This window comes from Megascapheus bottae, chromosome 12 (genome assembly GCF_031878675.1).
Source record: "Megascapheus bottae isolate mThoBot1 chromosome 12, mThoBot2.hap1, whole genome shotgun sequence".
In the NCBI taxonomy this organism is placed as follows: Eukaryota; Metazoa; Chordata; class Mammalia; order Rodentia; family Geomyidae; genus Megascapheus; species Megascapheus bottae.
The window spans coordinates 11,704,983-12,281,698 of record NC_143520.1 but is presented as its reverse complement, the minus strand read 5'-3'; the positions used below and the strand labels follow the sequence as shown (position 1 = coordinate 12,281,698).

Genomic DNA, 576,716 nt, shown 5'->3' with positions numbered 1-576,716 from the left:
TTCATAAGGAGATATTAAGGGTCTTGACTTCAAAGTATTAATTAAGGAGGAAACACAATTCAGTCACCACGGGGGTGGGTGAGGTGGTAGGGGTGTTTAATCAGTTATTTTCTAATGATGATTTGAAGAGGTATATGTATGCCTCTGCAAGATTCTGGACAATGGTGACACATTGTCCTTGTTTTCCCTATTCTGAGAGCTTTGCCAGGCTGCAGGACTTTCTGCATGAATATGAAGGAAGTCCCAGCATCCTGGGGTGACTGATTTCCTTATGGAGTCTCCACAGGTCCCTGTGTCTTCTCAGCCAGAGCCAAACTGTTTCCTTCAGAATTTCCATCAGCATGATAAGTGAGATGAATTTAACAGTGTTTCATAGCCCAAGCCGTTGGAAAGCCACTTGGTTCAATGCCCCTGTGGCCTTCTCCTGCTGCCACATTCTCTGATGCAATGTCTTCTACACACATGGAATTCCAGCTGTCTATCTGAAACTAATAACTATTGGAACTGATTTAGTTTGTGTCTGGAAGTGAACTAAAACAGAAGGGCAGTGTTTGCTAAAACTGACCTGTTCTGAGGCTGTTCTTGGCACCATGCTCTTGTGATGCTGGCTAGACAATCCTTGTTTTCTGTTACTCTTATCTGAGCAGCTCTATGAAGTTGTGAAGTAGATAGCTTGACCTATAGGAGCTACCAACATGCTGATTCAGGTAGAGAGACTGAGGCAGGGAGTCTGTCTCCTAGCTGGTTAGAAAAGGGTCTCCTAGTTCTCATAATTTAGCTAGAACACTTCTGTGTCCAGTGCCCAGCGCTGAGCTCAGATGCAGTGTTAAAACAGGGCAAGCCTAAACTGGTAATGTCTGCTGATGGGATTTCATCTCAGCACCCTCTGCCAGGACATTCTTTAGAAGTCTAGACTTTGAAGATGTCAAAGTATAACTTTGGTAGGTGCCACTGATTCATGCCCATAAGTCTAGCTACTCAGAAGGCTGAGATCTGAGGATCAGATCATGGTTTGAAGCCAGACTGAGCAGGAAACTTGGAGGGCATGGCTCAGGTAGTAGAGTGCCTGCCTAGCAAATCCTAGTACTGCAAGAAGAAAGAAAAAAGGTAACAGAAGATAAGTAACAAAATTCTGACATTTCCCTACAACACAATTCTACAAGTAGAGATTATATATGGTACAAGAGGGAGGATACCTTAAAGGAGGGGTGCTGGCCATGGCTCAAGTTTGGGAGAGGTAGCTGAAAAATCAAAAGCCTTTTTTTCTTCTTGCAGTACTTGGATTTGCTAGGCGTTTTCTCTACTGCCTGCACCATCCCTCCAAGCTAACATCTTCTTTTAGATGGTTTTAATTCTTAAAAAAAAACTTATTTTAAGTAGAGGAAGAAAAGAAAAAAGAAAAAGTAACATGAGGTTACTGGTTAAGAAATGTAACAATCTTTATTGTCTCTAATCCTGTGATTGATTATATGTGACCAAATTTCTCCCATCAGCAAGCATCTCTATGGATTATTCCACTACAATCCCATGATGCTTGGACTTGAATCACTTCCAGACCCTGTGGATACCTGGGAGATTATAGAGACCATTGGCAAAGGCACATATGGCAAGGTCTACAAAGTGACGAACAAGAAAGATGGGAGCCTGGCTGCAGTGAAGATTCTGGATCCTATCAGTGTAAGTCTCAGTAGTAAATTACAGCCATACTTGAATGTTTCCCAAACCTTGAGCTTTCAATTTCCTTTCTAGCTCCTTTGATGGCAGGGATCTCATTTGGACTCAAAACTTCTTTTAACTTTTGCTTCTTGCTTGTTTTTACTGTTATTTTGATTTTGACCCTCTAGGCTTTTCAAAAATTACTCTTTTAGAAAGAGTGATACATTTTCTTCCCTGCCCTCCCTGTGAGTTACAAAGTGAACTGGACTTCTGATAGTCTGCCATCTGAGGCAAACATCTTATTTCAGGTTATTGAGGTTACAATGTTGTATATTGGTTTGCACAATGAAGTTTTATATGATTAATCCTGTCTAAGGTACTTTCAAGACGCTTATCCTTAATTGTTTAGAAATGTTAGACTTTTTTCAACTAAAAGATATAATAATGATATTTAAGGTAAAGAAAATATTACAAAACTCATAACTAAAAGATATAAATTGCAATTAGAATGTCCTTGGTTAGGTATTTTGAAGCTATGGTAAAACTGACATTAAAAATATATAGTAAGTGGCTTATGCCTATAATCGTAGGTAGAAGTATGGGAGGCAGGAGGCAGGAGGAATGTGATTCAAGGCCAACCTGCACAAGACCTTCATCTTAACCAAAAAATAAAAAATAAAAAGAGCTAAGCACAGCTGCATGCACTTGTTATTTCAAACTATAGTAGGAAGCTTAATAAGAGGATCACAGTCCAGGCCAGCCCAAATGGACTACAAGGTCCTATTTGGAAAACAAAAAACAAAAAACAAAAAAAACCCAACAAACTTCTAGAGTAAAAAGGGTTGGGCACATGGTTCAAATGGTAGAGGGCTTGCTTAAGGGCAAGCCCTTGAGTTTAAACCCAAGTACTGCCAAACAATCCACAGTAAATGGGTATTATTAATCAAGTCCTTGAACATGATGCCATATTTGGATAACAAGTCATAATCCACATGTATTTCTTAAATGTGTTTAGGATATGGATGAAGAAATCGAGGCTGAATACAACATTTTACAGATTCTTCCTAACCATCCCAATGTGGTCAAGTTTTACGGGATGTATTACAAAGTGGGTCCCGGTGTGGGAGGACAGCTGTGGCTGGTCCTGGAGGTAAGTGGATGTTGAGTAATCATCAGCTGAACAGAGTGCCAGGGGCAAGCAGACGTGATGTTCCCCAGTGAGTGTTTTAAGGTGTACACTTGTAGAATCGGCCTCTCTCTCACACATGACAGATACCTTGCTGGAAAGGTCCGCAGTTCTTACAGGTAGGCTGTGTGTTGAAAATATTTTTGTTTTCTCTGTTTCAAAAAGTAGGACCCTCTTTTCTTCTACTAGAGTGAACACACGAGTACATTTAGAAGAGGGTATTGTGTTCCTTACACTGGGAATGCTTCATAGCATTCATGTTCCAGGGGATTGAAACTCATTTTCAAAGCTGGCTAATTCCAAATGCCATTGGCTAGCCATATTGCCCACTAGTGTCCAGTGTGCCTAGCCCCACATTTTTTTTGTTGTTGTTGTTGCAACTAAGAGTTGTGTAGGGAAGGCTCATTGGAGAGTTCTTGTAGGAGGTGATAAGGCCTGGAAGAAAGAGAGGAAGGCAGAGTGGGCAAGGGAGACATCAAGCAGCCATGTGGATGTAACCAAGGCCTTGGCCAATCTTGAAAAAATAGAGCTAGGAGGCCTCTTCAGAGCTTTCCTCAGTTGTACCTGAGCATCCATCTGTTTGTCATTGTGTGTGGTCCTGAGAAGAGAGCATGGTCCTGGGGGAGGCACTTCCCTGTTGTGGGGCAATTCCTAGTGAAGAATGCCGCTGGAGCTGGAGCAGTGGACCACCAGCCTTCTAAGCAGCACCTGATCTGGAAAGGGAATCTGAAGAGACCACCTCTGGGTCCTCTATAGTCTACCATTTTGTCCCTGTTGTGAATTTGCCTCTGAGTCTTAAAAGCCAGTTCCCCAAATGACAATGTATGTGTCCTTGCACTAAAGCAATAAGGACAATAAGACAGACCTATTGCCTTGAATGTAGATGGACTCTGTCTCTCTGAACCAGCTCCTGCTCCCTACTGAAGACCATGTGGGTGGACCACGTAGGTACCTTAAGAGAGAGAGACATCAAAGGCGAGGTCCACCCCCGTCACTGTCTGGTGCCTCTTGACCCAGTCTTTCTGGTTCTGGGAGGGCCTGACTGAGGGACAGAATGTACTGGCTGCCATGGCAACCATGTGTGGGAAATTCATTGTTATATTCAAGTGGGATAATCTACAAGGAAACTTTTTTTTTTAATATTTCTGTCACATAAATTGCCTTCCTCAGACTATAAAGATACAAGTGATTTGGGTGTTAGGGCACCATTGTTTTCTCATACTTGGTTGCTTGAGTCATATAACACATTGTTATTAGCATCTTTTGGGCTTCTTATCTGTCCCTCATCCCCACTGAAGCTTTTTTGTTAGGAAATAGCTTTATTTCTGGATCTCTGGCTCCATTTATGTTTAACTCTGTTCAGAACAGGCACTTACCTGCCAACATTTGTCTTTCCATGGTGACTGAGATGTAATCACTTTGAGACACTGAATTCCTTATACCTGAGCAATACAGTGAGTGTGCTTACATTGTAACTTTTGCTGGTTACTTTGGCTAATATTAAAGCTGGCTGCATGAAATACTGAATGTTGCCCATTTTTATCCTAGGATGACTTGTCTTTACAATGCTGGTGGGTGATGGGGTGTGCCTAGTGCCTCTAAAAGGCTCTGAAAATACAGGGATTCCTGAATTTCTTACCATTTCACTGGTATTTGTTGAAGGTCAAGGGCCGGAGAGAGTAGCAACATGTCTATGGTCACATAACTAGCTACATGGCAGAAATGGAAGAAAAACCACATGAGACAGTCAGCTTCCCATCACTGTCACAAAATACCTCAGTTAAATCAACTTAGAAGAGAAAAGACTTATTTTGGCTCATAGCTCAGGAGCTTTCAGTCTTGAGTCCATTAAGCTTTGGGGTCTTTGCAGTGGCAACATGTCACAGAGGGAGTATAGGGTGAAGGAAGCTGCCTACCTCATGTGAATGGAGAGCAAATCAGTGGAAAAGGGTCAGGGACCCACTGTTCCCTGTAAAGACATAGCCCCTGGGACTTAACTTCCTCTCATGAGGTCCTCCATCCTAAAGGTCCCTAAAGATTAAGTCTTTAGCACATAGTCTATAGAGGACTCTGTCTAAGTTATAGTGTCAGGCTTCAGCCCTGTTCTGTCTTGGCATGCTGCTGCCACGGGACCTGGGAACACAGGCACAGGGCCTCCGGATAGGATCACAGCATGTCCTGTCTACACACAGAGCTGGGTGATGATGGCAGGCCTCAGAGTACCTTCACTGCTGCTCTAACTGCAATTGTCTGTTTTGTTTGTTTTTGTTTGTGTGATGGTTTTGGGGCTTGCTCTCAGGGCTTCACATTTTTCTTAGGGCTTTTCTCTCCTGGCTGGTGCTCTACCTCTTGAACCATACTTCCAATCTGGCATTTTGCTGGCTAATTGTAGAGAAGAGTCTCAAAGACTTTTCTACCTGGGCTGACTCTGAACTGGGGGCCTCAGACCTCAGCCTTCTGAGTAGCTAGGATTCCAGAAGTGAGCACTCATGTACCTGGCTTGCCCGCAGATTTTTAAGGTGTACCTTCAAAAGAATCATACAATTAAAATTATGGACTTGTACATTGAAATTAAATTTATATTGCTCTTGCTCTTTTCTTGCTGAATACAATAAAAGGACTAGTGTGTGAGAAGCCATTTCACAGAGCAATTTCAGATGATAAAAATGTTGTTAATAACTTCCTTAAATCACTAATTCTGAAAACAAAACAAATAAAAATGGCACCTCTGAAATTCATTACTAATTTGCTAGTAGAAAGCCAACAAAAACTCTATTTTATGACAGACATTATATTAGGAAGGTATAGAAAGAAAATACAATGTTTTAGAAATTTTTTAAATATGTTTTAAGTGAGCATTAAATTTTTCTAAATTTGTAAGTCCTATTATCCCTCACCTAAATAAAATTTAATAAGAAATAAAACTCAAAGTAAAATAGTAGTGTATAAACTATATTTTTTCTTTCTCTTTTTAAAGCAAAATTTTGACAAGTGGGAACTATTGATTTCAGAGTGAATCAGGTGTTCAATTTAACTTGTTTATAGAGTTCTATAAATAAAGTTATAAAGAAAAAAATAAAATAAAAACTTCTATTTTCTAAACCGGGTAAAAGAACAGGGTTTAGAAAATTAGTCTTCCCACCTTGCCCAGAGATCTAAGTTTGGTGTCTAGTATGTGGAGTCAAAGAGGGGAAAGAGGGAGGTGTGCCATCTCTTTCCACTTTATGTTTAGAGTTGATGCTTTTTCAAGTCTTAAAAAGCCAGTCTAGGTGTGACCATCATTGGAAGTGTTGTCTTAGCAGGCCTGCAGGTTTTTGCTTTTTTTTTTTTTCCTTTCTGCCAGTACTGGGGTTGAACTCAGGACCTGGGCATTGGCCTTTAGCTTTTTTGTCCAAGGCTAGCACCCTACCACTGGAGCCATAGTTCCACTTCTGTTGTTTTGGTGGTTAACTGGAGATAAGAGTATCATGGACTCTACTGCTTGAGCTGGCTTCAAACTGTGATCTCAAATAGGTTTTGACTAACTAGAGGTAAGTTTAGGAAGCACTGAACACTGACTCTGACAGATTTAGAATGAGAGTCTCTGGAATGCTGATAGTCAGGATGAGAAAAGAAAATGCTTGAGACAGGAGAAGGGAAGAGCTTTGAAATCTGATAGAACATCACCCTACGTGCATATGCGAGCATGTGTGCCTGGCATAAGAGGCTCAGAAGCTGAGGACTGGGATGGATTGTGGCCAGAGTTTTATTCAATATGTGCCATGTAGTGAATCTCATTCTGATCCAAGTTCTAGGGTTTCAGGGCATGACTTTTGTCTAGTTGCGGACTAATTAATGAGTTGGCCTGGTATTCAGTGAGATAAGTCTGATCTGTCCTAAAACTAGAGGAAAAATAGGCTGTTTGGATTTACTGAGAAGTGGCCATTGTTGGCTCTGATTTCTGCTTTATGTTCTCTATAAAATCCTAACACCCTTGAAAGACCTTGACGGTCTACTGAACAAAAAGGCACTACAAAGAAATTCCTTTTAATTCTGCCATCTGACCAGGTCAAATCAACACTGTAGTGCAGAATACTTAAGAAAGACAGCCTCTTCAGCAAGTGGTGCTGGCAGAACTGGTTAAGCACCTGCAGAAAACTAAAGTTGGATTCTTCTTTGTCACCCTGCATTAGAATCAACTCCAAATGCATCAAAGACCTCAAGGTAAAAGCCAACACACTGAAAACTTTACAAGAAGGAATAGGAGACACACTAGGCCTCCTTGGCACAGGTCGAAACTTTCTCAAGGACCAAGAAACACAACAAATCAGAGAAAGGCTGGATAAGTAGGACTGCATTAAACTGCAGAGCTTCTGTATGGCAAAGGACATAGCTAGTAAATTAATTAGGAAGCCTACAGAATGGGAGAAGATCTTCACCAACCATACAACAGACAAAGGCCTCATATCTAAAATATATCAACAGCCCAAAAAATTGAATCACTCCAAAACTAATCTCCAAAGAAACAACCATCCCATTAAAAGATGGGCCAAAGACTTACAGAGAGTCTTCTCTGAAGAAGAAACAAAAATGGCCTATAGACACATGAAGAAATGCTCGACGTCTCTGGTCATAAAAGAAATACAAATCAAAACAACTCTGAGATTCCACCTCACTCCAGTTAGAATGGCCAGGATCAAGAAATCTGATAACAACAGCTGCTGGAGGGAATGTGGCCAAGAGGGATCACTACTACACTGTTGGTGGGAGTGCAAACTCATTCAACCACTATGGAAAGCAGTGTGGCAGTGCCTCAAAAGGCTAAACATAGAGCTCCTCTATGACCCAGCAATTCCACTACTTGGCATTTACCCAATTGTCCAGAAACAAGGGCGTACTAAATCCATTAGCACAATGATGTTCATTGCAGCACTATTTACCATAGCAAAGATATGGAACAAACCTAGATGTCCCTCAGTTGATGAGCGGATCAACAAGATGTGGTATTTATACACAATAGAATTCTATGCTGCTGTCAGAAAGAATGACATCGCCCCATTTGTAAGAAAAATGGAAAGACTTAGAAAAAATCATAGTAAGTGAAGTAAGCCAGACTCAAAGGAACATAGGCCCAATAGTCTCCCTCATTTGTCATAATCAGTAGAAACCTTGGGCTCTCCTAGCAGAGATTTACAATAGAACAAAATTTAGAGACATTAGGCCAAATCGTATGACACCAGGATATAGAAACAAAAGCCATATAATGAGTGATTGTTATCCTTAATGTACTATGTTAACTCTCATCTTTTTTGCTGTCCCTTGGTTATCTCATATTGTTACAGTATTTCACCTTGTTATCTGATATATTTTACATGTTTAATTGGTTATTTGAAATTGAATAGGGAAGGGGGAAATCAAGGTGAGAGGGGTGGGGGGGAGGGAAATGGGGACCATGTCATGAGGAAGGGTATCAATATTTGTGAAGTAATGCACCTTCTATTTGGTGAATATAATGTATCCCTTCTATTAATCACAATAAAAATTATAAATAAAAGAAAAACAAAACAAAAAAGAATTGTCCTAGCCTAGAACAAAGGTTTGGGAGAACATGTTGCACTGAGCAATTCTTTCATACTGCAGAGGAAAATTGGTGGCTTACTGAGCAAAGAGCATTTTATTGTTTGAAGTTGCAACCATTCTACCAATATACATCCTGTGGTTGTGTCAATATTCAATGATATTTTAAAAAATAGATGTGGAATGAAAATGATTGTTCTATTTTTCCTGGTTTGGAACAAAATGCTCTTTTATTTAATCCTCTATGAATCCAGCTGAGGGGTAGGGAGGGATGGGGGTGGAGGCACACCTCTGCATTTGAGTTTGATTGCTGAGAGTGGGCGGGAAGGAAGGGCTGATGTGTCAGACCCTCAGGGGTTGGGCAGGAGGCTGTGGTTGTGTTCTCATAATTCTAAAGGGATTATTTTATTTGGTACCTTTAAATATGATTCCTTGTCAGGCTTTAAGAAATGTTCCACCCATTTCACTGAACATTACTCTGTTAGACAATTGTCAATGTATACTTGCATTTTTTATATGAAGTGTCCAAAGTCTTTTTTTTTTTTTCTATAAGCTATAGCTGCCCTTTTAAAACCTTGCTGATGGCTTGTCAACTTCTCAGGGCAGCTTCCTTTACAGATGCCCTGAGCAGTTTAATTACATGTTTCTGTGAATTCTGGGAAGCCAGACAGCTCTTAAACGCTAACATTTACTGAACAAAAGGCACCAACTGAGTAAGATCCCTTTGTTGTGTTTAAATCTGCAGCTGAGTTTTGAGCCCGCTGACAAATAACTGCTCTCAACCCCTTAGGTTCCAGAGTTAGAAGTTTCCAAGTTGGCTGCCTGTATAAAGTACTACTGAAGAGATCCTTGTGGCAAATCTGGATACACTTTATGAGTAGGGGACAAAAGAGACTTAAAGGAAGTTTCAGGAGAACATTCTGAGATTCTGTTAGCTCAGATCATCACTCAGTATTTAATTTAAATTTCTCTAACTAGAATTTTGTTAGTGCACTTGTGGTTCGAGAATGATGTGCCAGTCCAGGCACCAATGGCTGATTCTTATACTTCTAGCTACTCAGGAAACTTGAGATCTGAAAATTGTGGTTCAAAGCCAGCTTGGCAAGAAAGTCTGTGAGACTATTATCTCCAATGAACTTCCAAAATGTTCGAAGTAGAGCATGGCTAAAGTGGTACAGCATTAGCCTTGAGCAAAATGCTCAGGGACCAGGCCCTGCTTTGAATTAAAGCTCCAGGACTGGCACAATAAAAAGGAAGAAAGGGAGAGAGGGAAGGAAAGAAAGAAAGAAGAAGTAGAAGAAAGAAAATAAAGCATGTAACTCTCTGTGATGCATGCCTGCTGGGAAATGATCCAGTGAGGTAGCTACTGTTCTTGCGTTCCTATTACCCGCTTTACTGTAGAGGAGCAAAGGACTTCATTGATACTTCCGTCAGTCTCACAGGATCCGTAGGCTATTTACCTTCTATCTCCACTTGCTCAGATGTCCCTATCAGGTCTATTTTCTAACAGTCTGACAAACTGGCCCCTTGATTTCATTGCTATGGCTTAACTTTTGACTGACTCCTTTGATTGCTTCAGTATCTCACATGATAACTGGTGTCTCAGATGCCTCTTCTGGCCATCCTCCAATCTGCTGGCTGAGTCATCTTTGCAGAATTCAGAACTGAACTTCCAGACCATCTGCCTAAAATCTACAGCTTTCTTTCTGTATGATATGTCATGGCATTGTAATAGAAATAAAGTAGACTATTAGCTCATAGCCCTTCCTCGTCTCTCTGCCCTAGGATCTTGACCCCTTTTGCCCCAAAAATATCAGAGCATTTAGAATTCACTTGCACATGCATGTACTCACACACCTCAGTTCATGCTTCTTTTCTTTGCACACAGTATCTCTGTGCTTATTTTCCCAGAATGTTCTTTTCCTTCATATCTACCTGCCCAAACCCACTTATCTCTCTAACTCATAAATGTTATGCCTTGGGGCTGGGAACATGACCTAATGATAGAGTACTTGCGTAGCATGCATGGGTTCAATGCCGCAGTATCACATATACAGAAAAAGCCAGAAGTATGCTGTAGCTCAAGTGGTAGAGTACTTTCTCTTGAGAAAGCCCAAGGACAGTGCCCAGGCCTTGAGTTCTAGCTTCAGAACTGGCCAAAAAAAATGTTACCCTTGTAGGAGAATTTCCGAAGCTGTTCCTTCTGGGCTGTCCTCAGCAGATTCACCCTTCCTTCTTTAGTACTACCATGCTCCCTGGTTACATACTACCTCCACAGTTCATACCCAGCCACTCTCGTGTCTAGGTATGAGTGGTGAATGATAGGTAACAAATTAGCCAATCCCAGACCACTGAGAATAAAGGCGGAATGTTGGAGACTGTGGTTGTTGGTCCTTTTGTTACCAGAAATTTAGGCCAGCTACATTGACTTCAGATTCTTGTGTCTGGAAAGAGAATTCAGACAGATGCAAGCATAGTAAAGGTGATAGGAAAGTTTATTAGAAAAGAATTATAGCAGAGAAAGAGAGCAGCACGTGGCATAGACTTATCTTGGGACGATGACACTTCAGTCCATCTCAGCCATCTTGTCCCCTCTTCGTGGTTGTAGACATTGGCTTTGAATTGACTAGGGAGACTTGGGCCTCTTGAAGATGGCTTTCTGATTGCAGATCTCCTTTCTATTCCATATAAGGTTATGACTCCAAAGATTTATGCCCCTTCCAATTTCTTCATCCTTTTGCTCTTACTACCCCCATTCTCGTCAGGCTGGTTTTGATCTACCAGCTTCTCCTGCCATCTTCAAGTTGAATAGGCCACAATGCCAGAGACACGTAACACACAGCTAGAATCCAAAGAATTTAGAGCTCTTTAGGAAGGCTGTTAATATTTTCAGTTTTTTGCAAAACGCCTGAGAAAATCAATTTATCAAGATAAAAGGTTTGTGTTAGCTTATAGTTTTAAGGTTCTGTCCATAAGTAGGCAGCTCATTACTAGTCGGCCACTGATGGGGTGCAGGATGTGATAGAATGAACCTGCATGGCTATGGGGCCAAAGGGAAAGAGGAGGAAGCTATAGACTGAGAGTCACATAAACTCATTTGAGGGTGCATCTTCAGTAATTTAAGGACTTCTCTTTAAGGCCCCTCCTTAAAAGCAACCCAAACAGCACCATCTTGGGGACCAAGCCCTTTGGGGGACATTAACCTATGAACTAAAGCAAAGACATAATGCTGCCACTCAGCCTGGAGGACACGAGAGCCACTGGATTGAGTTGTCAACTCAGCAGGTCACTTAATACGATCCCAAATTCATGGGACCATTAAAAATTATTTTTTATAGTGATGTATAGAAGAGTTACAGTTATATTCATAAGATATTGAATGTATTGCTTCTTGCAAATTGTTACTCCTTCCCATGTTTTCCTCCCATCCCAAGTTGCAAAGTTCATTTTCAACATATTGTTACACTGGTTCATCCTTTGACCTTTGTCTAGTTGTCTTATTTTCTTCATTCCCTTCCCTGATTCAAATAAACAAATGAATATATATTCAATACATCAGGTAACAAAGTCAGATACAGAAACAACAGGGGATAAACCATGAGGGAAAAAAAAGAAAAAGAGAAAACAAAACAAAAACAGAAAACAAAAAGAAGTGGGTAAAGAACTAACTTCACATAGCATATTCAAAAGAACGACCTCAAGGTTAAATCTCTTGTTTCCCTATCCTTGAGTTCATTTCAGTTAGCCTCATCCTATCTGGCCATATGCACCTGGTTTTTGAACTGTTGCACTCCTCTGCTAGGAGAATTCTACATACATACTAATTATTACAAATGTGGGAAACCATGGAGCTTATGTGCCTTTGGGACTGGCTTACTCCAAGGCTTTTCATTTCCTTATGAATGGGGCAATGTCATTCTTTCTGATGACAGCATAGAATTCCATTGTGGATACATACCACATCTTCTTGATCCATTCATCCACTGAGGGGCATCTGGGTTGGTTCCATATCTTAGCTAGGGTAAATCATGCTGTAATGAACATGATTGTGCTGGTAGGTTTAGTATGGCCTTGATATGGAAATTTGGGTAAATGCCAAGTAGTGGAATTGCTGGGTCATAGGGGAGCTCTATGTTTAGTCTTTTGAGGAACCACTACATGGCTTTCCAGCGTGGCTGAATGAGTTTACACTCTTACCAACAGTGTAGTAGTGATCTCTCCTGGCCACATCCCCTCCAGCATCTGTTGTTATTAGATTTCTTGATCATGGCCATTCTAACTAGGGTAGGGCGGAATCTCAAATATGTTTTGATTTTGTATTTCTTTTACTGCCAGAGATGTTGAGCATTTCTTCATGTGTCTATTGGCCATTCTTATTTCCTCTTCAGAGCAATCTCTCTTTAAGTCTTTTTCTCACTTTTTAGTGGGATGGTTCTATCTTTGCAGAGTTGGTTTTTTTTTTTTTGTTTTTTTTTTGAGAAGTTTAGTTTTTTGAGCTGTGGGTTTTATTTTGGATATGAGGCCTTTGTCTATTGTATGGCTAGTAAAGATCTTCTCTGACTCTGTGGGCTTTCTATTTAACTTGCTAGCTATGTTCTTTGCCATACAGAAGCCTTGCAGTTTAATGCAGTCCCATTTGTCCAACCTTTCTTTGATTTATGTTTCTGGGTCATTATTAAGAAAGTTTCAACATGTGCCAACGAGTCCTTAGTGTGTCCTCTATTCCTTCCTGTAATATTTTCAGGATATCTGCTTTTTACCTCAAAGTCTTTGACCCATTTGGAGTGATTCTGGTTCAGGATGAGATATAAGGATCTAACTTTAGTTTTCTACAGGTATTTTAACCAATTCTGCCAGCACCATTTGTTGAAGAGGCTGTCTTTCTTGAATCTTTTTTTTTTTTTTTTTGCTCTCTTATCAAAGATTAGGTGGCCATAGGTCTGCAGGTTAATTTCTGGATCTTCAGTTCTATTCCATTTGTCCTGAGGCCTGTTTTTGTGCCAGTACTAAGCTGTTTTGATTATTATTGTTTTGTAGTAGAGTTTGAAGTTTGGTATTTGATATCCCTCCATCATTGTTAAAGGTTGTTTTTGCTAATGGGGTCTTTTATTATTCCATATAAATTTTTGGACTGCTTCCTCTAGTTCATTAAAGAATGCTGATGGAAGCTGGGTGCAGTCTCTCACGCCTGTAACCCTAGCTACTCAGGAGGCTGAGATCTGAGGATCATGGTTCAAAGCCAGCCCAGGCACTAAAATGTCTGTGAGATTCTTATCTCCAATTAACCACTAGAAAACCGGAAGTGGTGCAGTGGCTCCAGGGGTAGGGTGGTAACCTTGAGCTGAAGAGCTCAGAGACGGTGACCAGGCCCATAGTTCAAGCCCACAACTGACAAAAGAAAAAGAAATGACGTTAGGATATTGACGGGTATTGCATTGGACTTGTAGATAGCCTTTGGCAGTGTTGTCGTGGGAACATTATTGTATTCAGCATTCCACTGCTGAGGGTCCCTCCACAAGATTTCCTGCATAATAGTAATTTTATGCTAGCTTCAAAGACTTCCTAATTTTATATTAGATATTTTCAGTTACATACTGTCAGTGGGAGCATCTTAAGTGGCAAACATGTGCTAGTTGAATTCCAGGTTATCTCAACTGTTGTCGAGCAAGGCATATGCTAAATATATGCAGGGAAGGGCAGTGATACCCACGCCAAATCAAAAAACTCTGCTCACCCTTTATGAAAATGTTGCAGGTGTCCATAATTAGAGTTAAATTGATTCTAATGCATTATTATCTTGATAAAGAGGTGCCTCTTTTAGGAAAGCTATAATCTGTGCTCCCTCAGGCTCGTGTAAGTCAGAAAAGCCAGTTGACTCAACAGGAGCCCACCCACTGCTCGCTGGTTAACTCTGCTCAGATTTCAGATAAAGCCTTAGGGGAGAACCTAAGTCTTTAAAGCAGACGTTTAAATCATTTCAAGGTCAAGTGTGGCTCTGAGTTTTCAGAAAAATACAAAATGCATGCAATTTCAGGGTATTACCATACCTTGCTTAAAACAGTTACAAACCCCTTGTTTTAAGAGACCTGGTAGCAAACCCACACATGGTCATGTGGACTTCTGCAGCTAGTGAAAATTGTCATTGGAAACCCTTCAGTTGCTGAGAGTAGAGCATGCCTTCTTTGTGTACTCATTGTTCCATCCTATGCAATATACAAGACAGAGCAACATGCAGATGATAGTCTTCTAGTATTTTTAAAATGTGCATGTGTAAGTGCATGTGCATGAAAGAGCGAGATATGGAGAGAGACAGAAAGAGAGACAGAGCGTGAGTTAGGAAGCTTCAAGTTGCCAAGAACCTGAAGTTATGATATGAGAACACCAAGAGCACTTTTGGCACAGGTCCACCCCATAAACCTGCCACGCTTTGGTTTTGGCAGCTCTGGAAGAGCTACTGGTTGGGCTTTAGATGCCTAAGTACTGGCCTAGAGTCAGGAATGTTGGAAATCACTGAAATTTATTTCCTGTCAGGTATCAAGGACATCCATCTTGCTCTTACAGTCTTATCTCATCCTCAAAATGCACATTTGGAAAAAAAAAAGACAATAGTCATATAAAGTGAAAAATATCCAGTAAGTCACCATGATTACTAATAAGCTTTTTGTTTCAGATTGCTAAATGATAACTTGGGCTTTTAGATTTTATTTGGCAGTGAAAAAGTCAGATTTTTGGTGCTATGCTTTTACTCATAAATCATTAGCTAAAATGAAGAATATGCACTCTCTCTCTCTCTCTCTCTCTCCTCTCTCTCTCTCTCTCACACACACACACACACACACACACACACACACACACACACACACACACACACACACACACAAAGAGCTGCATGTGACTGGCTTATGAAAACCTGAAGTCTGATTATTCCAGGCTAAGATTTTCGCTTTATAAATTTACTGCTTTAAGTCAGTCATTGGTAGGCTTTTCTTTTAAATTTATTTTGTCTTTTCTTTTGCTTGGGTTCTGCTGTTGTCACTCTCTGTATGGCCCTTCTCTTACAGCTGTGTAATGGAGGCTCAGTCACCGAACTTGTCAAAGGTCTCCTCAGATGCAGCCAGAGGTTGGATGAAGCCCTGATCTCCTACATCTTGTATGGAGCCCTCTTGGTAAGAATATCCACCGAGCTGGGAGTGACCAGAAAAGGGACAATCTGTCCACTTGTCAGATCCCCATCACACACGAATGGGGAAACTGTTCTATAACATGCAAGGATTATTCATAGCAGAAAGGGGGTGTTTAGATTAGACTATGTAGCCATAGGGTAATTGCCTTAAAATAAGTGTGTAACTCTTCCCTTTCTCTTTCCTGTCCTGTGATGGTGGTGACACACCATGCAGGGCCTCCAGCATTTGCACAACCACCGCGTCATCCACCGGGATGTGAAGGGAAATAACATTCTCCTGACAACAGAAGGAGGAGTTAAGCTCGTTGACTTTGGTAATGACTGTATGTCATTTGTTTTCTTGATGTGTGCAGTTTAGCCAAAGGGGACAATTTATTGCGATCTCAGAAGACTAGGGTCTGTCCCACTACACCACAGGCGGAGGGACTTTTTCAGGCAAATGAATGTTGGTGGGTAACCAGATGGGCCACCCTAGGAGATGCTGTTTGTTCATTTATTTCTAGCTTTAAAAGCAATTTTACGAAAGAAAGAAAAGTGTTGTAAAAGAACCTGATAGGAAAAGAAAAAACAACTTTGTAGGTTTCTAGTGAGATTTTTCTTGTTTGGGGGGGGGCAATGATTTACATTTTGTCTTCTTTTGCATATGAAAAGAGAACGCAGTTTGGTTTTTCAAATGACTTTCACTAGCCTTAGGCATCTCAATTCCCAGTGAGCAGAAGGTAAAATAGTCCTTTGGGTCTAGCAGCTAACATCTCGTTAAATGGTGATGATTGCTGTCACGTGTGAGGCTGGTTGAGCTGGAAACATGAACAGGACTTAGAAAGATACAGGCATGTCTCCTGAGGTCAGAGAATATTAAACATCTTCTAGACACATTCATAGGATGATAGGTGCAAACCAAGAAACATTTGCCTTTGTTTTCTGGTATAAAGGGTGGTTTAATCTGCTTAATGAGTTCAGAACTAGTTTGTATAGCAGGCTTATAGTTACAAGTAATGAAACACATAAAAACACTTTTCAAAGGGTTATCAGTATATTATAGTGAAAACAAGATTGTTGATTTTGAATGAGCATTATTTTATTGATAAGGAAGAATTCAGTATGAAAATGTGTCACTAAATCATGTGTACAGGAGAAATGATTTAAAAATAAATGAAGATCGAGCTGTATTGGTCTATAAGGGGGAAAGCAAAAAGAAAATGGCAGAGAAGTCAGTGAGTTTAAGGCTTATACTCGTCTCTCAGCAGGAGTAATATGGCTTTAATAACCTGTGACGTGGAGGGTGATAATATGTTTTCTACTTGATCCTAAAGGCACTGAACATGAGGTTGGGAAGGAAATAGTGTAGAGGGATAAGGATAGGGATTAATAATGGGTCATCCACTTACCAGTTTTGTAAATGACCTGCCTGACCTGCAAAAGAAATTTCTAGAAATTAAAAAGAGAAAGGTGGAGTTGTTTTAATGAAAAATGGAGTGGGGACTTGGTAGCATGAGCAATTATGTGTGCAGATAGAGTGGAAAGAGCTGTCTTACCCTGTGCTGTGGTGAAGGTTTGCAATCCCAGTTTCTTGGGAGGCGAAGGCTGGAGAATCTCTCTCTCTCTTTTTTATTATTTAGAAAATACTTTATTAGTTTCTGTAATCAAACCCACATAGATAAGACCTTACATATTTAATACAGAGTGTTTACCCCTGTACAAATGGAAAAAATTAACTTTAATGTTTCTAGACCAATATGACTATTAATTTCTGTACAATGCCAACTCAACATGGTAAATGGGGATACTTTTTTCCAAAGCTCTTTTTTTTGGCCACTCCTGGGGCTTGAACTCAGGGCCTGGGCATTGTCTTTGGACACTTTTTGCTCAAGGCTAGCACTCTGCCACTTGAGCTACAACACCACTTCTGGCTTCTTTTTTTTTTTTTTTTTTTTTTTTTTTTAATGTATGTGGTACCAAAGAATTGAATCCAGGGCTTTGTGCGTGCTAGGCAAGCACTCCACCACTGGGCCAAACTCCCTGCCTCCTGGAGAATCTTTTGAACCCAGGAGTTTGAGGTCAGCTTTGTCCACATAGCAGCACTGTGTTTCAAGACAGTTCTTGGCATATCCAAGTCTGATCCTTTGCTAACAAACTCAAGGTTCAGGCCTCTGAGTTCTTGTTATCAATAGTATTTGTGGCAACCTTGTCTGTATCTAAGAGGCAATGGTGTAGTTCTGCTTAGAATAAAATAATGCCTTAGGTTTATAAAGGTCTTTCCATTATTGTTCTCTTATTTGGAGTTGGCAAGAATCCTCTCTGCTAAGTGTGACTACTGTCCTTAATCTAAGCTTGGCAACCGGAAAACTGAGGCTCAAAGTTCAGACAGTCACTCCATTAGTAAAAGGCATAATTGGAAAGGAAAAAAAGTCTTCTTATTCCTAATAGGTACAACTTTACTTCCACTCCATTCCCTCACCATGTGGAGAAGACAGCTAGCTAGATGACATTGGAATCACATTAAAATTCAAGTCCTTAATGTTAAGCTTTAGATAATAATGTTACTGTCGATTTCTTTTTTGCATTTGACAAACAATGCCTTCTTGCCAACTTTTTGAGCTCCTAGGCAAGATAAGCCTCTGCAATCTTTTACTGTCTACACCGATGCTCCATTATAGATAATACATGCCAATCATCTTCCCTTACCAGCTGGGATGCCTGCACTAAGAAACCACATGAAATGATAGGGGAATAATGAGAGGGAGATAGTCCAGGTTGATCCTAATTGTTGATATTTTTCTTCTGATTCCAAATTCTCAGTGATATGTGTAGAAATATTCATTATGGGAAAGCATTCTAATAGAATGATAAATGCTCCAGTATAGGGGTTGGCAAACTATTGCTCATGGGCTAAATATGCCCTGTTTTCTATTTTTGTGTAGCACTTTAGCTGATATATATATTTATATAATAATGTGTATATAGTATATGTATACATATGTATATTTTATATAGTATATTTATATATGTATAAGCTTATATATACATATATGCAATGTTTATAATGTATATATGGTATATATTATTAATATTTATATTATTGTTATCTTCAAGTTGTCATACAAATGGGTTTCAATTCAATATGAGTACAAAACAGTTTGACCAATGTCACTCATATTTGAATTTTTTTGAGATGAGGTCATATTAGTTCAGACTGGCCTTGAACCATTCATGTACTCCAGGTTGATTTCAAATTTGCAGTCCTCCTACCTCAGGCTTCCAAATGCTAGGATTACCACCATCACCATATATATATATATATATATATATCGATATATATTTCTTTTTGTGGGTCATAGGGCTTGAACTAGGTCTGTGCGCTGTCCTTGAGCTCTTCAGTTCAAGGCTACTGCCCTACTTCTGGGGCTGGGCATTGTCCCTGACCTCTTCAGCTCAAGGCTACCATCCTACCTTTGAGCCAAGCCCCACTTCCTGCTTTCTAGAGGTTAATTGGAGATAAGAGTCTCAAGTCCTTTTGTACCTGGGCTGGCTTTGAACCTTAACCCTCAGATCTCAGCCTCTTGAGTAGCTAGGATTACTGGCATGAGCCACTGTGCCCCGGCAATATATATATATATATATATATATATATATATATATATATATATATATATACATATATATATATATTTTTTTGCCAGTCCTGGGCTTGAGCTCAGGGCCTGAGCACTGTCCTTGGACTTTCTCAAGGCTAGAGCTCTACCACTTGAGCCTCAGCACCATTTCTGGCTTTTTTCTCTGTATATGGTACCGAGGAATTGAACCCGGGTCTTCGTGCATGCTAGGCAAGCACTCTACCACTAGGCCAAACTCCTGGGCCCAACAATATATATTTTTAATTATTGGGAAAAGTCTGAAAAATATATCAAGACATGTGAAAGTTATATGAAATTGATAATTTAGCACCTATAAAGTTTAATTTGAATATAGTTGTATTCATTCTTCTACCTGGTTTTATGACTGCTTTAGCTCATAAGAACCTTATAAAGGCAGGGACTACAACGTACATGAAACCCAAATAATCCTATGTGTTCTTTTATTGAGAAAATTGCCAACCTCTGGCCTAGCATCATCCCCTGCTTTCTGCTGAGTTCTGATGCTCTTTTTAATTCAGGTGTCTCAGCACAGCTCAGCAGCACCCGTCTCCGGAGGAATACGTCAGTGGGTACCCCATTCTGGATGGCTCCTGAGGTGAGCAGGAATCATGTGGTTCTTGGTATTTGCTGAATGTCTTGTTACTATGCCATTGTGTAGGTAAAGCTTATGTTGTTTGAACTTTTCAGGCAAATTTTATATATATATATATATATGTATATATATATATATATATAGTATATATTCTAGTCCTGTGGCTTGAACTCAGGGCCTGGCCACTGTATTTGGGGTTTCTCAAGTCTAACATTCTACCACTTGAGCCACAGTTCCCATACCAGTTTTTTCTATGTATGTGATTCCAAGAAATCAAACTCAGGGCTTTGTTCATGCTAGACAAGCATTCTACCCCTAGGCCATGCTCCCAGCCCTGGATAAAATATTTTTATCCTCGTAGATAGTGAAATGTTCTCATTTGGCTAATGATAATAAGACCTTACACTCCAAAAAGTGGGATTAGGTTACAGCTAGCCCATAGCCTACCATCATGCAAGTAGAAAAAAAGTGCCTTTTTCAGGAGAGGCAGCCCTCTCCAAGGATCATTGCTTGGCAAGTCCAGCCAGCCTTTGTCTAAATTAGAAAGAGTCACCTTCCTTGAAAAATGCAGCCTCAGTGACACATGGCTTGGTGAGGTGCCTCATTTCCTTCCAGCTGTCCTGCAGAGTTATATGCAGTGGCCCTGGCTGGTTTTGTTACCATGTACATAGCAACTTCTCTTGTGTACTTTGCTGGCTTAGTTCTTGGCAGTAAAATGGGATTTGATCCTGATTTAGTTCTGGCCTCATCACAGAGGTCTCTGGGAGATGATGGATGTAGAGATTTGGGGAGCTTTCCAGTTTGATGAGCCATACCCTCACATACCATTCTACTTCTGCTTGTCAAGTTACCATTTGGTTATACAGTACCCCAACCTTTTCCTAGAAACAGTTTTTTTTGTTTTTTTTGTTTTTTTTGTTTTTTTTTTTTTTTTTTTTTTTGCCAGTCCTGGGGCTTCAACTCAGGGCCTGACACTGTCCTTGGACTTTCTCATTGCTAGAGTTCTACCGCTTGAGCCTCAGCACCACTTCCGGCTTTTTTCTATGTGTGTGGTACCGAGGAATTGAACCTGGGTCTTCGTGCATGCTAGGCAAGCACTCTACCACTAGGCCAAACCCTCGGCCCCTAGAAACAGTTTTATTAGGAGAAAGAAGCTATGTTATTTAAATAAGAGACCGAAGATGCTCAGCTTCCTAGCTGTCTTTACATTCTGATTGTTCACATGGATGGTCTTTTGTGTGGCAGCCAAGATGACCCCTTATCACAGTCATTTGTTCTCATGAGTCTCTACTCCGATGTCTTCAGTGGCTTCCCATAGTCCATAGCCCCACTCTTTGAGTCATGGGCAATGACTACACCCATTTGAAAGAGGAAACAAACCCAATTGAAGTGACTACTTAAATCTCAAATGTTTCTTAGTTAGGTTTAAAAAGCATGACATATAAAAATGTTGTTTGTATTATAGAAACCAGCAGAAATACAGGCATTATGTAAAAAAATCAACAACCCTACAAAACCAGAAGTGTAATGAGATGAATGACATTGTCTTGTGAGTCTTAGTTGTCCTCTGCAAGTGGATCATGTTCCACAACATGCCAGCATGGGATATTTTGAGTCTGGCATTCTTACTGCCATGTTCCATATCGTGATGCAGTCTTCCTCTGACTTGGCTATTTCAGCTAGCACCGTCTTGTTCAAATATCATCTCCTCTCACCTCTGGTGCCATTGTCTGTTGGCTCAATCCAGCTTCAGAACATATAGTATGTGGGCACTAATACAGATGGCAAATGGTCATCCAGATGTAGAATCTGTGTTCATTCCTCTTCCTCTAATCCTTCCATCTCTAGGGATTGTGTCATTCTTTAAGCCCTGGTATACTTGTGCATCATCTGGAATAGTAGTCAGAGCTCTGGAAATTATTCCTTAATCTTTTAAGTTTGGCTCAAAGGTCAGATGCCCTCAGAAATCTACTCTGATCTCTAGCCAGCACTAAGGATCCTGCGTCTAAGTTTCCACTGCAGCTTTGCACCTTCTACCAGTGCCCTGTCCCCTCAGCACCATCAGTGTTGTGGGCACGTCTTCCATGAACTTGGAACACTGGTGGGACTGGCATTCCCAACTGGATGCACAGTGCTTTGTGTGGAGTGAGTGCTCAAATATTATCTGTGAGATGGATAAATGTATTGTTAAACAAGCCAGAGGGCTAAGGGGCATTTGGAGAGTACTGTGAGTTTGGAGCCAGAACCAGAGCCACCAACAGTACATTTTTGTGTGGGTCTTGAGTGGTCTGTTCTGAAAGGAAAACAGAGGAGGTGGTGCTTCTATTAGTTACTTTTCTCTAACATTCCTGAGGGAATAGCCAAGAAGGAAAGACTTATTTGGGCCTATGGCTTCAGGAGGTTCAATATATCGTCCTTTGGGCCCATGTGTCTGGGATGAATGTCTATCATGGTGGTGGGAATGTGTGGAGGAAGTTTGCACCACGTGGCAGACAGGAAGCAGAAAAAAAAAGAGATAGGAAGGGGAAGGGACAAGATATCACCCCTCCCCACACCCAACCAACTTCTGGGTAGACCCAACTTTCTAAAGTTTCAGGACGTCTCTAAACAGTGTCACCAGTTGAGGAACAAACATATAGCATAGAAGCCTGTGAGGAATGTTTCACAACCAGATTGTAACAGTATTCTTGTTCTAGTCTCAGCAAAACTGATTTTCAGAATCAGTTTTCTCAGGAGCTATGCTCCTGTCTACCTTGTTCTGGGATCTAGGTTACAGTTCTTGGCCTGAACCAGTCTCACAATTTAGCCAACTGAAGAATCACTTAAACCCTCTTTTTTGGTTCATAATCCTGCAGGAAAGCCAGGTGCTGGTGGCTCATGCCTGTAGCTACTCAAGATCACAGTTTGATATGGAGAGCTTATGAGACTTGTATCTCTAATTAATAATCAAAAAGCCAGAAGTAGAGATGGAGAGACAGAGAGAGAGACAGAGAGAGAGAGAGACACAGAGAGAGACAGAGAGAGAGAGAGACACAGAGAGAGACAGAGATGGAAAGATTCTGATCCTATTTTATTTTTAAGAAATGAGACCACATTATTTTTCCCATTATTATTTTATAAGCTTGAATAACTAGATGTTCAATTCAAATAGCCTGTTCTACAAACCAGGTAGCTAATGGAATATGAATGTAGCACCATTGTGTGTAGAAAACAGTCAAGACTTACAATTCACCAGGGCAGCTCAAAGCTACAGCACAAATGGACCATCATAATGTCAGCATTGTCTGCATATTTCCTCTGCCTGCCTCATCTGGGCACTGCTGAAGCTGAAAATGCTACACCAGTAGAGGATTCTATAGAGTGCTCTCACGCTCTACTCATACTTTGAAACAATACTACTGGGAAAAGAAATTGCCTGGTAGAGCGGAAGATTAATCTAAAAGTCATGATTAGTATAATTCTTCTTATAACCTAAATATATTTGCAGCATACTGTGACCACAGGAAGATTGTCTTGAGGGGGAAAGGAAAAAGTACAATACAGAAACTATGTATTTAGCAGATTAGCATAAGCAAAATAATTTTAGTAACAGAAACTTGTTTTATATAATAAAAGCAGGTAGGTGGTTCCATAGTTTAATTCTGTGGCTCATAAAGTCATCAAAGATGCAGAATTTTTTTTTCAGTGTTAAACTCATGTATGCTAGGCAAGCCTTCTATCATTTAGCTAAAACCCCAGCTCTGAAGGCCAGATTCTGTTTTTCAATACCATATGTTAATGTGCAAAGTAATATACAAGTAACATAATCATATATTAATAATATAATAGCAACTAGTTTGACCGGCAACAACCTTAGTTCCAGATACGTTTATATCCTCAGTTCCTGGAAATGAATACTTCAATTTAGTCTCTTAATTTACCATGCAATTCAACAAATCACAGCATCCTCCCCCACCCCCAAACACTTAGTGTCCTTCCTTTGTAGTAAATCATTCAAGTGTCCAAGGTAATCAGCCAGCCATTTGGAACCACCAGGGCTGCCTATTACCTTGTATGCTACCGTAGAGAGCATGGTTTTGTCAGTCTTTACACACATACACACACACACACACACTCCATGTTGAGTGTTTGGAGCAAACATGACTTACTCTGATTACAAAAAGCATGCCAGTTTATCTTCCCATATGGGTCTCAATACTTTGTTCTGTCTTATTCTCTGGCCTAACACATATGTTCATTCATTCATTCATTTGTTTATTTCTGTTCTTCTGTGATATTTGATCAGATCATAAGCACTTCCTGTAACATTTTGTTCACATGTTTAAGGTTCTCTGGGCTACATTGTAGTGTACTTTACCTAGCAAGCAGAAAACTCTGGGCTCCATTCTCAGTATAAGAGAAAAAGTGGGGGAAAAGCCTCTTTTGGTGATATTAGTCTGTATCTGAGGTATTTAAACATATTAATATACATTTCCATGTATATTGGTTTGTAATCAGTTTTGTTATCTTACAGATACCTTGACTTTTTATGGTATTGGGGATTGAACTCAGAGCCTTCTGAATGCTAGGCAAGCTATATTCCCAGCTCCCTTAAAAAATCACCACAATCTATTAGTTGTGTTTATTGTTCTTCCTCACCTCCAATACTTCTTTTTTTTTTTTTTTTTTTTTTTTTTGCCAGTCCTGGGCTTGAGCTCAGGGCCTGAGCACTGTCCTTGGATTTTCTCAAGGCTAGATCTCTACCACTTGAGCCTCAGCACCACTTCCGGCTTTTTTCTATATATGTGGTACCAAGGAATCGAACCCGGGTCTTCATGCATGGTAGGCAAGCACTTTAACCACTAGGCCAAACTCCTGGCCCCCTCCAATACTTCTTGACAGCTGATTTCTTTAAATAAACCACAGAAATAATAGTATTCTACATTAGCATAGAAGTTTTACAAATATTATTTTGTAAATACATTCATCGTTGAGGACGCCAGTTAGTATGATTCCACGGTGATTCTCGCTGAGGAAACCAACTCACGTGCCCATGGATTTGGAGTGGACAGGTGGGTAATGGTGAATAAAATGGTCCATGACTCCATGAAGAGAGAGATTTCTAATATAGTCATGCCTGCGGTCAATATGAGTATTTTTCAGCTAATATTTCCAGCAACTGCCAGCTAATGCCCTGTTGGATAGTGAAAGGGGCACAGCCTATGCGCTTGTTGGTGGTGATGGTAAGAGCTTAGGGAATCATGGATATTTACCCTCAGCTTTCCCAAGGCCACAGTTTGCAAATAACTGAAATCTAAGAAAATGAATTCTGTTGTTATGATTGTTTTTACTGAGGATACTGTAGATGGCTTACAATAATGCCTTGTATTTAGCTACTGTGTGCTGGATGGCCATGCTGGCTATTAAAATGTTAACTAATTCCCACTCTGAATAGCAGATGGCTGTGGTCCAGAGTGTTTGTGCTTAAATCACCAGAGGAGTCCCATGTCTTTGCCTGGGACTTTTCCCTGACCCCCTAGTGGTCCAGCAACTACAGGGACAAAATCTTTCTGGAAAGGGGAGAGCCTCAGATCAGCTCCTGAATCTTCCTCGTCCTCCCCCCAGGTCCAGCCAGTGTAACATGCCAGCTGAATGGGAGATATTTTGAATACGGTGTGTGTTAAGCAAGGGTAGAGGAAAGAAACTTTCATCTACTGGTGAACGACTGACAACCTAGAACTGTGAGGAGTGTGAGAGGTGATTTTTCATGTTGTTCTTTTGTATCATCCTTACAATATCTTTCCATAGGAGATACTGTATTCTCCATTTAACCAAGGAGAAATGTAGGGCTTAAAGAAGTTAGGAAGAAGCCGGGTGCTGATAAGCCAATAATCTTAGCTACCCAAGAAGCTAAGATCTGAGGATTAAGGTTCAAAGCCAGCCAAAAAGCCAGAAAAGCCAGAAGCAGAGCTGTGTTTCATTTAGTAGAGCACAGTCTTGAGCAAAACAGTTAAGTGACAGTGCCTAGGTTCTGAGTTCAAGCCTCAGTAATGGCACCCATAAATCAGAGTGAAAGATACCATTCTCAAATCCACTTACCTACTAACTGTTGGGCTGTTTGCTTTTCATACAGCACGGGACTGCATGCTCCATTTTACAGATGCATAAACGTAAGAGAAGGCAGGGAAAGAATTCTCATGCTTCTTCGATTTAATTTGCAATTGTCATAAGGGTTTGTGGTGAGGAAGATGAGTGCCATGTGAATGGGTAGATGACTCAGGAAGACACCAAGATCTATGGAGGAGGGATGTTAAGCTGGAGTTTGAGGCACATCATTATAAAAGATGCAGGTGAAGGACCCTGCACACATCATTTACAGCTTCACTACCCTTTGCAATCCCACCAGTGCAAGAAGCAGCCATGTGGTCAGGACCCGATCGACTCACCATCTTTGGAAAACAGCTAGCAGTCTGTTTTTGTACCGGAAAACAGACTTATGGATAAAATAAACATTTGCTTCTTTTTTAGAAAATTTGTTCCTTTTTTTTCTTCTTCCATCTGCTCGTTGTTGCAAACAAGAGCTAATCAGCTGAGCAGGGAACAGATGTGCTGTGACGGCTCCCAAAATGGGTGTCTCTCCCTGGCAAAGGGTCGTTGACAGGGGATAGTTGCCATGACAACCTGCTTACACCAGTGCAGAAATATCGCAGGCTTTTTGCAACTACTCTTGACTCCATTAATTATACCATTCCTAGCTAAGTGATACAATAATGCTCTTTACTTTGGCACTGCCAGAAATAGAATTGACAAATGAGATATTTTGTGTTTGAAGGTTGAGAAAGCCACAAAATACTAGAGTGTTGAAATGCTGCTATAGTTGTTATTGCTATTTTATTCCCTTTGCTGTAGCCAATGAGTTTGGGCTCCAAATAAGAGTTAGCATTTACTACATGCTTACTATGTGTCAAGTGCTAAGTACTTTATATGTATTAGCTGATTTATAATCAACACAACCAACCCTAAAGAAATAAAGCTATAGACCAATTTTTTAGATAAAAAGGGTAAGTTACACAGTGTAACCATTCTTGTCAGTGGACAAGTTATTGGGCAATGTCACTAGAATCCGGGTATTTGGTGCAAAACTCCTTCCTCATTATTAACTACTATATGAACAATACTATAGTGAATTCTTTCTCTTTTGGGCTGGTCCTGGGGCTTGAACTCAGGCCCTAGACACTGTTCCTAAGCTTTTGTGCTGGGTGTTTAATTGGTGACATGAGTCTCACAAGCCTTCCTGCCCACACTGATTTTGCAGTATGATCCTCAGATCTCAGCCTCCTGAGTAGCTAGAATTACAAGCATGAGCTACTGACACCGGGCTGAATTGTTTGATTTGGCCACCAGTATATAAATTATGGATTCTGATGAATCTTGGTAGGTATGTTTTTCTTTTTCATTTATTTTTTTAAAAATGTATCCTCTTTGATGTTATCTTAAAATGAACAATGTAAGAAGCAATTCTAACAAAAAATTTATTCTGAATGAATTGAGAACCTCAGTTGTAGATATTCATGTTACAGCAGCCTGTAGGCACATCTAAAGGCATGAGGACTAAGGAAAGATTTTAAAGACAAAAGAAAGAAATATACAAAGAGCTGGGATATAGCTCAGTGGTAGCACATTAGCCTAGTATGTTCAAGGCCCAGGGTGTGATCCCTAGGAAGACAGAGACAGAGAGTAGTTCTAGAGGCTTGAAGTTCATTCATTAGGACAGAAACTTTGGTTCAGCAATCGACTAGCTTTCCTTGTGTTGTTAGCCATCCTCTGTGAACCATGTGACAAGCAGAAGTCGGAAAGAGCTTCCTGTGGGAGTGGAGCATCACTATAATCCTGACTTCCTCTTCTTCACAGTCTCCCACTGTATCAGCCTTAGACACAAGTAATTTCATTTCAGTATCGATAACTTCTATACTCATATGTTGAGGAGAGCATTTCAGCACAGCATAACTAATGCCCAAGGGAAGAATCTGGAAGAGTAAAATTCTTCATGGTTAAATTTAGCAGATTCGAACCTTGCTCTTAGATCATTTATTGTTTAAAAATAATTGTGGCTCAGTTATTTTAATATAGCTTCAGTTCTGGGCACAAGGAGTACAAATTTTGAAGTCAAATAAATCTGGACTACTGACCTCAGGAAAATCTGATTATTTCTGACCAGTAAAACAGGGAGAACTTAAACTACAAGATAGGGAAAAGAAGAAAAGAACTGCCTCTAAAGTAAAAATAAATTACTGTAGTGTCAGTGTGTGGGCTGGTACTCAAGATAGTAAGTGACCTACAGATGGCAACAGCCAAGAGAAAGGTTCTATCTAGGGCAACTGGACCCTCAATAGATGTTGAATATATTAGCTGTTGAGTTTTGACTTCTCAACCTTCAGAAGAGTGGGAAATTAGAGATTAAATAAATAAATTAGGCAATAGTACTACCCAAGTTTCCACCTATGTACTACCAGTCTATCCTCATGATAAAGGGAAGAAGCTAGCCTCTAAGATCCCTTCTGTTTTTTAAGTTTTGTGAGGATATCTCCCTGCTCTTATACTCCATGGCTCTGGTGCTCCTCAAATAATAAGGACACACACACACACACACACACACACACACACACACACACACACACATATCCCATCACACACAGGCATTCTTGGGATGCAAGCTGCTCACTTGGGAGGGGCTTAGGATCCTCACTCTTGGGCAGAAGGAACTGCCATTCTTCAACTCTGGCCTCTGCTATTTAAAGCCTCAGACACCTTGTGTCAGCTGCTGAGAGACAGAGGTCTCTATTTCCTGGCTCTTGGCCAGCCCTGCTTTACTTTTACAGAGTGTTTCTGCCTTGTAAGGCCTAAGGCAGGTCCCAGGCCTGGTGTGGAGGGAAGTGATGATCCCCAGACCTCCACCCTTCCCTCAGCTCCAGTGCCACTTCCCTCAGCTGGAGCTCTGTGGGGAAGTTGAGTCATGTGCCATCTGTCAGGGAGTGAGTTGGGAGGTGGCCCTATAGGCAGTGCTGACATTCCTCCAATTTCCATTTGGCTAAGTGTATATGACTCCTTCTGAGAGCTGAGGTCCTGGATGTAGAAGTATGCAAAGTCAGAGCAGAGGCCTCACATGGTCTCTGCACACCATTACGCATACTGTCAAAGCAATGGCGTCTAGGAACCTGGGAGAACTTTTCAGACTGGGCTCCCAACTTAGTTGCATGGGAGGTGAGACAAGTCAGAGCATCTGGTGTCCTCTTTATCTTATTCCAGTAGAGTCAGTCCCAGCTCTGCCTGGGCTCTTGGTGCTAGTGACCCCATGGTTGCCTGACCAAGGGGCAGGGGCTCAATGCAAGGAAGGATCTCACATCCAAGTCCCTCAGCACTGAGCAATCAGCAGAAAGCCAAGGCGGGGGGGGTGGGGGTGGTGGCAGTCAACGTGAGGAGGTGACTCTGGAGCAGATGAGATGGGGAGACTGCAGTTTAAGGTCCTTGTTTCTGACCCAGGGATTTTCCACTGCTTTTTAGTTTTGAAAATTAAACAGAGCCACTCTGCTAGGAGGATGTCACTTCTTCAAGGGCACTTATGATTTGCATGAGGCTAGTATCCTGGCCCAGGACTGAAACCAGAGACTTCCTTGCAGCTAGCTGTAGGGGTACCCCAGCAGGACTGTGGGGGTGTTCTGTGTGATTGGCTTCCTTTCCTGTTTCTCAGATGATTCATGGAAAAAAAAAAACATACTTTTTTCCTAATTGGTTTCCTAGGCTAGATTCATGCTTCAGGTTCAATTGCCTGTTTTCTGTGTGACCTTGGGCAACTGTCTTAACCTTTCTCAATCTGTGTCTTCATCTTGGTGTCCTGGTACTAGACCTAACAGGTTGTAGAATGGCCTCAGTTGTCCTTAATAGTGCTTTGGTGGAGGGAGACTTTGCCTGGTAGTGGGAAGGGGCAGCAGGAAGGGGGAGAGGTAGAGGGGAGCCCCAGCAGGAAACCCATCTTCTTAATGCTTGTATCACCAGCTCACAGTAGCAAGTTCTTATGATTGCCTCTTGATGAAATGAGTCCCACCCATAGCGGCCTCTTCTGTTGCAAGAATCCCCAGGAAGAGCCTCATTCTGTGGAGAGTGCTAGGGAGCCATGGGCCCAAACCATTTGAACTTTGAACCTGTTGTCACTTTGCACAGGTCAGCCAGCTCCCCACTTGGGACCTCACTTTTCTCTTCTGTGGGATGAACTGCCCCCAAGTCACAGAGATTGCTTTAGATTCCAGAGAAATGTACCCAATCAGAGGTCCTTTGAGTCGCAGACATCATTTGGCACGCTGGTCTGCCTCTCTTGCAGGAGTATGTAGATATCAGATCTGTTTCTTAGAAGGGATTTGTCCCATAGTAAAGAAAGGGATCACAAGATGATTGGGAGGGGGTGAGGAGAGGAAAATGAGGACAAAAACATGAGAAAGGGGTATCGATGTATGAGAAGTAATGCATCTACTGGTGAATGTAACTGTAACCCCTCTATATATTACCCTGACAATAAAAAATAAAAAAATAAAGGCATTTGGAATCACTATGAAAAAAAAGAAAGGGGTCATTTCCCAGAGTTTTTAGTGATTTTGATATAAGCACGATGATGATGAGGATGACTATTGTTAGATATAAACATTAGTGTGTATGGCCTCCACCTCTAAATGATTCCTGCTTCACTTCCACTGGCTATGGTGGGTAGCTGAGGTTCAGCAAGCTTTCTCTGCTTTCAGTTTGACCCTGAATTAGTATGTCTCTGAAGGCATAAGCTGAGGATAACAATTCTGGGGAAAAAATAGACTTGTATCATGTTTTAATTAGAATCCTTTCTGAAGTTCCTAGGAATGGTCAAAATTATTTCTGGCAATTTCTCAGTGTACAAAATATAGATTAAGTCCTGTGTTTTATGAAAAGAACATATAAAAATCAATTCTGGTTCATCTGGATTGCATTCTTTTTATTCACAAAACCTCAAAGAACTTAAATATTCTCCCTTAAAGTTATGTTTCATCCTAGGGCGGAGGCTTCATTCATCTATTCAGTATCTCAGCTTGTAACAATGTAAGATATTGGAGTGTAAAAGTGACAGAAAGCATTTGCCAAATGCAATAGTTGTCACTGAAAATTCTGACTCCAGAGCAGTTCTGTTTAGAAATCTTTCCAATCAATACCACTTTCAATTATTCTGCATGAGTTGTGTAAGCAAAATTAAGATCCTGTTTGCCTTCTTACCTCTCAGCCCATCTTATTTGCCAGTCTATTGCTTGCACTTTGGGGCTCAAGGTCAGCCAAGGATTAATAGCTTTAGGTCTGTTTGCCTTGCCTCTTATTTAGCTGAATTTAGCTCTGGAGATAACAGTATTTGCCTATGTACTTGAATGAAATTTTAATCTCAACCTTTGGTTATAATTTAGGACTGCATGATCAATTCTAAGGTGAAAAGTCAGACTAGAGAAGGCAAATCTAATTATATTTTTAATAACATTTAGAAATATTAGCGAAGAAATAATAGTTTGAAAAAGACCTATTAAATTTTAAGTTTGATAAATTATTTTTAGGATAGCAAAGCATTTTGAAATACTATTTGCTTGAAGACATTGGTTAAGATTACATTGTTATAAGAGATTTCAGCCTAGCAGTTCTTGGATATATGTTTGACAAAAGGTTTGGATTAAATATCCTCTTGGGGTGGAGGAGGACTCTAGGTTTTCCAAGCCAAGGAGCTGTGAATGTGAACAGGTTCTGTTCTTGGTCATCAGCCTAATCCAGATGTTCTTCTGAGATAATGAAGACTTGAGGTGAGGACAGGCTGCTCCCTCGGGCCCTTACTGCCTGCTTCTCTTCTCTTCTCTTCTCTTCTCTTCTCTTCTCTTCTCTTCTCTTCTCTTCTCTTCTCTTCTCTTCGCTTCGCTTCGCTTCGCTTCGCTTCTCTTCTCTTCGCTTCTCTTCGCTTCTCTTCGCTTCTCTTTTCCTCTCTCTCTCTCCCTCTCTCTCCCACCCCCTTCTTTCTCTCTCTCTCTTGCTCCCCCTTCCTTCCTTCCTTCCTTCCTTCCTTCCTTCCTTCCTTCCTTCCTTCCTTCCTTCCTTCACTCCTTCCTTCCTTCCTTCCTTCCTTCCTTTCTTCCTTCCTTCCTTCCTTCTTTCCTTCCTTCCTGTCATGGGGCTTGAACTCTGGGCCAATACTGGGGCTTGAACTCAGTATCAGGTTGCTTTCCCTTAGTTTTTTCACTCAAGGCCAGCACTCTACCACCTGAGCCATATCTCCACTTCTGGAGTTCGTTGACCCATTAGAAATAAGGATCTTATGGACTTTCCTGCCTGGACTGGCTGAGAACTGGGGTCCTGGAATCTCGGCCTCCTGAGTAGCTAAGATTACAGGCATGAGCCTGCTGCCTAGTTAGTACCTCGTTTTCTCTAAAAGGCAGTGATGGCCTGAGGAGAGAAAAATGCTCACAGTAGAAAGGGGTATGGTTGGGAAGGGGAGTCATGCCTTCTTATATTAATGTCCTGTGAATCTAGTTTTAGAAACATGACACTTCCACCTTCCACCTAGGGATAAAGAATCCTAACAGATCCTTTGGAAGAAGGAAATTTAAGGCAACATTTAACTCAGGGCCTGAGCACTGTCCTTGGGCTTTTTTTTCTCAGGGCTAGAGCTCTGCTACTTGAGCCACAGCACCACTTCCAACTTTTTTTTCTATGTGGTACCAAGGAAGCGAACCTGGGTCTTCGTGCATGCTAGGTAAGCACTCTTACTACTAAGCCAAACTCCCAGTCCCTAACTGGCTGTTTTTAATGTCAGAAATAATGCATACTCCCTGGAAACGGTTTAGAAAATGCAAAAGACTTTAAAGAAAAGTAAAAGAACATGAGAAAGGGTATCAATGTTCAAGAAGTAATGTACTCACTACTTGATGAATGTAACTGTAACCCCTTTACACATTACCCCAACAATAAAATATAATGAAAAAAGAAAGTCAAACGATATATTACTCATCTATCAATGACTCTCTGGCACCTGTGGTTGACATTTGGTGCCACAGAAAAAGCTGGATAGCCAGCATTCGCCTAGTCAATACACTGAATGAGAAGCAGAAGGGATTGAAGTATTTTGTTGAAATCTCTCTGTAAGGGGGCAGGAAAGTCAAAACAAAGTTTCTGGGCTCTGGGTTCCTGCTCTAGCAGAAAGCCCTGGTCCTTCCTCATGTGTCTACTTCTTTTCCATTCCCCAGTGGTTGGCGGGGCAGGTGGGGGGGGGCAGGTGGGAAACCAGGGAAGCTGAGGAAATGGTGTCTTGTCCTGAGCAGTTCTTAGCTAGCCGTGCCTGAGTGTGGACACATGGTCTCTGGAGATGGTGTGTGTGAAGCACCTGGCTTATCCAGCTCCAAGTCCCCCAGGAACACTATAAGCTGACGTGGAGGCGGAAGGAAGGGACTGTAGAGGTGTTAGGAATTGGAACCATTGCCCTGCAACCAGGAAAATGGACTATCAGCCTTGAGGCCAGCCAATGGCCAGTTGATCTTTAGCCTCCCCGCTCCACACACACACACTCTGAAAGGACAAGGGTTCAGAAGTCAAGGTGCTTAGGACTGGCATTTGGGAAACTCATGCCCACCTCTGGGTAAATAAAACAACTCCTAATAGTGGGCACTGAGGCTGGCTGTGCATAGATTCTGCTACAAAGCCCAGCATTTGTGGTTTTCCTTTTTCAAAAACAAGCAGTTCTGTGGTCTAAGCACTCCAGAAGAGTCATAAATTCACATTGCAAGGTAGCAGCCTGGACCTGGACCTGCTCCATTAAGCAGCATCCCAACAACTGCTGTGTGGCTGAAGCTCTTCTTCCTTAATGGGGGTGTTAGCACAGCAACCCCCATCTTCTCCTAGACCCTAAGCCCTGCTGCACAATATTGGCAACAACATCTCCTCACGGTTCCAGCCAGAACTTTCTGTTCATGCTCCAGAAGAATCTACCTACCGTTTGCTCTAGCTAATTTGCATAGGAATGCTACCCTCTTTGTGTGATAGTGTACTCAAGATGCTTCCTTGAAAATTATAAAGCTTTGTATAAATCAGGAAAGATCCTGAAACATGAGTTCAAGGCTAGTCTGAGCTGCATGGTGAGACTTGGATCTCAAAACCAAAGGCTTGGTACTTCACTCAGTAGTAAAATGCAAAGCATGAGCACATGCCCATACTGCAAAAGAAAAGGTAAGTTCCTGGGAACATGAGTGATAGTTTAAACCTGTTTAACTATAGGCTAAGACCCACTTTTTATAAATGACAGCACCATTCCTTGTTTTCCCATGCTGAAAACAGTCTCACTTGGTGTGCCCCTTCCTCTATATCCCTCCAAATCCTGGACTCTCTCCTGTTTTCTCCTCCTGTCCCACTGCCTCTCCCTCCATTACTCCATGGATAGAGGCAAAGGCTGGAGTGGTGGACAGTGCACCCATGTCATAAATACAGCTCCCCCATGGAATGCTGAGGTGAGATGAGGCAGAGGGTGTGAGAGGCAAGTTGTACAGAGTCCTGGGGCCACCATCATTGTAACCTGGCATAAGGCTGTGAGCAGACAAGCCGTTATAACTCTCCTTGCACCTTTTCTTCTCAGTGGAGTGTCCTACAATTGACTCAGAAAGCCTTGCAGGGACCCTCCTCTTGGGGGAAAAGGCCATTTGACCATCCCAGCATCCTTAGGTCAGCTTTTCTTTACCTAGATACAAGCAGAAGGCTGTGCTAAGGAGAATCATTGTGCACATTTTTATCTTAAAGAGGTGCTTGCTCACTCTGGTGTTCGATTGATAAGAGGATCCACTCCTTGGATCCACTTCAAGTGGGATGCATCCTCAGAGGGTGTGTGTGTGTGTGTGTGTGTGTGTGTGTGTGTGTGTGTGTGTGTGTGAGAGAGAGAGAGAGAGAGAGAGAGAGAGAGAGAGAGAGAGAGAGAGAGAGAGAGAGAGAGAGAGAGAGAGAGAGAGAGAGCATACTGGGATTTCAATTTGAAGTCTCTCACTAGCTAGGTACTCTACCACTTGAACCACTCCTTAAGGCTTTTAATATTATTGTTTGACATAGGATCTTGCTTTATGCTTGAGTGTGCCTGGACCATGATCCTTCTACCTTCACTTCTCTGCGTCTCACAGGTGCCTACCATGATACCCAGCCATTAGTTGAGATAGACTTTCATGAATTTTTGCCTAGGCTGGCCTTGAACCATGATTTTCCAACCTCTGCCTCCCAAGTAGACAGGATTACAGGCATGAGTCACTGCACCAAGCCTCAGAGAAGATGGAATTGGGGGGGGGCAGAAAACTAGTCAAAATACAAGTGCAGAAACGGATCGTTTTAACCAAATATTTCTGATATGTAGTGTGTAGCATATGACAGTGACTTGTTTGCTTGTTCTTCTCTCTGCCCATGTTCTACTTCTGTCCTTGACAATTACTACCTGTGACCCTGAATAGAGGAATGGACTTTGCCTGCCTCAGTTTCCACAGCCACAAAAGGCAAAAGTAGCATCTCCACAGAATCATGATAAAGACTGAATTGTGCATTTGACTTTTCCTTCTCAGGACCTAATATTATGCCTGGCTGATGGTTGCAAAAATAAGTACTTAAGAAGTTTTAGATTAGCATAATTTTCTATAAATTATCAAGGCTTGGTTTGAAGAATTTCTTTGTCACCTGTTAAGCTGAGTGGTTTTCTTTTGGGGGGCGGATGGGGGGATGCTGTTCTCTTATGCACGTTGAACTCGAAGACAATGTGTGTTTGTGAAGAGAACTAGGACCCAGACAGGTGCTTTCAATATTCTGTAAGAACACTGGAGGAATGTTAGGATGTTGGGGTGTTTCTCAGTTCTACACTTGGATTTGCTCTGGGAGTTGTCTTGTGTGTTCCATCCAAAACATCTGCAAGCTGATTTGAATCTTTCCCTGGGAATTGTAGATGACCAAGTCTGTAGCTTTCATTGTCTCCATCAGCCAGCAGCGTCTCTCTCTAGTACCTCCAGTGTTTGGAGTTTACATCCTTTGTTAGCTATGTTAGGACTCTGTCTGAAGACACTTTTAGTTGTCACCACCTGGCATTAATTACAGAGTCTCACTTCAACTGGCCCTCACTCCAGCTGGGAATGGGTAGAACCTATTTCTTTCTCTCACATGTCATGTACAAGAGCAGTGACTTATCTGCTGATTGATAGGTCTAAAATTATATTTCTCCCACACTTTTGAAAATGTCATTTCTGAAAGCAAAGGTGTCTAATAGTCTTCTCTGGAGATCTTTATAAATAGTGTAGGTCCTCACTTGATTGGGATGAGGAAAGTGAGGCCTCTCAGGCCAATGGGATAGCTTTGGGTTCCAATATTGGAATAACTTGAACTTTTGTTTGAAAAGTATGAAAGTATGGCAGAATATTCTATGACAAGACTTTTTATTGGAACCAAGGTGTTGGGAGCTGGCCAGTGATGCAGGCCATACAGAAGCCAAAAGAAAAGGGTATGAGACCAATGCTCAGAGTCTAGGACAAGAGGGCTGACACATTTCACGAGGCTATGCAAGTTCAAGGAATGTGTGGAAGTGAACGGGTGAGTGAGTTTTCAACCAGTGCCACATAGTAGCAAAACTCTAGTAGCTTAGGATAGCATACATTTTCTAGCAACATGTACCATTTTGTGCTGACTAACTGAGGGTGGCTGATCTACAAAGAACAAAAATATTCCTTTCCCATTCTACAGGCTGGGAAGTTCAAGATACAGGTGCTCCTCTGGTGACTGTCTTCTGACTATATCTTTGCAAGGGTGCGATGGAAGAGAGCCTTCCCCTCTCACAAGCCCTTTTTATAGGGGCATTAATGCTTTCGTGAAGGTCAAGCTTTATGACCTAACATCCTAAAGTGCAGTGGCATTGGGAATTAAGTTTCTAACATAGAATTGGGGGTGAAGGGGAGACAGACATTCAGATCCCAGCCATTCTACAGGGCTAGAGGTCAGAAGCCTAGTAGAAACCTCATGGATTGGGTATCTCCCGGCATCTGAGACTTAAACATGGTTCTTTTGCACCCAGTCCTGCCTGCTTTTCCTCTGGCCTCTGCATCTCAGTACATACCAGTGCCAAGCCTTTGAACTCTTCCTTACACGCCTCCCCTAACGTTTGCAGTTGGCTTTACCTTCAAACTTACATCTCAAATCTGATGACTTGTCATTGGTAGTTCCCTAGATTCGTGCGGAAGAATGTCACCAACTGGTGTCACCTCCTCCAGTCATGGCACACTTTAGTCTACCCTCATCATGGCAGCCAGGTACTGTTGCTGAAGTAGGCTGTGCTTGCCACCATGCTCTGTTATCCTGTCTCCTTTAGAGTAAAAGTCAAAGACATTCCAGAGGCCTGAGAGCACAGCCTGCCACCCTGGTGTCCTTGTGTTCTCCAGGACAGTGCATGGTCCCCCTTCCCCCCCCCCCCCGCCAAGACTCATGGCCAGGGGTTATTCTGAGAGATAGACTGCAGGTCAGGTTGAGACATCCTGTTCTCCACAGCCTTTACACTCTCCTTCCTTCTATCCCCATGTGCTAGTCATGAGTGTGAGTTTTCCTGTTGGATTCAAAGAGTTCAAAGAGACACAGATTTTTTGTACAGGGGCTCTTCTTCCACATCCCAATGACAAGTGGAGGGCCAGTGCCTATTTATGCTGCCTCTATACACAATTGTGCCAGGAGATGTGCAGGCATCTGAAAACCAGTTGCATATTTTTTTTATTAAACTAATATATATATATATATGGTAATCTATATAGTTCTGCTATATATATTTCTCAATATATAATAATTCTACTATATATACATAGTAAATATATGCTCTATGTAGTATATATGTATGCATATACAAGCATTATATATATATATATATATATATTGGGAGGTGATTGTACTAGGGCTTGAACTGGTGACCTAGGGACTGTTCTTTTGTGTTTTCACTCACGACTCTTATCACTTGAACCACAGCACCACGTCTGGCATTTTGCTGGTTAATTGGAGATAAGAGTCTCATAGACTTTACTGCCCTGGCTGGCTTAAAATCACAATCCTTAGATCTCAGCTTCCTGAGTAGCTAGGATGACAGACGTGAGTCATTGGCACTACTCAAATTGAACAGATACATTTTTTGACAATTCTGGGGCTTGGACTCAGGGCTTGAGCACTGTCCTTGAGCTTTCTCAAGGCAAACGCTCTACCACTTGAGTCACAGCACCACTTCTGGCTTTTTCTGTGTATATGGTACGAAGGAATTGAACCCAGGGGTTCCTACATGCTAGATAAGCACTCTACCACTAGGCTAACCTCCTGGCTCTGAATAGATGCATTTTTAAAGTTCATGAACATGTCTTTAATCCTAGCGCTCAGCAGGAGGATTGTGAATCTGAGACCAGCCTGAACCATATAGTGAGATTCTGGCTCAGAAACCCAAAAGGGAGGAGGAGTAATAATTGTACCAAATGATAAATCATTCCCAAAGAAATAAAGTTGAGAACACCTCCATCTTTTTGCTACTGAATTTAACAGAGCCAGGGGAGCCGAGAAAGGAGCTGGGTAAGGCAGGCAACATTTTAGGACATCAGGGGTGACAGTAGATTGATGTATTGTGTCCTGCTTTTGTCTGATAGGTCATTGCCTGTGAGCAGCAGTATGACTCTTCCTATGACGCTCGATGTGACGTCTGGTCCTTGGGGATCACAGCTATTGAACTGGGTGATGGAGACCCTCCCTTATTCGACATGCATCCTGTGAAAACACTGTTTAAGATTCCGAGGTAGGACACAAGATGGCGCTCTTGACCCGTTAGTGCGTTGTGAACATATTGTTTGCGGGGATAATAAATAGCTGGTGCACAATGTCTCTCCAAATCTGAGAAAGGCTGATTGCAAAATATATTTCTTTTTAAAAAGGGAAGAAAAAGGGGGAGGGTCTAAGAGTGTACCACACAGGGGATGAATGCTCCTAAAAGATAACATACCCCAAGGAATAATAAGACCATGTGACAATTGCTTGTTTTGCCTGAGAAGAATACAAATGCAATTTAGGATTAAGTAATCTATCTAAACACTGGTGTCTTCTTTTTAATTGTATTTTTTAAATTGCATACTTTTTCTACTATTTGAATTGGTGTGGGGGGGCGGGAAGATGAGGGCATAGTCATCCAGTAAGATCATCCCTGAAATTATCCTTGACTCTAGAGGAAATCTTGTTAAAAGAGGTCTGTCTGTCTGTCTGGAAGATAGTTAAATGCACGTATGATTTCCTTGTATTTGCTAGGTATCTGTACAAGAGGCTTGAATATCTTTCCAAGGGATTGGGCAGATGTACAGCTCAAGGCTCTACTTAGGGAAAGCCAAGTTATCCTGGGCTTTATCTGGTCAAGGCACAGATTAATAATTTGTGCTTTTCAAACATATTTTTCAAAGAGAGGCTCTGGACAGGCTGTGAGCCATTAACTGCCAGTAACAATACAAGTGTTGACCTTTCCTTATCTGCACAATCACACAGCTATTTCATCCTTTAAAAATTTCTTTTGATTGCAATTTGCATTTCTGATTAGTTCTATTTATATGCAGATGAGGCTCTCTGGTGTTCATCATCATAATGTTATCATTTTATACCTAATCCAGATGTAAGCAACCACCAAACATGATTCCAAAAATGATTCCTCCCCAGTGCTGGTTTAGTCTTTTTTTGCCTTTTCCAAAATACAAAAGCAGATCGTGGTGTTGTGAGCTGCAGACGCAGCTTCCGGCTTTTAAATTAATAGTCTGGCGAGCTGTTCAAAGGGATGTATGAATGCAACAGCTCAAAACAGCACTGGGCACCGTGATCATCAGGAAATGAGAAACAAGGCTGAGTGATTCTGTGTGTCACAAAAGGGTCACTCTTACTTGTTTTCCGAGGCCACCTAATTTCCCAAATAGCATGATTAAGTTGTGATTTCTGAGTAGCAAGACATAAATACTTTCTTCAGCAAGAGATCGTTTTCTTAGGGATAATTGTACCTTTTTTTAGTATATGTTTATATACAGATCAATTGTTCAGATATTTCATAAGGTGAAATATCTGACAGCTAAAGTATATATGTAGTGTGGTACATGTATATGTGTGTGTATGTGTATATGTAGTATGTGCATGTGTGTTTGTGTGTAATGTATGGATGGGTGGTATGTATATATATATATTATGTGGGTATATGCATTCATGTATCTGCCATGTTTACAATATTTCTCTAGACCCTTTATCTCCAAATAACTCCAAGCTTGTTGGGCCAACTCTCTTATCTTGTCTCTGTTCTCTCTCTCCTCTCACCATCTTGGAAGAAACCTTCCGTCCTGGCCATACATAACTGAGCCCCCAAGGTAGAATGAGTCCCTGCAGCCAGGCAATTGGAAGCAAAGGGTCTTTATGCCTGACTCTGTCCTCCTCAACCACAAGCCCTTTGCTCCCTCTTAGTTTGTTCTGTTCCAAGTGATGGATCGGATGGAACTAGCTGGCAAATGCCAACAGCTATCGGTCAGCAGATTCTCACTGCGATTACTTGTGCTCAGCATTTGCCATTGTCACAACCCTAATGACTGCCTCAACGTTCCAGGGCAGGAAGGAGAGGCTAAAAAACAAGATCTCATTGATCTATTTTATATACTGTGTAGGTTTTCATTCATGAAGCCAAGGGCAAGTATGTTTGGCTTATATTTTATATTTACCACGTAGAAATTTGCTTTAAAATATCCTTCAGTTTGAATTTTCATAGTTCTCTTTGAGAAGGTATGGGTGTAAAAACTTTGATGGAGAATAGAAAAATGAACCATTTTCATAGTTTATAAAGGTATTCCAATTATTTACATATGTTTCATGGGGGTTGGGTTCTCTGTCCCTGTCTGTCTTTCTCCCTTTTCTTTCTTTTTTCCAATAGAGAAAAGCAAATTACAATGAATGACAGCACTTATTTGAATCCATTTGGTTTCAGAATTGTTTTTACAATTTTTGTGTGTGCACAGTGGTGGTGTGAATGTACACATTGTGATGGTGCATAGATGTGTGCAGTGGACTACTATGACTATATGGCCATAACCATTTTCTCTCCTCTCAGTTTTCATATTTTTTGTCTGATTTCTACAGATTTTCAGTGTTCTAGATTTCTCGCCTTTTACATCAAAGTCCATTTTAGGATATTCCAGCATGCAGAAGAAACTGCTTGGCTTCTTTCCCTGGATTCCCTTGTTGATTTCTTCCCTGTTTATTGTTGGAAACTGAATTGGAAATGAAATTAGTAACGTTAAATAAGGGAGAAACAAAATCCTTGAGTGAATCAGGGAAAGAGTGACTTTTGTTTACATGAAGGATGAGCACCTCAGATACAGGCAAGGCAGTAATTCCTGGGCTAGGATTGCTCTGGAAGCAGTCTGCTGGCTCTTCCCTGTCTGCTCCTCCCACCCTCTCCTCCCTCTTGACCTTCACCTTAGAAGATGACACCCACAGCAATCGTGACCTGTCTTTGAAATAACGTGTGACTCAAAATCCTTCTGACAATGCGAGCACATCGAAATTATCTGCTGATTGGCAGAACATCCACTATTTGCTGAACCTGTCAGCATGTGTCATCTTGTCTAATGCCTTGCTCCAAAAAAGTCACCTCTGTGACTGCCAATGCTTGCTCTGCTGCTGTTTTTCTCAAGGAGTTACAAGAGGGGAGGGGAAGAAAAGCTGTTTCTTTGCACACAGTACATTGGTATGTTTACTTCTCCTACGTATTCTTTCTTGAGGAGTCCATTAAAATTCCAAAGGCTTGGAAGGATCCTGCAGGGGACCTCAATTTATTTTTTTTTCTCCTTAAAGAATCAGCTTCATAGCTAGAATTTTAAGAATCAGTAGAGTAATGAGAAATAAAGCATTACGTTGGTCTCTTGGGAGCCAGGAAATTTTTCTTTAGCTTAGAGTCTTTGGATACTGACCCATTTGGCTTCTACAGAAGATTTGGAAAAAATAGGAACCTGGGTGTGGTTATTGGACAAGTCCTGAGAACCACATTGTTGCCGTTTATCTAAGGGCCATGTGATAGCTGCCAGCTCATTGTTTTATGGCACATGGATCGCTTCCATTTTATTCCTGGTGGGAAAAGATAGGCTGTTTGCCAGATTCTTAGCCTGAATGGCCTTAGTGGGAAGTGGATGAGACTGACCAGCCTGGTCAACCCGACCCTGGGAGCTGGTGGTTGCCATTCCCAAGGAGAATAGCACGCTGCTATGAGGAGAAGGGCTTATCATGTCATTGTGATTGATCAGAGTCACCTGTCTCAACTGTGGGTTTGCTAGAGATGCCCCAGGGCCCTCACACAGCAGGAAAAACAAGACATGTATTCTTTCTCAGTTCTGGAGACCAGAAGTCTAGGTATTGGAGTAGCAGGGCCACTCCTCTTCCGAGGCCCTAAGGAAGGAGATTTTTTTTCCCTCCTACTTCTTGTGGCTCTTGGTGGTCTTGGGTTTGTGGTACAATGATTCCCATCTCTGTCTTCATCGTCCATGGAAGCTATTTATGGACAAGAGATTCATCACTAGAGATATATTCCATGGATATATAGATGTATATGACATATATGGTATCTATCCATCAGATTCATTATACATATACACACATGTATGATGAATCTTTTATGATCTTATCTGTTTTCATGAGAAAAACTGCATTCCAACTTGGGATGTGAGAAACAGACTTCTACTACTCCCATACCTGGGAACAAGCTTTGTATCCTTTTTTCTCTCTCCTATAAAGACTTTGGATTTAGAGCCTATCTCAGTCCAGAATTAATTCATCTCTAGAGCACTGCCTTAATTAATTACATCTGCAATGACCCGTATTCCAAATTAAAAAAAATTCACATGCTCAGGTTTTCTTTTGGGAGCCACAATTCCACCCAAGAATGCCAACCAACTGCCACGTTTTCCAAATTGCCTGAGAAACCATCTTAGGGGCTAACATCTAAGAAAATGATGTTAGCTAAGACCTTTTGAGTAGATGTCACCCTTGGAGATGCAGTACAGAGACTTGCATGAAGCCGGGCATGTAAGGGCTGGCTCTGCCCTTTTCCCAGGTTAAAAAAGGAAGCCCAAAGACTCATCCACTGGGCCCTGGGCCCTGCCCCTAAATGATTTGTGTCGGGGGGATTTGATGCTGTAGCTACTACACAGAAAAGTTAAAGTCCTGACTTTAGTCCCATTTGTCAGTTGGGAGCTATGAGCTGGGCACCAAGGGAACTGAAATACACAGAAAGGAATAGGACAAGGTCCCAGCCTTGAAGAGGCTTAGCATTCAGCATCTTTCCTGCACTCCCAGTTTTAAATGGACATTGTTATCACAAAAGCTAGAGATCCTATTAGCATCATTGATTGTGTCCTTCAAGGAACTGAGGAATGTTACTTCAAGTGACTGTGGGACATCCCTAGTGACTCATTGATTTATGATCCTAAACCCAGAAATCCTTCTCTTTGCCAAACTCTCCTTTAAAAGCAGCTGTCTTCTGGTTCCTAATTTTGAATACTGAAGAGAAGTATTTGAATGGAAGATTTGCAGAATGTGTCAGGTAAAGCAGAGATGTCCTTCGGAGTAGCACTGATGCTGTGCCTGGGTTTTAGTCCATCTCACGATCCTTTCGAACCTGTAGCTGCCAGTTCAGGACTACGTCTGGAATAGCCAGCATTTCCGCTCTGCCTTCCTTTCCCTTTTCTTTTTCCTCTTGTTTTTTTTTTTTTTTTTTTTTTTTTTCAGTAGGAAAGCTTGCTCTTGGTTCTGGGGGAAATAGAAGTCTGTTTCTGGCATCCTGAGCTAGGATGCATTTTCTCATGAAAACAGCATTTTAAGTGGCTATTTAAGAAGATGGGATATAATAGCCAGCATTCCCTACCTTGGGCACATTATTGCTTTTTTGTAGATAAGTAAAGGTTTTCAACCTAGTTTGCCCGAAGTAAGCTTAGGGAAAAATGTTTTCCAAGCTTTAAGCGACTAATTTGCAAAACTGCTTTGGAATTCAGTCCACCAGGAATTCAAAAATGTCTGTATTATCTATCCAAGGGCACCAGTCATACTGTTTATCTAAACTCAGGCTTGGGCTGGGGATGTGGGAGGTAAAGCTGAATGAGACCAGGGTTTTGAACTTAAGAACAAGTGGGACCACAGACTGTCCTCTCCCTACTCCATATTCAGTAAATGGGCAGAATTTGAGTAGGAAAAGAATATGAAGGAGAAGTAGACTTTGGGAATCTAGGGTCTGGAAGCTCCTGGATTACCTAAAGGCTATAAGTGATAGGACTCAGATAGGCAAGTCAGCCCTTGAAATGCTTTTGAATGTTTGAAAGTTCTTCTTTGAACTTAGCTCTTACTTGGAGGGAAGATATCTGGACTAGATTTGAGTTCAATGGAGGCTATAAATTCTATTTATTTATTTATTTATCTGGACAGATTCTTTTTGGTTCTGACTTTCCTAATGCACACATCAAATCATTCTGACTTGGGCAGCTCTGCACAGTCCCTGCCTGCCCTTTGCAGAGAGAAGACAAGGCAGCAGGGAGTCCTGAGTCACCAGTAATTGTCTTACTATTACAGAATTGTCACAGGACGTTCTCCCTTAGGGCTGTGAAGTACAAGAAAAAGAAATTAACACTACACTATTGTTAAAGTGTAATGAGTGAGGGGTGGGATGTTTAATAGCATAGCAAGGCTGGATTCGCCCTGGGGAGTTTTGGTTTTCCTTCACCAGCCTAGGTCATGTAGCTATTGGCCTTTTAAGCAATGAACCTTCTCAACTTCTGCTTTTCTCAGAAAGCAAGAAGTGCTGGGAGAATTAGTATCATTTAGCATTTATGGAGTGCCTAATAGCAGAAAAAGTTTTGAAATACTCCAAATGAAAACAATTATGTTTAATGGGTCTTTTTTCTTTTGGGGGAAATTTCTAATCTCATTTTTAGTGGACTGTGGTCCATATTCTTCAGGATCCTTGAACACAATCCCTCTCTTTTTTTCCCTCGGGGATACCTTCTATGCCGAGGGTTTGATACTCCATTTCCTTGGGAACCCAGGGGCTGGAAGCTCCTGGCAGAGGATTACCCCCGCAGAAAGGTTTCCATTCTGTGGAACGTGCTTCCAAATTTCTTTTGAATCTGAGTGCAGCCAGGGCTCTTAGTTCCTGTGGAGGTACAGCTTGCCACCCCTCTGAGTTCTGGCAGGCAGGGGGAGTTGAGTCTTGCAAGTTTTATTTGGGGATCAGGTGGTAAATCAAGAACATGCCTTCAGGGACTGCTGATCTCCACTGATGCTGAGCCAGAAGCCTGCCTTGCAAGTAGGAAAGGCTAGAGATGCAAAGTATGGTCATACAGTACTAGTTGTGCTTTCTCCCTCATTACCCATCTTTCATTACATTGGCACCATTCACTTGGGCTAATTCCAACTTAATTCCTAAATGATGGAGAGATGGGTGGAAAGGATCAGCAAGGAAACAGAGCTCAAAACAGTACTGATGGGTTGAGATATCCTGGCTTGCTCTGAACTCCAGATAAAGCAAGGGAGAATAATGGTTATAACTTAGGGACTAGCATAGTGGCAGGGCAGGGGCAAGGCAGGAATGAAGAGATATGGTAGCCTGGAGGAAGGGTCTTCAAGCTGGAGCTGTCCATTCCTGGGGAATAGTAGTCAGGTGAAGCTGTGTTAGAAGGATCTCCTTTCCTTCTGCCCTTGTCCCCTAGCACCTCTCCCCTCATACTGTCCTGGTGGCTAAGTGTGTTTGTATCAGTTATCTAAGCATGCATAACAAACAGCCCCAAGCTTAATTATTTGAGACAAGAATCATTTGATTTTTCACTTTACTCCCCCAACCCATGAGTGTGTTTGTATTCTCTGGGTGGTTCTACAGATCTTTACTGGGCTTGCTTATGCATCTGTAATCTACTGGGAATTTAGCTGGGGTTGGTTGTTCTGGTGTAGCTTTGGCTAGGGTTCCTGGCTACATTCTGAGGGGGTATCTCATCTTCTATCACACTAACAAGGGATTTCTCACATTGGTGACAGAGTTCTGACGCTAGATACAGGAATGGGTGGAAAAATCAGTCTGGTTTCATAATTAAGTTACTTATGTGCTCTACAGTCAATCTGCCAGGTCTCAGCCAGCAGCTCTGTCATCTCTCAGCTGTGTGAACTTGCTTAAGTTACATCAAGTCCCTACCTATCCTAGCGTTCTCTCCTAACCTAGCCCCATGGAGGGAGCTGTGAGGAGGTAATAAATATCAAATGTTCAGACTAACATATAGTAAATGTTGATTTATGCTAGGTGCTGCCAAAGAAAGGATCTCAAGGGTGTATTTATATTGGAAGGAAATTTATTTTTCTTATAGCTGCAGAATTGAGAGCTTTCATTCAAAAGGGCCATTCATGAGATCAATCATTTGGAAGTTCAGCTAACTAACTGATTGATGATTGTAGGTGGGGAGGAGGGAATTATGGAGAATAAAAACTAATTTCTAATAAATTTTTCCTACTTATATGGCATCTGTCAGAAGGGCTCTGCCATTAATACCCACTATCATAACTCCTTTGTTAATAGACACCCCTCCCAGTCACATACTTGAATGTTGTGACAGAAACTGTCCAATCTATTCATGCTGCCATTATGTCTACAATTAGTAAGGACGCTGTCTTCCTCTGAAGGGAATGTCCTGTCAATTCTGTCTTTTCCTTCTTTCTTTTACTCCTGTCCTAGGGACTAAACTCAGGGTCTTAAACTCCTGCTTGGTATTCTTATTCTTGACTGGTACGCTACTACTTACAACATGCCTCTACCCTGGATTTTTGATGGGTATTATTTGATTATGGACTCATAGGGACTTTTCTACACAGGACCGGCTTGAACTGCAATTCTCCATGTTTCAACCTCCTGAATAGCTAGGATTATAGGTGTGTATAGGATTATAGCTCCCAGCTGATTCTATTCTTTGTTTGGTCAATGGGTTGTATGATGGGGGTCTGTCTGTCTCCATCTCTAAGGGTGTTTCTATTCCTTAGTAGGTTCAACTTTCACCATGGTTCTAGAAATTTCTTGACTCCAGGTAAAAGGATCATCATTCCAAGACAGTGTCACTGACTTAAAATTAGGACATTGGCTCCTATTATCTCTACCAAAGTGAATTATAGTTTTTCTAGCTGAACCCGAATGGCCAAAGCATTGGCCACAGAGAGACAGAAATCAAAAGCAGTAGAGAAGACCACAAGAAAATCATGTTTGTTGTTCCTAAAGAGTTTGTTTCATGACTTAGAGGAGCACTCTCCGGTACTGAGGAGTAAGCAGGGGAGATGGCTCACAGTGCAGTGATCCTAAAAGAATAAGGCCAATGTTAGAGCAGTGGAGAAGGGAGAATGTGTTTCAGGTCTTCAATGAGAGGGAGAAAGCAGAGTCCTTAAGCCTACATCTGGTGAGTTGACTTTCATCTTCTGAGGAGAAAGTCCTATGATTGTTAGGAATTAGCATGGGCTTGCCCAAAACAAGCTAAGTCAGATTCGTTTGCTTGCTTGTATGGCTAATATGAGGACCACTTTAGCCATGGGTTTAGATTTGGCCTTGGGTAACTTCTGCTGTGATGTCTTAGTGGCTGAGATGGAAAAACATAGACTGGAGAACGTGGATGGGATTAGTACCCTGGGAAAGACTGTGTCATGGAGAGCTGGATCATGGGGTTAGTATATTAGATGGGGGACATCTCAGGGCTTGGAGCCCTGAAGAGTCAATCGATGTCTTGCCTGCTGAATGCTTCCAAATGCTTAATGAGTTGGAAGATATTGTCACATTCATGGAGTCAGATGGGAGTTGGTACACTGGATAACAGACTTGGAATCCCAGCAGATGTTAGCTGTGAAAGAAATGGGTGTTTGAAATCAGCAAGTAGAACCTCCAGACACCCCGAGAACTGTGCATACTGAGAGAACCACAGCTTAACGGCCAGCAGGAGGAATCATGAATTTGTTTGTGACTGTTAGATCAATAGGGACCAACCAATATGACAACATTTCATGGTTAACCTGGGGATTGAAGGAACAAAAAAATCCCGCCTCGACACTGGTTGTCTTCGCCACATGGAGGGATGTTTCATTCTGGGTCACATTCAAGCGGCAACACAAAGCCTTATCCAGCAGAACTCCGACTTCAAAATGGGATTCAGATGCAGCATGTTGGCTCTGTTTTGTTGTCCCCATTCCATCTTGATCTCTCAGGGGGCCAGAAATGGCCATCGTCCATGAGCAAGACTATTTTCCAGTCAGATGATAAAAAGGCCATGTAAGTAGTTTTCTTCTAGTGTCCTCTCTGTGCTCTACACATATCCAGCATGGAAGAATGAGAATAGCCACCAACTCAGTTACTGGAGCCATTCACTGAGGGGCAGCAAGTCTCACTCAGGGCAGAGTCCTCAGTTCTGAGGGTGGTTAGAAGGCTCAGAGAAATTAAGAAATATCAGGGCCTAGGCACCTCCCTTTCTATGGCTTTCCATTTTGGGGCCAAGTTCAGCATTTATATAAATATATAACTTTGTGAGTGTGTATGTGTATTTGTGAGTGTGTATGTGTGTGTATGTGTATGTGCGCGTGTACCAGTGCCAGTTGTAAAGCTTGACCCTGAGGTCTGGACTGAACTTTTTACTTAAGGCTGATTCTCTGCTGCTTAAGTCACAACTCCATTTTTGGCTTTTTTGGTGCTTTCCTGCTCAGGCTGACTTCAAACCACAACCCTCAGCTTCATGAGTAGCTAGGATTATGAGCATGAGCCACTGGTGCGTGGCAATATATAACTTATTTTGCAAATATATATTCATAAATTTGTATATTTGTAAAAATGCATTTGCAAATATATATATATTTGTAAAAGCATAGTGTTGCTTCCTGTTTTCAAGTTCCCCAGATGTTTCTAAGTTGTTCACCTTGCCCTGCAACAACCATCAGGCCATTGCTTGTTAATGTATTTTTTTCCCAGTCCTGGGCTTGAGCTCAGGGCCTGAGCACTGTCCTTGGACTTTCTCAAGGCTAGAACTCTACCACTTGAGCCTCAGCACCACTTCTGGAAATCAAACCCGGGTCTTCGTCATGCTAGGCAAGCACTCTACCACTAGGCCAAACTCCTGGCCTGCTTGTTAATATTTTGAACCTAGGGTTGCCCCTGAAAATGCTTGTTTTTGCCTTCTTCACCATCATGCCATGGCTGGAATTGAGAGATGACAGACGATTCTATGGGAGCATGTTGCGTGTCATGCAAAGGTGGTCAAAGGATGCCAGCCGAAACGTCAACTGTGACTGGTAGGGGCTAAATTGTGGGTCATGTCCCACAAAGAGATGCACTGAGATTCTACCCTTGGACTATGTTGGAATGAGACCTTGTTTGAAAATAAACCCTTTAAAAGGAATCGAGATAAAAGGAGGTCATAGACTGGACCCTAATTCAACGTGACTGGTATCCTTATTTTAAAAAAGGGGGGGTGGGGGCTGGGAGTTTGGCCTAGTGGTTAAAGTGCTTGCCTAGCATGCATGAAGACCCGGGTTCGATTCCTCGGTACCACATACATAGAAAAAAGCCGGAAGTGGTGCTGAGGCTCAAGTGGGAGAGCTCTAGCCTTGAGAAAGTCCAAGGACAGTGCTCAGGCCCTGAGCTCAAGCCCAGGACTGGCAAAAAAAAAAAAGGGGGGGGTGGTTAATTTGGAAAATGGATAATCACATACAGAGGGCAAAGAAGACCCCACACACCAAGAAAAACCTGTGCTACCAGAGGCTGCAAGAGGCAAAGAAGCACCCTTTCCCTGAAAGATGTACAAGGTAAATGGCCATGCTCACACCTTGATTTCTGGCTTCTGGAGCTAGAGACCACATATTTGTGTGCTCTAAACCCTCCTGTTTGTGTAGCTTTGCAGTGATAGCCCTAGGAAACAAAACGTTTTAAACCACTCATGCATAGAACCCATTGTAGCAATGGATAGAGAAGACCAGAGACTGGGAGTTGTTTATCATCCTTACACATTCTGAATCCCAAATTCATCTTCAAGTCCAGGAGAAGTGGATATGGGGAAACTGACTTGTCTCTCTCATCCTCCCCCCACTTTTGGTGTTAGTCCTGCCTTAGCGGCCCTCTGTGATCTGGCAGAGCTCTTCACTCTTTTAGTGACTCCTAAGGAACAGATGGTAGATTTGTTACGTCTTTGCCTTGATGTTGACATGTGTATGTACTTAAAGATCAGACCCCTCCCAGCTCTATCCTTTGTGTGTTTTTTCCAAACATCACAGGGGTGTACTTCAGCACCTATTACAAAAAAAAAGGAAAAATAAACAGTAAACATGTCTCTCAACAAAGAAATAGCTTATTGGCTTGGTAATAATAGTTCTGTAACTGGAAAAGGAGTTAAGAAAAATAAATGCAGTGGCATAAAATTACAAGCAAAGAAAGAATGACCTCAGGGAGAATAAGTTTGCCAAATGAATTTGGCAAAAGGCAAGAGCTTCCTAAATAAAATGATTCCAGTTCTCCAGGAGAATGTGTATAGATGATGACCTACTTGCAACCGGACTGTAAGTTGATGCTGGGAGCTAATTTATTTAATCATTTGATAAATATTTGTTGAGTATTTATTACGGTTGGACACCTTATCAGGCACATAGTATATAAAACAAAGCCTCTGACATCATTTTAGAGGGAGAGATAAATATAAACAAATATACAAAATAGATAATAAATATATAATAGTTTAAAAAGTGCCTGCTGTGGTTTAGATAGAAAATGTTCCAATCTAAAGATACACATGTGAATGAAGGCTTGATCCCAGATGGTGATAAGAGGTGATTGGTCCATAAGGGCGCTAACTTACCAATGAGCTCTTAGGAGGTAGGGCCTATTTGACAGAAGTAAGTCTTTTGGGGGTCATGCCTTTGAAATAGACTTTATCCTGTGCCCTTCTCTGTCCTTCTCTGTTGCTTCCTGGTGCTGGGAGATAAGCAGACATTCCTTCCCTCACACCCTTTGGCCATGAACTGAAACCTCTGAAACTGTGGGCCAGTAAGCCAGACCCAGAGAATCATAGGCTGCATGATTTCTCTCATTTGTAACTACTAGAATATGTCTAGGATAGACTTAGCAGAGGATCACAATGGCTCAAACCTATATGCATATGCTTCTTGACATGAATCCCAAGAAATGGAAAGAACAGGTTCTTTTTACATTTGTTTATTTTTCTTTCTTTTTTCCCATTGGTTTAGTCCCTGTTGAGCTTGTTTTGATTTCTGTACTCATTGTTTTGTATGTAAGTTTATCTGTTTTGGGGAAGGGAGGGGAATCACATAAACTGTGGGACAGAGGGTAAAACCAATGCAACTGTGATGCTCCTAGACACTATGTCAGAAATGAATTTGATAACTTTGGGGGAAGGGATTCTGGGTTGGGAATAGGGCAACACTGTTCAAAAAGAAATGCCTTACTATGTAACTGCAATTCCTCTTTACATCTCCTTTACAATATTTTTTTGCCAGTTGTTAGGCTTGAACTCGGGGGGGGGGGGGCACTGTCCCTGAGCTTCTTTGTGCTCAAATCTAGCACTCCACCACTTGAGCCACAGCACTACATCCACCTTTTTCTGTTTATATGGTGCGGAGAAATCAAATCCAGAGTTTCATGCATGCTAGGCAAGCACTCTACCACTAAATCATATTCCCAGTCCACAATACTTTTAAAGTCCTTAAAAATACCATGATGTGTGCATGATATGTACATATAATACAGCCTTTCCTTAGGAAGTAGATATGGTATAACAACATGTTCTGGGAAAACATGGTTGGCTGTAGTGAGATGCTATGTGTCATCATTTCACTCCATGATCAAGGATGATTTGCTACTGTCAGGAGTTAGTCTGCTGCCTTTAGGCTGCAAGTTGAAGAAGGGCTGAGATTAGACGTGCTTCATCACAGGTTGAAGTCAACCTGTCTCAGCTGGGAAAGTCCCCCTGGGATATGGATACATGAGCACCTGCAGTCGATGAAGGATTCCTCGGAGCTGGGGAGGTGTGGAGATTAGTCATCTAGAGCCTCTACCCTCTGGACTTGGCATTCTGAAACTCATATAACCAACCAGGCTGGATGGAGTGAACAGTAAAGAAAGGGCTGTGGGAAGGAAATGGACTCCTAATTAATTTTGATCAAGGAAATCCAGGAAGATCTTGTACCTCATCTAAGCAGAACATACAAGATGTAGAATTTCAGTAAGGATGGGGACAGGTGAACACTCAGGAGAGAAGTGAGCACAGGAGTAAAGGAAAATCTATGCCCAGAGGAGTCCAGGCCTGGAGTTGCTACAGTGAGGGGCTAGAAAGTTAACCTGCAAGGAGGAGGCACATAAATAGAGGGACAAAGGGTGAACCAATGCAGTAGTGCCACTAACTGGACACTGTGGACACTGAACTATATAGATGGGGGTGAGAGGGAAAACCTGGGAGACAGTGAGGGAAGGGCTAACATTGTCTAAGAGGAAATATATCCCTTAATATGATTTACGTAACTGTAACCCCTCTGTATATCACCTTTATGATAATGATTCTTTCTTAAATACACTAAGCACAAGAAAATTGAGCTGCAGAATAGAATGCCAGGGTGGTGCACTGACCACGAGGAGCCTTGGTTGAGATTCTAGGGAATTGGAAGCCATTTGTTGCTTTTGAGAACAGTGACAAGAGTTCTACCTGTGCTCTGGGAAGATTCTTCCAGAAAAGGATCTGGAGAAAGTAGGAGGAAGGAGGCAAGGTCACTGTGGAAAGACTGAAAGGAGCTCTCATGAGTGAATGAGTTAGTACAGGGAAGAGGGGAGGGATGAAGCAGAGCAGGGAGAGGTGGCCTTGTGGACCCGGCTGCTTGCACAGCATGGGCTGGAGGGTGCTGATGGGCTTGGCTGTGAAAGAGGAAACTTGCTATTCTGTGGGAAAGTGGGGTTAAGCAAATGCTGCAACTGAAAAAGGACAACTTAGACCTGCTAGAGGAGCACTGACGAGAGCAGGTTGGGCTTTTTTTAAAAGACTTCCTAATATTTTCTGTATTTTGAATATGTTGATGAATCAGAAGGCCCTTTGGGCTGGATTTCATTAACAGTCTTCACCTCTTGGTTTGACTTTCTTGCTTCTTGATCAAGGGCTTGGTTGTCTTCATTTCCCAGTCTCTGGTTAGAGATGAACATTTAAAGACTATGGAGTTCTTTTTAGCTTCAATCTTAGAGCACCAAGAATGCTTAGCTTATAAATCACACAACTGTAGGTTCCAAGACTCTGAAAAGGATCAGGAATTAAAAAGTTCTAAAGGAAACACTTTTCTGTACAACTTGGAAGGTAAGATGCTTCAGCTGAGAGTTTGGGAGTATTTATAAAAAAAAAAATCGGGCCTAAATCAGCACATTCCAGTTATCAGTAACACAGCCAGAAGGAAGCCGGTGCTGGAGGCAAGGTGTAGCAGGCAGACACTGTGAAGTGAGGAGGCACACTCGGGCCTGGGCCTGGAGGAAGGAGCTGTCTTGTCAGAGGGAGGTCAAAACCAGGGATTCTGTCTGGGACAGGTAGACATATTGAAAGGTAAATGACATGAGGGGCAGGTAAGGTTACAGGACAAGTAATGCCAGATTTGATGCTTGACTTTTCTATCTAGGTAAGCATATATCTCTTCATTACTTGGCTCCTACCCAAAAATACTTAAACCGGTTTACAAATGTATGGACTATACAACAAGGTGAACACACACAAGGAAAGGAATTTGCTTAAAAAGAAAACAAAAACAGAAAAAAGATTAAGCCAAGGAGATTGGTAAACAAAATGTATACTATTCTTTCCTGTTTATTTGTGAAATATGCATTGGCTTCCAAGCTTCCTAGCTACCAAGGCAAGAAGAAAAATAACAGTAACACTGATTTATTGTTATATACTAATTTTTATTTTATTTTTTTCCATTGTGGGTCTTGAACTCTGGGCCTGGGTGCTGTTCCTGAGCTGTTCAGCTCAAGGCTACCACCCTACCCCTTGAGCCAAGCACCACTTCTAGTTTTCTAGTGGTTAATTGGAAATAAGAGTCTCATGGTCTTTAGTGCCAGAGCTGGCTTTGAACCTCAATTCCCAGATCTCAGCCTCCTGTGTAGCTAGGGTTACAGTCATGAGCCACCATGCCTGGCTACACGAATTTTTATTTATTTAGTTTTCCCAGTTATTTTTTATTAAATATTTTATTAACATTGATTTTTACATCATATTTCAAATGTCATGTTTAACAAACAAGTATTCAAGAAGGGAATCTATATACAATCACTGGTACAAAGATTTTAGAACATAATTAATATTAAACTGAGGGTTTGTATGTCATAGATATATATTAATATATGTAATAAAGCATTATGTCTATAGAGTATATAGCCCATCATAGATTTTTATGTCTATGTGGTTATGTTTATATCTCCAAGACCATGTCCATAACCTTGGATACCCAAATATTGAGTCATTGCTCTTGTACTGTTTTGATCTAATATCCACATATTAAGGAGACTATGCGCCTTTTGTTCCTTTGGTCTTATCTCACTCAACATGATTTGCTCTAATTTTATCCATTTCCCTGCAAATGCCATTATTTTACCTTGTCTGTTGGCTATGTAGAATTCCATCGTATATATACATATGTCTATGTCTATGTCTATATCTATCTATCTGTCTACCACATTTTTTGGTATCCATTCATTTGTAGTAGGGCATCTGGATTGTTTCCATCACTTGGCTTTTGTGAATAGTGCAGAGATGAACATAGCTGAGCAGGTGTCCTTATCAAATCCTGGGTTATGATGCTCAAGGTAGATGCCCAGGAGAGGTATGGTGGGATTGTAGGGAGGGTCTATTTTCAGTTCTTTAAGAAACCTCCATGGGCTGGGAGTTTGGCCTAGTGGTTAAAGTGCTTGCCTAGCATGCATGAAGACCCGGGTTCGATTCATCGGTACCACATGCATAGAAAAAAGCCAGAAGTGGTGCTGAGGCTCAAGTGGTAGAGCTCTAGCCTTGAGAAAGTCCAAGAACAGTGCTCAGGCCCTGAGCTCAAGCCCAGGACTGGCAAAAAAAAAAAAAAAGAAACCTCCAAATTGCCTTCCAGAGTGGCTGAACTAGTTTAAATTCCTACCAGCAGTGCAGTAGGCTTCCTCTTCCTCCACAACCCCGCCAGCATTTGTCGTTGTCTAGTAATGATAGCTGAATGTTCAGGATGCATAACCTGGGTTGCTCCTACACACATTCTTTCTGGTGGCTGTGGAGCTGTGGCTCAAGTGGTAGAGTGCTGGTCTTCAGCAAGAAAGCTCAGGGACAGTGCCCAGGCCCTGAATTCAAGCTCCAGTACTGGAAAAAGAAGAGGAAGGAAGGAAGGAAGAAAGGAAGGAAGGAAGGAAGGGAAAGAAAGAAAGAGAGAGAAAGAAAGAGGGAGGGAGAGAGGGAAGATGGGAGGCAGGAAGGAAGGAAGGAAAGAAGGAAGGAAAAGGAAGAAAGAGGAAGGGAAATGGGAGGGAGGAAGGAAGGAAGGAAGGAAAGTGTTGTATTTGTGCTTCTTATCTGGTCTTGAGGAAGAAAAGCAGAACAACAACAAAAAAGCCAGAAGTCTTGCTCTTTGCCAAACAAATATACTAGGAGGCTCTGTTCCAAGTGGCTGTGTAGGCTCAGATGGTGAGTAATCCCCATTTCTGAGCACCAACTAATGCTTGGCACTCCTTTCACGTTATTATCTACTCTTTGACCTGAGAGCTACAACAAGTATTAAGTATGCTAGTCTTAGCAGCCATCTCCTAGACTAAAATGATTGTTTCTAGGATATTTAAGCAGCCTAGTGGAAAACACCAATGACATCTTTGGAAAGCTGATGGATCAAAAGTTTTGGGAAATCCTAGTAGAAGCCCAGTAAATAGCCTCGATTTCAGGACTTGCTTGCGTCTTGGAGTATGAGTTAACTTTCATCCACAAATTTCAGCCTTACCATTCTTTTCTGCACCATTGCTTGGAAACTTCATTTCATGGAGTCATTTCTGTCACAATGACATTTTCGTATGTGCTGTGTGCCTCCTAAACTGTGTGGTTGTGATCATTTATGTTGCTGTGTTTTAGAATCGGATTTCTTATTTGTGTTTATGCCAAATAACACAGACATTCACAGCATCCTTAATTTAAAATATGCTGCTGGTACCTGTAAAGAAGACTGGTTATCAGTGCATTGGATTTTCTGCCTTTTGTTTTAACTTTTAAGGCATGTCTCTTTAATAAGAAATTGGTTTCTACTTCCTAAAGGATTCATAATACCACAAAGCCAGTCTGTGTAGGAGAAATACAAAACAACAAGAAGAATGTAAAGTGAATGGTGTAAGCCAGTTGCTTGGTAAAGAAAGAAAATTTCATCTTAAACAATAATGGTTTTATTTTGTTTTTGCAGAGAAAAAGTAAAAAATGAGTGTCTCTAAGTGCCCTGCATGGAGGTTCTTTGGATGTGGATCCACTTAAGCCTTTTTTTTAAATTTTAGATTTTTAAAAATCGCAAATGATTTTACGTAGGGCTTCCCACTTGACATGTTCACTTTTAAGCACAGAGCATGCTGCTCGTTCATCCCTTCACTATTCCCTCCACGCCCAACACATCATTTCCCAGTTCCTTTTCTGTGCCTGTACATAGAGTATTATGACCACAATCACCCACTTTTCCTTTTCAATTCATCATCCCCCTTCCACTAGCCACTAACCCTCTTCAGTCAAGACTTTTGTTTTCAGCTTCCTGTTATTCATTTGATTAAACTATCATCTGTGAGTTGTTCAAAGGATTTACACCACAGTTTCTTTCTTTTATTTTTTCTTCCTGTTTCTGAGTTTTGAACTCAAGGCCTGGGCGCCGTCCTTGAGCTTTTGTTCTCAAGGCCGGTGCTCTACCACTTGAGCCACAGTTTCACATCCAAATTTTTGGCAGTTAATTGTAAATAAGAGTCTTGTGGGCTTTTCTGTCTAGCCTGGCTTTGAACTTTGATCCTCAGAGCTAAGCCTTCTGAGTAGCTAGGATTACAGGCATGAGTCACTGGTCCCTGGCACATTCTTAGGTTTTAAGGGTAGAAGAATCTGAGTTTACATCCTCTGAAGGTCCATCTGTTTTTGTATCAGCCAGTGCCATGTCTTGAAGGATTCATTCACAGGTTGCTTATGAAGAGTGACAGCCCTAGCAGACAAACTGGCTAGATGCCCCACTATTCACACCGCCCCTGAAAGGGACTTTTACCCCATCAGGAGTGGATCCTGTCACTTCTAGGATCACACATTGAAATAGCTTTTTGTGATATGAGTGGTTTCTCTGTTATTTATAGCCCACTTAGTGTAAAATCCATAATGTCAACTTTGGTCTCATGATGTACTAGAGAGATTTCTAGTAAAAAACAAAACAAAACACCTCGTGTGTGTTTACAGGTTATCCATGAGCTTCTCATTCCACCTTGTAAAACCAGGAAACGTCATTCATAGCATGGAGATCCTTGACTTGACCGTCCTGCCATCTTCATTGTATACTTTGCGACTAAAATTGGGTGGTAAATGTGTGGTTAGATACACCTGACCAATTATTATTATACAAAAATAAATCATGAAACCATTATTAGAGCCTAAAATGACGAGCATCATAAAGACAGGAGGGAATATTAGCACTCAGCCCTTCACAGGCAGGTAATGTACTGCCTGTCAAATATAACCAACTACCTTTGTTGTAAACAGAATTTGTTGGTCCAATTTCCTATGTCAATAATTTTCCATGTAAATTTTGCCAGCAGAAAAAGCATGAAAACTCCAGGGAAGGAGGCATGTTCATAGTTCATTTACTTATTTAGATCATTATATTCATCTCTGGTTTCTATAAGTTTTAGTTTAAAAGGAAAGCATTATTCCATGACATAGCCTTCCTACGAGATGCGGGTCATTCTATGACCTCTTGATGGTAAGTGGACTCTGAAGGTGAATTGTTATGAGTCAGAAATGAGCTGCTCAGGCAGGCAAAGTGACTGAGCTGAGAGAGCAGAGCCAGCTCTATCCTGCTATAGTGGGAAGGGCAGTGTTAGAGCCACTTCTGCAAGCTGCATTGGCAGCGTGTGGGAGGGCTCGGGGGCCCCACCTCCCTGTTGCCAATGGAGCAGGGTTCCTACTGCACCTTTAAGGCCAGTTTTCGTTGCAGTAGGTTGGAGCACTCTGTTCTAAGGGCTGATACTGTGAGTCACACCGTGACTACTGTGTTATAAATAGGATTTCCCAAGAAGCTGGAACGTAATGGTGGTTTTCACTGACCACAGCTGTCTTGGCATTCTCTTGGGCAGTCAACATCTGTGGGCTGATACAGAAAGTCACAAATGTTGGTCAAAATAGATCAATGGCTGATTTTCCAAAAGACTCTTGATTTCTGCATAATGAAACTTACATAAGGGCAATTGTACCATGGCTGAGTGTGATTGCACAAACGACTCACTGAGCACTGCTTTTGGGAATGAAAGCAGGTCAGGGGGAATATGTCCTTCATAAATGTTGTCACTGATTCATTTTAATTTAGGAAACCATTTCTTTGAGGCTGGTAATTTAAGGACTAGGAATCTGATGTTCTCTGTGCAATTGATGGTCAGAGTAATGTGTGAGCTACAAAAAAAAATAACAAGAAGCTGATAAAAAAGAATAACAAGAAGAAAAACCAACTATTGCAGAAGTATACATCTTACTCAGATTGAAAGCTAGAGTGAACCTTCATTCCTCAGAGAGAGCTACTATCAACAGTGTACTCCACATTTATCAGCTATTTTCCATGCAGAATACATACACAGGCATTTCTGCAATTTGCTTTTCCCCTCTAGCATTTAGGGCAAAATGCGTTTTAGAAAGAAATTTTCTGATGTAGCATAATAGAAACCAACTTAAAAGAAATATATTAGCTTTTGGAAATTATGGTTGTGTGACTCGAATAGGTTAAAATAGAAAAGCATTTCAAATGCCTATTTATCTTTGTAATTATACAAAGTCCCCAAAAGGCCCTAGATGCTTTATTAGATAGATTTAGAAAGAATAACTGCAGCACTAAGCTTTCTGCTCCAAGAGTGGGCTTCCAATAAAGCATTACAATGATTTGGAGACAATCTGTAGCCTTGGAAACAATATGGCAGCGGTGACATCAGCAGCAATTATGTATAATTTTTATCCCTAGTTTATCACCAAGGTAACAGGAGCAGGCTTCCCTGTTTGAAATTTTAAGAATGTCATAGGCCTTAATACATCAAGGACAGAGGAAAAGATTAAACTCTGAGTTCCTTCTGCTTTTCCCTCATTTTCTTCATAAACCAGCCCTGTGGAATTCCAGTAGCAGAGATCTATTTTGGGCAACAGCGGCAAGATTTTAAAGCTATTAAAAATGATCCCAAAGATCCTAAAAGACAAGGAAGAGTTTTTCTCCTCATCTTGCTTTAGGCAGCAGTTTGAGAACTAGAAACATCCTGTTCTAGGCACAAAAGGGAGACAGTGGAACATCCCTCTGCTCTTCCTAAAACTCACACTGACCTGCTCATTCCTGAGACCTATTGCCCTAAGGCTTCAAGCCACTAACATGGATGGATCATTTCACTAGAGGATTCCTGTGCTAGGGAGCCAACTTGGGCCCTGGAGGTTCTAGGCAAATGATCTACCATGGAGTTGTACTTTTGGTCCTTCCCTCCAAACAATCCTAATGACCTTTAGCTTTCTTTCTTTCTTTCTCTTTCTTTCTTTCTTTCTTTCTTTCTTTCTTTCTTTCTTTCTTTCTTTCCTTCTTTCTTTCTCTATTAAATAATTTTGAGGTGTAGCAATACTGGGGTTCGAACTCAGCTCCTTCTTTTAAAGTTTTTGTTTTTGAAATAGAATCCAGCTTTCTGCATGGGTACCCATCCAGACTACCATCCTTCTATTGTTTCTCTTCCAGCCCTAGCTGAGCTGCCAGGCATGGTCCACCCTGTCTCTTCCATTGAGAGCCTCTCAGGACTTTCTCAGCCTGAGCTGGCCTAGCTCAGCAGTTCTTCCAATCTTACCTCCAAGTAGCAGGGAAAACAGACATGAGCCACTGGCATTTGGCTTAAATAATTTTTTATTATCAGCACCAATATTGTTATGATGATGAACAATATGGAGAGGAAGTTTTTTGAACAGGTATATCTGATTGTTGAAAAGTACCACTGTTTTTTTACAGTGTAGATGGCCTTTCTAAGCATCAGAGGGGCACAGAGAATTCTCTGATGAGAAACAAAATGGCAGCAGAGAGAACAGAAGAAGGGGCAAGATCTTTTTTTCTTCTGCTCCTGTGATTTCCTGTGAGTTAAACCCTCACATGTGTGTGGATGGCCCAGAGGAAGCCTCCTTCTGGGGAAGAAAGGGTGAGATGGGGTTGTGGCATTTTCATTGAGGCAGTTGAATGGTTTCCTTGGCTTGACCCAGCACCTGGCAGGTAGCTTTCAGGCCCGTTGAGGTTAGCAATGCAAAGACCATAGAACACCAACAGCAATTTTCATTTCACAGTTGCTACTGGAATTGCCAAGCTCACAGAATAGGGCAGCTGCATTTTGTTTAAGAGAATATAATTTCCCTGTTTCCTTATCTATCTGTCTCACGTTAGTTCCTTGCAGATCTAAACTGGGGAATGGCTGTCCATCTATCCTTTCCTTAAATCCAAAGGGCTAGAATGAAGGAGTGGCAGCTGGACTCTCCCTCCTTATGGGAGGAACACTGGGAAAGCAGCCCTGATAAAGCTGTCACTCACGGGGACATTCATGGACACACATGTGTATATATGTGTGTATATCCGTATATACACAAGCATATATGTATGTTTTGAATATATATTCACATGTTATATTCATATGTATGAATATATAATCATATTTTGTGTATATTCATGTTTTGAATACTTAACATATTAATGGTATTCAAAACATACCTAAAAGCTCAACAACTACAATAACCCCCCACATATACAAAATGATATTTGAACCCCTAGCCCTCATTTAAATTCCTTTTTTTTCCCAAATAAAATTCAGTAAAGGTGCATCTCATTTGTGTCTCTCCATTCCTAGAGATGACAGACAGACTGAAATTGAGGAGTATCTTTCCAGTGCATTTCAAAAAGCTTTTATTGTCTCGGCATGTGTTCATAAGCTAGACACAATTCATTGTTTTTCAGTGTTACAGAAATGGCTCCATATGGCTCCATATCCAGTTGAAGCCTGCTCTTGTGCTGCTAAGTGTTAAATTTGGAAGGTTTATCTAGGATGATGTTATGATAATCAGCAGTATACTTGTCCTCTCAGCTACATGTCTGAGGATTTCTTTGTAGCATATATTTAGAAGTAAAGCTTAGGTATCTTATCAACTTAATCTGACATTACCAACTTACATTCCAAAGAGGTTTTTATTTTTAGGAGTATGGATGGGAAGGGCTTTATTAATTTATAGGAATATCTTATGTATGTTCTAGATACTAATATTCTATTTCTTACTGTGTTGCAAATATATTGTGTTCTGTCTTTTGACTTCATGGTGTTTATTGCTACACAGAAGCCTTTAATTTTAGTGTAGTCAAATTTCCCAATCTTTGGAATTTGGTTATGTTTTTGCATTATAGACATTAAGGTTATAAAATGATTCTTTACATTTTTTAGAGGTATTAAAGTTTTACTTTTTTATTTGGGGCCTTTAATGTCATCTACAATTTAAGATTTCTATATAGGCTCTAACAGAAAAATATATGTAAAAACAATTGATCCAGTAACATGTATTGATTAGTATTCTATTCATTGGTTTATGATGTCACATATACTATATATAGTCAAAATCTTATCCAGATATACATCTATTTTTGGATTCTGTATTTTATTCCATTGAACTATTTAAGAGTCTTCATGTAAATACTACACAATTTGAGCCATTATACTTTGTAAATAATCTTGGTGCTAAAACGAAGTCTCCCTTAATCAGGTAAAACACAGATTTGTGGACCACATTGGTCCAGGATAAATGAACAGGACTTACAGGGACTAGACAATGCAAAGGACCTAACTATGTAGCTGAGTAGCTGTCGTCTACCTCACTGAACTATACTTGAGGGTCAGAGTTCCTGGTAGCCTCTTCAGAGTAAGATGCGCATAGATTTGGTGTACATAATTGTCAATAATTCTCTGCTGGCATGGTTTCTTACTGGGTCAGTACTGGGGCAGTGGGGCTCTGTGCTGTGTGGTTAGGGTGTTTATTTATGTATGTGCAGAGTCTTTCCTAGACAAATCTAGTCGTGATCACTACATTATTTCTCTTTTTCCCCTTCCTCTTCCAAAATAGAGCTGTGCTTGTTCTTTTCCTCTTTCCTATGAACTTTAGGAACAACGTGTCAGTTCTATCCTGTTGAGAGTCTGTTTGCATTTGTGCAAGGGTGACTGGGAAGAATGAGTTTCTTTAATTTGTGAGTCAGAATGACAGGGCCTTCCTTTAGCTTAGACCTTTTTGTGTCCTCCAGCTAAAATGATCATTTTTTCCATAACAGTTTCACATGTCAGAAAGAAGGACCTGCATTTTAGATTCATATTTTTCATAGCTACTATTATAAATGGCATTTTTGCTCATTCTGATGCATATTCTGTGTTCTGTGTGGAGCGTATTGTGGCGGCAGGCCTCTGTCTTGTTCCCCATTTTGCCAGAGCAATGCTTTGTTTTCTTGACAGTAGTACTCTGTCATGTTAGAAATCTTTGTAGGGCACTGTTCATGGGCTCCTGTCCCCATGTCCAGGCTGTATCTTGGCTCTTGAAATTCCCTCTTTCAGATGGCAATATGGGTCTCATTCACTCTGCTTTGCTGCATACCCCTGGGACTGCCTTTGCATCTGGGACATGGGGTGCTGGAGGAAAGAAAAGAAAAGCCTGTGTGTGAATGCGCACTCGTGTGTGTGTGTGTGTGTGTGTGTGTGTGTGTGTGTGTGTGTGTGTGTGTATGTGTGTATCCTACCCTTGGGACACAGCTTCTCTCACTGGCACCCACAGAGTTTTAGGTGCCGGTGGCTATCCTAGCTTCTTGTCTGAATAGGAACTAGCTTCCTGGAACTTTGTCTGTCCAACTTTGTCTTCTGTGTTCATGCTACCTTGAGACCAAGTTGGAAGATATGGAAGGGAAAACAGCTATACTAATGCATGATAGCTATACTATTGAATGATACTTATCCTGCAGTCCACCTGTATCCACTAACTTTTTGGTCTTTAAACAGTTATATGCACATTTTCAGTATGCATTCAGTGGAAAGACAGGCAGATTGTGTCTGATTTATTATATTAATTAAATGTATTTATTTATTGTGGGCCATGGGGCTTGAACACAGGGCTTGGATGCTGTCCCTGAGCAATTTTGCTCAAGGCTAACAGTCTACCACTTTAAGCCACAGTGCTTCCAGTTTTCTGGTGGTTAATTGGAGATGAGAGTCTCATGGACTTTCCTGCCCTAGCTGGCTTTGAAATGCAATTCTCAGATCTCAGTCTCCTGAGTAGCTAGGATTACAGACATGAACCACCAGTGCCCAGCTTCTGATTCATCTTACTTGGAACCAGAACCTACTTTTGGTTTGATCAGTCCTATTATTTTGCTGTCCTATTTTGTTGTTTCCCATGTTTAAAATAAAAATTTCCTACATACTACTTTCTTTGAGTTTATTTTGTTACTCCTTTACTTTCTATCACCAACCTTAATTGAAGACAGTCCAATCTTTCTCTCCTGCCTCCTATATAGACTTAATATGTTACATTTCTTCTAAAACTTTATTTGGAAATATATTTATTTTAATATGTCTGTTCTAAATAACTCCTAGTTTACCAATGCTAGTTTTATTGCACTCACAAATTGTTTCATTCTTTCAAACCAGTAGTTTGCTATATTTGTTGAAAATGATATTTAGTTGTATTTTGCTATGGTCATGCATTATTCTTTGTGTGAGTTCAGTTTCATATTATTTGTTGAAAAGTTGTGACCCAATTTATGCTCATGGATGCTTGAAAGGAATGTGCTCCCTTTAATTATGAGTGAAAGCTCCTACATATCGCCATCAAATTAATCTTGTTAAAATTTCACAGAGAAACTATCCCACAGGATGTCATAATGGTAGATTCATGTCATTGTAAATTCACCCATACCCACAGAATGTAAGCCATCAAACATAAGCCCTAATGTAAAATATGTTTTTGAATAATAATAGTAGAAGGCTGAATTATACACTCTAGCAGGAGATGGATGGCGGAGGAGATTGGGCATGTGTGGGGAAGGCACTATATAAGAAATCTCTGGGGAAAAAATTCTATGAGTGGCCAGGAGTTTTGGCTAGTGGTAGAATGCTTGCCTAGCATGCACAAGACCTGGTTTTTATTCCTCGGTACCACATACATAGAAAAAGGCTAGAAGTGGTGCTAAGGCTCAAAATGGTAGAGCTCTAGCCTTGAGAAAGTCCAAGGACAGTGCTCAAGCCCTGAGCTCAAGCCCAGGAATGGCAAAAAAAAAAAAAAAAGAAAAGAAAGAAAAAAAAAGAAAGAAAAAAATTCTGTGACTTGGGGCTCAAGTTTCCTATGGACCTAAACTGCCCTATACATAAAACAGAACAAAACTAAGTCTAGCTGGGTGCTGGTGGCTCATGCCTATAGTCTCTGTTTCTCAGGAGGCTGAGAACTGAGGATCAAGGTTTGAAGGCAGCTTGGTCAGAAAAGTCCATGGGGCTCTTATCTCCAATTAAGCACAAGATAAAGTGGCTTAAGTGGTCGAGTGCTAGCTTTGAGAACAAGTGCTCAGGGACAGTGTTCAGGCCCTGAGTTCAAGCTCCAGGATTGTCAAGCAAAAACAAAACAAAACAAACAAACTAGCAGAAAAAATTGTCTATTAAGAATAATTTCACTGGGGGTGGGGTGGGGGGAAGGAAATGGGCACAAAAACATGAGAAAGGGTAGCAATGTGTGTGAAGTAATGCACCTTCTATCTGGCGATTATAATGTAACCCTTCTATTAATTACAATGAAAAATATTTTAAAAGAGATTAATTTCAGGAAATGGAGATGCAGTTCAAGTTGTAGAATAGTAGCCAAAGCAAAAATGCCAAGAACTAAGTGAGAGCATGAGGCCATGAGTTCAAGCTCTAGTACTAGCATTTTAAATAAGACCTCTGTGTAAATTATGATTGATCAATTCTCCTTGTAATTCTTTGCATTTATAAGTATATAGCTATTATTTATCACTGATGAATACATTTCTTTATCACTATGCAATCTTAAATTAATTTTTTATTCTATTTTCACTAGTGTCATCCTAGCTTACTAAATCCCTTCCTTCCAGATTTTTGATCATTTTGCTTCATTTATGCCTTGTGAATAACATCTAGTTAGAAGTTTTTTTAAGTTTAATCTGAAACTTGAATTGTCTGGTTTATTCTGCTATACTCATTATTTTTTATATCTTTGGAATTCTACCATTTGATTTTATTTGCTGTTTATATTTTATTTGCCTATCATTTTTGTAAGGTCTGCCGAAAGGAAACTCCACGCAGTTCAGGAGAAGAGGGTTTATTGCGTGAGGAAAGAGCAAACTCCTGTCGCCCAAGATGGAGTTGGGCGAGCAAGAGGGCTTAGGCGGGAAGTGAGAGATTATATAGGGGGAGAGGAATAGACACAGCAGAAGTGGATGTGACCTCAGAGGATGGGGAAATACCTCAGTGGGGACCTCCCACTGCCCCCAGGCATGCCGGTTGCCAGGGTTACAGGTGCTAGGGATTTCCAGGGTGCAGGGGGAGAGACCCAAGGGAAGAAGTCATTTCTTCCAGGCAGACTAAACAATTTTATGTATATTCTGTTTTGATTGAGTTCCTTTACTGCTTCATTTCCCCTCCTTTCTCTATCATTTGGAATTTTTATATTAGATTTACATTATTTAGTGAATACTCAAATTCTTTTTTTATTGCTATTGTTAAGGTGAATTTCAGAGGGGTTACATTTAAGGTATTCTTTAATTCTTAGTAATTTCTAAATATAATCTACATCTTTATATATTTGTTAAGAAAGAATAAAAATCTTTAAAAAGCTTGATCTCTGTACAACCCCCAATTTTTATTTATTTGTTTATTTTTTTGGCCAATCCTGGGGCTTGAACTTGGTGCCTGAGCATTGTCCTTGGGCTTTCCTCAAGATTAGAGCTCTACCACTTGAGCCACAGCACCACTTCCAGCTTTTTCTATGTATGTGGTACCAAGGAATCAAACCCATGTCTTCATGCATGCTAGGCAAGCACTCTATCACTAGACCAAACTCCTGGCCCAACTCTCAATTTTTAATGACTTCTATTTTATATATTTTTTTGGGGGTGGGCAGGGGTCATGGGACTTAAACTTTGGGCTTTGGCATTGTTCCTGAGCCCTTCAGCTCAAGGCTACCACCCTACCCCTGGAGCCACAGCCCCACTTCCCATTTTGTAGTAATTAATTGGAGATAAGAGTGTCACGTTCTTTGATGCCACAGCTGGCTTTGAACTGCCATCCTCAGATCTCAGCCTCTTGAGTAGTTAGGATTATAGGCATGAGCCACTGCGCCCAGCTTATACCTTAGCATTTTTAATACTTTTAATACTCCCTGGCCCCAAATTTGTTATCACTGCTACCATTTTTAAAGAGCTTTTCTAAGTTGATCAACTATCTTTGGTAATATAGTATTCTTGCATTCTATTTTTCCATTTGAGAGGAAAGTACAATCTTTATATTTCTTTCAGAATCTTGGAAGGACAAATTCTCTGACTTTGGCTTTCTGAAAGCATTTTTATTTCTTCTTTATATGAAGACATCTTCACTTTTGACAAAAAGCTCAGTGGGGCATCGAATGGCATGCTGGGTGTTGGTGACAGTGATATGTTGATCTGCGTGTTGATCACCCCATGGCCTGTTGCTCATCTGTTCCATATCTTCTCTCTCAGAAGCCCACTCTGTACTTCACCTTTTGCAGGGGTCCTGAACCTATGGGACCCTACCTGAAAATCAGATCACCTTCTGCCTGGAAATGTGGATAAAACGTATCTAACTCGCTGACAAGTTTTGGATCCTCTGAAAGTCAGCCATGGCTCCAGGCTGAGGAAGAACATGTACTAGGACTTCCAAAGTGAGGAAATGTGTGCAATGGGAATCTGGCCCTTCATCTGGTCACACCCACGTTTGAGGAGCTCCTTGGAACTCCTACCCTGATGAGCCACGCCCTGGACTATGCATGCGCTGACAATTCTGCGTCTCTCTAACTTAATGATGAGTTGAAAAATATATTAGTAGAGAAGAGAATCTGATTTCAGGGAATGGATTACTAAAGGCTCTCCAGGTAAGACAGAGGTGAAATAAGAATTGCTATGAGGCTACTGGTCTCCTCGTGTAGACCTTGTGGACTCATGGAACAACTAGCTACACCAATGGTGTTTGGGCGAACTCTCCAGTAGGGTTCTTCAGCTGTCTTCATGCCAAGGCTATCAAAAGAAGAGTCTGCTTCTCTAGGAACTGGAAACTATAAAATGGCATGATGTGGGGTTAGAAGGGAGCTAAGAACTGGACAGAGTCCTATGCCAGAGTAGTCTTTATGGGCTATAAGCTCACTAAGAGAGAAAAACCATTTTACCAACTGACCCCTTCAGGCACTGGATACGTTTGCTGTCAGAAGGGAGAGATGGAGAGAACAAGAAGGTGCACAATTTCTTCTTTATCTTCATCTGCAACAACTTTGTGTAACACTGCCATTGTGGACACGTGTCATTTGGTGCTAGAATGTAAAAATCCACCTCAGAACACAATTCTTTTCCTGCTCCTCCTCCCATAGTTTATAGACCTGAGAAACAGAAACTCGCGGTGCCAGGCACAGATCACATTGTTGCTTAGAGAGAGTGTATGTGAGTGTGGGTGTTCTCTTTATACCTTCTTAAATTAATTGAGCTAAATTATAGCTTCCCAGTTATAAAACAGTGGTCTGTCTTCTAACACCGTGGAGTGAAAAATTCAGACATTGCCATAGAAACTCTCCTTTTCCCAGGAAGTCATTGAAAAAAAAGGCAAAACACTTTTTACAAAAATAGAATATTGACGTTCATATCTCTAAAGGAATTAATTTACTGACTGATGGAGGGGAAAAAAGAAAGACGAGCCACGAGCTGCATGTTAATGTGATGGGGATTATCCCCAGGGGAGCAGCCTCAGCTCCTTCTTTCATTTTTGCAGCAAAGAATACTTTCCAGCTTGGTTTGTATATAAAATAGTTTCCAGAAATATGAGAGGTAATAAAGAAGTAGAGAGTACATTTGGTAAAACATTAAAAGGCTCCAATTTGTTTCTTGCCATTATCAATTTGATGAATGTTAAAATTGCTTTCAGGATATTTAATCTCTATTCATGATTAGTATAGTTCTATAGGAATAAATGTGAATGTACCATTAGCTATCAGGGAATGCTAGCCTATCACAGGTGCCATGGTGAGACCAAAGACAACAAGTGTATGAAACAAAATGATTAGCACAGAACATAATAATAATAATAATGATAATAATCAGAATCTACAAATACTATTTAGAGGAGTACTAGAATGTGTTTATTTATATATATGTGAATATAAATATGCACATATTGAGTGTTTTCCTGGTCTGACACTTTGCAAATGTTCTTCTAGAGAATGAGAATTGTCTTCAAGTTTCTTGGTTTTATTTCCAAATCAGGTCCCAGCAAGCTAAAGAATGGTCCAAATGGACCTTTCCTTTTTCCTTTCTTTTTGTTTCCTTCTGTCTTTCTCGTTTCTCTCTCTTTCCTTCCCTCCCTCCCTCCCTCCTTCCTTTCTTCTTCCCTTCCCTCTTTTCTTCCTTCCATTTTTCTTTCTTTCTTTCTTGTCTTTGATTTTGTTTTTCGGTCTTGGGACTTGAACTTGGAATCTGGGTACTGTCTTTGAGCTATTTTGTTCAGGGCTAGGGTTCTGCCAGTTGAGCCACAGCTATACTTCTGGCTTTTTCTTTTTTAGGGGGATGTAGTTTATTGGAGATAAGAGTATTATGGAGTTTCCTGCCAGGCTGGCTTTGAACCCTGATCCTCTGATCTCAGCCTCCTAAGTAGTTAAGATTAGAGACATAAGCCCCTGCTGCCTGTACATATCTCAGTTTTTACAGGTGTCTTTCTTCTTGAGATATTGCCACAGGCTTTGCTGTCATTATAGTTTTATTTTCTTCTACTGTAAGAATTTACCAATAAATTTATTTTCCCCTCATGTTCCCAGAATATTGAGTAGGAAAAAGTCCAATTCTTGGAATGCAGACATTGGGGGCAAAGATCTTTGAATTATGAGGAAGGGCAGTAAGAAAAAAGTGCACTACAAGGTAACAAGGAGAACTATGTAGGATCTATGATACATCAAAAGAACAAGAGAACATAAGCTGGGTGCCAGTGGCTCGTACCTGTAATCTTAGTTTTATAAAGAATGTTCATAACTTACTTTATTTGATTCTCACATCTACTCTGAGGTAGACAATGTGAATATGCAAATCATTAGAACTAGTCAATATTCTGATTCCTTTCTGTGCCCACTGGGAAGATTGTTCTTGCACATTTCTTTGACTAGGTCTGACCACATGACCTGTTTTGATCAAGGAAGTATGAGTGGACATTTCTAGTGACATTTCTAGGTAACAATATTTGAAAAGTGATTCACCATGCTGTGTTGATGGATGCATTTCAGTAATGTATGCTTAGCAGATATGGGGAGGGCCTGTATTAAAATAATGGAGCTAAAATTTGCATATCAGCACCTCCCATTTTCTATTCTATGGATGCCAAAGAACTATGGAAAAGGCCCATCTTTAGTCCTCAAACTAAGGATATGTCATTTTCTAAGTCCTTCTTAATGTATTTTATCCCAGTCTCTTCTCCCAAATATGTCACTCTGAGGACTAATGTGGACAGCAGTGGTCTACATTGTTTTTGTTTTGCCCTGTCTCAAAATTAGCTAAGCATGAGGATAAAATGTTTCTTGTACCAGATCTCTTGGAGAATACAGGCAAATCTCAGGAAAGAGGCACTGAGCTATAAAAAAGAGAATTTGTTTAGTTAGATGAAGGGACTCTGGGTGCTTGCATGAGTTTCATGGGTTCCACTGCCCGTGGAGAAGACATCTTAGCCTGGGAAAGATCCTACAGTAGGAAGGAGTGATAAGCTCTGGCTCCAGGGTGGCATGGCCTTTTCCTTAACCCAGTGTGTCTGTGAATGTGTGACAAGAGCCCAGGGTACCATAGGCCCATTCCTTATCTGTACAGACAGCTCAGCCAGGTTTCATCTTGGTAATCAAAATCCTAGCTAACGTTCTGCTGTTTGATTGATGAAAATATTCTTTTTTTGTTGTTTATTTGGTAACATTTTATGAAAGACAAGTCTTTTTATGCTGCTAAATGACATACAAATACATGTTAACCACCATTTATTGAGCATCTTGCCTTTTCTTGATTGACACTATACCAAAATTGACCATTGAGTATGTGACCTCTGTACTATCCTTGTATTTTCTTCTTTTTAATTGTAAAGGTGATGCCCAGAAGGGGTTTTAGTTCCCTAAGTTAGGTAATGAGTACATTTCCTTTTGAACAGTGTCATCCCCTTATTTTCTCTCAATTTTCCCTGCCAACTCCCCTCCATTCGAGTTGTACAGTTCATGATGAAAATATTCTTGACAGAAGAATGTTGATATATGTGTAATATATCTATAATTTTTCTTGTCAGTCGTGGGACTTGAACTTGGGGCCTGGACACTGTCCCTGAACTCTTCACCTCAAGGCTAGCACTCTACCACATTGAGCCACAGTACCACTTCTGGTTTTCTGGTGGTTAATTGGAGATAAGAGTCTCATGGACTTTTGTGCCTGGGCTGGCTTTGAACTCAGCCTCCTGAGTAGCTACAGGCATGAGCCACCAGCAGTCAGCTTCATATATATATATGTATATATATACACATATATATATACATATATATATGTATACATATGTATATGTATACATGTGTATGTACATATTTTTGTCCACTGTCAATAAGTGAATGTCTAGTGACCAGGAAGGGAAGATGGACTATGGAGTCCCTCTACAGAATGTGGGGTGAGACAAAAGGGGATATGCTCATGGGCCAGGCTGCTGTAGGCTTCACTGGCACCAGATGGGGTGCTGCCTGCACAGCTGCATCCCTGGGGCATGGATACCTGTTCCTCCTACCTAGCTGGAATTTGCTCTTCACCACTCACTCACTCACTCGCATGATCAATGCTGACCAAAAGAGATTGTGTCCTTGAATCAAGGACCTATCCTGCCCCTAGAATGGTGCAGTTACATGCTTCTTCTGCTGGCTCTCCAGTGGTACAGAGACCCAGGGAAGGAGATGTTGGTGTTTGGGGTTAGTTCATACCTCAAATGAAACAGCTACTTAGAATTCTGATACCTCAAAGTAATGATTGAGAATCATTCTAAATTTACGTATGTATATTCTAATCATTCTAGTTAATGGTTATAAATAACCAGTAATTAATCATGGTTATGAATCATTCTGTGTGTACACACACACACACACACACACACACACACAAACACACATATATGTATGTATTCTCACCACATAATGTAATCAAAAGAAGGTGGGATGATACAAAAAGATTTCTATGCATTCAAACTTTTCTCCTAAATTCAATTTATGTCTCAAAGTGCTGGAAGGGGACTGAAGTAGAATCCTTTAAGGAGAATGCCATTAGCCAGAATGCCAGCAGGGGAAACAAAGCAATGGTTGGAAGTTGCTGGGGTGGCTTCATGACTAACCTTCAGTAGTACATTTGCAGTACAGATGGTCATCCTCATGAGTAGTTGCTTCTGGATTGTGTGCATGCAGTCACGCAGCAGCGGGGAGCTGGCCCAGTAGCTAGGGCCCTTTTGTCTGTAAGTATCTGTGCGAGATGGCCATCGGACACCGCCATCAGAGTTGCCACAGAGGCAAAGAGAGGCCGGAGGCTGGATTTCCCCTGGCAGCCACTGGCTACATAGATAATTAGAGCCAGCAGCAGGAGGCAAATGAAAGCCTTCCTGGGAAGTTCTAAATAGATAGTTTGTGGGTTTTGGAGACTTCTCCAAAGCCATGAAGCAACACTGAAGTGCCTGAGTAGGCTTCAGTAAGTCTTCCCACCAACCTAGATGCTAAGTGTCCCTTTGCAGCTCTCAAAGTCCCTGAGAGTCATAATGCCACCAGTGGGAATGGGAGCTATGCGACTTCCAAAAGAAATAGGACGATCTAACCTCACAGTGGAAAAGGAATTTACATGTCTAAGATTCTTTTCTTATGGGTGGTCTTGTATTTTTTTTTGACAGTTACAAGGCAAAATGCTCTTAGAATGAATACATAAATACAAATGAGTTTCTCTAGTTAATATAATTAATAAGAGCTTAATAACAGAAACAAACCCGAATATTGAAATACTTCCCTTTAACCAGAATATTGAAATACTTCCCTTTAACCAGTGAATTCTCTTTCTTCCCCAGTGTGCCTTTGATAAACTGAGAGTGCAACTTTATAAACCAGATGAGTATGACTGCCTACCTAGTGAGAGAGGCCTCCATGTGAGACCAGGCTCTGGAGGAACTAACTCCCCAGCCTTACACCAGCAAGTCCCAGCCTCTCCCTGCCTTTAACCTCCTGATGCCTGTAACATTTTCCCATCAAACAAAGAGACTTCCCAATATTATGTGTTTATTCTAGTTGTTTCTAGAAAAACAAAACAAAACTTTCCTATACCTTGGAGAGGTAAGAGGAAGGATATTTATTACTTGGAGAGGATAAGACACAGGATTTGAAAAGTTTCACTTTCCTACATTGAAATCACTGCAAAGTTTCACTTTCTTACATTGAAATCACAGCAAAAACAAATAAGCTGGGTACTCTTGGCCTGTAATCCTAGTTCCTCAGGAGGCTGAGATCTGAGGATCTCAGTTCAAAGCCAGCCAGGGCAGGGAAGTCCATGAGAATCTTAACTTCAGTTAGCCATCAGAGAAGCCCAAAACGGATCTGTGGGCTCAAGTAGTCAAGTGCTATCCTTGAGCTCAGAGACAGCACCCAGGCCCCGAGTTCCAGCCCCAGGATCCAGACACACAGACACACACACACAGACAACAAAACAAAAACTGCATCCTGTGAATAGATATCTAAGGTATGGAGTGAGCTTTAGGAGGAAGGGCTGATACATGGAGGTCCACCCATGAGGTGAGGGTGGTTTTGGTGTGATGTTCAAGAATAACACAGAATGGGGTTTGGCCTTCATGCCACCTTATTCTTTGACCAGTTTTCCTATTGCAAAAGAATGGTGAATGTCCTTGCTAAAGAGAGGGCACAATCAAATACTGCTAATCTGTTTATTAGAGAAAGTCATGGAAGCTTGGTTTCTATTTCCCTGGACATCTTCACATATATATATATATATATATATATATATATATGACTTTATGTGTTTATACACATACTAGTATGTCTTTTTTATGCACATACTAATATGTGTTAATACATATACATACTCAGTTGTGAACATGTCTTTATTATCAAACCCCAAACCATTCATGTTTTACTAATTTTTTTTGTGTGGGTCCAGGTGGCTTAAACTCTGGGCCTGAGCGCTGTCCTTGAGCTCTTCAGCTCAAGGCTCCCACCCTACTCCTGGGCCTGGTTGCTGTCTCTGAGCTCTTCAGCTCAAAGTTACTGCCCGAGCACTTGAGCCACAGGCCCACTGCCCTGTTTTCTAGTGATTAATTGGAGATAAGAGTCTCACGTTCTTTAGGTTCTTTAAGTGTCTGGGCTGGCTTTGAACTGCGATCCTCAGATCTCAGCCTCCTGAGTAGCTTAGGATTATTGGCATTTGCGACTGTACCCAGCTAATTCTTTTTAACTTAGCCATTTTATCAAAGGTATCTTTCTTGACTCATACTTACACAAGTTTTCCTTATTCTCTTAAAATTACTGACAGTTCTTGCATAGTATAGAATTTTTAATAATATATTTAAATGCTCATACATATGCATTTTGGTAGCTGCCTTTTCCAATAATTAAAAAACAAAGCTTAATTTTGAATATATTTGTAATATATGTATGCTTCTAAAGGGGAGCTAATAAAAGTAGAAATTATGAGTCCAAGTATATACTATTTTTTTTTTTTTTGAGATAGAGTCTTGCTAGGTAGCCCATGCTGGATCTTCTTGCTTCAGCCTCCCAGTGTAAGATTATAGAAGTGCACCCCATGCTCAGCCAGGTTTCAACATTGTCATATTCTTCAAAAAATGGCCACACTGGGAGTTTGGCCTAGTGGTAGAGTGCTTGCCTAGCATGCATGAAGACCCGGGTTCGGTTCCTCAGTACCAAATACATAGAAAAAGGCAGAAGTGGTGCTATGGCTCAAGTAGTAGAGCTGTAGCCTTGAGAAAAAAGCCCAAGGACAGTGCTCAGGCCCTGAGTTCAAGCCCCAGGACTGGCAAAAAAAAAATAGTCACAGTAACTTCTATTTTCCTTCAAAAGTTCCATATATAAATGATTGTTTTTGGCATTAGATGTTAGTTATTTCCCAAGATGTTCTCAGTGTGATGAGTTAAATTCTATTTTAGTTCCATTACTTTGGTTACTGATGCAACTGGGCACGGTTCTGTACACCTTGGGCTATTTGTATCCAACAAGGGTACTGCTCGTTCATCCATGTGTTCTCACCTGCTTTTCTCTTAGTAATATATTAAATGACTCTGAAGGCTTTGACTGATGTATGTTATATGTTCCCCTAGATTTCTTCTAAATTTCAGGATGTTATTATCTATCTAGAGTTTCAAACACGTCACCTTTTCCCTTTGTGGCTCTTTATTTTTTATATCAGTTCATGAATCTTTTTCCTGTCTCCTGGAAGTATTCTTTATTTTATTGTTATCATTTGAAACTTTATATTTATTTTTTTTATTTTTTGCCAGTCCTGGGCTTGAGCTCAGGGCCTGAGCACTGTCCTTGGACTTTCTCAAGGCTAGAGCTCTACCACTTGAGCCTCAGCACCACTTCTGGCTTTTTTCTATGTATGTGGTACCGAGGAATCGAACCCGGGTCTTCATACATGCTAGGCAAGCACTTTAACCACTAGGCCAAACTCCCAGCCTGAAACTTTATATTTAGATAACACAAATATGAGAAGACTCTACATGTATCTAGATATGTATTTAGATTTTTCATACATCTGGATCTTATTTTTATAATTGATTCAAGGGACTTAATTTAGACTTATTAAAATATGAATAAACGGGGGTGGGAGTACTAGCCTTGAGAAAGTCCAAGGACAGTACTCAGGCCCTGAGCCCAAGGCCAGGACTGGCAAAAAAAATATGAATAAACTAGAAATGGCATTGTGGCTCAGAGTGGATAGAGCATTATCCTTGAACACCAAAGCTCAGGGACAATGCCCAGGACCTGAGTTCAAGCCCCACGACCAGTACAAAAATAAAATATGAGTATACTAGTATCCCAGTATCAAAGGATAATCTGTTTTCCCCTCTGTTACAATGAGGAACAATTTATCCTTGACCCACCACTGGAAATATCTGTGAACTCTACACTGTACTATCACACATGCATGGATCTTTTCCTGTACTTTTTCTTCTATTCTCTGATTAAAACTGTTTCCTCTACATTGGGGTATATCTTTTCTTTGTGGGGAGGTTGGTCATGGGACTCGAATTCTGGGCCTGGGCACTGTCCCTGAGTTCTTCAGCTCAGTGCTAACACTCTACCATATTGAGCCACAGCACCGTTTCTGGCTTTTTGGTGGTTAATTGGAGGTAAGAGTTTCACAGACTTTAGTGCCCGGACTAGCTTTGAACCGTGATCTTCAAACCTCAGCCTCCTGAATAACTAGGATTACAGGAATGAGCCCCCAGCACCTGGGTAAGATGTTTCTTCTTTTTGGAGAGGTTGAATCTTCATTTGTTTTAAATGTCTTAGCCTATGCCCTCGATTTACTCCTACAGAGGCTATTAATTTTAGGATAATTCCAGAGGCAGAAATCTTTATATTTCTAGGCTCCTACCCTATTCCTAAGCATTATTAGGTCTTGAATAATAATGAAGAATGGATACAAACTCTCATTATCTGTTCATTGAGACTTTCCCAGGACACTTTTTCCTACAGCCGTCATTCAAGTAGTCTTGGACCTGAGGTTCCAAGATGGATTCCATGTGTGTAATTCTTTAATGTCCATGAATCAAATCTGTAGTGGGTTATCATTTTATTATATTCCATGATTTGGAGCACAGTTCAGCTGGATGAATATTTTTATCTTACCTGATAAGACCTAGGGTCATTCAGTACTAATCAGCTGACACCTCGTCCAGGCTATGGCATCCAAGGTGGCTTCCCTCACATTCCTGGGCCCTGGTGGGAAGAGCTGGAAACCTGGGCTCAGCTGACCTTCTCTGCATGATGTGGTCTCTCCAGCAGAGAGAAGATCTGAACTTGGATTTGTATGTCTGTACAGGACTCTTAAGGACAGGCATTTAAATACATGGCAAGTGGGGCCTGCCATTCTCTTTAAATCTGAGTTTTGGCTCTGGCATCACATCACCTGTGCAAGACTCTTAGTTCAAGAAGTTGAAGAACCTACCTGCGATCCGGGAGAGAGGATCTAGACCTATTTCTTAATGGGAGTGTGGCAAAGAGTTTGCTTGTGGCAGTTTGTAATCACTGTGTTGGGTATACTTGAACAGCATGTGAAAAGAGAGAACAATGTGAAGGCTTTATTGTTTTATGAAATAAAAACATACAATATAATACACAACAGGGAGTATGGATGGTGATAGGGGGCACTTTGAATTTAATGAACTTAGTCCTTGAAAAATAACTGGTTATCATATAATGCTTAGCCATTACCTTGAAGGTTTCAATGTGTCCTTGTTAAATGGAGTTGAGTTGGCTGGAGCAATGTATGTGTTAGTCCCATAGCCAGGCTCGTTTGTATGTGAGGCAGGAGAAACCAATAGTTGTGAAACCTATAGGTGGCTATCTGCTATTATTCTACGTGTGAGTAAACAGAGCAACAAGGACATGTGACCATATGGGGAAAATCAAACTGAGTTCCTTCCAAAGCTGGGTCACAGATAAAGCTTAGTACATAAATATCATCATGTACTGATGGTAGTGAGTGCTTTGTTCATTTCAATACTCAAGTAGAAAACCATATTTTCTCTTAGTCTCATAATATTATTATTAAATAATAATATATATATGTTTTCTATCATTTTTTCTTTTTCTTTTTCTGTATAAAGGGGTTACAGTTACACTTGTCAGGTAGTAGGTGCATTACTTCTCACACACTGATACCCCTTCTCATGGTTTTTTTTTCATATTTTTTATTGTAATTAATAGAAGGGTTACATGATATCTGCACCTCCTATCTGGCAAATATCATGTAACCCTTCTCATGTTTTTATCCCCATTTCCCTCTCCCCAATTTTTGTTCTTATTCATCTAAAAATGATAAAATCTTTTTTTACTTTCAAAACTTCAGTGACTCATCGGTTTTCGGCTTTAAATTCTTATTTTTGTCTCTGTATTAGGGCTTGAACTCAGAGTCTCATGTTGTCACTGGCTTTTTCCTCTCAAGGCTGGTGCACTTGAACTATATCTCTGGGGCTTATTTACTGGTTAATTTGAGATTATACATATATATGTATACACACACACATATATATAATATATATATATATATATATATATATATCTCAAGAGAATGGCCAGGGCAATGATTTGAATTACCAGCTTTCCAGCCCCGGCCTTTGCTGGCCCTATTGAAGCTCATCATCTCAGAACACACTGTGCTAATCGACTGTTCTTTGCTTTTGAGTGAACGTGAATGTTCAGTTCCAGTAACCTTGTGAGCAGCTGTTATAATTGCTGTAGGCAGTGCCCTTTGGAGGCCTTTCTGCACTCAGAAGGCTGAACACGAAAATCAAAGACACCACTGCCTCCTGTAATTATTTCTGTAGCCGTGTTGCTGAGAGAGTGTGACCCACACGCTTCCCTTTTCTTGCTGGGAAAGGCCTGGTGAGTACATTGTAACATCGCCACTAAAGAATTGTGACACTGGGTGTGCAAATATCACCACTCATCTAACAGTGGGACATCCTTCGTTTCAGGTAGTTTCTGTATGCTGGGTACATGGAACTGGGTGCGTGGAAATCTCTGTGTTTTCAAGTCTAAGGGGTTGGGATTTTGTGGATTAATTCCTCACCTTTCTCTCAGGTATGTTTTATTTCTTGTCATATTAAAAAATGCCCAGTCTTGGGCTGGGAGTTTGGCCTAATAGTAAAGTGCCTGCCTACTATGCACGAAGACCCGGGTTCAGTTCCTTGGTACCACATACGTAGAAAAAGCCAGAAGTGGTGCTGTGGTTCAAGTGGTAGAGCTCTAGCTTTGAGAAAGTCCAAAGACAGCGCTCAGTCCCTGAGTTCAGGACCCTGGACTGGCAAAAAAAAAAAAAAAAAAAAGAAGCCAGTCTTATTTTGTTATTACAATTAAAGGTCCCTTCTCACAATCTTATGGACCTGCATAAAGAAAGCCAGTGCCCCAGAGGCCAGGAAAAAAAACGAAAAGGAAGAAAGTATCTAGCGCACAGGCAATGGGGAAATAAGGGACCTACGGCTACACTGAGGGCTTTCTTCTCTGTTCAGTGCTGTCCAGTGGTCTCAAAGAGGATGTGTGCGCTGTCATGGCTTTCTTCTCAATCTGTTATTAGATCTTTGTAGATGTTGTTTCTATTGAATTGTATCTTCTCACCGCTGCCCCACGCCTTCTTTGTCCTATTCAGTTATTAATTCTTGCTTCTCTTTGCTGTTTTGGTTTATTGTGACGCGTGCTGTGATTCTGTCTAGAGTCATATGCCTTTTACCCATGGTGCTTGTACTTTCAGAGGCTGCTTATAGATTCAGGTTTGTCTTGGCCCCTAGGTCTGGTACATGGATGCCGTCTCGGCATCCTACCACAGACAATGCCTGATCTTGCACAGCACCACCCCCGGCATGGAGGGATGAATGAGTTTTCTGTAGGCGTCTTCTTTTTTCAAACTTGAAGTTACTGGCTTCTTTTTTGTTTGGTTAGGTTTTTTTTGTTTTTAGGTGAGAGTTATATAACATAAAATTAACTCGTGTGTGTGTGTGTGTGTGTGTGTGTGTATACACTAGTACTCAGCCTTTACACTCATGGCTGGCACTCTACTGTTTGAGCCATGCCTCCACTGCTGGCTTTTTGCTGTTGTTTGGAGATAAGGGTTTTATAGATTTATCTACCTGGGCTGGCTTTAAACCATGACCCTTTGATGTCACCTTCTAGAGCTGGATTAGTGATGTGAGCCATTGGTGCTTAACTCAAAATTAAACATTTTGAAGCAAGTGGCATTTGTTATATTTAGTGTTAGATACCACTGTAGCTTGTCATTTCAAAAAATTTTCACTGCCCATAAAGAAACTTTGACCAGTAAGCATTTGCTCCCTACTCTGCACTATTCTCAGATGCTGTCCTCTGCCAGTCTGCATCTATCTCTCTGAATTTACTATCATAGGCATTTCCTAGAAATTTGCATGGATTTATAGCCTTTTGTGCATGGTTCTTTCTGTCTTGAGGTTCAGCCACATCACAGAATGAATTACAATACTTTAATCTTTTTATAACTGAACAAACATTTCTTTGTATTTATAAGACACAATTGGCTTATCCACCCATCTCCTGGTGGATATGTCATTTCTGTCTTCTGGCTCTTGTGTCTCATGCCAATGTAAACATGTAAACCCGTGTTTGCCCTGGTTTTTGTTTTAATTCTTGTTTAAAAAAATCTAGTAGTGAAATTGCTGGGTAATTCTATATAACTTTTTTTGAGAAACTACCCAACTATTTTCTACTATAGCCACATCATTTTCTTCAACATTTCCACACACATTTCTGCCTATAATGTGTAAGGCTCTACTTTCTCCACATTCTTTCTAGTACTTGCTAGTTTCTATTTTAAAAAAATATAGCCATCCTAGTGGATGTGATTTGTACCTCATTGTGGATTAGTGGATGTGATTTGCACCTCATTGTGGATTTGATTTGTATTTCTCTAATGAATAATGATGAATACTTTTTCCTTCCTCCTCCTCCTCCTCCTCCTCCTCCTCCTCCTCCTCCTCCTCCTCCTCCTCCTCCTTCTTCTTCTTCTTCTTCTTCTTCTTCTTCTTCTTCTTCTGTAGCGGGACTTGAACTCTGGGCCTGGGTGGACAACCTGAGCTCTTCAGCTCAGGGCTACTGTACTCCCCCTTGAGCCATTGCACCATTTCCAGTTTTCTGGTGGTTAATTGGAGACAAGAGTCTCAGGGGCTTCAGTTCCCAGGCTGGCTTTGAAGCACGATCCTCAGATCTCAGCCTCCTGAGTAGCTAGGATTACAGGCGTGAGCCACCACGCCTGGCCTTTCTTCATGTACTTCTTGGCCACCGGTATATCCTCTTTGGAGAAATGTTTATTCAAGTCCTTTGTTCATTTTCAGACGTAGCTATTTGTATTTTTATTGTTGAGTTGTAAAGTTTACTATCTATCTTCTGAATGCTTGACCCTTACTAGATAAATGATTTCAAATATTTTCTCTTATTCTGTGGTTATCTATTTTCTTTCTTGATGATGTTCTTTAAGATACAAAAACTTGTAAGTTTGATGATATCCTATTTATTTATCATTCTCTTTTTGTACTTTTGGCAATATACCTAAGAATCAATTGGCAAATTCAAGGTCAGAAGATTTAATTGTATAGTTCTTATATTTAAGCTGTTGTTGAATTTGGTATTAAAATTTTATATGAGATATAAATCTAACTTTTATATGTGATGTAATTACATAAGTCCAACTTTATCTTTTGCATGAGAACATCCACTTTTCATAACTATTTGGAGACCATTTTCTCAAATGAATAGTCTTGGCATTCTTGTTGAAAATCAGTCAGACATAGATGCATGGGATTATTTATAGATTTTCAATTTTGTTCCACTGATGTCTGTTTCTATGCCAGTACCATACTGCTTTGATTGTCTTTGCTTTGGGGTAAGTTTTGGAACTGGGAAATGCAAGTCTCAGTTGTTATTTTCTAATGTTATTTTGACACTTAGTAATTTTTACTTGGCAGATGAAAATATCTTATTCCTTCGGATACCCTTTCCTTTGTCCTTGCTACCACTCTCATGCCAAGTGTTCTCAGATATGCATTTTTTTCAAATATTTATTTTTTTTCACAGTCACAAATGTTTTTGGAGAATAGTCTAGATGTGCTGAAATTTGTGTACCTCTAAGCCTGTTCTGGCGTAGTATTTCGGTTTGGATATGAAATGTCCCTTGAGCGTTCATATGCTTAGATACTTTGCTATTTTGAAAGGCTCCGAAAGCTTTAGGAGGTGAGCAGGAGGTGCAGGTTGCCAGAGGAGGATCCTAGGGCATATATTGGCCCAGATACCTTCCTTCCCCACTGTCCACCATGCGATGGGCGGCGTCTTCTTCCATATTTATTCACTGTCCTGAGGTTCTATCTGAGTGCATGGGCCAAAAGAAATCCTTCCTAAGCTTTCTGTCAGGTATTTGGTCTTAGCGATGGGAAGTCAAATACAAATAGGCTGGACTAAAGGCAGGGATGAACATCTGACACCAGTATCCTCCTTTGCTCCATCCAGGTAGGACTCCTAGACAGCATTTTTTAAAAAGTGGGCCAGATATTTATGTCCATGAGAATTAAGTGTGTAAAGATGAAATCCTGACTATTTAATATAGCCCTGGAATTCAACAGGATCTTACTCTATATAGTTAGCTTATTACTGCACAAAACAAATCCCTGATCAGATGTAGATAGTCTCTTACATCTCGAGAAGATAGACAACCATATTGATGAAGGATTTTCTGGCGATTTTTTTCATATTTTTTATTGTAACTAATAGGGGGTTACAGTTATATTCACCAGATAGAAGGACCATTACTTAATACACATTGATACCCAGTCTCATGTTTTTGTCCCCACTTCCCTCCCCCCACACCCTCCCCTCATCTTGTTTTTCCCCCCTTTCTTTTTCTATTTCAAATTTCTGGGGATTTTTTTTTGCCAGTCCTAGGCTTGAGCTCAGGGTCTGAGCACTGTCCTTGGATTTTCTCAAGGCTAGAGCTCTACCACTTGAGCCTCAGCACCACTTCCGGCTTTTTTCTCTGAATGAGGTATGGAGGAATCAAACCTGAGTCTTTGTGCATGCTAGGCAAGCACTCTACCACTAGGCCAAACTTCCAGCCTCTGGGGATTTTTAATAAACAAGTTCTAAAATTAATCAAAATCAATACACAAATTCCATTAAAGTGAGGGTTGTATGAAAGCCTGGGAGGAAGAAGTGAACATGTTCACTATGTAATTAGTTAAGGATAAGGGGGGTTTGTCTGAATATTTGGCTTGGGCTCTAAGCAACCCACAACACACTAACCACCTCTCCTGAGGACAGAGGTCTATTAAAATCACTTCCGTCTGTTTGCCAGGAAAATCACACCCACCTGCAATTTGGGAGTGTGTTCACCATTGTGCTCTGGGTTCTGGTTGTACTTCAGGCTGGTGAGTTTCTAAATGCATTATGTGGAATGAGGCTTTTCTACACACATTGCTGCAGATATTTCTAAGTTACACAGTAAGGTGCTCTCTGTAATTTACTCACAATATAAACATTGTGTTTTCTTTTCTTAACTCAAGTGGTATTGCATGAGAGTTGGATACCCAAGCAGGTATCATTTTAGGTAAGAGTAATAAATATATTAGTATTCCTGCCTATAAGGTAGGAATAGTTGGTATTCTTGCTTTTTTTTTTTTACAGTTTCTTGGTTGCAGTAGAAAGCAAAATATTTCAGACTGTTTTGAAAGTCAAAAAAAATATTTCATTGTACTTGAGCATCTTTGATGCCTAATTTGTTCCACTTCTTTTGCTTTAGTATAGCATTACAAAAAGATAAATGATTAGAGAAGATGTCCTAGACATACTACATACCATTGGCAAGGGAAAGGTTTGTCTTTCCTTTCTGCTGGAGTTGGCATAGAGAATGTTTCCCAGGGCCGTATATTCAAGCATTGGTACTCCGTGTAGCACTGTTGGAAAGTGGTAGAGCCATCTGGACAGAAGGCCTAGTTGGAAGATTCTTAGGTTATTAGGGGCATGCTCTTGAAGATGTTCTGGGGAGCCTGCCTTTTCCTCTTTCCTTTTGCTCCATAGCACATCATGTAAGTGGTTTGGTTCCAGCGCACTGTCTTAGGAACCAAGACGCCCTGCTGTGCCCAAGCCCAATGCCATGGAACCCATCCATTGAAGCCTCCAAAGCTGGAGGCCAAACTAACCTTTTTTCTCTTTGTAAGTGAATTGTCCCAGGTATTTCATTACAGTGATAGAAAACTGGGTGACATGCCCTTCTTTCATGTTACCAGTACGTTTATGACAATCCAAATTGATCTGGATTGCCTAAGGGAAGCCAGAAGCAAAAGAGGAATAAATAGTTCTTAGGCCTGGAGGAAATCTCACACCTGTCACTTAAGCCAGCAGCCCATAACCAGCCCACACGCCAGTGGGTTCAAGAAAAGACAAGACAGACCAGCTGCTCCAAAGCAGGTATTGGTTTTGTTTTAATCATTTTGTTACCTGTTTGCATGAGGAAAAGGCTGAGATGTAAGTGTATTAGGACATATTTGGCAATGAGAGAAGGCAGATTTGGGAGGTCTTCCATAGTCTTAAAATGTGTGACAATTCTCAGTTTTCTGTTCTTTGGTGTGGGCTGACCCATCGAACAAGCCACGTCTAAGGATCTACCTCAGGTACTGGTGTGTTTTTAGAAGGAACGCCTGGCAATGACCTTGTGGAGAAGGTCAGGAAGGATGCCTGCAGTGCAATTTTGAAAGATCTTTAAGCTGGCGGGGCAGAATTGCTGGTGTCTAGATGAATATGCTCGGGCACAGGAATGCAGCCCAGTCAGGGCAGTCTGAAGCTGCTGGGGAAGTAGGCTGGTTTGCCTTTGTAGCTCAGCATCACCCTTGTTTCTGGAGATCTGCCTCATTTGTGACTGCCCCTGTCCCCTGATCTCATCCAACCCTGAGGCACCCAGATCATTCCCTAGAGCCATGCCTGGTGGACAGGCTTTTCTTCTTCTCTCCTAGTGCTAGGCAGGGGCTTGACTTTGCGTACGTTTGTTTATTTATTTATTTTTGGTGCTGGCTGGCTCTGGGGCTTGAACTCAGGACCTGAACTCTGTTCCAGAGATTTTCTTTTTTGCTTAAAGCTAGAGCTCTACCACTTGAGCCATCGCTCCATTTCGAGCTTTTTGGTGGCATTTGGTGATAAGCATTTCATAGACTTTCTAGCCCTGGCTGGCTTTGAGCCTCAGTCCTCATATCTCAGCCTCCTGAGTAGCTAGGATTACAGACAAGAGCCACTGGTTCTGGGCTAGGCTAACTAATTCTTAATAATGAGATAACACATCAGCAATGGTTTTCAGTGGCCAGTGGGGATAATGATTCAGAAAACCCTGAGCCCAGATAAGGTTCAGCATGGCACTGTGGCAGAAGACTGTGGAGTCAGTCTGCTTGGCCTGCTCACCCTGCCACTGAGCTTTAGCCAGTCTCTTCATCTCTCTAGAACGAGTGCTCAGACTTTTCCTCTCAAGACTGACTTGGATGACATGGGATGTGTATGTGGCATGTGTGGCCTTGGGTCATGTGGGAGTGCCCTGGAAGTGAATGAGAACCCTCCTCCCCACCACCATCACTGAACAAAGAACGGGGAGGGTTGGGAGGGAATCTAGAAACTGGCTTCCTTCACTTCAGTGAAAACTGCTTTGCTTTAATCTGGAAAAGGGATTCCATCTGAAGGAAGAGGACACCTGCAGCTGAGCCTTTTGATTCAAAGCTGTGGGCTGTCAGTTCCTCAGGGCCAGCCCTGCTTCAAGTCTGATCTTGCTGCTAGCTGAGCTAGCAACTACATCTTTGAGCTTGAATGTTCCTAAAAGAAACCTACTTTGCAAAGATAAGCAGCCAACTGCCTGGGCCCAGTGCAATGTTAATGTTAGCAGCCCAGTTTTTTCTAAAAGAATACTTATTTAAGAATATATGGAATCCATTTGGATGGTTTTCCTCTCCCAACAACATCTCTCTTCTTCTCTCCATGCCCACCCCTTGGCCATTCTCTCTTCCTGGCAGCTGTGGAAAGATTTCTTTACAGCTGTCCATCAAGTCTTCAAAAGCCAGCCGGGATGTAATTGCAATCTATTTTCTATCCCTCAATAGTAGTGGGACACACACACACACACACACACACACACACACACACACACACACACACACACACACACACACACAGAGCTCATAATTACAAAGAGATGGAGCTAGAGCTGCTTTGTGACTCACACAGAGACTGCATGGATAATTATTGTCATTTATTACTGGCCCAGGAAGGAAAACAAGGGTCTGGTCAGATTTTAGTGAACCAGAAGCCTGCTGGGGGATAAAGGGAACTGGGCTCCCTCCTTACTGTGTCTCCCCCCAATGCCAGTTTCAGAAAAATAACATCCTGCTGGCCATTCTCCTCCCAGCCCCCAGCTTTTTTTTCTTGGTTAGCATGCAGTTTAGAGTCAGAACTATCCCCCAATTCTGCCAAGCACCTCTCTCCAGAAGCCATCCCTGACCTGCAGCCAGCAACTGACTTGCCTGTTTTCCTGGATGAGGATTTAATCGGCTGGGTTTTATAAACTCCAGTTTGCATTCAACCAATTGTCATGGTGTCATAGCACAGAGCTTGCAGAACTAGCAGAGCTAACGTCTGTGGGGAATGTAGCAGAGCTAACGTCTGTGGGGAATGTTGGAACCGGATCCACCCACTGGAGGCATACCTGCTTCCTTCCATGCTGACCCCTTTGGCAGCCAGTCTAAGGGGCCACTTTACGCCTCATCCCACTCAAAAGATCCCCTCCCTTAGTTGCAGTTCCTTCTATTGTGCTCTGCCTTACCACCTTGAACTTGGGGACAGAGAACAAGGAAGGAGGGAACTATATACAAAGATATATCAATAATGACATATATAATAAAATGTAGCAATAATTCAACAGAGCTGAATAGATTGTAGGCAATTCAAATAAGCATGAATGAATGAGGGAAGACTATTCAAGTGAGGAGGTCTGCATTGAACCTAAATCATATGGTGGGGCTTGCTTTGTCCTCATTAAATAAGATCTGGAGGAGTTGACAAGGTGTGCAGTCTACACTTCTGGGGTGGGAAGGGTTGGAAGGAAAGCCTCGGGTGCTAGGGCTGAGAATGTTTAAGAAAACCCGCAAAGGCTGTGTCACTCAAACATTGCATTACTCAGAATCACTCAACCTTGTCCCCACTGCACTCTTCAAGGAGGGACTGTCTGCTTGTATCATCTACTTCATGTGATATCCGCCCTTCTCTGCTGCTCCCTAACCCCAGAGAATTAGTATTGGGTGGTAAAGACCCTTCTGATACTTTTGAGACTGCCCATTTTTGCTTCAGATCACATCCTGTTGTTTGATTTTGTTGTAGTTTTGGTTCTCAAAAAGCAGCACACAGTTGCATGCCTGCCCCCCCCCCAGTCACTTTTTTTAAAAACTTCTGAAAGACTAAAATTTCAATCATTAGAAGCAGTGTATAACCTGTAAATGCTGGAGTTTGCTTCATTTTGCACACTGATTCTTCACACATTTATCATGCAGTGTCACAGAGAACTTGGAAACAAAATAAATGGGAAGAGACTACTTACAGTTCTAAATAGTAGGGGAAATTTATCAAATGTTTATTTCATGCTTGAGGTTGTGTTTAATGTTTTACATGAATCATTTTATCTAGCACTTGGTTTCTATAAAGGATGTACCATTGTAGTTCCATTTCACATTTAACAAAACTTCCCAGGTTCATGCAGACAGCTAACAGTGTGCCTGGGCACTGAGCCCAAGCAATCTGACTTCTGCCCCTTCCCCCAGCCATGGCTTCTTTCTGTGACTGGAACACTGGTCCTGATACATATCTGGAAAGATCTCATCCTTTGTCATCTAGGATCTAAGCAGATCAGTACAAAGGTGATCTCAGAAATGGCAGATATCCGTGCTACTTCAAAAATGATTGTAAAGCTGATGTTATATGTCATTTATTATTGGACATTGTATTTCTAGCTGAAAGAATTTGCCAGGTATTCCATACTCATTATTGCCAAAATACTATGATCTTCAAAACTTCAACTATGTGTGTAAATGTGTATATATATAAATATATGTGTGTGTATGTGTGTATATACATATGCACATAGAGATACACATATGTGGGCATGCATGATCTATTTTGTTTGAATAGCTAATTAATTGTTGCAGATGCATTAATCTACTGAACTCTCTCCAAGTTATTGTGAAAGCAGAGCTTTCCTAGGAAAAATCAACTGAAGTTCTTCAAATGGTCTCTAATGGATCATTGCTCTTCCAAAGAGCTTCTGTTGCTGTTGTTCCCAAGAACAGTCTCCTCTAACTACATCTTCTGAATATCCTTAAAATGAGCCTTCTAAAATCTGTAAAGGTCAGCTTGTCTACCCTCCTGTGCTTGAGCCTGAATCGTAAAAGATCGTGATTTTGTTCTTCGTGACCCACAAGGGATGCCATACTTGTCGAATGTGATGGCCTTTTGCCATTCCTAATACTCTTGGCAAGTCAGCAGCTACTTCCCGATGTGCAGCCCACAGCTCTTCACTGTCTTGGATCATTCCATTTGATTGTCATGATACTGAGGTTATCTTGTTCACGATGCTTTCCCCAAAGCTAGGAAATCACATTTATTACAGAGTCAGTAGTTATGGTCACATTCCAGTTTCCTTAAGTGCCTCCATCTTGAAGAGTCCTCTGAGTCTCAGCTTTTGTAATGTGGCTGAGGAGCTGTGACAATGCCATCTGTTTGTGAGGATGGGGCCATTGATGGCTGCACATTTGACTCACTACTTGCCCAAATTGAGATCTGAAACCTAAAAGAGCTGGCTGTAAACACCTAGCTTGACTTCCCTTTGCAGGGAGCTGTGACCATTTGGGGTAATTGGATAGAAACATGAGCCTGGAGTGGCATGTATACCACAGTGTTGCTTATTGAGTATAACTGCTGTACTCAGCTTTGTATAAAGCATGGGAGTTATAGGACCAAATTAAGAAAAGCTACTTAGATAGAATAGCAGGGAAGTTTCCCTAATGAAGAGACCTGATAGACCATGGAATAATCTCCCCAAGGAAGGCTGGTCTCATTGAGATGTGGTTATTTACCAAGGAGCCAAATAGTCCCCCACTGGATGCATGTTGGGCCATTTTCATTTCAGTTTGTGACTTTGATTTAATTGGAAAAGTATCTCACATCTGTTGTTGGCTACCTTAGCCTGTGTTTCTTAGAGTCTAGTTGTGTCAGAAATCCTTAGTGAGCTCATTAGAATTCAGAGTCCCTGGTCCTGGCTCCAGAGATTCCTTTTTGTGAGATCTGGTCATTGCCTGGGTACCCTCATGTTACCCCTGCTTTCTAGATGATTCTGATACAGATGTGTCCTAAAGTTTGTGTTCAGGAAGGTTCTGGGCCTTAGAGTGGGAATAGCTATGGTTTTGATTTGTCTTTTACCTTCATCATATTTTATTCCACCACTATAGTCCTCTTTGCTTTTAGAGAGGAGGAAATGTTTGGTGATAGGCTAGAGGCTGGTGAGAGAGGGTGGCTCCTCCAAGGAACCCTGTTTTTATACCATCTGGGTTCCAGTGCTTCCTAGAAAGTGGGTTGATGTAGTTCAGAAGTATTGCCCAAAATTCAATGTTGTGAACCATCATAAGAGAGAGAAAAGGGAATTGTTAGAAAGGGATAAAAAGCCGGACACCAATGGCTCACGCCTGTAATCCTGGCTATCCAGGAGGCTGAGATCTGAGGATTGCAGTTCAAAGCCAGCCTGGCAAGAAAGTCTGTGAGACTCTTATCTCCAATCAACGACCAGAAAACCAGAAGTGGTACTGTGGCTCAAGGGGTAGAATGCTAGCCTTGAGCTGAAGAGCTCAGGGACAGCATCCAGGTCCAGAGTTCACACCCCATGACTGACAAAAAAAGAAAAGCAGAAAGGTATAAAAAGTGGCAGACATAATCCACAGTTGATAACATGTGTCTCATCATGGTGTTTGCTGTTCCCATAGTGCCTGCTCAAATGCTTCTTTCCACTCATTTGCTTCTTCCCATAATTCCCTTGTGTCCACTTAACCAATAAATAGAGTTGGGGCAGCATACGCATGAATCATCAACCAATCGGCAAAAAGCCAAGGGAGGCCAGCTGTGAGTGGCTCACACCTCTAATCCTAGCTACTCAAGAGGTTGTGATCTTAGTTCAAAACCAGCCAAAGCAGGAAAAGTCCAAGAAACTCTTACCTCCAACTGAACACACACACACACACACACACACACACACACACACACACACACACACACACACACACACATGCTGGAAGTCATACAAGCCAGAAGTGAAGCTATGGCATCCCACATAGCTGGGACCACAAATAGTTAAAGCAAGGATTAGAGGCAAATTCATTGCTCCCAAATACTTGTAAAACTAGTCAAGAATGAATGAAAAGAAGTAAAATTTTCAACCCAAGAAATTACATTTTAAAAAAACCAAGCAACATGGTATTTAACACAATGAATGTGGAAATTAATAAAGCAAATTATAAATTGTGAACTTTGTGGATAAAAAACTAGATTAATAGTTAACTTTAATCAAATAACTACAGACACAGAAAGAAAAGAAAAGAACTGTGGGAGGCTATTTGCTCGATTCCTTGCAAACAAACTTGGACATCTGAGGGAAATGGATGCTCTCTGTAATAACATACAATTTTGGGACAATAAGGATGTCTGCAATAAGACTGCAGGATCATCTACGAGTCACTCACGACTCAGATGAAGTTAGAGATTTCAGGGTTCCCTTGTGGCTGGTTTTCGACCTTGTCTATAGAGGAGCTGAAATGAACACTCCACCTTCCCACGATGTTTCCCATGGCTTGATGCTGAGGTACTAGAGGTTTTGTGTGTTTGTTTGTAAGTCTTCATTTGAATGCAATGCCATTGGAAGCCTCTCTCGTTTGAATTTGCCTGTGTACATACACTGACATCTTGTGGTCCTGCTACAAGCATTAGCCAAATTTTCTGTGACTGTGGCAAAATATCTGACATAAATAATTTCAAAGTGCTGGCTTCAGTCCATCATGGCAGGAAGATGTGGAAGACCAGAGCAGCTCACCTCATAGCAGCCAGGAAGCAGAGGGGGGGGGGGACGGGGAGGAGGGTACCAGGGCAAGATATTGCTTCCCCCAAACAGCTCCACCAGTTGAGGACCCAACCTTTAACACAAGAGCCTATAGGGAGCATTTCATATTCAAAAAATAATAAGTAATCATACTACAATATTTTGACACAGCTCTTGCTCCTGTTCTCCTACTCTACTCCTGCCTCAGGAAGAGAAAAAACAGATTGGTTTTTGAAACGGCATCTGTGCAATAAATACAAATTCACTCATCTGTATGTCTCCACCATTCCTCTCCCATTTTGCTGTCCTGTCCAATGGTTGCTAGGCAACCAGGTAGAAAAATGGCTGAAGCCCTAGTAAGGAGAAAAGACACGCTTGTAAAGTCAGAAAAAATAAAAGCAGACTCCCTCAGTTAGAGCGCAGACCCTCTTTACAAACAGCCAGGAGGTGGGGTATAATTTGCTCAATAGAAATGATTGACTGTGTGGCTGGTGAAAGTAATTGGCCGAGTGGAGTGACAACCTGAGCCACCACGGTATGTGTGAAGGGTACTGCCCTGGTGTCTTTTGCCCTTGAAACAGAACAAATGTTCAGTGGTTCCAGCTAGGGCAATGTTTCAGCCCGAGTCTGTGTAATTCCATTCTCACGGTTAGCACAGTCTCTAGGAAGCCTTTTTAGAGCTCACTCTTGTTAATACCCAGTCTTCCTTAAGAAATGCCCTGACACTTCATACCTCCCCCTGGTTCACATGGAACCTGCCTGCCTGTGCTTCTGTGGGCACTGGCACGTGTCTTGAGCTTGAAGGAACTGCACAGCCTTCCTACCTGGTGTGTGTGCCAGGGTCTGCTTGTGGTGACAGGTGTTGGTGCTCAGCTGCTAATTTGCCCTATTAGAGACAATGTGGTCGAATCTGATGATACAATCTGTTCATTTGAGATCTGCCCTGATTTTTCCTGTCTACAGTATATTGCTAACTTTATTGACACAATAAAAAAGATTTAAAAAAAAAAAGACCTAGACCTACAATCTGCCCTTTAAAGGGTTGCTGGGGAGAAAAATCCAAAAGTCAATTCCTTTTTTTTGATCTGTTATAAATTTATTAACAGAGTGTTATAATTAGGGGCATGGCTTTGCCTTAGAGGACAAATGGTGCTTGGTGAACTGTGACACTGGTCTGATTGTGGTAAAATGATCCATTTGGTTTTACCAGCTGTGACTTTGGAGGGAGCTGAATGACAGAAAACAACTCAACAGATGAAAATATTCTGATCTCTTAGTCCTTGCCTGATCAAACAAAGCGTTCTTCGGATGTGCTGGGTAATGCCTTGGTGAACTAGGCAGTGCTAAGGTCAGATCAGTAGGGCGCCAGGAGGCCAAATGGCTCGTACACTCCATTCATGTTCTCTCTTAGAATGACCTAAATTGCTCTGGCAGAATCTAAAGGTGTTATGATGCCTCATGAATCAAGAGGAATTCCCATATGGGGAGCAAGCTGGTGCGGTGAAGGCCAGCGTGGCGTTGCAGTTGAGTTGCCTGTGTTTGATGCCTGGTCATACCACCCCCAAAGCCTGGCCTTCCCTAAGCCTCCATTTGCTTTACTATACAATGAGGAAGTGAATGCTGGCTTTGAAGGGAGATTTGAGGGTTCAATGAGTAGATTCTTGGTACGAGGATTACAGTGAGTAAGTTCTCAACAAATGGTGGTTATTTGTCATTATAATCATTCATACCCCAGGCATAACACCGAAGTCTGCAGAAAAGTCATTCAGCTTATGGGAATTCAGAAAAATGATTCAGCTTGGGTTCCTGACTAGCCTAAGAGAGTAGGGGTCATTGTTGAAACCCCTTCCACCTTCCCCTTGGCAGCCATTCATAACTGAATGGCAAATGGGGGATGGGGACAGTAAAAGGTATTCCCTTTTGTGGGCCTGATCCTGGCCCACAAGCTCTGAGCCACAATGGCTGTCACTGATTCCTTCCTCTTCAGGGAGAAATCTTAGAGGCAGGCGGCAGGAACAGTGAGAAGAGGTGCCCCTTCCTCACACTCTGTGTCTCTTCAGTTCCACACAGTAGATCTATAGAGCTGGAATCCATGGAGAGGAAGGTCTGTGCATAGCTCTGATGCCTTTCTCACCCCTGTGTTTTTATTTTTTTAATCACTTAAAATGGTTTTTTAATTCAAACAATTATCTTTAGTTGTACAAAGGGATTACAAATTTATGTTATTTATTTATTTATTTTGGCCAGTCCTGGGGCTTGAACTCAGGCCTAAGCACTGACCTTTTTTCAAGGTTAGTACTCTACCACTTGAGCCACCACACCACTTCCAGCTTTTTCTATGTATGTGGTACCGAGGAATCGAACCCAGGGATTTGTGCATGCACTCTACCACTAGGCTAAACTCCTGGCCCCTGTATTGTATTCTTGACTATCATTTATCCCAAGAAAAGCTTTTGGCTAATAAAGATATGCAATGAGATGCCTCCTAGAATGATGGAGTTTCAGTATAGATTCTACAGCCCAGCCACCATATGTGTAAGTGGGGGAAATTGGTATATGTGATTTTTTTTTTTTTTTGGTGCCAGTCCTGGGGCTTCAACTCAGGGCCTTGAGCTTTCTCAAGGCTAGTCCCTCTACCTCTTGAGCCACAGTACCACTTCTGGATTTTTCTGTGTATGTGGTACCAAGATATTGAACACAGGGTTTCATGCATGCTAGGCAAGCACTCTACCACTAGGCCAAACTCCCAGCCAGTATATATCATTTCTTTGCTATCTTTCAAATATATCCAGCAAAGCTGGACTCTCCCCTAATAGCCAGAAGTTATCTATTGTAAGACTGATACTAGAATATTTTAAAAAATGGTATTTTCCTTATTTAAAAAAGAGCATTGTAGCCTTCACGGTGTCTCTCTGGTCTCTCAGCATCTGCATAGTCTCTTCCAGACACCAAGTGATCTTCTTTAAGCTCCTTTGCTTGTGGCAGGGGTTATGTTTTGTCAGTAGAGGGCGCTAGAGGGCCACTGCAGAAGTAAGGAGGCTGGTTCCCAGTGACTTTTTCTTGTCTCTAGCTTTTGGCCCTGAGTGGCATTTTAGATACCCTGTGGCATATGGGGTTCATCATGCATCAGGTTCTAGCCCCCAACAGGGTCATTTCCCAGTGGGCCTCAAAGGCACCCTGGAAGATGGCCTGCCTGCCTGCTAGCTCTGCTTGTTTTACCTCAGGAAATTTCACCACTGAACACCATCTCTGAATCAGATCTCTCTGGATCAGATATCAGCCTTGGGCTTGAACAAATTTTTTTTTTGTTCTTGGGTACTGTGTCTCAGCCAAACAAACCAATTGCTTCCGGTATGCGCTATTTCCACACTCTTTAAAATAGAGTCTGCTCCATTCCTCAGTCTCTAATTCCCATTCCAAGTGAATAGTTATTTACTTCAAATTCTCTGTAGTGAAATGATTTCAAAGTGAGTTAGTCAGGTGGTGAATTTGGGCAGGAGGCAGGCAGACACAGCCCAGCTTCTTCCTTTCTTCTTGCTGACTTGATTGCTCTCAGTGTAGCAAGGTCAGTGGTCTACTCTCTGTCCTGAGTGAGGGGTCTGTGATTGGTTCAGTCCATCCCTAAGCCTGCTCAGATAAGATGCTCTAACTCTACCTTCCTGTCTCGAAAAGTCCCCACTTCAGGGTGAGTTCAAGGTCCGATCCATCAATAACGAATATGCTACTAGAAACTTTATGGGTTATTTCATCTTCCTCGAGTACAGGTAGTAATGGTTGGATTGGATGATGTTGGAGTCTTGTTGAGAGGAGAAATTAAGGAACAGAGGCCAGCAAATGAGCACGAGCTCAGGCAGTGAGCCAGCCACACACCCACTTGTCCCTCTATCATCTTTCTGCCCTTGCCCTTGACTTCACCCTGCCCTCTACAGGCATGGCAGAGCTGTTTCTGCATCTTGTAAGGAGAGCTCTGGGCAGGGAAGGGTCCCAGTGCACTTTAGAGAGAATGGGGAGATGCATGGTATTGGGGTGCTGCTCAGGACTAATGGTGTGCCATGACTCCAGCACAGACCTGGGGCAGTGATAATACCCAGTATAAAACTTTGAGTCTGGGGATCCTGAGATGGCATTTGAAGCTGACTCCCACTGAGCTAGAAGCCAGAGGAATGAAACAGCTTGCCTCTTCCTGACTAGAAATGAGACAGTGAAGAGAAGGTTTATTATGGGTCATGTGATTTAATACAGTAACTTCATATTTTAATGAGTAGAGTCTAACATTGTAGAAGGTATTGTCTAGGGAACAGTATCATTTATTTGGGCAGAGTACTTGGAGTTTGAAGTTAGGACCTCATATTTACGTGGTTGGCACTCTACCACTTGAGCCACTCTTTCAGCCTGGATTTTGTTTTTCTGGTTAATTGGTCTCACAGTCTTTTTCTGCTCTGGCTGTCTTTAAACTGTGATCTTCTAGATCTTTGTCTCCTGAGTAGCTAGGATTAAAGCCTTGAGCCATTAATGCCCATTTCAAATAGGTTATTATGATTTAGAATCGAAACAGTCAACAAGCATGGGATTTAAGAAGAAATTCTTGTTTTTCTCCTTATTTCTTCAGTGATTATGGGATAAAGTATCGAAGTTACACAACACCTCTACTTCATTAGGGCATGGTGATCCTGACTGGAATTTAGCATGTGGTCTCCATATCTTTCCCAGTCTGCCCATCTTCTGCCTTTCATGAGGGTGCAGTGTGGAGTCTTGTGATACCAAGTCTATGTCATTTTCATATCATCTATTTTCTAATTGTAACCACTTCTTTGATTTCTTCTCAAGCAGAAATACAGTTTAGCCACCATTGCTCCCTACAACCCCCAACCACCATCTGCAGCTGAAGGGCTCAAAGCTGTGACAAGTCTTCTATGGCTGTGGCCAAGTGTCACCATTAGCATCCCCCGCCCCTCCCCATGGTGCCCGTGGCTGGTTGTCATTTCCTCCTTGGCTTTTAGCTCTTTCCCCTCTGCCCTGGAAGTGCTTCCTGATCCCCTGGAACATGATGCCCTCCCTATGTGCCCTTTGGATACTGAAGGTCCTTGGTGGGCTGTGCAGTGCTCAGCAGCAAGAGCTGCCGGCACCACGTGTATTTCCCGTGGCCATGTCAACCTCCTTCTCCTAGTGAGAAAAATCGAAGCAGCCCACTATCCTCCAACAGAAAAATGGCAAAATAAAGTATAGCCTGCCCATGTTATGGAATGTCACTTAGGAATGAAGGAGACATAAGACAATCTTTAAGCTGAATGGGAAAAGTAGATAGTGAGATGCTGATGTGAAGCATATAATGTCATTTTACTCTTCTCAACTACAAATACATTATAAAATCTATATTGCATCATACACACACACACACACACACACACACACACACACACACACACTCCTGAGGCTTGAACTCAGGGCCTAGGCACTGTCATTGGGCTTTCTCAAGGTTATCCCTGTAACCTTGAGCCACAGTACCACTTGCGGCTTTTTCTGTGTGTATGGTACCAAGATATTGAACCCAGGGTTTTATGCATGCTAGGCAAACATATTCTACCACTAGGCCACATTCCTGGCCTGAATTATATTCTTACAGCATAGAAAAGCAATGCTGTATATAATATGCATTATGTGATATGTAGCATATATCATGTCATATATTGCACAGTATATTATTAGATATATGTCACATGCATTACACAGCTTATATATTATATACTATATAAATTTTAACATATTGATCATTGAATGTGTCAATTTAGCATTTAATATAAAATATTTTGTATATTATATATTAATAGCAAATGTAACCAATGAAAGAATACAGCCATGGTGTTATGACATTAGGGCCTGAGATTAGGTGTTGGGTTGATGGTAAAGCTTGGTTTTTACTTTCTGTGTATCTATAGTGGGGAATGATTTTTTCTTAACCCTGCACTGAAGTCATGTGTTACAAATAAGTGTAAACATTTGGAAATCATTGGCTTTGAACATGTAAGATGCAGCTTAGGGAGATAAAGCCACTTTGCTGGGGCATGCCAGTGAGGACAGGGTCCCATTGTTCAATTTCATTAGTGGCATCCACTAATTGCAGTGAGAATGGCAGCTCTGTGGTGTAGTTAATACTCTCCCAACAGTTCATTATGCTCACGTGTCTTGCTTTATTGCTTGTATGAGTAAATAAGTAGAACTGTTTCTGAACACATTACAAAGTGTTTCATGTTAGCAGTTACTAGAGATTATATGTTAGCCTTTCTGGCTTTCCTTCTTATCCCCTCCACACTCCGGCCCTCTTCCCTGCACCACTTACTCTGTGTCTCCACTCAACTCACAGCTTAAACTCCTTGCCTTAAACTCCCGGTTTCCAGAAATCCCCCTTAATGAACTAGGCCTTATGGAGAAATCGTTTTCACATTGCTTCGCTGAGTGTTTGTGGGCTCAAGGACTTCATTTTGTATCTTCTTGAGATATTGCTTGCTAATTGGTTTCTGTCATTTTTTTTTTTTGCATGAATGTTCTCTTAATTCCTCTTCCAGAGAAACAGGCTCTTGGTGAGATAAATACAGCAAACTGAAATGTGTGGATTTAGGAGAAAGAAATACCTTAATTTGAAACCTTACTCTTCCACATTTTGCTGGATAGTTTTGAGGGGAGGGCGTGTTTTGATACAAAGCCTTATATGTAAACCAGACTAGACTTGAACTTGAGGTCCTCCTGCCTCAGCCTGCCAAGTGCTGGGATTACAGGCTGGCACCATCATGCCCAGCTGAAAATTTCTTTTTTAACGATGCATTTTCCTCTACCAATAACCATAGGATAATGGTTCTCATTTCAAAGGACTGGGGTGGGGTTTATGGGACTTACCTGTGATGCTCTAAGCTGGATCTCTGCCCTAGTGAGTGCTCAAAGGGACAATTACTGTATTTACTTCATTCATTCCAATTCACCACTCATGTAGATACAATGTCCTGACAGGAAGTAATATTTATAATCAGACTTAAACAATTTACTTAATTTGATTAGATATGCCCAGGGACTGAGGATATTTGGGCTTCAAAAGTTGGGATAGGTTGGGGCCACTAGGTTGGCCTAGTGGTAGAGTGCTTGCCTAGCATGCATGAAGACACAGATTCGATTCCTCGGTACCACATATATAGAAAAATCAAGGAGTGGTGCTGTGGCTCAAGTGGTAGAGCTCTAGCCTCAAGAAAGTCCAAGGACAGTGCTCAGGCCCTGAGCTCAAAGCCCAGGACTGGCAAAAACAAAAGTTGAGGAGTAGACTGGGGTATTGGTTCCATGGTAAAAGCATTCAAGAGGACCTGGGTTCAATCCCCAGCACGCGCGCGCACACACACACACACACACACACACACACACACACACACACACAGAGTCAAGGATGAGGGTTATGGTGTCAAATCCAGCTTAAGTCACCATCCTCTGTGACCTGGCATGATGGTACTTGCCCGTTATTCCAGCTACTCTGGAGGCAAACGTAGGAGGATTGCAGCCTGAGGCTAGTCTGAGCAAACTACAAGGCCCTCTCTGAACAACAACAACTACCACCCTAAAAGTAAAAGGGCTAGAGGAATCCAGATATCTGACTTGGACAAGCAGGTGAAATGCAGTTGTCAGGAAGGAAATCAAGATTGGATTTGAAAAAGGGGTCCCAGGGAGCCACCTAATAAGTAAGTTGTTAGATGACCCAGCCAAAAGGCAGAAGAGAAACCAAGATGGAAGATACAGGTGAGGAAGTTGTAGTATGTGTGAACCCTCAGTCAACAGGGAAAAACTGGGAGAAAATGGCGCGAAGGGCAGAGTCACTGAGAAAGATCCTGGCTAGCGATCAGGACAAAGGCCTCGGCACCCCTCACCATGGCCTAGCACAGTTTTATACACGGCCCTAGACATCACAACCCCATGGCCTTGAGCAGTTGCACGTGTGTGTGAGACCCCAGGCATCACGTCATGGACTACTGCCCCTGAATGACTTGCATGTGGCTAGCAGACTGATTGGGCCTCAAAGATGTGCTTTGAAGCAGGCATCCAGCCAGAGGGCTGTGGAGAGGAGTGCACGGTCCTTTTGTCCTTTTGTGTAAGGACTGTTGGAGAGTACAGGGTGAGCGTCAAGTCCAGGCAGGTGAAGGATGGTGGTTTTCCTGAGGACTGACCTGCACAAGGCATGGCTTGGGTGTGGGCAGGAACATGGCCAGCTGGGGAACGGCACCCCAGGCCTTCCTGCCACACACCATGACACCATGCTCGTCTATCACTGCGCAAACACAGCTGGGCTTCTTAAAAGAATGATAAAAAAAAAAAAAGACCTCCCCTCCTCCAGCTTGTAGCTGGAGGGCAGATGAAGCAGCAGGACCCACTACTTTTGGGGGTTCTCCCTGAATAGAGAACTATTGTCTACACTGCCAGTTCACTAGACCACTCAGTCTCCAGATCCACACTGGTTTGTGTTCTATTCAGATTAGACACCTTCAAAAGATGTCCCCTTGCTGTACCAAGCTAAGATGGACTCCAGGAAAGTCTGGACATCCTGGATTCAGACAAGCATCTCTGAATCTATGTCAAACTTCAGGGAAGACGTGTCCTTGTCTGGACTTCGTGAGAGGCTATGAAGGTGGCAGCGGTGTATGGTGACCCCACTCCCCAGGCCAGCCTGAAGGCCTGTCCTGACAACATTGCCTCGCTAGACTGAGGGCAGCAAGGCCCCGAGCGCTCCATTCCATGGCACGTACTTGCCAAGGGCTTGTCTAGTCATGACAGAAGCAGGGCCTCTGTGCTTACCTGGAGAGAGCAAAACAGCCAGAGCATGAGACCCTGAGTGGATCCTGGGTGAACGGGGAGACAGACATGTTCTGAGTCCTTCAGGACTCACAGCAGGCCAGTGTGGATGCCCCTTAGAGTTGTTGGAACCAAATCTCCTCAGTTGTGTCATGGACAGCAGCTTTGGGGGTGAAATAAGTGCTTTAGGAAATGGATTACATAAGCTGCCGTCCCCTGTGAGAAGAGAATGAGCTGAAAACCCAAGGAAGGCCAGGTGCTGGTGGTTCACGCCTGTAATCCTAGCTACTCAGGAGGCTGAGATCTGAGGATCACAGTTCCAAGCCAGCCTGGGCAGGACAGTCCATGAGATTCTTAGCTCCAAAAACTACTCAGAAAAATCCAGCAGAAGCACCGTGGCTCAAGTGATAGAGTGCTAAGCTTGAGCACAAATTGGCTCAAGGAGAGCTGCTAGGCTCTGAGTTCAAGCTCCAGTACTGACAAACGAACAAACAACAAACAAACCAAGAATGCAAGAGCAAATGCAAGCCCTGCTCTGAACTCCCGTTGTCTAGGAGAATGGCTAAAAGAGATGCAGCTCTGAGGCCCACAAAGGCAAGCCAGGAGGCAGGTGGTGAGCGGCTGCACCTGTGGCTACAGGAGCTCATGAGGACCAGCAGAGCCTGTCGTGAAGCTGACATTCTGTGATCAGCCTGCGGTGAAAAGAATGAGACAGAGGTGGCCTCCTCCGCCAATTCTGCACTTCCCAACTGGGTACTCAGATAATCTTGTTGCTGTTTGTTTTTTGTGCCTCCACTGCTGCCTGTGTTCCAGCTCTTGCTTTCATGCTCCAGTGTCGGGGTTTTTAGCCTTTTTGCCTCCTGACCCACAGGAGGGGCAAGGAGAACACGCCCCGACTAAGACGAGGCCGGGAAAGGTTAGGGCCGCCTGGCCGCCTTCACCCAGCCCTCCCTCTCCAGAGGGAAGACACAGACACAGGGAGACCGTCACAGCAAGACTCGTTTATTGGGAAAGTAAAAGGAGCTAAAGTAGGATGCAGGCGTCTATCAGCATACAGGTGGGCAGGGCAAGGGGAGGTAAGTGCAGTCAGAGAGGGCGGTGGGGCCAATCCCAGGGTTCGAGGTAGCCTTATTTTACATCACAAACCACAGCCAAACCTCCCAACGAGGTGATGGGCAGGTGGGCCTATTTTCCTAATGTGACGTTCCCCACACTCCAGGAGGCAAGAAGGAGGCAGAAAAAAGATAGCTTATCTTTTATGTTTAAAAGAGACTTTCTGAGAATATACAACACAGTAATTCTACTTAAATAATCATTAACCTGAATTCAGTTATCTAGTGGCTAGGAACACAGGAAATTGTAGACTTTTAATTGTGGTAGCAATGTGTTAAAATTTTTTACCATTGGAAATGAGAAGAAAATGGATGTTGAGGGGCAAATTGCAATCACATTATTTAGCACATATTTTACTTATGGCAGTTTTTGCTGCTTTCAATTCTCTGCCTGTTGAAACTGAGCAATTGATGCTTGACCTGTCCACCAGCCCCTATTTCAGTGAATGACTCGGAAAAAAAAAAAATCTTAAAGGTAATGTAGACACCTCTGCTTTCTAGATTGAATCTTGAGATAATTCAGAGAAAGTCCAGCCAAGGCCCTTCCGCCCTACTTGCCTTCTCGCAAGCCCCTCCCCCACCACTCATTCTCTTAACCTCTAAGAAGAGGCACCGGACATTTCTGAATTCCTCTTCCCCTCCTCCCCCTCCCCCCACCCCACCCCAGACCTCTTAGATCTGGGGCACTGTTCTGCAGATTGCAAGCAGTTGGCATACAGGAAATGGTTAAACTGTGACAGATGCATTGATGAGTGTCTTAAGACGCAGCACATAATTAATTCAAATGGTACCATAATGATCTGAAAATCCTGTGCAATTAAAAGTCTATTTCGCCAAAGCATTTATGGCTTTCTTACAACCGGAGGGCTCAGTCACCCAGCTGTGTGTTCCCCCTCCCCCACTAGTGTGTGGACTCCTGAAGGAGGGGCTTCTGACTCCCAAGGTGCTGACAGTAGGAGCCGGAACCCCTTCAGTCACCGGAGTGGCAGGTTGGCTCTACCACTAACTTCACTAACTTACCACTAATAGTGGCTTAAAAAATGGTTTTAAAGGCTGGGTGGGATGGCTCACGCCTTTAATCTCAGGAGGCTGAGATTTGAGGATCAAGGTTCAAAGCCACTCTGGGCACAAAAGGACCTGAGACTTTTTTTTTTTTTTTTTTTTTGCCAGTCCTGGGCTTGAGCTCAGGGCCTGAGCACTGTCCTTGGGCTTTCTCAAGGCTAGAGCTCTACCACTTGAGCCTCAGCACCACTTCTGGCTTTTTTCTATGTATGTGGTACCGAGGAATTGAACCCAGGTCTTCGTGCATACTAGGCAAGCACTTTAACCACTAGGCCAAATTCCCGGCCTGGACTTGAGACTCTTATCTCCAATGAACCTCTAGAAAATGGGAAGTGGGGCTTGGCTCAAGGATAGGGTGGTAGCCTTGAGCCAAAGAACTCAGGGACAAAGCCCAGGCCAAGTTCAAGCCCCATGATCCACCAAAAAAATTGGTTTTTATCTATGTGGTACTATAGAATCGAACCCAGGACCTCATGCATGCTAAGCTAGTACTCTACCACTAAGCTACATTCCCAGCCCCCCAACCCCCTAGAGTGGTTCTTACTATTAATGACTCTCACCTGAGAGGAAACAGTAAGTTTCTTCTTCCTATTTTAGAGGGTAATTTGCTGAACTTTTTCATTCATTTATATGTGTGTGTGTGTGTGTGTGTGTGTTCTTTGTTTTTATTGTTTGTGCCAATCCTGGGGCTTGAACTCAGGGCCTGGGTGCTGTCCCTGAGTTTTTTCTGTTCAAGGCTAACACTCTACCACTTCTGGCTTTTTATTGGGGGTAGAAGGTGGTTGTCATGTGGAAATGTGAGTCTCACAGGCTTTTCTGTTCAGGTTGGCTTTCAGATCTCAGCCCACTGAATAGGAGGGATTATAGACGTGAGCTACCAGTGTCTGCCCTTTCATTTTATTTTTTTAAGAAAAAAAAAGGATGCTTTTTGTTTTTCAGAAACCCTCCACCTACTTTACTGCATCCAGACGAATGGTGTGAGGAATTCAATAACTTCATCTCACAGTGAGTATGTCTGCTTCTGGAAAACATTTGTGTAGCTGGGCTGAGACAAGTCAGGAGAAGTCAGGGCTGTGGCATTGACTCAGCCTATGCAACACAGGATTCCTCCTAGAAAATGAGAGATGTGGAAGGAAAGCATCCCCTTTGACTGGGCAATCACTAATCTCCTGCTCACGCTGGATACGGCCAACTTGTGTTTAGTGATGGAAGAAGCTAACACCTAAAACTCTCCATAGCAGGCAGAAGCCGATCCTTACAGCCCCCATCCTCCAGGGGTCTGAGCTCTGCTGGAAGTTTATAGGTGGAAATGGCTCTAGTCTCCAAGATGATGGAGGACCAAAGAAGTCTTGGGCATGGGATTCTATGAGAGACACCAGGGTTCAATGGAAGGAAGAGCAAGATGAAAATCCAGCTGATGGCTGAAACTCCTGGCTGCAGACATGTGAGCAGGCAACACTTGTGTGTCTAAGACAGTAGAGCCAACAGCACCAGGGACAAGTTAGCTCAGAGCTGGGGCCTTGCACTCGGGTCCCAACTTGCAGAAGAGGCTCTCTGAGGGAGGGGGCCATGGGTCCCAGGCTGGGACCATGGGGACTGTGAGAAGAGGGAAGAGATGTCTCCTGGCCTACTATGGCAGCAGGTTCTGAGCTCATGGAAAGAGAGAACCTGATTCATGAAGTGGAAAAGAGGTCAGCACAGATTTTTCTCTTTTATGCCTGTGAATGATCTTCAACAAAAGAAACAGATTGTCAGAGCTGGGCGCTGGTGGTTCACACCTGTAATCTTAAGGTACTTAGGAGGCTGAGGTCTGCAGATTACAGCCCAGGTAAGGAAAGTCTTATCTCCAATTAAACCACCAAAAAGCAGGAAGTGGAGCTATGGCCCAAATGGTAGAGCACCAGCCTTAAGAAATAAAAGCATAGGGACAGCACCCAAGCGCTGAGTTCAAGCCCTAGGACACACACACACACACACACACACACACACACACACACACACACACACACACACACGAAACAGTCTAGATCATTTTCCTTCACCACAGCCTAGCCCTCTAACACTTTATCCACAATCGTCATATCAAATAGTTCTAAGAAGTGGAAGCGCTTTTGTAGCCGGATCCGAGAGCAGCAAAGCCTCACCATACATGAACTGATCTGGAGGCAATGTGTGACCTGAACTGCTAGGACTCTGTAATCATTACCTGTCTTGCCTGGTGTGAATATTCATGTGTTCAGATGTGGATCTCTTCTCTTTGATTACAGTGTGCTGTCCTAGCTCCTGCTGGGATGTTAGATAATGTACCATAAACGGACTGGTTTTCCTATCTAAAATTGGATGATATTTGGACTTCTGAGAGCTGTGAAATTGTCATTTTCCTATCAAGTACAACATAACTCAGGGTCATTGAACTTGCTTACTCATCCTTGTTCTGAGCTTTTTTTGGTGGGGGGAACATGAAATGGAAAAGAGCTTTTCTAGAGAACTCTATCAAGAGAGGCTATATTGGAGTTTGTGTGTGAAGTTCAAGGCCATGATTGGACAACTAGATCTTTGCCCACCACCCCAGTCTAGTAGTTTGTCCTAACTGCAGAATAAACCAGGGGTGGCTCCAAGAGCAATGGAGAAATGTCCAGCCACCTGAGAGGAGCAACAGATTCCGACAGGAGGGATGATGGTCACAGGCCAGATCCTGAGGATCAGGAAACATGGGAAGAGGTAAAAGGAACCTCGTGGCTCAGGACTGCATCTCAGCCCATCCTAGAGAGAGGGAAGTCTGGGAGCCAAGCTTCCATGGCAAAGGTGGATCCAAAGAATTCTCCATTGCGTTGCATTGCAGCACATAGATGCCCTTGACCGACCTTCTCAAAGAGTTGACCTAGAAAAATCCATTACATATTCACCAATCCACCTTCTTCCAAGCTCTCCCGGTGCCTCAAAGATGTGAGGTGACTCACAAGCTTGGTTTGGGTGTTTTTCCCCCATTATGTTTGTATTCTATAGCCAGCACAGTATTGCTTGAATGGATCAGAGAATAAAAGTACATAATTGGTGACAGAGCTGGGACAGTTAAAGTTATATACAATAAAGATGCTTTCCTTATGGAAAATTCTGTCATGTGCCAGTCCCAATCTGCTTATGCATCCCCAACTTTGATCATTCTAGATATGCCCAATCTGCATTGCTTTAGAGCTAGGAAGGTCTGGAACACTGGAAATCCATGCAAAACAGTCTTTGTTGGTGGTGGAGAAAGCAAAAAGCATATTGATAAACTGAGAGGAATGAGAGTCTGAAAAGTCTTAATGAGCCAGGGAGGCAAATAGAAATTAAGTGATTATTTGCTTTATTGCTATTAATTATATTTCATACTTTTAGATAGAAAACTGCTCACTATTTCTTTTTTATACTTTATATTCTTTATTATTATGGTTTTGAACCCAGTTGTAGCAAAAAGATATTATCAGGAATATCCTCGTATTTTGTTACTGTTGTAGTGGCAAAGTAAGAATACAGTCTTTATCTGATAAAACATGCAAATAAGTTTTTGTCTTACCCAGTGGAATAATATCAATTCTCTCCAGTGTATTCTAACAGATTAATATTTGTTTATCTAAAAAAGTCGTAAAGCAGACTATTTTCTGTATACATAGATTTTTTCATATATTTTTTGTAATTAATAGAAGGGTTACATTGTATTCACCAGATAGAAGGTGCATTACTTCACAAACATTGATACCCTTTCTCATGTCTTGGTCCCCATTTCCCTCCCCCTTCCCCTACCCCTCATCTTGTTCTCCCCCCTTCCCTATCCGATTTCAAATAACCAAATAAGCATATATACAATATATCAGATAACAAGGTGAAATACTGTAACAATATGAGATAACCAAGGGACAGCAAAAAAAGGTGAGGGATAACATAGTACATTAAGGACAACAATCACTCATTATATGGCTTTTATTTCTATATCCTGGAGGTCCTTTCATTTAGTGTCATACTATATGGCCTTATGTATCTAGGTTTTGTTCTATTGTAAATCTCTGCTAGGAGAGCCCAACGTTTCTACTGATTATGACAAATGAGGGAAACCCCTGAGCCTACGTTCCTTTCTGCTCACTATTTCTAAATAAGATCCTTAGGTTTTCTTTTTCTTTCCTTCTTTCTTTCTTTTTTTCCTTCCATTCCTTTCCTCCCTCTCTCCCTTCTCTCCCTCTCTCCCTTCTCTCCCTCCCTCCCTCCCTCCTTTCCTTCCTTCCTTCCTTCTTTCCTTTCTCTGTTCTTCCTCCTCATCCTCTTCCTTCCTCTTACTTCTGAGCAGCCATATCCAATTTGAGTCATGGTTCCAAAATATATAACCTTTTCATGAGTCCAAGTCAGAAGAAGATATACTTAATCCCAACTTGTCAGCTAGCTCACCAAAAGTTGTCAGAAAGTTTAGGGGAGCTAAACAAGCTTAGTTCTTGTATCTGGCAAAAGAAGAATTCAGATAAGACAGAAACATAAGTAAAGATGACAAAAAAGTTTCATAGGAAAGAAGTATGAATGATATGCTACACAGATATGCCACGGAAAGACAGCACTGCATTCTCAGCCATTCTACTTCTTGTTCCTCATTATAGAGCTTGGCCTTGGGTTAAATAGTGAAAATTGAATGGCTTTCTGATTGGTAGATCTTTCTGTTTCCTGTGAAGTTGTGACACCAAAGATTTACTGTCTTGTCTTTATTTCCTCATCCATTTTCTTTAGTTTCTCATTCTTTTGTAGCCCCCTGCTTCCATTTCATTCACATTTTGGTTTATCGGCCATATGTAAGTTGTGTAGGCCATAATTCTTTGCCAACTACTCTACTAACATATACTATCAAAATTTGAACTCAGTACTTTTCATTTCGCTTTATTACTCATGAATGGTGTTCTACTATTTTTGAATCATCCCCCCCACTCAACTATTTTTATTGATTAATTGGAGATGGAGTCTCTCATTTCTCCCCAGGCTAGCTTCAAACCGAGATCCTGTCCAGGTCTCAGTCTCTTGAATAGCTAAGATTACAGATGTGAGCCACCAACACCTGGCACAAGTTTGGGTTTCTAAATGAGTATGCCTCCCCATACCTCACTCAGCTTACTAAATGCAACTTGGCTACATGCAATTTTATTATAAATTTTCAGATCTCTAATTAACTGTATACTCTAGCTTTAAAATAGCTATTTAAAGAGAGAGCCTTGGTTTGCTTGTATACTTACTTTGCTCATATTGGAAATGAAGGGTAGGGGATTAACTCATTGTAACCCACAGTGGGCTGAATCTTCCTCTTCTGTCTTCTGCCTTAGTCCTTGCTGGAGCCCTGGCTGAAAGCACATTGTGTGATATCAGGCTATGGCTATAGCCCTGTGGATATAACAGGATGAAATGAGTGGGGTTACAGGGAGATTTTTTAAAAGCCTATCAGCTGGGCACCAGTGGCTACTCAGAAGGCTGAGATCTGAGGATCGAGGTCCAGCCTAGGCTGTAAAGTCTGTGAGACTCTTATCTCCAATTAACCACCAGAAAACCAGAGTGGTGCTGTGGCTCAGCATGGTAGAGGGGTAGCCTTGAGCTAAAGAGTGCAGGGACAGTGCCCAGGCCCAGAGTTCAAGCCCCATGACCAACAAAAAGAAAAAGGAAAAAAAACCCTAACAGTCTGAAATCCTGTTAGTAAACTTGTCTTGCTTGGGGAGGGAGGGTTCAGGGAGAAGGAAGGAAGGAAGGAAGGAAGGAAGGAAGGAAGGAAGGAAGGAAGGAAGGAAGGAAGGAAGGGGTTAAAAAATCCTTTTTGTTTGGTTCTGAACCTTTGGTTGTTAGTGATAATTGACTCATTTATATGTGTTAGTTATGCATTTGTCAAGGCATGACTGCTGACAACTTAGTTATGATAAATTAAACACCATGCTCACATAAATTCTGCTCTGCTCTTTATCCTCATGCTAGGACCCCAGTTTTTCTTTTTGTCACGTCTCTAATGTGTGTTTGGCTTTGTAGCAATTTCATTATCAGCCCTTTCCCCTCTGGCTAAAGCTATTTGCATAACAAGTTTATCTGGTTCAAGTACCCAGCAGGCCTCTGCTTTCACAAGTAGCCTTTTGAAAAGACAACACTAATATTCATTTGGCTAACACCTTGGTCCCAGAGGATGTTCACGTTTTAAGCATAAAGTAATTTAAGGTCCTTAGGCTGAACTCCAAAAGTACTTTCTCACCCACCAGACCAAAAAAAAAAAAAAAAAAAAGATTTACCTGTGGGTGATACTCTTTGATTTTTGCCTCTAAAACTTTGGGGGTTTTACAAGAGACTAGGATTAAGATTTCACCCTCATTGATAAATTGGTTAGTGAGACAATAAAAGTGGATTTCTTTTGATCAAGGGAAGATCCACCAAAAGACTCCTAGCTTCTCACATTTGGATTTATTATGTGTGGGTCATTCACACATCAACTGCTTACTCAGGTTGGCTGGCTTGGGAAGAATAGGAGAGAAAAAAGTGAGACATGTGGCTGACACTCCATATAATAAAGGACATGTTAGCAAGAGAAAAGCACAATAAATGTATTTAACATAAATTTTATGTGACTGAGATGCCTCAGAAATGAGGATATAAAGACCCAGGAAAACTTTTTTTTTAATTTTTTTTATGTTTTTTATTGTCAGGAAAATGAATAGAGGGGTTATGGTAATATTCTCCAGGTAGTAGGTGCATTACTACTCACACATTAATACCCCTTTGCATGTTTTTGTCCCCATTTCCCCAATCATCTTGTTTCCCCCTTCCCTTTCCTATTTCAAATACACAAATAAACATATATACAATATACCAGATAATAAAGTCAGATACAGTAACAATATGAGATTAACCAAAGGGCAACAAAAGAGAAGAGAAATAACATAGTACATTAAGAGCAACAACCATACAAGATGAAGCTCATTTCCATATCCTAGAGATCCTTTCATTTAGCCTTATCCTATATGACCTTATGCACCTAGGTTTTGAGCTATTGCAATCCTCTGCTAGGAGAGTCCTAGATGTGTACTAATTATTACAAATGAGGGAAACCATTGAGCCTATGAGGAAAACTTTTTCTGCTTAGATTTGATGAGAATGGATAGTCGTGCAGAAGTATGATTAACAGCAGGGGGTGTGGTGTAGTGGGAGTAAACCGCAGGACTATGGTCTCAGATTTTTCTTGATCTTACAGTAGAGAATTTCTTCCTCTAGGGATAGGGCAGGACACCTGTCATATAAAGGTCTTCCATAGAGAAGGGTGGGGGAAGGTCCTAAGGCCCTTCCAGGCTTTCAGCCTGAAATCTCTGTATGCAGAGAGGCTGATGTAGTTTTTTGTGTCCACGACCAGCAACTAGTGAGGAGTGTCCAGTTCTCAGTGTGAGCATGGCGGCGGAGCCTTGCCCTCTAGTCATGAAATGCTGTCCCTCAATTGAACATTTGTACCCAAATGGGTTGGAGCAGTTGTGCTGAGTGTGGCAAGAGGAGAGCACTCAGAGTTAAGGAAATGGGCATTTGCATATGTTTATGCAAATTCCCCTTAAAAAGTGACATTCAGACCCAGAACACTCACTTTCTCTGCAGGCCTAAGCAATGCTAAAGATGATAAAGCTAACCATTTTGGGGTGCTTGTTTTCTTGATGTTGATTATATTTCCCTCAATGGAACAATTGTCAGCTCTTCCACTTTTTCCATTTTGTGTTTCAAGGTTATTTAATTCCTCTGGCTTTATAAAGTCAATAAGCAATCCACTTGCAATAATATAACCCCATAATTTATTAAGGTCCAGGAATATTCTCAGTCTTTTTCTTGGATTCTCAGGCGACATGGCAAAGGGTTAATACCTCCCTTCTGGAGTGGAAGGATACAATAACCTTTATTTACATTACTTCACAAATTGGCAATCTTAATTAAAATGAGCAGCAGCATCTCCAGTGACACGGTCTCCATTTTAGATTTATGTAGCCAATGATTAGCTATTAAGGCTTCTTGAATTAATTAGCATCTCTTGAGATACAGGGAATTAGTGAATTAATAAAAACTCAGGAAGAAGCTCAAAATAAAATAAATTAACCCCTCCCCCCAATTCTCCTTTCCTTTCTTAACAAATACCAATCAATATACATTTAAAAATGCAGTTTAATTCCTTTCTCATTTTGAAAGATTAGGATTTTGTTTCCCTTCATGAGAATAATAAATAAAGTTATGAATTTCAAGGTTATAGTTCCTGAGTCAAATTCACATTTTCTAATAGCTCCTCTGCCTTCAGCAGATGCTATGTGATCTTCTCAAGGTGTGAACCAGGAAGGGGTTCAAGTGTGACCTGCAAGCTTCAGTGTCCACATCTCTGGAAGAGTTTCTTTCTAGGAACCTCACAAATGCAAGAGTGAGGGATGTGATCTCACTCTGAATAACCCCACATAGTGAGATGGCCAGGCCAGATGTTCTGTTCACTGCCTGGCTGGTGCTGGGCTCAGCTCTTGTGAGAAGCCAGACCTAGGGCAGGTGCTGTAAATTACACATTCTTGCTCTGCTAGTTTTGTTAGCTGACTTCTGTGGCTGTGCTGTGAACTTATTGTAAAAATGCTCTGGACATTTTCCCATACTAACCTTTCATCTATGTATCTATGTATCTATGTATCTATCTATGTATCTATCTATGTATCTATCTATGTATCTATGTATGTATGTATGTATGTATGTATGTATGTATGTATGTATGTATGTATCTATCTATCTATCTATCTATCTATCTATCTATCTATCTATCTATCTATCTATCTGTCAGCCCTGGGCTTGAGCTCAGGGCCTGAGCACTGTCCTTGGACTTTCTCAAGGCTAAAGCTCTGCCATTTGAACCACAGCATCACTTCAGGCTTTTTCTATGTATGTGGTACCAAGGAATTGAACCCGTGTTTTTGTGCATGCAAGGCAAGCACTCTACCACTGGGCCAAACTCCAAGCCCCTTTCTTCTTTTTAAAGTCATGCTTTCTTCCTCCCTTCTTTCTTTTTTTCTTGTAAATGCATACCCTATATGAGAGATTAATGTTAAATTCTTTTTCTCACCCATCATGCACAATAGTAAAAATAGGGAAATTCTGTAGCTATCAAAGAGTTACTGGCCTTTACAGAGGCATCGAGGCATCAGGGACTACATACAGAGTCAGCATTAGGATTTTGTGGTCACATGGACATCTCTAAGAGGAGAGCTAGAGAGCCAGCAGATACTGAGGTGTTTAGCATAGGAGGTGATGTGGAGGAAGCAGGATAGGGAAACAGGGTCCTCTCCTCCAAGGGAGATTGCTACTGGAATTCCAAGGCACATGCATAAAGCTAAAGCTAAAAAAGACTAACAGGATACCAAATGAGGCATAAGTCCAGTTGAAATGAACTTAATTTCACAGAACAGAAATTAAAATATAGACATATGAAAATGAAATGAAAACAACTATTAACTATTAAAATAACTATGAAGGGAACAATGTGGGATAAAATATGGAAAAGCTAATTCTAATCATGCTCTTGGGAAAGGGTTTGTGCTTAAGATGGAGGTTAGGCACACACAGGTTTTGTGATTAGAAGAAGACAGAAAGCCTAGATAGAAGGGATGACATTGGTCAAGATATCTTGTGCTGATCAAGTGACAAGTTGAATTGAAACCACTTTGTACAACTACTTAAAGGTAATTTAAAAGAAAGAAAAACAAGAACAGAAATTTTGGAACATTTTAGTAATTCACTAGAAGGTAGAAGAAGGGGGAACTGAAGTAGAAGAAAAGTGTGGCATAAAGGACATGTCCACCCATCAGGGCTTTCAAATTATCATGTGCTGACACTGCTGCTCAGAGGTGTTTTTTGATTTCTTTGGTGTAAACAGTTCATCATGTCCAGATTAGGTGACCAATGTAATAGCAATAGTTTGCAAAACTCCTAAAAACATAATACTAATAGCTGGGAGGTTTGTGTCTGTTGGTGCAAGAGTATCATATATATATATATATATATATATATATTTTTTAAGAACAAAGACATTTTTCCCATTGTTTTTATTTTTATATGATGATTTCCTCAGCATTTACTTATTTAGACCCAATGTGCTTCAGTTACTTATTTATTTTGGGATAGCATCACACTTCATGCCAAAGCTTGTGTAGATTACAGTCTTATTTATGCTTCTCACATAGCTGGGGTGACAAGTTCATGCTGTGATGTTTAGAGTTTTTTTGTTTGTTTTTTTAATTTGATGTGATAGAAGTCTTATAAATTGTGCTTGGGCTGGCCTTGAGTTGTGATCCTCCCATTCTCTATCCCCCAAGTAACTAGAATTACAAGCCTGAGTTCCTACCACATAACTTGAAATTTTTTTTTACTGTTATTACAAAGATGTTGGTCTCAGGGAGATGACAGTTATGTAAGTCAGATAGAGTACACTTCTCTTCTGGACAATGTCACCCTTCTTATGTAACTTTTCTTATTAAAGAATTTATTAACGTTGATTTTTACATCATATTTTAAATGACAAGTTTAACAAACAAGTGTTCAAAAAGGGAACACTTATGTAACTTTTGATAATTAAGCTAAAATTAAAACCGAACTTCATCAACACTGCCAGAAAATGACCAAATTCTTAGACATCGACAATACCAAATGCTGGTGAGGATGTGGAGCAAAGGGACAGCCATCTTTACTGGGGAGAATGCAAAGTAGTATAGCTAGCCACTGTACAGCTAGGACATTTCTGACACAACTAAGCATACTCTTACCACTGGATCTGGCAATCACAGTTTTGACTGCAATCGATGAATAGACAAACTGTGGTGTGTCCAAGTAATGGCACATTGTTTAGTGCTACAAAGAAATGAGCTATCAGGCCATGAGAAGACATGGCAGGACTAAAATGGTCATTATTCAGTGAAAGAGCCTCATGTAAAAAAACTACCTGTGATAAGGGCTGTATAATGTTCTGGAAGGGGCAAACCTAAGGGGATAGCAAAAAGGTCTGTGCTTGTCAGGAGGAAGGGGTGGGGGAGGATGTTCAGGCAGAATAGGGAGGATATTTTAAGACAATGAAGCCACTCATTATGGTACTGTTAGAGCAGATACATGCTGGGCCATCCGTTGTAATGGATACACCACTCTGGTGGGGAATGGAGATAATGTCAAGATTGCACCTGTATGAACCTAAACAAAATCTCAACTTTCTCCTCAGTTTGGCTATCAACCCCAAACTGCGACGAAAGATTGTCTTTAGTTAAAAATGAAAATAAGCCCAAACCAAAACAAAACTAAATACACGTTACTTTTCAGACTGAAATCATAAAGGAATTTATTGAGAAAACAGGAGCTGGTGGCATTCTGTTATAAGAGTATTTATCAAAGCTTATGAAACACTATAATTTATGGTCCTTGCTAGAAAAGCCAGATCAATACAGAGATAAATGTCCCCAGCACAATAGAATTTATATCATCCACATGATAATTGACCACTGGGTCATACGTTCAATCATTCATCTCATTATCTGATATAACTAGCACAAGGCTAATATGTATATGATTTATGAATGCACACCCATGTGAAACCCTCCACCCAGCTCACCAACTTACCTGACCTTGGCAAGTAGCACACCCTTGTCAGCCTCCAGCAGCTGGAGTCCACACAAGACAACCAAGTAGCTGTCTTCCGTCTGGTGAATTAGAAGTGATCTGGGAAGTAGCAGGCTAGCATTACCCCTAGCTTCCTGTTTGTGCTCATCCCTTTCTTGCAGGTGTAGATTTTGCCTCCTTTTCTTCCAGCCCTAAAGAACAAGTTTCCTCTAGAGCAGAGGTGGGCCTCGGAAGAGCCTTTACGGTGACTGGTTTGCAGCCATACTTTGAGGCACGGTCCCTCTACATTATCCGTGCATGTAACTGACACACAGCTGTTTCAATGAGTTAAACTACAGTACTGGAAGGGAATTTGCCAGTCCTCTGGGAAGAGACAACTGGGGTGGAGGAGGGGGAAATAAGAAAGGAAAGCAAGCCCGTTGCCCAGTGGCCCATTGGCTCATGCCTGTAATCCTCGCTACTCAGAAGGCTGAGAGCTGAGGATCAATGTTCAAAGTCAGCTTGGGTAGGAAAACTGTGAGACTCTTGTCTCCAAAAACTACTCAGAAAAAGCCAGAAGCGGTGCTGTAGCTCAGTGGTCACCTTGAACAAAAAGAAAAGAAGCTCAAGGACAATGCCCAGGCCTTGAATTCAGGCCCCCGGACCTGTCCATGTACACATAGAAATAAAAATCAAAATAAAAGAAAAGCAGAAAGCCAGTCATTTAGAAACCCAGCACAGAGTTAGTTGCTTATCAGTAAGAGGAAACAATTTCAGATGCTCACCCTGCCCCTCCTTTCCCCCCAGCCTTTCTGGGAACATTTATTGCCTGTAATATTTGTGCTTTCCTTTTCAAGGATTAATCAGATGGCTTATTATTCAGCAAATTAGAGGCTTGGCTGCCTGAGAGTTCTTTTCAAAAAGGATTAGGGTCTCTGTTGAGGCTTTGATGAAATAGAGGAGCTGCTCTGCACTATCATGCTAATGGAGGGTTGGTTTGGTTTTTTTTTTTTTTTGACTCTCTAGTCTATCTTTGGCACTCAGTGTCTTTATCTGTTCCCTTGCCTAAAACAGAAAAAAATAGTTTCTTTTACAAAAATGTACTGCTGGCAAAGGCTGGGGGAGTGTTCACTTCTGATGGGAATGCACATAGGAGCAGCTTTCCAGACTTCCTGGGTGCCGCTTCCTCAGGAGGAACCATCTCTCCACAGAATGGCATCAGGACCTGCATGGCAGCTTGGTCTGGTGGGCAGTGCCTTTGGAAGCTTCTTGGCTGAGTGGGGCAGAGGGGAGGCAGGCATGGGGATGGTTTACCTCTTCAGAACCATAAACCAAGGCAGGCTCTAGCTGTACAAATCCCCCAAAACATTTACAAGTGCCTATTATCTGACAAGATTTTTTTTTCCCAGGCATGTTCAGCGGGGTTAGATGGTTTTGAAAATTTGGCTTAGTTCATTATTCCCAATTTGATGTTCAGACCATCAATAATAGTCATGAAACTTGGCAGGCAGCCAGGAAAGTGTTTAGTGCATTTACAACTTCACTAGGAGAACACACGTGGCTGGGGGGTGGTGAAGGGGTTGTGGAGGACACAGCATGTGGAGTGACCTGCACAGGGACCATTGCAGCTGTGGGTCACTGCTGCTCCTCTTCATCAAGCCCGCCACCCTCACTGTAAATGGGGCCTGAAGTCTGATGTCATCGCACTTGTCATGGCTGAGAGGCGTCCATGCCACCGGGCTGTGTGCGCATTCTCCTCCCCTCCCACGGTTTAAAATGTCGTAAAATTATCATTGAGGTGATGTACAGAGGGAGTACTCTTTCATAAGTCAGGTAATAAATAGATTGCTTTCTGGACCAGATTTTCCCTCTAGTCCTCACTAACAGCAGTCTAGTTTATTTTAATTTTATTTTTGCCAGTCCTGGGCTTGAGCTCAGGCCTGAGCACTGTCCTTGGACTTTCTCAAGGCTAGAGCTCTACCACTTGAGCCTCAGCACCACTTCCGGCTTTTTTTCTATGTATGTGGTACCCAGGAATTGAACCCGGGTCTTCGTGCATACTAGGCAAGCACTTTAACCACTAGGCCAAACTCCCGGGCCCAGTCTAGTTCATTTTTAACACAGTGTGTAATGATTGCCACTGGCACGCTTGGCCACCCTTCCCTCTTCCCTTTTGGGCTGCTTGTGCTATCGGTCTTCCTTTCTATCTTGACAATGATTGGCAAATGGTTTCCTGGCAGCTGCCTTTCCTTAAAGTGATTGATGACTGATGCAGTGTCTGGACATTGTATTCCATAGGTTAGGAATCAAGGAGCCAGAGCCTGTAAAAGTCCACCACCTTTCTGATAGACTTAGTTCTGAGTTATTCCAGAGGGCCTTGGTATATTGGCCTAGCAGGAGCTTTTGCCACATGCTTTTTTGACATAAGGCATTAACTAGGTTGAAGAGCATTATAAAAAACATTGCTATGACACTTGCGTCATATCCTGTTTCTTGGAAGGTGACCATGTTCATGACATTACATGTGATTATTTCTGTGAAAACCCAGCAAAACTGTATCTTTACTCTTACTATTAATTATCATCACTACATGGCAGCTCTGAAAACAGCTGCTCTGTTTTTATGTCAAGAACACTTTCCCCTTTCTATGGTCTGATAGGAAGTCTAGAATCAAGTTTGTGGGCCCCATAACAAATCTGACACTATAATTACTGGCTTCCTTTCTCAAAGTCCTTTTGTTTTCATTGGCCTTGAACTCTGGGCCTGAGCACTGTTCCTGAGCTCTTCAGCTCAAGGCTACTGCTCTACCCCTGGAGCCACAGTGCCACTAGTGGTTTTGTAATGGTTAATTAGAGATAAGAGTCTTTAGTGCCTAGGCTGGCTTTGAACCAGATCTCAGTCTCCTAAGTAGCTAGGATTACAGGAATGAGCCACCATGCCTGGACCCTTTTGCTTTATTTTCCTTTCTGCTTATATTTTTTATCATTGCACACATTTCTTTGGGCATATGCACAATTGTAATATACTTTAAAACATTTCTGGAAAAAGATGAAGAAAAATCAATTACATCAGCTGATTGTGGTTTACGCCTGTAATCCTACCTACATAGGAGGCTGAGATCTGAGGACTGTAGTTTGAAGCCAGCCCAGGTAAGAAAATCTGCATCACTCTTATTTCCAGTTAACCACCAGAAAACTGGAAGTGGAGCTATAGTTCAAGTGTCTAGCCTTGAGCAAAAGAGCTCAAGGACAGTGCCCAGGCCCTGAGTTTAAGCCCCACAACCAACAAAAAGAAAAAAATATTCATAACAACATTGATTTACAATCACTTAAAAGTAGAAATAATTCAAAGGTCTATTAGTTGGTGAATGAATAAACAAAACTAGACTATCCAGATGGTGGAAGACTTTTTTTGAGTGTGTTTGATGTCTCGCTTTTTTTCATATATTTTTTTATTGTAAAGAGGTTACAGTTATATTCGCCACACACATTGATACCCCCTCCCATGTTTTTGTCCTCATTTCCTCCCTTCACCCCTCCCCTCATCTTGTTTTCCCCTTCCCTTTCCTATTTCAAATAAATGTATATACAATATACCAAATTACAAGGTAAGATACTGTAACAATATGAGAATAATGAAGGGACAACAAAAGAGAAGAGAAATAACATAGTACATTAAGAACAACAATCACATATTATATAGCTCTTGTTTCCATATCTTGGAGGTCCTTTCATTTAGCCTCATTCTATATGGCCTTAGGTACCTAGGTTTTTGAACTATTGTAATCCTCTGCTAGGAATGTCCTAATTATTACAAATGAGGGAAACCATTGAGTCTATGTTCCTTTGGGTCTGGCTTATTTCACTTAATATGATTTTTTCCAAGTCTTTCCATTCCCTTACAAATGGGGCGATGCCATTCTTTCTGATGGAAGCATAAAATTCCATTGTGTATAAATACTTAATCATCTACTGAGGGGCATCTGAGTTGGTTCCATATCTTTGCTATGGTAAATAGTGCTGCAATGAACATTGTTGTGCTAGTGGCTTTAGTATGTCCTTGTTTCTGAATAATTGGATAAATAATTTTTTTTGCAATGAAAAGGAATTAACAGTTAATATAAATGTTATGACATAGAAGAGCCTTGAAAGCATGCTAAATGAAAGAAGCCAGTCACACAAAGTTCAGATCCAGTGCATCGTCCACAGAGACAGAAAGCAAGTTGCTCAGGATTCAGGAGGTCAGTGGAAAGTGGAGCCATGACTGCCAATGGATACTGAGTGACCACTGTCAATATTGGGGTAGGGAAATATTCTAGGATGGATTATGGTAATACAACTGCAAGGACATATTAAAAAGCTTTGAATTATACTTTTTTGAATGGGCAAACTGTTTGGCATGCAAATTATTCTTCATGAAAACTATTGTAAAAATCATTTGTAATAATTAATAGATGTAAAATTTATGGGGTAGTTTTTTGGTTTTCTTTTCTTTTTTTGCCAGTCCTGGGCCTTGAACTCAGGCCTGAGCAATATCCTTGGGCTTTCTCAAGGCTAGAGCTCTACCACTTGAGCCACAGCAGCATTTCCACCTTTTTTCTATGTATGTGGTACCATGGAATGGAACCCAGACCTTTGTGCATGCTAGGCAAGCACTCTACCACTAGGCCAAACTCCAGTTTTTTGTTTTCTTATACAATGGAATCTTGTGCAGTGCCTAGTACAATAGGCATGTTATAGTTAAATCCACTTGTTATCAGCAAAATCTATAGGACTTTAGGTTGGGTTGCCTTACCCAAGTGTGAAAACTCATGCATCTTACGTGGTCTGGTGGATTAGATCCACTAGACAGTCTCAGCTGTGGTTCAGAAATAGTTTTTTGAGCCTGTGCAGTAAACAGGACCAGTGCTCTTCATTGCTCCTGGCCTTTGAGTATGTGACTCTGTCTGCCTTTGCCATGGTACTCTACCTGGAAATGAGAACAAAGGAGCAAGAGTATCAAGAAGTGAGAGAGTGCTAAGAGGAGTCAGGGAATGTCAGGGCAGGTCAATGGTGGTATTGAAGAACTCTTGAGCACAATGAGAACTAAAACAAAGCCAAGAAAGCCAGATGCTGGTGGCTCTCACCTGTACTTGGAGCTGTTCAGGAGGCTGAGATCTTAGATCTAGGTTCAAAACCTACATGGGCAAGAAAGCCCATGAGACTCTTATTTCCATTTAATCACCAAAACACCAAAAGTAGAGCTGTGGCTCAAATGGTAGAATGCCTCTGGTACACCATTTCAAATGGTATAGAATGGCTGCGTGAAAAAAAAACCCTGAAGGATAACGCCCTGGCCCTGAGTTCAAGCCCCAATACCAGCACAAAAATAAAACATAAAACAAAATGAAAACAAAAAGACCAGAAAATCAACAAACAAATAGAAGTCAATCAAGGTCTTTGGGGAGAAGTTTTAATCAGTGAAGGCAAAAGATGTTTGTTTGTTTTTTCCAGTTCCATGTATAAAATCCGAGTTTATCCAATCTCCCTATGGACAGTTCTTTCCATTAATGTCCTGTAAACTAGACCTACAACCACTCCCTCCCTTCCTTCCTTCCTTCCTTCCTTCCTTCCTTCCTTCCTTCCTTCCTTCCTTCCTTCCTTCCTTCCGACTGTGCTTCCAACAAGGATTTCTCTGCCTCTTTAATGATGTTCCCAGCAAGCTTGTATTCTCACTTCCTTCTGAATTGTTTCTTTTACTCCACTTTGTTACCCACAATTTTCCACCAGGAACCCTCCCCAAGGGTCTCCTGCAGTTCCTTTCATGCCTCCCGGGGATCCAAGAGTCACCTCAGATGACACACCAACTAAAACTGCTTGCTTCATCTGAGTTACTATTCTGTAGTCTCTCACAATAGGTACCTGGTGTAGGGGCTACCGCTCTTTTGGATGAATCCATGGATCCTATTGCACTCGCTTCTTTAACTACTTCCTTGTGTGGAAGTTCAGTATACTCCAGAGGATAATATATTTCTTTTTTTTTTTTTTTTTGCCAATCCTGGGCTTGAGCTCAGGGCCTGAGCACTGTCCTTGGACTTTCTCAAGGCTAGAGCTCTACCACTTGAGCCTCAGCACCATTTCTAGCTTTCTTTTTTCTATGCAAGCACTCTACCACTAGGCCAAACTCCCGGCCCCAGGATAATATATTTCTTGTGGACAATTTTTTTTTTTTTTGGTACTCTTTAGTCTCCATCCCAGTTTGGGTGATAATGGTTATTTATACTGGAACATTGTGTGTGTTTCGTTTAGAGGTCTGGGTCCTGGCCATTCCTTGCCCTTGTAGGACGAAGATGCATACAAATGTGGATCATGGATTTAATTTAGGCCTGGGTAGCAAGAAGGATCAAGGGAAAGAATACAATTCATGTGTCCCCAGGCACTGAAGCCTGGACTAAGAAGCAGAACATGACTGTCAAAATGGAAATTGATTTTTGAATCAAAGAAATTGGCTAGACACTCCAAACTAAGAGTACAGTAAGGCTTGCATTTGAAACATGTCAGAAAGTCTTTTTTGTTTTTTTACTGTTACTGAATTGTCAGACCCTGAAAGTCCACGGGACTATGGAGATTGTGATTAGGATACCATTCCTGGCCTTGCACTGTTGGCTCATGCTTATAATGCCCTAGCTACTCACAGGACTGAAATATGAGGAGCAAAACTAGGGGGCTGGGAGTTGGGCCTAGTGGTAGAGTGTTTGCCTAACATGCATGAAGACCCGGATTTGATTCCTTGGTACCACATACATAGAAAAAAAGTCAGAAGTAGGGCTGTGGCACAAGTGGTAGAGCTCTAGCCTTGAGAAAAAAGCCCACAGACAGTGCTCAGGCCCTGAATTTAAACCCCAGGACTGGCAAATTTGTTTTTTCAAAGCTAGGCCAAAGAAGAAAATTTGTGAGACTCTTGTCTCTAATTAACCACCAAAAACCTGGAATTGGCAGAGCATGTGTCTGCACGCGCGCGTGCCCGCGTGGCGCACACATACACACATGCACACACACAGATTGAGAGAGAGAGCTTTCTTTAATGGGAGGAATCACATCAAAGTTAACTTTAGGAGCCATGGCATGTTAACGCTTCCTGCTATAATAGTTTCTCTCCTCCCAGGTTCAAGTACTGCAAATGTGATCATATTAGTGGTGGGGCTCGTTGAGAGACGAATACAACAAGAGGGCTCCTCTCCGGAAGGGATCAGATGTTTTCATGGTATGGCTTGATGGAAGAAGGCAATGGACTTCATGATTAAATATGTTACTTAAAGGGGGCCAGGAGTTTGGCCTAGTGTAGAGTGCTTGCCTAGCATGTACAAAGACCCAGTTCAATTCCTTGGTACCACATACATAGAAAAAGTCAGGTGGTGCTGTAGCTCAAGTGGTAGGGCACTAGTCTTGAGAAAGCCCAAGGACAGTGCTCAGGCTCTAAGTTCAAGCCTAGGACTGGAAAAAAAATTTTAAAAAATATTACTTAAATACATTAACAGATATTTCAAGGTTGATATGCCTATAAAACAAAAATTGTGTGTGTGTGTGTGTGTGTGTGTGTGTGTGTGTGTGTGTGTTGGTACTAGGCATTGCCCTGGAGCTTTTTTGCTCAAGGCAAGCACTCTTTCTCTTGAACCACAGCACCTTTTCCAGCTCTAATCCTCAGCTCTGAGGATCCTGTGTAGCTAGGATTACAGGTGTGCGCCCAGAAATAGATCAAATGGATTGTTTTGATGTGACTCACCCATGTCTTCCATCACCTCTGTCTTCTTGATGAATGCAGGTGTCCTCCCATCTCCCTTCCATCTGTGTGCCACATCATCTTCCTGGCTGCTTCCATGCAAGGAAGCCCAGGCTAACCTCTGCCTGGCTTGGTGGTGTAGGGGCATCCTGTGCTACCTAGCCCTTGCAAAGCCAAAATCCAGTGGCTAGAGTACTACGAGATGCTCAGCTGCATTCTCAGTGACGGTGAATACCAGCTCTGGGAAGCTGCCACACTGTCACCTGAGATATGGAGCAATCACATGACTCAGCTGCTGAGACCAAACTTGGCCAGTTCTTGAAAGCAGAGAGCATGTTTGACCACAGACACACGATCCCACAAGCTAGCTGTTGAGTCTGAAAGATGAAGTAATGGCTCCTGTTTCCTGGTGACTTAGATACTATATATGACTGGTGTAGCCTGGAGAAACTTTTTTTTTTGGTGATGCTGGCAGCCACACCTTCGGTTCTTTTTGTATTGTTTATTTTTGAAGTAAGATCTCATGATTTTATTCCCTGTCTGACTTAGTGATCCTCCCTCTTGTGCTTTTCCTGTGTTTCTGGGAATGATAAATATATGCCATCATGCCGAGACATTGATTGAGATGAAGTCTTCAAACTTCTTTTTGCCCAGGGCTTGCCTTAAACTTTGATCCTCTGATTTCTGCTAGCTAAGATTATAGGCTTGAGCCACATGCCAGGCTGGAGGTGGTGGTTAAATGAATCGTTTGCTTGTTTGTTTGAGACAAGGTGTCACTGTGTAGCACAAATAATCTCAAACTCACCATTCTCCTGCCTCAACTCATCAAGTAGTGGATTATAGACATGCATCACCAGACCATACAAAATGTCTGTAATTGTAAAAGGTGGTAATGACTACTTTAGACCTATGTTACAAAAATTGAGATCAGCCAGCTCACACCTGTAATCCTAGCTACTCAGGAGGTAGAGATCTGAGGATTGCAGTTCAAAGCCAGTGCCGGCACTAAAGTCCATGAGACTCTTATCTCCAATTAACCACTAGGAAACTGGAAGTGGCGCTGAGGCTCCAGGGGTAAGGTGGTAGCCTTGAGCTGAAGAGCTCAGGGATAGCACCCAGGCCCAGAGTTCAAGACCCATGACCCACATTAAATAAATAAATAAATAGATAGATAAATAAATAAAATTGAGATCAAAACGTCCACTGCCACCATGTCCAGCAGGGGGTGTAGGACGTGGAGAGCCCAGCATCCACAGAAGAGGGATATGCCAAGGACCATCACAGAGCAGGCATCCTCTCAGCATGCTTTCTGTTGACTTTCCCACCCTGCTCTGGGCTGTTCCAAAGAAACTCATCACGTTTGATTAACATTTCCACAGTGCTCCTTCTTCCTACCTCCCCAGACCAATTCTGCATTCACCCATGATATATTCTCTCTGCTCCTTCCATCTGTTGCCCCCCAGCCTGTCCCCAGAATCAGTACTGGAGAATCTAGAGGTTTGTTTTTTTTTTATCGTATTTCTTTCTCTAAGAACATAACCAGTTAGTTTGGGCTTGTATAATTAGTTAATATTGACCAAACTCTCAGGACAGAGTAGGGAGAAGAGGTAATTACTTTGGCAAGTTTCACTACAGTTGCAATGCTGGGCATAATTGTATATTGGAGCTGTCTGTCTGAGCAGAGCCTCTTGTCCAGGGCTTGGGTTTTGTGTGGGAACTCTCTCCAGCTACGTTGGTGTGTGTTCTTGACCTTTGGAGGTCCACTCTGTTCTATCTGCTCTTAGCTTCATTGGGTTGATTTCAGGCCACCCTAAATGTTTTCTCTTATCACATTCTTTACTGCTTGGAGAAACCTCAGGGTGAGAAAAATTGCTCAGTTTCTTACCAAGTGCATGGCCACGTGATGCATGTCTGTACTCCCAGCACTTGACAAATATAGCCAGTTTCTGGCTTGAAGGAACATAATGTTCTTTTTCTATCTCCCAGTTGGGTTCACCTGAGCTCAGTGTGGACCCTCAAAACACAAAGCTTTTCCCAAAAGTTAGGCTCAGTTAAGCTTCTCTTTCCCAGAGATCTTAGGCAAGCTGATGGCTGGCTGACCTGTTGACCCTTCCTTCTCCCCTGAGTTGGTCACAATCTATTCTCATTAGCACCTCAGAAGCTCATTGAACTTTCCGTTCTGGACCTGGTGTCTTACCTTCTCAGTGTTCTTTTTCCTATCACAAATACACGCTGTTCTCTGATGACTGTAGAATTGCCTTGCTGAGCACATGATCTGATCTTCCTGCTTCAGGTGAGCACCCATCCAGCATCACAGGTATGAACTTAGCATGAATTTCAGGTCTCACCAGGCAGACTTAACTCACCACTGAATGTCATATAGAAATAGAAATGCCATTATGTATTCTACTAAACGAGAGGTGGTGGGCTTCTAAAAGAACGTAAGCAGGGCTGGAAGCATGGCTTAGTGGTAGAGAGTTTACTTAGCATGCGTGAATCCCTGGGTTCAAATCTTTGGTACCACATACACAGAAAAAGCCAGAAGTGGTGCTGTGGCTCAAGTGGGAGAGGGCTAGCCTTGAGGAAATCCCAAGGACAGTGCCAAGGCCCCGAGTTCAAGTGACTGGCAACACAAAACAGAGCATAAGCAATATCAAGTGTTTTAACTTACTTTTTATTGGGAGGGAGTTATTAGTCATCAGTTGTGAAAACGCCTCAGTTTGTCACAGCCTTCCCTTCCAGAATGGAAATTTTCATCCAAGGTAAGCACCACAGGCTCTGCTATTTAGCCTATAATTAGCATAATCTCTGGAGGATTTTCTCCCCTTGCCATGGAGGGTCTTTGTCAGTCAGGCTGCCTTCTGATGATGAGAGGAGTGGAGGGGAGGGGACACCACAAATCACAGGGGCAGCAAAATGTTTGCTCGGATCAAGAATGTTTAGCTATCCTGAACCAACAGGGACACTTAGCTATCTCCGTGGAAGTTAGTCTATTGATAAAGAAATGAAGAGAGGCCTAAATCCTCAGTTTGCATCTCACTTTGTCCAGTACTCTCCTTGCAGCTTCACTCCCCAAATTCCCCAATATTTTTAGGTTTTGCTTTTTCAGCTGCTCTATTTTGGAGTGTGTCCATTCATGGGTAGTCTACGACACTTGAAACATGACTTCCCTTGCAGGCAAATGGGGACACAGCCATAACATGGGAGGGCCGAGCCCAGCACTGCTGCTTTGTGTCTCTGCTGCACTGTTGTCTTGGAGAGGTGTGCTCCCAGCTCCAGAGCTCAATCTTGCTTTAGGCTTTGTCTGTTTCTGGCATAAGTCAGGCTGGCTGCAAATGGCTACTTAATGTGGTGACACTGATGAATTCCGAGAATTAATCTTCAGACATGAATGCATGATGAAAAGTACTAGAATTTCAAATGAGGTGTTAGATTGATTTCCTTCAAGGCTGAAACTTACCCTATTTTTCTGCTGGTGGATTTCTCTACCATAGTCAAAGCACCTACCATGCCCTTGAAATTCAAGGACCCTGACACACATCTCTTGGTAGAAATAAATCTTTGTTGTTGTTTTGTTCTTTAGCACAGAGAAAAACCTCTTTTAAACTGTGTGTGTGTGTGTGTGTGTGTGTGTGTGTGTGTGTGTGTGTGTGTGAAGAGAGAGAGAGAGAGGGGGGGGAGGGAGGGAGAGGGAGGGAGAGAAGTATGTTTTTTTCTCTTTTTATATATATATATTTATTTATTGTAATTAATAAAAGGGTTACATGATATTTGCCAGATAGAAGGTGCATTAATTCACATGAGAAGTATGTTTATAGAAGGGCTTGAATTCGTCTTATGCTTCCTTGGCTTGCTCTCTTATGACTGGTGACCTGTTGCTTGAGTCACACCTTCAGCTCTGCTTTTTTCTTTTTGGACATGGAATCTAGTGAACTTTTGTGCTTAGGCTCACCTTTGAACTGCATACTCCAGATCTCAACCTCCAGAGTAGTAAGATGACAGGCTTTAGCAACTGCCATCATAGCTGAAACCCCAAATTTTAAAAAAGAGAAAAGGAGATTAAAATATTTGGGAATGAAAGGCTTATTTATTATACAGTTTTCACAAAGCTAATATGCTTAATTTTTTTCTGGAGTAAAGGATTTTGGGAAGAATCAGACTGAGACATTGTCTTCCATAGAAACAAAAGCCCACAGATGTCTGCATGTGGATCTGTGGACACGAGGATTCATCTCTCCCCGCAATTCCAAAAGCCCAGTACTGATTCTTGTGGAACAGTATCCATGGATGCCATTTGTGGGACTTATTTAAAAAAAGAGAAAAGATGAAAAGATCTGTAACCAAGTATATCTGGAAATAATGACAAAATTAAGCAGTTTTCTTTTTCTTTTTTTTGCCAGTCCTGGGCTTGAGCTCAGGGCCTGAGCACTGTCCTTGGACTTTCTCAAGGCTGGAGCTCTACCACTTGAGCCTCAGCACCACTTCTGGCTTTTTTCTATGTATGTGGGGTACCGAGCAATTGAACCTGGGTCTTCGTGCATGCTAGGCAAACACTTTAACCACTAGGCCAAACTCCTGGCCCCTTAAGCAGTTTTCTTAACTCTAGCATTTTTTTTTTTTTTTTTTTTTTTTTTTTTTTTGCCAAGACTGGGGCTTGGACTCAGGACCTGAGCACTGTCCTTGGGATTTCTTCAAGGCTAGCACTCATTTCAGGCACAGCACCACTTCTTGCTTTTTCTATGTATGTGGTACCGAGGAATTGAAACCGGGTCTTTATGCATGCAAGGCAAGCACTCTATCACTAGTCCAAACCCTCGGCCCCTTAACTCTAGTATTTAAAAAATGTTTAATAATACATGCATTTTTGAAACTGAAACTTACTTGGCTTAAAGAATCATCAACATTTTCCAAATGTCTTTCCTTAGGAAACTAGCTTCTTCTCTTTTTTTCCCTTCCTCCTCCAACTTTACTTTCCTTCACGTCCATCCATCCATCCTTTCATCCATCCACCTGCCCAGTCATGGAATACCTTCATGTCTAGAATGTTCTCCAACTCACTTCACACTAGTAGACCCCCATTCCCACACAAGAGTTCAGCTAAAGTTGGAAAACAATATATATCACCTTTAATTGCAAGCTTGAACCTACTCCCTGATGAATGTAACTGTGGCCCCTCTATATATTACCTCAACAATTAAAAAAAAGAAAAGTGCCAAGAAAGAAAGAATGAAAGAAAGAAAGAAAATAATTGCGAGCTCCGTTTCAAATTCCTCTTCTCCTAAGGCTTGTGTTCCAGATCACTGCCCCCTTCACATACTGTGCACTTTTTTAGTTTTTGGTCTTGGGGTTGAGCACCACTTCCAACATTTTATTTTTAAATTGCCATTTGTCCCTCCCGTCAGTCTTGCTCTCCTGAGTTGGTGCGTGTGAAACACCAGCACTGGTCCCTGGGTGCCCCCTCCCACCTCGTCCTCTTGTTTTACTCTCTTACAACAAGCTCTGACAAACCTCAAAGTGTGTGTGTGTGTGTGTGTGTGTGTGTGTGTGTGTGTGTGTGTTATGTGGGGAAAATGAGAGATTTTTCTTTCTAGATTTGGGGAACACTTCAGCCCAGGTATCTGGGCTGAAGACATAGATGAGAAAGATGTAATATGACTGACCCACTGTCCTGGGGAGGTGTTGGCCGTGGCTCTCATATATCCCAGATCCCTATCCCACTCTGTTCCCCCTGAGGCTCCGGGGGTCCTATATAACCCCGCATCTGTCTCCAGCAGAAATTCTCAGAAGGCCTTCGATGGTTTTATTTTAGGAATTTTCACTCATGATCCCTCAGGCTAGGAGTGCACCGTCTGCTGGGTTATTGTCTGTGGTCTACCCCTCTGCGCTCCTTCTTGTCCTAGGGAGTAGGAGGATTTCCTTTTGGCAGTCACATAGACAGATGAGCACGCATGAAAACAAGGGAAGACAGCTGATGTACAGGCAGAACACAGTCTTTTGTAAGCCTGTGCACTGATTTTGTGTTGTTGATAGGAAAAATAATAGCATATACAAAAGGCCCTGAACCTATAAAAGTCAAGTGATTGATTTCTTCCCATGGCAAGGAGGAGGTGGGATTTCTAGTCCTGTGGGCAGAGGAGAGGGAAGGACTAGGTGCCATTAGCTTGTCTAGCAACTAACTCCAGCTCTGAGGCACAAAGGACCCCTGAGCAGATCTTCACATGGATGGACAGACTGACGGACCTGGAAAGCTACCCATTATCCTTCAGCATTAAAGGTAAAGGGTGTACATGTTTTATAGTGAAAACTGCTAAGGTTAAAACTCTTACTAAATCTAACAGTTGAAAATTGCTTTAAGAATTATGCCATTTGGGTCTGGCTTACTTCACTTAAGAAGATTTTTCCAAGTCTTTCCATTTCCTTACAAATGGGGCGATGTCATTCTTTCTGATGGCAGCTTAGAATTCCAAGGAGCTGTCTCACCTCCTCTCTTAGCAGGGTATTGAAGACTGTACTTTGGATTGTTTGTTGATTTTTCCAACAGGTGTCTTATTAAAGATTTTGAACAGCGGCCTTCTGTTACACATCTCCTCGACCATCCATTTATTAAGGGAGCTCATGGAAAGGTCTTGCTGCTGCAAAATCAGCTGGCCAACATACTCCAGGACCAGAAGCAGCTAAATCCCACCGCGAAGACCAGGTAGGTCTTGACTCTCCTGTCTTTCACTTCTTCCTCAGGCTTGTGTTTTGTCAGCTTGCTGCTATGTGGGTAATGATCACATCCTTGTATCACATGTCACGTAAGCCCCCTTCCCCTGGAAAGGCTTCCAAAACAAACTGCCCCTTGTGGCTAATTTGTCTCAAGTGGCTGACATCTTCATGCTCTGTTTCCTCTAGTTAAAAACCAACATATATATGTTCTATCCTTCTGTCCATTTATCTATCTGATATTTTTTAACCAGTGGAAGTGATTGTAAAGTGGCCATGCGCTGAATATGTGCAAAGATTTTTACCTAGTTATTGCCAAATATCAGGCTAAAGCTGGTTTTAGAAAGATAAGGCGTTCGGAGATTGCTTCTTCTTTAATTAAAAACTTCTGGGTGAGGAGTTTGGCCTACTGGTAGTGTGCTTGCCTAGCTTGCACGAAGAACTGGGTTTGATTCCTTGGTATCATATACATAGAAAAAGCCAGAAATGGAGCCATTGCTCAAGGAATAAAGCCTTGAGAAAACCCAAGGACAGTGCTCAGACCCTGAGCTCAAGCCCCAAACTGGCAAATAAATAAATAAATTTGGCCTTTAAAAAAATTTCCTTAGACATTGTCTGACATGTTGTAGACATGTCCTCGCTTTCTTCAGCAGCTATGTGTTCTGTCTCCTGATGGAGTCCCTTGAGGGGTTCTGTAGAAGAGGGTTTTGCTATAGAAGATGGTGGCTTTGGCCTCTTCCTTTGCACAGGTGTGTGCACCTGAGACACAGCTTAGGAGAAATTCCCACTTAAGGAGCTAAAAAGATGATCTGGTTTACATCTTTTGATGCATTCAATGGTATTTTTCAGTTAAAAACATTTTATATTTAATTTTTACTTCCATATAATGTCATTGTAAATCCTTGTCAGGCTTTAAATTATTATATGAAGGATGTCATTGTTTCAGGACATGGGAATCTGGGTTCTAATCCTTGAGTTTTGAGTATCATCTTTATTGTGTGGACTGGTGCCGTATTACTTGCCTGACAAGATTTTTGTCTCTGTGCAGATTAACATAGGTGGCACAATTGTTTTTTTTTTTTTTTTTTTTTTTTTGCCAGTCCTGGTCTTGAGCTCAGGGTCTGAGCACTATCCTTGGACATTTCTCAAGGCCAGAGCTCTGCCACTTGAGCCACAGCAACACTTCTGGCTTTTTTTCTAGGTATGTGGTACCGAGGAATCGAACCCGGGTCTTCATGCATGCTAGGCAAGCACTCAACCACTAGGCCAAACTCCTGCCCCCCACAGTTGTTTTTTTTTAGTGCAGTACCAGAGGGTTTCCACAGCTGAGTGGTTTTGATGCACCATTCAGGAGTGTGGCATGCTTTTCCTTCCTCAAGCACATGTGTGGGGAGAGAGGATTGTTATTCACCAGACCTTAATTGTATTAGAAATCTCTTCTCTACCAAATGAATGACTTCACCACAACTCTAAGAGGACTCTTATGATATATGTTTTTTTTATGAATTGGAATATATAAATAGAATTTTTATGTTGCAAAAAATTATATACATTGTATATATGTATAGTTGTATGAATAGTCTACCAAATTGTATCATAAAGTTAATTTTTCTTTTATACATAAATAATTAAAATAATCACCTATTTTTTTCTTAAAAAATGTAAATATTTTTAAATATTTTGAAAGGGTCAATGTTTTCCCCCCAAGAATGTTTGTCTTCAGAACAGATGTTTAAATTTGAGTTCCATCCTGCATGTCTAAGAAATAAATCTTTGGTTTCTGTCCAGAGGATGGCAGAATTTCTCTTTAAGAAAAAGAATTATATGCAAATAAACTTACTTCCTCTGCTGAGCAATGATTTGGTTTTCTAAAGTGGCCAGAATGCAGATAAGCTCTAGTCCAATATTAGTAAAAGAACATTTGACATCCTGGAGGTGAACATCAAATCTCCTAAGTCACAAGTGCTGGAAATATTCATGAATTCTGCAGAAAACTGTTTACAAATCAAAAAGAACCAAACACTGACATTTGAACTAAAAGAATTTGGAGGCAGAGCTTCAAGGTGACTCAATTTTGCTGTTTCTTTTCATTACTGCCAGCTTCAAGACAGAATCCCTTTCCTAAAACCTCTTCCCCCCACCATGGCATCTTAGTGGTCTTTGGGGCAGGGAGGTGCAGAGAAATGCTTGTCACTTGTGTATCATTTTGAAGCTGTAGGAACTTATGTTTAAGCCCCTGGGGAACTGGAATTCCTTTGATCCTTTGCCATTGTTTCTGTCACCAGACCCAGCCATATACTTGCACATCGTCAGGCCAACAGTACCCACTATTCAAAATGAAGATGCAATCCAGCAAAGCCTAAACTAAGCCAAAGACAAATCTGGTACTTAAATGCCAAAGTTCAGCCTAGAGACATCTCTTATCTCCTGGTCCTGAGAGCTAAGACTTAGTTTGAAGTATTACCAGTTTTTTTCTGTCTGCTGGACTCCAGGTATCCAGATCTATGTTCTCCATTTCATTTATTCATTCATTTATCATGGTTGTAATAGGGCTTAAATTCAGGACCTAGGCTCTGTTCCTGAGCTTTTATGTAAAGGCTAGCACTCTACCTCTTGAGCTATAGCTTCAGATCTGGATTTGGGGTGGTTAGTTGGAAATAAGAGTCTTGCAAACTTTCTTGCGTGGGCTGCCTTTGAATTGAGATTCCCAGATCTCAGCCTTCTGAGTAGCTAGGATTATCGGTCTGAGCCACACCTTGAATTTTGCTTCCACTCTAGAGAACGCTGACTGCATGCTCTCTCATGCCCTTGTTGTGATTTTCCTTCCCTGAGTGAACTCCTTTGATGTCAGAAGCCTCATGGATGGCAAAGGCAATCACAGTCCTCATGGGGTTTTTGTAGTCTTGTGCTTCCTGGGAACTTATGCTTTTTGAACAATCATTAGGAAAAAAAACCTTGCAAATAAGCATGAAAATGTTAAGAATCCTTTATTTAGGAGGCCCAGAAAGTAATTCCAAAGGGAACACAATGTGTATGGAACTGATGTTTATCCTGCCACCTGCCTTACGGTTACTTGCAAATGTAAGGCATTGGCCTCACAGATGTTTTCCAGCACAGCAGGAAAAACTCTCAACCATCAGTTGCACTAAACATTGAAACTTGAAAGGCGCTAGTTAAGGTGGAGAAAACAAAGTGTAATTAAGGAGGAGAATGTATGAGGCAGAAATCTGCTTAGCATTCTGCATGACAGTGGCCACCCAGCCAGCAGGCAGGGCAGTGAGGTACTTCAAACCACTGGCTTGGCCAGGCTTGGATCCCAGCTTAGCTGCTAACTAGATGAAGTCCATTTTTCTCTTGTCTTGTCATGCTTGTCTTCTATAAAGGATTGAATCTACATGTAAAATGCCTTGAATAGTGCTCACTGCAGCTGGAATTTTCAGTAAAGGTCACTAGTAGTGGAAGTAGTATTCATAGAGCTAGGTATAGTGGTACCTGCACTATAATCCCAGCTACTTAGGAGGTAGAGGCAGGAGGAGGATTGTGGTCTGAGGCCTACCCAAATAAATGTGGAAGACTCTATATTTAAAAATTCACTAAGCCATAAAAGGAGGTACCCAGATCGAACTGTCTCTGTGTGCTGGTCATACTGCAATCAGATAGAAATCACATGACAGTGAGAGACAGAGACCAGTTAAAGTACTGCCCCTTCTTATCCTGTCAAGTACTAGAATATCTAAAGTTCTGAGTTCAAACCTTAGTACCGCTGACTGAAGAGAGGGTGGTGGTATTAATAGCCTGTTTTCATTTCTTTTCTGCTTTCTTTCCTTCTTTCCTTCTTTTCTTTCTTTCTTTCTTCCTTCCTTCCTTCCTTCCTTCCTTCCTTCCTTCCTTCCTTCCTTCCTTCCTTTCTTCCTTCCTTCCCTTCCCTTCCCTTCCCTTCCCCTTCCTTCTTTCCTTCCTTCCTTCCTTCCTTCCTTCCTTCCTTCCTTCCTTCCTTCCTTCCTTCCTTCCTTCCTTCCTTCCTTGGGCTTGAACTCAGGGTCTGGGCACTGTCCTTGAGCTTTCTCAAGGCTAGGATTCTACCACTTAAGCCACAACACCACTTCCAGTTTTTCCTGTGTGTATGTAGCACCAAGGAATTGAACCCAGAGGCTTCATGCGTGCTAGGCAAGCACTCTACCACTAGGCCACACTCCTGGGCTTTTTTTCATTTCTTTTTATTTATACTGCCTTTTCACCTTGATTTGTGAAAAATGCATGTCCTTACTCACTGTAGAAGATTATATAAAAATAAATAGTATGGAGGTAAAATGTTAAAAATGTCAATTTCTATCTCTTCCTCAAATTCTAATTTATTCATTTATTCTTTAGGTAGACATTTACGTGTGTGTAGGTGTCAGGCCTTATGCTGAACAAAGGCAAACCAGATACAGCTCCTGATAAAGTGCTAATAGTCTGGCTGTGGTACAGATACAATCAGATAGAGCAGTTCACATGAAAAGGATAAAGACTGTCTGGGGTGTCCCCCAGAATACCTGGGAAAGGGCACAGAAGCCAACCAGGGATTGTGATGCTTGGGGAAGACATTAATGTGAAAATGGAAGGACTTAGTAAGTGTCTGAGCTGAGATGCAAGCCTGGCAGAGTTGGCGGCATGCTGCACCACCACCTCATGCATTTGCTTCATGTGTCTGTGCTCTCCCCTCAAGAGCATTTCTTCTTCTTAACTAGAGCATCACACTGGTGGAAAGATCATCCTTGGACCATCCTGGGGAACAAATTAGAGATGGTGGGGGAGGAGGCTATTCCAGGGAGAGAAGCCCAGGGCTGGAGGGAGCTTGGGGAAGTCTGGTAAACAGTTAGCATCTTTGGAGTAGGTGGAGAGGCAGGTAGGAGGAAGGAACAGACACACAGAGGTTAGGTCATCCAACATCTTTGCCTTTAGGCTGTAGGCAGTTATTTAAAGAGTTTCAGAAATACTGTGTTCTAGAAGGTCCTTCTAATTTCAGCCTGGAGGATGGATTAGAACACGGCAAGGCTGGAGCCATGGGGAGGACAACTGTAGATGGCTGATGATGTTAAGGTCATGGCATTGCCAGGCTGCAATGATTTTTGGGATCTACGCAGATTGAAGTACCTCTTTGCGCTGGTCATACTGCAATCAAATAGAAATCACATGACAGTGAGAGACAGAGACTAGTCAAAATACTGCCCTATCGAATGCCTTGCTAAGCACTGGCAGATCACACACACACACACACACACACACACACACACACACACACACACACACACACACACACAGCTTTCCCAGTGGTCTGAATGGTCCTAGGCTTTCCCGTAGAGTAACTTATTTGGGTTTGAGAGCTGATCCACAGGCGAGAGGCCTCTAGTCCCAAGGGACAGGGACAGTTTCTGCTGGGGGTCTGGGGGGAGTTCTGGCCCCTCTTAGCACTTTGCCTGGGAGAGAGAGAGAAGCTTGTGGTTGCAGGCTGTAAGGAAGATGGCAGGGTTTCCAAGGGTGAATGAGACTTGAAAGGATGAGGGGACAGTCATGAAGACAGAAGAGAGGAGTTAATAGAAGAACCAAGAGAAAGTGGATCAAAGGTCTAAGAGAAGGTTGGCTGGCCCTAGAGAGAAAGGATGGCTAAGCTGGGAAAGGCACATGGAGAGCAGATGAAAGTACTCAGAATGGCAGAGAGGTACAGGAGTTGGGAAGTGGGAGCTAACGTTGAAAGGTCTCTATCTTTCCAAAAAAACTGAGCAAGGTGGCCTTGAGTTAGGAGTGCGCGTTGTCCTCCAGCCTTTGGAAGAGTCTATTAAATATAGCCACAGTGATGGTTCAGAAGTATAGAAAGTCAGGTGGAAGGTCACTGCCCAATCTGGTGAAGCTAATCAGCATGTAAGATAATGCAGGTAAAGCACTCAGGACAGCACTTAGTGCCACTGTCCTTTCCACCCATCACCTAGGGTTGCTCTTAGGAACAGGATGTAGGTGAAAGAAAGCAGAGGCTGGAGCTTGGCTTTGGTGGCCATGATAGCTGGATTAGGGCAAGGTGGTCTCAGACAGGACAGTCCTAGGGGTTTCTACAGGACACGGGAAAGGTGAAGACAAAGTGGCTTAATGACTTTGAGACTGAGTCAATCAGGGGACTGACAGTCACCATGACTAAATAACTGATTTGGTGAAGGATGATTAGAAAAAGGATTGTGGGTCAAGTGTGGTGGCAGATGCCTATAATCCCAGCTATTCAACTGTAGGTGGGTATGATTGCAACCGTGGACAAAACCTCTCAAGCTGGAGCTCCTGAATTCAGGCTCTCATTACCTGTTGATAACATTGTTGAAATTCAACTTTTTTCTGATAATTGTGCTACAGGGCATATTTCATTTAGCTATAGTAGAACAGTATGAATCCAAGGTGGTCCACACCTGTCTCTTTCTGTCTGTTTCGTGCCACTCATAGGACTTGAACTAAGGGCCTGGGGATTGTCCTTGAGCTTTTTCTTTTCTTTTCTTTTTTTTTTTGGTAAGGGTACCATTCTACCCTCCTGAGGGACAGCTCCACTTTAGGCTTTCTGGTGGTTACTTGTAGAGATAAGAATATCATGGGCTTCCCTGCCCAGGCTAACTTTGTGCTGTGACCCCCAGATCTCTGCCTCTTGAATAGGTAGGATTACAGGCACAAACCACAGTATTTGGGATTGAATGCAAGTCATCACCATCCTAGCTTGTTTTTTGAGTCTCAAGCTAACTTTTGCTAGGACCAATCTTGAACCTTGATTCTCCTATCTCTGCTTCTCAAATAGCTGGGATTACAGGTGTTTGCTACCATTTCCAGCTAGAAGTTTTTAAACAAATTGTTTGCAGGCATATTGTTACTTAATCTGTCAAAGATGCTTGTAAACATTTTGGTTATTTCTTTGACCTTCAAAAGTGATTCCTTTCCCAAACCAATTTTGCAGATCTCTGAATTCTTTCATATCACTGGCTGTGTGATCTCACTTAGTTCAGAGAAATAAGCCTGAAAAACATGTTTTTTTTTTCCCCCTTCACATAAAACATTAGAGAAAGAAATCACTTCTGGAAATGAGAATGGGAGGCAGAAAAGCTCTGGCTGGCTACTGTGGCCATGAACTTAACTGTGAACTTCAGTTAAATGACAAGTTCCAGCGTGTTCTGCCCCTGCAGGTGGCATGGGGCTTGCAGAGATGGCAAATGTTAAGTCCTCATATGTCAAGGGTCTACTCAACTGTTAGCTGGTAGAAAAATTAAATTGCTGGGCTTTTTTTTCTGCTCTGTTTAATGGATATTTGATTCTGCCCTTGTAATTTGCCTGAGGCTGATTGGAACAATGGCTTCCATTTTTCTAATTTCTTCTCAACCTGCTGCAGTGACCTTTAAAAACAGATTGCTCACCTGCCAGGCTTTCCCCACTCAGCCCTGCTCTCTCCTTCCATCTTCAATCTTCAAACATGCACATGCACAGACAGACAGACAGACAGACACACACACACACACGCATACACACACACATACACTGTAGTTTACAAGCTGATGGGTTTCTGAGTTCCGGATGTGATTAGAATCTGTAGTCCCTATCTGTCCATATATGACAGAGTCGATATGGGATATTTTGGCTGCTCTCACTGACTCTGGCTGCCTAGAGAAGGTGGATCTATTTCCACATGCTGTTTAATAGGATTGCTGATGAAAAGAAGCTAATTAATTGGGATTCTAGTCCAAAGTGTTCCCAGGTGAAAACCAAGCAACTACCATAAAAATTTCCACCCAAACATTTTCTTGAAAAAATCTCTGTATTGCAATGTTTGTTTGGCAGATGTAATCTTAAGTTGGGGTCCAGATGTGGCTCATGTAGGCAGATGTATCCATGTCATCCATGTCTATCCATAGTTGATTCACAGTTGGTCAGTACATGTCACACCTAGTTCATGGTTATGTAAGGACAGTCAAAAGTTCTATTCTCATTCAGTCTGTACAAGGAGTCTACTACATGGGAATAATGGCTTGGAGGTATCTTCAGCTTTATAGTGTCATAACAGTGCTCTAGCTTCAGTTTTGGAGTCATTGACTGTAATGATAAGGGGCCAATGGCTGGCTCTGCGCATGACCACAGAGGCCTTTGTCTCAGAGCCTGGAGGACCACTGTCTTTGAGCCTGAGTGGTCACCCTCATTTCCTCTCTTCCTTTCCTTCCAGCTCCAAGGGTTATCTCTTCCTTCTGTATCTGCAATCTTGTGAGAACATTAGTCATTCTCTAATCACTCTGGGAGGGGAGGGCTCTGATCTGCTTGTAAAGGAACATTCGTAGCTCTGTCCTACCCACAATTCAGATCCTGTTTTTGCTCTTTACCTATTTTTTTGAACTTGATATACCAGACTTAACTTCATTGCCACCTCCCTTGAGCCAGGGGATCAGATCCAAGCTCTCTCTTCACCCCCCCCCATTTCCTGATTCTTGAAACCTAAGGCCCAACCCTACTCTGTACCCTACCCACATACCTCACTTAATCCAAATTCTGAGTCCCAGTCCACACCAGAGTTTTCCTTCTGAGTTCCAAACTCCCACATTCCGTTTGCCTGAGAAGTCACTCTTAGTAACCAATATGGTTAGAGCCTCAAGAACGCCAACAGGAAATCTAACGAAAGAAGGCAGACTTTCCTAGAAACTGAAAATACCTTCCGAGCCATTTGAACTAAATAGTCTCTTACCAGATACCCTTTCCCAGATTACTTTCTTAGTCTTCTGTCATTGAGCTATGGCCCAGCTGGCTTTTTGCTGATCACTTTGGAACTAGAATCTCTCAGATTTTATGCCCTGGGCTGACTCTGAACCTTGATTCTCTAGATCCCAGCTTTCGGACTAGTTAATATTATAGGCATGAGCTCGGCTACTAGATGCTCTTGATTTAACAGAATACATATCTATCTATGTAAGCTTTGGAATACTCAAAAGTACTTTTCAGTTGGAGATGTGTAGTAGTCACATTACACAAGAATTTGTCAGCGAAAATCACTAATAGTGCTATTCTTAAGTAAGGCACTAGGTGGAGCATGTGAATTTAAAGAAAACCTTAAGTTTATAGGTCCTAGAGATATTTATTTATTTAGTTAGCTATTTAGTTATCTTATCTTTTCATTTTTGGTACTGGAGATTGAATCCAGGACTCTGCACTTGCTAGACAAGCATTTGCCACTGAGCTACATCCTAGCCCTAGAGACACATCTTTAACTCAGGAAAATTGGGAAAGAATAAACTAAACTTATCTTCACTAATTTCAACTAAAAACAGGGAAATATAAAACAACAAAAGACTTTTATTAGTTAAAAATTTGTGTTTCTTTTTTGTGTCTATTCAGTGGCTTGAATTTAGGGCCTACGAGTTGTTCCCTGAGTTTTGTTTTGTTTTGTTTTTTTCTTTCTTAAGGCTACTTCCCTACCACTTGAGCCACATCTCTACTTCTGGCTCTTTTTGAGTAGTTTATTAGAGATAAGAGTCTCACTGACTTTCCTGCTCAGGTTGACTTTGAACTGTGAGCCTCAGACCTCAGCCACCTGAGTAGCTAGGATTGCAGGGGTGATCCACCGGGGCCCCATTAATATTTATCTTTTAATTGGCCCCCTCCATCCTCTATGGTCAAAGCAGGAAAATAGAGCAGATAGAAGTTTTACAGGAATACTACTTGGAGCATAAAAATAGTGCCACATTTTCAGACACATAGCTATACACAAAGACATGCATGTACAGATGCATACGTATAACAGGAAATTAATATGTAGTGGGTACATATGTAGATATACTTACTCATACACAGAGAGATTAAAATATAGTGTGGGGAGCCTGGTTGAGGAAAGTGAAATTGCCTAAATTGTCTTTATCAAGAGGAAGTATCTTGCACATATACGAGCTTCAGTTTAGGGAGCAAATAAACAACTTGAAAGGATCTAACTCCCCATGGCAAGGAAAGAGGTTATCCACTGCCAATGACAGCAGATAAAATCTATCAAAAGCTGTACTTGGTTTAAATAATATCATTGGCGAAGATTTTTTTTTTATGAGAATCAAGTTCACATTTTACAAACATCCTCTGCATGATTCTTGGAGGTTAAATTTGTGAGGCAGGTAGACAGAGATGATTGTAGCTGACAGGCAATCAGCAGTAGGCTCAGATGATACCAATTTGGATCCTGGTGATATCGAACTGTGTACATTTACTCTGAAAATCAACTTTCTGCTAGAGTCTATTTATTTATGAAATTACAAGCAAGTTTTTTTTTGTCAGTGCCTTTAGTTTTAGTTGACTATAAAAATGGCATTCAGTGAAGCTTGAACTCCCTTGTGTGAGCTGCCTTTGAGTCCAAGCAAAGAACACCTGAGAAAAACACATCTGGAAAACCCACAGTTGGTTCCATGGTATTTTTAGATTCTAATTTCCTTCCTCCATCTGTCTGTCGCCACTGTCTGTCCAGGGCAATTCATTGTTTTCAGTGCATAGGCAGAGGATGAACAGTGTTTATTCCATCTTGACTGCAACCAGAGCTATGGGCCACCCTTTAACTGTTAAATTTCTTTGTCAAATCATGTTGTAGAATAAAATCTAACAGCTTATTTCGCATGGTTACAAGATGACTTTAGGAAGGAGATAAACTAGCTAAATTTTAATATGATGGTTATTTTATTATTTCATTTCAAAGTATTGCATTATTTTTTCCATATATTTTTATTGTAATTAATAGAAGGGTTACATGATATTTGCCAGATAGAAGGTGCATTAATTCACATACATTGATACCCTTTCACATGTCTTGGTCCCCATTTCCCCCACCCCCACCCCCATCCCTCATCTTGTTTCCCCCCGTTCCCTATCCAATTTCAAATAACCAAATACAAATATATCTGATATATCAGATAACAAAGTGAGATATTTTGCTTTATGTTGAACATCAAGCAAAAAAACACCTAAAGTTATATGGAGAGGATTTTTGGGCCATTAATATCCCCTCCTCCTACTGTTTGATTTAGTGAAATGGTATGCTAGAAGCATGCAGTAGCTCCTAGTTACAGCAAAAGTCTGTTTTTCAAATTAATTTTATTTCTTTGTGTGTGTGTGTGTGTGTGTGTGTGTGTGTGTGTGTGTGTGTGTGTGTGTATGTATGCTTGTATGAAGGCTTGAATTCAGGGCCTAGGTGCTGTGCCTTAGCTTTTTCACTCAAGGCTGGCACTCTACCCCTTGAGCCACATCTCCACTTTTGGCTTTTTGGTGGCTCATGTACTTTCCTTCCCTGGGCTTTGAACCAGCACCCTCAGATCCCAGCCTCTTAACTTGGCTTACAGGTGTGAGCCATGATCTGCCAACTTGATTTCTCTTTGACATCATCAAATGTGCAGTGTGCAAGGTACACGTGGATTGTTCTGATTAACACGTTTTTAACTGCTTAGGTTATAAACTTGATTTTGTTAAAGAAAATGAGCCAACATTTGATTTTGGATCTTTATGTGAATTAGCAGCAAAACTGGAGATGTATGCTTTAAATATCTGTTATTCAAGTTTATTAGTGATGGAGACTGATAGATAGATTTGACAGAAAAAAATGTAGGAGATGTATATTCCTGGAAATACTGTGGTTAGAATTTAAGAAAAGCAAATGTGATAGGGCAGTTTATGAGGCAATCCTCCTTTCTGTGGCAGAAGAGAGACTTGATATGTGGTCACCTGGACTGGACTTGGTTTTTCTCACTCTCCGCAGCCTAGGAATGTCAGGTGAGTGGATGGCCAGAGAGCCAGCTGTTCTCAGAGCCCACCTCTGTGTGCTAGTTCCCTCTCCATCTATCTGTAGGCACGAGAGGATGCATACCAGGAGACCCTATCGTGTAGAAGATGCTGAGAAGTACTGCCGTGAGGATGATCTGGTCAACCTTGAGGTTCTGAATGAGGTACTGAATTCTTAGTAGACAATTCTCATTGATGATTTTGGTTTCACACAAATGGTCTGACCTTTCAAGTCATTTGCAAGTTTAACTCTTTGGCTGTGGGGTAAAGGGTAAGGAAAATTCGGTCGCTATGATCCTACGTTATGCTTGTTTATGGTCTTTGGAATAATGTAGAGAAAGGATTTGGATTTTTTCCAATAAAACTCTCAGTATCATGGCTTTAAATGATGGATTCTACCAGTTCAAATGATTTTCCGCTTAATAAAAAAATTCAATTTAGCCTTCAGATAGTTGTTTATTGTTCATAAAAATGAGCTTTGCTCATAGAAATAGTGAAGTTAATGTAGTTTACATTCTAAATCTAAAACCCAGTCCCCCCATCCCATATTTCCACCTTCCTAAGGGTGTGTGTGTGTGTGTGTGTGTGTGTGTGTGTGTGTGTGTGTGTATGCATGTGTGCATGCGTGTGCTCATAGTGAGGCTTGAACTCAGAGCCTGGGCACTATCCCTGGTCCTTTGTGCTCAAGGCTAGTGCTCTATCACTTGGATCTGGCTTTTTGATATTTAATTGAAGATAAGAGTCTCATGGACTTTGCTGCCTTAGATGGCTTTGAACTGTGATCCTCAGAACTTAGCTTCCTGAGTAGCTAAAACTATAGGCCTGAGCCACTATGCCTGGTTTCCTTTCTAGATTTTTAAATGCAGTGTTTTAAGAAATGAGATGACTATTTTTGTCTTTAGCATTGGAATGCCTGCTGAATTCAATCAAACATTTTAAATGGGTGAGGCCCCTCCTTGAAACAAGAAAAATCTTCATGAGAGATTTCAATATTTTTTAGAAAAATTCTAATTACATCGTATACTTCTATATTTTTTTTCTTCCAAAGCAAATATCTCATTTTAGTGATTGAGAATATTAGGGTCTGTGGATGATTTAAAGGATATTAGTCTTTTACTGAAAAATGTTCTTATAAGAATGAATCTAAGCTGGGCACAGTGGTTGTAATCCTAGCTACTCAGGAGGCTGAGATCTGAGGATCAAGGTTCAAAGCCAGCCTGGGCACAAAAGGACCTGAGACTCTTATCTCCAATTAACCTCTAGAAAACGGAAGTGGGGCTTGCTCAAGGGTAGGGCTACTACCCTGAAGAGCTGAAGGACAACGTCCAGGCCCAAGGATAGATTGGTAACCTTGAGCTGAAGAGATATGAGACAGCACCCAAGCCCAGAGTTCAAGCCCCTTAACCCCCACCCACAAAAAAAAAAAAAAGAATGAATCTGTTGCTAATGAATTGAAACCAACTGAACCTAACATTTGTTCTCAATGTTGGTTTTCTCCTCTTAGGATACAATTGTTCATCAGCTGCAAAAACGTTATACAGACTCATTGATTTACACCTATATTGGAGACATTCTAATTGCCTTGAACCCCTTCCAGAGTCTAAGCATATATTCTCCACAGGTGAGGAGTATTCTGAGAACATGTTATTCTTTGCTGGGAAACTAAAATCACAAGGACTGGATCGGGGGTATAATTTGATGTGGAGCACTTGCCTAGCATGTACAGGGCCCTGGATTTGATTTCCAGTTCTGGAGGGAAAATCATGTGCAAATAAAAAGAAGAAAGAAATGGTAGTTGAATCATGCTACCCTAGGGACTCTACTAGAAACAATCAGATCATAATTAAACACAAATGGAGTATTTATCTTTTAGGGGTAATGTTTTAAAGCAACTTGTCTTAATGATTCTTGAGTACTTTCTATTGCCAGGCACTGGATTAGTCCCTTTACAGAACCTTGGGAACCAGGAAGATACTAGTGTATCTGCTGTAGCAGATGATTTAGTAAATTCGTATCTCGGAACAAGCTTGCAAAGACACTAATGCAGAACTAGGATTAGAACTGAGGCCTGCAGACTCCTGAATTTTCTTGAGGTCACAAGTCTCCTGCTGAATGACAAAGCCTTGGTAAAAATATTCGATGGTCCTGTGGAATTTTGGAAGACTCCTTTAAATTAGCTAATTCTTTTCCCTCTTCAGTTCTCCAGGCTTTATCATGGGGTGAAACGTGCCTCCAACCCACCCCACATATTTGCCTCGGCAGATGCCGCTTACCAGTGCTTGGTGACTTTCAGCAAAGACCAGGTAGGGACTCGCTTTCTTTTCCTAGCAAGTCTCACAACAAGCTGCGCTTCATCTTCTTCAGTTTCTAAGTCTTTCTACTGGTGGCTAAGCCTGGCCCAGGGAAAGGGGAACTGAAATGCAGGGCCATCATAGCAGGAGGAGAAAACTGCTTTTCAAGAAATGTGATTTTTTCAATCCTCATTTTCCCTCATAAAATACCATAAAGATATTCCTAATATGAGCACAATGAGAAGATAGAGCAAACATGACCTGATTAGATCATAATGGCTGTATTAAAAACAAGCTATAGAATGGCATAAATGAAATTCCTTCCTATTAACAGCTCAGAATTGACAATTTTTATATGTATTGCACTGGGGTTACAATGGATTCTGCATCACACAGTTTAGCTGCGAAGAATTTGTAGGTTAGGTTAGGGTCAATGCTAATTAAACACAAATTTAACTCATACATTTCCCTGGACTTCCAATTCACAGTGATGACATACCTACCTTTGGCCCCTCCTTTACTTTCAGTAGTTACATTCTTTTTTTCTTTTTATTTAAAAAATTCTTTTGCAATAGAGATAATCTAATTTGGCAGGCCAGTTTTGTAGAAAAATCACTGTGTATGTATTATCTGAGTCCTATGAAGTCCAAACTTTTATGGAAGAATAAATCAAAATTAAATACAGAGACTCACTGTAGAACTACTTATGGAAACTTGTGAAATGTCCATAAATATCCAGAGAAAAAGTAAATGGAGAAAGATAGTATAGTTTTCAAGGTATCAATTTACCCTACTGTCTTGTCTTTTCTCCTCTTCTCTTCTCTTTCTTTTTTTCTGTTCCTAAATATACTTTCCAACACTAACCTCAATTCTGACACTTCACTGGGCATCCATCCCATTGTTCAATCCCATCTCTATGTGTAATTAGCACAGACTCACACAGGTTAAGGGTTCACATAATGCTCACAATTCAGATCCAGGTTTCCTCTTCCACTTCTGCCAAGACCAGTACAAACTCAAAGGTTCTCTTGTTGCCTGGAAGCTTGGCTAATTCACTACATCAATTCATAGAACTGAGGCAAGCAATGACCTTACCAGCAGCTGTACAATGTACAACCTAGGATCCACCTAGAACCATCTGCAAGGGTAATGCATAGGGCAGGTAAATGGGAGGAGCACAGAAGCTGCCCAGGCCTTTTCTGGACTGTGCCCAGCACTATGTTGTACTTGTCACCTTATTCAGTTTTGTGAATGAAATCTCATCAGGGATTATATATTTTTAAATTTAATCGCCAACCTCTTTCCCTTCCCTGGAGATAGGACTGAAAGTTCCTCACCTCAGTCCACCTATTTGATCAGCTCTCCATCTTGAAGTTGTCCAGGGCTTCATCTTGAAGCATCTCAGTGGCAGTGCACTGAGGAGCCGTGACAGGGGCTTCCGTGGACCACAGTGGATGCTGCTGTCACTCCATCACTCAGAAAACCACAAGGGTTTTAGGAGTTTTATGCCAGGATTCAGGGATAAAGACCAAGTAGACAATTTGGATTATACCACATCTAGTTTCTTTTCATCAAGAGCTCCATTATGCATAAGATTAAAAAGGTCGACAATAAATTAAATAGCAGGCTAAGAATTAGGCCACTAAAAAGAAAATATGAATGACTTAAAGTGTGTGGAACATTCTCAACCTCATTCATAACAAGCGTGTAGACGAAAACTGTAGTGAAATGTCATTTTTGTTTTTGCCAGGCCTGGGCTTGAGCTCAGGGCCTGAGCACTGTCCTTGGACTTTCTCAAGGCTAGAGCTCTACCACTTGAGCCTCAGCACCACTTCTGGCTTCTTTCTATGTATGTGGTATCGAGGAATTGAACCTGGGTCTTCGTGCATGCTTTTAGGCCAAACTCCCAGCCCTGAGATGCCATTTTTTAAGCAAGAGACTGGCAAACTTAACACACTGTGTGATAAAGCTATAGGAGAGTGGGCACATACTGCTGTAGTCCTAGCCAAGGAAGAGTATCTATGAATTTTATAATAGCTTTTACCTTTCTATATCCACATCCCTTCTCAAAATGCATCTCCACAGACAACAACTCTGCCTGTGACCAGCGTGACCAATGTACAGCGTTGTTCACTGTTTGTGATGCCAAAATCCCCACCAGACAATAATGAATCATTTAGTTACACATGGGAATACTAAGCAGCTCTCCGTGTCTTGAGGTGGCATAGAGTTACTGCTCAGTGACAAACTAAGGGTACATTGGGGGATGCTGTATGAAAAGCCATTGCTATTTTACATCCTAAATTCTTGCCTTGACACCCTATTTCTTGTGTCAGTGTATAGTCATCAGTGGAGAAAGTGGCTCGGGGAAGACAGAAAGTGCCCACCTGATCGTTCAACATCTGACTTTCTTGGGAAAGGTATTGACCAATCCTCTTTTGGTATTGTGGCAAAAATTTCCTACAGAAGAGTCTCTGCATAGATTAAAAATGAAAGGAAGACTGTGTTCATGTCAGGGACTCTGCAAAGCCCTTCCATCTTTCTTATGTTTGCCTCCTGATAGTGGGACCTCTTAAGATAGCAGCATGCCACCCTTGCTTCATGTAGTGAGGGAAATAATGCCAGCACGAATTTACTAGATTATCAGCAATTAATTTTTCATGTTTTCAATATAATAGAAACATTTAGCCATTAAAAAGTAAAAGTGGTTAAACACGGAGCATAACACCAGGGAGAGCCACTGTGATGATTAAGGAGATGGAAAATGAAAAGCTTTGAGCAAAAGTTAAGCGAAATGGAAATTTTCAGCTTGGTAAAATGATTGTTGATGAAATGATTGCAAATCTTGCCTGGAAATTGCTTCTACTTGGAATCAGTTTATGGTGTGACCAAGGAAGAATTTAAGGAATGTTTTCCTATTATAATGCATGCTTAAGAAAAATGTTAGAGAAATTGTTTCAAATGCTTGCCTTTTAGTGTGTGTGTGTGTGTGTGTGTGTGTGTGTGTGTGTGTGTGTGTGTGTGTCTATACTGGGGTTTGAACTAAGGGTCTCACAATCTTGCTTAGATATTTTGCTCCATTCTGTCTGTTCGGGCTGCTTTGAACTGGGGTTCTCGGGTCTCAGCTCCTGAGTAGCTGGGGTTACAGCATGGGCCCCCAGCGTCCAGCTGTGAACATTAGCGTTTAACCTGTTATGGGTTATAAAGGATGTGGATCAAGTTTTAGTCATTGCTGTCTAGCATAGTCTGGCCTGTTTCAAGTGTACCTGGTGAATTGCTCATTTGGGAAAAAGATGGCAATGACTGATGCACATTTCCCGAATGGAGCTCCTTGGGAAAGGATCATATGAGTTTAGGTGAGCAAGAGCTAATCACTTTTCGGAATCTCCTGACTTTTCTCTGATTGACCCAGGCAGACAATCAGACATTGCGAGAGAAGATTCTTCAAGTGAACTCTCTGGTGGAAGCCTTCGGGAATGCACGCACTGCCATCAATGACAACTCCAGCCGGTTTGGGAAGTATCTGGAAATGATGTTTACACCAACCGGAGCCGTGATGGGAGCGAGAATCTCGGAGTATCTCCTGGAAAAGTCCAGAGTTATAAAACAGGCAGTGTAGGTGTACCAATTTAACATTCTGTCTTTGTTCTCCAATACAAACTTGGAGGCTTTGGAAGTTTCAGCCATTCCATTTTCATTTTTGTTTTGTAGCTTTTTTCCCCTAGCCTGCTCCCCACTGAGAGCAAGTAATTATTTAAGTTAAATTTCTTTGGTAGTTTTCAATCTATCAAACATATGTGAAAGGGAAGAATACAAAGGGCTAGGGACTGGGATGCTTTCATATAAGGTAAAGTCTAGAAGTATTAGGACACATGCTTTTTTTTTTTTTTTTTTTGCCAGTCCTGGGCTTGAGCTTAGGGCCTAAGCACTGTCCTTGGACTTTCTCAAGGCTAGAGCTCTACCACTTGAGCCTCAGCACCATTTCCGGCTTTTTTCTATGTATGTGGTACCGAGGAATCGAACCCGGGTCTTCATGCATGTTAGGCAAGCACTTTAACCACTAGGCCAAACTCCCAGCCCAGGACACATGCTTTTGAAAAAATAAATATTAGAAGCTGGTGCTGGTGGCTCACACCTATAATCTTAGCTACTCAAGAGGCTGACATCTCAGGATTTCAGTCCAAAGTTAGCCTGGACAGGAAAGTCTATGAGATTCTTGCCTCCAAGTAAAGGTGGAATAAAATAAAAGGTGGAAGTGGAGCCATGGTTTAAATAGTAAAGTGCTGAGAATATTCCATGTGTTCACTTTTCAGAGACAGAGAGAAAGGGAGAGAGAAAGAGAGAGAGAGAGAGAGAGAGAGAGAGAGAGAGAGAGAGAGAGAGAGAGAGAGAGAGAGAGAGAGAGAATATGAGAATTCTTTTAAATTGAGTATAGGCTAAATGTTAGCAGGAAAATCTTGGAGGAGAGAGATCTGCAATAAAATATGGGAAAGTAATAAGGTAACAGTGCCTCACATCTGTAGTCAAAGCTACTCAGGAGGCTAAGGTATTATGATTATGGCTCAAGACCAGCCTACGTAGAAAAATCTGTTATAGTTTTATTTCTAATTAATCAGAAGTGGACCTGTGGCTCAAGAGGTAGAACACAAGCCTTGATTTAAAAAAAAATGAGCTAAGAGACAGTGTCTATCCACCCTATCCAGAGTCTAAGCCCCAGTATGGCGTGCATGCATGCATGCACACATGCATTCACGCACATGTGAGCACACACACACACACACACACACACACACACAGTCAAGATAAGATCAGTTAATGCTTGCTCACTGAGTAGAATGTTAGAGAACAAGCCATGTTTTTACCCAGGGTACCGCGTGCTTCTTCTGCGAATGGCACCATCATCCCTCGATACTGACACTGGGATCCTAGCAGGCAGATTCCATCTTCCATCCTCTTTCTGTCCACTGGGATATTCCTTAGGTTATTTCCTTTTCTTTTTTTTCTTTTTGCCAGTCCTGGGTCTTGAACTCAGGACCTGGGCACTGTCCTTAGACACTTTTTGCTTAAGGCTAGCCCTCTGCCACTTGAGCCACAGTGCCACTTCTGGCTTTTTTTGTGTATGTGGTCCTGGGGAATTGAACCCAGGGTTTCATTGCTTACCACTAGGCCACCCTCCTGGCCTTTAGGTCACTTCTCTAATATATATATATACATACATACATACATACATACATACATACATACATGCATGCATATATACATACATGCCTGGTCTAGTCTGTTTCCCTAAGTCCTAGGAGTGTGCAATGCTATGTCTTTGCATCATCACCGTGTCTCATATTAATTCATAGCAAGCATAGGAAACAAAGCAAACTTGGAAATGGAAGGAAGAAGCTTATGACTTATCCCTGACCCTTTCTTGCTCTTCATTACCACTGCCAATCCACTGTTCAGGTCTACTTGCTCCTCACCTGGACCTCCTACCAGATCCCTTGAATCTATGTTACTTTTCCCTTCTGTCTTATGCTGCAACTGGACAGTCTGTATTTTTCTCACCATAATCTGTTTATGTCACACTTTCAGTGCACTTAACTCCTGTTTCAAACATTTTAGAGAATTCTAATTGCTTCATCAACTCATTTTTGTTCTGGCCTTCCAAGGCCTGCATGGGTTGCCCTGGCTGCTTGCCCACCTCTTCACACTGGCTTTCTTTCCACCCACGTGGCTGATGGCTATGTACTGCTTTCATTGCTAGCAGTGTTGATTTTAACTTCTATTTGTAGCTCTTTTCAGCTCCTATCTGAAATAACAGTGGCCAGGATGGTACCTGCATGCATATAAAACTGGGAGAGGTCAGCTATGGGAGCAGTGGGAGGTCATTCTGAAGTAGCAGGGGCTTTCAACAGAGGCCATATGCACAGATACAGTCTCCATTCTCTAACACCCCTGCTTACAGTGAAGACAATTGTTTAAGAATACAGGATTATGACAGTTACTCCACTAATTCTATCACTTTTTTTTTTTTTTGCCAGTCCTGGGCTTGACCTTGGGGCCTGAGCACTGTCCTTGGACTTTCTCAAGGCTGGAGCTCTACCACTTGAGCCTCAGCACCATTTCCGGCTTTTTTCTATGTATGTGCTACTGAGGAATTGAACCCCAGTGTTCATGCATGCTAGGCAAGCACTCCATAGTAAATCTGCTATGGAATCATTTCTTAGCCCAGAAAAGAAATGATGTAACTTACTTAGGCAATTTCTAGGGAAACTCAGAACATGGTATTAATAAAGCTTCATTCTCTTTTTTTTTTCCAGGGGAGAGAAAAATTTTCACATATTTTACTATATTTATGCTGGTCTTTATCACCAGAAGAAGCTCTCAGAGTTGAAACTTCCTGAGGAAAAGCCTCCTAAGTAAGTTTTGTGTTAAAGCCACTTGCTCAGGGGTTTTGCTTGTTAATTGTGAATGAATGTGCAATTAGCAATTGACACATTTGGGAGTAAATGGAGCTGTTTTCCTATCAGAAAACTCACAGTCTGTTTAATTTAAGTATGCAAGATAAGGTGCTAGAAACTATATCTAGACCATTTGCATTTTCTAGGAGGATATTTCTGCTGCAGCTGGATACAATAGCTCACGGTTGTGCACTCCTCAGGAGGCTGAAATCTGAGGACCCAGGTTCAAAGCCAATGCAGGCAGAAAAGTCCATGAAACTCTTATTTCCAATTACACAGCAAATAACCAAAAGTGGAGGTGTGGCTTCAGTGATAGAGCTTGAGTGGAAAAAGCCAAGCTAGAGCTCTAGGCTCTGAGTTCAAGTATTGGCGCGCATGCATGCACGCACGCACGCACGCACGCACGCACACACACACACATACACACTCATCTGTAACCCTTTTCTTCTTCCATGTATACCTCCATTCCAGTCCCACCCCTGTATTAGACTGTAAAAAATGTCCTTGCAAAGAGAGAACCCAAGTGCTACCTGCTCTGGCGTCTTACGGGCTGAGTTCCACGTGAGCACTCACTGTGCTTGGTCCTTTCCATTTCACTTAGGTACATAGCTGGTGAAACGGGGAGAGTCATGCTCGACATAACTTCCAAGGAGTCTTACAGAAGACAGTTTGAAGCAATTCATCATTGCTTCAGGATTATTGGGTTCACAGATAAGGTAAGTGACTGCCAAGAGACAAAGAGAAACTCAAGTAAGTTAGATGAACGTGAGTAAAGACTCACCTGTTCTAACTTAGGGCAATGTATGAACTTTTCAGTGCCATGTTGGTCATGAGATAAAGTCTTGCTACTCAAAATGTGGGTCAAAGGTCAAGAGGCTTTGTCATCACCTGAGTGATGGTTCAAACACACTTTCTCCTTCATCCATGAATGGCCCAATAGAACTGGCATTGTAAATGTGAAAGGGTATCAATGTATGTGAATTAATGCACCTTCTATCTGGCAAATATCATGTAACCCTTCTATTAATTACAATAAAAATATATGAAAAAAAACTGGCATTGTAACAAGATGCCCAAGAAAAGCATGGATATAAGAATCATGAGCCTAGGAACTGTCATTAATTCACCATTTTAATCACAAAATACCAAAACAGACCTGTCCTTTTCTGATTTGAGGTCATCTTAATCATTAAACAGTTGTGCTGGGCACCAGTAGCTTATTCCTGTAATCCTAGCTTTGCAAGAGAGCAGAGAGGATCCCAGTTGAAAGCCACCGTTGGCAGACTCTAACCAGCAAAAACCCAGAAGTGGAGTTATGATTTAAGTGATAGAGCACCAGGCTTGAGAGGATAAAGCCAAACAAGAGTGGAAGGACCCTGAATTCAAGCCCCAGTATTGACACAAATAAACAAACAAACACACAAACAAACAAACAAGGGCTGGGAGGATGGCCTAGTGGTAGAGTGCTTGCCTAGCATGCACGGAGACCAGCTTGATTCTTCGGTACCACATGTATTGAAAAAGCTAGAAGTGGGGCTATGGCTCAAGTGGTTGAGCTCTAATCTTGAGAATGCCCAAGGACAGTGCTCAGGCACTGAGTTCAAGCACCAGGGCTGGTAAAAACAAACAAACATTATTAAACAAAAACAAATTGTGAACACTAGTACAGGCATGTGGAGATTACATTCAAACCGCAGGATTATGTTTGTGCAATTTGTGCAAGTATTGTTTTGGGTACGAAGACCCATCACTTAAAACTCTCTTAACTTTCCTGTATACCTTTGTGCCACTTTTTTTGGTGCAGTTCCACTTTATTAACTATGACTCTTAAGCCTTGTACTACTTTTTTTGGGGGGGTGGTCCATCCTGGGGCTTGAACTCAGGGCCTGAGCACTGTCCTTGGACTTTCTCAAGGCTAGAGCTTTACCACTTGAGCCTCAGCACCATTTCTGCCTTTTTTCTATGTATGTGGTACCAAGGAATCGAACCCGGGTCTTCATGCATGCTAGGCAACCACTCTACCACTAGGCCAACTCCCGGCCCCTGAGCTTCTTTACTCAGGGCCCGCCTCTACTACTTTGAGCAACAGCTCTACTTCTGTCTTTTTGGTGGTTAACTGGAGATAAGAGTCTCACAATCCTAGCTACTCAGGAGGCTGAGATCTGAGGATCAAGGTTCAAAGCCAGCCCAGGCACAAAAGGACCTGAGACTCTTATCTCCAATTAACCTCTAGAAAATGGGAAGTGGGGCTTGGCTCAAGGGTAGGGCAGTAGCCTTGAGTTGTAAAGCTCAAGGACAGTGTCCAGGCCAAGTTCAAGCCCCATGACCCTCCCTCCCTCCCAGACTCTCCTGCTTGGGCTGGCTTTAAACCTCAATCCTTAGCTCTTAGCCTCCTGAGTAACTACAATTACAGTTGTGAGGCACCAGTACTGGCTACCTTGTACTACTTTTATCATTCTCAATACAGCTGTCTCTATTAAATATAGGCTAGTAGTGTCAGACAATATTTATGACCCTAGGCTGAGATATTATACTGTGATACATTATATCACAGTCTCTGGGCTTAAGCCAGAAGTGTTATCAATTTTGTGTAAAAGCTATAGATATTTTTGGTGTGTTTTTTCCTAAAATAAGGTGTGAATGATTAGGAAGTAGGTATGAGGGTTTAATCTTACAGAATTAGATTACAAAACATTCTAGTTACCTTGAGACAGCCTCTGTGGATAAAGGATTGCTTCTGTAACCCAATGAGTTTGGCTAGTCCTTTCTTCCCTAGCATAGTTAATTTTAGCCATAATAATACCTTTCTTTTTCTAGCTAACTGTTAATTTTCTCTGTTGGCTTCCCTCAGACTTTAAACTGACAGACAGTAGAAAATCCCAAAGGTCAGATAAAAATAGAAGTACATTTTCTTTGGTTACTTAGAAGAGAGGAGTTAAACAGGTTACAATGCTGTTAAAGGACATTTAAAAGGTTAAGAAGCCACAGGGAAGTCAGCAAGGTTGATGATATTTCACTTTCAGTGAATACAGTGAGTTACTGAATGCTGGGGAGAGATTGGTCCTCACTCTAGATGCAAGTCTAATGCTGCTATTCTAATAATGGAAATGAGATGCCAATAATAACACAGATGCTATCTGCTTCAAAATCATATACTTCAGAGCAGAAGAAATGAAGTGTTCTACATAAATATCCTTGAAATAAGACATTCCTAACTCCTATGGAGAAAGTTCAATTGAAGGAAATGAAAAAGTAACTATGTAAATGAATAATGAAAGAAATGAAAAATATCATGGGGATTCTTCATTTGTGCCTGGTCTAGAGTGTTTCCCTAAGTCATGGAAAAGTGATGCTATGTCTTCGTGAGTATCTTCACCATCAATCATCTTAATTCATAATGGAAACAAACCAAACTTGGAAATGAAAGGAAGAAGCTTATGCCTTATTCCCCTGACCCTAACTTTTGTGGTTAAATCTCTGCAGACAACCTGTTTGGAGGAACTAACTTAGTTCATTTTGTGTTCGTAAAGTCACATAATGCAACTAATTTCAGAAAAATCCAATGGACTGAATGAAGTGAGGCAGCAAATGCCAAATAGCTGATGGGACAGAAGTTTCTCTTAGGTTTTTCTGGGCAGAAATTTCTATACACAGCTTGAAAGAACTTGTCAGTTCAATCAATATTTGATTTCCTGTCTTTTCTTAGAAGGTCATTAGTTCCCTGTAGCAATTCCTTAAGTTTTTCCCAAATCCTTGCAGTAAACTTTTGAGTAGCAAGTATTATCCAGGACTCTGGGATGAATTCTGGTTTTTGGACAGCAGCCAAAAGAAATGGAAGGAGCATTTGAACCTGAGTTGATCGCAAAGAAATTCCCCTAGTGGAGGGAGCCTCTTCCACTGGCAGTGATGGCTTCTTGCAAGGGGCCTAGAGAATTTATGCTTTGAGCTAGTTGTAAATGTCAGTGCATTTCTACTTCTACGCCTGAAAGGAAGCCATAGTGTTTTCTTTTGTTGAGTGTGATGCTTGTTGCTGGTGTAGGAATTCTCATAACACGTTGTGTACATTGACTTGTAACTATGGAGAATGGTCATAATTGGACACCCATTGTAGATCTTTGGGGGCAAAAAGAAGTCTTTAAATTCAAGATAAAACCTCTCTCTCTTCAAAATAGACTATGAATCAAAAGAATAGTGCTGGACAGAGGAAGAATGATCTGTCGAGATATAATATGGGGTCTTAAGGTTTCAAATGTCTTCATGACAGAAAGTGGATTACTGTTGGATTTTAAGATGGCAAATGCCATGAGTCTAGGCAATGGAGAAAGCATATTGAAATCTTCAGCTAATCTAAGTGCAGTGCTGAGGGAAGTACTGATGAGCCCACAGAAGTCACTTACAGCAAAGAGTGAGTAGGTACTGGGGTGGGCAGTCAATTCCTGGGAAGGCACAAGAAAGACAAGGGTCTGACATGCCTTGCAGCCAGGCCAGGCTGATTCTGCAGAAACAGTACTAGGTCCTACTTAATCTTCACCTCAGCCTCCACATGGTTTAGGAGCCACTTACATCAGTAAAGAAATGCCTTCTGGGAAAGAGGAGCAAAGGCCATCCATCCTGCAGTGGGCCTTCAATGGAAACATTCTCCCCACGTTTGCTGATAGGTGGCCAGACTGAGTTCATGTTCATCAACAGCACACTGAGATAACTTGGAGGCCTTGTTAAGTCTTTTTGATCACATATCGCATTCACAGTGAGATTATTCCATTTTGTCATATTAAAGTTGAAGGGCTGGGGGAATGGCTGAAGCAGCAGAATGCCTTCCTAGCAAGCCATGAGTTCAAACCATAGTACCTTCAACAACAATAATGGGGAGAAAGTTAGAATATAGTAGGAAATAGATAACTTTTCTATAGGACAGGTAGAGATTTCAGAGACTCCATAGCTAGAGATGAGAGAGATAAAGAAGGTGAGAATTTTCTAAGGGTGTTTATGGGAAGAATTAAAGACAAATCTGATCAAGAAGTTTGGGGAATGTGGAAGTAATCTTAAAGAAGAACATATGATTACATGTATGCCACAGACCTAGTCATCATGACGGGATGTAAGTTCCTACATCAGGGAAGAATTAACCCAAAGGTAGGGAGACAAATGGGGGATAGCCCAGGAATGTACTTGTGAAGCTGGGGTCCTTATCTCCCTTCAGTGAAGCAGGAGAGGGTACTGAAGCCACCATCAACTTTAGTGATGCATGTGTTTAAACTGAAAAGTTTTCACTGAAGTCCGCAGGTAGTTTTCCATTTTCATTGCCTATCTGGGCATCACCTCAGTTGGCAGAAAAGCAATGGCAAGATGCTGGTCCTAAGGACAGGGTTTGACCACCATTTTTGGAAGAGTTCATGGTCCTAGTGCTGAAATGTTGCACAGTCTTTATTGAGAGGTTCCTTGTCTTTTATGGGAACATCTGAAAAGCCTTGGCATGTTTTTGTTGTTGTTGTTGAGGGGCTTGAACTTGAAGTGTGGGCTGCGTGTCTGAACTCTACCACATTTGACCCATAGTGTTAGCTTCTGGTTTTCTGGTGGTAATTGGAGATAATAGTCTCATAAACTTCCTTACCTGCGCTAACTTCAAACTGTGATTCTCAGATCTCAGCCTCCTGAGTAGCTGGGATTACAGATGAGAGCTTCCAGCACCTGGCTCTGTACATAATTTAATTAGAGGAAATTCCTGGTCCCCCTAAGTACAGAGGCTGATATTATTATTATTATTGTTATTCCCTCTGGAGTTAACTGGATATAGAGATAGCAGATGCAGAGCTTGCTATAGTCTGTTCCCCCTCTCCGCTCAGTGGGAATGCTTGATGTATTCAGCCTGCCTCACACTGTATTGATCAAGGTAATGAGCAGCTGTCATGTTACATCCAGGCGAGTCCCAGAAAACCCATTTGGTAGGTGTTCTCCATAGCCACTTTAAAGTTGTGTGATTAAACAGTGATTCTTGAAGTCAGAAACATGACATCTTGCCCTTGATTTAGAAGCTGGAAGAACAATATTTATCTATACTAGAAGGCCAGCTTAGAATCCTCATTTGTCTTGGTAACATTATCAGGTATCCAGCAGGTGTCACTGTCGCCAGGCTTTTAGTTTTACTGAGCTCCGTTGTATGTGTGTGTGTGGGGGGGGGGAGGAGGAATGCTTTATCGGTGATTAAATGATACTTCCTATTAGACTGCTGCTCTCTGTAACACTAGACCAAGTAACCTGCTTGAGTATTTTTGTGTGCAAATATTTTTCTCCATCTATAAGCAAAAATAATGTGGAGGTTTCTTGGTTAGATATTTTGCTGTTTCATTTATAGAAAACAAAAATTTTAAACAAATATACATTTTTGTGTGTGATAGTACTAGGGTTTGAACTCAAAACCTCCAGCTTGCTAGGCAGGTACTCTTCCACTTTAGTGAAACCCCATGCATGCCCTTTTGTTGTAGGGTCTTGCATTTTTGTCCAGGACTTAACTGATTTGAAACACCCTTCCCCTTCCTATCTCCTACACTGAAACAGCAAATGTACCACCACATCCACACACAAATTATTGATTGAGTTGGGAGTCTGAGTAACTTTTTGTCTAGGCTGACCTTGAACAACAATCTTCTCAATGTAACCAGGATAATAAGCATGAGCTACAGTGGTCAGCCTAAAATTTAAAAACCATTAGTGAAACATATTCCACTTTCAATTAAAAAAACAGGTCTTAGATAATCTGAAATAATTTCACTCACATTTCTGACATCCAATATGGCTCCCCTCCACCAATTAATTCTCTGGCAGCAAATGAATGACCTACAATTCACTTTTTATTCTATTTATCCAGCATCAATATTAGATTTCATGATTTAAGGACTCAGTCTTCTCTACTTTGGACACTATCCCCAAGTCTAAAGTCACAACTATCTCCTCTTCCTTTCCCTCCTTTTCTTCTTCCTCCTCTCCTCCTCTTCTCCTCTTCCTCCTCCTCCTCCTCCTCCTCCTTCTCCTCCTCCTCTCTTCCTTCTCCTCTTCCCTTTCTTCTTTCTCCTTGTCCTTCTTCTTCCTCCATCCTCCTTCCTCCTTCCTCCTCCTCCTCTTCCATCTCCTTCCTCCTCCTCTTCTTTTCTTCTTTGTGTGTGTGGGGTTTGAACTCAAGGCCTAGCAGTTATTTGGCTCTCTCCAGCCAGGCTTTTGGGGCATTGTTTTGGAGACTTTTCTACCCTGGCTGGCTTGGCACCTTCATTGTCCAGGTCTCAATTTCCTTTGGCATGAACCCTTGGTGCCTGGTCCTTTTGTGCTTCCGACCTCTCCCATACTTGATAATTGCATACAACTCACAGAAAAAGACTTCACTTATGGTTACAGATTCCTTATGAAGAATAATGGAAAATGGCACAGGGCATTGGTGGGAAGGAGCTCAAAGCTTCCACACACTCTGGGCACCACACCTCCCAGCACTTTCATTTATTCACTAATTCCATTGCTTAAGGGTTTTCCATTGCATACACATGATCGATTAATTGCTGGCCTTTGATGATTGCCTCCATTTCTAGCACATCTCTCCTCTCCAGAGTTGGGCAAGATGGAGAGCTGAAAGGTCCAATCCCTCAGTTACATGATTGGCTCCTCCTTAACCAACCAGCTCAATTCAGTCTAGAGGCTCACAGTGTTTATTAGCATAAATTCAGAAATGATTGAAAGGTACCAATAACAACACTTTAATCATCCAAATGATTGCATGGATTTTCAGAAGCTTTTGGTTCAGGAAGTAGAGACAAGGGCCAAATGTATGTTTTACTGTGTACAACATCACATGTGATTTCTAATGACTTCATTTATCACTGTGTACTATATCATCTATACCTCAGATGTCCTAGCAAGCCATCAGTTCAGAAAAATTACATCTGTAGAAGTGAAGAGTACATCTATTTTTTTTATTGCAAAGAATAGGCCATATCTCAACTTAGGGGTTAACACAGCTGGGTTCTGGAAGTAATCCTAGCTATTTAATGGGCTGAAATCTGAGAATCATGGTTCAAAGCTAGCGCAGGGATGAAAGTCAATGAGACTCTTAGCTCCAGTTAGCCAAAAAGCTGGAGATGGTGTTGTGGCTCAAGTGGTAAGGCACTAGGTTTGAGGGGAAATAAAGCTCATGGATAATACCCAGGATCTGAGTTTGAGCCCTAGGACTCCCCTGCAAAAAAACCAAACAAATAAAAAACAAAGAATATCAGCCCCTTCTTACATCGTGTTTCCAAGGAATGAGGTTCGGGTTACAGAACGGTTCCATGCAATCCATCATTGGTTTCTAGCATCCTCATCAATGACATGTTTAAGGTCAGATTGCTGGGAGTTCCAGCTGGCAAAAATGATCAGAAAGGTGTGGAGATGGCTTACTCACGCCCATGGAGCCTGGGACCTCAGGAAGCCCACCTCCTTCCACCCTTGCTCCACTGTTAAAACATACTCATGTCACCACCCCTAACTGCAAAGGAGGTTGGGAGTTCTGAGAATAGACTGATGGAAAACGAATACTTCCCACCACAGGGCTGGTGACTCATTGGTTCATTTGGCAATGACCTTCAAACATGGCTTCTAATTTGCCTTTCAGGAGGTGAACTCGGTGTACAGAATTCTGGCTGGGATTTTGAATATTGGGAACATTGAGTTTGCAGCTATTTCCTCTCAACACCAAATCGACAGGAGTCAGGTGCCCAATGAGGAAGCTTTGGAGAATGGTAATGATTTGCTTCCTTGTGCTCTGTGCTGTCATAGTACATATTTCTTTCACTCTGGTAATTTTCCAAGAATCTGTAGAATACAATGCAGCCGTGGCCATTCATTTTACTGCTCTGGATGTTTTCACTAACTATTTTAACTATCCCAAAAGATGTCCTGTGAAGTGGCAGTTCTTTTGAAAGCTGCAAATAGGTGTTCTTGTACATAAGATAATATGGCAGAACAACTGTGGGCAGTAGCTCTCCCACCAATTGCTTCTGAAACTAATTGGAGAAAGATAATCACATAACCAACTTAAAGTGCTAGAGACTTGCTTCAAGAGGTGAAGTAGCTCCCCCCACCCCCTGCCCCAAGCCAGATAGCCAAGCAAGCAGCGGACCTGAGTTCAAACTCCAATAGCTACACATAAAGAAAAAGACTAAAAGCAGTAGAGGTCAACCCCAAAAAGGTTTTACTATAATTAAATCATTTGGGGTCCATTTTTTTTGTGTGTGACTGAGCTCTACTCCCTTACCTTTTTCATTCATCACTGGTGTTCTACCACTACTAGCTCCATTTCTCTCCGTTTTGGTGGGTAATTGGAGATAAGCATCTTAGTGACTTTCCTGCCTGTGGTTTGAACTATGACTCAGATCTCAGCCTCTTGAGTAGTTAGGATTGTAGGCTCGAGCCACTGACTACCACCCCCTACTTAAAAAAAAAGGCCACCACTTGTGAAGAACTCTCAGAGCACAATGGGACCTTTTTTCCCTCCAGCAGGCTGCAAGTGTCTTGGGGTGAAAGGACTGGTTTTGCTTATCTTGACTTTGAAGTCCTAGCTCCAGGACTGACTGACTGAGGGAAAGGCCTCGTTCCCAGTATCATCCTCACTCTGTGTTACAGCTGCCTCAGTTCTCTGCATCAGCCCTGGGGAGCTGCGGGAGGCCCTCACATCCCACTGTGTGGTCGCCAGAGGGGAGACCATTGTTCGGGCCAACACGGTGGACAGGGCTGCGGATGTCCGAGATGCCATGTCCAAAGCCCTGTACGGCCGACTCTTCAGCTGGATGGTCAATCGCATCAATACTCTCCTGCAGCCAGACAAAAACATATGGCAAGTGCCTGGGAGAGCAGAGGCCTCGGAGGGCTGTCCTCCACCCGTGTCTTCTACAGCCTGCAAGAGGAAGGACTTGTACTTAGCTAGGGTTTTCTTTAGCAAAGTTCTCAGGCTCTCACCTTGAAAAGTGGCAGGAGGATTGGGAGTACGGAAGTGCTGTCTCTGAGCCGAGAATGATGGGTGGAGCCAGTCAAGTGGTGTATTTAAGAGAGGAACCAGCCAGAGCGGAATAAACCAGATCCACATCCAAACTAACAGCTTAATCAGCCACATGTTCTAAGCCACAGAATAGATCCTTCACATGACACTTTAGAATTAAATGGGACAGGCCATGACAAGTGCTAACACATACGTTTTCTTTCCTGATCACTGATTTCCTTTGCTGTGAAAGAATGGACACATTAGACTCCGAAGAGTGGCCTCGCTAGTTAGGTAGATGGAAGGATGTGTAGGCAAAAGCCAAGGCCCCTTCATTCATGCATGGAGCTTCTGACTTTGTTTCTTTTTGAGGCAGGCCTCTAACTCATGATCCCTCTGTCTCAGCTCCCTAAGTACTGGAATGACAAGTGTACACTAGTATATCTGTCTGGCTCTAAGTAAGATTTTAAAGGATTATGCTTTTTTTTTTTTTTAAAGTATACTGTTGAAGGATACAAGGCAAAAAAGGCATAAGATAAACACTTCCTCTTGCCTTGGAGGTGACAAGAAGCAGCACTTCCTGGAGGGAGGGGGAGGTAAGCCCGGGCGGTGAGGGATGCTCAGGAGCCTGTCCGCTTGAGATGGCTGTTGCATCTCCTAAAGACTAAGTCATCTAATCCCTCTCACGCAGTAGTGCTGAAGATGGAATGAATGTGGGGATCTTGGATATATTCGGGTTTGAGAACTTTCAGAGAAATTCCTTTGAGCAGCTCTGCATAAACATCGCCAACGAACAAATCCAGTACTACTTCAATCAGCACGTGTTTGCACTTGAGCAGGTAATGGGAGCTCTGCAGGTGACTGAAGCCGGTGGGGGAATGGGTCTCTGAGGGACCCACGGTGGGAGGTAAAAACTCTCCTAGGCTGACAAGGTGTAACCACTGGTGGTTTAGTCCTGTCAGAATGAACCATCTAAATTTAGTCTGGAAAAAAAAAAAGTCCTGATTTTTTTTCCACTTGAGTGGAGCTGGTGATAAGCCAGTTATTGAAATCTTACTTTGAAATTTTTCTATGTGAATTGCCCAGAGTGCTTTCTTTCTTTCCATGTTCATTCATAATATGAGTGACGGGGTCCATAATGACACAAGGTAAGCTTGAATTGAGGACATAGGCTCTTAGCACCTACCAAAGCCATGTCTTATTCCTATCTCTACACCAGACATCTCAGTAACTGGAGAGGAATCCGTAAGATGTCTAGGATATGTTCTTGGATTTCTAGCAGTGAAAATCTTGCCTTCTGAGCCTCATGCTCAGGAGGTGGTGGAGACACAGATGAGGGCTCCCTCTCTGTCACATCCACCTAAGCAGCAGAGTCAGATGGGAGCAGGCAGTACCCTGGGAACACATAAACACAAAGTTGCCTCCAGTTTCCACAGGATCTGGGCTCTTCTCCTTTCTCAGCTGTGTAAAACCTAGCTTTCCTTCAGTCTGGTAGCCTTTTATTTTCCTCCCTGGCAAAGCTGAGCTCTCTCTCTCTCTCTCTTTTTCTCTCTCTCTCTCTCTCACTCCAGTTTTCTAAATTTTAATGATTCTTTTACAGAACAAGGATAAAATACAAAATTGCTTGCCTTCCTTTCTTTCAAAAATTCTGGCTTATGAATTTCCATGTCTTTGGGAGATTGCTTTAGCTAGTTCAAGCTGCCTCAGACCATCTGTAAGTCACACTAAAGTACACGTAAAAGTCAGGCACTGGTGGCTCACATCTGTAATCCTAGCTACTCAGGAGACTGAGAGCTGTGGTTCAAAGCTAGCCTGGGCAAACTCTTATTTCTAAGTCACCATCAAAAAGCCAGAAGTGGAGGTATGGCTCCAGTAGTAGACACAGGCTTTGAATAAAAAATCCAAGCAAGTCGGGATCCAGTGGCTCATGCTCATAATCCTAGCTAGTCAGGCGATCTGAGGATCGCTATGCAAAGCCAGCCTGGGCACAAAAGTCCGTGAGACTCTCATCTCCAGTTAGCCACCAGAAAACCAGAAGTGGAGCTGTGGCTCAAGTGGTAGAGCACTAACCTTGAGCTGAAGGGCTTAGGAACAGTGCCCAGACCCAGCGTTCAAGCCCCATGACTAACCAAAAGATAAATCCAAGTAAAAGTGCCAAGCACTGAGTTCAAGCTCCAGTACATATACTTTCTCTTTCTCTCTCTTACACACACACACACACACACACACACACACACACACACACACACACACATCAATAAAACACATCCTGTCCCTTGCACATGTTCAAGGTTGCTGGGCCCAGGAAATCCAGGCCCAACTATCCTGGTAGTACCCAGGCCAGTTTGGGGATGGAGAGACTGACCTTCAGTTTCCCTCCAGATGGAGTACCAGAATGAGGGCATTGACGCCATTCTTGTGGAGTATGAGGACAACCGTCCGCTCCTGGACATGTTCCTCCAGAAGCCCCTGGGCCTGCTCGCACTCTTAGATGAGGAGAGTCGATTTCCCCAGGCAACGGACCAGACCCTGGTTGGTAGGTACCATCTGGAAGAAGACAACATGTGCCCATGTCCCCAGAGGGACTGCTTTCATGAGTTCACCCTGTGTGCTCTGGCTATGTGATGACCGGAAAAGTCTACACCCTGGTTTTCACATTTTTAATTAATTGTAATATTTTCATAGAATTTGTGGCTTAAAGTAATCCCATTGCCATTCTCCAACCCTCCTCTCCTCCCTATTCCTGCTGGCACAACAACTCTTACTCTATGTTGACAATTTTTCAGTATTTTCTCCCTTAGTTCTCACAACCAATACTTTGCTTCCCTTCCTCTGTGTGCTTCCATTTCATATCTTCACCTGCACCTGCATGTGCCTCTCATTCCTTCTGGTCCCCTGGTTTCCAGTCTCCCACTGTTTGGACAACTTCTCCAGGCCCCCCTTTCCTATCACTATGTGATAGTGATGGGACACCTTTGAGTATCCAAAGCCCTCTGTTCTTTCTCTGATGGCTTCTTCCATCTTGCCTGGTATTCACTTCTCACCTAGACTATAAGATACTTGGGGCTGGGGGGGGAGTGTCCCCATGCAAATGTCTCTTTAAGGCCTCACACCCTGCCGGCTCTCCAGTCTGACCTGTGGCAATGCAAAAGTTGCTTTCAAGGGAGAAGCAGACAGCTTCAAACCTTTGCCCTGGAAGGAAAGTTGACTAATGGGAGCAATTCATTACTAGGATTCACAGTGGTTTTCTTTGATTTGTAATGATGTCACCATTTGCCCAAATGAGGAGCAATCAGGGTCATCTGCTTCCCCTAGGAATAGTCATAGCTCCGTAACTACTCAACAGGGCCTAAGCTGCATGGAGTCCATGCTCTTATAGTTTTTAGAGATAGACAGAGAACATGCCAACTTAAGGCACAACCTATGAAGGTAAGTTCAGGCCTGCCCTTGAGCAAGTGATCTTTCCCCATCCTGGTAAGTTAGCAATAATTCAGGCTAGCATATAAGCCCTTCTTCTGGATCTCTCGTGGTACAAGGTAGGGAGGTGAGGTTTCTTTACTTATTTTTTTTTTTTTGCCAGTCCTGGGCTTGAGCTCAGGGCCTGAGCACTGTCCTTGGACTTTCTCAAGGCTAGAGCTCTACCACTTGAGCCTCAGCACCACTTCTGGCTTTTTTCTATGTATGTGGTACCAAGGAATCGAACCCGGGTCTTCGTGCATGCTAGGCAAGCACTTTAACCACTAGGCCAAACTCCCAGCCCCTCTTTACTTATTTTTATCTAGACAGTACTGGGATTTGAGTTCAGGGTCTTGTTAGGCGTGAACTCTACCACTTACTTGAACCATGCTTTTAGCCCCTTTCTGCTTTTGTTATTCTTCATATAGGCTCTTACTTTTTCCCCAGACCTCCTATTTACATTTGCTGCATAGCTCGGACAAAAAGCATGTGCCACCATGCTGAGAATATTTTTTTTAAAGATTTTATTACCATTGATTTTTACATCATATTTCAAATGTCAAATATTCAAGAAGGGAATCTCTATATACAATCACTTGGCACATAGATTTTAGAACATAATTAAAATTAAGCTTTTTATATGTCACAGATACATATTAATCTATGTAATAAAACAATATGTCTATAGAGTATATAGCCCATCATAGATTTTTATTTCTATGTAGTTATGTTTTTATCTCTAAGACCATGTCCATAACTTTGGGTACCCAAATATTGAGTCATCACTCTTGTACTGTTTGGATCTAATATCCACATATTATGGATACCATTCTTGGCTTATCTCACTGAACATGATTTGCTCTAATTTCATACACTTCTCTGCAAATGCCATCATTTTATCTTGGCTATGTAGAATTCCAAGACTATTTTTATTGGCTGAGCTGAGCTCTTACAAACTTTTTGCCCAGCTACCATTGGGCCATAATCCTCTGGGTTTTAGTCTCCCCAGTGGCTCAGATTACCTATGTGAGCTACTGTCCTTGGCCTGGATATTTTTGTTTGAGAGAACCAAAAATTCACATTCTAACTCTCCAACATGAAAATTGACAGATAAATTTGAAGACAATCTGCGCTGCAAATTCTTCTGGAGACCCAAAGGAGTGGAACTGTGCTTTGGCATCGAGCACTACGCTGGAAAAGTGAGTTGGGGGTGGGGAGCTCTCAGGCCTAAGTGTCCACCTTACTGTAAAGTGCTGCCCACAGGATTGCTTGTACATTTCCTTAAAACAAATTCTTCCTGATCCAAATCCTAACTCCCAAACTTTGTCACTGCTGCTGCTCCTGGCATAGAAGCAATTTCTCACTGGGGTAGCCCACAGAGATGGCGTCTGCTTGTCACCTGAAGGTGGGCCTAGAGCTGACAGCTCTCCAGAGAGAAAACACATTATGCCTTTCTCAGTGTGCTGCTGTGAATATCCATAGACTAAAGTCATTTGGAGATGGGAGGTGAGGCAGGAGGGCTATCTTTTAGCACTTTAAACATGCCTGCAGGTCACCAAAGATGGCCATATGGAAAAGGAACCCTTTCTGTAGTCCAGGGGCTATAGCTTTGCACTGCTAATGGGCACCTCCAGTTTTCAAGCAGCCAGTTCTAGTGTCAATTTCATGTTCCTGAAGTGAATTCATGTGGATCCAGGAAATTCTCTAGTCTTCTAGACACAGCTTGATGTTCTTGTATCTCCTATGAGAACCAAGTGGTTCCTGTGGGATTTTTTTGAGGCCCTGAATTCAGAAAATAGACAAGAGTTCAATGAAATGCATTTGAGACTATTTTCTTGATCCAGGATGTGTCCACATTATCAATCATATCTATATTATGACATTGAAGGTATTTTTTCCTGACTGGGTATTGAACAGAAATCCATTCCAATACAAGGAGGGGACTGCGTTTCTCTCTACCTAGTACTTGATGCAGTCTACTTTGGATCTTGGTTGAAACTGCAGACTAGTCTGTGTTTAACTGCTTTACTAATCTTAGCGCCAGTGTCTGGCTAGGTATTAATGTCCTTTGAGTCTGTGATACCAATGCCTACCTTGATCCCTATTCTCTCTGCCCTCTTCCTGTTCCATCTCTTTCCATCTTGTTCTTTCATACACTCCATGTATATTTACATACCTCTCTTCATCCCTTCTCTTTCTTGCTCTGTGTCCTTTGCTGAATTCATCAGCCATTCAAAAGTATTTTTAGACAAGAGATTTTTTTTTGTTCTATTACTTGTATTTGAACTCAGGGCATTATGCTCTTGCTTAGCCTTTTTTTTTTTTTTTTTTAAAATGAAGCCTGACAACTCTACCACTTGAGCCATAGCTCCAATTTCTGGTGGTTAGTTGGAGACAAAAGCTTCATGGACTATTCTGCCTGAGCTGACTTCAAATTGCAGTTTTCAGATCTCCTTCTCCTTAATAGATTGGGTTATAGGAGTGACTCTTTAGAACAGTCTTTAAAGTTTTTCTGAGCTGGATCTTCAGTGTTGTGAGAATTAAAAAGTGCTCAGCATCATTGAGTGAATACTCAGATCCTGTGAGTACCTAGGGTGAAGAGTCAGTGCAGCTGGGGTGAGCACGGAGCCTGTCTGCCAGGTGTGAGGCCCACCCACCCCCACTCAGCCTCTTTCGAGTCCTCTGCTGTCCTCTCCTCCTCCCCAGGATGGAGATAGTAATACTGGTTGCATAGGATGAATGCTTTGCATGTAGTGAACATATATTTGAACCATTATTCTAATATGATATGTCTCTGACAGAATTGTTTTCTTCAAAGACAAATGGACAAGAAGCCAAGATAAACTGAATTGTCAAAAATGACTCCTCTTAGCACTTACCTGGTGCTCTGGATTTAGATGTATCAAGATGATGGCTGACTAGATGATTCACTGATCAGTGTCTCAGGTGACAGAGTTTGTCTTGGCTAATTTGCTGCTTGTGGTCTGTGTTACAGGTGTTATATGATGCCTCTGGAGTTCTTGAGAAAAACAGAGACACACTCCCTGCTGACGTGGTTGTAATCCTAAGAACATCTGAAAACAAGCTTCTCCAGCAACTTTTCTCAATCCCTTTAACCAAAACAGGTACCTGGGAATCAGACTCCCTGGGACTTGTGCAAACCAGGAGTGCTTCACGGTCTGTGGCTCAGTCAATATCAGCCTCAGCTCACTTGGAATTATTGGGGAAAATATTTCAATTCCTGTGTGGCATTAAGTAAGGGAGCACAGCCAATCAAAGGTTATCTGACTGTGGCTCCTCAGAGATTATTTGGTTCAATTTCCCACCTAGTCAGCAACCCTGGCCCACCATCTAACCAACTTCCCTCCTGTCAGCTCCTGTGGAGTTGCTGTCAGTCCTCATGCCAGGAGACAAAACCGAGGCCAAGCATAGGAACTCACAGATTTTTGCTGTTTTGCCAAATGGATTCTAAATGGGACAAGCACCTTTGATTTACCTGGGATCCGGCTGCCTTTGCCTGGTCAGCAAATTCTCACAGCTTTAGTAGCCAGGATTTATGATTTTGAAACAATGTTTGGAAGAGACGTGTGTATGCTTCTTAGAAAAAGTGGGAGGACATTCTGCAGCAAGGAGAGTATTAGTAAGCAAATGCAGTATTAAAAGCTTGACATGAAGAATCCTATTTTTGCCCATGTGAATTATCAAGACTGAATGATTGATTTACCACAGGGTTTCAAAAACTGGTGTCATAGTGTATATATGTTTATTTGAAATAGGATAGGGAAGGGGGAAAAGCAAGATGAGGGGAGGAGGTGGAGGGAGGGAAATGGGGACAAAAATATGAGAAAGGGTAGCAATGTTTGTGAAGTAATGCACCTTCTATCTGCTGGATATAATGTAACCCTTCTATTAATTACAATAAAATATATTAAAAATAAATAAATAAAAAGATAAAAGATAAAATTAAAAAAAGAAGTGGGAAGAATCTACTATCTATATTCTGTCTGTCTGTCTATGTATGTATGCATGTATGTATGTATGTATGTATCTACTATCTATCTGTCTGTCTGTCTCTGTGCAGTCCTGGGTCTTGACCTCAGGGCCTGGGTGCTGTCTCTGAGGTATTTTGCTCAAAGCTAGAGTTCTACCTCTTGAGCTACAGGTCCACTTAGCTAGAAATAGGAATCTCACAGACTTGTCTGCCCTGGCTGGCTTTGAGATCTTAGCCTCCTGAGTAACTAGGATTACAGGTGTGGCCACTAATGCCCAGCTAAAAAAAGAATCTCTTTATCATCATTCATTGTTTCTCTTCTTCTCCTTATATCCCTCTTTAAATCCTTGTCATGGATACAGGGCCTTTGTGTTCCAGAAAAGAGTGACTACAGCTCTGACTTTCAGCACTCTGGAGTGTAATGCAAAGCCTAAGAAAAATAAAGCTACTGGATATAAACCTTGGGAGAGAGGGTGAAGCCAGGAGCTTAGCTTTCTTCAAGGTACTTCTGTAAACAAAGTTAGTAGCAGGGTGCCCACGGGAAAGCTTCCCTCCTGCTTCCTCTCCACATCCTTGTTGGGAACTCAAGGGACCTCCTGGGCAGGCTGGGCAGGGTTGGCCTGTGGTGACTCAGGAGCCTAGGCTCTTCCTCAGGGCATCTGCATGCTCAGGCATGGCCATTACTTAGGGACATACTAAAATCTAGTCAAATAACTCTTCCTCTGGTACTTACACTCTCACATTAACATAGATAATGACTTGTCTAATCCATTATACCTGAAATCTCCAAATTTTCAACCTTTGGCAAGATAGAAACAATTTCATAGTGAAGGCCACTAGGTGGCACTATGCAGAAAGCAAGGCTTTGCAAGGGGCAGTCTCTTCCAGGGTTGCCAGAATTCCAGAGTTGTGGAACAAAGAGGGATTTTGCTTTGCTTTGCCTTTCCTTTCCCTTTCCTTTTCCCTTTCCCTTTCCCTTCCCTTTTCCCTTTTCCCTTCCCTTTTCCCTTTTCCCTTTTTCCCTTTTTCCCTTTTCCCTTTTTGCCTTTTTCCCTTTCCCTTTTCCCCTTTCCCCTTTCCTCTTTCCCCTTTTCCCTTTTTCCCTTTTTCACTTTTTTTCCCCTTTCCCTTCCTTCACCTCTTTTATTCCGCATTATTTTTTTTCCCCCTTGAGCTCAGGGCCTGAACACTGTCCTTAGACTTTCTCAAGGCTAGAGCTCTACCACTTGAGCCTCAGCAGCACTTCTGGCTTTTTTCTATGGATGTGGTACCGAGGAATCAAATGCGGGTCTTCATGCATGCTAGGCAAGCACTCTACCAGTAGGCCAAACTCCCAGCCCTTTATGTTCTTTTATGTGTATTTTTTTTTCTATTTTTCTTTTCTATCTTCTTTATTTTCTTCCAAAAAGATGAGAACATTTACTTTCCTTTCTCTACTCTACTCAGGAGAACAAGGATTTAAAAAATTGGGAACAAGTAGATATCTTGACAAGCTCCTTTGTATTCCTAGAGTTAGATGCATGTTGTGCAGAATAATTGATTTTGAAATCCTAAGTTTTCTTTCTCTCTACCTTTTCAATATAACTAAGGAGCCACACAGAAACATCAAGACTAACAACACAATTCTGTTTTCTTTTTCTGGAAGTACTCGTGTAAAATGCATTTGATTAACAAATACAGAACAGCTTCTGGTGAGAAAGCATTAGTCAGGCTCTAAGGAACTACAGTGGTAACAACTGTCCCATAAAGCAGCAAGAACTTTCTTCGCCTTCACTTTCTGTCTAGAACAGGGCAGGTATTAATTTATCTCTGTATAATGATAGTTGTCCACAAACTTGTTTCAAAGGGATTGCATACCCTGTGCTGGAATGTCAAAACATTAATTTTCTAAAATTTAAAATTTTCCATATCTATATTTTTGTTTGTTTTCTTTTGTTATAGATTTCATAGATCACCAATATAGACTGTTTTTATTTCGGTTCATTGGGCTTGAATTCAGGGCCTGTCTCTGAGCTTTTTAGCTTAAGACTTTGAACCACAGCTCCACTTCAGTTTTCTGATGGTTAATTAGATAACTTTCCTGCCCAGGGTAGCTTCAAGCTGTGGTCCTCAGATCTCAGCCTCCTGAGTAGCTAGGATCCAGGTGTGAGCCACCAGCGCCCAGTGATTATGCTGCTTTTTGTTTGTTTTGGTTTGATGTGTGTGGTGTGTGCACGTGTGTGTGTACTAGGGCTTGAACATAATGGCTGGGTCCTTTCCTGTTGCTTTTTTATCTCCAGGCTGGTGCTCTATCACTTGAACCATGATACCACTTCTGACTTTTTGGTGGTTAATTGGAGAGAGTCTCATGGACTTTTCTGCCTAGGCTAGCATTGAAACTTCAACCCTTGACATGGGTTTGAACTTGGCCTGGGTGCTGTCCCTGAGCTCTTCAGCTCAAGGCATGGCCCACTCTAGAGGTTAATTGGAGATAAGAGTCTCATGTCCTTTTGTGCCCAGGCTGGCTTTGAACCTTGATCCTCAGATCTCAGCCTCCTGAGTAGCTAGGAGGTGTGAGCCACCATGCCCCCCCCACCAGCCTGTGAGATTCTTATCTCCGATTAGCCACCAAAAAAGCCAGAAATCCTGTATTAGCATCAATGGAGACATGGTGCTATACGTAGGTGTCTTCTAAATGGAATAGAAGAAATTCTAAGCCAGAACAGAGACAAATGAGTTCCATATCCAAAAATACATCAAGAATGATAAAATGTCCATTTGAAATAGGTTTTTAAATTAATATGTGGAACAATAAAGGCATTATGTCTATATAAGTGAAAGCAGAAGAAAAAGTCAAGGAAATCTCATTGTTCAGTATGACAGAAGATAGGCTTCTGGGAAGAAAATGGCCCCATGGAGAAAACTGGTCAGTGTGGTAAAGAGGCAGGCTAACCCTGGGTGAATAGAACTGGAAGGCAGAGGGAGGTGAAGGGGGTGATTACATGGATAGGGCACAGAGGAAGGACTCTCAAAGCAGGAGGAGGGGCATCTAAGAAGAAAGCAAGAGGGGAGAGGGGTGGCTGGCTACTGAGTAGGGGGGTGATCTGAGCTGCCAGAGGCAGTCAGGGTGGGCTCGCTCTAGGATGAAAGGGAAATTTGAGTAAGGGTGGTAAAGACTGACTCGTGAGAGCTAGGGTGTAGCCAGGGAGTCTGTGTGTGGAGATGTGCATGTAAACAGATGCTGAACAAATATTTTCATATTATTGCTCTAGAGCTACAGTCCTGTTTGAATTGGTGTTTGTTTTTAAATAAGGGTTGAAGTTGCAGTTTATTTTCCCCCAAAGTGTGTTCAAAAACCACTTCCTAAAGTAACTATTCCTTCTCCATTGAATTGTTTTTGTACCTTTATGACGAATCAGTTGATTCTTATATGCAAGCCTGGTCCCTCGATTCATGAAACCACCATTTACTCACCAACTGGTATAGCTTTACAGTAAGCCTTGCATTCAAGTACTGTTCTTCCTTCCTCTTTAATCTTTTCCTTGGTGATTACATATACATTGTAAGTTTAAAATTTCAATTTATCTGTATCTTTAAAAAATTCCATGAGATGATGATGATGATGATGGATTCTGGTGTTGGTCCTACACTTTGAACTTGGGACCTCACACTAGTAAGACTACCACTTGGGCTATTCTACTTGGTCTTTGCTGGAATTTGAAATATATAGATCAGTAAGAATTGGTATGTTGGGCCAGGAGCTTGGCCTAGTGGTAGCGTACTCGCCTAGCATGCACGAAGCCCTGGGTTTGATCCCCAGGACCACATATGCAGAAAAAGCCGGAAGTGGTGCTGTGGCTCAAGTGGTAGAGCACTAGCTTTCAGCAAAACATGTCCAAGGACAGTGCCCAAGCCCTGAGTTCAAGCCCCAGGACTGGGAATAAAAAACTGGCTATGTTGAGTTTTCCAATCAATGAGCATGGTGTCTTCAGTCTTCTTTAATTTCATCATTCAGTGTTTTTTCAGCATTGCAGATTCTATCTTTTGTTAGAATCATGCCTAAGTATTCCAATTTTTGAGACTTGGATATATTTATATCTTCAATTGTTCTTTGCTAATATGTAGAAAGATAGTGTGTGTGTGTGTGTGTGTGTGTGTATCTTCTGGGACTTGAACTCAGGGCCTGGACACTGTACCTGAGATTTTTTTTGGTCGAGGATAACTATCACTTGAACCATTGCTATCCTTTGGCTTTTATTTTCAGTAGTTTAGTAAAGATAAGAGTCTCACAGACCTTCCTGACTGGGTTGAGTTTGACCTGTGATCCCCAGATCTCAGCCTCTGGAGTAACTAGGAGTACAGTCATAACATACCACCAGGGCCTGGCTTAGAAACATTATTTTGTATATTGACCTGATCCTATATCCTTGATAAACATTCCATTTTTTGTTTTTGTAGATTCCTTGGGGTTTTATTCTCTAATGACAATTATTATTTCTAAGTCTGGTAATGAGTCACCATTTTTGTTTTGTTTTGAAGTGACTAAATGTGTTATTGTCACCAGCAGCGTTATTGTATTAATATTGTCACATGGACAGTCTGGGTGTGTCCAACAAAGAACACCAACTAGTTTGAGGAGCCAGCTGATTATTGTCTTTCAGCAGCTGTACAGGGGACTTTCAAATCAACAGGTCAGTTTTTGAGTCCAGTGCCATCTTGATCAATGTCTCCTTTTCCATGGAGGAATCGAGTTTCAGCCTTCTACAGATGGATGTCCAAGTTTCTTAGGGTAACCCAAACTCTTCATGATCATGACTACACTGTAATGAAAGAAAACACACTCCATTATTGTGGAAGGCAAAGGTCGGTTGAGGTCTACAGACCTTATGTTGGAAGTGGAGGATGGTGACAGGTTCTTGTCTTAGGAAAAGGACAGTGACACCAAGGAGAACTCACTCTCTCTCTCTCTCTCTCTCTCTCTCTCTCTCTCTCTCTCTCTCTCTCTCTCTCTCTCTCTCTCTCTTCTCTCACCCTCCCTCCCTTCCTCTCTCCCTCCCTCCCTCCTTCCCTCTCCCCTTCTTTCCCTCCCTGCCCCCTTTTCTCTTCATTTTGCCAGTCCTCAGGGCCTGGACACTGTCCTTGGACATTTTTTGGTCAAGGTCAGTACTCTGCTGTCGGGATCTTTCATCCCTGGTCCCTCTCAATCAGCAGGAGGGATAGGGAGAACATGCCCCAACCAGGACTAGCCCAGCGAGGAAAGGGCCCACTGACCACCGGCACCCAGCCCTCCTCCTGAGCACAAACAGATGCGTCAGGCAGGTTCGTCAAGGCAGGAATCTCTCTCCCCCCAAAACCCCCTATTCAGGAAGTCCCTCGAGCTAATATACCCCCACTGTAGGTCTCAGCCGAGAGTGATGAAGCAATAACACATTTGTAACCAATGGTAATCAAGTCTTGCACCGTGCCCCTTGCCTTTTGCGTGTTGCCTTGCCTCTCAGCAGAAAGTTATTCCCCACACCGATGATATAGCTCAAAGTTAGACATGGCATTACTCGGCTTCCAGCACTCTGCCACTTAAGCCACAGCGCCATGTCCAGCCTTTACTGTGTATGTGGCACCAAGAAATCAAAACCAGAGCTTCATGCATGCTGGGCAAGCACTCTACCACTATGCTATGCTCCCAGCTCCCCAAGGATCTCCTAATTACATGGGTTCCTCATCTCCATCAACCTAACACCTGGAGCTATACAAGACAGTGGTTGTATATCCCACTGAACAGTTAGTTGTGTTTACTGAGAAGGATCAGTCTGCCTATATAATAAGCTCCATGAGAGCAGGGAGTCTGCCTTGTATTTTATTTATATGTGAAGCACATAATCATACCCCACTGCTAGCTCTTGGTTTCATGCCAGTTCTGCTTTCTAGAATGACTTCCCACCACCACCACCACCTTTCTATTCCCCACCCCTGCTCTCTTCAAAACTCAGCCATAGTTTCACCTTCTCTATTCTGGGTTGGGTGTAGTTTCTAGAGACCCAGACATGAGTCCCTGTGAAGAGAGGTTCCATCCATTTGCTTGATTCTTCTTTCTAACTTTCGGAAAGGAGCTGGCACACTGGTGCTCATTTGAGCCCAAGAGCAATCTGTGAATGACATTTCCTGATGGGAACACTTGAAACCTATCAAAAATGTAGGTTGCCTGTGATTTATGGTGCTGGCCTCAAGCCCAGCAGAGCCAAAGTCTATTTTAACAAGCCATGAATTTCAGAAGGAGTTCTATTCTGAACTCCATAGACTTAGTCTGCAGAGCCTGATATATGGGGGGAGTAGAGAAGAGACTGCAGTTACACCTCTGGAATCTGAGTGATCTTTACCCTGAGGCCCCATGCTGATGGGCAGTAGTGAACAGCCTACCACCTCCTTGTTCAGAGGTCTGGCTAGAGATTCAACTCAGGAGCCAATGGCTTCCAACCCATTAGAGCAAGATGCAGAGTCCAGCAACAGAAAGGCACCTCCAGGAGAAACTCCACATTCTCCTGGCTTGTCCTTAGCTTGTCAATGGTTTCTAGTCCTTTTGAAGAAGCATCTGATTTTCTTTGTGAGGAGGCTTCCTGAGGAAAATGTGGACAGTGGTTGAACAGTGGAGAGAATATCTTTTGAAATTCTCATTGCTCCCTTTCTATTGCAAAAGACCTTGATAGTCTCCACCTGGAGAATATCTTTTTTTTTTTCTGTTCAACTATAAGTAGCTTGCATATTTCCTTTCTTTTAAAATTATAGTTTTTCTTAGTCTGTGAGGTAGTGGAATAAAGAGATCTCAACAGGAAGTCTGTGTCGGGGGTCTTTCATCCCCAGCCCCTCTCGATCAGCAGGAGGGATAGGGAGAACAAGCCCCGACCAGGAGTAGCAGAGCGAGGAAAGGGCCCACTGACCGCCCGCACCCACCCAGCCCTCCTTCTCCGGAGGACAAACAGATGCATCAGGCAGGTTTGTCAAGGCAGGAATCTCCCTTTCATTCCTGAAGTCCCTCCTCCTAATAGCCGGTGCCGGAGCCTATCAGCACAAAGGTGGACAGGACAGGGAGGTCCACGTGTTTACGCCCACTACAGGTCTCAGCAGAGAATGATAAAGCAACAACACATTCCTAACCAATGGTAATCAAGTCTTGCACCTCGCCTCATGTGCCTCGCCTCTTGTGCCTTGCCTTGTTGCCCCCTGCCTCAAAGCAGTAACCCTTGCATGTTGCCTTGCCTCTCAGCAGAAAGTAATTACCGACGATATGGCTCAAAGTTAGGGTGTTACTCGGCCCCCAGCAAGTCTGGAAGAAGGCTAGGGTCTATCTTAGCAGGTATTTGGCAGGTTTGGTTTATACTGTTGGCCAGTTTCCACATGTGCAAGGTGGGTTTGCCTTAGGAAAGGCCTCCAGATTAGACAGAATCACTGACAATCTTTAGCTCAAATGTCCTGGGCATGATGGTTTGATATTTCTCAGTTGCTTTCTCTAGAGAATCTTAGAGAATTTCACTCTTCAGCATGCCTATAAGCTTCTTTGAAATAAATGGAAAGAAGTGAACTTATTTAATATTATAGCCTTGACTCATGTATTAGAATATGATCCTTTAGAATGTATGAAAATTTGAAGTATTTTACTTTTTTGGTACTTTTTAAAGAATCTGGTGTGTGCTTTACACTTTAAGACATCCCCAGATATGGAAAAATTTTTTTCAGGTCAGACTAGCCATATCTCATGTGTTTGCAAACTGTTGTATGATTACTATGGCACCAAAAAGTGCCTTTCCTCTTCTTTTTAATGCATGGACTGGTGCTGTAGCACCAGTGGTAGAGCTCTTACCTAACACATTTGAGGTCCTAAGTTCAAACCATGGGACTACCAATAAAAGAAGGAAAGAAAGAAATGCAGAAGTATAAGGTGCCCCTCTTAATGGTCATCCTGAAGAAAATAAGCCAGATAATAAGGAAGACTGCTAGTGTAAATTCATTTCTTAATAAAGTAATTATTTGTTATGTAGTGAGAACTTCAAACCTTTGCTCAGTGCATGAGAGAGGTTGTTCTGAATTTATAGGGTTCCAGTTTTTACCAATCCCCATGAGAGTCCTGTATTTTCTACATGGAACATTTTTTTTTTTCCTCTCCAAAGTGTTTCATGGAGTACTAGGATGTGAGATGACTAGAGATTTTTTTCATGGCTAGAACTGAGGCAGATACTGACTATGAAAGTCCAGTAGAAGTCTTTACTGTAGAAATACCAAGACAGCTCTCATATACTCACAAGGCCTTAAAATCTCGAAGATTCATTTTGAAAACAACCTGTCAGCCAAGATTCGATGGCCTCTGCTGATCTAGCACAAGAATTAGGTACTGCAGAGCCTGTGGTTTCCATCCAGAGTGTTTCCTATCTAGAACTTCTGTCCAGGACTGGTCATGAATCTGTTCTCACAAGCTCCTCTCTTTCCCTAGCCTCGATCTAGTGCCTGGCATTGCTCTGCTCCTTGAGACAAAGAAAACTTAAAATAGGCTTTAATAACGAGTTGTGATTATGACTATAATACTGGGAAAGGTAGTTACCTACTGCAAAACAAAGTCATGGTCTTTCCCCAACACACTTGATTAGTTCCTGCGTAGCTCCTACATATGAAAGTGAACAGGCTGCCTGTCTGTGTATCATCTGTCTACCTATACATCCATGTATGTATGTATGTATGTATGTATGTATGTATGTATGTATGTATGTATGTATGTATCTATCTATCTATCTATCTATCTATCTATCTATCTATCTATCTATCTATCTCTTATGTATTGTGAACTGCAGTTTGAGCTCTAGGCTTTATGTCACCTGGCTTTCTTGTTCACAGCTGGCATTCTATCACTTGAATCATTCCCCTAGCTTGGCTTTTAGGTGATTGTTTTAGAGATGAGTCTAGCAGACTTTTCTGTGGGCCAGTCTGAAACAGATCAGATCTCAGCCTCCTGAATAGCTAGGGTTACAGGCGTGGGCCCCTGGTGCTTGGCATGTGCATTTTATTTTTAAGTTAAGTGACAGATCCATTTAGGCCATTGTGTTTGATTTCTTTAATGATGCCATCAAGTACAGCAAACACAGCAGCCTTGACTTTTCAAATGGTGAGAAATATGAGAAACATAAATTCTGCTTTTCTCTGCCAGAATTCACATTCTTAGAATAGAAAAATGTTCTTATTTAAGATAGAAGATTCTTTCCTTTTCTTTCCATATTCAGTTCAGATTTCAGTAGCTCCTATTTTCTCCTATTGAAGAAAAGGTTTCAAAGTCTCTTACAATTTATTAACTCATCCCACTATAAAATCCTTTATAATGGAACTTGCAGGTCATTCTCCCCATTACTAAGTGATAACCTCAGATACTTTAAATCAAATCGATTAGAAACAAAGCTATTATAGTTATAATCTCTGTACTCAGAGATGGATCAAAACTTAACCCTTTTTTCACCCCAGGAATTTGAATCATGTTAATAGAAACTGTATTTTTCTCTTTAGAACACAAGACCAGCTTCTAACAGACTGGCCCATATGTTAGCAACCTATAAAGTTCATCATTTTGCTTTGGTGCGGACGTGTTGTGCAGAGGAGCTGTAAACCACAGCTGTGTGGAGTTACAATTGTGAATTTTACTGGCTTGCACATGTGAGATGTACAAAAACTAAATTAAACGCTGCTCCACTGAACATGAAGTTGAAGGCTGGAGCAAGTGCTGCTCAGATCTTATGAAGGCTCCATTTTAGTAGAGCCATTCCATTCTTTGTATTTTTCAAGGGCATTTCAAGTTAGTTAAAAACGAACAAGCCCAGCTCTTCCAGGTGATTAGATCTGGGTTAGCTGTAACCAGGATTGCTGGATAATCAATGGGGCTGCAATTCGCCTGACTGCTTCTGTATGTAAAGAACCAAAAGCACCCAAATATCATCTCAAATCAGTGGGGGGCTCTCTGGGGGCTACTGTACTGGGTTCTGACCTTGACCATGAAGCTTGAACAGTCTTTGCCTCAGTTTCCTTTCTTTGTGGCTGTTAGCATGGCTTCCAGGATGATTGTCTAAAGTAGTTAATTTTTGGCCCTTAGTGTAGTTTTCACTACCTGGGAACACTCAGGAAATATTCATAGTTAATATTATTTGTTTACCTGTAGGAAAGTGACAGGGAGCAGAAGAAGCAGATTTCTGCATTTATTTCTTTCATCTCTGGTTATAGAAATAAAGCAGCAGATAAATAATATTGTATACTACTTTTCTTCCCCTCCCCTCTCCTCTCTTCTCCTCCCTCTCCTCTCCTCTCCTCCCCTCCTCTCTCCTCCTCTCTTCTGTCCTCCCCTCTCCTCTCCTCTTCCCTCCCATCTCATTCTCTCCCCATGCATACTCTTCCCTTCTTTTCCTTCTCTTCCCTATCCTATCCTATCCTGTCTTTTATTCCCTTTCCTTCCCTTCCTTTCCTTTCCACTTTTCCTTTCCATTCATCTCCTTTCTCTCTCTCTCATTGTGATCCTTCCTTCCTTCCTTGCTTCCCTTCTTTCTCCCAAGCCATCCAACCATCCTAACATAGAACCATATGTATCTCTAAGCAACAGAATATTGCCCATTCTATAAAACTTTTTACTAGAATACTTCATGAACAGTACTTTCATCAATCTCAAAATATATGCTATAAAAATGATCAGTAAGTTGAGCCCAGGGGGTTTACTTCAACCAGATCTCCTTTTTACCAGGACTTCTAGAAGCTTTTCTTTGGCTCCCATCAAACCCCTTGAAACATGGCCACCAGCATCTCCCCTGCCACTCGGTGTATTAATGATACTTGGTGTTAATGATAAATTTAACAGGGACAGTTTATTCCCCAAGCTCAGTAAATGTTCCTGGAGCTGTCTAGCCGATGAAACCCAGATACTAAGCAGACATGAAAATTACCAGGCAGTTCCACCCTAGAATTCACATTCTTAACCATAGCCTTTCTGCAATCCAGGCATCAAATAGCTTGAGCAGAATCCATAATTGGAAAAGATCATGGCATGGTCAGGACCCATGCACAGGGCTTGTGAAGGGAAGTGACATGAATTCTGGCCTGTGGCAGAGGGCTCTGAATGTCTGGTTAAATAAAAATTCAGTGCCATTCACATATTTATTGAGCATTTACTGTGTGGAAGGTATGTAATGTTAAGTAGTAGCTTGAAAAGTAAAACAGATGTGGTACATGCCCCCAAGGGGCTTAGAATCCAGTGTGGAGTCAAAGGCTTTATGTTAATTAGCTTTGTGGGTAGTTTTCAGTGTTGCATTCATCACTAAAGGCATCTTCGGTTTTGGTGAGATATTGTCCAGAAATATTTAAATCAGAAGTTTGTTACATTTGGGTTATTACTCGTGGTTTACAATTAATTGTTTATTTCCTCAGGATGATAAACTGTAGTCTTTGAGTGAGGAGTCTGATACTAAGTTTGTCAAGAGGAGGTGGAGCTACCCACAGCTAGTAGGCAAGGACAGTTACAATCTGGCGTGCTGCTCTGGTATATCGTGCCATCTCAGTAAACTTTCCAGTGTTTGCAAATCTTAGAGCAAATGTTGAAGAAATAGTCTTTGGATTAATTCTTGGGGATAAAAATGGATACTTATTGCTTATCTTCAAGAAGTTTGTAACTCCAAGTCATTTATAGATTTCTGGAAGTTAATACCAACAGTAGATGTTAATCAAAACATACTTGCTTTGACTTGAAAGGACTCAGACACAGTGCATTGACTAGCTGCGACCCCTGGAATCAATAGACTTGTGATATTTGTGGAAATCCTTCATCAGATAAATAATCCTTGCTGGCCTTTATTTTTATAGGTGCTATTCTTTTTAAACAACAACAACAACAATAATTGTACCCAATGTCTGTAGAATAAAACTTTAATTTAGAAAGATTTTTAAAATCTATACCAAATACTGAATCAAAAGTTCTATAAAGTCAAGTTTCCTGAAAAATCAATCTCTGTACTTAAGAAATAAAAGTTACATTAACTTTATTCTTCAACACATGGCACATATTAGGTTCTGTGGAACAGGCCATTCTGAGCACTGGTATTTTATAAAGTAGGGGGAAAAAGCCTGAGCTAGAGACCCACTGCCCCACTGAGAAATGTGTGTATATGCAGGTCCAGACCTATGGTAGTATAGATTATTTGATATGAGTCATGCCGGAAAGCAAGATACCACCACCAGTTTGTTTTCTATAGATACTCTTTTTCTCTATATCTTTCCCTTCCTTCCTTCCTTCCTTCCTTCCTTCCTTCCTTCCTTCCTTCCTTCCTTCCTTCCTTCCTCCCTCCCTCCTTCCTTCCCTCCCTCCCTCGCTTCTTTCTCTTTCTTTCTTCCTTCCTTCCTTCCTTCCTTCCTTCCTTCCTTCCTTCCTTTCCTTGCCAGACTTATGGCTTGAACCCATAGCCTGGGCTCTGTCTCCAAACTTCTTCTTCTCTTTCTCTCTCCCTTTTTTTTTTGGTTGGTCATGGTGGCTTGAACTCTGGGCCTGGGAGCTGTCCCTGAGCTCTTCCTCTCAAGGCTAGTGCTCTACCCCTTGAACCACAGCACCATTTCTGGTTTCTGGTAGTTAATTGCAGATAAAAGCCTTACGGACTTTCATGTCTGGGCTGGCTTTAAACCTTGATCCTCAAATCTCAACCTCCTGAGGACCTAGGACCCTGATTAGCTGGGATTACAGGCATGAGCCACTGGCACCCATCGGGTATGGTACTATTTCTTAGTGTTTCCTCTCACCACCATGTGACTGATTAATGAGACCCAAGGGTGTGTACCATGAGCCTTTGGCAGAACACTATGACACACGCTCATCTATTTGTACTTGGCCTGCAATGTGTGCACACACAAGTGTAAGAGAAATCAGTAGATAAAGTGTGTTGAGCAAACTTTTAGGGAGGAAACTTTTCTTCATTTGTAGTAACTAGTTTATTCTCTCCTTCCTGGGTGTTTTATTTGGGGTTCTAGTCTTTAAGGTATGGGACGTCACTTCTCTGCATACAATTACCTGTACCACGAGATCCATGTCAAGACTCTGGCTTTATTGACAGAGCATACAAACTAACGGGTAGGTGTCCCCCAAGTAGCTTGGATCCAAAGCTCCTGACTTTGGCCACACAATGGGTGGGCATTCTATGTGAAGTCAGTCAAGGAACAGGGCAAAGCTTTTATTCAAGGTACCACCTATGCCTTAGGCTGAGCCCAATCTCCCTTTCCCTCCATTTCATCTCTATAAAGTGACCCCTGAGTTAGTCTTAGGTGATGGAAATTAAGCTTTAAAAAATGCTTGTAGGCCAGGAGTTTGGCCTAGTGGTAGAGTCCTTGCCTAGTATGCATGAAGACCTGAGTTCAATTCCTCAGTACCACATACATAGAAAAAGCCAGAAATGGTGCTGTGGCTCAAGTAAGAAAGTCCAAGGACAGTGCTCAGGCCCAGAGTTCAAGCCCCAGGGCTGGAAAAAATGCTTGCAAGGTAAACTGATGAATATTTTAATATCATTAAACATCAAATTTTAAAATGAAAAATTTTCTGGATATCTGACCTATAAATGCTCTCTGTAGAATGTCCAGATGAACATTTTAAGTCTTTTTATTTTTTTGCTCATGTCTTCCATATAAAATCTCTTCTATTTCTTGTCCAATGGCTGCTAAGACTTCAAAATCAAGCTTGTGTATTGTTTTAAGTTTTTTCTTATTTTTTCCCCCAGAGAATCTCATCTTCCCTGTTCTCTCATGTCATTTTATGTAGAGGTTATAATAAAAACACTTTCTGCTCTAAATTGCAGTGAAGTATTTTCTCTACTCAATAGCTTCTTGTTTATTTGGTTTCTTGGTTGCTTTTGATTTTAAGACACTATCTCTTTTGTAGCTCAGGCTGGTTTGGAACTCCCAGTTCTGCCTCAGCCTTGCTAAACAAAGTCAGGATTGATGGAATAGAATCATAGCATTCTCTGTGGTTGGCACTTGTCACTTGTCATGACAGAGTTGATGGGTCTTTCAGGAGATTCTGTAGTGAATGATCACCATTTGTTTGACAGGTGTTTCCCAAAAGGAAGTTATGTTGATGGAGTAGTAGCATAACTGGTGGTCTCCATCCTTGGTATCTTAGCTGACTGAAGAATACAGGGTTATAATTCCAGAGAAAAAGACTTGATCTTGTTGCCTTTTTTTTTTTGCTTATAGTTCCTTATGCTGTAACCATTTGACTCAGACAGCTTTTTTTTATTTGTTTTAAATATTGCTTTGCAATTATGCATCTGTTTATTGGCTTATTGCTTGTGTTTGGAAGGAAAATTAAAACCAGAGGATGTTACAAGGAATGTCCAAAGTGTGCTGCAGCAGATCCTGTAAGCCCAGAGAGGGCAGCAGAGGGAGGTTACGTCCACGCTTGATTCTCTAAAATAGCCACCTATGATTTGGGTCAATTCTTAAGAAGCAACTAAAGATGACATCATGGGTGCTAAGAACTTTCCACGAGGTGGAACTCTTCAGAAGAAGGCAGGAAATCGTCATCTTTCCCAAGTTCTAGCTCTGGTCTTCAGACCTCCTGTCTCTTTCCCTTTCAGCCATAATCAGGGGAACTTGTAGGTACCTTGCTAGCTACATTTGCTATTGCTCCTTTAATCTAGTTCCCAATTAGATTAGGATGCCTCCAAAGAGAGTTCTCTTGGGCACAGGAGCCCAAGGGCTCTGGGGTAAGTGAGAGAGGCTGGGCAGGAAGAGGCTGCCGGGTGAAGTTGAGAGGAGGCTTACCATTTGAAAGGAGTGTGAACACTGTATTTACATTTAAATTAAAATGGAAACTTCTAGGTTGTGAAAGGGGTGTGTGTGTGTGTGTGTGTGTGTGTGTGTGTGTGTGTGTGGCACATCTGCAGGTCTATTGTTTATTCACGCTGTAAATCCTTTGAAATGTGTGAAAATGCTTCCCCCTCCTTCTAAAGCTCCTGCCACCCCTGGATTACGACTTTGATGTCACCAATCCCGCTTCAAAGGGTTCTTTCTGGGCTATTAAGCACACTTTAGCCTCTGAAGATATCACCAGAGGAAACATTTGGACATCTTTGTGCTACACTTGCTAAAACTTTGAAATCTTGAGCATCTTGCATATATGCAAATTATAACATTTCTTTTTCATTGACAGCCTTAAAAAATTGCTACAGAACCAAACGACAGTGTAGGTAAAAATGCAAATACCTCTTTTTACACACTTGGTTTGGTGGAGGGTTTGTGTATAAGTCAGGAGGGGAGAGGAGAGTCTGCTATGCCAGGCTGAGCCTTCAAAGACAGAAAGCAGCAGGACTGACAGTGGTCTGCCTGTCAATCATCCTCCCCCCCCCCTCTTTGCTCACAAAGAGAATTAATTGGTGAAAATTTCCTGGTCTCTTGCCTTTTACTTTCTGCTTTGAGACCTATGTGAATTATTTACAGCGAGCCATTATCTTCACCATAACACAGGCTTGAGAGATCATTGTCCAGAATACTTGGAATCAGAAATGATTCTGATTTTGGACTTTTCAGATTTAATAATATTTGCATGTACTATGTAGTTATCTTGAAAATGGTACCTAAGTCTAAACACACATTTATTTGTTTCACACACACTGTGTTTGATAACCAACCCGAAGGTAATTTCATACTCTTTTCTCTTCCTTATATGCACATATATACATTCACACACATGTGTATATATGTATATAAGATAAATAATTGATAGGTATGAAGGTAGATGACAGACAGATAATATATGTGTGTGTTGCTGGAGATCAAATCCAGGACTTAACACTTAAACAAGTGCTCTACTTTTGAGCTATAACCCATCCCCTATTTTATATAGTATTTTAAGTAACTTTTGTGCATTTGTGCTAGGGGCCTAGTTCAGTGGTAGAACTTGTTGAGATCTGTGCTCAATCTCCAACACCCAAAATAAAACTAATACTAATTACAGTAAGCCTAATAAAATATTTTTGCCTGAAATCAAGTTTGGTGGGGTGGGGGCAGGAAGTTTCCAATTGTGGTATAAATTAGCGATGCTCAAGCTGTGCTGGTAGATCATATTATTTTTCCTATCATATTTCTCTTCTTCTCTGTTTCATTTCCTTAGGAGGGCTCCCATGTTATATGAAACTTAAACTAATTATTTTACATCTTTCTCTCTTATTTTTCTCCCTTTTGCATGACACCCTCATCTGTGACTTTGACCTAGGTGACTAGGGTAAAGACATTTTTCCACTACATGATCCTATGTCTTAATCCCCTTTTCAACTTCTCAGTCCACACAGTGGGGTTCTCTGCTGTTAAAGGGAGCAAAACCCCTTCAAAATGTTTTTTTTTTCTTTCCTGTTTATCTCTTCCAGTGACTTGTGGTAGCCTGTCATGGGGCTTGAACTCTGGGCCTGGGTGCTGTCCCTGAGTTCTTCAGCTCAAGGCTACTGCCCTACCCCTGGAGCCACGGCCCCACTTTCTGTTTTCTAGTGATTAATTGGGATAAGAATTTCACATCCTTTAGTGCCTGGGCTGTCTTTGAACTACAATCCTCAGATCTCAGCATCCTGAGTAGCTAGGATTACAGGCACGAGCCACCGTGCCTGGCAGCCTGTGGGGTTTTTTTTTTGTAGTAATATATATATATATATATATATATACATATATATACTCTAAAATAGTAGTAATACATATATAGTAGTAATATATATATATATATAACTTGAAATCTAACTCTTCTCAATAAAGTTTTAACTGCACAATATAGAAACCTTCACTGTGGGTGCATTGTTGTTGCACTGTTGCATGACCGACACTGTCCTCTACACAGTAGCTGCCCATGCCCTCCCAACCTGGACCCACCACCATTCTATCTTCACCTTCTGAGTTTGATGGTCCCAGATCCCTCACATAAATGGAATTGTGCAGTATTTGTGGGTCCGTGGCTGTTGTATTTCATTAAGTATACTAGCCTTCAGATTAACCCACACATTGTGGTAGATAACCTGCTTTGATTTTCTAAAGCCAAGTCATATTCCTATACATGTGTATGCCACATTTTCCTTATTCCTCTACCCACAAACATTTAGTTAATTTCTACCTCCGAATTGTTGTAACTGTGCAATGAATGCAGGAGTGTGAATATAACTCTGAATCTTCTCATTTGAATAATTAGAAGTGAGATTGCTGGGTCATGTGATAGTTATTTTTAATTATATTTTAAATTTTGTATTTTTCCAATAGTTACACCATTTTCCATTTCCACCACTCGCACAGGAGTTTCAGTTTCTCCATAGCTTTAATGCTTGTTATTTTCTGGGTTTTTTTGGGGGCAGGGTGGGTTTTTTCAAGTTTTATGATGGCCATCCTAACAAGAATGAGATAAAAATTCCATCTCACCATAATTTTCACTTTAGTTTCTCTGATAGCTGGCAATATTGAGCATCTTTCCATATGCCTGTCAAAGATTCATATGCTTTCTTTGGAGATGTATCTATTTTTGATGATGCTTTAATTGGATTTTGTTGTTTATTTGTCATGTATTGATTATAGGTGTTTCTTTTGAACAGACACATGGTTATCCCATTACATAGGTTTTCTCTTTGCTTTCTTGATGGTTTCCTTTACCACACAAAAGCTATTGGTTTCACATACTCTCTTGTCTATTTTGGTTTTGTTGCAATTTTTTTGGTCTATTTTATGCTTTTAGTATCATATCCCCCCAAATGTTGACAAAACCAATGTTATTGCTTTTTTTGTATATAGAGTAAGAGAAGGACTACATTTTATTTTTGCACATAGATACTTTCCTAATACTATTTGTGTTCTGCATTGGGTGGGTTCAGCTCCCTGGTCAAGGATCATGTGGTCATATGTAGTAGGTTTATTCTGGGTCCAGTTCTATTTCATTGGTCTGTTCTTCCATCTTTATGTTAAAAGCATGTTGGTTCAATTACTGTGTCTTTGTAATATTTTTTAATTTTTTATTGCTAAGTAGTTGTATGAAGAGGTTCAATTCCAGAGGTCAGGTTGGGAGCGCCATGCCTGTGGATCAGTGCAGCCTTCCACTGCTCTCCTCCCCTAGGCCCCTCCCACCTGTACTCGGGAGTTACACAGTTCAATTTTCACATAGTGCACATTATGACTGTAAGTCACTTTAAAGTCCAAAAACTGTGAAGCCTCCATGTTTGTTCTCCCTCACGATTGTTTTGGCATTTTTCTGATTTCAAATGGATTTTAGAGATCTTTTTCCTCTTGTTTTTGTAAAATATACCTTTAAGATTCTTATGCAGTTAAATCAATAGTTTGTGTATACTATTAGAATTTTTAATTTAAAAATGCAATCTTAAATCTTCTAGTCCATGAGCGATAATGTCCTTTCATTTGTTTGTATCTTCTTCAGTCACTTTTATGTCTTAGTCCATAAGTTGTTTTTTTAAATCTTCATAGTTAAAATCATTCCGCAGTCTTTCTTTATGTTATTATTATGAATTGAATTATTTCCTTAATTTCTTTTTCAAATAATTCCTTATTTGTGAATAGCAATATAACTTATTTTTTTTTCTTTTTTTTGGGTGCCATTCCTGAGGCTTGACTCAGGGCCTAGGCACGAACTTTAAATGGTCAAAGCTAGTGTTCTACCACTTGAGCCATAGCTCCACTTCTGGTGTTTTGGTGGTAATTTGAGATAAGAGTCTCACTGGGACTTTTCTATCCAGGCTGGCTTTGAATTAGGATCCTCAGATACCAGCCTTTTAAAAAGCTAGGATTAAGGGTATGAGCCACTGGTTTTTATATGTTGATATGCATGCAGATATAACCATTCAATGAATCTAGGTCAGAAAAGTTATATTTATTTTCTAATTTCTAAGCTAATGCAGAAAATTACTAGAAATTTTAGAGTAACTAAACAATCTCAGTTCTTAGGTCTGGTAAAAGAAGAATTCAGGCAAGACACAAACCTAAGTAAAGATGGCAGTAAAGTTTTATTAGAAAGGAAATAGTCGGAAAGTGCCTGGCACAGACATGACACAGGGAAGATAGAAACTCAGCCTATGTCTACTATCTTGGCAATCATTAGCCATTTTCTTCATCACAGAGCTTGGCTTTGGATAAGTAGGGAAAATCAGATGGCTTTCTGGTTGGTAATTCTTTCTGGGTCTGGGCACTGTCCCTGAGCTCTTCAGATCAAGGCTATTGCCCTACTCCTTGAGCCACAACACCACTTTCTGGTTTTCTAGTGGTTAATGGGAGATAAGAGTCTTACAGACTTTTAGTGCCTGGGCTGGCTTTGAATGGAGATCTTCAGATCTCAGCCTGCTGAGTAGCTAGGATTACAGGTGTGAGCCACTGGCCCGGCGTCTTATTTTCTCATTCTTTTTGTAGCTCCCTCCTGCCTTGTCCTGGTCAGACAGGTTGTAGATTGTCAGCTTATCCAGCCTTCTACAAGTTGTTAGGCAGAAACTTCCTGCTGGCATTTCTACTAACTTTATCACTGACCCTGTAACTTTTCTTAATTCATAGATTACTTCTGATAATAGTTTTTTTTTCTTTTTTTTGTTTGTGATGAGGACCAAACTTGGTCCCCATGACACTTTGACTCATACGCTAGTGCTCTCCCAACTTAGCCATGCCTCCAACCCCATGACAGTTATTTTTAAATGTGGACCTTTAGGATTTTCTCTCTGATCATGTCATCTGTGAGCAGAGATAATTTTACTTAAATTTACTTATTCCTTTCTGATGTGAATGATGATCTCAGTGATAATTGCCTTAGTCTGGACTTCTAATATATTTCACAGAAGTGGTGAGTGTATGTACCTGCCTTCTTCCTGATCATAGAGGAAGAGCTGAGTGTGGTGTTAGATATGGCATGTACTGCCCCCTTATCATTCGGAGATCGTTTCCTTCCCTTCCTGATTTGCTGAGTTAGATACTTTCTGATTTTGTTTTATGCTTATGAGAGGTGGTAACTCTCATGATTTTAAAAGAATTATTATATTTTATGTAATTGAATTTCCAATTCAAAGCAGATCATTTAAACGTTTATTAAAATACAGGGACACAAAAGGAAAATATCCAGTTACTCATGATTCAGTTACTTTAACTTTTCCTTCAATTTAAGTTTGTTGTCTTGTTTGCTCAGGTAATTTGGCCCAGACAAGAGCCAAGATAACAGCAGCTTCAAGATCTTTGCCACCACATTTCAGTGCTGGGAAAGCCAAGGTGAGTCACAGGTTTGCACCAAGAATGGCGTGGAGATGGGTGAGGAAGGGGGCAGCTCTTGCCAGCATTAGTTCCCTTCATCTGCCCATGCCTGACCTGTGTGCTGATAAAGGAGCTGAAGGCATGTAGGAAAGTAGGAGTTTGGGAGTTTGAAACAAAGTCATGGAAACCTTACAATCCTTACAATCTCCCAAATACCACATAAGATGAAGAATAATGACAACTTAGAAATAAACTCAATTTAAAAAGGCTAGCACCAATCTACAGAGGAAGATTCCTGACCAAATGGAGTCAGCAGGAAGCAAAGAAACTATCTCCTAGTGCTCAGTTCTGGGCTCTTAAAAAACGACTTGTGCAGTTGTCTGTACAGAAGCCATGTTAGAAGGACTCATAAATATCCAACTGTAAAACACATTTTTAGATGCCCTACTCTCTTGGCTAATTTTTAGCTATGCTATCAAAGACTGCTTGACTGATATTTATTTGATATACAGAAATCTGTGGTTTAATCTTCCATGACTTCAGTTACCTACATTGATTATGGTCCAAATATTCAAAGGAAAATTTCAGAAATAATTCATGTGTTTTACATCACATGATACCCAAAATGACCCAAGAAACTTTCCTGCCATCCCTCTTGGTCCTTCCCAGGACACATGGACCAGTGTATCCACCCCGCGAACTCTATCCACCCATCCATAAGTGCTAGAGTAGTGCCTATCTCAGTTATCAGACCACCTGCTGTCATTTTACAGTGCTTGTGTCCAATCTAATCTTTATTTTACTTAAGAATGGCCCTCAACATTAGAGTAGTGATACTAGAAATTTGGATCTACCAAAGATAGAAGTTGTAAAGTGAATTTTATCTTTTAAATGAAAAGGTCTTCTTTTTCATTAGGTTTGTTAATCTGTTACAATACCTAATTTATGAATTAACCTTTATTGTAAATATCTATGCATAGGAAAAAGCAGAGAATCTACAGGGTTAAATGCATAGTATTTATAAATCAGACATTCACTGTGGTGGGTCTAGGGTGGTAGCCCCAAATATAACAAGGAAATTTATGTGCTACCATGAAAAATATTTATCTGGAAGGTAATGGAATAATAAAAAGGTCACATCTCTGGTTTTCTTGTATTCTGTTTGTTTAGAATATTTCACAAAGGAAAAGCAATTTGACTTCCTAAAATGCTATTGAGAATTACCCAAAGTTACATAGATGTAAAATTTATGTATACTTTCCTTGAAAACAGGTTTACTTTCATGTGGCATGAATTCAAAAGACTTGAACTAAAAATAGTTTTTCTACCCATATAACTATTATGATCTTTTTGAATGCTCTTCTTTTTACCTTGCTACTTCATGGCAAACCGTTAGGATTCTTTACCAATGGATTTTTGAGCTCCGAGAGGTTTCCATAAAACTTTTAGTAGTTCTGAAAGCCTCTTGTCCTTACATATGTATTTTTTGTATTAAATTCATTGATTGTTATTATTTGAGAGTCTGGAGACTTAGAATCTTAGGTCTATAGTATCATTTCAAACAGTAAACTATGATTCCCAGTGGCAAAACAATATTAGGCTCCTGTAAGACTCAACCGAGAGTCAACCAGTCAATTTGTCATCTATGTGTTCTTATTTAAAGATACTTGATTCAAAATGTTTTTGAATTTTCTTTCTTTCTTTCATATGTTTTGGGTTTGTTTTTTTGCCAGTTCTGGGGCTTGAACTCAGGTCCACTGTCCTTGGGCTTTCCTTTGAGCCACAGCACCACTTCTGGCTTTTTTCAGTGTATGTGGTAGCGAGGAGTTGAATCCAGAGCGTCGTGCATGCTAGGCAAGCACTATATCAGAAGGCCATACTCCCGGCCCCTTTTTCATATTTTTTAATATAAAATTTTCATATTTTGTCCTAGGGCTTGAACTCAGGAACTAGACACTGTCCCTGAGCTTATTTTTCTCATGGCTAGTGTTCTACCACATGAGGCCCAACTCTATTTCCAGCCTTTTGCTGGTTAGTGAATTGGAGATAAGACTTTAATAATTTCCTGTCTCCCCAACCCCTCTTCCCCTTTGGTTTCTTACTATAATCCTCAGATTTCAGCTTCCTGAGTAGCTAGGATTACAGGCATAAGCCACCAGCTTTTTGAAATATATATTCTTATATATAAACAATTAATATTTCATACATATGTGAGGTAATGAGTATATTGACAAGAAATGTAGCATATCCATTAAAAATTTTTAAATTGTTATAAACATGATATACAGGGGCAAACATATTTGTTTAGTGCAAGTTTTACACAAGATAGGAGTGGCAAAGAAAAGTAGCCACAAAGAAACAAGGAAATCAGTGTATCCTGGTGGACTTCTATGCAGGAAGTATATTTAGAGGACACAGATCTGATCTGATGATGAGCTAGGGATAAGTTAGCAAGGCCTGTCTGTTCAGGTCATTTTTGGTGTCCTCTTGTGACATTCTCTAGTTCCTTCTGGTATGAAGGCCTTTGTGGGAAAAGGAGATCAATGGGGACCTTCCTATATTATCGTGTCTTCAGAGGATGGAAGGTGAGAAGGTGTGCTTCTGCTTCTGCTGTTTTCTCGAAAGCCAAGTAGCTATATTTGGGGTGGCATGTCCTGAAACCCAATGGCTCCAGCACACCGAGCAGTATGGTATAGACTGGTCAAAGGCTCTCTTACTCAGTAACCCCAGAAGCTTCTGGGAATGGGTGATACTGACAGGCCTTTTTCTTCTTAAAGAGTATGTGTATCTATCACTAGACAGCAGTAAAAATTTCTGACAAAAGGTACTGTCAGGATGATAATAAGGTTTTAGTATGCAGATAGCAAGTATCTACGGAGACCAGGAGAAGATTCTCCAGGTTTTACATTTACAGCTGAGATCTGGATGGTTTATGAGATGCTTTGGATTATCTTTTTTTTTTTTTTTTTTTTTTTTGCCAGTCCTGGGGCTTGAACTGAGGGTCTGGGTACTGTCTCTGAACTTCTTTTTTTTTTTTTTTTTTTTTTGCCGGTCCTGGGCTTGAGCTCTGGGCCTGATCTGTCCTTGGACTTTCTCAAGGCTAGCACTCTACCACTTGAGCCTCAGCACCATTTCCGGCTTTTTGTCTATGTATGTGGTACCAAGGAATCGAACCTGGGTCTTCGTGCATGCTAGGCAAGCACTTTAACCACTAGGCCAAACTCCTGGCCCCGCTTTGGATTATCTTTATCCTACAGTAAATTTAGTTGACAGATGAGGCAAAGCTTTTTAATAATACTGTGCTACCATACTGATTTTATAAGTTATACCAAACCACATAGGGTGACAGTGTGTAATGATAAGCAAGATTTAGGAATCAGAACACTGTTCCTATCTAGGAACAATCATATACTTGTAGACAAGACTCCAGCAAATTTACCTAAAGTCTCTGAGCTTCACCTTTCTCATATGTCCAATGGGAAATCATATTTTTCTGAAAATAACATTTTTGAGAATTTTATGATATGATCCACAGTGATTTTGTTACCAGAAATTTAGTGCAGCTAATTGGCCCTGATTCTTGGGTTTATTATGAAAATAATCCAGGCAAGAATGCATGTAACACAGTGATAGAAAAGTTTATTATGAAAGAAACATGGTAGAAAAAGAAATTGCTCAGCATGCTACCACAGGAAGATGTCATCTTCTGACATCATTTGGAAATTGCTTCTCCCTTTCAGATCCACAATATGTGCAGGGGAACCATCCCCAAGACCTTTCTAAATTCCTAAATAAGGAAATATTCCAATAGCATGCCATATCTCCCATAGAATACAGAGCTGAATACATTGAACACACCGGTAATGAACTAACTACACACAAGCAGGAATAATTCCAGGGTATTCACTCACTTCCCAGGCAGGACTGGTCTCATAGTTATGCTGGGATACATATGCTGGGTGGCTAATGGGGTTCCTACTTGCTGGGGGAACTTCCTTCTGCTCACCCACCTTATAACTTTCAGAGTAGAAATTGCTAGTTCATTCTGTATTTTCCATTTCAGTGCAGGAGGATGATTATTATCAGGAGAACAATATGCATATTTCTTTTAAATTGTCTCTGCAGCTGGATACAGTGGCATATATCTGTAGTCTCAACTATTTAAGAAGCTAAGGTAAAATTGTCTGAATCTACAAGTTTGAGACCAGTCTTGGCAACTCAGTGAAACTTTATCTCAGACAGCTTTTTGTTTTGTTTTTTTGCCAGTCCCGGGGCTTGAACTCAGAGCCTGGGCACTGTCTTTGGGCTTTCTCAAGGCTAGTGCCCTACCACTTGAGCCACAGCACCACTTCTGGCTTTTTCTGTGTATGTAGTACCAAGGATGCAAAAGCCAGAGCTTCATGCTTGCCAGGCAAGCACTTTACCATTAGGCCAAGCTCCCGGCCCTATCTCAGACAATTTTTTAAAATGTGTCTTAGCTATTGAGGATTTTTTCAGTTAGTAAGTTGTTGAATGCTCAGGTGTGAAGGGTCTGCGTGTCTTTTGAGGGTGAGTAGCAGCTCAGTCCACCATAACCTAGAAACTGTGGAGGAGTTTCATGGCTGTTGTTCACATGCCCCAATGACCTGGGGCTTCTTACTGACTACTCTGAATAAAAAGGGAGGGCAATGAAAAAGGAAGGTCAGCAGTCAAGGGCAGAGGTACTTCTTCCTGTGGGAAGAAATACTAGGTTCATTTCTAAAGTGCTGTGTGGATCAGATCAGGTTAGGGGGAAAGGAGAAAGGACAAGAGAAACAAGTTGAAGAAAGCTCAGAATTTTACCATTCAGCCCTGATTTGTTCTCCTCTAGCCCCACCCCCAATCCCACCCCTGAGCTGGGACCTCTGATCCAGGTGAGAGAAGGGAGAGAGGCCCAGTGCCATCCCCACAGGTGGAGCCTGCAGTGGCAGAGAGAGTTATTTTTTTCCCCTTTTCTGCATCAGAGCAGACCCCCCTCATGAAATAAAAGGCATTACAAGTTGACTCGTTAAAAGGAGACTTTTACAAGGCAAGAACAATTTAGGAAGAATTTATTTTAGTGTAACAGGAGAAAATAGGGGGGAATGAGAAAAAGGAAAATTTCCTACTCTCCAGGAAGGAAATGGGATGTAAAGACTCAAAATGGTGGCTTCTCTCTGCAGCCTCCTGAGCTGGGGGAGTACATGGGGTGGACATGCCATCTACCAAGCCCAACAATTATACAGTAGTTCTGGGTGACCAAGATGAGTGCCATTTATTATTCTAAAATACAGAGATGTATGTGGGCCTACCTAACCCAGGAACAATCCGTAAGTTTTAGGGCTTGCATTTCCTAGACACACCTCTCAATTATTTGTCTCTGTAAAGAGTTTGAAGGTTTTTTGTTTTCCATCTCAAAGAAGATAGATGCAGAATCTCCTGGATCCAACTTCTGAATCTAGCACCTCTGATATTTGTTAAAAAGCAACGTCATTTTCATGACTCCTCATTTATCGATCCTACCTCTGTCCCACCTGATAAACAAACCTGTATTTCTATTTTAGTTTTTGTGCTGCTACTGGGGATTAGACTTAGGAACCTTGTTGTTTCATTCAAGGCTAGCCCCCTGCCACTTGAGCCACACATTCACTGCTGGCTTTTTGCTGGTTAATTGGAGATAACAGTCTCTTGAATTTGTCTGTCCAGGCTGACCTCAAACCAGAATCCTCAGATCTCAGCCTCCTGAGTAGCTAGGATTACAGGCATGAGCCACTAGCCCCTGAAAAGTCTTCTTTATCCAGTCCAGTCAGAGGTTTTCTTTCACTTCACCCAAGTTCCTACGTACCAGCCTTTCCCCTGGAGCAGGAACAAACATTCTCAAGCTACTGGCTGTGTCTGCGCTTGTTTCTAGGTGGACACCCTCGAGGTGATCCGGCATCCTGAAGAAACCACCAACATGAAGAGGCAAACTGTAGCCTCCTACTTCCGGGTGAGCTGGGCTTCATCTCTGTCTTCTTGCTTCCAAAAGGACTCATTGCACCCTTCCATGCCAGGACCAGATAGCATAGAGTTGCTGGAGCCATGGCAAAAGGCCAGCATCAGTAAAGAAAGGGGGAGGACAGGGGGGAGGGAGCTGCAAGGAGAGAACCCGAGCACACAGCCCTTGCCACTGAGCTGCTAACGTGATCAGCAAATGATGGTTCATTCTAATTCATCAAGCTCAGATACCTAGAAAAGCACTAGCTTTATTTTCCTCAGTTGAATTGACCCATGGCAGATGCCATTTGCCTCCACTCCATTATTTTCTTATTAGTTTTTTTTTCAATTTTTGGTTGCTTTTAAGACCGAATAAGGCTCTGTAGCCCAAGCTGGTACACAGCCTTCTCAGGGATTATAGGTATGCCACCACACCTAGAATCTTTCTTAGTTTCGCCATCCCTGATTCTGGCATCACACCTAATAAAATGCATTCTTTGCCTGAAAGCATTTTCTCTAGGAGCACTCTGTTAAATGCCCATAGTGGAGTATGTAAAGATAAACCATGCATTGGTCTACCAATTTGCTGGAAAACTTTTGGAGGTCATGCTCCTCTAGAGCTCCTGGCCCTTCATCTTTGTGGCATCTTGTAGCTCCATCAGGTAGTAGCATCATGTAGACGTGCTTATGCTGAAGCAGGAACTGATTTCAGAGACAGGAGAATAAGGTAATGAGGTGAGGTTGGCCCAGGAAAGGACTATGTGGGGCTGGGTGATCAGGATGAATGGAAGCTGACTCATAGGCTGGAGGAGGGAGACAGGCTAAAGGACAGGCCAGGGTCTGGGAACAGCATTGTAGATAGAAGGACCGTAGGAAGCTAACATGTGCTAGAAGGCTCAAAAGCCACCAAGTCAGCCAGGTACCTGTGGCTCAAAACTGTAATCCTAGCTCTGCAGGAGGCTGAGATCTGAGGATGATGGTTCAAAGCCAGCCTGGGCAGGAAAGTCAGTAAGACTCTTACCGCCAATCAACTACTGAAAATCCAGAAGAGGCAGAGTGTCAGTCTTGAGTAGATAAAGCTAAGGGACAGTGCCTTGGCCCCAAGTTTAAACCCAGGACTAGCATACACATGTGTCTGTGCACAAACATGCACACACACACACACACACACACACACACACACACACACTCACATAGCCACAAAGTCCAACATAATCAATTGGCCTCAGAAACCAAGTAGAATTGTGCCCATGCAGCCTCAGATCCTTTAGCCTAGCATTCCTTCTATGAAGTCATTCTTAGACCTTCTAGTAGTTCTTAGGCAAAAGAAATCGCAAACTCCTTTTCCCACTGTGCAGAACATTGTCTTGAATAACAGAGTGGTATTCCAGGGAAAACTAAAGCATGTTCTTAGCATGAGGGATTACTTGGCACTAGGATATGTTTGAGAACAGCTGAACCTTCAGGTAGCTGTGTGGAGAACTTACATTGCCATCTCCTATTGCTGACTGCCTGTTGTGCCTCAAAGGCTTATGAGTGATTTTTAAGCCTCAAATAACTCTGAAGGCCTCTGCAGGTCTTTCCTTGTGGTGACTTTATCTTCTGTTGTGTTTGTCTCCCTGGTAGTATTCGCTGATGGATCTGCTGTCCAAAATGGTGGTTGGACAGCCCCATTTTGTGCGTTGCATTAAACCCAATGATGACCGCAAGGCCTTGCAGTTCTCTGAAGAGAGGGTCCTGGCCCAGCTTCGCGCTACAGGGATCCTGGAGACAGTCCGCATCCGCAGACAGGGCTATTCCCACCGCATCCTCTTTGAAGAGTTTGTGAAAAGGTCAGGCCAGCACCCTGAACAAGCATTTTGAAAATATTGTTATACCCTGGCCAACTCTGTGCTCTGGAGTGAGTCCACCAGCCTGTCTCACTTCAAACATGTGATGGGCAGGTTACTGGCTTAAATCTTGTGTAAATGTGTGTGTGTGTGTGTGTGTGTGTGTGTGTGTGTGTGTGTGTGTGTGTGTGTAGTGGTACTAGGGCTTGTACTCAGGGCCTTGTACTAGGACTGGCTTTAAACCTTGGTCCTCAGCTCTCAGCCTTCTGAGTAGCAAGAATAATCATGAGCTACTGGCACCTGGCAAATGTTCTACTTTTAAATTGTATTTCAATTAAACTGCAATGTCCCAGAGGAAAGGTTAAGTTCCTTTTTGATCATGTTAAGATGTGCTAGTGGCTCATGACTCTAATCCTACCCACAAAGTAGACTGAGGTCTGAGGTTTGGGGTTTGAAGCCACCCAGGCAGTACAAATCCATGAGTCTCTTGTCTCTAATTAAGCAGCAAAAAAGCTAAAAGTGAAGTTGTGGTTCACATAGCAGAGTGCCAGACTTGAGCAAAAACGCCATGGGCCATTGTGAAGGCCCTGAGTTCAAGAACCCAATATTGATAAATGCAAAAAGAAGTGGGGCAGGATTGTGGAGGGTTTAAGTGCAAATCTGCTTCTCCAGAGTCTGCACTGATACAGGATGATTAATAACATCGTACTGAAAATGTCATGGAGTATGGGACATTTTGGGGGATTTTGAGCAAATATATAATCGTGTTTGCTCTGGAGGACAACACTGTAAGTTAGACTCTATGATTATCCCCAATTTACAGATGAGGAAATTGAGACACACAAAGGAATTCTGTGGCTTTCCCAAGTCCCCACAGGATTTGAACCCAAGTACCCTAGCTTTGCCCTCCTCAATCAATGCAGAACGTTCACTCAGTGTTTACTGAGATACACAAATTGCCTTGACCTTTCCTACCCCGGACACTGGCTTTTGCTAAAGAATAGAACATTGCTATTCCCTGGGACAACTTCTATTCGATAGCTTGCATATGAAGGTGATCACATGTAGGATTTACAGAGTTCTCTCTCGAGAAATAGGGGAAAACAATAATCAAAACCAAAATTTCTGAGGAAGCAGTACCATCGCACGGATGGCTGGAGAGGAATATTCAAATTTATTCACCAGCCACCTTGGTTATCTCTTCACTACTAGTTTGATGCAGATTCCCCTGGTCATTTCTCCAACCTTTTCTTAGGGAAGAGTGGATCCTAAGCTTTAAGTTTTCCAAATTCTCCCAAATTCTATGGGAAAGAGAAGATGGGAAACACCTGTTGAAATGAGAAATTCCACATCAAGAATGAAATAACTTTTTGTTGTTGTTTTGTTTTTGTTGGTCGTGGGGCTTGAACTCTGGGCCTGGGTGCTGTCCCTGAGCTCTTCAGCTCAAGGCTATTGCCCTACCCCTGGATCCACAGCACCACTTCCTGTTTTCTAGTGGTTAATTGAGGATAAGAGTCTCACGTTTTTTAGTTTAGTGCCCGGGCTGTCTTGAACTGCAATCCTCAGATCTCAGCCTTCTGGGTAGATAGGATTACAGGCGTAAGCCACTATACCCAGCATTAAGAATGAAATAACATTTTTTTTTTCTTTTTCCCAGTCCTGAGTCTTGAATTCAGGGTCTCAGGAGTGTCCTTGGGCTTTCTCAAGGCTAGCACTCTACCACTGGAGCCACAGCATTATTTCCAGCCTTTTCCTATATATGTGGTATCAAGGAATTGAATCCGGGTCTTCGTGCATGCTAGGCAAGCACTCTACCACTAGGCCAAACTCCAGGCCCAAGAATGAAATGACTTTTAAGAAAGAATTACCTGTAAGTCTCTTCCCATTACAACTCTCCCCTCTTAAATATGGACGTGGAACAAGGAGAAAAAAAAAGATGATTTTAGTTCACAAATGTAACTTAAGTATTTTTAGTCACAAAGTATTGAATACCTAAAAATAGTTAAGAAAACAGGTCAAATGCTAAACAGATCAGCACCTCTTTGTTCATAATCAGAAAACCATTAGGCAAGTGGGAGCAAGAGTTTCAAAAGTGTCAGTAAATCTGAGGATATCAAAGATTTCTGAGCCAGCAAGTTAATTGGTATTTTGATCCTTTTGAGCAACGGAACAACAAAATGGATGAGCTAGCAGTTTCCCCTTGATGTTATTCAGTGAGTTGGCGCTTCTTATCTTCCTGCTCAAGACTGCCGCTTTGTCAACTCTTTGAAGGAAATATGCAGACAAAACAATCAAAGGCAGGAACTGAGCCACAGAGCCACTCAAGGTTCCTCAAGGGGAGGTAAAGGAAAGGTACAGACTTGCTTAGGACGGTGCTTCTCCCTTTCCCTGGTTCTGGCATCAGGACCGAGACTTGAAATTTCCTGGGATTATGCTGTCTCCTTCCAAAATGGGGAAGGTCTTCCTCAGTCCCACACTACTCAAGTCTGTGGGCTTGGCCAAACCGAAAGCGGTGCTTTGCCCCACTGTCCTTCAATTTTGTGGTGAGATGACTCTGAAGTGCCCTTTTCTGATCTTCTAGGCATGTCTTTAGAAACTGGGTTTGTAGACCAAAGTCCGGGAGTTTCATGTTTGGTCCAGCTTCTAACTCCTTACATGCCAAACAAAAGACATGGTGAGAGGCAGAGATAGAAGGTTTATTTTATGGCAGCCGTAAGAAGACTACTTCAGTACATCTTCAGCCATCTTCAAGGGGTTCAGAGATTGGCTTCAGGTTCAAAAAGGGAGAATTGGGGACAGGGAAGGAGAAAGGGCTGCAGACACAGTTCTGAGTCACAGCTATGGCCTTGTTGACTATTTGGTCAGTGTTTCAGACAGGTCTGGAGAGTAGCCTGTAGCTTTTAGCTGTTTTCTTCAAAATAAGAAATAGACATTGCCTGTCTGAGGGGCATTTGGCCTTTTGCCACAGATACTTATTGGGGAATAAGTAAAGCCCTTCCTATATTCCAAGGTGATTATAAAGTGACTGTAACAAGATATGGCTCAGATCAGACCTCACAGATACAAAGTGGCTTTCTGGGTTCAGAGCTTTTAGTTAATTGATAAATCTTGCAAAAGTAATTTTTTACTGACTCGTACATCCCTTTAGGAAAAGAATGTTCTCAAAACACCATCTCATCAGAGGATCTAGGTGAACTAGAAGTCTAAAGTTCTCAAGTAGGCATAAAGGAGCCACTAGGCAGTGAGGGACAGATAGCCAAGACCTTGTCGAAGCAGATGTTGAGAGACAACACAGCAAAGCACTGTGAACATTCACTGTTCTCATGTCCTAAGAGGTTGAAAACAGGGCCCGTCAGAAGTCTACAGCAGGCTAATACCTACTGATTATTCACATATACACATGTTATATGTATGTGGCCTAGCAAATATCCAAAGGATAGAGCCAAGGCAAAGGCTTTGTTTATTTACAGAATTGCATAGTTCTGTAAGAGGACTGGAATTCTAGTGTTCTTTTAGACATCATACTTGCCAAATAATACCAGATTTCTGTCAAAGATTTTTTTTGTCTGTATGACAGAGCCATATCCTGAAGATTGCCTGGGATTGCCAGTGCAGGGACTCCTGAGCTGACATGTAGACTCCTTAGCCCCTGAGTCTTCAGAAAGGCTCAGTTTCTCCCAGGCCAACTCACAGAGTAGGAGGCTTGCTCCCACCAGAACCCAACTCATGACATTCATGAGTCGATGTCTGCTGAACAAGGGCAGTTCTTCCTTCTCTTCTCATTGCCATCTCCCATTCTCAGGATGGCATGAAAAGCTGGGGGCTATTAGCCTTATCCTTTTCTCCCTTCTCCTTTACTTCCTCTCCTCCAGAAACCATGGGCCACTTGTGACTCCCTTCCTCTCCTTTAAACAATTCATCACCAGGTTCTTCTCCCTTTACCTTCTGAAGTTCCTCTCCAAGGTTCTCTTGGCCATCTTGCCCCACTTCTTACAAGCTGTTAGCTCAGGCTCTGTTCTATGATTCTTGTTTTTAGCTCAATAGCAACATGTTCACATGCGATTTTTTTTTAAAAAGTTGCCCTTAGAAAGTAGTTTTTAGTATATCCATGAAGTTGTGCACTATCACCTGATTTTCTTCCACATTGGCAAAGATGGCTGCTGGCAGATACTATTGGAAACATTCTTAGACCTAGCAACATCTGTGACTCTGGAATTGTTCAGCATGGTTCACATGCCTGACCTTGGATCAGTCACGGCCAGGCACAGAGCCCTGAGTAAAGTGCCAGAAAAGGAGTCAGCCTTTACTTGAGCCATCGCCTAAAGTCCCATTAAAGGAAGGCAAGCTGGGGGAATGGCTCAAGGGACATACAAGCTGCCTAGCAAATGTGAGGCTCTGAGTTTAGGACCTATTACTGCCAAAAGAAAAAGATAACAGCAAACAAAAATAAGTTTTACTGGTCACATACCTATAATCCTAGCTACTCAGGAGGCTTGAATGTAGGATTAAGGTTCAAAACCAGTCTGGGCAGGAAAGTCCATGAGACTCTTATTTTCAAGTAACCACCAAAAAGTCAGAAGTGGAGCTATGGCTCAAGTGGTATGGTGTTAGCCTTGAACAAAAAAGCTCAAGGCCAGTGCCCAGGGCCTGAGTTCAAGCCCCAGAATTGGCACAAAAAAGAAGAAAAAAGAAAAGAAGAAGAAAGAAGAAGGAGGAGGAAGAGAGAGGGGGAGGGGAGAAGGAAAAAGAAGAAAAGAGAGAGGGGACAGTAAGGCTAAATATTAGCTGTCCAGTACCCTATATTTTGACCATTCTATGCTGTATCCTGAAAGGAAAAGTCCACTCTGCTCAGGTATTTATTTACCAACCAGAGCCCTTTGAGTTAAAATGTTATGAGAACACAATTTGTTAACAACTGGACACTAACTTCAGCCGAAGAACTATAAACAGCTTCTTATATTTAAACTTAAGCATAGGTTGATTGGTTTTATTTGGTTTTTATGTAATCTCACTGTGCAGAAGTTCATTGCAGACAGTTTCTTAAGTCCACTTCTCTAAGGGATTTGAGAGAATCCAGGCGGTTCCAATTGTCTTTTCTGGGCCTGCGAGGCCCGTGTTCACATGGCCCCATGTTGGATGTTACCACCACTGTCGGGTGGTTTCCAGCCTCTGTTGATCCTGTAAGTAGTCTTTAGTATTGACTGCGCTCATGGAGACTAATTTCACTGTTCAGACTGTACAGACTGCCTAGAACTGTAGCCATTATTTATGAATCTCAATCAAAGCTCTACTGTTCTGGGATTTCCCTCTTCCCTTTGAGATCTGCATTCCATTGCTGGCCAGCTGCCTCCATGTTCTGAATTCACTGAGTACTTTCTTTCTCTTTAAGGTAAGAGCCAGAAGTCTCCATTTCTTTAACCAGTATTATGTCCTAACAGGTCCAAGTCCAGTCATATTTTCCCTCTGGACAGAATTGTGACTTTGTAGCATTCCAATGACATTGTCCTGAGTGCAGCAACATCTATGGCCAGCTACTCTGATGAATTCATAGCTTCCCCCATGTGGATTCAATAAACAGATTGCAAGTTTGCCTTTAGGAAATTCACACTGAGCCAGTCTTCTGCTTACATCAGCTACCAGGATCCTGGAGTCAGTCTTAACATCCAATATATACAAGCATTCACTTATCTCCTCTGTTTATTGCTCAGTACTTTGGAGCTTTGCATGATTTTAGACTAAAAATCTTCTAGAAAATCTTCGTCTAGAGTTAAGGAAAAAAATCTGGGGATATGGCTGCTGCTGTGCTAACTTTTAGGAAATTCTCCTCCTGCCCTTCTAGGGTCTGGCTCTGTAAACGTCTCAGTCTTTGAAGAGAGGTGGAGGGCTTCTTTGCCCGTGAACCAGGTTGCTTTTCATCTTTCCCCACTGTGACTTAGGATTCTATTTTCTCAGGTCTACTATATCTGTTACCATTTCTCCATGTGCTTTCTTGTTACTGAAATCTTATTACTCATATCCTCTCTCCATTTCTTAACTTTTTCCCTTTGTCTTCACAGAGGATTTACACATTATAAAATTCCCTGTGTTGTCATTTCATTGAGGCTTTAGAACAGAGAAAAATAAATATATCTATTCAGATAATCATCGTTAGCCACTCATGGTTTAACTGTATTACCCATTTTAAGTAAAATCTAAATTAAGACATTTTTTTTTACCATGGGGGCAAAGAGTAACCTATTCAGTGTATATCATCTTTTTTTGTGAGGTACACCCAAATTGTTCAATATTTATTGCGACTTTCCTAACTTGGATGTCACAGCTTTGAATAGTAGAATTTCTAACTTAGCTATATCATGCTCTTTTTTAAAAAATCACCTGTGATCCTGACACAACAGGAGAACCTCCTAATCTGAACAGCATCTTAAACTTGCTCCTTTTCACATCTTCCCTTTCAGTGCTTTACTTTTCCTATGTTTTCCCATTTGTGATTGAGATAAAATTAAAGAAGGACTGTAAATGTGTAGAATTCCTGGCCACTCAAAGAAGATACACAAGTGCACTGAAGAAAGGGAAGCTGGAATACACACTGGGTTTTCACACTCCTTGGGAGAGGGGAGAATGCTCCATTTGCAAATGCAGAAATAGTACATTATTCCATCATTCCTGTTGTCACTCAGAATAGTTTTTACTTGGAGCTTCATTTGACTCAATTTTCCACTGGCTTATAGGAATACTTGGTTTGACGTTTTTGTCTGTTAGACTTAGCTCCAAATTGATCTTGGTTATTTCCAAAACTTAACACACACACACACACACACACACACACACACACACACACACACGTGTCCATATGAGTACGCTGATGCACACAATAAAAGTTTACCAGCTTTAAAGATAATTTTTAAATGAGAGTTTCTGCATTTATTTTAGAAATGACTCTTCAAATTGTTTGTGGCTATCAGAGTGTTCTTAAGGATCTGAACTCTCAAAGAATTGGAAAGAAAAAGATGTTTTTAAAGAAACTGTGTTTAGTGGATCATTTTAATTTGGGGTGTGATTTTTGTGTGTGAGAGAAGTTGCCTGATTTCAGTTACCTTCCAAGTAGTTGCAAGATCTTTACCAACTAAAGGGAAGCTTTGTGACTGTCAAGGGTTAGAAACACGTGTGGCTGCTTAACATTTTGGAACAATCAAGGTTCCTCATGAGAACTGTTTCTTTAAAAATCCATGTCCTGTTTTCATGTTCATACCTTTATATCTAGAGTCCTGACATATAGTGCCTAGAGTTCAAGTCCCATGGCCAACAACAAAAAAAATCTGGAGAGAATAATTCTGTCTCTTCACTTTGCTGCTTTTATCTATTTATATCCTTAAGGGACATGCGACTTTACTAAAGACATCTCTAGAAGTTGACCAGCTGGCTTTCTTTGATTCTAGACAAGCCTTTGAGACCCAGATATTCTTACCAGTGGAAGTTCTATATTGATTTTAGATATCATCCCAGAGACATCTCCATGGACCAACTATGAGGCAGATGTGTGGGTATCTATATAACTTTACCAGCTCAAGCCACCAACCCACAGGCCTTCTCAGTTTGTATCCATTGACATCCTTTTCTGTTCTCAAGAGAAAAATGTTAGAGTGAGGACCAGCCAGTGTGGTGAGTGCTTTAGTGAGGTGCAGAGATTGCAGTAATGAAGAAGGCGTACTGTTGCCTTTCACACCATTGGATTCTTAGGAAATGCATACAGGAAGGAATACAAGGATACCTTGACTCCTAAAGTCTCTCTCTCTTTTTTTTTTTTTTGCCAGTCCTGGCTTGGGCTCAGGGCCTGAGCACTGTCCCTGGATTTTCTCAAGGTTAGGGCTCTACCAGTTGAGCCACAGCACCACTTCTGGCTTTTTGCTACATATATGGTACCGAGGAATCGAACTCGGGTCTTCGTGAATGCTAGGCAAGCACTCTACCACTAGGCCAAACTCCTGGCCCCTCTTCCCCCCCCTTTTTTAATTGTAATTAATAAAAGGGTTACATGATATTTGCCAGATAGAAGGTGCATTAATTCACATATATTGATACCCTTTCACATGTCTTGGTCCCCATTACCCTCCCCTCCATCCCCCCTCCCCGTCTTGGTTTTCCCCCCTTCCCTATCCAATTTCAAATAACCAAATACAAAAAAAATCCAATATATCAGGTAACAAAGTGAGATACTGTAACAACATGAGATAACCAAGGGACAGCAAAAGAGATGTGAGGTAACATAGTACATTAAGGACAACAATCATTCATTGTATGGCTTTTGTTTCAATATCCTGGAGGTCTTTTCAATTAGCTTCATACTATATGGCCTTATGTATTAAGGTTTTGCTCTATTGCAGATCTCTGCTAGTAGAACCCAAGGTTTCTACTGATTATGAAAAATGAGGGAAACCATTGAGCCTATGTTCCTTTGAGTCTGGCTTACTTCACTTAATATGATTTTTTCTAAGACTTTCCATTTCCTAACAAATGGGCAATGCCGTTTTTTCTGACAGCAGCATAGAATTCCATTGTGTACAAATACCACAACTTGTTGATCCACTCATCAACTGAGGGACATCTAGGTTGGTTCCATATTTTTGCTACGGTGAATAATGGTGCAATGAACATTGTTGTGGTAGTGGGTTTAGTATGTCCTTGTTCCTGGATGGTTGGGTAAATGCCAAGTAGTGGAATTGCTGGGTCATAGGGGAGTTCTATGTTTAGTCTTTTGAGGCACTGCCATACTGCTTTCCATAGTGGTTGAACAAGTTTGCACTCCCACCAACAGTGTAGTAGTGATCCCTCCTGGCCACATCCTCTCCAGCATCTGTTGTTATCCGTTTTCCTGATCCTGGCCATTCTAACTGGAGTGAGGTGGAATCTTAGATTTGTTTTGATTTGCATTTCTTTTATGACCAGAGATGTTGAGGCCATTTTTGTTTCTTCTTCAGAGAAGTCTCTCTTTAAGCTTTTGGCCCATTTTTTAATGGGATGGTTGTTACTTTGGTGATTAGTTTTGGAGTGATTCAATTTTTTGAGCTGTTGATATATTTTAGATATGAGGCCTTTGTCCGTTGTTTGGTTGGTGAAGATCTTCTCCCACTCTGTAGGCTTCCTAATTAGTTTACTAGTTATGTCCTTTGCCATACAAAAGCTCTTCAGTTTAATGCAGTCCCACTTATCCAGCCTTTCTCTTATTTGCTGTGATTCTTTTTTTTTTTAAGAATTATTTATTTATTTGTATTGTAATTAATAGAAGGGTTACAGTTATATTTGCCAGATAGGAGGTGCATTACTTCACATATTGATACCCTTTCTCATGTCTTGGTCCCCATTTCTCTCCCCCACCTCTTCCCTCATCTTATTTCCCCACCTTCCCTTTCCTATTTCAAATAAACAAATAAACATATATACAATATACCAGATTACAAGGTAAGATACTGTAACAATATGAGAATAACCAAGGGACAACAAAAGAGATGAGGAATAACATAGTACACTAAGAACAACAATCACACATTATATAGCTCTTGTTTCCATATCCTGGAGGTCTTTTCATTTAGCCTCATCCCATATGGCCTTACGTATCTAGGTTTTGAGCTACTGCAATCCTCTGCTAGGAGAGTCCAAAGTTTGTACTAATGATAACAAATGAGGGAAACTATTGAGCCTATGCTCCTTTGGATCTGGTTTACTTCACTTACTGTGATTTTTTCCCAAGTCTTTATATTTCCTTACAAATGGGGTGATGTCATTCTTCCTGACAGCAGCATAGAATTCCATTGTGTATAAATACCACATCTTGCTGATCCAATCATCTACTGAGGGACATCTGGATTGGTTCCATATCTTTGCTATGGTAAATAGTGCTGCACTGAACATAGTTGCGCTAGTGGATTTAGTATGTCCTTGTTTCTGGACGATTGGGTAAATGCCAAGTAGTAGAATTGCTGGGTCATAGGGGAGCTCTATGTTTAGTCTTTTGAGGAACTGCCATACTGCTTCCCATAGTGGTTGAATGAGTTTACATTCTCACCAATAGTATAGTAGCTATCCTTCCTGACCACATCCCCGCCAGCATCTGTTGTTATTAGATGTCTTGCTCATGGTCATTCTAACTGGAGTGAGATGGAATCTCAGAGTTGTTTTGATTTGCATTTCTTTTATGGCCAGAGATGTTGAGCACTTATTCATGTGTCTATAGGCTATTCTTCTTTCTTCTTCAGAGAAGACTCTCTTTAAGTCTTTGGCCCATCTTTTAATGGGATGGTTGTTTCTTTGAAAATTAGTTTTTGAGTGATTCATTTTTTTTAGCTGTAGATATATTTTAGATAGGAGGCCTTTGTCTGTTATATGGTTAGTGAAGCTCTTCTCCCACTCTGTGGGCTTTCTATTTAGCTTGCTAGCTATGTCCCTAAATTCTTTTCTTATGACTACTTCCTGCCAGAATTTTCAGAACAGGAGTCTTTTGTCTCTCAGTGGAGATTTTGTTTAGCCTTCTCTGTGCCTAACTCTCGTGTCTTTGCCCAGCTCATCTGAGTCTTTAAACTGCTGTGAGCATATTGTTTATAACTCTCACATATACATAGAATGACTTTAATGCTCTCATAAGTACAAATTCATAGTTGCTCCTCACTGGCTAGAGAAACAAGTAAAATTTTTCATAATGGGACCCAATTGAATCTCCTCATCCCCCCCCCCCCCCCATTTTCCTTCATACCTAGACTCCATCAGCCATCCGGCATGGCTCTGTTTCTTTCTTTTTGGCGGGATGCTTTCTTCTTTTGGTCTTTTCTGCCCATTGGTCTCTGGCTTAGACACCATCCCTATGAAACCTGACTCTAGCAAGCTGGTGCCTCCTCTATCCTCTGTTCCTATGACTGTGCATTGATCTCTACACATTAGAATAAAGTATATACTCCCATCTTTACCCTAGCAGGCCCGACTGCCTGCTAACTGTGAACTTTTGAGGAAACTAAGAATACCTTATTCACTTCTGTATCCCTAGCACTTACCTGGTATGTTGTCTGATCTGTAGTGTGTCTTTATTTCCTCAAGGAGGAACTCTCTGTGCCTCAGGAATTCATTTGGCTGTGAATCTCAAAGAAGCATTTTAGCAGCTTAAACAAGGTTTTCTCACTTGGATGATTGCCATTTGACAATCAATCAGATAATTCTAGGTTTGTGGGGTGTTTTCTTGGGCCTTTTAAGATTCTTAGTGGCTTTTTGTCTGGCTTCTACTTGTTAGATATCAGGGACTGCCTCTCCCTACTACTAGTAGTTGTAACAACCAAAAATGTCTGCAGGTAGCTGAGGATGGATCTCAGTAGTAGAGTGCTTGCCTAGAATGTGTGGGCTTCATCACAAGCTGCAGGGCAAAACAAGTCTCCAGACATTGTCAAAAACCTCAGGGAACAAGGCAGGAGGCAGAATTGGAGAATCACTTCAATTAGAACCACTGGCAAATGCTTGTTTGTTCTCCTATAAGAAAAGTTAGAGTTTCAGGGTACTAGTAGTTTACATCTGTAATTCTAGATACTCAGGAGGCTGAGATCAGAGAATAAAGATCTGAAGGCAGCTAGGGCAGAAAAATCTTATCTCCAGTTAAATAGCACAAGGCCAGAGTGGAGGTGTGACTCAAATGCATAGAGTGCCAGCCTTGAGTGAAAAAGCTAAGCAAGAATATGAGGTCCTGAGTTCAAGACCTAGTATTGATACAGAAACACCAAGTTCAAAGCTAACCTATTTCTCGCATGGTTCAATCACTCAGTGCTATCATCAGCAACCTGAATACCTCTGCTCTCCTTAAGTCTATCTTGTTTTGTACAATCTTTAGTCTAGGTTTTTGTGGTCAGGAGCTAGTTTCCTTCCTGTCATCGTATTTGAATTTAAAGCAGGGAGAATGATCGGGATGTTTCTAATCATAGCCAGCCTCTGTGACCATTGGTTCTACTTTTATTAGAAAAGAAAACACATTCTCGGAAGCCATTTTAAAATGATCCACTTCATTGCTTCCACACCATGCCTGGCTGCAGGAAAAGGCTTACAACATAAACAAGACAGGCTGGGTATGTTGTCAAAGAAACTCTGCTGTCCAGTAACCAAGGTGAAGTGACCATGGAAATGAGAGGCAGCCATTCATGCTTCTAAAAAAAATCTGAATAAGAAAATAAATGAATGGAATGGGCTGAATGAGCAAATGCTTCCAAATTCTCAGAGCCCTCATTCCAGCTTCCTTGTTACCTGGCACCTTCCTCAGCCTTGCCTTACAGCCTAAAGACTGCATATGCATATGGTCCTAAGTGAGAGCAGGTGAATTCCTGGGAGACTTCGCATTCCTTCACCATGACAATGGCATACTAACCTCTAGTACATTCTTTTTCCTCCTGCACAAAGAACAGTCATCAGCTGGCAGAAAACATTTCACCTTGGTATACCTGACAGCATTCCAATGGTGCCTGGGACACCATTAAAAAAGCAGCCTCAAAGGAAAGGCCAGACACCTGGAGAAAGGCTGAACATAATGAAAGAAAGCTTCTGCTTTCCTCCCTAGAAAATCCACAGTGACTGAAGAGTCAGCAAACCCAAATTATCCAGCACATCCTTGGGGATTCTTTATACAGAGGGGAGAATTGGTATACTCAGATGTGAGTATACCATTCATTGGGCATACCGCTGGAGCCCTAGCTTTACTGGGGGAGCCTGAACAGCTGCAGCAGGCTGAAGAGAGACTCCCGCCCCCACGCTCTGGGATTGTTATTGGTGTAGGAAGTGTAAAGAGCCACGGCTCATAGAGGACAAGGGCAGCTTTGAAAACACAGCAATGCCATGTGACAGTCTGCACTTACCTGTGAGAGGCAGCAATTTCATGATGGTGTTCCCATCCGATGGATGAGGTGTGTAACAACTGATCTCCTAAAGCTTGGCCCAGCCCTTCTGCCCTAGTTGAGCTGGTGGTTTGCTCTCTCCACCTGCATGTGTGCTGTTGCCTTTGGTTGGGGGTATTTAAGGAAGTGAGAATTTGGAGAAGTTTTTCTCCATTACATTACATTAACATTATTATACATTCACATTGTTATAACCTTGAATAGTGCAATGAACAAACAAACCAAAGCCTTTTAAATAGGCTCTTTATGGCATCATTGCAAGACTCTGGAGGTGACCTGGGCCAACTTTCTCCTGGACAGATGAGGAATCTGAGGAAGTTAAGTGGCTTTCTCACAGTCCTGCACCTAGGAGGTGGCAGTGCCAATCTCCCTCAGTTCCTATGGACTGGGACCACCTGTACAAGTGGTTAGGGGACAGACTGGGCTCAAATCAAACTTCCTAACTTGCCTAAGGGTGAGGACAATCCTAAATCCTGCCTTTCTTGTGGAACCCCCACTGCTGACAACTGCCCTTCACATATTGAATGATCGGGAAAAGCAATCTCTATCATTGATAACTCTAAAAGTTTCCCTAGGAAAGTGTTGTGGTGATTGGAAAATGGGCACTAAAGAAGATGTTAGTCACACTGTTCTCCAAAGAAATTTAATGGAGTCACCAAGCTGAACAATCAAGCCTGTCTTTTCTGAGTTCTTCAATGTTCTGTACTTAGGGGCGGCTTCAAAAACCAATCCAAAGCTGGGTGCCAGTCTCTCATGCCTGTAATTCTAGCTACTCAGGAGGCTGAGCTCTAAGGATTGCGGTTCAAAGCCAGCCCAGATAGGAAAGTCCATGAGATTCCTATCTCCAATTAACCACCAGAAAACCAGAAGTGGCACTGTGGCTCAGTGTGGTAGAGCACTAGCCTTGAGCTGAAGAGTTCAGTGAAGTGCCCAGGCCCAAAGTTCAAGCCCCACAACCATTACCACCAGCATCACCACCAACAAAATCCAGTTACAGAGGAGAATCTGCTGATAAGCAGAACCAAGGGGAGCAACTGCCTGGAATCAGCTTAGAAAATCACAAGAGAAACAGGAGGAAGTCTAGATAAGGGAATCGGACAGCATGAACTCAGCTGACAGGACTCATCCAGGAGAGTAGGCCTACCTGCTAGGCTTACTCTTTGGACATCAGTGGCTTGATTAAAATTTCCTATCCTGGCTAGGAGTTCACTGGGGCTATTGTTGAGTAATGATAATAATGAAGCAGCCAAAGGAAAAATGAATAGAGATAATAATGAGCCAAAAGAAGAGAATGGAAGAGGAGAGGAGGAAGGCACCTGTAAGAAGTTCTTTGGCCCAGCAAATGCTAGTTCATGCCCTTGTGTATGTCTTATTCTCTAGACTCTGCCAGCCAAACATCTGGCTCCCCTTTCAAGGCAGTTCTCCCCAGAAGCTTAGAAGTGACCCTGAATTCCTCTTTACACAGTTCTCCTGGAAACTGGAAATCACTGTCCAGTCCATTCTCTGATCTGAAGTTCACCCTTGAGTCAGTTTTGTGCTTTATAGTAATTATCTGTCCATTCCTGAGAGCCATAGTTTAGAGGTGATTAAAGAGATTACTAGCTGCTTTTCCTCAGTTATTTGGAAGGAGGAAGAGAGAAATGGATTATTGTCAAAAGAATGGAAAAAGGGGATGGAAAAATGAGTGGATATTCACTGAGTACCTGTTTATAGCAAACTTTATGCTACCATCTCAGCACCAGAAATAGACCCCCAAATGGATGCTATTTTCCCAGTTTTACTAGTTAGGAAACAAACTTATACTGAGTTTATGATACAGTTTATGATGAAAAATGAAAATCTAATTTCAAAACCTAACCTCAAAATAAAGGAGATACAATTAGAAAAATAAAGTTCACTAATTTTTTCCTTATAAAATGGAATCATCACCTTCAAGTTTAGCTTTTTACTACAAAATTAATACACAAATAAGGTTAGCCTCGGTTTTTAATTCTCAGTCATTGTGATTTTTCTCCTCTTCAAACATATCTCATTTAAACTCATTAAGTCAGCAGTGGCAATTGTTAAGTACCTATTGCGTTTACAATGCTATAGTAATAGCTCATCAGAAGAAATTGATAATGTAAGGACTTGCACAACACACCAGCAACTTTTTATTCTGAGCCCAAATTTAGGAGTTTTTGTGCAAATAACAGATAGAGCAACTTTTTCTTTTTTCTTTCTTTCTTTTTTTCTCTTTTTGTAGCACATGGTGGCCAGCTGTTGTCCTTCTTTACTTGAGGCTAAACACGAAGGGAAAAAATTAAAATAAAGGGGCTTATGGTAACTACAAGATCTTAATAAACTAAGTCTGCAATTTTAGACACACAAAGGGAAATGAGCAATTGGGGGTAATTATCAAATTATCTAAGTCAAAATAGCTCTACTACTTTCATTATCTACATAAAAGAAAATTATTTATATGGATTGAATTATTCAGACAATTGTCCTGTATTTCAAGTCACTGAGTAGACAATCTGGGTGGTCATTGACGTAGATTGAGAATTCCTTAATGAATATTTAAAATAGGAAAAAGATTAAGGCTCTTTGCCACAGTGATGGTAGAGGATATTTCAACTAAGCTGCAACTAATACTGATCAAACTGGTCCATCTAGGGTTCGTTGCAAGGGTTTGGGCCTGCTGTAGGATTAGACCATAATAATTTTTACCTAACATTTGAAATTAATTTTTAATTACAAAAATAACATGAGCATATTTCCTAGAAAACTTTTAAGTATTGTATATAAGGCTGAATCTTTTCTTCTCGAAATCTCTATCTCTGTTTTCCATTGTTAATGTCTAAAGTAGCTACTGTTACGCTTTTGGTAGTTCACATTTTCAGAAAGCACACATACACACATGTGCATGCACATGCATGCATATACACACATGTAGAGAGCTCTAAAGAAGATGAGGGGAACCTCATGCATTTTTTATACAGATTTCTAACTCATTTTTCTATTTAACAATAGATGTTAGCTATAAATTGATGTTTTCTCATAGTTCATACATCCCTTTCAATTCCCACGCTGAAATCTGTGCGATTCATCCAGCCATTCCTCTCCTGGTAGATGCTAAAAGCATTCACAATTGTTTGTTAGCGAAGCTCAAAAACGGATCCTGAAGAGTGAACAGGTGTGAGGATTCTGGGCAGCTCATGTACCTTTCTCGCTAGCCAGACTCCTAAAGAGCTGGTTGTAATGCAGATTCCTGCATCCTGCCCCAGAGTTTCCATTCAATAGGAGTGGGTGGGTGTACAGAGAAAGACAGAAAGAGGAAAACAAGATGGGCTGGGAGTTTGGCCTAGTGGTTAAAGTTCTTGCCTAGCATGCACGAAGACCCGGGTTCGATTCCTTGGTACCACATACATAGAAAAAAGCCAGAAGTGGTGCTGAGGCTGAAGTGGTAGAGCTCTAGCCTTGAGAAAGCCCAAGGACAGTGCTCAGGCCCTGAGCTCAAGCCCAGGACTGGCAAAAAAAAAAAAAAAAAGAGGAGAAAGAGAATTGCATTTTTGACAAGTTTTCAGATGCTGCTGCTGGTGATATCCAGGAGACCATGTTGACAAACGTATTGTAGATGGTGAAATGGGGATGCTGGCACCATCTTGGCCACGTGGTGGATAGGGAACTGAGCTTAAGTGGCACTGTCTTGTCGTTATGGTGGAGGAAAGCGAAGTCCTGCCTCCCAGGCCATGGGCATGCCTGAGTTCCTAGAGGCGGGGGAGGGACTTGGACAACAGGTTAGTGGACCTGGGGGTCCTGTGCCTTGAACTTGGGAGACTCTTGAATTTCCTGTGACTCTGCCCCTGATCCTGACACTGTTTGGGCTCAGGCTAAGTCAGGCACCATCCCACCATGCTTTGTGTCTCCTGTATTTCCGGGCTCCTGGCTCTCCTCCACTCACCATGGTGTTCCACTGCATAGAAATACGCCTATCACTGGGTGCTTGTGGCTGAAGCCAGCCTATCTGGACAGAAAAGGCCATGAAATCTTTTTTTTTTTTTTGGTGGGTTGTGGGACTTGAACTCTGGGCTTGGATGATGTTCCTGAGCTCTTCAGCTCAAGGCTACTTCCCTACCCCTTGAGCCAGTGCCACTTCGGTTTTTTGGTAATTAATTGGAGATAAGAGTTTTATAGACTTTTTAGTGCCCAGGCTGGCTTTGAACCACTATCCTCAGATCTCAGCTTCCTGAGTAGCTAGGATTACAGGTGTGACCCACGGCACTGAGCTGAAACTTTTATCTCCAAATAAGCTACTCAGAAAAAGACAGATGTGGTGCTGTGGCTCAAGTGTTAGAAAACTAGCTTTGAACAAATAAGCTCAGGGACAGTATCCAGGCCCAGAGTTCAACCTCTGGACTGGAAGAGAAAAAAAAGGATTAGGCCTACTTCTTGGTTATGGCATAGAATTCAGCACAGCGAGAATCATGGTGTCACACTGGCTACAAATTGCTTCAGATGCTACTTTTAAAGCAGAGTCAAAATATGTACAATGGGATTTTAAATTATCTTTATATTAATACTACCTTTTAAAATTATGATGTTCACTATCAGGGCTGTCAAAATGTCAGCTTTCAAAAAGGATTGTATGTTTTGATTTTTGCATGAAAAAGACACTGAGTATGTATTGAATATGAATGAACAGCACAACATTCAAAGGAAAATACCCGTTGCAAAAAACATGAAAGCAGATCAGTACAAATTGTGTCTTATTACCTAACATGCTGTTTGTGGGGTTCAAGAAATTTTTACTGTTAAAAATAGATGGGCTAGTGTGTCCTGAGCATTTTTACTATATTAATTCAAATGGACTAGAAATATTGCCTTTATTTTTACTCTTTTATTTTGTAGATATTATTACTTGGCATTCAGAGCACATCAAACACCTCCTGCCAACAAAGAGAGCTGTGTCGCTATCTTGGAAAAGTCCAGATTAAATCATTGGGTACTGGGAAAAACAAAGGTAGTTTTTTTCTTTATTATCACTTGTGGTGCTGTCCTGTGTGTGTTATCTCTTGTCACTGACATCACTAGTAAAACAGACTTTGTGGGCCAGGCTCTGGTTGAGACTGAGATCTGTGGATCCTGGTTCCAAGCAGGAAAGTCCTTAAGACTATTATTTCCAATTAATCACCAGAAAACTGGAAGGGGCATGGTGGCTTAAAGTGGTAAAGTGCTAGCCTCAAGTTTAAAAGGTTTGTGATTGTTATTTCTTTTCTCTTTTTTCCCCCACATATGGTTCATCTCATGTGGTTACTGTATCTGACTTTGTTACCTAGTGTATTGTATATACAAGTTTATTTGCTTATTTGATTAGGGAAGGGAAGGGGGGAAACAAGATGATTGGGAGGGGGTGGGGGAAGAGAAGGGGACAAAAATATGACAAAGGGTATCAAGGTTCGAGAAGTAATGCACCCATTACCTGATGAATGTAACTGTAATCCCTCTATACATTATCCCAACAATAAAATAAAATATAAAAGGTCAGGGACAGCACCCACCCAAACCCTGAATTCAAGCCACACAACCAACCAAAACAAAACCAAACAAACAAAAATGAGAAATAAAACAGACTTTGTAAGTGGTGGAGCTCAGAAGGCAAGACCCAAATGTAAATATAATTTGCTAGTCTTGAGTCAGGAACCAAGTATCTTATATTATGGGCCAGAGGAGGCGATTTGACTGCTGTTTGTAATTTGAAAGTCATTTAATATTTCTAGAATAGGATTTATTTGTTTGGTTTTTGGTGGTCCAGAAGTTTAAACTCAGGGCTTCATACTTGTTAGGAAGGCTCTCTGCCTCTTGAATCACATAGCTTTTTGCTGCTTGATTTGAGGTAAGAATTTCATGGATTTGTCTGTACCTGGTAGCACTGATGCTTAAACTCTTGACCTTGAACTTGCTAGGCAGGCACTCTTCCACTTGAGCCTTTTTACTTTTATGTTTCAGGCTAAGTCTTCCACTTTTGCCCATGTTGGGCTTTGATCGCAATCCTCCAGATCTCTGCCTCCTATATAACTGGAATTACAAGCATGAACATATCCAGCTTTAGAATGAGACTTTTTAAGCTCACTTCAAATGTCCCCTTTTAACTACTTCATATTCCAGCACACATGTAAATATACAAATCAAATTAATGCCAGTGATGCTCTTTCTTTAGAGTTTTGCTCTGTTTCCCCCCTCAGATTCATGTGTGCTTTGTTGCATATCCTGATGATTAGATTGAGCATGCATAGCTTTCATTTGGGAAAAACATCATGTCCCTACAGAATCTCAGGTTTTATGGTCCATGCTGAATCTCCTTACAATACCAGGACCTGGGTGGGTGTATCCTGAAGCCCTGATGTTCCTCACTAGAGTTAAATCATTGTGGTCATACAGGTCCTTCTCTTTCTGGACTCCTCAGCTGGCCTTGGCTCGATGGCTGGTTAGAGCTCCTATCTTGGGCTTTGGGGACCAGGCTGTGTAGGGTCATGAGAATAGAGCCGGAGCTCTGTTCTAGAAAGAACACCTTCCTGGCAGACATGAGGCAGGTCTGGAGAGCATCTGGATTGCCTGCTCTGTATCCTTCCTTATCTGTTGACGTCAGTAATCAAGGATTGGCTCAACTGAAGAAGGGGATTATTTGCCCCCTTGCAGTCACAAATACAGCTATACATCAAATCACCAAAAACTCAGTTCAGATCATGGCTTTAATACTTACATCAAGAATAGAAAATACTAGCTGGGCACGGTGGCTCAGGCCTGTAATCCTAGCTACTCAAGAGGCTGAGATATGAGGTTCATGGTTCAAAGCCACCCAAGGCAGGAGAGTCCGTGAGACTCTGATCTCCAATTAACCGCCAGAAAACCAGAAGTGGTGCTGTGGCTCAAGTGGCAGGGCAGTAGCCTTGAGCTGAAGAGCTCAGGAACAATGACCAGGCCCAGAGTTCAAGTCCCACAATGGACAAAAAGAGAAAAAGAAAAGAAAAGGAAAAAGAATAGAATATACTGGGCTCAGGGGCTCGTGCTGCAATCCCGGATTCCAAGGAAGATGAATTCCAGAGGATCACAATTCAAAGCCAGCCTAGGTAGAAAAGTCTGTGAGACTCTCATCTCCAATTAACCAACAAAATTCCAGACTGGGGTCCTGGATGAAGTACCAGATAAGAATGAAACTCTTGAGTTCAAACTCAAGTGCAAATAAAACAGAATATACTGCAATGGATTCATTTGTCATGATACAATTAGTGTTTCCTTTCCAGGTTTTTCTTAAATATTACCACATTGAGCAATTAAACTTGCTCCTACGAGAAGTCATAGGCAGAGTGGTGGTACTGCAAGCATACACCAAGGGGTGGCTTGGAGCCAGGAGATACAAACGAATCAGAGAGAAGAGGCAAAAGGGCGCCATTACTATCCAGTCAGGTAAATAACCCACCTCTCATAAACATTACCCTAAGTCCTGGCATTTCAGTAAGTCCTGGGGTCACTCACCTATTGTCCTCAGTGGCTGTTTTCTTGACTCTCTCTTTCCCCCCTCTTTTCTATCTTCTTCCATGCCTCCTTCCTTGTCTCTATAAATGTTGCTTCAAGACTGGTCTCATCCTAGATGCTGGAGATATAGCCACGAAAAGCCCCTGTGGTCCTTGACCACAGAGAAAAGCATACAAGTCATTAGAACACATTAAATTCAAGTGACAGAGACACTTGCTCCATTTCCCCGTTGACTGTGCTAGTGAACACCTCACGACCTCATTCAGCATCTCCAGGAAGCTTCCCCAGCCCAGGTGGACCTACAAATCAAGCAAACAGATTCCTAGGTTCTCCCATGCCCAGGAGAGTCAGTGCCTCTGTGCACATCTGTGTCTGTGTTGTGTAATCTCAAGCCGCAGGTGTGCTCTGAACTGAGCACCAGCAATGGTAAGGAACTAGACCTTGAGCATAGTGGTAAGTTCCTTCTCATGCTCATAATCCCCAACCACAGTGCCCCTCTCTGGACCTCTGTAAGTGACCCAGCAGCTTAGAGTGTATAGAAGTGGGTATACAAGACAGCAGCTCATCTCTGGATGGAAATATCTGAAGGTCACCCTCACACCATCTCTGTCCCTGTCTCTGCTGATTTTCTTTGCTTTCCTCTTCCATTGAAGCCTCTTTCCTATGAGTAATTTCTTGGCACAGACATCACCCTCAATAAATGCTAGTAGTGGGCCTCCCTATTTTCCTGGATGCCTCACAAACATTTATGTTTTTGTTGCTCTCCCAAATAAAACATATCCAAGAGATAAGGCTGTTCTGTGCCTTTTGCCATTCCTCCAAAGCCCATCCCCTACCCCTATTACAACCCCAGGTTCTGAATACAGGGTTTCTTTTATGGGTTGGGATGATAGGGTGCCAACTCACCTGCGGTCAGGGTCTGGGGTCATTCACACGTGGAATTCAGGGTATTCTGGAAACTTCACTGCTTAGAAGCAGCTCAAGTGCTGAGGGCTCCCCTGCCCTAACATGGCTCCTGCAGCTCATCTTCTTTTGCTCAGTGAGAAAAGCAAGAATGAGGAGGAGAGGGTAATGTACCTTGAAGGGGAACAGCTTATATCAATTCTCTGGCACATTCTTAAATTAATGTTATTCCTAGCACATGGCTTTTTGTATTTCCAGCCTGGAGAGGATATGATGCTCGCAGGAAATTTAAGGAAATAAGCAACAGAAGGAGCAAGTCTGTTTGCATCCATACAGGTAATTAAAGCAGTGTCTATTGGAAAATATTCTATGATTCACTTCAAATGAGCTTGGAAAGGCTAAGAATTCAGGAGCCCTGAAGAAGGTCTAGAGTTATTCCTTGTGTTTGCAGGACCCATTTGCAGTGGACTATTCTGGGCCAAGGAAGCTCCAAGTGGGCAGTCTTTCACTTAGAGAAGAGGAAACATCGGAAGTAACTCGTCATGCACAGGCACTTTGCATCCTTCCAACAGGACAAGTCCCTTGTCCTCATCTACAAAATGAGAGCGCTCGTTAAAAGAGTCTCTGATTAGCAGGATGTGCATGGCTCTTGCTTGTAATCTTAGTAACTTGGGAAGCTGAGATCTGAAGACTGAGGTTGAATGCCAGCCCAGGGGGACAAATCTAAGAGACTTTTCTTTCCAACTAACTAGCAAAATGCTAGAAATGGAGATGTGATTCTAGTGGTAGAGCAACCACCTTGAGCAAAAAAGCTAAGGCCATGAGTTCAATCGTTAGTAACACACACACACACACACACACACACACACACACACACACACACACGAGATGTTTGTCTCATGAAAAGGTCTTGCAATCTGACTCTAAGCCTAACATACTTTTTTATTAAAGAATTTATTAACATTGATTTTTACATCATATTTCAAATGATGCATTTCACAAACAAGTATTCAAGAAGGGAATCTCTATATACAATCACTGGCACTTAGATTTTAGAACATAATTAAAATTAGGCTGTCATATATACATATTAATCTATGTAATAAAATATTATGTCTATACAGTCATAAATTTTTAGGTCTATGTAGTTGTGTTTATATTTCCAGAACCATGTCCATAGCATTGGGTACGCAAATATTGAGTCCTTGCTCTTGTACTGTTTGGATCTAATAGCCACATATTAAGATACCATGTGCCTTTTGTTCCTTTGGTCTTGACTTGTCTCACTCAACATGATTCGCTCTAGATTCCTTCGCTTCCCTGCAAATGCCATTATTTTATCTTGTCTGTTGGCTATGTAGAATTCCATTGTGTGTGTGTGTATGTGTGTGTGTGTGTGTGTGTGTATGTATATATATATATATATATATATATATACACATTTTCTGTATCCATTCATCTGCAGTAGGGCATCTGGATTGTTTCCATCACCTGGCTATTATGAATAGTTCAGAGATGAACATAGCTGAGCAGGTGTCCTTATCATATCCTGGATCATGATGTTCAGGGTAGATGCCCAGAAGTGGTATGGCGGGATCGTAGGGAAGGTCAATTTTCAGTTTTTTAAGAAACCTCCACACTGCTTTTCAGAGTGGCTGAACTAGCTTACAATCCCACCAGCAGTGCAGTAGGGTTCCTTTTTCTCCACAACCCTGCCAGCAACTGTCATTGTCTGAGTTCAAGATCTTCGCCATTCTTGTTGGGGTAACGTGGTATCTTAGGATTGTTTTTATTTGCATTTCCTTTATCATCATGAATGATGAACATTTTCTCATATGCTTTTCTGCCATTTTAACCTCTTCTTTTGATAAGTCTCTCTTTAGTTCCCTTGCCCATTTAGTAAATGGTTTATTGGGTTTGGGGGGGGGATTAGTTTCTTGAGTTCCCTGTAGATACTGGATATTAAGCATTTGTCTGATGTATTATTGGTAAATATCTTTTCCCAGTTGGTTGGCTGTCTCTACTTTTGTGGCTATGCTTTTATCTGTGCAGAAACCTTTTATTTGTAGGTAGTCCCATTTATCGAGTCTCTCTCCAATCTGTTGTGACCCTGGGATTCTGTTCAGGAATCTTTGGCCTGTGTCTATGAGTTCCAGTGTCTCTCCAACTCTATTGTGTAGCAGTTTCACAGTTTCTGGTCTGACATTGAGGTCTTTGATCCACTTTGAGTTAATGCTTGTGCATGATGAAAGGCTAGGGTCAATTTTTAGTTTTCTGCATGTGGCTGCCTGGTTTTGCCAGCACCAACAATTGAATAGGTGTGTTTGTTCCATTGTATATCTTTGGCTCCTTTGTCAAATACAAGTTGACTATAGGTTTGTATTTCTATTTTTGGATCTTCTATTCTGTTCCACTGGTCTTCTGGTCTATTTTTGTGCCAATACCATGCTGTTTTTGTTGTAATGGCTCTATAGTAGAGTTTGAAGTCTGGTATTGTAATACCACGAGCATTGCTCTTTTTGCCTGATATTGTTTTGGCTATTCTAGGTCTTTTCTTGTTCCATACAAACCTTTGGATTGTATCTTCTATTTCAGTAAAGAATGTCTTTGGGATTTTGATGGGGATTGCATTGAATTTGTATATCACTTTTCGTAGTATGGCTATTTTCACTATATTGGTTCTCCCTACCCATGAGCATGGGATGTCTTTTCATTTCCCGGTATCCTCTCTAACACATGTTTTAAAAGAAAACTTCAGTACATCACTGATCCAATGAATCTAGTGCATAAAAACCACCTATCGAGCTTTCCTTATGGAAAAGTCCACTCTTGAGGACTGTTCCTGCCTTGCAAGCACTACTACATCAGACTCCCCTGACCAGCACAGTCTCAGGACCACTACCAATGCAACACCTATCAGGTGGTAACCACAGAACTCACGGAGCTGGAATTCTGTCCAGTGGCTCTGGAGGCAGAGTGTGGTTTTTCAGGTGCCTTTTTAATTTTTGAGCTTTGCAAGCACAATGGCAATATTCCCATCCATTGAGAATCTTATACTAACCAACTATGGAGGGCTTAGGCAGACATGAAGGTAGCTCCAATGCCACTCCTGCTCAATGAGGCTGTCAAGGCAAAAGCAGACAAGAAGGAACATGGCAGTAAGGGTTAGGCCTGTGATTTTTCCCAGGGCACATTCTCATGGCAAGCTCCTCTTCCCACAAAGACATTGCTTAGCAGAGCAGAGCAAGCCTGCCGATCCAGCTGTCTTTTCACTTTGGAAACCTGCTAAAGAGGCTTGGGAGTATCTTGGAACAGTTTCTGAGGTTCATCTCTAATTGCTGATTTTTTTGTCTACGAAATCCTTTTGTGTGTGTGGGGGGGGTCATGGGGTTTGAACTCTGGGGTTGGGCGTTTTCCCTGAGCACTTCAGCCCCACTTCCCTCTAATTGCTGATTTTTGTGACAAATCATTTTATTTGAAATTTACTTTCTGCGGATTGTAGTCAGAGTTTTATACCTAGCCCATGGATCATCATCTTCTTTATTTGTTAATGGTGTTGCCAGTTATGTTGTTGCTGTTGTTGTTATTATTATTATGCCAGTCCTGGAGTTTAAATTCAGGGCCTTCCTGAGTGTTGTACCTGAGTTTTCTTGCTCAGGACTCTACCCCCTGAGCCACTTGAGCTACAGCTCAAGCCACTTATGGCTTTTTAAAAAATTGTATTTTATTGTCAGGGTGATGTATGGACAGTTACAGTTGCATTCGTCTGATAGTAGGTACATTATTTCTTGAACACTGATAACCCTTCCCATGTTTTTCTCCCACTTTTCTTCTCCCCCACTGCCTCTCAATGATCTTGTTTCCCCCTTCCATTTCCTATTTCAAATAAACAGATAAACATATACACAATATACCAGGTAACAATGTCAGGTATGCTAACCACATGATAAACCATAAGGGGAAAAAAAGAGAAAAGAAATAACTTCACATAGTACACTAAGAATAACAATAAAACAGATAAATGCCATGTTTATTTTGAAGTCAGTGTCTCGGATTTTCCTGACCATGATCCTTGGATGGCAGCCTCCTGAGTAGCTAGGATTATGGGCACGAGCCAGCAGAACCCAGCTTCTATTATGTATTTTTAAAAGAGTAGGCCTTGAAATTTAGGAAGCATTTGGCCTACAAGATGCTGCTGAGCAGTGCATATTGAAATTTGTTTTTCTTTCATCTCTTTCCCAGTAAAAGCAGCCGCACGGGGTTTAGCCCTTCAACTTCCTCAGAACTCCCCCTCCGAATTCCCGATCTATTCCAGCACACTCACACACCAGCAACAAGCTGCCTTCCCGAGCTGTCAACCTTTTTCATCTGAAATGTAAATTAATTCTTGCTGGTATGCCTTGACAGAGATCAAAGTCAGCATTAACCTTCCCAGCTTTCTCCTCTGATGGACACTGGTAGGACTTGTGTCTCCGCTCCCTGGCTTTCCCCCAGCACCCTCAGAAGAGGAGTCACTTTTTCAAAGACTCCCAGGCCTTTTATAAATGACTTCCTCTATACTTGAAACTGGGTGCAGGGTGATCTCCCCCACTGGCTGGCTAGTCCTGAGATCAGCCTGCTATCTAATTGTGGGATTCCTGGGGTGGGGTGAAATGGCTGTGATTAGGAGTGGGAGGGAGGTCTTCCCTTTTTCAGTGGGTCACTTCTGGCCTGTCAGTCTCTGAGGTAGGTCCCATTTGCATTTCCAAAATAAACAGCTGCCTTTCAAATGCATGGGCTGGTGGGCTGAGATCTCTGTGGGCCCAGGCAGTGTTTAGATGCTGCAAGAGAAAATAGACCTCGGGCCCAGAATTCATTTCCTCTGTGGAGAGCCTTCCAGGCAATAAAGGGCCTTTGTGAGCTTGGGAGAGGGAGGCTCTTAAGCTCCCAGGTTCTTGAGGCTGGGTAACAACCCTGAATGCCAACTTGGGGAGAAGTTTTCCTCTTTCTTTATTGGCTAATTCTGATAATGCATTTTCTCCTTAGGAAAGCATTCCTGTAAATGCCAGAGCATTTAAGATCTGTTACCACACATATTAATGTGTTCATGTAGATGTGATATTTGGTTATGGGTCTTGAACTGAGAACTTGGGTGCTGTCCCTGGGCCTCTTTGTGCTCTACCACTTGAGCCACAGTGCCTCTTCCAGTTTTTGAGTAGTTAATTGGAGATAGGAGTCTCACAGGGACTTTTCTGCCTGGGCTGGCTTTGAACCATGATCCTCAGATCTCAGCCTTCAGAAGGCTGTCACGAGCCACCAGTGTTAGGCTAGATGAGATATTCTTTACCAGGACTTGAACTCTAGGCCTCAAGTGGTCTTCACTTTCTTGCTCAGGTCTATTGCTCTACTGTTTGAGCTATGTCTCCAGCCTGACTTTTTGCTGGTTAATTGGATTTGAGTCTAATGGACTTTTCAGCCAGGGATTGCTTCAACTCTCAGTCTTCCAGGTTTCAGCCTCTTGAATATCTAGGATAATAGGCACAAACCACTGACGGTATTCTAAGTAAAAATTGACAGAGTATTTATTCTATTTATTATTACTAACCTATTATTTTATTAGCTTGAGTTTAATAAGATGAACCTAACTATATTTATTACACTAAAGTACATATATTCCTCACTGAAGACTATTAAAATAACCTACAGGGAATTGTTTTCAAGAGATCTAGGTCTCTTTCCTTGATAAGTGTTTTATATCTTTAAAATGATTGTCTAATTCAGGGTCTGTTTTCTAAAGACAGCCAAGTAAGTGGTAGGCCTCTCTGTTGAATTGCCCTGCGTAGGTTGACAGCCCTAGTGGCTGGAATTTGGAATTAGAAAATCTCCCAGGAGGAGCTTGCAAGAGCCCATGGTTTAAAGCATAGCTCGCCTCAGTGCTGTGGAAACTTGTTTCTCACTGCTTTTATTTGCTGCATACTTCCCCTGACTTGGCCTTCTAACAACACAGATTCCATCAGAAGATAACAATAGCTACAACTAAAGAATGGTCATTTTTCCTTTGCTGCCCTTTGTGGAGAGTGCTTTTTGGATACCAGTGGTGATGCTAAGGCCAGGGGTCCCCTTAACCCATAACCAAGCATTTAAACGAGTGTGCCTGGGCTGCGCCATCCAAAACAAGTGTTAGTTTACATACTGCTTCCTCAAGGAGAAACAAGTATCACTCATAGACAGGCTGACCTTTCCTTGTAACAAAGTCACATTTTTTTTTTTTAGCTTTTGAAACTGCCTAAATCTTTGAACTCTCAAGGTAAGGCTTTCTTTAGCCTTCTCTAACTTGAAGTAGTGGTTCAAGCCTGTAATTCCAGCTATTCTGGGGACAGGAGATCATATGTATGAGGCCAGCCTGAGCAACATATGGAGACCTTATCTCAAAAGAAAATTTAGAAAGGGCTGAGATGTGGCTCAGTAGCAGAGCACTTTCACTTGTTTCCTTTAGCATCCATGGGAGGTTATCATTGCCTAAATAGGTGGTAGCAATAGTTTTCTGGAATTTCCATAAATTTTCTGGAATTGTTCCAGATATTTCCAGAAATATCTCTAAGTGTTCAGGGTAGCTTTTAAAAAATTAGAATATTCCACTTGGTCATTATTCAGCTGCTATTTGCTAAACACTTTAATAATATTTAATTTGAGGGCAGGGAGTTTGGCTTAGTAGTAGAGTGCTAGCCTAGCAGGCATGAAGACCTGGTTTCGATTCCTTGGTACCACATACATAGGAAAAAAGCCAGAAGTAGTGCTGAGGCTCAAGTGGTAGAGCTCTAGCCTTGAGAAAGTCTAAGGACAGTGCTCAGGTCCTGAGCTCAAGCTCAGGACTAGCAAAAAAAAAAAAAAAAAAAGGTTTAATTTGAGGGTTTAAATTCTCCAAATATAATAGAGAGGGCTCTAAAATATGCTTTCCCTCAGAAAATACTATTCAAATGAACCAAATTATTTTCTGGCAGTCCTCATCAGAAAGGAGTTTTATAAAATCTAGAACAATGCATAGGATGGAAGTCTATCAAACACAAAGATATACATTGCTGTAAGTCATCCTTCCTATAGGTGAACAATGACAATATTATTTTTTTTTCTGACAGAACTATGTATGATAGATTGTTGCTCACAAGCCAAACTGGGGGTAGGGGATGCAAGCAAATACAGCACTGATGAAAAAGGAGCATGGAGGGTCTCTCTCACGTTTAGAGTCTCTATTTGTGATTCTACCTCTAAGATGAAACTGGAGTTTTAGGCTCCAGGCCAGGTTCCAGAAGCTCCCCAAGTCAGGTCAGATCCCTGTGCAGCAAATAGAGACGCACGGTGAAAGACACAGAAAGGAGAATTATTAATGGCATGGGCATGCCCTCGGAAGACAACATTTCAGTCCATCTTAAATAGGGAGAATTGGGGATGGGAAGAAAAGGTGTGCATAGTTAAAATAGTACCAAGTTACACTGGCAGGAATGGCCAGAGGGGACATCAGAAGTGGTCTGACAGCCCATTGTGTCAGGACTGGTCAGGTGGAAACTTGTTGTAGTGCATTGTCCTTACCTGGCAGGTAGTCTGCTTCCAAGACCATTGCAAAGTGACTGTGAGATAGGATGGCTCAGGGGAAGTCCTAGGTACAAAATGGAGGTTGGGGGGATGTGTAGCCTTTATCCTGCTGCCAGTTAATTTGTGAGCCCCAAGTTAGGAGTTGCTCCTCTTCAGCAAAATGTACCTTTAAAATACATCTTACAGAATCATGTTTATTGACCTTTAAGGCATCTGTCAAGAAATAAGCTCTGCCAATCCTTGGTACAAACAATACAATTCTTGTCGTGGCTTGGTTTAGAATGCAGAGGAGGTCTTTTGTTGTGGAATAGAATTATTGCCCATGTTAGGCTGATGCAAGCCAGAAGGTTGGTGCTTACTACTGATCTGATATCCAGTCAGAAAGGTGACCCTCAGTCTGGTCCTCACTTGTGCCTGCTGCCACTGACACAGCATGGACATTTGCTTACTGGAATTTGGGTGCAGCAGTTGCCTTCTGTGGGACTCAAGGTTACATTTTAGAAGAAGCCCCATGCCAGTTTAGTGTAAAGCCACCCTGGGGGAACTGATTCCAGAAACTGGCTACAGAGACAGCGCCCAACTTACCCAACTGAGCATGGAACCAAGCAACTTTATGTAATCAGTGCACCCTCAACTTGCTTGTCTGCTGGGACTTTTCATTTTATTCATGTTTATGGTAAGATATGATTGCTTTCATTAAGTTTTTAGGCTGTAACCACATGATAGTAAAGGAACAGAGGGAAAAATTAAATTCAGTGACAGGAATGATCCTACTTGTTTGTATTTTCAGTCAAAAGACTTGAATAGAAAGGCAGGTTTTCCACCTGAACAGAAGAAAATAGAAGCACGAAGTTTCTTTTCCATGTTCTGGGTTCTGGGTTTGCAGCCCCTGTGCACAGTGCTCTTCGAGGCACACTGTGCTTTCCATCTTGGGCATGACCCAGGGAGACAGGTGCCAGCCTGAGCTGTGGAAAGAATTAGTATACACTAGAAGCCTGTGGAGTTCAGGCCAAACAGCCAGCCCACCATGTGCCACAAAGTTTGGAGAGTTTAGGGGAAAGTTTAGAGTTTGGGGAAAACAATTTGATTTCTCAGTCTTAGTTTCTGCAGCTGTAATGTGGGTGTGATGAAGGCCTACCTTCTTTTAGAATTGCTGTAAAATAATAATATATTCCAAGTCTTCTGCTCAGTTTCTAGCATATGGAAGGCAATCAATAATTGTTCCCTCTTAGCAACTCCTGTGCCTACCCCTCCTAATTGTGGGAGTTGGGCTGATGTGGGGTGAGGTAAGTCTTCTTCTTTTTTTATTTTTTTGGTCAATCATGGGGCTTGAACTCTGGGTCTGGGCACTGTCCCTGAGCTCTTCAGCTCAAGGCTAGCACTCTCACTTGAGCCACAGCGCCACTTCCTGTGAAATACTTTTCTATGATGTATATCATAACGCTGGAACTTCAAAAAGCTGAAACAGATTCTCTTTCAGAGAAAAATGGAACCTGTCAAGTCTCAAATATAGTTACGATAAAATTTTTATTGAAATAAAAAAGAGAAGTTTCCAAGTCTTAACTCATGTCCTGCTTCTCTGACAGGGAAAAAAAAAAAGAGACTCTAACAGTAACAGGTAAAAGATTTTTAGTGGTTATTTTTGGCCCTTGTGTTTGTCATACTGAGAGCTTGATTGATTTATGTAGGTCAATTTTTTAAAGGAACTTTAAGGTTGTAAATGCTAACACTTATGTGGTCTGCTACTGCCCCCCACCCTCCTGTGACTTAAGGTCCTTTTAAACTTAATCTGCAAGAAAGCAAGTCTCCTTCTTACCCCCTCTCCACAGAGTTGGGGATTTGAAGATCCTGGAGCTGTCTGGAGTTGGAAAAATACTGTGTGCCTATCACATTTAACCCACAGTGACAGGTGACTGGCAGCCTAACAGCTGAGTGACAACCATTTGGCCAGGAGTTTAAACCTAAACATGACAAACCATAGCAGGATCCTGGTTTGATTTGCTGTGGCCATGAAGTCTGAATGGCTTGGTACAGAGGCGGAGGCAAGGGTGACAGCTGGTAACTATTCTTGTCAATAAAGTTGTGATGGTTGAGACACACAAGCAACCCGAGCCTGCTAATTTCACAGACTTTGAGCCAAGTGCTTAGTGTCAAAACTGGCTATAGTCAAGGATGCAGATGGCTGTGAAGGGCCAGCAGCGGGCTCTCCCCTCCTGCTCTTTCCTTTCGGTGGCTGAGCAGCAGGTTCAGTCTTCATGTCCTGGTCCATGTCCAGAAAGTGCCGCTTGAAAAAGAACTCTTTCCTATGATCTCAAAGTATAGTAAACTTGTATTAATCAGGTATAATTTTCTATACAGTGAACTTTCCATATGATAAGACAGGACCAATTCTACACCCAGAAAGAACAAGAGCACTTCCAGAAAGCTTTCTCTTGGTTCTCTTACTGATTGGTTTTCCAGAATGTTCTATGAATGGAATACTATGGTGTCTGGAACTTTCCTGCTCCAGCTATCTTTAAACCACAGTCCTCAGATCGAGCCTCCTGAATAGCTGGCCTTGCAGGGATGAGCCACCGGGCCCAGCAGCGTAGTGCTTTTGAGACTCACCTGCCTTGCCATGTTCGGCAGCAGCTCATTCCTTTTCATTATTGAGCAGAGTTCCGGAGTATGGCTAGATCACCATCTTTTTCATTTACCAGCTGAAGGACATTAGTGTTTTTCCCCCCCACATCTTGATGATTGTAAATCAGGGGACTATAAAAAGTTTCAAGTTCTATCTTTTTTTTTTTTTTTAAAGAAAATTACTTTTCTGGGTAGGAAAACAGAACTCTTTGAGCAAGAATGACCTAACGTCTAGGGACATAGCTTAGTAGTAGAGCATGTGTTTCATGTATGAGGACTTCCATGGCTTTGATCCCCAGCACCACACACACACACACACACACACACACACACACTATTTTCCTCGATAAGATGGGATCTCTTACCCAGACACCAATGTCTTATGCCTATAATCCTAGCTACTCAGAAGGCTGAGATCCAGAGGATAGCAGTTCAAAGCCAGTCCAAGCAAAAATGTCTGTCCAAGCAACAGACTGTCTCCAATGAACCAGCAAAATACCAGACTGAAGTGCCCACTGTGATTGAAAATGTAGGGCAAGAATGAGGAGGCCCTAAGTTCAAGCCTCAGTACCAGAAAAAGAGAAACTAGTACAGCCTCCTGGGAAACCAGGGGTTTCTCCTGTGCTAGGCTTGCAAGGGGCACAAGACTGATAAGAACTCAGCCACGAGAGCACCTGCAGTGAGGCTGCCTGCGGTCCCTTTTTGCAAGCAGGCAAGGTGGAACTTGGAAAAGAAATCTGATGCGGATGAGTGACAGTCCCTAAATGCTCACGAGGAAGGGACTTCAGACAACAATTCCAGCACTGAGTAGCAACTGATTTCTCTGGTAAGGGAGAAACCTACTTCCTTAGCTTCCAAGTTAGGTAAAGCAATTATCAGGCAAGACTTTCTTTGAATTCTGTCAGTTTCACTGGTGCAATAGCTGGAATCAAGTGCTAGAGAAATGCTCTGTAGGAAATGCTCTGATTGGCCTGAAATGATAACACTTGTTTTGTGGCTTGGAAATGGAAGCCAGGAGTTTGACATGGTGTTTGGAAATGGAAAAGGAAAGACGCATGTTGGTGAGATCTTGTTCTATAAGGAAAGGGTCACTTCCCCTTCACTGCTGCTTTCCAAGGCTTTTATGTGTCTGGACCTCCCACAAGTTGGCCTAGTTGTGTTCTGATAGGATGGCTGTGTAACAGCTGTCAGTCCAGCCAGAAACCACTCTGACTCCCATGAAAACAGCCAGCCCTGGTCAGGAGGGAAGGCTGGGTGTCTGCCTCTCATCTGTGGGCTCCTTCTCTGCCAGGTACAGAGGCACATTATTTTTTCCAGGACCAGTAGGAAAGCAGGGGAGTTCACACAGCTTAGAAAGTTTACCAAAGGTAAGAAAGCTGCCAAGACAGTTGTGGGGACCATGGTCTGGGTGGGTTTCCAAACCCAAGGCCAGGCCAGGCCAGGCCAGAATGAGACTCCATCCTCAGCCATTGATCTATGGGAACAGTTTTGTTTTGACCTGATGATCAGGGCCTTAAGCTTGCTAGACAAGAGCTTTACCACTTGATCTGTGATTCCAGACTTTTATTTGTTGTTGTTGTTGGTTGTGAGTCTTAAACACAGGGCCTGGGTACTATCCCTAAGCCTCTCTGGACTCAAGGATAGTGCTCCACCTCTCAAGCCACAACACTACATTCAGCTTTTTGAGTGGTTAATTGGGGATAAGAGTCTTATGGGGACTTTCCTGCCTGGACTGGCTTTGAACCACACTCCTCAGATCTCAGCCTCCTGAGTAGCTAGGATTATAGATGTAAGCCCCCAATGCCCAGCTCTTTTTTATTTATAATTATTCTTATTGTTATTATTTGCCTTTTCAGGTAGGGTTTCATGTTGGCCTCAGACCATGCGTGATCCTCCTGCTATGCCCCTACAGCTCTGGGATGGCAGGCATACTCTATTGTGCTGACTTTTTCATCCAGATAGCTAGGGTCTTACTGACTTTTCTCCCTAGCTAGTCTTGAACAATGACCTTCCCGACCTCTGCCTCCTGGCTAGCTGGAATTACGGGCATAAGCCATCATGTCCAGCTATTTTTTGTAGTGTTTTTGTTTTGAAGACAGGGTCTAAGTACATTAAACTGGGATAGACTAGAACTCACAGGCTGTACTCACAGTCCTCCCCTTCAGCCTCTTCGAAGCTGGGATTACAGATGTGCACTGCCATATGGGGCTTCTATGAGATCTTGAGAGCCTCAGGAAAATGAAAACCAAATCCCAAGAAACATAGGCAGGTTTGCTATTTTGGTGTGTGTGTGTGTCTGTGTGTGTCTGTGTGTGTCTGTGTCTGTGTGTGTGTGCACCTGCATGCATGCATGCGTGCTGGTACTAGAGCTTGAACTCAGGAAGCCTGGGTGCTATACTTGGCCTTTTTTCTTGGTCTTATACTATTTGAGCACAGCTCCATTTCTGGCTTTTTGAGAGATAATTTGGAGATAAGGGTCTCATGGACTTTCCTGCCCAGGCTGGCTTTGAATCTTGACTCTCAGATCTCTACCTCCTGAGTAGCTAGGATTACAGGGGTGAGCTACCAACACGAAGCAAGGTGTAGGAGACTGGTCTCAAATTCTTGATCCTCTTGCCTCATTCTCCCCATGGCATCTGGCTCCTATAAAGGAAAGGGGAGGAAAATGGAGAAAGGAAGGGAGGGAGAGTGGATATAGATTAGTCTTTAAACATGTTTAAATGGAACTCTACCATATAGCATTTTAGAATTTATACTTTAGAGTAAAATTGCTTGTGTTGAAATCCTAGCTCTGCCACTGTCCAGCTGTGTGAAACTGGGAAAACCATTTCCTCTCCCTTTGCCTTAATTTCCACAGTTTTAGATAGGGGTGAACAGTGGGGCCCACCTTGGAGTTTCCATAAAGGCGTCAGGACAGTGAGTGGAAAAGGACAATCCACATGTTATGTTCATTAGGTGAACATGATGCACCTTTCTTTAACTCTTCTTCCTCATTTCCTCCCCTACCCCTCTGAATCAAGTGGAAGTGCCTATTTCATATTTTTCCTCTAATAATTCCTATCCTTGGCACCTGTCATACCACCTCCTGTCCTAGGATGGACAGGAACACATTACCATGAACTTTCTCACTTCAAAGCAGAGAAATTTATTCCCTCACGGTTCTGAAGACAAGAAATAAAACATCAAGGTGATGGTAAGGCTGGTTTTACTGAGATCCAGAAAGACAATGGCTCCACAACCCTCTTCTAGTGCCTGCACACAAGTGTCTAAGCAGAGACAGCTTTATCCAGTTCACCGCAAACCCCAGTAATCCCACCTCCCTGATCTCTCCCCAAGCAGCTGAACAAGAAGGGCTTCCTCTTGGCATTTTCATACCTGTCAACAGTGTAAACTGGTCAACTTAACCTGCCTCCCCCTGCCCCTGTTTCTCTTCCCAATTCCTTTCTTAAGTCAAGTTCAACAGATTTCATCCTTCTATTTTCTTCCTCTCTCTCTCTTTTCCTCCTTTTCTTTCTCTCTCCTCTTTCTTTTCCTCTGTCTCTGTCTCTGTCTCTGTCTCTGTCTCTGTCTCTGTCTCTCTCTCTCTCTCTCTCTCTCTCTCTCTCTCTCTCTCTCTCTCTCTCTTTCCTTCTTTCTGTCTGTATTTTCTTGCCAATATTAGAGCTTGAACTCAGGGCCTCTCACTTTCTTTCTTTAGTTATAATTGTACCAAGAGTTTTCACTATGGTATTCCATATGTGCGCGTATTATCTTGTGTTCAGAAAAACCTGTCCATTGTGTTCTTCTCTGCTGTACCAATCCCATTGACTGACAGCTTTCACTGAGATATCCTATGCTGTCTTCATACATAGTTATACCACATTTCAAAATTATTCATCCTTTCCCTTTTCCCTCATTCTCCTACAAAGTCCCCTTGTTAGAATTACATCACACACACGAATACACACACACACACACACACACACACACACACACACACAAATTATATGTATATACATACTCAGGGCCTGGGTGCTATGCCTGAGCTCTTTTGCTCAAGGCTAGCTCTCTACCCCGTTAAACCATAGCCCTACTTTGAGTTTTCTGGTGGCTAGTTGATGATAAGAGTCTCATGGTCTTTACTGCCTGGCTGGCATGAGCCACCAGCTCCTGGGTATGAATATGTTTACTGGGTTGCTCAAAGCCATTTGAGTTTGTAACTCCTATCATAAGGGTTTCCTCTTTTGTGTCCTAACAGTCAAATGCTTTCCTAACTTATTTCCAAATAGTCAAGTCATTGTGTATTGCGGCCCTTATGGGCTGCGAAGTTTCCATGGGTGGAAAAACTGAGACTTGACCTGTTCTTCTCAGGTCTTATCACCACCAGAGAAAGAATGAAGAGATGAGATAAAGTAAGGAATTGGGAGGAAGTTTTGGTACAGGTTGAAAGTACATAGTTAAGAGCTGTGTGGGCTTCTCAAGAGAAGGGATGTTGGACAATGTTTGTTTGTTTGTTTGTTTGTTTTTCTGGACATGGGACTTGAACTCTGGGCCTAGGTGCTGTCTCTGAGTTCTTCAGTTCAAGGCTACCACCCTACCCCTTGAGCCACAGAGCCTCTTCTGGTTTTCTGGTGGTTAATTGGAGATAAGAGTCTCATGGACTTTCTTGCCCAGGCTGGCTTTGAACTGTGACCCTTGGATCTCAGCCTCCTGAGTAGCTTCTTACAGGTGTGAGGCATCAGCACCCAGCTTTGGACAGTGTTTTATGAGGAAACTTCCATGGAGGGAAAGTTATTGGTGAGTTAAGGCATGGGAAAGATGAGAAATTCCAGGAATGGGTTAAGATTGTTCTGAAATAAGGTTTACCTCTCCTTTGCAATCCATTTTTTTGTTTTTTGGGGTTTTTTTTTTTTGCCAATCCTGGAGCTTGAACTCAGGGCCTGGACACTGTCATTGGGCTTTCTCAAGGCTAGTGCTCTAAGTGCTCTACCACTTGAGCCACAGCACCACTTCAGCGTTTTCTATGTATATGGTACTGAGGAATTGAACCCAGGTCTTCATGTATGTTAGGAAAGCACTCTACTACTAGGCCAAACTCATGGCCCCTGTAATCCTTTTCATGACCTATTTGTTTTCAGAATATATCATGGCATCAGGTATAAGACATGATAGCAATTTGTGCAAGGCTAATGGTGTGGAGGTGCCATTATAATGAAGCAAAGGGCTGTGGTCACCACTGTCTGCCATGTTGGTGTCAGGTAGTTTTGAGTGGTCAAGATTTTTTTTAAATTGTAATGTAAAGAGGGATTACAGTTGCATTCACCAGATAGTAGATGCATTACTTCTCACACATTGATACCCCTTCTCATGTTTTTGTCCCCCATTTCACTCCCCCAACCCTCCCAATCATCTTGTTTGCCCCCTTCCCTTTTCTATGTCAAATAAATAAACCTATATACAATATACCAGGTAACATAGTCAGATACAGTAACAATTTGAGATTAACAAAGGACAAAAAAAGAGAAGAGAAATAACATAGTACATTAGGAACAACAATCACACAAGATAAAACTCTTGTTTTCATATCCTGGAGATCCTTTCATTTAGTCTCATCCTATATGACCTTATGTATCTCGGTTTTGAGCTATTGTAATCCTCTGCTAGGAGAGTCCTAGATGTGTACTAATTATTACAAATGAGGGAAACCATTGAGCCTATGTTCCTTTGGGTCTGGCTTGCTTCACTTACTAATTTTTTTCCAAGTCTTTCCATTTCCTTACAAATGGGGTGATGTCATTCTTTCTGATGGCAGCATAGAATTCCATTGTGTATAAATAAGTGGTCAAGATTTTTTTATACTATTTTGAGTTCTCACATTATTTCCTACATTAATATAGATTCTTTGGTTACATCAAATTCTAGCCACCACTCAGTCTGCCTTTCAATTCCCCTATGCCCATCTCACACTATCTTAACGAAGACCCAGCTCAGCTTCTCTGGGAAGTACAACTGGCTAATCAAGCTCAATGAGATTATGGAAGGGCTCAACTCCTCCAGAGAACTCTACTCCCAGGAGTGCTTTACTTCATTAAACAAGAAACCTGCCTGATGTCCATTTCTGGAAAGGCCTCTGTTGCCATCTGCACGTTCCCTGGCTTGGGAATTTTATGAATATTTCCAGCCTTTGTCAGTCATTTCACAGCAAATTCCTTAAACCTGACTCATTCACCAAAGATGAGTAACCTTCCCTTTCTTTTCTCTCTCTCCATTTTCTCCTCCTTCCCTCTCTCCCTCCCTCTCTCCCTCTATTCCTTCCGCCTTACCTTCCTTCCTTGCTTTTTTCCACATCTGCCTGCCTCCAAGCTTCTTGTTTGGTGATTAATTTGTCAGAGTGATGTAAGTGATTGTAGCTTCCAGGAAACTTAGGTCCTAGACAGTTGTGGATCCTGCTTTGAGCTCCATGAATTGATAAGCATTAACTTATTTATGTTATCACCTTAACTTTGACCCAAATTTCTCTCTCTGCTCTTTAAGAAAAGCTGGGGGATGGAGGTGTTGACTTCATCAAAGCTTTATTAGGAATATTCTGTAAGTTTTCTGTTTGGTTTCTATACTTCAAATAACTCTTAAAAATCAATACTTTGATGACTGAAGTGTAAATGAATAAGAAACATGAAATAAGTTTTCCCCTCAATTACATGCACAGAAATTCTGTATATTTTCTCCTCAGAAACTCAGGCAGAATTACTGGAGGCATTTGCCACATTCCATGTGAAGATGCAACTGCTGCCTCTATTTCTGGTCAGGACATGGCACTGTCACCAGAGAGCTCTACACCCAAATGTACTTTTGTGAGCTATTGAAGTGTTATTGTTCAATTAGGTGTAGACAAAAGCCTTCCATCTCAGTGTCCAAAGGGCGGCACCATCTGAGCTTTGATCACCAGTAGCTTTTGGTGAAGTTGAATTGTGCCTAAAAACAAGGTTAAAAGATAGCTGTAGAGATTTTCCTGTTAATAAGGAAATCGAATATGACTGCACTCTTCTTTTTCATTTAATGTCAATTCTTGCTTTTATGGTTCTTATCATACCATGACAAGTGGGCTTAAGCCACAGAATTTTTTAAGAGGAGTTAGAGGCACTCCAGCCAGAGAGGAGTTTGTCTATCAAGAAATGGTGAAGGGTACAGGGGGAATCAGTAATGAAATTCATAAAGGCTGTGGCTCTATTTCTTGACTTCTACATTTTTCAATGTTTTCACTGGTTATAATGTTTTTTGTGCAATAGTAATAATGTTTCATTTAAATTTTTGTCCTTTTGGTATTTGTAGCAATAATAATAATAGTAAGTAATAGGTTTTATCCCCAACTAATAACCTCATTAGATGTTTTCTAAATTAAGATATTGATGTTTAACCAAATTGCATTCTAAAATTAGGCCACACTTTACCCAGAACAAACAATATAAGAAAATTCGTATATATGCATACACACAAAAGCACACATGCACACATGCACACACACACACACACACACACACACACACACACACACTCACTCACATTTTTAAGAGGCTTCTGAGGGTTTGAATTCAGGGCTTGAACTTGATAGGCTGGTGTAACTGTTTTTCCTTTCTTACTTTTAGGATAGGGTTCTACTTCCAGTTCAGGCCAGTGCATGAGCCACGATCTGCCTGTTGTTAGGCTTCCTGACATTGCTGGGATCCCATGCACTGTATCTGAATTCCCTACCTGGAGAATGCATCTCCTAGTCTTCTCCACTCTGTGTGATCTGGCACTATGGTCTTCTTTGTCTCCCAGGTAGCTTAGTGTGATAGGTATAAGCCATTATGCCTATCTGTGGATAAGAAAGGGTCTCAGTAAATTTTCTGCCCATACTAGCACTTGGCTTTATTTGTTGTCCTATGTTCTCTACCATGTTACATGTAAAAATCCTTATAACATCAACTTCTTATACTTTATGTGTCCCCCATAATATACCCACAATTTCCAAATTTATAGATGACCTTTATTGCTTATATTTTGGTTTGACTCCTTAAAAGTTCTCCATAATCTAGATACAAAATACAGACATAGGTGTAGATTGCCATTCCTAACCCAAGTGATAAGTAGTGATTACTTCAACTGTGGCTCACAGCCCTGGCCACTCATTAAAATGATCTGGGGAGCTTTTAACTTGTCAGCCCCGACTCCAAGTTCAATTTCAAGAATCTCTAGGGGCTGGGTTTCGACATATTTCAGACCTTCCTGGATGATGCTAATGCACTGCCAAGATTAAAAGTCACTGATCTGGAAGCAGTGTCTCTCACACTTCAACATGGATCAGGGTCCCCTGGAGAGCTTGTGAAAAGCACAGATTGCCAATCCCTCCCCTAGGGTTGCTGATGCAACAGTATTTTACTTCACAGTGACCAAAATACCTCATACAAACACCTTCCAGGAGGAAAGGTTTCTTTTTGGCTTATGGTTTCAGAGGGTCTGGTCTGGGGTCATTTGTTCCCAGTGTACTTGGTCAGGACCTGTGGCAGCAGGAGTGCATGGTGGAGGCGGGTCTTCACTTCTTGATGGACAGGAAGCAGAGAGTAATAGAGGAACAGCCAGAAATACTATACCTACAAGGACCCACCCCTTGGATCTAATTCTTCCAGCTAGATCCTACCTTTGAAAGTGCCCAGAACTTCTGAAAATAGTGCCACCAGCTGGGACTGACTTTGTAATACATGAGTCTTCTATGGGAACATTTCATAATTAAGTCATTACAAATAAGTTAGGGTGAGTCTCTAGAATTTGTTCTTCTAACAAATTTCCAGATGATACTGGGTGCTACGAGTTAGGGTCCACAATTTGAGAACCACAATGAGTATGGTTTTACAGGGGAATTTGAAGCTTAGGCCTCAGTGGGAAAAAAGAAGGCCACAATTGATTAATTGTGGCTGCCGTGGCCGTAGGAAGGAATAACTATTTGCTGTCCTCATTGGTGATAAACTGCTCTCAATAACAATGTGGAAATGGGTTACTTCTATCGACATGATGACAACTAGCTACTGCCTGCACCAACAGGACCAGAAACTGGTCTTCTGTCTAGCATGGTGCTGTCATTGCATGATGTTTCTTCTCCAACTTGCTCACTTAGGGACCTCCAGTAACTGCTTGCTATTTGTCCTATCACCAGAGAGAAAGAGCTTGTTTTTCTATAAGCTTGAGTTATTTTATTCAGTTTTCTGTCTCAGACTAAGCATTGAGCAAGATCTGGAGTTCCAGAGCAGGCTAGTTTTATTGCCATGCCTTAGAAGAAGGCCACAGAACCGAATCAGGCAATAGAACATAACCCTGTCTGCTTCTGACCTTACCTTACACTTCTAAGTTGTTCTTTTTTTTTTTTAGTTCTGAAGACTGACCAGAAAAGTCATTCAATGGCAAAGCCTAACAATGGCCACAAAGACACTTCAAGCAGCTGCCTTGCTAGCACTGAGAAAAATCGGTGAGTCTTGTCTGTAGAAGTCTCTTGCTGTAAATTTGAGCACTTCTTTATCCTATGGGCTCTTGCTGTTTCTATCGTATGTGACTTCAACAACAGAAAGCGTTTCCATCAGATTCTTTGGATTCACATGTCATTCGTTAGTTGTGGGTGAGTGTTTATTCTACAAGGAAACATGAACACAATTTCGCATTCTTGTTATGGTAAAACATATACTTAGCCTCATTTGATTAAAGCAATAGTTCTCAGCTGGGGTGAGTCCCCCTCTCACTACACCACTACCACAGGACAATTGGCAATGTCTGAAGACATATTTTGTTTTTACAATGTTGGCGAGAAGCATTGTAGCTATTGATATCTAGTAGATAGAAGTCAATTAATGTCACTATACCACATAGCACAGTCTTCCATAGCAAGGAATCATCTAACCTAAAATGTCAGTAATCTTGAAGCTGGGATACCCCAAATTAAGGCACACAAAAAAGAGTACTACAATTTCCTGTCTTCTCACAACTTTGTGTTTGGGTAGAGTAGGGTTTGCCCAGGACTTCAATGTACTGTTTCTAAAGAACATCTGCTCTGCTCCGTGTTTCTAATGAATGGATGGTCTGCTCATGGTTTATGCAAGCTCAGACCAGGCTCTGATGCTAAGCCCTGAAAACTTACCAGACTCTTAAGCCTGTTCCTCAGGACAGCTTTCTAATCTACCTTCTCCCAAAATAGGTTCCCTGGCTCCAGGACATATGTCACCAGGGGTAAGACACAGATATAGAAGAGCATGGGCCAAGGAAGAGGAAGAAGCTAAAAGGCATGAAACCTGCCTTTTGTATTTTGCCCCAAATGACTATGAGGAACTACATGAAAAGTTTAGTTAATGATCTGGAAAAAGAAGCAGATTGCTCAGGAGTCTTTGTATTTGGAAAGAGAGGCAGTCTTGGTTTTCAATTAAAAGTATATTTTTTTGAGATTTTCTAATATATTTTTATTAAAATAATGTATTAACATTGATTTTTACATCATATTTCAAATGATGTGTTTAACAATCAAGTATTCAAGAAGGGAATCTCTATATACAATCACTGGCACTTAGATTTTAGAACATAATTTTTAGGCTGTGGGTTTTTGAGATGTGAACAAGCAAAATTCTCAACACTTCTCTCATGATCTGAAATTGCTATTGAACTACTTTTGAAATAGTCTACTTTGAATAACTTCCCTACAGTATATAGTTTTAAGAGCTCATTTGAGGGTACTTGAGCAACAGATCTAATACCTCCTATTGGAATAACTTGTAGCATGACAGAAAGAACAACATTTGTCAGATAGAAGCCAGGCGCTGCTCGCTCATTCCTATAATTCTACCTGCTCAAGAGACTGAGGTCTGGAGGTTGAGGTTCAAAGTCAGCTGGGGCAGGAAAGTATGTGAAACTCTTATCTCCAAGTAAACACCAAAAACAATTCAGAAGTGGAGCAGTGGCTCAAGTGGTAGAGTACCGATCTTGAACAAAAGAGCTCAGAGATGGCTCCCATGACCTTGAGTTCAAGCCTCAGGACTGGTACAAACACAGTAATTAAGATGGGTTCTGATCCCAGCACTAACAACTTTTGTCCATGTCACCTTGGGCAAGTCAGTGATAAAAAATGGCATCACCTCTGTACTAAACTCTTATTCCAACTCAGAGGACAACCAACATGACTGAAGGGATCCAGCAATCTTTATTCCCATCTTCCTGGCTCTTCAGGTCTGGTCACTCTAGGCACTGCTGCACTGCAGTTTATTTCACATGCACATGTACATGGGAACCACGTAAAATTTATGAAGGACCTGATGCTTGGGGTCTTCATAGACAGAAGGAAAGTAGAAGGTTGTTGGCGATTATAGTGGAAGAGAAAATAATTATTAAGGAAGGGGATGTGTATGGAGAACAGATGATAATCTGGGGAAAAGCTCCTCTGGACTCTGGGTGTAGCTTTTGACTTTCAGTTCTCTTCCTCTGAATTTCGGTTCTCTTTCACCAGTATAAAAATCATTGGAACATGCAATGTCACACAGAGACAAATAACAGGTTTGGTGTTTGAATTCAGATCTTTTGCCTCTAGCAGTAATAACAGCTAACACTTGGCATTTATTAACAACATTTTGGGGATTGTGCTAAATGGTTTACATGTGTTAAATGACCTGAGCTGTGGGAGACACCCATATTTTATGATTTCTGACCTTTAGAATGTATAAGCAACTTCGAAGGTTACTTAATATAATGAGAATCAGGATTTGAATGCAGTGGCTTCTACACAAACACTTATACTTCTAACACATTCTGTCTTGTTGGAATTAGACCCTGAATGACTAGTGCACTTAAGCCATAAATCACAACCTCGTGGGTGGGAATATACTAGGGTTGGAATGCAAGGGTTAATGGAGAACATTCCAGCACCCAATTTCTGTGAGAAAGCTTCCAACTTGCAGGAAAGGATCAGGATCTCCTATCTGTACATGGTGCAAAATTAGGGAAAAGCTATCCTGGAGTTAAGAGTGGTTGGCATGTCAGGTCTCTGCTTTGCTTCCTCATGGAGCCTGTAATTGTGTCTGGCAAATGACAGATGGGAATAGTCTTTTTAGATTGTGGTGTTTTGTTCCTATGATGGTAATCCTCTATTTTAATACTGCTAACTACAATAGCGAGGATTATGCCCCTTAATTTAATTTGGCCTGCATATGGCCAAGCTTTTGCCAGGCCTGTTGTGTAAAAGGAGCTCCTAGGAAGGAGGCTGGGAATGCTGGTGGAGATATCTTTATAATAAGGCCACTTGTAACACATCCCCAGAGAAATGACTTCATTGAAGGCCACTTCAGTGAGGGTTCAGCCACAGAGTGGCATGAGAACCTTCAAAACGAAAGCCAATCAGAGCCACAAGGACTGACAACTGAAGGAAGAAGAAAGAAGTGCAGGACTGTGGGGCTTAGAGCCAGTTGGGCTGACATCCGAATGGTGAGCTGCGGCCACCGCCTGTGGGCCAGATTTTCATGTGGGCTGTGAAGTACAGATAGCCACCTAGCTTGACAGCACCAGTGTGGGAGTCATCACGGCAAGATGATAGGACTGGATAGAACAGAACAGAACAGACCCTCCAGCATACACTCCCTCTCTGGTGAAGCTGGTGCAGTCCTTATTGGAGGACCTTGAATGGAACCAGAAGCAAATGGCAGCATAGGAAGCCTTCCTTTATGAAGGTGCATACCATGTGGAAGATGCTCTCTGGCCCATTTGTGACAGGTCTGAGTTGGAATCTAATTCAGCTACTTACAGGAGCTGAGATGTCGGGCAAGTTCCATCCTCTTCCTAGATCTCAGCATCCTAGACTGGAAAAGAGTTGAGATGATTGAGAATCCATGCAAGGAGCGCCAGTCACGCCTATAATCCTAGGTACTCAGGCTGAGATCTTAGGTTCCTGGTTTGAAGGCACTCTGAGCAGATACATTGAGAAACTCTTATTTCCAATTAGCCACCACAAATCCAGATGTAGAGGTGTGGCTTGAGTGGTAGAATGCCAGTTGCTTTTCTTTTTCTTTTTTTTTTTTCTTTTGCTAAGCTGCGCAAAAATGAGAAGCCCTTAGCTCAAACTTTAGTACTGGCTGGCCTGCTGGAACACATACACATGTTGTAAATGCTCAGTAAAGAAGTGGTAAGGGCTTGGTTTAGTCATGGTATCAACAGTTGCAAAAATATTAGCAATGTTATTATTTAAAAGATTTCTATAATCTTAACGTTTTTAAAGGGTCAAGTGTCAAAATCTCTCTGGTTGTCTTCTGAATTATAGATTACAATGAGCACTGAGATTTTCAACACTCAAGAATCTTCGGACAATGCTCACGCTGTGTTTTAACTTGAGAGCCAACTTGAACTTTTTTGTCTTTGGCTCTTATCTCAGGAGTAAATCTCTGATTGACTCTGGGCCCTGAACTTACCCTTGCCAACCTGGCTAGGGTGCCATTAGCATACCCTCAAATGATAACTTTCAAGGCTCCAGTGATCCTCAGTCATCTTAGACTCCCTAGATTTTTCAACCACTAATTGGTCACATTTATTTCAAAACCTTTTGAAGCCAGAAACCTTATCACCAGCTGAAGGGACTTCAAGGAAAAAGATCTGTTTTGAGTTATATTTTTCCTTGTGGATTTGCTTATAGTTGTACATAAATATTTATCTGAACTATTTCAACAAACCTAAATCATCCATGATCCTTATGCAAAGGAACCTTTTAGAAGATTCATGTATGTCAAGAATGTCAGCAATCTCTTTATAGTATGAGGTTCCAAGGAGCTGGGGCCTCTTTTCAAATAGTTGGAACTGTTTGATGGTTTTCAACATGCCTTTTGTTTTCCAATTTCTCTATATTTCTTTTGTCATTCCTTCTGAATACAATTCCTCAGCTAGTCCTTTCATGACCTATTGATATGTTACTCATCCTTCAAGGTCTTATTCTCATGATACCTCCTGCAGGGCCTGTGCAGGAGAAGAGCAGGAGGGAGAAACAGATAGGTATGACCCACCAGCAGGGATGGGGTGGGGGGGAGGCCCCGTGGGAGGGGGAGGGATGATATGAGACAGAACAATAATGAAGTAATGGGGAGCATGAGAGGCTTCACAATCTGCACAACATATTTTGGACATTTTTCTGCAGGCTAAAAGATGCAAACTCACAGTTTTTGAGTAGATGATGATCCACAGACAAATCTTATTTGGCTTGTACAATCTTTGTTTGAGTTTCTTAGGTTTTTTTTTTTTTTTGCCAGTCTTGGGCTTGGGCTCAGGGCCTGAGCACTGTCCTTGGACTTTCTCAAGGCTAGAGCTCTACCACTTGAGCCTCAGCACCACTTCCAGCTTTTTTCTATGTATGTGGTACCGAGGAATCGAACCCCGGTATTCATGCATGCTAGGCAAGCACTCTACCACTAGGCCAAACTCCCGGCCCCTAGTTTTTTAATTTTTGCCAGTCCGGAAGCTTGAACTCAAGGCCTGGGCACTGTTCTTGGTCTTTTTCAAGGCTACTGCTCTACCACTTAAGCCAAAGCACTACTTCCAGCTTTTTGCGTGTATGTGGTACCAAGGAATCAACTGCATGCTAGGTGAGCACTCTACAGCTAGGCCATGCTCCCAGCCCCCTGATAGCTTTTGAAAAATGGGAATATCTGGTAGGGATGTGTGGAGCTGAGTGGATGTTGCTGGCCTGCTTAGCAGTGCTTGTGCCAGCAGACATCTGTGTCTCATTCCAACCTTTTGTGCACGTGGGCCCTAACAAGACAGGGCTGCACACTCTAGGGCTACAGACTGTCTCTGTTCCAGGCTTAGGTCCTGGTCTCTCTCTCCCAATGACCTGGGACCAGTGTGTTGCCAGCAATGGCATCTCCATCATATGGCCATCATAAGACTAAACCGTAAGAAATATTTGAAAGACAATCTAACATGTAGTGAGTAGATAACAATGTTAGCAGTTATTATGTATCCTGGGAGAAATAATAAACTAGAACTGAAACTGTCATTTTTTGTTTCACTCACAAAAGAGTTAAGAATCTCTGGTCATTGTATTAAGTAAATGGGTGCAGAGTAATGGGCTCTTTTGTTCTTTATTTTTTTCCTTTTCCTGGTCAGAAAGTTTTATTCCCCATAAGCCTTACAGTAACAAAAATCTTGCAAGTTTAGAATACTTAGGTTAACATTTTTCCATATATTTTTATTGTAATTAACAGAAGGGTTACATTATATTTGCCAGATAGAAGATGCATTATTTCACATGCATTGATTCCCTTTCTCATGTCTTGGTCCCCATTTCCCTCATCATGTTTCCCCCCTTCCCTATCCAATTTCAAATAACCAAATACAAATATATCCAATATATCAGATAACAAAGTGAGATACTGTAACAATATGAGATAACCAAGGGACAGCAAAGGAGATGAGAGCTAACATAGTACATTAAGGACAACAATCACTCATTATATGGCTTTTGTTTCTATATCCTAGAGGTCCTTTCATTTAGCGTCCTACTATATGGCCTTATGTATCTAGGTTTTACTCTATTGCAAATCTCTGCTAGTAGAGCCCAAGGTTTCTACTGATTATGACAAGTGAGGGAAACCATTGAGCCTAAGTTCCTTTGAGTCTGGCTTACTTCACTTAATATGACCTTTTCTAAGTCTTTCCATTTCCTAACAAATGGGGCGATGTCATTCTTTCTGACAGCAGCATAGAATTCCATTGTGTACAAATACCACATCTTGTTGATCCACTCATCTACTGAGGGACATCTGGGTTGGTTCCATATCTTTGCTATGGTAAATAGTGCTGCAATGAACATCATTGTGCTAGTGGACTTAGTATGTCCTTGTTTCTGGACAATTGGGTAAATGCCAAGTAGTAGAATTGCTGGGTCATAGGGGAGCTCTATGTTTAGTCTTTTGAGGAACTGCCATACTGCTTTCCATAGTGGTTGAATGAGCTTGCACTCCCACCAACAGTGTAGTAGTGATCCCTCCTGGCCACATCCCCTCCAGCAGCTGTTATTAGTTTTCTTGATCCTGGCCATTCTAACTGGAGTGAGGTGGAATCTTAGAGTTGTTTTGATTTGCATTTCTTTTATGACCAGAGATGTTGAGCATTTCTTCATGTGTCTATAGGCCATTTTTGTTTCTTCTTCAGAGAAGACTCTCTTTAAGTCTTTGGTCCATTTTTTAATGGGATGGTTGTTACTTTGGAGATTAGTTTTGGAGTGATTCAATTTTTTTTGGCTGTTGATATATTTTAGATATGAGGCCTTTGTCTGTTGTATGGTTGGTGAAGATCTTCTCCCATTCTGTAGGCTTCCTAATTAGTTTACTAGCTATGTCCTTTGCCATACAAAAGCTCTGCAGTTTAATGCAGTCCCACTTATCCAGCCTTTCTCTGATTTGTTGAGATTCTTGGTCCTTATTAAGAAAGTTTTGACCTGTGCCAAGGAGGCCCAGTGTATCTCCTATTCCTTCTTGTAAAGTTTTCAGTGTGTTGGCTTTTACCTCGAGGTCTTTGATCCATTTGGAGTTAATTCTAGTGCAGGGTGACAAAGAAGGATCCAACTTTAGTTTTCTACAGATGCTTAACCAGGTCTTCCAGGACCACTTGTTGAAGAGGCTGTCTTTCTTTCATTCTATTTTTTTGGCTCCCTTGTCAAAGATTAGGTGGCCATAGGTCTGTGGTTTAATATCTGGGTCCTCAGTTCTATTCCACTGGTCTTCAGGCCTGTTCTTGAGCCAGTACCAAGCTGTTTTGATAATTATAGCTCTGTAATAGAGTGTAAAGTTTGGTATTGAAATTCCTCCAGCGCTGTTCTTTCTGCTAAGAAGTGTTTTTGCTATACGGGGTCTTTTATTATTGCATATGAAAGTTTGGATTGCCTCTTCTATTTCTTTAAAGAATGACATTGAGATATTGATGGGTATTGCGTTGAATTTGTAGATAGCCCTTGGCAAAATTGTCATTTTCACGATGTTGATTCTTCCAGTCCAGGAGCATGGGAGGTTTTTCCATTTCCTCAGTTCTGCTTTAATTTCCTTTTTCAGGGTTTTAAAGTTTTCATCCAAAAGGTCCTTTACATTCTTAGTTAATTCCTAGGTACTTGATTTTCTTTGAGGCTATTGCAAAAGGAGTTGCTTTCCTGATTATTGCCTCATTCCTCTCTCTGTTGGCATAGAGGAAAGCAGTTGATTTTTGAGGGTTAATTTTATACCCTGCTACCTTTCCAAAGTTTTGATTCAGCTCAAGGAGCTTGGGAGTGGAGTCTATAGGATTCTTTCAATACAGGATCATGTCATCTGCAAAGAGGGAAAGTTTTACCTCCTCTTTCCCTACTTGGATCCCTTTATGCTTGCTTCTTGCCTTATTGCTCTGGATAGGAATTCTAAAACTATGTTAAAGAGGAGTGGAGAGAGTGGGCATCCTTGTCTCATTCCTGATTTTAGAGGGAATGGCTTTAGCTTTTCGCCATTAAGTATAGTACTAGCTGTGGGTTTGTGATACACAGCCTTTATTATACTGAGGAATGTTCCATGGATTCCTAGTTTCTCCAGAGCTTTTAACATAAAAGGGTGTTGGATCTTGTCAAATGCCTTTTCTGCATCTATTGAGACAATCATGTGGTTTTTGTCCTTGCTCCTGTTGATGTGTTGAATTATATTAATTGATTTGCGTATGTTGAACCAGCTTTGCATCCCTGTGATGAATCCAGTTTGATCATAGTGTATAATTTTTTTTGATGAGTTGTTGTAGATGGTTGGCCAGTATTTTGTTGAGAAGTTTTGCATCGATGTTCATCAAAGAAATAGGTCTATAGTTCTCTTTCTTTGATGAATCTCTGTCTGGTTTGGGGATGAGGGTTATACTGGCTTCATAGAATGAATTTGGTAAAGAGCCTTCCTTTTCAATTTCGTTGAAGAGCTTGAGGAGTAGTATTGGTGTGAGCTCTGCTTTGAAGACCTTATAGCTGTGAATCCATCTGGCCCTGAGCTTTTCTTATTGCCATTTCTATTTCAGTGCTTGAAATAGGCCTGTTTAGTTGGGTTAGTTCTTCTTGGTTCAGTGTGGGTATATTAATATTGGCTAGAAATTCATCCATTTCTTCTAGATTCTCAAATTTGTTGGCATAAAGGTTTGAGAAGTATTCCCTCATGATTCTCTGGATCTTGGTAATTTTTGTCGTGATATTACCATTTTCGTCTGTGATTTTGTTTATTTCAGTATGCTCCCTTCTTTTTTTGGTAAGATTTGCTAAGGGTCTGTCAATTTTGTTAATTTTTTCAAAGAACCAGCTCCTTGTTTGTTGATTGTTTCTATAGTTTTTTTTGGACTCCAATTCATTTAATTCTGCTTTGATTTTAATAATTTGCTTCCTTCTACTGAGATTAGGGTTGGTTTGTTGCTCTTTTTCCAGGAGCTTAAGGTGACACATTAAATTGTTAGTTTGCGATTTTTCCAAGTTGTTATTGTAGGCACTCAGAGCTATAAATTTTCCTCTGAGTACTGCCTTTGCCATGTCCCAAAGGAGCTGGTATTTTGTGTGCTCCTTTTTGTTAAATTTCATAAACTGTTGGATTTCTGTTCTGATCTCCTCGATGACCCATTAGTGATTCAACAATGTGTTGTTCAATCTCCATGAGTTATAGGGTTTTCATTGGTGGAGATGGGTGTTCAGTTCCAATTTGATGCCCTTGTGGTCTGAGAGAGTGCAGGGAATAATTTCAGTGTTTCTGAATCTTGGGCTCTTTTGTTCTAAAGACATTTTTTTTGTGGTTCTCTTAAATTTTACTCGAACATACTAGTTAATTTTTTACATAAGATAAATACCTGGGTTTTACAAAAAGTAATAATACTAAATGAAGAGGATGATGTTAACTCTATGTCATTTTTCTGTAGTTAATCTACCTTTCTAAGTTACAAAATAACCTCACCTTCAGGAAGGTTTTCTTAGGAAGTTCAGGTCTTAGTAGGTAGCAGTGGATGTATACTATCTCAAGGCTGCAGTGGCTCATTTCTGTAATCTCAGCTACTTAAGAGGTGGTGATCAGGAAAACTGCATTTTGAAGCCCAGCCCAGACAAAAAGATTTTGAGATCCTCATCTCAACAAATAAGCCAGTCATGGTGGCAATACTAGTTACACTAGAAACCATAAGTAGGAATGGTGATTCCAAAAGGCTGGCCTCAGACAAAATGAGAGACACTATCCAAAAATAACTAAAGAAAAAAAAAATCTGGAGCACTGAGATCATAGAACATAGCTCAAGTACCAGCCTAGCAACTCTTATGCTCTGAGTTCAAAATCAGTACCACATAGAAAGAAAAAAAATCAAATTGAGAATCAGATGCTAGGAAGAAAGACATTGTGAACTTTTGGAGAAATAATGGTAGGATGCTCACTGACAGCCTTCCAGCCTTCCTACTGCCCCATGCGATTCACACTTCAAAGCAGTGTTTTGTGCCTGGTAACTAAGGCAAAAATGGATAATTTGTCACAAGAACCAATCTTTGGCTTCCCAACTTACATAAGTAATTGAACCCACCAAGCCTTTGCTGGGGCCATGCCAGTTATCCGAAGCACTTTTGCTACTGCCCAAATTATTCTACACAGTTGGTGTGCAAAGTTAGGTTCAATTTCTCTCTAGAAAATTTACATCTTTACAAAGCCCACACTTGATTCTACTCAGATAAATGACATCTGAGACTGAATGATGTCCTCAAGATACCAAAAAGAAATCTTTTTCTTTAATGTTGCCTGATGTTGGTACATATCTCTAATACCAGCTGCTCAGCAGGTGGAGTAGGAAGGTGGTAGGCTAAATCTAGCCCAGGTAGAGACAGGATGCCCTATCTGAACAGTAAACTAAAGCCAAAAGACTGGCGGTGTGGCCCAAATGCTAAATGCCTGCACAGACGGGTCAAGAGCCTGAATTCAAACCCATGCACTGCAAATAACTAGCAAAAATATGTCAAGTAGCTTTCTTTTTATAAAAACATCCATTTTAATATTAAGGTACTTTTTTCCTAAAGCAATGTCAAGAGACTTCTCTCCTTTCCTCTCTTCTGCCATCCTTTCTTTCTTGCCTTTCCTTCTGTCTTCTTTCCTGTCATCTGCCTTCCTTCTTATCCTCTCTTTTTCCTATCTCTCTCCTCATGCAATTAATTCTTAGATTTCTAAAGGTCTGATTTCTAATAGAAAATGGCAATTTCAATTAATGACAGAATCTGGTAAACTCTCTGATTACTTCTTTACCTCTTGTTCCTTCCTGAACTACCATTTTCCAAATGTTAGAATTTCTAGCCAGCTGCCCAACACTCACACCTGTAATCCCAACTACTCCGGAGGCTGAGATTTGAAATTATGGCTCAAAGACAGCATGGGCAAGAAAGTCCAAATGACTCCTATCTCCAAGTATTAGCCAAAAAAGCTGGAAGTGAAACTGTGGCCCAAATGGTAGAGTACTAGCCTTGAGCAAAAACTGCTCCAGGCCTCAGGACCCACATGCACACACACACAAAAAATTCCTAAAAATTCAGCACATTGCTGACGTCTACTCCATCTGCATCCTGAGATCCTTACTATATTCAGACTCAAACTAAGTTTCTGCTAAAAACACACATAGGTCCTATTTTGAAGAATTTGAGGAAAAACTCAACTGCAAAACATTATAGGAAATGCTATTTTTACTTCATACAAATAAATGTTGCATGTTTCATTATCAACACTTAAAGATACCTATACCTACGTTGGAGGTGCCTTATGCTTGCTTCCTTGTATTACTAACTATTCAGGAGGCTGACATCTGAGGATCACAACTCAAATCTAGCCTAAGCAGGAAAGTCCATGCGACACTTACGTCTAACTGAATACCAAGAAGACAAGAATGGAGCTGTGGCTCAAGTGGTAGAGCACTAGCCTTGAGAAAACTAGCTCCCAGTCATTGATTTTAATCCTCAGAATCCGCACACCCCCCCCACAGGAAATCTAGATTATAATCTTACAATCTGGAACATAAAAAGATAAAGTGTATACATTCCCACAAACTCATTAACTTTCTTTGCTTCTTTTGGTGATAAGAAAAAGGTTGTGTTTAATTTTATAAACTAAGTAGCAACTAGCTTCAAATGGTAGGACACAGATACACCAAGATATACCATCACTTGAAGCAAGAGCTTGAGTAAGTGTCTATCATAAATTCGTGTCACTGGTGGCTCATGCCTGCAATCTTAGCTACTGAGGTGGCTGAATCCGAGGATTGAATTTCAACACCAGCCTAGGCAGAAAATTACATGAGCCTTATCTCTAATAAACTATCCCAAAACAGCCAGACATGGTGATGTACCTCAAGTGATAGAGTTCTAGCCTTAATGACAAAAGGGTCAGCACAGTGCCTAAGCACTGAGTTCACGGCCCAGGATTGAAAAAAAAAGTGGTAATGTCATATCTCTCGGTGTGCATCTCTCAGACTTGTCACCCTCCTCCAGAGACAAGACACGGGGATGGGTTTGTTCTTTCCATCTGAATGATGGGGATGAGGGAGACAGAGAGCACTGGTGACTCAGAGCTCTTGTTACTGGATATTGGGGAAATTAGATAATAAACAGGTCCCATACCAGGATTCTAGTGGCCCAAGATCAAAAAAGTCTGGAGACTGAGCCAGAAGGAGCCTCCAGGCTGGACCCAGACCCTCCCCAAAGAGTCCTTGTGTCAATAAGGAGAGCCGGTGTCTTTGGCTGACTCCCAGGACTCAGAGTGGGGCTATCCTTTTTGTTTGCTTTGCAAATATCTTAATGGGAAGTGGTTCAACACCACCTATGTGTTAATCTGAGGGGCTCTGCCTGGCAGCTGTTGGCTCTGAGAACCACATGGTGGCTCGCCACATTCGGGTAGAGGGAGGCCGGCTGGCATGCACTACCCTGTGCCAGGTTGAGGCATCTTCTTTGCTTATTGGATTTACCAACTGGCAGGAAGCACGTTGTTGTCTTTTATTTTTAGTTTGTCCCTCCTGGGGTGGGCGGAGGATGGTCTTCTCAGATCCAATGTGCTTTGCGCACTAAAGTAGGGCAGTTGTAAAGATAATTTCATAAGTACAAAACATCGTCTGTCCCCTAAACTCATTCTGGCAGAATTGGAAATGTGCTATTTTAGAGGTGGTTTGGTGATGACAGTGTTATTCAGGGAGAAAGATCCAGTGTGCTGTCTTACAGAATAGATTATCAGTGGGAGATGCAATCCCATCTGTATTTGAGACCCAAGGAATTGAATGGGTGCTGAATTTCTTTTTAATGCAGGCCTTACTGTCCTCACCTTCCCACAGCCCCACTCACCTGAATATTCCTTTCAGGTGTTTTGACCCTAAGTGAAGAATGACTTTCCAGGTGACATGAGCAATTTATACCTGCCTAGGTTTATCTGCTGACATTGACCCCACCAATCTTTCTCTCACTGGGGTTTGGGCAGGGTCAGATGGTTTTCACAAAGTATGATGGATAAATCTCTGGAGTGCTGACAGACTCGTAGACAGCTTCCAGTGCCTCATTTGTAAGAATGCACATGTTCTGTACATCTTGGAAAAATCATCTAGCTGCCCTCAGGAACAGTGCACCCTGCTTCTGAAGCCTTGTTCCTTCCTTAGCTTTTTGCAGGGCTGCTGCGTGTGAAAGCTGGGGTCCTTTAGGCTGTTCAGGCTGCTTCCAAGACCAGGGACTTCTTGAAGTCATTCCTGTACTTGGGGCCTCCGTTTAGCTGTGTTTAAATGGAAAATTAAATAGAGTATAATAGCTATCTCTCCAAATTGTGACAGTTAAATGAGATTAACATATACAGTGTAGATAGCCTGTTCTCTGACACATTAACAACACTCATACTTAGTGATAACAGGAGCAATTGTTGGAGTCTCAGAGGCCTCTGCCTTGTGTAAGCCTTGGTATTATACCTTTTTCCTAAGCTACTTATTTAGGAGTCCATCATTCCCAGTCTTTTATAATGAAACTAACGCTAGAACAATTTGAGCATTATAATAAAAGAGCTCATTGAATAAAATAAGAATTCATGAGTCCACATTTATGGAAGGAAGACAAGAAGGACAGGGTGACGGAGGAACGGAAGCTTTTCCTTGCACTGGTGGCTCATGCCTATGACCCTAACTACTCAGAAAGCAAAGGTCTGAGAATTATGATTCAATGCCTGCTTGAGCAAGAAAGGACTTTTTGTCCCCCAGACAGATAATTCATCAGCCAATTTTCTTCACATTCTCAGACCCCTCTGCATCCAAAGTGAAGTGTCTGTCCATGTCTTTCTTGCCCTGCTTGTCCTCAAGTTTTCCTGCATGGTGGTGGCTGACTTATTACCACCCACTGCACATGATATTGTTTAGGCTTGTTACTTTTATTAATTCTCTAAATCCTCCCTCTTTGACTACCCTTCTCTCACCTGTTTTTGTGTCCATTATTGAGACTCACACACAAAAAAGCATTTTCTTTTGGTGCTTCTTGCTTCTCTTTCCCAGAACTGAGCGAGACTCTTCTTAGGATTTTCTTAATTTTTTTTCTTTTCCTTTTTTCCCCCATTTGGTACTGGGAATTGAACCCAGGGTTTTGTGCACACTAGTCAAGTACTCTATCACATGAGTCATATCCCTTCCCCCCTTTTAAAAAATTATTTTCATTTTCTCAGTTGTGGGGCTTGAACTCAGATCTGGGTGATCTCCCTGAGCTCTTTTGCTCAAGGCTTGTGCTCTACCACCTTTTTTTTGTGGGGATCTTGGGGTTTGAACTTGGTCTGGGCACTGTCCCTGAGCTCTTTGGCTTAAGGCTAACACCCTACCCTTGGTGCTCTACCACTTTAAGGCACAGCTCTACTTCTGGTTAATGAAGGGTTAATTGGAGATCTCGCAGGGGACTTGTCTTTCCAGGCTGGCTTCAAACCATGATCCTCAGGTCTCAGCCTCTTGAGTAGCCAGGATTACAGGTATGAGCTACCAGCACTCAGCTTGCATTTTACTTTTGAGGAGGGATTTCAATTTGCTTTGCCAAGGTAGGCCTTCGTTGTTCATAATCCTCCTCCTTCTGTTTTCTGGGTAGCTGGAATTGCAGACATAAACCACCTTGTTCTCAGAAATAAAGGGAGGGGGGAAGCTGAGTTTAGCATTACCTTTGTAGATATGGTAGCAGAAAGAACAAAAACACCTCGAAGTCAGATTCACCTTTCTATGTCTCAGTTGGACAGGTCACATCATTCTCTGGGCCTTGGCTTCCCTAGTTACAGCCTGAAAGGGGGATAGTAAATGATCTATGAAGTTTCCTTTATCTTTACATCTTTACAAGTCTGTGCCTTGGTCGTATTCTATCTTCAGAATACTAAAACTAGGGCCGGGAGTTTGGCCTAGTGCTTCAAGTGCTTGCCTAGCATGCATGAAGACCCGGGTTTGATTCCTCGGTACCACATACATAGAAAAAAGTCAGAAGTGGTGCTGAGGCTCAAGTGGTAGAGCTCTAGCCTTGAGAAAGTCGAAGGACAGTGCTCAGGCCCTGAGCTCAAGCCCAGGACTGGCAAAAATAAAAAAAAGAATACTAAAACTATAATTCAAAAATGACTTGATGCATAAGTTGCCTCACTACCCAATCCAAGCCAGGTGTGAGCACATAACTACATTCCCAGTGTCTCGGGAGACTGAAGTGGGAGAACCCGTTGTGCCCAGGGGTTTGGTATCGTAGTGAAACAGTCTCCAGAACAAAGCGGAACCAAAAACCCACCCGAAGGAAAAGCAAGGACTGGAGAGAAGTTGCCTGGCTACCTCATCATTATTTTTTTCCCTTGAAGTTTCTGTCACTGGGGATTTGTCTTTTAGAAAGGGTTACTATAACAGTAACTATAATGCACTATGAAGTTTGTGTTACAATTTTAATCATCTTGATTTCATTCTTTCTGTGTGTATGTGTTTGTGGTAATGGGACTTGAACTTAGCCTCCCACTCTCACTTGGCTTTTTTGGCTCAAGGCTAGTGCTCTACCATGTGAGCCATATCTTCACTTTTGGCTTTTTGGTGATTAATTGTAGGTAAGAGTTTCATGGACTTTTCTGCCTAAGCTTGTCTATGAATTGAAATCCTCAGATCTCAGCTTCCTGAATAGCTACGATTACAGGCATGAGCCAGCAGTACCCAGCTGATTTAATTTTTAATCCTATTGTGTTTGATTTTGAAAACACTTAGAGAATTATTCATTGGTTATCTGAAGTTCAGATTCAACTGGGTGTCTCGTAATTGATGTAGCCACTCTATCCCCAGTGCTTTGGAACTGATAGGACATGAGTATGCATGTAGACAGCATGACTGTGCAGCCAGAAGTGTTGCTCCGCCTTTCCAAAACATTTACAGTGCGTTTCTGACCTTTATATGCCACCACGTGGCATCTCTTGTCCATCTTCAAAGGGATCAGTTCCTACTTGACTCAGATGTCACTTTCTGAAACTATTTAATCTAAAATTGTAGACCTTGCCCCGACACGTTTCCCTCTTTCTCTGCTTTCACCTTCTTCTTTGGCACATTCTCCTGTTCAACATAAAATCTTTGCCTTCATTTGTCCTAGTTACTGTCTGCCACTAGACTATAGGTTCCCCACAGAGCACCCTTAAAACCCTCATTCACTGCTCTACCCTTCAGGAATGCCAGTAACAGCAGGAAACAAACAGAAAGGTATTTGTAGGGAAAATGGATGGTGTCCTAGAGGCTGAGGAGGAATCCCCAAAATCCCCAAATCAGAAAGAACCTTGAGAAGGCTTACCACCAAAATGGAACCTGGAGCATGGCACAGTAGACTATGTCTTAATATCAATACATAGTCACAGGGTAGATAACCGTTCAAGCCAGGGGTCAAAGTACATCTCCACAATCCAGTGGAACTTAACCCCCACCAGCAAATTTTCTAGAACTGAATGGTAGTTGACATGGGCGTCATTTGTTAAGATCCCAAGTATGAGTATGTGACTGATAAAGTGTGCAGTAATAAGATGGGGGCAAAAGATACAGGCTCAGTATCTACCAAGTCTGATTTGTATCTGGCTGTACCCCATGCTTCAGTTTCCTGATCTGTGAAATGGGGGCATTCAAAGGACTTATTTCATTAGCACTGCTGTGTGGTTAAATCAGGTGATCTGCCAGGCTTTGGCACGAAGGAAGCTGCTTCCACAGCCATCCAAACATGTGCCATTGAACCCCTCTCAGTGCCCTGCAAAGGACTGCACAGCTCTCACACTGGGCCATGGCCTTAACCCTGGGTCCTGCTCTTTATCACTGCTCCCTTTTCCATTTTATTTCCTAGCCTGAGGCTGGGCTTCTGTGTGCTGTCTTGTCTGCAGACAGAGGTAAAGCAAGCTTTATAAGTAGCTCTCAGTCGAGTGCCACTTCTTCCAATATGACAAGCACTATCAGCAAAACCGAGAAAAGCCTCTGCTCCTGCCTTAGACCTTCACAGCAACAGCTGTCTGCAATGTAACAGTGAAAGTGTGTGTGTGTGTGTGTGTGTGTGTGTGTGTGTGTGTGTGTGTTGGTGGAAGATGAAAATGCAAGCACTGGCAAAGCACTGGGGAAAGCAATGAGGCACATAAATATGATCAAATTTAAAGGGCTCCGTGGGATTTGGAAAATTAGCCTAAGTCCATAAGTCTAACTTATACTAACATAAAGCAATGATATTATAAAACATTTAGCAGCCTTTTTGGATCCTTCTGATTAATTTTTCCTTGAGCTATTTTCAATAACATCTTCTAAAACTATATGTTTTAGAACAAACAAATCTCATGTATATACACCTTGCATATTTAACTCATTCAGCAACATGACTAATGAGAATGGGGTATGAGATATGTGTGCGTGTATGCATGCATGAGTGTGTGTGTGTGTGTGTGTGTGTGTTGGTATAGGGGCTTGAATTCAGGGCTTGAGCTCAGTCTATTAGCTTTTTTTGTTAAAGGTTTTGCTCTGCCACTTAAGCAATAACTTAACTTCCCGCATCTTGGTGGTTAGTTGAAGATAAAACTGTTATGGACTCTCCTTCTGGGGCTGGCTTTGAACCTTGATCTTCAGATCTCAGCCTCCTGAGTAGCTAGGATTACAGACATGAGCCACTGATGCCCAGCTTGAGATAGGCATTTTTAAAACTTGAACAAAGTTACCCAGTATACAAAAGGAATGAAAGAAAGAAAATGTATGAGCCGTGAATCTCAGTCCTTTTCTCCTTTTTCTACAAAAATGGTGATATTACTTTGCACTAGGATTGCTAATGTCTCTTCTATGCTCTGTGTATTTCCTTGATAGCAAACACTAAGTCCCAGAAATAATGTTTTTATTCTTTAGAAATCAAGAAATGTTTATTAGAGTAGCAAGGACATGCCATCTTTTGTCAAAAGTTGCGCAAAGGTTAAAAACACTGATAATATCCAGTGTTGGAGATATAACAGAAAATGGATCCTTTTATACTTCTGTGGTTTGGAGCTGATTTCTGTTCCATTCAAAGGGAGAGATTGGGCTGGGAGTTGTTTGGCCTAGTGGTAGAGTGCTTGCCTAGCATGCACAAAGATGTGGGTTCCTTGGTACCACATACATAGAAAAAAGCTGGAAGTGATTCTGTGGCTCAAGTTGTAGAGCTCTAGCCTTGAGAAAGCCTAAGGACAGTGCTCAGGCCCTGAGTTCAAGCCCCAAGACTGGAAAAAAAGTGGGTGGCGGGGGAGAGATTGGTAAAATGAAAGCTTTAAAATAGAAAATTATATTCTTACCTTTAGACTCAATAACTACTGGAAAGATGGATACTAGAAAAGGAAGTTAATGAGAACTCAAAACTGCATGAACTGAGTATTTACAGATTCCTATTCATAGTGTAAAAATATGAAATAAGTGAATATTAGAAAGACATGGTTAACTAAATCACATATGATAATCACTCAGTGGAAGACTCTATAGACATACTATAGTGTTTATGTACACTTGTATAGACACTCAAGCCTAATGTGATAAAATACTCATAATTACAAATGGAAGGTTAAATTGACTATTCAGGTGTGTGTGTGTGTGTGTGTGTGTGTGTGTGTGTGTGTGTGTGTGTGTGTGTGTGTATACTAGTACTAGAGCTTGAACTTGGGTCTTGGGCAGTGTCCCTTAGCCTTTTCACTCAAGGTTAGCATGCTACCACTTGAATCCCCAGCTCTGCCACCATGCTTTCACTTTTTCCTGATGGCATCAGCTATGTATAGTTGTCTATTTTTACCTTATGGATCGCTAGTAGCCTAGATGTTTCAGAAAAATATTAAAATGTTTTCAGAAGAGCATAAGTTACCTGTTCAGTTGAAATATGTATGTTAACAAATCCTTTATTACAAACTTAAAAAGCTAGAATTTCTGGACTTTTCTTCTTGGTTTCATTTTTTCATTTTAAACTTTTCTTTAAGTAGTTATGCAAAGGAGTTGTCATTTAACAAAGCAGTTTATGAACACATTATATCTTGATCAGTGTCACCCTTTTACTTTCTACCACCACCATGACCCCCAGAAAGCATTTGTCAAAGCTTTCAACCTCCCAGGTTGTATTCCTGTTTCCATCCTTCTGAATGCTGTCTCCTCTTGTTTAACTGGCTCTTGCATTCTCTCTAAGACCTTCCTTGTCCTCCTCTGTCCACTCAGGTTTTCACTATACATTGAGCAGAAATACATTGAAAGTGTGCTTTCATTACAGTTTGATCTGTATGTCAATCACTGGAGGGGAGTTTGGCTCCCGAGGTCTCAGCTTTCCTAGTTTGTCTTTATCTTTCTCTAAAGAGCATTCACTATATGCCCTGGCCATCTGAATATACACTAAGTACTAATCAAAATACATGAGTGAAAGAACTGGCACAAAATGTTTTTTTCTCTTCTTTTTTCTCATTAAAACTTTTCTGAATTTAAAAATAGGCTGGGCATGGGTGGTTCACATCTGTTATCTTGGCTACTCAGGAGGCTAGATCCAACCTGGGCAGAAAAGTCTTTAAGACTTTTGTCTCCAGTGACTACCAAAATAGCTAGAAGAGGAGCTATGGTTAGAGGAAAAAAGGTCAGGAGGTAGCACCAGGCCCTGGACAAGTGCATGTACATGCACGCATGCACACACAAACTTACACACATATGTATATTCACAATTGTACTACATAAGACACAGGTATTCAAGGAAAAGAACACAGAGATAATCTCCATATCCAGCAGTAGTTAATGCCTTCATGTATATCTCCTCACATACATCTCCATGCCTATGAAATACATTTTAAAAATGAATAATTTAGCTGGGGTCATCCTCTAATCCTAGCTACTCATGAGGCTGAGGCAGGGCTCAAGTGATAGAGTACCAATCTTGAGGAAAAGAGAGAGAGAGAGACAGACAGACAGACAGACAGACAAGGCCACTGAGTTCAAGCCCCAGTTCTAACACACACACACACACACGCACACACACACACACACACACACACACACACACACAGAGGTTATTGTATTGTTGGGTGGCTGTGGCTCACTCCTATAATTGTAGCTACCCAGGAAGCTGAGACTGAGAGAACTGTGATTTGAAGTCAGCCTAGGAAATAAAGTTCAGTGGACTCTTATCTCCCAAATAACCAGCCAAAAGCAAAGTTGGAGATGTGGCTGAAAGGGTAGAGCACCAGCCTTGAATAACAACAACAATAAAAACTCCAAGTGAGCCTCCCCCAAGCCAAAAAAAAAAAATGAGAGAGAAAAGATATATGACTTGCTCACCTGCAACTCGCTTTCCTCCATGATTTTAGAATCCTACTATGTGCAAGTATTCTGATGTGACTGCTTCTTCCTGGAAGCAGGAAAGTGTAAACTTGAGAAGCTCCATGTCCAAAAGACATTGTTTATCTAAGCAGGAATAATTTGCTTAGTAAGGCTGATTAGCCTTTCTTCCAGGACTACCAAGCGAGAGATGAGTTTATAACAAGAAATCCTCCTAAATTTAGAGACACCAGGAAGCTAACAAAAATCAGCCTACAGTGAATTTAGCTGTAACCCGTCCTGTTTTGAAATTAAAATATGCTTTCAAGCATGAAGCACTAATGGATTTCTTGGTTTGTTTAGAAACCATGCCTGGGATGTATTACAACAACATGATCTTCAAAAGCTCACCTAAATTAAGAGCCACATCAGAACATGGTCAATTATACAGGACTCTAGACATTGATACACAGTGAGACCAAAGTAGGATATTCTTAGAAGGGGAATGTAGAAGTGTAACACCCATGTGCATCTGGTCATACAACATGGCATTTAACAAAATGAACTTCAGGACATGGAAACAAGAGGGTTTTTTTCCTTGTTTTGTTGCTGTTCTTGTTTTCTTTTTGTCTTGTTTGTTTATCTGTCTTGGGGAGATAAGAGAAGTACAGGTTGGAGGAACAAAGAGCGAACAAGGCAGCAGTGGTCCTCAAACACTGTGCTGAAAATAAACGATGGAACTTGTGAGTGCGGAGGGGAGGGAAAACCGGGAGAAAGAAGGTGAAGGGGAGGTATTGTCCAAGAGGAAATGTAGACATTATCTGCTTTATGGAAATGCAATCCGTCTGCATATCACCTTTATAATAATAAAAAAGTATTCATTGGAAATTGAAGATCACACAAAGAAGGTAACTTAAATGAAGCTTACAAATGAAGGTTCAGAAGATAAGTGGTGTGTGGCTTCCTCTTCCATCTAAACAAAAGTTACACATTTGATGAACCCAGAAATTACCAAACTTAATGGTTCAGCTATATCCTCACAGCTACTCTTCTTCCTCTGCCTTAACTGTACTGTATCACTTAGTCTCTAGGGTACATCAGCCAATGAAGAAAGGAACAAGTAGAGTCCAAATTGTTACCTGACTCTATAAAATCACACACTGGCGTTTTACTAGTCAAATATGACTCACTCCCCCCTTCCTCTCCCACTTTCCCCTCCCCTACAGCAAAGCAGCATTTCTCAATGAACTGACAAATTGAATTTGGGAACTAAGAAGCTGAAGCTTGTCTCAAAACCACAGTGAATTCACCTAGCGCTGCCAGCATGGCATGACAGAGCCAGCTGGCCTTGCAGCCTTTGTAGCAGAAGAAAGGAGACACTGGGTCCCCTCAGCAGCCAGTTCATTGGAAGCCAGCCTCCACTTGCCCCCCATCCAGTCACACTGGAGTCAAGGTTTAAGAGAATCAGATGGGAGTCTCCTTTGGGGGCTTTTTAGGGCAGATGCCCAGCAGAAGGGTTCTCAGTGGCCACCCAGAGTTTCTGTCTTCCCTAGAATACACAGCTCAAGCACTCGCTGCGGGAGAGCCACTGGAGGCAATCTCCTTGAGACTTCAGTTATGCTTCTTAGAAACTAGAGTTCTAGAAATGTACAATGGATGACGGGAGGGCAATCCCTCAATTATAAACCTTTGACAATGTTCAACATTCACAGCTTCTGACATTTAGCATGGGATTCCTCACAAGGCCAAGGACAGTGTCACTTTAAAAATATTTTCCAACATGCCTTGTAGAGTGGTTCATGCCTCTCATGAACCTCTTGGCTACTAAGAAAGTGAAGATAGAGAGGCTTGCGACTCCTTCTGAATCAATAGCTGGGTGTAGTGCCACAAACTTGTCATCACATCTTATAAAGCTAGGAGGGTGACAAAACAAAGTGAGAGAAACCCTATTCACAAAATCAAATCAGTGGATTAGGAGGCATAACTCAAGTGGTAGAGCACCTGCCTAGCAAGGCCCTGAATTCAAACTGTAGCATTACATAACTATGTATGTATCTATTTACAATATGTATTCATGTATGTATGTGCATGTTCGTATGTATGTACATATACACTACTTTTGTATGTACATATACAACATGCTTGAATTGTTATTGTTCTAAGAACAGATTTCCCATTTGTTCAAGCAGGATGCCCTAATCCCTTGTAGTCTCTTTCTCTCTTATTCTCTGTCTCTTTGTCTCTGTCTCTATCTCTGTCTTTCTCTTTCTTTCTCTTTTGGTGCAAATCTTAGGGCTTGAATCCAGCCTGGATGCTGTTCCTGAACTTTTTTTTTTTTACTAAAGGCTAACATTCTACCACTTGAACCAGGGCTCCAGTTCTGGAATTTTGGTGATTATTTGGAAATAAGACTCATGGGCTTTAGCCTGGCTTTGAACTGCGATCCTCAGATCAAAGCCTCCTGAGTTGCTAGGATTTCAGGCGTGCTCCTCTGCTTTCCCTTGCTCCTCTGGGTTTTTTTTTTGTAGACTATAAGATAGAGCTGAAGCTTTGACTAGAGTCAAGTTAAATGTTTTGACCCAAAGGGGAAAAAGCAGCATGCTGAGTGCCGTTGACACCCCAGATCTGTCTTTCAAGTGGGGCAGGACCTTGTGAGCACTAGCTTCCAGCACTTGAAAGACAGACCTGAATGGTGTCATTTGGTACAGTGGATGTCCTGGTCACCATTACTGTTTTGTCTAATAGCTTTATCAGCAATGGATAAACCTTGGCTGCATCTGTAAACCCCCTGATGTTTCCTTTCCCATATTCAGTGGGTCATAGGCTGCACTGCTTATGAAGCAAGTCATTAGTCTTTTTGTTTGCTTTTTCATTAAGAAAGGGTCATGGGGCCAGAAGTTTGTCCTAGTGATAAAGTGCTTGCCTAGCATACACAAAGATCCAGGTTCGATTCCTTGGTACCACATACATAGAAAAAACTGGAAGTGGTGCTGTGGCTCAAATGGCAGAGCTCTGGCCTTGAGAATGTCCAAGGAGAGTGCTTAGGCCTTGAATTAAAGCCCCAGGACTGGCAAAAAATATTTTTTTTTTACAAAAGAAAGTGTCTTATAGCCCAGGTTGGCCTCAAACATCAAACCTACACCTTCCTCCAGAGTGCTGGGATTACGGGCATGTGTCACCATATCCAGCTACTGTCTTGATCCTTAATTTCCTGATCTGCAAAAATAGCTGTGAAAGTCAATGGATAAACATGGATGTTGGCAAAATTATATAGGATAAGTCTGTAAGCATGTCTTATCTTGTGCTTGGTGCCTCATATGCATTCAATCACGGGCATCTAGTTATTATTGGGCTTTTTTTGTTGTTGGGTATGGAGCTTGAACTTGGCCTGGGTGCTGTCCCTGAGCTCTTCAGCTCAAGGCTACCATTATTGGGCTTTTTTTTGTCATTCGTAGTACTTGAACTCTGAGCCTGGGCATTGTCCCTGAGCTCTTCAGCTCAAGGCTACTACCCTACCCCTTGAGCCACAGTGCCACTTCCAGTTTTCTGGTGGTTAATTAGAGATAAGAGTCTCATGGAAGACTGGCTTTGAACCGTGATCCTCAGATCTCAGCCTCCTGAGTAACTAGGATTACAGGTGTGAGCCACCATGCCTGGCTAGTTACTTGGCTTTTTTAATGCATGTACGGTCAGTGTCATGTCCCTTGTAATGTCCACACATCTAATGAAATCACTGGAAAAGATTTGAAGCATGGCGCTGTTGGCTCATGCTTATAATCCTTGCCACTCAAGAGGTTGAGACAAACTAACTAGGGCAGGAAAGTCTGTAAGATTCTTATCTCCAATTTGTCACCAAAGAACCAGAAGTGGAGCTGTGGCTCAAAATGGTAGAGTGCTATCCTTGAGCAAAAAATAACAGCACAGGAAGAGTACCCAGGCCCTGAGTTCAAGCCCCATCATGGCTTGAACAACAACAACAAGAGCTGAAGCCCTTAGACTATTGAAGAAAAATGGCATGTATCATCTTGTAAAAAGCAAGATAGACTTTGTTGTGAAATAGACTGCTTTGTGTTAGCTGAGGGGTGCTTTAAGAACAAAGAGTTCCCTCAATACAGTACATGGGGGAAGGGCCAAATATTGAAACAGGGACTAGCAAACAAGTTCCATTCTTTTCCTTTCTTGGAATAGCATTGCATATATTATCAAGTTAATATCTCTGAAAACATTTCAGGAAAATCTACTCTGGTCAAACATTTTTTACTTGGTTTGTCTGTGGACATTACTTCTTACACATCCAATCTCTCTCCTTTGTAAAGCCAAATAACACAAATCAATGTCACAACAAAGCTGACTCACATTCTGGTGAAGGCTTGAATGAGGAGATAGTCAAACTGATGAGCCCATCAGCTTCTTGAGGGGAACTGGAAGAGGTTTACATTTTGTTGTTGTTGTTGGGGCAAGGAAGATAGAAGTTGAGGACTAAGTAGCAATTCAAGGACCAAACTCTCTTCCCTTGCTCACCAGGACTTCTAAAGCAGGGGCTTGCTCAGAGTAAACAAGAGTAAATTCAGGCATTGTAGATCTAAGGAGCAAAAGAATTGAGCCAGAAGAACCAGGATTCCTTAACTTCTAAGAGTCTCAGTTTCCTTTTCTATGTATCAGGACAATTAAAGTGCTTAGCTCAAATGGTTGTGAAACTCTCAAAAGATACCTGAGAGCAGTTTTTTTTTTTAAATGTTAAGGGAACTTTTACTGAATCATATAGCCTCCTCTTTTGTGTATCTATCTAAGTGGTCTCGTGTTTATTGAGCACTTTCTGTGGACCAGGCTGTGAATGAGGTGCTGATAGAATACAGAACCCAGCAGTCCTGACTTGACAGAACTTACATTCCATTGCAGAAAAAAAATACACTCAAAAATAACTGAGGGCCTGGAGTTTGGCCTAGTGGTAGAGTGCTTGCCTAGCATGCACGAAGGCCTGGGTTCAATCACTCGGTACCACATACATAGAAAAAAGCTGGAAATGGTGCTGAGGCTCAAGTGGTAGAGCTCTAGCCTTGAGAAAGTCCAAGGACAGTGTTCAGGCCCTGAGCTCAAAACCCAGGACTGGCAAAAAAAAATAATAATAACTGATTGTTTATGATAGTTTCTTCCAGTATTGATGTGCTATCGTGTGATGTGTGACATAGGGAATGTGTGTGTGTGTGTGTGTGTGTGTGTGTGTGTGTGTGTGTGTGTGTGTGCGCATGCTAGTACTGGGGCTTGAACTCTGAGCCTGAACATTGTCCTATAGCTTTTTTTCACTCAAGGCTGGTCCTTTAATTTTTTGGTAGTTAATTGGAGACAAGAGTCTCACAGCTGATTTTGAAATGCAATCTTCAGGTCTCAGACTTGTGAGTAGTTAGCATTAAAGGTGTGAGCCACCTGCACCCAGCTTAATGTGTTTTTTTTTTCCTAATGGGCATATTGCTCATAACCTACTATAGGCAGATACACCTCAAAGGTATTATTCACAAACAGTTCATATATATTGAAATGCATTGATCACTTTAAGTAAGGAATAGATTAGTACCATAAAATTGGAAGAAATTTTATGTATACAAATGACTTCACATTGTTCACGAGGAAACTAGAACCGTAGGCATACACACATATGTATGTGCTTGTATATATATGGTATTTTGCCACAGTCATATATCTTTGCATGCAGCATGCCTGTGTGTGTGGAATCAGGGAAATCGAGGCAGGGTCAAAACACAGATGTCCCTTCCTGGCATAATATTTCCTCTCTCTTGGGTCCATCTGAGAGGTGATGTTACAACAATGTTATTTTAATCGTATAATTCTCAAAGATTTGATTTGGTATGACTGATTCTTCCAGACTCTTTCCCATTAATATTTCATTTGATGTTGGTAGGTTTTCCTTTCAAGCTTCCTGGTATGATTCCTGTAGAATGTCCTGTTCCAGTACAGACACCATTTATGTATATAACAGGATTGCACAGAGTATTTCTGCAGCAAGTAGTCCTCTCAAACTCTATGTGCCTGGCATTTCCCAGGCTTAGGGATGGCTGCAGAGTCCATGTTTACTTCCTGAACAATGAATGAGTGAGGTGAATGCTTCTGTTGGGAAGCACAGCCTTACCACTGACTAGGTTCTCTTCGTAATAAAGTCTGCAGGAAACCTTGGTAAAGTCAGACAATGCTCCTACCCTGAAATCACTTACAGAGCTTTTAAAGGAAAGTTTCCTGGCCTTTCTCAAGCCTCTGTGAATCTCTCTAGTCTCTGTGAATCTGTTCTAGTCTGATGCAGTTCTTTGTGAGACTAGTCTGGGAAGCTGAAAGCACATGATTTGATTCCTCTTTGAAAGAAAACCATCTTCTCTAATTTGTGTTGTCATTTTCAAACCTTTTAAAATTATTATCTTTTTTTTAGGGATTCACAAACTCACAGTTCTCCAGTTGGCAGTGATATCTTTTCCGGACATGCAAGAAAGGTAACTGGACATCCTGATTCTGAAGTAACTATGTAGTTTTCTTTCAATTTCATTCAATCAAGTTCACGGGCCTGAAGCCTGTCTGTGATGGTTGGCCTGGCTATCTAAACCTGTAACTGCTAGTGATGTTTTGAAGTTTTTGAGACAAAAGCCCAGCCTGCTAAAGAACTTTGGTTCAGCAGAGTGACAGGGAGGTACAGTGAAGAGAGAATCAAAAGGCTGGAAATTTGCAGCTGAGAATAAATGCTAGCTACTCCCTGAGGTGATTTGTCTGAGTACTCTTCTCTGCAGATGGTGGAGCCTCTTTCTGAGAGAGGACTCGAGGTTCTCGGTAGCCCTTTGATATCCTGCTTGAATTCAGTATGTGAAATGGCCGCGTCTCTCTGTGACTTGGAGCCCACAGCAGGCTTTGAAGTCTGATCCAATTTTCGCTGCCTACTATTTGATGTTGAAAGGCTGAAATGAAGAAAATGTACAGTTTTTGCCAGTAACTCTGCCGAGCATATGTAAGATTAAAAAAAATCCTTTGGATGATATACATAGAAATGTTAAGTAGATTAATACCTTCCTATAAGTTTTCTTGCTTTTTTAAGGATAAAAATTAAGTAAAGGTTAAAAATCAGAACCTGGATGTTGATCTGATCTAGATTATAATTAATTTAAGAGAGGACTAGGTGGATTTGTGCCAAGGAAGAAATAAATGAATGAAGAAAAATATGTTGCAACTCGGCTTCTAATTACACCTAGGAGGGACCGTCACTTGGTCAGTGCAAGATGAGGGCAGCCTGGCATTGTCACCAGTATACTTAGCCTCTCCCCCTTACAGCGGGGCTAAGGATCCCTTATTTAATGAAAGCCATGTCCTTTGGCTGCTCTGTCACAGGATAAAAATGGTGATTCTCTTGCTGGGTCTGTCTGCAGCTCACAGTTGCCGGGACTGCTGTACTGTGTTGTCAGACATGTCATACTGCCCTCGATGGCCAAGGACTGAGCCCCGAGGAAGCTCCTCACAAACCTGGTAAGAAGACCTTTTGAACTGCTTGCTGCTTCTACCATTTGTATATTGGTGTGCTTGTTAGGAAAGTTGTATCTGCAGAACTGTCTAGGTGGAAGAGCTCAGATGTTAAAATGGCCTGATGTGAACATAACACTCAGGCTGGGGTAATCCTGAAGACTGGACGCCAAGCTGTATCAAACAAAGAAGCTTTATCACCTGCTCATACACTGCAGTCTGCGTTTCTGAGGGAGGATAATGAGTATGAAAGCTATAACTCTTCTCTTAAGAACTTCACATCAGGAATCTATTCCAACACAATTTAGTGGAGTAGGTGATTGAGGACCACAGCCTCAGGAAAAGCATTTGGATTTAGAGCTGTTTTGCCTTTCTCTAAACAAGAGAAAGACATCTTACTACCACATGCCTTTGGAAACTGACATTTCTAGTCCCCTTTTTAAATTCCCTGCTACTAACTATGGCAGATATCAGTTAAAGTCTGTGGGTAGCTATAATTGGTTCTCTTGGAAGATATAATACGGAATAAGATTCCATGAATAGAAGATACTCTGAATTATGTGAATAATTTCAAGAAAAGAAGCTATTTCAACTTAAGACACCGATATTACACTTAATTGACCTGATATATTTTCTGAAAAGTGAAGCCATTTCTCAGTTCTTTCCAACTTTCCTTTTTTTTTCCAATTTTCAATGAAAAAGCAGTATAATGTGAAATATGTATACATAAAAATGACTGACCTTCAGTCCATCTGGAATTTCAACTGTTACACAAGAGATGAGTCCATTATAGCCTAACCTTTGACATAGATAAGCAGTAAACGCTAATAAACCTGCCACAGGTAATGGTTTCCTGCAGCCAGTGTTCAGGAAAAAGGTCACAAGGACGGTAGGGGATGGAAGTAGCACAAGGAAGAGGAGGATTTAGAAGACAGTGTGGTAGAGCAGAGTCCATGATGGCAGAATTTGATTGAGATATTTCTTTCCTCCACAAAAAAATCTCTACCTTTTAACAGAAAATTTTAACACATTTACATTTAATGTGATTATTGACATGTTTTGGGTTCAATCATCCTGCTGTTGATTTCTATTGTTTCCCATCTGGTCTTTGTTCTATGTTGGCATTCTGCTTTAAAATACTTGTAACTCCCCAAAAGATAAAACAATATCTCATTAAGTAGCTAAAGGATAGGTCTTGCATCAGGCCCATCTGACTTTACATCTTTGCCTTCTGATTGTACAGGTTAATCAGGCTTTATAGCAACTCTGTCCCTCATTACTCACACATAAGCTCAGTAGTCCATACCTGAGAGGTCTGTGTTGAGGGTTAATTAGCTCAAATGAAGTTCATGGACAGTACCTAGGAGTTCAGTAACTGCCAGCTTCTGTGATGGCTTTTGATATTATGTAAAGTCTAGGTTAATGCAGGAGTATAAGCAACAGGTTGAGAAATGAAATATAAAATATACTGTGTTTTGAATGAATAGCTATGAAAGGGAAAAGAGAAATCAGTTGAATTACAATGCTCTTTCTAGCCTTTAGAAAAATATTATTCAAAGTCAAACATTTATGTATTACAAATCTAGCTTATGTAAATAGTTATTCACTTTCCTCTTACAAATGTTTCACCTTACAATTGTTTCAGTTCTTCTAATTTAAATAATTTTCACTTTGGTGGGTCAATATCACTATCACTTCCTCTGATGCTGTCTGCCAGCCAGCATCAAAACATGTTCTTTCTCTTTTCTCCTTTATGTACAAAAGCTCAAGGAGCCTTTCTAACATAAACTTGATTCTCTGTTCTCATTGGTGGCTCAGTATCGATTCTTATGTGGCATTCAAGGCTTTCTGTGTTCTCGTCAACTTTATTTCTAGTTCTGATTTGCACTGATGTCTTTTGTCTCATTTCTCTCTGAATCTCTGAACTGTTCACTATTCCCTGCATGTGCCTGATGAATTTTCTCTCTCTCTCCTTTGTGACTCTGGTCATATTGTCCCTTCTGTTCCCTATGTCTTTCTACTCATCAGAGTCCTCTCCATTCTTCAAGGTCCACAATGGCTGCCTGTCCTGTGTCCTTTGGCCTTTAATATAATACCTGTCTGACCCTGCCTATTCTAGTTATTTTCATCAGCTGATTGGTTTTAAGCTTTCTGGAATCATAGCTACCCATTTATGGGTGGGTTCTCTCCTCACCGCTCAACCTAGGTTCCTTCTCCCCAACCCCCAATGCTGAGGCTCATGTTCAGGGCCTTGCATTTGCTTATGTTCTCCTACGGAGCTGCACCCCAGTCCCTGGTCTAAATTCTTGAATTCTTGCATATTCAAAGCCCTTTTGAAATACAGTGAAAGCAAGAAGAAAATGGAGCTCCTCTTAAATAAGCAAATCATAGAAACATTCAAAAATGTTTTTCTAATAATCCTAAAACAAGGTTAACTATAACCTGTGAGTGAAATAAAATACTTCAGGTTGTTTTGTTTGTTGTGGTTGCTTTGGGCCAATGACAAGAAAAGAAAGTTCAGACAGGGAGGCAAGGACTCATATAAGATAAATTTCCTTTGGCCTTAGAAAGCAGCAAAGGTGAGTTGAACAACAACAACAAAAACTTCCAGCTTTATTTATGTTATTAGTTACAGGAACAAGAATGTGAATTTAAGACATTGTAACAAACTATACCTTTTTTAGTTTTTTGCCAGTCTTGAGGCTTGAACTCAGGGCCTAAGCGCTGTCCTTGGGTTTTCTCAAGGCTAGAGCTCTGCCACTTGAGACACAGCACCACTTCTGGCTTTTTTTGTGTATATGGTACCGAGGAATCAAACCCAGGGTTTTGTGCACCCTACCACTACGCTGTGCTTCTGGCCAAATTATATCTTTATGTTTATATTTTTGCTGTGTGTGTGTGTGTGTGTGTGTGTGTGTGTGTGTGTGTGTGTGTGTGTTTTACTGGAACTTGCATTTGAGGCATCAGTGCTCTTGCTTGGCTTTTCTGCTCAAGGCTGATATTCCATTTGAGCCACAGCTTCATTTCCACTTTTTGGTATTAAGAGTCTAACAGACTTTCCTGACCAGGCTCGCTTTGAATCTCAATCATCAAATCTTAGCCTCCTAAGAAATTAGGGTTACAGGCCACCAGTGCCTAGGTTATTCTTTTTTCTCTCTTTTGCCTTTAAATAATTCACTATTTCAACCCATATTTTTTCAGAAAGCCAAATGAAAATGTTATAGCCTTTTCAAATTTTAGAAAAACATAACATCCCACAGGTTTACCTTCTAACTTGTAAGAACTATCTTCATTGTTCTGAAGAGTATGGTTGGGTCAAGGGCACAGGATGAATATGAAGTGTCCAGGCTTGGACTGTATTCTGCAAATGTGGGACTTGGACCAAGGCTGTCTTCAGCCCCTTAGCCAGTGTCTGAGAAATGTCCCCAAGTGGCCCATGTGCTGATTCATTTTTCACAAAGGGTGATGAGCCCAGAACACACGAGAAGTACAAAACACAAATCCCTTTGCCATTAATCCAGCCAGTTAAATTATTTGATAAGATGCACAGGAATGTATACAGACTTGATCCAATATTACTCTGCAGACATTTATTCATTAGGCATTTGTTCTTTTTTTGTATTTACCCATCTATTTATTCAAGACAATTATTAACATTTACTAAGTGCCAGAACTGTCTTGTGCCAGTACTTCTCAAATTATACTGAGACGACCAGTTCCATTTTTTATTTTGCCAAATGATTGCTTTCCAATTTTATACAGTCTGACACTTTCATGAAATTCAATAAAAACAAATTACTACAAAAACAATTATGCACTTGGATGTTAAGCCAATATAGAGTTGATCTCAACTTTTCTAAATGTTTTATTGTAAATTAGATCACTCTAAATTTCTCTATTGGTCTTGTGCAGGAGTAACAAAGACCAGTGTGTCAGTACCCCTCTGTGAGTCACGCCATCATAGTCCAATGCCATGCTGTATGTACCAGACAGGGACAAATGAGAAACAGTATGTATAATAAACAAAACAAATTAGCTGGCTGGAATGCAATGTATTAAGGTCAGTATTTGGGGAGAAAAAACAGCAAGAGTGGCAAGGAGTTGTCCAAGTGTGTGATGAGGCTGAGGATGGCAGACTTTGATATGGGAATTGAGTTTTGAGTGAAGGGATTCAATGAAATACATGGTACAGTCTTGACTCAGGACTTTTCTCAGTGAGATGGCACAGGAACTGCAGGAATCCCTTAGTAACTGGTGTGAGAAAAAAAACCTTTCAGATCATAGTTCTCAATCATCTGTAGAAATCAGAGAACTTGTTAGCCAGTTTGCCATTTGGCTGTCTACAGGAAGAGCGTTTCAAGCAGGGAAAGGTCCTAAGGAGAGAACAGACATGAAAGTATAGAAAGAAGCCAGTGGGCTGGGAGCTGAGAGAGCACAAAGAGCAGGAGTAGGAAATGCAGAGGCAACAGGACAATACAGCTTGGCATGTCTCAACATCCTCATTCCCACAGATGGGTTAACATGGAGGCTGTGAAGCGAGCCACCAACAGATGTGTATGGCTCCTGCCTTTCTGTAATTTTACGGAGTTTCCTGTTCTGCTGGTGCTTTTTTTTCTTTTTCTTTCTTTATTTTTTTCATATATTTTTATTGTAATTAATAGAAGGGTTACATGATATTTGCCAGATAGATGGTGCATTCATTCCCATACATTGATACCCTTTCACATGTTTGATCCAAGGATCACTCCCAGAGTAGTGAGGGTGGTCTCAGCAAGGTAGAGAGCCAGTGAGCATTCTCAGCCCAGGAGAGACGTGATCTGAGTTAACAGCAGCCCCATCCAGCTTAGGGCTTGAAGACATTTGGTAGACATCATGAGGAATCCAGGCAAGCAATGTAAGTGAACTTTCCAGACAGTGCAAACATTGTCTAACCCATAATGGCCCTTCCTCATGGGTATACCAAATACAAGTCTCCTATTCTTCATGACTCAGGTCCTTGTTTTATTTTTCATCATTTTACTTTTGTGTGCCGTACTAGGACTTTGAACTCAGGACCACATGCTCTCCCTGAGATTTTTCCACATAAGACTGGTGCTCTATCACTCTAGCCACCCTCTACTTCTGGCTTTTTGCAGGTTAATTGGCCGTAAGAGTATCTTGGATTTGTCTGTCCAGGCTGGCTTTGAACAATGATGTTCGGATCTTGGCTCCTGATTAGCTAGGATGAACCACCAGCGTCTAGCTAAAAGTAACTTTAACCCCTTCCATGTTTAGGGTGCTGACAGCAAGTGGGATTGTTACAGGCATCTGAGAGGGCAGGGTTGACAGTGTGATTGTCAGTGTAGAGGGTCAGAGTCTGGGATAGCCCCCAGGGAGCATCGGGTGTCAGAAATTGAGCTTTCTGATCATGTGTGTGTGTGTGTGTGTGTGTGTGTGTGTGTGGTGTTTGGCAAGGGTAGGGGTGAAGGTGAGTACATTTTTACCAAGCTCCCATGTTGATGGGAGGCTGCAGGCTTGGGGACTTTTCTCGGTATCCTGTCTCTGGGTTACTACTTGAAGAAGTATGATTTATCCATGTGGCCTTCACACTCATTCGGTATTTGTTGAGTATCTACTGTATGTGAATCACAAACCTAAGAAACACAAGGTATGTGTGAGAGACTGATGCAATTTGAAAGCCTTGGTTTTGGCAATTACTATTTTCTAGAGCAGTGCCCCATTATCTCAAATTGTCCCTTTATAATCTTCAGGAGTCTCTAGGAACAAAGTGACATTTATTGTACCTTTGTTGTGTAAGAAGGAAGATGGGAATGTTCCAAACCTCTGAACCATCCAAAAACATTTCAGTTTCCAAAATCATTAGAGATGTTTGTCTTTAAAGGTGATTTCTAGTTTATAAATTCTACTTCTGGGGCTGGAAGTTTAGCCTAGTGGCAGAGTGCTTGCCTTGCATGCGCGAAGACCCAGGTTCAATTCCTCGGTACCACATACATAGAAAAAAGCCGGACTTGGTGCTGAGGCTCAAGTGGTAGAGCTCTAGCCTTGAGAAAGTCCAAGGACAGTGCTCAGGCCCTGAGCTCAAGCCCAGGACTGGCAAAAAAAAAAAAAAAAAAGAAAGAAAATTCTACTTTTGCCTACCTGATTGCTCTATATTCTTCCATTTTCACCCTACCAAGACCAGTATTTTCTAATTTAGTCTACTTATATAACTATGTATTATTCTGATTTTGCTTAAAAGAATGATCTCACTTTCTGTAGATCTGGCTTTGATCTGGTTTGATTTTGTTTCATGATTTGAAGAAGACTAACAGAGAGCTTTGGACACCAATTGTAGTCCTGTCAGTGAACGCCAACTGGGGCCTCTGTACAGGACTGGGGCTCTCTGAAGAAAATCCGTAGAATGCCCTAAAAGATTTTGTACAGGCCTCCATTTTCCCTAAAAACTGAGGAGTATCGAGGAGGGTAGTTGTGAAGGCTAACGCTGTCCCCACACTTCTGTTAGCTGAGTGACTGTGAGATTCTGAGCTCAGTGAAGGCTGGATGGAGAAGAGGACGCAGCTGAGGACATAGTAGCTGTGTAAGTGCTACTCATGGGGCCGTGGAGGCCACAGGCCAATTTACCATTCCTGGGCCACAAGCCTCCCCAATGCCTTCCACAACAAGCCAGCTCACAAAGGTTGCCCTTTTGCAGTCATGGCTGGCTAGACAGTGCTGCATGAAGTTTCTAGTACTTTCCTGTATACTTTAGGATGGGCTGAACTTTTTACCACCATTGAGTCAGTTCTGGCATGGTCCCAGGACATCAGGCATGCAGCTGCCAAACAAGATGAGACATGGTACATGTGCAAGCCAAGCCAGGGTCAGAGCCAAGCCAGGGTACTTGGCTTCCAGAGCTGGCCGTTGATGGCCTGGCTGTAACATGTGTCTAGAGAATTTGTATTTTTAAATTCTGTTTTTATTTGATGTAATTGAGACAGCACATACTCCAGAGACTGCCCTATTAACCTTAGCTGCCTAGTTTATTTCATCTTAAACTCTCAACTTTGAAGTTAAATGTACAGTCCTTTTGTGGTACAAGTGGAATGATTTCTTCTTTTTACTTTTGTTTATTTTCCAAAACTGGGAGTAATAATTTTTAATAGACTTTCTTCAAGTAGTTTTTGGCTTCCAGAAATATTGAGCAGAAAGCACAGGATTCCCTTGTACCTCTTTCTCTCCCTCTCCTCCAGATTCTCCTGGAAAGAGTATATACAGTTCTTCAGAGACTAGGGTACAACGCAGTGGCAGAGCAGGAGCTTTGCCTGCCAGCTCGTTCAATTCCTCATTCAATTTTGTATTAGTGTGGCTCATTTATGAAAATTGACACATCTACATTGATACATTACTATTAAATGAAATCTGTAGCATTCATAGGGTTCACTCTTTTTGGAGTGCATTCTTTAAGTTTAACAACTGTATAATGGCTCATATTTACCATTATGATATGGGCTTAAAATCCCACCATCCTATCTCTGCCTACCCACTTTCCCTCCCCAAACTAAACTCCAAGTCACCACTGATATTTATTTATTTATTTATTCATTCATTCATTTCGTTTGTCATAGAGCTTGAACTTGGGTCCTGGACACTATCCCTTGAGCTTTTTTCACTTGAGCCTAGAGCTCTATCACTTTGAGCCATACTGCCACTTTCAGTTTTCTGGGGTTACTCAGAGATGAGTCTTCTGGTCTTTCCTGCCTGTGCTGGTGAGAAACATGATCCATAGTCTCAGCCTCCTCACAGCCACTGCTTCCTGCTGTTTCTTTTTGTATTATTATTAGTGTCTTACTCTTTTGACTTTTTAGAATTCCACACGATTAGGATCACGTGGTAAATAGCCGTTTCAGATTGGACGGTTTTACCAATATGCATCTAAGATTCTCCCATATATTTCATGGCCTAATTTTTCCCCCTAGTAGTATTAGATTTTGAGCTCGGGATTTTGTTCTTGCTAGGCAGATGCTCTTACCACTGACCCATACCTTCAGCCCTAAATTTTACTAGTTATTTGGAAATAGGATACTACACAGACATGAGCCTGGACACATTTCCCATCATGGCTAAGAGAAAAGCTCTTCACTGAGAAAGGGATCACACAAATGTCTTCTTGGATTGTCCTAAATTTCTTTATGCCTTCACCAGTTGAAGAGCATTTTAATTGTTTGCTGCTTTGGGGAACTATTAATACATTTTCTATACACATTTGTGTAGGGTTTGTCTTAGGGGTCGTTTTTACCCCTTCTTGGTAATTCCTAAGATTGCTGGGTTATGTAACAAGACCATATTGAGCTTTGTAATTGCTAAGCTGTCTTCCATTCCAAATCAGCAATAATGAGAGTTCCTGTTGCTTCACATTCCTGCCAGCATTTGACACTGTCAATTTCCTGGATTTTCTTTTAAATTTTTAATGAGTATAATCTGGGAGAAAAAGAAAGAAAGAGGAAAACCTGACTCTCACTTTGGCTTAACCCTTGCTTCCTACCCCCAAAATAAGAACAGCCTGAGAAGAATACAGTGGTTGACTCTGTGTAGAGTGAAATATGATATGAGCATGGTCTCTAAATTAGAAGCAATCATGTAAGTGCTACAGGGAAGCAAGATGGACACAGTCCCAAGTTAAATAGAAAAAAGAGATCTTGGTCTTCTGACTGTGTATATAAACATGGATAATGTTTCCTCTGCATTCTTTCTTTTTTTCGACACTCATGGTTTCCTCACCATTCATGCTCCTTGAATAACCAAATATTCCAGAATGTCTGAGAATCTCTGGTCCATTTAGCCAGAGATGAATTACTGGTTTAAATTCAAATTCTGGAATTTAATCCCTGGCAGAAAGTGAAATCTCCCTTCATTATTCGTGCGTTTGGGCAATCACTCAGCAGGTGCTATGGAGCACCGCTATGGGGCAAGCTCTGTTTATTCCTGGCAATACACAGAGAACAATTCATGTTTCTTCTTGTGACATTTATGTTCCATGAAAGATGGACAAATAAGTCTAAAATTAAAATGTAAGTTACATTTAAGTAGTTGTATGAAGGGGTTACCACATGTCATTTTATGAGGACAATCCTGATCAATGTCATCCCTTACATTGTATCGCCTATCCTTCCCAATCTCACCTATACGTTCACCTCAACCTTACTAGTTTCACAGTGTCTAAGATGAATATTATGACTTCGTTCTCCCTTCCTTCCTCTCTTCATTGCCTCCTCCCACTGACCTTCCATGCGTATCTCTCAAGGATCAGCTTCCTGATATTCATTGTGCTAGACTGTGAGCTGGTTGTTCTAAAGATTTGTGCTATTTGAATTCTCTCCTGTATATACCATACTTTAATTAATATTTTATACATGTAGATATGACATGCACATACCTGTTTACTTATATATTTATAAATTAGATCTAACTTCCACATCAGAGAACACATGCATTCTTTGTCTCCCTGGGCCTGATTTGTTTCACTTAACGTAAGTTTTTCTAAGCCTATCTGTTTATTTTTCTTCATATATTTTATTGTAATTAATAGAAGGGTTACATTATATTGGCCAGATAGAAGGTCCATTGATTCACATACATTGATACCCTTTCTCATGTCTTGGTCCCCATTTCCCTACCCCCCACCCCCAACCCTCATCTTGTTTTCCCCCCTTCCCTATCCAATTTCAAATAACCAAATACAAATATATCCAATATATCAGGTAACAAAGTGAGATACTGTAACAATATGAGATAACCTAGGGACAACAAAAGAGATGACAGATAACATAGTACATTAAGGACAACAGTCATTCATTATATGGCTTTTGTTTCTACATTCTGGAGGTCCTTTCATTTAGCATCTTACTGTATGGCCTTATGTATCTAGGTTTTGCTCTATTGCAAATCTCTGCTAGGAGAGCCCAACGTTTCTACTGATTATGACAAATAAGGGAAACCATTGAGCCTATGTTCCTTTGAGTCTGGCTTACTTCACTTAATAGGATGTTTTTTAAGTCTTTCCATTTCCTAACAAATGAGGCAATGTCATTCTTTCTGACAGCAGCATAGAATTCCACATCTTGTTGATCCACTCATCAACTGAGGGACATCTGGGTTGGTTCCACATCGTTGCTATGATAAATAATACTGCAATGAACATCATTGTGCCAGTGGGCTTATGTCCTTGTTTCTGGACAATTGGGTAAATGCCAAGTAGTGGAATTGCTGGGTCATAGGAGAGTTCTATGTTTAGTCTTTTGAGGAACTGCCATACTGCTTTCCATAGTGGTTGAATGAGCTTGCACTCCCACCAACAGTGTAGTAGGGATTCCTCCTGGCCACATCCCCTCCAGCAGCTGTTGATATTAATTTTCTTGATCCTGGCCATTCTAACTGGAGTGAGGTGGAATCTTAGAGTTGTTTTGATTTGCATTTCTTTTATGACCAGAGATGTTGACCATTTCTTCATGTGTCTATAGGCCATTTTTATTTCTTCTTCAGAGAAGACTCTCTTTAAGTCTTTGGCCCATCTTTTAATGGGATGATTGTTTCTTTGGAGATTAGTTTTGGAGTGATTCAATTTTTTTGGCTGTTGATATATTTTAGATATGAGGCCTTTGTCTGTTGTTTGGTTGGTGAAGATCTTCTCCCACTCTGTAGGCTTCCTAATTAATTTACTAGCTATGTCCTTTGCCATACAATAGCTTTTCAGTTTAATGCAGTCCCACTTATCCAGCCTTTCTCTAATATGTTGTGATTCTTGGTCCTTATTAAGAAAGTTTTGACCTGTGCCAAGGAGGCCTAGTGTATCTCCTATTCCTTCTTGTAAAGTTTTTAGTGTATAGGCTTTTACCTCGAGGTCTTTGATCCATTTGGAGTTAATTCTAGTGCAGGGTGACAAAGAAGGATCCAATTTTAGTTTTCTGCAGCTACATAACCGATTCTGCCAGCACCACTTGTTGAAGAGGCTGTCTTTCTTCCATTCTAGTTTTTGGCTCCCTTGTCAAAGATTAGGTGGTCATAGGTCTGTGGTTTAATATCTGGGTCCTCAGTTCTATTCCATTGGTCTTCAGGCCTGTTCTTGAGCCAGTACCAAGCTGTTTTGATAATTATAGCTCTGTAATAGAGTCTAAAGTTTGGTGTTAAAATTCCTCCTGCGCTGTTCTTTCTGCTAAGAAGTGTTTTTACTATACAGGGTCTTTTACTATTCCATATGAAGTTTGGATTGCCTCTTCTATTTCTTTAAAGAATGACATTGGGATATTGATGGCTATTGCGTTGAATTTGTAGATAGCCCTTGGCAAGATTGTCATTTTCACGACCATGGGAGGTTTTTCCATTTCCTCAGTTCTGCTTTAATTTCCTTTTTCAGGGTTTTAAAGTTTTCATCCAAAAGGTCCTTTACATTCTTAGTTAATTCCTAGGTACTTGATTTTCTTTGAGGCTATTGCAAAAGGAGTTGCTTTCCTGATTGTTGCCTCATTCCTCTCACTGTTGGCATAGAGGAAGGCAGTTGATTTTTGAGGGTTAATTTTATACCCTGCTACCTTTCCAAAGTTTTGATTCAGCTCAAGGAGCTTGGGAGTGGAGTCTATTGGATTCTTTCAATACAGAATCATGTCATCTGCAAAGAGGGAAAGTTTTACTTCCTCTTTCCCTATTTGCTTTCCCCTTTATGCTTTAAGCCTATCTATTTCTTTACAAATGATGTAATATCATTCTTCCCAATAGATAAGTAAAATTCAACTGTGTACATATACCAAATTTTCCTTATTCATTCATTCACTCAAGGGCATCTGGGCTGTTTCCATATCTTGACTATAACAAATAGTGCAGCAATGAGCATAATTGTGCTAGTGGCATTATTGTATCCTGATTTATAATCTTTGGGATAAATTTCCAAGAATAGTATTGCTGGATTGTATGGTAATTCTATGCTTAGTTTATTGAGGAATCCCAAAATTACTTTCTGGAGTGGTTGAACAAGTTTAGATTCCCACCATCAGTGTAGTAGGGCTTCTTTTCCCCTACATGTATGCCACATGTATGCCAGTATCAGTTACCATTTGCATCCTTAAAAAGAAAGAATGTACAAACCAAGGAATACCCTACATGAAACCTTTTATTCTATGGTCTGAAGATCACATTAAGATGGTATGCAATACTTTGCCATTGAGCTATACAACCCATATAACGAATTGACTTAGAAGACATGCAAACCAGAATAAATGAGTAAAGACAAATTAATGATGAAAATTACATCCTGAATATATGAAAATAAGACTGAAAAAATCTGTTCTAGCTCACACCAAAGAATGTGGACAGGTAAAAAATTTTGTAATTTATGAGGCCAGGAGTTTGGCCTAGTGGTAGAGTGCTTGCCTAGCATGCACAAAGACCCAAGTTCGATTTCTTGTTACCACATACATAGAAAAAATCCAGAAGTGGTGCTGAGGCTCAAGTGGTAGAGCTCAAGCCTTGAGAAAGCCCAAGGACAGTGCTCAGGCCCTGAGGTCAAGGCCCAGGACTGGTAAAAACAAAATTGTAATTTAGCTGGGTGCAGTGACTCACTCAGGAAGCTGAGATCTGAAGATTGTGGTTCAAAGCCAGACCGGGCACTAAAGTCCGTGAGACTCTTATCTCCAACTAACCACTTGAAAATGGGAAGTGGTGCTGTTGCTCCAGGGTAGGATGATAGCCTTGAGCTGAAGAGCTCAGGGGCAGTGTCCAGGCCCAGAGTCCAAGCCCCATGACCGACCCCCCCCTCAAAAATTGTAATTTGAAGAAATACAGAGATACTTGACACAGTTATCTCCCCCTAGGTAAACTAGGTATTCAGAGGCTAAGATCTGAGAGACTGGAGCTCAAGAACAGCCCATACAGAAAATTTGCTAGACACCATCTCTAAAATAACCAGCAAAAAGCAGAGCTGGAGGCATAGTTTAAGTGGTAGAGTACCAGCCTAGCTTGTTTGAAGCTTTATAGGTATTTATGCTCAGCTCTATATTATGAAAAAGCAATCGGGGGTAGGGAGGAGATAGAGCTGGAGATCAAACAATTCCAGATTTTAAACTCTACTACAGAGCTATACTAATGGAAATAGCTTGGTATTGGCACAAAAACAGGTCTGAGTACCAGTGGAATAGGATGGAAAACCTAGAAATAAATCCACAGACCTAGAGCCATATAATATTTGATAAAGAAGCCAAAAACAGGATAAAAGACAGCCTCTTTAACAAATGGTGTCGGGAAAACTGGTTTATTCACCTTCAGAAAACTGAAATTGGACCCCTATCTGTTTTCATGTATTAATATCAATTTAAAATGGACCAAATCAAATATTTTTCGACCAGGGTGTTGATTAACGTGCACACAGGAGCTAAAGTTCTTGTATGCCCTTTCAATCTAACTCTTATCCACCTTGGAGTAGTCATCCAAGTAGAGATTCTGAGATATTACCCACATAATTTAGAAGTGTTTAAACTCTGTGCATCTTGAGACACACTATATGCAATCATTATTTTGTTCTTTTGTTACCTCCATAACATTCTATTTTTGAAATTATTTTTCACTACTGTATAGTATGTCATTTTTGAAATGGGACACGTTTTATGAGTTCATCCTGTGGATGCTATCTGAATCTTAAAAGAGATGTCCATAAATGATGATTGGTAATGGGCATTGCAGGTTATGGGAACAAATCTAATTATATTCCTGCTGGGCCACTCTAACAGCTTCGTGACTTTGGGCAAGTTACTTAACCTCCCTGTACCTCTCTTTCTTGAACTAGAGTAACAAAGCACCTCTGTCACAAGGGTACATGGGAGATGCTTCCCACGGTGTTTTGCATAGAGTAAGCACTGGGGGAAAGTTTGTATGGCATGGACTTACACATGTTATAACCAAGAATCTTCCATTTTCCTTGAGTAAGTTTCTCCATACTTAGCTGCACTCATGCTTATAGAAGTCCTTAAGTTCCTTTTGTTCAACTCATTTTATAAAGGGAGAGGTGATGTCCTAATGTAATAACCTAGAGCTAGTGCCTAGCCCAGAGCTGGATCTCAGGAGTCAGAGAGGGAGCAGTTCCTCTGGCCACCTTTCCAGAGTGTGCTGTCTGCTTCTTGGAGGTTCCTTGGATGAACTGGATGGTTGTTTCAGCTTCTTCAGTGTATTCTCATCTTCTCACTAAAGAAGAACAGGTCTGGGTATTTTGTGGCTCTAATTGCTCTCCACTAAGCGGCTATACAGACCGTTCTGGATAGTGGAGGAGAAAGTGGGGATGGAGCTAGTGGGGCTCTGATGGTCTTCCTGCCATTGAGGTGGATCAATGAAGCACAACTGCCTTTAGCCATACCAATTGCCAGACATACAGCACCCCAGCCTCAGAATGGATCAGTCAGTTCTGTGCCTCGCAGTGGAATGCAGACTCTAGTACTTCATTATGGAATTGTTTTCTCATTGGTCAGAGTTTAAGATTTCAGAGTCCTCAAAGTCATGAGGACAAAACAAGGGGCATGAAGTCCCACATGGGACTATTGTACTAAACAGAGATATTATGCTTCAATTGTTCTGCACTTGGGATTATACTAACATTTCTGATTTTTTTTTTTGCCAGTCCTGGGCTTGAGCTCAGGGCCTGAGCGCTATCCTTGGACTTTCTCAAGGTTAGAGCTCAACCACTGAGCCTCAGCACCACTTCCAGCTTTTTTTCTGTGTATGTGGTACCGAGGAATTGAACCCGGGTCTTTGTGCATGCTAGGCAAGCACTCTACCACTAGGCCAACCCCCCGGCCAACATTTCTCATTTTTAAAAAGGAGCAAATGGATATCTTATGAAATTGTGCATCCATGAAGGTAGTTGAGATAACGGCAGGAGAGAGAAAGTCCAAGTGAACAATCAATAATAAATAAGCCTATCATTTTTTTGTTCAACCCAGAGCATTTCTCAATGACTAACTCATAGTCCCCTGAGCACTGCTTCTCATGGCCCCACATGCCTCCAGTCCCATGTTCTCCCAGCTGCTGGTTTTTGTTGGTATTTAATCCTTCTAGTAATTAAACTTCCTCTTCTATGAGTATATGAATAAGAGGGAAAGAGAGAGAGAGAGAGAGAGAGAGAGAGAGAGAGAGAGAGAGAGAGAGAGAGAGAGAGAGAGAGAGAGGAAGAAGACAGACAGACAGAGAGACAGACAGAGAGAGACAGAGAGACAGAGAGACTGACAGAGATAGAGACAGAGCCAGAGATAGAAACAGAGAGACCAAGACAGAAGGTAGAGACTGAGACTAAGACTCAGAGTAAAACAGAGACACACAGTTGGGCCGGGAGTTTGGCCTAGTGGTTAAAGTGCTTGCCTAGCTTGCATGAAGACCCGGGTTCGATTCCTCGGTACCACATACATAGAAAAAAGCCGGAAGTGGTGCTGAGGCTCAAGTGGTAGAGCTCTAGCCTTGAGAAAGTCCAAGGACAGTGCTCAGGCCCTGTGCTCAAGCCCAGGAATGGCAAAAAAAAAAAAAAAAAAAAAAAGAGAGAGAGACACACAGAAAGAAACAGAGATAGTGACCCTGAGTTTACATGGATGGCCCTGGTGGCTGTAAGAGGGTTCTGGTTTAGTACTGGTCCTATGAAAATAAGACTATGGACTCACTCCTTCTGTGTGTTGACAGCCTGGGCCAACCTAAACAATAGTCACATTTTACTGTGGTCACTGCTGTTTTTCACTTCTCCAGTGGGGAAAAAAAATCCCTTGGAGAGTCACTAATTTCCTTCGTTCCATTCAGAGTGCCCAGAATTTTGGCACATGCCAAGATTGCCACTAACCACACTTGGTTTTCCTCCATGCCACCTCAGTCCTTAAGCACTTGCCACCTTGAGTCTTTAGTGCATTTAAGAAGAATTGGAGCAATTTGCTGCGTGTTGTGTATCTGGCAATTGGTGTCCCTGAAAGCAGTTGTGCTTCATTAATCTACCTTACTGGTAGGAAGACCATGCAGAGCTGGGCTCCATCCCCATTTTTCTCCTCCATCCAGAAAGGTCTGTGTAGCTGCTTAGTGGTGAGCAATTAGAGACACAGAATACTCAGACATCGGGCTGGTTTGTCTGACCTAATATGCGTGAAGATTCTGTGTTCCCTAAGGAACTCTTCCTTTCTAGAGGAAAAAATTAATGCTATCCCCTTTCACTAAATTGGTGCCAGGTATTTTCCCTTCTATTTAAAAGGACAAATTCAAACAGGCTGGAGAAACAAATGCAAGAGATCTCCAAAGCTAGGAGGGATGAGTTTACACGCTATCTTCATTTCAAAGGAGGCGGTTTCTATGCCAGGATACAATGCCTGGGTTCTCCCAGCGGGCACTCACCCCCTTTAAATGTCAAGTTCTGTATTCAGACAGAAATCAGATAATTGCAAAGAGCTCTGGGTTTGTTCCTGTACTTAAGTGATTTGTCCTCAAAAAGATAGCTTTCCTACCTAACTCATGACACAAAGTCCGAGTGTTTGGGGTACCAGTGAGGAGCAGACCATCCAAGAATCCTTTCCAAATGCTCAAGAATCAGAGGACAAAGCATGTATTTGGTTTGTGTATCCTTCCTATGGTTATTCACACTTGAAGCATTCCATCTCTGAACAACACTTAAACAACACCACTTTCTCCTGCTCAGGTGGCAGTTTGGGGACCAGGATATATCTCACCTCTTGCAGGTGGCTCTTTCTTTGCTCTAGACTTACACTCTTTCCCTCAGACTGTTGATAGAACCTTCAGTTCATCTAGCAGTTTCTCCTTCACCCTGTGGGAAGGCACTGAGAAAAGACACAATGACACTCTCTCTCTTTAAAAGGGGAGTTAGAAGAGATGGCCTAACCTTTTGAGGATAGAGGGAAACCAGAAAATAACTGCAGCTATAGAGGACTCAAAGACTGAACCCAGGCTCCTTTTCCTACCAGCTGCACCCAGAAAACTCTGAACAGTGATATTGGAGTGCTATATTGCTGATAGATTTTCTGCAAGTTTCTTGGCTCTATTTCTAAATTAGTAACTGTGTCCTTTGCTGTGCAGAAACTTTATTTTGATGTAATTCCATTTTTCAGATCTTTCTTGACTATTTGCTGTGCCTCTGGGACTCTTTTTTTTAGAAAGTTCCTACCTATGCCTATATATTCTAATGTTTCTCCTCTATCTTGCACTTGTAAGAATCCCTATGTTATTAAGAATTCATTAATTCTGGAGATGATCAATTTCATGGTTTGAAAGCTTATACAATTTTTTGTCCTGCTTCCTAATTACTGAACAAGAAAAAATAGTGATTCCCTTTTCTGTGTAGTAGTTCCTGAAATATTTTAGATTGTCATTTTTTCAGGTAGACTTCTCTTTGTAGACTATATCTCTATAAGTCATCAGATGACACTGAACAACTAATTTAAAGCCAATGTAGGTACTCATACTTGCAATCCTTGTTACTTGGGATGTGGAGATAGGAGGATTATGTTTCAATGGCAGGCCAACCCCCACTCCCCAACCACTGAGAAGTTTTGTAAGACCCTATTCCAGTCACTATTCTGGCATGGTAAGGTACTTGAGAAACATCGGTATTTGCAGCTACAAAAGAGACTCTGCCAGTTTTATAGGTAGGAAGATCTTGATCAAAGACTAGCCAAGAATCAAAAGATCCTATCAGAGAAAGAAAGAAAGAAAGAAAGAAAGAAAGAAAGAAAGAAAGAAAGAAAGAAAGAAAGAAAGAAAAGAGGAGTAGGAGTGAAGGAGGTGAGGAGAGAGAGGGAGGAAAGATGGAAGGAAGGAAAAAGAAAGAAAATAGACCAATGTTCTTCATGTACTATAATTTCCTTTAATTTTCAAGAACAATAAAATGATGCATTATGATTCTCAAAATGCATTCTTCCTGGGAGGGATCGGGGGATGGATAATAGAATTTTCCTAGACACTCCATCCAGTAACTTCTGCTTCTACCTCATGGTCTCTGAGCTCTGCAGAAGCTGGGAGAGTATTTCAGCCAATGGCCAATTCTGCTCCCTACAAATCTGAGGATTTCTGTGGGGAAACAGGTAGAGAGATTAGACACTGAGCTGACAATGAGTCATATCTACCAACGGTCCAGTTCCATTGTCCGAGGCATAGACCCTGGCATTGCTTCATGTCCCCAACTCGGAGAATTTCCAAGTCTAGGAGTCAGAACAACCTCCTTTCACATGAAGCCATTCTTCATGGAATACCAGGACCTGCAGGCAAGAGGGAGAAAGGCCTTAGAAGAGATGATTATAAAAAACACTCCTAGGCAAAATTTTAAGTGTGCCTTGTGGAAACAATAAGTGCAAATGAAACAAAGCTATTTCTGGTAGCATCTGGAAATGGGAGAAATCAAAAAGACATGTTTTGGGAGTAGGCTCATGAAAGTATAAAGGATACAGTTTTATGTAGAAATATGTTGCAATATATATTGTGTACCTTTAAAATATTTAAATCCTTTATTCCAATGACTTACTCAGAATTGAATTTCTTAAGTCTAGAAAAAAATGAGGACACTAAATAAGTTTGGCAGAGTGACAGTGTAGAATAAGATGTAGAGCTTGCATATTCAAAGGATTTCAGACAGTATGCAAGAACTGTTCTATTTTCATAATAACCAAAGATTTTGCTGTAGTTTTGCCTGAGTATTCCAGTTCTCTGGGTGTGGGTCTGCAGTTATAAACAGCCAACTAAAATGACTTGAGCTTCCATTCTACTCATTAATAAGATTTCTATTCTATTCTTCTGTTGCTTGTTATTACCTCCAATTGTGGGGGATGGATCAAAACTGACAAAACCAGATGTGGAACCTGGCATCTGTAATGCCATCCATTCAGGAGGCAGAGGTTTGAGGAACATGGTTTGAGGTTAGACAGGGCAAAACAGTTCATAAGATCCTCCATCTGAACCAGTAAAATCTGGTACACAGGAGGCTGGGATCAGAAGGACTGCCGACAAGACCAGCCTGGGAATGAATGTGAGAACCAGTTGAAAAAGTAAAGCAAAATGAGTCTCGGTACAGCTCAAATGATGGACTGCTTCCCTACAAGCAGTAGGCATTGAGTTCAAACTCCAGTACTAAGGAGAAATTACAACCTATAACTACATGCAAAGCTGCTTAACCTCCAAATGTAATCATAAATTGAAATGTTGTGTGCGCTCGCGAGTGTGTGTGTGTGTGTGTGTGTGTGTGTGTGTGTGAAGTAGGTTAGGATAAGGCAAAGGAGGGGAGGGGGAAGTATTCTGACTGTCAAGAATTCAGGAAATGAGAGCATTGTTTGTAGCAGGAGAGCACAAACAATACTGGAGAGCAGTCTTTCATTATATCATTTGACACAACAACCCCTGTTATTTATACGTAACTGGATTAAGCCATTCATATTTTTTGGTGACAGATTGAAGTATAAAAAAGTAATGGTGTTACTTCCAGATCAGTCTGAGAATGGTAATATATAAACAGAAAAATGGAAATGTTTGACATGGTCCCTAGCACATAGTAGGTACAGAATGATGAATGGATTCAGAGGAATGGTACTGTGCTTTGAATGAATGTCAATGGCTTAGGCCCCAGGATGGCACTTGAGAGGAAGTGAAACCTTTGAGACGGGGTCTGGTGAGAGGTCTTTAGACATTTGGGTGGGGTAGGAGAATGTGCCTTCAAAGAAGACTATGAGATTCTGATTGCTAAATAACTTGTTCTCTTTATAAGTTAATTGACTCCAGTTCTTCATTATAACAATGTAAAGCTCAGTCAGATATTCTGTATGCTAGTTTTCTCTAACAGCATTATGAGCTTTGCATTTTAAATATATGTAAATATTTCTACTCAGTTGTAACTATGGGAAAGGAGTTTGGGAGCTGCCAGCTGCTTAAACAATGGAAAGCTTGGCAGAATGACATTTCTTTGTCTGTGTAGGATTGTTCTCTTTTTGCTAGTTTTGTACAGTGAAATTTGCTATGAAAAGGAACAAAGTCTCCAGGTAAGAAAGGAGGAAGAGATGAATGATGGACTTTGGAAAACTCTACAGGGCAAGGAAGATTGGGTCAGGTTGCTCTGTGGTTTATTTTGCCATATGCAATAGTTTGGATGAAAGCAAAACAGGGTTTTCTGATTGATAAGTTATTTTGTATTGAGTTTGCATTTCAGATAGTTCTACAAGGATTTCTAAAAGGAGGCTGTAGCTTGCTTTCAAGTCTTTTCTCCTTCTCTAAACAAAGACTGTTCTCATAGTACCACCTCCGAAGAATCTGACTGTAGTAATTTGTGAGGACAATATATCCACAGGTTATAGCAGCTCAAATCCACTTGGATTTTAATGATGAAAATAGGCTGCATTGGAAGTATCTGCAAGTTCCATGGTTATTTTCTTAACAATTCCCAACAGGTAATATTCGAAACACTAATGCATGGACGTATCTAACAGGAGGTTCAGGAACATATTCTAAACTGTTGATATTACAAAGGGAAGAGTGAAATAATGGTGCTAGGTTGGAAAGATTCTTTGGGATGAAAGTGCAAGTGAGGTACATGATGGTAGCATGGGACAATGAGTTGTCAAATAGGAACCAGAGAGTTTTTAGCATGGGAACTGTGTGGGTAAAACAGAGTTCATCGTGTATTCTCATTCTGAGCATGCATTACAGCGAGAATTTTATCAATGGAATTTTTCCAAATTCTTATTAGCTAACTAGCACTGATGGACAGAGTTTAAAGAAATAGCCAATGAGAAAATTCTCATCTCAACAGCAGTGTTTAGTGATCAACTTATTATAGCTACCTATCACTACACTAATTAAAAGGCTGAAATCTGCCGAGTTAAGAGATAAGGCTGGTCAAAGAAAGTTTGCAACTTTACATTTTATGCATTGAGCAATCTGAAGTGGGTGTCATTGCCTAGAAGTAAATATTTTTTCTGTAGTAATCTGAAGTGTAGTGTGTTTAGTAAGGGCACTGCTGACTTTTCACTGTGATCATATGGTTTCTGAGCATATGGCTTCTTCAGATCTTGTCCAGCTCAGTCCAGTCCAGGTTTGAGAGCAGTGCAGTACCCATGGCAGATGAGAACCTCTGTGCCATAGACTGAGAGCCTAGGGATTTAACCTGGGCGTTTATTACACCCATCTAAATTAATATTGTTTTCAAATGAGACATTTAGCCAAATAGCATGTGAGAGAGGTAGAATTTTTGCAAGCTGCCTTTAGCTGCAACAATAATTTGAGCTATATTTTGTTGTATCCATTGTCATAAAGGATGTGCCATCTTATCCCATTTCCTAAGAACAAAAATCATGGAGTAGAGAATGAAGAAATGATGTAGTTACAAAACCTGAGGCCTATTGTGATAATGTAGTCTACTAAAACGCATTCGAATACCAGAATCATAACTGAAGGAAATGTGAATGAAATGAGTAAGAACAGAGGCCAGACTGGTGGCTAATGATTGTAATCGTAACTTCTTGAGGGCTGAGAATGATTCCAAGCCAGTCAGGGCAGAAGAGGCTATGAGATTCCATCTCAACAGAGGGAAACTAGATGCAATGGCACAGACCTGTGATTCCAGCAATTACGTATGAGAAGCCTAAAGTAAGTGGATCACAACCCAGACAGAAGCAAGACACTATCTCAAAAATAACCAGTACAAAATGAAACTGGAGGCAAGACTCAGTGGTAATTTGCCTGCCTAACAGGCACAAGGCCCTGAGTTCAAACTTCAGTATACCAAACATTAACAAAAATTTTTAAATAAAATAAAAATGTCAGTAGGGTCTTTTAGAATTTCTTTGCGCTTCTAATTGGTTGTTTGTTAATTTTTTTTCCACAACCACTGGTAAGAGTCATGAGAGATCCAACCCGGAATGTTGAAGCTCTCTTTTGACCTGGAAATGATAGCCCTTTGCTTTTAATTCTTTTTTTCAATTGCCGCGATAATGTATAGAGGGGTTACAGTTACATTCATCAGGTAGTAGGTGCATCTCTCACACATTGATTCCCCTTCTCATGTTTTTGTCCCCATATCCTTCCCCCCACTCCTCCCAATCATCTTCTTTCCCCCCTCCCCTTTCCTATTTCAAATAAGCAAATAAATGTATATACAATATACCAGGTAACAAAGTCACATACATTAACAACATGAGATTAACCATAGGGCAAAAAAGAGAAGAGAAATAATACAGTACATTAACAACAATGATCACACAAGATTATGCTCTTGTTTTCATATCCTGGAGATCCTTTTATTTAGTCTCATCCTCTATGACTCCTCTATACATTATCCCGACAAAAAAAAAGCACAACTTGATAAGCTTTACTTCTGGTCAGCAAAAGATAAATTGTTTCAGCCTATGGCTGAGGTTGGAAAAGAACTAACCTAATGAACAGATCTTCCTGACAGAAAAAACAACAAATTTGTGACAAATGGGTGTCACCATGAGGAGAGCTACAACTTTGCTTTCTACTAGGGCCAGAAGTCGCTGCAAATGTTTAGAAAGTTATATCTCAAGTAGTCTTTCATTTATTTTCTTTTGTTTGCTTATTTATTTATTTTTGTTTGTTATTATTTTGCCAGTCCTGGGATTAAACTCAGGGCCTGAGCACTGTCCTTGGGCTTTCTCAAGGCTAGAGCTCTATCACTTGAGCCATAGCACCACTTCCAGCTTTTCCATGTATGTGGTACCAAGGAATCAAACTTGGGTCTTCAAGCATGCTAGGCATGCACTCTACCACTAGGCCAAAATCCGGGCCACTCTTTTTATATATTTATATATATATATGTATATATATATATATCTTTAAATAGTTGTACAAAGGAGTTTCAATTAAACATATGAGTTTATGAGTTGGTGATCTTGATCAATATCACCTTTTCAATCATTCTCTCTCAAGCTGTCTTAACACAGAACCATATTCTGAAAAGCTTGATGCAATTTAGGACAGACTTTGAAGAGTCATATGCATATGCTTTCAAGTAAAATCTCGTGTTCCATCTAACAACCTTTTTAGTGTATATGCCAGTCTTGGGACAGGAACAGAGAGACTGGCATTGCTCCTGAGCTGTCCCTGAGATTTTTTTGCCTCTCTAGTGCTCTAACACTTGAGCCACAGTTCTACTGGGTTTTTGGTCGTTGATTGAAAACAAGAGTCTTACGGACTCTCCTGCTTGGGATGACTTTGAACTGCTGTCTTCAGATCTCAGCTCCATCTGATAACTTATTTTAAAGGAAAGAATGGTATCAATATCACTAAGAAACAAATTTATTTTTTTGTGGGACTTGATCCTTGGGCTTGGGCGCTGTTTAAGGCTACCGCCCTACCCCTTCAGCCACAGTGTCACTTCCCAAATTCATTTTATAATAGGGCTTCATGTGGTATCCACCAAGGAGCCAGGCTGATTCCTGGACAGTTTACTGTTTTAGTGATGTCAGCATAGCCATGCTAAGACTCTTAAGGTATCAAAACAGGACAGAGCAAAGGCAGCTACTTCGGTGCTGTGACAGAATTCCTGAGAACACAGTTAAAGCAGAGCTTGAGCTATGTTTTGTTCATGGTTTTAGAGGGCTTGGGTCATCACATTGGAGAGGGTATAGGAAAAGAGAGCAGCTAACATGATTGTGGTCAGGAAGGAGACAGACAGACAGACAGACAGACAGTGCATACATTCCATTTTCCTTTTTATTCTATCAGGACTCAGCCCCTGTGGTGCTGCCAACATTCAGGGCAGATCATCTCCCCTTAGTTAATCCTCTCTAGAAACACCTTTGTGGATGCAACAGAGGTGAGCTTTACTTGTTCATCAAATTGGCAAGAATAACTATGACATCAATTTGACTGACAAACTTTGCCTCGTCCTTGAATTCCATAAGAGGGACTATATAAAATCATCTTAGTTCAAGCCCCATGACTAACAACAACAAAGGATATTATTTTATCTCACATTTGTAATCCTAGCTGTTTAGGAGGTTGAGATCTGAGAATTGCAGTTCAAAGCCAGGCTGTGCACAAAAGTCCTGTGATATCTCCAATTAACCTCTAGAAAACCAGAAGTGATGCTATGGCTCCAGGGGTAGAGTGCTAGCCTTGAGCTGAAGAACTCAAGGACAGTGCCCAGGTCCAGAATTCAAGCCCCACAGCTGACCAAAAAACCCATTATCTTGTGAGTGAAGACGGAGAGGCAGAGAGTGCAGCGCAAATCCTCAGCCACAGTGCAGTGTGTTCGGTGGACCGGTGCCGATGTGGAAGGAGGCCAATAGAGAAAGGCCAGGGACTTCCCGCCTGGGCATTGCTGACTCTTACTTGATGCTGACTTTCTAACAATAAATAACTCAGAAATGTTCTAGCAAATGTTCCAGAGTGAGGACATATGGGGTGTTTGATTTTGTTTGTGTGTAAAGTATGATTTCCACACAGATGGCATTGGTTTAGCTGTTGCGTGACTTTGTTTGGATCTTCTTTGACTCCGTGAGCGAGGAGAAGCATAGTTCTTTGGAACGCAGGCTTCAGGGCTGTAATTGTGTAGCATGTCTCAGCACGTTCTGCAGAGGGGGGAACTCTTGTGCCTAAGATATCTATGCTTGTCAGTGTGAGAGTCCAGTGACTCTGACAGTGACTTTAGTTGCCTCTTGGGACATCCAAGTTAATACATAGAAAAAGACCATGAGAATGATACATACCATCAGTTTCTGTAGCTAGATATTTAGATCCTAGTGTGTCATTACTCTAGCAGGAATCTGGCCACAGTTATAGCTTACAAAGTCAGCTAGTTACTTTTCTGGAAGGTTGGATAGTCTTCTGAAAAGATATCCAGGAATAAAATGTCTATAAAAATAAGGCCAATATAGTGAATGACTGTTGTTCTTAATGTACTATGTTATCTCTCATCTCTTTTTCCATCCCTTGGTTATCTCATATTGTTACAATATTTCAGCTTGTTATCAGATATATTTTATATGTGCTTAATTGGTTATTTGAAATTGGATAGGGAAGGGGGGAAATCAAGATAAGCGGGGGGAGGGTGGGAGGGAAATGGGGACCATGTCATGAGAAAGTGTATCAATGTTTGTGAAGTTATGCACCTTTTATCTGGTGAATATAATGTAACCCTTCTATTAATCACAATAAAAAAAATCTTAAAAAAATATAAGGCCAGTGGTACATGGGTCCTATAGCTAAGTTTGTGGGGGTTTGTTGGTTTGTTTGTTTTTTTGCTTGCTTTGAGTTTTGAACCACAGTCTTTCTATGCAGTCGAGGCTGGCCTCAAACTTGGGGTCCTTCTGCTAGGATTACAGATATGTGCCATCACACTCGGTAAGTTAGTGTTTCTATCCAAAGATATTTTTAAGAGTTCCAGTTAGCCATTTCTTCTTTCTAACCTTGTTGTTGAAGGGAATAGAGAAAAACCCAGCAGAAATACTAGCTAAAAATTCTAGAAATTCATAAAATTGTGAATATAACTTCCGTGTCTGTTAATCTCTAGGCCTATACTTCTTTACCTAAACTCAAATACTTCTCTAAGGAACACTTGCTGAAGTCGGTGTGACATCATTTTATTCTCCCAAGGCAGTGAACTTTACTTAAGTAAAGAGTTATGTTCGCACAAAAGCCATATAATGAGTGATTGTTTTCCTTAATGTACTATGTTATCTCTCATCTTTTTTGCTGTCCCTTGGTTATCTCATATTGTTACAGTATTTCACTTTGTTATCTGATATATTGGATAAATGTGTATTTGGTTATTTGAAATTGGATAGGGAAGAGGGGAAAATAAGATGAGGAGTGGGGGTGGGGGGAGGGAAATGGGGACCAAGACATGAGAAAGGGTATCAATGTTTGTGAAGTAATGCACCTTCTATCTGGTGAATATACTGTAACCCTTCTATTAATTACAATAAAAATATATGGAAAACAAGAGTTATATTCTTCATACTAGCACTATATCTTAGGTTTGGGCTGTAGAATAACATGTGCACTTGATAAGTAACAGCCAAGAAGGTTGTTCCCTAAGAACCTGTCCTTTAATTGTATGCTAGCACATAGACAAAGAAAGACAAAGGCAGAAAGACAGAAAGAGAAAGAGACAAAAAACCAGAATCCTTCCTTCCTTCCTTCTTTCTTCCAGAGGCAGACAGATAGATTGGATTGTCTCTATCTTTATGGTTTGAATTGTGATTCAAATTGAGTCACAGGAATTTGTTGCTTTTTTACTCTGTAAAGCTAGAATTCAGACAATTTTGCCAGTTCTCTCTGTAGCATGTAGCTTTTTTAACTAAGTACTCCTTATAAGGAAATGTGGATTATTTGAACACAAGAGTATATCCTCTACTTAAAAGCTGACTTTAACAAATTTGGGAGAAGATTAAAGAAAGTCAGAAGATTAAAGAAAGTCAGGTGTGATGCTGGGGATGATTCAAGATTAAGGTACTAACTAGACTATTGTTTCAGATGTTATAAAACCCAATTTAGATCTGGTAGAAAAGTTCTTGGCTGAAGAAAAGGGGGTTTCCAAATTGGAGAGAAAATCAGCTGCTGTAATGGGACAGGGAAATGATATTACAGGAAAAGGAGATGTGTGTGCAAAACATTAGGGTTCAAGTCTTCAGTTGATTGGTCTTCCTTTTATGCGGCTCCTTCTATTATTCTAGGTAGCCTTATGTTACAAGGTGCATAATTAACACTGGGTCTTTGTGAACAAAGAGCAAAATGGGTGCCATTTCACAGACAAAGAAGCACTTGCTGTTTGTAGAAACTAGGGACGTTGTCCACATTTACTTAGGCCAGACATGACAGAACCAAGATTCAACCCAGACTTTTCTGGCTCCACAACTTGAGCCTTGAACCACTGTACTATGTCATCTTCTCTGGCAGACACATGCTGCTCTACTCAGTGTTGTGAGATACTTCATCCTGCTTTTTGGCAGTGGTCCTTAGCCATCATTGTGGGACCACAAGGACAAATCTTATTTCGCAAATGACCATCTGATTATTTGTCCTTGAAAAATAGTCATTATGCTGATTAATTCTGGGATTCTTTTATTGCATTTTTTCTTTGCAATTAGCTTTGTAGGTCTCTAGGAAACTCTCAGTTGCACAAATACCAGACTAAAGGCTGCTTCTTCTTCAGGTTAGCATTGTTGCCCTAGCAACCCCATCTAGCAATGACTTTTTCTTTGCCAGTCCTAGGGCTTGAACTCCAGGCCTAGGCACTGTCCTTCAGCTTTCTCAAGGCTAGTGCTCTACCACTTGAGCCATAGCACCTCTTCCAGCATTTTTTGTGTATGTGGTGCTGAGGAATCAAACCCAGGGCTTCATGCATGCTAGGCAAACATTCTACCACTAGGCCACACTCCTGGCCAACAATGACTTATTTTAAAAGAAATAGGAGGTATTAGTGGTGAGCAAAAGAAATTGTAGATTCTTTTTATCCCTCAAATATTTATTTGTTGGCTCTGATCCATGCCACTGAAATAGTACTGTGGATCTGTGCCTGCCATTTGGGGAGGACACTTATTTCATTGCTACATTACAGGAGGGAATGAGGGCCCAATATAAGGATGTTGAACATGGATTTGGGAGTCAGGAAAAGCTTCCAGGCCAGGATGATCCCAACAGTGGTTCTTACCAGGCTGCAGGGCTAGGAATCGTGGTGTTGTGGCCTAGGTTGTTCTTCAGGCTGGTAGAGGAGGAGCTGGAGAGGGAGAGAGGTCAGGGCAGGAAGACTGGGAATGAACCACTTAAGCAGAGCAATGACATGCTCGCTTGGAAAATTGTCTCTGGCTACCATGTGGAGAGTAGATTGAATGGAGACAAAACCAGACAGTAGAGTAGCAGCGAGGCAGTGCTTGTGGTCCCACGAGCTGATGAGAGCCTGAACAAAAGCAGAGAGATTGATGGCATGATTCATGCCAGGAAGATGAAAGTGGAATGTCCAGGGCTTGGGGGTGGTGTGTGATATACACGGTAGAGGGAAAAAACTGGAATGAGATGCCCATGTTGCTGACTTACATTCTTCCTAAACAGAGTGCAGGAAACTGATGACTTTTCAACAACTTTTTAAGAAGATAACTCTCAATGACAGCTGCTAAGACCATGACAAAGTAACATTAGAGAAAAAAGCATCAAGGAAGTCAGTCTTCAATCTGCAATTGAGACATGGGTGGTTGGGAGGCAGAGGCATAAGGGTGCCTCCAGCCAAAAGCAGGTTCCTTGGGATAGGATTCAGCTCCAGTACCCTGAATTCTTCTCTTAGACAATGTCAACAACCAAATATCTGCAGATACATTTCACTTGATTTATGAAACAAAGGCACAATTCAATGTGTCAGGAATCTGTGCTGCGTTTCTCATTTATTCCAGGCCTTTTGCTGTGACAAACAACCCATGTTGGAACTCTTTTCCTTCTGGGTATTCCTGAAACTCCTACTAAACTCAGCCATCTAAACTCAATTTTCCATATTTAACATTCTGGCTATTCATTATATATAATTAACCTCTATGATTTAGTTATCAGGGACAGGACTCCAACTAAAAGCATGTAGTATTTAAAGCTATACTGTAAGTGTCTTAAGTAGAACAACTCTCTGTTGGAGAATTCTGTTATCTAGAAGTTGAGCTGCTTCTAAGGGACACTGTGGGGTGGTTTTGCACACTGTGTGGTACCAGCAAAGTTGAAGTCAATTTAGAATCCAACTGTATGGTCTAAGACCTAGTATGCTGTAGGATGCTCAAGATTCAAAACCCAGGCAGGTACTGGAATGGTGACCTATGGGAGAGCTTAAAAACAAATTCTCCCCCAAACAGTTGCACTGTGACTTAAGAGCATAGGCCTTTCTGTGGTCCCAAGGGGGCTGTCAGTTTCACTGTAAGTCTGCATAGCTAGTAGTGTCTGCTTTTGTTGTTGTTTTGTACTGGGGTTTGATCTTGCACTTGCTAGGCCTTGCTCTACCATTTGAGCCATGCCTCTAGCCCAGCTTTTTGCTGATTAATTAGAGATGCAATCTCACAGACTTTTCTGTCTGTACCATTTCAAACAATGATTCCTTGAATCTCAGCCTCCTGAGTAGCTAGGACTGGAGTGGTGACTACAGCATCTAGTGTATTTATTTGCTGAAGTAGAGCATTCTTATAAGTTAAGAAGCAAAAATTTAGCATTTAGTGGCATCAAAATAACAGTTTAATTTATTCAAAATTCTCCTGAAAATTTGTAGCATTACTAAATAAGCTCTAAGATAAATGATTATGCCATCATGAACTGCAATAATATTTAATAAGTAAAACAATCCTTCATATGTATGTATACATCATATATATGTCATATATGCATACATCATGCATGTATAGATGTACATTTTATATGTCATATATGTGTATGCAACATATATGCATCATATATATATGGTGTATATGTGTGGACATATATGACATATATGTGTATATGTATGTATATCTGGCTTCAGTTTGAAGTCAGAAGTCTGTGAGACTGTTATCTCCAATTAACTACCAGAAACCATAAGTAGAACTAGGGCTCAAGTAGTAGAGCATCAGCTCTGAGTTAAAAAAAAAAAGACTCAGGGATTGTGCCTAGGCCCTGAGTTCAAGCCCCAGGACTAGCACAAAATATGTGAGTGTGTGTCAACAGGGGATGATCAATGAGCTCTCAGACACAGGTAGTTTACACTCATCCATAAATCCTAGCTGCTTAGCAGGCTGGGATGGAGGATCATAAATTTCTGTCTAGCTGGACAAAAATGTCCACAAAACTTCAATCCTAGTGCTGGGATCAGAGACAGTTGTCATTTTAAACTTTATGAGAGATAGAAATTGGGAGGGCTGCAGTTTGAAGCCAACCCCACCAGAAAAATCCTTGGGATTTTCCTAAGAGAGGAATGAAGCTCATCAGTGATCCCAGCAGCTATGGGAAGTCTTACATGTACCTGGAAGTAAGACCCTATCTCAAAAATAACCAGCAAGATGGAGGGGTGTGGCCAGGGGGGATCACTACTGCACTGTGGGTGGGAGTGCAAACTCATTCAACCAATATGGAAAGCAGTGTGGCAGTTCCTCAAAAGACTAAACATAGAGCTCCCTTATGACCCAGCAATTCCACTACTTGGCATTTACCCAACCATCCAGAAACAAGGGCATACTAAATCCACTAGCACAACAATGTTCATTGCAGCACTATTCACCATAGCAAAGATATAGAACCAACCTAGATGTCCTTCAGTTGATGAGTGGAGCAACAAGTTGTGGTATTTGTACACAATGGAATTCTATGCTGCTGTCAGAAAGAATGACATCGCCCCATTTGTTAGGAAATAGAAAGACTTAGAAAAAATCATATTAAGTGAAGTAAGCCAGACTCAAAGGAACATAGGCTCAATGGTTTCCCTCATTTGTCATAATCAGTAGAAACCTTGGGCTCTCCTAGCAGAGATTTGCAATAGAGCAAAACCTAGATACATAAGGCCATACAGTATGACGCAAACTGAAAGGACCTCTAGGATATAGAAACAAAAGCCATATAATGAGTGATTGTTGTCCTTAATGTACTATGTTATCTCTCATCTCTTTTGCTGTCCCTTGGTTATCTTATATTGTTACAGTACCTCACTTTGCTATCTGATATACTGGATATATTTGTATTTGGTTATTTGAAATTGGATAGGGAAGGGGGGAAAACAAGATGAGGGTTGGGGGTGGGGAGCAGGGAAATGGGGACCAAGACATGAGAAAGGGTATCAATGTTTGGGAACTAATGCACTTTCTATCTGGTGAATAAAATGTAAACCTTCTATTAATTACAATAAAAATATATGAAAAAAATAACCAGCAAGAAACAGGGCTAGAGGCATGGCTCAGTAATAGAGCATCTAGCCACAAAGTATGAAGTCCTGTGTTCGAATCCCATAACCCACCCAAATCTTTATTGCCTGCCTGCCTAGGTGTTGCTTCATGCTAGTGCTTAGGGCTGCAATATGCCTTTAAATTCACTGGCTTAATTTACCTACGTTTATAATGGAGGAAACTCAAAGCACAAAACATGAGGCTTCTCAAAATACCAAGAAACACTATTGATCAATGAAGTTCTTCACACAGTCAGCTGATATGCATGAATTAGGAAAGCTTTATTGTGTCTTATTTATTCAAGTTATGAAAGTCATAGAGCTACTTTTGTCCTGAAATGTGATCCTGGTGATAATATGCATGCATGGTGGTTTTTGTTTAGTTGAAGAAATATTTGCTCTGATTGGCTTTATTTTTAAATGACCATTGTTTAATTTGTCCAGATTGACCAGTATAATATGTTTTTTCAGGGTTACTTTGCAATTTGGAGAATTTTTGCAATGCAGATATTTTCCTTTTGCCTGAGGCAATAATAGACAGGGATGCAAACACTGGTTTAAAGAGTGTCTGCTGATTTACATATTTTAAAAGTATCAAGATCAAAGGTAATGAGAATTTAATCCATATGGCATGCAGAAGATAAATAAGAATATTAATACTGTATCAAATACTAATTAAAAGAAACACATGGATCTAATTTTAAGAATGGAACACAAGACTGAAATACTCTTTGTAAAGGCCTGATTCTCTTGTACAAAAAAAAATGACAGTTCTATAGAGTTAGGGTTTTCTCCTACAGGTTAAGAACTGGCTGGTTCACATATATATGTATATATCATAAATATATGATATATTCTCAGAAAAATGTTCTCAGAACAAGGATAATTATCACCATAGTGAAAGTGCTTTAATAGTTAAAACATGCCTTCAAGCCGGGCACTGGTGGCTAATGCCTGTAATCCAGCTACTCAGAAGGCTGAGGTTCAAAACTGGTTCAAAGCCAGTCCAGGCACTAAAGGCAGTGAGATTCATTCCTCCAATTAATCTCTAGAAAAGGGGAAGTGGGTGTTCCAGGGGTAGGGTGGGAGCCTGGAGCTGAACAGCTTAGGGACAATGCTCAAGCCCAGATTTCAAGTCCCATGACCCACAGGAAAGAAAAAAAAGAACTGAAATTTTAGGATACCTTAGTTATATAATATTAGGGCAAAATTAAAATGATAATTACCAATTGTGAGTCAACATCAGCTGTTCGTGATTAAATCTCTCTCTCTCTCTCTCTCTCACACACACACACACACTTGTTTTTCTCTGACCTTCTTCCTTTCACATTTATTTTGCATGTATCAGGTGTCAGCAAACCAAATAGTAAGTAGTTTGTGCTGAATCAAAGATCTCTGTTGTAATCATCCAACTCTGCCATCACAGAGTGAAGAAACATAGCAGTGAGAATGCACACACACACACACACAATCCCCAGCATGTCTATATACTAAAACTTTAATAATAATAATGCACAGTAACTTTGAATGTTATAGTATTTTTTAGATTGAAATTCCCATTTAATATATTTTTGTTTCTTTTTTCAGGATTTAAAAAATTATCTTTAAGTAGTTCTATAAAGGAGTTGCCATTTAACAAAGCAGTTCATGAATACAATATATCTTGATCAGTGTCACCCCTTCTATCATTCTCACCCTTCCCTCACCTACCTACCCTTTCATCACTCTTTAGGCCACAAAATATCACCATAATTTAGGGTCTTTACCCAACATTTTAGGATGTAACGCCCAGGTGACCTAATAGGTTTTATAAAAGTAATAGTATATCATCTATGGTCCAATGTCTATTGTGTATAATAGGAATGAGGGAATGGAGAAGCATGATTGGATAAAGGGGGGGTGATAACAGGAAGAGGGGAATTAGAAAGACTCATTTATTTAAGAGTCTTGTCTCTGTCTTTGTGTCTTCAGCATCTTTTCTCTAGATAGAGGCAACAGCTTCTGGGGAAGATTAGAGGATTCTTTCACATTCTGCTTCAGGGGTGAATAGCAAGAAAAGGTAGAGAGATCTTCCTGCATCTGTTCTCAAATGTCAAGGTGCCATATTTGGGGATAATATGTCCCATGTCCCCAAAATGTTCTGGGAGTGCTTAATTCCTGTGCATAATTCTGTGTCTTAATATAAGACTACATAGTCCTTTATAATTATACACAAGCACAGTAACAACATGCCTTCATTGTGAGGCTTGTGGGCAAGTAATTGCACACCTAATTCAAACTAACTGAAACAATCAAGAAGATTTAGTGTCTCACTTAATTGCAATGTCCTGAGTATGCGAAGCATGACTTTATCTGGACTTGAGCCTCTGTCCTTTGTAATTCCTTCAGCTCTGCCTTACTGCAGGGCTTGGCTCATTCTCATCTTGCTTATGATAGCTAAGTGGCCAGAACAGTTCCAGGCTTTCTATAGAAGCAATCGTCTTCACATAGAGATGGAGCCTCTATGTGTCAGCACTGGAATGTCTTACTCTAAAACAGTCTCTCTGGGCAGGAGAATGCCTTGAACTAACAAGCTGATGGATGTCTGTGTTATATCAACCAGTCACTGTAAGGAGTTCCTCTGGCTATGACCTATTGAAGTCTATCTATGGATCCTGGGGTGGGACCAATCTCTCTAAACACATGAGTGCTGTGCCATTGTGGAAACGGTTGAGCAAACAATGGAAACACAGCAGTGTATGTGACATTAAGACCTAAACAGGTGACAGAAACCATGAGTGTCTCAACAGAGAGAATTGCCAAGTACCAGTGTCTCACGCCAGTAGGGTTAGCTATGCAGGAGGCTAAGATCTGAGGATGAAATTTCACAGTCTTTAGTTGTTAATATTAGGGAATTATCAACATTGTAGAATCTGACAGCATTGTCCCAAAGATACTATTAGAGAATTTGACAAAATTTTCCCAGAGATCCTGGCTTTAGGAAGTATTTACTATTTCTAATGCTTAAGGAATGAAGGAATGTGGTTTTGTAGAAGGAGCCTCACAAAGCTGAAACCAACACTTTTGATTTGAGACACCACCCAGCAGTTGCTGAGATATGAAGAGGTCAGTGAGGCTGATTCTATAGCATGGTCACTCTGAAAACTGTAGCTATGACTGGTGGAATGTCACTTGTGGTGGCAAGTCCCTCCTTCTCTCTCCCACCTTGAAGAATACCACTTCCTGCTCCTGTGGGTGGGGCCTACCAGGACATCTGGTGCTTTGGGATAAATAAGCCTTATAGAATCCCACTCCACCATCACAAAGTGTGAGATGAAAGAAAGGAAAGAAAGAGAAAATAGTGCTTATGTGGACGTGCTCATGCGAAAACAAAGGGACTTGAGAAGTGGAGTGGATAGCTTTGGTAGTCCTTGTGACTACAAAATGAAATGGTCACAAAGCTACAGTTGGTGCTTATGATTTTGTTTATCTCTCAGCAGGTTGATCTTTTGTCTGGTAAGGTGACTCAAGCTACATCTCTTAACCATCAGACTGATCTGTTGACAGTTCTGCAGATTTCAGTTTGTTGTAATTTGCTATTAGCCTTTCCTTACTGGACATGTAAGAGCTGACAGGTACCCAGAGAATCTCCTCGGTTATAGATATTACTCTTTTTTTTGCAGTGCTTGTGATCAAACTCAAAGCACATGCTAGGCAAGCTCTCAGCTACTGAACTCTATATCCTCCCACCTGCATACTCCTCTTTTCTCCCTTCGATAAGTTTCAGCAAATGAGGATCGATACACCTAAGTATCCCTTTCTTGCTTGCTTTAATAAACAGCCCCAAATGTCAAATGGCAACCTCAAGTTCTAACTCACTCTTGTATCTCTGCTGGCAGTATCTCTTTCTTGGAGTTCCAAGATAATCCATCCAGTAGAACTCAGAGTTATGGGGAGAAAAAAAATCATAGTCATAATAACAACAAAATACATCCAGAGTAGACCACTTGTCTCTTACATATCATTTCTCTGAAAACAGACCCTTTACCTGAGGCTCCTAGAAGAACAGGTCTGAAGATGGCACCGCTGACATGGGCATGGTTCAGTCATGGTGGTCACTGTTGGCTGAATTTAATACTAGAAGTGTATGGGAGAGGTGTGGGCTAACAGTTAATATTGGAAGATTAATCATTTTTTCTTATATTTTTCTTTGCTGCTTCCCCCAGGAAAGCAAGCTTTCTTTGGTCTTTGAATTTATGAATAAGGTATGGTTGTCTATCACCCAGCAATCCCTCAGTTAATTGGAGATTTCTTTTGCCAGTCCTGGGGCTTGTACTCAGGGCCGAGCACTGTCCTTGAATACTTTTTGCTGAAGGCTAGTATTCTGCCACTTGAGCCACAGCACCACTTCCAGCTATTTCTGTGTATGTGGTATTGAGGAATCGAACCTAGGTCTTTGTGCATGTGAGCTGAGCATGCTACCACTAGGCTACACTCCAGGCCCCTCAGTTGGAGATTTCAAATAGGAGTTTCTTGAAGGAGATGGTGGGTCCTTGTTCCCCTTCAGAATATCGTGGTCTTGTGCTAGTGTTCAATGTCTCCATGCACTTTAAAATGGGATGGCTTACATTTTAGATAATTTACTTCCCTGTGAGAAACTTTAAACAGGGAAGCATTTCATTAGCTGCTCTTCCCAGTTCCCCGGGAGTTCCTGAAATGCAAACTGAAGTGCCTTCCACTGCCTGAAGCACCTTCGTGACATCAAACGCTCACTCAAAGTATTTTCCTCAGACAGCAAGCACTTCCACCTATGTGATGTGAAGAGGGAAGATTTGGGTCAAGCTAAAATGTGTTGTAGAACTGCAAGAGATTTGAGAAGATGTGCTTATGTGTGTGTGTGTGTGTGTTTATGTGCACGTGGGCATGAGTGTGTTTTCTTGTTTAATATTTTAGAAATAAGTATGCCATCATGCCCAAACTCTCTAACGAGGTTGCATAAACAAGCATTGCTGTTTGGATTTGTTGGTCCCCAGTGTTGACTGCTAAGGTTTGTTGGGAAGAAGGAGGGGCTCATGCTTTCCCCAAACACAGACCAGCTGCCAACCTCATGGAAACTGGGCTCCCAAGAACCAGATAGTTATTCTGTATTGGCATTTCCCCCTCTCCTGACTCTGTAAAGTAACTCAAGTAAATATCAAAAGGAGTTCCAATATGAAAGCAAATGCATGGGGCAAATTTAGTGTGCATTTTCTAGTGAAGCATTTCAGAAATATCCTAAGGTAACCACTATTAGTTAACCCCCAGACTTTCATTTTACACATTTTTGGGTTGTTTTCTTGAGACAGAACCTTGCTGTGTAACCCAGGTGAGTCTCAGATTCATAAGCTTCAAATGCTCCCTGCCTCAGTCTCCCCAGTGGTGGTATTACAGGTATGCCACATGCTTGTCTGCACTTCACATAATTTATGCTTTGTTTAAAATATTAAATATCCAGAACTACTAATGGAGTCATTCATTTATTCTATTCATATTTTTCTACTTGTTTTTCTAAATGAAGAATTGAAATATTTCCACTGTTCACTTGTAATACTTGGTTTAATGAGTAGATACTGTGTTCTGTGTGAGCAGAACCCCCACCCACAACACACACATACAAACACAAACACACGCCAGGAGTTGTGTCATCCTCAGCTTGTAGTGACATTGTGTGAGGAGCCTGGAAAGCTCAACCAAGCTTGGATAGCATGAAAAGTTTAGCACTTTTTAGAAAAATGACTCTGCTACCATAATTCTAGGTATAATAGTCTATTACTTTAAGAAATCTACATTCTGATTGGTTTGTAGATCAGGACAAATTAGTTATGGATCTGATCTAATCACTCAGAATGTGCATTTAACTTATTATTACAAAAGCAAGTGATGACATAAAAAGTGTGTGTGTGTGTGTGTGTGTGTGTGTGTGTGTGTATTTCTTAGAGCGAGTTGCCAGTGGCTCACATCTATAGTCCTAGATACTTAGGAGGCTGAGATCTGAGGATCATGGTTTGAAGCCAGCCTGGATAGGAAAGTCTGTGAGACTCTTATCTCCAATTAATAACCAGAAATGAGGAGCTGTGGCTCCTACTTCACTTCAATACCATGAGACAAAGAATGGAGCATAACTGGAATGAAGAAATATATGTGTCTTAATTGATAGAATATATCAAATAAGATATACTTTATAGGAAATCCAAGTTATTCAAACATATAATCCAGCAAGTTGATAGGCAAAATCATATTAAATCGTATCAATTAATAATATAATTAACATTAGTCATATGACAATCAATCTTTCCATATTCCATATTCTAATTTAGAGTACAAAATAAAAGCCATGTATAGAAAATATAAGCTCAGCACTGCAATACTGCCAATATTTTTGTACACCACTGCCTTCTTGGTATTCTTTCCCTCTGTAACCTGCTTTTATATTCAATAACACTGTTATATATAACCAGCAAGATACTAAGGAAGTTGTGCCACTGAAGATATTAGGGTTCTAATCTGTGAGTGGAGGCAACCTGCCACATCATAAGGACCATAAAGGAGGCTTACCTGGGGAAGCACCGGGCCTCCTACCAGTAGCTGATAACGGCAGATGGATTTACTTCTCCCTATGCGCCTCCTCCATAGATGGAAAACATCAACACAGCTTCACCAATAGCTGGAGCCAGCGGTGGCTTCAGAATCTCAGGTAGAAAGAGGTTAGGGACTGCAGCCTAGGTAAAGAACAGATGGAAAAAAGCCTTGAAGCTGTATCTACACTAGCTTCTCCTATGCGTGTGTGTTTACTGAGGGGCTGTAGAAGGGGTACTGGCAGTGGTTTTAGTATAGCTGTAGCAAATTTTCATTTCACCTGTGATTGGCTTCTGCCTCCTATGTAAATTTGGATCTTGTGCAACTCTCACAATGTTAGCTAAGCAACTTAACCTCTTTCTGATCTATTATAAAACTAAGACTTATGCTATGTATGGTAACAACATTATGCTTTTGATAATGATGATATGTGTTTGTGAGCTGTCTTTTATGGCAATTTTTGCGTGTGTGCCACTCCTGGGTCTTGAACTATTCCTGAACTTCTTTTGCTTGATCATGGCTAGCCCTCTACCACTAAGCCATAGGTCTACTTTGGGCTTTTTGGTTGTTAACTGATGATAAGAATCTCACAGGCTTTCCTACCTAGAATGGCTTTGAACTATAATCCTCACATCTCAGTCTCATGAGCAGCTAGGATTATAGGCATGAGTCACCTGGCTTATGGTAATCTCAACATAAGGAAAATGTGTACAGAGTGTAGAAGCATGTCATTATTATCAGGTTAACAATAAGCTCAGAAGTTGAGAATATACCTATTGGGCAGACCAACAATTGGAATATAATCTGTTTACTGATAAATTACTTTCTACCCGTTTTTCAGGAAGAACATGTCTTTGCAGAGCCAGTGACATTAAGTTGCTCTTTCATGCAACCTAACAGTGAAGAAGTAGTTGTCATCACATTTCAGTTCATAATGGCTGACCTACCAGTTGGTCTTGAAAATTTCCAAAAAAGGAAGGGGCAGGAAGCTTCTGGTTTTTTATATAGGAAGAAAAGTGTTTGGGAATGGTTTGTGGGTGAAAACAGGTTAGTGTGACAACTACTTCCTTTCTTAGACTTGAGAAAGGAAAAGAAAACGTAGGTTTGGGAGCAGATGGACATAAGATGGAGTTCAGTTTGGGGGAAGGTTTAGGAAGACTTTGCCGGCTTTTTCTCCAATTCTGGGCTCATTGCTGGATGTCTGCATCCCGGGGGAGGAGCACCTTGTGTGACCACCACTATGACCAGGACAGCAGGGACTTATAGGTGTCCACTGCTCTCCTCCAAATCAGTGAGACCCAATTTCCTTCAGTACTACACTTTTTCTCACTATTTCCCTCCCTCATTCCCTGATGCTACTTTTCTCTTCCTCTCCAATATTTTCTTTGAGACTAAAAATAACCCCAGCAGGAGCTATGACCCCTAGGTTCCCTCCAGAATGGCTAAAAAAGTGCGTGGCAACAACCATTAAATATTAAGAAAAAGATGGAGCTGGAGATGTGGTTCTAGTGGTAGTGCATCTGCTTAGCAAATGCGTGCAAAGCCCTGTGTTCAAATCCTAGTACTGCTGGGAAGGAAGGAAGGAAGGAAAGAAAGAAAGAGAAAGGAAAGAGAGGAGGGAAGGAAGGAAGGAAGGAAGGAAGGAAGGAAGGAAGGAAGGAAGGAAGGAAGGAAGGAAGGAAGGAAGGAAAGGAAGGAAAGGAGAGAGAAATTGTCATGACACCTTTCTTTATTGGCACCAAGAGAGTGGAATGCTAGGGTTTTTTCCTTTCCTTATTTCCAAGAATCCTCTCCTGAGCTTTCTCTCTGGAGGTAACAGATCATTTCCAGCAACAGCAAACTCTGAAGGATGTGAAGGGAGGAGTAGCCTGACTCAGAGACATTATCTTTGAACCATAGAATCCGAGTCATGACTCCACTCTCTTCTGATGGCTGACCTTGAGCAGAAGCCCTATCCTATTCCCATATCCAAAGGGAAATGGTGGTACTCTCATTTTTGAAATTAATTTCCTTAATCGTTATTATAAAGGTGATGTACAGAAGGAGTACAAATCAGGTAGTACATTTCCTTTTGTACAGTGTCTTCCATTCCCTCACTAGAAGTTTTGGTATGTAGTATTTCTGACTGCCATGTGGCTCCCTTCCCAGACTGATTCATTCTTGAGGTCAGGGACCAGGTTCCCCTTCTGATCACTACGGAGTGCTCAGTGAGGAGAAGCAGCCAAGGAGAGATCCTAGCCTTCTCACCCATGGTCCTGAGGCAGAGTAGGGTCCCTTCTCCCACAGGCCTCTAGCAACACTGCACCATTTCTAACTCTTCCTCTGCCAGTCACAGTATCCTATTCAAAGTCTCTATGGGAAATGGCAATGTCAGGCCAAGGCTACAAGCATAAGTTTTCTAAATTTTCATTTGGTTCGGCGCTCCTGGTCTCTGCTCATATATGAATCTAGGCCTTTGTTCTGATACATCTATTTATACTAGAACTACATTTCTTTTCAGAAAAATCAAGAAGGATACTAGACTTTTCTATATGCAGCAAATAACAATAGCAAATATTTCTTGAGTATTTTATTGTGCATCTGCTTGTGTATCAAGTTTTGTTTTAACACAATATTTATTGCATTCAATCCTGACACCTGAATAAGGAAGTATTCTTCCTTAAGGATGAAATACCTACAGAGAAATTCAACATCTTGCCCAAAATACAGTTTGGTGTATTTTGTGTGCAGTAGAGGTGGATCTTAAACTTGGCTCTCAGTGTGAGACTAGCACTTTTTTTTTCTTTTTCTTTGCCAGGCCTGGCCTTGAGCTCAGGGCCTGAGCACTGTCCTTGCACTTTCTCAAGGCTAGAGCTCTACCACTTAAGCCTCAGCACCACTTCTGGCTTTTTTCTATGTATGTGGTACAGAGGACTTGAACCTGGGTCTTCGTGCATGCTAGGCAAGCACTCAACCACTAGACCAAACTCCCGGCCAAGACCAGCACTTTTAAAAGAATTAAGCCTCAGTAAGAAAACTACTTTACAAAATGTTGTTTGCATTTTCAAGGTAGCTTTCTTTATCTCTGTCTATAGTTACATTCACTCAAAAAATCAAAATGAAAATACAGTAGCTCCCAGCTTTAAACTATTTTCTGTGCATGCTTCTGAACATGAGTCACAGGCTCATTAAATGAACTTGAATTTTTGTTTGACTTAAAACTTTTCAGCGGGATTCTGATCCTTCTGTAAGCCTTAATTTTTTATGGTAAATCTCCCAAACTAGCAAACAAACAGGAAAGTATATTATAAAAGTGAACTGGGTGAGGTATGGCTATCTAGTTTACAGCCATAGATAGTTTGTTTTCTTTTTTCTTCTTTTGACCCTTTTGAAAAGAAAAAGAGTCTGTATCAGCATTTTCATAAAGTATTTATTTACCAATTAGTCAGCACCACGAACTGGTTGATTTAATGATATCTCTCATGATTTATGCATAACTTTTGTTAACGGGGCTTGCAGAGATGAAGGAGAGAGATACATTAATGTGGAAATTGGATCACTTGTCCTTCCTTTCAGGAAATAGTTCTCCTCATATGTCTGTGCTGGTATTTTCTCATTAAATGTGTCTTAGATTTTTAATAAAGTGCTACATGAGTAGCAAGCAGAGTATATTCCCAGGGGCTGAGGCAGGTATTGGTAGGTTCAGACCTTTCACACTTGTTAACACAACTAATAAGACCTTTGATTGACCTGTAACTTGAATTTTAGAGCTACAGTATTTCAAAGGGAGAAGGCAATAGGTGCAAAGGCAACTTCAAATTGCCAGCATTACTATCAGCAAGCAAGCTGTGGCTAAGTTATTTTTAGGCTTCTCTGCCTTTGATTCAGACCCTAAGGAGGAAAAGTGAAATAAGTGTTCAGCCAATATGAGGTGTTACTCTAGAAATTTGGTCTACTCTGAGTCAGTCTGTGTACCTGAGAATATTTCCATCTTTCTGCTCTCAGCTCCTGAGACTCAGGTCTGTGCTACCATCATATTTCTTCCTTGCTGTTGGCGGCACATTGAAAGCACCCAGGAGTCTTAGAAAACATTGATCTGCCTGGATCTCTTCTCCAAAGACTCTGATATAAAGCATTCTGGAATATGGCCTGGCCACGGCGATTATTTCAGAGTTCCCCAGTTGGCTCTAAGGTGCAGCCACGGTTGAAAAATGGTCCTCTAGGGACACACACCAAGAAGAAACTTGCTGGATAAGACTTGCATGTACATCCCTAACATGTTCTTAGGTTGCAAATGTTTCTACTGGCCTGAGTAATGCATCCCAGGTGAATGATACAATTTCCCTAGTGAAATTTAGTGTTCTTGCCAGGAAGAGTTGCAGGAGTCAGTAGAACAAGCCTGTCTATTATTGAGGACACAAAAGAGTATGTTCTTAAACTGGCTCATCTCTGAAAGCTCAGGACAGAAGAGCAGTGTGGACGAACACCCCTCTGGCCTCTTGCTGGGCCTCTGTTCTAGCAGATGCACCTCTAGCTATGCACACATGTTTTACATTTTCTGGAAGTGATTTAGAGTCACCCTGTGTATAGGCACAAGGGCCACTTCCTTTGTGACAACTGTGAGATGATCAGTCAGCATTGTTTGGTACCATTTGTGAACAACTGAACAGTCTAAGTGCTATGATTTGAATGCCACTCCCACTGTTCATATATGGGAAATCGAATCCTCTGATTCACTTGCTGATGGTATTTGGAGGTAGGATTTTAAGGAGTGATTAGGATTCAGTAAGGGTGCGCCTCTATGACAGCATTAGTGGTATTATAAAAATAATGAGAGGGCCACAAGGTTGGCCTAGAATGCTTGCCTAGTATATATGAAGCCCTAGGTTCAATTGCTTGGTACCTTACATAGAAGAAAGCTGGAAGTGGGGCTGTGGCTCAAGTGGTAGAGCGCTGGCCTTGAGAAAACCCAAGGACAGTGCCCAGGTCTGAGTTCAAGCTCCAGGACTGGCCAAAAAAAAAAAAACAAAACAAAACAAAAGAAGAGTAAAAATAGTGAGAAAGCAGGGTACTGGTGGCTGTACTCCTGTAGTCCTAGTACTCAAGGAGGCTTCAGATTGGTAGATCAGTTTGAAATGAGCCCAGGCAGGAAGTCTGAAGCTCTTATTTCCATTTAAACACACACACACACACACACACACACACACACACACACACACACACACACACACACCAAGAGCAGAGCTATGACTCAAATGGTACTGTACTGGTCTTGAGCAAAGAGCTCAGAGACAATGGCCAGGCCTAAAGTTCAAGCCCCAGGACTGGTGCAAACACACACACACACACACACACATACACACACACACATACACACACACACACACGCACACACACAGTGAGAGACCCAAGCTAACTAACTGGTTCTGTACTACATTCAATGCCCTCTGCCTCTGCACAAAGGCCCTTACCAGATGCCCTTATAATGGTGGCACCATGCTCTTAGACTTACACAACCTCCAGAACCAAATTAACTTATATTCTTTAAAAATTACAGGATCAGCTGTTTTGTTACAGAAGTAGAGTGGACTAACACACCAGTTGATTAGGAAAATCCATAGCTGTTGTTCAGAGCAATCTACACACACTGAATAAGGAACTAAGCTAAGGAAATAAAGTCAAACCTTGGGGATTGGAAATCAGTTCAAGAAATTGCATGGCATTTTTTCAAGGAGAGAAGACTTTCTTGTCCTCAACTAGTAAAACAGCTCCATTGGTAAGGCAAGGTCATTAAACAGAGGACCAAAAATTAAACACTTGAAGTAAGTTGTCTTCTAATAGTGACTCTACTGTAATCCAGTGGCAGGGCTCTGTGTGGCCTTGTGTTTTGTATATGACGTTGTGGCTTTTTTGTTGTTGTTTTTGTTGCCTTTATCTTGTGACCTAAAGTTCACAGAGCCACTCATTTTTTGGTTATTCTGCTTCAGATTCAACAGAAACACAGGACCCAGTGAAGTAATCTTCACAGCACCCTGGGCCTTGCCAACGTGATTTATGTGTTTTTACTTGGAGACTATATTTTAATGCTGACATTTTTCTGATTATCTTTTTGCATGCACCCGCTCACCACATGGGCTCTTAATTTAGAAAATATTCAGCAATTACATGTGGAATTGATACTTTACATAAAAGCACAAATGGTGCCTCTTATGTATGTTACTGAAAAATTTTTGATGTCTTCTCTTTTCCTGGCAACAGTGATACGTAACCCCCCCAAAAAATTGCTCATTATTTTTCATTTTCCGTGAGATGATAAGTTCCTAATTCAAAAGTGATTCTGGCCCCTGAATGAATGTCACATGGGAGGAGTTTTGGTTTCAGTGGTTCTGAGGCTTTTTCAGACAGCAATGATTGTGTCCTGTCTGTTCATGAATTTTAATTGCTGATGCCTCCAAATCATTGTGTGTGCATGCGTGTGTGTGTGTGTGTGTGTGTGCGTGTGTGTGTGTGTGTGTGTGTGTGTGTGTGTGTGTGCCCGTGCACATGTACGCATGCAAGTATGCCTGCTGGTATTGGACTCCAGGCTGGTGCTTTTCCACTTGAATCACAGCAGTCCGCTTCTGGTTTTTTGGTGGTTAACTGGAGATAAGAGTCTCACTGACTTTCCTGTCCAGGCTGGCATCCTGAATAGCTGGGATTACAAGCATGAACCACCAGCCACCAGCTTTCAAATTAAATCTTAATCACATTTAAACTAAACCTAGCGGTTTGTGAAATCAATCTTGAGGGCAGCTTTATAGAGCATGATTCTTCAGGAACTGCTATTTGGACATCTGATAACCTAAATATTTAACAATTTGTAGAAACATTATTTTAGTAAAAAAAAAAAAAAAAGCTTCAGAGCTCAGCTTGGATAGCTTTCTTTTTCTAAGTTGGTTAAATGAATGATCTTGCCAAGTTGGCTTAATGCCAACAGAGTAATAATTTCACTCTGTTGAAAGGGTCACTTATGTGATATAAAAAGAGATTCAACCAATTACTGTGGAAAAGGCCGGTGTAGCCTCTTACCTGTGTTTGCAACTGTGTGTACCTGGGTTTTTAACAGTGCCTTGTTGAATTCACACTAACACAGATAAGGAAAGACAACTTTCTCAAACAAAAAACCACAAAATAGACATCTCTATTAGCTTGGCCAAAAATATATCTGTCTCAAACCCATCATTTTCTCTATCATAACAACTAAAATTATAGTGAAGTCAGGGAAAAATGACATGTATACATATAAGTGTATATGTTCCAATGTATTCCAATATTCTTTTTGCACAGGTATGTTTAACAGAATGCTTAGGTATAAATACTAAAACTCATATGTAGGAAGGTGTCTACCTATCTATCTGCCTATCTACCTACCTACCTATAGATAGTTTGTCTATATGTCTGTCTATCTACACTATTATATGGGCTGGAAGAAAAAAATTGCATGATATTATACTTGTGCTCCACATTTAAAGGGAACTTTATTAAACTAAGCTTAGATTTTATAATTTTTCCCTTTCTACTTTGAGCCTTTTTTACAGTAGCCTCGGGCATGGATAATTTTTTTCTCTCTTTAGAAAAATCTATTGACATAATTATTAATTTAGGGTTTTGATTGCTCTCCTTTGAGCAACCAGCAGACTCTTGTGGATTTACAGTTTTGCACCGCATCAATATGGGCCTTCAATTTTAGGCCTTCACAAAAGCTTGCTCCAAGGAGACCTACAGCCTTTGGGTCTCATGTGAAAGGGATGGAGAGATAGTATTTCTCATGATCGTGTTAAACGAGTTCAAACCTCTGTCTCTGAGATTAAAACTAAAAAATCAAAGTGATGTTGGGTTTATAAACCACGCCTTTTCACATTTTAATAGACATAAGAGATTTCCTTTGAAAACATAGGATTATGTTTTCCAATACAACATTGGGCACCTTACATAATCATCAGTTGGTAGACTTGGTGTGGGATGGTAGGGGCATGAAGAAGAACATAACAGACTTCTTTCCCTATCTCTTGGCAAATTCTCTCACAGAACCAGAGAACTTTAGGATTTGAAAGGGCTTTGAAGACCATCTTGTCCAGCCTTCCTGCTTTGCAGATGAGGCGCCAAAGCCCACAGCATGCAGTCAGCCCAAGGCCCCTGCACTTGCAAGCTAACTCTGTCAGTCTCTTCTCCCAGCTTCTGCTAAAACAATAATGTATCTATGCAGTGCACCAATATTCTGGGTTGAACATTGAGACTGATGGCAGAACTCTAGAAGGAACTGCTGGCATTTTATTCCTAAGCAGAGGTTCCTTATATCTACCACTTTGCAATCAGCTAGCAGTCATTTCTCAAGCCAAGGCAGAATGTTCTGTTTACTAAATACCTCTTCCCATCATTCACCCCTCACACATTATCTCCTGCCATATCCTTGCTGTTCATCCTTACTCTCAAATGTGGAATGGGAGGTATGAAGAGATTAAGTCATTTGCCCTAAATCCTACAGCTAGGACTTGGATTCCAGCCAAATCTTTCCTCATCATGATCACACTGTGTCTTATAGGAACAGTAAAAGCATCGTGTAGAAGTGATTTTTTGAGAATGTTCGATGGGACAGGCTAGAACTGTGCTGAGATTGATGGTATATTTGATGGTACAAGGCCAGTTTGATAATAATAAAAAACATAGATTCAAATGACAGCCTCCACTGTGGCTTTTAAATAAGTTCAATTCCCCAAGCTTTGGGTAAAGAGAGATGGGAACCAAAGATTGGCAGAATTTTAGGGAAAGAAAAAACACTTGCAAGAATCTCTAAACCCTTCTGTAAACCTATGAGAAACTAAGGTTCTGAGAAAATCAGAGATGTGTCACCATCCTTTCTAGGTTGAGATGAGTCTTAGTCCATTTACAATTCTATAACAAAATACATTCGACTTGCTAATATATAAAAAACAGGGATTGATGGCTCGCAGATCTGGGAGGGCCCATTCCTACAGATAGTGGCTTCTGTTATGGGTTTCTCACATAGTAGAAGGTGAAAAATGAGAAAAACAGTTCCCAAACTCTTTTGTAAGAGCCCTAATCCCATTTTCATGACACTTCTCAAAGGCTGTACCTCTTCATATGATCACATTGGTGATTAAGTCTCAACATAATGAATATCCACTTCATAATAATTGAATAAAGAAAAGGAAGGTGATTCTAATCTTTTGAGCACTTACTGTATTCTAGGCTCTGTGCCTCTTCCCTGTCATCTCTCTTCCTGTCCATATAGTTCATGAGGACAGGGACATTGTCTGTGATAATGCTCTTGGTATCTATCATACAGCAATGTTAAATGTTCACGAAATCTTCCTAAATAAATACATTGAGGACTGACTACGTCTCTCACCAGGATGAATGAGGGAGAGTCTACCCAGCTCCATTTTTTTTCTTTTTTCTTTCTTTTTTTTTCGGGGGTGGGTCGGTTGTGGGGCTTGAACTCTGGGCCTGGGCACTGTCTCTGAGCACTTCAGCTCAAGGCTATTACCCTAGCCCTGGAGCCACTTCCCGTTTTCTAGTGGTTAATTGGAGATAAAAGTCTCATGGCCTTTAGTGCCCAGGCTGACTTTGAACCACCATCCTCAGATCTCAGCCTCCCGAGTAGCTAAGATTACAGGTGTGAGCCACCGCACCTGGCTCCCAGCTCCATTTTTTTAAAAAATGAGAACACTTGAGGTGCAGTAATCAAACCTACCTTAACCCAGGATCACTGTTTACCTGTACCATCTGGCTACAAACCCTACAACCCCTGGTATGCATTCCTATAGAAAGGATGTGTTGCTAAGCAGGTCAATAGACGTGAATAATGATGCTTTCATGTACAGCAAAAGCTAGAAACTAGGAGCGAGATCTGTTATTCCTAGCATGTTGTTCTTCTCACAAACACACTCCATTCTGCTTGTAGTGTGCTGTAAAGGATCATAAGTAATTAAAAGAGAGTTGCACATCTTAAAATAAATGAGCTCCATACACTTGAACATGATGCAGCCTTGACATTCCACTGTTTGTTTCCAGCTCTCTCTCATGTACACCCTGATAGTCATTAGTCAGCGCCATCTGCCAGACTTTCCTGTGTCAGGAAACATCTGAACATTTTCCACACAGCATCAGTATTATTTCAGAGACTTCACCTATCTCATTTTTGGTATTCACAATGATACTGTCATCAAAACTGCTTGTGTTGCTAGGCCAGTCCTCTTCCACCTCTTTGGTCATGTCACCTTCCTTCCTTTGGGAAATTGTCCCTTAACATATACACTTGGGGGCTCTCCTAGGGCTCTCAAACAAATTACAGTGAACCATAACCAAAATATTGGTCGTAACATTCAAACCTCCTCTATCAAACCCATTTGTCCCCCTGGCCACCATGATTGTCCAGGACAGAATAAGTCTCCATTTTAGGCCTATCTCCCCCTAACTTACATCCCACTGCCCAGCTGCCTACACAGCTGGGAGATGGATGTTCAGAGGTAGAAGATAGCATGGTCAATGGAGTGAGAAAAACAGAACAGAGACATAAACAGGGGAAGCCAGTGGTGACCAAGGGACAGCAGGATAGAGAAAATCTATGCTACATGCCATAACTCCCTGGAGTATCCACTGCCATATCATCCAAACACTGGGGTTGCCTAGATTGGCTCAAACAAAATTGAGTCAATGGTTTCTGTCATTTGCAGTTAATAGATATCGAATAACTTTTCTAACAGGAAATGGGGATCTTACCATACATTTTGGAGGAAATGAAAAACAAGATACTTAGCTTTGTGCCGGGAAGTTTTCTGTGAGTGGCAGATCATCCACCGTGAGCAGTGTGTTGAGATAGACTGTATCACAGGCTGAGACCTGCCTCTCACTCCAGACCCAACCCCACCTGCCTTTCAGTCCTACCTCCTCCTGGTAGCCTTCCCCTCCTTACATTTATTTCTCTCTCATTCTCCTCTCCCCAGTTAGTCCATACTCTTTCCCAGCACATCTCTTCACCGCTGAGCCACTCCTATGCCTGATTCATCACTTTTCTGTCTCCTCGCTAAAGGTGATTATTCAGTCTTTCATGGCTCCACTGAGAAGGGTATTGCTAAAGAGAGGGTGATGCCCAAGATTTTCTGTACTTTTGTAAAAAAGTGACTCAGAGAGGACACGGGACAAGCTCAGATGAGTCCCTTGTCCTTCCTTAATCAAAGTGTCAATCTCTCTAAGATAGGAACAGGGATCACCATTTTTTATTGTTGTATTAAGGAGCAGCATAACTGACAGAAATGGTTGCCCTAAAGACTTATGCCACTGTCAAGCTCATTGCATGGGTTGATTTCAGGTCCAAAGGAAAGAAATCTGAAGTGCTATTGAGCCTGTGTGGGATTCTGGCTGGGTTTGTTGGAGTGCTTATAAATCACTCATGGAGGGCTGGGAGTTTGGCCTAGTGGTAGAGTGCTTGCCTAGCATGCACAAAGATCCGGGTTCGATTCCTTGGTACCACATACTTAGAAAAAGACAGAAGTGGTGCTAAGGCTCAAGTAGTAGAGCTCTAGCCTTGAGAAAAATCCAAGGACAGTCCCAGGCCCTGAGCTCAAGCCCAGGACTGCCAAAAAAAAAAAAAAAATCACACATGGACCTTTCTGAGGGCATCCCTTCCCTACTGCACTTTCTACCACTCAATCCCCCCTCCCCTGCCCCCTCACACAGCTGCCATCTCAGGTACCTCTCACATCTCCCTTCAAAGGATCTTCTGCTGACATTTCTCACTTGCCTCTGTCTTCTCACCATAGCTGGCTTCCACCTAAGTTCATCTGGCCTCAGTACATAAAGTAAACCATGCAGAACAGTATTCAGAGCTGTTTGACATACCTAAGTATTACCACATATTTCTAATTGGGCTTGATTTGGCCATGAAATTCCTTAATTCTGACTGTATGTTTTCTCCCGCTCATAGGCTTCATAGGGGAAGAATATACTTAAATAAGCATCTGTTCCTCTGGGTTTTTTTCCCACTTACCACTACTTCCCCTCATACCTCACTGCCCTCCGGATCCTAGGGAGAGCCCTTTAAGGGGATAAGAAATGCCACATCTATTGGGAATCAAGATTGAGAAGGCAGATCTTTAGCAGCAACCACCACAGGCTGTGCACTGGGTACCTACTGCAGATTTCCTCTTGGCAACAAAACAGAGATTGCTTCTTAGCTGGCCTGTGCTGATTAGATCCATATTGTCCTCCCCACATCGCAACCCTCATGGAGTTAGCTTACTGTTTTCACTTTTTTTTTTTTTTATGTGGGTCAAGGGGCTTGAACCTGGGCGCTGTCCCTGAGCTCTTCAGCTCAAGGCTACTGCCCAACCCTAGAGCCAAGCCCCACTTCCTGTTTTCTAAAGAGTCTCAGGTCCTGTTGTACCCAGGCTGACTTTGAACCTTGATCCTCAGATCTCAGCCTCTTCAGTAGCTAGGATTACAGGCGTGAGCCACCATGCCCAGCAACATTTTTCTGCTCAGGTAAGAGAACATGGTTGGGTAGAGGCTCCATTGTAGGAGCATGGCAGCAGGATGTCCCTTGCCTTTCCCATGGGACCCCTTCTCTGTGGCGCTGGGATGGAAAAACTATCCCTCTCTCTTCCACTGCAGGGCTGCCCTGGAACAAGCCCTTAAAAGACAAGCTGAAGTGGCTGAAAAGCAAAATCTGTTCATAGTAAGGGAGAGATTAATCTTTCTTAAAGTGCCCTCAAAAAATGGAAATGTAGGCTGGATGTGGTGGCTCAGGCCTGTGATCCTAGCTACTCAGGATGCTTGATCTGAGGACCAAGGTTCAAAACCAGCCCAGGCACGAAAGGACCTGAGACTCTAATCTCCAATTAACCTCTAGAAAATGGGAAGTGGGGCTTGGCTCCAGGGTAGAGTGGCAGCGTTGAGCTGAAGAGCTCAGGGACAGCTCCCAGGCCGAGTTCAAGCCCCATGACCCACAAAAAAAATTGGAAATGTAGGGGCTGGGAAGGTGGCTCATTGGTAGAGTGCTTGCCTAATGTGTGTGAAGCTCTGGGTTCTATTCCTCAGTACCACATAAACAAAAAAAAAAGCCAGAAGTGATGCTGTTGCTCAAGTAGTAAAGTGCTAGCCTTGAGTAAAAGCAGTGCCCAAGGCCTGAGTTCAAGATCCAGGACTCAAAAAAAGAAAAAAAAAAGGAAATGTGGAAGCACAAGGATGAACAAATGCATTAGTGGTACTCACTAGACATTATGTTGAAAATGAACTAGACAATTGTGTGTGGGGACAGGAGGGGAAAATTAGGACAGCTAATATCCAAAAAGAAATGTACTCTTTCACTGTCTTATGTAACTGTATCACCTTTGTATATCATCTTTATAGTAACAATGAAAAGGATGGGGGAGAAGGGAAATGAGTGCCACATTCTCAGCCATCTAAGTAGATTTCAGACTCTACCCTATTCCATATAGACATCTAATGAATAATATAGACTTTAAAAAAAGAATTTCTGCAGTACTCATGCTCCTCTAAGAATCCTGCATCCAGAGATGACATGGGAGGAACAACCACAGGCAGGTCAATTCTGGACACCTTGTCATCCAGAGTGCCCTGGATAATGTCTATTGCCTTAAGTGAGTTCTCTATCCTCCCACCAATTTTGTGAGTCATTAAATTCTCACTTCCTGTGCAGGAATTGTCCCAAGATGACAATGATCATCTTGTCATATGATCCTGACCGATTCTGTCATCAGCTTCAAGGTGAATGAATCCTCTAGCCAAGTAGAGATAATAGCGTCTATTATTGGTGATTTTGCTACCCACATTTCTGGCTCTGTTGTTCAACTGTTTATGGCTCACATAACCAAAATCTTTGCATTCTCATAGGGACAAAATGGAATAAGATAGTGAGAGACAATATTGGAAAAGGGAACACACAATTGTAAATGAATCTAGTTGTGCAACCTATTTCTTAACATAGCATTTAAACATCATAATCATAGCATTTGGGGACAGCTGAAATGATTAATTTTGCAGAAAATATTTGTTGTTTAATTATAGGATCATATGGGCCTTTTGGCAACCAATGGATGCCAAAACAGACTTTAAGCATCATCTTGAGAAACTTGTGATTTGCTTAGTGTGCTTTTAATTTAAAGCATATGGTTTCACATCCAACCGCAGTGTCCAAAATGAAGACATTAGCAATGAATCACTCGATTGGAGAAAATGCAGTGCTCCTGGACCAGGTCTTTTGGTCTGTGTACTCAAATGGTTCTGTTTAGAGGCATGAACACAAAGCAGCTCTCCCTGCCTTAGCTGAATGTTCCTGGGAGGCACGTGACATCAAAGCACCCCATAATGTACAGTGCTTGGCACCATGGCTGCTTCCATCTGAATAAACAGAGCGCACTCTGGTCACTGGAAAGTAGGATTAGAGCGATCAGAAGACTTTTGTGGCAGTTTGTCCTTTTTTTAGTCTCTTGGCCTCCTCATTTAGCCTGATGCTCTACAGAGAATCCAGCCAGCATCCTACATGGAAAGTCTGAACTGTAAACTTTAGCTAAGAGCCACATGTGTGGCTGTAGCCGACAGGCTTGAGTCCATGGAGGCCATGTGTGGCTTATCTCTTGGGAAGGGATGCCCAGGGATACAATGTTGTGGTGGAGCGGTGCTCTGCAGTGAAATGGCCCAGATTTGAATCACTCAGCCGCTTCCTACTTGTGTGAACTGGGGCAGAGTAATCCTGAGCTTTAGTTTCTGAATCTGCAAGCTGGGAAGAGGACATGGGAGAGTTACATGTCTTCTAGCCTAGCAGTGGGAATTCAATGAGATTACCTTTATCCAGAGTCAAGCTAAGACTGTGGTACCTAGTCCTCTGTGCTGTCATCATTCACTACTCTTGTGTCTTACTAAAGGCAAGATCAATTTCATGCCTCAGCATCATGCCTCTACTTAAAGGCCAACACATTTGAGTGCCCTCAGCCAGCCAGGTCCTGGGTGTTAGATGCTTCTACATCTCAGATGTGCTGTGTGTCCTCAACATTTTTGTACTTCTGCACTCATTTCCTTTAGCATTTCTACCCATTCTGCCTTCATTTCACCCCAGAAGACACTCCCTCTCACAGTCCCCTTGTCATGCCTTAGCTATCTTCTCCCTGCTTACCACCCAGATCAAGTTAAGGCACAGAACTCTATTAGGCTGGTAACATCTCTTCATCAAAGGACAGATGGTGCAGAGAAAATTTTTGATAGGAAATCTTTTCTCTCTAAGATTCAAAGTCCTTTAAAAATCAGTCATGGTGATTATATTATTACTTGTCTTTATATTTATTTTTTAATATTTTGTGGGTCATGGGCCTTGAACTCAGCCTGGGCACTGTCCCTGAGCTCTTCAGCTCAAGGTTACCATCCTACCCTTGAGCTAAGCCCCACTTCCCATTTTCTAGAGGTTAATTGTAGAGAAGAGTCTCAAGTTTGGGCTGGCAGTTTGGCCTAGTGGTAGAGTGCTTGCCTAGCATGCATGAAGACCTGGGTTTGATTCCTCAATACCACATATACATAGAAAAAGTTAGAAATGGTTCTGTGGCTCAAGTGGTAGAGCTCTTTCTCTACTTGAGAAAGCCCAGGGACAGTGTTTAGGCCCTGAGTTCAAAGCACAGGACTGGCAAAAAAATATGTGAAAGAAAGCAAATTGATATTTTAGAGAAATCCAGTCACATATTATCCAAGAAAACCAAAATTATTGCACTTTCTATCTAAGCCATTTGGTGACCCATATAATAGTCTCTTTAATTTAAAGTATTCTTTTTCTAAATGTCTTTAAACATTCGTATTTCTTCTCTTCTCATTCCTCTGGCACAGGCTGATATTGCTGATGTCCACAGATGTTACAGATGAATCACAAAAGTTATCAGCCATCTTTCTTTACCATAGGCTGTGAGAATAGCAGTTATTCCCAACACACAGAGAGAAATCTATAGGATTTGCAGCTACAACTATTAATAGTAAATGAAGATATAATTGTTTAAGAAATTTTGGCTTTATTTGTTTTAACATGCTAAGAAAAACCTAAACATCCCCTAATAGAAAAGTTATTGACCAGGCACAATGGCTCAGATAGCTACTCAAGAGATGGAGACCAGCAAGACACCAGTGACTCATGTCTATTATCTGAGCTACTCAGAGCCTGAGTAAGCACTTAATTAACAATCCCAAGGCCTTGAGTTCAAACTTCAGACCACCAAACAAACGAAGTTGTTACATACTGACATCTGTAAGATGAAACACTCTGTATCCATGAAAAAAAAGATGGGTTATATCTATATTGAGTGATCTGGGGTAATAACAATGCTATACTAAGATGTGAAAAAGCAAGAGACAGAATGTATAAGCATGCTCACAATTTCAAGGGATCTTTTTGTTATACTTTTATTTTTGTTTTACAAGAGGAAACATGGTCTTAGAGTTGCCTGTACATACATTCTTCACCTAGTGGTTTTCTCTGCAGCAAGGACAGCAGTCTAGGGAAGTCTGGACTTTTGTTGTACCTGAAACATTAGAAATTCAAAATATGAAACATTTTCTACTAGAATTTAAGTGAAATTTCATTCACATTTTAGCAACAATTAACCTAATAGGAATTTAACTGTGTCTAAAGATACAGAAACAACCAAGTCAGTATTTAAGGGCTAAACAAATCTTCCTTCACAGACATTCTTTGATGACTACATCCTATTTGTAATGTAAGAAACAACAGAAAAAGCTAAAGCCAGGACTGAACAGCTCTCCTTATTAAAGCAACCCAGTCTCCCTCAGGAAACAAGAGGAATGTGGGTTTTCAGAAGGAGAGTGTGTGAGTGGTTTGCTACTATTTAAGCTTCTTGATTTTGTCCAAAGACTCAATGACTTCCAGAGTTTCCATCTTAATACTCTGTGAATTCAGGCTTCTCTTTCCCAGCTCTTCTCTTTTTCCCAGGACTTTCACTGGCCTAATTTCACCTGTCAGCAGCTTGGGATAAGGCTGAGGTCTAATGTCTTCTTAAATCCCACTCTTCTCAATTTCTGTGAAAACCTACCTTTCTGGTGACTTTCCACCTCCTGGCTGTTCTCTGTGTCTTATCAAGTGCTCTGAAGACCTGTGAGGATCTTTTTGCCCCTTCCCCTACTGGGCACCTACTCCCCAGATCTGAACTGCCATGGATATACCAAAGCCTCCCCCATGCATGTATGCAGCCCAGATGGTTTCTCTGGATTCCGGGCACTCATACAGGGCCTCCCACTTGACATCTCTGCCATGTCTCAGATATCTCAATTCTTGGCTAGACTAAACTTGACCTCATCATCTGCCATCTTAGAAACTTCAGTCTTGCTTTCTCTTCTTTTCAGCAGTACATGACCTCACTCAAGAATGTTGGCCAGGAATCTGGAAGTCATTCTTGATAATTCCCTTTCCTTCACCTTGAGCACCGAACCCTTCAAGTTCTGAATTTGACATGCCGTACACCTTGACTTTACCCAGCCCTCTTCCCATTTTATTGCTACCATCTTGGTCCAATGACTAGCACCTCTAACCGGCAGTGGTCTCACTTGTCTTCTTGCTTCTATTCTTGTTCTGCTGAAAGTAGTTGTAGAGTGCTTGCCTAGTATACATGAAGACCCAGGTTTGATTCCTCAGTACCACATACACAGAAAAAGTCAGAAGTGATGCTGTGGCTCAAGTGGTAGAGCTTTAGCCTTGAGAAAGTCCAAGGACAGTGCACTCAGGCCCGAGTTCAAACCCCAGGATTAGAAAGAAAAAAAGGAAGGAAAGAAGGAAGGAAAAAAGGAAGGAAAAAGGAAGGAAGGAAGGAAGGAAGGAAGGAAGGAAGGAAGGAAGGAAGAAAGAAAGAAAGAGAGAGAAAGAAAGAAAAAGAGAGACAGAGAAAGAAAGGAAGAAAGAAAGAAAGAAAGAAAGAAAGAAAGAAAGAAAGAAAGAAAGAAAGAAGAGACTCTCATCAGAGACAGTTATCTGTGCTGAAGACACAGCTTTATGTTTTGTTTCCTTCAGCAACTTGCCATTGACTTAAAATCTAGCATGATCTATCTACAGTCCTTTCTTATATATCTCGAGAACATGAACAGTGTTTTCGTACTGTTCCCTTGGCCTGGAATGTCCCCATGTCTACTCACTACTTCTCCTCACATAACTAGAGCTTTCTTTGGTCTTCAGCTTAACGGTAATCCTTGAGAAAAGCCATCTACCATTTCCCCCTTTAGTTCCCTTCCCTTGTAATTCTGATTTACACACACCTATACCTTTTCTTTGTGTTGAACTCTACCACTTGATGAAGAAAACCTCCATGAAGGTGTGTCTGTCCTGCTCACCATCACATCTCTGGGATTAACTCTGGCAACACACTGATAGGAGTGTTGCTTTTAGGAGTATGTGCTGTGAGACCATTTTCTACCTCTGTCATGAAAGAGAAGATAAAAGGAATAAAAATGCTTTTCCCTTAAATAAGTAATTGTCTCTTGGAAGATAATGCATTCATAGCAGAGATTTATATTCCTATTTTCCAGTCATAATAAATTGTTACTATTAAATGATCTTTAGTGAAGTAAAACCAATAAGTAAGTGTAGACATTTGGCTTAAGCTGTAGTATCAGTTGGGAGAGATTAGAGCACAATGCAGAAACCAGCGGTCTCCACCACGCTGTGGCTCCTGACCTCAAAGGTTTTCCTACTTCACTTTGTGGGATGGCTGTGGCAGTCCTGCCACCTTTCCTCAGGATCTAGGCTGGAGGATCACTTTCTATCTTATGGCAGAGATCTGGATCATATTTTATTTTATTTGTTTCATCTGGATCATATTTTAGTTCCTACCTTGATATAACTGCACATGCCCAACCAACATGTCACTGGCCAAACAGGTCACATGACCAATTGCTAAGTTCAGCAGAAAAAGAATGGAAATACACTGCTAAGAGAGGAGTTATGTGGCCCAGAGCAGAAATACTTCATGTAAAAAGAATACAGACTACCACACTTTCCCCAGCCACTACCTTTTCAAACTAACAGAAGCTGTGAATATTTCAGCAATAAGTATGACAAGATATATGCCAGTTATCAATTCATAAATGCAATATAATATAATAAAATATGGACCTTGTGAACTGACTTGTAGTTAGAATTTTATAAATAGTAATGTAGGTTTGTATTATTCACTAGACAAAGAAGCAAAACTTGTAGAAATCAAGAATTGTAAAGAGTGTCAGAAATTGCTCTACTTTGCTGTTATGCAAGATTTCTGGTATGAAGTATAATTATTGATGTTAGATGTTCTGTCTTAAACTTGTACACTTTTTTTTTGTACTGGTCTGGGGCTTGAACTCAGGGCATGGGTGCTATCTCTTAGCTTTTTTTCTTAAGGATGGCATTTTACCACTTACGCTACTTTTGGCTTTTTGCTGATTAATTAGAAATAGAGTCTCACAGACTTTCTAGCCACAGGCTGACTTCAAACTATGATCCTCAGATCTCAGACTCCTGAGTAGATAGGATTACAAGCACGAGCCACATCTTTTAATTTCCTATAAACAAAAGCCAGAGATGTTTGCAGAGATTTGTATTTCAGGAGACTTCCTATTCTACTAAGTTACAGCATATTGTAAAGAATAGTCCCATACTAGGGTGCTCAGGGAGCAGGGTTCTGGGAGAATGTCATTAACTTGCTTGATTCTTTCTATACAGTGCATTTATTCATGAGTGTAAATGCTGTTGAGTTCACGGATAGCAAAAGAACAGATAATTAATAGACTTTAAAAGTATGGCACTTTAAGCTATACTTTGACTTCCCAATGGAATTATTTGGGATGGAACGATCCAAAAGCCTCTAAAAGAAGGTTTTCTTGATCACAGGAAGTATTTCTCACTACTTCTCTTAAAGCTTCTCCAGAGCTGCATTGTTTTATCGCTGTCCAGAGCCCACACCCATGTTTACATCTGCCTAGATATCCCTTACAAGAAGCTCTTAGAAAGACATAACCCAATAACAACTTTAAAAAGCATACCACTTTTCAGTGTGTTCTAACTCGTTCAAGGCCAAATGTGTGTGGTGAGTCTGTGTGTATGTGTGTGATTATTTTTCAGCATTCCCCAACCTCTTATGAAATTAACCATCGATCTAAAAGCTATAGATGCAACTGGAAGCATTCCAGGGATCACAATAGAAAGTTAATTACCTAAGGAAAACTACAAGGAAGATTTTTGTTTTCCACCAAAATCTCCTCCCTAAGGCAGTTAGCTATGTCGTACATGGGCTCAATCGATACATTAGCGCTTGAGAACCAAAGTCCCTTGGAATAAATTAATCTGTCAGGGAAAAGAAATAAACAAAGAACAAATTAACATGTTTTAAGACATTGCTTGAATTTTCATAAATATAGGCCTTGAGATGGATGATGAGTTCCCAGGAGTCAATGCTAACATTTGCTTGTAATTAAGAGTTGCTCTTTCATGTTTCCTCTGATGTAGGTGGGAAATTGCCCACATGCTTGCTGTGTTCTGGCTCAGGCTTCCTCACAAATGCCACTGTTTGCTTCATTAATAACAATGGGTTCATGAGTTAGACTGCGCACTGAGCTCAATTCATTGCAAGCTAATACTGAAATGGTGAAATGCTACAACACACAGGCATGCACTTGTGCATGTGTGTACACACACACACACACACACACACACACACACACACACACACACACTATACAAGTGGGTTTTCCTTCATACATTAATTTCCTGGGGGCTTAAAAGGACCAACAGACCTAACTCATGATTGACCATCCCCCATGGGAAAGGCTTAGGTATGGCTGCACTCTGGTGACAGCATTGGTGCCTTTTATCAGGGGTCAAGCAATGTCCCGGCACGGTCTAAGCACAGCTTCCCTCTGGGTCTTGAATAGCAGAGTTGAATCCCTTGTCTAGCACGGCAGCACTCTCAAATCAACACAACTTCCTGCTCCTTCCTACTAGAAATGGATCTGTGCTAAATACCTTACTACTTGCCATTGCTAAGTCATACCTAGTATGAAGCAGAGATTTAACTGATTTAAACACTCTCTCAAAATTGCTAGCATAATGTCACATCGAAGCAGTACACTTAACCCATGAGTGTAATAACTTGTTTCGACAAATTTCAGTCAAGGGCTTAGCACGGCAGCTCATGACTGAAGTCCCAGCCCCTTGGCAGGCAGGCATGGCAAGGATCACCTTTCAAAGCTAGCCTCGGTCAACAGACAAAGTGGTAGTAAATATCTGTAATCCCGGGTATGATAGAGACATAGAGAGGAGAATCACAGTGTAAGGTCAGGGAGGGTAAAAAAAAATAAACCTGAGATGCAATCTAAAATAATAATGATAATAATAACCTAAAAGAAAAGAGGGCAAGGGACATGGGTCAGATGGTAGGACTGTTGCCTAGCGAGCACAAAGCCCCAGGGCTCCAATTTCAGTATTCTATCAACAAGTGACAGGTTTGAAGTTATTAGGCTTGTTTTTTTATTCATTTAATTTTTTTGCCAGTCCTGGTGCTTGAACTCATGTCCTGCACTTTACCACTTGAGCCACCACACTTCTGTTTTTTATTGTTTGGTTGTTTATGTGGTACTGAGAAATAGAACCCAGGGCTTCATGGATGCTATACAAGCATTGTACCACAAAGCCACATTCCCAGGTCTTCATTTAATTGTTTTTAAATGGTGAGAGCTGATGTCATTTAGGAAAATGAAATTGCTAGTAATGTGCTCAAAGAATAATGCTTATTGCAGGAAAACCTCACACGAAAAGTACATGAAAAATATTGCACAAAATGGGGCTGGGAGTTTGGCCTAGTGATGGAGTGCTTGCCAAGCACGCACTAAGACCCAGGTTCAATTCCTTGGTACCACATATGTAGAAAAAGCCAGAAGTGGTGCTGTGCTTCAAGTGGTACAGTGCTAGCCTTGAGAAACTCCAAGGACAGTGCTCAGGCCCTGCCAAGTTCAAGCCCCAAGACTTGCAAAACAAATCCAAGAGACTCTTATCTCCAGTTAACCAGCAAAAAAATCAGGTTTTAACTGAAGATGTGGCTCAAATGGTAGAGCACTGTCCTTAAGTGGAAAAACTAAGCAAATGTATGAGTACAGAGTTCAAACCCTGTACTGTCACCGCCCTAAAAAGAAGCAGCAGCAGAGAAAAGGCAGGATTGCTTTGGCACCAACATTCATGGTTCTTTTGCTCCCATCTAGAAGAAAGGGAGGAGAGACTAATGTGGAGTTGGTGTTCTGGACAGTAGGTAAAAGGAGAAGTTTTAAGATCTGAAAATCAGGGTGTCAAATGGACAGCCTGGGCCACATGTGGCATCCATCAGGGTCAGTGTGAACAGAGATCCCTAGCGATGGAAGATAAAGAGCTGTCAGGCTGAATCATGTCACTTCTCCAAACCAAGGGTGATAGGAGGTTGATTTGGTGTTTCTAGAAAATACAGACAGTATGCCCAGTGGTGGTGGCTCACACCTGTAATCCTAGCTACTCAGGAGGCTGGGCTTTGAGGATCACGGTTCAAAGCCAGCTCTGGCATTAAAGTCTGTAAGAGTCTTATCTCCATTAACCACCAGAAAACTGGAAGTGGTGCCATGGCTCATGGTGGTAGAGCACTAGCCTTGAACTGAAGAGTTCATGGATAATGCCCAGGTCCAGAGTTCAAGCCCCACAACCGACAAAAGAAAGAAAATACAGTGAGATTATCAAATACAATCTGGTATTCAGGAGCTGGAGATGGCTGTGAGAGGACTAATGGGGTCTACAGGATAGAAAGGCACTGGGCTCCAACTCTCCCCTCCCCATTTCAGTATCATCCATTCTAGCTGGCCTCTCCACCAAGCTAGGATCACACTCTGCACAGGCCTCTCCTCTGACCAAGGACAGATTCCTATGAAACGTCATGTTTTCTGCCTCCACCTTCCAAGTAGCTGGGATTACAGGTGGAAGCCATCCTGTTTGGCTTGGTTTTTCAGTCCTGGGTACAGTAAGAAGAAAGGCATCTGTCTGTTTCCTACTGAGGCAGCCCCATAGGTAGTGTGTGTGTGCTCCAGTTCTGTGCAATGTAACAAGACCTAAACTGTTTTCCAAACATGATCTCTTTGTCCCCCAGCCTGCCACAGGCCAGATGAGGTTGGATGAGCACCTTCATATCCCAAACCAAATGACTTCTCACCCCCAGTGGCAGGGACATGACTGCCTCTGGCTTCCTGATGGACATCTGTGGCTCACAGTTTATCTGATGGTATTCAGTTGATTGTATTGCATTTGATTGTATTTACTCCCCAGGGCCAGGCCTTGGTATTCTCTCCCAGCATGGTGCTGCATGGTGGTGGCTCTCACGTCCAAGCTCATCCCCAGGCCATTTACCTCATGAGTCTCCTCCCAGCCCTCTCCCAGCATGCATGCAGCTGTCTTCCTCAGAGAAAAGAAAGGCCGCTCCCCACATTGGAGAGACACCAGTCTTTGCCCCTCATCTCCCAGTGATGGCCATCCCGCTGCCTTGTTCCATTCTCTAGCACTGGCCACCGGGCCCAAGGGGAGGGATGTGTGCAAGCTGACCTGTAGGAAGTGGGGCATACTAGCCACAGTTTGCCCAAAGAGATGAGGCTTAGAAGGATGTGAGAGAATGGAGGCTTTTCCTCCAAGAGAAGCGAGAAATGTGTGGAGGTTTTCAAAGAACATGATTTCTGCTGTTCTTAGCAAACACGAGACGTGTCTCCATCAAGAACCTCTTACAAGCATCTTATTCTAACGAATCCAATGCTTTTTCAGACTATACTTTCACCCTCTTATTACACCAGCTGTGGTAAATTATTAAGAATCTAGTTTAGATCCAGAGCCAGTGGCTCACATCTGTAATCTTAACTATTCAGAAGGCTGACATTTCAAAATCATGGTTGGAAGTCAGCTCCTACAGGAAAGTCTGTGAGACCCTTATCCCCAAAAAATTACCCCTCGAAAAATCTGGAAGTGGAGCTGTGGTTCAAGTGCACTAGTCTTGAGTAAAGGAAGCTCAGGGACAGCTCCCAGGTCCTGAGTTCAAACCCCAGGATAGCCACACACGTATGAAAGAGTTCCACATAAAGTGTTTTTTATCAGTTCAACTGAGTTTCTCTTTAACCACTGTCTCTCCCACCTTCATGTTATTTTGCCCATAACATAAAGGAAAGTTACTATTCGAATTATTAGCTATAGAATTTGCATTTGTTACAATGTACTTAACTGAAGTTGTGGAGTACGTGGTCTTGAGTCTGACATATTTGTTTAGCAATTTAATCTCATCCGTACTGTTGAAAAAAATTTAATTGAAGATTAATGTATTATATAGAATACATTATACAAATTATATAAAATAATTTATATAATGTATTATACAATTTATTTACATTCTGCAGATGAAGAATATTTGCCTTGGTTGCAGTGATCTTGAGTTAGTGACAAGATAAACAAACTGAGGACCCTCTTAGGATGGAGAATAATGAATCATGGTAAAGCTCATACATATGACAACATGGGCGAACTTGCTGAAGCAATAAGATGCTTTTATATAAGGATATAATTCTATTTATCACATAATGACAAAATGTATAGGTATACAAAACAGTAGCCTGAGTTAAGAGTTGAGGGAAACTGACCAAAAGGGCAGGGGTTATGTAACTGTTCTGTATCTCAATACTGCTCCTTGTCACACAACTGTTATTTGTGTTTGCCAAAAGGGTAGATTTTATAGCACACAAATTATAATTAAATAATAAATGAAAATGAATTTAATTAAGAGCTTTGGTCTAGGGATCACATTTGAGATGGAATCTCAGATCCTCTTTGATTTACTAGCTGAGGGAAGTCTTCAAACATAGCTTGGCCTGTCTCTCTCTCTGTGTAAGGTGGGGACGATTACAGTACTTACATGAAGTGTGGTAAAGGTTTGGAGCTTTTATCCTGCCTGCTAGCTCACTGCTTAGCCTGCTGTGTTTTCTTAGAAGCCAACAGAAGACATGAAACTCCTGGGTCAGATATCAAAGATGTTATTACTCACAGCCCAGCAGGTGGCATGACTTAATACTCCCATTGACTTCCTTTGTCCCCAAGTTCCATGACCTAGATAGAAAAATGACCCAAGTAGGTAAAGGAAAAAATATATGAGGAAGGAATACAGTGAAACTATAGTCATCTCAAAAGCCTTACCCCCAAGTACCCTGCTGACAACTTCTTATGCCAAGCAAATATACATGTTCAAATGGTCATGTATATGTAAATACACGTATTTATGTACCTCTATATGTTACAATCTTCTTATATATCAAACTCAGGTGATAGATGCTCTTGTCACCAAAGGTATTTATTCTCCTCTAGAAGTTTACCAGTATCAGCCATATTTATTCAGTAGACATTCCCTTTTATGAATTATTTGTATGATATTAGCCAGAAGTCTTCAAATTGAATGTTTTTATTAAAGTTTCTTGAAAAAATAGATGAAGAATCCCATAACTTTGGTCAGTTCTAGTCATTTTCCAAAAGAAACAATGACCAAAACCAAGAAACAACTGATGATGGAATGGCAGAAAATTTTTACCAGCTATTTGACAGATAAAACATTAATATCCAGAATTTACAAAGAAATAAAAAATCAAACAAATAATCCAGGGCTGGAGATGTGGCTCAGTGGTAGAGTGCTTGCCTAGAATGCATGAAGCCCCGGATTTGATTCCTTAGTACTACATAAACAGTAAAAGCCAGAAGTGGCACTGCGGCTCAAGTGGTGCTAGCCTTGAGCAAAAGATGCTGAGGGACAGTAGCCAGGCTCTGAGTTCAAGCCACAGGACTGGCCAAAAAAAGAATTGTCTGATGACTAAATGGGGAAACTCAGCTAATTCTTAGGAAAAAAAAGTACAAATGGCTAATAATACACGGAGAAATGATCCTTAGACATAAAGGAATGCAACTCAAAACTACACTAAGATTCCATCTCACCCCAGTAAAACTGACGACAGCCATCAAGAGAACAACAACTCTCGGATATAGAAACAAGAGGCTTATCTTTGTAATTGTTATTCTTAATGAACTATGTTATTTCTTTTCTCTTTTTCCCCTTAATGGTTCAACTCATGTGGTTACTGTATCTGACTTTATTACCGGGTATATTGTATATATATTTATTTGTTTATTTGAAATAGGGACAAGAAGAGGGGGAAACAAGAAGATTGGGAGGGGTGGGGGAAGGAAAGTGGGACAAAGCATGAGAAGGGGTATCAATGTTCGAGAAGTAAATGTGCCCACTACTTGAAGAATGTAACCGTAACTCCTCTATACATTACCCTGACAAGAGAGAGAGAAAGTGAAAGAGAGAGAACAAACAACAAGTGCTATCAAGGATTTAAGGGGAAAAGGGGAAAAGGTTAAAGAATGTAAACTAGTGCAAATACTATGGAAAGCAATATGGAGGTTCCTCCAAAAACTAAGAACAGACTCTCCCTATAATACCATACCACTACTGGGCATACATCTAAAGAATCATTCATATATATGTATGTGTATATATATATATATATACACATACAGTGAAAGATTATAGAGCCATAAATAAAAGTGAAAAAATTAAACAAATGAGGTCATATTATTTGCAGGAAAATAAATGGAATTGGATAGCCCTTATACTAAGTAAGACAAGGCAAGCTTAAAACCAAGACATTGTATATTTTCTCTTATTTGTGGAAGCTAAACCTAAAAGGACATACATTTTCTTTTTTCATTGAATTTTATTGCCAGGGTAACATATAGTTACATTCATCAGGCAGTGGGTACATTATTTCTTAAACACTGATATCCTGTTCCATATTTTTCTTCCACTTCCCCCCCACCCCTCCCAATTATCTTGGTTTTCCCCTTCCCTTCCCTATTTCAAATAAACAAATAATTGTATATACAATATACCAGGTAACAAAGTCAGATGCAATGACTACATGAGATTAACCATAAGTGGAAAAAAAGAGAAAAGAAATAGCTTCACATAGTATATTATGAACAACAATAACAAAGATAAATCTCTTGTTTCCATATCCTAGAGTTCATTTTGCTTAGCCTCATCCTATATGACCATATATGCATAGCTTTTCAGCTATTGTGATCCTTGGCTAGGAGAGTCCTAGATGTGTACCAATTATTATAAGTGAGGGAAACCATGGAGCCTATATGTCTTTGGGTCTGGCTTACTTCACTAAATATGATTTTTTCCAAGTCTTTCCATTTCCTTACAAATGGGGCAATGTCATTACTTCTGATGGCGGCATAGAATTCTATTGTGTACAAATATCACATCTTCTTGAACCATTCATCTGCTGAAGGGCATGTGGTAAATAATGCTGCAGTGAATATGGTGATGCTAGTAGATTTAGTATGCCCTTGTTTCTGGACATATGGAAGGAGTGGGATTGTTGGATCATAGGAGAGCTCTATGTTAGGCTTTTGAGGAATGGCCATGCTGCCTTCCAAAATGTTTGAACAAGTTTGCATTCCCAGAAACAGTGTAATAGCATTCCCTCTGGCCTCATCACTGCCAGCATCTGCTGTTCTTAGACTTTTTTTTTTTTTGTCGGTTGTGGGACTTGAACTCTGAGGGCATTGTCCCTAAGCTCGTCAGCCCAGAGCTACCGATCTACCCCTTGAAGCCACAGCACCACTTCCTGTTCTTAGATTTCTTCATAATGGCCATTCTAACTGAAGTGGGGTAGAATCTCAAAATTGTTTAGATTTGCATTAGTTTTATAGCCAGAGATGGTGAAATTTCTTCATGTGTCTACTGGCCATTCTTATTTCCTCTTCAGAGCAGTCTCTCTTTAAGTCTTTAGCCCACTTTTAAATGGGATGGTTGTTTCTTTGAGGATTTGTTTTTGAGCTGTAGGTGTATTTTGGATACGAGGTCCTTGTCTGTTGTATAGCTAGTGAAGATTTTCTCCCACTCTGTGGGCTTTCTATTTAACTTGCTAGCTAAGGACATACATTTTCATAAACATGAACCTGGCATGACCATTCTAATAAGTCTATATCTGAGGCTTTATATCTGTGTCAGTAGCCTTTCCTGTAAATTCCCTGTATCCCAGGCATCTAGAAACTTAGCAAAAGCTTCAAGAGAGCAATTTCAGCAATACCAGAAAAGAGTTTTACCTTCTAAGGACAAAAACAACCCTGAGTTCTTTTCCTTACTCTGGCTGCTTTGATGTCAAAACAGAAAGTATATTGAAAGTATACTGAGGTCAAAAATCACACAAAATTACACCATTTGAAAATTCTTCTCATGAATTCAACCAAAATATCAATGAGTCTGATGATGAGACTAGATACTTGACTAACTTAGTATTTTACTATGTTTTGGGTTTTTTTTTTTGTTTTTGTTTTGCTTTATTTTGTTTTTCTGTGAAAGTCCGGGGGTTTTAACCTTGGCCTGGGTGCTATCCTGGAGTTTTCTGTGCTCAAAAATAGTGTTCTACAACTTGAGCTGCAGCTTTACTGCTGGCCTTTTGGTGATTAACTGGAGATAAGAGTCATATAACTTTCCTGCTCAAGCTGATGTTGAACAGTGATCCTAAGACCTCAGCATCCTGAGTAGCCAAGATTACAGGCTTGAGCCCTGGTGCCCAGCTATATTGTAATGTAGGTAAATGATCATATGATAAAGCATTTCTATCCACTTTTTAAAAACATTTTAATTATTAAAGTACTTTATTAATATCAATTAGCTGTATAAGGAAGTATCTTTTAAAATTACGATGTTCTTTGATAAGACTTACTCCATCTCTCTCTTGCTTTCTTTCTTTCTCTTACCTTCCTTTTCCCCCTTCTCAAGCCAAACCGAAGAAGCTGGCACTTTTGTTCTCTATGTCTAACCATTTGTAATCAGAAAAAACTCTGTATTTTTAAAACATTTTCTTCTTACATATTTGTAGATCAACGGGAAGGGTGGGGAGCCAAAATCCTGAAAGAAAAAGCACTTTAATCAATAATGTAAACCAAACTAGTGGCCAGTTAGATACATACAATATCAGACTCCTCTGGCTGAAGTGGGTTTCAGGTTGTTTTTAAATTTTCACTGTGTCAAAATTTACATTTTAAATGATCCATTTGAACTCAGCAAGTTTTTTAACGCTGGCTGGTTTTTTTTTTTTCTTTTAAACCCAGATCATATTATAGTACAGGAATTAGAGTTAAATGTGTTATTTGAAATGAGCTCTGCCCCATACTTCAGGCCCCACACAGTCCAGTCAGTTTGTGTGTTGAGATCTCTAGCCACTATCAAAGCATTGGAAGGAGTTTCCTGGGCCAGGCCCCAAACTCAAGTGCCAATAAGTGATCCATCATGTCCAGGGATTGACCTGGAAATATGGCTGGCTGGCCCTGCCCTCAAAAATAACCCACTTGCAAAACAATCATTCAATGAAAGTTTCTATTCAGTGGGAAAATGGTCTTCCCTCTTGAGTTGGAAATGTATGCATTTCCAAGAAAGGCTTCATGAAATGCTTTTGTTTTGGTAGATTTGAGGGGGGTGTTTTTTTTTTTTTTTTTAATCCAGCTTCTACAGCCTCTTTCCTTCCAGATGGTGCCTGGAGCCAAGCCCTTAGTCTCCCGCTGCCTTTTAATACTGGTCCTTGATTGCCAATGACCCCTGCCGGACTGGCTTCTCAACCCACTTAACCCCTCTCTGCTGGGTCTTCATCTCATGCAAGACTAGGGGCTGTGGGAGCTGGAAGTGGAAAGGTGCCAAGTCAGCCAGGGTCTGCCACCCTTTCTGAGCTGGTGGCCCATTTCCCAGCACCATCACTGATGTCCAAGTTCGCTCCAGTGCAGAGCTTGTGTTAATATGATTTTCTCTACTTTGCCAGATACATGCTACTAAATTTCTGCTTGTTCATATCCTATTTGACACCGCCAAGACCCCAAGTCCCTGAAAGAATGTTTTCTTCAGCAGCCAAAGGCTGGGAACACCCTGAAATATGCTCTTTTGGAAACTTAAAAATTATATTTCATTGGCACTGCCTTTTGGTCTGGTCAGATTTTGTATCTGGAGTAGCTTGTATTGTCAGAATATGAATTCATAGCAAGGAAGCCTGAGGGGAAGTGATGATTAATTTTCTTGTCAAGGCCTAAATCACTTGTCCAATATGGAGACATCGTTTTGGGAGATGCTAGTAACAATTGCAAGCATTTCCTTCACTTAAGCTCAGCTGGTTTTTGTGATATGGTAAAATGTGTTTGGAACCATATTTATCAGGTACATGACCCAGAGAAATGGAGATTTGAAAGGGAAATAGAGTTAATGATAAGCCAGTCATCCGTTAGTAGCACATGCCTGTAATCCTAGTTACTCAGGAGGCTAAGATCTGAGGATTGAGATTCAAAGCCAGCCCAGGGAATAAAAGCTATAAGACTCATATCTCCAATTAATCATTCAAAAAAAAGCCAGAAGTGGAGCTGTGGCTTTAGTGGTAGAGTACTAACTGCTAACCTTTGGCAAAAACATCAGGGACAGTACGTAGGCTCTGAGTTCAAGCCCCAGGTCCAGCACACACACACACACACGCACGCACGCACACACACACACACACACACACACACACACACACACACACACAAATACTGACATTTATTTTTGAGATTTCAGAGTCCACTAGAGAGCTTTGAGACTCTACAATTCCCTGTGGGCAGGGAGGGCACCAGAGACCAGCATGATGTTGATTCCATAGTGGATAATTCCTTATCAGATTATAAGAAAACTCCTGACGTTCAGTCGTTCCACTTATGCAGAAATCAAATCTAAATTTTTATTGGAGTAGATTCTTAACTTCGAGCAAATGTACAAATTCTTGTTTGAAAGATTTGGGCCCTGCTCTTTAAGGGTTTACTAGAGAGTTGGACCTAATTGAATTTTCAATTTTCTGTTTTTTTTTTCAATTATCTTCATGCAGTTGTCCAAAGGGGTTTCCATTCAACATGTAAACTGGTAACTAGGATGCATCTTGATCAATGTCACCCTCTCAAAGACCTTCCTTATCTCTTTCAACCCCAGCCACGCCCTCAATATATCTGGTCCAAATAAAAATTTCTTAACAGTGGATGGAGGAGATTTGTTTCAAAATTTAGCTCAAGATAGGATATCAAAATACTGCTACTTCTTTGGCTCTTTTAGAAAACAAGACTGAAAAAAAATACATGATGATGGAATTTTTGCCACTAATGTGCTCCATTGACTCTGCTTTTGCTTTTAATTCCTGTGAACACAAAGTGAATTCTATGACTAGATTCCATGTTGTTTTATTATGCACATTCTCTTCTGTTTCTGTTCAGTCTCCCTTCCCCATACCCCCTACCAGCCATCTGAGTGTGTAACATCCCCAAACCTCACTATACATACGAGTGTGTAAAATGGTTTGGACCTTGTAGCTTTGGTGGGTGTTTGTACATCTGTGCAGCATTAACCTGTGCACAACATGTTTTGCTCCAGGCCAGGCAAAGGATGAGTGGTTCCAATTATAATGAGGTCTCTCAGCCAGTCAGTAACCAAATGATCTGAGAAGGGGCTCAGGCAAGCCCACCATGGCAGCATTGCTCTGTGAGCCAGCAGCTGGTGTTACAATAAATTCAGGTGCATTGATGGAGAACTTTTTTCTCTAAAGTTTAATACATTTGATTGGTTGTCTTTAAATTCCTTTTCACAAAGGTTATTCCCTCACAAAGGTTATTAAGGGGCTATTACTCTGCACTTACAGCAACTCAGAGTTGGAAGGGATATTTAAGAGTCTCTTAGCTAAAGATTCTTGTCCCATTTCTTCTTTCCCACTGGCTGCTAGTCAGGACCTGTGTCAGGAACTAGGATGGAATAAGATTCCCCAGGACAGCACCTCAGAATCTCTAGGTGAGAATGTGTATAATTTGTCACACCACAATCCTATCCTATAGCAAGTGGGGTATGATAGTGTATGCCTGTAATCCCAGCTACTTAGGAAGCATTGGTAGAAGGATCATGGTCTGAGGCCAACTCCAAAGAGAATAATTCCAAGACAGCATCCAAAAAAACAAAACAAAAAGGTAAAAGAAAAAAATCCTTCTAATTTTACTACCCTAAACAATAAGAGATTTGCTGAAGGTCATGTACCAGTAAGCACTAGACCTTGAACTGGGTATATGCCCAGGACTGCTGATAGTTGACCAGCCCTTTGTTCAAGTCAGGGTTGGGGGTTTTATGGCCCCTGACCCCAGGGAGCTAAAGATCTAGTCATAACTAGTGTAGGCAAACCAGCATTATCTGGTGCTATCCATGAGCATTTAAAATGATGGCCCAGTCTACGAAGAGACTCTGTCATTCCTTTTACCCAGTGCATTGGTCCTGGTCTCTGAATAGTCCTGCAGGTGATTTGCAGCTCATTAGGGGCTCCAGAATTGCCACCTGCAGACCCCTGCCTGGCCCTGTGGTCCACTGCCCATCACAGTAAGGTGGTGGAGATTTTCTGATGATGTTTCCAAAAAGCTGCAGAATCAATGCTGTTCTCCCGCTGGGTTCAGTTTGACTGATTGTTGCACCTTAATACCTGCCGCCTGCCTTTATCATCCTCCTGCCCTGTGAACTGCGTTAGAGAACAGGCATTGTCAAATACATCCTCACTTTCCTAATGCAAGAGAACCTGACGAGGCCTGACAATTCAATATAAACTCCTAAAACCAGGCAGACTGTGACATGATGCAGATAGTCTGAGTCCTGTTACAAGAGCACCATGGCAAACCATGACCACGACCTTTGAACATTTCAGTTAATCCCAAACTCTCCTGAGACTCAATTGTATTTTTTGCCCTGCACGTTAAGTTTTGCTTTACAGAGAATCTCACTAGGTCAAGAAGCTTTTTTTAGCTTTGTCATTCAATCATTATATCAACCTCCAGAAGAGCTCTGAACAGCATCATACCTCTGGAAACCAGAGATAACATTTTGATGCTCAGCAAAATCTTCTCTTGGAATAAAAGACCTGATTTTCCCCAATGACTAGGGCAATCAGAAGCCCTTGAGTCTACTTTGTGCTCAAGTCATTTGATGCAATTCCCAGCCCAGGCAAATGCCTTGGTGGTGCCCAAAGCCCTATCAGTTTTCCTTTCAGGAATTCTGAAAACTCCTCTGAGCTTATGCCAGATTTTCAAAATGTCAGTATAGCTAACCTGAAAAAAATTAATCTAGCCTATGAAGAAAAGATTGAGTATCTGGTATTTTTCCAACTCTAGCTACAAATTAAAATGATTTTAAGCAATAACTATGTCAGAGTCGTAACCTTGACCAGTTGAATGAGGGTTGAGGAGGTGAGGTCAGGCATGTGTATTATTATTTAAAAGACCTTCGGATGATTCTCATGTACAGCCAGAGTAGACAGCCACTCCAGGATAATAGGAATTAACACATTCCACCAACTTCTGTTACACACTGGATCTCTGTCTTCCTGCGCCAACTGTCATTGTCACCAGAACCTTACAAAGAGGGGTTATCACCACCAAGTTCAGGCTTCTAATAAGGAGTTCATACTTGGATGTTTTTTACTACAAAGCTTTTATGTCCCCTCAACAACACTCATGTCCCTTAAAGTGTTTGAGTAGATTGCTATGTGAGTATGATGATAAATAACACTGAACTTGAAAGAAAGTACTCCTCTTTTTCAAAAAATCTCAATTTGTGTTCCTAATATTACTTTAAAGAGGAATATTTGAAAGGAAGAGAAATTACATAAGAATCAATAGCAATAAACTACACATAGACTTTTTAAATTAGACAAACTTGTACTTGGACTATGTAATTAGATTATCTTGAGAAAGGAAATGTCAAAGTCCAGATCGAACAAAGACAAACTAACAAAGCCATTCATGGCAAAGAGATAAAGAAAGGGGACCTGCATCTTATGTCACAGGACTCTGCTGGCTCTCCTCAGTGTCATCCCACCACCCATCTTCATTTCTGGATCCATAATAAGACCTAAGTCTCAACAGCCACTCAAAGGGGAGGGTATGAAATATGACCCATGAGGGTTGAGTGGCACTCCAAAACAAATGCCAAATTTTCCCAAGATGCATGCAAATGCCCAGAAAACAGTACAGGAATGGATGCTAAAGGTGTGCAATAATGCTGGAAGGATTATCAATTTATTCATATGAGCCCACTAACTAGAGCAATATTGTAGTCCTGGGCATTAGAAGAGATCTAATCAGTTGGTTGTTCACTGAGTCATGGATCAAAAGGTGGGCCACATGAAAACTGAAAGTCACAAGTGCGGGGTATATTAATTATAAAGAAATTGCCCAAAGGCTTGGAGTGATGAAAGTGTTCAACTCGATGTATCCTGCAAGGACTTCTTACCCATGCCAGTGCAGACAGAGAACATGGACTTTACCAGGACTGGGAGAATGAGATGGTAAGGGGAACTCCCCTCATCTTAGAGTACTGCTGTGGCCAAGAATCACAGAGGAAACTGGAATCTTGAACTCAGTGGGGATAATTAGATCCTAGTAGGAGCAAGGGTCTAGTGATAGCACTTAATCACCAAGGACGACATAGGCATGACTACCATGTGAACAAGAGAATTCAAATAGTAGTATGAGTAGCCGGCCTGGCAGAGATCTATAGTGATAGCTACTTGACAAGATGTTCCTATAAGTGAAATAGATGGTAATCAACTAAGTTTCTATTTGGTCTATATTAGCAAAAGTGTTCAAAATCAAGAAAAAAAATAGAACTGGAATCACCAAGTCCCCATACTTGAACCAATTTCTAGAAGTACAGGGGAAAGTAAATGTTGTTAATGCCTTAATATCCTGTCATGTTTGATTGTTTCTCCTACTGAAAACATCTTGTAGATTAAAAAAATTCAGAATTTACTATAGGGAACAGATTCTATCTTGGGAGTGGTGATATTATTTTACTTCGTTTTATTTACTATATTAGTGATCTATGGCAAATAAAGTTGGTTTGGGGCCAGGAGTTTGGCCTAGTGGTAGAGTGCTTACCTAGTATGCACGAAGACCTGGGTTTGATTCCTCAGTACCACATACATAGAAAAAAGCTGGAAGTGGTTCTGTGGCCCAAGTGGTAGAGCTCTAACCTTGAAAAAGCCCAATGACAGTGCGCAGGCCCTGAATTCAATCCAGGACTGGCAAATAAATAAAATTGGTTTTCTATTTACAGTGGTGAATAAAGTTTCTTTTTTTCTTTGAAATCAGCAATCTGCATTTGCTAGGCAGATGCTCAAACACTTGAGCCAGGGCCTAGGCACTATACTTTGGTTTTCAAATAGGATCTAACATATATGCTTCAACTGGCCTAGACTACCACCTTCTTATTTACACTTCCTATGCATCTGAAACAAGCATATTCCACCAAGCCTCATCTTTTATTGTGAATTTTGTAGCTTCCAGAGTATCTACAGGTGAGTCAATCACATCTGGTCTTAAGTTTCACTTTTCTTCTCTTTCTTTCTTTCTTTCTTTTTTTTTTTTGTGGGACATGGGGCTTGAACTCTGGGCCTGGGTGCTGTCACTGAGCTCTTCAGCTCAAGGCTACCACCCTACCCCTTGAGCCACAGCCCCACTTCCCGTTTTCTAGTGATTAATTAGAGATAAGAGTCTCACAGACTTGGGGGAGGGGTCTCAATGTGTGAAAAGTAATGCACCTATTATCTGGTGAATATGACCCTTCTATACCTTACCTCAATAATAAAAAATAAAATATAAAAAAAGAGTCTCAGACTTTAGTGCCGGGCTGGCTTTGAACTGAGATCCCCAGATCTCAGCCTCCTAAGTAGGTTGGATTACAGACGTGAGCCACTGCACCCAGCTAAAGTTTCACTTTTCAAAGAAATGCATTAAACTAAAAAAGAAAAGAAAGAACTCTATTGGGGTAAAAGGACATGAAAGAGTAGTATATATGATCTTGAATGATGTGAAAACTTTTTGAGGTGGATAAATCACACAGTTTAAGATATAGTTCCCTTTAACATTTTTTTTAAAAAATAGCCATATCCATGCCCCTTAGCCAATGGAACCACTTATGTGTCATCTACCACACAGGACACCACGTGTTCTACACATTTCAGTTCCAGTCCAGACTATGAACTGCTGCTGCTGTAGTTCTAAGAAACCTAGAAACATGAGTGATTAATAAACATGGCATGGTAGGGCATTCACACTTAAGTAACCAGAGATAAACCATGAATAAGGTGCTAGTTTTGCACATTTTAAATTGTTCAACTTCTAAGATCTGTCCCATGCTGATGAGGGCTGCTAAAATAGGGAACTTCAGGTACAGGAGATAGTGTTTGCTATATACTTTCTAGATGACAATTGGAAAAACAAATCATATTTTAAGTATGTATACACATTGGCCAATAGTTCTACTTTTAGAAATCTATCCTAAGAAATAATGCAGGTCTGTCAAAAACCAAAATATGAGTATGCTCCTCAAAGCACTAAAGAAAAATATTGGAAACAACTTCTATATCACAAATGGGAAATCATTGTACATATATATATATATATCACAGTTCACCTATAAAATGAAATAACACCCTACCTTTAGAGATTATAACATTTAAAGCCAAGTGTGTGTGGAAGTATATATATGCTTGTAATCTCAACATGCAGAAAGATGAGATAAGAAGAAAATAAATGGAGAGAAAGAAAAAGAAAGAAGAGAAGGGAAAGGAAAGGGGAAGGGGAGGGGAAGGAGAATTGGGAGGGAGGGAGGGGAGGGGAGAAGAGGGGAGGGGAGGGAAGTAGAGAAGGGAAAGGGAGGAAGTAGAGAAAGAAAATGAAGGAAGGGCAGGAGGGAGGGAAGGAGAGAGGGGGAGGAGAGGAAGAGAGTTAGGACAGGAAGGAAGGAGGGAGGGAGGAGAGGAAGAGAGTATAGTGAACAGGAGGAATGGTGAAAGAGAAGAGAGAAAAGGAGAAGAAGGTAGGGGAAGGGAGAGGTAGGGAGGAGTTTTGCCATTCAGATTGCCCCTGAGAGACAAAGAAAAAACTTGCTCCAGCACTTGTATATTATGAGAAGGGGCACAAAAGCCAAAAAGACTGACCTTCTTACCACTTTGTTTAAGTGTGCTGTTCACTTATTGCTGTAAAGAAAGATACAACTTTAAGTATGCTAAAAGCATGGGAATTATTTATATGTTTATTGTTAAGTGGGGGGACTATGGATTAGTGATTAATATTTTTAATTAACAAATAAATACATATGGCCAGAAAAGTACAGAATGGACTTTACAAAAAAGAAAACAGAAATAGTAATAAGCTATATTTTGAAGAATTCCTTTCATGCCCCTTCTTGGTAGACTGCAGATTTCCAAGAGGAGAAAACCCCTCTTCTTATTGCAATTCTTCTTCTTATTGCAATTCTTGACAATAATATCCCAATTCACAGTCTAAGAACCAAAAAGAACCGTATAGAGGGAAGAGCTTCTACCATGAAAGGTGAATAGTCACCATTCACTCATTTACTTATTCTTTATTTCTTTATTGAGTTTATGTAGGCCTCATGAAAGGTCTTGCCACCTCTATAACTTGTAAGTAGAAATTTTCACATAGACAACTGGTAGCTCTGGTATCTTTCACAGACATTAATTTAACTCAAGGATGTTTTCTTTGTAGCAATCATAAAGATTTGAAGAATATTCTTCATGACATAACATGGCAACTGGGAAAATTTGTATCTTTCCTTTCATCTTCCAAAGCAAGATCTGAATTACATGCACCCCAGGAGAAAATCTCTCCTTCTGGGTATGTGTATATGAGAGTGTGCATGTTTTGCAGAAGCCTGGCGAACTCCTTGGCTCCCTAAGAAGTTACACGTGGTGAGAGGAAAACTTTTGAGCAAACTATTAGTAAAAGAATATGTATCACAAGCCAGGCCCTGGTGGCTCACTCTTATAATTCTATCCACTTGGGGGCTGTCATGGAAAGGATCATAGTTCAAGACTTTTCTGGGCAGAGAAATCCAAGGGACTCCATTGCAACAGAAGTCCTCATCTCAATGGAAAAGCCTGAATGTGGTGGTGGTGCTTGTCTTTCATCTCAGGAATGATGGGAAATTTAAATTAGCTAGGTAGCAGTTTCACAGTATGTCAGGTACAAAACAAGACCTTATCTCAGAAGTAACCTTTGGGCTTTGTCAACTCACCTTGGGGAAAAAAATGATTGTCCAGCTGACAGCTGGGTTCCTGTCACCTTCAAATGCCCTGAGTTCTTTGATCAGAGACTGAAGCACCACATTTTCTGCCCAGAGTTGGCTGATATCTGTAAATTAGTTGTATAACTGTAATCCTATGTAAGTATCCCAAGGGTATATCTCGTCACAACATAAGGGATTTGCCATCTGTAAATCTAGAACACAGAATGCTCTGTTTGCTTCCAGAAGATGCTTTATGTAGCAAGGAACCCTGGGAATGCTTCATCCATCAGATGGGCAGTCATGTTGCTCAGAAAATAGCCATGGCCCTTGAGGCTCATGGGAGGGAGGATCCAGGACTGATGGCTCTGCCAAGGCATTAGCCCCCTTTCACCCTAGCATCTCTGTTTACCAAGAACCTCAGGGTACCAAGAACCCACGCTGTCTCACCAGGCCAGAAAATGTGAGTTCTTACCTGCCCTCCTTTGTGGCTGGTCTTCCATACCCACACTCCTGCAAGGAAACTTGACCATTGCTGGCCCCTCTGTAGCAGGTGATGATGAAAGGTGACACCTTCAATTATAGAGGACACTGTGGCACTCACAGCCATCAGTAGCAAATGGAGTTGAGGAAATCACTTTCTTCCTCAGCCTCTGAGGTTCTAAGGGAGAACAGTAAGATGTGTAAGAATTAAAGCTGGTGGATCTAACAAATATAAAGACACTATACTGGGTACATTTGAATTTTGATTTCAGAAAAACCACCAGTAATTCTTTAATGTAAATATGTCTCAGAAGCACTTGAGTCATATGCTGGTGGCTCATGTCTGTAATCCTAGCCACTCAGGAGGCTGCGATCTGAGTTTCCAGATTCAAAGGCAGTTTAGACAGGACTCTTTTCCAATTAACTGCTAAAAAGTCAGGAGTGGATTTGTGGCTCAATTGATAGAGCACTCGCCTTTAAAAAAGGCAAGTGAGAGCATAAGGCACTTAATTCAAGCCCCAGTACCAAATATAGATAGTAAGTAGACAGACAAGACAAACAGACAGACAGACGGATGGACAGACAGACAGACCAACAGACAATGTGATTATGAATTCATGTATATATGACTTGGACATAGACTAAAAAAGTATTGGCTGTTACCAAATTTAACTAGTTTATCTGGTACCTGGCATAGAATTGCATGTTTTCTCTGTAGAGAAAAGAAATGTCAAAGTTTCAAAGTTTGGCATTATACACTGGATCAACTGAATTCAGTATTTGTCTCTCACTCATAGCCAAACAAATGTGCAGCTAGCCATACAGTGGGACACGTGATGTGTTTGTGTTATGTGGGGGAAGAGCTCTCCAGATTTCCATGTTCTGACAGATTCAGCTCCACTTGTTCAGTTTTGTACTTCAAAAGAGAAGGGTATGTTGAAGGTCTCAAATATGAAATCAAAACTTGGTAAGTGCTCTTGAAAAACAGAAAGAAAAGACCTATGTGAAATACAGACTATTTGTGACATCATATACTTTTTAAATACTCTATACAGAGGTAGTCCATGTGGTACAAACTGGAGAGTGTGCTTCAGTTTAGAGACTTTCATGAAGGTGTGCGAGTTGCTTAGATCTCGTTATTGACTACCTCTTCAGGAGGAGGGAGGCCTGAGGGGTCACTGCCTGTGGGGTGCCGAGTCTAGGATGTTCCATTTACTTACATGAAGTCGTATAGTATTTGCATATTGCCTATCCAAATACTCCTATATACTTCAAATCATCTCTAGATTACTTTTAATTACTTATAGTACTTAATACTATATAAATTCTATGTGTAAATAGTTGCTACAACAGATTGCTTAGGGAATAATGACCAGAGAAAGTCTATACTGGTTCAGCACTTATAATTTTTTCAAATTTTATTGGGAGCTGGAGGATGCAGCTTGGTGGTATTGTTTGGAATCTATAGGCCTGGGTTTAATCTCCAACACTAATATATATATATATATATATATATATATATATATACACATTAAATGATTTTGCATATATGTATATACATGTATGTGTTGATATATGGGTGCATATGTATATAAAATGTATGTACATACATTTGATGTATTATCTGTGTATGTAGATGTACTTATGTGTACTACATATATGAGGGCCTGGGAATTTGGCCAAGTGGTCGAGTGCTTGTCTAGTACGCATGAAGACCCAGGTTTGATTCCTTGGTTCCACATACATAGAAAAGGCCGGAAATGATGCTGTGGCTCAAGTGGTAAAGCATTAGCCTTGAGGAAAGCCCAAGGGCAGTGCTTAGACCCTGAGTCCAAGCCCCAGGACTGGAAAAATAATAATTGGACTCAGTAGCAATAGCTTTCATCCTTCAACAAGCCACTTAAGCCCCTGAAGACTCAGGGCCTCTACTGGATTGACTGTAGGGATTTCATCCTATTTTGCCTTTGCCTCCTCACCTTACCTAGCAAAGTACTTTGTCTATAGGAGAAAATCATAGTGTCTGGTTGCAACCTATTTTGTATATTGATAGCAAATTATTCCAACAGGACTTACTAAATAAGAATTCTTTTTTCAATTATGATTTGATTACTTCCAGTGTGTCATATATAGGTGACAAGGATTTTTTTCTAATGACAGAGAATCCAGAAGCCGGATCACTCATGGTGATCTAAGGGAATATCAAGCTTACTAAGAAAAAACTCCAGTGGGAAATTAGGCTACCAGTTATGTCAGTTTCCAGTATTTGATAGATATTGTATGATCAAACACCAACAGGTTTTCTTTTAATTTATGGGAGAAATGTTAAAAATTGATCTCAAGAAATTCTATCTACTAACTTAAGCAGTTCTATGAATCTGAAGACTACCAGTCCATGCCGCAGTAAGTTTGTAAGTGCAAAAGTTGAGCACCTCATCTTATACTAGCTTGAGAGAATATAAGTAGGAGCCTCTGATCAAGTGTAAACATTGCACTAAGTCCAGCTGAACTGGGATGAACTCTAGCTGAACTCACAAATGATTTCGGCTCAGCCTTTTGAGTTGCCATGGCTAGAATTCCTGTAATACTAGAAAGTCTAAGGGAGAGCAGATGTTAGAGCGAGTACTCATTCACCTGGTCACCTGACCTCTAGTTGCTTCTGTTCATTCATCTAGACAGGAGCATCAAAACCTCACATCCTACCAGACTGCAGGGTATGGACATTGCAAACCGTAAGGGCATGTATGTGTTGGAAGTACCAGGAAGGGCCCATCTCAACTTTGAAAAACAAGGCCAATACAACAAACCTGGGCTTTGCAGTACTCCTGAGAAAGGAAGGAATGGTTGTGAAAGCTATTGAAACTCTCCATTTTACTATGCCAATTCATATGGCTTCAGTGAATTCTACTTAGTCTTTTGACTTTTAAAAAGTTTCTTACGAATGACAACATATTGTAGTGTGGGTGTATATGTGTTTGTACACAAATATTTGCTAGAATCAGAATTAAGAGATATAAGGTTGGGTTCTGACTTAACTATTGATCTGAACTGAACCATTCAACACTTACAGGCCTTGGTGTCTCTTTTGAAAAAGAAATGATAATAAGCATGCTTCTGAAGTCTATCTGTTTAGTCTCATCAAAACATAGACATAGGGGGAAGGAGAGTCTGGGGGGAGGGTAAACAGAAGAAAACAAGGAAGGAAGGTAACACTGACAAGAAATGTACTCATAACCCTATTTATGTAGCTGTACAATAAAATATGTACAGCTTTTACAATAAAATAAAATAAACAATTTCAAACCACAGATATGGCTGAGTACTGGTGGCTCACGCCTAGCTATGCAGAAGGATGAGCTCTGAGGATCACAGTTCAAAACCAGCCCCAGCAGGACAGTTTTTGTTTTAAATAATACCCAAAACAGAAGAAACAAAAGCAATAAAAGATAAATTCTATTTTGATCAAACTAAAATGTTTCTGCTTAACAAGGTAACAGTCAAAGGGAAAGACAACCCACAGGATAGAAGGAAGTGTTTGCAAACCCTACATCTGATAAGGGGTAAGATCCAAAATATAGAAAAAGCTCACAAAGCTAAATAGTCCAAAGGTAACCTGATTTTACAAATGGACAATACAACTAAGTAGACATTTCTTAAATGAGACATGGAAATGGACAGCGCTATGTGAAAATAATGCTCAGAGAAGTAAAGATCAAAATCCCAAAGAGATAGCACTCTCCCACCGCAGGATGTAGAGAAAAGGGAAACATTAGCTAGACACCAGTGGCTCATACCTGTTATCAGGAGGCTGGGATCTGATGATCATGGTTGGAAGCAAGCCCATAAGAAAATATGTAGTCTCTAAGACTTATCTCTAATAAATGACTCCCCCAAAATGGAAGCGGAGTTGTGGCTCAAGTGATAGTGTCCTAGCCTTGATCAAAATGAAGCTCGGTGCCAAGGCCACAACTTCAAGCCCCAGGACTAGCACCAGAAAAAGGAAGAGAAAGAGAGAAAGGAAGGAAGGAAGGAAGGAAGGAAGGAAGGAAGGAAGGAAGGAAGGAAGGAAGGAAGGGAGGGAGGGAGGGAGGGAGGGAGGGAGGGAGGGAGGGAGGAAGGAAGGAAGGAAGGAAGGAAGGAAGGAAGGAAGGAAGGAAGGAAGGAAGGGAGAATGGAAAGGAGGAAGGGAGGAAGGGAGGAAGGGAGGAAGGGAGGAAGGAAAGGAGAGGAGAAAACCTGTGTACTCAGTAGGAAGAAATTCCATTTAATATAGCCATTATGAAAAACGGTATGGAAGTTCTTTTAAAAGAAGGATAAAACAGCCATATAATGGAGGAATTGCACTAAAAGGCATATGTCAAAGGGAAATAAATTACTATACTGGAAAGATATCTGTGTTCATATGTTTATTGCAGCAATAGTCACAATAACCTAGAGGTGGAAATCACCCAAGAGTTTTATCACCTGATAAGTAGATAAAGAAAATGTTATATATTCAGCCATAACAAAGAGTGAAATCTTGCTTCTCACAATATGGATGGAACCAGACTTCATTATCTCAAGTTCAATAAGCCAGGCACAGAAAGACAAGTGCCATATGATCTCATTTGTACATGGAAATTCAGAATGGAATGGTGGTTACCAGGGCCCAGAGCGGGTAGGAGGAAGAAGGAGACAGGGTTTCTCCTAGGTAAGGCTAGTCCTATTTAACTGCATAGAAGGGGCTTTGTTGAATGCTTTTAGCAAAGACATGATAAATGTTTAAAGAAATGGCTATGTTTAATCCAATAAACATTAGACAGTGTATGTATGTGGAAATATCACTTGGTATCCCACTAGTATGTATATTTTCATGTTTTTATATTGATTACTGATACTTCCATTTGTAAAACTGGCATTTTAAATTTCCCCAGGATTTCCTTCAATAGTGAAAAATCTCTACTGAAGTTAAAATATGATCTCGAGTAAAATCTCCAACTCCTTTTTATGAATAATAAAAATGTTTCCTTATGCTATAACATTCGAAGAGAGTATTCTGTGGCAGTTGTGCGTGTGCATGTATGTGCATGTACACGTGTGTGTGTGTGTGTGTGCATGTGTGTTGACAAGAAGTTAGAACTACTAAGTCTTGATGCAGATGATAGCCAAAGAAGGGTAGATTCCACAAAAATCACTTTGCTGTGAATCTGTACAGTCATTCTTTCCCCTCCTCCTTTATGACACCTCCAGAGGAGGCATGGACCAGTGATATTGTTCAAAGTATTTCAGTAAATACTAGCTCAAGTCATCCCCCATCCCCACACACACAAAAACGTATCTCCCCAGCAGATTTGCTTCTCATCTCAGCAAGAGTGTGTGTGCTCCAGATGTCTTTGAACTTGCTGTAGGATGTGGTGCAAGCATCCCAGGTTGCCTTGACTGTCCTAACAGAATTATCCCACTAAAGGCATCTGCCCTGCGTGGACTGACCCCAGCGTCTACTTCAACAGGGCAGGCAAAGCAATTTGCTTCCTGTCACTCTGGGTGGCTGATTCAGATCAGATATGTGAGGCCAACTTACAGAGAGCATCCTTGTTTACACTTGGCAGTTCCCCTGTGTGTGTGTGTGTGTGTGTGTGTGTGTGTGTGTGTGTGTGTGTGTGAGAGAGAGAGAGAGAGAGAGAGAGAGAGAGAGAGAGAGAGAGAGAGAGGGGGGGGGGGGGAGGGAGGGAGGGAGGGAGGGAGGGAGGGAGGGAGGGAGGGAGGGAGGGAGGGAGAGAGAGAGATTTCTCCCAGAAACAGCAAAAGTCCTAGAATGAACATTGAAAAGGGACACTATTTCTATACTTATGCACAGAGCCATTCCTCATTTGACTTTTGCAACCCTCGGCTTGGCTCCTAGTCAAGTGTGTACTGTGTGGCTACAGGTTCAGAAGATGATCTTGCACTGAAGCAGCGATCACCTCACCGACGATGTCAGCAACCCAAAATGTTGAGTAACCCTGAGGACACCATGTACTATAACCAGTTAAATGTGAGTTCAAAGTGGCCATAAAGCTGTTTTGCTGGCTTTGTTTCCAGTTAATAATTCTGTTATTAATACCTGTTCCAGCCCCTCCAGCCCCACCCCCACTCTCTTATGCGCTCCATTGTGAACATGTGCTTAGGCTCTTTATCTGTTGCTTTCATGTCAGGATGTCTGCCTTCACGGTGAATAATTGATGTGGTTTATCAAAGACGAGCAAGATGCATGCTTCATCAGGCTCACTTGAGCCCTTTGATCAAAAAAATTATGCTGTGACTTCTGATATTATCAGCATCTGCTTGCATTCAACACAAAATCACTTTGAATTAAAAATTAACGACTTGCTGCTCTGCTTTGACTGTGTGTTCTTGGCTTTCTCCACAGGGAACTCTAGAATATCAAGGGAGCAAGAGGAAGCCAAGAAAACTTGGGTAAATATCTGTCTTCTTAGTTCTAAGCAACTGTAAACAGAAGGGGTCCTTTGTGATATCCAGAAAATTGCGAAACTTTCCAGAGGCTTCTAAAAATATTCCATCTGGATAGGGCCACTATTGTTGACGCTGGAAACTTCTTTTCATAGTTGCAAGTATACAAAACTTGAATCAGTTCTGTCCTGGAAGATTGAAATTGTCACCTGATAGCTAATGTTATTTCTCAGAATTGTGCTGTCTTCCTAACTGAAGAATGTGTGAAGCGAGTTGTATGAAGCCCTCCTTTCCCACAAGTAAGAGTATTTTGGAGAGAACAAATGAGCTACTTTATGGAAGAAAACTTCCCTCCAGTGTGAGAGAGGAAATCCGAGTTCGTGATGCATTTGCTGATGAGCATTGTCACTGAGAATAGCCATGAAGATCATTGATTTTAGTTTGAGAGCTGGTGGAGGGCAAAGCAGGAATGAAACTTTTGTCATCTAGAGGAAACCAGGTGGAGACTGACAATTTAGTCACACAAACTAGACTGCAATATGACAACTTCCAGACAGTACTAAAGTGGAGCCATTATCAGTGTGTGACCTAGAGTTGGAAAGCTTCATAGCTCAGACTCAGGGACCCCTACAGGTGCAGGAGGAGCTGCCTTCAATGTCAGGGCTCCAACCCTGTGCCAACCACTACTACAATTCTCACTGTCCTACTGATGACTTTAGCATTGGTTTGCTTTTCTATTGAATATCCTCCTCTTTCCTTGGCTGCAGCCTAATCAAAGTGCTGGATGGGGAAGATGAGTATTACAAATCTCTGTCCCCTGTCGCTTGTGTCTCAGAGGAGAACAACTCAGCCTGCCCTTTCTTCTTTTACCCATCTTCAAAAAGAGACTCTTTGGCTCAACCGTGACTTATATCTCCTGACCTTATATCTGTCCCAGGTAAGAACAATTATGGTTATTGACTGATTGCCACTGATCAGAAAGGCATTGTTGTGGGATCTGCTTCAGTGGACGCACGATATCTGTGCTTGAACCTGGCTAGAGAGTTTACAGATTCCTATTCCTGCCACTCTCCCCCAAGTGATATGCAGCCTGAGATGAGGGGTCCCTCCTCTTCTCATTGCATGCCCGTGTGGATGCTTAAGACAGTCCCTCAAGCCCCTCACGTGGAAGAAGGGAGCAAATGATTTCATCTTAGGCTGGTTGGGAACACTGATAAATGGCCTGGCTTTCTCACTAAGTCACCATTCTGTCCATGCAGAATCTGCCTGTTCTGTTCCCCAACTCTGCTTTGTGCCCTTCCCCTCCAACCCCCAGTCAGACATCCATTGCTAAATGCCCCCTCACGGGAGAGTAACCCATATTCTCCTAGCACAGGAGAGTCTTTTCTGCTGGGCACAAAAGCCTAAACCTTTCCAATTGTTTCTACAGAGCAAATGAGCACACACTATTTATTCATGGTGTTAAGATGAATAGTAAGACCTCTCCAGTCCTTTAAGCAGGGAAAGAAAAGTGGGGAAAAAGAAGATTCTGGACCTTCCCAAGTCCAGATCCTATTATTTTGTAATTCTATTCACTGGTTGGTGAGCCAGCTGGCTCCATGAGCACTGGGTGATTACAGGGGCAGGTTTTTTGTTTTTAAATCTTGTCCATCTTTACCTGCATAGAGCCTAGAACAGGGTCTTGGAAAGTACACACCAGCATATGAAGAATGAATGGAGAACCTTCATTTAGTCACAGCAATGTCTGAGAGTGTAGTTACTTTCAATAATGTGTCATCTATGATTAATAACTTTCTCCATACTGTACACTTGAATTTTTCCCTCTGGATTGAGCTAGTCATTATGCAAGGAAGTGATATAATCTCTAATACTCAATACACTAAGTTTTTTGAGTACCTACCCTATGTAAACAATATGCAAGAGTGCTATGTTATATAAAAATGAGGGAAAAACTTATAGAATCCTTTTTCTAAATCTCTTACTCTATAATGCTTAATACATAGTATACATGGGACTATCAAGACCTTAAGAACTAGAGCCTAAAATGATACCAGAGTTTTTAAGAGGGCATTTAATAAGCATCTCATGAACAAACACAATGAAACAATTCACTTGAAGATTCCAAAATTATAATTTCACAAGGAAATAAATAGCTATAGATATTTTTCATGCACTAAAGTTTACTTCTTTAAAGATACATATTGGTTTTTGCCAAATTTTCACTTAAAAGTTTATATTTAATAAGGATTATAAGCAAGGCAGAAGAAACAAAAGTGAACCTTTGTTGCTTAAGAAATAAAGTTGGAGATCTATGTGAGCACTTGTTTAGCATGACATGGCCCTGGGTTTGATCACAGCACTAAAGAAAAAAAGGAGGGGGCCGGGAGTTTGGCCTAGTGGTAGAGTGCTTGCCTAGCATGCACGAAGACCCGGGTTCGATTCCTTGATGCCACATACATAGAAAAAAGCCAGAAGTGGTACTGAGGCTCAAGTGGTAGAGTTCTAGCCTTGAGAAAATCCAAGGACAGTGCTCAGGCCCTGAGCTCAAGCCCAGGACTGGCAAAAAAAAAAAAGAAAAAAAGGAGAGATAAGAATATCTAAAATGTCCTTACTATATATGCATACTTATAGAAATTTCATTTTTATCACTGATTAATTTTCTTCTGATCATTTGAATTGTTCTTTGTCAAGTTTTAAAGATACATGGTGGTTTAAAGATACACTTTGAATAGAAAAACTGAAACTTCCAGCTGTAGACACTGTAATTATAAATCTGCCCTCTTTCTAAATAAACTCTAGCAATAAATAAAGGTAAAAGAAAATAGAAATGATAAAATCGTAATTCAGAAGCTCTGTAATAATAATGATATAGCTCTAACTCCTGTCAGGAGTTTTGACATGGTATTAGATTCAGCACAGGAACAATTGTGGACATTATTCTTGGGCTATTCATAATACCACAGACTCAAAAGGTATATAGGTAAAAATGACACAAGCCAGAAGCTAGTGGCTCAGGCCTGTACTCAGCCTACTGAAGGCTGAAATCAGAGGCTCATGGCAAGGAAGTCTGTAAGACTCTTACCTCCAATTAACTACCAAAAAGCCAGACAGAAGGAAAGTCTCAATTGGTAGAATATTGGTGCTGTAGTTCAAGAGTTAGAACACTCATCTTGTGCAAAAAAAAACAAAGAAACAGAACCAAAAACCCTTAAGGATAATATGTAGGCCCTGAGTACAAGCCCCAGGACAAGTGCAAAAGTATGTGTGTGTGTGTGTGTGTGTGTGTGTGTGTGTGTGTGTGTGTGTGTTTCTACAGTTTTCTTTTTTGTTGTTGTTTTATAGTAGTTTTACTATGATGTGGCTCACATGGCTGTTTTCTTATTCCCTGTTCCTTGCATTCCAGAAATAAAAATTTGCAAAATTATCTGTAAAGATAATCTGAAGTCCATGATAGTATTCCCTTTCTTATCAGAAAATAAGATTCATCACAGACTTGATTAAATCAGGACCAGGGTAATCCGACCTCAGAGCCCGTGATGAGTTGAAACTGTCTTGCAATGCCTATAAGATCCGTCTATGTCTGCTTAGTGTATCTCCCAGAGAACATTCTCAAAGTGTGTGGTCTGGTGGGGATGGGGGGGGGGGGACATTTAAGAATATGGCTTTTGATGGACATGTAATATAGGCTTGTAATCCCAGCAACTTGGGAGGCAGAGATGAGTGAGGGCAACAATCCCAATACCCTATCAGGAAAAGGAAAAAGGAAAAAGGCACAGCTCAAGTGATAAAGTGAAGCCTTGAGTTCAGTCTACAGTATCACAGAAAGAAAAGGGAAATTGAAAGGGAAAGGGAAAGCAAAAAGAGAAGAAAGAAATCCAACTTTGTCTCCATTTTGGGTTTCACTGTTTCTCAGTTACCTTTTGAGGATTTGCCCAAATGTCCCTGGGGAAGAAAGGTTGTCTCAAATACTAAATTTTCCTCTCAAGTTTCGATCTGCCTAGACTTTGGTTCAGAATTTCTTCACTCTCTTATTGGATCTCCAGTGCCTGCAGCCAAATATCTTTTAAATTTTGCCCTAACTTACTACTTGGCCCAGAAGGAAGAGCAGTTTGAATTACTGGAAGTAAATGTTCTCTTCCATCCATTTTTCATGTAACTAAGCTTAAAATTCTTCTCCCTTCATCATTCCTTTTTCCAGTCTCATCACTATGTTGAATTTATTCTGTTTTGTTCCATTGGACTGCCATTTAAACGAGGTCTCAGGAAATGGGAAAGACAAATGTCTGTGTGCTCTTTCTGACCTTAGTATCAGGACCTTTCTAAAACTATTTTTAAGCATATCATTGACAAATATGAATGCTTGAACTATTATTTTTATGATGGCTTTCTTGACATATAATCGACATATGTAATACTCCTTGCTAAAGGACCAAAGTCCTATTATTATTATTAAGTGATTGTGCTGCATTTTATAACAAATCTTCAAACACCACTGTTTTAATGCACTATTGTTGAGCTTATGACCTCCAGGAAGTGACATATGCTATTGATCTTTACAGTGCCATATGGGAAGTAAACAGGCTTCCCAGTGACACAAAGAGAATGTTTTATCCAGGAATTAGAATTTAACCTGATTCATGAGTGGTCAGTAGAGCAGAAATGGGCAGACATGGGACAAACAGGCATCCTGGGTATGTGGGTCAGAGGACTGCCTAAACCTTCAATGTAGTTTAGAGAAAATGCTCTCCCCTCTGTCTCCCAAGCACCCTAGAGCCCAGAAAAACTAAGCATGGCAGGCATGTTTAGCAGAGAAATTCAGACACTGTTCTGATTTGACTGGCACAAACTTTAAATAAAAGTGTGAAGTGGACATGTAAAGGACTTGAACACTGTGCACAGGAGTTTGAACTCTAGAAAGCAATGAGAAGCCATTAAGGATTTTTGTTCAGAGAAAAGGCATGAACAGAGTTTGGTTTTAGAAAGATCTTGTCAAGGGAGTGATGCTATGGCTCAGGGGGTAGGGTGGTAGCCTTGAGCTGAAGAGCTCAGGGACAACATCCAGGCCCAGAGTTCAAGTGCCATGACTAAAAAAAAATGATTTGAAAGATCTTGTTAACACTAGTATAATAAGAAGCAAGACCAACCAGACTAATGAGGTAAAGAAAAGCTAAGTGGAGTCCTAGAAGGAGAAGGGAAAAGAATGTGAAGCCAAAACATGCTGGAAAAAATGTCCTCTATGTGCAGTGAGCAGAGGCTGGGGAAGGAAGAAGTAGAAGAAGGATACATTAAAGATGATCCATGTAGAAGAAATGAATTGGGATCTGGCACTGAACTCTATTAACCGTGCACCTGGGATGGTTGCTTTAGGTTTCTGTGGCAACAGACCACTGCTCTGGAAACTTGGAAGCACAAGGAAGAGAAGAGATGGGATGCCAGAAGGATGTCACTGGATTGGTCAGATTTTTAGAGTGGAAACCTAAGGCTTAAAGGGCAGATGGGAGGGATTACATTTTTTCCAGGGTAATGAAGTAGATGACATTCAAAAGTGCAAAGTCTATCTAGTACTTGGGCGTCAGGCGCTTGTTAATCATTAATCATTGAGAGGTGATTTGCAACTGGCTATGTTTGCTTATGTTGATTTGTGGGATTTCATAAGGTATTTATTACCAGGTCCCTAGAGACAGGTAACATAACCTCCAATAGGAGGAGATTTTCTTATCATCTACACCATTATAGACATTTCAAAGTTCAGAGATGATTCCAAAAGTAAATGTTTGGGTGCCTCTTTTCCACATAGAATAGACAGAATGACATTCGCTTTGATTCTGGATTTGAGTACAGACTTCAGAGACATGTTTACATTATTCCTCCCTAAATTCATTCTTGTTTGTGTCATGACCTGCTCACACTATCCTGCTTACTCACACCCACTAATAGGAAGCCTCTGGTTCATTGAGGACATCTCATAATGCCACAAGCTGGTTATTGATCAAACTAATAGAATGACTAAATAGATGACCAGTTGAAGCAGTGTCTATGTGTTAAAAAACAAACAAACAAACAACTATGGCTTTTATTGACAATCTCAACCAACTGTAATTTTCAGTACACTCATATTAAAAGAAGAAATAGATCTGTGCATTTACTCATGACCTGTACGAACCACTGAGAATCAGCGGAAGGGGCAGGCCCTCTGCCTGTTTAGCTGGGCAGCACTTCTGGGTAGGGGAACCTCTGGTGTGTCCGGTTCCTACCCCAGCTCCTACATGAATGCCTACAAAGAGCCCTAGAAAGCTCTTTAGTCACACAGAATGATTCCCTTCATTCACACACTCCTGTGATTTTATAGGTGGTTTACATGCTATACATTTATCTTTCTAAACCAAAGAAATGACCAGGCACTGGTGTCTTACACCTCTATTCCCAGCTACTCATCAGGCTGAGATCTAGAGGGTCATGGTCAGAAAAGTCTGAGACTTGATTTCCAATTAACCAGCAAACAGTCAAGACAGAAGCCTGACTCAGGTGGTAGAGTGCCAGATAAAGAAGTTAAGTGGGTAAGCGCAAGGCCCTGAAACCCCAGAATAGCCTAATAATAATAATAATAATAATAATAATAATAATAATAATAATAATAAATAATGGGGACAAAAAACAAAGGCAAAATCCTTATTGCCACTTAAATTGCAGAGTTCACAGCAAAGAAAATATTTCTTGTCATTATAATTCCTTTGACATTAGATGATTACCAGGCAAAGTAAAGACATAGATAATGATTGTATCACTTCTGTATACTCATTATAGTCTAGAATGGTAAGAACTTTTGGAAAAAACTTATGTCAATCCACTCTTCACAGATGATCAGACCCAGAAGCCCAGGGTCCTGCCCCAGGACTGTATGATCACTGTCACAGTTAAACAAGACTCGGGCTGGGTTTTTCTTCCTTTCTGACTTCTGTGTTCTGTGAACCGGAAGGCTCTCCAGTGATGTTGCACTGCCTAAAACCAAGCCTGTCTCTACATAGAGCAGATGCTGGCTTCAAGAAATGTTCTTCTTTCTAAAATTATTTCTCTAATTCTCTCACGATATTAAATATTGACACTGAGCCTAGTACCTGGCAGATGTTTACTGATATAATCAGAGGACATCTCAGTCCATTAGGAGAACAAAAACATTTAACAAAGCTGGGCAGTTTCACTGGCATGTTCCCATGTAGTGTTCACACCAGCTGTGCGAAGGAGATGAAAGTTATAAATGGTCAGCTCAGGGAGCTGTGTGACTCATGCTCAGCTAGCTGGTAAGGACAGAGCACAAGTTCTGTGTGTTAGTGTCCTAATCTGTGCTCTTCCTGGGAGCCATAAACTATATTTTAGCATCTTTAAGGGATTGTTCAGAGTAGTTAACAGCCTGCCTGAGGCCAGAGTGACCAAAATACAATGCAATATAAAATTATGTCTTCATCTGAAACATCTACTGATATCTTTTATCTAAGATGGCAACAGCAAACAACTACTAAGGACTTTGGAAGTACCAAGGCTTATCTTTATCTCATTGCTCCATTCCATCCTTACTATTCAGGAAGCTGAGTTGCGGCTGACCACAGCGTGAGGTTAGCCTGAGAAGCAAGGTTTGCTCGACTCCATCTCCAAAATAATTAGCAAAATCAGAACTACAGATGTGATTCAAATCATAGAATACCAACCTGTCAGGTGCAAAGCTCAGAGTTCAAACCCTAGTCCACCTAATAGCTTTAGTATGAGACTTCGAAATATTTGGCATCATTCACTTTAACATGAATGAATACTCTGCTCTGGGAAGTCACTGGGTTTCAAACAAGATCATCTATGCAACAGGGACCACTTGGCAGGTTCTGACTATGTGCAGAACATTCCACATGGTATCTATCATAGTTTGAAACACTCTTTCACATTTATGTAACACCTTTTCCAAAATGATTTTCTTCTTCATGTTCACGGTCATTCATTCAGTGAATCTTTCTCAAACATCTACCATATGTGAATATTGTTCTGGCCTTGGATTACACTAGGAAACAGAGGAAAAAGCTCTGCGTCTCACTCCCCATGGAGCTCCAGTCTTGGCTGGCAAATGGCCAGTACACAATAAGCATAATGCCTGGATCCACAGCATGGTGTGTCTGAGACAGCAGCCATCTTCACTTGAGATGATCTCAGGTTTTTGACATTTCCCTATACTCCCAGACTGTTCTAGTGCCTGTCCTCTCACACTCAGGAGGGTTCCATTTGGTAAATAAATTACATAATTATGAAGTGTTTACAAGAGAATATGGAGAATAGGGAGAGCAGAGTAGATTTCAATTTTTATTCAGGTAGTACTGGGGCTTGAACAGTTACATACTAGGTAAGTGCTCTACCACTGGAGTCACACACCCGAGCCCTTTATTGCTTTCATTGTTTTCTTTCCCCCAAGTAGTATCTTGCATGGGGGGGGTGGCGAGAGGAGGGGTCTCAGTCATGGGACTCGAACTCTGGGCCTGGGCACTGTGTCCCTGAGCTCTTCAGCTCAAGGCTATTGCTCTACTCCTTGAACCACAGCGCCACTTCCAGTTTTCCGATCGTTAATTGGAGATAAGAGTCTCACAGACTTTAGTGCCAGGCTGGCTTTGAACCATGATCCTCAGATCTCAGCCTCCTGAGTAGCTAGGATTACAGGTGTAAACCACCGGTACCCAGCAATGCCTTACATTTTTGTGCAGAACTAGCCTCCAATTCTGATCCTCCCACATGCAGTCTCCATTACATAGCTGGTATGACAGTGGTGAGTCACATCCAGCTTGCTTTGCTACTGTTGAGTGAGGTCTCACTACCCAATCTCTCCCCCCTGAGTAGCTGGGGTTAATAGGTCTGAGCCATCACACTCAATAGGATGGCAATTTACACACCATAGTTTCGGGTGTCTGTGGAGCCAAGAGACTTCTAAACCAAGATTTATCAGAGGTAAGACTTGACCATGAGAAGAAAATTTTGAATATGTACATTCTTATTACAAAATACTGACATCATATCACAATGTAAAAGTCAATTTTTTCTCATTTCCCTCTTCTGCTGAAATCTTCTTTTAAACAGAAAAAAAACACATTCCATAATTTTCCACCTGCAAATCAGACAAGGAGAATGGGTGTCACTCGTGTCATGAGTTCGGTCTGGTTTTGTCTCTTCTCTTTCTGACCCTCTCTTCTCCACAGCTGATGATGTGCAGACATGAAGACACATTAGGCTCAGGAGCTGAGGGTGGGGACACAGTTCCAGTGTATAGGACAAGCACTTCTCTCTGACAGGAAATACATGTGTTCCACTTGCTCTAGGATGGCAGGGCAAATGAAGTGTGCAATTCATTTCTGTGGGGGGGAAAAAGTCCTGCACTATTCATATATTTTATGTACAATCTGTCAACAATCATTGGCTGAAAATAAATTACATATCACTAAGACACATAGAACCATATTCAACAGCATTCAATCTAGTCATTAATTCTCCCTCTTGGTGTTTTGCTATGACAATGAAGGCAGACACATAGTAGGTATCCAGTACTTCCAAAAAAAATGTCATTCTAAGCTGGACTATTCAGGTGCCTAAGACCTGAGGATTGAGGTTCAAAGCCAGTTCAGGCAGGAAAATCTGTGAGACTTTTACCTCCAATTAACTACCCAAAAAAGCCAGAAGTACGGGTGTAGCTCAAGTGGTAGAGGGCCAGCCTTGAGCAAGAGAAGCTAAAGGGCAGCACTCAGACTCTGAGTTTGAGCCCCAGTACACATGTACATATATGTGTGCACACACACACATACACAGACGCACACACACGCACGCGCACGCATGTCTACTTTTGGAGGGGGGCAGTGAGTCATGGGGCTTGAACTCAAAGCCTGAGCACTGTCCTTGAGGTCTTTTTGCTCAAAGCTAGTGCTCTACCATTTTGACTTACAGTGCCACTTCTGGTTTTCTGGTGGTTAACTGGAGATGAGAGTTTCATGGACTTTCCTGTCCAGATCCTCAAATCTCAGCCTCCTGAATATCTAGAATTACAGGCATGAGCCACCAGCACCTAGCTTCTACTTTTTATTCTGGACACCATGGTCTCTTATACTTGTTATCTGGCTTTGTCTAAACATTAGCACGTTCCAGCAGATCCTTGGGACTACAGAAGAGCCAGACTGAAACCTCCACTTGTTGGTCTGTGTTTAGGGTCTGTAGACATAGCTTAATACTATAAATCATAGAAAGAAGAAAGCCTTTAATAAATAGGGCAAACCTGTATTAAAATCTAATCTCTGATGACACAAAAATTCAAAAGACTGGGGCTTAAATAAAAATTTCCTGTAAATTTAAAGATCTCATTCACGTGGTACTAGCTGTGGAGCTCAGTGGCAGAACACTTGCCACAGCATGCTCGGGGTTCAATCTCAGCCCTGAGGAAGGAAAAGGAGAGAGGACTTGATTCATAAGAAGAGCCTGAGTCACTTAATTAGCTTTTCCAAATTAGAAGTTCAGGAAAATAAACCCTACGCTCTGAGTCTGAATCTAGCAATTTGGTCTCACAAAGGGTCATGTGTATTTAAAATAGAGTCTTCTTGAGCCGTAATGTTTTCTTTAGTAGCCTGATATTTTTACATGTCCGTTTTATATCAGACGATAGCATTTTTAAATGAATGAAGTATGCTTCTTTTTTCTAAAATTATATCGTTTAAGCTTTTCACCATGTCAGAGTATCTCCAGGGCAGTACTCAGAACACGCACATACATTCTAAAATGATAAAGTTTAGCTACATGAGCATCATTATATGTGGCAGTATGGAAGAATGCCAAGTGTGTTCCATCTTATTTGACTGAGCATAGAAAATGTGGAGAAAAATACAAAATGTAGGTGCCTGTCCCTAATCCTTAGCAGTGAGTGTCCTTCCTTCTGGACTGCCCTTCTGTGTCCTTCTATGGGTGCCAATAAGGAGACTTGAACTCAGGGCCTATTACTGCCCCATGCTTTTTTTACTCAAGGCTAGTTCTCTGCCATTTGAGCCACAACTCCATTTCCCACTTTTGGTTGATGCATTGGAGTCTTATGGACTTTTCTGTCTGGTCAGGCTTTGAATTGTCATCCTCAGCTCTCAGCCTCAGTAGCTCCTTAGCTCTCAGTAGCTAAGATTACAGGCATGAGTCATGACACCTGGCTTTGGACTGTCCTTTCTGTGTAACTGGACCAAGATAAAAATAACAAGGACTAGGAACAGACAAGGCTGAAATTAAAAGGTTGATAACCACCTGCTAAACGAGAAAATCCTGACTTTTTTTTTTTTTTTTTGCCAGTCCTGGGCCTGAATTCAGGGCCTAAGCACTGTCCTTGGACTTTCTCAAGACTCGAGTTCTACCACTTGAGCCTCAGCACCACTTCCAGCTTTTTTTCTACATATGTGGTACTGAGGAATTGAACCCGGATCTTCGTGCATGCTAGGCAAGCATTCTATCAGTAGGCTAAAGTCCTGGACAATCCTGACCTTTTGTTAGCATCTGAATTGCCGGAATGTTCTTACAGAGAGAGATACATTCTACATAGAAGATAAATTGCCTGGGTCTCTCATTTTCAAAATCTCCAAGACCATCAATGCTATTTTAAAAAATGTATGAATACATACATCTCCAATTTTTCCTTTCTAATCAAGGCTAGAGGAAACTTACAGCACCATTATCATCCAGGCCTCATTACCTCATGGCTAATTAGCTAACATTTGCAAAGCACTTTGAAGATGAAAAGCATCCTATAAATGCTAGGAATTATTAAATAATTTGAGAAGAAAATTATAAAATAGATACATTGTTAACATTAATTTGGATTTTATCTTTGCTTATTCTCCTTTTCCTGGCATCTGACATTTGGAGCTGAACCATAGCTAAAGGCTAGGGGGGAGGCAGTGTAGATTTCACTGGTGACTCAGTGAAACTGGCTTCAGATTCATACTTGTTGAAAACAAGTTCTCACCCAGCAACTCTCCAGAGAGATCCCCATTTACAATGGTTAAAGTGTTTACTAGTTAAACAAATAATTTTACCACCACCACCACCAACAGCTAATGCAAAAGCAATTCATAGGCATTTCAGACTATGTAAAATATGCATGAACAGTAACACCAGACAAGGCATTGGATGAGAAACATGTGATTCCACTTTGCCCCTCTGTACCATCTCGGACCCTGTGTCTGCATTATTGATGCTGATATATTATGTAGTGTTGACTGTTCCCTACATTTTGCTGTCATCAAAAAGGAATTAAACAAACTTTTATGAAGCTGTGCCCCTACTCCCTGTCACCCACTCCCTTCTTCCCCCATCCTAGGTGGACAGAAGGACAGATAGAAAAACATGTTTTCAAATGTCTTTGGCAGCCTGCCAGCTACTGACTCACAGAAGAAAAAAGGGAGAGTAAAAATATTCTTCAAGTATGTGCATCCTGAAAGCTTCCCATAAAACAGGAAATAATAGATCAAGTGCATCCCAAGTATTTGCAAACTATTTAATTGGGCAAAGGGCAGTCATCCTCTTCTGATCAGAGCAACGTCTTTATTGTTGAAGCCCACTTCAATGATACCAAAGTTAATCTCAAGTCCTGTTACAGGAAACTCATCCTTATTAAAGTAACATTAAGTGCTCCTTTTTTTATTGATCTTTGCCTCCAGCTTAATGATAGAAACTTACTGATGTTTTAATAATAACCTTGCAAGCTTTATCTCATTTTACTTTGCCTTGGTACTAAAAGATGCGGTGGAAACTAACAGCATAAACATTTTGCAGATGTCTTTAAAGGCCAGGGGGGAGGTTTGGGGGTGAAGGGGAGATTCAATTGAGCTGCGAGTTACCAAAGATGGCTGAAGAACTAGAAGATAAAAGGGAGGCTCCAGTGTGAACATCAAAGAATTGTTAATGACAAGAAATACCATTAGGGTTAGCATAGCTTTTGTTTCAACTTTTTCACACCTGCAGTGTGTGGTGAGCTGAGCCTTTGTTCCAAAATCTGAATTACCTCCATTAACATTTATAGAAAAAAATGCTTTGCAAAACAACAGAAAGGGGCTTTGGGGTTCCCCCCACCCCTCTCTCATACACACTCGGTTTGAAAAGTCAGAAATTAGTTCAATATCCTCAGATTCCCTATCAGTCATTGAATGTAACCAGGGAACATATTGATAAAGGGTAATAGGTAATAAATGAGTCTGCTTGAAGCAGAAGAATAGCTTTGTAACTAAAAAGAGGTAATCCAAGCCATGTAGAGAAGTGCACACCAGAAGCTCAGACATTAGCAAGAACAAAATCAGAGCGTGAAATTCAGATTAGCCCTCCCCAGGCTGCGAGAGGAAGGAGGAGGGAAATCACAAGACTTGGCATGGCTAAAGGTGTAACCTGTTTTATTTGGCCCCTGAAAATTTTTAACAGATGGTGGGACCAGCTGTCTTTTTCAGCCATTTAATAAACTCTTCGGTGGTAACAGTTTGGAAAGTGGGGGATTTTTCGTTTTAGGCCAGAGGAGAAAATAAAGAAATCTGTCCCAAGTTGTCTCTGCCAAGTAGTAGTAAAGCCTGGAAACACTGTGAAAAGTTAAATGGTGGGGGAGGGGAGGGAACTAAATCGATAATGCTATCATCATTGTATTTTATTTTTTTTAGGAAACAGTGACTAAACTCAATTTTTCTTTTCCAACAAATTAGGTGACTTTATTACTGACAGAGTTTTTTTGTCTGATGCTTTTTTACCTGGGATTTAAATTTTTCTCTTTCAAGGAGGCATTCTTTGTTTAATAATATTCATTGACAGATTAGCAGTGATTTAAAGCAGCAGCTATCAACAGCATTCCAAAGGGATGCAACCAAAACATTTCTTAGAAGTTAGTTCTCATAGTCAGCAAACACTCAGTTATAACAAGTGAGTGAATTCTCTCAATTTACATAATTAGTCAAAATTTGCATGGAACCCTCCTCCTGAACTCATGTAAATTATAGAGCCTGGCTCCAGACTTCAGGAATGGGGAAAAGACTCCTGTCAAGTTATTTTCCCAATCAGATCTAAAAGCTTTTGCTTTTGTGCCTAGAAAATATTCTAAAGTTGCATTTTTTTCCTGCCAGTGAAAAATCAACTCTCAGTGATGGGGGAAATGTTTTTATTTTCAAAACTTCTTCCCATAACTACAAACACAACTCTTTTTTGTTTCCATTCCTATCTACAAAACTTTGTAAATATTAGAGTTGTAATATATAATTTTAATGAGAAAAGGACACTTTAGTGACATAAAGCACATGTAGTTTTCATTGTATCTGGCAAATCTTTTTTTTTTCTTTCTGTTTAGCTTTCACTTTGTAATCTTTCAGGATCCTTTTGTTGTTTGTCTGCTTAAACAGGTGTAGCAAGGTGCAAACGACATAATGAGGGGCCTGGAGTTTGGCCTAGTGGTAGAGTGCTTATCTAGCAGGCAGGAAGACCCAGGTTTGATTCCTCCGTACCACATACATAGAAAAAACCTGGAAGTGGTGCTGAGGCTCAAGTGGTAGAGCTCTAGCCTTGAGAAAGTCCAAGGACAGTGCTCAGGCCCTGAGCTCAAGCCCAGGACTGGCAAAAAAAAAAAAAAAAGACATAATGAATAATTTTATCTGGAATAAATTGGTTCCATCTTCAAGCAAGGTATCAAAATTAATGGAAAGACATTTCTAATTACTCAATTACCATGTGTTATAAAATACCTTAGACAAATCAATTATTTTAGAGGCATTTTCTCATCTATAAGACCAACCAACCATTCACCACTTCTTTAATCACAGGACTTGGGGATCCAAGAACCATACCAGGAGCTAGGATCCAAGTGGCCAGACAGACAAGTTCCCTGCTCCTTTGAACCCTCTGGATAAATAGAGAAGCACTGGACAACACAATGTTCAGTCTCTGTCTATGTAACTTCAATATTATCTCATTGGTTCCAATGAACATGGCAATGAAAATTGGAATAACAGGACTTCCATTTTCATGAGTGATAAAAGCAATCCAAGTTTATCCTACCAGTCCTTTCCCCAGTATCTGCTAAAAAGCACTAAAAAGTGCAACAATGTTGTTTGCAAATCCCAGAAACCTCAAACCCTATAAAGCATGAGCATCTACAAGTTATATGGATTTAGAGATGATCTATTTTCCTTAGACAGTACAAAATGCTTAAAAATCAAGAATCAGAGCCTTACTTTATTCAAAAAAAATATTTCCAGGTTCATTTCTATAATGAACCTTCATAAAAGATTATTTCACAAATAATTCTCAATATCATTGAAAAATAGTAATTTTTTGTTGTACACCAAGCAGGGCTTCTGCTCCCATGACATACATAAATGTGGAGACACCTGGAGAATGGTCTCCCAACAGGCAGCAACTAGTGTTTCATCTTAAATGCATCCTACATGGATTTAAAAAAAAAAGAGAGAGAGAGAGAGAGCAATGTAAAAAGAAAAAGAAAAGAAAGAGGGGCTGGGAGTTTGGCCTAGTGGTAGAGTGCTTGCCTAGCATGCATGAAGACCCGGGTTCGATTCCTCGGTACCACATACATAGAAAAAAGCCAGAAATGGTGCTGAGGCTCAAGTGGTAGAGCTCTCTAACCTTGAGAAAGTCCAAGGACAGTGCTCAGGCCCTGAGCTCAAGCTCGTGACTGGCAAAAAAAAAAAAAAGAAAAAAAAGAAAAAGAAAAGAAGAAATAATAAACAGTTGGAGAAATAAGTATGAATGTTTACATGCTTTTTAGGCAGGAAGAGTTTTCCAGAACATAATGCCGAAGACAACTTAAAGAAAAAGATAATGAGCAGAGTATAGTGGTTCAAGTGTGTGCAGCAGAGGCTGAGGTAGGAAGATCTTGATTTCAAGGATAGTCTGAGCTACCCAGGGAAGGCCAATCTCAAAACAGCAATGGAAGAACAGTGAAGTTCCAACTTTTATGTTGAAAGTTCTTAAAAATGAGTTAAAATTAATTTTTAAAAATATGTTTTACTACATAAAAATTTAAATCTTCCCCATGTCAACAAAATTATTGTTGAATATGTACTGGAGTTCTGTTTGGGAAGAGCAAGAAATTATCATAAGGGCCACACAACATGTAAATGTATTTAAGGTCACTGAACCATACATTTAAAAAATGCTGAAAACTGCAAGTTTGTTACATATATTTTAAAATATTAAGTTGCAAATGTGACCTGAAATTTATATTTATAGCAGGTATATTTTTTCTGGTTCTGGGATTGAACTTGGAGCCTTGTACCTGCTAGGAAAATACTCCACCTCATGAGCCATACCTCCAAGTCCAATATGTACTATTTTTTTACTCAACAAATATTGAATGAGTGCTAAGATGCACTAATATAAAGACACAAGGGTTGCCTCCCAGAACCATAATGAGATCTACAAATTATTCAGTAAAAAGAAAATATCCCAATAAAGACATTTTAAGAGTATATATTATGATAAACAATATGACCTTACTAGTCATAAAATAGAAACTAAAAACAAAGTATTTTACTTTCAGATGGATAATGTGCCCATTATCGCAACAAGCTCTTGAGAACCCAATCATCACAATTATGAGCCGGAAAAGGATCTATTTTTACTTTTTTAAAATAAGTATTCATTGTTACTGAGGGCAATAATTGACATACACAAATTATCCTCGTAGAAGTATAAATTGACATGAATGTGTTGGCCTGAAACAAGGTGGGGGGGAAGAAGAGGGGGAGAGGGTAATGGAGAGGTAGCAGTTTTGAAAAAGGATTCAAAAAATCATGGTGTCACGATCATTCAGTCCTTCCATTGAGGAGTTGGTCGATCTTTAAGAGGTTGTAGAATGAACAAAGTTATTTTCAACTTTCATCTCCCTGGACCAATGTTTCTGGAAATAAAGGATGACTTTCTTTCTTTACATTTGTGAAGACATCTGAATAATAAAGTCATGCTAGTGTGGGAGCAAACTGTGAAGGGATAGAATCTTCCAGTTGTTAATCCGACATTTTTTTCTGGTGGCAGAGAATCCGCTTTAGATGATTGAACTGTCTGTGAGCTCAGCGGCAGGACATGTGTCTTGATTCACAGCCTGTGTATTTCCTTTGGCCCAAATACTGATGCAAGAAGGGAGCATGCTTCTTTTCAGAAGGGAGAGCTAGATTGAGGCTCAGCTCATGAGAGAAGTTACGGCATTTGTTATTATCAGTCCCTGTACTGTGATTCATATGTCTGTTCTCTGTTACTTCTGGTTTTCTATCTAGAGATTCTCTCTTCTGTGAATAATATTCCTCTACTAGAGAGAGAGAAAGAGGGAGGGAGAGAATACATTTATATGGTTGTACAGCCATGACAATTTTTCATCTTTCCAAACAAAACTTCAGGGTCTATAAGTATCTATATAGAAAGATAGAAAAATGATAGATAGATAGATAGATAGATAGATAGATAGATAGATAGATGATAGACAGACAGACAGACAGACAGACAGAGAGACAAAATGTTCTTCATAGAATTGTGTACAATAGCAAAAACAAAACCAAAATACACCTGAAGCAATTCAGATATTTCAAAAGTAGGGCATGGTAGTATAGCCATACAATGGAAAAAAATAGTCTTTTAAATGACTCAAAAAGATTGCAATGGAAAAAAAATAGTCTTTTAAATGACTCAAAGAGATTGGGGGTGGGAAGTAGAGTTCTAGTTTAACTATTTTTTAAGTGCAAAATTTTTATAGTATATTCTTTTCCCCCTTTCTACAATACTGGGGCTCAAACCCAAGGACCCATTCATACTAGGCAAGGGCTCTACCACTGAGCAGCTAAGCTACCTTCCCAGTCCCTCTACTATGCTCTTAAAAATTATACATGTTGGGCCGGGAGTTTGGCCTAGTGATAGAGTGCTTGCTTAGCATGCACAAAAACCTGGGTTCAATTCCTCAGTACCACATACATAGATAAAAGCCAGAAATGGTGCTGTGGCTCAAGTGGTAGAGCTCTAGCCTTGAGAAAGCCCAAATAGAGCGCCCAGTCCCTGAGTTCAAGGCCCAGGACTAGCAAAACATAGATAGATAGATAGATAGATAGATAGATAGATAGATAGATAGATAGATAGATAGATAGATGTGCTAATTCAATTTTCAATGGACTTGCACATCCACTACAAGGTGAGTAGTATTTTTCTCCCCACCTGGAGCATTTAAAAATCATTATTACATAATGCACCCTTTATCTGGTGAATATAATGTAACCCTTCTATTAAGTATAATAAACATATATGAAAACAATCATTATTACATTAGATGCACATTATTTGTTTTTGAAGAAACCTAATTATAATTTACCTTTCCTGTGTGAGCTTTTTTTAAGTTTCTCTAATCCTGTTGTAAACCTTTCTGTTTCCTGTTAAAGGTTTTAGGAGTGAACTCCCCAGCAATCATCAGAGGAAAATCCGATCAGCTACATCATTACATAAGGAATAAATGCTGCCACGTGATTATAACAGGGTTATTGTGCAATTGCTACAAATTAAAATATTGTTAATTATACAGAAATGTGGGGAATGGTTACAGCAAAATTAAGCAAAATATTGGGAGGACATATATGATACATTTATAGCTTGAACAATGTAATAGTAAGCAAGTACGTGTGGATTGAAGATACTAGCAGGGAGAGGTGATGGAGAAACAGGATGAAGTTTGTGCTTTTGTCTTCATTCAATAAACACACACACACACACACACACACACACACACACACACACAAGAATGTCTGAAACTCAGTAGTGGACTGATAGAAGGAAGATTTGGTCCAGGATTGGAGCCGGTACTTTTGTGGGCCACCACTAAGGGAACACACTTGGGATTGGAGCACATAGGGTTTTTGTTGTTTTGTTTTGCTTTGCTTTGCTTTGCTGCACTGTGCTGTGCTTTGCTGTGCTGTGCTGTGCTTTGCTTTGCTTTGTGTCAGCTCCGGGACTTGAACACAAGGCCTGGTCACTGTCTCTGGGATTGTTTGGCTCAAGGCTAATGCTCTACCACTTGAGCTAGATCACCACTTCCATCTTTTTCTTAGCAGTTTATTGGAGGTAGCAGTTTCAACAGACTTTCCTGCCCCAGCTGACTTTACATTGTAATCTTCAGACCTCAGCCTCCTGAGTAGCTAAGATTACAGGTGTGAGCCACCAGCACCCACTAGGGGCCTGTGTTTCTGGGGGTCATCACTTATAAGGGTACAGCCTCAGTCTTACAAGCTTAGGGCTTCATTCAGTATAAAGATATAAAGAGTTCTGGTCTAGGCAGACAGGGACTGGAGCCTGAGCTCCATCCTGACAGGGACCTCTGCCCTGTATATCCTCAGGCCCCACTGCTGGATGGTGAAGGTCTTAGGCAAGGTCAAAGTGGACCCCAGAGTCTGCACTGAGACACTTTTCAAGAGGAATCTGTTGGAAGGGAGATGGTATGCATCTGGACTAGGATCTAGGCATACCAGCAACGCTAACTGCTCTCCCTGGGAATATATTTTTCTACAACATAGGACTGTTTAGGCCAGACCAACTGCCTGACAAATACTTCACCCTTCTGATTTCTTTCCCACATTCTTCCTGTCATTGTCATACAATTTATTTACCACTCTATCTGGGGAAAAGACAGAACCCAAGACAGAACACAAAAACAACAGTATTGTGCATCCTCCCTTCGTCTCATTCTCAGTCACAGTTGCAAACCATTGTATGTGTGCCTGTGTGCACACACGTGCACATGCACATGTGTGCACCGTACAGAGGCTGAGACTCAGAGCCTCTTGTCTAGCCTTTTCTTTTGTGTGTCAGTTGTGGGGCTTGAACTCAGTGCCTGGGCATTTTCCCTGAGCTCTTTTTCTCAAGGGTAGTGTTTTACCACTTTGAGCCACAGCTCCACTTACAGTTTTTGAGCAGAGGTAAGAGTCTCATGGACTTTCCTGCACAGGCTGGCTTCAAATCACAATCCTCAGACCTCAACTTCCTGAGTAGCTAGAATTACAGGTATGAGCCATGGGCCCCTGGATGTTGCTTAGCTTTTTCACTCAAAGGAGGCACCACACCACTTGATCCACAACCCCACTTTTGACTTTTTGCTGAATAAATGGAAATAGCCTCATGGACTTTTTTTCCCAGGCTAGTTTTGAACCACCATCCTCAGATCTCACCCTCCTGAGATTAGAAACATGAGTCACCGGTGCTTGGCTGACAAACCATTCCTTGGGGGTGCCTTAAGATACTTCCAAAAATGCAAAAACCATTTTATAAATACTTATATTTCCGTATCTCAAGGGGAAATGGCTTTTTATTACATGCTTGATAACAAAGCAGAGTGTAATACATGCTACTTGAGCTCTGAAATCTCTACATATGAGTTTAAAAAGAAGTCAATACAATCAAAGTTGTACTCCTAATTGAAAATAAGAATAAAACATTGGAAAGCACCTTTCCTTCCTGCTATTCTCTTTGCTTTGATAAATTAAACCTTCTAAAGAGAAGGTTATATCTGTGGCACTGAGTTGTGATTTCACTTCTGACAGCAGAATCCAGGGCTGAAAACATTGCATTAATTACATTATTCTTTTGATAATAAAAGAGATGCATCTGATTCTTTGAAACAGTTGTAGCAGATGGGAGTATAATGTGAATATGACAGAATCTATGAAAGTTGCTGGACTGACTGCTCTGGGGACCGGAACTCAAGATTTCCCTGCAAAACAGAGCAGAAGCAAGAAAACGCAGGAGGTTTTCCCTCCGGTTGCCCAGTCTCTGTCACCAGCTCTGTCCTGCTGGAGCCACCAGGTGGAAAAGCAGTTTGGTCTGTTCTCCACTTAATCCTCGCCTGTCTGCGGAGACTTCACCAAGGGTGCCAACTGTAGGACGTCTCAAACACCTGTCCATTAGGAACTGGACTTACACCCAGCTTCCTTTCATGCGGCCACAAGGCAGACATCAGATGGTGGCAACTTCTGGTCCCTCCTGAGGGGCCTGGTTACATGGCGCCCCATGGCTCCCTGCTACTGCTTCACCATTTTCCAGACATTTATCCAAGTGGGGAATTTGAAATGTAAACTAAAATATCAAGCAGAATCTTCTTGCAGAGGTCTGATTATGCATCATTTAGGTAGCACGGAAATGCTTTCCTTGCAGTAGATTCTCACAGCAATCCTTTATTCTTATTGTATTTATTTGTGTAGTTTTTTTTAAGTGTCTAATGAACAGATAGTCTGTACCTGGTTCTAAGTCCTTTACACTTTTGAATTCTCTAAATCCTTATAACAGCAGAAGCACGTGAGTGATGAACTTAAGACTGCCCGCTGCAATGGCTTCCTCAGCTTAACTACTTTGCACAACTGCATATCTGGACTCCCTTAGGAGCCAACCAGGTCCTAAATGCTTTCCTGCCATAGGCACTGACTCATCCATTTCTTCATTTGTTCCACATCTAGTTACCGACCAACCACACCAGATACCAGAGATACAGAGGTGGATTAGACACATAGTCGCTGACTCTGAGGAGCCCTCATGTACAGGCAGATGAAGGGGACACAGGAAAAGGCAATCCCAATTCATCTCTAGGAGATAGTGGCCTAAGAGGAGGGGAACCAAGGGTGTTGTACAGCACAGCAAGGGGCAAAGGTGAAGCAGCTAATGGTTCTCAGGAAGAAGGGCCATTCCCCCTCAGACTACAGCAGGTGCAAGCCTTCTATGAAGGAGTGATGCACATCCAATGTGACTGCCTTGGAGGGGTTCAAAGCCAGGATGCGGCCTGGCTTCAGTGTCCAGTGTAGTGAGCAGCATGAATGGATGAAGCTGTGTTTTTTGCCACTAGTTGTATTACCTTCAGTGCATGCTCATAAGGTTGGTGTGACTGCCCCAATTCATAGACAAGCTACTGAGGCAGAATGAAGTTAGGCCATCAGCTGGCAGAGGCAGGATTGGAGTCCAGGCAGCCATATAATACACTGTCATACAAGGGATTTAGCACATGTTTGGAACATTTGGTTACCACTTTTTCATTTTCTCCCTAATCTAAGAGTTCTTAGCCCTGATTTGTACCAGAGCCCTAGGAAATTTTTTTAAAGAAAAGTAAATGAGAATTTAAACATACACACACACACACACACACACACACACACACACACTTCAAAGCTTTCAGATTTACTTGTAACCGCCTCAACTAGAAACAACCCAAGTATCCTTCAATAAGAGAACAGAAAAATCATGGCCTATCCATAAAATGGAATTCTACACAACTATTTAAAAAATTCACATACACAACTTGAATATCTCCAAAGCATTATGTTGAGTGACAAGTTTCAAAAGGTCATATGTTATACATTTTCATTTTATACCATCCACAAAAATGGTAACATTGGAGAAAGGAACAGAAGAGCAGTTACTAGGGGCTACCATGGAATGTGGGGTACAGATATTACTACAAAAGAGCAGGACAAGTCTTACGATAAAGGAATATTTCTATATTTTGATTTTGGTGTAGTTGCATGAATCTACACACATGTTAAAACAATAGAAATATATATACATATGTATTGGTATCAGTTCTCTGGTTTTAATAGCATGCTCTTCCATTATATAAGATGTTATCGGGGAAGCCTGGATGAAAGGTACATGGGACATCTCTGCATTTTTGCCACTTCAGATGTATTTGAATTATTTCAATATAAAAGTTTGTTTTTGTGTACTGGATATCAAATCTAGAGTCTTATGCATCCTAAGCGTCACTCTAACACTGTGTCACACTCCAGCCCTTCAAACTGAAAAGCTTACAAAACAATAACAAAACCCAGCGCTTACCTAAAAGAGCTATATAACTGTTCTGTCTCAAAAAATCAAGGGCTGAAGATGGAGCTGGTTGGCAGAGTGCTTTGCCTGGCACAAATGAGATCTTAGTGTTGATCCCTAGGCACTGCAAAATAAAAGAAAAAATCAGTTAAGCCACACAGATTCGTGTGTGTGTGTGTGTGTGTGTGTGTGTGTGTGTGTGTGTGTGTGTGTGTGTTATGCCAGTCTTGGGGCTTAAATTCAGGGCCTGGTCACTGCCTCTGAACAATTTTGCTCAAGGTAGTGCTCTACCACGTAAGCCACAGCTCCACTTCAGGCTTCTTCTTTTTTTTTTTTTTTGCGGGGGTGAGGAGGGTAGTTTATTGGAGATAAGAGTGCCACAGACTTTCCTGCACAAGCTGGGTTTGAACTGTGCTCCTTAGATCTCAGATCTACCAAGTAGGTAGGGTTACAGGTGTGTGCCATCATGTCTGGTATGATTTGTGTCTTGAATGGGGTCTGAGTTAGCAGTGTGTTTGAAATCTTCCCCTATGAGTCTCACTGCAGCCAGATAAAGGTAATGCCTATGATCCCTGGAATTGTAGACATGTCTCTTCTGAGACATTGTGTTTAAGAGCTCCAGCTATCACCTGACAGAGGACAGGTTCCTATGAGGCCAGGACACCAGATACATCCTCTACTTACCAAGAGAAATGCAAATCTCCAAGTTAGCTCAGCTGGGCCCCTGGATGCCTTTGCCTCTGAAACTCTGAGTCCAGTTCCTACACATGGATTATGGGTTCTGCATTAAGTATTTTCTCTACTTGAGGGTCCAGTTACTATGTGCAACTTCTGGGCTTTCTAGTTCTCTATTACTATAGCCTCATTGGAAAGGTGGCTGAGTCCCACACAAGTCCACACTACAGAAAAGTAGTGTGGCACAGATCTACAGAAAAGTGCCAAAGATGTTTCTGACATCTCATACCCCAGTGTACATTAATGTTTTCAACTAGTTGATTAAGTTGGCTTCAGTTAAGAGCATGCCTAGAAATCAACGGCTTATGCTTGACAGCTGACAGATGACAGCTCAGGTTTCAGCTGGAACTCCCTCTCCTAACCCCAAAGCAGTGCAGATCAAGGAAGGAAATTGCTAGTGGGTGACTGAAATCCCTAAATTCCCAGGACCCTGAGATGAGAGCCACGTGTGCCCCTCTATTAACACAGTGGCAACCCACAGAGCCTCTGGGCAGCTGGGGAGCAAGCCCTGGAATCCATTTTCTGGCAGCTATATCTGGGGAAGTGGCAAGCTTTCTGACTGTCCTTCTTTTCTTTTCTTTCCTTTTCTTTTTTTCTGTAGCCTCTTGGTTGTCCCTTCACAGAGATGTTCTGGCAGCTAAGACATGCCTCCTCAGGGCTGATTTGGGGCCAGAGACCTGGTGACTGGCTTTGTTCCTTTAAACATTATGGTCATCTGACTCACCTATTACTGTGAATAGTTTGCTAATTTGGGCCATAAAAACAAGTTTGTAGACAATCTCTAGTAATGTGTCTTTTTATGTGGATCAGGGGAGTATTTTCCTGACTCCTTTCTGTTTGATATGGAAATGAACATATTGCTTTATAGCCAGCCAGAAATTGGAATATGGAAGAAAAAGAAAATTGTGTCCACCATAAAAGGGATTTCTGTAAGTCTTTGAAAAATTAGTTTCTTAGAAAAGCAAACCCTCTCAAAATAAATGAACATCAAATTAGTGGTCCACTTGGGAGAATAAGAATGCCTCTGATTCTATTATATATACATATATACATAGTACATATATGTACACATGTGCATATGTACATAGATATACATACCTATATCTATAGATGTTGCCTAATGCCACTATGTAAAAATCATCAGAGATGAAGCTACCTTGTACTTAGGTTGAGAAAGTAAAGTCATCATAAATCATGTGAGTCTATGTTTCATACGATGCTATTGTCCTAGCCATGACAGATCTACCACCAAGTGCCCAGGCCCACAACAACTACAGACCAATGAGATCAAGAGCCAAGCAGACAGCCTACCTATTGGTTGTCTGGGATTCCCCCTCCTATTCTAAGGGAAAATGCATTTCTCCCTTTTGAGCCATCCTAGCAATCTACCTGTTCTGTTCACTCAAAAGAAAGTTTCTGATGAAACCACTTGCATTTACTGAAGAAGTGCTTACATTTCTAATAATGTCAATCAATCTGCCACCACAACCAGGCATTTGCAATCTAAGCATTTCTCTCTACAGCCTGGCAGTCTTTGTCCTCATCTCAGGCACTTCCAACAGCAGTGGATAAATGGCGACAATAGAAAGCTCCAAGATTTCTTTCACCTAATGTAACTCCTTATAAGAGGAAGCAGAAGTAGTTGTATTTTTTATTCAGTAACATCTTTCAAAGCCTGGATCCTCTACCATGACTGAGCTTTCACCTACCTCCTCTTTCCCTCCTTCTCTTCCCCTGCCCCCTATTTTCTAGATTCCTCTCCTGGTCTTTGCCATACATTCAGGACTACTGTTGTTATCCAATATAACTAGTGCTATTTTCCATTCTACCTAGTGCTATTTCAATCTGGTGACCCTTCTTTCAGAATTCTTATAAGGTAGCCCCTGACCCTAGTGGCATTAACGAGATAACTTATAATCCCAAGAGCCAGGATTCCAGCTGGCTTTTGCTCAAAGCTGGCACTCTCCCAACCACCTGATCCACTTCTGGCTTTTTGGTGGTCACCTGGAGATATGAGTCTCATGGACTTTCCTGCCTGGGCTAGCTGTGAACTGCGATCCTCAGATCTCCGGGTAGCTACTCAGTCAGCAAGCTATTGCAGACTTAAGTTTTGGGATCTAGGGATTTGTCTCAAATTAGAGCCAATGAGGTAGAACGTTGTGAAACCCTCATCCTGGGATGGGCCCCAGGGTCCCACACATAGACCAGTGGCTTCCTGGTGAGGACAGTAGTGACAATGCCCTCACCCTCTGTAGGCATCCAGATAAGGGGTGAGATGAATGACCTGCCTTGGACCATATGGAGATGCCCAGGGCTGGGATTATGCTTAGCCTTGGCCCCCAAGACATATGTAAAACACTCCATAATAATGTCAAGACCTTTGACCACCTTTGCAAGATGCTTAGATACTTTCTGCACCTTACAAATTAATTGTACCTAAAAAAATAAAAAAGGTACCAAATGATAGCATTGTGGTTGAGACGGTAAGTGTTCTTAAGAAATAGCTAGACTAGAAAGGATAGCTCAGTGTGTAAACACTCACCTGGCATGAGAGACCCTGCGGTCCACCTCCAACACTTCAAAAATGGCACCTAAACTGAATCCTTATTAGAGCCATGAGCTAGTATTTAGCATCTCTTCCAGAAGCAGGAAAGTGCATACCCATCTATTACTGTCAAGTAAGAGTAAAGTTACTGAGTAACTCAAAAAGAACTTTAATACAAAGTTCAGGTTGGTTTTAGTTTTTGGTGTTGTTTGTTTTGATTTTTGTTTTATATTATAAATGCTTCATGCTTGCTTGGTTGGTGAAGTCCAGGTTTTATATTTAAAATTGACTGTTTATATTAAGTAAACATTAACTTCAAAAATGTTTCAGGTGTAAAGGGACTTTCCTTCCATGGCCAGGAGTGAAGTAGCCTGAACTCGGTGTCACATACAAGCATCACCAAGCATTATATCTCTTGTGGGGCTCAATGTTTGTGGCTCACATGCCTAGTAACTGTGCTTCCCTGTCCACAGACAAATTTAGATGTCCTTCTCCCTTTTCTTTCCTATTTTCCTGTCCTTTTCTTCTTACCCCATCCCTCGTGTCTCTCCATTTATATTTCTCTTCAGGCACAAATGACAACACAGTCTTGTCACAGACTACATATGTGCATTAATCATTTTTATACACCGGTAATAACCTAAATTGAATGGAACTTCATCCATCCAGTGTTTGGCTGTTCCCATGTCCTTGGACAGCACAGAGACAGTAAGAAGGAAATTTCTATTTATTTTTAGAAAGGGCTTGGAGACTGCACTCTGTGTACAGTTGGCAGATGAAGATATCATGACAACTTGGCATAACTTGGCGTACCTTGAAACAAAACTCTCTCTCTCTCCCTTTTTCTTTCTCTCTCTCCCTCTCCCTCCCTCCCTCCTTTTCTCTCTCCCATTATAAAATCCCTGAAATAACTACTAGAGGGAACAGAAAAGGCGAGGCTGGGATGCCCTCCTCAAGAGCGATTCCTCCAAAATCACTTGTCAGTTGAACAACAGCATTCTTGGAAGAATATGAATTGTCAAAGAATATTTTAGTGGGAAAGATCTTAGGATGTCCTTTAACCTTAACTCTTTAATAGAGAGATGAATCACCACTTCCTGGCAACTCAATAAATGTCTGATCCACTACCATTTACCAAGCAATAGCTAAATGAGTGGAAAGTTAAAAAGCATCTATAACTTTATGGCATTGAATTACACCTCAATCATGCCTATCATTCTGATCAAAATTGCTCAAAATACAGTTTTAAGATTATGTTGGAAGAGCGATTAATCAGAAAAGGCAAAGTGAAAAAGATAATGCTGTGCTTGGTGTTTTGGAAAAATACCCATCATGTAATGAGCAATATGCATTGGAGAGCTGTATTGATTGTCATGTGATAAAGCATCCTGCACTTAGCAGAGTAAATAAGAGCCAGTTCTTTGAGCTCATACATTTTCTGGGTCAAAAATTTGGACAAGGCCTAGAGAGGATAGCTCATCTCCGGGTATCTGGTACCTTAGCTATAGTTACTTAGACAACAGTAGCCTGGAAGGCTTCTTTTCTCCCATTTTGGTTGGGCTGGGTTGGTTCTAAAGGCTGAGTTCTGGGACTGTTGACCAGAGGACCAATAGTTAACCTCTTACGTGGCTTTTCACAGCTGAATTTCAAAGAGGTGTGACAAGAGAGAACATCTGGAGAGGAAGCATTCCTAAGGAAGCAGGTATACTGACTTGTACTGACCTAGCCTTCAACCACCTCTGCCGCTTTCATTTGGTTGTGAATACAAAGGCCAGCCAGATTGTGGGAGGTGAGATATTGCTGTGATCCTCTCTGAAAAATACAGCATGTCACAAGGGCCAGAAAATGGGAGGTGAGAGATATAGAAGGCTTCAAGCAGAAAAGGAAGAGAAACAAGACCTGAAGAATGAGATGAAAATAGAACATAGAACAAGCAGTGATGGTGGTGGGGTGTGAAGACAAACAAAACTCAGATGATTTGAAGCCCCAACAAATGTCAAAACACCAAGCAGAAAGCTTGGGAAGCAAATTGGTTTGGAAAATGGGAAGAGACTGTATTTCCTATTTATTTTGAAGATCTGATCGGCCAGACCAAAGGCCATATGAAGGCATTTATTAGTATTGCAGGGTTGGCACTGTAGAGAAAGGGTCAAGGTTAAGGAGGAAAAGTCCAAAGAGAGGGAGAAGGCCAAGGAAATGCAAATGTTAGAAACTCAGTAAGTGTTGGCTAAACTACAGAATACCACTGAGGCCAGGACCAGAGTGGCTGAGCCATAATTACTGTTCATGAAGGGGAGAAATAGCAGTCAGTTCAAGGGCATTTCCTTAAAGGAGATATCAGAGTCTGGGAATGAACACCAAGCTAGTAGCCATTGCCTAGTCAGCAATGTAGCCAGTATTTGAACTGGATCATTTTGTACCTGCATGCTAGGAGAGCACTCTACCACTAGGCCACGCTCCCAGCAAGTTTGACAAAGTCCAACCTGATACTAAAGCTTGAAACTAGAACCTAAATAAAAATGATAAGCCTCATAAGAACAGGGGGCTCATGGGTGGACTCTTGCCAGTTTTAGAGATGACTATTACTTATTTAAATTTGTTGAGACTGTAAGTCATTATGTAGCCCAGACTAGCCTCAAAAATCATAGTCCTCCTGCCTCAGCCTCCTGAATGCTGATATTAGAGACCACCACAGTTGGCTGGAGTGGCCTTTTAGATATGAATGGATATTTCTAATATTTCTGGTTGTTGGTTCACAATTGTACTGCTAAAATTAATACTTACCTATAGGCCTAAAATTGGTGCCTCAGAACAAGCAAGATAAACTTTGTCACCATTTCTATGTGGCCCTTGGTGGTGCAGTGCCAAAGGGAGGAGGGGAAAATGAGTACAAAAGCAGTTTATGGATCCAGACTGTAATTCTTGAAGTTACTCCTGGAGTAAAACCAGAAAGCAAACATCTCATGTGGGACAGACATTAGTGTATCCAATACATTATCCCATACTTCCTAGTTAATAATGTCTCCATAGACATTATTATGTGTGATTATTTTTCCAGTAATAGAAGCAGACTTGTATTCATCCAGGGAGAGCCTGTCCTGTGATGGTTAACAAGTTACCCTCTGAGAATACCATTACTCTGATTCAAAAAGCTTGGAGCATTACTTAATCCCTCTCTCGATGCTACAACTCCTCCATCTACAAAACAGACTCAGTGAGAACTGAAGTTGGGCCCTCCAGCCACGTGGCCATGAAAGCATCCTAGAAGTTCCATTGCTTGCATTTGCACTAACAAATAAGTTGTGAGGCTGCTGAGCAGATTATACCACAAACTGGAGCATCCCAGGACTTCTCCAACACTTCCTTCTCCAGTCTGAGTCTACCTACTCTATCCAGAAGCATTAAAACTAGAGGGCTGCAAAAAGAAGCTCCTAAGTTGGGTTTGCACTCTTGATCCACAGACTCTGTTTTTCATTAAATCTTTATTAGACCTATATCAAAAATAAATTTCCTACATATTCATGCCTGTTTCTGTTTTATCACTACATCCAGATCAAATTTCAAGACCTTTTTTTTAATCTTTAAAATTATTTCCAAGCTTCAAAGAAACCGTTTGCACTTTCATCTCTTTTTAAGGGAATAAATGCCACCACAAATGGGAAATAATAGGACATGGAGAATCCTTGTTAGGAAGTTCAGGTTTCTCATCATCCTCACAAAAATATGGTGAGATTCCTCCATGGAGTTCTGTGGAAGAGAGGTTGCCACCTCTCTGCTTTGTGTCAGTTTGTTAATCAGAGATCATTGGCAGGCTCTTTCCAGCCCTCCCAACCATTCCTCCAGGGCTCAGAACTAGAAACCCCTAGGGCAGAGCATGCCCTTTTTTATTTCCAAGTCCTCCCTCCATTTGGCCTTGCATGTATGCCAACCTGGGCATTCTTGCTAGGCACCCAGTAAGGATCATCACTTCTCCGTGGAATCAAAGATGGAAGAAAGCCACAAATTGGTTTTTTGAGCTTCTGCAAGCTCCTAACAAACCTCTAGTCTATGGTTTTCCATGGGCTTTCTTTATTTTTTTATTTTTATTTTTTTTTTTTTATCGGTCATGGGGCTTGGACTCTTGACCTGGGTGCTATCCCTGAGTTCTTCAGCTCAAGGCTGCCACCTTACCCCTTGAGCCACAGAACCACCTCCAGTTTTTTAATGGTTAATTGGAGATAAGTCTCTTGGTACCACAATCCTCAGATCTCAATCTCCTGAGTAGCTAAGATTACAGTCATGAGCCACCTCATTTTTTTCTGACATCAAGTGGCACTTTTCAATGGATCATTTTGAATATCAGTGGCTAAAGTAAATGAAATGCTTGATAAAGGAATTTGGTGCTATCTTTATCTAAGATAAGATCTTTGCAGGAAGGCCTACCCTTGCCTAACGATCAGCTTTTGCACATGAGTGCTGCTGGCAGAAATTCCACATGCGCTAGAATATATGTTTCAGGGACGGCCTTTCACTGGGAGGCAAGTGACCCCTACCTGGGTCCCCTCTGTCTCCTATCACAGCTACATAGCAAGACTTTAATAGGAGGCAAAGAAAGGCTTGACTGAGATCAAACTGAGATTGATGTGAGGCTTGAATATGACAAAGCTTCACCCAAGCAAGGTCCAGTCTTTATCTGACATGATTTTCCCATTGTCCTCTTGGTATGACCATCTTTTTCACTCAAAGAAAGAAGCCTAGCACCTGGGACTCACACTTGTAATCCCAGCTACTCTGGAGACTGAAATCTGGAGGGTCCAGATTTGAGGCCAGCCAAGGCAGAAAAGTCCATCTCTAAAATAGCCAGCAAAAAAAAAAAGAGCAGGACTGGGGGCCATGGCTCAAGTGCTCTAGCCACCTGCTATTAGCAAATAAGGCTGTGAGCAAGAGGCTCTATCCCCCATAAAGAAAGCAAACCCTAGTATCGCCAAAAAGGAAGAAGTTTCACACTGAGTTGTATCCAGTATCCTCTTAGTCAGAAGTTACCTCCTTGAGAAAAGAATTCTCTTTTTTCCTCCTCACTAAAGGAAATATCTGCATCATCCCTGCTAACTTTCTTTCTAAGTTCCAACTACAATTTCCCCCCTCCCAACATGTCCTTGACCACATCCTAAAACACATTGAACTTTTCCTCTCCCCCCATCCAGTCTTGCTACTTAAACTCATGATCTGCCCTCTTTCCCCACCTCAGTTTCCACAGGGGGCTTCTTCCTCTTGGAAGAAATGCTTTCCTTCTGTTTTCATCTGGTTTGTTCCCTCCCTCCATCGCCTTGCTTCATGCCCCTCCCCCACCAGCCTGGACTTCCTGCCCATGCTCCACCTCTGCTTGCTTTCCTTTGCCTCTTTGCCTTTGGAAGATTTGACAGCCTCACTTTCTCTGTTCATCTTTTTTCATGTGGTAGTTTTTCCTCCAAATTCTATTGTAGGTTTTGTTTACCCCCAGGATCTCCACTCACTCCTATGAGCTCCCCGACAGCCATCTCTACTCACCAGAAGCTTCCAGTTCCTCTGTCTAGCCCTAGCATGATACACCTGCCTAACCCCACCATTCCAGCTTTCTGCTGCCATTTCCTGAGCCACCAGCAAACAGCTTACTCTCCACAGTCCACCATGAATTCAATATTTTCAGTAAAATCCAAGTGGTCTCCTTGCCTTACCTCACACTGACGACAGCCATTGAGCAGTTCTTGCTGTCCTGTAGGCCTAAACTTTATAATTCTTTATTGAGATAGAATTTTGTCATATAGTTCATCTATTCCAAGTGTCCTGTGCCAGTCAGCTTTCCATTATTGTGATAAAACACCTGAGCAAATCATCTTAAAGGAGTAAGACCAAATTGTTGGCTCATCATTTCAGGTATCTCAGTCTGTGGTCACTTGTTTCTAGGCCTGTGGTAGGATGGAACTCACAGCCAGCGGAGGAGAGCTGCTTATGCCAAGGAGGTCAGTAAGAAGATGGAGGGCGAAAATGAGAAAGGGCAGAGAGTAGGTACAGAATACAACCTTCAAGGTGAGCTCCCAGCGACCTACTTCTTCCTAATGTTTCTACCACTTCCTGTCAGGACCTCATCGCTGGATGTATCCACTGATGAATTCAGAGACTTCAGAATCTAGTCACTTCCGAAAGCATTGACCCCTGCTGCTCACGCTGAGATACAAAGCTTTAGGGGACATTTAAGATTTAATTATAGCTTGTATCGTTTGATGTTTTGTTAGCATATTCTCAGAGTTGTGCAACTATCACCACAATCAATTTGTGTATATGTGTGTGTCTGTATCTGTGTCTGTGTCTGTGTGCCCGTCTTGGCACTTAAACTCAGGATCTTGGTACTATCTTAGAGCTTCTTTTGCTCAAAGCTAGTGCTCTATCACTTAAGCCACAACTCACCTCTGGATTTTTTGGTAGTTTGGTGGCAATAAGAGTTTCACAGGCTTTCCTTCCCCAGGCTGGGTTTGAGCCATGATCTCAGCTTCCTGAGTAGCCAGGATTATACAAGGTAACCACCAGTGCTTGGCTCTAAGGATTTTTTTCATTCTAAACATGCTACATAAGTAGAAATATACAGTCTGTGACCTGGCAAGCTGTTTTGACTCAGCTTAATGTTTTCTATGTTCACCTATCAGGAGTTTATTCCTGTTGATGATTGAATAATATTCCATTGCAGAGCAATAACACATTTTATCCATTTATCAGTTTGATGGATTATATTCACTATTTTGGCACTGTGAATAATGCACACACATGCATAGGTTCTTATGTGGGTATTTGTTTATGGTTCTTTTTGGTATACAACTAGGAAAAGGATTATAATTCCATGTTTAACATTTTGCCAGATTGTTTTTCAAAGAGACTATACCAGATTACATTCCTGTAGCACTGTATGAGGGTTCCACTTTTTCCAAATTCTATCTAGTATTTGGGTTTTTTAAGTTTAGACATTTTAGTAGGCCTTAAAGAGCTTCTCATTATGCATTTCAAGGATGGCTTTCATGAGCATATTAGCCACTTGTATCTTCTTCAGTCAAGTATCTATTTAAATCCTTTGTCTTTTTTTGAAAATTTCCCAATTTTTCTATTATCTTTAATTTGAAAATAATTTCCCCTATTATGTATATAATTTTTTGGCTCTTTTGAAATAGCTTTTCAAGATAGCTAGAAAGATATCATGTTGTCTTTACCCACTCGACTCTTTTTCCTTTCACATGTGACTATCTAGTTTTCTCATTATCCTTTGTTTAAAAGAGAAGTCTTTTGTTCACCACTCCTTTTACAAGAAAGAATCTCACTACGTAGCCTAGCCTGGCCTTCAACTCACAATCTTCCAATCTGAGCCCCACCATACCCAATTTTCCTTAGTTATTCATTTATTTACTTTACAGTACAGTAGTCAGAACCCAGTCTCATACATGCTCTTAAACCTTTTTGGTTTTGAGCAAGGTCTCCCTAACTTTGCCTCAGCTGAGTTCCACGTGGATCCTCTTGCTTCTGCCTTCTCAGTAACTGGGATTAGATGTGTGTGCCACCATATTCTAATATATCTAATATGTCTTATTCTAATGTCATCAAATAATGCCTTTAAAATGCTGAGTCACTCTTGCATAGCCATCATCATGTCCCCTCTGCCACCCACCTGACGCATCCTTATTTGTCCTTCCAGGCTCAAGCCAGCCCTTCCAGGAAGAACTTTCAGATATGAAGTTGAATGTGCGTTATTCATTTGCTCAGAAAACCTAAAACCAATTCCTACCATAAATAGCTTGGGTTTCAATGTCAACTTCAGTAACTTGGTCCCACTTATCTATAACTGTAAATCAAGGCCCCAAATTCCATCAGTGTGAACACCAGAAAGGGGGAGTCCTTTTTTTCCCCTTCACCTCCTTCCTTTTTGGTCACCACAACAAAATTCTGTAGGTCATTGAAGTCTCCTCCAAACCCCAGCTTTCTGCAAAGCTTCCCTTACCTTTACCACACTTTCACTCTCCTCTCCACTGAAGTTCCTCTATATCTGTGTGCACTCTGACTCTAAAACCTGTCACACCAATGATATTACTGCCTCCAGTCGATCTCCCAACATGCTGAACGCTATGGAGCATGCATTAAACACCATGCAAATGCAGTTTCTGATCCCTCTCAAATCAAGGAAGGAAACGGAGCAGATGAAGAATTCTTTCTAGTTTTGTGCCCCTGGCACAAAACTGATCTGATGGAGTCATTTATATTTAAACTTGACACTAGAGAAACTTTCCAAGGGAAATGGTTACCAAGCTACGTTCCCACTACCACCACAATTGCTTTTGACTGAATCCTCCACCCTACTAATGATGAAGAGCCTTATGTCAAACTCAGGAATTAAACAACCATGAATTGGTCTATGGCTTCAACAGAAAGACTGCTCCAAATCCTCAAAGTTAATTTAGAGAACATCTGATTGCAATCCCTCCCACCCACCCATCCCCCCCAAAAAAAAAAACAAAAAGGAATACACAACTTTCAAATTGGGGAGGCAAAGTTTGACCCTTTCCAAGTATAGAATTGAGGTCCAGTGCTCCATTATCAGAAGAAATGCTTCCCCCTTCCCCTCCCAGAACCACTGGTAAAGCTAGGATTGGTATTGTGCTAGGCAGACACAGCTTAATTAGTTGAGCCTTGTGAGGGAAGGGACTAGATCTAGCCTGATAAACAGAAAGGCCAAAGAAAGCCAATGAGTTCAGTATTTGTTGAGATGATCTAATCAATATAAAGGTGTGTGTGTGTGTGTGTGTGTGTGTGTGCCTTCTTCAGTAGGGTTTGAACTCAAGGCCTAAGCACTATCCTTTAGCTTTTTCCACTCAAAGCTAGTGCTGTATCACTTGAGTTACACTTTCACTTCCAGCTTTTTGCCGGTTACTTGAAGATAAGAGTTTTCTGGGTTTTCTGCCCAGGCTAGCTTCAAACCATGGTCCTCAGACCTCAGCTTCATGAGTAGTAATAATAACAGATATGATCACCAGTGACTGATACGGTACAGATTTTTAAGAAATCTATAAGCTGGAGGGGGACGATGGCAGGTTGAAGTTAAGCCAGAGGCATGGAAAGCTGGAAGGAAATGGCCTACTCAGGAATTAGGCTTGGACAGCCCCTGGGGGTGGACCTGGAAGGTGGCCCAGCAGGTCTGCCCCCGACGCGCAAAGGCTGTGCAGGTTCCCTTACCCACCTCTTCTAAGTTGTGCGGATCAGCTCTTGCTCCCAGCCAGCTGGTGAAGAAACTGAGCCGCAAACTTCCCAGCCTGGGAACGAACCCGGCTGTTTGCAGAACTGCTCTGCTGGGCCAGTCACCACCGGGAGGCTGGTTTTCGGCCTCCACGCCCGCTCCCCTGCCAGGGTGAGAGCTGGCCCCCAATTCGCAGCTTCCCCACCTCCGCCCCCAGTTGGGAGAACCTCGTGGGAGTTCCTGTGTCAATGCTGCACCAGTAACACCCACTGACAAAGGAAAGCCGATCAACCTTCCCTCCCGTGGACTCACGCCCCAGCGGATACCTCTTTGAACTGACCCCCGCCTCTGTGCGCCCCCGTGCCGTTTGGGGGCGCGCCGGCCCTCCCGGGCTCGCCAGGCTGCGCACTTTTGCCTCCCGCTAAGTCTTTGATGTCTCTTTACATTATGGCAGAGCAGCCACGCGCTCTTCCCGGGCGCAGGGCTTTGTGTAACGGAACTGACATTTGGCCTTGATACCTGTATCTCTTAGTGATTGCAACAAATTTCTAAAAATAAATATTGTACTTTGATCTCCCAGCACTGCATTTTTAATAGAGGCTCCAAACATGACTTCATTAGGAAGAATCTTTTTAATTTTGGTTTTGTTTTTCTTTCTTTCTTTTTTTTCTTTCTTCTGAATCTCTGGATAAAGGGAGGTGGGTAAAGAGCAGTTCCTGAAGGCCTTCAAACTTCAGCCAGGGTCTGGGAGAGCTGGAATTTCGGTGAATTTTCACAAATGTCTAAGAGCAGAGAGGGATTGCCCTGCGCCCAGCATTGTCCTGCAGACTTTGTACATATTAATTCTTGCAGCCATCTGCCTGTCTAGAAAGGAGCACATCTCACAGATGGAAGAAACAAAACTTATTCACCACAATCTCCAGTGGCAAGGTGAGGAAAAACCCTGGCTTCAGTAATGGGATTCCTCCTCCTCCTCCTCCTCCTCCTCCTCCTCCTCCTCCTCCTCCTCCTCCTCCTTCTCCTTCTTCTTCTCCTATTTAGTAGTGGAAGTTCTTGACCACAAAATTACTACTCTACCCTGTTAGCTATAGTGGTGGTTTGATTGGCTCATAGGGGCATTTTGAAAGAATAGTCGGCTCCTTTGACTATAAAGTGAATCGGTCTTCTTCCATTTTTTTAAAAAATAAAAGCAACAAATTCTCCGCAAAGAGAATGCCTCCCAGCTCTCAGCCTGGCCTCCCTCCAGGGAAAAGAGGCTTGGAAAAGCCCAGTCGAGCCAGAGTGGAAATAAAAGCAAAGAAACTAGACCTACACCACCTTGGAAGGTGCAGACAAGTGTCCTGGCATCAGGTGTTCACCACAGGACACCCTGGCTCCAAGCTTACATGAGAGCAACTTTTCTTGGTCCGGACTTCTCCAAGACTCAGCTTCCTGTTCGGAACCCAGAGGGACAGTCCTCCTCTGCGACCCATTTCCAGAACACCTAGACCTCGTGCTCAGTAGGAGCCCTAGCTGCCTGGTTGGTGAGAAGCATGGAATGCGAGTGTGAGGTGTGAAAAGGGCCCTTTGTAGTGAGTTCAGCGTGGCCTTACCATTTTACGAGTGTCGCTGGGCGTGGGAACGTGTGGGCCTCACCACGGCAGTGTCACCGCCTTGGGTGGGATGGTGAAGGGTGCCCCGTACAGCTGGAACACTGGATCCCGGAGAGAAGCTGACTTCTGGTGCTGAATGGGGCCACTGGGTGTTCCCACGCCAGGCCTGGGCACACTGCGGTGGATATTTAGAGCTGGTTGGGGATTCGGGAGCAGATAATGACTTCATGGAGAAGATCCCAGTGGCTGAGTGGCTGAGAAAGAATGGAGCTACATCCCTGCCCAGGTGACACACTTCACCTTGCAGTTATGTGAGCCAAGGCTGAGGCAATTCGGAGATGCCCTCTCACCCTACACACATACCACACACACACACACACACACACACACACCCCTCCCTGTACAGTGAGGCCCCGAGGCATCCTGCTGGACTCTCCCCCCCCCCTCAACTTCTGGAGTCCCCTCCCCCCGTCCCCAGCAGGATGCACTGTGGGTGGCCAACAAAGTTGCCTGGAGGTAGTGGGGAGAGACACCACCTGGACGGAACTGGGGAGGAAGCCTGGTGCCCGCCTTGATGAACTTTTTCTTTCCAAAGCGATTGAAATAAGACTTCCTATCGACTCCCCCCCCCCTCTAGAGAAGCCTCTATATGATTTATGGTTTGTTGAACAACAGCAAGAAAGGCTTCCTGGGCACTGGGTGGCTCGCGCCTGTAATCCTAGTTGCTCAGGAGGCTGAAATTTGAGGGTCAGGGTTGTAAACCAGCCGGGGTAGAAAAGTTTGTGAGATTCTCATCACCAATTAACCACCAGAAAACCTGAAAGTGGAGCTGTGGCTCAAGTGGTAGAGCGCTAACGTGGAGCAAAAATACTCAGGGACAGCTCTCAAGCTCTGAGTTCAAACCTAGGACAATCAAACAGACCCACGGAGAAAGAGGAAAGAAGGAAGGAGGGAGGGAGAGAGGGAGAGAAGGAAAGAAAGAAGGAAGGAAGGAAGGAAGGAAGGAAGGAAGGAAGGAAGGAAGGAAGGAAGGAAGGAGTTTCTGGTCAGCGTTTTACCGCTTTTTCCAGTACTTTTCTGGGATCCGTTTTGCTATGTACACTAGTACTCGTATCACCGGGGATGAGCAGAGCTCGGATAACCCCTCCCCACGCCGCTCCCAGACCTGGCTGCTAGGCATCGTAAGTATTTCCCCCCTGGAGTGTACTTTACAGCTTATTTGGCATCCTTTCCCTCTCATTTTCGAGGTAAACGCAGGGTGGGCGTGTTTCCACGTTTACTTTTTAGAAAAGTTGTGATCTAAGGAAAACTTCCGTGGTGCTGTGGGTCCCGCGCCCGGGTCCGCCCCGCCTCGCCCCCGGCGCTCGCGGTGGCACGCAGTCTTCGCGGGTGGGTGAACGTGTGGTGAGGGTGCGGGGTGAGCTTGGGGAAAAGTTAGCCTCATCCCAGTCTCAAAAAGTGCCTGGCTGGAAGCTGCAGGCAGATTCCTCGAGAGATAACAAAGACACTCTGTCACTTTGGGCGCTGCTTTGGTGCAAATCTTTAATTGCAAGGTGGGGGCGGGGAGATCGAGTGTCTCCAGCAACCAAGCGCGAGTCTCCAGGCGGCGAGGCCCCCTTTGATCAGGAAAATCCAATTATTTGTGTATATACATTTCCCACATAGTGATTACTTCATTAATTGTCCCGCCTTTATCTCCTCCCTTCCCATCCCCCCTAATAATCAGTTCTTTTATCCAGACCAACAAACACACCATAGGAGCTTTGTGGATTCAAAGGATTTGCTTTCGCTTCTGAAAGAGCCGCTATTCTTTGATGATTGGGTAGCGGCAAACTTCAAAGCCATAAATCTTCGCTCTGACTGGCTGGCGGCCCAGCAAAGTCCTTATCAAATTCTTGGAGGTGATCCTGAAGCGCTCAGACCGCGCGCGGGGCGAGCGAGCGGGGCGCGGGAGTGGAGGACGCCGAGGCGCGCTGGGCGGCCGTTCGTCCTCGCCTTCGGGTGTCCATGCCTCGGTGGCGGCGCCCCGCTTCGCAACCAGCGGCCCCCGAACTGTAGCCATGGCCGCGGTGGCCGTCCTCCGGAACGACTCCCTGCAGGCCTTCCTCCAGGTCAGGACTGGGCCCGGAGGGGGCGGGGCAGGTGGGAAGGGCCGTGCCCTGATGTCCCGTGGTGATTCGGGCACCCCTCATTCGCAGAAAGACCCCTGCCGGCGGGCGCAGTCGGAGTCAGATTTAAGGGTGTTTATGCCACCTTGGAACCTAACTTGGGGTGTGTGGCCTTTTCGAGAGGGACGCATGGATGGGGGGCGGGGGGACGTCCATGATTCAGGAGTGGGCTGCCTCTGGGCCTGTACTACTGCGTCCCGCCGAGTTCCGCCCGGGGCCCGCCTAGGAAGAGCAAGAGGGGAGCCGGGGAAAGGGGAGGTGCAAAGATGCCACGGAGGGCGTTTGGGCGGCCTGGCTGTGGGTGTCTGCGGAATGGCCGTGAAGAAACCGGGAGATGTCCATCGGACCCCCTTTCTCACACTCCCATTCTGAGCCTTCCTTAAAGATTAGCGGGATCCTCTTTGTACGAAGTAGTTTAACGTAAGGCTCCCGCGCGCTCCGCTCTTGGCGCCAACCCCAAAAGTTTTCTGGGACCCGTAGGTGCGTGCGTGGGGTGCAGAGATGGGGGGGCGGCCGGGCGGGGGAGGGACGGAAGTATAATAGCAGGCGTGGCGGGCAGGCCCGGAGTCTGCGCCGGGAGCGCTAACCTTTGTGTCTTCTCCGCCCTCCCTCGCGGCGGCCCATGCAGGACCGCACCCCCAGCGCCTCCCCGGACCTGGGCAAACACTCGCCCCTGGCGCTGCTGGCCGCCACCTGTAGCCGGATCGGCCAGCCGGGTGCCGCGGCGGCCCCGGACTTCCTGCAGGTGCCCTACGATCCAGCGCTGGGTTCGCCCTCCAGGCTCTTCCACCCGTGGACCAGCGACATGCCTGCGCACTCGCCGGGCGCCCTGGCGCCCCCGCACCCCAGCCTGGGCTTGACGCCGCAGAAGCCGCACCTGCAGCCGTCCTTCGGGGCCGCGCACGAGCTGCCGCTCACGCCCCCGGCCGACCCCTCCTACCCCTACGAGTTCTCGCCGGTCAAGATGCTGCCCTCGAGCATGGCCGCTTTGCCTGCCAGCTGCGCGCCTGCCTACGTGCCCTACGCCGCGCAGGCCGCGCTGCCCCCGGGCTACTCCAATCTGCTGCCCCCGCCGCCCCCGCCGCCGCCGCCGCCGCCCACCTGCCGTCAGCTGTCCCCCAACCCGGCCCCCGACGACCTCCCGTGGTGGAGCATCCCGCAGTCCGCCTCCGGCCCGGGGGCCTCCGCGGTGCCCGGGGGCAGCCTGTCCAGCGCCTGTGCCGGGGGGCCCCATACCCCACGCTTCCCGGCCTCCGCGGCCGCCGCCGCCGCCGCCGCCGCCCTGCAGCGGGGCCTGGTGTTGGGCCCGTCGGACTTCGCGCAGTACCAGAGCCAGATCGCGGCACTGCTGCAGACCAAGGCCCCCCTGGCGGCCACGGCCAGGAGGTGCCGCCGCTGCCGCTGCCCCAACTGCCAGGCGGCGGGCGGCGCCCCCGAGGCGGAGCCGGGTAAAAAGAAGCAACACGTGTGCCATGTGCCGGGCTGCGGCAAGGTGTACGGCAAGACGTCGCACCTGAAGGCGCACCTGCGCTGGCACACGGGCGAGCGGCCCTTCGTGTGCAACTGGCTCTTCTGCGGGAAGAGCTTCACGCGCTCGGACGAGCTGCAGCGGCACCTGCGGACTCACACGGGCGAGAAGCGCTTCGCCTGTCCCGAGTGCGGCAAGCGCTTCATGCGCAGCGACCACCTGGCTAAGCACGTCAAGACTCACCAGAACAAGAAGCTCAGAGTCGCCGAGGCCGGCGTCAAGCGGGAGAACCCGAGGGATCTATGAGCCTCTCCCGGACGCTGTGGCGATCACTCCAGCCTAAGGGCCCCCCTCTCCGCCCCCCGCCCCGGGCCCCCCTACTTCTCAGCACCAGTGCGGGGCGCGGAGATCCCCGGAGCCTGCCCACATCTGGGCATCTGGCCTAAGTGAGACGGCTGCACTTTTCCCACTGCCCTCTTCCAGGGTGGATTCAGGCTCCCAGCTTCCCTGGCCCGAAGACACAGTAGGCCAGAGCCCCCGTTGGGAACTGGTGCCAGCGGGGTCACGGTTAAGAGCGCTGGATGGTGTCAGGACGAATCCAGAAGACCTCACCGTTGCCCCCACCAGGAAACCTGCAGTTTGGGGAGTCCTGCCCTGGTCCTTATAGATAGGACACGCAGCTGAATAAAAGCGGAGAGACCGTGAGAGAGATTGAAACTGTTTCCACCGGGACCGCTCCAGGCTTTGTACAGGTTATTTAATAATAGCGTTGTTAAAGAGTAATTATAATTACGACGTTAATGTTTGTTTTGTCCTCAGCTCCACGCAGAGCTACAGCATGATGTGTCTCTGTAAAGCGATCAGCGATTGCAGCGTGAAAATAAATCTGTTCACTTTAGGGTCACCTGGGAAAGACCCCGCAGAGCTGGTCTCCTTTGATCTTTCCTTCCTCCAGAGGCTTTACTCAGCACTCAGGTTTCATCCGACAATGCGCGCTTCCTGTGGGCTGCCCGTGTCAGAAGCTTCATTTGCAAAGTTCTGGGCCTGTCTGTTCCACGCCTTGACAAGAAGGGCAAGTTCAGGTTTGTGGTAAAGAAGCAAGGGAAAGATTCCCCCCCCCCACACACACACACACATAGCCTGATTTTCCCATGTGACTTGAGGACTTAACTGTCGCATTTCTGTGACAAGTTTCATACCTGCTACGCATTTGGTACCAGTTCCTTTTCTTTGGTGAATCCCCTGCTGCTTTCCATTTGTTGATGATCTCAGGACAAGTCAGTGGTGGGGGCCGAGTTTTCTCCTAGTAGCTAGTGTCAGGAGACAGAGTAAAGACTCAGAGTCTGTTCACAGGGGAGATCTTGGAGAGTTACAAGGGTAACTACAGCACTTCTCTGGGTCCCAGACAACCCAGCAGGTAACTGTTCAGGTGCCACTTATTTATCTCAGCCCCGGGACATAGGCAAAAAGTTGTCTTGTTTTCTTCCTCATCCTCTCTTTGCTGCTGAAATCTAAAGTCTAGTTTCCTGAAAACCACCTGGAGCTTCCGGGTTAGGCCAAGGAAGTCCCATTTGCTGTTGCATGTTGGGTTTTCTTTTATTAATCACTGATAGATTTTTCTCAGGGAGGAGCCATGAATATTGATAGCTTGGCAATGTGGAAACAGGATTTTTTAAAAATACTGGGTTTACTGCCATTCTCTAAACATTTAAAGTTTACAGGGTTTTTTCCCCTCCAAGTGTTTCAACTACTTGGACATCTGTAACATTTGAGTTTTAATTTGAAACTTGAACTTTAACAGGGAGTTAGACCTTTTTTCTAATTCGAAATTAGAAAAAAAAGTTTAAAGGCCCACAGCCTGTTAATATTTTAAGCAAGCATCATGAATGCCACATTTCAGTGCATAATCTTTTAATGATAAAAGTATACGTAAATTTATGATATTTCAGAGCCTACAAATTGCTGTTAGTTTTTGTTTGAAATCAGACTAAAGGGTGTGAAATCTTAAAAGAAACTGTGGTTGTTCTTGAAATTTGAAGATTTCTTTAATATTCTTAAGAAATAGCATTTCCTGGGTAATGTGGGACAGGCTGTTGAATGATTTCTGGAAATTATTTGCTTTGGGGCCATTTCAACATTTTGGAAATATTTCATGACAAATGAGAATTTGTTTGAGCAAACTTTTCAAGGGGGTGGCAGTTTGACCAGCCAAAGTAATATAGCAGCTACACCGTAATATACATATAAGTTTATGCTCTTAGTCTAAATATATTCTAATTAATTAACTTTGATAAGAGTATACATGTAAATATAAATTAGAAGAGTTACAGAAATTTCCACTCTCACAAAGGTAGAGAAACTGTCACACCTGACACCTGAGATCAACTTCAGAGTCTAAGAAGATGCCTGGGAGTAAAAAGACCTAGGGTTTTGTAGTTTCTCATTTGAGAGAATGTCTGCTAGAGTAAGAAAAATGGCAATTTTGAGACAAATCTCTGGTGGTTAATGACAGCTCTGGTCACTTATTTAGTATTCAAAGTGTTGAAGTTAAAACTCATTTGACAAGAAATAAGTAAATGTGAAATTTAAAATCTTACCTGATGACTTGTTAAAAAATAGTTTTTTAAAATAACTTTGTAATTTATGAGAAAAACTAGATAAAATACATGGAATTTATCAAAGTTAAGGTAGATGTGATTTTTAAAACAGAACCAAATCATTTGGTGACTCTGTTAAGCTTTTGAGGGGTTCCACTTAACTGAACTCACAGATCAAAGCACAGTAAAAGTAATCTTGACTTGGTGCAACTGAAAGATTGTCACATATGCAAATCTGTGTTTCAATTGCTTTAATCTACAAGATACAGTCTTGTGATCCTGCCCAAGTGTAGGAAGGCAATTTCATGTTTATACTGAAATTAAGCTAATAAATATTTGGAAATACAATGCAAAAATGTGTTAGAATTTACAAGCTGTTAAAATTGCTGCTCCATGTTTAGTTTCAGAAGACTGTAACCAGAGTATCCCTCAGGAAATTAAAAACTGTTTAAAATACACCAATTTGAAGGAAAAAAATGGTAGTTATGCATAAATTGGCATACTCAACCAGAAATTTTAATGAAATTCAATTACAAAGTTTAGAAATTGATTATTAAATATATTATTAAGTACTATTAAGTATAAACTAAAATTCATTTTAATTGGAGTTTGCTAACATCAAAAATAGCAAATTTAATTCTTCAACTTTATCCCACGTTTTAAAGACTACAGCACAGTTCAAGTTTTGTAAACTAACTGAATATGTTAATGATTGCCTCAAAGGTTACAAGACCTTGTACTTGTTTTTTTAAGCACCTTTTTGGATAGCATGCAGATATGGTGTCATGTTCTAGAAAAAATTAAAATTAGAAGTATTTTCAATTTTACACTGAGTAGATAAATGAACCATTTTAGACAAGAACTTAAAAATGAAAACCAACTTTAAAAAGAAAAATTGAGGGGCTGGGAGTTTGGCCTAGTGGTAGAGTGCTTGCCTAGCATGCATGAAGACCCGGGTTTGATTCTTCGGTACCACATATATAGAAAAGCCAGAACCTGTGCTGTGGCTCAAGAGGTAGAACACTAACCTTGAGGAAAGCCCAAAGACAGTGCTCAGTCTCTGAATTCCCAAGACTGGCAAAAAAAAAAAAAATAGAAAGAAAAAAAGAAAAATTGAGTTATGCATGTATTAATTTGGAATTCTTTCTGAACTTATTAACATTGCAACTTTCTGCTTTTCTCAAAGGAAAATTCTGCAAATATACCATTGGCCAATCATGCTTTATAAAGCTGGTAATGAGTTAAAGGTAATTAAGCTAGAGAAAATATAACCATGCTACCAACCTCCGTGTTAATCGTCTAACTATAACACACATTGTGTTTTGTTATTTCACTCTCAGTTAAATGAGACAGCCAATTAAAAAAAAAAAAACTTTGCTATGTTCTTCTGAAACCTATTTTAAACAATGGCATTGCATAGAAAAGATAAACCAAACTTGCCCTTCATTCCATGCTAATAGTACAGGGTTTTAGAAAATCCACTCAAATAGCATCTTCAGTTTTTTGGTTCTGTACAGTTCTCAGTGTGGCATAGTTGAACATTTCACCCAGTGTTACTAAAGCAATAGAGTGATGTGAAATTCATGTAAATGCCTGTCTTCTTTGTAGATCTCAAAATTACAAGCCCCTTTTACTTCCTTTGCCTTATCACATTGCATTCCAAAGTAAACTGACACACATTTCCTTAGTAAAAGGCCTCTGTTTAAAAAAGCAAAAACAAACTTAAATCTCAAAGTTGGATTCTGGTCATTGTAACTAGTTTTCTACTGTCCCAGTTAAATGTCACTATTTCCCTCTGGTTTACATGATAGGCGCATGCATGATAAGACCCCGGGCTGGGAATTTGACCTAGTGGTAGAGTGCTTGCCTAGCATGCTCGAAGACCCCAGTTCGATTCCTTGTTACCACATACACAGAAAAAAAGCTAGAAGTGGTGCTGTGGCTCAAGTGGTAGAGCTCTAGCCTTAAGAAAGCCCAAGTACAGTGCTCAGGCCCTGAGTTCAAGGCCAAGGGCTGGCAAAAAAAAATAATAAGACCCAGAGCAATTTTGAAATACTGTGTGTATTTGATAAAGCAGAAGAAGAAATAGGAAGATATCTAGCTAGATATGTGTGGATAATGCTCAAGAAACATGTCTCACTATTGAGCTAGCTTAATTGTAACCTAACTCATGGCATTTAATATATGGAATTTAAAGCACAATTTCTTTTCTAGTGTTAAAACATGTTTGCCTGGCTGCTGATGTCAATTGCTCCTCCCTTGTTTATTTTTAAACATCCTGATATGTTACCAGACTCAGCAATGTCTCATGTTAATGGACTTGCTATAACTTGTATCCTTCACTTATTCTAAGTGATATTTGTTCAACAAAGATGCAGTCCAACAGCTATGGAACATCACAGTTTCATTTAAAAGAAAAAGCTTTTCATTTACTTTACCATAATAACATTACCAATTAAAGGTTCGCATGTGAATGATTGCTATAGTATATTTTCCTGCTGATACTCTGATTACTTCCGTTTCTAGACCATTTTCTTACAGGGCTTATGATGATCTATAGAGGAATTCCTAAAGGAATGTTTGACAATTCATGACTCAGTCCACACATGTGAACTGCAGTTTTTCATAGAAATAACACTAGTGGATATATTTGCGGTTTCTATCTAATACCAAAATTCAATCTGGAGAAAATAAATCCACAAGATCTTCGTTTGATATCATCATTTCCCAGAAAATTGTTTCAGCCCTATGAAGATGGAGTCTACACATTAAAAAATGGAAGTTTGGCCTAGTGGTAGAGTGCTTGCCTAGCATGCACGAAGACCCGGGTTCAATTCCTCAATACCACATACATAGAAAAAAGCCGGAAGTGGTACTTTGGCTCAAGTGGTAGAGATCTAGCGTTGAGAAACTCCAAGGACAGTGCCCAGGCCCTGAGTTCAAGGCCCAAGACTGGCCAAAAATAAAAAAAAATTAAATAAAAATTTTAAAAAAAATGAAAGTGTGTTTGCTAATAAAATTGTTCATCTGACTTTTTGTCCCTAGTCAAAACTCTGATATCAGAGAAACACTAAAATTTTCTGAAGTCTAAAGTAATGTCTATGTCAACTGATTCTTTAATATAAAGTTAAACCACATGGGAGTCTTCTAATGATTATTTGGCATAATCTAAAATTCAGATGGGAAATGTCTGGTCCTCAGGTTAACTTCATCCAACTCACCAGGCAAGTATGTAGGTTACTTTTTCCCTTTGTACTTAGGTATGGATGAGGGTGGCTTACTTTTGAAGGTAAACATGACCATAGTCTGATTTCTGAGCTTCAGTGTCATATCTGAGGCATTGCTTGCTTTTCCTATTTTGTATGTCTTGCATATGTCACACTGTGGCCAGAAAATTCCGATTGTGCCATATCATCCTTAAAGTATTAAGGCTTGTTGGAGTTGGTTCACTATAATATATACTTTCAATGCTAGACCCAGGGTCTTATACATGCTAGACAAGAGCTCTGCCACAAAACTACATCCTCTGTTCTTTAAAAAACCAAATGAAGCATAGTCCTGCGAAGTTGTCTGGTCTGGCCTCATGCTTTCAGTTCTGCTGCAGCCTTCCAAATAGGTAGGCTTCCAGGCCTGTGCGACCACACCAGCCAAATCTACTTGGTAAATGGACCAAATATAAATGTAAATACAATGGTAAATATACGTGTGGTGCTGGTATTTGAACTCAGGATCTCATTCTTGTGAGGTTGCCACTCTTTCATTTGAACCATGGCTGGCTATTCTGCCGATGAAGTCTCATGGGCTTTTCTGCCCCAATACTTTCTAACTACAGCACCCCAGATCTCAGCCTGGTAAGGTGCTAGAATTACAGATGTGAGCCACCTGCACCTTGATAAATCTATCATAGCCTTAATAGATCTAAATTTAACATGTGAGTGAATTAAATATTATTAACTATATTTTAAGTCATGTTTTATAAATCATAGATCAACTATATGGTGTTTCCTTTGGGTTTATGTATATCAATAGGAAAAATATTTATATTGCAATTGAAAATAAAAATTGTAGATATGATAGATTATCAGTTGAGGTAATTCCAGTTTGGATAGATTTTAATAAGGAATACACACACACACACACACACACACACACACACACACACACACACGATTGGCTAACTCTATAAACATAGCCCTTAATTTGAGCTCAAGTTTTAATGAAAATGTGACAACTAGTAAACATATGTATTTTTGTTTTGGCAGTACTAGGATTTCAACTCAGGGCTCTGCACTTACCATCCAGATCATTTGAGGTACACACTAGCCTTTTTTGCAACAGAATAATGCCAATAGCCCAGGCAGACCTAGAATTTGCTATGTAGTTTAGGATAGGCTTAAATTCTTTTTTAATTTTTTTTAAATTTTCACTTTTTATTGTTGGGGTGATATATAGAGGGGGTTACAGTTACATTCATCAGGTGGTGGATACATTAATTCTTGAATATTGATACCCTTCCCATGTTTTTCTCTCATTTCCTACCTCTACCCCCTCCCAAAGATCTTGTTTTTCCCCTTCCCTTCCCTATTTCAAATAAACAAACATATGTACAATATACAAGGCAACAAAGTCCGATACTAGCAACTCAGATAAACCATAAGGGAAAAAGAAGAGAAAAGAAATTACATAATACATTAAGAACAACAATCACAAAGATAATGAGATTCTTAATTCTTCATCTTTTAGAGTGTTGGAATTACAGGTATGCACTTCAATGCCTATTGGTTTCTTAGTGAATTTTTCTCTCATAGCCTTTACACCCTCCCCTGTTTATCCTTGATGAAGTCCATCTCTGTTGAAAACCACTTGAAGAGTCACTGTGGTAACAGTTTTGTATTGAGCCTGGGCTTGAAGAGAGTATTAGCCACTCTACCACCCTACCCACTCACCACCAGACAGTCACAGCATAGACTTATCCATAGCGAGCCGTGGATCTGGAGCATCTGATAGCTGCTAGTGGAAGATTTTTCTGGCTGAGCTGGCTTCTAACTAGGATCTGCAGATCTCAGACTCCTGCGTAACTAGGATTACAAGCATGAGCCGCTGGCACCTGGAACTTCTTTGGTCTTGAAGGATTAAAGTGGTGGTCATTCTGGCTATTTTCCAATGACTCTTCAGTCTTAAGTTTGGGTTTGAGCAATGAGTTCCTTAGGGTAGGCTAAGAATTAATTAGGTGATAATCAAAGCATATACAGTTATCATGTGTCTGGACGGCCAAAATATAAGCAGTCCTAGAATAAGAACTATTATAAATTGTAGGGCAAAATAAATAAATTACAGGACAGCACCTAGAAACTGTCAAGATATATAAAAATTGGAAGAGGGCCCAACCCAGCGGGCCAGCAGATGAACCTCTTTTAGTGATTTTGCTAGCTTTACAAAATGTTTTACTAGATTTAAAATTTTGGATATGTTTAAGTCCCCCTATTGAGCTGTGTTAACATTGAGCTAGTGTTTACTAGAGTATAGTCTTTCCCTTGTGAGTCTGGTAATATGCCTGGGGCAATTCTATTATCCAAAACACTATAATCCTTGCAGGCCTTATTTGGCAGAATATGCCAGCTTCATTTTGAGCCCCCTCCACTTTTTTTCTCTCTTGCTTTTCTTTCTTTTTCTCTTTTCTTTCTTTTTTTTTTGTTGTTGGTTGTGGAGCTTGAACATTTGTGTGTGTGTGTGTGTGTGTGTGTGTGTGTGTGTGTGTGTGTGTGTCCTGGGGCTTGAATTCAGGGCCTGGGCCCTGTCCTTGGCCTTCTTTTGCTCAGTGAAGTTAGTACTATGCCATTTGAGCCACAGTTCCACTTCTGGTTTGTTGTTGTTAGTTTAGTGGAAATAAGAGTTTCACAGACTTTCCTGCCCAGACTTGCTTCACACTGTTACCCTCAGATCTCAGCCTCCTGAATAGCTAGAATCACAAGTGTGACCCACTGTTGCCTAACTCCCATTTTGACCATTTTTAGGGATCTAATAGTTGTTATGAGGATATTCCAGGAAAGACTACTGAGGTAAGATCTTACTATTTTTTTCTATAAAGAACTTAGGATCAGTTAGTAGTTCACAAGAATACCTTAGAATGCAAAGCCAGGCACAGGTGGCTCATACCTATAATCCCAGCTATTTGATAGACTGAGATCAAAAATGGATCATGGATCTAGGTCATCCTAAATAGAAAAATTAGAGACTCCATCTCCACCTGGAAAGACCCTGGGTTTGGTGACACATGTCTGTCATCTCAGCTACAACAGAAAGTGTAAAATTAGCGGATTTCAATTCTGACATAAGCAAAAAGCAAGACCTGGTCTAAAAAGCAATCAGGGCAATAAAAGCCTGGAGGCATGACTCAATGTTAGAGCATCTGCCTAGAAAGCATGAGGCCCTGAGCTCAAACCAGTACCATCAAAACAGACACAAAGAATACTTAGAATATGAGATTACATTGTAGTTTCTATAACCATCCAATATTTAGGCGATACTAGATAGCCAGGTTTTACTTTCCAGAAGTTAATAGAAATGTAAAAATTATAGCAGGTAATCAGAGTAACTTTGTTAGCATGAACTACTATATGGGAGGTAAGGGAAGGGAATGGAGATAAGGGAGGGTTATGACTGAAGTACTTTATATGCATGTATAAAAATAGGAAAAAAGCATCAAGATTTGCTTTAAGGGGGAGGGGAGATAAGAAAGCAATAGACCATAAATTTGATCAAAGTACATTATGTACATGTATGGAAATATAGTGAAACTTCATTATGTAATATATACTAACCTTAAAAAGAGAAAACGTGCCAGGTGCTGTGGTCTGTAATCCTAGCTACTCAAGAGGCTGAGATCTGAAGATCACAGTTTAAAGCCAGCCCAGGCACTGAAGACCTTGAGACTCTTAAAATTAACCACTAGAAAATCAGAAGTGAAATGGCACTGGCTCAGGGGTAAGGTGGTAGCCCAGAGCTGAAGATCTCAGGGACAGAGTTCAAGCCCCACAACCAAAGAGAGAGAGAGAGAGAGAGAGAGAGAGAGAGAGAGAGAGAGAGAGAGAGAGAGAGAGAGAGAGAGAGAGAGAGGGGGAGGGAGGGAGGGAGGGAGGGAGGGAGGGAGGGAGGGAGAGAGGGAGAGAGAGAGAGAGAGAGAGAGAGAGAGAGAGAGAGAGAGAGAGAGAGAGAGAGAGAGAGAGAGAGCGAGCAGGGGGAGTACATGGGCAGATAAAAATTCTCAGGATTATTTCATATATTCTGAATAATAATCCTTAGCCACATTGATTAATCATAAATGCCATGATCCTAAGGTACTGAGCTGATATACTTATAGAAATACTTTCTGCATAAGGCTGTGATGAGCTCTGTGCAAACTTTGGGTCTAGCAGTCTTTTGCGATAGTTATCAGTTAATCACATGTAAGAACCCCTTCTTCATAACTTCATGATTTCTTTTAAGTAGGGTTAACATGGATAACTCAATTTTGATTTGGACAGGTTTCACATATCTTTTAGGCTCCCCTTTTTTTCTCTGAAAATCGTCACTAACCCTTTGCTTTTGGGCGATAGTCATTTGCTTGGTTTGTTTTTTTGCAATAGCAATGATCTTTTTTTTTTTGCCAGTCCTGGGCTTGAGCTCAGGGCCTAAGCATTGTCCTTGGACTTTCTCAGGGTTAGAGCAATACCGCTTGAGCAACAGCACCATTTCTGGTTTTTTTTCTATATGTATGTGGTACGGAGGAATCGAACCCTGGTCTTCATGCATGCTAGGCAAGCACTCTATCACTAGACCAACCTTCTGGCCCCAGTAGCAATGATCTTTATGCCTCATCTCACCACATCTAGCCTCTTTAGTAAGGTTTTGATTGTATCCCATGGCTGAGATGGACCTATCCTGGCATCTAGTCTGATCTGATCTTAAAATGTAAAGCTAGGCATGGATGGCCTGTACCTATAATCCTAGCTACTTCAGAGGCTGATATGTGAAGACTCATGGATCATAGATCTAGGTCAGTTCAGACAGAAAAGTTCTGTCTCAGTGGAAGAAGCTGGGTGTGGTGGCGTTGGAGAAATGGTTCATGGTAGGGAGTAACTTAGTTATATTGGAGCAACAAAGAGGATTAAAAGGTGGGGTTTCAAGCTAATCATACTTGGAGTCTATTATTTAGTTCAGTTTTTGTTGTTGTTTTATTGTTTTCTTTTGCTTTTTGTACTGTCCTGGGGCCTGAATTCAGGTCAGTAGTGTTCCTGAGCTTTTTTGCTCAGGTCTGGTTCCCCCAGGAAATGGGAATGTGCTCATAGGTAAACACCTAACACCTCTATCAAGGCTTTTGTCACTATGGAAGCCCCAAGTGGGCCACAGTGAGCATGCATATCTTCCTCAAAGGACAAAAGACCCTGAGGCCAATAAATGTTTTGTAAAATTATTGGCTGCAAAGATGAAATATTTAGCTTTTGTAGAGCTAATTATCAGAAATATAGACTAGTAAAACACAAAGTCCTGAGACTCATGAGGGAATATCTCCTTTGTATCCTGTGGCTTCAGACATTGCAGCTTCTACACCCACAACCTGTAGCTTCACCTGTGCTTGCAAGGGATCTGGGGATAGTTCCTTTGATGTCCATACCATGGAGATTATGATAGTTGCTTCCTTAACTCCCAGTTGTCATAAACTTGCTCAACTTGCTTATTCAGTTCATATCTGAGGACCCAGATCTATGGTCACTGAAAAGTCACAACCATCTTCATGAATAGCTGCAGATTGTGTACGAACTGATCACACATAGACCCTGCTGACACCACAGCTGAAAGACATCAGAGACCATTTGGGATCTCTCCTATAAGCAAACTTAAAGCTTATACCCAATGATATCCTATGGCCCATTGGAAAAAAAAAAACTTCCCACAAAAGCTACTGTGATGAACATTACAAAAAATGCAAAAACATCAATATAGGGACACAGTGTGGAAGGAAACATAACACCTTCCCAGAACAGTCTTCTAGATTCAGTCACAATTGGAAGGAAATCTATAAAAACACTTGAAAAGTAATTCATATGTTAAATAAATTTAGTAAGATACAGGAGGATGCAGATAAACATTACAAATTAAAGAGGAAAACAATTTAGAATATGAATGACAAGTTCACCAAAAAGATAGCTCATGCATGTAATCCTTGCTACTCAGGAGGCTGAGATCTGAGGATAGTGGTTCAAAGCCAGCCTGGGCACTGAAGACCTTGAGACTCTTATCTCCAATTAATCACTAGAAAATGGGAAGTGGGGCTATGGCTCAAGGGGTAGGGTGGTAGCCTTGAGCTGAAGAGCTCAGGGACAATACCAAGCCCAATGTTCAAGCACCATGACCCACCAAAAAAAAAAGAAAGGAAGGAAGGAAGGAAAGAAGGAAGGAAGGAAGGAAGGAAGGAAGGAAGGAAGGAAGGAAGGAAGGAAGGAAGGAAGGAAAAGGAAATTTTGGGAAGCTTAACAAGCTTCAATCAGTGAAATAAAAAATACAATTAGAGATCCTATACTAGATTGGAACAGTAAGAAAGAATTTTTGAACTTGAAGGCAGGCCTTTTGAAGTAACACAGCCAGATAAGAAATGAATAAGAATGCTAAAGAAAGAAGAAACTCCACATGACATATGGGACCCCATTAAGCAAACAAATATGTGCACTATGGGAATACAAAGAGTAAAGAGGAGGAAAGGCTTAAGAAAACTTTTTCATAGAATTACCAAAACATTCCCAAAGAAATGGATATTTAGACATTAAGAGCTCAAAAGACCTTAACTAAAACCAAAATAGACCCTCAACAAGGCATGTTAAGACATCAAAAGTACAAAATAAATAGTCCTAAAACTCCTAAAAGCATAAAGTCATAAAGGAATTAAACTTACAGCAGACCTCTCAGTAGAAACTTAATGCATCAGAAGTAAAGAAGGCTATACATTCAAAATATTGAAACCAAAAGAGTTACCAAAGAAAACTATATCAAACAAAATTATACTTCAAAAATGAAGGAAAAACAGAAGTCTTTCCAAGAGAAGCACAATCCAGAAGAATTCATCACCACCAAACAACTCAGTGAGAAACATTTAAAGGAATCCTATGCTATAAATAAAAGAATGCAAATGACCAAGATCCACAAACACGCAAAAACACATTATAGAAATAGTGATAGGAAGGAGAGAAAAACCAAACCTTAGCATGATAGAAAACTACTAAATCACAAAAATAGCAATTGAAATGGTTGCAATGGGGGCATACCTCAGTGGGAGAATGCTTGCCTATCATGTGAAACAGTTTCTCAGACTGTTGAAATGGCACCAAATGGTAGAGCACTTGCTTAGGAAGAATAAAGCATTGAATTCAACTCCTAGGACAAAAAAAAAAAAAAAAAAAAAAACCAGAGACAAGAAAAGATAAAAAGAAGCAACATATAATTAACCTTAAAGGTAAAGGGGTTGAATTGAGCAATCAAAAGATATAGACTAGACTAGATGAATGTATTTATGTGTGTGTTTTAATTCTTAAGCATATGCTCCTTGCAAAAAATACATTTCCCTGGTAATAGATTCATACACTAATGGTGAAGAGTATTCATTACAAAATAGGCCTATCATTAAAAACAACAACAATAAAACTTGTGAGGAGCTGGGCACCTGTGGTTTACACTGTAACCCTAGCTATTCAGAAAGCTGAGATCTGAGGATCAAAGTTTGACGCCAGCCCAGGCAGGAAAGTTTTATCTCCACTTACTAAAAAGCCAGAAGTGGGGCTGTGGCTCAAGTGGCAGAGTGCTAGCCTTGACTAAAAGAAGCTCAGGGACAGTACCCAGTCCCTGAGTTCTAGCCCTATGACCTACAGATACACACACACACACACACACACACACACACACACACACCGCACACACTTTGTTAGAAATACCACAGGAATTTAACATACCACTAGGAAAATTTACCTAGAGCAATGAGACAAAATAAAGAAAAAAAAAGATGTGAAAAAAAGGCATCTCTATTTAGAGATGCCATGATTTTATATAGAGAGCAAACTAAATATGCCATTAAAAACTATTGGAATTTATAATTGACCATGCAACCTGTTGTCTTGTTTGTTATTTTGGAGACAGGATCTTGGGGAGCTTTTTGTCCTGCTAGCTTCCAAAAGCAATCCTCTGCATCTCTGCCTCCTTAAAAGTAGGATTAGGAGTGTGAGCCACTGGCACCCAGCTTACTTTCTTAATGATGGACAACTGACTGGAATGAGATGGAACCTACATCATTTTGATCTGTATTTCCATATGGCCAAGGGACAGTGCCCCAAACCCTATCTGTTCATTTCACTTGCTTATTTATTAAATTGGTTATGGATTCTTTAGGACCTTATTGTTTTAGTTCCTTATATATTTTAGCTAATAATCCCTTGTTAGATGTAAAGCTCACAAAAATCTTCTCCAACTATGTAGATTGTGTCTTTAGTGACTATTTTCTGGTGTACAGAGCTTTTTAGCTCAATGCACTCCCCTTTGTTAATCCTTGCTCTTATTTGCTGAAGTCTACTCTATTACTGTCCGTGTCAGTATGTTCTAGTGATTTCCCTGTTCTTTCCTGTAGTGGTTGGACATTTTCAGGTCTTACCTTAAGATCATTGATCCATTTTGGATTGATAATATAAGCTGAGAGATGCATTTTCAATCTTTTACATCTGACTATCCAGCTTGCACAGCACCATTTATTTGAGAAGTATCTTTTCTCTCACATCTCTTTTGGGCTTCTTTGCAAAAATCATATGTATGAAAAAGCATCAGATGGATGTGGCTTTGTGAGTTTATTTCTTGGTCTTCCATTCTGTTCCATGGTCTTTATGTCTTCCTTTGCCAGTATCATACCAGTATCAGTTTTTCCTGTGGCCTGATAGTATAATTTGAAGGCTTTTATTATAATACCTCCAGCACTGATTTTCTTTGTTTAAGGTTACTTTGACTATTTGGAGTCTTCAGCATTTCCATATGTATTTGGGACAAATTTCTCTAGTTGTATGACTTTGAAATTTCGATGAGCATTATGTTCACTGTATAGATTGCCTTCAGTAATAGAGGCATTTTTCAATACATTTCTATCTTTCTTATGACTTTCTTCCTTCCTTCCTTTATTTCTTTTTTGTTGTCCTGGGGCTTGAACTCAAGGCCTGAGCTTTGTCACTCAAAACTAGCACATTTACCACTTTGAACCACAGTGCCACTTCCAGTTTTCTGGTGGTTAATTGGAGATAAGATTCTCATGGACTTTACTGCCCAGGCTAGCTTCAAACCATAATGCTCAGATCTCAGCCTCCTAAGTAGCTAGGATTGCAGATGTGAAGCACCAGCATCCAGCTCACTATATTAAATCTGCCAATCCATCAGCATAGGAAGTCTTTCTATCTTCTGTTGTCACCTTCAGTTTCCTTCTTGAAGTGATTTGGAGGGCAATGACATCTCAATTTCATTTTAATTTGCATTTCTTTTAGTTTTCATTTTACTGATCTTTCATGTCCTTGGCTAATTATTGTTTTCCTGATTTCTTCATCAGCCTGTTCATTGTTGGTGCAAAGAAAAACTATTGATTTTTGTAGTTGATTTTGCATCCTGCTACCTTGCTCATCAGATCTAAGGGGTTTGGGGTGGACTCTTTAGGGTTTTTTTTTTTTTAAAGAATATGTCATATCATAGGGATGATTTGACTTGTAGAAAAGAAACTACAGAAAATGTCCAAACATATGGAGTCTAAACAGCACATTGTTGAATGACAAATGGTTCTAAAAGTTTTTAGAATCTAATGAAGAGGACACAGCCCTATCAAAAATGTTAGGATCTGGGGCTGAAAATTTGGCCTTGTGGTAGAGTGCTTCCCAAGCATGCATGAAGACCCGGGTTCGATTCCTAGGTACCACGGACATAGGGGAAAAAAAGCTGGAAGTGGTGCTATGTCTCAAGTGGCAGAGCTCTAGCCTTGAGAAAGTCCAAGGACAGTGCTCAGCCCCTGAGATCAAGCTCCAGGACTGACAAAAAAAAAAAAGATTTAAAAAACCTTTAGGATCTAGCAAAAGTATTAACTAAGAGAAAAAATTACAATACTGAGCACCTACCCAAGAATAAAGCTGTTTGCTTTATAGCAGAAATCAGTAAACTAGAGACTAAAATATATACCAAGTCAATGAAATTACAAGTTGGTTCTTTGAAAAAAATAAAATAACATTGATGAGCTCTTAGCCAAACTGACAAAAAGAAAAAGGAGGGGGTAAAGACCCAAATGAAAGGAGATGAAAAGAGATATCACAACACATACCACGATAATGAGGGATGCTTTAAAAATTTACGTTCAAATAAGCGAGAAAATCTAGAAGAAATTAATGAATTTATAGATTCATTTTAGCTACCAATGTTGAACCAAGAGGATATAAAACACTTTAAACAGAGCATAACAAGTAATGAGACTGAAACAATAATAGAGTGTCCCAAAAAAAGAAAATCCAGGACTAAATTAATTCCTACCAAATTCTATCCATCCTTTAAAGAACTAACACCACTCGAGCTGGGTGCAGTGGCTCATGCCTGTAATCCTAGCTACTTAGGCGGCTGAGATCTGGGGATCAAGGTTCAAAGCCAGCCCAGGCACAAAAGGACCTGAGACTCTTATCTCCAATTAACCTCTAGAAAACAGGAAGTGGGGTTTGGCTCAAGGGTAGCGTGGTAACCTTTACCAGGCCGAGTTCAAGCCCCATGACCCACAAGAAGAAGAAGAAGAAGAAGAAGAAGAAGAAGAAGAAGAAGAAGAAGAAGAAGAAGAAGAAGAAGAAGAAGAAGAAGAAGAAGAAGAAGAAGAAGAAGAAGAAGAAGAAGAGGAAGAGGAGGGGGAGGAGGAGGAGGGGGAGGAGGAGAAGAACTAACACCAATATCCTTTAAACTTTTCTATGAAATCGAAAGAGGAATACTGCCAAGCTCATTTCATGAAGCCAGTATTTCACTTATTCCAAAACCATAGTTTAACAGCTGATATATTGATATTAGGGACAATGTCTTTCACAGTCTTGAAGAGGGGATATGGCTGAAGCTCCATCTTAAACCCACACTGATGCCAAATATTAAATACAGAATTCATGATTCCCTCCCTGTCAAAATGCAACAATAAAGACACTAAATTGTCTCTTCCGTTGATAAATTCTCAATTACACTTGATTAAATTCTGAACTGAAGTCAGAAAAGTTTAATTGAACACATATGTTCTAGATACATCATCTAGTCATATCTTTCTGTGACAATTCAAAATCAAGGAGTCACTCAAGTTTACAAGTAAAATGATCTCAGAGTTCACCAAGTCAAACCTCTTCATTATATAGCTAAAACAACTCATCAGGGAGACAAAAAAAGCCATATGGTCAACAGCCCAAGCCTCCCGAACAAATCTCCCACTCTGTAATCTCACTGGTCCCAGAATCCATGATGATTTCTAAGTAAGTTGTCTTATATTTTCCTGCTATAACATTTGTAGGAGAATATTTATAGAATCAAATATTTTCAAGACGTTTTTAATAGCACAAGGGTCTTTAAAAATAGTATAAGAGGGGCCGGGAGTTTGGCCTAGTGGTAGAGTGCTTGCCTAGCATGCACGAAGACCCAGTTTCCATTCCTCAGTCCCACATACATAGAAAAAAGCCAGAAGTGGTGCTGTGGCTCAAATGGTAGAGCTCTGACTTTGAGAAAGCCCAAGGAAAGTGCTCATGCCCTGAGCTGGAGCCCAGGACTGGCAAAAAAAAAATAGTATAAGAATATAAGATATGTAGTATATAATGTAACAACTTAAAATCATTTTTAGATATCCAATCACTCTAAAAATATTTGCTTCATCAATAAAAATATATGGGGCTCACTGGTTCACATATTGGGGATACAGTAGTGACAAAATAGGAGCTACCATCCCCCACAGAATTTGTATTCTAGTGAACCCACCATGTTGTATGTCTTAGGCTTTTCTTAGACTCTTTCCTCTATCCCATTCAACTTCATTAGCTCCATTCTTTTTTTCTTTTGAGATAGCAATGATAAGGAGAATCTTCCACAAAACAATCATATAAAATCCTTACCCTTGCTGGGCACGGTGGCTCACTCCTGTAATCCTAGCTACTCAGGAGGCTGAGATCTGAGGATCAAGGATCACTGTCTTGGAGTTGAAGACCGGGGTCCCTCTCTGCCGTTCGCTGTTTGGGTGAGGGTATAGTAGTGGCTCTGAGAAGCTAACTGCTTTTCTTTAGCCAACCCATTATCCTTGCTTTGATGGATGACAAAGTCTGCTTCCCAAAGTCGTTACTCCTTTTCTTTCCTTTCCTTTTCTTTTTAAAATTCTATTGTAAAGAGGATGTATAGAATAGGTTTACGTTTAACAGGTAATGAGTACATTTCCTTTTGAACAATGCTCCCTCATGCTCTCCCAATTTTTCCCCTCCTGACTTCCCTGTCCCACCCCACTCATCAGTTGTATAGTTCATTTCCAACATAGTGTCGGTAATGTTTCATTGCTGAATTGGTTCACACTTTGTCCCACCATTTCTATGCTTCCCCTCCCCCTCCCCATATCAGATAAATTTATATACAAGACAAGGCGTACAGAAATCAAAAACAGCAACAGAAGGGAATAAATCAATGAAACAAGGAAAGAAAAAAAGAATGGCAAACAGTACAATAAAAAAAAACACCTCTTGCTTCCATTTCTTGGAGTTCATTTTGATAAGCATCATTTTATGACCACATGCTCAGTTATTGAGCTCTTTTGGTCCTCTCCTAAGAATATCTGCCTTTGTTCTTACTGTGTGACTGACTGTCCTTGGCACTGTCCTTGGACACTTTTTGGTCAAGGCTAGCACTCTGCCACTTGAGCCCCAGCACCACTTCTGGCTTTTTCTGTGTATGTGGTACTGAGGAATGGAACTCAGGGCTTCATGTATGCTTGGCAAGCACTCTGTCACTAGGCTATGCTCCTGGCCCAGGTTTCAGGTCTTTGTGTGCTGTTGCTTAAAAACTGACCTATTTCTTGTCACGTGGGTCTGCTTCATCAAACCCTGCAAGCTGGAAAGGCAATACAGTTTGGGGTCAAGAAGGGAAAACATTTTCATAGTCTAATAATGGAAGGTAAGGCCTATCAACATTCTATTTATTTGAAGGAAGAGGAAGGATCGAGAGCAATCTTCGAGGCTGCCTACCCAATGACTCAGGCTATCAGTAGCTCACATACAGAATCCTAGCTACTCAGAAGGCTCGGACCATTGGGGTTCAAAGTTAGCACAGGCAGAAAAGTTTATGATACTCCATTTCCAATTAAGCAGTAAATGCCGAAGATACAGGTCAAGTGGTAGACGGTCAACCATGAATAAGAAAGTCAAGTAAGAGTGTAGGCCTCCAGTTCAAGTACAATTAAAAAAAAACACTAGTACAGTTATATCTATACAAGCTGTAAGTCTTGGGGAAAGAGTTTCTTAACATCAACCATGACACTTTCTTATCTCTCTGTATCTTTTCTTCCCTCTTTTTGTTAACAGCGATCACCAAGTTTTGGGAGTCACATGGGTATCCATATACAGACTAAATATCTAGATAGTTAGATGTGGCCATATGAGGGTGTTCTCACACGTGGATTAAGAGTACCTAAGTGCTATATGTCATTTTTGGCTAATATCCTAAAAAGAAAGTTAGGATTCTAAGAATGTATCATAATGGTTAGAGTGATTGCCTAGCATGTGCGAGGCACTGGATTTGAACCCGAGCACTACAGAGAAAAGAGAAATGAATAAAAAGCTATGTGTTTTCCCTTTCCTTCTCTTTTTCCTTGTGGCTAGATAGCACACCTAATGGTGGCCATCAACTTAGCCAGGAGGCAACTGTCCAGAAGATGGCACAGCAACAAAAGATAAAGAATTGAGGTCCTCAGATGTGGTTTTAGAGCAGCCCAATGTCCCTTGACTGTTAGTGAGGATCTTAGATGATAATAGACTATCTTGTTTAAGCCATTGGTATTTACTGGCTATTGCAGTAACTAAACAAATACCCTGACAGATCACACAGGCTTCCAAAGCAGTCATTAGCAGGGCTCCTGAAGAGCCTCCTGGGGCGGCTGTGAATTAAATCCCTTTCAAAGAGTCTCTGAGACTGCAAGGCTGTGTGATATTGCATGCTGTCCCTGCTTTACTTCATTTCGGTCTGTGTCATCAAAATCAGCTCTCACCTCTCAGGGGCCCCTTTTAGCAGGCTGCTATGCAAACTTTGTCACAGCCTTCTAGAAGGCTAGCCTTCCAGCCTAGGCACCCAGAAAACTTCATTTGTTCAGCCTGCACTTATTCCACTATTCTGGGAGTTGGGGGGTGCCTTCTTGAGAGGCAATTGCCATTCTAGACACTAAGGTAACAGCAGTGAATAGGACAGACACAAGTTTAATTCTTGCAGAAAACTAATCATTTAGAAGGATAGGAAAGAACAAACAAGTTAACTTTAGGGGATAAAATAAGCAAATAACCTGAGGTTCATCTTCATGTGTCCTATAAGACTAAGGAGGCAAACAGCTTCATCTGCATTGCTGAATACTTCATAATTTTTAGGGTTGCCAGCCCCCAAAGGTTGTCTCCATAGACCCTGTCCTTTAAGTGTCTCCCTATAAAACAGACACTTTTTTCCCACTTCTTGGCCACAAACTGGTCCTATGAACACAACTGAAAATACAGAGGATGAGAAAGTGAGAGAATATGTTGAATGCTCATAATAATCTGTCAGTACATTTCTCATAAAATTCAAATGAGTAAAAATACACGAAGTAAGTAATGAAGGCTCTACTTTTGCTCATTTATTCAACCAACATATCTCTTTGGATTTCTTTTCTTTTTCCTTCTTTTCTTTCTTTTTTCTTCTTGTTTTTTGTTTTTGTTTATTGCTGTTGTTTTTGTCAGTCTTACAGCTTGAACCCAGAGCCTAGGTTCTGTCTCCAAACTTCTTTTGCTCAAGGCTAGCACTCTACTATTTGAGCCATAGCTCCACTTTTGGCTTTTGGGGGAGTTTATATAGGTAACAATCCCATAGGCTTTCCTGCCTGGGCTGGCTTTCAACTGCAGTCTTCAGATCTCAGCCTTCTGAGTAGCTGGGATTTTACAGGTGTGAAACAGGCATCCAGCAAGGACTGTCTTAGATTTTTGGCATGCTAGTTATGACTCTGCTGTGGTTTGAATGTGTCTCCCGAAGTTCATGTGCTAGAAAGTTAATACCCAGTGTGACAATGTTGAGTGATGGGATCTTTCAAAGATTATTAGGTGATTTGAGCTCAGCCCCATAAATGGATCAATGTCAGCACAAACTTGGGTTCATATAGTAGGAGCAGATTTTCTGGAGAGCGAGTTTTGTTTCCTTTTGCCTTTTCCTCTTGCCTTGTGTTCTGGCCTTTCTGACATTCACCAGATGAAGCAGCAAAAAGCCTCTTACCAGATGCCAGCCCCTTGATCTTACACTCCTAGCCTCCAGAGGAATACATCTATGTTGTACAGAAGCCACCCAGACTTTGCTACAGCAGCCCAAAGTGAAAGGAGACATGCAGATTTTTGAATATATACATTTTTCCCAAGGATAGATCCAAAGTGTAATTGAATTCTAATCCAAAAACAAGGACTATGATTTAAACCATGATTTAGCCAACTTTGACCTTAAACAGGAATTTTACTTTGTGTTCCAGCCATGCATCTGTGTGTTTAGTTAAGTCCTTCCGCTTTCAGTTCTAAAATGTAAACTCCTTCTAGAAAGTATTCACAGACACAGAAATAGAAGCCCAAACCATATGATTAGTTTTAAAATTCAAGGCTCCACTGTACTTTCAGTTCCACAGTGGAACCGTACTAGTAAGTAGTTACCAAACACCTTCTCTACCAAGATTTTAAATATCTGAATTTCTCTACTTTCTTCAGATGATTATTCTTATTCCCAGAGTATACTCTCCCTTAGACTTCTCCTCTGTAATTCCCATCTTACAACACCAGTTTTGAGTAGACACATGCATTTCATCTGAAGGTAGACTCGCTCTCTGAGACTACGGGCATGGCCGGCCATGTGTGGACTTGCACTGCTACGTGGTGGGTGCCAATGCAAGTCCCAGCCACCCCTCCTACCATGCCACATTAACATTAACACCATGGTTTCTTCTTCTGTCCCACTAACAGGAACATGCTAGGAACTCCACGGCTGTAGCCATTGTCTTCTGAGCATGGCGAGGGGACGTCAAGTCCACTTTTGCCTGGCCCTAGCTGAAGTGTTGCTCCACAACTGACACTGTCATTGAACTGGCAGGGGAAAAGAACCCACTATAGTTCCCATGGCTGCTCCAACAACGTGGTCTCTACTAGCATGTGTCCCAGAACCCTATCTAAATATACACTGCAGTCAAGAGTGGCTGTGAGTGCAGCAGAGGGGCTCTGCAGTCACCTCTGCTGCTTATTTCATGTCTTGCCCACTAATGCCAGAGGCCTGTGCTAGCAGCAGAACTTTAGTATCAGCAAGGCCTGCAGTAACTCCCGATGCCTGACAGAGGCCACTGCTCCACTGGAGCTGGAGCCACATTGAGAGCACCTTGCACCCACCACTGTCTATACATCGTCCTGAAGATTCAGAGCATCTCACTCTTGGTGATCTGCAGACAGAGACGGGGGAAGCAAAATCACTAATCACAGCCACATACCTTATGGGGAGATTACATTATGGTGACACATTATGCATTTCTCAGCACAAACCTTACAAACCAGGAGGAAAAAGAAGTCCTAAAAGAAAGTAAGTGCCAGCTAAGACGGCTATATCCTTCAAGACTATCCTTCAGAGCAAAGGAAAAGTAGACTTTCCAAGGTAAACAAATACTGTGCTAACTTATAACCACCAGGCCAGCATTTTAAAAAGTGCTTAAAGGGGTCCTATATCCAAAAGTGAAAGACAGCTAACTACCATTATGGAATATATATCACACTAGAAGAGTAGGTACACAAAAGACAACTAGAAGAGGATCAGACTTTATCAATACAGTAAAACATCAAATCACAAAGAGGGTAAGAACAAAGAGTACTCAAAATAACTAGAGAAAATGATCAACAAAATGATCATAAGTCCTAATAAATTGAATTGTAAATAGACAAAATTTTCAGCTGGGCATGGTGGCTCATGCCTGTAATCCTAGCTACTCAGGAGGCTGGGATCTGAAGCTCACAGCCAGCCCAGGCACAAAGTCCATGAGACTCTTATCTCCAATTAACCACCAGAAAACTGGAGGTGGCCATGGCTCAAGGGGTAGAGTGGTAGCCTTGAGCTGAAGAGCTCAGGGACAATGCCCAGGCCCAGAGTTCAAGTCCCATGACTGACCAAAAAAAAAGGAAAAATTGTCATATTTCTATCTGACAAAATAGACTTTAAGATAAGAAGAAATAAAGTCTGAGGCTGTCATTATATAATGATCAGTGAATCAACGCAAGCACCCAGTGTAAACACTATCAGATGATTAAAAAGAGATAATCTTCAAGACATAACAGTAGAGCATTTCAACACCTCACTTTTACCAATGATTATGCAGACTCTCCAAAAAAATCTTAATCTGAGCATGGTGGTATAGCTCTATAACCACAAGACTCAGGAGGCTGAGGCAGGAGGCTTTCAAGGCCATCTTTGAAATTCTTGAAGGTAGCTGACTTCAGTCAACCAGAGAAGCAAAGGAAATGATCCTGAGAATCAGAAAGGAAACAATTTTCTTTTGCATGCATGGCCTCCAGCACCCTTCAGTGACAAGACCTAACCTTAAGACATCTGGAAAAGGAGAAAAATTTACAGGATCTACTCCAGCAATCCAAAGCAGGGCAAAGAAGGTTGGTTACCAGGCTGCAAGCCATATACTGGTAACCACACAAGTGTTCAAAGTATCGTGTTTCGTTTTCCTTTCATGGGCTATGCACTTCTTAGGCTATTCAGATCTGAATATTTCTGATTTCTTTCAACTCTTGGAAATTTGTTTGTTAATTTCTTTTATAATAACTTGACCTCCGTTTTCTTCGTTCTTTCCTAGGTTTCTTAGGTTCTTTCCTAGTCTATCTCTCTTGGCATTTTGGGTTGATGTTTTCGAAGCTCTTCAGTCAAGGACATGCACTCAATTTTAATATCTGCCTTTAAAATAAAACTTCCTATCTTCCCTTCCCTCTGATCCTGGGTAATCACTATTCTTATCTTCAATTTTGATAAATTTTACTATTTTAGATGATTCATATAAATGGAGTCAGGCAGTATATATCTTTCTGGATCTGGTGTTTTCATTTAGCCTGCATCGACATTGTTGCCCATTGCAGAATTTCCTTTTTTAAGGAATAGTAGGATTCAGCTGTGTGTCTACAATACACTTGCTTTATCCATATACTTCCTTATGAATATCTGGGTTGTTTCCCTGTCTTGCTTCTGATTTTAATTCTTTTGGATGAATAGTAAGAAATAGACTGTAGGAACATATGGGAGTTCTATTTTTAATACTTTCAGGATCATCTATGTTGTTTTCTGTAGTGACTGCATCATTTTATGTTTCTACCAACAATGAGTGAAAGGGTTCCAATTTCTCCACATCCTTGCCAAGGCTTGTTATATCTAGCTAGCTAGCTAATCTATTATGTTTCAAGTTTTCACTAGGATTTTTCACTAGAGCTAGTGCTCTACCACTTGAGCCACATCTTCACTTCAGACTTTTTTCTCATTAATTAGAAATGAGGGTCTCTTGAACTTTTCTGTCTAGGCTGGATTTGAACCTCAGTTCTCAGATCTCAGCCTCCTGAGTAACTAAGGGTTACAAACATGGATCGCTGGTGCCAGCATTATTTGTTTTTTAGTATTTAAGTAGCTTTCCTGACTCATGAAAGGTGATATATCATTGTGGTTTTGGATTCCCATTTCTCTGATGACTCGTGTTGGCCATTTGTACAAAACAACTTATAAATTAAATTAATTGTTTACAAACTTTTGAGAGCTATTTCTTGTTCTTAAGTTGACTACAAATTCATTATAGCAGCTTCTTAATCTTTTATAGATGTAATTTCTCAAATTTCTGAGGTTGATTTCTAGTATTTCATTCTTTGAATTACCATTCTTTGAAATACCTCTGGAATTATTTATTTTTTGTTAATTTATTATTGCTATTTTAATTATATGTTTTCATTTTTTTCTAAGAGGAAGGTGACAGAAATTCCACTTCTAGCAAACATGAAGAAAGGAGATATCCTCCACTCTGAAAAAGCTTTGAAAAGATTTTTTTTAAGTATTCACCTTTCATCTTTCCTTCTTTCCCCTCTTCCTTATCCCCCCAAACAATACACACACATATACACACACTTGTGTGTATGCATATACATATATATGTGTATATGCATATGTTATGTATATGTGTTCATGAATATGTATGGTTCCCAGGTATAGCTTTCACATATGAGTGAAAGCAAGATTATTTGGCTTCTGTGTCTTAGCTCATTCAGAATGAAGTTCTCTCTACTTCTATCTACTTTATTGTAAGAACATGATTTCCTTTTCCTTTTAGCTGTATAAACATTATGTGACATATATGTACATATCTAATGCCTTAGCTGATTCTACAGTCTGATTACTATAAAGAGCACTCACACCAATAAATATAGTATGCAGCTGTGGGGTAGCTACAGGAACCCTGCTGCTTGCTGCCTTGTGCATCAGCAGGTACACACTCAGTGATGCAAGCAGTCAGGAGCCAGGGGGCGCCTGGCCCCGCCCGCCTGGAGCAAGTGGGGCGTGTCTCAGGACACCATTAGCTGACAGTCACAGTCAGGAACGTCCCTATTTGACGACGTAGCAGCCACCTCTCGATTTGTATTTAGCGAACACGTTTTGTAAAATAGAGTTAGATCTGCCCCGAGAGTCTTGTCTCCGGAGTCTGTGTTCCCAGGATTATTCGTGGGCTCCATCCCCATCTTACCCCCTTCCTAGACGTCCGAGAAGGACGTACTTAATAGTGGCATGGCAAGGTCTATTTATGTAATTATATATATATATACATATATATATACATATATGTATGTATATATATATATAGTGCCAGTCCTGGGGCTTGAACTCAAGAGTCTGGGTGCTAGCCAGGAGATGTGTTTTGTTCTGGTTTTTGCCAGTCCTGGGCTTGAACTCAGGGTCTGAGCACTGTCCTTGGACTTTCTCAAGGCTAGAACTCTACCACTTGAGCCACAGCACCACTTCTGGCTTTTTTTCTATGTATGTGGTACTGAGGAATCAAACCTGGGTCTTTGTGCATGCTAAGCAAACACTCTACCACTAGGCCAAACTCCCAGCCAGAGATGTGTTTTTTTAATCTTTTTTTCCAGTCTTGGGGCTTGAACTCAGGGCCTGAGCACTGTCCTTGGGCTTTCTCAAGGTTAGCACTCTACACTTGAGCCACAGTACCACTTCCAGTTTATTCTATGTATACTGAGGAATCAAACCTGGGTCTCTGTGCATGCTAGGCAAGCACTCTACCACTAAGCCATGCTCCTGGCCCTTCTTAAAAACGTTTTGTGGAGACTCCATACTGATTTCCATAGTGTTACACTAGGTTACATTCCCACCCACAATGTATGTGTAGATCCTCCATCTTCCCTTTTTTTCTCCCAATTTCATCTTCTCCTTTCTCTTCCTTTTTCATCTTCTTCCATCAGTAGACTTAGGAATTCATAGCATCATAGAGCCCATCTTAGACTATCTAGTGCTGACAGCATCATCCACCTTAAAACCTCTTCATAACCCTAAGTCAGGGGGCACTTAACAGAAGATTGGACTGTAGATTAAGATGTTTGAGGACAGAGCCAGCAAGGAGATGACATCTTTAATTAAAATTAACAAAACCCCAGTCTGTGTAAGAATGGTAATTTGTTAGACATGTTCTTTCTATAAAGAATATGAGCTGAAACAGGATCCAAGGGCTTCTATGCCAATTTGGAGGAAGCAATCAGGCTAAGGTACAATAAATAACTACCCATCAAGAAACAAATTTGGAAATAGTAATTAGTTTGAAGTTTTGATGAAATAATCATGACAAAACACCGTAGAAATGGAAAGCTGATCTTCATTATGGGCTGGAAGGTGGGAAATTATAGAGCAGGGAAATGACAGTGTGGCTATGTGCTGGCTCTAGTATTACTCAGAGAAGAGCAGAGAATGTGAAATTCCTGTTGATCCTATTATCAACTCTTACGAAGTCTATACCACATCACAGCTAGTCTTCACCTTATCTTATTAAAGTAACTAAGTACAAGCAACTTTTTTAAATGCTCTATAGCATATATATCAGTATTTAAATGTATCCACACACCAGGAATTGGAAGCTAATCATCATTTACATCCCTATGATAACAGTGCTTTGGTTTCAGGCTCCCTCTACTGACTCCAAAAGAATAAACAAACATTATATTGCAGCCCCCAACTAGACTTCAAATATTTGCAAACACTGCCTATGTACTCATAAAGGACATCCTTATTAGTATGATAATCAGGAAGTTCAATATTTAAAGAAAGATGAAAAATACAAATTAACTAATAAAATAGTTACATAGACAGGATCACCCAAATTTTCATTATTTGACCATTTCTTATTCCCTCAATAGTAATTTCAAATAGATTTACCTACATTATAACAAGTTTAGAATAAGAAAGCAGATTTTAGATTAGTAAGTGTAAATACACAAAATGTTTTAAATAAGAAAATAATGAAAGAAATGGAGAAAGGCCATATGTTTACAAGAAAGAAGCTGGAAATAAAATACTGCACTTAACATTTTAACTCCTAGAGGAAGTAGAGCAATTTGCATAGACTTCAAACAATCTCACACTATTGAGAAAACCAGCAAATCCTGGAAAGAATTAGAGGTAAAAGCCAAAGTCAATACACTTCAAATACCCTTGGTGTTTCACAGCAACTAACACGAAAGCATCTTCTAGCTAAGTTCACACTTTGCACAAAATAAATATTAATTCTATTGTTGGTACTTTTCCAAAAAGTTAATATTTTCCAGTGTACAATTTTAGTTTCTTAAATTTGCCTTTGAAGCTTTGAGAATGCCCTTTGAAGTTATGTTTTCATAGTTCTAGGAATTCAGTCTAAGAATGAAAGATGACATCAAAGATTTATTTACAAAGATGTTTATCAAAACCTCATTTTTTATAGTTAACTCTTCACCACTTACATTTTATACCTAGCACATTGCCAAGTATATCATGATCTCCTAACAAATATTTTTGGAACAATTAATTACAGGAGAAAAATTGAAAAATTCCAAATTTGGACTGGTTGAAGAAATTATGGATAAATTTTAATGTGAAAGTTAGTGTTAAAATCTTTTAGAGATTTATAAGATATTGGAGAAATACTTAAAGGAGAATGTTAAGCAAAAAAGAAAAGCAGTAACAGGCTACCATAAAAATACAATGCTGTTACTATATATGTGCACAAAAAAGAAACTAGAAGTAAAAATAGAACTAATAACTGAGTTTACTGTGGGATGGTGGAATTCTGGGTGGTTTTAACTTTTTCAGTTGTACTTCTCTGTATACTACAAATTATTTACCATAAGCACATGCTCAGGGATTTGTTTCTTTTTTTCAGTGCTAAGATGCAAACCCATGGTTTCACACATTCTAAATGATCACTCAGTATACCTCTGTATATATTCATTTTATAATAGTTCAAGTAACATTTAGTGTTCACAATCAAAAAATTACCTTTTATCATGCTCTGATAACATTTCAATCTGTAATAAAAATGTGTCCAATAAGAACCATGGAGTTAGAGTTGGAGAGTGTAGCTCAATGGTGGAGTGTTTATTTAGTATATACAGGCCATAGGTTCAATTCTCAACACCACCAAAGAAAACCAAGATCATGGAGTTTAATGAAAGACTTTTATTATGGGGTGACTCAATATTTCTATGGGCATTTGGCTTTTACCCTTCATTTTGTGTTAAAATAAGCCTTCCCTGGACACTTCTAGTAAATATCTGAATGAATGTAGACCAGAACTGAACTTTGCTAGCAACTTCTGCACAAATGCTATAGAGATAGCTGAATTATTTCTGAATCTCTATGAATAAAGGTGAAATGTAATGCTTTTTTTATCAAAGAAAAGATAATCATTGCAGATTTGAATAAACTATAAGACTAGTACTTTACCTAACTGATCTCTAATCCTTATGAATATCCTCAAAGTGGGTAGTTTTGTTCATATGCATAATATAGTAGAAATAATACTACCTAGGAGTTTATTCATCTGATGCTAGTCTCTATGTTAGCAGCATCACTTGCTGTTTCTCTATGCTCTGAGCTACTAGAACAGGTAACACACTCTACCCCAAAGTACAAGGTAAAAACTGGGTCTGTCTAGTCCTTCCCCCATGTGGAGGGAATATTTCAATTCTCCAAATCACTAATGCATTTTTGCCCTACCTTTAAGAAAGAATAAATAAACATTAAAAAGCCTACATTCAGCCGGCCACTGGTGGCTCACATCTGTAATCCTAACTACTCAGCAGGCTGAGGTCTGAGGATCACTGTTCAAAACCAGCCAGGGCAGGAAAGTCCATTGAGATTCATCTCTAGTAAGCTACTCAGAAAAGCCTGGAAGTGGTGCTGTTGGCTCAAGTGGTATGGTGCTAGCCTTGAGCCAAAGAAGCTCAGGGACAATGCCCAGGCCTGAGTTCAAACCTTAGGACTGGCACACACACACACACACACACACACACACACAAATCTACATTCTATAAATTGATTTGAGCCCTTCTGTTGAGGGACATGTCATTAGGAAGAGAAAGTTTAAACTCATTTGATGCTTTCATAAAGCATCATAATCTAGTTACCAATACTAAGGAAACTTAAAAAAAACTAATGCTTTCTAAAGTGTTCATCAAGAAATATAATTAATTCTTCTTTGCGAAGTATCTTCCATCCAACTTCTGACATCAGCCATGTCCGAGTGTTTCTGTTTGGAGATAATGACTGGCTAGGTCCTTATCAAACTGGCAGGTTATTTAGCTCTGAAGTCAATGAGTTCTTCAAACTTGAATTCTGGCTTTTTCTCTTTCCTGCCTTCTGTCATCCAGGGCTCAGATAAGAATAAGACAGTGAATATACATAAGTGAATCCAAGAATTTCAAAATAATTGAATCACGGTATCTTCTTGGTTTGTGAAGGGAATAACTAATTCTATTTTATAATAATAACCATAATTAAGTATGTTTGAGTCACATCAAAGTTTATATATATTTGTCATAACCATCTACCAAGGTTCACATGCAGAGGACGTCTAATCCCTGAGGTTAAAGTGATCGTACTTGTGGTTACTACGCAAAATTCGATTCCAGAACTGATAGCAAAAAGCAGATCCTTCAAAGCCCTTTGCCTAGCAACAAGTTCTCCTCATTCCAAGTACAAACCCCAATTCTTTCCCGAAAGACCAGCTCCAGAGACTACGGAGTTTCGAACACCTATCTCGTGCTCTCTGGTGCTGCCGCAGTAGTTGGCCCGGCCTCTGGTTCTCCTCGCCAGACCTCGATTTCTCAGAGAACAGCAAAACCGCTCTCTTTGGGACACTTAACTTCAACCACATCCAAGAACATCCCCTCCCCCGTCCCAAGACGTCTCCTACTCCACACGTTCAAAACACGGGCGAGGCCACCCCGCCGCTGTCCCCTTAGCCCCCCAGAGTCAGAATCAAGCGTGGACTCCAACCTTCCCATCCCCATCTCTCACGCCCTTCGCAAAATAACCAGAGAACGTGGGTCCAATGGGCTGTGCGCCCAACGTGCCACGCCCCCCAGGGCCGCCCACTTTGGACTTGCCCCGCCCTCGACCACGCCCCCGCGCCGGCCGCCGGCCCCGCCCCCTCCCCACGTGGCTCCCTAGCTGCGGCTGGACGCTGTCCGTCACCAAGGAGACGGCGTCCGGGATCCCAGCTCTGAACAAAGCGCAAGCGAGCGAGCGGCCAGACGCCAGACTTCGCTGTTGGCTGGAGAGGGTCGCGAGACAGTAAGGGGCCCCGCGACGCCTGCGGGCCACCTACTCCCCACCCCTCGGTGCAGCCGACCCAACCTTCACCTCAAACGTCCCCAAGCCCCACGCCTGCACCCACAGACCCCTCTGCCCCTCCAGGTGTGGGCGCTCCGCGAGACCCGGGGCAGCCTCGACGCACCGGCGCAGGTAGGCCAGGCGACTGGGCCGGGCCCCGAGGTCTACAGGACAGCCAGGCGAGGCTCCATCACGAGCCGGCCCGCTCACCTCCCCAAAGGAAAAGAATCACGTTCCACCCCAGGGCCCCCTCGCCCTTGTCCCAGCTGCGATCTGTTGGAAACGGATTCATGGCTCGTAGGTGGCCTGCAGACTCTGACTTCCTAGAACAGACATGGAAAGTGGATGGGGTTTGGGCTCCTGGATCTGTAAAGAAATGGGTTCGGAGGAATGATCACCTCTAAGGTCCATCCCGAGACTTCCACAATCAAGGTACTGCAGGTTTTGTTGTTGAACCCAGGACCTCCTGCAAGCTTTCTACTCCTTGAGCCACGCACCCCAGACTTTTTTTGCTTTCAGTTTGTTTTCCGGATAGGATCTTGGCATTTGCCTTGGCTAACCTCTGGACTAACTGGCGCCAGACACTATGCCTGGCAAGATACTGCAGTGTTTTGACTGCCAAAAGCACTCTAACACTGCACCCCTGCAACGTTTACATTAACATATGGCATAATTATCAAGTTCTCATTTGGCATAGGTGAATTGCTAAAGCTGTTCTTACCTCCCCCCCACAAGAGGGCTCCTGAAGTTGTTTTTTAAAGATAAATCTGGAAAAAGATATTTAAACTGTTATAAATATAAATATTACATATAGATAGTTGCTTGCAACTATTTTAATTTCCAAGAAACAAAACCAGCAGCACCACCCTTAAGAGTTTACCAGAGCTTGCTATCATCCTAGTTACTCAGGAAGCTGAGATCTGAGAATCTCCTTCAAAGCCAGCCAAGGTAGTAGACACATCTAGAAGACATTCATCTCCAATTAGTCAGCAAAAAGTAAGAAGTGGAGGTGTGGCTCAAGTGGAAGAACACCAGCCCTAAGCAAGTAGAATTAAACTACCCATGAGTGTTTCATCCCTTTCTTTGCCCTATACAGTCTCATTGTGTACTTAGAACTGTCCACACCGAGACCTGCAGCTTCAGGCCTGCCACTGCTAAGCTAGGTAATAGTAAAAGGAATTGCAATGGTAAAGGGAGCAGGAGGTTGAGTAGTTGCTATTATTTATTGTTAGCTATTATGTTAACAGGCACAAAATGCAATGAAACAGTTGGTTCTTTTCAATCCACATTTTACAATTAAATTGAATCATAGAGACATTTAAAAAAAACTGGCTCAATATTACACCATCTACTGAGATTTAAAAATAGGTAATCTGACTCCAGAGTCAGGTCACCCACCCTATAGTGTACTATAAAAAAAGAAATACAAAGTACTTATATTTAGTCACTTGTAATATAAATATGCGATGGCTGATACTGAAACCTTTCTGTATGTACCTGAAGCTAAGCAATAACATGTTGTGCCTACATCAAGTTGTTTCCCCACTAAATTCCTCCAGGATAAAGAATGTGGTTAATTAGCTCAGTCTCTTTTTTTTTAACCACAATTGCAAGCCTGGAACATGTCTGGTTATTCATTTACTCTATATCAACAGAAGCACAAGGCCTTTAAAAGAAAAAAGTACAAAAGGATGAAATAATTTTAAAAGGACAAGGAAAAAAAGTCACACTATTACAAGAGAAAATTAAAATAAGGATTTTAGAGGAATCTAAATTTTAAGTGTTGGTAACTCAGTTCGTAAATTAATTATTGACTGCTGATTACTGAATGTGCAACTAGAAAAGTGGGTGTATGAAATTTTTTATATCCTTGTGTGGGTATTTAGTCTTTAACATCCAAGATGGATACTCTATCTTAATTAGAATTAACATTTTTGAAGTGCTCAATGCCATATGGCCAGCAGAGCTCTAGTTTATTCATTCTTTTCTTTGGTTTCCTTCCTTCTATTTCCATTCACCCAACACCTACTTACTAAGCAGCAAGTTATAGAGTACATTGAGTACCCTAGGCACTGAGATGGGTAATACAAAGGCTTATGGAGTTAATTAGTAAGGAAGACAGAGAATGCATGTATGAATGAAATTATGACAACCCCGTATTTAGATTTCTAGAAGGCCTTCCTTTTCTCCTTCCTTCCTTCCTTCCTTCCTTCCTTCCTTCCTTCCTTCCTTCCTTCCTTCCTTCCTTCCTTCCTTCCCTCCTGTGTGTCTTGCTATGTAGCCCAGGCTGGTCTCAAATTCAAGGTCTTGTAGCCTCTGTTCTCCAGGTGTGCATGACCTGGGAAGCATGGGTGACCTAGGAACCACATGTGGCTCCATTTTTCTTAAAATGACTTGAGTTTATCTGCTTGATTTTTGTACCACCAGAAAAGCAACAATAACAAAAGTCTATTGAACTAATTAAGCCCTTGCCCTGGGTTTTGATTGTTAAGAGTCCACTCGTCTCCTAAATATGTGGATATTAGATCCAAAGAGTACAAGAGCAATGACTCAATATTTGGGTACCCAAGGTTATGGACATGGTCTTGAAGATATAAACATAACTACATAGACATAAAAAATACATGATGGGATATATACGCCATAGACATAATGTTATATTATATAGATTGATATGTATCTATGACATACAAACCCTCAGCTTAATTTTAATTATGTTCTAAAATCTATATGCCAGTGATTGTATATAGGGAATCCCTTCTTGAATACTTGTTTGTTAAACATGACATTTGAAATATGATATAAAAATCATAATAAAATCTTTAAAAAATAAAATAAAAAAGAAAGTCCATAATTTCCCTAAAGTCTAGAACTATACCACATACAAATCAAGAATTTCTGGGAGCCATGTTTTGCACCATCTATCCTGAACATCATGACCCAAGATATTATAAGGACACCTGCTCAGCTATGTTCATCTCTGCACTATTCACAATAGCCAGGCAATGGAAACAATCCAGATGCCCTACTGCAGATGAATGGATACAGAAAATGTGGTATATATACACAAGGGAATTCTACATAGCCAACAGACAAGATAAAATAATGGCATTCGCAGGGAAGTGGATGAATCTAGAGCGAATCATGTTGAGTGAGACAAGTCAAGACCAAAGGAACAAAAGGCGCATGGTATCCTTAATATGTGGCTATTAAATCCAAAGAGTACAAGAGCGAGGACTCAATAACTGCATACCCAAAGCTATGGACATGGTAATGAAATATAAACATAACTATATAGACATAAAAACCTATGACTCTATAGACATAATGTTTTATTTCATAAATTAATATGTTTCTATGACATACAAACCCTTAGCCTAATTGTGATTAAGTTCTAAATACTAAGTCCCAGTGACTGTAAATAGAGATTCCCTCCTTGAACACTTGTATGTTAAACTTGTCATTTAAAATATGATGTAAAAATCAATGTTAATTCTAAAAAAATAATAAAAAATAAAATAAAATAAAAAAAAGAAAGTACATATTGTCCCTAAAGTCTAGAACTATGCCACATACAAATCAAGAATTTCTGGGAGCTATGTTTTGCACCATCTGTGGGAAATCTGCCTGCAGTAAAGGAGAAGAAAGCACATAGATGCAAGGAGTGGCTGAGAGGAGCTGGGGAAGGGTCATGGGTCCTTAAGCACAGAGGTACCCCTATAGTCTTCCTCACACAGCTTGATGGTTCAGCTCTCTTGGATTCTATGAACCAATGCTCTCCTTTTTTGTATAAACTAACGTGAGAGTGATTTCAGACCTTAAACCCAAGAGTCCAGTCTAATTAATTGAGATGCCTAGAAAGAAGACCTTCTTCTTCCACGTGAGTCCTATGACCTCCGTTCACCTGCACTCTGATCTCAAGATATAGTTCACTTATAGCACCCTGAATATTTTCTTTTTAGTGTGTGCCAGTCCTGGGCTTGAGCTCAGGTCCTGAGCACTGTCCTCGGACCTTCTCAAGGCTAGAGCTCTACCACTGGAGAGCTTTTTTCTATATATGTGGTACCAAGGAATTGAACCCGGGTCTTCGTGCATGCTAAGCAAGCACTCTACCACTAGGCCAAACTCCCGGCCAGCACCCTGAATATTTTCAAGCACACATATTCACATAGTTAGCAATATTGCCATCTGCATTGTACCTTCTTAAATCAAGTGTATTTATCTCCTGGTCCATACTATCTTTCCGTCTCTTCATACAAACAAAACTGCTTTTCCCAAACTCTTTTCTCATTCCAATTATGTGGGTCTTTTTTGTTTTCTTTTTTTAACCGTAAGAGCACTCTGGGTCAATCAAATTACTTTATATCATTTGAATGGTTTATTCATCTTGTATCTGAGTGTCTTTAAACTGGTGTAGGATCCACCCACATGAATGGAAGATGCAATTTCCACTCTCAAGAAACTTTCGTCATCACAGCTGTGATCATCATGTAGCACTTGCTTGTTGCTTATCTGGTACTGCTGTGAGCATCGCCGTGCCTGATAGTTTTTACCCATCTGCCTCTTGGGTGTTATTTCTCAGGATTCTACCTTGGGCTTTGTCTTATACATAAGTCCTTCTCTTACGTTTTATATTCTTTTTCATGGAAAAGAACAACGGATGATCTACAGTAATTTCTAACTCCCAGGCTGTGCTCTTCCCTTCATGCCTTTCTTCATCCTCTTCCTCCAAGCTCTTTCCTCTCACCATGCTGTTCAGCAACTCTCTATTTGGCCTCCATTTTCCTTGTAAGCGCACCTTCTTCTCACTTTGTACATCATCTTATATTCTCTAGACTGGAAGTTGGAAATTATTTTTCTCAAAAAGGCCCGATACTAAATACTTTAGGCTTCATAAGCCAGTGCTTTCTTTGTTGAGATGACTAGATTTTTGCCATTATACCTTTGATATCAGTTTTGAAATCAGCAAGTTTATCTGTATCCCAGTAATATTTCATTTATAAAATGAGTTTGCTGTGCACCAGTGGCTCATACCTGTAATCCTAGCTACTCAAAAGGCTGAGCTGTGAATCAAGTGATAGAGGGCTAGCCTTGAGTAAAAATAACTCAGGGACAGTGCCCAGGACTTGACTTCAAGCCCTAAAATACACACACACACACACACACACACACACACACACACACACACACACTCTCTCTCTCTCACACTAGACACAAAGTAGAAAATGAGTCAGACATACGTATGGGCTCTATTTTGTTAATCCTGGCACAGGACTATTACAGTAACATCTCAGCTAACTAGTCTCTGTCTGTGCTCTCTCAGCTTTGCAATCTACCAAATTTTTTTTCTGACAGATTTCATCTTCCTTCAAAATATTGTTTTGGTTTACATTGCTTTCTGCTTGAATCCCCAAATCATTAGCCCTTGGCAATTAGTAACTTTTTTTTATAAGTTGCTCCCACATGTATTCATTAGCAATTAATGACTTTTATGTTGTTCCCGCATACATTAATTGGCAATTAATGACTTCTATAAAAGTTGTTCCCATGTACATTTCCAACTTGCTCTGTTACCATTATCTAGCACACAGCTAACTGTTCTGCTTAATCTCAAGAGCCACTGTCACTATGAAGCTTTGATTCAATCTTAGTTCTCAAGCAAAATTGGACTGTCAACTCTCAATATGAGATTTTAATTCTTGTAGTGTGGTCTATAAAAAAAGATAAAATTAACCCTTCTTGTTGTGGGCCTATGGACTATGTTAACTATAGTAATGTAGCCCTTATTACATGTGGTCAGGTATGTTAGCTATTTAGGGTTTCAAGGAGTGGGTCCAGTTTAGAGATATGTATGTGTGTATCTCTCTCTCCCTCTCTCTCTCTCTCTCTCTCTCTCTCTCTCTCTCTCTCTCTCTCTCTCTCTCTCTCTCTCTCTACCTTTCCCACTCGTCTCTGCCTCCTTTTTCTTCCCCATCCATTCCTTCATCTAATTTTTCTATTATTTTATATGTTCTGCTTCTGTCATGGGGCTATTGCTTTCTGGAAGCCAGAATTATGTCTGCTAGAAAATTCAGACATATATTCTCCAACTTTATGACAATGCCACTTGAAAAGTTCTCAGAGAAAGGAAATGAACTTAGCTTGGAACACAGAGGCAATGGTTGGACCTGTCACTGTGTTAGCTTAATAATTACCATCACTGGGTAGGGCAGTAGCCTTGAACTGAAGAGCTCGGACAGTGCCCAGACTGACAGTCCCACAACTGACAAAATAGAAAGAAAGAAAGAAAGAAAGAAAGAAAGAAAGAAAGAAAGAAAGAAAGAAAGAAAGAAAAAGAAAAGAAAGGAATTACCATGACTGTTCTGCATCAGGACAGTACTGTCTTTGTACGTAGGTAGGTGGGCTTTCATTTACAAATCCAGAGGTGGAATATTTTTTTTAAAGATCCAGAGAACAGGCTTCAGAGATGGATGGAGTCTACCACTAAAAACTGGTTCAAGGACAACCCTGTTGATGAGGCCTTCTCTTCTTCTAACTTTCCAATTCTGGCTCCAAAAGGAATAATTTGATGGATAATAGTACTCATCAAAATGACAGTTTGAGCAGAATGGACAATTATACTATAAGTGCTTTAGAATATAGGACTTTGAAGCTTGGTCTGTACCATATGTATAGGAAGTTAGAACTAGTCTTCTCTAAAAGCTTCTCGAAGCAGGAAATCATCATCTCAGTGCTTAACAAAAAGACAATCTGGTATATGGTAGATAGTCACTAAAAGTTTGGTTTTTGTATTTGGGACTGGGATTGTATCCAGGATTTCACAGATGCTAAAAACACAACCACTGAACTACTCTAACCCAAATGTTTAAATAGACCTTGACCATTATGTGAAAGGTAGAGACTGTCCTTTTATTCTCATGCCACATAAAGATATTGGGAGTGTCAACCCATGTACCAAGACCCAAAGAGTACACTTAGCAGAGAAGTTTAAGTTGTTAAATGAATTCAATAGTATCAGATAGAATCCAGAGCCTGTGGTTCTAATTTGAGCAGGTGCCATTGATTGGAGACAATTAAAGTAGCACAAGGCCATCGTATCGCTGTAAAAGATGAACCAAGGCAGAGTTAAAAATGCCACTGCATGTTTCAAATTCTTTATTATTTAAAATATGTTATTTATTATTTAAGATCCGTGTTGGAAAGGCACAGACAGATATAAAGTAAAATAAAACAAAACAAGAAAACCTCTTCTTCCCGAATCCTGCAGCCATCTCTTTATTCTGCCCAGTGCCAATAAGTATTATCAATTCCTTTTCTGAAAGGAATTCCTTTCTGATACTTTATGCATATTAATAATTCTTTTAAAGATGCATATTACCTTTATAGTAACTATTCTTCATCTTTTCAGCTTATTGGTTGCTGTTTTAATTTTAACCTGTGTTCTAAATTAATTGCTGTTTCCGCTGGTGACAGTGATCTTTGTAAACAAGTATGAGTATGTTTAGAGCTTACATGACTTTTTAAATAAATTAATTTAGAGCCCTCTGAGCTAGTATGCCTGTTTCAATCACAGTAAAACCTCCCTTTTGTTACTCTTAGCAATCTTAATCAGTCCCATAAGGGATCTTCCCAGCTTTTCCTTCAGAAACAAACCATGTTGTTTCTGTAATGTCCTTCCTAGCTAGACACTGCACAGTTTACCCCTTTAATGTAGCCAAGTAGGCCCCATTGTGATACTCATTTTTCAAACAAAAGAACTGAACCTTAAAGAAATATATTAACTTTCCCAAACTCACCTGGGAGTGGCAAAACTGACATTGAATCCAGTCTCTTTCAACAAATATTACTCTAAACTGCCTCCAGAGGTATTTGGTTTTAGAAGGGCAAGCGAAGTAAAAATCTCCTATGTAATGCTAAAGCTAGACAAAACAGAGTCTGGGTCTCCATCAGGGGATTGGCTGTGTCCTAATATGCTTTCTTTTACCAGGTGAAAATAGGAAGAGAATCAAGCATTGCTGTTTCATCTAAGTAAGAGTGGAATGTTGCAATCCATGAAGATTCTAGTGCTAGAAGAGTATTAAATATAAAGGTGACACTCTAGGTTCACTGACAGAACCAATGTTATATAAATCTGGGGGTGGGGGTAAAGGAATCTCTCAAGAGAGGTCATCTTACATGGTTTCTTGGGGCCTTTTTAGTTGATTGTGTATTGTTTTGCCCTAGAGAATGAAAGTAAAGTAGCTTGTTTATCCTAGAGTTTGGTTTTCTACAACTGGTTTCCTCCAAAAGACATCTTGCTTTTCTTTGTCCATCAGATTTCAGTAAGAAATTCTAATTTATGGCACATTTAACAACTGGCTTGGTCAGTGTTCCTCCGAATTCTAAGCCTAAGGCAAAGTTTTATGTACTTCTGCTGTATTCAAAGGTTCAGGTCAGTGAAAGGGAGACAGGTTTAAACATAGAAATAAACCAACGAAGCTTTGTGTTTATTATTGACATTTTGGGCCCCGAATTTTGTATTCTAGGAACCCTAGATATATAATAATAGCAGTATTTAAAATCTGGTATGAGATAATAGAGCAAGTTTTAGAGGGAGGAACAAGTGAATTGTTTATTTGGAAAATGAGATCTTTTCTATATTTGAGAAAGACGGTAAAAGAGTTTGTTTTTCTCAGCCAAGTACAATGACTCATAGCTACTCAGAAGGCTGAGATCAGAGGATCACAGTTCAAAGCCAGCGTGGGCACTAAAATCTGTGAGACTCTTATCTCCAGTTAACCACTAGAAAACAGGAAGTGAAACTGTGGCTCAAGGGGTTGGGTGGTAGCCCTGAGCTGAAGAGCTCAGGGCAGCTCCCAGGCCCAGAGTTAAAGCCCCAACAAGAAAGAAAGAAAGAAAGAAAGAAAGAAAGAAAGAAAGAAAGAAAGAAAGAAAGAAAGAAAGAAAGTAAGTTTTTTTCTCTTTACAATTAGATTGAAATTTATCCAGACTTACGAAGGACAACTTTATAGGAAAATAAGACCTGCAACTGGTTAACTTCAAAAGCAAAAATTCATAGAAAAAGCATTGTAACTTTCAAGTATTAATAAATACATGAAAGAATTTATGGGATAAAAATTGTATTTTTAAATTATCTTTGGATAAAATTGGAATAATTGGTGCTTTTAATAATATTTTATTTAAATACCATATCTTGAAATAGGATAGAAAAGTTTTCTCTTCATTCACATATATTGTGCAAGATGTTTTTCCTGACACCAACAGGAATGTCAACTAAGTTTGATTTACCTGTCGTCGTGCTTTGTTTTGTTGATGGGGGGAAGGTAGAAAGAAGATGGTGTAAGCATGAACCAAGATACATTTACATTTCCAGGGTCAGCTCAGCAGGAAAGGAGAGTCCTCAGCCTGCTGTTGATTCTATTTGGATGTAATTCTAGAGTCCAAGTTACTGAAAAGGTAACAGAATTAGAATTTTGTTTAATATAACACTTATTCCTGGCAAAATAACTCAATTTGCATGGGCTCTAAAGTGACACGGGGAAAGGGAAGGGTTAATTTCTCTGCATGTTTAAGTCCCTTTAATCATCCAGAAGAATAAGGCTTTGCAGTTAGAATTAAAGTAATGCTAGTAAGAACAAAACAAAATACACTCCAGACAGTTCTATGCTTTTTATTTCTTTGTTGTTTTGTTGTTTGCTAGTCATGAGGCTTAAACTGAGGGCCTGAACACTGTCTTTGGGCTTTCTCAAGGCTAACATGCTACTACTTGAGCCACAACACTACTTCCGGCTTTTTTGTGTGAGTATGTAGTACCAAGAAATCGAACCCAGGGCTTCATATATGCTAGGCAAGCACTCTGCCACTAGGCTATGCTCCTGGCCCATAAGTTCTATGTTTTGTTTCAATTTATTAAATTTATCCAAATGTCTTTGGTTCTGTTTTATTATCAATTTATATGCTTTTAAAATAATGATTTAATTACAAATTACATGCGAGCCTAGATAGTGCTTATATAAAGCTTTCCATAAATTATTTCAAACACTTTAAAGTAAGAATACTAATTTCTTGCTTCTATTTTAGTCACTTAAAAAAGACAGAATGGCAGATTGTTAGTATTTGATGCAAAAGGTTAATAGTTTCTTAGACAGTGTTTGACTATGATCTTATCTCAAATATTAATTAAGAATATTGGAATGGGGCCGGGAGTTTGGCCTAGTGGTAGAGTGCTTGCCTACCATGCACAAAGACCCGGGTTCGATTCCTCGGTACCACATACATAGAAAAAAGCTGGAAGTGGTGCTGAGGCTCAAGTGGTAGAGTGCTAAGCCTTGAGAAAGTCCAAGGACAGTGCTCAGGCCCTGAGCCCAAGCCCAGGACTGGCAAAAAAAAAAGAAAAAAAAATTGGAATGGTTAAATATGATTGTGTGACTTAGCAGTTTAATTCTTTACTATATTGTCTCTCAAAATTCAAAGAAAGATTTTCCAATTAGAAATTTATGTTGGCTCTTTTGCTGTCCCTTGTTTATCTCATATTGTTACAGTATTTTACTGTATATTTTACTGATATATTCTACATATGTTTATTTGGTTATTTGAAATAGGATAGGATAGGGAAGGGGGGAAAACAAGATGGGGGGGGAGAGAAATGGGGACCAAGACATGAGAAAGGGTATCAATGTTTGTGAAGTAATGCACCTTCTATCTGGTGAATATAATGTAACCCTTCTATTAATTACAATAAAAAATACATGAAAAAAAGAAATTTATGTTGAAAGAAATATTGTTTTTTCTTCTCTTTCAGAATAAGTGATGATTAAATCAAATGAAGCAATATCAAAGTAAGAAGATGTCTTTAGCTGTGCAGTGGATCTATCGCATGCCTTTTAAGCAAATAGAAGTAGATAGTGCAACCATTTGTCACCCAATTAAATTTGAAAAGCCAGAAGTGCATAGACTAGCACTTTAGCATTTACTTCAGTCAAAGCAATTCTCACTTAAATAGAAGGATATTTAAATGAAAAAATAAATTTTGATAAAAATATAGCAGTAGCCTTGAGCTGAGTTCAAGCCCCACAACTGATTAAAAAAAGAAAGAAAGAAAAAGAAAAAAAGAAAAAAAATAACAGCTTGAAAATTTATCATAAAATATAATCCTAAGGATTATTTGGAGAATATTGATACCAGATTTTTCTTTTTGAGATGACCTATGGAGGATAAAAGTGTAGCTTTGAGAGCTGGAGATGTAGCTCAGTGATGGACAGCTTGCCTATTCTAGGTGAAGCTCTGAGTACTATGTAAAAAGTATATAAATAAAAAACACATTGTTTTTTATTTTATTCTGAATATTACTGATTGAAAAAAATCTATGTAACATAGCTTAATTTTCATATAGTAGGAGTTAAAAATATCCGCCTTGCCTGTGGCGATAAATTTTCTGTATTATGTAAACATAATACATAAGGAGAGAATACTATGTAACAGATCAAGGATAAAGAACTTATTTTCATTTCAATTTATAAATATAACCAACCAAGAAATAAAAAGTTCTGTTAAGTATATTAACCTTTCCATTATTATATATATATTCTAGTACATATGCTTGAAAACATACTCAATTCACTTAGTTCTGTGAAATAGCTGTCTTTGAGGAAAAATAAGAGAGATGATTTTAAATAATAACAACGGAAGTTAATAGTACATTGATGGGAATAAGTTCCTGTCATGTCTGGGAACCCTCCCCCCCTCAAAGACTATGATCAGTAGGGATAGAGCTGGGAGAACCCTTCTTGGTAGATAAAGCCCAGGAACAAAGCAAATGGAACCTGAACCAAATTAGACAAATAGAGAAATGACTTGCTCTTGACTCTGGAGCTAGGATGCCAATGACCTTCACAAATTTGAGCTTCACACAGGTCAGCCTCACACAGCTTTGCCATCTCAGGTGGTTCATCCAGAGTTGATGGTAAACAATATTAGCCTCTGGAGGAAAATGTAGTAGGAAGAAAACAGAGAACAACGAGAGCACCTTTGCTCAAAGTGTGGCTGATCTGCAAAGAGGATAGATTTTTGTCAGTGTGGGTTCAACCTCACTTTCCACCAGCTCTGGTGTCCCTATCTACTAAGTAGCAGGTATGACTTGTATCTCGTAGGTCCTGTCTAGGTTGAGATCTGGAGAACTGGTTTTCTCTCCAGTTCTTTGTCTTGCTCTTTGGATTCCCCACCCTTTTCCAGCCACAGGAAAAAGAAACAGTGGCCAGAGCAAATCCGTGACCCCCTAATTCTCGGGTCAAAGTTAAACAATTCTATCTGGAGGTTTTGTTATGTAATCATGTTCTATAATCTTCTCTAAAGGGAATGACCAGTTTTTTTAATTCTCATTTTTATACTTTTAGTAAATGTTCCTTTGGACACAGACCGAGATTGGCAAGACAACTTCATACTTCATCCACACAGGGCTCTCTAAGTGTAGCAAAGACATCCTCAGAAAAGTAAGTATTAAGTAATTTTGCACCCTGACCCCATATTTGACTAATATCAATCAGTTAAGATAAAGTTTGAAGTTTAAAATTCTGAAAAATATATTAATTCCAATGGAAGTTTGGGGACATTTCTAAATATGCTCAATGTTCTCATATACAGAGGGAAAAAATGCAAAGAATCTTGGTTTTCTATAAGTGAGCTCTAGCAGACTACCTACCCTGAATAACTTTGTAGCTTTAAAAAGTAATAAATGCCTCCTATTCCCAAAGGATACTAATGAGGAGTCAAACTTTTTACTTTTGGTGTTAGTATTTAAGTTATTAAAAACTGTTCTTTTGGAACATACTGGTCATCTTCAATGATGAGAGCCCTCGTTCCCATAAATAATTCATGGCTTCAAATGGAAGTTAGCAGATTTTACTTGAAATGAAGGTTGAAGTTCCAGGTTCTGATTCTTTGAACCTGTATGTAAAAGACTATAGGAAGTGTAAAGAAAGTAAGTTTATGCTTTACTGTTAAAAGCATGACTTTAGGCTTTAGTTGTGTATATAGCTAAGTGAACATATAAGTGTCATATTTCTTTTTCTTTCTTTTTTTATTTTTGATAGTCCTGGGGTATGAACATAGAGTCTCACAATTGCTTGGCTGCTGCTCTGTCCTGTCCCGTGAGCTGTGCTTCTAGCTCTGTTTTCCACTGGTTGTTTTTAGGATTCAGTGTTGCTTCCTGCCTGGGCACATACTTGAGCTTAGTGATCCACCTTCTTTTAAGCTTCCCAACATTGCTGGGATCAAAGTCACACACTGAGTCTAGCTTCCCTCCCTGGAGAAAGAATCCTTGGATCACAGCGTCCTACACAAAGGCATCAAAAAGGCATGGCATTTCAGCGGCCTGTGGATCAAGAAAGGGTCTGGTGAACTTTTCTGCCTTGAACCTTGATCATCCCACTCTCAGCCTCGCGAGTAGTTATGATTACAGGAGTGTGCCACCAATGTCCGGCATCATATTTCATAATTCATAAACCATATATATAGAAAGAGATATAGAGATATATTGTATTTGAGATAGAGTGTCACTGTGTAACTCATTCTGGTCATGAACTCATGTCCTTGTTGGGTTTCTTTGTTTTTTGTTTTTTGTTTTTGGCCAGTCCTGGGGCTTGAACTCAGGGCCTGGGCACTGTCATTGGGCACTTTTGCTCAAGACTAGTACGTAGCACCACTTCTGGCTTTTTCTGAGTATGTGGTATCGGGGAATCGAACCTAGGGCTTCATGCATGCTAGGTGACCACTCTACCACTAGGCTATGCTCCCGGCCAGAACTTATGTCTCAGCTTCTGAGTTGTGGGATTAGAAATGTCCAGATAATTTATGTCATTTTTACCCTTATATTTGGCATAAAACAATGATGTCTTATAATAATAAATAGATGATATCTTTGAATCACTGAAATACTTTGATTCAGGAAAAAAATAAAGGAATGATCTCTCCTAGCTGCCTTAAATAATAGAGCATACAAATTCTAGTTATTTGTGTAGTAACCTTTGTTGAGGCAATAATCTTGATGTACCAGAAAACAGAATATTTCAGTGACTTCTCAGTGTTTTATATATAGTTATTGTTTTTTCCTCCTTCCTCTTCCCCCTCCCACCCCACTCTCCAGGTCCTGGGGCTTGAACCTGGATGCTATACCTGCATTTTTCGTTCATTATGAGCCACAGCTCCACTTCCAGCCTTTTGCTGGAGATAATTGGAGATAAGAGTCATACTTACTTTCCTGCCTAGGCTAGATCTGAATTTTGATCCACAGATCTCAGCCTCCTGAGTAGATAATATTATAAGCTTGAGCTATCAACACCCAGTTCTATTTATAATCTTGAAAACAAACTCAAAGCCAGTATAATGTACCAGTATAATGATATCTGTAATCATAACTACTCAGGAGGTTGAGGTCTAAAGATTAAGGTTCAAAGCTAGCCCAGGCAGCAAAGTCCAAGATGTTTTATCTCCCATAAACCAGGGTAAGGGGTGGGAGAGCACAAAAGCTAGACTAGAGGTGAGATTCCAGTGTTTTGGCCATGAGCAAAATTGCCAAGGGAAGAGCACAAGGTCCAGAATTCAAGCTCCAGTATTTTTCTCTCCCCTTCCTTTAGTGTTTTCTTGCTACTATTATCACAGCAATGTATATCACTGATTTTTATCTGGTCTGTGTTAACTCTGAAAGATTCTAAGAATTGTTAAATACCAAATGTGACATGGAAGTGAAATTTTAATTATTTACATTTTAAGGGTTTAGGTTTATTGGTAGTATATTGTCATGTGTATATACAAATGAAATTATTTTCACCATCTACTTTAACATTTAGAAAGGATGCTTCTCCACAGACGACTGAAAAGACAGCCTCTTTAAAGACTATTGAAAAGGAAACATCTCCAAAGAGAACTGAACATAAAGATACCTTGCCAAATCAGCAGTCATCTTCCTTCATAAAAGAAAACACAGGTAGTAAGCTATGTGTATTGTACTGAGTGATTGTATATTCTACTTTAGCCCGGTTTTACTTGACCTTTGGGACTAACAGTTTGTAGGTGTGAGGCGGATCATGCAAACTAGTAGTTTTTCACATTTATGTAGTGGGTGATTGTGGTAGGAAGCCAGGTAATCAGATTCATGAGCATAGATTACATAAGATAATGGATTAAAGTATCTATGAAAATATTAACAAATTCCATCCACTCAGCCAGGGTTTCAGCCACTGGGTTGGAAGCTGTGGATTTAATTGTTGATCAAGCAACAACAAAAGATCCCAACCTTCATGAAGTACACAATCAGTTATTCAAAATATACAGTGCAAATTTTTCTATGAACAGACATAGAAATCGTGATGCATTTACACAATGTAAATTCAGCCTTTAAAAATGGCATGGTGGGAGGGGTGGGGTTTGGCCTAGTAGTAGAGTGCTTGCCTAGCAGGCACGAAGACCTGGGTTCCATTCCTTGGTACCACATACACAGAAAAAAAGCCAGAAGTGGTGCTGAGGCTCAAGTGGTAGAGCTTTAGCCTTGAGAAAGTCCAAGGACAGTGCTCAGGCCCTGAGCTAAGCCCAGGACTGGCAAAAAAAAAAAATGCCGTGGGTACCTGTGTTTCTCCTATCACAACTTGACTTTTCATCTATTAGATTCTTGAGCTATGAGGTAACAACTTGTCTGCTTTTCACTGTTTTTGAATTTTTTATTTTTTAAATTGTATTTTATTGTCAGGGTGATGTATACAGGGTTACACTGCATTCATCAGGTAGTGAGTACATTACTTCTTGAACATTGATACCCCTTCATGTATTTTTCTCCCCCTTTCCCTTCCCCCATCCCATGTTTTTCATCTTATGTGTAGTTTGCTGTAGTAAGATATTTGACTTTAAGCTGAGTGCGTGGCTCACACCTGTAATCCTTGCTATGCAGGAGGCTGAGATCTGAGGATCATGGTTCAAAGCCAGCCCAGGTACAAAAAGACCATGAGACCCTTATCTCCAATTAATCACTAGAAAACAGGAAGCAAGGCTGTGGCCCAGGGATCGGGTGGTAGCCTTGAGCTGAAGAGCTCAAAGGGATAGCTCCCAGGCTCTGAGTTCAAGACCCATGACCCACAAAAAAAAAAAATATTTGATTTCAGATCAAATTGAGTGCAAATTTGAATGAACATAAAATAGAAGTCGATTTTAGTTTACTGCCTTAGGAGAGGAAGAACAACAAATAATTTTATATCCATTTCCAGTACACATTTTTTTCATTAGTATGTCAGATGTATTCAAGTGCTCATATTCAATAAACTATGTATGTAAAGGGAAAACGAAGTTCTGGTGTGCTGCTGTACAGTAGAGAAATCATAGCTATGAATAATGCACACATTTCAAGAAGTTAGAATAAGGTTTGTTTTCACCATAAAGAAATGATGATTGCCAAGCACCAGTGGCTCATGCCTGTAATCCTAGCTACTCAGGAGGCTGAGATCTGAGAACTGCAGTTCAAACCCAGTCTAAGCAGGAAAGTCTGTGAGACTCATATCTCCAATTAAGTATCAAAAAGCCAAAGATGGAGCTGTGACTCAAGTGGTAGAATGCTAGCCTTCAGCACAGAAACTAAGGGATAGTGCCCAGGTGTTGAGTTAAAGCCTCAGACCAGAACCAAAAAATAAAATAAATGATTAAGAGGGTATGTTCTACTTGGTTTAAGCATTAAACAATGCTAAAACATCACATGACATACCATGAATATACACATTTTGTATCCATTTAAACATAAATTTAAAAAAAAATAATTAAATAAGCCAGGCACTAATAGTATGACCTATAATCCTAGCTACTCAGGAGGCTGAGATCTGAGCATCAAGGTCAAAGTCAGCCCAAGAATACAAATCTAAGAGGCTCATCTCTAGTTAAGGAGCAAAAGCTGGACTATAGATGTGGATCAACTGGTACAGCACCAGACATCAGCAAGAAAGCTGAACAAGCAAGAAGCCTTGAATTCAAGCCCTAGTACTTAACAAAAGAAGAAACTAATAATCCTAGGAAACAGAAGCACACAGGGTAGTGTTAGGTTGTGAGGAATGCTATAAACAAATTACACTTGGGGAAGGGCTGCATTCCATTGGAGGGTCAGGACATTTCTCCACAATGCTATTTGTGAGTGAATGAAACAATTCCTATGACATCACAGGATGTCCTTCATTCCTTACTATGACCTCCTGATAACATCAGGTGAACTGGTACATAGACTGGGTGCCCTCTGGAAGACTGCTTGGCTCAATGGAGAAATTAACTAGCCCAGGTACATGGGTGTCTTCAGACAGCCAGCACACTCTTGGGAGGGCCAGTTGTAGCTCCATGTGTGTTCAAGTGTGTGTGTGTACATATGAGTGTGTGTGTACATGTTTGTAACTTGTCTTTTCTCTGGTACCCTCCTGGATTTATTTGTTGTCTTCCATTTCACAGTTGCTAATAGGATCTGGCAAAATTTAAACGCAAAGCTTTGCATTATTTACTGGTTAAACCATGTATATTCTGTTCCAGGTGAACAAAGCAAAGATGGAAGCATTGCAAAGCAGGAGAAAAAGAATGACGATTGCCTCCAAGATACTGATGTTGAGTCATCCAAATCAACAGAGGGAGAAGAAGATGACACCAGCGGGGGAGAGGAGGAAAATGGTCGCCCTGGGAAGAGTACTCAGGCCCCACTAGAGTTAATGGCAGAAGTATGTTCTACTCATGCATTATATGTGAAAAAAAAGTGAGAAACTTAAAGTAACTAAACAGTGTATAGCCTTTTGCTTATGTAGATTAAATACATACGTATATATTTGTTAAAGATTTGAAGTTATGAACAGGGGGAAGAGGAAGGCAGACTATGGAAACATAGTTCAAAGCATGCTATACACATGTGTAGAATTATTACAATGAAAAGAGCCTTCTTGTGGTATTGTTGTTAGCCAATCAAGAGCAACAAATGAAGGGTTCTAAAATTAGGAAGATCTTTGTCTGTATTGAGATGCCTTCTTGCTCGCAATTATTTTTTTTTCAACTAAGGAGTGTCATATAATCCACCAAGAAAACCTGTATCTGAACCAAAGGAACATTCAACTAATATGATTCGTGTCTTTGCTCTCATACAAGTTCAAGGGTGAATGTACAACACATTACCTCACTCCTCAGATGTCCCTAGTGGATTTATGGATTGCAGACTCACTGCTGGAAAAACATATCAGTGTTAAAATAATCATTAACAGAATATTTTCTAGGGAGTAGTTTCAATAGTTTAAATTCTCTCTGAAGCTACTTACCTAAAGAACTTAATGTTTTCCAGTTCCTGAGAGCAGAAATGAGCCGCGACTACCATCTAGCAAAAAAATTATGTGAGATGAGTAAGTATAAAGTACTTTTCCATTTTTCCCAATCTTCCTTTTGTTTCTAATTCTGTAATATGTAGGATGGCTCAATTATCCTAATCTAGTGAATTCTCTGTTGGTGTCTTAGTGATTCCTTGGTAGTAAATGAGACTGATTAATAGAAAGAATATTTTAGACTTCTAGAGTGTCTTTACATGAAATAAAGTAACGTAGGCCAACACAGACTAATCATCACAAGTCAGCCTCTTTGCCCTGAAGATAACTAGTACAACAATCATACTTGACATGCATTTTTCCACAAATATCTGAATCCACATGTGCCAGGCACTGGAGTAGATCTTGGAAATAAAAGTCAGCAAGGCACAACATATTCATATGCACACACACACACACACACACACACACACACACACACACACACACACGTGCAAGCATGCCATTACTGTAGCTTGAACTCAGGGCCTCATGTGCTCCTATAGCTTTTTCAAAGTTCAAGGCTAGTGCTCCACCACTTGAGCCACACCTTCACATCTGGCATTGCTGGCTAATTGGAAATAAGAGTCTTTTGAATTTGTCTACACAGGCTGGCTTCTAACCTGATCCTCAAAACTCAGCTTCCTGAGTAGCTAGGATTACAGGCATGAGCCACCAGCTCCTAGCTTAATTATTTTTGGGGGGGCAGTCATGGGGCTTGAACTCAGAGCCTGGGCACTGACATGTAGCTCTTTTGTTCAAGGCTACCAAACTACCACTTGAGCCACAGCTCCACTTCCTGGCTTTGAACCAGGATTCTCAGATATCAGCCTCCTGAGAAGCTAGGATTACAGGCATGAGCCACAGGTGACAGATTGTATCTTGTTTTTTAACCCATGCAGCTAGTCTATATCTTTTATTGGAGAGCTGTTACCCTTCATATTCTTTGTTGTAGCATCATGCTTTTCTACATTGTTCTATTTCTCTTTTGCAGTTTTTGGTAGGCTTTCTTTGTTCTATATTTTTGGCATGGTAACAGTAACGTGGTGGGAGAAATTTGTGCATGTGTGTCATGTCTTTTTGGAGCCCGAATGTCTCATGTACTTAAATGTCTGTGTTTTCTCCCTTTTGATATGGGAAATTTTCTGGTATAATCTTATTGAATATCATTTTATTGCTTTAATTTGTTTTTCAGTTTCATCTTCTACACCACAGATTTATGTTTGGTCATTTATTCATGTGTCAAAGGTCTTAAATGATATGATCAAGGTTGTTTGTTTATTTCTATCTAAATATAATAATGTTTCAACCTTATTTTTTGTCCCTAATATCCTTGTTGAACCTTCCATTGGAGTTTGATTTTTAGAGCTTTTCATTACCATAATTTCCATTGAGTTTTTTTAACCTAAAATCTCCCTTTGCTGGAGTTCTTTTCCAAGTTATTGATTCTTTTAAAAAAAAAATGTTTTGGAAGGAAAGGGCTGGTCCTGGGGCTTGAACTAAGGGCTTGGGTGCTGTCCCTGAGAAGATTTTGCTCAAAGCTTTATACCATTTAAGCCACAGGTCCACTTCCAGCTTTTTTGATACTTGTGTGGAAATGAGTTTCACAGACTTTTCTGCTTTGGCTGGCTTCAAACCATAATCCTCACAGCTCAACCTCCTGAGTAGCTAGGATTACAGGTATGAGCCACAGGAAGCCAGCTAAGTTGTTGAATTTCTCAACTATGTTGTTGACTTTCTGAGTCTTAAATTGATTAGTTTACCTAATTTATTTGTTTTTCTAAGTCCTCTTTGAGCTCACTGATTATTTTCTAAACTATACTTTTGAATTATTTGTCCAGCATTTAAATAATTTCAATATTTCATTTATTGAAGAGTTATGAACTTGTTAGGCATTGGTGGGTGGCTCATGCCTCTAATCTGAGCTACTCAAGAGGATGAGATGTGAGGATCATGGTTCAAAGCCATCCCAAGACAAAAACAAAAAACAGGACTGTGGGACTCTTACCTCCAATTAACCACCAGAAAACTGGACGGGGAGCTGTGGCTCAAAGTTGTAGAGTGCTAGCCTTGAGCAAATGAGCTCAGGGCCCTCAGTTCAAGCCCCATGAACTACTGTAGCAGAAACAACACTAAAATGAACCAGAAATGTAAATGCAATTTAAATCGTTTAAAACCTACTACTAGTGAGTATCACTATTGCATTGGTTCACCTTTTGTCACTGGACACCATGTTGGAAATGAACTTTAAAACTTGAGTGGGAGAAGAATGGGGGAAGAGTGGGAGAAAATGAGGGGTAACGCTGTTCAAAAAGAAATGTATTCATTATATTATTTATATAACTTTAACTACTCTGTACATAACCTTTACAATTTAAAAACAAAACCCCACTACTATCCCACCAATAACCACAGAAAAGAAAATGAAAAGAATAATGTAGAATGACTTATGTAATTAAAATATTAAGTTTAAATTAATAACAAAAATAGGCTAATGAAGAACAAAAGAGGGAAAGAAGGGAGCAAAGTTAGGTAGAAGAAGAAAAATATAAGTATGAGAAAGAAAGGATGAAGTGTAAATATCTGATACAAAAATACAGAAAAACAAAACAAAATTAGATAAAGGTAAGAAGAATACTAAAACATCATAAAAAGGAGAACAATTTATAAGTCAAAAAATGGTGATAGTTGTGGTGCTGGTAGTTGTTTTGCCAAACCTGGGACTTGAACTCTGGGCCTGGATGTTGTCCCTGGGCTTCTTTATACTCAAAACCAATGCTCTACCACTTGAGCCACAATTCCACTTTGGCATTTTCTGAATAGTTTATTGGAAGTAAGAATCTCACAGACTTTTCTGCCCAGGCTGTCTTTGAGCCATGATCCTCAAATCTCAGCTTCCTAAGTATCTAGGATTACAAGTGTGAGTCACCATGCCTGGCATGAAAAGGTATTTTTTTTTTGCCAGTCCTGGGTTTGGGCTCAGGCCCTGAGCACTGTCCTTGGACTTTCTCAAGGCTAGAGCTCTACCACTTGAGCCTCAGCACCACTTCTGGCTTTTTTCTATGTACGTGGTACCAAGGAATCGAACCTGGGTCTTCGTGCATGCTAGGCAAGCGCTCTACCACTAGGCCAAACTCCCAGCCCAAAAGGTATTTTTTAATGAGAACTAATAGAGGATACTTCTCTTTAGAACCTCTAATGTCGTCATCTGTCAGGTAGAGAGGGTAGTGAGTCCTAACTGGAGTCTATTACAGTTCCTACTCTTCATGTCGGTACTGTATTTGGAATGGCTGGCTGGCTGATCAAAGGTGAGTTGTCAGATTCAGGATTATATTTGCTTTCAAAGTTTCCTTTCTTTTCATAACTACATCCATGGATGGACACGGTGAGCTTTTTTTGGCCTCTGAGCTTGGCAGATCCCCACTGGTTCTAGAAAAACTTCAGTATGTGCACACAAATGGCAAAATATACAAACCATAGTGTAGCCTCTGAGTGTACCGGGGAGTTGTACAATAGTATATCTGGACAGGAGATGGGGAGCCAAAAGAGCCCAGCACTCTTTTGCCAGTCCTAGTACATATTCATATCCTGACAACTATAACCACTCTTTGGGAAAGATGAGGCTGGAAAAAATCCAGCAGTTCACTGGACCTGTCTCAAAGCCCTCAGTCTCACTACCAGCAAACCATATACAGTTCTGAAGGTTAAATCCACTGTCCACTGGCTCTGGCTCTCTGTCTCCTCAATAATCTATGGGTGGTAGCATTCTCTCCTCACTATAAAGTGAAGCCACTAACCCACATGCTTTCCATAACCTGAGTTCCCTATTATGTATACTTCTCAGTGGATCTGTGTCCAGCCCTCTCCTCCACAGCCACCAATCATGGTCACCATGTGCCCACAGTGTCCTCAGGCTTCATGATTTGTGATTCCCCCTCTTTTAGGTTCTTAAAGTAGTTCAGTCTCAAGCAAATAGACACTTCTCAAGAAGTGCAATGGCACATGGTCATTGCACTCTGAGGTATGGAGAAAGGAGCAATGGATTTCTCTGCCAATGCTGATCCAATGCTGATTCAAACAGCAAGTCATTGTCAAACCAAATCCCTGCACTTCATTTAAGGCTTATGAGAACTGTGGCTCATACTGCCAAATGAGTGTAACTAGGGCTATGTGGCTTGTAGTTTGGGCTTTATGTTCCAGAGAGAGAGGGAAAAGGAGAAGGAGAGGGAGAGGGAGAGGGAGAGAAACACCAGAGCTGGAACTTTGGAGTGTAGCTGTGCTGTTTCTCAGTGCCTTTTTGATGCCTGTCAGACTCTTGCATGATTTATGGTGCTTTTCTTCTCTCTTTCCTCAGGATAGTCTTTTCTTTGTTATCTCATTCTTCTTATTCATGGAGTTTTATGGAACATCCATCCATCCATCCATCTTCTGGTTCAGGATTTCTTTTAATTTTTTTTGCCAGTTGTGGGGCTTGAACTCAGGGCCTGAGCACTGTCCTTGGACTTTTCTCAAGGCTAGAGCTCTACTATTTGAGCCATAGCACCACTTCCAGCTTTTTTCTATGTATGTGGTACCGAAGAATCGAACCAAGGCCTTTGTGCATGCTAGGCAAGAACTCTACCACTGGGCCAAACTCCTAGCCCTAGAATTTCTTAATCAGTGTTTCACCAAATGATTTCATTTTCAATCAGTTTAGAAAGCTGAATTTCCTCTCTGAAAGGTTCGTTATTGTTTCAAACATGTGGATAGTTCATTATAACCTTGACTACTCTAGTATAAACTTTACCTGATTTCATTTAACCTAGTTTCTTAAATATATATATTCATAGATACATAGATAGATATATATACATACACACATATACATATATATGTGTGTATATATATATATATATACTTGCCAGTTCTGGGGCTTGAACTCAGGGCTGGAGCACTGTCCTTGGATTTTTTTCTTCAAGGCTAGCACTCTGCCACTTGAGCCACAGCACAATTTCTGGCTTTTTTATGTATATGGTACTGAGGAATCAAACCCAGGTCTTCATGCATGCTAGGCAAGCACTCTACCACTAGGCCGGCCCTTAACTATATATTTTTAAAAGCTAATTAAGAAACTATTTAAGAAACTAGTACCTTAAGAGGCACGAGTTTAGCAGTAGAGTGCCTGTCTAGCATGCATGAAAACCCGGGATCGATTCCTGGGTTACCACATACATAGAAAAGGCTAGAAGTGGTACTGTGGTTCAAGTAGTAGAGCTCTAGCCTTGGGAAACCTCAAGGACAATGCTCAGACCCTGAGTTCAAGCACCAGAACTGGCAAAAAAAAAAAAAGAAAGAAAGAAGCTAGTATCTTAAGAACTTAGTACCTAAAGAAGCAACTAGAACCCTACTCTAGAGACTTTGCCCCAGAGAAATAGACTAATGACCATATTTTAGTTCAAGTTTCTGTGAGTGTGAGTGTGTGTGTGTGTATGTGTGTGTGTGTGTGTGAACTAAGCACTGATCACTCCTGTTAAATCCTAACTAGCCAGGAGTCTGAGATCTGCGGGTTGTGGTCCAAAGCCAGATGAGGCAGAAAGCCTGAGACTTCTACCTTCAATTTAGGGTCCAATTTCTTTTTTTTTTATTGTAATTAGTAAAAGGGTTACATGATATTTGCCAGATAGAAGGTGCATTAATTCACATACATTGATACCCTTTCACATGTCTTGGTACCCATTACCCTCCCCCCCCACACCCCCCACCCGTCTTGGTTTTCCCCCCTTTAGGGTCCAATTTCTAATTGAGTCCAGGTAACAAATAGCTAGAAATGGAACTGTGGCTCAAATGGCCTTGAATGAAAAAGCCAAATGAAGGCCTTGAAGTCTTGGGTTCAAGACCCAGTACAAAAAAAAAAAAAAAAAAGCACAAAAATAAAATAGGAAAACTTGCGTGTGTATAAAGGTTCAAAATTCTCTAGGATTCTTGCTGGGCACCTATGATTTATACTTGTAATAATCAGGAGACTATCAGGAGACTGGGATCTGAGTGTCTTGGTTTGAAGCCAACCCAGGCAGGAAAGTCTGAGAATCTTATCTCCACTAAACTATGCAAAAAAAAAAAAAAAAGTCAAAAGTAAAGCTTTGGCTCCAATGATAGAGCAGTAGCCTTGATCAAAAGAAGCATAGGGAAAAATGCCATGTCCTTAAGTCAAACTCCAGGATGGGCACAAAAAAAAATAAAAACAAAACAACAGCAACAACCATAAAACCCCACATTCTTTAAAGCACTTTCTGAACAGGCATAGTCATGCTGACCCATGATGATAAATTGTTACATTGGCAGATTAAGAAATAGTCACTGGTGGACTGGGTGTTTGGTCTAATGGTAGAATGCTTCCCTAACATTCACAAAGACCCAGGTTCCTGAGTACCAGGAAAAGCCAGAAGTGGTTCTGTGGCTCAAGTGGTAGAGTATTAGCCTTGTGGAAAAAGCCCAAGGACAGTTCTCAGGCCCTGAGTTCAAAACCCAGGACTGGCAAACAATAAAAAATAAATAAATAAAAGATTAAAGTGTCAAAAAACAAGAAATAGTCACTGGTTTGGTGAGTTGGGAAAAAAGCTATGGATAGGAACAATAGAGCTTTGAACCATCTACAATGCTCTCCTACATTTAACCAAATGAATAGCACATTTAATGCTTCAGTGCCCCCTGGGGGCTACCAAGATATTGCACAGGACGCGCGGGATAATGAATACCCTCAAGGCAGGCAGAAAGAAATAAATTATAGGTTGAAATCTTAAAATAGCTTGGATCACTCTGAAGTGATGGTTAGCAACTCCAAACTCAATATCATTGGGAATATGCCGACAAGCACACTGATGTGTTCCCAAGGAAAAATGACATACAGGGTTTTGGTATGTATGGTTGTTTGTTTCATTTTTTTATTTTGGAGGTTTTTTGCAGAGGAGGGAGGGAAGGAATATTGCTAAAAATAATAATAATGTCCAATAAATAGGGGAAGAACATTGTCGTGCAAGCAATGATTGGAATATAGACTAGGGTAAAATTTGGCATGGAGCATTTCCCTCCTTTTTACTACCAGAGAACTTTGTAAAGGCTGTCCTAAAGAACACGGGAGAAATCAGCAAATCTCTAGGTGCAGTCTATTCATTACTGTTCCCTCTTTGGAGAATAATTATTTTCATGAAGCATTTTGGCTACTGTCCTATGAAAAAAGGCATAGTGCAGTAATAAAAAGTGCATTTGTTGGATGGAAAGTAAAAGATGCAATTAAGGTCATTTATGAAGCACCAAATAGAAATGGAGCATTTATATTTGCATATATTATATACACTTAGATATGCCTGTGGTATAATTGTTCTATTTATTGCTTTGTGCATTATCTTCTCTGATTCACAGTTCCAATCTCATTCTAAAGAGTCTTTTTTCAACAACATTTTGAACATTAATAACCCATATTCTGTTGTTCATTTTCAGTCCTAATCTATGAACCAGAAAATCCTGAGGCTAAGGAGTTTTTCACACTTATCGAGGAAATGTTGCTGAGGGGTAATTTTTACATTTAAATTTTTTTCTCAAGGAACTCTAAGCAGTCTTTTTAAGGAGATTGTAAATATATACATACATGAAGTACGTTAAGAAATGCCTGGCTGGGTATGGTGGTTCATTCCCAGCTATTTCGGGGTGCTGAGATTTGAATCGTTCAAGGCCAGCCCCACCTCAATGGATGAAGCCGGGCATTGTAGTGTTTCTGGCACTCCAGCTACTCCAGAAACATAGAGAAAGATTGTGTTCCAGGCCAGCCCCAGGAAAAAGCATAATCCTATTTTTAAAAGAACTAAATCAATTAAAGCTGGAAGTATGACTCAAGTATTGGGCCCTTAGTTCAAATTCCAGTACCAGAAAAAAAATAGTAAGATAGTAAGAGAGGACAAAAAGACCATTGTGGCTGTCTTACATGGTTTAGTGAAATCAGCTTGTCCTCCCTGACCCCCCTTCCTCCCAGTGGGATGGAACTGCCCAAGCAAAGCAGGGTCTTTGGTTCCCAGGTATGGGATACCAACTTCATGTATTAAGGGGTTACCATGCAACTTTAAGGAAAATCAATACCCTCTAAAGTACTCCAGGTCTCAATTTTTTTCTACTTAAAAATTTCACTGACAATAGAAGGAAATGATTTTATAGACTTGCATTTTTTAATTAACATTTAAACCCACTAACTTCTTCATGCCAGTCAGAATATATTTCTTCCTCGTTCTTTTACTTTGACCCTGCCTGTGGCTCTCCAAGTTCAATTCAATCTTCCCATTTCCAGGTAGATTAAAGAACAGGGAGAATTATGAGGTTTGGGGGGAGAAATGGAAATATTGAGGAGCACGCTGAGCATTTCTCTTCCTTTCTGTGGCAGAGAAAGCCCAGAATGTGGAGGAAGAGACGGAAGACAGTGAGGAGGAGAGCAGCAGCGAGAGTGAGGGAGACAGCAGCGAGAACACGAGCGAGGAGAGCTCAGACGAATGTGAAGATGGGTGAAGAGCTCGCTGCTGTGATTTACTCATGTGTTTTCATTTTGATGTGTCCCACAAATACAGAGGAAAGAGCTGTACCTTGTTCTAATTGTTCTTTATTCAGAACTGATATCGTTTAAATCATCTATATTTGTTATTGAAGCCTCTTCTTAATTTTGAGATCTTAGCTCAAAGTGAATTACTCAGGAAAATAGAGAAGAAATAGTGTGTGCCTGATAAGCAATTCAATTCCTTTAGACACAGATGAGAAAACTAAGACACAGTAAGGGTAAGTGGTTTGCCCAGCACCAAACACCTGCTAATCTTTAGCCAGGATCTGGCCTTGGACAGTATGGCCCTAGAACCCTGTGAATGAACACCCATCAGGCACTTGTGTGTGTGTGTGTGTGTGTGTGTGTGTGTGTGTGCACATGTGTGTGCCATCCTGTGCTCAAACTCAAGGCCTGGGCACCTCAGCTTTCGTACTGATGCAGTACTCTTACACCCAAGCCACAGCACCAACTTTTTGGTGGTTATTGGAGATAAGAGTCTCATGGACTTTCAGGCCTCGGCTGACTTTGAACAATGAACCTCACACCTCAGCCACTTAAGTAGCTAGGATCACAAGCCCATCAGATTCTTTTATAACATTTTAGGTTCTTTATAGCAGGTGTCAATATTGGAAATGCTTCCATGTTTGTTATTTTTATCTTCTACCCACCATACAGAGAGTAGTAACAGGACTTTGTCTTCTTCATTCTTACACTCTTAGACACAGACAAGCCCTGGTAAATAACAGGAAATGCCTATAGACAACCTGAATAAATAAAGTAGAACTTAAATGTTTCTGTTCTTTCATGAAACATTCACAAGCCTTTGTACTTATGTATCAATCTATGTTATTTTATTGAGTCTGTATTTTCTTTTTGAAGGATGTTGGAGGAAAGAAAGGCATTATGTTTAGAATTGTAATGGTGCTGCTGCTGCTTCTTCTTCTTCTTCCTCCTCCTCCTCCTCCTCCTCCTCCTCCTCTTTGCAATAAGGCTATTTTCTATTAAATTAGTTTGACAGCCTTCATATGATGTTCTTGGCGGTTCTTTATATTTAAGGGTATATTATTTTGTGCAAATACCTGTATCTGAATTATTTTATCTAAGATTAGAGATTAATATCTTTTACTTATTCAATAAATGTGACATATCTACTATTCTTTTGATTGGAGAATTGAGTCCATTAATGTTTAGGGTCATTGTAGAGAGATGGGTCATGTTTCCTGATTTCTTGTATTTTTCTTCCTCTTCCTGTGTTTACTAAATGGATCTTCTAGTGATGTTTGTCTCGTGTGTTTCTTTGATTTTGATTGTTTTCTTCAGATTGTGTTCTCCCCTTTCGAATTCCTTGTAATAAAACTGGTTTAGTGATCATGAATTACTTTTCTTTTTTTGTTTGTCATGGAAGGTTTTGGTTTCACCAAAACCTTAATTTGGATTTTGTATTTCTTAATGAATTGCCACCATTTGAAAATTAGATTCACATAACTGAGGTTAAAATACAAACAATGTGCACCAACCTGATTTTTATGATGGCACAGTGTCATGACATATCTATAAAAAATGCTTATAGAAAGACTCAACCAAACTTGTTGACCAGTACGGAAATGGGAGAGAAATATACTGCCCATGGGTGGGTACTAGCAGGGGCAATTAGACTCTGAAAATGGAACATAGAAACCTATTGAGGATGCTGGGTTTTTTTTAACTGTAATGTATAGAGGGTTCACAGTTACATTTTTTACATTCACCAGACAGAGGGTATCTCACTTCTCACACATTTTCACCCCTCTCATGTTTTTGTCCCCATTTTTCTCCCCCACCCCTCCCAATCATCTTGTTCCCCCTTCCGTTTCCTATTCAAATAAACAAACATATATACCATATACCAGGTAACAAACTCAGATACTGTAACAATTCTGAGATTAACCAAAGGACAGCAAAAGAGATGTAACATAGTACATCAAGAACAACAATCACATGAGGATGCTGTTTTTTAGGGAGAAGGGGCAAGGAGTGTGATGGAGGGATGAAATTGACCAGAATGTATGCAATGAACTTCCCCCATATAACTAATATAAGCCAATAAGAAAAGGAATATAAATAAGGAATATGAAATGAACATTTTAAAAAAGAAATTAGAAGGCTAAATGAAGAGAAATTGACACAATATACCGGTAACTCCAGTAAGAAGTTAGTGATTCCCACTTAATCTTCAAAATAAATTCAGAGTCCATAAATCTAAAGGGATCCCTAGCTCATTCATGGCCAAAGAAAACAATTTCATTCCCCCAATTGAGAGTAAGATAGAATGACATTGTAACTCTGTTGGGGAAACTCATGGTAGTAAGTTCCTGTGAGTTCGTTCATGTAAGGTCTTCACATAGAAAGGACTAGGATAAATCCCTTCTAAAGTTCTAGCCTTCTCTCCAGAGTAACTGACCATGATTTGGGAAGAGACTTGACTTGAGCTGAGTTAACTACATTCTCCACAACTAACTCAGAATCTTCTAGAACTACAAAAGGTGGGTTTTCCCCACTTTGTCACTCTTTTTGTTTCCTTTTCCTGTTGTCTCATTTGTTCATGTATCTGTCTCTGGAAAGGTAAAGGGAGCCTAGAAATGGTGGGATGCAGAATGAACAAATGGAGCTATGATACTCACTAGACACTGTTGAAAATGAACAAAACTCGTGGATGGGGACAGGAGGAGAAAACTAGGAGAGAGGGAGGGAAGAGATGACAATGTTCAAAAAAGATGTGTATTTGTTACCTACATTACATAACTGTAACCCCTCTGGACATCATCTTTACAATAACTAAACAATTAAAAAACAATACTCCCAGACTTCTAAGTCTTATCATAAGACTAAATGTCTATTATTTCCTTTAAGTTAAAAGACTTTTCCACTACAAGAAATGGAGAAAATAGGGCCGGGAGTTTGGCCTAGTGGTAGAGTGCTTGCCTAGCATGCACGAAGACCCCGGTTCGATCCTTGGTGCCCCACATACATAGCAAAAAGCCGGAAGTGGTGCTGAGGCTCAAGTGGTAGAGTGATAGCCTTGAGAAAGTCCAAGGACAGTGCTCAAGCCTTGAGCTCAAGCCCAGGACTGGCAAAAAAAAAAAAAGAAATGGAGAAAATATTACTGTTTCTAGTCTCCCATTTAATACTCTGCTTCTCTAATAAAAAAATCATATTGAAAATTGTCTTTGAACATTCCACTCTTTTGGGGAAAGGACTGGTTTTCCCTTAGTTTTCATTAAGTGAAAGCAGATAATGCAGACACCTTTTAAAGCTCCCTAGAAGTGCAATCCAGATCTATCATTTTCCACGGCTTCTGGCTTTGCAATGAAACGGTTTCTAGACCTAATACCAAAGGATCCACTTCCTAAAGTTACCTTGAGGACACAGTTGTGTGGGAAAGAAATGGACGCTATGCCTTCCTTTTTCCCCAACGGAGAATTTCTCAACATTTAAAAAGACTTTGCTCTCTGCTTTGTGAAATAGAAGGTGCTTCCTTGAAAAATGGTTCTATCAAGGGCCCGTTGCTTCCTCTCAGGTGTTGTAATCTATCGCCACCTGGTGGTCGCTTTGTTCATGTTTGGAATAGCAAGAATTGGAAGCGTTTGAAGATTTGCAAGGGGAGATTTCCACCAATACAAATCAAGCTCCTTGATTAATTTGTGTTAGAATATTTTCATCACCTGAATAACACAGGGGAAGGAGCATTTTGTCAATTGTCTGAACAATTCAAGCCTCTCCAAGGACTGGTTACAGTTTCGTGTTCTGGCTATAATTCCAGCTCCCCTTTAACCCTCTCCTTCATGCCAGAAGTGACCTTTGTGTGTTGTTGGGATAAGGGTACAGATTTAGCGATGGTTCTTCAACGGGAGTCCAGCGTGACTTGAGAAACTGTCTTTGAAGTATACGAACAAAACAAATGGGCATGGGATCTGACTTAAGAAAAAGGGGGAAAGAGGGATAAACAAGTCCTCCAGTTTTAGTCTCCTCTAAAGACAGACGCTTAAATAGTGAGGATTGCTTCTCCCCCTCCACATCCCTCAGCTCTTTTAGTCATAAATTCGATACTTAGAATAGATCTTAAAAATCCAGCTGGTATGAACCATCACTGTGACTCGAAATTATCTTTCCTGGAAGCTAAATTCCTAAGGTGCATAAAATAATGACATCTCCTATCTGCTCAACCCAACAGACCATATTAAATAAAAATCTGCCCGGAAGCTGGTTTGGACGCCCCTTCCACTCACCAGCTATTTTCTTTTCAAAGAAATCCTTGGCCCCAAATACATATTGGGAGCAGCTTTAAACCTCTCTGGAGAGGACATTGAGGGTGGAGAGTGGTGTCCCCCTAGTGTCAGCCCTGTATGAATTAAGGAATCGCTGACCTTGGCAGACAAAACAAGTAGCCTGCACTCTGGCTCACAAGTCCCTAATGCCCTGGAGAGAGACTCAAGGGACAGCATATCCACTCCCTCCCTTTCCTGTTCCTCACCCCCACCCCTGCTTTCCCATGTCTTCAAAGCACTAAACCTTAGATCAAATACAAACACAGCTGGGCAGACACTACTCGATTCCGGACCACCCTTCGCCACTGGCTCTAGTCCTTGAAGAGGTTGTCTTTTTTCCTCCCCCGTTATTCCTTCAGCATCTTTCCCCCGGGAATATTAAGATACAAAGAGTAAAACCACAAAAACTGTACTTCTTGATTAGTCAAGGTACAACCGCAGCCACCTTCCGTCGAAATTCTTTATGGGCAGAGAGACGTGGGCAAAATATTCTGCCACCTCCTCATACCGGGTAAAATAGGCATAGAAATTATTGCCAAGAGGGAGGTAGGCAGGGACCTCACCCTTACTAGCGGTGAAGGTCAGCGTGTAAGGCAGGTGCTGTCCTTGGTGCTGAAATCTGTGCCCTGCCTTGAAGTTGATGTGCTGGAACCATATTTGCATTCCACGCCCTCAATATCTTACCCTTGCAGAGCCCAACTATCTGATTTGGAGTGGGAGATAATTGGAAATTAAATCTTAAGTCATGAATTATGAAGTACTACTCTCCCTGGCACATTAGAATGTCACCCCCTTCAGTGCATGGCTAAAATGAAGAGACAATATATGCACCAGAAGAATAGTGACAACATACAGTTGGTCATCAGTAAATACCAGCCTAATTAAATCACTAATGCTTAATTAAAGTCTTTTAAATTAAAGCCGAGAAAGAGTCTGTATTACTTTGCTCCCTACCACAAAAGAGAATAAGAGAGATACTCTGAACTAGACTGAGTTTTCATTTGCAATACCTAGTCAGGATAGAAGACTCTCCTCCAAATCTCCTTCTTGGCTCAAACCTTGGGCAATTGTTTTAGATTCTGCAGTCAAAAAATGTGTTGAGAAATAATCCAGTGGCCCAAATGAAGTAAATGAACCTTCCTTTCCAGAGGCTATTGAGTCGTGAGAGCAGGTAGAAGCGACGGAACCAGAGAGCCCTTAGGTGAGATGATGGATATTTGGGAACGTGGAGATGTATTGTCTCTTCCCTCCTAACTCCCTTTGGGTTTGTCTCCAACAATTAAGCTCCCAGCTCCCTGACTAGAGCGACCATGGCCTTTGGGGAAGGGGAGTGGATGGGATTTCAAGACCATCTTCCGGAAAGCCATGCATCTCAAAGCAGTTCTGAGTAGCTACCTGGTGAGTGGTTTGAGGGGGACTCCTCCCCGCCCCGCGCACACTGGCACCCCCCTCAGCCACGCCATACTAAACTGGGAGCTCTGGTGGGGGAAAGGGCATTGCGGCTACCGTGCATTCGCCATTCAGAAAGTTTGGGGTCCTCAAAACCCTGCCCGGGCTTTGGTTGTGAGGGGCAGAGTAGGCGAACGAATTTTGCTTTCGTATCCAAAGCAGTTCTGATATTTCAAGCCTCGCGGTGAGGTCTCTCTGGTTGATCGGACTGCATCTCCTCGGAGCAGAATTTTCAATCTCTCTTATGGAATTTCGGGGTGATTTATAAGATGTTTGGTGTTTCCACTGTATTGAGGAAGAAATCGATGCGATACGGTAGTCAGAGAGGAGAGACCGGTGGGGGAAACTCGGGCGATGCCCCAGACGTGCACATAAATAACCCCTGACTGCTGCAAGGAAACAAGGGCGGGAGGGGGTCACTGTGAAAACGAGAAAAGCAATCACTGAGTCCTGGGTCATTCAAACGCGCACAAAACCAACTTCGATTTGCCCCCAAAGAGAAGGGCGGGGAAGCGGAGGAAAGCGGCGCGCAGAAACGGGGAGAAGGCATGCCAAGACGGGCGGGCCACGGAGCCGGGCCCCTGCTCCAGGTGTGGACTGGTCACGGGAGGAAAGACCCGGCGAGCACAGGGCCCTCGGTGTCTGGGTGCTTGGCGCCCTCTGGTGGGATATTTTTTGCCAACGTCTATTTTTTTTTTTTTTAAACCGTGAGCGACTTTACCCAAGGCAGTAATTCATTAACGTGCTGAAACATTTCAAAGGACAATCCGTAAAAGCCGTGACATGGAAAAGCCAGTGCGCCATGGAGAGGAGGTGCAGCCCGCCCCTCCCGGGCCGCCCCTGCGCTCTGGGTCCCTGGGCGTGCGGAGCTGGTGGCACTCGTGCGTGGTATTAACCTTCAGACGTGATCAATCAGGAACGCGAGCAGAAAAAAAATGAGAATGGAGGCCCCTTTTCCGCCAGGTAGCAATGCTCCCCGATAGGCCACTTTGGGCTGGCCTCGAGTTGGACCAGGCGCCAGGGGCGGGGAGTGGCCCTGGAGGACCCCCCGGGCGCCGCCCGCTCTGCCCTTCCTTCAGCCCAGAGGAGAGGCAGCCGAGACCGCACTCGGAGAGCTTTTGCTCCAGGGAGCGTGGCGGAGTCGCAGATCCGGGGAAAGACCTGGGAAATGGATGGAGGCAAAGCCACTCATCTATGCTCCAAGATGGGGTAGGAGGGAGAGGAAAATGGAAGGGAAGAAGACACGCTCGGCGAGGCACAAACGTTCCTGGGTGACAGGAATTACCTTTTCCCTTCTCTCACCGGACACCCTGACTTGGGGGGGGGGCATGGGGGGAGGGGGGAGGGAAGGAGGGGGAGAGAGAGAGAGAGCGAGCGCGAGCGCTGAGTACGTGAGTCTGTTCTGGATTACTCATAGGACCTCCCACCACCCCCAGAGCTGGCTGCACCGCCGCCCGCCGCACGCGGCCCACCTGCCCGAGCCCGCCGCCCCCGCGAGCCGCGGCCGCGTGACTCCCCCCCCCAGCCGTCCCCGCCCCCCCGCCCCGCCCCGCCTCCCCCAGCCCGGCCGCCGCCTCGCCGGGGCTCTGTCTTCTCCTCCAGGCTTCCGCGCGCCGGACCAGGGGTAGCAGCGGTCAGGAAGCAGCTGGAGGTGACACACGGGACGCTCGCCGAGCCGGGTGGATCGCTGCACGCCACGCAGAGGAGCGGCGGGAGTGTCCAGCTCGGGGTCGCCGAGCCGAGGTGGGCCATCGCGCGACCTCCCGGCTATCCACCCTGGGCTTCCCGGCCAGCCCTAATCCGTGGCGCCCGCCGTGCCGTCCGTCCGGGTTCGGGGTTGTGGCACGGCCGTGGGGCCACTGGCTCCCCATGTCTTCCTCTCTTTGTCGGCGGTTTTGTGCCGCCCCCACCGCCCCCGAGGACTCGAGGAGGCTGAGGTTCGAGCTGGAGAGAGACGGGAGCGATTTGCCCCGGCGCCTTCCGGGCTTATAGCGCCGGGCTCTCCGAACGGCACCCGGGCACCGGTGCGGCTGGGAGCGCTAACCTGTTACTTCCCTGGAGCGGTTCTCCCTGCCGTCCGCGCGGCGGGGAGAGTGCGCGCCCGTGACTGGTGTGGGGCCCGGAGGGGGTGCATGCGGCTGGGGGGCTTTTCTTTATGGAGGGAGTCTTAGATCTCCCCAGAGGCGCCCGCACCCTCTCCACCCCGAGCCATTGGACGCCATCGCTCCGGCGCCGAGCGCGAAGCCGAGGCGACGCGCGCGCATCTTTGTTCGCCGCCTCTGGCTGGTGGGGCGCAAGTTCGCCTCCCCCGGGGCGATCTCCTTAGCCATCCCCGCCCTCCTTAGGCTCCTATCGGCGAACTCCCGGGGATAGGTACGGGGGAGAAACACCGAAAGTGGGACGGAGCCTCTTCCCTGGGTTTGCAATGGCTCCACCCGGGGCTGGGACCTGAGGCAAATCGGCGAGGGTCTGAGCGGCTGCTCCCGGCTGTCTGGAGTGCAAGGTGACTCAGGTTCGTACCCGGCTGCGTCCGAGGGGGGACTAGAAAGCTAGGCAGCGTTTCCCCTCCCTTCTCACCTTGTCTCACCAAGTGCCAGGTCCCCTGACCAGTTAGCTTCCTTCTTTCCAGGGAATTCACCAGACACAACAAGGCGAACCAGACACCGAGGCAGACGTGCCCGCCCCGCGCCCTCCCCCCTGCCCGCGCGCCGGCTGCACCGAGTCCAATGGGGCTTGTCGCGGCGGGGCTGGAAAATCGCGCCCGGAGCTCCGGCTCCCAGTGCTCGGCCGCCCTGCCCTCCACACCCCCCGAGCCCTGCACTGGCCTTGAGACCCCGCACTGCACGGCCTCTCCCCGAGCCGCCTCGGACTGCGCTGCGGGAGCGAGCGCCCGCGCCTTCCCCGCCCTCCCCACCGACCGCGCGCTCCGACCCAGCCGGCTCGCCGCGCTTCTCTTCCCTCTCCCGCAACCAGGTTTTCGGGGAGCTTCTGCGCCCCCACCCCAGCCTCCCAGTCGCCCCCGGTGCGCCGGAAGCCTTTCCTATAGAAAGCTCTCCCTTCTCTTCGCAGCCTGTTCCTGCTCCCGACCCCGCCGACCCGCCCTGGGGAACCCCTGACACTAGACACCCCAAGACAATCGAGCTGATGGCGTCTTCAACCCCGTCTTCGTCCGCAACCTCCTCGAACGCAGGAGCAGATCCCAATACGACCAACCTGCGCCCCACAAGTAGGTCCTGCCCCAGTTTCCTATCGAATGGACTGCAGGGAAGATGGGGGCGCTGGGACGTCGCGAGGCTGCGCTGGCGGAAGGGGGTTGGAGACGCTGGAGCCTGGGAAACAAATGGGGCCCTGACCCAGGCTCCCCTCTAGAGGTCATTGGACTGTCGGGGACGTTAGGTGACTCTCCGGGCGCCGGAGCCCGGGGCCCACGCTGGGCTGAGCGGCGGCGATCGCTGGGGGCTACGCGGCGGGGTAGGGGCGCTCGCAGACTGCGCCCGTTCTCCTTGTGTTGTGTGGTGGTTTCTTCGACTGGTGGGATCATCAGGGGCAGGGGAGGGTGAGGAGGGGCGCCCAGGAGTCCCATCAGGAATCGAGTTTTCTGTCTCTGGCGTTCGTTGAGCTGAGATCTGACCTCCTCCTCTCCCCCAGCGCTGTGCTCAAAGTCTATAATCAATGGAAATTTCGACGTTAATTGCAGCTTTTAGAAAACTCAGGGTCCCCTAATTGCTCCAAATTTGCATCGAGCTACTGACACTGGAGGACGAAGCCAGGGGGTGGGAAAGGTGCATAAAACTGCTTGGGGCTGTACTTTGTACAATTACGTCTCAGAAGCAGAAAAGGACACGGTGGGGGCGGCAACGTTTTGAATGGCGGGAGGTGAGGAACTAGGGCGAGGCAAAGGTTTGGTGGGGAGAAGAATCACCCTTCTTCCTTTCTTCTGGGCAAAAGTCCTGTCAGTAGGTTCCAATGGGGGGGGGGGTGAGGGCGGGAACGGAGAAGGGGAGGGCAGATGTGCTTTCCCACCTTTAGCTTCCCAGTCTTTAATTTGAACTTTGTTCCTCACTGCAGAGTCTGAGAGATGAGAGATCTGTTTTTGTTTTTGTTTTTCCAGGTAGGGAAGTAGTGTCTCCTAACACCCCCTCTTCAAAGCGAGCAACTCGGGACAGCAAGGGCATTCGAATTTTATTCAGGGGGAGCCTAGGAAAGATAGGATAGATAAAGAGAGGGCTTGTCACTGAGCTTTTATGGCACTTTCTGTCAGCGGGAGGAGATAATTGCCCTCCTCACGGAAGGCAAAGAGGTATTATTAGGAGGGGCTCCTCCCCAATCCTTCGGCAATGACTATGGGATAGGAGGCCTTGTCTAAAGTCCTTAGGCTATGTTCCAGTTCCCTTTGCAGCTCCCTCTTCCCGACACGTAAGCCAGCTGTAATTACCCACATAACAAAGAGGGGCTAGGGAAAGCCGCCAGTCCAGGTGCTCTCCAGCCGGACACCGGCGTTGGAGCAGTCAGAGGCGGACCTCCAGGCCCGCTTGCCTTTTGTCTATTGCCTTGGCAATAGACAAATAGATTCCTTTCCAGTCCACCCTACCACTATGAGGTTTTTTTGGTTATTGTTTCTGTTTCTGTTTTTCTGCTGCACCTGCAGAGCTAGGCAACGGTGGCATTGGTCAGTCCACCAGTGTCCCTGTCCCCCAACAACCAGCACCCAGATTTCACCTATGGACAGCCCCAGCTCACAAATGCCCCATCCACACCTGGACTGGAGTGCTTGAGAAACAGAGGCAAAGGCAAGAAATCTGAGCACCTCTCTTGGAAAGAGCAAGCAGCCTTGTCCTAGGAATGTTTGCCTTTCACAGTCCAGCTGTGCTGTTTATACCCCCAGGCTGCCCTCACACAACCCAAGATCAGTCCTCTTCACCCGCCCCTGCAGACACACCCTGGCCGCCCAGCTGGCTTCCCTACTTGGGTCCTTCAGAGTCTCTTGGGAAATGTCTTTGCAGCACCTGTGCTCCAGCACCCCTAGTTGGCATGTGGATCCTTCCAGCCCTCTGCACTAGTGCTCTAGACCCGGGCTGCATCAACCGTGCGGGCCCTCAAACTCTCTATCTAGATATTTCCTACTCTCATCCATAACCTCTAGTTCTGAAAGGCTGAGAAATGTGTCTGAACTCCAATCTCCTGCGGAGTGACCTTGGAAACCTCGCTTACCTTCTCTGAGCCTAGATGTTTTTTGACACTTGAGTGTTAGATCAACACCTGTCCCCTTGGTTGGATGGGGTTAGTTTGAGGATTTGATGAGATTTTTGTTCAAATCAAGAGCACATTGTCGGGTGGAAATAGCTCTTTTTTTCGCTGGATGTTATTATTGTTGTTGCGGTTGGGATCTGGTTTTTGGGGGAAAAAAAAATGCCTTCCTCTCCGTCAGGGGAACTCCGTCTGTGGATCGCAGTCTTGAGGACGAGGTCAGGCCGTTTTTGTTTTTGTTTTTGTTTTTTTTCTCCCGCTGGGGTTCTGTTGTGCCTGAGGTTTAATGGATGTCACTCTGCCTATCACAGGCTACACCCGGGCGGGCGCTGCGCTCCGACGCGGGGTGGGGTGGGGGATGGGAGTGATCTGAGGTGCCTTGCTTTGAGGGATGACAGAGGATTTCACACTAGCTTGTACAGGTCTGCTTTATGCGCTGCAAGCTCACCCTAAAGCCAAATAGACCCTGCTGGCTATAAGAAAAATCAGCCCCACCTGGGCTCCTGGTTCCATTCTCCCCCGCCTGCGTGCTTCAGAGTGCGATGTCTCCGGAAAGGGCTGACGGAAGGTTGGAGAGGGGTCTGGGCTGAGAACCCGAGGCTCACCATTGTCTTTCCGTCTCCCCAGCCAGACTGAAGAGCAGCCATGCGAGCCCGATCATCTAGTCAAATACTATTTTTCACCCAATTAATTCCTGAACTCTTCCGCGACCCCATTTCATGCCAGTTTATTTTAAGCTGCCACTCAGCTGGAGACCCGCCAAGAAATGAGGAGACGTTTCGGGCCCAGATGCCTGTGTTCCCTTTCTGTAGTATTGTGGTCACCCTTCAGTCTGTGGGCCAAGACCAGACGGCAGCGCCTAGTCAATGAGTGCTGAATAACTTGAGTGCCCAGGGCCGGCCCCTCGCGCGTGGGATCAGCCTCCACCGGCTCGACCGGCTCTCGGTGGCTGCCAGGCAGGGCGCGCTTAGGAGCCAGGGGGGCGCGGAGAGGCCTGTCTTTCAGACTTCCAGAAACAGTTATGTACCTGACGCCCCGGGGCAAGGAGAGAAGGGGAGGAGAGCCCCGAGTCTGCCTGTGGACTGGAAGCTCTGGCTCCTTCCTCTCTTCACAAAAGAGGTTTTAATGCGGAGCACAGAAGACCTCTCCGCTCCCCCCGCCCCGCCCCGGGAGCGCCTCCGTCCCCGGGCAGTTTCCGCGGCCTGTCCGAGCATCCCTAATCGACCTTTTTCCTCTCCCCGTTTCTAGCCTATGACACGTGGTGCGGAGTGGCCCACGGGTGCACCCGGAAGCTGGGGCTGAAGATCTGCGGTGAGTGAAAGGAGCCCGGCTGGGATCCCGCGGGGCCGGGCCGCCGGTGCCGCACTCCCAGGGGGCGGCAGGGGGGTTCCCAACGCGTGGATCTAGTTTCCTAACCTTAGTCACACACACCCCAAGCCCAGGCTCCCCTCCCCCGACTAGACGGGGGAGGCCTTTTCCTGCGGAGCTTCAGCTGCCACAGAGCCCCCTGGAAGGGCCAGCGGGGCGCCCAGTGCGGGCGCGCCAACGGCGACCCGGCGCCCCCGCGCGGCCGCCCGGGTCTGTTGGCCCGGCGCTCGCTCCGCCCGTCTGGCTTGGTCGCAATGGAAACGCGGAGTGACCTAGCTTCCCTGGAGAGCTGGACGAACGCACAGACCTACCCAACGCGGGGACACACACGCCCGCTCCTCCCCCTCCGCAGGAACGCCCGCCCCAGCCCTCCTCCACCCGCCCCTCCCCTAGGTCCTCTAGATTGGGAGTTCCGCCCAGAGGAGGCGTCACCGTGGATTCAGATTTCGTTCTTGGGGTGGGGTGGGGGGCCTCGGAGGCTAAGGGAAGGATTGCGCGCAGCCCCTCGGTGACCTGCCAGGAGGAGGCACGTGCGGCACGGATCAGGGGGTGGGCCGGCGATACCTTTGTAGGCCGGGAAGAGGGGAGAGAACAGGCGGAGAAGGGAGGGAGGCGGACGGGGGAGGGGGGCTGTCTGGCACGATTTGCCGGCGGGGAAGGAAAATAGATCGGCGAGCAGGAGAGGAAAAGGAACTGCTCTCGAGAGACGTGAGAGCCTCAAGTGAGAATGCCCAAGGGATGTCATTTTTTTAAGGGAGAAAAAGGAGATTTGTTCGATGGGACACAGCTGAGTGGCTCTGGCTGAACAATGAGGACTTGCTTTCCTTGCTACATTTCACCGTCTAAAATTCCCAAGCCTTATCGCGCTAGAAAATACGATGTCCCCAGGCCGGGTGTGCGGAGGAGGGGTGGGAGGTGGGGGATTAACGAGGGGCTTCTAGCAGAGCCGTCTGCCCGCGGCTGCGCCGGGAGATAACGGCGAGGGGCGCGCCCCCCACCCCGGCCCCGGGCGCAGGGAGCCGACTGATTGGTGGGCGCCTTTAGGGCCCCGGGATCCAAAAACAGTGACAGTTTGGAGCCAGAGCGAGCGGAGAGGGGCTGTTTAGGGACCTTTGGAAATCACCTTTTTCGGCTTGATCGAATTATTACGCCCTCCTTACACTTTTTGGGGTGCTGGGCACCTTCAATTCTGAAAAGCGGAACTCAACTCCTAGACCTAGAGGTTCTCCGGCGGCAGAGCAGCCTGGGGTGGAGGGGGGAGTCTGGTCCACGACCCACGCACGCCCGGCGGGTGGGCGAGACCCCAGTGCCAGCCCGCAGCGCGAGCTTTGTTCTGTTAATAGCAGCTTCCCGCTCGCTCCCCGCCGCCATTCCCGGCCTAATGGCCCGTTTAGCGCTAGGTCCCTCCAGCGGCTTCGGCGCTCGCCTTCGGCAGCCGTCTTTGTTCACATAGCCAGGCGAGTAGAACTGCCGAAGCCCCAGCGTCCCCGGGGCCGGGGCCGGGGCCGAGGGCTGGGTAGACACGGCCTCGGGTGAAGGCTAAGACCTCGGCCCTGCAAGAGGACCGGAACGGGAGGGGAGTCCTCGGCCACCTCTACCATGTCCCCCCCTGCTGCTACCCTGTTGCTGAAGCGAGGGGACCCCTGGGTCCCAGAGCCGCTTCTGGGGACTTAGCATTTGTCCTCAAAGGGTAAAGTTAGCGGAGCGCACTGGGCGCGTGCCGGGACAGGGGCTGGGGCAGGACCGAGTGAAGCTCTGCTGGGTTTTGGAGACAGGGGGACCCTAAATTATCATCAACTATCCCTCCGGCTATCAGCCAAGGCCTGCAGGCAGAGTTCTTGGGTTGTTTCTTCCCTGTTCCCCTCACCCCCACCCTCCACGCCCCCAACATAGTTTCTGGAAAGTTACGACTTGAGTGACAGGAGATACAATACATAGTCTGAGGAGGGAGAATTACCTCCTGCTCAGACGCTACGGCTCTGGGGCCGCAGATTAGAAAGCTCCTATTAGAATGGATTCGGTAAAGCAAACACAACTCCGTGAGGATTTCTTTTCCATGCGCTAAGGATAACTCTGGCTTTCCAGTTTAACATGCTGGGAGCTGAGTGCAGTCCATTTTGGTCTCGTTCGCACAGCGCCCCCCTCACCTCCACACACCACACCCAACCCTCCCTCCCAGTCCCTCACAGAGACCATCTTGACCCAAAAGCATCAAGGTTGATTAATTTCCCACTTTAAGACAGCGTGGGGACTGTGGTGTTCTTCCCACTTTCCCACCCTCAAATCCTGTGCTCTGCCACACACTCCCCTCTACAGCAAAGTTCAATCCCCTCCACTTTCTCCTCTTCTTCCCCTCAGTCCCGAGAATGAAGCTGCAGATAGGTCATGGGTCGTTCCCTTAGTTCTGGAGGTAGAAACCCCCTGGAAATGGAATCAGAAGAAATCTATGGTTTGCCAAAAGCTAGAGATTAGTTGTCTCATTGTGGCGGCATGACCTACAAAGAATGGGTTCCAAGGAGCCATAAGTTCCGGTTTTGAGCTCTTCTAATCATTCAATGCATCGTTAGGCCTCCGCCACTTACTTATTCAGAGGTCCCAAACTTGTTGATTACTGCCCTGAGTCATGGTATTTAGTCCATGCTATATGCATGTGTTTAATATTGCACCACCAATTTTTTTTAAAATAGTCAAGAATTCTGTTGGGGAGAAAGGAGGAAGTAGATCTGACAATGTGCTTTAGAATTATTAAATGAGCCCCTCCTCAAGACAGAAGCAATTCGGTATGGGGAAAGCACTGAGCTGCCCCTGCCGGCCATGCATCTTTATGCCTAGCTTAGGGCCTAACTTGGAAGCAACTGACTGCAGCCAGGAGCTCTCTGGTTCTACACAGCTCACTGGGTCCTTTTGCGTTTGAGATAGGAATAAAGAATGGGTAGTTTGCCCACCTCCCAGGGGTACACTCCTAGCTGAGCAGCTCAGACCTGACCAAATGGAACTGCAATTGTAAGGCAGGTGGTCTCAGCTTTCCTCTTTATCCCGAGAAGTAGTAGCCTCCTGACCATTACCCTCAGACTGCCACTGGGTCCTTGCAGCTGGAGTTCAGGGCAAGCGCAGGACTCCCTGCTCCAAGAGAACTCTTCTGTAGCCAGGAAGATTGTCGAAGTTCTCTCCTCTTCACACTTACCAGAGATGACTCCTTCTGGATCACTCACTTTTAAGGATCCCAGTATTGTGGAAAACCAAAGCCTTCCTAAGCCAAGTAAAAGAAATGACAGTGTACCTTAAAAGTTTGTGTTCATTGAAGCCAGATACTGGTGGCTTATGCCTGTCTGCAGAAGGCTGAGATCTGAGGATTGAGGTTCTAAGACAGTGAGGGTAGACAAATCCAAGAGACTCTTACCTTCAGTTACCCAACAAAAAGAAATGTATCTGTGTGTCAAATGATAGAGAGCTAGCTGTGAACAGAGAAAACTAAGGGTAGCAAGAGGCCCTGGATATGTTTGTATGTACATATGTATATTGTTTATAACAATGGTTTGTAACACAAATTGTTTTGCAATGTAAGTGTGCTATCTATAAAACCATAACAGAATTAGAGAAAATTCTGATTCTTAGTGCATTATAGGAAATGTAGTCCAGCAATGTAATGCAAGCCCAAAGCTATGTCATATTGGCATCTCTCCACCTTATCAGGACATCTCTAGAGGAACCTTAGCGTATATGAGACACAATATCCAAAGCCTAAATTTAAGCTTTATTTCCTGAAGCTGGTCCCAAGTGCAGCCTTAAGTGCAGAGACTTAAAGCTGTCCCAGAAGTTAGAATCCAGTGGAGGTCAGAGTTTAGGGACTGCAGAGGTGAGCAGAGCAGTGGGGTCAGCAAGGCAGGACTTTACCCCCAGCAGACCACAAGCCTAGTGAATTCCATGACTACTATTCTAGGACCAGGGAAACATCAGTATTTGGCGATCAACCCTCCTGCCAGTGAACCTACTTCTGAACTCGGGATGTGGAGGGTGGTGAACATAGAAGGCAAAGGTTATATCACCTCTCTGGACCCAAGTATGCAGCTCAGATATAGCATCCCTCCCCTCTCCCTCCAATGTTCTTTGGGGTTCTGATAGAAAATTTAAAAGGTGCTGGGAACAGTGAAGGGCCAGGTCTGTCTGCCTTCCTTTTCTTCCCTCCAAAAATAGACTGGCTCCTGTGTGGGAGGACTCTAATCACCCAGCCTTCGGCATCCCTCCACCACCCATCACCACTGAATTGTGTCCTTGGGAAGTAGAACTGAATTCCCAGATTGACTTGCTTTTTTTTTTTTTCTTCCAAGCCCATCTCATGATAACTGTGATTCCCCAAGGACCTTTATGTCTACAAAGACAGATTTCAGGTCACCAAGAAGCTTTGTGTTCTCCCCCCTTTTTTCCAACATGCTTCTTTTAGGCCTAAGATTGAGGCTACACTGAGGAGGAGGTGCTAAGAAGAGGGTGGGCTTGAGGGCTGGGAGACCAGAGAGATAGATGGGAGGAGGGCCTGGAATCTGACATTTTCTCTGGGCCGTTTGGCTCCACCCTGATCCTCTGATTACAGGCCATGTTTCTTATAGTCCTTACCTCCAGGGAACCTCCTTTTCAGGGATGATCTGAGGTGTTGTGAATACCATCCTGGGATCAGACTCTGGTCCCAGGATTTGTTGAGTTCTTATGTAACTTCCTATCTTTAGGACAACTGTACTTTCTATCTGCCAGACTCTCAGCTTCTGGAGGGGACGTCTGTGTCTCTCATTTGTCATCTGCCTGTCCTGACTTCATATAACACTGCTTTTCCATACCCAGTGCTCAACGAGCACTCATAGAGTTAAATGTCAGACCCATATCATTTTAATCTTTCTTTTCCTCCAATGCCTTTATTAAGAAGAGACAAGAGAGGGCCGGGAGTTTGGCCTAGTGGTAGAGTGCTTGCCTAGCATGCATGAGGACCTGGGTTCAATTCCTTGGCACCACATACATAGAAAAAAGCCAGAAGTGGTGCTGTGGCTCAAGTGGTAGAGCTCTAGCCTTGAGAAAGCCCAAGGACAGTGTCAGGCCCTGAGTTCATGGCCAGGGAATGGCAAAAAAAGAAGAAGAAGAAGAAGAAGAAGAAGAAGAAGAAGAAGAAGAAGAAGAAGAAGAAGAAGAAGAAGAAGAAGAAGAAAGAAGAAGAAGGAGGAGGAGGAGGAGGAGGAGGAGGAGGAGGAGAAGAAGAGACAAGAGACATTTGTAGGGGAAAACTTCATTGTGGGGTTAGTTCAGAAAAATTATACTTATAGTCTACCCTGAAGGTGATAGAAGAAAGCATCTTACCTAATTCCCAGGGCCGCAGCCTCTTCTCCCCTCTTGCTTCTTCATCTTCGTCCTTCTTCTGTAGTCCTCACCTCTCTCTGCAGCTCTCCCTCCCTTCCCATTGCTGTCCTCCCCTTCTTCCCTCTGATTGCACAGCACATAAATTCAGCACGGGCCGAATCCTCTCTGAGGGTCCCTTCCTTCCAAACTCCATCCTGAGGCTAGTTACTGGTGTGGAAGCTGTCCGTTTGACTTAATCCTGAGTTTGTTGTCACATTCAAGGAGGAGAATAGGCCTAACTTACTGTTTCTCTCTTGCATGACTGGGCCTGTACCACTGATGATACTTGGCATTGCCCCTCTCGGCCTGAAGCAGAGCAGGGTCAGAGCCACTAGATGTAAAGCTCAGATACTCACTGGGCTTCTCAGCAGAAACAAGAGTCCTGCTTGGAGCAGACTGGTTTAGCAGCTAACCCTTCGCTGGTTGGGTAGTTTCCAAGTCTCTCTGACCCAGCTTCTTATGCCTTAGGCTTCCTGCAAAGAACCAACAGTCTAGAAGAGAAGAGTCGCCTTGTGAGCGCCTTCAAGGAGAGGCAGTCCTCCAAGAACCTGCTTTCCTGCGAGAACAGTGACCGTGATGCTCGTTTCCGGCGCACAGAGACCGACTTCTCCAACCTGTTTGCTCGAGGTGGTCCTTCCCTCCCCCCCCACACAGTGCTAGCTAGTTGGTGCCTAATTCAAATGTTCTGATATTTTTGTTCCTGAGATTTTGCCCCTTTTACCAAGAAATATTATTCCCAGTGAGTTCATACAGCTCATGAAACTGCTTTTCATACTCCTCCTCTCTCTCGAGGCTTGGTTTCATTGTTTCAGAAGGTAAAAGAGAAAAGTCCTTAAAACTCTTCTACCTTGGGGTATGGCTCAAGTAACAGAGTACTCACCTTGGCAAGTGCAAAGATCTAAGATAATCCCAAGTACTGAAGAAGAAACAGATCACTACAAAATCTATTATTTCAAAGCAGATGCCAGTGCTCACGTCTGTCATCCTTGCTACTCAGGAGGCTGAGATTTAAAGCCAGTCGGGGCAGGAAAGTGTGAGACGCTTATCTCCAATTAACTTCCAAAAAGCCAGAAATGGAGCTATGGCTCCAGTAGTATAATGCCAATCTTGAGAGAAAAAGTTCAGGGACAGTGTCCAGGCCCTGAGTACTGGCACACACACACACACACACCAATTCTAAAGATACATGCTGAGATAGATATGAATTTGTAGAATCTCAGAATCTAAAGGAATCTAATATGTAAAAGTAATTCCAAGGATTCCTAATAAATTTATCCTCCAAGATCCACCCTCCTCCAAGTCACTCTGACAAGCTAGACAACTGGGCATTATAATCAAAAAATGTGAGACTCATTTTCCTCAAGAGCTCTGCCACTCACTGCTGCTGCCCTCAAATGCTCGTCTTGGTCAGCATTTTTCTGGCAGCTCAAAGGTAGACCCACCACTATGGCATCTGGTAACTCCTACTGGGACACAAAGCCCAGAACACTGAAACCTCCAACTGCCTCAGAAATAGACAGGATGTCATGTATTTAGCCCAACAGCCTGCCCTTGTTCTAGGACTGACAACCTCCACAGTTGTTGGGAGTCCCCCACAGCTCTCCTTCCTGGCTTAACCCCTCTACCTGACTCTGCAGAGCCCTAGACCAGAGTCACCATCATACATCTCGGGATCCAGGCCCAGTCTATGAGGTCAAGAGGTAGGGGTCCCCAGTCTTACCATCTTGAGCCACATTCTAATTTACTGTCTGAGGATGGTAGGAAGGACACACTCTCTTGGCACAGAAGCTTTATCCCCCTCTAGTGACAGATGGAGCACAATATTAATACTAAGTCAGGAAATGCATGTCTGATTCTCAGCAGATACTTATACATCCTACAACACAGTTAGGCCTGTCACGATATCACGACTGACATTAGGGATCTCTGGGCCCAGGAAGCCAGGTATGAGGAAGTGATCACCTCTCTTTGGCTTTCCTCCATCAGACCTGCTTCCAGCTAAGAATGGGGAAGAGCAGACTGTACAGTTCCTGCTAGAAGTAGTAGACATACTCCTCAACTATGTCCGCAAGACTTTCGATCGTTCCACCAAGGTGCTGGACTTCCACCACCCCCACCAGTTGCTGGAAGGCATGGAAGGCTTTAACTTGGAACTCTCTGACCACCCAGAGTCCCTAGAGCAGATCCTGGTTGACTGCAGAGACACGCTCAAGTATGGAGTTCGCACAGGTAAGAAAGAGAGCCAACAGGAAAGGCAGTGAGCCATCTTCCCTCCACCTCACCCTGGCCAGTGGTGAGGGTAAGTCATGCTAGAGGAGAAGCTTGGGAGGTGGAAATGTATTGCCCCCAAGAGCAACTCTGGGTCGCCACAGTTGAATCCATCCTAACAAAAGTGTATTGTGTCATCATTACATGATCATAGGTCAAAGTTCCATTTCTGTTATTATTTTAGGTCACTCAGTTTGACTTCTTACCTCCTCTCCATGTTTGTGCATCCTTCATTCTGTGCACTCCTAAGGCTGTCATTACAAATTAATAGAATCTAGGTAAAGTCAAGCAATGGAAATCTACCTTCTCATGCATCTGGAGGCTAGAAACTCAAATTAGGTGTTGGTAGAGCCGTGCTGTCTTGGAGGTTCTTTGGAGATTCTCAAAGAGGACCCATGCTTAGCTCTATCTGTTTCTGGGAATTGTGAATATTCTACTCAGCATTCCTTGGCATGGAGATGTGTCATTCCTACCTCTGCCTTCACTTTTATAAGTATATTCAAATTGCCTCTTGTCAAAGGAATAATGGGGCTGGAGATATGGCTTGGCTCTAGAGTATCTGCCTAGCAAGTAAAAGGCCCAGAGTTCAAACCCCATTACCATATCAAGAAACAAGATATAGTCTTTTAGTTAAGGCTCACCTTAATCCAGCATGACTTCATCTTAATTTGATTACAGTTACAAAAACCCTATTTTCAAGTGAAGTCATAGGTATAAGAACAAGGGATTAGTTCCTGATCTGTGTTTTTGGAAAGAACAATTTAACCTATAACCTGTTCCTGGCTAACCCCCTAAAACCATCTCCTGATCAATACTTTCTCTCTGTCTCTGTCTCTCCGGTACACACACACACACACACACACACACACACACACACACACACACACTCATTCCACAAGTTAACCCTAATCCCTGGAGTTTAGAGCTACCAAATCCTATTTTCAACTAGCTGAAAGTGCAAGGTTGCAAGATTGTATTCTTGCCTGCTTTTCACCTGTATTACAGGACTGCTTTTCTTTCAGTTGTCTCAAATTCAGGGACCTTTTGGACCTCTGTCTGAGCTGTCTCTTCACAGAAGTAAAGTAGTTTCTATCTTCTCTTCCATAATCTGGCTTTTCTGAGCTTGGATGTAGACAAGTCTTCTAGAGCTAGTCGTTCCTGACACAGTTGCCATCACTGGGGAAGCCCCAAGCCCACAACCAGCAGGCCCTTGTTCTTTTCTTTTTTTTTCCTCTGGCTTTTTCTTTTATGTTACCTTTCTCTCTTCTGAGTCATTAGAAAATAGATTTAAGATCAGGAAGAAGGTGGTGATAAAACTGAGTAGTGCTATTAGATTTCAGAAAGAATAGATGCAAGAAATTAATGAGGCTGCAAAAAGAAATTTTTTTAAATAAGGAATCTCAAGAGCTTTTGAGTTCTGCTAATACCATTGGACTAAGGAAAGTTTCATTAAAAAACTACTAGATGGACCAGACCTAATTATGTGCACAGTCTCTATTATTTGATTAGTAAAGCACTTATCAATTCATGTATATTTCACATTTTTCTAATAACTAACCTGTTCCTGATAGAAAATAAGTAGTAGTGGGTCAGGAGTGTGCCTAGTGGTAGAGTGCTTGCCTAGCATGCACAAAGATCCAGGTTTGATCTTTGGTACCACATATATAGAAAAAGCTGGAAGTGGTGCTGTGGCTCAAGTGCGAGAGCCCTAGCCTTGAGAAAGTCCAAGGACAATGCTCAGGCCCTGAGTTCAAGCCCCAGGACTGGCAAAAGAAAAGAAAAATATAAATAGTAGTATTTGGCTGGATTTAAAAAAATAATTACTGTTCGAAAAAATATTAATCAGGAGACCCCCCACCCCCAAAATAGTAATTATTAGGTGTTGTGGGTACTCAACCTGTAATCCCAGCTACTCAGAGCGTAAGATTTGGAAGATCACAGGTTGAGCCCAACCTGTGCACAAAAACTCATCTCAACCAAGGTATGGTAGGCAGCTCACATCTATGATCTAGCTACTTAGTAAGCAAAGCAACTAGCGTAAATAAGAAGAGGCTCAAGTGATAAGAGTAGTTGCCTAGCAATAAGAGGCAGGCCTTGGGGGCCAGGAGTTTTGCCTAGTGGTAGAATGTTTGCCTAACATGCACGAAGACTCAGGTTTGATTCTTTGGTACCACACATATATTTTAAAAAGCTGTAAGCGATTCTTTGGCTCACATGGTAAAGCACCTTGAGGAAAGCCGAAGGACAGTGCCCATGCCCTGAGTTCAAGCCCCAGGACTGGCAAAAAAAAAACAAAAACAAAAACCCAAAAACAAAAAAGAAGAGAAGATTCTAGAAATCAGTATTATTTTTGGAAGAGTCTTGAGCTGAAAGAAGTTGTATCTTCTAAGAAACCATAGTCCAGTTTTCAGAATGAGAGTCTCCCACATCTAGAAGAGATAGGTTCTCAGGAAGAGAAACTGGACCAGAAACATTCAAACACTAGCCCTCTGACAGTTATTTCAGAGGCAAAAGCAATTTTCTACTGGAATCATAGTAGTCAGCAAATCTAACACTAGTTCTCTGTCACACATCCCTAGATAATCTATTGTGTTGACTTCTTCGTGACAGCTCAGCCAAGCCCGCTGCTGTGGAGTTGAGGGCTTTTGGTGAATGCAAGTTGGCAAAAACTTGGCAACAGATGTGTATTTGCTGAAAGCATCTCCAGTTAAAGCACCCCATGGGTTTCATAGGGTTTTCAGTTACAGTGACAGTTTCTCCACTGCCCACTGGCTGTGCAAGTGAGGAAAGACTGGCTCTGCTCTGCTCATTCTGCAGACAAAATGCTAGGGTGCCTCAGCAATCAGTCAGCCCAGTTCAGCTCAGCTCAGTGCAGTACCTCTAAGGGGGCATGAGCAAAACACACTGCTTGGTCATGTCACATCTATCACAGACACCTAGAGAACGATGGAATGGCCTCAGTATAAAACATCAGAGCTGGTGCTTTCTCTGGGTGTGATTTGGTTCACAGACCTCAGAACCCTTTCTGATGCCAGCATCCTCTTCTCCACCAGAAAATCTTGATCTGGGGGATTCAGTTCCTTGAGATGTTGAATTGAAAGTTGAAACAGATATGGAAAAATTAGGACTACCACATCCTTTGTGTAAGTCGAAAGTTAATGTGACAGGAGAGCTCACCTGGAAATTATTAAAAAAAAGATATTGTATGAGAGCATAATTAGTTTTGTCATTCATTTTTAAAATTTTACTGCAGGGCTGGGAGTTTGGTCTAGTGGTAGAGTGCTTGCCTTGCATACACAAAGACCCAGGTTCGATTCCTCAGTACCACATACATAGAAAAAAAGCCAGAAGTGGTGCTGTGGCTCAGGTGGTAAAGTGCTAGCTTTGAAAAAGCCCACGGACAGTGCTCAGGCCCTGAGCTCAAGCCCAAAACTGGCAAAAAAAATTTACAGCATACTTTATTCGTTCATTTGGCAGTACCATGATTTGAAATTGCTCGTTATGCATGCTACCATTTGATTAGTACAGGTGGGTCAGCCTGCACTTCCTTCTCCAGTATCCTTGGGATGAAAACCTCATCATGGTGGTCTTGTAGATTAGGCCTTTGGCTTTGAATACAGCTTGAAGTTTTTGGATTTTACTTGATGCTTGCCTGTTACCTTTCTAGGTCATCCTCGATTTTTCAATCAGCTCTCCACTGGATTGGATATCATTGGCTTAGCTGGTGAATGGCTGACATCAACTGCTAATACCAACATGTAAGTCTTATAGATTCTTGTCATATATGTCATAATCATGTATAACTCTAGTTAATTGATTTTAAAGTCCAATTTTAATAGTTTCATTAAAGTTCCAATAGCATTTTTAAGTTAATTTTTCTCTTAATATCTTATATTTGTCACAGTTCTGGTTTCACAGCAGATACTTGATAAATTGTTCTTGAATTGAAGACATTAACTTAATAAGTACACAGCTATGAGAAACAAACAGTAACTCTAGCTTTCAAACTTCAGTGTGAAATTTCATAGTGATAGACCCTTTTCTCTGAATGGTATATCTAAAAATGTTACACTTTTGACTACAATTATTGTTTCCTTCTCTCTCTCTCTCTCTCTCTCTCTCTCTCTCTCTCTCTCTCTCTCTCTCTCTCTCTCTCTCTCTCTCTCTCTCTTCTTTTTGGTTGGTTGTGGGGCTTGAACTCTGGGCCTGAGCACTGTCCCTGAGCAATTCACCCAAAGGCTAGTACTCTATCACTTGAGCCACAGTGCCTCTTCTGGTTTTCTGATGGTTAGTTGGAAATAAGAATCTCATGGACTTTCATGCCTGGGATGGTTTAAACCGTGATCCTTAGATCTCATCCTCCCAAGTAACTAGGATTACACACGTGAACCACCAGCACCTGGCTTCCTTTTCTCGTCTGAGCACATAAATTCCAATCACTTAAACAATATTTCTTCCACAATTAAAGCTTCCAGAAAGTCAAAAATCAGCCTGATCAACCTATTGCTTAACTAAAAGTTCTAAAATAAAATTAGATGCCTTCCAAAATAATTTATTATTTTGCTGAATTCAACATTGTTTATGGTGACAGACTTCATTTATCCTAAGGGCTTGTATATTTTGGGAGCAGTACTGCAATTTGAACTCAGAGCCTACTCTTGCTAGACAAATGCTCTTATCACTCAAGCCACACCACCAGCAGATTCTTATAAATTTATATAAAAATGACTCTGAAGTTCCGGGATTACAAGTAGCACATGAATAGATAGATTTCTTACAATCACCCACAAAGCTTTCTCTGCATACGGGTATGCAGATATGGAGGCCATCAGAGGAATTACGTTCTACATTTTTCTGAATAATAATGACTATGTTTGCCACTATCCATGGCACCACATTTGATTAAAGTAGGAGTGGAGAAAATAATGAAACAAATTTATGACAACATTTTAATAATAGCATTCGAATGATATTGGACTGGTTATGATGTTCAGAGCTAAATACTTACGTATTTATTCATTTGTTTACTTATGCTTTATTGTTCTGTGGCCCAGATCCACATCATTCATATGTGCTAACCACATGGTCTACTGTGCACATAGCTGTACTCCATCCCACTCGTAAAGCTCATGGCAAAGTAGATTCTGAAAAATGAATTCTGGTGAAACAGTAGCATTGTTCACAAGGAGAATTTCCACATGACATCAAAATAGAATGTAATTTATTGAAGTTCAGGATAGTTTATGTTTTCTCGACCTGCCGCAAAATCAAAAGAACATTTGTGAATTATACATTGTTCATGCATGTTCTCCAATAGTCTAAGGCTATGACTCAAAATAATAAAACTACATCAGGAAAGTTTTGATTAAGGAATGCTGCTTCTTTGGCTAATTTAAAACAAACATTGACACAATTTTACAAGTAAATGTGGCAAAGTAAGCCTTCAAAACTAAAAGGCATAAAAATTCTACTGAATGAAACCCAAAAATGGTTTCATCCCCCTGCTCGTACATCAGGGGTAACTTCATGTAGCACTGATGGTGATCCCTGAGGTTTTGTTTCAGCAACGCTGTGGAACAATTGTTTTTTAGGTTTGTAAACTCTGTCATCGTTATTATAAAGGTGATGTACAGAAGGCTTACAGTCACATAACTATAAGTGTGTTTTTCTTTTTGGACACTGTAAACCCTTCCGTTGCTCTCTTTTGGCTTCTCACCCCATCCCCACCCACATCCTGAAATCCAGTTCAGCCTCAGAACTGTTTGGTTGATCTCACCTTAGCAAGGCCTGTAGCATTTTGATTTGTGGGATAAAGACTCTAAGAGCAAGCAAGATCACTATAATGTGCTAATTATAAGTGTATGCAAACAAGAAGGCTAATTGTAATGTCTAACACTGAGGGGCAACTTAAATTAAAGAGTACAGTTTTTTTTTAACCCAACGGTTTAGAAAACAAACTAGAAAAAGCAGAGCAAAAATATATGTATCCACTGAGGCTCAAGTATCATAACAATGTAGGCACAGAATGCATCCAATGTCTTCAAGTATGTGTTTTATGGACCCCTTGCTGTGGTTTCCCAATATGCAGCCAATCTAAAGGTAAATAAAAGGAAATCATCATCTCTTTGAGTTGTTTATGACCTGGTAGTCTCCTGGTAGCTTTATTTCAACCAGAAAGCTCCTACAAATGCTCCCCTACCCCATGTTCATGAAATCCAAGTCTCAGCTCTTCTTTTACCTCAGCTCAGCTACAGAACACCAATGTCTCAGCCATCTGAGGTCAAGGCCAATCCAGCTAATGGCACATAGTAATTGCCTCTCAACTGAACAGTAGGCATTTATAAAATATGATTTGATTCTAACAGATCAATAGAGAAGATTATTTAAAATAGTGAAATCATTTCTGTCAGTTGTAGAGACAGAGCATTGTCTGAGGAAGTAATAACCATTATCTAACATTGTCCTGAGCCAGCAGCACTGGAAGAACATGAAATGCCCCAGCATTGTAAAGCCAGGCAACATCGGCTCCCTGGGCCAATCCCTTCTTTAAGGGGAAAGCCGTTAAAACTAAGTCTGGGAAAAATTGGCAAAAGAATCTTTCTTTGGCACAGTGTGATTTAGTTGGTTTTGTGCCCTCACTAAGTTTTTCTCCAGAAATAGAGAATTATTATATTCCTCTGCATAGTCCTTTTTGCGCGCGCGCGCGCGTGTGTGTGTGTGTGTGTGTGTGTGTGTGTGTGTGTGTGTGTGTGTGATGGTACTGAAGATTGAATTCTGGGCCTAGGCATTTTTGCTCAAGGCTGGTACTCTACCACTTGAGCCACAGTTCCACTTCCAGCTTTCTGCTGGTCAATTAGAAATATGTATCACGTGGACTTTGCCTGACCAGCTCTGAACGATCTCAACCTCCCAAATAGCATAAGTCAGGAGTGCTCAGCCCTGCATAGTCCTTTAAAAAGAACTATTCAGTGTCATTCAAATGGCAGTGCCACAGTGATGGCTGGTAACAAAGAAACAATATGACTGCTTATGTTTCCATGCTTGTGCCTGCAGCTTTGAGATCTATTCATTGAACTAAGGACCAGCTAGTATCAAAACAACAATAATCCTTTGTACGTGTAATTTTCCTTGGCCCATTCTACTCTTCTCTTCCAAAACAAGTCCACCAAGTACAATTGTACAGGCTGACCAGAGCCCAGATATAAACCACAGCCTGCCCTCAGACAACTGAGAACAATACATAATCTTAATGGCACTATCAATCACAACTCTTTGCCATGAGGTTCTGACTTCAAGCACCAAGTGCTTTACTTCCATAAAAGTTACACAGGAGAAATTTCCTATGGAGTTATCACTCATTGTACTGCACTGGTCAGGGGTGAAAAATGAGCCTGCAGCAGGCAGGCTCATTTGTCCTAAAAAAGAAACCATGATGCCGGGTGCCGTGGCTCAGGCATGTAATCCTAGCTACTCAGGAGGCTGAGATCTGAGGATCATGGTTCAAACTAGAAAACCAGAAGTGGCGCAATAGCTCAAGGGTTAAGGTGGTAACCTTGAGCTGAAGAGCTCAAGGACAGCACCCAGGCCCTGAGTTCAAGTCCCATAACCCACAAAGAAAAAAAAAAAGAAGAAGGAAGAGGAGAAGGAGAAGGAGAGGAAGAAGCTGTGATGTGAAGGACTGGCACTTCTGGCTCCAAAAGACTAACTTTAAGATGTTAACACACAGCCCAGAATTTCTCTGAACCTCAGTTTATTCAGGAAATTAGGGACCATAATATCCAACCCATAGAGTGGTTCTGACAGTTATAATGGCTGTAATCTTAAAAGCCGATGGCCTAGTGGTAGAGTGCTTGCTTAGCATGCATGAAGACTCGAATTCGATTCCTCAGTACCACATACGTAGAAAAAGCTGGAAGTAGTGCTGTGGCTCAAGTGGTAGACCACTAGCCTTGAGAAAGCTCAAGGACAGTGCTCAGGCCCTGAATTAAAGCCCCAGGACTGGCCAAAAAAAAAAAAACCCCAACTATGTATATGAGGTACAATGCACACATCACTAATCACCCACAACTCACTGTGAGCAGTTGAGGTGTCAGACTCCTGGCTCTTTTGTTTCTCTAATCATTTCCAGGCAGCATTAAACTCTCCTTGTGTATGCTACCTTTTAGAGTAAAGATGTGCCATACCTACCACATCAGTAGGAAGAGGAAGCCTCGGGAGGAGATTCCAATAGTCAACATAGGAGGATTTTTTTCTCTCACTGAAGACATCCTCAGTTGGAAAGCACCAAGGATCTAGGTTTCATTGTGATTCCTGGATCCATATTGTATGTGGCCCTCCCGAGTTGCCTCACTGTGCATGCTGGATTGCTGGAACTCTGGCCATCACTTCTGTATTCCAGAACCAAGAAAGAGGGAAGGAAGAGGAAGTAAAGAAAGTAAGAGAGATAGGAAGGATAGGCAGGAAAAAACATATTCCCTACTGCTACAAACTTTTCTTAGAGCTCACACACATTTCCAACTGTAACATAAATATTTGGCCTTATAACTGCATTTAAGGAGGCTAGAAAATAGATGTCAGTGAGCTACAGCTTCAAATCAACTTTACTATATATAGCAAGGGGAGGGCCTGGAGTTTGGCCTAGTGGTAGAGTGCTTGCCTAGCATGCACGAAGACCCAGGTTCGATTCCTTGGTACCACATATATCGAAAAAGCAGTGCTTGGCTCAAGTGGTAGAGTTCTAGCCTTGAGAAAGCCCAAGGACAGTGCCCTGAGTTCAAGCTCCAGTACTGGCAACAACAACAACAATAACAAAAAAAAACAAAGCAAGGGGAAAAAAGCATATGGCTAGCAATGGCAGACTCAGGCACAATGAAAGGTCAGCATCTTAGTAATCAAGTTGCCATAGTTCTAACCTCATTGGGAAAATGAGCTGGACAGAGGGCCAATTCACCTCTCTGCTCAGAATTTAGAAAGGCCTAGTGTTCTCCCATAGTGTCATTCCATGACTGTCATCATCTCCATATTTTAAATCCTTCCTTCCAATCATGTTCTTATGCTGTAACAAAGTATTTTGCAGGCTCAGTTTCTTGTTTGATGACTATGAAATATAATCTTGTCCTCTAATGTCATCATATCACAGGCTTCTTCTGAACCTAAATTTTACTTTTGCTCTCTTGATTTCATCTGCTATAATTTAGGGCAAAGGTACCTAACCTGGAGTTCGGGTTTAAGAGAAAAATTGCCTGTAATTGTACTCAAAATCATGTGCATATTGTTGTCTTTTACCTAGAGAGATTTCACAGCTTTCACAGGATTCCCAAAGAAATCTGTGGCTCCAGTGAAGTTAAGACCTCGGAGTCAGGCTCCTGGTTCTTAGGAAGAATAATTCATGTAAATGGATGGCCTCAGTTGGTTCAAGCCATGCGGCACAGAGTTGGGCTAACTCCCTGATCTTCAGTATCATGCCTTCTCCCTTTCCCATGTGGTTCCTGCCTGACCGTCTATCACAGCCCTCCGTCTAACTTAACTTGCAATCAGTCTTTGATCCAGTTCTGATATTATGGTGTGTGACTACATTGCTCCTAGCCTTACCCCCAGAGCTTTCTTATTTGATGTTGTGAAACTCTGTCATTCAAACTGACACTGGTACCTCTTCACCATGCAAGCAATTCTAGCCACTCTGATACTTCTGAAGATACATCGAAAAGCATTGATAATACATTTGTTCAAGAATGGGTACATGCACACCGTGAGTTCGCCTCTTGGTACACTCATCAGCACAGGCTAAACCAGGAACCCTTCTCTTCTTCTTCCTTTATCAGGCCATCAGACATGAGGGAGTGTTGGTTGCTACGGTGATGGGGCTCAGAGCAGAACCAAAGCATGATTGTGACCTCCAGAGGTGATGGTAACGGAACACATGATTTCCCAAGCTCTTCCTTCTTAATTTTCAGGGGACTCCCAAAGATAATGGACATATTCTTTTTCTGGAAACAAAATGCCTTTATCAACAGACATATCTCCTGAGGGTCCTTTTGGACCACTTTTGTCTTCTTTTACTGTCCTGTGATTTTTTTTCCCACCATGATTAAAACTTAGTAGTTTTAACTGTGTCTTATGTATAGCAATACCTATCTCATCCTTGCAAGGAGCTTTCCTAAATTATTAAGCAAGCAAGAATTTCCACTGGTCCCCAGCATTGGTATTTAACCCAAACCACCAAGCCTATGAAAATGCCTCCTTATGGCTCTTGGCTTAGGCAAGATAGGCATCTCTCTTTGGCAAGGATAGTCTGAGCTCATCCCACAGACTCTAGTGCTTTAGAAGTTCAAACCAAAATAGTAAGGATGAGCAGCCTCAGTGCAGTTAATACCTGTCGTCGTCCAGCTTAACTTTCTGTGGATGAACTTCCCTTGATTTCTTTGCAGACTTACGTTTGGTCCCCTGATCTTGTTTCAATGACTTTTCTACCAGAGGATGCCTTCGCTTTTGAATTTCTTTGAAACAGCATGCTTTGCTTTTATACCAGTTTGTTTGGAGATACACACAACTTTTCAGGAAATCTGATGCCCGGTTTAACCATCTTGTTATTTGTCATTTATAATTAGAAAGCCATCACTTTATAATTATTCTTGCCAGATATTGACTTCAGAGAATTATAGATATGTAGCCGTCCTTGGAGAATATCAGTAAAAAATATGTAGATAATTATACTGAGATCTTTAAAACATGGGTCAATATTTCCCATTTTCTTCACAGTTAGTGTACAGATGTTTACATTGCTCTTAAACAAAGGTTTTGACTCTTGTTTTTACAGTTTCTAGAAGTGCGAACCTGGTGTAATTATTTTTTAATGTTTTAAACCAATTTTAAATAGAACCTGGAATAATTAATCCTAAAGATAAAAGGGAACCGGAGAAATTCTTATCCTCCCTTCTACACCTCAAGATGAGTTACACCTAAGACATCAACCACTTTTTTGCTTTTAAAGTATCAGAACAAACACTTCCACCATGCTTCTTAGTAACCCAGGCTAGTTTCTGACTTAATGCATTTCCAGGAAATATGTGATGTTCATGCTTTTTGTTTTTGGCAAGTTACGGGGCTTGAACTCCAGACCTGGGTGCTGTCCCTGAGCTCTTTTTTGCTCAGGGCTAATGCTCTACCACTTCAAGTCACAATACCAGTTCCAGTTTTCTGTGGTTACTTGGAGATAAGAGTCCCACAAGGACTTTCCTGCCTAGGCTGGCTTTGAATCTTGATCCTGAGATCTCAGCCTTCTGAGTAGCTAGGATTGCAGAAGTGAACCACTGGTACCTGGTATTTTTCTAAACATATTATGTGTGTGTGAGGGGGGGGTACAGTGTACTAGGGCTTGAACTCAGGACTTTCATGCTCTCACTCAGCTTTTTTGCTCCAAGTTGGCATTTTACCTACCACTTGAGCCACACCTCCACATACAGCTTTTTCCTGGCTAGTTGGAGATCAGAATCTCTTCTGTTTATTTGCCCAGTCTGGGTTTGAATTGGGATCCTCAGATCTCAGCTTCCTTAGTAGCTAAGATTACCGTGGTGAGCCACCAGCATCTGACTTGACATCCTTTTTTTTAAGAACCCACATATAAATACTAAACCAATTACCTGCATTCCCCAAATGAATGGCTTACTTCTATCCTTTTTCTTAACACCTTCCCAGGTTTACATATGAAATTGCACCAGTGTTTGTCCTCATGGAGCAAATAACACTTAAGAAGATGAGAGAGATAATTGGATGGTCAAATAAAGATGGTGATGGGATATTTTCTCCTGGTAGGTTTCTCATCTCTTCTTCTGATTATTCTCAGGGTTTTCAGTATGGGCCCTTGAGACTTGGGGAAATACTAAAACTTGCATTTGTAGAAGAATCATAACTTTAAAATGTTTTAGGAATTACTGTCATTTTTAATAGATTAGTTATACAAATTAATGGGTTTATTCTGTCACATCATACCTTAATGATGTTAACTTTTTGCACCTCTTCTTTCCTATCTGTGTCAAGAAGATTAGTGAGAATGCTATATCTCTATGAACTAACAGTTGTTCTGACTAAAGCTATACAAACTAAGCCTGGGTCTGGGTCATGTTAAATAACAATCTTCTGTCAACAGCATTTTCATATGCTGGGGGATCCATTAATGAAAAGTATCAATTAACTAACTTCAGCTCAATACGCCTCTAACTTAAAGTAGATACAAAGACAGGTATTCATGGAAATGGGGAGATATTAGAAACAGTGGACTAGTATACTGTAGAAAAGAAATAAGAAGTACAACTTTGTAGGCATTTCAAGGAGACCATGGATTTGCATAGTTCTTTTCAGATGATTAATATCAAAGTGACTAGTTTGGATTGGCCAGATCTACCTAGATCTGTCTTTATTTAGATGAGCATAAATGTGCTTTTGTTTAAATGAACTTACTCAGTTATTCCTAACACACTTGGGCTACTCAATGAGAGTACCCAGGCATCATCACTGTTTCTTCCCACAAGTTCTGTTACTCTCATTCTCTTTCTGGTCTCAGGGATCAGATTAAACTTTCTTCGGTAAATAGAGCAGGAAGTAGAGGCTGGAAGGTTGTAATCCACCAATCTCTTTAAGATCCCACCATTATCTCCTTTTATATTCTGTCTAGACTTCAGATGAGAAGGGCACCGGAAAATGTACCACCTCAGCCAAATTGCCTATGTAATATGACTACCTGTATTCTCAGGGCAAAGGTGCAAAGGGAAGCCTAGCATTAGGACACCAACAAAATCTATCAGGATATTGTCCTTGCCCTTTCTGATCTCCTTTTTTCTCTTGAGACATCAGCTAAGCCTTTGTGTTAGAAACAGTAGTCCATTGCCTCCCACCATGTCTGCTTGCTGACAGGGGGAGCCATATCCAACATGTACAGCATCATGGCTGCTCGCTACAAGTACTTCCCGGAAGTGAAGACAAAGGGCATGGCTGCTGTGCCCAAACTGGTCCTCTTCACCTCAGAACACGTGAGTTGGGGGCTCTTGCTCATGGAATGTGGTGTTTCCCAGGGGACAGTCTTAGTTTTTAACCTCCTGCCCCTGTTTGTTGCAGAGTCACTATTCTATAAAGAAAGCTGGGGCTGCACTTGGCTTTGGAACTGACAATGTGATTTTGATAAAGTGTAATGAAAGGTAGGCAAAGGAAAGTAACTGTTAGGTTCTTGATGTATTAAATGTGGTCATCTGTTAAATTTGTTTTATTTTGCTTAAGGACTGGTTCTGTACAGTGTGCCAAGCTGCTAATGGTCTGTTGAAAATATCTGATTAAATTACTTTTTGCTGCTGCTATTGCTGCTACTGAAGGGATTTTTATGCGCAGTCTTGTTGATTCTTCATTTTAATTTCTCTCCTTTTACAATAATTACAGGGGGAAGATAATCCCAGCTGATTTAGAGGCAAAAATTCTTGAAGCCAAGCAAAAGGTACATACAATAGATGCTTGTACAGTCCAGTGAACAATTTTCTTAAATAGTTTGTTTCTGACCTATACAATGCAAATATTTAATAAAAATAATTTTATTGTACCCCTAAAGCTTTATTTTTAGGAGCACACTAAAAATTATTTCCAGCTGATAAAATGAGTTGGCCTTAAAGCTGTGTAATCATTTTGCATTGTAAAAAATGAAAAATTTCAGTAGCTAAATCATCTTTAAGCCTAATGTTCTCCAATAAATCAACTACCTGGGAAGCCTGAGGACATGGCCCAGCTGAAGTTTTTACTTGCTAATCTCATTTCAATAAATGCTAGTTTAACTTTGGGTTTTGTTCAGCAAATACTTGCATATCAAACAGATGGGCAATAGTACTAGGCAAAGCCAGCCTCCTTGAACTCTATTAAATAAAACAAAAACATTTCATATCATATTATTGTTTTGGTTAACTTCTTATGCCTCCATGTCTGATTGCACAAAAGATGAATGGAAGTGTAGCTAGGATTGGGCAAGGCAGAAAGATACTGAGCTGGAAAAACACCTATGACCTCAGCCTTGCTTCCCTCTCTTGTTTGACTTCCTTACTTATGTAATCATTTCATCACGTTTGTGTTTTATCTTGAATTCAGGACCTTTTTGTTCAAGGATAGTACTCTGCCACTTGACCCACAGCTCCACTTTCATGTGTTTTTATCCTTTACAGTGTACAGAATCAAGTTTGCTAGTTAATTACTTTAACAGTATGCTTTCAAGCAACATGACATGTACAGGGAACAATACTCAGAAATGAAATGAAATTTGGAGAGGTACCTGCCCAATCACTATTATTACTCTTTCCTTAAGTACTTTTGTCACATGACTATAACATAGTCACGCTTTGGTATATTTTGCTTATTTAATTTTAACTTCACAATGGAAGATGCCATCTGCTCCATTCCCTGTATCCCTAGCATCTACTGCAAGACCTGTACCTAAAAATCACTTAAGAGCTTTTTTTTTTATATAAATTCATGGACAAGCCAGGCACTGGTGGCTCACACCTGTAATCCTAGCTACTCAGGAGGCTGAGATCTAAGGATCATGATTCAAAGCCATTCTGGAAAGTAAAATCTGTTAGATTAATCTTCAAATTAATTACCAAAAACCTGGAAGCGAAGCTGTGACTTAGTGGTAGAGCCTTGAGCAAAGAAACTCAGGGACCTCACCCAAGTCAGGATCAACACACACACACACACACACACACACACACACACACACACACACACACACACACACACACACACACACATACACCAACTAAAAGTACTTCTGGTCATTGTATCTGATTCCACACCAGTTTTGTTGGTCACTGCTATAAGTGAATGCTATAACAGTTCTTCTACTTCACATGGAAATAGGGAAATGAGAATGGCTGAACGTACTAACCACCTCTCTCTCCACCTTCTAGGGATATGTTCCTCTATATGTCAATGCAACAGCTGGCACTACTGTTTATGGAGCATTTGACCCAATCCAGGAGATTGCAGATATCTGTGAGAAATACAACCTTTGGCTGCACGTGGATGTAAGTACCCCAGTCTATCCAGGGGCTGGAAGCCATACCACTCTATGACTTGCCTCAAGCTGCTCCCAATACCTTAGTTTGCCCCGCCTCCCCTCCCCTACCCCGCTTCTGAACACCACATTAGCTTCAGCTCCTCTCTAGCCCCCAGCCAGCCAGTCATGCTTGGTAAAACCACACACTGGCCACCGTGCAGGACACAGCTAGCTCCTTACTGGACTGTGGCTCCTCTTAGAATATGATTGCCACTGCCTCCCACATCACTTTGTTGTATGAATGACTACACAGGAAAACATGGCTGGTGTCAGAGGGGAAATGACACAAGATATGGAAAGTGGCTGGGAGTGTGAACACTGAGCTCTCTAGCTGCATTCGGCACACCTGTGTCACTTTTCTCCAAAGAATGCATACAGGCTGCCTGTGGAAAATAATAGAGTGTGTGGAAGGTATTATTAATTAAGAGATTCGGCCCCAGTTTTTCCTGCTACAAAAAGGGTACATTTTCAAATGTGTGACTGGGTAGGTTTGGTTTGTTTGTTTTCTGACTTTCTCTTATGGATTTAACTTTTCATAAATCTGCCTTGCTATCAAACAATGCCCTACAAAGGCTGTGTGTCACCTGACATGTCCAGCTATCTAGTAAACATGTATCAAGGTCTCCACAAAGCCTTGCTGATGCTGGAGCTTGATGAGGCTTGCCAGTTTCTCAGGAGTGATAAATTCCACTCTGAAAAGAAGGTGGTGCAGCTCAGAGGTCTGTGGTTTCTGTATTCTTTTTGTTGTTGTTGTTGAGTCTTGTGCCATAAGTACCACAGACTCAGTCCTGACTACCTGCATTACTCAGATATCATGTACGGGGAAAGTTTGATAAGAAATGGAAAATGAAGCCAGACAATGTGGCTCACTCTTGTTGTCTCAGCTACTTGGGAGTCTGAGATCAGGAGGACTGAAATTCAAGACTAGCCTAAGCAAAATCATTAAGACTCTTGTCTCACAGGCAGAGCACATCTGTGGTCTCACCACTAGGGAAGTGAAGGTAGAATTGGGATCTGAAGCCAGCATGCACAAGCACCAGTCCCCATTTGAAAAGCAAATTAAAGGAGCTGGTGTGTGGTTTCAGAGGTAACAGTGCTTTACTAAGGTCATGTCCCAGTAACACTAACAAATAAAAAAGCTGGTAGAGTGATGGAGTGGGAGTCTCCATCAGAGAAGCTTAGGTTTCATCTCTGCCATTCTCCTTTGCTTCTTACTAAAGTTGGGGTAACTACTTCCTGTCCTTCCCCTTTCTCTGTGCTCACAGGCTGCCTGGGGCGGTGGTCTGCTCATGTCCAGGAAGCACCGCCATAAACTCAGCGGCATAGAAAGGTACGGCAACCCTTCCATTCAGAACATCCACAAGACACCAGCTCACTCTCCACTCCTTCCCTCCCAGCTCTGCCACAGCCTGCACCACCCCTCCTACGCTGATTCCCAGCATCTTCATGCAGACCCACAGCTCAAAGCCATTTATCGAGCACTTACTGAATGATTGATTTCCAGATCAAATGAGTCCCCTATAAGCTTACAAGTAGAAAGATAAGTAAGCAATCAAAACTTCATGTCAGGGGCCAGGAGTATGGCCTAGTGGTGGAGTGCTTGCCTAACTGCACAAAGCCCTGTGTTCAATTCCCGAGTAGCACATATACAGCAAAAGCCAACCTGTGGCTGTGGCTCAAGTGGTAGAGCGCTAGCTTTGAGAAAGCCCAAGGACAGTGCCTAGGCCCTGAGTTCAAGCCCAGGACTGGCAAAACAAAACAAAACAAAAAACCACTTCATGTCATTCATCTATAATAGATAAGATTTCAGATGCCAAGGCAAGAGAGAAAATAAAGACATAGGAAAAAGTATACTAGGCAATGGAAATAGTGATTGCAAAGACCCTGAGGCAGGGCTGTTTTGGGCACTCTGAGGACCATGTGAGAGGCTAGTGGGACTGGACCACGGTGGAAGGGATTATGAGCACAAGAATCTTGGGGAAATGAGTCAGAAGAACGCATCAGTGATCCTCTGGCTTCTGTGGCTATTACTGTCTCAGTTTTGAAAGGCATGGATGAGACTGGATCTTTAAAGTATAATTAAATGACCCTATAATTTGGAGACTAATATATTAAAAGTAGGTATGTTAGCCAAACTGTACTTAAGATTTCTTATGCAATTTTCATTTTCCATACTTGAAACTAAGAAAAGTTAAAACCTATTGCACTAAACTTTTTCTTTAAAAAAAATTGAAAACCCAAGTGTGCAAAAGGAAGCCAAATCCATGTCATGCTCCATTATATTCCGCTTAGAGTCACTGATTTTATTCATACCTTCAAGATAGTTGGAAAACCATGGAAGATATTATATGAGACCTAAATATAGTTTCAGATTGCTTTGTACATGATAGCTTTGAGAAAATTGGTTAAAACACTCAAAAGAGCTTCTAATTGTGGCTTGCTGGGAGTTCTTTTTCATGACTCCACCATGAAAAGAACTTTCCTGGAGGTTTTTTGCAATCTCTTGAGATGTTCTTCCTATGTGCTTACTGGCAACAAAATGCAAACGTTCCTGTCTCTTTTCCCTGAAACTCAGAGCAACTAAACTATTTTCCCATTAAAGGCCCTAAGCCAAATGAAGAAGTAAAAAAAAATCACTATGAGGGCCTAGTGCTGGGAGAGCAGACATAGTGTAATTCCAAGACTTTGTTACAAAGACATTCTGCACAGGGATTAGAGGCAGAGCCAGCCATGGCAACAGGCCATTAGGAAGCAGTCTGTAACCCACTGAAGCACCTTCTCCAAGTTCTCACCATCATTCGTGACCTTCAATTGTATCTGAAATGGCCTAGCCTGTGTGCTTCTAAACCTTCTAATTGTGTCTGACCCAGTGATATGGTTGCTAGGGGACCATGCTTGCTAAGCTAGCATTGCAGCCCAAATAGGCAAAATCGTGTTCTTTTAGCATTTAAACAGTGCTGTTAGGTAGTCAGTCCAGAATAGCCCAGTTGATCCTTGCCCTTAAATGTCCCATAAGTAGGTTGGTCTGCATCACCCCATCTTACAAATAAGAACAGAAAGGCAGAGATAAACCAAAGTCTGCAACCAAGAGGGAGACAATCTAGTGCTTTTGAGCACTAGCTCCACAGTTCGAATCCCTTGTACTTGAATCCTGACTCCACTACTTCTCAGCTATGTGACTTCAAGTAATATAGTTAACCTATCTGTACTTTTCTTTCTCAATGCAAAAATAGGAATACCTACATTATAATGCTGGTTTGGAATACACACACACACACACACACACACACACACACACACACACTAGGCTCTGTTATAAGCATTTAATATTGAATACTTTGTTTTATTTTTTATTCTATACTGATGAGGCAGATCCCCCATTTTACAGATGGTAACACTGAGGCACAGTGGAGTATATAATGTTCCCTAGCTAGTAAATGTCAGAGCTGGGATTCAGACTTGAACAATCTGGCTTCAAAGCCAGAGTTATTAACCATATTACCATGTTGACTTATATCTGAAGTTTTAAAATGGGGCCGCTCAATAAGCTCTTCATAAATGGGGATTATTATGAATGGTAGTTCCATAGAAAATGCAATCTGCAATAGAAAGCTTGGAGATTGCCCTCAAACAGATCTATGTCTCCTTCTTGACAGTCAATGTAAGAACAGACACAGAAATCGGGGGTGGGAAAGGGTGATGTTTGCTGCAACCAACAATTGTCTCCTTCACTCCTGTACCTTCTCCTCAATGATCATGTGCTTTTTTCAGGGCCAACTCAGTCACCTGGAACCCTCACAAGATGATGGGGGTTCTACTACAGTGCTCTGCCATTTTGGTCAAGGAAAAGGTCTGTAATCCTTCCATAGATACATCCATCCTTTTGAAGGCACCAAAAGTCAAAAACATAGCATCTCACAGTACTTTCTGGGAAGATGGTTGCAGCCCCACCTGCCACTGCAGGCTACCCTTGCCGCTCTCCTGCTGGCCTATATTTCCTGTTGGCTCTCACTGAGGGCTGTCCTTAAGCTGTGTTCTGTATTCAGGGCCCCATTGGTGACTGAAGCTTTCAGGGAATTCTTGCATTAAGTGTTCCTTCATGCTGGCACCAATGTGAGGGTCATGAGGTGAGCCAGCCAATCAGTGATGTCCTCAGTGAGAACAAGTAGTGCTCGCTGGAACAACCTGGGAGTTTTGTATTAATTTGTGGTCTCAAGAGCTGAAATAAATTAGAACAAGAATTACAATTACTAATTTAAGGCAGCAAGGAAAGTTGACTAAAGAGCTTCTACAAATGAGTCAGTGCCACATGCCCTTCCGCATAAACCTGACAATGGAACCTTTGGCCTCCAGGACACTATGTGGCTACATAAACCTGCTGCAGAATGGCACATGTGCTTTCCTCCACTCCCACAGAGTCACTGGGGACGTCGGGGGAGGGCTTCCAAAGACTGGAAGACCCAGAGGTGTGGGAGGGGAAGCTTGAGGGAGGAAGGGTTTTCATAGTGGGAATATCCCCACACTTCCCTACCCATTGTGGAAGTATGTATCTCTAACCCCATCCCACTGAATGTTCAGTCCTTGAAGCAATCCACAACAAAACCCACATGCATTTCCAAATGCTCCTTACAGCCAGAAGGCTCTTGTTGGAGGCATGTGAGACAAGAGGTCATTTTCTAATGCGAGTGGCAGAAGGCAAAGTGGCAAGAGTTTTGCTGTGAATGATTTCAAAAAAGAACACCAGAACAAATGCAAGGCCTCTGAAAGACCTTATGTGCATCCCCAAATCCTTCCTTCCACGCTCATCTCTGATCTGTGACTGCAGATGCACACATCTCCATTTCCACTACAGGGTATACTGCAAGGATGCAACCAGATGTGTGCAGGATACCTCTTCCAGCCAGACAAGCAGTATGATGTTTCCTATGATACTGGGGATAAGGCAATTCAATGTGGTCGCCATGTGGATATCTTCAAATTCTGGCTCATGTGGAAAGCAAAGGTATGAGGGGGAAGTGTGGTGATAGAGCAGAAAAGCGATTGCAGCCACTAGAGGTGAGCAAGAGCCAATCAGAAGTCAGTATCCAGATAATTAGGTTAACTATTTTCTTCATGAATTGAATCACTTTATCACTTACGTTACTTTTTCTGTCCAATTTCAGCTCCCCCAGTGTGAATTATCATGAAAATGTCTTATAATTTTCTCTTATAACAAGTAAAAATGATACCTAGATAATAATTTCCACAACACTCCTTAGGGATACCAAAATTATTTCTTTAGTTATTACAGAGAAAGAGATAAAAGATAAACCTATGATGTTACTCTTGAGTAGAGTTCTTTTATGAAGCTTCTCATCATGGAATATATATATGTATATGACAGTTTTAAGTTTTATTTAAATAATGCCTTCCCCAGTATTTGTTCTAGAATATACACACCTTTTTAAAAAAAATTATTATTATTATTTTGCTTCGGCAACAACAGTTGGAAATTTTCTACCCAGTTTCCAGAAATGGTGCTGTACTACTGTACTGACTAACTGTACTTTTTTTTTTTTGCCAGTTCCGGGGCTTGAATTCAGGGCCTGGGCACTGTCCTTGAGTTTTCTCTAGGCTAGAACTCTGCCACTTGAGCCACAGCACCACTTCTGATTTTTTCTAAGTATGTGGTACCTAGGAATTGAAGCCGAGTCTTCATGCATGCTAGGTTAGCTAGCACTCTGACCAATAGGCCAGACTCCTGTCCCTCATTCTGTACTTACAGTCATCAACCTCTTCAATTATCTTTCTATACCAAGGAAAAAGATAACTATTGGAAATTTCCTTAAAACATGAGTAAGGAAATTACCATTGGATTATTTCAAAAGTACTTCTCTGCAAGCAACTAAAGTATTTTAATTTTATAGCTTTTCATCACATCATATTATTTATCTTCTATAAATTAATTTTTGTAATCTCCATGTTTAAAACTAGAACAACGTAATAGATAAACAATAGATTTTTCCCCCCAAAAGTCAGCTATTTCTTCTGGAAGAAGATGTTGGGGCATTAGTCATATTTTTCTTCACTAAGTCATTTTGCCTTAATATAGAGTCTGAATTTGATTTCTATCACACAGTAGCATGGGTATTTCAAGTATATAAATGTCATACATTGCAATAAGAGAAAGAGTTCTTTCATAATGATCACATGGCTTCTTAGGAATAAATGTTTTCATTTTGTCTAACTATAATCTGTTGTACTGTGTTCAGAAGGTCTGGCCAAAATGAACTAGTTGCTAATGTAGGTCTCTTTCTCAATGGACAGTCAGCAGAGATATTACTTGGAGAGGCTCACCCTTTGCCAGCATTGGACTCTACCCAGACCCATTAGCCATGTATGAGCCAGGCTTATACATCTGTTCTCCTTGTTAACTCCAGCCCACTTACCACCCCTCACAATGCTGTTAGTAATCAGCCATACTGGCTTTTGAAACTCACAGCCGAGAGCATGTTGGTAGTTGGAGCTATTGCAATCTCGGTACATGTACTTAGTCCACTGGCTTCCCTTTCTGCTTTCTTGCCTGTCACTGGAAAGGAATCATGCAGGGTTGGGTGAAAGAGCCCACCTGCCTGCCAGGGTATGGGATATATTTGTCCAGGAGTTCATGATGAGAAAGAAAAGCTGGGTTCTAAAACGGTATCTTTCAAAGTATCCATCAACCTGCCACAGACCACTAAAGATTGCTACAAAAATGAAATATAAGACTTACAAGGTACAAACTACTTTATAAAATTAACATTAGTAGACACAAATTTACTGCAGTCATTGTTTTAAGAGAGACTTAATGCTTAAGATCCATTTATATACTTCTATCACCCTGAGTGGTTTTAGATTCTGGACTAGTGTCAGTGTAAATATGACACTTGGGGAGTAGTACTGTCCTAAAGCAAACTAGAAATCAGTGCAGGCTGTGACTAACCAGCAGGAAATCAAAAAGTTCTACTAAGAATAAGTTCCCAGAGAATACATTTCCCAGAGTGCACTTAAAAGACAGCAATATTATCTATATGCGTATTTGGTTATTTGAAATAGGATAGGGAAGGGGGGGGGGAAACAAGATGAGAGGTGGGGGTAGGGTGAGGGAAAATGGGACCAAGACATGAGAAAGGGTATCAATGTTTGTGAAGTAATGCACCTTCTATCTGGTGAACATAATGTAATTATAATAAAAATATATGGAAAAAAAAGACAGAGCAAGCACACTTTATGTCATTGTATATAGAGCTTTAAAGAAGCTATGTTCTCATAGATTGTTCTTCCTAGCTGTCTCCAAAAACACTTTTTTTGCTTTGTTTTTATTTTTGTGGGTTTTTTTTTTTTTGGTTGGTCATCGGACTTGAACTCTGGACCTGGGCGCTGTCCCTGAGTTCTTCAGCTGAGTTCTTCAGCTCAAGGCTACTGCCCTACCCCTTGAGCCACAGCACCACTTCCTGTTTTCTGGTGGTTAATTGAAGATAAGAGTCTGACAGACTTTAGTGCCCAGGCTGGCTTTGAACCTCGAGCCGCAAGATCTCAGCCTCCTGAGTAGCTAAGATTACAGGCATGAGCCACTGCACCCAGCAACACTGGTGTTTATATGTCCCATAGACCATACCAGCATAATCTTCCCAAAAAACCATCACAGAGAAAGGCAACTCGATACCAACAAACACAACTTTTCTCTTTAAAACAGGGCACAGTGGGATTTGAAAATCAGATCAACAAATGTCTAGAACTGGCTGAATATCTCTATGCCAAGATTAAAAACAGAGAAGAATTTGAGATGGTTTTCAATGGTGAGGTAGGTGGATATTATAGGCTGGATATACAGCATCTCTAGAAAAACTACTGAAGAAAGCTCTGGAAGCCATGGTTCCCACATTACCACAAGCTTCTTCTGGTCTTTCCTGCTTGATTCCCTCCATGTTCATGAACTTTTCTCTGAAATTACTGGGGCCACTTCTTCCCTTCACCATTTTTCATACCACATAGCTCTCAACTAGTCTTTTTCAGACTAGAGCCTTTCCATGGCAGGTCTGATTCGTCATTGTTTTTAACTTTGTCTTCCACTGAACTCTATGGAAAATATTTCTTATGCCCAAGACTCTTAGAACAAGACACATTCTAAAATGAGGCTCTACTTTATGTAGATTCATTATGAGGAAAGCCAGACAATCGTTTCTGTGCTAGGTCCACATCCTCATTACATACATTAAAGTATCTGCCATACCCATGTCTCTGAGTGTCCAGAGACACTGAGTGCTAGAGTCTAGGTGTATATTATTGGCCAAAGTATGTACTCTCTTTGCTCTAATAAAATTCCCAGTTAAATAAAAATAGAATCAGAACCAGTGTCAATAATAGAAAATCCACCCATAACCAAGTATTATATATACCCCATCAATATTCAGCATGTTATTTATCAGACAACATCAACTATTAGGAAAATACCTGAGAGTCACCACATGAACACAGAAGAGTCGTAAGCAGTCAGAAATCATTATTCTGCTGCTTATATCTTCCACCTGCAAGATTTTACATAATTCTTTAAACTAGAGTTACATCTACAGAAAGATTGAAAGCACATGTGTGAGGCAGCTAGAGGCAGCCATGGCATTGGCAAATAGAAACGAGGGGGAAATTTAAAAATTATCGGTGTTGATAAAAAATAAACTACCATCAGAGTTTTGTGCAAATGTGATGTGCTATAAATGAAAAATAGATAGTACCTTTATTTATTTATTTATTTATTTAGCCAGTTCTGGAGCTTGAACTCAGGACCTGGGCACTGTCCTTGGGGTTTCTCATGACTAGGGCTCTACCACTTGAGCCACAGCACCACTTCCAGCTTTTTCTGTAAATGTGGTACTGAGGAATGGAACCCAGGGCTTCTTGCATGCTAGGCTAGCACTGTACCACTAGACCATGCTCCCTGACCCTGGATACTGCATTTTTAAAAATTATACAAATGTAATTAGACATTTTTTGAAGGTGGTAACCTCAGCTCTCTAGAAACCTGATTGTGGGGAATGGTTTTCTCGCCAGGTGATTGGATGAACCAGGCATTTTTCTGCCCCATATATTTAACATTGTCTTTCATATGTATGGGTTTGGGAACCATTTTCTCTGAAGTTCTCATAAGTTTTATTGTTTTTCTGTCTGTTTGTTTAAAAACAAATCTCTGCAGCCTGAGCACACCAATGTCTGTTTCTGGTATATTCCACAAAGCCTCAGAGGTGTTCCAGATAGCCCCGAGCGACGGGAAAAATTACACCGGGTATGGACTCATCTAATTCTCTGCAGTTTCTCTGGCTGGTCAGGACACCTTCATTCCAATGTGCCATTCTAAAGGGAGAAAGAATAAAAAGTCTTAGAGTAGGCTTCTAGTAATGGGAGCCATCTTGTATTAACAAGTATATTAATACTGGGATCTACTTTGGCCTATCACTACAGTTCAGATACAACATTAGAACCTTTAAAGGTTGCATCTCCAGCTTTGGTTGGTCTTCATGACAGAGGCTCTGAAAAGCAACCAGATGATTTATACATTCCTAGGAAGGCTTGTTTGTTTTTTAATTTTTAAATTAAACCAAATCTTTACTAAGTCTAAGTCTATTCTAATTGTTTTTCATCTTACCTTTTGATTTCCTATGCCTAGTTTATACAGAATTCAGAATAATTGGTGTTATATTTAATGTAGGTTCTATCTCATTTATCCAACCATTGGACAACTATTTGTTAAACACTATCTATGTGCCAGACGGTCCTAAACTCTGAATTGTATTGTTTAGGGTTTTTTTTGCCTTTGTTTTTTGGGGGAATTTTATTGTTGTTCCATAAATGACAAATGACTTTGAAAGTTCAGCCACACAGTACTTTGTGAGGAAATTTATGAAAGGGTAGGCTTAAATAGTCACTAGATGTTACCCACTAATGCCTTCTGGTTCTCAAATATTTCTTTGCTTCATGTCGGTGTAAACACAGCTAGTGAAGCCACATTAAGCTGAATGATTTAAACACACAAGGCACTCATGCCAGTGTTGGGTTTTGTTTTGTGTTCCCATCACCAGGTGGCTCCAAAGATCAAAGCTCTGATGATGGAATCAGGCACCACCATGGTTGGCTACCAGCCTCAGGGAGACAAAGCCAATTTCTTTCGGATGGTCATCTCGAACCCAGCCGCCACCCAGTCTGACATCGACTTCCTCATTGAAGAGATAGAAAGACTGGGCCAGGATCTGTAATCACCCTGTGCAGAACAGGAGTTGATGGGAATTTCCCTTCCTCTGGCCCTCTTGAATAAACCTATATCCCTTACTGAAATACCTAGGCCATGTCATTGGAGGAAAACATAGTATCTTGAAGAATATCCCTTACAACTTACTTAAGCTCGTTAGTTAGAATTAGTGGGAAATACTGTTTCTTTTTAATTGCACATTAGGGACCCAGTATCTATGTACAGTTATATATACCTCTCTCTCTCTCTCTCTCTCTCTCTCTCTCTCTCTCTATATATATATATATATATATATATATATATAGTGTGGCTTGGTTCTAGATCATAGCATGTCTTGTGGCCCGAAGAAAAATCTTCACCTTCAGCAGATACTGAGGGCTAAACAGGCTGCCAGTGAGCATGCCCAATAACTAGGAGAAGGATGACTTTCCAAATGCTGTGTCCTAGGGACCAAGAAAAATGTGGTAGGTGAGGACAGATGTCACTGTCAGCGTCTCTCCTGCCTGAGGCAAAGATGAATGAGCAACAGCACTGTGAGATGACAAGAGTCCCACCCTCTCTATTAGGGTCCCGTTAGGGGAGAATTGTAGCTGAGTCCTTGTTTCAGGTGTACTACTGCCATTATTTTTAGAGATGTAATTTGTGGAGAATGTATATATTACTGTTGTCTGATCTAATGTGATGGTGGAGAGAAACACATAAACAGTTCAATGACTGTTTAATTGTAGGTCAGTGAGATGTTTGCTTATTTATATTCAGAGATTTGCCATGTTTAAAGAGACATCTTGTATTTTCTTCCCATTTGTAATGTATCTTATTTATATATTAATGAAGTAAGTTCTGAATACTGTTTATGGTATTTCTGTGCAATTGTGAGCCAAAGAGAAAAGATTAACATTCGTGAGACTTGTATTTATCTGAGAGTGCCCTTAACAATTTAAGCATAAATGTACTGACTGTGAAAGAATTCATACTGTACATAGAATCATCCCTTTGGAAATCCTATTACTCCAATTGCTTCTGTTCTTCTCTTACCCTGTCTGGCTATACATCTGGTGTTCTCAATGCTTTTCTAGATAACTACTGAATAATAACTAGCTCTCCTGTAATTTTGTAGTAGTTCATGACCAATCTCTGTGACTCGCTTAGCTAAAACCTAAGGCAATGTTTCTGAAGACCTTCCCAAAATCTCCAATAAATTAAACAGTCCCATGACTGTTTTCGAAGAAAGGAAATCCACACTGTGCATTTTAGAGTATGCAAGAATATAAATAAATAATAAATAAATAAATAAAATATTCTCCATGGAGAAGTTAAACAAAAATTATTCTAGTTTGTGCTTTGTATGTAGATTTCTGGCTCTTATTACTTGGAATAACTCTAGCTAGTCACCTGACCTTAGTATCCTTAATAAGCTTAACCCACTGTCATAGGCTCCTGAGCCACTCATTTATAAAGTCATTATGATTGGAATTAAACAAAATTATTTTGAACCATTCACTCATTCAACAGGTAATTTCTTCCTTGGAGTCAAGCACTGTTATACACACTGGAATTTCAGTGCTGCTGTGCATGGCACACGTTTTTTTTTTTCTACAGCCAGGTGCCAGTGGCTCATGTCTAGCTACTTAGGAGGCTAAGATCTGAGAATCTTGGTTTCGAGCAAGCCTTGGCAGACTAAGAAACTTTTTTATCTCCAATTAACCAGCAAAAAGCCTCAGCTAGACACATAGCTCAAGTGGTAGAGCAACCAGTCATGAACAGAAAAGCCAAGCAAGAGCATGACATTGAATTCAAACCCCAGACACACACAACAACAAAACCCCTTCTAGTGAGGCGCTTAGGTTGTTCAATGTCTGAATACCTGTAAGATCAAAGAATTATAACTTCTTGCTACATGTGCTGTACAGTGGTCTCAATTCATTTCCTCGAATGTATTTCAGTTTTGGATCATTAGGAAGGAGGGCCCGATTTCTATGATATTTTACTAGGCTCTAATCAATACTACCTCATTCATTTGGTGTATGAGGTTTTCTCTGTGCAGCACATTTGGAATTGAGAAGAATCCTTTGTAATCAATGTCATTGATTGCACATGAAACTCACAGAGTCAGGTCAGGCAGATGGGAAAGGTTAAAGTAACAAAAGCACAATTTTACATTGTTGCTAATTGTTTTTTTGGCATTAGGTTCCCTGAAATATGTCATAACATTTTTGTGTGAATGTACTTTCCATTGAATTTGGATAATACATAGTTGTATGTTTCCTAGGTCATATGACAGTAGTATTTTTTGTGTCAGTCCTGGAGCTTGAACTGGGGGCCTGGGCACTGTCCTTGAACTTCTTTTCCTCAAAGCTAGCTCTCTACCACTTGAACCACAGTGCCAGGATTTCTGGCTTTTTCTGAGTAGTTCATTGGAGATAAGAGTTTCACAGACTTTCCTGCCTGGCTGTCCTCAGATCTCAGCCTTCTGAGCAGGATTATAGGCATGAGCCATCTCCATGCACCCAGATAGTAGGAGTACTTTGTCTTTATAAGAAATTGCTGGGGACTGAGAGTTTGGCCTAGTGGTAGAGTGCTTGCCTAGCATGCACGAAGACCCGGGTTCAATTCCTAGTTACCAAATATATAGAAAAAGCCAGAAGTGGTGACATGACTCAAGTGGGCTCTAGCCCAAGGACCTGAGTTTAGTCCCCAGGACTGGCAAAAAAAAAAAAATTAGAAAAAGAAAAAAGGAATTGCTAGCTAGGCATTGTGCTTTGTCTTCTGCCATACCATGAAATGTAGGCCTGCATTTTACCACATTGATTTCTCCTTCCATGTTTCTTCCTTATTTTAACTTTTTGAGTGTTCTCTTCTTTCTAATTTTGTGAGTGTCATTCTTTTTTCCTAACTTCTCAGCTTGCATGGACAGGTCAATATTTTTGAGCTTTTCTTCTTTTTCCTTTAAAGGAAACATTAAAAAGTAGGGCGGAAGTATAGCTCCTCAATGATAGCTAATATATAATAGCGAGTATGTATGAGACCCTGCAAGTGAGCCCCAGCACCACAAAGCAATAACAAAAAGCCAAAATAAAACAAGAAATGCATATACCTCTACAGGCATTCTTTATCTATAAACTTTAAGCATATAATGTTTTATTCCCATTCTATTCTACATACCACAGATTTTTTTTCAGTTTTTCCTTATGTTTTCTGAATTTTTCCTCCCTTAGTTGTAAACAAGCTTAAAATTTCCATATTTTTTGGTTATCTATAATTTCCATCTCTACATATTAACCAACTAATTTTTTGTCTGATTTGCCTACTATGCTTATATCAGTTTTTTCCTAATATACATTTTATTTTCTTTAAATTAGTGTGTTATGACTTTAAGTTTTAGGTTTACCTGTAGCTGAAAGTTAGCAGGTTGGAGGGGGGAGTATCTATCTTTTCTTTCTATTTAATTGATGTCACTCCCATTATTTATTATGATTGCTGATATATTTTCATTTATATATATATACTTTTTGGGGGAGGGGTCATAGAGCTTGAATTCTGGGCTTGGGTGTTGTCCCTGAACTCTTCAGCTCAACATTAGCACTTACCAGTTGAGTCACAGTGCCACTTCCAGTTTTTCTGGTGGTTAATTGGAGATAAGAGCTTCATGGACTTTCATGCCAGGACTGGGTTTGAACAGCAATCCTCAGATCTCAGCCTCTTGAGTAGCTAGGATTACTGGTGTGAGCCACTGGCACAGGCTTTGATTTATTTATTTTGTAAGTAAAATCACTGTCTTATTTTGTACCACGTGATCTGCTTTGGCGAGTCTTTGTTTTTAATCTTTTCTTGTTCAGAGATTTGCATTAATGGCCATTGTGGGGGGTTTGTTTGTTGGGTTTTGTTTTGTTTTTAAGTTTTTGTTTGTTTGTTTTTGCCAGTCCTGGGGCTTGAACTCAAGGCCTGAGCACTGTCCTTAGGCTTTCTCAAGGCTAGAGCTCTACCACTTGAACCACAGCATCACTTCCTGCTTTTTCTATGTATGTGGTATGGAGGAATTGAACCTGGGTCTTCATGCATACTAGGCAAGCACACTAACACTAGGCCACGCTCCCAGCCCCCTTTTGTTTTGTTTTGTTTTTCCTTCTCTTGTGTTCCTGTTTTCCCTTCTACACACAGGTTCCCACTGCTTTTTTTTTTCTGGTGAGCCCAGATATAATAACATGAGTACTTTATGATTTCTTAAGTTAATAGTTTCACTTCCTCACAAGTCACATGAGAACCTTAGACTACTTGATCCTCTTCCTCCCCGTCTATACACCAGTGCTATCCAGTATTTGAAGACTTTTTTTAACCTCACAATTTGTACAGAAATATGTTGTTCAGTTAATATTTGCTTAGAGACACCATCTAGTTACCACTGCGTTGGTGCCTGGTTCTCTCTTCTATCTCCAACCTTTCATTTGACTCATTTTCTTTCTCCTTGATCTACATGTGTTTGAACTTTGCTTCAATGAAGCCTGTTAATAGCCCCTCTCTAACTTTGTTTCCTGTGCTTGAGAGGCTGATTTGAAAACACATTGATCTAGATAGCTTGCTGCCTCAATGATAGGAATGGTAAGTCTTAGTCAAGGCAGATTTTATTGCAAAGGAAATGTTCCAGTCACACCAAAGAGCCCTGCTTTTAAACATTAAAGGATGCTGCTCTGTCTTACACAAAAAGGAAGCCAAATGCATATACTGAACTTATCCCTTAGACTCTGAAATCCTTTTATCTGAGCAAATGACATAGAACAAATTAATACAAGGGCTCTCACTATATTTGGGACTGACAGTGGGTTTTTTAAAATAATAAATATGGCATGTAGGGTTCTTTGATCTTCCAATAAAACTTTGAAACACCCCTTCTTGGATCCCTCATTCTCCACCGCACTTTTTCACTCTGATTTTTCTCCAAGGAAAGACCTATTCTTAATGCTTGCCTAAACTAATATTGAAGGACAATCCCACCTTCTGATTCCAGAGGTAGCCCCTGACTTGAGTGTGGTCAGTTGGGGTACTGCATCCTCAAGTTACAATCACAAACCAATAGAGTCCACAAACAATGTAGCATCTGAGCCTGAGCAATACCGGGCTTGACATAGAACATGGAGCAAGACCTCATCCTACACACTCACACTGTGTTCATTCTAACAACCTCTGACAATGCATGAGCTTGTTTGGAAGGATTCTACGGCAGGTAGTTTTCACAGACTTAGTGTCACAAAACAGCATAAATTTATTTTCTTATTTTCTGGGAGAAAACCCAAAATGATGACTCATGCCTGTAACTCTAGCTACGAAGGAGGCAGAGATTGGAAAATAGGGGTTTGATGCTAGCCTAGGGGAAATGTTTGAGAGGGTTAAGATTTGGCATAGTGGTAGAGTGCTTGCCTAGTATGCACAAAGCCCTAGGTTCAATTCCTAAGTACCACATACACAGAAAAGGCCAGAAGTAATGCTGTGGCTCAATTGCCAAAGTGTTAGCCTTGGCAAAAAGTGTCCAGGGACAGTGCCCAGGCCCTGAAATCAAGCCCAGGATTGGCAAAAAAGGGGGGGGGGTTGAGATATGCACCTGTCAGCCCAGTTGCAGGGGAAGTGCGTGGCTAGGAGTGGAGACTTGTCATTCCTAAGAATATAGGAAAAAGAAGTAGAATAACTGTCCAGACCTACCTACGTACAAAACAAAACTAAGCAATGCAAAGTGGGCTGGTGGAATGACTCCAATGGTAGACTCTCAGCCTAGTAAGCACAGGCCCTAAGTTCAAAATCACCATTACCACCAAAAAAAGGAGAGAGACGAAGGAAGGAAGAAGAAAACTCAAAGTCAGTCTCAGTGGGCAAAAATCAATGCATTGGCAGAAGTGGATTCCTTCTGGAGGTTTTAGGAGACAATCTCTTTCCTTGTCCTTTCCAGATTCTGAATGTAGGCTGTGTACGGATGTCACTGTGTGCTTTTGTCACATTTCTGATTTGCAGTTGTGAGGCTGTGAACTGCTCTGTTTCCCTCCCTTCCCGTCTCACCTCACAGTAGCAGGACTTGCTTCTCAAGAAGGATGCACCTTACCACCAAGCTCCACGCCCTGTCCTTGCCAGGGTATTGAACCGCAACTCCCATCCTGACATGCATGTCCTCTCCTCTCCTGTTTGAGAAGGCTGAGACAGGGGAGCTGGGAAGGCTGGCTTGAGATTATGGCTACAGTTAGAAGAGCCAGTTACCCTCTCCATAAGTCATTTGTAGCTCTCCTTAGAATGTGGGGAACATAGCACCCTTGTATTTTCAGTGTTGAGTTCAAGCACCAGTTTAGAAGCAAAGAGAAAACAGGAAGTCTCACTCATTAACCTGCTCCATAGTACAACAGTATCCCTCACACCTCTTCTCCTCTCCACATCTGTGTCTTGAAGACCACTAACAGACCCTGACCTAGCTCTTCACGTTGTGTCTTCCTGTCATGGAGACTGTCTGTTGCTCCACTGTCTACACCTGCGGGAGTGACCCCCAGCAGTACATGATGTCCTGGGATGAAGAAAAGAAGCCCACTCTTTCCATCTAGTTCTCTTCCCTTGAGGCTTGGAATGATGTGTAGGGGAAATAGCCTCAGAAGTTAACTGCTTTGACACCATCGTCATTATCTGAACCTAATTCTGAGTGCTAGGCAAAAGCACAACCCTTTTGGCGCAGCCACAGACTCTTCCCCAACCTCTCCCATTGTTAGTGGCTCCAAAGCCATGCCAGCCTGTGCTTTTAAATTTCTCCAATTACCAGGAAACTTTTCCCTTACCACCTCCTCTTCACATATTTCTAACTCTCATCCTTAGGGATAGTCTAAGGTCTCCCACTTCAAAAAGACAATGTCCCCAAAATATTAACAGTTGAGGTCAACAGATTTCTGTCCACGCCTTCGTTGTCCTGGCACCATCAGGGGTCCCTCTCTTCAGATGAGGTGTATGGTCCATGTGTTTGGCCCCTAGGCACACGCACTCATGTTGGAAGCTACTTGCAGGCCCTGTGGTAGAAAGAGTCATGGCTTCCCTAGGGGGCCACACCATGACTTCTGGATCCCTGGCAAAAGGAGCTTTGCAGATGCAATGAAAGCTCTGGAGTCCTGCATTCTCTACGTGAGTCCAATGCAACCACTAAGGTCCTCATAAAGGAACGTGAGAGGCAGGAAAGCCAGAGATAGATGTGATGGAAGACTATCGTCAATAATCAAGCAAAGAAAGGAACAAAGAAGAAAAAGGGGAGAGGAGGGAAACCAGTGACTGAACTTGATTGCAGCATTTGGCAAAGAAGGATTGCAAGGTGGGGTTACTGTCCTCAGTGGGCTCCAATTACAGCCAGACAGCAACCAATGGGACTGTTTGGGTCCCAGTTTCAGATGTGAGAGAAAAGAACTTCTCTCCTTACTCAACTGGAGCAGCTGAGAAGCTTGAATCCTCCTGAGAGGAGACGGAGAAAGGTGCCTTGTTTTAATGCTCCTTTTACGGTTGGGAGGTGGGAAGGGTGGTGGTGGCACATGAAATCAATAGTGAAAAAGCAAATCAAAAGGACCCTTTGTGCCTTCAACAGGAAAGCCCTCTATCCCTCTCCCAATCCCCCCCTCTCGAGAAGCGCCACCTACTGAACAAATAAGTCCTTTACACTCAGCCAGAGTGTAGGCCAGAGTAGGCCAGCACGGGTTGACATTGCTTTTATACCTTGCTTTGCCTGCCAAATAAAGGAGTGGAAACTGTGATTTGGTCCTTTAAAGGCTACCCAGTACATTGGTGAGGATCCAGTAACTAATCGAGATTGACAGACTGGCTCAGAAGAGCCCTAAGAAGTGGGAGAGAACAAAGGGGACTCGGGTTGCTGGGCTCAAGCCAAAGGCTGAAACCTACAGAACAACTGTCTGTTGCAGCCGCTAGTTGAAGTGTAAAGCCTGGGGTGGCTGCAGAGAAGCTGGTGATCTGTTCAGAGGCTGGATATGGGAAGGGCTTTATTACTCGAGATGGTAGGAACAGTCAGAGAAAATACATAGTGTTAAAGTTCATTCAGGCAAAGAGTCCTCTGACTTATGCTATATTTTATACTACTATCTGTGCATGATGGGTCTGGACAAGATAGACAGACACACAGACACAGACAGACACAGACACACACAGACACACACACACACACACACACACACACACAATAAATAAAGAAGGTTCCCTAATATGTCTTTGCTCTCATCCGTGAGCCAAGTTATTAATTCCTGATTATCACAAGAGTTCTTGTTCAATATCCCAGGAAAAGAAGAAAGGAGTGGAGGGAAAGAGGAAGGAATGAAGGAGGGAGAGAGGGAGGGAAGGAGGGGAAGGAAGGAGGGGAAGGGAGGGGGGGAAGGGGATAAAGGAAAGGAACAAACAAAGGGATCTTTTTACATTGACAGTTTCCATTCTTCTTTCTTTCTTTCTTTCCCCCTTTCCTCCCACAGTGGTATATAGTGTTAATAGAAGCAATGCTAACAAGACACACATACACTTGCACCAACATTAAAATGCATCAGTGGGAACAAGGATACTGAAGTTTAAGATAAAAAGAAAAGTAAGGGGTCCTGGAGTTTGACCCAGGAGTAGAGAGCTTGCCTAGCACGCACCAAGACCCAGGCTCGATTCCTTGGTACCACTACATAGAAAGCCAGGAATGGTGCCGTGGCTCAAGTGGCAGAGTGCTAGCCTTGAGGAAAAAGACCAAGGACAGTGCTCAGTCCCTGAGTTCAAGCCCCAGGACTGGCCAAAAGAAAAAGAAAAAGAAAAGTGAGGACACTGGGAGATTTTAATGTCTGAGCTTCTATTGCAAGGACTGCCCAAGCACCTACTGAAATCTGCAGCCAGATGCACAGGACACTGTCCAGAACAGGATATAACATCGCCATTGTCCTCCACCCTGTGTGGGCCATATGTGGAGACCAGTGTGTGATCCAGGAGCCACATGGGAAGAAGGGTATGATCAGGCAGTATTGACAGGAGTTCAACAGAGGGCTTGGATGGGAGGATATTTACTCAAGGTGCACGTAGGAGTATTTGAACTGATCAGGATGTTTTGCTTGGATGTGACTTGAAGAAGGGAAATGGGTAATAATTATTACTTTGATGGTGTTTCAGGGAGGAGGAACTAAAGCCATGAAAACAAGTTGTAGGAAGAAAGACATCAACTCAACTCAAGAAGAAACTTGATATGTATTGCTGAGTCTAGCACTTACCATCCCTGTTGACAGTGACCTTTAATGTGGGCACCATTAGTTTCCACACTTTCTAGGCAAGAGATAGAACGGCATCAAGTGTATGTAACTTGCCTGAGCTTCCAGTGTTCCTGAGTGTCAGTATGGAATCAATTCTGGCAATCCATTCCACACTTTATCTGCCTGTCCACCCTGCCATTCCATAAATAAGAGTGTCTTTGGTCCAGGGATTTATGGAGCTGCTGTAGGATAATAGTTTTTTGCTTTAAAAATGGTTGAATAAATATGTGTTGTTTATTTAGTATGGACAAGCCTTTGGGCATAATATATTCACTAATGAAGTCCTTCAAAAAATCCAGCATGTGGCAGGCTTGTGGAGAAAAAGGAACCCTACTACACTGCTGGTGGGAATGTAGACTAGTTCAGCCACTCTGGAAAGCAGTGTGGAGGTTTCTTAAAGAACTGAAAATAGACCTTCCCTATGATCCTGCCATACCACTTCTGGGCATCTATCCTGAACAGCATAACCAAGGATATGATAAGGACACCTGCTCAGCTATGTTCATCTCTGCACTATTCACAATAGCCAGGCGATGAAAACAATCCAGATACCCTACTGCAGATGAATGGATACAGAAAATGTGGTATATGCAAATGTTAAACCCTGAGTTCAAATGTCAGGGGGAAGGGGGCCCTTTCTTGTTAATTTGAGAAATGACATACTTTATCCCAAAGTTTTCAGAATACATCTATGAAGGAAATAAACTACACAGGCACCTTTTGCCTTTGAATGCTGATTTACTAGCTGAACATCTCATCGTGGAAAACCTGGAAGGCATCTATAGTTCCAGCTCTGTGATCTAGACTTGCACCAGAAATCCATGTCATGTCTGGATTGTCTAAAATAAACAACAGATTATGAATACACACCCAAGAAAATGTGTTCTACATCTTTAGAAACTCCCACAGCGAAAAAGTTTCCTAAGCATCTCAGGGAACAGACTCAAAACAGACCCATTTCCTCTGCAAGGGCTCTACACCTCCACTGTGGAGGACAGCAAGTTTTAGGCACACAGGAGAGAGAGAGCAAAAGGTGTTGGAAGGCATTCTGAATACAATGGCATGTTGATTTTCTGGATCTGCTATATAACAAAGTAACGCAAATACAGTCATTTAAACAATAGTGTAGTTCCACATTTCTAGTGGCTGAAAGTCCAAAATGAAGGTGTTGCCAAGATTGGTTTCTATATGACTCTGTCCTAGGCCGTTCTCATTGGCCATTCTACATGGCCACTTAGTCCCGGTGCCTGTTCTTACTATTTTCTCTCCAAATATCTACCTCTATGTCTAAACTTTTTTGGGGGGCCAAGCTGGGGCTTGAACTCAGGCCTAAGAACTGTCCTTGGACTTTCTCAAGGCTAGAGCTCTACCACTTGAGCAACAACACAATTTCCAGTGTTTTCTATGTATGTAGAACCAAGGAATCGAACCTGGGTCTTCATGCATGCTAGGTAAGCACTGTACCACAAAGCCAAATGTCCAGCTCTCTATGTCTACACTTCTTATATGGACAAATGTTGCAATAGGAGTCACCCTAATGACCTCATTGTAATGACCTTAGCTCTGAAAACAATCCATTTCTGAAGGACTAAGGTTAGGTATCGTACATATCTTTTCAGGGCAGGGGGCACAATTCAATCCATTTCACATGGAGGAGAATGGCAAGGACCTTTTCATAACAGCCATGCCTAATATTCAACTTAAATATTCTGTTCTGTGAATCTCTTTCTTTGCCTCAAAACCTTGATTCCTTCCATGCAGGAGCATTTGGGTTGGCTGCTATTGAAGAACATGATTCTCAGTAAGAAGAACTTCGCCTTCGTGTCCACTCTGTCCATTCTCACAGCAAGCTTGAACACAAATGTTTGTATGGATCCAGAGCCCCTGCTGAGTGAGGTCTTGGTGGGTGCATGCTTCTGGCTTTATTCCCTTCTTCCTGGAATAACTCAGCTTTGCTTCTTTCGGTCTCCAAATTTTCTGAGACTTCAAGCTCCAGCTACCCTGGTGGTGGAGCTCATTCTATTCTCTTCCTCCCTGCCCTGAGCTCTCTTTCTAGCTTCTCCATTAGTGCTTCCTGGGCCCACCACGTAAACTACTTGTGACTACACTCTGCTCTGAGGGTTTGCTGCTGGATGATCCTAAAGCTGAACAATGGCCAAGAGTCTGAAAATCACAACCAGAATCCAAAAAGGTTTTTTTTACCTTATTGGGGTGGGGGCAGGGATCTTATTGTTTGTTACAGCTATGAAACCTTAGGAAACAGTACTGTATCAAAAAGTCTCTTATTTCACTCATGGACTTTCAGCATTCAATTTGAAAACCTAGGAAACAACAAATAATTGCATTTTTGAAATTCAATTTCACTTAACTCCTTGCCAGCACCTTGAAACAGATGGTATCCATTCAGATGAAAATTAGGCTTTAAAAGGGATTTTTATTAAGATTAACATTCAGTTGAAGTCTTGCTTTATTTCACATGCCACAAATAACTGTGAGTTCCCTGTGAGAAGGTTGTATGTCTGACATAATTCATAGTTATTCATGCTCTACCAATTACATTGAAATTATGACTGGAGTTACCCCAGAACCTCAATAATCATTATTCTGTAATTTGCAGTTTTCTGGATTGGGAAAGTCTTTGGGAGTTGCAAGTAACTAGCCAATTGTTTTTAGAGAGTACAGTAATGACTGTTATTACTGACAAGTTGAATGAAGCTCCTTTTTATGCCCTGAAGATTACTTGATAACTACCCTTGATCATATCATTTTTCTTGAAAAAGTAACCAACAGATAAACAGACCACGATCTAATAGTTCAATAAAGTGGGCCAATATACTGTTGGCTGGGAAAATGAACACGATCTTCAATTGATTTTTATTTCTCTAATGGGAACACCTGCCTATATAAATACATTTAATTAGATGGGTTGCCTCGGCTCATGAATGGTATTAAAACAACAACTGAAACGGAAGGGAAGATTTCTGAGATTGGGTTTATTATGTGAAAGACCAAAAGCCTCCAAAGAGCTGGGAATGAACACAACTTTCTCTTCCTCTGAAAGAATGGGGCTGGAGAAAACACTAGAGAAGGTTCCCATGATGTCTCAACTGAAGCCACAAGCTGTACCTTGTCAAGATATCTTAACAACTATGGGAATCACCAACAAAACTGTTCACCAACTGGATTTCTTTGCCAGAAAAAATGCTGGTCTCATCTGAAAGCAACTACAATTACATTAACAGGACTTAGTCTTGGACGCCTCATTTTCTACAGCAGCTATTCCAGAATAAAAGCTTCTGCCTTTCACTGGGAGCCAGTGGGAACCAGTGTCATGTGTTTATTTAGATCTTTGTTCATGCTTTGTCTCATTTCTAGTATTAGACTGCTTTTTCTAATTTTAATAACATACCCTATTCAGTTCAACTGAAACTATTTTTTCTTTGCTCTGATATTTTTATTCAACTGATTAACTCCAACTGTTTTATGACTACACCATTTTATTTAACAGTCTCCAAAAGCACCCCATAAAATGCTCCATGAGTCCTTTCTTGAGGCTATTTTAACAAGCAAGATTGACTATTCTTTCAAAATTCCCATGCTCAAAGTCTCATTCATCCCATTGATGGACACGCCACCATAGCAAAGCTCTTCCTGTGAGGGCTGGAACAACCAGCTCTCAAGACCCTAGTAGACAAGGTGAAGTGGACATGCTGAGTGCTTCTCAGCTCTCCCAAGCTTTGGAAACTTCCTTTCTTGCCTCCTTCTTCACAATAAGCCACTCACAGCCACGGTTCCACTACCCATCCCCACTGTCTTGGCCCTAGCCCATGGACCCAAGAAGAACCTAACCAACTTGCACAAGTCCAACTCTTTGGGGCCCCAAGAAGTCAGAACTTAGACCCCAAAACTTGGTCTACGCATGCTGCAAGCCCAGGAATAGGAGGAGGTCAAGATGGAACTAGGAGTGAGTATCACACGTTGCCATATGGACAAGGGAAGCAAGAAAACCAATCCAAAGAGAAAAACAACGAAATTCAACAGGAGTGAACTAAACAGTGACTGCTCTGCAGTTTCGGAGTCAAGCCCTTGATGAGGCTCAGCTTCCTTCTTATCTCCACCAAAGGTCCAGGCTTAGCGACTAGTGTTCAACAGTCACAACGGGTGAAATAGGCTGAGTCATTTCCAGTGTCACTTCCTTAAAGGCAGTGTCACTCTGCATTGCTGTCTTATACCTCGCCTACTCTACAGCAGTCCAGCAGCCAGCCCCCGAGTACACTCATGCCATGATGCACTGAGGTCTCACTCAGCCACCACAGCCACGCAACTGAGCCACTTCAGGTGCCTGGCCAACATTTAAACTAAAACCTAGGTCTCGACTCTAATGCTAATGCTTCAAGGACATCTTGCTCCATATCATGTAGTCTGGGAAGAAAGCCCATCCTTCCACCCCATTTTTCCCCACTTCATTCATAGATTTTTATTGCAACATAATTACATATTTATTTGGTTGACTTTTTCTTATTTGCCTATCTTCTGTAGCTCCAGTGCCAAGCACTCTGAATAATATTTGTGGAATGAATGTTGGAATAAAGTAGTTTCTAGGAGCTACAACCAAAGTCATAACTAATGACTCAAATACAAGCACAGGACCAAAAATACCCCATATTTGACTTTCTCATTCCTAGTAAGTCAAATGTCCTTTCCCGGTTGACTTTAGTTCTTCAGCAGAATCTGTAGGCCAAGTGGCTGATCACCTAATGAAGAAGGCCTCTAAGCCCAACAGGAGATTTAGCTCTTACAACCATCAATAAACCAGCTGACCTCAGAATGACAGTGACTGAGAATCAAAGGTTCTGGCTCTCATAGGCCACTCTGCAAGTTCTCTCTGTCTTCCCATGCATTTGCTATATCTTATTTTCCAGCCCTTTTTTGCAATGGCCAGATTTTCCCTAATCCTAGAATATAAGATAATTCTGCACCCCTTGGAAAGTTTCTGCTTCTTTTTTAGAAGTGCTAGCACCTCTTTGCTTACCTGTCTCTAATTCCACGACACAGAAGAGTTCCTTTTCCCTTTCCCGGCACCCCAAACCCATCTCAGCTCTCTCAGCAACCTCCTTCTAAAGGTTTCACTACCCAGTGCATTCTCAGGCTATCTAGTACCAGCGGCACTGCCCCCAACTCCTTCTAAAATGACCCAGAAAGGAGATTCCCATAGGTGAGATGCCTTTTCCTTACACCTTGTAAGGCCTAAGCCTGAGGAGGACATGAGAGTAGCCTTTTATGGACATAGCCCAGGGTGCCACAGATGCATCCTCTTCTCACTTCCTATTCCAGCATCTCAGGCCGGGCCTGTTTATCCTTCTGTTTCTTCCTGTACATCCTCTGTTCTTTTCCATTCTCATTCAACTCCCTTGCTTCTGTTTACAAGGCCACCTTATGCCCATTTCTACAGCACCACGCACATCACCCTCAGTGGTGCAGGGACTTGCCCTCTGCCTTTTACTTCTAATCCATATAATCACTTCTGAGAAGTTTAGATTATCTTTTGTTGTTAGTGGTCATGGAACTTGAACTCTGGGCCTGGGAGTTGTCCGTGATCTCTTCAGCCCAACGCTACCACCCTACCCCTTGAACCACAGCGACACTTCTGTTTTTCCATTGGTTAATTGAAGATAAGAGTCTCACAGACTCGTTTCATAACCCAGCTGGCTTTGAACTTTGATCCTCAGATCTCAGCCTCCTGACTAGCTAGGATTACAGGCATGAGTCGCCGTTCCTGGCCAAATCATCTTTTTTGAGCTAAGAAGTAAAGAATTGAGAACTGGGTCCTCAGAAGACTGTGGGCAGAGACACTTCTAGAGGAGTAGGGCATGGATAGGCCTTCTAAAATGCCATTCCTCCACCAGACCTGCCTCTCAGAAGGTTCAGTGTGCTTTGAGGGGTCATCCAGCAAACTAAATATTCCACCAAACCTTGGCATTTAAGGAATTGTATGCGGAAAAAAATCTGCCACTGGACAGTGTTATTAACAAGCACAGCTCGGAGACTTACAAAACTAGACATTAGAGACCAGCTAGTCTGGGAATTGCAAACCTGACTCATCTTACCCTATCTCTGCCTGCAGCCTTGTGTTGTAAAGACTACATACACCCTGCTCACTCTGTGAGGATTTGCAGGATATTTGCCTGAACACGTTGAGTCACTCAGCATCATTCCCTCAGGGAAACTGTTAGAATGGTGGACTGAGGTGTCCTTGATGGTGTGCCATCTTGTCCATCCTCAGCATGGGCACAAGATCGGGGCTGAGTCAGTCATGATATACTGTCACGGCTTCAGTGATTGGTAGAGAGAGGATGGGTGTACTGCAGGAGTCTTTTATATGCTGTTACCGAGTTGAGGCTACTAGGATTCCTTTTCCCTATGACAGGAGAAAGCCTGCACGCAACCTGCAAACACACTGCACTCAATTATGCCCAAAGAAGTCAATGGATTTCCTTCTGGTGTGTGTGTGTGTGTGTGTGTGTGTGATGGGGCTTGAAATTGACCTTGGCGCTGTCCCTGAGCTCTTCAGCACAAGGCCACCACCCTACCTTTGAGCCAAGCCCCACTTCCCATTTTCTAGATGTTAATTGGATAGAAGAGTCTCAGGTCCTTTTGTGACCGGGCTGGCTTTGAACCTTGATCCTCAGATCTCAGCCTCCTGAGTAGCTAGGATTACAGGTGTGAGCTATAGCACCCGGCTTCCTCCTTCTTTTAAATTGAGTTGTCTGTTACCTGCAACTAATACAACTCTGATTAAAAATTCCATTTAGTTTACATATGAGGAAACTGGAAGTCCAAGACGTTAATAGGTCTAAGATCTCATCAGTTATATAATGAATCTAAAAGACTGTCACATAAACCATCTCTTCTTGCTGGGCCAGAGAAAAAGGCCTTTGTTGAAAGCCCCTTGAATACTGATTCTGCCTTGTGCTTTCTCTTCCAGTTCCATGTCCTCTGAAATTTTGATAAGAGTATCCAATGGGTGGGGCCCACAGACTCCAGCTCTCTGAGACTGAGGTTCACCAGCATGATACTGGGAGCAGGGTTCTCACACATTTTTCTGTCTACTTAAGCTCTAGTGTTCAGGCCCACATTCTATCCAACCCTTTTATCTAGTGAAAGGAGTTCTTGACTGAGGAGAAGTTCCTGCTGCCATTTAGGGAAGCACTTTCTCTGTTTTAGTTTGAAATATGTCTGATCCCTCCTCAGTTCAGCCTGCACTTTAGCTCTAGGAAAACATAAGCCTGTTTTCATGCAATCTACAGTGTCTCTAGTTTAGGAGCCCAGAAGCTATACACCATCCTTCGAAATTTACAAAATTGATAGAATCGGTAATGCAATTTCCTTTCCAAGCTGCTTCCCCTCTCCCCCTCCAAGAAATCTTCAGGAGAGTCAGGTGTAGTTGTTTAAAGCTATAATCCCATGATTCAGGAGGTTGAGGCAAGAGGATAGCAAATTCTAGGCCAGACAAGAACAAAACCTACTAGAGAGGCATGGTTGTCATCATTGTTCAGATAAAGAAACTAAGAATCAAGAAAACTGGTTTCCTCAAACTTACCCTGCTACTAAAGAACACAACTAGAATTTGAATCCAGGTCACTTTGTCTCCAAACACCATACTTTTTTGCCACAGCGTGGTATCCCCTGAGGTTTGGTTTGGTTTTAATTTGCTTCTAAGGCTATTTTAATTTAAATCTTAGGTGTAAAAAGAGTTGCTGCCAAGGCAGAGGAATTTGAATTCTTATCACAGGTAGGCAAGGCCAGGCATTGAATTGCTGCCTTAATTCTAAGTCAGCTCTCTCAGCCTGGTGTTGAAACCAAGAGACCATTCATGTCTAAAAGTCAACTACACAATCTCACCTGAGATTCACAAATATTTTCATGATCTTTTGAGACTCAGAAATACAATGTTTATAGACTACTGTTTTTTCAACATGCTCTCAGGCTTGCTAAAATGTTTTTAAATACTATAAATCTTTGTAATCTCTTCCTAAAAGGAAAAACCTAAATAGATGCATCAGACAGACCCATCTGTTAACATATTTAAAAGAATAAGAGTGGGCCGGGAGTTTGGCCTAGTGGTTAAAGTGCTTGCCTAGCATGCACGAAGACCCGAGTTCGATTCCTTGATGCCACATACATAGAAAAAAGCTGGAAGTGGTGCTGAGGCTCAAGTGGTAGAGCTCTAGCCTTGAGAAAGTCCAAGGACAGTGCTCAGGCCCTGAGCTCAAGCCCAGGACTGGCAAAAAAAAAAAAAAGAATAAGAGCTGGTCACTGTTTCCTCAGGCCTGTAGTCCTAGCTACTCTGAAGGCTGAAATCTGAGAATTGTAGCTAAGCTGTCTTGGGCAGGAAAGTCTGCGAGCCTCTTATCTCTGATTAACTAAAAACATTGGAAGTGGAGTTGTGGCACAAGTAGTAGAGTGCTAGCCTTAGCACAAAAGCTTAGGGACAGTGTACAGGCCCCAAGTTCAAGCCCCAGTACTGGAGAATGGGGGAGACTAAGAATGGCTAGTGGTCTCCATTTTGAAAGATTATGGGTTTGCATTATATTTCAGGAATTTATGTTACATCTAGAGATGTTCTTTAGAGTGCTAAAAAGATGGAAAAGGCAAGTTGCCTCTGTTTCTGAACTTTACCAGGAAAAGCAGAAGATAAGTAAGAGAAGCAGACTACTTCTTAGGGATTAATCATTTTGCACTGGCAGCTCTGAGCAGTTTGCTGTACTTTGAAATGAGATGAAGGCCAGATACCTGGAGAGAGGCTGATGGGATTCTGAGATAATCCTGCTTATAATTACTTCAAAACTATATTAAAGTATTCATCCAAAGTGGGAAGTAAGGGAAATGTCTGTCTGTTAAAAGTTAAACTGTAAGAACAGTATATTCTGGATTGGAGTCGGAAGGGGAAATCACCTGAAGACCATAGGATGCCTCTTAGGCTAGCAAGACTCTCAGTAGTTTTAATATTATTTCTGCTTTTCCTCCTTTCTGCTGACTAGAAGGGAGAAAGATGGTTGAAACTCTCATCTCTACTTGGGAAGGTGAGAGGACCTCAACAATGGAAGTCACTTTGCTGAAGATTAACATTAAAGACACACACACACACACACACACACACACACACACACACACACACAGCTAAGTTCTGATGGTAAGGAAACAATGCTCTTATATAACAATGCTCTCTCTTGTCTAATTCCAGACAAGGACCTGATCTCAATTTGCAGCCAGATGTTTTGGGTAATATGCCATTCATCCTAATCCACACATGTGGATTGAGTAAGTCAACTTTATCCATGCATTGTGTCGGCGTGAGTCCTTCTAGCCTAGGACTCCATGGAAAGCAAGGAGAAAAGATGGATGCAAGAAAATGATAAGTCAGTTCAAACAGCATACAGCTTTCAGACCAGCTCAGTGAGTGTTACTGAATTGAAAATGTTCCTCTCACCAACTCAAAGATGGCAGAGTGGCCCTTTGCCAGCAGAGAAGAAAATGACTTTAAATCTTATTGGATTTGGGTCCAAGTCACTGGAAGAAGCAGAGGCTGGAAATCATAGAGGAAGAAAGTGGGAAGGCAGGCTGCCAAGGGTTTCACCTGTGCACAGGCTGACATGTATATAGACATGTAAAGATATAGAAATTGGGAATTGATGCAGTGTCACCCAGATCCCAAAGAGAAATTTGTGAGCTTTCTCTGATGTCAACACTGGAACTCACCTCATGGCACGGGTAGCACGAAAGAGTAAGAATCTCCAATTCCTCTTCTCTTTTATTGATCTCAACTGATCTATTAATTTTGTCCAACCTGCACTGAATGGGTGCTGACCAATTAGTCTCCTCCGAGTGATGGAGCTTGCTTAAATACACCTGGCACTGAGTTGCTCACCTGCTCAGAGGTGTCACTGACATGGTGGAGAGGGTTCTTTATAACAGCATTTTCAGGAGAGGATGTTACCTGCCAAATGAGAAAACACAGCCTGGCAGGCATTCTGATGGAGCATTTTTTCATGCTCTCAGAGGACTCTTTTGCAACTGTTGAGCAGGCTGCTATCTGGGCCATTCTGGATATCTGCTGAGAAGCATGGAACTGCTTCCCATACACCAAGCTATGCCCATACACCATGCTGCAGAAGCCCCACAGCCTTCGTGAAAAACACATGTGTGCCTGGGAGGCCTTGGCTCTTCAGAGTACATGGGTGCTTCAGGTACATCAGGGAATTTCTGGATTGAGTTCACATTCTGACTCTGACACAGCTGGTGGTAAGAGTAGCTTCCCATGGCTTCAGGGGTTATCACCTGAGAACTAAGGGCTCAATATGCCTTAAGAAAGCTTTGAAATTAAAAATACTGCAATTTTGTGGGTTAACATAGCACACCCACAAGAGCTAATCCTGAGGCTTGAATGCAGGGCTTGAGAACTGTCCCTGAGCTTTTGTGCTCAAGGCTAGTGCTCTACCACTTGAACCACATCTCCACTTCTGGCTTTTTGGAAATTCATTGGAGGTAAGAATGTCATAGAGTTTCTTGCTCGGGCTGGCTTTAAACCATAATAACTCAGATCTCAGCCTCCTGAGTAGCTATGATTACAGGAATGGGCCACCAGCACCCAACCAATCTTCTTTTCAAGGATGCTATACATATACTATTTCACACGTCCACCAGTGACTTGTGTGAACTTAAATTCCCAAAGCAATGTATAAGAATTTTTATACCTGAGCCAGGTGCCTGACCATCCTAGCTACTCTGGAGACTGAGGTTAAAAGGGAAGGAGGGAAGAAAGAAGAGTGAGAGGAAGAATGAGAGATCAAGAGCAGATAATGAATGATGGCATGGGGGAAGGGCTATGTCCAAAACGTTGGGTCTCACTGCTTATTTATCCTACATTTATGCTTTTAGATTTTTAACAAATCACTAGGTAACATTTACTATGAGTCAGGGACAATGCTTGCCCATATAAATAAGTACACTATAATAAATTGTCATATATATATATATTTCTTTTGTTCCTTCAGAAGCAGTCCATTTCAGAATACTATGAACATTTCATTTAGACTTGTTAGGACTATATAGCATTCAATGGAATAGGAGCTAAATAAGGTGAATGGTCAGAATGCAAGACTTCCACAAGTACTGTATGCTGTTTCTGTAGACAAGTGACATTAGACAAGACTGGTGATGACAGGAGCAATTGAAATAATGCCCCAAGGGATTTGATTGATAGAACCCTATTTCCAGCCAAGTCTTTCATGATTTTCCTCAAAGGCAAATTCATCAAGACTCTGGACTGCGTAGTGATGATATTAGAATTAGCTGTAGTAGCGGCACATTGGACAGTTTTTACAGTGATATATCGTACAGCAGTTTAATGCAAAAAATCTCCAGGGTATTGACTTGAGAGAAATGGAAACTTCTCAACCTGACATGTGTGGCAGCTGTTGAGTAATTCATTGCAGCTGACTCAGAAGATTTGAACATTAGTGAGGTGCAGCCTCTTTCCTTCTCCTGCCCCCAAACGCTACCTTCTTGCAGAATGCAATAAAAAATCAATAGCACAGTCATGTGCATCATCCAAAAAAACACAAGATAGACAATAAATAAGGCCTTTCTCTATTACTTCCTCAGGTTGGGGAGGCACTTTTCACATGTACACATGACTTATCCAACTATTTTATCTTTTCTGTGACTTTTGTGCTATTGGACACGAGGCTAAACACTGCAGCTTGCAGTCTCCAGACCCAGGATGGGAAGCAGGGAATATTTCTCATTGTCTCTAGTGATCATCCAAGTAAATAACCTCCAGGAACACGGATCTTTGTTTCAGCAGTTCAGGAGGATCCATTCTCAGTAGAGAAAACCCATTTGCTCATGGCAGTGATTCAAGCTGCCAACATTGCTAGAGCCAAGCTCTCTCTCAGTTCTGGAGGTTAGAAGTCAAGCAACTGTGCTTACAGGGCAAAGCTCTTTTATGGATTCCCTTGGCTTTCTGCTCCCTTCTTTACAGCTGATTAACACTCAATGGCCATTTCTTTAGAAAAGAAAAATTCAATTCCTTGGTTTCATTAACTTCCCTATCTCAGTGTTTACCACACAGCCTGCCAGAATTCAGACAATGACCCGAGACTTCATAATACTTGATTTCGGTTCAAGGTAATTCACTGCTGCAAATATTATCTCAGGGCTGGGTGGTCAAAGTAAGGACTGGATTTATCCTTTGGCTCATACACAGAAGGACACATAGCAGGTGCTGAAACAGTGAACCTGGGGTAAGTGTGTAAAGAGCTGGGAACTTTTTGATCTTGTTTCCCATTTTTGCTACCACTTCATGGTCAAGTCCTAAAATTGATGCTGACAGTGTGAACATTGTTACTGGTGTGTGTGTGTGTGTGTGTGTGTGTGTGTGTGTGTGTGTGTGTGTGTGTGTTGGTACTGGGGCTTGAACTCAGGCCTTGTGTTCTCATCTTTGAGTCATGCCTCCAGTCTTACTTTTTGTTGGTTAATTGGAGATAGAATCTCATAGACTTTCTACCTACACTGGCTTTCAACACTTTGCTGGCTTTTGGAGGAGGGGGTAGTCCTGGGCCTTAAACTCAGGGTCTGAGTACTTTCCTTGATCACTTTTGCTTAGGGTTAGAGCTCTGCCACTTGAGCCACAGCACCACATCCTGCTTTTTCTATGTATGTGGTACCAAGGAATTGAACCCAGGGTTTCATGTATGCTAGGCAAGCACTTTACCACTAGGCCAGACCTTAGAGCCCCTGGCTTTTTAAAGCTTTCTACAGCACCCATTTCATGTTCCTAATTTCAGCTGAGGACATAGAAAGGAAACCATTTCCAGTCATCTTGGAAAGAACCCTGTAGAAGGTAGGATAGTATATCACTGGGTATGAGGTACAGTTTTTCATCCTTCTTGCTTTCAAAATTGAATGCAGCAAGAAAACAGTACCATTTCCTACGTGTGAGCAGACATGGTCCAGTCACGCATCTGTCCCTGCCTTGAGCACTGTGCATCATCTGAACCACAGGACTTGAAGTTTATTGTGGTTAAAATGTCTTCAGAAAGATTTCCTTGGGGCAAACACTGGTAGCTCACACCTATTATCCTAGTTACTGAGGAAACTGAGACTTGAGGATCACAGTTCAAAGCCAGCCTGGGCAGGAAAGTCTGTGAGATTCTTATCCTCAATTAGTCACAGAAAACGCTGGAAGGGGATCTCAAATGGTAGAAAACTAGCCGTAAGCAAAAGGAGCTCAGGGACAGTCCCACACCCAGAGGTCAAATCCTAGGACATTCCCTACCTCCAAAAAAGAGAAAGGTTACTGCTCACAGAGAAGCAACCAAAAGCATGCCTAGTGAGTCCAAAAAGGTGCTTGCTGGTGTTAAACACAGAATAAATCCTAGGTGCTGAGAAAGCATTGTGTCATGGTTTTGTTGGCAACATTCTCTTTTCTTCATGGCACATAAAACCTTCTTACAGTTGATAAAATATGGTACATTTTAAACTGCTACTCACAATTAAGAGATTCTAAAAACAGCTATCATAACATTTTTCTCCACATTCCAAATTTTCAGTGAATACAGAACCTTAAGTTTTGCCTGTACTAAGATTTAATTTTTAAACTCATCACATTTTTAAACCTAAACCTTTATTTTGAAAACAAAAACGTATGTTATTATGAAGGACTTTCTCAAGGCTATCACTCTACCACTTGAGCCTCAGCACCACTTCCGGCTTTTTGCTATGTATGTGGTACCAAGGAATCAAACCTGGGTCTCCGTGCATGCTAGGCAAGCACTCTACCACTAGGCCAAACTCCCAGCCATTATGAAGGTTTTGTTTGGGGGTGTTTTTTCAATAATTGTTTTTGTGCCAGGGCTGGAGCTTAAACTTAGAACCTATCCCTTACCTTTTATACTTAAGGCTAGCCTTCTACCTCTACTTCTAGCTTTTTTTTTTTTTTGGTGGTTATTTGGAGATAAGAGTCTCATGGACTTTTCTACCCAGGGTTGATTCTCAGATCTCAGCTTCCTGAGTAGCTAAGATTATCAGCAGGAGCCACCAGCACCCAGCTATTATGAAGACTTTGATATGCTCATCAAATTATTTGAATATTAATTAAAATAAATCTACTGCCATTAGAAAGCAGTTTAACTCTTTACCTTAGAATCATTCTGCAGTAGCATGCTTACCCATCACTCCTGCCCAGCCATGAAGGCATATCCCAGCTCTGCACTTCCAGGCTTCCTTTGAGTTTGCTTTCAAGAAATTACTACTGGCATGATCTGTACAAACTGAGCTCATAAGTAAGGGCTGTCAACTTAGGGTTCAATTCCTCCATACCCTCAATTCTCAAACTAATTTTTTTGCCAGTCCTGGGCCTTGAACTCGGTGCCTGGGCACTGTCTTTGGACTTTCTCAAGGCTAGAGCTCTACCACTTGAGCCACAGCACCATTTCTGGCTTTTTTCTATATATGTGGTACCGAGGAATTGAACCTGAGTCTTTGTGCATGCTAGGCAAGCACTCTACCACTAGGCTAAACTCCCTGCCCTCAAACTAATTTTTGTTAGGAAGTGGTACAAAATTCAATGCCCTTCTTGCTGCATTGAAACTCCCAAATACTCATGAAGAATTTGTTGTGACTTTATTAATTATTTTTGCAATTGTTGGGCCTGCTAAGAAAACTTTCTACCAGCTGTAGACATTCTACCCAGCCCTATCAGGAATTCTTACCAACATTTTTACAGAAATAACTTTGGAAGCTTGGGGAAAAGGTCTCATTTTAGCCAAGGGAAATACTTTCAAAATTAGTACTTGTCCTTTTACCTTGCAAACCCAGGCATCACCTTGTTTTTTTGTTTTTGTTTTGTTTTGTTTTTTGTTTTGCCAGTCCGGTGCTTGAGCTCAGGGCCTGAGCCCTGTCCTTGGGCTTTTTCAAGGCTAGTGCTCTACCACTTGAACCACAGCACCACTTTCAGCTTTTTCTATGTATGTGGTACCTAGGAATTGAACCTGGGTCTTCATTCATGGTAGGCAAGCACTCTACCACTAGGCCAAACTCCCCAGTCCCGCATTATCTTGTTTGACTCAGCAAATCATCACTTTTCCATATGGGTAGGATTCTTGTATTTACAAGAGGAGGAGATCCTGTTTATCAGCAAGTGACACTTCCCACACATTGCACCTCTCTCTAATTATGGCTGTTAAGTTTTTCCGGGTCCTATCACAAACAGCAGCTCATTAACTTTAATTATTTTTCAAATTCATTGGCTCCATTGCAGAGTAAAGCTGGCAGGTGCCAGAGGGTTATTGTTGCAGAAATTAATTAACAAGAGTGGAAGTTCTCACTGGCTGATACTTATCTTTCTTTCCCCCATTTAACCATTTCAGAGTAAACCTGAGACCCCACAGACTGGAGGTGGAAGCTAAATGTCCAGGACACAAGAAAGCCAAACAAGTCTCAGGCTGTGGACAGGACCAGAGCACTTGGCACATGCTCCATCATGTTTCCAACTAAATCACTGGGAGACCAAGATTGGGTAAATCTGCACATCAGTTGGTTCCTAAATCACTCCAGCTGGTGTCTATGTCTAGTTGTGTCCAGATAGAAGCTGGACTGGAATGTGCCTGCCTGAGCCCTGCTAGAATTAGATTTCAATGGTCCGGGCAGGACCTCAGCTCTGTGAAGGTGCAGCATTTTTCAGTCATTTGCTGGCACTCCTTCATCAGTGGACTGGCTAGAGTCTACATTAAAGTGTCTACTATTAAGTCCATGTCTGTTCCAATTTCTCTTGTTGAAAGTAACTTCTTGAGGTGAAAAAATAGTAATCCCTAGTACAGCTACAGGCAGAAAAAAAAACAAAAAACATAGAATCAGCCGGTCGCTGTGGCTCATGCCTGTAATCCTAGCTACTCAGGAGGCTGACACCTGAGGATTACAGTTCAAAACCAGCTCAGACACTTAAGTCCGTGAGACTCTTATGTCCAATTAACCATGAGAAAACCAAAAGTGATGCTGTGGCTCAACGGGTAAGGTGGTAGTCTTGATCTGAAGGGCTCAGGGACAGGGCTCAGGCCTAGAGTTCAAGTCCCATGACCCACAAAAACAAAAACATACACAAAAAAAACATAGAATCTTTTCTCCATCTTCTTTCTCTTCTCTTTTCTTTCTTCTCTCTCCTTCACCTTCCTTTTCCTTTTCCTCCCCTCCCCACCCTTTCCTCATCCTCCTTCTTCTCTGTTTCTCTCTTCCTGTCTGTCTGTCTGTCTGTCTGTCTCTCTCTCTCTTTCTCTCTCTCTCTCTCTCTCTCTCTCTCTCACACACACACACACATATACATCTTTCTTGAAAGCAAGATAGTCTTGAGGGCTAGATGTCATAAAATACTTAGAACATTTGACTAAATGTGGAGATTTCAGTTCATGGTCCCTTGGCTCTCTTGAGTTTGGGCCTGTGGTGAGACAGGCCCTGCATTGTGGCAGGAGCATATGGCAGAGCAAATCTGCTCCCCTCCTTGCCAGGACATAGAACACAATGATGAACCTGCCCTCCATACTCCCCTTTGAGGGCTCACTTCCACACCCCCACCTCTTAAAGATTTCTTGGCACCTTCCAATAGCACCAAGCTAAGGGCCAAACAATTAATATGGAGGCCCTTAGAGGATACCATTTCAATATCCTTTCTATTATGTTTAATATTATACTATTTTTTAATGGTGCTAGTGCTGGGGCTTGACCTCAGGGACTCAAACTCTCATTTGGCTTTTCCTCTTTTTTTAATTTTTTTCATATATTTTTACTGTAATTATAGAAGGGTTACATTATATTCACCAGATAGAAGCTGCATTACTTCACATACATTGATACCCCTTCTCATGTCTTGGTTGGCTTTTCCTCTTAAGGTTGGTGTTCTACTACGTCAACCACAGCTCCACTTCTGGCTTTTTTTCCTGGTTAAAGATAAGAATCTCTCAGACTTTTTTGCCCAGCCTGGTTTTGAACTTCAATCCTCAGATCTCAACTTCCTGAGTAGCAAGGACTACAAATATGAGCCATCAGCTCCAGGCATAATTTTATACTTTTGAAATCTACCTCTGCTGATACATGTAGCTCTAATTTATTCCTTTTGATTGTGATGTCTTACTCAAGAATGGTATTTATGTAAGGACTAGTGAAGAGAGAAACATGCTGCTGGCAATGGAACAAAAGGTATAAAGATACTGTATGGCAGACTGCAAACAGTAGGTAAATGGATTGAAAGAAAATGTTGCTAAACACCATTTATTCCTTCTTTTGACACAGGTTTCATGAGCTTCTACCCCCAAAGATAGAAAATAAAATATGAGCTGGACCTGCACTCTAGTGACTGACACACGTTGACATTTCATTTCTATCTGGGCAATAGTTATCTGACAGACTGGGATACCCTGGAAACACAGAGCTTAATAAATGTGAGAAGAAACTACAAAGACATTTACAGATGTAAACTTAAACCTTTAATGACATATAGTAGTTAGTGAAAAATGCCATGACCCAAACCAATTATTTTAAGTACACAAAATAGTTTCACATGTTTCTCTGTGTGCCAGCAATGGAACTCGAACTCAGGGTCTGGGTGCCCTCTCAGCTTTTTCACTCAAAGCTGCACTCTACCTCTGAGACACATCTCCACTTCTGGCTTGCTTTTCTTTTTTTTTTGCCAGTCCTGGGCCTTGAGCTCAGGGCCCAAGCACTGTCCTTGGGCTTTCTCAAGGCTATAAGTCTACCACTTGAGCCACAGCAACCCAAGTTTTCATGTATGCTAGGCAAGCACTCTACCACTAGGCTAAACTCCCAGCCCACTTCTGGCTTTTTGATGGTTAATTGGAGATAAGACTTTCTTGCTTGGGCTGGGTTCAAACTATGATCGTCAGATCTCACCCTCCTGAGTAGCTAAGATTATGGGTATGAACCACTGGCACCCAGTTCTCCAAAAGCTGAATCTTGAGCAAGTTACCTTACTTTTCTGGAAGTCAGTTTCAACATCTATAAATTTAATTTAACAATATCTATTTGGCATTACCAAAGCTGCTCTGACTATTACAGATCAAGCACACAAACTCCAAGAAAATCAAAGGCACAGTAATCATTTCAAGAAATAGAAGTTAATAATACGGTTTAGATATTCGCTGAGAAAAAGTTTTAGACTTATGTGATACTTCTGGCTCTGTTGCATACCAGCTTCTGTGATTTCAGGCAAGTCATAAACTCTCTCTTCTTCCATCTAAAGAATGAGAATAAGAGCCAGGCACTGGTGGCTCATGCCTGGGATTCTTAGCTACTCAGGAAGCTGAGATGGCAGCTAGAAGCTAGCCTGGGCAGGGAAGTCCATGAGACTTTTATCTCCAATTAACCAGTAAAAAGAAAAGAAATTGGAGCTGTGGTTCAAGTAGTAAAGCACTAGCTTTGAGCAAAAAATCTCAGGGGCAGTGCCCAGCTCCTGAGTTTGTCCCAGCACGCATGCACACGCACACGCACACGCACATACACACACACAATCCTTCGGCTGGGAGTTTAGCCTAGTAGTAGAATGCTTGCCTAGCATGCACAAAGACCCAGGTTCAATTCCTCAATACCACATACATAGAAAAAGTGGGAAGTTGTACTATGGCTCAAGTGGTAAAGCTCTAGCCTTGAAAAAGTTGAATGACAGTACTCAGGCCCCAAGTTCAAAGCCCCAGAACTGGGCTTGTCAGAGGCACAAACAAGATATTTGACTCTACATCACAAATGCCAATGTGCTCTAACAATTCAAAGATATCATGATTCCATTTGTTAAGGGGTACTAACAGTTATTGTTCAGTGATTTAACGTCTAAATCAGAAATCACAAAGCCAGTGCTTATGGAATGTTGTCTGTAGCCTCCCTCCCCCAAAAATAGGTTTCCAATATGTATTTCTTTGGGCTGCATTATTTTGATCAAGAAAGTATAGCTTTTAAAAAAAGAAGAAAATGTTAATTGAGCGTCATAATTAAATAAAATTAGTTTATTTCATAGTCAAAATCTGTTTCAAACTCCTCTTGAAAAATCAACTTCAGTGATATGAAACCTGTCGTGTGCGTATGATGTCATGGGGGATATGAATCTATCTTAACATAAAACTCAGCCATCCTCTCAGGGCACCTTTCAGAAGGGAAGAATTAATGTCATAATGTCTACTGTGAATCTCAAATCCTTGATGTACTGTGACCTTTAGACAGAGACTTTCAGCAATCAGCTTATAGCATAACTGTATACTTGTACTTTAACAAGATCAACAGTGTCCCATGACACAGAAAAGGGGCCAGGGGCAGGGAGAAATCAATTGCCAGAGATGGTATGACAGCCTCTTTCACGTGGAGATGAGCCTTTCTATACATTTCACCTAGAACCATATGGAAACTCCACCACCTTCTTCAATATTCTGATGAAGTAATTTGATGTAGTTCATGACTTTCCATCTCTCCACAATATCAAGGGAAAAAATAAAAGAGCCCATCAAGCAAAGTGGATACCAGAAGAAGGTTAATAGAGTTCTTTCTGCATTAATTACGAGGCTCTGCCAGCACTTTTCATCTTCAAAGGACCCACAGGTAATCATCAACACAAGCATTATTCCCTAAAATTAGGTACAACCTAAGGTGACAGAATGACTCAGCTACTAGGAAGAGTTTAAAGGAGACAGACTTGGGGAGACCATGATAGGAAGATTCTTTCTTTAGGGAATTAAAAACCACAGTAAGATATTATTATCAGGGGCCGGGAGTTTGGCCTCGTGGTTAAAGTGCTTGCCTAGCATGCATGAAGACCCGGGTTCGATTCCTCGGTACCACATACATAGAAAAAAAAGCTGGAAGTGGTGCTGAGGCTCAAGTGGTAGAGCTCTAGCCTTGAGAAAGTCCAAGGAAAATGCTCAGGCCCTGAGCTCAAGCCCGGGACTGGCGCAAAAAAAAAAAAGATATTATTATCAAACATCCAATAGGATTACCTAATGGTATAACTTAGTGGTAGAGTGCCAGGCTCTTAGTTCATTCCCAACTGGAAAAAACAATTTCTAACAGACAAATAAATTGCTACTTTGGATTTAAAGCAATAGAAACAATCATGTATTGCTGGTAAAAACAAAATACTACAGACACTTTGTAAGACAGGTTTTCGACTGCTTACAGAACTTAACATAAACATATATAACACACATATATATTACACACTTACAACCCAGAAAATGTACTTTTACTGAGGTGAACTGAAAACATGTTCACATCAGTCCTGGGGCTTGAACTCAGGGCCACTGTCCTTGAGCTTTCTCAAGGCTAGCACTCTACCCCTTGAGACACAGCACCACTTCCGGTGTTTTCCTGTGTATGTGGTACCAAGGACGAGAACCCAGGGCTTCATGCATGCTAGGTGAGCACTCTACCACTAGCCATGCTCCTGACCCTAACCATGATTATTAATAGCAGTTTTCTTGATCATTGCAAATACTTGGAAAAACTTTGATATCTTTCACACTTGAACGGGAAAATGAAGTGTGACTCATCTGTAAATTGGGGGTATATTCAGTAATAAGCATACTATAGACTCACACAACATGCATGAGCTTGGGTTTTATTTTTATTTTTAAATTTTGGGGCGTGCTGGGGCTAAAGGGCCCATGAGGGCTTCATGCTTGCTAGCAAGCACTCTACCCCTTGAGCAATGCCCCCATGCTTTGAATCTTTATGGTTTTCCTAAGTGAAGGAAGTCAAAATCATAAGGCTCTATATTTCATGACCCTAATCATACAACATTTTGAAAAAGACAGAACTATAAAGCTGGAAGGAACATCCTATTGGATGTTTGATAATAATATCTTACTGTGGTTTTTATTTCCCTAATGAGAAATGCTATTGTACTTCTTTTCATATGTTCATTGACATCTATATATCTTCATTGTTGAAATATGTATTTAGATTTTTGTCCATTTTAAAATTGGGTTGTTTAGTTTTTTTGTTTTTTGTTTTTGTTTTTGTTTTTGTTTTTTTGCCAGTCCTGGGCTTGAGCTCAGGCCCTGAGCACCATCCTTGGACTTTCTCAAGTCTAGAACTCTACCACTTGAGCCTCAGCACCACTTCTGGCTTTTTTCTATGTATGTGGTACCAAGGAATTGAACCCCGGGGCTTCATGCATGCTAGGCAAGCACTCTACCACTAGGCCAAACTCCCGGCCCTGGGTTGTTTAGTTTTATGTTGCTAAGTCTTAAGAGTTCATTAAATGAATTCTTACCAGATATGTGACTTACAAATATTCTGCCCATCTGAAAGAAAGGAATGACTATTTTTTCCAGGGACAAAGGTTCAAGGTGAACAACAAATCATACCATTTGGTATCTTTGTCAGCAAGGATTAATCAAAGCTTTAGAAATAAGTATGCAGCACACCATACTGATATAAATAAGAAATTGAAAAGAAGGTACACAATTCCTACTAGAAAAAATTCTAATTATCCAGCTACAATCCTTCAGGAAATGGAATTTAGTTCCCCTCCCCTAGCACACAGAACTACAGACTCATTAAGCTGGCTAGAGGTAGAGACTTGCTTCCAAGGAGGAAAAAAAAATGCAATAAATGTGATGAACCATCAAAGAACTACAAGATTATCAGTACAATTTGGGCCTCAAGATCTTTTGATATCTGAGAAAATCTCAACAAGCACGAGAGAGACCACTTGATTATCTGAAAACACAAGGCATTGCTCCCTAGGCATTGCTGTAGTATGGGAGTTCTTAATTTTTTTTTAAATTTTTATTGTCGGGGTTATGTTTAGAGGAGTTATAGTTATATTCACCAGGTAGTAGATGCATTACTTTTCACACATTGATACCCCTTCTCGTGTTTTTGTTCCCATTTCCCTTCCCCCACTCCCTCCCAATCATCTGGTTTTTCCTTCTTCCCTTTCCTATTTCAACTAAACAAATATACCAGGTAACAAAGTCAGATACAGTAACAATATGAGATTAACCAAAGGGCAACAAAGGAGAAAAGAAATAACACAGTACATTAAGAACAGCAATCAATCAAGATAAAGCTCTTGTTTCCGTATCCTAGAGCTCCTTGGGAGTTCTTAAATCTTATATGGTTCAGAATCATCTGGAAATTAACAGAGACCACTCTTAATCAGGCTTATTGAAGTAGATTACTACTTGGATTTCTGTATATTTTACAAAGCTCCCTGGTAATGCTTCTTGATGCCCATGTTAGAAAACCACTGCTTTTGTGCATTCTATGAGCATGACTACTACCAAGACCATACATTCATTCTACAACGATTTACTCAGCAAATTTTCTATGCCAGTCTTTTTTTTAATATTTTTATTGTGATTAATAGAAGGGTTACATTATAGTCACCAGATATATGCCAGTCTTTTAATAGTATTAAGTGTATTAAGTAATAAATATATAGGCAAAGACTATTCCTCCTCAAGCTTGCATTTTTATGCAAATAAACGCACATGGATTGGATTTTTCCTTGTAATTTCCAGTTCTAAGCTCCCTAAAAGGAAATCTGCAGGGCCTAGCTATCACTACCATGTCAGAGAACAGAACTTTTCTTGAAAGGTCACTTCATGGTAGACATGGGCTGTCTGTAACCTAAGGATTCTCTTCTGGTCCAGGCAGGGGTGACATTCCTTCCATAGCACATACCATGGGTGTTTTGCTTAGAAACAAAACAAAATCTAAGTGATAAAGGGTTTGTGCCATGAAGGGCCTCCTGGTCTCACTGGGTTTTCATCCAAATAGAGCAGGGACTAAACTTTGCCAGATTAGACTAGAGTCAAAAAGTTGAAGTTGCATTGGACAATATGATTTTTAAAAATGAGCCTTCCATCATAATGACTTACTCATGAGAACTCAGAATTCATGAAATCCAGAAGATATATATGAAGGCTTGTTCCAGAAAAACACAGTGCTCCAGGCTTGATTTCTTTTTTTAGCTTGTAGATATTTGTCTTTGCTGGACTTGACTTTGCTGCTGCATGTGGTGTTTCAAAATGTCAACTTGCCGGCAGCAGATTCCTATTGCAAGAGACTGGCTTGGATAGTCATCTCCCAGGCACTCCCCTCTGTCAGGTTATATTTATTTAGACTCATTTTGGCAACACCCTTTGGATTTTATTCTTTGTCCTCTGGTTAGGAATGTTTTCTGAAAGAGTAAGACAGCTAGCAGCAGAAGTTGTAGCAATGCATATCACCTACTTTTCAAGTCAAGTAGATCTTATACTTCATCCTCTACCAATTGCTGCTAAAGAAATCATACACATCTTGATGAGGCACAAAATGTCACCACAGAGGTAATTTACTGAGTCAGGGAAAAGGAAAGAAAGCTGTGGAGCTACTCAGTATATATGTTCAATCCAAGTCAAAAATCACACACACACACACACACATATATATATATATACATATATATATGGTACTGAAGATGGAACCCAGGGACCCGAAGCAAATATTCTATCAAGGAGTTGTATCCCAGCCCTCAAATTGATAAATATTACTTCCATGTTCCAATCAAGCACTGGGGACTTAATATGAAAACACATTTGTGTGTGTGTGTGTGTGTGTGCATTTGTTCTTAATTTTGTAGTGCTGAGGATTAAACTTTAGGCCTCTTGGATGCAAGACATTTCCTCTACCACAGAGTTGCATACCTAGACCATCAAAACCAGAATTCTTACCTTGAATGAATGGCTCCAAAATGGTAAAAACACAGGCCTGTGATGATAATGATGAACAAAGGACCTAATGGTTCCAGGAAGTACAAATGAGCTAGGAATAAATAAACAACACTTGAAATGGGCCTTAAGGGACCATTTTAAATTTTCTAAAAGGAGAAAATGTAGGAACATGTGTTCAAGGAAGAGGGATCAGCATGAAGAAAGCCAAGTGTGTGTGTTGTGGCGGGGCGGGGGGATAATAAGTAGCTAATCGATGTGCTAAACACATAGTTCATCTGTAAGCCAGGGTTGGAGTTGTTCATAAGACCCCCAAAGAAACTGTCTGGATTGGCTGGTGTTACACATCTAGAAATAAAACTGGTGTAAAAACTGACCATTGGGCCAGAAGTTTGGCCTAGTGGAAGAGTGCCTGCCTCACATACACGAAGACCCAAATTCGATTCGTCGGTACCACATACATAGAAAAACAAGCTGGAAGTGGTGCTGAGGTTCAAGCTCTAGCCTTGAGAAAAGTCCTAGGACAGTGCTCAGGCCCTGAGCTCAAGACAAAAAACACAAAACAAAACTTTGACCATTTAACATAGCAAGAGCCTATGAAACTACCATAAAAAGGATTATTAATTGCCAAGCAGAACAAATCTAGTTCTTACATTTATTAACCTCAAATTAAGTTCCTACATTTATTCATTTGCATTGAATTTATTAATTTGTTGAATTAGTTGCCAGCTCCTCCATATTCTTAGCTCTTAAGGAACCTAATAGCTAGAGACTTCATTTGTTTAAGTATTTATGACAATAAGACACAAAGTGAGACAAAATGTGAATTCCTATCCCCAAAATAACTAGATCAAAAGGCTCAAAGTGTTGTTCAAGTGGACTATCACTTACCTAGAAATGTGAAGCCAAGTTCAAAACTCAGTATCATATTTTAAAGAAAAGAGGAAAAGAAAATATAGATCTAGTCCAAACCAAAAAAATCTCTGTCCAACATCCAAGGGTCACCACTATCACCCTTGCTTCACATTCTCTCACATCTTTATCTATATATTAATGTGTATTTTAAGAAGATATTTTCATGTGTCTGCAGATAACCTATTTTGTAACCATGTTTTCAGTCAATAATTTCCATTTTTTTTCATGTGAATAGCATGGATGAACACCAATGGACCAAAACCCTGGCTTCAAAACAAACCGAAGTATTTTACAGCTAATCAGCTAATGTATCCAAACCAAGTCCTACGTTACTCAGTTTTCCTTTGCTGTCACAAAATACTGGAGATAATCTGCTTAAAGGAGAAAAAAAATATTTTTTGGCCCTGGTCAACTTGTTCTCATAGAGAAGAATTAAAGGGCTCAGTGGATCGCCATAAATTTTTGCGCTATGCGGAGAACGTTTCCCTTCATGGAAGTGAGCCACAGAGGGCCAAGCCGGCTTAGCCTCCGACGTGCAAACCTAGACGGTAAGGAGCCTGGCGTCTGGCCTTTTGCTTTTTCTTTAAGCAGCAGTGCTTACCCTGGCTATGGCCACCAGGGGGAGCTGCAAGCAAGCGAACTTGCTCTCAACCGCGAGAGAACACGCCCGCGATGGTTCTTGTCCCACCTCGGGTCCCATAGCCAGGCGCTGAGGAGGGCGTGCCCTCACTTCTGCGGGCCTCACTTCTACTTCTCGCGAGTGCGACCGAGCCCCGCCCCTCCCTCGCGTGCCCTTGCCCGCTCCCGCCCCTCCCAGTGGCTCGCGGCAGGGGGCGCTGTCGGCGGCGTCGCGGCGGGGCCGGCTGCCCCGGCGACGATCTCCCGGCGGGCTGTGCGGCCCGGCGCTCGGGTGGCTGGCGAGTGCCACGTCCCAAGTGCTGCTACGCGGAGGAGCGGACGGCGCGCGGGGCGGGGAGCAGCGCGGACCCCGGCTCGGCCGCAGCGATCGCCCGCCGCCATGGGCTCCTCGCAGAGCGTCGAGATCCCGGGCGGCGGCACGGAAGGCTACCACGTCCTGCGGGTGAGGGCTCGGACGGTGACCCGGCAGCTGCGGGGCTGGAGGCGGGGTCCGGCCGCGGGGAGGCGGAGGCCCAGCCGGGCCCGGTCCTCCGCGGAGCGCTGCCCGAGCGAGGCCAGTCCGGGGAGCCGCTCGCGACCCGCCTGCCCGGAGCAGCCCGAGCCCGGGGGCCGCGGCCGTGCGGGACCGGCCCGGGAGCCTGGCTTCCTCCCCCGCGAGCGGCCTTCCGCGCCCTCCGCATCCTTCGCTTCCAAACTCGGGGAAGGGCCCGGGGGCGCCGTGTCTGAAGGGGTGGCGGGCGGGCTTCGGGGTGCCCGGGAAAGCCGGCCCGAGCCTGCGCCGGGGCGGTGTGGACGGCAGGGGGTGCCCGGAAAGGACCGCGAGGCTGGAGCAGGCAGACCCCATGGCCCCGGATGAGGTTTGACGGATTTCAATCTACTTGATTTTTTTTTTGGGGGGGGGGGCAGCACTTTCCCGGCCTCCGTATCACTCCCGACCCTTGCAACCTTCCCCTCCCACGTTTCCTGGACCGGAAACTTGCCTTGTGTTCTTTTTCGGAGGAGACGGCCGAGTGTGTGGTGGAGATTAAGATGCAGATGCCCGGTAGGTGGTAGAGCTAACAGGGAAGGACGTTTTAAAACAGCTTGGGTAGATAGAAAGCCAGCATCCTCAGGTGCGGGGTGAGCCCGGCCTGGGCTTCCCACCAGGAGCCTGGAGAGTTTAGGAGCGGTGACACCTGTGTGAGTGGTAAACCGATGGAAAGATCGCCCCAGTCTGCAGTGCCGTTGAAGGAGGAAATTGAGCGTCACTACTCGTGGCAGTGCCTCCCTGGGCAGAGCATCTTCACGGAGACCGCGCATTTCTTAATGTGGGGCCTCAGGTCTCACGTTTTAGGTGCGCTTTCTCAAATTACCCAGTTGGTTGGGTAAGAGGGCGACGATTGGTCGTCTGATTGCCCGCTCCACTAAAGATACCTCTCGTGTCTACACTAGGTAAGAATGTTTTTTGGTTTGTTTGGTTTTTTTTTTTTTTTTTTTTCTCCTAGAAAGGAAAAGTAATCCATAAAACAACCTTAAAGCTTACCTAGTCTCTTGAGTTAACCAAACTCCCGAGAGAAATGGGAGAAAATGGTCAGATCCTAGAAAGGAAGTTGAAATCGTGGCAATTACAGTGATATACTCTCTGTTACCTGGTCGGAATTTGAGTAATCTCCTGTGAGGGTATATTATCCATTTAACAGCTAATTTTCAAATGACTGGCCCTGCCTTTGAATCCTTGGAGATTTGTGATTCTTTCATAATATATACACTCAGTGAAACACATTAGTTAATGAGCAGAAAAACAAATCAGAGTGAGGTGGCCCAGCCCGTAATCCTAGCTCCTCAGGAGGCTGAGATCTGAAAATGGAAGTTCTAAGTCTGTCTAGGCAGGAACGTCTGGGTGACATCTCCAGTTAACCACCAGAAAACCGGAAGTGCCGTTGACTCAACATGTTAGAGCGCTAGCCTTGAGCAAAAAAAAACACCTCAGGGACAGTGCCCAGGCCCTCGACTTGTAGGGGGAGACAGCCCTTCAATCAACAAGACTTCAGATTTACACTTTCTTTTCTTTTCTCCTCTTTCTTCCTCTCCCCCCTTCCCCCTTGTTCCGGCTCTCTCACTCTCTCCTTTCTTGGTTCCAGTGCTGAGGCTTGAAATCATGGCTCAAGCACTATTCTTGAGGGATGTTTTTGCCCACAGCTCCACTTCTGGTTTTTTTGGTGATTAATTAAAGGTAAGAATCTCATGGGCTTCCCTGAGCAGGCTGGCCTTGAATTACATTCCTCAGATCTCAGACTTCTGAGTGTCTAGGATTACAGGCCGAGCCTAACTTCAAGTCTATTTTCTTTAAGTAGGTTCACCTTAGTAAATCAGTGTTTCGGTATACTTAGTGCAGATGTATTGTTAATATATAAACTGATTCTTAGAAATAGAGACAAAGCTGGGTGTAGTGGTACAGTTTTGTAACTCTACCACTTGGGAATCTGGGACAGGAGAATTTTAAGTTCCAGGCTAGCCTGGGCTGCTAGTGAGACCCTGATCAAAATAACAAAAGGAAACTTCAAGAACAACCTTAGTTAGCAATCTGTGCGAGGATTCTAAAGGGAGCTTTGATGAGCATCTAGCTTAGGAGAATGTGAGTTCTTAATCTATTCTACCTCTTCCTTGGAGGTCCTGAGGATAAGGCCCAGGACCTTAAAAATCACTACCACTTAGCCACATTCCCAACCTGCTCTAACTTCATAATTAGTTTCCTAATCTTTGTGTTCAAGAGAGAAATACTATGTAAATTTTAATATGTAAAAACACCTTCCTTTTATTTGTTATTGCATAATTGTACAAAGGTTTGTTCCACTGTTAGATTATTGAACTTATAAACCAGTTTGGTTTGTAAGTCAGTCAACTATGTCAGGAGAATCTTGAGTTCAAATCACCAATGCTTGCTTGCTAGTTCTAAACTTATTTTGCAGTTTAAACCAATCCCATGGCCATTTCCTTACTAGTAATTTTTTTAAAAAATCGTGTGAATTTTGAAATGCCAATTTCATATCCACTGCTGTTTCATTATTATTTCATGAATTCTCATAATAGAATGTTGAGCTCAGCTCTAAAATTTTTCAGAGGATAACTTTGAGATGGATCCAGAAATGGCTTTGAGTGCTTCCTTCTTTACATATTTTTTGTAATTTTTGAAGGCTCTAGTGCATACCGTCACATGCTTAATCTTATTTGGTGGGTTAAATTGGCAGTCTTTCCAGAGCAGCACATAGAAATTTGACTGTGCTTTTGGTTAGCTCCATAATGGTTTGTGGTATTATAGTGTGATTAAGCAGCATTTCCTAGGATTGAACCTTTTTTCTTCCAATCTTTTACTATGAATAATACTAACAATCTTAAATTCTACTGTTTATTTTCACTTAAGATATACATTTACCACCGAGTATGGTGGTATACACCTGTAGTTCTGGCACTTGGAAATTAAAGAAGGTGGATCATATGTTTGAGGCCAGCCTGGGCTACATAGCAAGACATTATCTTAGGGGTGGGGAGGAATATATACATATATATATATGTATATGTATATATATTTATGTGTATATATATGTTGCATTTCCTCATTACTGAATTTTAAGGCTTTACCTAAATATTGATCTTTGTTTTACTAAAATGCTACATTGTTTCCTGACTCTGTTCATTAGAGAATATTTTGGTAAGTTCCGAAATTATAACAAAGAGCCTAAATTGCCTATAACTCTACCACTATTTAGAGGTTAGTACAGATGAAATAATTTTTTTGCCACTTACCTGTGTAGCAAAAGTATGGCCAAAAAATTAAATTGTGCTGGTGATTCACATTTCTAGTCCTGGCTACTTAGGGGGCTGAGATCTAAGGATCCTAGTTTGAAACCAGCTCAAGCAGATAAATCCAAGATAAAGTTATCTCTAATTAACCAGCAAAATGCCAGAAGTAGAGTTGGCTCTGAGTGGTAGAGTACTAGCCTTGAGTAGGGGGGAAAAAGCCAAGCAAAAGGGGTAAAGCCCTGAAATTCAAGCCTTAGTACTGGCAAGTGCGCGAGAATGCACACGCGCGCACGCGCACACACACACACACACAATGTATATTATCTTTCCAATCTAAATATCCAATAGCTGCTCTATTTATTGTTTTTTTCATATATTTTTATTGTAATTAATAGAAGGGTTACATTATATTCACCAGATAGAAGGTGCATTACTTCACATACATTGATACCCTTTCTCATGTCTTGGTCCCCATTTCCCTCCCCCTACCCTCTATTTATTGTTAAATAAATCAAGGCATAACAACTGACTGGTATATTGTGCATTCAGTGAAACTGTGCTTCAAACATCTTGTGTATATGCATGATACACTCAGGCAGGAAGATTGAATATGAGTTCCAAGAAGCCTTTTAGAGATATTGCATTGCTTCTGGACCAAGAGTGTAGCCAGTGGTAGAGTGATCAGCTAGCATGAGTTAAGCTCTGGATTGGATTCCTGGGTACCACATACACAGAAAAAGCTGGAAGTGGTGCTGTGGCTCAGACAGAGGGCTAGCCTTGTACACAGAATGTTCAAGGACAGTGCCTAGGCCCCAGGACTGGCAAAAAAAAATAAATAAATAAACTAAAAATAAAGAAATAATAAAGATAGTACTTCAGCTTCCCTTTGAACAATGGTCAGAATCCATGTTCTCTGTGTTTTATTCAGGTTCTCTGATGTGAGACAAGTAGTGTTAGGGCTTTTCAGTTTATCTAGAAGTTATTATAAGTGTCTCCTAAGTGGAAGGTGTTGAAAATAGATTTCTTGTTTCATTTTGTCACTGTCAAGTGAGCCCCAAAAGGCTCTTTTCAAAATTACACATTTGCCTACAACGGAACCTTTTGCTTCTCAATTAAAATAGTCAGTTTTTTTCTATGTTGAATACCCTGAAATGTGAGTTAACTGAAGATATTAAAAGAGCCAGCTTCACACCAGTGTGGGGACCTTGGAACTGTTATGCTTGCTCTTCTCTGTAGTTCCTCCAGGAAAGGTTTTGAATGATGGATGTTTTGAAGGAAGAGGCACGATGTGTGGTGAGACTCCAGTGTAATAACAGGTCTTCATTCCCTGAGCCAGTTCCTGCAAGCCAGAGCAGCACTGAGGTGCTCTAATCAGAGGGAAAGGTGGCTACAAGTGGGATTCCTTCCTTCCTGTCTTCCTGCTTTCCTGCCTTCCTGCCTTCCTTCTGTCTTTCCTTCCTAGACACCCCTCTTCCCTTTCTTTTTGCTGTGGGGCTTGAACTCTGGGCCTGGGCATTGTCCCTGAGCTCTTCAGCTCAAGGATAGCACTCTACCACTTTGAGGCACTGCGCTATTTCTGGTTTTCCAGTGGTTAATTGGAGATAAGAGTCACAGACTTTACTGCCTTGGCTGGCTTTGAACTGCAGTCCTTAGATCTCAGCCTTCCTTCTTATCCATATTGGAAAGAGTATATAATCAATTGGATTATTTGATGTTGTTTTCTAGAAGCTTTTTAATTTTTTTTGCCAGTCCTGTGCTTGAGTTCAGGGCCTGAGAATTGTCCTTGGACTTTCTCAAAGTTTAGAGCTCTACCACTTGAGCCTCAGCACCATTTCCGGCTTTTTTTCTATGTATGTGATACTGAGGAATCGAACCCCGGTCTTCATGCATGCTAGGCCACTAGGCCAAACTCTCAGCCCCTTCTAGAAAGCTTTATTAACCAAACACTGCCTGAAGATTCTGCCCTATGCCTAAAATTATTCTCTTCATAAAAGGCTAAGTCCTTGAACTCATACACATTTTTAAAAATTATTGTCAGGGGTAAAAATTCATTTTTTTAAAATTTTCTTTTAATGTTGGGTTGATTACAGAGGGGTTGCAGTTACATTCATCAGATAGTGGGTACATTACTTCTTGAACATTGATACCCCTTCCCATGTTTTCTCCCACTTTCCCTGCCTCCACCCCCTTCAACTCATCTTGTTTTTCCCTTATCATCCTAGTTTCAAATACACAAATAAATGTATATACAATATACCAAGTACCAAAGTCAGATACAGTAACAACATGAGATAAACCTTAAGGAGAAAAGAAACAAGAGATATCTTCACATAGTACATTAAGAACAGCAATCACAAAGATAAAACCTCTTGTTTCCATATCCTACAGTTCATTTTGTTTAGTCTCATCCTATATGACCATTGTGATCCTCTGCTAGTATAATCCTGAATGTATACTAATTGTTACAAATGAGGGAAACCATGGAACCTATGTTTCTTTGGTCTGGCTTACTTATTATGATGAAAATCTATTTACTAAAGCCATGCAACTCTGTATAAATGAGCCTTTTACGGGACACTTTCAAGAACTTTGACATTAAACTTGAGCTTTCTGTTCTGAGGCCTTGGTAGTACATCCTCAGGACACCCACAGGGACCTTGGTTGGAGTGAGGAGCAGATGCTCACTCAGTCAGTACTGGTTCTACTGCTTCTGGGCCAGACATGTAACAGTGCTTTCTGATAGTTCCTCTGAAATTTTCATAAGGATGAGTAACCACTAACACCAGTAGATTTATTTTGCTGGCCTTAATATTCCACAAGGATCAGATTATTTTGATTGAATTTTACTAATAAATTATTAACAGTCTGAACCAGAAAATATTTGTGAACTCTTGGAATGTGCTTTGGAAATGTGGCTGAATTGCTGAGGGAGGTATGATTATCAAGTGAGATGACTTGTTCCTTTTTTCAAGTCACACTTTTCATTTCAGTTTACTATAACCTATAAAGGATGGTGCTGGGCTTTTATTCTCTCCCTCCCTCCTTTCTCATCACCCATGTTTTTTTTCTAGCACCAATGAGATCATTCAGAAAGGTTTTCAAAACTAAAGAACCATGTCATCTTGTGACATGAACACACTGAGAGACTGTTATACTAGACCACCGAGACCAGACTTGGGAACTGGATTTTAGTCCCTGCTTCATCACTTTGTTGCCCATTTGTGACTTTCTGAACTTTGAAAACAATTAACTGCTGTTAAGTCTCTTCATTAAAAATTTAAAATACTGTTGACCTATTCATTATCCTGTAGATACTGATTATCTTGTGTGTTACGTGAGATATTACATGTAAAGTACTTAGTGTAGAATCAGGGATAAAAAATGCAGTTAAATGTTAGATAATACCTGATTGCTAACATTCCTCACTCCTGAGTACCAGTGGTATAATGGCCATTGTAACTACTTAAAACATACATTTGAATCAGGTCTGACCCATTAATTCTAATCTTTGGAGCACATATACATATGTGGTGCCTGTTAATTTTGAAGGATCCTCTGGTTTGGTTTGGTTTGCTTTTGTGTTGGTACTAGGGCTTGAAATCAGGGCCTGGGTGCTGTCACTTAGTTTTTTTGTTTTGTTTTAATTCAAGGCTGACACTCTGCCATTTGAGCCACAGCTCTGTTTCTGGCTTTTTGGTAGTTAATTGGATATAAGAATCTCAGGGGCCGGGAGTTTGGCCTACTGGTAGAGTGCTTGCCTATCATGCACAAAGACCAGGGTTCGATTCTTCGGTACCATATATGTAGAAAAAAGTTGGAAGTGATGCTGAGATTCAAGTGGTAGAGCTCTAGCCTTGAGAAAGTCCAAGGACAATGCTTAGGCTCTGAGCTCAAGTCCAGGACTGACCAAAAAAAAAAGAATCTCAGAACCTCAGAGAATCTGTATGCCCAGGCTGGGTCTGAACTAAGATACTCAGATGTTGTCATCTTTCTGAGTAGCTAGGATTATAGGTGTGAACCACCAATGTCTAGCTGTCTAGCTGAAGTCTGATTTTATTGTACTACATTTGCAAATCTTTTTCCATCATTTTGATTACGTAATATGCACCTATTGTATCATTGAAAGGTTGTTTTTTTTGGTTTTGGGTTTGGGGTTTGGGGTTTTTAGTTTTGTATGATCCTGGGGCTTGAACTTCAGGCCTGCATGCTGTTCCTGAGCTTCTTTGCTCAAGGCTAGTGCACTACCACTTGAACCATACATAGCTTCACATCTGGCTTTTTGATGGTTAATTGGAGCTTCACAGAATTTCCTGCACAGAGTGGCTTCAAACTGCAGTCATGGATCTCAGCCTCCTGAGTAGTTAGGGTCGCAGGTGTGCACCTCTGGTGCCTGGCAATATGAGTGATTTTGTGTGCACTTGGGGTTGTTCAGGTGTAATGACTTGGCATCATTTAAGTTGAGTTTGTTTGCTCTTTTATTTAACATTTCTATTACTTTTAAAGGCCAGGAAGATAGTAGGATAGACAGCGTCATTATGTGTTACAAGAAAGGACCTGTGATACAGCAAAACTCCAGTTAGCCTCCTGTGTTCAGAAAGTAGCATGACATTTCCTTTCTATAATCCTTCCTTTTCCAGTTGAAGAATTAAAAGAGAGAAGAGGGTTGGTGGGGAGTGACAAATATAGTATACAGTAGTGTTATTTGAACTTAGTTCTGGAAAACAGGTGGATGCTGTGCTGGTGAAACTGTTTTTTTTTTTTTCTTTTGGTATAGGTACTAGAGCTTGAAGTCAAGGCCTGAGCATTGTTTTGGGATTATTTGCTCCATATGAGTGCTCTCCCACTTGAGCCACAGCTCCATCTCCAGCTTTTTTTTTTTTTTTTGGAGGGCGGGGGTGGTATGTGGGAGAGATTAATTGGAGATAACAATCTCATGGACTTTGCTGCTTGATCTGGCTTCAAGCTGTGATCCTCACATTTCAACCTCCTTGGTAGTTATAAGTTCTAAGTAGTTATAAGTGACTCTTATAGATAAGAGCCACTGACATGCAGTTTGTGATCGTTTATTTTGATTAGATTGAGAAACACCTAGGAGATAAGAAAAGCATATTTCTGAATCGGATAGGGAAGAGGGGAAAACAAGATGAGGGGCGGGGGTGGGGAGAGGGAAATGGGGACCAAGACATGAAAAAGGGTATCAATGTATGTGAAGTAATACACCTTTTATCTGGTGAATATAATGTAACCCTTCTATTAATTACAATAAAAAATATATGGAAAGAAAAGCATATTTCTGAAAGTGTCTGAAGATTTCAAGGGATAGATTATGGGGTCTCTGACCTAAAAAACAGATTTCTTCTTTCATGGGCTCAGAATTTGATTTACATCATTGTGAGGTAGTGAAAAATAGTTGGGTCACTGGTGATATATCTTTGGGTGCTGTATTCCCTTTTGCTTCTTTTTTTTGGGGGGGGTGAGAGTGGGGAGGTGTCATGGTGCTTGAACTGGGCCTGAGAGCTGTCCCTGAGCTCTTCAGCTCAAGGCTATCACCCTACCCTTGAGTCAAGCCCCACTTCCTGTTTTCTGGAGGTTAATTGGAGATAAGAGTCTCAGGTCCTTTTGTGCCTGGGCTGGCATTGAACCTTGATCCTCAGATCTCAGCCTCTTGAGTAGCTAGGATTACAGGTGTGAGCTACCACCCCCGGCTTTGTCTGCTTCTTGTATTTGATGACATGTACTGCTCTTGCAGAACTCCTGCCTTCAATGACACCTCCTTCATAAAAATAAACCCTACCTCCCTTAAGTTTTTAGGTCAAGTGTTTGGTCACAGTGGTAAGTAAAGTAACAGTGAGGTATTATAAGAAGAAGGGAAGGAAGGAAAGCAGGAGGAGACTAGCTCTAGTTCAGGACTCCACATCCTTGCCAACACTTGCTGTTGTCGTTTTTTATTTTTGCTGTTCTAGTGAATGAGAAGTAACATCATGTGTGGCTTCTACTGCACCCTTAGTGATCTATACTTGTTCAAGACTTGTTCTTGTTATTGATACCCTGTTGGATATGTAGTATATCTTTCCACTATCTTAATTGCTCATTCCCTTTCTGAAATGCAAGTTCTTAGTGTAGTGCAGTAAATCAGTTTTTGTCTTTTTAAAAAATGGATAGAGGATCTGAGCCTTGATCCTGTCGAAATACTTCAAAGCTTTATTAAAAATGTCTGGATGGGCCGGGAGTTTGGCCTAGTGGTTGAGTGCTTGCCTAGCATGCACGAAGACCCAGGTTTGATTCCTCGGTACCACATACATAGAAAAAAGCCAGAAGTGGTGCTGAGGCTTAAATGGTAGAGCTCTAGCCTTGAGAAAGTCCAAGGACAGTGCTCAGGCCCTGAGCTCAAGGCCAGGACTGGAAAAAAATAAAAAATAATAAATAAAAAAAAATAAAAATGTCTGGATCCCCATGAAACCCTACTACACAAGGTTTACCACGAGGCCTGGGCAGGAATGGGGTTGATAAGCTTCATCATGCACAAGATCAGGAGTGCTGGGAAAAGAAGAAAGGCTTTGAAAGGTTCCACTCCTGTGCCCTCTCGTGGCCATCATTAACCAACTCCTTGGAGTGCAGAAGGTGAAACATCAGTCGGTCAGTACATCGAAGCGAGCTTTGTTAGATGAGAACCCAGAACACAGCTGTACACACACTTGTAGGACACCACTTATTATGTGGCAAGAATAAAATGTGTCAGTAAGATGCAAAAAATATATATATATATATATATGTAATTACTGCCCTTTTTCTTTTTTCTTTTTTTTGCTGTTTTAGGAAATTTGGCATTCTTGAAGTTTTGTTTTGTGTGCTAGCCCAGGGATTATACTCAGGGCCTGGGCTATGCCCTTTAGCTTTTGTGCTCAAGGCTGGTACTGTACCTCTTGAGCCACAGCTCCATTTTGAGCTTTTTGATAGTTAATTGGATAAAAGAACCTCATGGACTTTCCTGCCTGGGTTTTTTTTTTTTTTTTTTTTTTTTTTTTGCCAGTCATGGGGCTTGAACTCAAGGCCTGAACACTGTCCTTGGGCTTTCCTTAAGGCTAGAGCTCTACTACTTGAGCCACAGCACCACTTCTGGCTTTTTCTGTATGTGGTACCAGAGAGTCAAACCCAGGTCTTTGTGCAAGCTAGGCAAATACTTTACCACTAGGCCAAACTCCAGGCCCCCTGGGCTGCCTTTGAACCATGATTCACACATCTCAGCCTCCTAAGTAGCTAGGATTACAGGCATGAACTTACAATCCTTTTGACTTTTGGATCTGCTGTCCATCTGAAACTTATTTTTAAGTAAATCCATTTTAAAAAATGATGTGTCTAGCTGGGAGTGGTGACTCACGCCTATAATCCTCACAGTTTGAAGCCAGCTCAGGCACTAAAAAGCCCGTGCATGAAACCTGAAACTCTCCAATTAATCACCAGAAAACCAGAAATGGCACTGTTGCCCAAGGGGTAGGGTGGTAACCTTGAGCTGAAGAACTCAGGGACAGTGCCTAGGACCAGAGTTCAAGTGCCACAACTGACAAAAAGTATCTCCCCTTCCCATCTAATGCTTTATTAGTGTGTGTGTGTGTATATATATATATATATATATATAACTACATATATAGTTATATATATACTAATATATATATTTATTTTTTGCAGAAGGTTGGAGGGATTTAATACATTATTGCGGAAATAGCTATGAAGATAGTGGCTGGTTAGAAAGATTACCCACTCAGGTGGTGATTGCGGTTTGGAGAAACAGCTTAGAATTTGTGGGCTCCTATCATAGACTAGAGATTTAGCATGTATTTCATACATTTTATCACATTGAATAGGTGCCGTTATCCCATACTTGAAAAAGAAAGCTGAGCCCAAAGCAATAAACTTTCCTAAGCTCAGACAACTAAGATGGCAAAACCATGATTTAAAATCAAGTCACTGTGCTCCAAAGCTCTATTAGTCTTTCATAGTGTGTGTGTGTGTGTGTGTGTAATATGTATAGATACATATGTATAATCTTAAATGTAAAGTTTTAAAATTAACCTGTTCATCTTAAATTGCTGTGGTATTTGGCCCAGTAATAAATGTTAAATGGTCTATGAAGCTAAGTATATGTAGACTTTTTAATTAAGATGTGTTGAAGGAAGCAAAGGTAGAGACCAAGAGCTCTTATAAAGGACAGAAAGTACTGAGGTAGTCGCTGATGCTAGTGACATTAGGAGCCTGAGAGATTTTGCCAGTGTGTAGTGTTGCAAGAAGAATTTACCTGTGTGATGTTCAGTTTATCTTTCCATACTGTGACATACAAGGAATTTCCTATAAGGGTATTAGAGTCAAAGCTAGCATTTTTCTAGGGCTTCCTGTGCTGGTTTCATAGCAACAATTAAGGCACCACTATCTTGCCAAAATTGCACTGGTTACTAATGACGTAAATAAGTTTGGGGAAGAAATTAATTTCAGGGTTCATTAGAAACAGAGAGGAAATTGATGTAGCAAATGAAATGGAAAAATAGAATCAGGGAAAGGATTAAGTTTATTTTAAAATACAAACAGCTATTGAATTCTTTTTGAGTTACAGGAACAATACTTCTAATAATATTGGAAACTTTCCATTTCAAACAAATACTTTAAACTTTATACTTGAGAATGTGGGATGAACTCTCTGAGTTGATGCTGACATTACAGAAGTACTGTTACTAGGCTTTTTCCCTAAAAGGTAAAACTTTTAGCAACCTTAGGGGAGAAATCCAAAATCAGTCAGTAAACTAGGGTTTTTTTTTTTTTCTGGTTAAAATGAGATGATAATTAGTGGTCATTTAGTATTCATATTTAGGTAATCAGGGAAAGAGAGACTGTTGAGACCCTGTACTCTCAGGGGCTTCTAAGGATCGATCTGTTCACATGGAGGCACTTCACATCTAGTTGGTACTTTGATTACTGCCTGTGGGCCAGTAATGTGACTCAGTCTCAGCTAGCTATGACTTGACTTTACTTTTCTAGTAATAACTCCTGCCAGCCATCTAAGGCTGAGAAGTCTGATATTTGGAGTGCTAGACATTTTATTGGATAGTAACTAAAGTAACAAAGAACTGCCATATTAGTAAACTGGGTATAAAGAAACTCAACAGTTGTACTGGCTATTTTTGCTAGAACTAAAACTGTAAATAACGAATCCCAGCCAGACACAGAGGTACTTGCCTGAAATCTCAGCTACTTGGGGGGAAAAGACAGGAGATTATAGGCCAAGCCAGTCCAGGTACATAGTTAAACTGGGCTCTAAAAGTAAGCCAGTGTGTTTCATGCTTATAATCCTAGCCACTTGAAAGGAAGAGGTAGGAAGAGCTCAGTCTGCTGGCCAGGGAAAACATGAGACCTATTGAAAAAAAGCTGAAAACAAAAGGAAGTGGGGCCTGAACTCCTGCCTATATAAATAATCCCTTTGCTGTTTTACTTATGAAAAGGACTTAGTCTCACAACCATATGTAAAGGCAAGATCAAGCAGTAGTGTAAGTACCAAAGCATCTTTCTAATGTATAAGTATTTACTGTGTCAAAAGAATACCTAGTTTTTGTTCTTCTGGGACAATGATTGTGCGATTTGGCTTGAAACATAGACAAGAGGTAACGTTAATGTAAAAGTGATGGAATTGTAAAACTTCTGAAATTAATTGGCAATCTTGATACTTGCATTAGGGGAATTTGTTGTGGGAATGTTATCTAGTCTAAGAATAATTAGTAACTGAATAGCTATAGCTTTATTGATGGATGTGTTATTATTTGCATAGCCTACAGATAACCACTGCAGGTGTGTGTGTGTGAGTGTGTGTGCGTGTGCGTGCGTGTGCGTGCGTGTGCGTGTGTGTGTGTGTGTGTGTGTGTGTGTGTGTGTTGTGCTGGGGGCAGCCCCCTTGGTCTTTTTTTTGTGCTGGGGGAAGCCTCTTCAGGCTTTTTGCTGGTTAATTCAAGATAAGATTTCTCTGCCCAGGTTGGCTTTATCCCCAGATCCTCAATTCTTTAGCTTCCTTGAGTAACTAGGATTATAGACACGAGCCACTGGGGCTTCATAATGATTAACTGTTTGCCTTCCTTCTGCTTAGTGATGGGAGGATTGTCCCTTTCCCAAAGGAGAAGGTGGTAAGGTATGGAGGGAAAGCCCCACAGAAAAAGGAATATAAAAAATGGCTAGAGTCTGGGGAAAAGGAGAAATCTACCATGTTTCTATTACTTTATTAGTAATGAAATTAATGTACTATTGCTGAAAAGGTGTAGCTATTGAAATTTAGCTAACAGGGCCTAGTGATAGAGTACTTGCCTAGCATACTTGAAGACTTTGGTTCAATTCCTTGGTACCACATACATAGAATAAGCCAGAAGTGGTGCTGTGGCTCAAGTGGTAGAGCTCTAACCTTGAGAAAGCCCAAGAACAGAGCTCAGGCCTTGACCTCAAGCCCCAGGACTGACAAAATAATTTAAAAAATAGGCCAGGAGTTTGGCCTAGTGGTTAAAGTGCTTGCTTAGCATGCATGAAGACCCGGGTTCGATTCCTCGGTGCCACATACATAGAAAAAAGCTGGAAAGTGGTGCTGAGGCCCAAGTGGTAGAGCTCTAGCCTTGAGAAAGTCCAAGGACAGTGCTCAGGCCCTGAGCTCAAGCCCAGGACTGGCAAAAAAAAAAAATAATTTAAAAAAAAAAAAAACAAGAAAAAACTTAAGCTAACACTTTGATTAAACTTCATTTTTCATTTTTGCTGTTTTATTTTTACAGGTACAAGAAAATTCCCCAGGACATAGAGCTGGACTGGAGCCCTTCTTTGACTTTATTGTTTCTATTAATGGTTCAAGATTAGTAAGTTCAGCCTTGTCTCTAATTTTTTGAAAATGGAATTTTTCAGATTATCTGGGGTGGCTATTATTTCATCATAGACATTATGTAAGGCATATCCATTTTAGAAATAATCATGTATTGCTAAATATTAGAGTGTTAGATTTATCTCACTCATACTGCAATGATTATCCTAGAGAAGTAGAATCACTGAAGACTTTTACTTTGTACTTTATTTAATTTTTATAAGCAAAAAGTGAAGTGAAAGATTGCCTTTTAAAAATGTTATGGGGCCAGGAGTTTGGCCTAGTGACAGAATGATTGCCTAGCATGCACGATGACCCAGGTTCAATTCTCTGTACCACATGCATAGAAAAAGCCAGAAGTGGTGCTGTGGCTCAAGTGGTAGAGAGCTGGCCTTGAGGAAAACCCAAGGACAATGCTCAGGCCCTGAGTTTAAGCCCCAGGACTGGCAAAAAAAAAAAAAAAAAGTCAAACTGTTATAAATTATTGACATATGGGATCAGTTAAGTGTAATTGTTTGTTTTTCTAGTTTTATTCTTTGTCAGTTTACCCATAGGATTAGTTTGTTTTTCATTTATTTATTTTTTTGTGCAGGCCTAGGGCTTGAACTTGGGGCCTGAGAGGTGTCCCTGAGCTTTATTTGCTCAAGGCTAACACTCTACTACAGCACCATTTCCAGCTTTTTTGGTGGTTAATTGGTGATAAGAAACTCATGGACTTTCCTACACAGGCTGGCTTTGAAACACAGCGCTTAGATCTCAGCCTCCTAAGTAGCTAGGATTCCAGTCATGAACCATAGCCAGTAGCACAGTTTTTTTTAATAGAGGAAATTTTTGTGACAGTAGTGACTGAGTTGATTTATTATTTTGTGTAACAGTTTTAAAACTTTTCTTTACTATGTAACAATATTTCTGACACAGTGTCCTTTATTTCTTTATGTAATGAAATACATTTAACATTCTATTTCCATTCCCTTTCCTCTGGTTCCTATATTATTAAGCATATTTAGAAGTAGAATATATTTTGGTTTGGGAATCAATACCATGGCACCTTTGTTAGTTAGTGCTGTGACTTCTTGACATATTTAGTTTTTAATCACTGAAGTTTCTTCACCACTCTTAATGTTGTGCTAACAAGTTCCATTTCCATAGTCAGCTTTAAGTTGTGGTGAACATAGTTATCTTAATTTTTGACTTTTTTTTATTGTAATTAGTAAAAGGGTTACATGATATTTGCCAGATAGAAGGTGCATTAATTCACATACATTGACTTTTTTTTTTACATGGAGGAACATTTGACTGTTGATGAAACATTTGTCTGGTGAATGTTTATTTTGGTGATTACTCATTCTTATGGGATTATAGGATGTTCACTGTAAGCATAGTTAGCATTGAGGTTTTATTAAGCAATAAAAATATGATCAGGGAGTTTGGCCTACTAGTAGAATGCTTGCTAGCATGCATGAAGACCTGGGTTCGACTCTTCACTACCACATACATAGAAAAAAAGCCAGAAGTGGTGCCATGGCTCAAGTGGTATAGCTCTAGCCTTGAGAAAACCCAAGGACAGTGCTCAGGCCCTGAGCCCAAGTCCAGGACTGGCAAAAAAAAAAAATCAGGGGCCCGGAGTTTAACCTAGTGGTAGAGTGCTTGCCTAGCATGCACGAGGACCTGGGTTCAATTCCTTGGTACCACATACCTAGAAAAAAGCCAGAAATGGTGCTGTGACTCAAGTGGTAGAGCTCTAGCCTTGAGAAAGCCCAAAGACAGGGCCCGGGACCTGAATTCGAGGCCCAGAACTGGCAAAAAAAAAACTTATGATTGATTAAGCAATATAATATGATTTCTGTCTGTCTACAGAATAAAGATAATGATACGCTTAAGGATTTATTGAAAGCAAATGTTGAAAAGCCTGTAAAAATGCTCATCTACAGCAGCAAAACCCTAGAGCTGCGGGAGACTTCAGTCACACCAAGCAACTTGTGGGGCGGCCAGGGCTTGCTGGGAGTGAGCATTCGTTTCTGCAGCTTTGATGGGGCAAATGAAAACGTGTGGCATGTGCTGGTAGGTACTGACATTAACTGTTATTTGTAGTATAAGAAGCTATGGAAAGGTGAAATAGTATAATAGGCCTGCACTGTGGGCAGGTATACAGGTACTATTATTGGGCCAGTTTTAGTTTCTGAAAATCAGTATCCATTGCTTTTTAAATACAACATTTTTTTTTTTTTTTTTACCCTGAAGAAGAGGGCAGGGAGTGTGGCCTAGTGGTAGCATGCTTGCTTCACATGCATGAACCCCTGGATTTGATTCCCCGGAACCATAGATACAGAAAAAGCTGAAAGTGGCACTGTGGCTTCAGTGGCAGAGTGCTAGACTTGAGCAAAAAGTGTCCAAGGACAGTGCTCAGGCCCTGAGTTCACGTCCCACGACTGGCGGGGGGTGGAGGGGTGCCGGGGGAGATAAGAGGAGGAGGAAAGAAAGAAAAAGAAAAGACTCGAAGAAGAGAAGCAAATATAGAAGTCTAACCATGCTTTAGATTTTGAGGTAAAGTCCCACTGTATAGCCCTACTTGGCCTTGAACTACTGGTCCTCCCATCTCAGCTCCTTAAATGCTCAGATGATAGGCATGTCATCATACCTCTTAGAGAACTCTTTCTGTTTATTTATTAGAGGAAAGGTACATATGTTAAAGCAGATAACTACAGATACAGTTTAAGTACAAATATTTTGTAACTTTTATCCTTAGAAGTTTTAAAATATATCTTTTTCCTAGTTTGTTTCTCTCTCCCTCTCCCTCCCTCCCCCCCCTCATCCTTCCTCTCTGTTTTTGTTTTTTTTCCATCGTGGGGCTTGAACTCGGGCCCTGAATTTTCTCACTCAAAGCTAGTGCTCTACCACTCTGAGCTGCAGCTCTGTTTCTGGTTTTCTGGTATTTAATTGGAGCAAGAGTCCCATGGCCGTTCCTGCCTGGGCTGGCCTCAAGCCATGATCCTCAGACCTCAGCCTCCCGAGGGGCTAGGATTACAGGTGTCAGCCACCAGCACCCAGCTCCCTATGTAACATAATTGCTAACAAGACAGAAATATGGGGGGATTTTAAATTGCTGTACTGAAGAACTGTGTCAGTTATTACACACATGTTAAATTTATCCATATTTAATTTGAGGTGTGTGTTGTGTTTTCCTAGGAAGTGGAATCAAATTCTCCCGCGGCGCTAGCAGGACTTCGACCGCACAGCGATTACATCATCGGAGCAGATATGGTCATGAATGAGGTAATGAGTATGTCTATTAATGAGTGTAGAAATTAGGTCCTATTTCCTTGTTTGTAGTTTAGTTCAGAAGGATATCTGATTTTTTACACTTAAATAGCTTATGTGTGAAGAGGGTGTTCAGTGGAACTTATAAGAGGATCATTGTAGCACAGCTGAGCAAAACCATATATACATGGCATTTGCCACAAATTCCATGTGTGATGGACACAAGCTAAACCAAAACTCACTTTCATTGTTAAGTTTGGGGGTGCTGGGCATCACCTGCCTTCTTTTTTTTTCTTTTTCTTCTTCTTCTTTTTTTTTTTTTTTTTTTTGCGCCAGTCCTGGGGCATGAACTCAGGGCCTGAGCTCTGTCCTTGGGCTTTTTCCTCAAGGCTAGCACTCTGCCACTTGAACCACAGCACCATTTCGGTTTTTTCTATATATGTGGTGCCAAGGAATCAAACCCGGGTCTTCGTGCATGCTAGGCAAGCAATCTACCACTAGGCCAAACTCCCGGCCCTGCCTTCATTTTTTAAAGTGACAAAATTAGCTCAGCTATGTTAGTTAGGTCCTTTTCCTCATCTATTAGTAGTAGAATTACATTACTAAGTCAAATTGAAAGAAAAGTAAGGTGACTAGATAAAGCTTTAATAAAGGGGGGAAAAAGCAGAATATGTAAAACTTTTAAGTAGAAGAATCAGTGAGTGTAGAGTAAATCTTCAGGAACCAGACCCAAGGCCTTACACCTAGCAGCTTTGTTTGAATTAATATGTTGAATTGTAACTTGAATTAAACTTGATATTTTTTTGGGGGGTCAGTCATGGGGCCTGAACTGTGGGCCTGGGCGCTGTCCCTGAGCTCTTCAGCTTAAGGCTAGCACTCTACCATTTGAGCCATAGCGCCATTTCTGGTTTTCTGGTGATTAATTAGAAATAAGAGTCTCACAGAAGGGCCGGAAGTTTGGCCTAGTGGTAGAGTGCTGGGTGACAAAGGTAACCTTAAAACTTCCTTTGGCCAGACATCTCTTTCATTTTTCTGGACTGAATTTCTTTCTTTCTTTTTTTTTTCCCCCCCTCTTGTGTTTGTCCAGGGCTTAAACTCAGGGAATGGGTGCTGCTCCTGAGCTTTTGTGCTCAAGGCTAGCACTCTACCACTGGAGCCCACAGCTCCACTCCCAGCTTTTTGGTGGTTAATTAGAGATGTGTGTCTCATGGACTTTCTTATCCAGGCTGGCTTCAAATTGTCAAACTCAGATCTCAACTACATGAGTACCTAGAATTATAGGCATGAGCCACTATTACCCAGTGAGAAATTGAGTTTTAGAGGAAGTTTCCCAGGTGATTTGAGAGGATCTAGGTTTGAGAACCACTATTCAGAAATGCTTTTTTATTCCTTTGATGCTTGTGCAGTCTGAAGATCTCTTCAGTCTTATTGAAACACATGAAGCAAAACCACTGAAGCTTTACGTATATAACACAGACACTGATAACTGTCGTGAAGTGATTATTACACCAAATTCTGCCTGGGGTGGAGAAGGCAGGTAAGGTTATTTGAGACTAAATTATACTTCACAGTCAGGTGGGTTATATTGCTTTTAGTTTGACATGTTACTATTTTGTTATAAGGCCCCTCAAAATGTTAACCCAAAATACTGAAAAATATTTTTAAAAGCACATAACTAAGAAACAAAGTATCTGTATTAAAATTCCTTTCTGGCTGGGTCTGATGGCTCATGCCTGTAATTCTAGCTACTCAGGAGGCTGAGATCTGAGGATCATGGTTCAAGGCCAACCCGGGCACTACAAAGCCCATGAGACTCTTATCTCCAATTAACCTCTAGAAAATGGGAAGTGGGGCTTAGCTTTGAGCTGAAGAGCTCAGGGACAGCACTCAGGCCACAGTTCAAGCCCCATGACCCACAAAAAAAAAATTCCTTTCTGTACTGATGTAAAAAAACTAACCAATACATTTTTTTTTTCAAAGTACTGAGCATAAGCCTTAGTTACAGAAAAATGTAGTTTGAAATGTTCCATATGTTTGGTAAAAGTTGTAACCCTTGCTGCAAAAAGGATGATCTGGTTGTAGGAAAGGCTCCATGAGCTCCCAGCATCTTTATATAAAACCTCAGTGCCTGAGAATCTCTGCTAAATGTATTCACCACCATAGTTTTAAACAATTGTGACTCAAGAAAAGTAAGATAGTGGTATCGTCCAAGAATCCAGCCTGTCTGTGGCAATATTTAACCAGATTATCACTGCCCATTTCCCAAGCTTTATAAACAATCAGAAATATGATGTCCTAAAGACATCCCAAAGTGATCCATTTCAGAGGACCTGCCCCAAATAAATGTAATTTGTATTTCCACTTAAGTGGCAGATTTTCACAGTACAAAGTATGCCCTCCCCAGTTGAAAGAATACTCAGAATAAATCGGTGCTTCCTTATGGAAGAGAATCTGTGGATGATGAAATCCAGAGCAAAGATAGTGGCATGTTCGGACAGGCCTTTACTGTGTCTCCTCTGACAGTGAACTCAGAATATCACGGGCTGTTATCATTTCTTCCTCAGACGCCGACCACATCATTCTCCCCCCCACCCTTGCCTGTCTTGGGGCTTGAACTAAGGGCCTGGGCACTGTCCTTGAGCTTTCTCAAGGCTAGTATTCTACCACTTGAGCCACAGCACCACTTCAGGCTTTTTCTGAGTAGTTTATTGGCAATGAGTCTCACAGATCTTTATTATCCAGTCAGGCTTTGAACCATAATCCTCAGATCTCAGCCTCCTGAATAGCTAGGATTATAGGCATGAGCCACCGATGCCTGGTCACATGTCATTCTCATATCATATTTCTCTTAATTTCATTCTTTGGGTATCTTTAAATTTACAGAGGTTCTTGCTGTTGCCTTATCATCACTTAGTTTGCATTAGTGTTTTAGAATGTAGCTTGCCTGGATTGCTATCATTGATAAGTTTAGGTTATTTAATCTTTGGACTAGCAGGGTGGCTCAGTAGAAGAGCACCTGCTATAAGCTTAAAAACCTAAGTTTAAACCCTAATACTGACAAAAATTAAGTCTTTCTTTCTTCCTCTAAACTTGAGGATTCAGTCCAGTGAAAATGGTAGTTGTGATGGTGAGGAAGAAATGTATTATAAAGCAAATTAGATTTAGATAAGGCAGAGCTGAAGTTGGCCAGCCACTGTCTACTCTTCTAGCTGTGGGTAAGGGGGCTGGAGCGGGGGGAGTTATTCTGGGGCTTGGACTCTGGACCTGTGCAATATCTTTTAGCTCTTTTGCTCTTGGCTTGGCGCTCTACCAATTGAGCTACAGCTATATTTCTCGCTCTTTGGTGGTTAATTAGACATAAAAGCCCCTACCCAGGGGACTTCAAACCTCAGTTCTCACTTCACAGCCTCCTGAGATTACAGGCTTGAGCTTGGTACCTGGCTTTCTCCTGGCTGTGGGTTGTGGTACCCATTGAGATATGTGCCTGGGCAAGGGATGAGAGAGGGTTGTAGTTCCAGCTTTGGCCACAAACTATCCTACTAGATGAGGCAGAGCAGGCACCCTTGCTTACAGCCCCACCACCATTCACACAGAGACCATAGAGAAGTAATTTCCCAAAGGACAAAGAAAGTCTGTTGGGAAGCTAAATAGACTATGGAACAAAGCACGTGGGCACATCTTTTTACAAAGATACCCCTGGTGGTGATATCTGATAAATTAGAAGGAAAAAATGTGGATTGCAGATATGTACATGACTGGTTTCTGATAAGTTCTGATATAAAAATATGGGATGTGCAGGGGCCGGGAGTTTGACCTAGTGGTAGAGCGCTTGCCTAGCGTGCACGAAGACCTGGGTTCAATTCCTCAGCACCACACACATAGAAAAAAGCTGGAAGTGGTGCTATGACTCAAAGGTAGAGCTCTAGCCTTGAGAAAAGTCGAAGGACAGTGCTCAGGCCCTGAGTTCAAGCCCCCACAACTGGCAAAATGTGTGTGTGTGTGTGTGTGTGTGTGTGTGTGTGTGTGTGTGTGTGTGTGTGTGTGTGTAAATAATGTGTAAATAATATATAACAAAAGTTCCTCTTTGGAAAGACTTACTCATTTAGCTAAGAACTGATAAGGAGTAAACAGTTGTACCTCTTATAAGCCTTTACATTTTCTGGAGAGAGACAGAACAACCAGTAAATGTGCAGTGGGTTATGTCGTGGTAATTGAGGTGAAGACGAGGTGGTGACTATATGGTGAAGGGAAGTATACCATTTCACAAAGGGTAGACAGTGGAGACCTCTGATACGGTGGCATTATTTAAGATAATAGAAGAGCACATGTTTTATATTTCAAACAAACTGTAATATAACAGTAACTTTACGAAAAATTTTTATAGCCTAGGATGTGGCATTGGATATGGTTATTTACATCGAATACCTACACGCCCATTTGAAGAAGGCAAGAAAATTTCTCTTCCAGGACAAATGACTGGCCCACCTATTACTCCTCTTAAAGATGGATTTACAGAGGTAAGATAACTTCATTGCCTGCTGAGGTTTCCTGCCAAACAGTTTCCCTGTGTTGGTGTATTTGATGGTAGCACTAATTGAGATAGGGCAGATAGTGAATTAAGTATTATCATTAAGTTGAATCTGAGGTTCCTCTAAGATATCCAGATGGAGATTAGGTGTATGGGGCTGGACTTCAGGAGTGAGCACTGATCTAGAGAGACAGAATTGAAAATCATTAACAAAGCAAGAATAATTTGACCCAAGGAATAGTGATGAAAATTGTCACAGAATTTATCTTCATGAATTAAGAGGACTGAATTTAGAATCCTGAAAATATGGATGCAAAAGCATAAGAGGATCTTGAAGGGAAAGATCAGAGGAAAGTCTCAGGGAAAGGGTCTATAGCAGAGAAACTAGTGAAAGGAACAGAAAGATGTCGTAGAGGAGAGCCCTTTCAGAATTCATGGGAGAAACACCTAACTACATGGGGACAGCGTGCTGGTGGGTGCTAAGGGGAGCTAGCCGATGCTTACTGCTTCTGGAAGCTTGTCTGAGAAGCAAAAGGAGTTAAGTATTAGAACAGGCATCCCAGGTATCCCAGGAAAATCTCCTTTTGTCTGCACAACCAAGTGAAAGCAAACCTGGGTACCTGTGGGTCCTGCCATTGCCTGTATATGGTACACAATTTGGCCATCCCCAGTTCAAAGAGAATTCTACTGAGTAGTTTGAGCTCTCCCCACCCCACCCCTGCCATCAGCTCAGGGCCAGGGCCAGGGCCAGTGCAGTTCTCACCTTGACGTGGCTGTCATTGCTCCTGCCCTGGAATCAGTGCTTTCTGCTCCACATGACAAGAACAGAGGGCAAAATGACAACCCAGAATACACAGCCTTGCATGCTGAGAGCCAGCAGAAGTTGGCAAATTCCCCAGTGACACTGAATATGGTGACTAGAGTCCATGATGGAGATCTGGTGCCACTTACATTCACTGATGAGAAAAGATTAGGTGGATTCAGGAGGCTAGAAATCTTGAGACTCAGAAAATTAAGAAAAGTGAGGGAAGAAGTGGGTTGGAAGAGATGGATGAGAGTGAAAAGGGTGACACTGACCAGTATCCCCTGTGCACAGAAAATACTTGGCTGGATAGCAGTTCCTTTGTACAGTGAAAATATACATACATACATAGTTATTTATCCTAAGAAATGTATCGTGATGTTAAGGCCCCAGCTCATTTCCTCCATGAACAATGAGATGAAAAAAACTGGATGACAATTCAGAGAGGAAAATGGTGGTATTTAAGAATTGAAGAAAATCGTTTGTGGGTATCTAGAAAGAGAGTGATTAGACCCTCTTAAGAGTACTGTGGAAGGACCTTTAACAGTATGAAACTAGGGCTGGAAGCAGAGTGTTAGAAGAGGGAGGTAACAGATGGAAAGATGTTTCAATGTGTGGTCTTCGGATGTGTCAAAAATCAGGTGAAACTTTGGACAGCTAGTATCTGATACAAGGGTGTATCTGCAATATTTACATATCGTTTCAAGCAGACTTAAGTCATTCCCTTTCTCTTTTTCTTTTTATCTCGAAAGGTCCAGCTGTCTTCAGTAAATCCTCCACCTTTGTCACCACCAGGAACTACAGGAATTGAACAGGCCCTGTCTGGACTTTCTATTAGCTCAGCTCCACCAGCTGTCAGTAATGTTCTTAGTACAGGTGGGAAAGAATGACCTGTTGTTTTCAGTCTTTCTTTGTCTTATATTCTTACAGAGCATTTTAAACTTAATGCCAGTGTGCTTTGAGATGTGTAATGTGCTCAGTGAAAACACAGAAATCCCCATATACATACACACATACATACACACATACATACACACATGGACCAGCACATAAACCTCCCTCTGCATCGTTTCAAGTACACAGCTTGTAGGATTAGGACTCCACCTCCAGTGCTGTTTATTCCCAAATGCTCACTTGTTTCCTAAAAAGTAGACACAAGCACTATTCAGTTATTAGGTTCTGTTCTTCACTTTGGGCTTAATATCAATAAGTTTTTCATAACTTTGTTCTCTGCTTCTGCTGCCACACACACACCTTCCCTCATCCTATGGCTTCAACTCGGCCTGGGCTCTGTCCCTGAGTTCTTAGCTCAAGGCTAGTGCTCCAACCACTTTGAGCCACAGTGCCACTTCCAGTTTTCTGGTGGCTAATGGGAGGTAAGGGTCTTGCAGACTTTTCTGCCAGGGTTGGCTTTGAACCACAATCCTTGTATCTCAGCCGCCTCAGTAGCTAGGATTACAGGGTTGGGCCACCAGCACCTGGCCAAGGTGTTTCTTTTCCTCCTGGCCCTTTTGAACAAATGCTGCTCTAACTTTATATATATGCTTTTGCATCAATCTATTTTCTGTTCTCTTGGTTGTATCCTTGGCGTGCAGTTAGTAGGTTATTAATACAGTAATTAATTTGAGATATTGGTGGGCTTTTTCCTTTTCCTTTTTTTAGTCTCCTGTTTGGTTTTCATTCTTCATAATACCAAGAGGATATCATATATTCAATAAATCATGATTAAATGAGTAGAATACTGACATGTTTCATTATAGCAAATGAAATGTGTATAATTTTTTCTTGCTCTTTTACATATTTTCAATTTTCTTTTATTCCACTTTGTTTTTGGATAGCCTTCACACAGCCACCAAGGAGTAATAAGGGGAGTGTCATGACATCTGCAGTGTTTCCCCTGGCTTCATATCCCAGTCCCTTCAGAGTTTTGGTTTTATTTCCCAAAGATTTGTTTTTCCAGCTGAAATAGAAGATTTCAGACACACAGAAAATGATAGAATACGTGAGGGACACTGTCGCCCAGCTTTACATCATCAATTTGCTAGTTTCTTTTCCAGTTTCATGGAGATATAAATTGCATTCCATAAAATTAACTCACTAGGAGTGTGCATGTCAGTGATTTGGTATATAAAGCTATGCAGTCGTTAACACAGTTCAGCCTTAGAATATTTTCTGGAAGAAACCTGTTAGTATTAGTGCCTGATTGTAGATACATTTGGAAGGGATCTAGATTTTATTCCATTTGAACAAGGTGTGAATCCTTTTTATAATATTGTGGTGTTGTCTTACTTCCCATCAGATGCATGTCTAGTTTATTCCTAAATGGAGCTGGTAGTTCTGCTGAGAACCGTGTGTCTGTCAGCACGCCATTCTGTGATTGAGTAATTCTTACCAGTTTAGAATATGAGTGTGTGTGGCTGTATGACTACTCTTCTGACTTTAAGGAGAAAGCAGACATCTCTCCTCAAGTTCTAGTTGGGTTTTTTTTGGTGGTTTCTGGGTTTGGAGGGGTTTTTGTTTGTTTTAGAGGTGCTGGGACCTGAATGCAATGCCTCATTCTCTCACTCAGCTTTTTTCTGTTGGCTGGCATTCTACCCCTTGAGCCACAGTCTCTTGTTTGCCTTGGTGTTGATAGTTATACTGCCATTGTCTTATAAGCAAATCACTAAGATCACTGAGTTTATATTGCAGAGAATAGGATTAAAGGACTGCATCAGAGCATTTGAGAAACAACTATTTTTTCTTTTTTCTTGTAATTAATGGAAGGCTTATATTCACCAGATAGAAGGTGCATTACTTCACAAACATTGATACCCTTTCTCATGTCTTTTTTTTTTTTTCCCTCCTTTGGAGGCAGAATCTCACTTGGTGTACTACAGGCTGGCCTTGAAGTTGCTTTCCTCCTGCCTCAGTTTCCTGAGTGCCAGGATTGTAGCCATTTGCTACCATACCTGGATACCAAATAACTTGTTAGATATTTATTTTTCCATCTTTCTACAGTGTAATGCTTGCAAAGTAGCCCAAAAAGTAGATATATAAAAATATGCTCTTGCTTTTTGGAGGAAGACTCTGTCTGTGGGTGCTGTCCTGTGATGAAGAGCTGATGTGTTTCCTTCTTTCATAGTAATGTTGAAACCAGTAAAGACTATGGTGGTACACACAAAAAAATATATGGGCTCGGAGTTTGGCCTAGTGGTAGAGTGCTTGCCTAGCATGCACAAAGACCTTTTGTTTTGGGTTTTTTTTTGTCCTAAAGAAAACTTTGTGGGTGTAAAAATTTTGGGGTTATGAAATTCATTAGTCAGTGTGACCTTTTTGGTAAACCCATCCGCATCTCTGTCCTGCGTCCTTGCATGATTTTTCTGCAGAGAGCTTAGTGCCATTTCACATGCTATGTTTGTTACTTGCTTTTTCTGCTTCTCCCTAGAATTTAAGTTTCTTGAAGGTTGAGTTTCCATTTCTTCCTGGTGTAATGTATCAGTGCCAGATAGTACATCACAGACAGTAAACTGAAATGAATGAACATATCAGTTGTCCAACTCCTTTCAGAATCTTAGGAGGAAAAAAAGAACTGTTGTCTCAAAAACATACAAAAAGTGCTGCTTATTAAGAGCTTTGTGACTTGAACGAAGCCCATTCATGAGTCCTAGAAAAACAATTCTTGGCCAGTTTTAGTTAATAGTTTTTGAGACAATGAATATATAGGACAGAGGGAATTTGCAGCAAGTGTGGGGAGTTCTTACTTTTGTTTAATCCAAGATTTGAAGACAAATATAAAATAGTTCTCCATTGCCAATATGTGTGAACACCTGACAGCCCATGGTTTTCCAGTGACCTGGGACAGACTAGACAATGGCCTCTGACATTGTGTTGTGCAGTCTGGGCTAGGCTATTCCATTCATTCATGCATTCATTGTTTAATTTTTTGCATGCCTCTAATATGTAGAAAAGTAGTGGGTATATGGATAATAAGATGATCTGAAAATGGCTAGCTCGTACTTTCAGGAACATACTTAGGCATATTTAATCATAGCTCTAGAAGACAAATTTTAGTCTGTGAATAGTACTCAAGGTGCTTGGAAGCAGAAGTGTTTATTTGCATATATATATGGAAAGAGAGAGAGAGGGGGATATCTTGGGGATAGAACACCTGAAATTTGGGCTGGGAGTTTGGCCTAGTGGTGCCTGCCTAGCATGCATGAAGACCCAGGTTCAATTCCTTGGTACCACATACATAGAAAAAAAAAGCTGGAAACGGTGCTATGGCTCAAGAGGTAGAGCTCTAGCCTTGAGAAAGCCCAAGAACAGTGCTTAGGCCAAGTTCAACCCCCAGGACTGGCAAAAAAATAAAAGAAACGTTTTCATTAAAATTAAAAAAAAACACTTGAAATTCATTCCCATTTCATATACAGCTTGCACATAATCTGCAGGTCATTTTATGCAGTGTTTTAGTGTATCTGCAGTATGATTTTTGCCCCACATAATTGGCTTCTTATGGAGTGACATTTTCCCTGAAAAAAAGTTTTCTACTTTGGAATGTCTGCAGTTCTAGATTTTTCAGATGAAGAATTCTCAGCGTTGTTTTTGCTTCAACAACAGAAAACATCCCAGTTGAGGAGGCGATGGGTGTTGCAGCAGCTCTTTATCAGAGCAGCCATGAGTACAATGGGGATGAGCTGCAGTGCCCCGGAGCATCTCGGAACCTGGGTCTCAAGAAGCCAAGTCATTCTCCCCACCTCTTAAGATTCCGTATGCTCTGTTGATTCTGAGCATCTTTGTCATGTGACAGAGCAGCATTTACTACTTCCCGTAGGGCCCTCAGAGACCTCAGGTTCACCAGAGCCACTGGTCCAGCAGCTCAGTAGTGAATGCCAGAAGTTCCTGTGTCCTATTTCCACACTTCTCAGTCTGTTTCTGGCAAGCTCAAGCCAGCTGTGAATGTCTGCTCTAGTGAGTTTAACCAGGCCGGGCTACTTCTCCGCCTCCACCCACTGAACAGGCAGTGGCTCCCATCTCTGTAGAGGTGTGGCCAGTGAGTGGATCGGCTTGGAAAGGTAGTAGACAGGATCCAACTAGAAATCGGGGCTCCAGGCTTGACTGAGATGTTGGTTAATTCTTTGTAAGCAGACTTGTTGTATTTTTTCTTTCATGTTCTTTTATTTCAGGTGTACCGACAGTACCATTGTTACCACCACAGATAAACCAGTCCCTTGCTTCTGTGCCGCCATTGAACCCAGCTACTACATTACCAGGTAAGCATGGGGACGGGAGATGTATGAAGTAACAGTGCTTGTGTCTGACAGCAACTCACACTTACTGATGATGGTTTATAGCTTTTAGTCATTTTGCCTACGCTAGCTCTATGTTAAAGGAAGGCAAATGACAGATCTCCTTAGTTGACAAGGAAACCAAGGTGTTAACAGTGTAGGAGCTTCTTACCCAGCCAGTTCTCATGTCTCGAATCCCACAGTGCATTAGAACTGTCCACGAGGGCCGGGAGTTTGGCCTAGTGGTAAAGTAATTGCCTGATATGCACGAAGACCCAGGTTTGATTCCTCAGTACCACATACATAAAAAAAGCTGGAAGTGGTGCTGTGGTTCATGTAGTAGAGCTCTAGCCTTGAGAAAGCCCAAGGACAGTGCTCAGGCCTGAGTTCAACCCACAAAAGACTGCTAGTCACTCTTGTGAATATCCCTTTATACAGTGAAATATGATTTTAGTAATTAACTCTAATTTTGTTGTGATTATCTTTAGTTATATAGTTCAGTGTGTCATATTACAAGCATAGTGAGCTATGAACCAAGTGAGCATGTGCACATCGCACACACGATGATGGGTCAAGTCTGATGAACTTGGTAACAAGTGAGAAATTGAGGCAATAGAAACATGGAGATTTGTATTACTATATTAGCAATTGTAAGCCTAAAATTAGTTTAGAATACAAACAAAAGCTAAGCTGAGAACCAAGGATTACTTCTGTAATCCTAGCTATTCAAGAGGCTGAGATCTGAAGTTTGAAACCAGCCTGGGCAGCAAAGCCAACGAGATACTCATCTCCAGTTAACCACTGAGAAACCAGTGCTAGCCTTAAGCAAAAAAGCTGAGTCAGCATAAAGGCTGAGATCTGAGGATCAAGGTTCAAAGCCAGACCTTGCAAGAAAGTCCATAAGAGTCTTATTTCCAATTAATCACCAGAAAACCAGAAGTAGCACTGTGGCTCAAGTGGTAGGGCAGTAGCCCTGATCTGAAGAGCTCAGGGACAGAGCCCAGGCCCAGCGTTGAAGCCCCACCACAACAACAAGCACCTCAACCATTAAAGAAAACTACATAGTTGCTAAAACAGTTCAGCCTTCTTCCCCTGCAAGTTGGCTGTCATGGCTCTTGTCCAGACTTTCAGAAGCATTAGTTGTTTTAACCTTTACTCAGCTGCCTAATTGTGTAGGTAGAGAGACATACTTCTGTTCAGTGCGACCTTGTTGTGACTTCACTAAGTGGACACGAGTCATCACACTTTAAGTGCACCTGGTACTCACACTGTGGGGTGGGTGCTACAAGGGTGTTCTCATCCCCCAGTGAAGGCCTGACTTACCTCTTGGCTCCTCCCTGCCCTTTGTTCAGGTCTGATGCCTTTGCCAGCAGGACTGCCTAACCTCCCTAGTCTCCCCAACCTCAACCTGCCTGCACCACATATCACGCCAGGAGTCAGCCTGCCAGAGCTCCTGAACCCCGGTATGTTGCTCCATATTCCTTTCCTAGCACCCTGCCCATAGAAAGCTGTGTTCCCGAGGGCCAGTCCTCTCTGTCTAGTTCAGGTTTTTTGTGACAGGTCAAGTAAGTTTAACCAATTCCAGCTACTTCAAACAAAACCAAAAAAAACCCCAAAACACTTGTACTGGGCATCGTGGCTCACGTGGTGGCTCACTTGGCTCAAGCTGAAATCTGAGGATCATGGCCCCTGCATTAGAAAGTCGGTGACATTCTTTTTTTTTCTTTTTTTTTTTTTTTGCCAGTCCTGGGCTTGAGCTCAGGGCCTGAGCTCTGTCCTTGGACTTTCTCAAGGCTAGAGCTCTACCACTTGAGCCTCAGCACCACTTCCAGCTTTTTTCTATGTATGTGGTACCAAGGAATCGAACCCGGGTCTTCGTGCATGCTAGGAAAGCACTTTAACCACTAGGCCAAACTCCTGGCCCAGTCGGTGACATTCTTATCTCCAATTAACCACCAGAAAACTGGACTGGGGCTGTGGCTCAAGTGGTAGGGCAGTAGCCTTGAGCGGAAGAGCTCAGGAACAATGCCCAGGCCCAGAGTTAAGTCCCACGATTGAGACTTGAAAGAGGGGGCCGGGAGTTTGGCCTAGTGGTAGAGTGCTTGCCTAGCGTGCACCAAGACCCGGATTCCATTCCTCCGAAGCCCTTCGTGCAAATTCAGCTGGCAGTAGCAGTGAGGGTTTCACTGCCAGTGTCCCCATCTGTGTTGCAGCTGGCCTGCCCTCGGCCAGCGAGGTGACACAGTGCCGGGCGCCCGGCACCTCTCTTCGCCCCGCGTCTAGCCAGAGGCAGGATGAGAGTTGGGCCCCAGCCCGATCACCCGCGGGGCCCCGGGCCCTGGCCCTCCTGCCCTCCGCGTGCCCACGCTCCTTCGTGGCAGGCGCCGGGAGGATGTGTGACCTCTGCCATTTTTGTCCTAGGTTTGCCACCTCTTCCTTCCTTGCCTCCCCGAAGCCTGCCCGGCATTGCCCCGCTCGGCATGCCGTCCGAGTTGCTCCCCGCATTCCCTCTGGTCGCAGAGGGCTCTTCCACGGCGCCCCCAGGGGAGCTGCTGGCCCCCCTGCCGCCCGCCGGCAGCCCACCTCTCCACCCCGCCAGCACCACTACTGCTAAGGCTGAAGCCGCCGCCCCGCCTCCGGCGGCTGTGACGCCGCCCGCCCCCGGGGCCCCCAGCACTGTGGAGGACAGAGCCAGCGACTCCCCCGCCGCCGCCACCGCCGAGACAGATGCCAGCGCTTCGGAGTCACCCTAACTTGGAGCCATGCTTCAGAGTCGGCGTGGTGTATTTATTTAACCACGGGAGCGTGTCTGGAAATGCAAACGATCATTAATTTCATACTAGTTTGTACCGTATCTGTAGGCGTCCTGTAAATAATTCTAAGGGGATAATGTAAGCAAGAGGATGTGGGCTTTTATCCTGCTTGGGTGGGGTGGCGCACACGGCACAACCCGGGAGGGAATGTCAGAAAGTGCTAGTGTTTTAAACAACCAAAAAGATTTATAAGGTGGCTTTCTGCCTGGTGACCACTGCCATTCTGAGTTGTACCTCTGAGTACAGAGATGGTAGGGTGTCAGGTTCCTGGTCCCCCGACTGCTCTGTAAGAAATCAAAATTATTCTAGGCCTAGGCCTCAATGTGCAACAATGTTTCTCCTACTTTGTGAAACATTTGGAAGAAGGCAGCCCATCTGACTATACTTGGGGAAAGGTGATTTGCTTTCCATCTCTGAGTCTCTATTAAGGTTTACACAAAAATTCCCATTGAAGATGTTTAAGTTATACAGTGTGCACTATTAATCAAACATCTTTTTACTCTGCCTGTGCACAGATCCTTATCTTGAGCTCCCAGAATTACCCAAACTACGTTTTATAAGTGCTGCAGTTGCTTTCTACATCTACCATAAGATGGCATCTGAGGAGAAATAAAGGACACATTGCATACATATAAACCAGAAGGTGGCACTCGGTGGCTTCTTCCAGTCCCCCAGGGAAGCATAGATCAGCAATAAATTACGGTGATTTTCCTTTTCTTCTTTCACTACATTTAAATTACTGCTCACTCGCCACATGTGCACTGGTTGTCCTCTGCATTCTGCCTCTGGAGTACTTATGATTTGTGCTTCCTTTTTTCCTAAGTTTTCTAAGAGATGGTAAGTTAACTGGAATTGGTTGATTGAAATTAAATGCATATTATATCTGTTTTTAAAATAAGGTGAAAGTAATTCATTGGCTTTTGTGTGTATGTGTGCCAATGCTGGACCTTGAGTGCAGGGCCTAGGTGCTGTCCCTTAGCTTTTTCACTCAAGGCTGGCATGCTATCACTTGAGCCACAGCTCCATTTCTGGCTTTTTGGTAGTTAATTGCACATAGGAGTCTTACGGACTTTCCTGCTGGAGCTAGTTTTTAACCACAGATGATTCGAGATGGGAGCCACCTGGCTTGATAAATTGTCTCTTTTATGGCTGAATGAGTGCATTGTAGTGGCCAGTGGTGAGGGGACAACACACATGCCTTACTGTGCTCTCGGCCAGTCTGTGCTTACAACCCCATCCGTACACCTTCTACCAGAAGGCCCAGTGCAGCCAGCCTCTGCCTTGTCCCTGCGGGGCCACCTCAGCCAGTGCCAGCTCTTCTCATGAGAAGCATTTCTAGATTCTTTCAGCTTTTTTTTTCTTTTCAAAGAGGCAACATGGAAGGAAAATGTAGACACGTTTTAAATGTGAATTTTTTTTTCACACATTAAAAAATTGTTATGGAGGCTGGGAGTGTGATCTAGTGGTAGAGTGCTTGCCTAGCATGCATGAAGCCCTGGGTTCAATTCTTTGGTACCACATACATAGAAAAAGCTGGAAGTGGAACTGTGGCTAAAGTGGTGGAGCTCTAGCCTTGAGAAAGCCCAAGGACAATGCCCAGGCCCTGAGTTCAAACCCCAGGACTGGCAAGGGAAAAAAAAGTGTTATGGCGATCCCTTCATGGGAAGGGAGTAACAGACTTTACAAAATGATGTAGCACGGTGATTGCAAGCTCCCACGAGTTCTTACCTGAGAATGCCAACGCTGGACCAGACAGTCCACGGCAGATATCCTTGAATGCGCAAGAAACCCTAAACTCAGGGAAGAGGATGGGTACAGACTTGGCCTGGATTTGTGCACTGATCTTCCCCGAAGCAGAGAGGTGTGGCACTTAGAGATGGAACCCGGCTCTGTGTATGCTGGGCACACCTCCCCAAACCTCCCCACCCCCAGGGCCCACACTTCTGCAGGCCTGGAGCCAGTAGAAGATCAGTACTCTAATCACGGAAGTGGGACTGCGTGGCAACCCTGAGGGCGGGGCGGTCAGCACCCAGGTGTCAGGATTTTCGGAGACCTTCTGTGGCCCTGCTGGGCGTGGTTCCACCTCTAAGGGCCTGGTGTGGCCTCAGGGAAGCTGGGTCCTGGTCCAGTTCATCCTTGTTCCCCCGGGCAGCGGGGCTGCCCTCACGTTTGCAGTCTCGTGGGAGAAGTTTTGTGGCACTGTGGCTGACACTCTTCTGGCATGTAGGGCCACGTGGCGTCAGCTAGCTCTTGGAGGCTGGGAGAAATGGAGCCTTTGATTCCAGGCCACCAGAGAAGTTGCTGGAGGGCCCTAAGTCAGAGGGGTCTTGGAGGGTACTCAGCCACCGCCCTGTGATACGTGGAACCGGTCCAGGTGCTGAGGCCGGGAGCACGGAGATGCGGACGAGTCTCACCTGGCCCTGGGTCCTGGAAGACCGGGATGGCTGGGCGCACGGGTGCTGGCGGGCCAGGCGCCCACCTGGCAGTGCCTGCGCCAAGCTCGTTTCTGCAAAGCAGAGACCCAGGCGTGGTGTGGGCCGAAGGACCCAGGCGGCCCCAGACTCGGGTCCCGGGGCCAGGCTCTGCCGTGTGTAGCTCCCATCTGTCGCCAGACCACATTTATTTTATTAGAAAATAAAATACATCTTATTTTAACAATTTGTCAAAGCCTTTTCTTTTTTCTTTGGAGCTTGTAGGCTCTTCTTTTATAAACCACCTTTTAAGGAAAGCCAGGTCTCCTCATCTTCTCCGAGGGCATACTGTCATCTCGGCACCCACTAAGGTGCTGGCTCCTCTGCCATGGCTCGGTGTCCCCCGGGCAGGGCCATTTCTCCGAGTGCTCATGAAGTTGTCTCCAGTGTAGACCTTGTTGCTCGTCCCTTTGCACCAGCTCTAGGAAGAGCCATTCCAGCAGGGCTGTGCGGGGTTCCTCAGTGGGCCCCGTGGGCCATGCTGGTGAGAAGCACGTGGGGGCCCCATCGCATTCCACCTGGTTTCGAGAGCGTGCCTGGACCACAGGCCAGGAAAGGGCAAGTGGGGGCCCCTGGGGGACAGCAGAGAGAGGTGCTCCCAGGGCAGCCCACAGCACAGGTCCTGGGACTGCCACCTGAGTCCTTTCAGCTGAGGGAGAGCAAGCGGAACAATCCCCCCTCTTCTCACCGCAGATGCAAGCCTGCGCTCCCGAGCCTTGGGCTGTGGGAGGGGTGAGGAAGGGAGCCCGCACGGACCGCCAGCCTGCCACCTTCCTCCCGCTTCCTTCATGCTGCCCTGTACCCAAACATGAACGAGCTGCCAACAGTGAGAAACACCTCCCCCCAAACTCAGATCTTTCGTTTCTCCTGAGTCTGCAGATCAGGCCCGAGAACATAGCCTTAGCCCCACACGCCCAGTCCAGTCCGCCTGGCCCTACCTTCCTGGTCCTTGAGAGACTTGGAGTTTGCAGTGCCCTGTGTCACCCTGGAAGGCTGGGGACAGGGGATGTGTCCAAGAGCTGGCACCTACGGGAAGGTCCAGTGCCCACTGGACAGAGCAGGATCAGAAAACAAAGCTGTCACTCAAGAGTCTGAGGTAGGGGATCATATTAGGCCCTCCTGAGTGAGGCCTTGTTGCGATATTTTTTTTTCAATTACAAAGCATTTCAAAACAGCAAAAGGATCAGGGGGAGGAGGAGGGATGATGGGAAAGTGGGAGGGTGGAATAAAGGACAGATTGTTCACAGACTCCATTCTGTGGACAGCAGTGTGTCATGATGGACTGGGCAAGAGGTTGACAAAGCAGTTGCTTGGAACATAAAACCCGAGGGGGAAAAACTTCTTTAGATGGTGAGAAGGAAGGGATAAGAATTTGAGTTTTAACAGCCTCATCAATATGCCTCAACAACCAACTCTATTGAGACTTGTTTGCTATGTGGCCCCAACAAACCTCCAAGTCACAATCCTGTCTCAGCCTTCTTTCTGTGTGCAGCTCAGGAAATGAGTTCCTTACCCTCCACCAGCTGTTTGCCCAGCTCTGGCCAAGTGGGCCCGATTTAAGATGGGTATTCCAAAGTCCGACTGTTTGTACAAGCACCTTTGAGAAACCTTGAATGAGAGCACTTGGACGAGTTAGAGGAATGTCTGTCCTTTTACACAGTTTATTACATTTTCATGTGTTATTATAGGTTTTCCTGTAGTGCTGAGGCTTGAACCCAGTCACTGAGCTATATCCCCAGCTCACTGTAATTTTAATCTTTGGTCCCTACAATGAGCGGGTTATTTCTATCTAGGTTGCCTGAGGGCAGCTGTGTCCCCCCGGCAGCATCTCTAGGCTTCATGTTGGAGCTGCTTCCATACAACAGGCGAAGCTCTCTACTAAGAAATCTCCAACACTGGCCCTAGATGAGAACCAGTAGCCCCTTGCAGTGAATTAGCTGCAGTGTGAGCTGTGTTGAATTGCTTTGGTTAGAAACGTTCCTGAGAAATGGGCTGGGAGTTTGGCCTAGTGGTAGAGTGCCTAGCATGCATGAAGACCGGGGTTTGTTTCCGCGGTACCACATATACATAGAAAAAGCCAGAAACAGTGTTGTGGCTTAAGTGATAGAGCTCTAGCCTTGAGAAAGCCCAAGGATAGTGCTTAGGCCCTCAGTTCAAGGCCTAGGACTGGCAAAAAAAAGAAAAGAAAAGAAAAGAAAAGGAAGGAAGGAAGGAAGGAAGGAAGGAAGGAAGAAAGAAAGAAAGAGAAAGAAAGAAAGAAAGAAAGAAAGTTCCTGAGAAATGCAGATAGTAAGAATCTAAGCACTGTTTTATTAAGACCATCTGGTCTCCGGAAATAATGTTGTCAGGTACATAAAGAATACACAGCCCTACCATTGGTTCATATGGTATCTGTTGCTGAATGATCTGTATGGGCTTGGGAGAATGGAGCAAATATTTCAGCAAGGTCCACCTGTCTCAGTAGGGAGGTAAGTGGAAGCAATGAGAAATGCTCCTGTTGATAAGACCAGGACCCTCAGAGCTTATTCTGATGTTTGCTTGTTTAAGTAGGCATTTTTTCTACTAGAAGCAGAGACATGGCTCAAATGGTAGAGTGCCAGCCTTGAGTAGAAGAGGCCGAGTAGATTGTGAGGCTTTGAGTTCAAGCCCAATACTGGCACACACACAAAAAAGGCGGGGTTGGAGACGAAAAGCATTTTAAAGTTTTGGTTTCTGCCAAGTTTGTTGTGTTCCACTCCCCTCCCCACTTCCAGGATAATCAGACATAAGAAAGCATAAAACTTCAAAGATGGTGACACTTCTTTTTCAAAAGTTTTATGTTTACTTGGCAAAAATGGAAAGGAGGAGGAGGAGGAAGGGAAAGACAAAGGGAGGGAGAGACTGCCAGGCTCAAATTTTGCGCTTGGTTCCATCATATGGACAGGGGCTATTGACAGCGTGATGCATGGAAGAAAATGGTTGTTTGGGGTAAGGCTGCAAGAATCTTTCTTCAAAAATAAAACTTGAGCGGTTGGTAAGGAGGACCAGGCAGCGGGCTGGGCGTTTGTCTCCAAGTTCTCACTGACTCACCTGCAAGCAGAAGTAGAGTGCGTGCACCGAGACCCCCAGCAGGCTCGGCGCGCTGCGGATCCCGCGGCGGCCAGGTGTGGGGAGCAGCCGGCAGGTGTCAGGGCGGTCCCGCCCTCTCAGGTGCGCCCGTTCTGGCGCAGCCATTTGGAATAGCGTTCTGTAGGGCGGCTCCGGAGCGAGGCCCGCAATGCGCAACGCGGGCCACCAGGTGGGGCTGCGCGTCTGGGAAAGCGGCGCTCGGGCGGAGGCCGCGGGGTCTCCCGGCCGGGCTTCCAGGGCCCCTGGGCGGGGCGGGAGCAGGGGTTGCTCCCCCCAGAAGTGGGGCGCTTTGCCTTGGGGTGCCATGCTGCGCTTCTAGCAGACTTCAGCTGGGGAAGGATGCAGCGAGCAAAACTAAAGCTGGAAAGCCTTTGGTGGCTCGTGACCTGACACCTCTCCGGGCCCGGGAGTCCGGACATCCCAGCCCGCCTCCAGCCTCCAGCTCCTGAGTCTGGGCCCTGGGCGCCAACAGCTGTATGGGCTCTCGACACAGGCTCAGAGCGCCCTCAGGTGGTCAGGGAGAAAAGGCTTCGCAGGTCCGGGTCCAGCGGCTGCCAAGCTGGCCTGCGCCACTGCAGTTTGCACAGGGAAGCAGGGGCAGGGAGGCCCGCTGGGCCAGGCCCTGGATGCCAAGCTAAGATGCTTTGTCCGGTCCAGGAAGCTGAGGTTATCTGAGAAGAGAACTTGCCCCTTACAAGGCTTGGTGTCCAAAACGTGTCAACAAAGCAGAAGTGTTTTCTTAGGGGAAGTCTGATGAAAATTACACGGACCACAGGGGTTAAATCTTTAAAACAAGAAAATGGGAAGGAAAAATAAGAGGATAAAAATAAATATAAATGTTTTGGAGAAAAGCTGACACAAATCAAAAGATTTGAATGTAAATTCTAGAACTGTGGAATGAATGGAAACCCAAGGACTAAAAAGCCCAACAAATCAACCTAAAAAGTAGATGGGGAAAAAAAGTTTTTAAATTAAATGTGCAGAACATTGAAATTTAGCATATTTGGAAATTTAAAGTGAGATCAGAGAAAGATCTGCCAATGTGTTTTTAAAGGTGTAGGGTTAATAATTTCAAGTAAAAAAAGCGTGAAGAATTATTATAGGCCTATTTTACTAATTCAACTTCATGTTGTTATATCTTCACTTTGCCTGTGTGTGTGTGAATGAAGTATTGGGGAGTGAATACAGAGCCATGTACATACTAGCTAAGTATCTACCACTGAGCTACATCTTTAGCCCCCCTCTTTTTTTTAAGACAGGGTCTTGCCTCCAACTCTTTCTTGGTCATCTCATAATTGCTGGGATTTCAGGCATATACAATGATGCCTGTACATGATGCTTTGCACTTAAGTCACAATTTTAAACCAAAGTTGGCATTTTAATTCAGGACTTAACACTTATGAGTAGAGTTCTTTATGACTCAGAAAAAATGTAAACTCAAAACAAAAAATAAACAAGCAATGATATTATTTCTTACATGGCTATGTCAGTGATGTCACAGGATTTTGTTCTTTGTGTCTAGAGGTACAGATTTATCTTTTAAGCCACTCCTGATATAGTTAAGTGATACTTACCCAGGATCATCAATGATAAATAGTAAGTTTAACAGCCTGGAATATTTTTTCTCTTCAAGCATACTTAAGGAATGCTTTTCAGCAGATACCTTTTTTTGGTTGTGGGACTTGAACTCTGGTCCTGGGCATGTCCCTGAGCTCTTCAGCTCAAATCTAGCACTCTATTCCTCGAGCCACAGCACCACTTCCTTTCAGCATATTCTGAAGTATTAAAGTCAGTATCCTAAATCTTGAAAGCTGCCTTTGAATGTAATCTTCATAGTCTTTACATTTTAACTGTCATTGTTTATTATGTTTTGGCTACATTCTCTACAATTTCAGCAGCATCTTAAAGAGACAATGTGTCTATATACAATGAAAGAAACCCAAACAAACAAACAAAATGGCTTGCAACATCAGAAAGGAAAGCCACAGTTTAGCTGTACAATATTAAGGGAATCTGTGGTAGGTATAGCCTCCGTTTTCTGCAACATGGACAACTTACACATGTAAGTATTAGCATTATGAATGTGACAATAAAGAAAAAGTCTTTACAGAACTGAAATAACATCCTGAAAAATATTGGTTTCTACCATACAAAGCAATTAGAAAACATTCACATTTTAACTAATCTGTACAAACCACAAGAAACTTGTTTATGGGATCACCATCCCATCTTGATGATAAGAACCTTCTAGAAATGTAGAATAACCACAAACAATTTATAAATCTAGTATCTATGTGCTCCACAGCCCTAGTACCCAAGAAACTGATTTGAAGAACTCAGTATGCCCAACATGGATCACTTTTACATGCCTTGATTGTTAATGAATGCTTGCTTTAATATCTCTCTATGATGTACAGTCAACTTGCACCTTCAAGGAGGTCATTTGATTTTCAGCAAAGAAGCAACATCATTTAGCAGCAATTAAAGCGCCTTCAAGAAGACTTAAAAAAAATACAATATCCAATTTAAAAAGCCATATTTTTAAACATTTGTACAAGAATAAGCTGCTGGAACTTAGTAATTGAAATAGGACATCTGTACAATAATTTACAATAAGAGCTAGAAGGGAATTGATCATTATCCTGCATAGAATGGGTCTGCTTTTTGGTCACCTATTGTCTCTTGCTTTAATGAACAAGGCCTGGTCACAAAAGAAAATGTTAACAATTCTAACATGTTGAAAGCACATTGGAGGTATTATAATTTAGAGAATTCAACTGATCTCAAAATAAGCAACTCTTTGTGTCAAAGGTATGAAGTATCTAGGAATAACATCTCTCTCTTTTATATAACCAGTGAAAAAAATGGACAAATGATTTCGAGGTACAACTGGGTAAAAGCTAGAATAGTCCAATGACAAAGCCCACCTTGTCTAAAGGTTCTATTATTAGAAAATATAATGGTCACTGTCATTCAGTTCTTACTTTGGTTTCAGCAGATGAACTGCCAAATGCTGAAGATGTATCCAGGCACTGTAGTTCTTGTGTTAGAAATATGTCTCTTATTTTTTCCATGTGTTTTTAAATAATGAAAAACTACCCTTCATATTAGAACTCTCTAGTAACAATCAAATATATTTAAGTATTATAAACGTTATTTACAGTGTTCCCCTAAATAAACAAACAAACTGCTCATTTTTCTATCTATCTCAACATGGTACTCCTGTTTCTGTGCAACAGGCAGCTATCTCAAGGTCAAGGTCAGAGTAAGAAGTGTGCATTATTCAATGTCCATGATCCACTCTCATACAAATGATGCCACAAAGAACTTCAGCTCACAAACAGTTCTTATCCATGTCCTTTGTGAAAATAAAAAGAAAACAAAAAACACTCAAATGCTCTCAAACTCAAGAATGCATCTGGAAAAAATTCAAAGATATCATGCCAGTCTTGGAGGCAAGTCAGAAAGTAATTATGCTTGAAGAAGGGGGTGTAGGAGATGCTGTCAGCCCAGCCATGTGTAGGTTTCCTGAAGAATTTGATCTTCTCATGTGTGGGAGAAGGTATGGGTCATTTGCCAGTTGGTGCACATCAAATCGATCTTCTTTTCGGTATGCCAAACAGCGTCTTATAAAGGCCTTGGGAAGAAAAAAAAATTCTTGTGCCAATTGCAACTCTCCATTCATGTCTTTCATTGCTACATTAGATTTTAAATTATTATTGCTACCCTTTAAATTACTGGAAACTATTTTTGCTTACAAAATTTTTTTTTCCCTTTTGTGGGTCATGGGGTTTAAACTCTGGGCTTGGGCACTGTCCATCAGCTCTTCAGCTCAAGGCTACAACCCTACCCCTTGAGCCACAGTGCCACTTCTGGTTTTCTGGTGGTTAATTGGAGGTGAGAATCTCACAGATTTTAGTGCCCAGGCGGGCTAACTGCAGTTCCCAGATCTCAGCCTCCTGAGTAGATAGGATTACAGGCGTGAGCCACAGCCTTACTAAGTTCTTAAGACTTCTTATTCTCGTATTTTTCTTTTGCTAAACAGTATACTTACCCACATTCCATTTAGTTTGGCTAATATTTTTTTTCAGGTAGGAAGTTTATTTTCCCAATCTACACCTGCATTGGGCAGGTGCAGATACAAGGCCCAAGGAGTGCAGAGCTGCTTAGCTCCAGCTTCTATATGGGAAGGGGGTGGGAGAAGGGGAGGCCAGGTGAGAGGGAGGTGTGGCCACACCAAACGTGGATGTGATTTCAGAGCCTGGAACCCACCCACAGTCTAAGCAATGGGCACTGCGGGAATGAGGTCCCCAGGATAAGCGCTCAGAGAAAGGGAAGGTGATTGTCTTCACATATAGTTTGGCTACATTTTAAGTCATTTTTAGCTTTAATACATTTTTCTACTGAGCATAAGGACTTTGCTTAGGTAGAAATAACACTAAAGAGGCTGTCCCTCTAGGGTTTTTGTTTGGTCAGTTTTGTGGATCATTACAGTCTTGAAACTAAACTATGAAATACAGTCACTATTTTCCCCACTGTTTGTTATTTGGAAATAGTTCCTTACACAGTAACTTCATGGACTAAAATTTATTTTTAGAAAGGCACTCAAGTTACAAGTGTATAACATAAGGTAAATAGATTTATGCAACCAACAATCAGAGCAAGAATAAGAATATGACCACACCTAAGCTCCATACTCCTCCCTATCTTCCAGGCACTGGCTCAGATCACAAGTGAAGCAGGACAACCTCCTTCACCATGTCTAATACTCTTACTGAGCTTTCTTTTCATTTGCTCTAAACGCTTTGTAAATAGAATTATAGATTATATTATCTTTTGATGGGCTTATTTCACTCAATATTATGTATGTGTAATTCATCCACTTGGCAATAGATAAAATTTTCTCAAGTGATAACTGATAAAAAAAAAAGTCCCTGTTTAATGCTGCCCCCAGAAATGTTGTCACCAGAAATGTTTGTGTCCTTTTGAAATTTCTAACTACTTCATAACTTCATAAATTAAAACATGTACAGGGAAAAATGAAATGAAGACATCATTAAGTAGACGTTTCATCAACACAGTAAGTAAATACCTTCTTAACTCTGAAAGTCATTAAAAATTTTTCCCTAAAAACACATTTTTTAGCCGGGCATGGTGGCTCATGCCTACCTGTAATCCTAGCTACTCAGGAGATGAGATCTGAGGACCGAGGTTCAAAACCAGCCCAGGCACTAAAGTATGGGGACTCTTATCTCCAATTAACCTCTAGAAAATGGAAGTGGTGCTGTGGTCCAAGGAGTAAGGAGGTAACCTTGAGCTGAAGAGCTCAAGGATAGCACCCAGACCCAGAGTTCAAGACCCATGACACACAAAACAACAACAACAACAAAAAACCAAAAACACATTTTACTATAATTTATTATGTGTCAAAAGTCTATATAATCTCTTATGATGCTTTATCTTTTTGTTATTACCACATATAGTTTTAAGAGTCTCTTTGAGGGGGAGGGTAATGGGTACCAAGACATGTGAAAGGGTATCAATGTATGTGAATTAATGCACCTTCTATGTGGCAATACCATGTAACCCTTTTACTAATTACAATAAAAAAAAAAATGTAAAAAAAAAAAAAAAGAGTCTCTTTGAGACCTGGCACTGGAGGCTGACATCTATAACAACCCTACCTACTCAGGAGGCTGAGATCTGAGAATCCCCGAAACAAGCCCAGCCTTTAGGAAAGTTTAAGACTTTCTCTCCAGTTAATCACCAAAAAGCCAGAAGTGAAGCTGTGGTTCAAGTAGGAGAGTGCCAGCCAGCCTTGAGAGAAAATGCTAATGAATAAGGACAGCACCCAGGTCCAAAGTTCAACCCCCAGTACTCCGGACACACACACAAAAGAGTAAAATGATAAAAGGTGACTGACAAAGGTGACTGTTGTTGAAAAGTCAAGTTTGACAAATTAAAAGGTAATGACCACAGGTTATAGAAGTCTGCTACAGTGATTCTGAGGACTCCAAGATGCTGTGTGTGTGTGTGTGTGTGTGTGTCCATTTATTTATTCACAGCAAATAAATCTAGTCCAGGCATCCATACCAGGGGTAAGGTAAGGTAAAGTACTAGAAAATAAAACAAAACAAAACTCAAAAGCAAATATATGAAACTTTTTCAACTTTTCCTAGATTCCAGATCCAAAATAGTGTTATGGAACCTGTAAAGACCCCAATGATAGAAGCAGAGATGGCTTTAAAGATCCCTCTTCCCCCACAATTGAGGTAAGCTCTACTCATTGCAGGCTATTTCTGTTTGTGGTATATAATGGATCTTGTTTTAATTTCCCATTCAAGCAAAACTGAAGAAAACAGATGTTGGCATGGGTAAGATCATTTTAAAGGAGTGATATTCACCATATTTTACCAATTATTTACCTTTTTTTTGGTGGTGATGATAGTGGAGCTTGAACGCTAATAGACTCCAGCCATTACTTTCATCGTTTTTTCGCCCCCTGCTAGTTTTGGGACTTGAACTCAGGACCTGGGCACTGTCACTGGACACTTTTACTCAAGGCTCTGCCACTTGAACCATAGCACCGCTTCCAGCTTTTTCTGAGTATGTGGTACCAAGGAATCAAACCTAGGGCTGCTCTGTGCATGCTAAGTGAGCACTCTACCACTAGGCTAGACTCCTGGCCCCTACGTTTATCTTTTCAACTATCAAAATATTATTACCATTACTAAATAACTTATAAGGAACAAAATAGATGACATAAAATCTAGCACATCTTTACTATGACTGTAAATGCCTAACAGTACTTACCCACACTATTTAAGGATAGCAGAAGTCATGTGCTAGTGGCTCATGCCTATAATCCTCACTACTCAAAGCTGAGATCTGAAGGACTGTAGTTCAAAGCCAGCTTTGACAGAAAGGTCTGTAAGTTTCTATCGCCAAAGTAATCAGCAAAAAGAACAGCTAGAGTACATATAGTGCAGGTTGAGCAAGCAAGGTGAGCAAGTGTGAGGCCCTGGGTTCAAACTCTGGGACTGGCAAAAGAAGTAATAGAAATATAAGGCTGGAGGTATGGTTCAATTGGTATAGCGCCTACCTAGAAAGTGCAAAGCCTTGACTTCAGATCCCAGTACTGATACATACACACACACACACACACACACACACACACACACACACACACACACCCTGGAAATATAGAAACTATACTGCACTTGCTTATAAATTATTCTAAAGGACTAATATATTATACACATCAGAAAAACAGAACCTTCCTTAGTTTGTCTTAAGAATTTTATGGGACTAAAAAAAGTGAAAATTCTTAAGAGAGTCACTGAGAAGTGGGCTTTATGACAACTACGACAAAGCAGGAACAAAAACACAAAAATCAAAGTCCAAAAGGATGAAAATCCCCAGCAGAAGAAAAATGTTATTATTAATCAGTACTGTTTGTTTTCCATTGTGTCAACTCATAGACACACATGGGATTAGAACTGGGTTCCAAGTGCAGATGCCAGGGCTTGGACTCCATCAACAAGCATGGATACTATGAGCTACATCTGTGCTACTATCTAGGTGGCCATATTCTTTTCTTTGGACTTTTCTCAAGGCTAGAGCTCTACCCTTGAGTCACAGGCACCACTTCTAGCTTTGTTTTTTTCTTCTATATATCTGGTGCTGAGGAATCGAACACAGGTCTTCGTGCATGCCAGACAAGCACTCTACCACTAGGCCAAACTCCCGACCCTAGGTGGCCACTTCCTAAACAAAGCAGTTTGTTGCAGAGTGGCTGTTTTCCCACTTTACAAAATATCTATACTTCATAAGGTTGTATATAATTTTAGTTATTAATGCTTTCATTTTCTTTTTTCTTTTTGCCAGTCCTGGGCCTTGAACTCAGGGCCTGACCACTGTCCTTGGGCTTTTTCCTCAAGGCTAGCGTTCTACCACTTGAGCCACAGCACCACTTCCGGCTTTTTTCTAATTATGTGATACTGAGAAATCGAACCCGGGTCTTCGTGCATGCTAGGCAAATACTCTACCTCTAGGCCAAACTCCCAGCCCTTTCATTTTCTTTTATACTTAAGTATCAATATTAACATGAACTAATAAAGACATAAAGTCTACCAGATATTGTGGGGTTTTTTTTTCACCCTAATTTTGAAAGCTGACATGCAGAAAGAATCAGAAACTATATCTGGGTTCTTAAAAGATGAAAAGTTTCATACCTTGGCTTCACTGCTTACAACTGGTTTTACAGGGAACTGTACTTCCGTGGCCTTTAATATTGTATTTTCTTGTAGAATGTCTTGTTGAGATTGATTGTGACCAAATGGCTTTGAAAAAAAATGTTGAGAAATTTATCTCACAAAATATTCAAAACCAAAAATTACAAGTGAGTTTCCAAACTAAATGATTTTGGTACTAAAATCTTATCCTTAGTTATGTAAAATTTAGGTTGCAGTCTCAAAGAAACAAGATTATAATTGATAGCAGGCTGAAATTATCTAATCCTTAACACAAATGAAACACTCTAAGAGAAAATAATACTGTTGCAATGTAAGTTTAAGATAAAATAGCTCTAGATGTACAGTTAGAGGATCTAGATTTGGTCATAATGTTTTGTGATTTCTGGAATAGCCTGTTAACCTCTCTTTTCATTTTTTTTTTCATTTTTTTTTTTTTTTTTTGCCAGTCCTGGGCTTGAGCTCAGGGCCTGAGCACTGTCCTTGGACTTTCTCAAGGCTAGAGCTCTACCACTTGAGCCTCAGCACCACTTCCGGCTTTTTTCTATGTATGTGGTACCGAGGAATCGAACCAGGGTCTCCATGCATGCTAGGCAAGCACTTTAACCACTAGGCCAAACTCCTGGTCCCTTAACCTCTCTTTTCAATCAATCAATCAGTCTATCAATGTGGATCAAGTGGGATGTGAGCCAAATATTATCTGCAGAAATGTGCAGTTCTGGCTAAAGTGTGATGGTATTTCTCTAAGGAGTCATAGGAATTGTACTCTTTATAAACTCTGTGGAGGGTAAGATTGTGGTAGGTGTTAGAGAAAATAAACAATAAACAAAATATGCTTGATGCTAATGTCCTTAAATAGCAGAATATGTTAGTAGGCAGGCAGACAGACAGATGAACTGTGGGGAGGGAGAATAGCTACACAAACTGGCATGATATTAAAGTAATTCTGATTCAAGAAAGAAATTGAGATGCTTGGCTTTCCTTAAGGGTTTACAATTATTTCAAGTTAATGAATTCTTCATTTAAGAGAAAAAAATTCAGGCCTGAAGATTGGCCTACTGGTAGAGTGCTTGCCGAAACCCTGGGTTTAATCGCTTGGTACCACATACCCAGAAAAGCCAGAAATGGTGCTCAAGGGTAGAGTGCTAGCCTTGAGAAAGCTCAAGGACAGTGCCCAGCCCCTGAATTTAAGCCCGGGACCTGGCACAAAGAATTGGGGGGGGGGGAGGACAGAGAGAGAGAGAGAGAGAGAGAGAGAGACAGAGACAGAGAGAGACAGAGAGAGACAGAGAGAGACACACAGAGAGACACAGAGAGAGAGACACACACACACAGAGACAGAGACAGAGAGAGAGACAGAGACAGATAGAGACAGAGAGCACAATTTATTTCTACACAGATGAACTGCTATAGCTTAACTTACCTTTCTACCATAAAGACACTGAAAGAAAATGACTCCAACTGACCACACATCAACCTTGTTGGAAATCTTTGGTGGCTCTTTTCCAACTACAAAACACTCAGGAGGTAAGTACCTATAGTTTTTGGGGGAAGAGAAAGAAAATAAATTAACTTTTTTTTTTTTTGGGTGGCTCATGGGGCTTGAACTAAGCCTGGGAGCTGTCTCTGTGCTCTTTAGCTCAAGGCTACCGCCCTACTCTGAGCCAAGCCTCACTTCCCGTTTTAATTGGAAATAAGAGTCTCAAGTTCTTTTGTGCCCAGGCTGGCTTTGAACCTTGATCCTCAGATCTCAGCTTCCTGAATAGCTAGGATTATAGCCATCAGCCACCACGCCCAGCTAAATTAATAAACTTTAACTTAAAATCTTTCATAACATTCTAAGTCATAGAATACTTTATCCATACATATATCATTGAGTATTCATCAATGAAAATCAATTCAACTACTGACAAATTTACATTTCTAAAATAATCTGACTATCAAGCCAACACAAAAACTTTGTAATAATTAAATCTGCATAGATAAACAGAATACATTATCATAAGAAACTGTAATATTGTACATTGAGTAAATATCTCATGATAGATGAAATCCTCTTCCATCTTCTTTAACCACAGTTCAAATTGTAGGAAATTTCCTTTCTAAAATATACATCAAACTATATGGTTCTCTTGTTTAAACCACTTGGAGAATGCAACAAGGTGAGACTTCATATCTCTTGCTGTAGCACAGATATATGTCCTAAGGCAGGCAATAACTTTAAGTTTCTAAGTCTGCACTCTATGACCTCTGATCACTTGCAAACTGTGTTCCACTATCCTGTGCTCTCTTGAATCTCTTAACATCCTTCTTATCCATTCCATTTCACTCAATGATCACTTTTTCTTCTTCAAGACTTCACCTCCATTAGCCTTCTCCACTTTCCTCCAGATACTACTTTGTTTCTTCCTCATGTTAGGTCAGGGTGCTCTGAGTAACTCTATAATGTCATTGGACTGTAATCACACTAAACTGAGGCAGTGCAGGGTGCACTTATTCAAAGGTGAAAAACTAATTAGTCATCTCACGCCTGTAATCCTAGCTACTCAGGAGACTGAGATCTGAGGATTGAGGATTGAGGTTCAAAGCCTGGGCATGAAGTCTGTGAAACTCTTATCTCCACCAGGAATCTAGAAGTGATATTGTGGCTCAAAGTGGTAGAGCACTAGCCTTGTGCTGAAGAGCTCAGTGCCAGCTCCTAGGCCTAGAGTTCAACCACCATGACTGATCCAAAAAAGAAAAAAAAAAAAGATCCATTTTAGCATCTTAAAACTCAAAATATTAAAAAAACTAAACATTGTGAAAAAGGATGATTCCACCAAATAAAATTCACTAAAAAAAAAACAAGAACAAAACCCTTTCAGTTTTAGGTTTGGGACCTTGGCTCAAATGGTAAAAGGTGAAGTCCCAATGTGCAGGCAAACAGAGGTTTCAGAAGGCTCACATAAAAGTAATACTTAGCATGTGAAACTTTCTTAGAGTACATCTACCAAATATGGCCAGGAGTTTGGCCTAGTGGTTAAAATGCTTGCCTAGCATGCATGAAGACCCAGGTTCGATTCCTTGGTACCACATATATAGAAAAAAAAGCCGGAAGTGGTGCTGAGGTGCAAGTGGTAGAGCTCTAGCCTTGAGAAAGTCCAAGGCCAGTGCTCAGGCCCTGAGCTCAAGCCCAGGACTGCAAAAAAAAAAAAACCTTTACTGAAAAGATTGGATGACAACAATCTGTAATAGTAAAAACAATGTATTTTATAAATATTTATCTGGATGACAAACACCACTCTAACAAGCCAGGTGATGGTGGCTTAAGCCCGTAATCTTAGCTACTCAGGAAACTGAGATCTGAGTATCACAGACAAACCCAGGATAAACTTGTAAAAAATTGGAAGGAGCCATGGTTCAAGTGGTAAGAATGCCAGTCATGAGCAAAAAAGACAAGTGAGAGAATAAAGTTACTTGAAAAGAAATTTACATTCCCATATAAACACTAGAGACTAATTTAGGTAGTTTTGAAATATTTAGTAATACACATACCAGTAAGTGCCTGCTCCTTGGGAGGTTAGATCCATTCCATCTACACCATAGCTATCATCATCCATAATTTTGGACAAACCAAAATCAGTGATTTTGATTTCACCACATGCTGTCCCATCAACCAGAAGAATGTTTCCTAAATGAAACAGAAGATTCTTTTTAGAAAGCATATTATCTTTACTATTTAAACTAGCTTTTGGACAGTAAATGCTGTTGTCAGACATGATATATATGACCTTCTAAAATAATACTGTTTGGAGATTAAATTATTAAACATTTTCTATTAATTACCTGGTTTCAGGTCATAATGTATAATAGGAGGTTTGATCTCATTGAGATATCTTAGTGCATTTACAATCTGCATCACAATAGACCTAGCTTCTTTCTCTGACATTAATTTATGTTGCTTCAGATAGAAATCCAGGTCATTGCCTTCACAGTATTCTAACACTGTACAAAACCTACAATGGGAAAGGAGGAAAAAGACAAAATCATTATGCAGAAATCCAGAACTGTAATAGAAAAATGAAGAATTATCACTATAGGAAAATGATGATAAAAACAAATGTGTTTTCTTAAAAGTTAAACCCTTGTATTTACTTACGTATCTGTATCCAAGGAAAAATAATCATAGAGTTTAACTATTCTGGGGTGATCCAGTTCTTTGTGTATTCTATATTCCCTGCAGGCATGTCTATAGGAAAAGAGTATATTAATTCTCTATGACCAAGTTAAAAATTCAAATTTATTAAAACTATAAAGTATTATTATTTACTTGTGATAGTTTTCTTTTTTTTCATCTCTCCAGCTTTTATTAAGCTGATGAATCTTCACAGCAGCATATCTCTGTTCATATAGGTCAAAAGCCTAGGATTAAAGCCAAAGAAAAGTTAAATCCATAGATCAACCTGATTTTTTAAAAAGTTCGGTGATAATTTTTGCAATACTATAGGATTAGAACACTACAATTTTTAGTGTTAGCTGTTTAATATAACAAAAGTAAAGTAAAAAATTCTTTTTTTGTTAAGATACACTATCCAGTTTTAAAAATTATCAATGTTTTAACAATCCTGTTTCATCTTTCCCATCTGTTCTCTATAGTATTTTTTAATAATTTTTTATTGTGATTAACAGAAGGGTTACCTTATATTCACCAGATAGAAGGTACAAAACTTCACAAATATTGATACCCTTTCTCATGCCATGGTCTCCATTTCCCTCCCCCATCCAATTTCAAATAACCAATTAAGCACATATGAAATATATCAGATAACAAGGTAAAATGTTGTAACAATATGAGATAACCACGGGACAGCAAAAGAGATGAGAAATAACATAGTACATTAAGGACAACAGTCACTCATTATATGGCTTTTGTTTCCTTATCCTGGAGGTCCTTACATTCAGTGTTGTACTACTTGGCCTAATGTCTCTAGATTTTGTTCTATTGTAAATCTCTGCTAGGAGAGCCCAAGGGTTCTACTGATTATGACAAATGAGGGAGACTATTGGGCGTATGTTCCTTTGAGTCTGGCTTACTTCACTTACTATGATTTTTTCTAAGTCTTTCCATTTCCTTACAAATGGGATGATGTCGTTCTTTCTGACAGCAGCACAGAATTCCATTGTGTATAAACATCACATCTTGGTGATCTACTCATCAACTGAGGGACATCTGGGTTGGTTCCATATCTTTGCTATGGTAAATAGTGCTGCACTGAACATCATTGTGCTAGTGGATTTATTATGCCCTTGTTTCTGGAAGGTTGGGTAATGCCAAGTAATGGAATTGCTGGGTCATAGGGGAGCTCTATGTTTAGTCTTTTGAGGAACTGCCATACTGCTTTCCATAGTGGTTGAACAAGTTTGCACTCCCACCAACAGTGTAGTAGTGATCCCTCCTGGCCACATCCCCTCCAGCATCCGTTATTAGTTTTCTTGATCCTGGCCATTCTAACTGGAGTGAGGTGGAGTCTTAAGAGTTGTTTTGATTTGCATTTCTTTTATGACCAGAGATGTCGAGCATTTCTTCATGTGTCGATAGGCCATTTTTGTTTCTTCTTTAGAGTAGACTCTCTTTAAGTCCTTGGCCCATGTTTTAATGGTTGTTACTTTGGAGATTAGTTTTGGAGTGATTCAATTTTTTGAGCTGTTGATCTATTTTAGATTTTCTATAGTATTTTTTTTTCCTGTTTGGGGAATGCAGCACTATGAATCAAAGACAGGGCCCTGCACATACTAGAAAAATGCTCTACCACTAAGCACGTCAATATTTTCCTTGTGATTTAAAAAAACTGTTTTCATTTTTCAGTGCTAGTATTATGATTTGAATTCAGGGACTCAAGCTCTCACTTAGCTTTTCCCAAGGCTGGCATCAGCCACTTGAGCCACATCTTCACTTTTGGCTCATTGCTGGCTAATTAGAGATAAAGCGCATGTAAAATTTCTCTGCCCAAGCTGGCTTCAAATTCTGATCTTCAGATTTCAACCTCATGAGTAGCTAGGATAAACTGGCATGAGCCTACAATAATCCACTTCTGAATTATTTAGTATTTAACTGCACATTTAAAACATATTACTAATACCTAACTACATCAGTAATATTCAATAATATAATTCCTTGATCTCCTTTAATACCCAACCTATGCTCAATTTTCCCTAATGTCAAGAAAGAAAGAAAGAAAAGAAAGGAAAGAAAAAAAAAAGGATATGTACTTGATTTGTTCAAGTCACCAGCCTGTTTCTTCAAAACAAACAAACAAAAAAAATAGGAAACCCAAAACACAAAATGAGTTGGATGCTTGTCGCTCATACCTGTAATCCTATAGAAGCACACATAGATGTAGATGTGTGCAAGCACACACACACACACAGAATAAAGAATATTTTCTTTGGATTAATATAATGGACTTATTAGCTGAATGACTGTGCTAATGAATATTATTAGCACCTTCTCTGTGCCTCAGTCTTACTTATAAAGTTAAGAGTTGAGAAAATTAGCTGGGTTCTTCTAATCCTAATGGTAATCCTTGCTACACAGAAAGCTGAGATCTGAGGATCTTGGCTGGAAGTCAGCCTGTAAAGAAAAGTTCATGAGAGTCTTATTTGCCTTGAATGAAAAGACAAGTGAGGCCACCTCCGGCGGGGCTGCTGACAAAGGGACGGCCATGGCAGCTGTGCAGTGGTCGCGTCCATTGCAATGGAGCAAGCGCCCGGCTTAGAATGAGCAGGGCTGAGACCGAGCCTGCCTAGGAGCTGCAGCTCAGAGCCTCCGCCGGCGGGTGGGGAGGGACAGGTTCTGGCTCCCACCATGGCCATCACTCAGTTTCGGCTATTTAAAGTTTGTACCTGCTTAGCAACAGTATTCTCATTCCTAAAGAGATTAATATGCAGGTCTGGCAGAGGAAGAAAATTAAGTGGAGACCAAATAACTTTACAACTACAGTTGATTATTCTTCAGTTCCAAATCAGACAGATGTGGAGGAGTGGACTTCCTGGGATGAAGATGCACCCACAAGTGTAAAGATTGAAGGAGGCAATGGCAACGTGGCATCACAACAAAATGCTTTGGAACAACTGGAACCTGACTATTTTAACCAACTATAAGGAAAACTCAGAAAATTGTTATTAAAAAGAGAGAACCGTTAAATTTTGGCATCCCGGATGGTAGCACAGGTTTCTCCAGTGGACTAGCAGCTACACAGGATATGCCTTTCATTCATCAGTCGTCTGAATTAGGTGACTTAGACCCTTGGCAAGAAAATACTAATGCTTTGGGAAGAGGAAGAAGATGCAGCCTGGCAAGCAGAAGTTCTGAGGCAGCAGAAAAATAGCAGACAGAAAAGAGAGCAGCAGAACAACAAAGAAAGAAAATGGAGAAGGAAGCACAGAGGCTAATGAAGAAGGAACAGAACAAAATTGGTGTGAAACTTTCATAACAAATACTCTTCAGATGTCATAGTGCCAGTAGGAGAAGTCTGAGTTCCACAACCCATGCAACATTTGTATGGATTTAAAAGTATGGAATCCAAATACACTGCTTGACTTTAATGCATTCATCAGGCCATTCAGGAGACCGAGATTCTCCCAAAGTACTTGGAACTCTTAGTGATTGAGACTCAAAAGGACAGAAAAGATGTATGCAACTATTTTCTTCAACATTTTCCAGACATATGACAATTGTTTCCTGTAGAAAAATTATTACAAATGGAATATACCAGTACCTCTCAAGCTAGTGTTTCTAGCTAAATAAATGGGTGTAAATAATTTTATGGTGAAAAAGAACTCTGCTATCTATTATGTTTTCCTTCAATGTGTATAATTATAAAATAAATAATTCTAATATTAAAAAAAAGACAAGTGACAGCATGAGGCTGAGTTCAAGCCCCAATACCAGCACCAAATTCAAAAAAAAAAAAAAGGATTAATAAGTGGAGACTATGTACAAGAACAGTGCTTAGAACTTGGGGAAAACACAACATAAACCAATGTAAACTCTATGTGAGGACATAAAAATCAGAGTAAAATCAATAAACAAAAGATACAATACTTTTTAACCACTTCTGCTCTATTTTTCCTATATTAGCAAGAAGAAAAAACAATTACCTTATATACTTCACTAAAGCCACCTCTTCCAAGCAGATGAAGTAATAAATATCTTTCATTTAATGTGGGGTGATCTTTGAACCTTAAGAAGATGGGAAAAAGTTGCTCAGGCACATTAAAAGACACACCAAAAGTTCCTTGTACAAATTCTACTCTTTTATTCTACTTCTAATAATTGAATTACTTTCTCAGTTACTCTAATTTCAAATTCCTGTCAGTATTTTTCATTCTCTATCACATACTTGCACCTAGCTTAAGGCTATAGTGCTTATAAAGTCTAACTTTTAGATCTTAATATTTATGTTCAATGGCCA

The 576,716-nt window shown here is 41.6% G+C and overlaps 7 protein-coding genes, 1 long non-coding RNA gene and 2 pseudogenes across 15 annotated transcripts in view; 8 read left to right on the top strand and 2 right to left on the bottom strand.

The window, feature by feature from the left end:
- The window catches only part of LOC150056229 (myosin-IIIb-like), a 40,271-nt gene extending 1,621 nt beyond the window's left edge, over nucleotides 1-38,650 (top strand). Inside the window, exons 2-7 of the mRNA XM_090343091.1 lie at nucleotides 1,494-1,677; nucleotides 2,672-2,806; nucleotides 15,460-15,564; nucleotides 15,796-15,895; nucleotides 19,735-19,811; nucleotides 38,501-38,650. Of these exons, the coding sequence (XP_090199217.1) occupies nucleotides 1,494-1,677; nucleotides 2,672-2,806; nucleotides 15,460-15,564; nucleotides 15,796-15,895; nucleotides 19,735-19,811; nucleotides 38,501-38,650 (751 nt within the window). The remainder of the gene's footprint in view (nucleotides 1-1,493; nucleotides 1,678-2,671; nucleotides 2,807-15,459; nucleotides 15,565-15,795; nucleotides 15,896-19,734; nucleotides 19,812-38,500) is intronic.
- Nucleotides 38,651-141,147: 102,497 nt separating this feature from the next.
- Nucleotides 141,148-363,769, top strand: Myo3b (myosin IIIB). The gene is made up of 25 exons (XM_090343066.1): nucleotides 141,148-141,249; nucleotides 141,445-141,549; nucleotides 143,874-143,957; nucleotides 144,950-145,152; nucleotides 147,849-147,947; nucleotides 148,591-148,705; nucleotides 156,622-156,748; nucleotides 157,632-157,842; nucleotides 158,675-158,822; nucleotides 160,366-160,519; nucleotides 162,550-162,638; nucleotides 164,435-164,564; nucleotides 185,592-185,671; nucleotides 191,562-191,639; nucleotides 193,253-193,458; nucleotides 211,257-211,368; nucleotides 213,650-213,812; nucleotides 215,043-215,120; nucleotides 234,357-234,453; nucleotides 261,187-261,247; nucleotides 262,169-262,265; nucleotides 344,348-344,454; nucleotides 344,830-344,876; nucleotides 345,638-345,807; nucleotides 363,317-363,769. Exons 1-24 carry the CDS (start codon nucleotides 141,148-141,150, stop codon nucleotides 345,774-345,776), a joined length of 2,832 nt encoding a protein of 943 aa, XP_090199192.1. The 3' UTR covers nucleotides 345,777-345,807; nucleotides 363,317-363,769.
- A 20,119-nt stretch (nucleotides 363,770-383,888) lies between these two features.
- Nucleotides 383,889-386,369, top strand: Sp5 (Sp5 transcription factor). Its single transcript, XM_090343089.1, has 2 exons — nucleotides 383,889-383,939; nucleotides 384,625-386,369. Exons 1-2 carry the CDS (start codon nucleotides 383,889-383,891, stop codon nucleotides 385,768-385,770), a joined length of 1,197 nt encoding a protein of 398 aa, XP_090199215.1. The 3' UTR covers nucleotides 385,771-386,369.
- A 29,740-nt stretch (nucleotides 386,370-416,109) lies between these two features.
- Nucleotides 416,110-443,189, top strand: Erich2 (glutamate rich 2). 3 transcript variants are annotated; one of them, XM_090342660.1, is made up of 10 exons: nucleotides 416,110-416,369; nucleotides 424,225-424,326; nucleotides 425,611-425,693; nucleotides 427,039-427,075; nucleotides 428,630-428,725; nucleotides 431,081-431,217; nucleotides 433,782-433,963; nucleotides 434,572-434,629; nucleotides 442,064-442,135; nucleotides 442,995-443,189. In XM_090342660.1, exons 4-10 carry the CDS (start codon nucleotides 427,047-427,049, stop codon nucleotides 443,114-443,116), a joined length of 696 nt encoding a protein of 231 aa, XP_090198786.1. In that variant the 5' UTR covers nucleotides 416,110-416,369; nucleotides 424,225-424,326; nucleotides 425,611-425,693; nucleotides 427,039-427,046; the 3' UTR covers nucleotides 443,117-443,189. The 3 variants fall into 3 exon arrangements, with proteins under 3 accessions (XP_090198786.1, XP_090198788.1, XP_090198789.1); XM_090342662.1 differs by lacking the exon at nucleotides 416,110-416,369 and adding an exon at nucleotides 416,476-416,669; XM_090342663.1 differs by lacking the exons at nucleotides 416,110-416,369; nucleotides 424,225-424,326 and adding an exon at nucleotides 424,646-424,668.
- An 8,757-nt stretch (nucleotides 443,190-451,946) lies between these two features.
- Gad1 (glutamate decarboxylase 1) lies at nucleotides 451,947-489,826 on the top strand. The gene is made up of 16 exons (XM_090342659.1): nucleotides 451,947-452,123; nucleotides 455,393-455,455; nucleotides 461,360-461,518; nucleotides 462,878-463,120; nucleotides 466,827-466,917; nucleotides 474,854-474,966; nucleotides 476,069-476,184; nucleotides 476,270-476,349; nucleotides 476,585-476,639; nucleotides 478,096-478,212; nucleotides 479,510-479,574; nucleotides 482,016-482,094; nucleotides 483,097-483,246; nucleotides 485,959-486,066; nucleotides 487,453-487,542; nucleotides 488,336-489,826. Exons 1-16 carry the CDS (start codon nucleotides 452,042-452,044, stop codon nucleotides 488,507-488,509), a joined length of 1,785 nt encoding a protein of 594 aa, XP_090198785.1. The 5' UTR covers nucleotides 451,947-452,041; the 3' UTR covers nucleotides 488,510-489,826.
- On the bottom strand, nucleotides 465,713-473,012 carry LOC150056225 (uncharacterized). The gene is made up of 4 exons (XR_016537251.1): nucleotides 472,907-473,012; nucleotides 471,347-471,546; nucleotides 468,168-468,415; nucleotides 465,713-466,336 (listed from the first exon to the last, which is right to left on the bottom strand). It is a non-coding gene; the product is annotated as an uncharacterized LOC150056225 (long non-coding RNA).
- Nucleotides 489,827-523,395: 33,569 nt separating the features above from the next.
- On the top strand, nucleotides 523,396-555,157 carry Gorasp2 (golgi reassembly stacking protein 2). Its single transcript, XM_090342658.1, has 10 exons — nucleotides 523,396-523,553; nucleotides 537,682-537,762; nucleotides 539,622-539,825; nucleotides 540,951-541,037; nucleotides 542,429-542,559; nucleotides 545,407-545,539; nucleotides 547,105-547,228; nucleotides 551,518-551,604; nucleotides 552,972-553,082; nucleotides 554,041-555,157. Exons 1-10 carry the CDS (start codon nucleotides 523,491-523,493, stop codon nucleotides 554,370-554,372), a joined length of 1,353 nt encoding a protein of 450 aa, XP_090198784.1. The 5' UTR covers nucleotides 523,396-523,490; the 3' UTR covers nucleotides 554,373-555,157.
- LOC150056223 (ATP synthase F(0) complex subunit j, mitochondrial pseudogene) lies at nucleotides 533,321-533,624 on the top strand (annotated as a pseudogene).
- A 6,698-nt stretch (nucleotides 555,158-561,855) lies between the features above and the next one.
- Tlk1 (tousled like kinase 1) overlaps nucleotides 561,856-576,716 on the bottom strand; it is a 121,824-nt gene continuing 106,963 nt past the window's right edge. For all 6 annotated transcript variants that reach the window (XM_090342651.1, XM_090342654.1, XM_090342652.1 and 3 more), the window contains 8 exons: nucleotides 576,403-576,484; nucleotides 572,573-572,664; nucleotides 572,402-572,491; nucleotides 572,089-572,258; nucleotides 571,798-571,933; nucleotides 569,687-569,798; nucleotides 568,246-568,353; nucleotides 561,856-563,648 (listed from right to left, as the gene is read on the bottom strand). In XM_090342651.1, coding sequence (XP_090198777.1) covers nucleotides 563,472-563,648; nucleotides 568,246-568,353; nucleotides 569,687-569,798; nucleotides 571,798-571,933; nucleotides 572,089-572,258; nucleotides 572,402-572,491; nucleotides 572,573-572,664; nucleotides 576,403-576,484 — 967 coding nt within the window. In that variant the 3' untranslated portion in view covers nucleotides 561,856-563,471. The remainder of the gene's footprint in view (nucleotides 563,649-568,245; nucleotides 568,354-569,686; nucleotides 569,799-571,797; nucleotides 571,934-572,088; nucleotides 572,259-572,401; nucleotides 572,492-572,572; nucleotides 572,665-576,402; nucleotides 576,485-576,716) is intronic.
- On the top strand, nucleotides 575,088-576,063 carry LOC150056221 (receptor-binding cancer antigen expressed on SiSo cells pseudogene; annotated as a pseudogene).

Coding starts and splice junctions, on each gene's coding strand:
- Gorasp2 (XM_090342658.1), top strand. CDS start 523,491: ATGGGCTCCTCGCAGAGCGTCGAGATCCCGGGCGGCGGCACGGAAGGC. Junction 537,763..539,621: donor CTATTAATGGTTCAAGATTA/GTAAGTTCAGCC, acceptor GTCTGTCTACAG/AATAAAGATAATGATACGCT. Junction 539,826..540,950: donor AAAACGTGTGGCATGTGCTG/GTAGGTACTGAC, acceptor GTGTTTTCCTAG/GAAGTGGAATCAAATTCTCC.
- Myo3b (XM_090343066.1), top strand. CDS start 141,148: ATGATTCTTGAGTACTTTCTATTGCCAGGCACTGGATTAGTCCCTTTA. Junction 147,948..148,590: donor CCTGAGGAAAAGCCTCCTAA/GTAAGTTTTGTG, acceptor CATTTCACTTAG/GTACATAGCTGGTGAAACGG. Junction 191,640..193,252: donor CTGTAGCCTCCTACTTCCGG/GTGAGCTGGGCT, acceptor TCTCCCTGGTAG/TATTCGCTGATGGATCTGCT.
- Sp5 (XM_090343089.1), top strand. CDS start 383,889: ATGGCCGCGGTGGCCGTCCTCCGGAACGACTCCCTGCAGGCCTTCCTC. Junction 383,940..384,624: donor CCCTGCAGGCCTTCCTCCAG/GTCAGGACTGGG, acceptor CGGCCCATGCAG/GACCGCACCCCCAGCGCCTC.
- Gad1 (XM_090342659.1), top strand. CDS start 452,042: ATGGCGTCTTCAACCCCGTCTTCGTCCGCAACCTCCTCGAACGCAGGA. Junction 463,121..466,826: donor CAAGTATGGAGTTCGCACAG/GTAAGAAAGAGA, acceptor TTACCTTTCTAG/GTCATCCTCGATTTTTCAAT. Junction 486,067..487,452: donor AGATGGTTTTCAATGGTGAG/GTAGGTGGATAT, acceptor AAATCTCTGCAG/CCTGAGCACACCAATGTCTG.
- Erich2 (XM_090342660.1), top strand. CDS start 427,047: ATGATTAAATCAAATGAAGCAATATCAAA. Junction 428,726..431,080: donor GCAAAGACATCCTCAGAAAA/GTAAGTATTAAG, acceptor TTTAACATTTAG/AAAGGATGCTTCTCCACAGA. Junction 434,630..442,063: donor AAAAAAATTATGTGAGATGA/GTAAGTATAAAG, acceptor GTTCATTTTCAG/TCCTAATCTATGAACCAGAA.